The 576716-nt window shown below is 40.9% G+C and overlaps 3 protein-coding genes and 1 long non-coding RNA gene across 14 annotated transcripts; 2 read left to right on the top strand and 2 right to left on the bottom strand.

The window, feature by feature from the left end:
• The first annotated feature begins 186518 nt into the window (after window positions 1-186518).
• CWC22 (CWC22 spliceosome associated protein homolog) lies at window positions 186519-237715 on the top strand. 4 transcript variants are annotated; one of them, XM_005300492.4, is made up of 20 exons: window positions 186519-186999; window positions 192187-192309; window positions 195232-195299; window positions 199351-199464; window positions 199655-199906; window positions 201043-201171; window positions 208778-208946; window positions 209500-209553; window positions 210396-210531; window positions 210632-210838; window positions 210961-211023; window positions 211986-212078; window positions 214351-214432; window positions 216831-216891; window positions 226928-227005; window positions 228318-228470; window positions 228789-228916; window positions 229860-229961; window positions 230059-230243; window positions 235171-237715. In XM_005300492.4, exons 2-20 carry the CDS (start codon window positions 192283-192285, stop codon window positions 235761-235763), a joined length of 2694 nt encoding a protein of 897 aa, XP_005300549.2. In that variant the 5' UTR covers window positions 186519-186999; window positions 192187-192282; the 3' UTR covers window positions 235764-237715. The 4 variants fall into 4 exon arrangements, with proteins under 4 accessions (XP_005300549.2, XP_042716596.2, XP_042716597.2 ...); XM_042860662.2 differs by having other exon boundaries at window positions 186766-186999; window positions 199348-199464; XM_042860663.2 differs by lacking the exon at window positions 226928-227005 and having other exon boundaries at window positions 186877-186999; window positions 199348-199464.
• Window positions 237716-266867: 29152 nt separating this feature from the next.
• Window positions 266868-563170, top strand: ZNF385B (zinc finger protein 385B). Of its 8 annotated transcripts, XM_005300485.5 has the most exons (9): window positions 266871-267001; window positions 319676-319978; window positions 474367-474509; window positions 499775-499885; window positions 533317-533479; window positions 556425-556670; window positions 558537-558715; window positions 559014-559115; window positions 561690-563170. In XM_005300485.5, exons 2-9 carry the CDS (start codon window positions 319678-319680, stop codon window positions 561906-561908), a joined length of 1464 nt encoding a protein of 487 aa, XP_005300542.2. In that variant the 5' UTR covers window positions 266871-267001; window positions 319676-319677; the 3' UTR covers window positions 561909-563170. The 8 variants fall into 8 exon arrangements, with proteins under 8 accessions (XP_005300546.1, XP_005300542.2, XP_065416908.1 ...); XM_005300489.5 differs by lacking the exon at window positions 319676-319978 and having other exon boundaries at window positions 266868-267001; XM_065560836.1 differs by lacking the exon at window positions 499775-499885.
• Window positions 344127-346010, bottom strand: LOC135974355 (uncharacterized). The gene is made up of 2 exons (XM_065561919.1): window positions 345347-346010; window positions 344127-344751 (listed from the first exon to the last, which is right to left on the bottom strand). The coding sequence occupies exons 1-2, from the start codon at window positions 345888-345890 to the stop codon at window positions 344249-344251; spliced, it is 1047 nt and encodes a 348-aa protein (XP_065417991.1). The 5' UTR covers window positions 345891-346010; the 3' UTR covers window positions 344127-344248.
• On the bottom strand, window positions 387329-415583 carry LOC135974140 (uncharacterized). The gene is made up of 2 exons (XR_010591333.1): window positions 415522-415583; window positions 387329-387928 (listed from the first exon to the last, which is right to left on the bottom strand). It is a non-coding gene; the product is annotated as an uncharacterized LOC135974140 (long non-coding RNA).
• Window positions 563171-576716: the final 13546 nt, after the last annotated feature.

Genomic DNA, 576716 nt, shown 5'->3' with positions numbered 1-576716 from the left:
ATTTAGTCCCTGTATCTATAATGAGATGAACCAAAAAGCAGACTCCAAACAAGTCTGAGCTTTGAGGTGTTTAAAATCTGGATCTGAAGTTTAGATCTCCAGTCCATGTCTAGGGGTAATATTTCCAGCCAGTTCACCTATCCATATGGCTTTCCAAGAGCGCAAACCAAGATATAGTAAGCAGCCTATCTCATGTTACTTGGAACCAAGAGAAATAGATGGGCTGCCAAGATAGTATAGGTGAAAATAAAAGACGTTGAATTTTCCATTAGTCAAGTTACTGGAATAGTTAAAAACTTCTCCCCAGGTTATAAGGGGGATTGACCTCTACCAAGCAGTGGCGGAGAGTGTGACAGTGTTGGGAGCTTTTTGATACAGCTCTGTTGGATTTGCTGGAACTGCTCAGTAAATATTGCTTTAATTGCATGACTTTCCAGAGGGCGATATGATTATTCAAATACAGGATAATTACTCTTCTCTGTGTATATTTTTTGTATGTGTCTGGCATAATGAATGAGCATTTTCAAGGTGCTAAAAAGGATTTTCTGGTTTGGTCAAGGGGGGATAAAAACTGAGCCATAACAGCTAGCATACTAACAGGCAGGCTGTGCATTGTGGCCTGTCCTGATGATGTATTTCAGTTGCATGAAAAGGGCTAGACGTCATAATCCCAATGTCACTTTGACTTACCCTTTGGCCACTGGGCTTGGGCTTTTATTAGTGTTTTCTCTTATGTATCTAGGATTCTCAGCTGTTTTCTTCTCCAAGAAACAGTCCTGCTTTGTATGTCTTCTTTCTCAGTACCTCACCTGCAATAGAAAATGTACTGTAGAGCCATAGCGACATCACCTCTGGGAGATGATTTCTATGAAGCTGAAGAAGAGGGTATGTGCCTGGGAAGAAGGAGGGTTTAGGAAAAGGTGTTTTTTCAATTGTTCCTGTTTTCCATTTTCATGCTGGCTATGCTTTCTACCACCAGGCTTTATTTGCCCATCCCTTTCCCAGTTTCTGCTACCATGGCATCGTGCTCTCCCATTCCATCACTGAGACTTCCACACATTCTGATGACACTCTTCTTATTTTTTCCATACCCTGGTACCAGTCCCCTGTGGGTGGGGCCCTCCCTTACTGCTGCAGTTCTTGAATTATATATAACAAGCTGTGTGTATATATGTGCATAAACAAACACACGCAGAGCTATTTTTTCCTCCCATCAGCAACTGCTTCCATGGTAATAAAAGAAACGAGTTACACAAAACTGAAGGAATCAAGGTGATGCTGTTCTGCAGGAACCACCTTCATACAGGCCGCTCAGCCACTAGAGCTTCACCCCTCCTTCTCACAAGCTGTTTCCTGGGTAGGTTTGGGAAATAAAGTGAGTCCTGCCCTAAACCAGAAAACGGTCCTGAGCTTTACTAACGCTGAGAAAAAGACACTCACGATGGCCCGATTCAGGATGCATCCCTGTTCAGGACAGGGCCACTTGATTGTCTAAATAGTTTGTCTAACATGGTCACTAGAGAGACAACAGGGTGATTTTTTTTAAATAAATGTTGGTTCATTTTAAATACCGTTATCTGGAAGGAGCATCTGTAAATCTCTTCAGAATCTTCCTGGAGCAAAGAACTAACATCCTTACTATTTCCCAACAACATTGTACCCTGAAGCCATCATTTTGACTGTGAAAGTCCTTCCCCTCCCAGTTACACCATTCCCAAGGCAGCTGCCAAATTGACCCCTTCCCTCCCCAGCCTAATGTCATTTAAACTACACGGGCATTCCCAAAAGACGAAAGCTTGAGCTCTTATTGAGATTTGAATTCAAAGCAAACACAGAGGCAATAATCCCTAAAGCTTGAGGTGGTGCTGTTAAGTACAGTACATAATGCAAAGAATTTCATCTCTTTGCTGCTCCTTCCATTGAGAAGCACCAAAACATTTTGCTCAAAGCAATAAATGCCATTTAAAGAATTATTAGGATTTTAGATGTTCTGTTTGGCAAAGAGGATTAATTCTTCTTCCTGCTCAGTTTCCACTCAGCCAATAAAGCAAGTGACATTAAGCAAGTTTTGCTCTTCACTATTCAATTTAAAGGGAAGAAAACCTCTCTATTTTAAAAATATGCTGCCTAGATGATTCATGTAAAAATAATTTAAAACAATTGTAAATTAAATATTTCATTTGTTATTGTACAATTAAAATGATTCCTGTAGTGCCTGGCAATGACCATCTGATAGTTTTTTAGTTTCCCAAAATATGCCTAATTTATTTTTTGACTCAATTTACAAAAAGTCCCCCTTCATAAGCATCTCTGGAGGTATGTATCCTTTATTAAAACCCAGGAGCGCCAATTGAATTTGTGGTTTCATCTGGATTTGCAGATTTTGTCCTCATCATATAAATCAATATCATAGTCCTCACCCCTAGTGGCTGTGAGGTCAAGGACCAAATGAGCATGCAGGCTGAACTAATGTCTTACCTCTATACATGATCCCAGTGGAGGCTTATTGGAAGGGCATGCCTTCAGTCTCCAGAGTTTTGAGGGGCTGATCTAATGCCCACGGCAATCAATGGGAGTCTCCCAGAACTTTATTCTGGCACTTTTCATGACCATTTTCTTAAAAACAAAACAGGATGAAGTTTAAGACTTGCATTGCAACTTTAACTCTATATTTCTTAGCTTTGTGGGTTGGATTTAGCAAAAGATGACATTAAAAAGTTTCCTTTTAATTACCACCCAAAAGTTTGCATACTCTGCTGGGCTTCTACTACTGCCTGAGCCATTGTACTTTGAAACTTCTTCTTCCATTCCCAGGCAGGATAAGGAGAAACATGTAAAAAGGAAAAAGGAAAGGGCCAAAGGAATTGCACAGGGAAGGAAGGTATCTCACCTTTCACAACTCTCAAAAAGTATTCAGTTTGAGGTCAGTTTCAATTCTGAGACTGTGGTATATTAACTATGTAATTGGTTATCCCTTCATTTTTTATGTATTGTGTCTTTAAATCTCTAAGAATTCTGCTGTCTGCAGATATAGGCAGCCATTTTGTGAAACAGAGTTGCTGTACCCTGCACAGAGTAAACCCACACACTGTGCTTTCCCAGGGGGACTTTTGTGGGGTCCCATGCGGAGCAGATAAAGCACACGACCAATGTGGTTGCAAGCTGAATCCGAATCCTGTTTATTACAAGCTTTCTTTTATAGTTTTTCTCAACATTACATAACACAATTAGGCTATAATCACACATCTACGGATTGGACAAGAAGGAGAATCATGTGTTTATCACATGTATAGCCCCACACCGATTGGTTCAACCGTTCCTTACATAAGGCCATGATTTATTACCTTGTTTACCTCATCTTATATAATCCCTAGACCACCAGGGGGCCTTACATAAGGCCATGATTTATTACCTTGTTTACCTCATCTTATATAATCCCTAGACCACCAGGGGGGCCTTACATAAGGCCATGATTTATTACCTTGCAAGTGTCCCATCGTGACCCTTACCTCCTCATGGAACCCTCCACTAGGTTGGTGTAGGGATGATACATCCCCACACCTCCCCCCTTTTTCTTAAATCAGGCCTGTAGGAGGGTCCAACTAACATTAGGACAATTACTAGCCACCTGACTACTTTCTTCGAACCTATAAAACTGATGACAGGTGACATTTAACAACTGGGAAATATATAGAGAACTATTAAAAAACATAATATTACATAAATACCCACGAAAACCATTGGGGTGTAAATAAGGATAACCAATAAGATATGTTCTAAAGGGATCCGATGGGGTGGCCATGGACAAGCAAAAAGGGCTTCTTGGTCAGTCTGGTTTGCCCAGGTGACCCAAACATTCTGTTGTGGGTTAACAAAAGGTACAGATTTTGGACATACAAAGACCCCTGCTCCTATAATAAGGAGTCCGAACAAATAGAAGTACAGCATTATCAGGTGTCTAGGTTGTAGCAAACAACAAGTGCAAGTCCGGTGCCGCGGGGTTCTGTGGATCCGGTGTGACTACTGGATAAGCCTCGGGCGCAAATTCCCCCTCTATATGGGCTTTCCTAATAAGTCCGTGCCAACGCCTTACAGGGTCCGGGGGGCCCGAGCCGCCCAGGATATTGTCCGAAGCATGTCGCAGGGTGGAAACATCGGATGAGTATGCTGGAGGCTTTGGAGCAAACGGGTTGGCGACATCCAGTGGCCGGTGCGTGGACACATTATCCCGTCCAGTGCACCCAATCGCGCAGCCCCACAAACCACAACGAGGACAGGGGGTAGCTACATCATCCGCCGGAGGGATCTTATCCAGTGGTTTTTTCCTATATGTCCTTTTAAAGTTAGATAAGCCTGGCTCCGCCATTCTTTCCAACCTATTTCGCAACTGCTCACCCTGCCCCGGGAACTCCGCCCGGAAATCTGGGGTACAAACATCATTGGTGACAGGAAAGCCGGGCTGGTTCAGGGCTCGCAATGTGTGGGACTGCGGGGGATGGCTCTTACCGGCCAAATGGGACAACTGATTTAGCATGTCCTGTAGCTGAAGGCCCTGTTTGTACATTTCTGCCTGAAATTCTTGTAACTTATCCCCTTCTGGGCTTGAGACCTCCATTTTATCTGCGGGGTCGTTCGGTAACGGGACGATACTAGGATCAGCTTTGGGTGCACTGGGGATGAGTGGTATGATAGTGTCCTCACCCCCAAAGAACTCACGGGCTCCCACCGGCAACACATAAGGCGGCTCCTCTTTTGGCCGAAAGAGATCATTAATGGCCGACTGGACCTTGGCTTTTGCCGCAAGCGTCTCTATCAGTTTTTTAGATTTGCACCATATTTGGCTCAATGACACGGCCTCCTTGTTGCCATGAGCAACCGATTTCCATAGATCAGAGCCGAGGCTTTCCCAGACTGCTTTATCAAAGACAGTATCAGGAGTAACAAAAAACCCGCGTCTCTGCCCCCATTTCAACAAACGGGACAACGCGTCAGAGGGAAGCTTCTCTCCCCGCTTTTCAGCGATGCGTAATAAAAAATCATGCACCGTCTCCTCCTCTGCAGACAAAGCAGAGCCCATTTTATTAAATGCAGCCGCTCACCTGTGAGCTCACGAATGTCTCTCTCGGACGACCAGGAGCCGGTATTCTCCGGTACCTCCTGCCGCGGCTGCCACCTCCGCCTTTTCTCACCGAACGCTTCAGTCGGCTGTGAGCTCACGAACGTCTCTCTCGGACGACCAGGAGCCGGTATCCTCCAGTACCTCCTGCCGCGGCTGCCACCTCCGCCTTTTCTCACCAAACGCTTCAGTCGGCTGCCTCAATGTCCAAGCCGAATCACGTCGGGGTCACCATTTGTGGGGTCCCATGCGGAGCAGATAAAGCACACGACCAATGTGGTTGCAAGCTGAATCAGAATCCTGTTTATTACAAGCTTTCTTTTATAGTTTTTCTCAACATTACATAACACAATTAGGCTATAATCACACATCTACGGATTGGACAAGAAGGAGAATCATGTGTTTATCACATGTATAGCCCCACACCGATTGGTTCAACCGTTCCTTACATAAGGCCATGATTTATTACCTTGTTTACCTCATCTTATATAATCCCTAGACCATCAGGGGGCCTTACATAAGGCCATGATTTATTACCTTGTTTACCTCATCTTATATAATCCCTAGACCATCAGGGGGGCCTTACATAAGGCCATGATTTATTACCTTGCAAGTGTCCCATCGTGACCCTTACCTCCTCATGGAACCCTCCACTAGGTTGGTGTAGGGATGATACATCCCCACAGACTTTTGTCTTTTCTTGTTGTTTTCCTTAACAAATTTCATTCAGACTGAAAGTATGTGGTTGATCTCTGGGAACGGAAAACAGAGGTTATAGGTGCTCATCATGCAGTTCATCCACGCCTAGTTAAATTCTGTCCCTCTAAGAGGTTTTGCTAGTTTAATTTGTTTCTTATCCCAACTGGTCTTCAAAATAGCAAAATCCCAACAATATATCTTACTAGAGCCTTTCAAGTGATCGCTGTGAACTATTTTCATTTGCAATGTAATGGGAACTAGCAGGTATTATTGTTAAGGACTGCTTGAGTCTTTAGCTGAACACCAAATCAATTCACTGAGTTTGAAGAATAGTATATTGTACTCCACAGCGTTTGTTCCTACAGCCCTTGAAATATTTTTTCTCTTCTCCTTTTTTGGTTAGCTAGGAAGATTGGCATTGGAAAGGCTCCTTTCATGAAATAAGTAGTTCCTAAAATGATGGGAGACAGAGCATGTGTTTTAAGATGAATATTGACAAAATTCTCTGGCTATCCAGACTATAATGTAGGTCTATTCAAGCAGTGCTAAAATTGCTGAAGTCCTGTCTGATCTTATTGAAGGTAGGTTATGCTGACTGTAATGTACTATCCAAATAGATGTTACATATTTTGCAAAGAAAATACATGTCATTTAACCTCTCTCTGTCTCATTCTCCGAGTCTTAATTTCCCCAGCTATAAAAAGAAGATAATGATAGTTGTATTTCTTGGCGGTGTGGCGGGAGGTATTAGTAATGGTTTGATTCAGTCACAGGCTACAGTGGGTCTACAGTCAATAACCCGGTGTCCCTAGCATTGGAAATAACAAACAAAGGAGAACTGTGGAAATAGAAGTCACCCATAACTCCTCACTACACCATGTCAACCTTACCTGGCTGGCACTCCCATAAAAGTGGGACGTAACGACCAGAAAGAGGGTATAGTCAGGCACACAGGTGATACAAATTGAAGTTGCCCTTTCCTGGAAAGTTCTCCATTAGAATGTATCAATGCAAACACCAGCTGCCTTTCCCCACAAATCATATCCCTTCAGGTGCAGTGGTCCTGGCTGGTACAGGAGGGTGCAAGTAAGGAAGGGGTGAATTGAGCCCAACATGTGAAAAGTGCTGTCTGTGGGCAAACTACTGTTAAGATCTCTCACTGGAAGAACTAAGGATAGAACTCAGGACCACTATTTATGATTAGATCCCTTGGCCAATGACGATGTGACGTTATCACCAACCTCTCTTTCTCCTTCAGCAGATTTTTCAAAATTCTGAGGTGCTTCCTCCCTCCCCTCCCCTGCAAAGGTGGTGCGTTGATTTTTTAACAACTGTCTTACTACCAAAAAAAATGTAGGCCTGAAATTTCATACAGTAATTTAAAAATGTAAAAATGCTCTAAATTCCACTTCACACACCTGAAGCAAACTGATTTTGCTGAAGAAAACTTTCATTATGGAAACTTTGCCCAGCTCTAACCCCGCCGTGTATAAGTGCCCATTTGTTCATGATGAGTGTATCTGTGAGTGCCCATTAGTATGTGCAAATGCTGGAGTTTTGTAGTGTGGTAGGTTCCTGTGCACCTTTAGCAGGCACACATGTTGAACCTAGCTTAGAAACTATTTAGAACTCCATTTGTAATGCAAATAGTGACTGGGTTTGAGGCCAATGGTAGTAAAATGTAGTGTTAAATTAGTCCTTGAAATTGTGCTCCATTACCCCAAACTAAAAAGATTTAATTAACCCAGACCACTGTGGTGGTTTGTAAATTCTATTCTCTTAGTAAAGCTTTAGCCTTACTCTGAGTGTCTGGCTTTTGAGAAGAAGGGTTGCTTTGATTCTTTGTATAAACAAATTTTCCATTATAAAACATTTTTGCAGTCCTGACGCTTTCAGAATTAAAACAGAAAACTTATAGGCCTCTTTAAATGTCCTTTCTCTCTGCCCCTAGCCTTATGTAGTTGTACAGTGAGTGCTCCTTTAGCAAATTGTTGCCAGGGGCCTCATAAAATAATGAAAATCTACTGCCAGCTGATGAGTCTATTGCACTGGAGTTGGTGTTTACATTCTGCCAGTGATCAAATCATCTAATTCCCTTTAACAGAAAGGTCAAAAACCCTAGCCATTCTTGTCTATTGAGTCCACTATACAACCTGGCTCATTGTTTATATACAGCTCCTGATAGGTTCAAAATACTTACCCTGACCATCAGCTTGTGGTCTCGGATTCATCCTTAAAAGGCTCAGCATCAATATTTGCACTGAGTATAAGCAATTAAATACTGATTGGACCAGCGAGAGAGAGGATTACTCAAGACCCAATGGTTAGGGCACTTTTCTGAGAGGTGGGATCCATGTTCCATTTCCCCTGCTCCAATGAATACCTTAATTATTTATACAAGGGGGAACAGCCATCCCAGAATACCACATAGCCTGGAAGTTAGGGCATTCTCCTGGGAGGTGAGAGACTTGGGCTCAAGTCCCTGCTCCTTATCAAGGAAAGTGGGAACTTGAATCTGCATCTCCCACATCCTGGGTGAGTGCTGTAGCCAATGGGATGTTGGGCATAAGGAAGGCAGCACCACCACCGCCACCATCACCTGGGGCCCGAAGGCAAGATAGGCAGGGGGATTCTAGTTTTTTGTGAATCCTGCTAGGCATGAGTTAGGCACTGAGCTGCTGGGTGGTGTCATGACACAGGCAGCTGTGCACCTTAGGGACTTTAATGGTGGAAACACAGACATTTAGGTGTCTAAAGTCCCTATGGGGTTAGGCTGCAGCTGAGTGGTGATTTTGTGAATGCCAGAGGCACCTAAATGTTGGACCTATGTGTACCTTGTAATCTAGCCCAAGATCTCTATCCTGTAGACACACTAAATATTCTTTGTGTGTTTTATTACTACTATACACTTAGGCATCTCTTTCATAGCTATCACTGTAGCAATTGGATGTTTTCTTGAGCAAATCTTGCCCTCAATTATAATATTCACTCAGGCTCTCTTCTTCCCTCTTTTTTTTCTTCCAGTTATGCATGTGTGTTTATGTTTACATATGTCTTGGTAATATGTTTGGTAAATGGGGATTTTCAGCTCCTTCTCTGATTTCCAAAATTCACAATAAGTGATCCTTCTTGTGTAATGAATACGTGCTTATCTCTCCTACCTTGCATTCTTCTCAACCTAGGAACGAGCTCTGCTCTTTTGCCCATTCTAATAGCTCAGGCTATCATGAAAGCTTCTGTTCCTTCAAGCCTGATATCACTTGAAGTAGCTTGGCTTAATCCCATTCCCCTAAAGATTTAAGGGATTTTCTTCTTGAATATGAAAAAATATTCTTTATTTAGTAATAATTTGGCATTAATATCTTGCTAAAATGTTGCTGTACTATTTCTCCTCTTTAATGCTGGGGGATAAGAAGAAGCACTCACTCACTGAAAGAAAATAAGTATGCCAGTAGCCAAGCATTGCCATTTTGTTAAATGTGATTTAAATTGTTTTGTTAGCATTAAAATCTCAGGAAAACCAGAAGAATTATCTACAACTAAGTAAATTAGTCATTACAATGCATCTGATTAGTAACACTGAGGATGAAAGTGGGTAGAGGTTAAAGATGGAAATAAAAAAACTGTCAAATAAATTAACCCAAAGGTCAAACAGGTTAATTACTAATAGATAATAGTGTCAATTAGCCATCCTCATACAATCCACCATACATCTGAGTTTATAAAACCTTATCTGGCTTCTTTGCCTGAAAATCAATCATGCTTTTTAAACATCTCCAGTGCAACTTTCCCGTTGAAGTCTGCACCTGTTTCTTCTATGGCTATTCTTCATTGCACATGGAAATGGCTTTTAAAATGTAATAGGGATGGAATTATACAGGGTTCTATAAAGATAATTCTAGAAATCAGTGTAACTTAACAAGAATGCTGTCTTTCCATAGATATTTTTAAACAGGCTATAAAATTCAATAGCAGGTATATCATTGTCTATTAAATTCTACAGAACGGCTCAAAATGTTTATATACAATTTTCTGTTAAATTCTGTAGGACTTCTTTAAATTATCCTTTATATTTTACATCTATCTTCCCTTTAATTCCTATTTTATATAGAGAATTAGGTTTATATGCTGCTTCCACTTTGGGATTTGACAATAAAATGTTTCACCTATTTTTTTAAATATAATTTTAACGAAAAAGAAAGCAAAGTGCCTCATTTTTAGAAGTGCTGCTGAACATCCATAACACCAGTTACTGTCAGTGAGAACTGAAGAGCTCAACACCTCTTAATCTGGCCCCAAAAGCTTTGATACTCTTTGCTAAAAAAAAAATGGCATTTATACAGCAACACAAATAGTATATAGCACAAACCAGTAGACACAACCCAGGGTTCGTGAGTAGCGCTACATCAGCAGGCCAGAGGGCAGATGAATCAATAGATGAACGTTTGCATGACCATGATCCTGCAAACACTTAAACATGTTTCATATGAGTAATCCCATTGAAGCCGTAATGGGATTATATATGTTCTTAAAGTTACTCAGGTACGTAAGCTTAAAGTTAAAAACATACGTTTTTGCAGAGACCTGATAAGGAATCAGACTTCACTATCAAGCTTCCAAGGAATTATAGAGCAAAGATTTTTTTACAATTAAAAAAAAAAGCCCTTATTTAAACTAAGCTTACCATTGCTTTTAGATGATGGATGCTAGAGGAAAATACTGGATAAATACAAATATGATATTTAAATAAAAACCCTCTATTAAAGAAGCAATAAAGTAAATATTAAAATCTATTTAAAAAAACCTAGGAAACTAAGTGAGCTAAAAAACCTAAAATTTTAATGAGATAAAAGAAATACATGTTTTATTTTCATAAACTGAGTTTTGCAGAAGAAATTGCCCTTAATCACTGTGACCTCTAGAGAAAAATTCTAGTAGATTGACTTTGGAAATATAGTGGCAGCTGGTTTTATCTGCTCACAGATAACTAGAATTATTATGGGTTTGTTTTTAAAAAAATTGTTGCTGACCCAGTAAGCACCAAAGCCCTTATGAGAAAATATGCTCTTGCATATATTAAAACATCTGCAACTTTCCACTTCCTTCATTCTTATTTGCCTGTTTACTTGCTAAATATGGTACTGCTATTGATTCATCCATCATTTTTATGTCTTTTTGGTATCACAGGTGATCCCTGCATTTAAGGCCTTGGGACCAAATTCTGACCCATTGCATACATGGTTCTATTATTTTGTACCCATATTTTGACTGTCAATGAAGCCTTCACCATAGTCGCACTGTATAAATTATTCCTAGTAACCCAATCTGCGGGGCAGTAGTGTGCCCTTTACTGGATACCATTACCCTGCTGAGGAAAGCTATTCTACAATTCCTGTTGTGGATGGCCTATGTAGCAGTCTCATTGGTTATTAGGGGAGCCATAATTAGGGTAGAAAACATCTGTTCCTCATTCCCGCTCTGCCTGTGAGTTTTCAGGCAAGCATCCGTGTGTGTTGTCATCCAACAGTAGTGTTTATGGTTTATTTGAATTCAGTGCTCATGACAGAAAGTGAAAGGCTGATAGCACTCTACTGGAGCCAAGGAGTCCTCTGGCAAGCATTGTGCAAGTTTCCTCTCACAGCTCTGTCAATACACTTCAGTCATGATCTGCAACACCCTTGCTATTGTGGGATATAATCCTGCAAACTTCTAGTCACACAAGGCCCATTGATTGCAACAGTCTATCACAATGTAATCTTATTTCTCCAGTAAATCAAACACATGTAAACTTTCGTTTTTGGCCTTTGCCCCAAGAGAAAAGAGATCCAATATCCTATTTCTGACCAGTTAGACTTACAGCTGATGACTCAGCACCTGGTATGGTACAACCTCTTCCATAAACTCTGTTAGATTCCATTCTTTGTGGCTCATTTTGTCCCCTGGCAGTGTTCCCTAACATAGGCTGGCTTCACACATAGAAGAAGTGCTTTCCTGTTATATACACTTCCATCCCAAAAATATTCATGGGTTTCCCAGGCACCTGCTGTAATATAATCTGTCTTGGCAGCAGCCAGAAGCGTCCATGAACTCAGTGTTATTTAGCACACAACTGCAAACAGGTGTCAAAGTATAAAGAAGCATGTGTTCCATCAATCAGATCACACTTATATAGTCCCCTTCATGTGAATAACTGAGCACTCTACAAAACATTAAATTAAAATCAAACCATGTTGTGGAAAAGTAATGCTGAGCAAAGGAGTGTTAAGACTTGATTTAGCTCAGTTATTGAAACAGATGTAAGTTTTGTAATTAAGGAGGAGAAATAAATGTCTGTTCCGAAGTCCTGTTATGAGCAGAAGTCAGCACTCCATCATCTAGAGAGAAGGAGAAGCCACAAGGAATATGAACATAGCAAATTTCACACATGTGATAGGGTAAGACTGCACAAAACTTTAAAATTGACCCACTACTGTATTACAAGCCAATGAACTTCTGTCAGCACAGAATATAAACAGAGATCTCGGTTCCAGTTAACATATTGGCAGCAGAGTTCTGCACAAGCTGCAAATGTCTCTAGAGTAATAGCAGAAAGCCCCCCCCCCCAAATGTATGAAATTAGTTACACAACTGGGGCCTAATACAGGCTATATGAGCATCTAGATATCCAGGCAAGAGAACGAGTCATAGCTTGGAGATATTCCTAAAACTGTTGTGTGGCAGCTTTATAGTCTGAGTCCTCCGATCTTCAAAAGCTAGTTCAGGGGCAGCTTTGATTCCAAGACAGTGAATTTTCAAAAGAGAAGGGAAAAAAGAAAAAGATACCTTCGCAGGAAACAACGAGTGAAGACAGAAAGGACATCAGAAGGGAAGTCTGTCCCCATTAATGCTTCTCTTTTGTCAACATCCTCAATATCCTAATAATAGAAAAGCAGGCATACGTTTCAGCAACAGCCAGCACAGGGTCTCCAGGGAGAGGCACATCTCTGTGCTATCTGTGTATGGAGGACAATAAAAATCATAGGAACGTATTATATTGGTCAAAGGAAGCATGTATTTGCAGGATAGAACACTATGGTGATACACAGTAAAATACAGTCATTGGGAGAGCTACTACAGGACTTCATGTACAAAGATTTATAATATCTAATAAATTGTTCTGTGTTTGTACATCACTAGTACAATGGGGTCCTGGGCCATGACTAGAGCTCCTAGGCACTACAATAATACAAATAATAAAATACAGCGTGAAAAAATATTAACATAAGTCATCGAGAGATTTCAAATTAAACCTCACAATTCTTGCAGGGAGCCACCCAATTAGCTTGTGACAATACTGTGGATTCCAGAAGATGTCAGGGTAGATTGGGTGACTGTAGGAACTTGAGGTCCCAAAGCAATAAACTGCATTGTTAAGAAAGATGGACTTTAAACAAAGACAGGCTTCTGCTATAAAATTCAACAGAGGAGTTTAATTACTGACAGAAAATTTAGTAGACATCTGTTTTAATTTTAAGAAAGAAAGTTTAGTTTATCGAATGCATTTTATTACAGATCCCCACAATGACAGCTTCAGTGCTCTAGGTTAAACAAAAATCAGACTGCTGCAAGTATCTGTCACATAAATCATTAGAATATAGGTGTTCTTCAAGAAGAGCTGGAATGACCTGGTTAATAACTTCTGACAGGTAAAGCAAAATTGGAGAGAAATCAATGATTAGCAAGACAGAGTTGTATAAAATAAGGGCCAATTACACCATCTTAAAACAGGCTGCCACCATTAGAGAGAATGAGATACTGATAATGTAACTAATACCAAAGCTTCAAGTGCCCAAATGCACTCCAGAGCTCCCCAACCAATAGTCCCTGATCCTGTGGACACTTCGCATGTGAGTAGTTCTATTGAGTTCAGTGCGACTACTCACAGACACAGAATTACTCACATGTGTAAGTGTCTGTGGTTCTTCCATGAAAGTAATAGGACATGCATATACAACAAAGGCTGGTAATTAAGGCACACGATGGCATGTGGAGACAGTTGATCATCTTATCCACAAGCATATCACTCAATTCTGTGGACAAACCACATTAATTCTCCACTGTTTTTAGGATTTAAATGATAGCCCAGGCAGAATGCTTACTGGCTTCAGCACAGTAAATAGGCATTGAATTCTGTAAAACAAATCTGTGTCCTTGTCTAAATGTGTTTGAAATGTAGTCATGGATAGGGAAATGAAGAATACTTCCAGCCCTGGTCACTTTTCTCTCTCTAAACTGCGCGGTGTATTACAGACCTCGTGCACATCCTTCGGCACTGGCACACAGAAGGAACCGCCTACAGAGGAAATGTCACTTGCAGTGTTTTGCTGTCTGGCCATATAAACACATCATTGCCAGGCACCTGTGCTCTAGGGCAAGAGTCCAAACAACTTGAGAGCAGTCACCATTCCATCCTGACAGATGGGGATGAATATACACAGCTAAGAGACCATGTACTGTACACATATCGAGTATGAGTATTTAAGACAGGATTCCCAGCTGGGATCATCTTAGTGAGGTCCATACTGAGTTTCTGCTTCTGTGATTAAGGGAATGTGTCATCCCTAATCGAGTTCCAAATTGGATTAATTTTAAAAGAAATAAAAGCTTTCAACAAGCATGGGTATGTGGCATGTTTATAGCCTGAGCTAATAGAATGGAATGGTGTTCAGATAAATAAATGTTATAGCTGGTTCTGTACCCAGGAAGAAAAATTCACCAGCTGGTGGAATAAGAACTCAGACCTACAGTTTCTCTCTGGCATTACAGTCCAAAGCAGCTGGGGTTCACTTCTTGGTTGTTGAATGCAGCTCTTCAGGGGCAAGCTAAGAACAAAAACACATTTACCCTAATAAATAAATAGGCAAGACATGTGATCAGTTGGCAAAAATGTAATTTTCATTTTAACCTTAACATACACACAAGATTTCACCCATTCCATAAATGTCTGTTTACAGTCTAAGCCGCCTCCTCCATCCTAGTAAGTGTGGCCTAATGGGAGGTAACTACCCTGCCTTCCAACGGTGGAGGATCCCATCTGCCTATGAGCCTTAGCGGTAATGAGCTGGTTCATTGTAAGGCAAAACTAGAATTGTAAGAGCAAATATTCTAGGTAGTGCACTTAATACACTAGTCATCATATTAAAAGCTATGCTTGGGCATTACATGCACAAATCCCATTAACAGTTAATGATATTGGTACCTTCCAAGACACTGTGACAACTGGGCAGTATGGCAAAGCAGATCATTTACTTAAAGTCTTATGTAAAGTGTAAACAACATAGCTAAAACACTGTACAACTTAGATTTTAACTGTTGTTCACTTACTATGATTGCTTGAGGAGCTTTATACATAAACCAGACTTGCAGAGATAACATTTCTAAATACCATTAATGACTGCTTCTTGGAGCAGCTAGTCCTGGAACCCACACAGAGAGAAGCTATTCTTGACTTAGTCCTCAGTGGAGCACAGGATTTTGTCCAAGAGGTGATTATAGCTGAATTGCTTGGTAATAGCAACCATAATGTAATTAAATTTAAAATCCCTATTGGGCATTGGCCTGCTAAACCCAGGGTTGTGAGTTCAATCCTTGAGGGGGCCACTTAGGGATCTGGGGCAAAATCAGTACTTGGTCCTGCTAGTGAAGGCAGGGGTCTGGACTTGATGACCTTTCAGGGTCCTTTCCAGTTCTATGAGATAGGTATATCTCCATATATAAGATTGGGACTGTTCATCTTAGGAAAGAGATGACTACAGGAAGAAATGATAGAGGTCTATAAAATCATGAATGGTGTGTAGAAAGTGAATCGAGAAGTGTGATTTACCCCTTCACATAACACAGGAACTACTGTATTAATAGGCAGCAGGTTTACAGCCAACAGAAGGAAGTACTTCTTCACACAATGCACTGTCAACTTGTGGAACTCATTATCATGGGATGTTGTGAAGGCCAAAATTATAACTGGGTTCAAAAAAGTATTAGAATAATTCATGGAGGATAAGTCCATCAATGGCTATTATCCTAGAGGGTCAAGGATGCAACCCCATGCTCCAGGTTTCCCTAAAACTCCAGAAGCCAGGACTGGAAGACAGGGGATGGATCACTCAAAATTGCCCTGTTCCGCTCACTCCCTCAGAAGCATCTGGCTCTGGCCACTCTCAGAAGACCCAATACTGGGCTAGATGTATGGTTGGTTTGGCCTACTATAGCTATTTTTATGTTCTTACGCAGTTTTGTAGAAAGAGAAAACGAGAGAGAGAGTTAATATATTTCTCTGCCTCAGTCATCATGCTGTACACATGCCATTTGCAAGATGATGTACTTGCCATAGAGTTATGATTTAAAACCTTATCTTGGTCCCATGGACGATGATGAGAGATGGCATCAATAGCGGCAGGATCAGGTCTTTAAATACCTTAAATACTAGCAATGGTTCACTGTTAAGATTTTGCAGATGAGGTAGCTTTTTAAAGAGACCTTTTTGTATGGTATGCAGATCTTTTATTTACAGTACAGTAACACATTTTAAAGGTCTGATTGTCATATCTGGCACATGTGTATAAAAACAGGACCACTTGTGTAATTCTGGAATAAATTTTGGAAGGTTCTGGCATTAGTTTGGATTTATATCGGCATAACTGAGAACAGAATTTACCCTACTATCAGTGAAACACCTTCAGTGTTGCTGTAACTGTCAAATTTAGCATGTTCCACTTTTTAGGGGAGGTATAGCTGAGCTTACATCCTGTCTTCTTCATGCACTAGATTTGTTGTCAAGAATTTAGACTCAAGTGTTGATTGTAGAAAAAGAAAAATCCTCAGGCTTTCATAGTTTTAGAGTTCTCTCACATTGTCTAGAACATGTTCTGACATTTTTGATTAAACTGGTTAAGGAGTAGTGATTGCTCCTTTTAATTTTTTTACACAGTCTTACAGTATTCTTTAGTCTGCCCAGTGCGCAGCAGTATTTGATACATAGGTAGTTTTGGGTACTGTGTAAACTTTTCCAGAAGCACCCTGTCATAGTGTAGCCTCTTCCAAGGTACCTCCTTGTGACCTGAGGTCACTTTGCAGGTGCCCTGCCTCAGTTTCCCTCTTCTACTTTTTTAGTCCATGGGCCTCAACAATCCAGGTTATAACTGTTAATATCACTCTCTGGGAACTGGGAGTCTACAGCCCTCCTTCCAGGGCTATGTCACAATTCAAATAATTCCCTTTCCTAGGGGCAGTAGGCCACCACCCACCTATTGGAGGTGGGTTACATGTCTGTCAGGCTCTTTCCTCTTGCAGCCAGAGTCCACAGCACTCTCTGAGAGCAGGATTAGAATAAAAGCAGTTTTTCTCCTTGGATCAGTAGTTACAGCCCTCTCCTCAGGGGTGAATTAAAGAACATGCAGTGTCTGTCTCCCCCCTTGGACCAGGAATTTACAGTCCTCGTTTTGGGGCTGGCTTAGAGTATAAGCACTCATTCCCTTTCTTTGGATCAGGATTCCACAGCCTGCCTCCTTGGGCTTGGTTGCAATAACTGCCAGCTGTAGACTTCAGCCAGCTTCTCTCCAGCTGTCCCCTATTTTATACTCAGCACCTTCACCGTGAAGAGGTCAACAGGCAGGCTTCCGCCTCCTGCTAGCAGTTCTCTGTTATGAGGGAGAAGGCAGCATATATACCTCCCTCCATCCCAGGGTTCATCCCAGTTGCAGAGGGAAGCCCTGCCCCACCCTACAATATAGGGCTCCTGGTCCCAGACTCTTAAAGAGACAGTTGTTTCATCTAACCCAGTGGTTTGCAGCCCCCAGCCCATTCAGCACACAGCTGTGGCCCTTGTGACATCCTCAGGGTCATACAGGTAGTATATGTATTGTGTGGATGCGGCCCACATAACACACAGAAATCTGCAAATGCGCCCCACAATGGTAAATAGGCTGAGAACCACTGGTCTAACCACTAATTTCCCAGGACCACTTCTTCTCTTCCTGCTCCAGCGTTGGCCATTACCTAGGCCTTCATTCATTCCAGTGTTCCTGGAACGGGGTCTTCTAGCCCTCACTGGGCTTAAAGGGCCCAGTATACCCTGTTACATGCCACATATCTTAAGTGCCTAAGATATGTCTACACAGTAGCTAGACACCCACGGCTGGTCCCTACCAATCAGCTTGGGCTCACGGGGCTTGGGCTGTGGGCTCAGGCTAGAGATTGGCCTCTAGGTCTCTGTGGGGTGGGAGCGTCCCAGAGATCAGACTACAGCCTGAGCTTGGAAGTCTACACAGCAATGAAACAGCCCCACAGCCCAGCCCTGTGAGCCTGACTCAGCTGGCACGGGCCAGCCCCAGGTTTTTCTTTGCTGTGTAGACATAACCTAAGTCTCATTAACTTTGATTGGCTTTTGCAATTTTCAAAGGAAAAAATATAAAATGTTTAATCACCATTATTTGAAAACAATCATTGAGAAAAGACAAAACTGACTGAGAAAAGAGAAGGCATAAAAATATAGGTCATGATTTTTGGTGATTTGATTTTAGAATGCCCGAATTGGGTTACCTTAAAGGGGCCTGATTTTAGGAGAGTGGATGCTCAGCATTTTCTGCATATTAGGAATCTAGAAGGTGTCCCAGTAATAGTGGCAGCTAAAAATTCAGGTCACTTTTTAAAATCTTGGCCATATCCTTCAATGACCCCTATCACAAGCAAAGCACAATGCTGGTGTCGTGTATAGCTTTTCCAGGGCACTCGTATTGACAAGTGCTTTCCACAGCCCTTACAAACACACTGAGTAGAGCTGGTCAGAAATTTTTGAGGGAACATTTCACTGTTGGAAAAGGCTGATTAGTCAAAGGTGAAATATTCCATGGGAATGTGTTGATTTCGAATAATTTTTCGATGAAAACCAGACAAGTGTTGGATGGAAACCTACCAGCTTTCTTGCCAGCTTGTCCACCTCCCCAGTTCCCAGGCTCCTTGCCATTCCCCATGATGGGCCACCAGAGAGCCAGGGCTCCCAAGCTCCCTGGCAGCCCACCAAGTGGGTTGTCACAGAGCTGGGGCTCTCGGGGCTTCCAGATTACTGGCTCCTCTGCAGATTGCCAGGTGGGCTGCCAGGGAAACAGGGATCCTTTGAGCCCTGGGAGCCCCAGCTTCCTAGCTCCCTAACTTCCCTGCAGCTCACCTGCTGGGCTGCTATTGAGCTGGGAGTCCCCCGACTTCCAGATTTTCTGGCTCCTTGGGAGCCCAGGGAGCACATTTTGTGTCAGAAATATCAAGACTTTCCCACAGTACACGACTCCAGACATTGCTTTGTGAAACTGAAATACAGTTTCCCAACCAACTCTAATACTGGATGATGTATTGCTTGTAGACAAAGCATTTTCCCTCACAGATTAATTCAACAATAATTACAAAGTTGCTAAGAAAATATGGAGATTTTTAGCTTTGCCTGCACTGTGCACTTCTGTACTATTCCATTTATTTAAAAGTTTAAAATTTTCAAACCTGGAAAAAACCCAAAGCAAAATTGTGTTTAAAAAAACCTGTTAAGTTTGCTAAGTGACACCAAATATTTACCTAATTCACCATGTACAGAACCCAGTCACATAAAGGAAGAAAAAAAGTTAAGGACATCATAAATCTTGCACTCCCTTACACATATTATTTTTATCAAGCATAAATAAATATCTATTTCATAACAATACAATAGCCTTAATTCTGACTCTAACTCTCACGCAAAATAAATACTATTCTTTCACCAGTAATCTCAAAATAAAAACACAATACAAAACCTTTTGGAAAAAGAAATCATAGAAATATAGGACTGGAAGGGACCTTGAGATGTCATCTAGTCCAGCCTCCTGCAGTGAGGCAGGACCAAGGAGACCACCCTAACAAATATTTGTCTAACATGTTCTTAAAAACCTCCTATGATGGGGATGCCACAACCTCCCTTTGGAAGCCTATTCCAATTCTTTACTATCCTTATAGTTAGAAAGCTTTTCTTAACATCTAATCTCAATCTCTGTGGCTGCAGATTAAGCCCATTACTTCTTCTCCAACTTCAGTAGACATGAAGAATAATTGATCACCCTCCTCTTTATAACAGCCCTTAACGTATTTGAAGACGTTTATCAGGGCCCTCCTCGGTCTTCTTTTCTCTATGCTAAACATTACCCATTTTTTTATCCTTTCCTCATAGGTCAGGTTTTCTAAACCTTTTATCTTTTTTGTTGCTGTCCTCTCCAATTTGTCTGCATCTTTCTTAAAGTTTGGCACCCAGAACTGTACACAGTACGCCAGCAGAGACTGCACCAGTGCTAATTGGAATGGGAAAATTAACTACTATGTCTTACATACGACACTCCTGTTAATACACCCTAAATTTTTTAAGCCTTTTTGCAACTGCATCACATTGTTGACTCACTGTCAATTTACAATCAACAATAATCCTCAAATATTTTTCAGCTGTCCTACTGCCTAGCCAGTTATTTCCATTTATGCATTTGCTTTTTCCTTCCTCAGTGTAGTACTTTGCTCTTTTCTTCGCTGAATTTCATCCTGTTGAATTCAGACCAACTCTCCAATGTGTCAAAGTCATTTTGAATTCTAATCCTGTCCTTCAAGGAGCTTGCAACCCTTCCCAGGCCGGTGTCATCCACAAATTTTATAAGCATACTCTCCACGCCATTATCCAAGTAATTAATGAAAATATTGAAAAGTTCTGGACCCAGGACTGGGTTCAGCAAGACCCCACTAGATACATCCTCCCAGTTTGACAGCAAACCATTGATAACTACTCTTTGAGTAAAGTCTTTCAAACAGTTTTGCACCCACTTTATGGGTGCAAATTTACTCTAGACCACATTTCCCTGATTTGTCTATAAGAATGTCATGTGGAACTGCATCAAAAACTTTACTAAAATCAAATCAATTCTACTGCTTCTCCCCCTATATACTAGGCCAGTAATCCTGTCAAAGAAGGAAATGAGGGTGATTTGGCATGATTTGTTCTTGACAAATCCATGTTGGCTATTACTTATAAACCTATTATCCTTTACATGCTTACGAATTGATTGTTTAATGATTTGTAAGCACCTAGAGTTATTGTATACACAGATCGATCATGCTGACCTGCAAGTCTATGTATGTATCTAATTTTGACATAAATTGATATTATGTATTTTCTTAATCAACTAGTCATACGACATCATTCCTAAGAAATAAGAATATGGGCCCTATTAATTAGCAGAGTCATTTGGATGTACAACATAAAGTGGTGGCAACTAGGAAATCAACTACATTTTTATGTTCTTCTAAATACAGGAAAAGTATCTGTCTCTCAGATACTTACAACCTAGTAACTCTTACTAAATATTTCCTTTTCAGTGGTAACCACTGTCTGTCAAAAGAAATAGGAGTTTGTGCATCACGCTAAAATAATGCCTAAAACAGGAGACAACTAAATAGGGTACTTCTCTAGATAATTAAATTAGCTATTTTGTAGTATATCTTTTCCATTGGAAGAACTGACCATATTCAGAATATGATGTCATCACCTCACAAAGTTAAGAGTCTAGTTCAAGCCCTCTTCCCTATTGTAAATGCACAGTTTTAAAGCCATTATGTGTGCAATGCCTTTGAATGGTAGCAAAGGTGAACCATTGTTGCATTTTATAAAGTGGACTTAATGCTGGTTTGAAGACATCCTTACAAACTTAAGTTTTCTCCCCACAGAGTAGTTAGATACTGCTTGAGCCAGGGCAATGCTAGGTTCCTGACACTGCCCTGCCAATGTTTCTTAAACCTCACCTCAAGAACTGCTCTTAGGGATGCCTGTGTATTTCTATTATCATGCTCTTTTCAGCCTTACTAGTAGGATGCCAATTAGCACCAAGTGTGATTGATTTTTTTAATATAGACACATGTCCACTGGGACCACATAATTTGAATATCACTGTCTCTTTTCAGATAGGTTATTGATCAGCCATTAGCAGGCAATGACTTTTGGTCATTGCCAACTTGGCCTGAATCTTATCCAGTAAGCTACAGCCGTCCCACCCCCTCCCCATCCCACCCCACCTCACTTCTCCCCCGAGCTATCCAGTCCTCTGAGCCATTCTGTGAAAACAGTTAGTGTCATCCAGTGGTTTGTAACAGCCCCCTTTCAGCAGGTATTCTAATTTTGGTGGTTAACAGGTGTGCATTATTTATAATTTCTGTGGTGCACAGCTTCATTAGAGAGACATGCTAACAAACATCAGTGTACAGTATGTTTAGAATTCATTGGAGTTCTTTAGAGATGGAAAACTTTTTATCATTTTATTTTATTAAAGCTTATTCAGTAGGACAAATACAAATGTTGCCATTCTCAAGTTTAAATACAAATGAAAATATTTCTGATATCAATACAAAGACGATTTATTTAACAGAATCTACATACGTAGCAGTGGACTTAGCCTGGAAAGTCTAGAAAATCAATCTGAATAAGAATCCAGAATGTTCAGATACATACCCAAAGGTTTTTACATGTAGAAACCAGGCTAAAAATCCTTCAAGACCATGTATTTGTGAGAGCTGTCTTGTTTCAATTGGATAGAAATACAGCAGGAACAGCTTTTCTGACAATACTTCTGTACAGCTATTCTGAGCCAAAATCAGAATGTGAAAAGATGCATAGAAATGGAAACAAAAAGTACAAACTCAAAACTGTTAATTGAACTTTTTTGAGTTCCAGGCTGTCACCTCTCAGAGCTAAACATTCAGTAACTACTTATGTGGTTGGGTAAAGATGATAGATGCAAATATTTATTGCACTGTCTAGGGCAGCAGAACCAGTATTGCTCTCCCTGGAACTGGGCTTTGTGGAAGATTCAGATTTGCTTTGATTTTATCAAAATCAGTTCACCCCTTTATAATAGAATTAAGGGACTTGTTTTACATAGAGTATTTGGGGTGTTAGCTTTGTTCTCAGAGGACGGTTTTGAAAAACACGAACAAGAGCCTTGGCAGTGTTGGGTCACTGTGAGGAATTCCATATTTTATGTTTTGTTTGTATAGGCCCCAGACCTGCAAGTGACTCCTCATGGGAAAGACCCTGCACCCAATGGAGCCATGACCTCAGCAGAGCTCTGTGCAGGTGCAAGGAGGGTTATGCCTAGACAGACTCACTCACAGAATCGGGGCCTTAGTTTGCAATACAGTAATGCATATTTTGCATCCTATTGGTGCAAGTGATCTGAAACTTATTTTGTAAGGAAATCAGTGGAACATCATGGAATTCAGAGAACATGCTGGTGGGTGTGGTATAATTACCTAAATAGACAGATGACAAAGCAACACCTGGTAGTGCTCATATCTGTTTCCAGGCATGAAATCTGATGTGAGATCTTGAGATCATTCCAGAGATGTCTTGAGGAATCTATGAGAACCTCTTAAACCATATAAGTTTATTTCACACTATTCTCAGTGATGGGTGCATTTCAATTCCAAATTGAGAAACATTAAATGCTAACATTATCAGTCTCCAATTAATTTGTTTTTTTCTTTCCCTCTTAAGAAAAAAGAAGGGAAATTAAGTGCCATAAACTGTTAATGAAACATTGAAGTTGCAGAATTGAAATTAAAAAGTTAGGAAGGGCACACAGTAAAGTTCCAAAGCAATTATTCCATAGCCACATATTAAACATTCTGCATATTATGTATACATTTAACATAAATAGAATACTGTGACCAAATGCACCCCTATATTCATACCCTATGCACCAGTGTAATAATCTTTGTACAAAATATGCCTTGTGAGGTATCATTTGAAAACTAATAAGTTGCTGGTCAATAATATCATAGTTAAATGTGTGTAGCAACACTATATATAAAATTATGAATTCTCCCCAATGATGTTCAAACCCAATACCCCTGATTAAGCAGGACTGGTCAAGCAGGACCTAAACAAAGGAATGTGTGTTTACCTCAATTTACATATGAGTTGTAAAAAGGATCCTCAGACAGCGAGTTGGGGGAGACAGGAGTCCAGGAAAATCTTCATTTCGGTGAACAGAGGTAAGAAGAAACAGCATGCATCCTCTTTCACCACCAGACACCATGTTGCCGCCTTTACTGTTTGAATGAGCTTTAACTAGGGTAACCCTAAGGAAAATGCATTTCAAAAGGTAACTGAACTATACAAGTGAGGGGCAAAAACACTCCAGGTTATTTCTTCCTATCCACTTCTTTCTTGTCACCTAAGAAGACAACAAAACTAGCCATTAGACTTGGAAGCAGATCCTGATCTGAGAATTTGGTCAGCAATATTACTGGAAACCTATGGTAAGAACTTCACCTTAAACCAAGTCTAGTTTGTTAAGCTTAAAAAGAATTTTATCTTCTAACCATTTCTGACTTTAATGGCTCATTAGTTGTATTCACTTAAACTATCTCTTTGTAGTTAAATAAACTTATATATTTTAATTAAAACTACTCCAGCATTGTGAATTGTTTGGATAACTTCAATTAAGGTAGCAGACTGTTGTATGTTGATTCCCCTAGAAGGGCAATGAACCTAATATATCTGGACTGGGAGTGTGTTGGGTTCACCCTTCATGTAGTAACCAAGGCTGCAGGAAACCAGAGTGTGGCTGGTGTTTGCTAACAGGTTGCTGGGCTCAGAGTTGTTGGACCAGGGCTGTGGCTATACACAGACACTTATGGTGTGACCTGCATGCTGTTTGTGAGGAGCCCGGCTTGGAAGCTACAACAGCAAAGCATTTCGAGTAACCCAGGTTGTAGGGCAAGGGTGACACAGCCCCATACTGATCTGGATTGCACCCCGGAATGTCATAAATAGTAAGATAGATATTTAACAAAACATAAATAGAAAATTCTACTTTATGTGCAACCTGCCCAAGTTAAAGTTGCTAAAGGAAGCTTAACATTACAATGTATTGAGGTTTAAAAAACATCACTTTAAACTAAACGTTGAGTTAATAGAGTCTTGCATTTCATTTGAAGGACTCAATATTTCTGTGAAAAAAAATCTATGTATGTATAAAAGCATCTCTGTCCTATTTAGAATACAAAGTGTCCTTGAAATGCTCCTGACACAAATTTTGCTGATTCAGTAAGTTCTGTGCTGTATCTCCCTAATTGGAATGAGGTCTCATTATCAGTACTTTCCACTCAATTACACAGATTCCTACTCTGGACACAGTGTTGTGTTGCTGCTGCTAAATGAAATCACTAATGGGAGGCAGCAGCCAGTAAGAGAAATAACAAACTGCCCAAGATACTAGCTAGTGGCTCCTTCTTTGAAATACGCCTGTTAGAGTTGTTTTGTCTAAGGAAAGTCTATAAACTGGTGGATTTTAAACCTCATTTCACTAGCCCCGAAAGAACAATTTTGCTAAAACAAAAATGTTCTTTGCATGAAAAATATTCAGCTTCGATTTCTGAGCAGCACATACAGGGACCCCACTTGGTATCCTTGGAAGAAAAAATATCTCAAAAACAGGTATGGCTTCAACTCACTTATTTCCAAGTCAGATCAGTGGTTTCTGTACCTTGGCAAATGGTGACAAATAGCTGCAGGAACCAACCTACACTGAACCCACTGAGATGTATATTGAAGGACTCCTGCCAACAACAGGTCAAACCTGAAATAAAAACAAAAACCTCTGTTTCATAATAAAGAGGGCTCTTACTTAATATTTCCCAGGGAAAACTTTTATATTTGAAAATACATATCAAGTGCCTTGTGTTTTATTGATACCTCCAATGTTATTGCCAGGTCTTTTTTTCAGGTCATGGAAAATTCAGAACTTAACAGGAAATGAAACATGTATTAAACAAAATGAAACAAATATTAGGTGGCATCTAAATCAGTTTTCATGAGCCAGATCTTCAGCTGATACAAATAAGAACCTCCCCATTTTCACCAGCTGAGGATCTGGTCCCACACCTCTCTTGCTGTCAACAGCTCTTTTATATTTTAAATCTAACTCAAATCATCACAACATGACTAACTTTTCAGAGGGCATGAACCAAATCCTACTGATATCAATGGGAGTCTTTCCAATGTCTTCAGTTGGGCTCTGGATGAGACCCATAGACTAGATATTTTTGACTAATTGGATTCTGTTGGCGCCACATTCTGCCCTCATTTTCACCTCTCAGAATGTAACTCAGGACACAATTTAGTCAATGCTTTAGGGAAGCATTAGAATATAATTAAAAACACTTCATATTGAACACATGCTGTAAGCACACTGGTCAAAATGCATGCAAGCATCATGTTCCTCAGAAGGAGGCCTAATTTATATGTCACTCCGTATTTGTGTAAACTGGAATATGATCTGTTTCACTGTGAACTTTATACATTGCCTGAAGTGTGGAGCATTTCTGGCATTTATGAACATCTGACCTGAAACAAGGTCAGTGCCAAAGGAATTTTAAAATTCTACCTGCAAAATAACAGCCAGATTCTGATGCTCTTACTGAGTAGCACCTTACTCTTCAAACAGCTCCAGTGAAAGCAGCGAGACTTGTCTACACTGGCAGTGCTGCCGTGGTAGCGCTTAACATGGCTTGTGCAGTCACAGCAGAGCGCTGGGAGAGAGCGCTCTAAAAAACCCACCTCCACGAGAGGCGTAGCACGGCTCCCAGCACTGGTGAACTGTTTACACTGGTGCTTTACAGCGCTGAAACTTGCTGCGCTCCGGGGGGAGTTTTTTCACACCTCTGAGTGAGAAAGTTGCAGCGCTGTAAATTGCCAGTGTAGACAAGCCCTGAGATACTACACAGTGTAGGGACATCAGAATCTGGTCCTAAACTGGCAAGAAGTTCCCCAAAATTGCTGCAGTACTTCCTCCATTACATCATATTGGAATTTCATTAATAGTACTATAATTAGATACATTTTAAAAATAAATTCAGTTACGAATCAAGATAGTTTTAGTTCATACTTGGACTATGCACCTAGACTGATCTATTTTACTTCTAGTTGCAGCCATTTTTCCTTTTTGCTCCTTTCACACTAGCACAGTGTTACAGAATTTGGATTTCCAAAACTTCTGGAGAGTGTTTAAAACCCAGACCAAATAGGTGTTCAATGATCTTTTTTTATTGAGGAAAGCATTTCTATTCACATTAGGTTTACTTAACCCCCTCTTTGTGTTCCTTTATAAAACATACATTTGTGGCAAATTGATTGACAAACATCTCTTCAAAATTGTCAGGCATGAGCATTGTATCTGATGAATCAAATGTTTTCCTTCAGATTTTCTGTGTCTTGCTTTAACAGTATATTGTAAATTGCCTCCACTCCTCTTAGATAACCTCAACTTTATGAAAACTGTCATGTGACAGGGTTCACTCAAAGAAATGTCAGACAGATTGACTGAAGTGCAGGGGGAATCACAAAAGAGAAGCTACTGACACTCTTACAAGTCCCAGTCTTTCTGGTTCTGCAGCTACTTGTGGTTTATCAGCTAAAGGGACATGATATTACTTTTCCAACTGGGGGCTGTACAGAAATTAGGTGACATATTCTGTGGTGATTCTTAAGACTGTCGGAGAAAAACCCATAACCTCCCCATAACACTTTGTAACACTGAAACAAACATGCAAAATTAAGGACCCCCTTTAACCCACCAAACTCATTAGATACTTTCTGGACAGCCCCCTGGCACTGCTTCTACTTTTCTATCCAGTGTCCATCAAAATTACACTTTAGAAATAATAGCCATCAATACTGGCTGTGGCTACCAAAGTGCAAAACAATCATTTCATTCAGCAGCACCAGCGGGGTGAGCAGATGTCTTCATCTTCATCCTTTGCTACTGAACAAGATGTTTACAAAGGAAGTCAGGATATGCCAAAAGTCATTTTAGTGAGGAACTAGCGTCAACATACAGTGTGTTATGCTATAGCGTGAACAGCAGGAGCTCAGCTGAAAATCCAGGATCAAGCTATAAATCTCCAAAATATATTCCCAGTTCTGTCTCAACAAAGTTAATATAATATTATAACAAGAATATGTTGCTGGTGCTACAAGAAAATGGGGAAGATAATGTTTTTAAAGTATGTACAGCTGGTGATAAACCAGAAGCAAAATATGCTTCTAGTTCATTTTTAAAAGTACTTGAACCTTGTTTGTTTTACCTAACCAGTGAGACCAAGTCTCTGTTTTTGGAAAAAACAAGAACAAATGTAGAATTTTGCTCAGCCATAATGTAGATACTTTGTCCACTCCAATATGCTCCTGCACTGAGTTTTTGAAAGTGAACATAGATTGCTGGCAGCCATAGTAGCTACTGGGAGGTATCGGTCATTGGAGTTGCATTTTGGGCACAGCAGGATGCCCTGGACAGGCTGCTTGCCTTTTCCAGGAATGAAGGGGTAAGAGACAGTAGGATCAGAGGTGCTGAATACTGAAGAATTATTATTTTCTGTATCAGGTTGCCTTAGCGATCTGATCGGCTTGGGATCTATACCACTGCAGGTCCTATAGAATTCCTCCACAAAGAAGAGAGTAGTATTGTGATTTCTTTATTTAATCTCTTTGACCATAAAAAGGCAAAATATTACAATAATAAGGCTTTTTTGACCAAGGAAATTGTCAGAAATTCAGTGGAGGAATATGAGACATTTCTTCTGATTTCACTCTCTTTTTTTTCTCCACAGCTCAGTTAAATTTGTTTTCTCACTGACCTTTCCTCTCCTTTCTATTTCTTGTTCTCCTTTGTGCTGTTGGTAATGATTTTGAATGTTCCAGGCAGTCACTCTTAAGGAAGTGTCTTCAATTTCCAAACACGTAATCTGAAAACGTAGGTCACTGGCTGTTTGATTTTTCACCCACTAGCCTTCAGGTATTTGAGTGGCATTTGTTTGCTCCAAAGGAGATGGTATAATTCAGTACTTGACCAAATGTACGAACAGTTCAGAACTGACAGTTCTGACGTGTGGGATAGGACACTTCAGGCAGCATGTACTCCAGGGAGAGGACAGAAAAATTCTTGGTAGCCAATTCAAAATTGATTGGCTGCACTTATCAGATGAGGGAGCCTTTACACCAACCCTACTGATTTTCAAATGAGCATGTTGACTTATACAGTCCCTCAATAACATTGCGGGAGAGAGTTCACACAAACAGAGACAGTGTTTTGCTTGAAGGCAGAGCTGGAAAAAAGGCTTTCAAGGAAATAAATCTTAATTAGATAATGTGGGATAAACATTTTGTTAAGACTGTGTTCTCCTACATTTGAAGACAAAATGTTAAGACTTCCTTCTCCTACATTTTGTTCAATAAAAATAATCAAAAATGCATGAAAAGTAAATTATAGAAGCCTACTTTTAGAGCGGCTATTTTCTACTGTGATCGACCACAAGCATTCACCATTTCCATCTAAAATGTCTAGATCCTTGTTTCCAAGAGTTATAAATAGGCTCTAAAAATGTCTTTCATTGCAAACCTGAAATATTGTCATGATAGACTCAGCAGAGGGGAGTTTTAGTTTTAATTGTTATTTTAATGATCAAAAATTACAAGTTGGATTAGATTCTAAAATAGATGAGTAGTTTTGATGCTATTATTATACTTCCATAAATTGAGAATACATTTATTTTTACATGAAGGTTTTCTGGCAAACCATCTCATGTGCACTAACTGCTGTTTTTAATTTCTTCAAGAGAACATATGATACTCGACATTCAGAGTTTTCTCATCTGAAATTTCCCATAAACTTTTAGTATTAAAAGTTGGGGGCGGGGGTGAGGGATAGCTCAGTGGTTTGAGCATCGGCCTGCTAAACCCAGGGTTGTGAGTTCAATCCTTGAGGGGGCCACTTGGGGATCTGGGGCAAAATCAGTACTCAGTCCTGCTAGTGAAGGCAGGGGGCTGGACTCAATGACCTTTCAACATCCCTTCCAGTTCTAGGAGATGGGATATCTCCATTAATTATTATTATTATTCAGTCTTATTACTCTGTCTGGCATTAGCATTGACCTAACAGATTTTAACAGTCTTGGTGAAGCCTCTTCCAATGTATTAGGTCAATGATCCATAAACTTGAAAGATTGCAAGTATGTCATAAAATGACAATGCATTGCCATCAATCACACACAGAATCTGCATCAAAACCCCTCCATAATTGGGCATGTATTTAATTTGAGTCAGTCATATCACTCATTTGTAATTGTGTGTTTACCTAACCATCTGAAATTCCAGCAGCCTTTTCAACACCAGAATCCTAAGCCACTATGGGTAATGAAACTACATAATGAAAAAATTCTTAACATACATTTGAAAATACTCCCATAAAAACATGAACACCCCCCCTCCCAGAAAATAAAGGTACTACATTTAAATGCCACATTGATTTAAACCCACAGCAGTTCTAATCACTTGGCTTAATTTGCCCTGTTGTGCCAAGACACTAGCAAATAAGATTAGATAACAGTATACACAAATGAGCTGGGATTTTCAAAATTGCCTACAGGAGTGAGATGCCCAAATCCCTTGTGGCTCCTTTGACAATCCCACCCAGGATCTCAGAGAATGGCGATACCTGTAAATGTCAACAGATGATACCATTTATCATGAGATAAAGTGAAGCAGTAATATATTACTGCAAATTATTTCCAATCTCCCTTTTTTCCTCTTTACCTTCTCTTCAAAATCTCGTGGGCCGAAATGCTACTGATTTCACTGGGGGCAGAATTAAGTACAATATTTGGTTGTCTTGAGTTGTTGGGAAAAATATTGCACCTTCATACCCATACATGTTCAGTAAAGTGCTCCAGCCACTACTGTGGACCAAGTTCATTAAAAAAAGTCAGTCACATGATCAGGTTTTACTTTGTTTCTTTGAGTATGTATGTGTATGGTTGAGTGTTTTGAAAAAGGACTTTGGCAATGTTCATAGAATTATTAAATACATATAAAATATTGATAACACTAATTGTTGCTTAAGGGATTTATTACCCAAATTAGTTACTCTGCTTGGGCATTCTGAATCTAAAAGTTCAGACTGGTTAAGAGCTGACAAATCTTGCCTGCACATAAACCTCAAGGGTTATGAAATCTTATTAATCAGGAAAGTGTTAAACACAGTTAAGCCATGAACTTAACTAAGCTGTTTCTATTAAGACTCTTGGGAGACAGGTCTGTGCATATCAACAAGCCCGGAAACTTTAAATACTGAGTCATATTCTGAGTGATTAACATTTTATTTGTATTGCTGGGCCTCTTCAATTAACAAACACAAGTGCAATGAGATCCTGGAACAAATGCTTTTATCAAGATCATGAGCAAACCTATAATTTTCCAAATCACATTCAGTTCAAGACACATATACTGGAAAAGCTATACCATATGTCGAGACTCAAGACATCTACCAGGCTTCTCAGCACCCTGACAGCTTGGCTTTAGAGGCTTTCATAAATTCAAGTGAACACCCGTCAGCTTGCAGGTGTGATAGTCTGCTATTTTGTAACATGAACTAGGATTCCCAGGTATAGCAGTGCTGGTAGCACTATCATCATTTAAGTATAATCATGTGCATTTCTCTGTTTCATGACTAATGAAATCTATGTGATCACACTGAAAATCTGCACATCTTGGCAGGTCTGCTACTGGCATTCATCACATTGGGATTATTTTAGATTGGCTAGAATAAGTATGTTATTTTCCATTTATTAACTCATGGGGAGACATATCACAACTGAGAAAAATACATTCATTTATATGTTGATTATTATTGTTTTCTCAGTCATAATTTCAAAGTATCATTTCCTCTCTTTCCCTTACCTTTCCACATACCTAAAATCAGAAACAATTTCAGCACTAATTGTACTGTGTTTTCCTTAGCAGCAGGAAGGACAATTCAATAGACTTTTCGACTATAGTACATTCCAGATGTGATAGTCTATTTCCCTTCAACAAAACAGAAAGACAGCACCATGACAGCAAAGCACACTTTTTAAAAAAAAATTCTACTTTGGTCACTGTAGCAGGGCGGTCACCCCGCTCCAGTTAGGAAGGGGTTAAAAGCAGCCAAGGGAGGCTGGTTGGGTAAACAGCCAGAGGTGTGGCAACACCCAATTAGGGTCCTGCTGGCCCTGATAAAAGAGCAGGCTGAGGGAATGAAAGAAGACCCTTACTCCAGCTGAGGAGCAGAGAGGACCAGGCTGCCTGGGAGAGCAAGTAGGGTATCTGAGGCAGAGGAGGGCTGGATAAAGGCAGGCAGAGCGGAAGAGCTCTTGCCTGGTGAGCCCCCAGGCTGAGGCCTTGCTAAAAGCCAGGGGAGGTACTAGGGCTGCAGGGAGGCAGCTGGGGCTGGAAAGACAGCAGGTCCAAACCCCCTTGCCGATGATGCAGACTTCAGACTGTATTTTGCCCGTGAGGGAAGGGGCTAGATGAGGACTGGCAGTGGGTAACTGAGGTGAGGTGGGCTTAGGGGACTGGGGTTCCCTGGGGAAGGGAGACCCAGAGTGTGGGGGCACTGCTCTCGGGCAGCACCCCAAGGTAAGGGGCAATGGGGTCCAGAAGGGAGGCGGGGCCTGCTATAAGAGGTGGAGATCAGGAGAAAGCAGGCACTGGTAGGAAGACACTGGCCAGCAGGAGGCGCTCCGAGTCTGGAACTGAGCTAATTTCCGGGTGACCAGCAGGAGGTGCCGTGGCAGTGAGTGTCCATCGTGCTACAGTCGGACACTGAAGTATTTCAGTACTAGTTTAGGCTCAGATCATTTTGTCAAAGGATTGTAACTCGGGCCATGTCTACGCTACCACTTTTGTCAGTATCACTTGTGTCACTCAGGGATGTAAAAAAATACCACCCTGAGCAACATAAGTTACGCTGACAGAAGCTCCAGTGTGGACAATGTTATGTCAGTGGGAGAGCTTCTCCTGCAGACATATCTACCACTGCTCATGAAGGTGGTTTTATTATGTCAACGGGAGAGCTCTCTCCCATGGGCATAGACTGGCTATACGAGCGAGCTTACATCGGCGCAGCTGCATCGGTAGAGCTGTGCTGCTTTAAGCTCTCTAGTGTAGATATGGCCTAACTAACTGTTGGGGCTGACCGCAAGTTACCTTGGCCTGTTATTACAGAATGGTTCGCGGGGAGCTAGTAGTGAACTGGCTTTGACCAGCCGGGCTGGCTTGCAGCCACTCAACTAAATAAACAAGTAAAAAAAAAAATAAAAAGAGCCTAAAAGTATTAAATGTAAAAATAAAAAGCAGTAGTGTTTCCTGCTAGAGCCTGCTTGTGAATATATACGCCCTCCCTTAAAAAAAGGATAATAATAAAAAAGGCTATAAAAATTGCTTTAGACCAACAGTCTCACCTGCAGACCTAGGCCTTGTGGGTGCCCAGGAATTCCCCACACTGAAGCAGCGCCTGCTACAAGCCCTCAAGGACAAGGCTGGAGGGTCTGGGACTGTCTGTAGCAGAAGAGGCGTAAGCATTAAATCTTGCTTGCTCATTTGGTTGCTGGAGAGCACGTATTTAGTAATGCATAAAGGCTGGAAAGCTCATTTTACTTTGGCAATAAAACCGGTTATACTTATGCACCTGGTGTGGTTTCATTGAGTCTATCCGAGCCCCCCTTTGGCTTGACACTAACCCACAATTGGGTCAGCAAGAGTGTTGTGCTACATCAAGCTATTCTGGATACCTGTTACTATGCCAAGTGGACTACACACTTGAAAACAAACTCTATAGCAGTTTCAGAAGGTAGATCGTGTGGGTTCCCATAAAAGTGACACATGTCTAACAATAAATAATGTACTAGATCTAGCAGAATGACATTAAAATTAGATGGTTTCAGAGTAGCAGCCGTGTTAGTCTGTATCCGCAAAAAGAACAGGAGTACTTGTGGCACCTTAGAGTCTCTAAGGTGCCACAAGTACTCCTATTAAAATTAGATGACAACCCTATACATAGTAGACCACATCCTCGGGTAATGTAAATCAAAATAGCTCCATTGACTGCATTTCCCAGTCATTCCTAACTTGATGTCCCAAAAGGTAGCCCAATAGTAGGGTCTGGAATAAACTTTCTCTAAAGAGCTTCTAAGGTTTAACATTTGAGATGTTATTTCAGTTTATTCATTCAGATGTGAACCTTGCAGCCACTAACCAGACCTTTGTCACCTTGTGATTAGAGTACTGGACTGTGCTCTTCATGGAGCTACACTTTACATTTAAATCTGAATTTCCGCCATTGCAAAAATCTTGCTTGCACAAAGCTATGGTGCCAGTTAGTATATGGGTGGAGTTTAAAGGCCTATTTTGAGTGACTAAGCCCTAAACAGTTGGGGCTCTGGTTCCATAAAAAAATGCCTCTCTTTTCTAGTGGTATCATGGCACTCATAATCAACAGAAGCACTTGAACTAGTGCTCCTTTCATATCAGAAGATGGGCTGATGCCCAGGCATTCCCCAATAGGGGGTCCCAAACCCTGGAATTTTCTTTCCTCTTTGATCCAAAAGAGCTTGAATTTATTGGCCTTCATGCCATGCTGCGTGGTTCATTTTCTTTCATTGGCTCCAAGGGCAGGGATGGATGAGGGTTCTGTGACAGCTGACTGGAGGCATCATTTCTTAGATGTTTCTGTGGCTGAAATTGAATTTTTCTTTCAGTACCTAAGGTACTTGGAAGGCAAGAATGTCTTGTGTCATATAGGTCTTGTTCTGACTCTGCTTCCAAAGCAAAATTCTGTTGTCCCTCTAGAATCCCTCGTTGCTGTTTCCTAGCTGTCTTAGTCTTACTGTTCTCTGGGCTCATTCAGAACTTTAACAATCATTTCAGCAGCTCTGATTGGCTCCTGTTCTGGGAGCTGTGTGAATTTCCTTTTGGCTTAGTGGTGTGATTTTTTTTGTCAGCGTTGTGGTAGCTTTATTTGCCATCCCCAGCTAATGTGCACTTCTTAGCTCATAGTGGGGGACCAAGACTTCCAGACAAATAACTGTCAGTGCTTGAGATGGGAGCTCACAAGCTTTGGGTAGGCTTGTTCTTCCATTGACTTACACTCTCGAGCAGTTGATTGCAACTCTAATTTTTAGTTCCTCCTGTCATTATACCACTATGTGAAAGGAATATCCACTTCTTCCCTAGCCTAGTGATGTGTGAGTATACCGATAAAAACAAGAGAAATGCGACATTCTGTTCAAAGGTTGTGCTTATTAGTTGCTGAAGGGAAAACCACTAGTGCATACAGTGTATGAGGATCTATGTGGCCCATGTGGTTAAACACCTGCCCAATACAAATGTGTGTACAGTTGGCAACTTGTGTAACCTTGAAGTAGAAAGATATTTTATTTTAACCAACATAGCAAGATCTGTGCCAGGCAAAGATTGAAAGCAGGCACTGAACCTATAAATAGGACATTGCAGCAGTTTTCAATGGTTGGGTAGCTTAAGCAGAAAATAAATAGCCCAGCCAATAGAATTCAGCTGCTTCACATATCTGGTATTCTGTTTCTGTGAGACTGTCCTGACTGCTCCTGGTCACGTTGCTCATGCTTGCTGCTTCCCCTTGAAGTCCTGAATTTTGATGTGTGCATATTGAATTTCACATTATATCTTGATATTTTACAGCTTGCAAGTTAAAATGATCCCATCTTCATTTAATTCTGCTGTGTTTGTAGCTTGCACAAACAAATTTAGCCATCTGCTGGTTGCAGATCAAATAAAATCAAATCCTTCACTTAAGATGTTATCATCAATATTAATGTACATAATCTTTAATACTGGTTCGTGCACAATTCTAAATAAATAAGTAAAAGTTGTTGTAGCTTGTATTTGATCTACAGAAAATTCATTGGTGGTTTATTTAAATATAAGAGCTCATAAGTTCTTGTGGGGCTGTAATGTGGAAAGAGAAGCACTAGAAACCCTTCATTACCCTAATGCATTTTATAAATATACATTTTAACCTGTTACAAAATTAACTCATAGAGGTAGTTGACAATGGCTTTCATTTCCATGAGAGAACAAGAGATGCAGCTTTAATAAACTGATTGTTAAATGATCGTCTAAACCTTTGGTTATGTTAATACATAGTGATCGTGGGAAGCCACACCATTCACTTACGTTAGAAAAAATATATCAGCTCTGTTAAAATAGAATACAAAATTGCTTGTATTGAATTATGTCTGTCACTCAGGTGCTACTTTACATTTTGATATACACAAAAGAAAATATGAGCAACTGTAATTGTGGCTACAAACACAAGACAGAGCATAGATCTTAATGAACGCCACCAATTATTACAGTTTAAATAAAGATCTAATGAAATCTAGAAAGTGATACGTTATTTGAATCACAATCTGCTTAAAAATAACATTGTGATGGGGTGTATAAATCCCACCCAAGTTAACCAAGGGTTAGTAGGAGACTGAGCCTAATTAGGCCACTGGATTGCACCTGGAGAAAGTGTAAAGCATAACTGAGGCTCAACCCCCAATGGGGAAGAGCTGGGTCTTCATCAGTGCAGAAGCATAGGGCAGTGAGACGTTAAGGCCAAGAAGAGAAGTAGCTGGGTGTTTCCTCTCTTGGGCTAAAGGCAGAGAGAAGCCTAGGAGGTCTAGCATCAGAAGCGGAGAGTCCTGAGCCAGCAGGAAGCCCGGGCTGCAGGTGGATGGAGGTGAAGAGTGAAGTCTGGGACCAAAGGCAGGTTGTCCTGAGCCAGGAGGAAGATGGAGGCAGTAGCAGAGCTAATAGGGAGGCAGAGGGAGGTGACTCACCCCCAGCAGGCTTTAGGTATATGTGTGCCACCTCAACAATTTTCACACAGGGCTGGAGAGTGTGTCCCCCCCACACTCACCTAGATGGGCCCGGCTACCCTCTCTGGGTGTTGCCACATGGCACATGAGGTCATGTGGTGCTGCACACTTGCACTCCACTCACTCAGATTTGGCCCAGCTGATGGAGAGGAGGCCAGGCCAAACCTGAATGGTGCTGCAATCCCGCACACCAGGTTGCAACTCATGGTATGGAGAGCCCAGGCTCAGTCCGATGGGATGGGAGCTGCTACTGCTGGGTGAGGAGAAAGAACTCTGCAGTCTCATTCTGAGTACTAGAAAGTGAAGATAGGGTGACCAGATGTCCTGATTTTATAGGGACAGTCCCGATATTTGAGGCTTTTTCTTATATAGGCACCTATTACCCCCCACCCCCGTCCCGATTTTTCACACTTTCTATCTGGTCACTCTAAGTGAAGATGATCACAATGCTCCCTTCTGGTCTGGAAATCTATCACAAGAGGCAGGCCACAACAGGACCAGAGCAACTGTCAACAGATGGGGCTAGACAGGAAATAAGTGCTATGCCACACCCAGCCAAAAGGGGGCACACCAACTGTGCATCCTCCCTGCTACAAACCTACAATCAAAGTTTATACTGAAATATTTGTGAAGTCAAATAATTAGCATAGTACCACAAGAATATTACTCATCACAACACTCACTAATCCCATGACAAAAATGGAGATATTACCTGTCTTCCTTGGCAAGTGCTACAAAGATCATGTTTGCAATACCCTTTAAAGATTTATATTAACCCACTACGTACGTGATAAATATTATTATTAATCATAGGACTTACATTAACCTTTATTTTAAAATATGCACTTTCTGCCCTTTAGACTTTAATCACCAAGAATTTCATAAATTCCCCTTCTCCAAATGCCTTTACATTTTCAGATTGTATCAGTAATCTGGTTTATCACATCGAATTTGAGACTGTTCCCAGGAACATAAAGACTTAAGAGATGAGACTCCTATGTGTCATGTGCTTCAATCTAATATCACCTAGGAGGAGGTGTGACAAATTATAACAAATGTGTCCAATTTTAATCTTACCTGGTGTGCCGGTTTTTATGATTCATGTGTTATCAAATAGACTCTTACCCAGAAACTTTGCTATACAAAGAAGCTGAAAGTGTGAGTTTTTCATTTAAATTGTAATGGATTTTTAACAATACAAAAAGTCAATTAACTAAAATTTATGCAAGATATGTACTTTGTTAGCCCTGGTGGTCAGGGTGTGCTGATTGAAAGGCATCAGCTATTGATATAAACTAGAGAATGAATTATTAGAAAGGGTGTATGATAAGCATATGTTACTGTGGCTCTATCAGGAAAGAGGGAAGTTGTACTCGGGTATTGTCCCTGGCTTCAAAGGACAGGAAGACTTAACCACTGGTATGGATTATAAATTTGTGACCAATTTACATCAGAAGCCAGGATATCTATGCACTCAAATAGTTTGCTAGGCACACTTCACATTCTCGCTGTATGTCACACTCACAGCTCCAACAGGGAAAGACAGAGAGACAGCTTTGGGCTGTGGGAGAGCTAAGGCTTTTCTGTCATGTCACAGATCGGATAAAAATCTACACGTACTCTGTAACTTGAAGGCAGGGATATTTTAGAAGAGTGTTCCCTTGTCTGCCTTTCAGGCATTTGCTATATAACATTTTGTTTCCTGTCTTCCTGCCCTTCTGCAAACTACCAGTAAAGACGTTTGTTTAATCTGAACTGAATTGGGTTTTGAGTTTTGTATCTGAGGACATTACTAACTAGAGAGAATCTGATCTCTAGTCTGTCCAGGAAGACACAGCAAAGCAAATGAGAGAGTCTGTCTGAATCAAAGGCAAGGAGAACATTGTGGATGTCTCTACAGAGCAGTGCAGGACTAGTGTGTATCCAAAAGTGTCAAATGGCCTAGGGGTGCCAGGCTCTATCCAAAGTAGCTACTTAAAAAGTCACCTTAAAATCACGCCATTATTTAACTGATAACCGGTGGAATAATTTCAGGTCTGCTGTAATACATGCAAACTTTGTTTTTCCTCCAGTATCCCTACACAAGGACTTTACACTTACCTATTATATGGAAAACTTCATTAAACAAACAGGCATTATTATGTTACAATAGACAAAATTAGCAACAATAAAGCTATATATAACCATTTATCAGATCATAATGCAATAAAAGGAACAAAACACAGCTATGTGCCTTAAAATACACTGGAGGATGTTTTCCAGAAGGATTATATGCTTTTCCAAGGACAAAGCATGACCTCCAGACTCCCTACCCAAGAGACACAGCAATTTGATTTCCATCAAAGGGAATCGCAGACGTATCTAATGGCTTTAAACAATATTTGGATGCAAGAGGCAATATCTCAGTCTTTTCTGAATTAAGTTTGTGTGTATTGACTGACATTCAAGATTTGATGTCCGACAAGTTGACAGCACTGAAACTGCACTCTGCATGCCAGCTGAAATGGAAACACAGATTTGAGTATCATACTAATAACAGTGATGCCTTAAAAAAGAGATGCTTAATAATGTTACCCACTGCCAACATACTGATGCGAAATAGAATAGGATCAAAGACCAAGCCCTGGATCATAGCCCATTGTACAGATGCTTGGTTAGAGGTGATAATGCCTGCAGTTATAAAATGAGCTCCTTGAGAAACATAAGATGTAAATCAGTGAACTATTTCTCTCTTTGGTTGTCATGTGTTCCAAAGAGTCTAGTGGTGGCTCTTGCAAGCAATAGAATGAAAAGCTAAGAGCTGATCCAGTATTAAGAAGGTGGCAGGGCCCTTAGAATCATTAGGATCTAAGTCACTACCATAATCCACACCTTTGTCACCCCTATATTGGACTACTACAGTGTATTCTGCATGGGGCTACATCTTAAATCCATTCAGAAGCTGAAGTTAGTGTAGAACAAAGTGGCCCATTTGTTAAGTAGAGTACCTAGCTATGAACTCATGAAGCAAATGTTTCATGAATTGGATTGGCTGCCTTTTGGCTTCAGGATGGACTTGAAGGTGTCAGTTTTGACTTATAAAGTCTAAATGGATTTGGACCTGCTATTGGAGAGAGGGCCTCTCTCTTTGAGTGATGCGGCTACACATGTGATCAACAAGGGCACTTGAGCTGGAGCTTCCTCTGTGTATGAAAAGGATCTACTAGCAGAGGATTGCCATCAGGATCCCTTGACTTTGGAATTCACTCACTGCCCCCCTTCAGCAGCTCTGGTCCAAAATAGTCAGAATCTGTTGCCATTCCAGGTATATTGCAAAGCTCATCTTTTTGGGCAGGTGTTTAGGGACTGCAGAGATGTGTGGGATGGAGAGGGTTCTTAAGGAACTGGGAGAGCTAGGATGTGATGCTATTTAGCTATTGTTTCAAAGAATTAAAGTCTGCATTTGTAGTGATTTTTGTCAGGGTGCCTATACCTTAGGATAGCTGTGTGACAGGTTTGGTCACAGAGACCCTCTTGACCTCTTGAGGCTGTCACCTGACATGCTGGAATTACCTCTGAGCCCGTTTTCCACTGGCAGCTTGGGACTCCAGAACCCTGCCTTATTGAGCCAGACATGCTAGTCTGCTGCAACACAATAACAGACAGAACAAAGTTACCAAGCAAAATGAAACAAACCATGCAAGTCTAAACCTAATACATTTAAGAAACTGAGTGCAGGTAAATCTCACCCTCAGAGATGTTCCAATAAGCTTCTTTCACAGACTAGACTCCTCCTTAGTCTGGGCCCAATCCTTTCCCCTGGTACAGTTCTTGTTAATTCCAGCTCAGGTGGTAAGTAGGGGATTTCTTATGACTGGCAGCCCCCTTTGTTCTGTTCCACCCTCTTTTATATCTTTGGCACAAGGCCGGAATCCTTTGTCTTTCTCTAGGTTCCCACCCTTCCTGAAAACCTAGAGCTCCTATTGACTTCAGTTGGTGTTGCAGGTATTCAGGACCTCTATATAAAAGGAGCCTGATTTTCAGGAGCTTAACTTGAGACTACCAGGTTTGAAAATGTTGATCTAAATGTCATGAGCACATCTAAATAACAAAGGAGATTTGTCAAAAAGAAGGTTATCAGTCCTTTCATTGAGGAGGAGCAATACGTTTTCCAAAGTACACTTGACAAATTTTCGATATGTAGTAAAACATTTTATATACTTACAACTACTGAATAAGTTGCATATTCTATTTCCCTCTGTAGTAGAAGCCAATGAAAATCAATATTTGCCAACCATTCCCACATAGTTACCCCAGATATTTCTTATTTTAACAATGAGGTGACTGTTGACAAATGTTGACTTTCTAATAGTGACTACTAGAGTAACTCATCAAGTGCCAGTCCGAGTAGAAATTAAACACTAGGGGTATGGCTCCATGCACTATATTTCTCAGTCTCCCAGTTCTACAGTAGGGAACACAGTCTTGTATGCGTTGTGTACCACACACAGGCTCTGAACGGGTTAATGTGGGCCTGAGAGGCCACTAAGGATACTGGGCTGCACCTGGAAAGTGGGCCAGACCTAACTAGAGATGAAGCCCAGCTGGGGAGGAGCTGGGTGGTGACTATAAAGGCAGGAAGTCTGAAGCAGAAGCGGGCGGCAGGGAGGAGAGAAAGGAACTCTGCAATCACTCTCTGGGATTAGACAAATGAGAAACTAAGAGGATCAAAGAGGAAGCCAAGGGGGAGAGTAAGCCCTGGCATCCTTGCCTGAGTAGGGAAGGCTGGTAAGTGATGAGGGGAGAAACAAAGCAACCACTGAGGTGGAGCAAGGTCTGGTGGTGCACTCTGAAAGAAAGGGAGAAGCTGACTTCCAGGTAGAGTGCCTTGGGAGATATTCAGCTGAGGAACAGAGCAGGGGAAACAGAGCAAAAAGGAGGAATAAAATGTCATGCCTAAGGAGGGCAGATGTTGGTACTCTTAGCTTGTTGAGGTATTTCTGGGGAGAGCCCTGTTAGTCCAGGCCCTAAAAGAAGGGTGAACATAGAGAGATTGTGCAAAGACGACCCAAGAAAGAAGCTATGGTTGGTGGAAGGCCAGGGAGGTTGCAGAGATGGGTTTGAACAGACAGACCTTGCCCGCTCACTACAGGATCTCTGGGCTGGAATCCAGGGTAGAGGGCAGGCCTGGGTTCCCCTAGCAGCCACCAGAAGGGCTTTACACCACCTTCTGATATAACGTAATAAGGACAATGGAGAGCCCCAAGAGAAGTGTCTGAGGACCACTGGAGTTGGGGCTGAAGACCTTTTTCTAAGGACACTTGGACATTTATTTGTTGTCCTTTGTTAACCAGGAAAAGTTGGAACTAAACTGTGGCCTGGCAAGAGTCACATGGAAAGGTGGACTATCACAGAACCAGAGCAACCATCAGCAGGGGGCGCTAGACAAGAGAGAGCAACTACACCATGCCCAGCCACAAGGAGGCACTTCAGTGATGCACAGGGAACCTTTAAACATGGAAAAACTTTCCTTTACTTTTTTGCCTTATCCCCTTTCTTCCCTTTGTAGCAAATAGAAATCTGTGATTGGCCCCTGATCTTTGCTTTTTTGCACCCGCAAAAGAATATAAATGGCTATTTTAAATGCTTTTGTGTATTGAAATCTCCAACCATATTTATTTAGGGCATTCAGCATCTAATATTAAATCTGTTCTTTTAATAAATGAAACTCTGAAGATTATCTGTAAAACATATGGGAAGCCTTAAGTCTTTGTGGCATTGCATCAAAGGTGTCAGTGAAATCATAAGGAATGTAAGTGGTCACAAAGAAAAATAATAAATTCAAAGGAAAGATAGCTATTGAAAAGAGTTGTCTCCAAAAGAAATGCAGATCACAGAGAGAAACTGGAGTAGAGCAAAGTCATGAAAAATCTTCCAGATTATGTTATAGAATTGAAAACAAGATAGTGGAGGCAGAGAATGCAGCTAGTTTTGTAGTTACAAGAATGAAACTAATAGAAAAAACGCAGAATATCTCACACAGAATGGGAAAGAGTGAAACCTAGTGTTCTATGTGTTGTAGGAAAAGCAAAACAGATTGTCTTTCTAAGTGGATCATAAACTCTTTTAACCAGTACAGCCATCTGGGAAGAGTTGAGTGGAGATTATTGCTACCTGAACCTGTTAGGCAAAAATGGCATGTAAAGTGTGCTCAGTCTGTTCACAATCTCAGTTAAAGAAGGAGTATGCCATACCTGACCCGAAATGGGATACACAAGCCCTGCCCCAACTATGTGAGGGAGCCTATGCTGTTATAGAAGTTTAATGTTGCCATGATGGTTAGACCTACTGAATCTATCATCCGTGAAACTATTCAGCATCCCCTGAATCTGTTTTCTTTTATATTTCTGCTTGGTTTTGTTTTGTTTTGTTTGTTTGCTTTTTGTTTGTTTGTTTTTAAACAAAAATAAACAAAACTTGAATAGATCCTTACTGGCCCAAGCAACATCTATCCAAGATAGTCACACTGGCTTTAACGTGCAACAGATTGAGGCTGATTTATCATTATCACCTGCTCTGCTCAGCCTACAGCAGGACAAAGGCTTCTCTCTCCATCCTGCTCTCACCACTCCAGACTTTACATAGGAGTAACTACCCAGCCTCCTGGTGCAGTAACACATTCATTAAGTTCCCTCCACACACAAAAATCTCACCAGAGTTAATGTTTTTGTAAACTTTGTATCAGTTCAGCATATATTCTTTACTATAGCATGAGGATTCCATTGTCTGTATGCCTCAGATGGTGCAAAGGAGAGACAATTTATCCATGTTATGTTTATTTTTGTTGCTTTGGAAATCTTCAAAGCACCTAAAATCCCACAGTTTCTGACCCTTTTAGTCACACACAAAGACCCTGTGTTACATTGATCTTCCCTCTGGGCTAAATGTGTTTTCCTCCAGAGCAGTGGTTCTCAACCAGGGATATGTGTACCTCCTGGGATTACGCAGAGGTCTTCCAAGGGGTACATCAACACATCTAGATATTTGCCTAGTTTTACAACAAGTTACGTAAAAGCACTAGCAAAGTCAGTACAAACTAAAATTTCCATCAAACAATGAGTTGTTTATACTGCTCTATATACTATACACTATATACTAAGTAAAATATTTATATTTCAATTGATTTATTTTATAATTTTATAGTAAAAATGAGGAAGTAAGCAATTTTTCAGTAATAGTGTACTGTGATACTTTTGTATTTTTTATATCTGATTTTGTAGGCAAGTCGTTTTTAAGTGAGGTAAAACATGGGGGTATGCAAGACAAATCAGACTCCTGAAAGGGGTACAGTAGTCTGGAAAGGTTGAGAACCACTGCTCCAGAGTAATGGAAGGTCACCCTTCAGTTAGCCATCAAGGCACTAAGCTTGGGATTCAGATTTAGACATCTCACTCCCATGCATCACCTAGCGCTCTTAATAAAGTACAGAGCCACAGTTATTAATTACATTAGAAGAATATGTATACCCCCTTTCCTTCTGACATTATGTTCACTCAAACACTTCCAGGGTGGACTTATTTTCTGCTTCACCCTGACCAACCTGTTCTGCAAAAATGGTCTTTCTTTGTAAAATGCATAAAAGAGTTTGATTTTCAAATCTCCACTGCACAAAGGAAATTTACTGTTTGCTGCTTTACATAATACTTCAGGGTATGTCCCAATGGCATGAGTGATTAATTACATGTACGGAAGTTTCATAATAGCCAATAATATCCAAGGTTGGTAATAAACCATTGAGCTCTCCTAAAGCAAATATTGCTAGTGAAATGAGAAATCTTTGGGAAATAACAATGTACCCTAGCAGACATCTGGTTCATGAAAGACGTTCAGGAAACCTGAGGTAGGGCTGAAAGCAAGATGCACTGTAGCCTATAATGTAAAGGTATTGGACTCAATGGGGTATGAGGTAGGAAGCAGGCACCTACTCATATGCTACTTGCCAAGCATTTTATGTAGAAATCCTAGTTTATTTTAAAAGTATTTCACTAAGATTAGTAACCGTGTTGGGGAGAAATGCCCTTTAATATGTTGTCATTTTTGTGATATCTTTCTGCAAAGCATATCTGCTCAACCTGGTGGCGAGGGGCGGGGGGAAGGAGAAAGTGGTCATGCATTATTTTGTTTGCGGTCATATTCAGGGGAGAGGTAAGGGTTTGCTCTGACTCCCCACTCTCCACTGAAGAATGTAAATTGAAGGAACAGGAGTCATAATGCTTTATTTTTTAACAAAATGTAATCTCAGCCTGGAACAGAATGAGAACTTCTGCTCTTGAACACTCTGAATATTCCATCTGGCAGAACAAAAATTTGTGGCAAGTCATGCAGGAGACTCAATAGCAGAAGAGACCCCAAGAGACCGTAAGCAAGCAACCTTGCAGTCAAAACTGATTGTTTAGCAAGTCTAGTCCAAGCTTAGTATACTCTCTGTACAGAACAATTCTTTCAAATGTCTTAAGCTCTCATAAATTAACCTTTGAGCAACAGAGAATCTCAACTGAGAAGCCTTTTGTTTACAAAGAGCTCACAAAAAAACCATTTGTGGTGCATCCTTCAGGAAAGTGTAAAGGAACCACATATTCCAACAAAAATAAAACACAGGAAATCAACTCATTTCTGATGAGTTGGAGCAGGGGGAAGGATAAACTGTGTATTGTGGGTATAAATGTAATGTTCCTGAGAATACTGAAGAGTGGAATCCTCTGGATATCCATGGAGAAGATGCTGCCTGTACTGCATCTTTTGTGAGGGTGAAAGCTTTCCTCAAGGTGCCACTGTCTTGTTCTGGAGGGACCACTCCTATCCAGAGGGTCATCCAAGGCCATCAGTTTAAACATTGAAGCTTCACTTGTGAACTAAAAATGTGCTTGCATCTTATATTAGCACATGTAGTTAGTGCTGTTACACACATCTGGTATTTGCACACGCAAATGTTTTTTTCTGATGAAATATATTAGTTGCAATAACTGCATGTGCAAATATAGACTGGCAGTGGCACACACTTTTTTGTGTTTTAAAATAAAATCTTGCCTCCAGTCTCCCTGCCCATTCGGACCTTGGACTTTCTTCGGAAGCTAGCTGGTTATCTTCTGTGGTGGTGTTTGCAATTTTGGTTATGTGGACACGTCTCATCTGAGACCATTAAGAACCACCAGCTGGTAACAACTTTTGAATGCTACAAACCTGGGTTAGAACTTCTGAACTGGCCAGCTGTAGGCAAAATTTTCTATATTCCATTAACAGTCTCTTCAAATATCTAGACCTTGAAATGATACTCTTATATGTATGTACATTTTATAATTGTTTTCTGTAAAACAATGTGTAAAGAAACAGCACTTTACTTTAGAATCTTGATTTTTCTTATTCCCACACACCTGTTTTCAGTATATTGCATTTCAGAAGGAAGCATATAAAGGCATCTCCGGAATTTGTGACTGTATGTCTACAGCTTCTTACAATGACAAAGAATTCTGCTGTCATTTGGTAGAGACCTTGCTGATCGACCCATTGACATCATATTTTATTCAGTGACAATGGGAAACAATACGGCCAGACTTGAACACAATGTCAGTGATTTTCACAAGACCCAGTTTATTCTGTTTTTAAAGACTATTATGGTGTCAGTATTTAGAAGGTGAATTTGTGTATAAAAATGAAAGCCAGACATGACATGAATGACTAGCTAAATATTGCCAACTTCTGCTTAGGGACTGAAGTGTAGAATTGCAACACACCCACGTACACAAATAGAAATGTCTGTCGGGAATCCTTTACTGTGCTTACTAGAGAGCTGTTCTAAGTATTGATTTTTATCACTGCCTTATCTTATATTTGTATGCCTCAGCTTAGAGAATATGGGGACACAGCTCTACTGGACATCTTCAATGAGACCTCAGTGTCCATTCAGGTACCCATCTGCAATCCTTTGGACAATGGTAATTTGTAAATATTGAGCACACTCTCCCAGGATAGAACATTAAGATCATGTGGAGTTTGGGTCTCTTGAATGCCCAGAACTATAGTTGTTACATAAAAACATTACTTTTAATGAGGAGTTGTGAGGTATTGGCTAGCCCAGTATTTTTTTTCATATTGTGGCTCACTTATGACAGAGATCATCTCATAGATTCCTTATGACCCAGCCCTGCTCACAAAACTTTTCTGTACTATCTACAGTGCTTGGATACGTGGAGAAGTAATCTTCAGGTGGTTCTAGGAGGACAAGCTGCAAATAAGCCTGTTTTAAAATTCTGGGTGCAGTTGCTCAGTAATGTATCATTCTGCATCTCTTTGTTTCTTCTCCCTGGGTGTAGGGCTGCCTACAGCACACACTGTTCTAATCTCTTCAAGTCACTTTACAGTTTGGTTTTGTCCACTTGTGTTTACCACCTTTCCTGCTGTGGTGTATGCTGTACTTTCCAGAATGGCAGTGAAAGTCCATGATGCTGTAATAGCAAGCAGAATAAAACTGCAGATAAACTGTGGATTTTCCCTCATCCACCACCCTTCAAACTTGGCCAAAAAAATGTTTTGAGCTGTTTCCAGTTCTGATGTCTGTCCCGTGTCCTCCAAGTCTAAACTCCTTTAATGTTTGCCTACTTGTCCTCAGATTGTTCATTTACAAAGTTTGCCTTTAACCTGCAATGCTATTATATGAAGTGTTATAGATGCCACCAGTAAACAAAATTTTATTCAGAGAATAGAAAGATAGTTTAGGGGAGAATTAAAGAGGAGGACATTTTATTTAAATGTACTGTAAAATATACCATGCTGAATACCACTTTGTTTGGTATGTTTTATTGAACAGCACTTTGGAGCAACTCAACACTTGTGATTGCCTGATAGTTTAATATCTCTGTCTGTCAAGTAAACACCTGTACTGTATGCTGTACACTTTGAGATTTTATAAAGTAGAAATATTGGGAAATGAAACTGAACGAATGAAATCTCAGAACTGCTCAAAAGAGTGATCATATCTCTCTGTAAACCCCTGTCTATATGGTAAAGTCATGTGGTTTTGGAGCAGAAGATTCCAAGTACTAACCCTTTATAGCTGCAAAGTTCATGCAGTCCCAGTGTACCGAGTACTGGAGCTGGTGACCAAGTCACTGAAAAGTTACATAGTGATAAGAAACAAGATTTCTTCAGAGGCTCCCATGAGTATCTAGCATAAGGAATTGATTTACCATGAAGTAAATTTTTGTATTTCTTGTTTGTATGACCAAGGACAGATTCATTCCTAATCCTTCCCTTGAATGTTATTAACTTCTTGAGAACCACTGAATGTACAGTGTGGATGAGGAAATTAGATATCCCACTGCAATATAGTGCATTATCCAAATACACGTAATGGGGTGTGCTAGCCCTTCAAAGCAGGCTACAAGCCTGAACAGTCCTATTACCTAATTCAGCTCAAAAAGGAGACATTCTTGGAGCATGGGAATTGTAGGCTTGGTTCCAAGCCGTGCTGGGAAAGGGAACAGGACTAAAAGTAACCTTCCTTTTCCCAGTGTGAGAGAGACCAGGGAGGAAGCAAGAGCTGCTGTGGTTCTCACTGCTGAGATATCCTGGAAAGGTTCAGGCTACGCTAGAGGATGAGGGAGCTCCTGGGAAGAAGTAGGCTGTTGGCCCCTCTCTGGAGAGGAAGCACTGGGAAAGGTAAAGAACTCTGGGTCTCTCCATCGTTGCCTGAGAGAAAACCTAAGAGGAGCAAAAGGAACATAGGGGAGAGCCTGTAAGAAAAAAAGAAGGCGGCTTGAGCGGAAGTCTCTGTGGTGTTAAAAGGTCAAAGGAAGAGGTGTAGGAGGCTGGCAACAGGAAGACATCCTGGAGTGTCTGAGGAGAGGTTGATCTTAGTAAGTGACTGGGGAGAAGTGAAGTGGGAAAGTTTAAGGATGGATCAGAGGGCTGCTTCACCATTAGGGTCCCAGAGCTGGACCTCCACCAAAGAGGAAGGGTATTAGTTCTCCTAAACCTCAAAGGGACTGTCAAGTGAGGTATTGCTGTCATGCTCTGGAAGAAGAAAGAATACTGAGAGAGCCTCAAGGGAGGGCAGAGCCCCTAACAGTAGCTGGGCAAAGGTGAACAAAACCTTTCATTCCTCTGCACCTAGGAGGGAAGACCTCACAAACTGAACATGAGGGAGTGGGGAAGGGTTGATACAGACCTTCAGAGAGGTCCAGTGGCCCAGACATGGAGAGGAGCAGGATGAAGAATAGTTATTGCAACTACTTGTTTGTTTTAGATTTTCTTTACCCCAAAACGGGTTGAAACTACTGTACCAGAGTGAAAACCTCAGGTAGCAGCTGCATCTGAAGGCAACAGGTAAGCAAACTTCCTCACGCTCTGTAATATCCCCATATTCTGAAATAGACACTAAGAATGTGCAGTAGAATCATTTCCTAGTGGAATCTTTTTCTTTTATTTTTTCCAAAGAATTTCAGTATCAGCAGAGATTTCCTTATAGGCTGACTTTGAATTTACAGACTTCAATTCACTGAAACAATTTGGGATTTTTAGGCTACTTAAACAGCTGTCTATTTATTACATATCCTCAATCGCTGTAAAATCTGAAAGCCTTCTGAAAGCTTCCAAGCACTTAAAATTTGACATAACAATTTATGCCCTCCTTCCCAGACAGGACAAATAGATTGTATCACTTGTAGGTTTTGTTAACCTCTTCTTGTTTGCTCGGGTCTTATGTATATGTTTTGTGATGAGTGTGTTTGAAGAAATTATCAAGGGAAAGCGAAGCCGAAAGAATAGGTTTTGTATTTAGCTCTGAAAGTGAGGAGGTCAGTGGTTGTTTACATCTCTTGTGGGCTCGATAGTTTAAGCCCACCTGCGGTCTCCAGCAGAGCTAGGCAGAGAACAGTAATTCTGTTTCCTGGAGGATTTCAAGATTTGTTTTTGTTCTAATTTGGAATAAAAAGTTGGGGATCCCTGGGGATCTCTGACTTGGGGAAGCCTGCCAGACTAACTGCCTCAGAGTCAGGAATCTCCGAAGCTGGGGTCCCCTGCAGCCCACCAGGCCGGCTGCTTAGTAGCCAGGAAGGTGAACTGGCACATTCCCAATCAAAGCCTGGGTTCAACTGGAAGTTTGCTGAAATCTCATCTGCTTTGTGAAACACTTTGATTCTGATAAATCAGCGAATTTTGATGAAAAACATTTTGTCCAAATTTTTCTGACCAGCAGTAGTGTCCAGAACTCACGGACCTCTCATTGCTGGCCAACAGTTTAATATTTTCCTGTGGAACATGGCTGTCATGAGAAATCATGGTCATGGAAGGACATAGGATCCCAATCCTGTGGACAGCTTTGAGTGTTGGGACAGTGTTAGATCTTGAACTGGACTCTGCGTTCAGTGGGGGGCTATTTGAGAGAGCAGAACACCAGAGTAAAGAGATCACTGCAACCTGTGTTGCTTAGCAGATAATCTTCTGCATGGAAAACCATCTAGGGCTTTTTTCAGTGTCTGTGGCTTCATACTTAAATACCAGGCACCATGGCAGTGTCCAGAGATAGAAGTGGGTGGGTTGGTTTTGCTGCAGTGGCTACCAACAGAGTATCACTGTAGCTGAACTCAGTAATAAAAATGTTCCACTATACGTCCTAATTCTGCAAAAAGCATAGGTCGCTGGGATGCTTCATAGGAACTTTCTCCTGTTCGTATTTGAAAAGGCTCAGAGTACTGGTTTTTGATGTGATGCCTTTCCTGCCCCTTCCAGAACTTAAAGGTGTGTGGATGGGGTTGGGTTGGGTTGGGTGGGGTGGGGGAAGAGCCTTACCTTTCATAGTGTTTGGATCTGTAGGTCCAGATCATGGAATCTGTTACATAGAAGAAAAATGGTTTAATATACTTTCTGTACGTTCAAGGAAAAAAATACATGAAAGTTATTTTCGGCATGTAACGTGCTATACAGTACAGTGTGTTGTGATAATACACTGACTGGCAAATCAAAATGCTTAACATGATTAGGGGCAGCAAGTGTCATTTAGTGCAGTTCTGGGGCTCCCAGTGGAGTCCTGCTGATTGACAGCAGCTGAGGATCTGGCCTAAGGTTACCTGTTGTTGAAAAGTAGTATTCATGAAGTTAAAAGGTGATTGAGATTTAGCAGAGTTAGGTTACCTGGCTCCTTTAAATCCTGAATTGCCAATCTGTGGCCTTAAACTCAGTCAGCTGGCTTCTTAGAAAGAAGATTGAGAATGAGTCTGAGCAAAGGGTAAAATTCTCTCTCTGACCTTTTGGAATACCCAAGAGAGATGGAAAGAATTGACTGCCAGGGGAAGGTTTTAACTTGACATGACAATTTTAAGGTTAACCAGCTGCCTGCTGACATTTTTGGTGAGTGTTATACTGCATCATCTCCAATTCATTTTTCTGTATTGAGTCCCTCAGTTCTGTTGCTTGATAACACAACATTCAAATTACCTACATGCAATACTTAATATGTATGAAAAAAGAGAGAGGGAGAGTTGTTGTTTTTGACATTCCTGTTTGTTGTTCTTCGGGATTAGTTAATTTTCTGTCACATACAAGTAGGACTGTGAAAGCAAGTGGGATAAAGAAGTCTGAGGTGATTTTTGAATTTGCTCTGGTGTGTAATACCCCAATAATAAATACAGAAAGGAATGAAAGTTATAGTATTGATGCAATGCTACATACTATGTTACTTTTTAAAAGGATGTGAGATAAAGCTAACCTGACCCAGTCACTTGCACCTCCCATTACACTTTATATGCAATATTTAATAACCTGCTATGATTTTCTCCAGGCTGTTCTTATAATGTTTTTCTTGTAAACAATTAAAGCTTAAATCGTTCACTTGTCCCCATCCTAGACGCATGGAAGGGGGACATGTAGCACTGTGGCACCTTTCCATCACACTTTCCCATGGAGTTGGAGATCCACACATGGAAAAGATCAGGGGAGGGAAATACCTGGAGGACAATGCATGTCCCCCGCAATCAATTGTAAAAGGATTTCACAACAAAGTGAAAACTGGCACAGACTCTTAAGATCAGTGGGACTACTTGTGCTTAAATTTAGGCAGTTGCTCAAATATCTTGCTGGATCAGAGCCCCCGGTCCATATTCACTTGCTTCCCGCCCTTCTAACTGTGGATCCCATGTTCCCAATAAGTGTTTAGCAATGCAAGTCAGTGCAATTTAATTGTGAGTGTGCGGAGTATTACTCTGGTCAGGTCCTGCTTTGGACAAGCAAACCATTTGCATCCCAGCATTCAAAGGCATTTCTCCTCACTGAGGGTTGATTTCCAGTCCAGATTTCAGCTTTCCATTCCCAGCTGCTTCAGTACTAGAGCTGTTTGTTTGGTGTGGGTTTGGCTTTTTCCTTTGGGAGTGGAAGCAGGGTGAGTCAGAAGAATTTGTTTTTAATGGTGAAAGAGTTTATTTCTACTCTGTTGTATTTCAAAATGGCTAAAATTCTGTTTGGTCAAATAATTTAGAACAAATTGTCACTGTACTACAGCAATGTGATAGATTAAGTCAATATAGAATAATTAGAAAGAAAACCCAAATTATTCATGTAGACTATAAAACAACTATAGAAAAGAGGCACTTGCAAACAGGGTGAAGTGGTAAATTATTTATACTTAGTATTAATATAAAGCTTTACAGATAAAGTGGAGTGCAATTCAGAATTTCCATCCACTGGACAATTTCAACAGTTCAATATTTGTTTTTATCCCAAATTGGAACAAAAAAAGTGAGATTTTTTTTCATAGTACAGAATGTCTGCAGAGTTTCAATTTCAGAAATGTCTAAATGTTTTTCTTCACCATTTTTGACTGAAATGTTTTGACATTCCTGAAATCAATACATTTCCTTTTGGTTTATTGAAGTGACCTGAAACATTTTGGTTTGAGTATGTTCAGCATTAAACTGTATTTTTCTATTGCCTCATAGAAGTTGTAGTTTTGGAGTTTGATGCCCTTCATTCTCCACTATGGTCCAGGCTTCCTGGCTGGACTAAACATCCCATGATGCACGCAGAATCACATGACTTCCACAATGCACCACACAGAGGTTGGTCAGAGGAAATCTGCGTAGCATTATGTAAGATGTAGTCCTGCAGAGAGTTCGTCTCATAGGAGAGAATGGGAGCCTATACTCTAACTCCCATAAGTTAATGCATTGATTGGGAAATATAGTGAAGTGTTTTATTGAAGTGATTCAAATGAAATGTTTCATGTCCGTTCAACAAGATGCAATATTCTGACATACGTTCGCATTAAACATCTCAATTCAATATTCCCCAATGAAAAAAGTCAAATATATCACAAACATTGAGGTTTTCTCCATGGAAAATTTCAATGTTGCAAAAATTGCATTTTCAGTCAGAAAATCATTTCCAGTGAAAGATTCCCAATCAGCTCTATTTACAGACAATTAAAGAGTGACAGGTCCTGCCCTGACAAGCTTACAGTCTAAATTGGCTTTACACAGCAAGGAGGGAGAAGTCCAAGAGATGTGAAAAGGTGACGTGAAAAGATGGGGCCTCAAAGGGAAAGTGGATGAGACAAGCACTGTAGGTTGAGAAAGTCTTGAAGTTGGTGTGGGTCAGTTCTTAGCTTATAACAAATTTCTACACTAACTTGTACTGTTTTTACATGATGGGCCATGCTGAATAGCCAAGTAAAAACTAAGGAAGCCCTGTTATAAGCAATGGCACCACCATGTTCACTCACATAGGCCAGAGCTGCCCTACTTAGAGCTGGGAGGAAAACAGTTTTCCCATCCCACAAGTATTTGAGAGTTGAAAATTCTCTTTCTCCCCTTCCCCCACCGTCCCCCCAATTGGGATGAAAATATATACAAACCAAAAAACTGTTGTTTTTTTAGGTCAATTAAAACATTTTGTTTCAATTTTGACCTTTTTTCCTTACTTTTTTCAGTCTAATTAGCTTACTTTTTGAAATGAAAAGTCATTTAGAATCACAAAAGTGTTAACATGTTTGGGTTTTTTGGTCAATTGTAAACATTTTTTCTCAACATTTTTAAGAGTCATGAAATTCGCTGAACCCAACCCTGTTTCACAGACAGTTTCAGTTTTGAGGAATTGGCATTTTTAAATGAAGAAAAAAAAAAAAAACCATTCCCAACTAGCTCTAGTCCTTTTTTCCTGGCTGAAGACTTTCACCCATTGGCTCCTCCCCCGTGTTTTCTCTCAGATGTGTGCAGCTCAGTGAGCACATTTCAGAGAGACACATGAAAGTCAAAGAAACTTCACCCATTTACACCAGCAGATTTACTGGCCCTCAATGTCCAGTGAGCAAACTCTCTGAGACTCTGGAGAAGTCTGAACTAAGGCCCACCCCTCTCTTTTCATGGGACCTCCTGAGTTCTAGAATTAAATACATTTTGTAGGTGGTTATTTGCTTGGATTCTTTGAGCTAATAAGCACAAGATGTATTAAATTCATAAATTCCAAGGCCAGAAGGGACCATTGTGCTCATGTAATCTGAACTTCTGTATAACACAGGCTATAGAACTTCCCCAAAATAATTCCTAGAACACAGCTTTTAGAAAAACATCCAATCTTGATTTAAAAATGGTCAGTGATGGAGAATCCACCATGATCGTTGGTAAATTGTTCCAATGGTTAATTACTCTCACTGTTAAAAATGTGCATCTTATTTCCAGTCTGAATTTGTCTAGCTTCTACTTCCAGCCATTGGATCGTGTTATAGCTTTCTCTGTTAGACTAAAGAGCCTATTATCAAATATTTGTTCCCTGTGTGGATCCTTACAGACTGTAATCAGGTCACCCTTTAACCTTCTCTTTGTTAAGCTAAATAGATTGAGCTCCTTGAGTTTGTCACTATAAGGCATGGTTTTTAATCCTTTAATCATTCTCGTGCTTCTTCTCTGAACCCTCTCAAGTTTCTCAGCACTCTTCTTGAATTGTGGACACCAGAACTGGACACAGAATTCCAGCAGTGGTTGCACCAGTGCCAAACACAAAGTAAAATAACCTCTCTAATTAAAATAATTTCTTTGGTTGCACAGCTATGAAGATAAAACCCCACAGTCGCAGTGTAATAGTGGCTTGTTAGTATCTTTTAGAGGTAATGGGGAAAATTTCAGGAGTGAGGAGCCTGAGTTCCATTTTCTAAAGTGACATAGGCATTGAACCATTGACTCTCAATGAGATTATTTTCATCAGTTCCTAATTCACTTTAGAAAACAGATCTTAGGCAACTAAGTCACTTAGGTGCTTTTGAAAACTTTCCCAATGCCTCTAGTAACAGGAGCATCAAAATGAAAGCCAGGAAATGAAAGCCAAGTTTTAATCCCTGACACCCACTTACTGTGTATAATTATATGTTACATTAGATCTGTAAAGTAAAAAAGCCAGAAATGGATGGCTGTAATAGACAGGATATAATTGTCTGCCCGCATCTCAGCACACATTTCAGATATGCAAACCTGGTGTTTTAGGTTTTGTTACATTGTCAATCACTTTGTCCCTTGCTGTCATGCCTACCTCGTTCTCACTTTGACTCAGTGTGCCTATGAGTTGTGGTTTCTCCCTTATGTAATATACTCTATACCATGTTTGAAACTTGGTACGCTGTAAATAGTTTTCCTATGCAACAGTTGTCAAATACCTTGCCTTTTTGGCAATCACTTGTGTTTACCAACTACATACCTTTCTCCCTAACTCTGATCAAAATATCATATTCAGATACTTTACACTTTAATTGTTTTTTAACTAATAGATTTTTATTTTTAAACAAACCTTTAATACATTTCTAAACATACTAAATTCATGCAGCCTTATATCCTTCGAGTGACCGAACTTAAAAACAAGGGGCCTTTGGAGTCCATGCAATTACACCAAGGATGAATTTGACCCATAAAGACCCAGAGAAACGCAGAGTCTAGGAAATAAAACTACTTTTTTAGATATATACATGCTGGTAGCTGTCATAGTTTGGGAGCCACAGCTGTTTAAAATTGCAGGTTTTCAATGGCAAGCCTCAGCCATCACTATAATTATTATTATTTTATCAAACACAATCCCAGGGAGTATTTTAGGCTGATAAAAGACTTCTAACTCTTTGTTTATTCATTGCTCCCTGTATAGTGCCCTCCACACCTGCTGAGTTAAAGTACTGTTCCTCCCCTCTTTAATACCTACTACACCAGGAAGCAAAGGTCTTTCATAGAGACACACTAGTGTCTGGATGAAGAAAAGAGCAGATCTTTTGATCTAAATATAAATGAAGCAACATGAGGAACTTTAAACAATAGGCTTCTGGCAAAAATACCCAGACCTCAAAATATGGAGCACTTAAATATCAGCTATGCAGAAATAACACCATGATAATCCAGGAAAATATAGTCCTATCTCTATCTATAGAATAGCTATAGCAAGGGCAGCTTCAGTGCAAGTCAATGTATCTTATCCTTGTGCTGGCAGAACCTGCTCAAAGTGAAGGCAGCTATTTGAGTCTCCCTGAGTATTCATTCACTGGCTTCTTTGCTCGTAGTCTCAGCTGCCAGTGCTGCCAATTGCAGTGATGTTTTCTGTGATAGGGACACTTCACCAGGCATTTGAAATAGGGTACCAAATTCTCATCAGATGGTCAATTTTTGGCCACTAACAACCTAGGCAAGAGTCAAGACAGTGAGTGACTTCATATTTCATTACCAGCTTGCACCTTTATCCACTGCACTGCACATTTGAAAGGGATTTCAAATAAACAACTTCAAAACTGCACATCTCTGGGGGAAGATCCAAACCTGAGGTAATGGAATAGGTCTACTTTGTAGCTCCTGTATTACTGATAGAATGTACACATGTAACTACTCTGCCTAGTCAGCTAGTGCAATTAGGTACTATATTTTGTTATATAAATATCATCATGTGCCACCCTCAACTTCAATTACAATTGTACGTGGATGCAAAATTATGCCCAACGTTGGAGGCTGAGTTGATGAGGCCCTTTACAAAAATCATTCGCTTTGGTGTAGAAGTTTGTTTAAACTTAGTGGTTCCATTATTAAATAATGACCAAAAAAAGAGTTAGACTGAATTCTGTTGTCTATGGCTTTTCTATTCTGTTGTTTTAGATGTCTAAAATTAAGCAATAATTTTATATATGTGATGAGCCATTGTTTAACTGGTACTATAAAACTATAATAGGGACAGGCAGTTAAAAATGAAGATGAAATCTAGTACTCAGAGTAAAATATAGTAATTGTTTCTTTAGCTGTTATGCTGAAGTTGGAATTATGTAACATACATCTGGCTCACAAATCAGCAAATTGGCCTGTTTACAATATAGTTGGGATGAAAAAAAATCAGTGACTGGTTAACAATCCATAATAATGGAATTGTTGAAATGGTTAAATATGTCATTAGCAGTCTCTTTTAAAACAAATGAGGCTCATTAATTTATTAGCTTATTGAGCCCAACAGTTTTAGCACCTTCCAAATATACTCTGCAGAGATATGTTAGCTTGGGCTAGATAAATATATCCTACTCAATTGCTACATCACAAAATACCAGGCCAGCTTTGAAAAGACACACAGTGGTCCTGAATATGCACAAAGAAGAGGGTCTACATTGCTTTAAATTATATTAATTTAATATATATATATAAACATATAATTTATATGTTTAAATTATAACAGCTGAGAAATGTGAAAGTCCTGTTAGGTCATCTTGTCATTTCTTCTGCCAGTACAGGACTGTGGATTTCTCTAAAAAGTGTTACTGGTATCTATCACTTGCTTAGCTATGTTGTAGTTGAAGGAATTTTGTATAAATATAATAGAATGATGTTATCTGTGTGTGTAGATATTGATTTTTGAAATAAAAATATTGACAACTACAAAGGATAATATCAGCACTTGTAATATGTGATAAAATGACATATGGTACTCTAGGCTGATTGTGTAGATTATGATCTGACACATTTTCAATATATTGTAATGAACTGGCTTGTGTTTATGTATACTACTGCCACCTACTGTACATAATCTGAAGAAAAACTGTATGCCATAGGCCCTAACAGTTGATGCAGTTTTGACTTAACATCTCCTTTAGGTCAAGAGATAAGAGCCTAGAATATTTTAGAGAGTGAAATTCTGACTAGTTCCCCAGTACCACCCAGAATTTCTGAACGGCCGTTGTGCAGCATGGCAACAATCATGAAATCCTAGGTGGTTACTGATGTGTAGCAAAACATTCAGGTGCTCCAAAAAATATGGAAGGTTGCAGTTATGGAAAAATTAACACACCAATTATGTACCAAGCAAAATAGACAGGACAGATACTTAGATATTTGGTTACCTATTATTCAGTACTCAAAGTACATTTACCCACCAAAAAACGCAGAATACCTGTCCAATTTTTTAAAAAATATTTACATTTGATAGACATACCTGGTCTGTGTATATAGAGATTTCACTCAATTGAATAAAATCACTAGAAACAACATAGGTGGTGCAATGAGGCTCACTCTGAAATACGGTAACACCCTGCTAAATAGAAAGATCTAATGACTGTATTAGTGTCTAATGTCTCTTTAAACAAAAAACCTAACTGTTGGAATGATTGTTTTGTTTGATATTTACATGGCAAGGATTTGTCAATTTATTAAAACTTCCTAAATAACTAGTTTTTAAAAATGAAAGGCAATGTTTGTTCTTAATTCCTGCAAGGATCTTCTCTTTCAGCCTCTCCTTTAATAACCCTAACAGCTATTTTTAAGTTATAATTTGTACTTCTATTTTTGCCAGGTAATTTTCTAAATGTGAGTATCAGTCTGACTCACTTGGTATTCTCATAAAAGCATTTTTTCACTAAATGAAAAGCTGTTTCTCCTGGTTCCAGAGTTCTAATAGAATTAATTAATCTGTACATGGATTTATTAAACTTGTAATTAGTTTCTTACAGGTACTGTGGTTCACTTACATTTCTGATTATGACACTTTCTTGTGTGTCTTTTGAACTTCTGTGACTCCTTAATTGCTTGGCTAAACAGGTAGGGCCAAGAGCCCAGTCATGCCTTCATTATGCATCCAAAACTCTCATTGACTTCATTAAGAGGTCTGAGTGCACAAGGAATGCAGGATTAGGCTTCAAATAAAGAAGCTTTCTTCCAAATACTTGAAGGGTGAATACTCCAGAAGGAAAGGAATTGTCTCTGGTGCTCCAGTTATAATACTCATTTTTGTCCAATATTTTGTAAAAGAAAAGAGGCTGAATATCAGGAAAAAAAATCCAAGCAGTGAAGTCTTCCAAGGGAAGTCGAACAGGGCCAGAGCTGGGAATAGAACCCAGAAGCCCTGGCTATGAATCACCTGGTCTAACTATTAGAACACACTCCTAAGCTTGAGGCAGAAAACATTAAAGGTTTATCAAAAACAAATTTATCAGGTTGATAAAGTGTTTAGTTGGAGTTGTTAATGTGTGGCACATAGCTGTTATATGCCAAATTCTTCATGTAAATGCTACAAGAGAGATTAATGTTGTACTACAGTAAGTGATATTAAGGATCCCATTTATTTGAAAATTATGTTTATGCTAGATTTCCATAAGCTTTCACGTGAAATCCTTGTTGTTATACGTACATGCTTCTGTGGCTTCAAACAGAAGAAAAAAATACGCAAATTCAAAACAAACAAACATTCTTTTCCTGTGGATCCATTCACCTCTCGAGAGATGTTCTCAGTGATTGCAGTGAGGATCTTGATTATACCACTTAGATCTGCGTGACATCTATTTGGTCTAGGCTGCTCTGTTTTGTGAAAATTCAATTATGTCTCTCTTACATGTCTATTTTTTGTATTTCTTTTCCATTAAACTGGATTCCTTTAGTATTTCTGCAGATATTGGTTTCAGATGAATGTCTAAATAAATTCAGCTGGTGGGTGTTCCTTTTTGGACTTGGACAGTCAATATGTTTTCTTACTGGTTTGTTTACAGTATCTCATATAGGATTCATGACCTTGCATGTTTCCACAGTGCCTTTCCATTTTAGAGCAAATTCCTTCCCCACGCTTCTGAACAGTTTAGGATTTTTTTTTTTTACGTGCAACCATATCTCTTCCAGTTATGGCTATTCAGAGGCAACAGCCATCTTAGTAATTATGTGGCTGCTGTAATTAGTAAAATGATAGTATCACAAATAACTCTTGCCTTAGAGCCGTTAGGAGTATAGAAAATAATCAGAAAAGTATTTAATGCGTTTGTGCACTCAGTGTAATTTGCTATTTCACAATATATTATACATGGAAATTTCACTTCGGAGATGGCTATTATGGAACAATAACTGGGCTGCAACAACTAGAGCACTTGCAGCTCTGCATGCTCCTAACATCTGTCTAGCCTTTGTTCCAGCTGGTCCTAAGGCATGACTCTAGCTCAGGACTGTGACTTGTTCCAGCGGCTGGGACTGTTAATGCAACACCCATTTCTGCAACCAGAGGAAGAGGGCATGAGATGTAGTGGAGGGCATTTTAGCAGTGGTTAGTCACTTTGAGAAGGCAGCAATGTGCCTGGGTGAAGAGATCATGGAGGCATGGTGAAGTAGAGACAGTTGATGGAAGTTTTGATAGCTGTGGATTCTCCCTATATGCTGACCAGTATTTCTGGAGCAGGACCACAGGCACAGAGTGGGGGCACTACATCATCATGCAGACCTGGATGACCAGCAGTGGGTCTTCCACCTTAGGAAGCAAACCTACATGGAGGTGTGTAAGGAGCTTGCCCTGACTCTCCAGCACCAGGACATGCAGAGGGAGGCCAGACCAGTCCAGAAGTGGATTGCTATTGCCATCTGGAACATGGCTATCCAAGGCTGCTACAGGTCCATAGCTAACCAGTTTAGTGATGGCAAGTCAAGTGTTGCTGTGGTGGTAGAGATCTGTGAGGTAAGTACTGCTGTGACTTACCCATAGGTGGTGAACATTGCTAATGTCCCCAAAATAATAGCTGGTTTTGACAGAGTGGGATTGCCAAACTGCGCTGTTGATGGCACTCACGTGCCATTGTCTGTCCTCACACATGGTGCACGTGAATATGTCAACCAGAGAGGATACTACTCATTATGATTAACCACAGAGGCAGAGTCATTAATCCTGGGATGCACCAGCAGCATGCATGATAGCAGGGCATTCTGGAGATCTGGTTTGTTTATTTGGACAAGAAGGGACTTCGTTCCTTCCCAATAATATGGATATCAACAGGTGTCTGTGCCCACTGTTAATTTAGAGGACCTGCCTATCCTCAACTGCTCTGGACCTTATAGATGTACCCTGATTTAAGAGCACCTGGCAGAAGAAGGTTTAATTAAACACTGAGCAGTTGTAGAATGGTGGTGGAATGCGCATTTATCAGACTGAAGGCAAGATTACACTGCCTAAAAATGCATTTGGATGCCAGTGTGCTCAACGCCATTGGTGTTATTAGGGCGTGCTGCACAGTGCACAACATATGTAAGGATAAGGGGGGAGAGCTTTTTTCAGAAGAGGGTTGAAGACAGTGCTGCTTTACAGGCTCAATACAGGCAACCAGAAAGTGTGCCTCTAACGAGAGCTTATTTGTTACTTAGATTGTGAGTTCCTTGAGGTTGGGATCATCTTTTTGTTCTGATTGTACAGCGCCTAACACAATGGGGTCCTGGTCCGTGACTAGGGCTTTTAGGTGCTATGGTACTACTATTACTAATATTATGAAAGTCTAATAAAAGCTTTAGTTTAAACTTCCTGCCTCACTCTTGTTGCACTGGGGTAGAGTGAACAAGGTACATCTGCCCATGCACACGTCCGTTCCAGAAATGCAGTAGTTGGCTCATTCCCCACCCTATTCTGGAACTGTCCATTGGCTGCACAACATGGTAGCATGGAGGGGAGCCAGTTATTGATAGCTGGACCAAGGCAATCCATGCTGGAGGCTGGCCATCAGGCTAAACAGCTACTTGAACAGTTCTCTTTGTTACTGTTGGTCCTGCTCTCTCATCACCCTGTTGTGCTCAAAGTACTGAGACACCATTCTGTCCCTGTCCTGCTACAGCATTTCCATTTGCTCTTCTAGGTGCTGGTCTGACCTGTGGCCAAAGACCTTCTGCATGTCCCTGACCTTTTTAATTCAAGATCATCTCCTCAAGAGGCCTGGGTGGTTATCTTGGTCCAGCAGAGGTCATAGCCCTGCAAAGGCAATGAAAGAGCATATCTTTTTGTCCAAACTTTTTGTCACAACAAGGCCACAAGTTGCACCTTCTGTCTTCTTGGTTTGCCTTTAATCCATCTCTCTGCATTTGCCTGCTCAGAAGCAGCTGCATCCCAGGTCACCAGTTCACCAAGACAACGGTAAATACTACATATTTTATTTTTAAAAATTCAAAAAAATTGGATGGGGGAGGAGTAGTGGGCACAGACTAGGGACCCCGTCCAGTGATGGTATTAACATTATTTCAGGCAGTGGTGACATTAAAAGATGTTTATTTGTTGGATATTCTAAACAGGAAGAGGGAACCATTTTTCCAGACCATCCATCTATGGCAGAGACAGTTCATCATCTGGTGACTGTTCAGCAAATTGATGAATGGAAACAGCTAATAAGCTGGTAGGTAGGGGGGAAATTGTGTAGACCATCATCAGTTTCTCCTGTATGAACAGTCCTTGAGCATAATCTGCAAAGAATGGATGAAAATTTGGGCAAGCTCACAAACAGGATGCGGAAGTAGGATGCAGAAAGTTGCTTGCAACAGATGTGAGTTTCAACCCGCCTGATAGAATACCAAGTACTAGCAGTACTGAGAGGTATTTTAAAGTATTCTGCACTTAATACATCCACAAGTCATACAATGAGATTTATAATGTAGTGGGGCTTCCTCTGGCAATATTTTAATGCTAGTACCAGTGTAAGAAAGTTCAGTGTGTGTGTCGTTCTAGATATGCTTATGCATATCTGCAGTCATTGCTGAGCTTGTAATCCCAGCTTTGAATGCATGCAACAGTGCATGCTAGAATAAATCAGTAGTTGAATGTTTGATGTTTTTTCTCTTTGGAATCCATCTTGGATCACACATGTCCAGGTGGGGGGAGGGGAAAAAGGGGGACTAAGGAAATGACATGGCTTTTGCCCTCCAGTGAAGCAAAGGCTTCCCCACAGCATGTAATATCCTCCATAACGATAGTTGCATTGGTCATAATAACCTGGCAAACTCCTCCCACTTGCACTTTCATTTCCTCCTATCAATCAGTTGTGGCTCTGATATCACTTCCTTTCGATTTCATTCTCCAGCCCCTTCCCCTAACAGGCCAGTCAACTCCAAGCAGAGGATGTCCTCCAGTCCCCCTGCCTGTGTGGTCTTCTCCAGTGCTGGGTTCTGTTCCAGCTGCTCTGGTCTCTCTGTTGGCAGGGTCTGTTCCAGCTCTGCAGTTCCTCTGCCCCATTTCAAGAATAACTCAATTTGGTCTTCAAGAGCCCATCCAGAACAATACCAAGCTCTGAGCAGGGCCGAGCACCCACTTAATATCTTTGTAGTAGGGGCAGGTTGATGATGGGTTTTTCTAGACTTGCCATTGGCGTCTCTTGTCTTGAGGTCGCAATCTTCACGTTTTTTCCCTCTCCCTGAACTCAATTGCTATCTTAATCCCCTCCTTTGATAGTCCCTTGGAGATGTTATTGTACAGGTGATTTTAGGTACATCTCTCCAGAACCTTGTTGTGAACCTTTGGCCAGCTAGCAATGTGCTGGGATGAGGATCTCCTAGATGGTATTTCTGTTCAAGTGCTTTGTAGAAATGAAGGGGGTCACATAGTGTGTGGGGTTTAAACGTCAACTATATATATATAACTGATATATGACTTCTGGTGCAGAGTAAGTGAGTAGGTAGAAGGACAGGAAAAAAGAGCTCATAGGGAATTGTGGAATGGTACTCGAGGACTATCAGAACCAGAGTTCTGTAACCCAGGTTTCAGCCTGCTTTTACATTGCAAAATGCACAAGTTAGAGACCATGTTAAAGTGGGATCTGGACTCTAACCTATTCCCCCTGCAGGATGAACAAACCCAGGTTGAAAGTATATATAAACTTGGGTCTAAGGGTTTTGTGTGTGGACAGCAGGGGAGGGAAGGGGAGGTTTGGGATAAAACTCAGATAAGAGCCCGAGTTAACTCTGCAGTGAAAGCATACCCCTGCATGTGCAATTTCATGTCACTTCTAAAAGCCATACATATACTTTACATTTGTTTTCCAAGGATAATTGGTCTAGTGCTTGATGGTAATTGAACAGTTTGTGTCTTGTATTTTAGAGGTACAGGAACACTAATTAGATCAGATAAGCTATTTCCTTTCTGCAGTATTGGCTACAATAGCTCAGGTCAATCATTTATTATCCAACCTCTTTAATGCTTAGTTTTTGAAGTGATACTCTTAATGTTTAAATAGAGAGATGCCATACCCTTGACTTGATTATATTTCCTAGTTATATTTGTTCTTCAGTCATTGAATATTTTTCTTTGTAGAATAGTATTGATCTGGTCTAGGTTAGTCTCTCTATTACCTCCAATTATTATTTAAACAATGGTTAAGGGTCTGACTTTTATGCCAGTTTTCTGGTTCAATATTGATATACATTGTGTTCTAAATAATCTCTTTTTAAATGGATGGATATCGAACTGCCTCCACCAAACTTCCTCGGTCAAATTTGTTTTTGACATAATGCACCTAAACATCATAATACATATTTAAAAAAAAAATTGGTAACCATCTTTAAGTGTCTTAAAAATTTGATTAAATAAAACCTGATAAACTGAGCAAGACAGACACCGCACAGCATGCCAGTAACTCAGTAAGACCATTAGGTTATTTGTAGACATCAAGACTTCAATTTATATGAGTGGAGGTGTTAAGAAAAACCTGAATGCCCTTAAATACTAATAATGCTGACCAATAATAAGTATATTAAAATAAAATCAAAGTATACATTTACAAAGTAAGCAGCCATAACCAGTGTTGTGTACAGTACAATTTATTGGTGGTCATGCTGAGATTTTCATTGTTATGGATTCCTTATATTATAATAGTGTCTAAGGGCTTGTCTACACTGCCACGCTAAATCAGTACTGCTGCGATTGATGCAGCAGTGTCAATTTAGTGGGTCTGGTGAAGACACGATAAGTTGATGTCAGAGCGCTCATCTGTCAACTTCAGTACACCACCTCCCCAAGAGGTGGAAGCTAAGTTGGCAGAAGAATGTCTCCCACTGACATAGCACAGTGTAGACACCATGTTAGGTCAATGGAAGCCATGTTTTATTTATGGTAGCACCTAGCAATCCCAGCTGAGATTGGACCAGCATTGTAGTAGGGACTGTACAAACTCATACTAACAGTTGAAATTCCAAATAATTCTGCGGATTACATTATTTCTGATGTCCTTTTATTGCTAAGACAGGTAAATTAGTACACATTGGATTTCTTTAACTCTAGTTTGTTTTAAGATTCTGTATAGTCATGCTGTGAATACAGGAGTCCATGAACTAAAAATGAGGTAATCATTTTTTCTCTGCAAACAGATATGGTATTACATCGCTGTCACTTTTTCTGCCTTTCTGTATATTTGTCATATCTAGCAGCACTGCAAATAGTAAGTGTCTTTCCTTATCAGATATGTATTGCTCCTAAGGATGTGCTGATATCTGATTAGAACTCAAATTCTGCAGTTGGCATGAGCTTTAGTATATATTCATTATTAACCCACAGAATCCAGTAATATTGTGGGGTCACTGAGCTAAAGGCATTTTATCTGTCAAGACCTTAGTTCAGAGTTTCATGTTTATCCTGAAACAGGTGATGGTACGTCACTGACACCTAAAACATAGTAGGTAGATACGTGCATTACATTTAACTGTATATCTAACAATTTTAAACTTGTACACACGTTGCTTCCTCAACCCTTGTTTGCAGTGTATAAAACCATAATCTCCCAAGATGGGCCTGTTATTGCACACTATATGCTGTTGATTATGTTGTGTGTAGTTTCATTGGACATATGTAGCAGTGCAGTGATAAAGGCCTGATGCTACCCCAAGCAAACTAAGGGTCCAATCTTGCAAGCCTTAGTGATGAGAGAGAGAGAAGCATTTGATTGCAGATTCTGGCCTTAAAACTATATATCAAATGTGTCTGCCAGCACTTGTATTTGCATTGCTTAGTTTATTTTGGTTTAAGTCCCCCAGAGCCTATGCCAGGCTATAGGCACTTCACATTACTTAAAAGAGTTCACTAAAGAGTCTAAAAACTACAAATGCTTAATGGGCTGTCCAGGGATAACAGCAGAAACTGGTCCCCCATTCCCAAGCCAGAAATCCATACCAAAATTGCACCATACCCTCAACCACCTTCACCTCAAATGTCTACGAAAAATTATATAGGCTTTACTCAAAGGCTAACAAATAAGAATTCTGGAAGACCAATGACATTAGCAGATTCAAGGTCTTGGAAAAGGCCTGCCAGGAGCCCTATCTCTATGCCCTTGCCTGTAGCTGCTACCTTCTGGATATCCAGAAGCATCCCAGGATGCAACATACTCCACGATGGCAAACCTGTGCTGCCAGATACCTATTGTCCACTCCAAAACGTCATATAGACATCGAATAACTCATGCCACTGCACCAGCCAAGTCAGATTTGATAGAGATGTAGAGTTTTCAACTATTTTGCTTTGAAATACGTGCATTTGTTATATTTAAGTCTCCTTACACATGGGGAGATGACAACTGAACTGAAATCAAGCCCTATTTGCAATTCAAATAACTCAATTAATTTTTCCCCCTTCATATTTTTCTTTCTTTTTATTTTGCCTCACTGCTAGCTTCAGCCAGGACCTGAAGACAAACTGATGAAGTCTCTTGAGAACCTTTCAGTTCATCTTCTGCTGCAGTATCTCCATCAGAGCAAGTGAGATATTTTCTCTCCACCCACTGTTTTGAGTAGAAGGAATGGTTAATGCAAAACAATACTAATACCCTCCCTGGCCCCTGTGCAAGCACAGGAATTACACTTGAGTCTCCAACATGACAACACAAACAATTACCATTAGGCTCGGAGGCTGACTCCATTTGTCTCTTTTCTGTAAGATTTCTGTATGACAGCAACTTGTTTTTTACTTGGCATCTGTTTTCTACTATTGATAGAAATGTGCTATGTTATCAGCAAAATCACCAAGCAAGTGGCATTTTCTGTACCTCTACATTTGTTGTTCAACTGCACTTGTCAGATCACACTTGTGCTGCTAGGCTAATCCTTTGCTAAAAACAAGGAGGGAGAAAATACTGCCTGTCTCCCTCTTCTCTCATCTCAACAGCCTAATTCTTTGTCTTCTGGAAGGAAATCTATTGCCTGCAATAGCTCCACTGTAAGCCAGGAAAGCTTTTCTGAGATGTCTAACGCGCACCTGATGTCAGAGAAACTCCTTGTGAATGCAATCAAAAGAAGGGTTGATCATTTATTGAGTTCAGAGTAACTTGTATGTGTCCCTGCATTGCTTGGTGCAAGAGAAAATTAAGGAAGATATGTATTTTAAAATACTGTATTTCTCTTGGTAAACACAAAACATCGTTTGAGCAATCAAAGTGGATATTTTTGAAAAATAACTATATTTGCAGCTTTGTGTCTCCTCAGATATCATGTGATGGGGTGTTTAAAGTGCATGGCACTGTTGCAATCATTAAGAAATCATGTTCTAAATCTAATTTTTAAATCAGGATTTTTATTCTGCTTTGCATAGCAATGTATGCAGATCGCTATGTAACATCTTGAACCTAGTAATGTAGGGGTCTTTTACACCAGTCATTGTCTTAGTAAATCCCAGACAGTTGGGTTCAAATAACCTTACAATCTCACTTAAAACCTTCAGTTCTGAGTTAACCTGTTTATGACTCGCAAATATTCCAGAGTGAAGGCACCTGTTATGCTGCTGGACATAACAACTTCACTGCTTTAAATGGAGTAATAATGGCCAACACCAGCACAGTAGGTATAGTGGAGGACTGGCAGTGAGGGAGCCCTTAACTCTTGAAATACTGACATTGTCTAGACTTCCAGACTAATTAATAACTTAGGAGAATTAAACCTTTGGAGATTGTGCTCTGCTGTGCCCAGATATTGAACAAAAGTTTCATAAAATCAGCTGCTATGTAAAGACTGATATCTAAATACAACCAGATAAAATAAGAATGGATTTCCTGCTTGGAATCTGAATTTATTTGCTTTTGTAGTTTGGTCAGACTCATAAGATACACTTTTAAATGCTGTATGTGAGGATTTCACTGATTGATGCCCACTGAAGCCTATGCGAGCTACACAGCTATCGCCTGGGCTGTGGAACAGATTCAGGCAAATTATATAATTGCCTTCATTTTTCAAAGATAGTGTTAGAAGTAAAACAATAGCAAAATGTTTTTCTTTTGCTAATTTAAACCCTAAACTACCAATGTAGTCTCAGATTGGCGACCAGATGTACTCTTTCTTTCAGCCATCCATTTAAACAGTTCATGTCCCTGGCTGCCAAAGCAGGTGTTTGTGTTTCAGTTTGAAATTCTGCTAATTCTGAGTGTCACACTTATGGTCATTTTTAGGCAGTGCCAATCTATTTTCTTCTCTGCAAGGGATGTCCCCTTTTAATAAGGTTTCAAGGAAGGAGCAATCACAATAAAAAGTTCATAAGGTTCTCACCTCAGGGCCCTGGTTCAGAGGTCTCAACTTGAAGTCCACAAGGCAAAGCCTGTGGTTAGGCTGGTCTCCTAGAGCTTGAGCAGAAAAACTGCCAACACCTACTGTAGCCTTCATGGCTTTTACTTCCCTTTCTCTTGCTCAGCTTCCTGTCCAAATAGCCCAGCCCTTCAGTGGAGCTGGGGCCTCTTGATTATGCTCCCAGGCTGTCCTGGCCCTGAAAGAGTTAGTATACCTTTTCACAAGGATGTTATTTAGGACACTGATGCCCTGGAAGATGTGGGACTCTAGGGGAACCTGGCTAGAAGACCGAGTATCTCACTAAGAGATGGATGACACCACCACAAAAGAGTGCTGCAGGATAGTGAGTGATGACACCACCATGAGGGCTGCCCTTGGACTATAAAACCATTCCAGTAGTGCTAAAGAAAAAAGGCCATATTCTGTCGTTCTTAATCTAGCAAGACTGCTATTGAAATCAGAAGGACGTTTGCCAGACGAAGGACTGAAGAAACTGGCCTAAAATCTTTAATAGCTTTTTAGCATTGTATGTACATTTTCTATGCCTCTTTTCTCTCCTTTATGTATGTTAGTGAACTTAAAACAACCAAGTACAATTACTAGTAGAATGGTCAGGAATTTTCAGTTAAAACATTTTTGTCAAGTGCTGGTTTGTCAAACCTGAAACTTATCCCACAAAAGGGGCAGTTCTGGTTAAACTTTTTCTGGAAGGCTTCTCGTGTCCGGGGTGGAATTTCTGCAGTGAGAGAGAGAAGAGAGTGCATGCTTCTGTTGGAGCTGTTCCTCTTCATATCAATAATTTAATATTCATTGTGCCAGAAGGAGCAGCGCTGACTCTATAGCCCAATGGTTATGGCACCCATCTGGGACATGGGAGACTCGGGTTTGATTACCTGCTTTGAATCAGGCAGATAAGGGACTTGAACCTGGTGCTGCAATGTCTCCTACATCCCAGGTAAGTGCCTGGGCTACTGGTTATTCGGTAGTGGGTGGCACTCTCTGTTTGTCATGAAAAATATTGACAACTTTCAGGTTCATCCCAAAGCAAAACAGGGCACTCTTTGAAATATTAAAATTGTGTTTCTCACCCAGCTCTAAGTACTAGCTTCTCCTTTTCAATCTGGGTGTAGTTTATTTCTGCCTTTTTCTTTAGGAAGCTTAAAGCAAATGCAGTTAGCAGCTTTTCCTGAATAACAGTAAGGAAGTGCACATTCCTTTGGAAAATATATCTGTGTGTAATACAACTGACTGGCTAAATCCTAAAATTTTAAAACTAGTTGGTTGGTGACCCCTGTGTTTTACCTGCTTAAAAACTGCTCTTCCCAATGCCAGGGAATGTTCTTTTCTGTCAATTACCCTAAGGGCTTATTGGCTGTTGATAAGCTTTTTGGCAAAATTCATCCCAAATCTATCTCCATAAATCGCTGTCGATTTGCTACACATTGTAGAGGTGCATTTAATCTATTTCCTGTCTTATCTGACTCTGTACTCAACCTATTTTGTTCTGCTTATATCTAATATAGACACTCTGTTAGTCTCACGCTAGACATCTTAAAGTTCAGCTCTCTGCAAAACCTGGAAGGTCCTTCACTGTGTACGGGGTCCCTAACCCAAATGTAAACATCAAGCATTATAACTGCATCAGTTTTGAACCCTTCAAAGAGCAGTGCCATGTAACAAGAAATATTGACATTAGGATAGCGCTTAGTTTGCAACTAGGTCATGGCCCTGTCGTACTAGGAACTGTACAGAAAGATAGTCCCCACCCCAAAAAGTTGACAATCTTAGTTTAACACCAGATGCAATGGAGGGTGAAGCAAACAAACAGGGATGGGGAAGAGAAGATGGCACACTTAGCTTTATATAGTGCTTTTGAAGTAAGGCAAGGATCATTATCCCTAGCTTTCAGATGGAGAATCTAGGACACAGGGTGGTGTCGTGAGTTGCTCAAGGTCACACAGCAGACTAGCAGATCAGCGTGGTCAGATAAGTGGCAAAGGAGTGTATAGAACCCTTTTTTCCTGATGCCCTATTGTGAACACTATCCATTGCACCAGGCTGCCTATCTCGCCACATATAAGGTCTTTGAAATACCTCAAGAGCAGAAGAGCAAATGGCATTCAAATTGTATATCCAATTGCATTCACTTCAATTTATAACCTTATAAAACCTCTAAATGGTATATTAAAAGTCACTAGCTTGGAGCTTGACTCATCTAATTATACATGCTAAAATGCATGTCCTACATCTAGTGCTGAGAATATTTTTGCTTCTGAGAGCTTTGCTGCCACTTCTTCAACAATTTTTATTGGATAATGTTCACATTTTATGGCTTTAGTTAAATCATGTGGATAAATACATATACCTACTTCATCCGTTTTTTCAATTACAACCATAGAATTTAAACAGTCTGTAGATTGTTCTACCCATACAATCAATCCCATTTTTTCTTTGATAAACTTTTGGGGGCATGGACTGTGGCTACATTTGTGTTTTGTATAGTGACTAGCAAAATGGAGACCCAGTCTTGATGGGGACCTCTGGAAACTACTGAAATATAAATATTAAATGATAATGCCAATTTTCTATATGTTAATAATCCAGATTTGAAAGTGTTTTTAGGATAAAGGGAATTTTTCTTGATGGATAGATGAGTGGAATTACTGATAGGTCTATCCAATGTGGTACTTTCCTTCCAGACAGCCTAGCCCAGAGAGGTTATCTGAGAGTTCTCATGTAAGGCCTGAGGCCTTAGAGAGTAAAGAGCTCTGTCATCATCTGTTGGTGAAATGAGACAAGAGCAGCCAAGAGCTGCTTAAGAATTGCAGATGTACAGGGGCTCCATTGCGGAGGGAGCGCGCTCTTGGCATCTGTTGGAGAGCAAAGGAAATTGACTAAATAGGCCCCACTCATATGTTAGTTATATGACAATTTGAGTATTTTGGTTACAACACAGTTCAGTTCTGAAGTTGGGTGCAATAAAATGCTATTAACCTTGTTGGGAAAAACAAGGACATCAACTATGTATAAGGTCACCTGGACTGTGACTGCTGTCAGGCACAGTTGGGTGAGGGAGCTTTAGACAGCGCTGAGGGCAAGTGGGTAAAGAATCCTTTCTTCTGGAGACTGGAGTTGTTTTGTAGCATCAGTGATGATATGAAGGGCAGAGTTGATCACTGAGACCAAATTGCCATAGTGATGACTGGAGCCCATTGCTGCCATACTGTGTTTGGCAGATGCAATAATTAGGACATTGGTAGATGTCCATAAGGTTGCAGTGCTAGTGCCCCATGAGTTGCTGGCAAGCCTGCAGAGGAGGACAACTCTTTACTGGATTTTAACATGACTTCTCAATGTGGTGTTGAAAGGACAGAGAGTGGTCAAGCTTTATCCCCAAAGAAGTACAGTATGGTTCAAGAACAACTGGCTCATTGTTCAGAAGGATCTACAACTGTTGATGAGCTAACTGGTTGGCAATATGGAAACAAGATGACTGTCATCAGTGCATTTAGTTTAAGTCACTACTCTGTAAAGTATTTGGTCAAGGTGTCAAGGTCAGATGACAAGCAAGACCACAGTTCCTTCTGGTTACTGCTAAGCAGATGTCATGAGGGTACATGAGCTTACTGGCTGAGGCGGGCAGCTGTGTGTGTGTGTGTGTGTGTGTGTGTGTGTGTGTTAAATAGCACAGGTGATACATCTGTGTTCTCTATTGGGAAAGTTAGTATATGATACTAATTTTCAAGACAAGTTTCTTGCTCTTGGATTGTGTTATGTCCTTATTATAAAACTGTTTTTGCCATAGGTTTCCATGCAGTTTCCTTAATTACAACCTCGCATGTGTTCTGGTATCCAGGTCAAGCAATACATCTTTGCCATGAATGTTCAGTCATATTTACCAATTTGAAGCAGTTTGCGCTGTAGTCACTGCACCTTCAAAAAGCTCTGATTCATTGTTTGCTGTTCTCCAAAAATGTGGACATGTTTGGCTTTTAACTATGAAACATGTCTATGAAAATGACTCTTTTACATTGCATTTATTGACAAGTGGTGAAGGATACATAGCGTGTTACAAGTGTGCAAATAAGAATGCAAATACAACCCACTGGTCCAGGGGTCGGCAACGTTCGGCACACGGCTCGCCAGGGTAAGCATCCTGGCGGGCCAGGCCAGTTTTATTTACCTGCTCACGTGGCAGGTTCGGCCGATCGCGGCCCCCCTGGCCGCAGCTTCTCACCGCCCCCATTGGCCCGGGACGGCGAACTGCGGCCAGTGGGGGCCGCGATCGGCCGAACCTGCCGCGTGAGCAGGTAAATAAAACTGGCCCGGCCCGCCAGGGTGCTTACCCAGGGTGCTTACCCTTATGTTGCCGACCCCTGCACTGGTCAGTGCATATGTGTCCCCCTCTGCATCTGATCCACTGGGGATGTGGTTCTGCTGTGCTCAGCTCCAGAACCCAATGATTTCTCTGAGGCTGTAGAATTTCATGAATTCAGCTTCAGAGGTCCTCAGTTCAATCCACAAGATGGTGGCTAATATCTGTATTAAGTTTCTAGGCATGCTCAGTGTGAACTAGGGTCTAAATTTGCAGAAGCAACGTAGGCCCAGATCCTCAGAGATATTTAGGAATCTAACACCCATTGAAAGGAAATACCTAAATACCTTTGAGGATCTGGGCCCTAGTGATTTGGGGTGCCCATTTTTTGGGTGAAGCACCTTAAAGAGTCCTGAGTTTTGGAAAGTGCTGAGTATCCACCTTCTCTGAATCAGATCTGCGGAAGTTGGGCACTCAAAAATGGAGGTATCCAAAAATACTAGTGACTTTAGGCCTAGAAAATTCCAGAACCCTGTACAGTCTTCTCTCCAAACAACCTGCCTCTTATCGGCTGCCTAGCCATCACAGCTATTGCCTTAAAACCTGGTGCAAGGTACAAACCTGAAGCCAGTTTTTATGTTTTAGATACAAACTCCTGAAAATAAGTGTTTAAAGTGAAATGTTAAAGTAGCCCTTAATTATAGCTACACACGTTCTAGTGAGAGCTTCAGTGAACTCTCCTAACTAGCAGGAATAGAATCATAAATCTTAAGAACACTGTGCTTCATGTCAGCGATTTCTCTACAGTGAGGTAGTGTAAGATTCCTATGTGGATTTGGAGTGTGGTTCGACACATATTTCAAAACTCCTAACTAGTTCTTGTATCACACCCACTTGACATGGATGATAAAATTGATGGTACAATCAAACTTTAAAAAGCTTATCATTTTACACCTTTTAATAATCGGAAGAAATGAAACTGGTCTTTTCTTTTCACTATCACCTGTATCTTTGCTCTAAAATGTGTTGTTTTTTCTTGCTACAAAACTATTCAGATAAAAAGGTAACACTTCCTATGTCAAGATTTTTCATAGCAGTGAAACTAATTGACAAAGTCATAATAAAGATTGATGTAGACTGGCAGTGCAGGGTTGAAGAAGTGTGAACTAGTTTGAAACTAGAATCAATCTACCATAAGCTTTAAAATCCTGTTACTGAAAATAACTTGATGTGTAAATTAGCCATACAGGTATAACATTTTCTCATTACCATGTGTTACTCTTTCACAAATTATATGAAAAGACCTATTACTGTAGCACTTTTATTACTGAAGTGTTTGACAGATATTAACTAAAACCAACAATGATATATGTATTATTATCCCCATTTTACAGACTGGAACCTCTGTATGTGAGTTTCAAATGACTTGTACAAGTTGCACCAAGTAAGTAGCAATGTTGGAACTAGAACTCTAGCCCCTATTCCCATTCTCTGTCTAATACAGGGATTGGCAACCTTTGGCACACAGCCCATCAGGGAAAGCCCCTGGCAGGCCGAGACGGTTTGTTTACTTGCACCATCTGTGGGTTTGACCGATCGCAGGTCCCACTGGCCGCGGTTCACCGCTCCATGCCAGTGGGGGCTGCAGGAAGCAGCGGCTAGCACATCCCTCGGCCCATGCTGCTTCCTGCAGCCCCCTTTGGCCTGGAACGGCGAACCGCGGCCAGTGGGAGCTGCAAGCGGCCGAACCTGCGGATGCTGCAGGTAAACAACCCAGCCCAGCACACCAGCAGATTTCCCTGACAGACCGCGTGCCAAAGGTTGCCGATCCCTGGTCTAAAAGATCAAGTGCAAAAAAAAGGAAGGATGATCCAGGGGGTAGGATGTTATCTTGGAACTCAGAAGATCTGGATTAGATTCCCTGCTCTCCCATAGACTTCCTGTCTGACCTTGGGCAAGTCACTTGGTCTGTCTGTGCCTCAGTTCCCCATCTGTAAAATGGGGATAGTAGTACGTCCCCATCTCACAGGAATGTTGTGAAGATAAATACACAAAATTATGAGGCATGCAGATACTGCTATACTGGGGCCATGCAAATACCTTGTGATGGTTCGTGGGATACCTCCTGCCTCCAGTGTGCTTGTGATAACTGGGTGTTAGCTCCCTAACACTACCAGCCACTGAAGCACTCTCCTCCAGGAACCCATCCCATATCATCCAGTCCCAGCTTCTGGCAGTTGGAGGTTTATGGACACCCCAGTGCATGGGGTAACATCCCTGACCATCTTGGATAATAGTCCAAAAATTATTTAATTAGTTTTGGAACCCAGTTATACTTTTGGCCTTCATAACACCCCACGGCAGTGAGTTGCACAGATTGAATGTGTGTTGTGTGAAGAAGTACTTACTTTTGTTTTAAACCTGCTGCCCTATTGATTTCACTGGGTAGCCCCTAATTCCTGTATTATGTGAAGAGGCAAATAACACTTCCTTATTCAATTTTTTCCATACCATTCATGATTTTATAGACCAGGGGTCGGCAACGTTCGGCACGCGGCTCGCCAGGGTAAGCACCCTGGCGGGCCGGGCCAGTTTTATTTACCTGCTGACGCAGCAGGTTCAGCCGATCATGGCCCCCACTGGCCACAGTTCGCCGTTCCGGGCCAATGGGGGCGGCGAGAAGCAGCGCGGGCGAGCGGTGTGCTGGCCGTGGCTTCTCGCCGTCCCCATTGGCCCGGGACGGTGAACCACGGCCAGTGGGGGCCATGATCGGCCAAACCTGCTGCGTCAGCAGGTAAATAAAACTGGCCCGGACCGCCAGAGTGCTTACCCTGGCGAGCCGCGTGCCGAACGTTGCCGACCCCTGTTATAGACCTCTATCAGATCCCCCACAGTGATCGCCTCTTTTCCAAACTGAACAGTCTTTCTAAGCTCTCCTCATATGGAAACTATTCCATACGTCTAATGATTTTGGTTGCCTTTCTGTGTACTTTTTTCCAGGTCTAATATATGTATTTGAGATGGGGTGACCAGAAACTTTCAAAACCCTCTAAAAGAAAACCTCTATTCCACTCTTTTAGCAGACAGTGCATTATCTGTGTGCATTGTTTTGTTCAGATTATGACTCAATCCTACAAATCTGGCAAAGTTAGGCTAGTTCTCGTGCTGTAGTGGCTACTTAATGCATTATATGCCTCCCTAATGTTTTGTCCTGAGCCAAATCTGGCAAATTTATAGGGTTGGATGGCTGTGTGGAATAGGAGTCTATTGATGCCATCCAGCTATTGTGTTTTAGGTCTCCCAGGGAGATAGAAGTCTTTTCCATCCTGCTTGCATTGGGTCAAAGTCAAAGATAATTCTCAGAGGGCAGCTGGTAGGCATTCAGAGCAGATGACCATACCAACTTAGAGGTGTTGGGCAACCATTTGAGGGAGCAGGGCCTGTTTAGTTAGAAAACAGATCTCTTCATTTGACGTGAATTCATAACATTTGATGATTTCCATCATTTGGAGATGTTCCATCTGAAAGGTGTCCAACTTCTTTTCAGTCTTGACAAGTACAGGCAATGTTTCAGTCCCATAGAATACTGACCACCAAATCATTATATCTCCTCAGCTTCACCTCTCTGCTTTATTAGGATGTTCAGTTTGCAAAAGATGTTCTTCATGAGGTGTCCCTTAACTAATGACGCTTTTGCAGGGTGGGCTTTAAGTTCTTTTCTAGATACCACCCTTGTTATTGACAACAGAGCAGAGGTAAGTTAAATCAGCAACAAAGCTGACAATGTTTAAATCAAGAGTGGATGTTTTTTCTGGTTAGAACTTCCCTGAAATAATTCCTGTTTTATGGCCTGTATTATGCTGGAGGTGAGACAATGATCCCTTCTGGCCTTAGAATCTTGGAAACCTTCATGACAGTTCCATTAATTTCAGTTTGCAGGATCAAGCCCCTATAGATTTAAAGCTGCTTGCGGGTATGGCTAGTATCACTATTTTGTTCTGTATAGGTCTCAACGAACTGTCTGTGCTCAGCAACTGAAATGATCATAATAGCAACACTGCATTTCCCCCATTCAATTCTAATGAGAAAACTAGCAAATTATACTTTTGCCTCAAGGCAGATAGAAAACGATGTTTAGCACATCCAGTACAAAGATTAAGTAAAACCATAATAATTAGATGGTCATTCACATATTAACAAGTTTAGGGGGTATATTCTCCACTCGTTCCATGTGTGATTACTGTTGTTGACATTAATAGGAATTCTGTGCATGGAATGAAGAAAGAATATGACCATTAGTAGTAATGCAGACTGAAACAAATGTCCAAAATACAGCTTTTAAAGAAAGGGCCATTCATGCAGCTCTTTGCTCTAGTGTCTGAGTATCATATGCAATTAGTGACAAAAGGATGCTTCTTCATTATAATTATATCATATCTAAATGAAGAAGCTGGATAAATATTAACTAAAAATTGCCATTAGAAATGTAGCAAACACTTGAAAGCAGATATTAAATACACTGAACTTGGCTACAAAGTAGTAGCCCATGAGCGCAAGCTGGGAAGAAAAAACTTCGGTGTAATTTGGAAAACACTCACAAACATGAAGAATGATTGAAAAATTGATAAAAATGTTGTTGGTTAGTGACTGACAGATACATGATGGTATGTTGAGTTGGAGACAAATTTTGAGTACAATGAGGTATGAATGATCCCTTAAACAACAGCAGAAATAAATCCCTCACTGCTATGTCATCACAGTACAGCTGGATGTACAGTAGCAAATGAAATGCGTAAAACACTGTGTGTGGATTCTTAAATATGGCTCAACTCTTCTTCATTGAGCTGACCTCTCAATGCATTTCATTTCCCCCCTGCCCACACACACACACACACACACACCTCACACTCCCTTACTACACCCAATCAGGTGTAAGCATCCCCTTTCATTTCCTCCTACCACATACACCCTGCTCCTGGAACCCCCTTCTCTCTCTCCATTGATACATTCCTTCATATCACTGCTTTAATACTCACTTCTTTCATATGGCCTATAAACTCCAAACTTCCCCCTTCATAAAGTGATGAGACAGTGGAGAAGAAGGCACAACCCACTGACAGCCCCCATGAAACAAGACAGACAGTGAACATGGCTTTCATTGCTATCCTTCAACCCCCTTGTTATCTCTTTAGACAATAAGATTTATTCTGTACATAATCTCACAAATTGCAGTCCACATACACCTATACATTGGAAAATAAATTCTACTAAACTTTCTTGCACACCCAATGAGAGATTAGGCCTTGTATAGATTAGAATTTCTGGTCTTGTTGTAACTGGAATTAACTGACGGGGGAAATTCAAATCAATGACGTCAACACAAGAACATAATGATGCATGAGGCATGACCAGTCAACTAGGATTATGAACTGGTATCCAAACTCCTCACAAACCATAATCACAAAGGAAAGATACTCATTTCACACCAGCATTTAAATGGCAAGGTGACATCGAGTCAGGATGACCCTGGAGCAGTAGAGGATACACAGGTAAACACACAGGTAGCCAGCAAAGCAGTGTGGGATACAGAGTGAGGACTTGGCAAATGTTGGGCATCTGCCATGGAACAGGGGTTCATCCACACCTGTTATTTAGTGAAAACTGCAATGATTGAATATAATTTAGGATGATAGTTTGTCGTGGTAAAATGTCAAAATACTTGTTGCTTTATCATAACAAAAATGCAAAAGTCATATTTTTTTTAAAAGAAAATTAAAATGCAGACACCCACAGGGTGAAATTTTGGCCCAGTAGAAGTAATTAAACCGCATGATTACATTTAGTAGTATGCCAAGCCACACTCTAGGACTTTCACTGCACTGTAGCAGTATCCACATGGGATGTTACTGCGCAACAAGCTGAAGCGCTGAAGATTTACACCCTGGCTTGCCACACAGTAATTTGCTGTGTAGACAAGACCTGAGTCCCACTGAAATGATTTAAATAAATGTTTGCATGATAAAGACCTGGTGTTTAAATATGTATTTACTAAGGGTGAAATTTTGCAACTCTGACTCATGTTGACTATTTGTAAAGTATTGTTCAATATAAGTGAGGGGTGGCAGAATTGGGCCCTAATAAAATAATATAGTTCTCTATATATGTGAATTTTTAAAATCATTTTAGGAAATACCTGTTTTTGTTTCAGTATCTTCAGTGAATGAAGTTAATGTCTCTTTCAACAAGGGCTCCCATCTTAGGTTTTGATTCTGCAAATCTTTACTGCCTCATCAAAATCTGAATGATAAACATACACATCTTATCAGTGGAAACTGACACTGATGCGGTGTTAATAGGTACTATTATGAACCTGGCCAACTCATCACTCATTCCTTCAGTTTAATATTCTGGAGTCGATTCTGTTTATTAACATTTAAAACTGAATCTTAATTTACCTACACAAAAGAATAAATGAAAAATGTAAGAAACAGGAAACCGAAATCTGGCAAATTCCCAAATGAGAAAACTTTCCTCTTTTAGTGCTTAGATTTTGAGAATGATGTGATAGATAAATAAGTGGTTTGCAGCCTTAACTGTTTTTTGAGCAAAGTTTTTTGTTTTTACGTATTATAAATGCTGCCAGACAACACTAGACGTCATGCTTGCCCATAACACATTCAAAATGTCACTTTCTTGGCAGTAAAAAACCTGTGCCTAGAGAAGCTAGTTTGAATATGATCATTCATAAGGTTATGTATAGTGTTCTCTATAGTTGTAATCATACTAAAACAAAATCTTAAACCCACCAGGAATATATAGAATTTTGACTATCAAATGTCATCTTAGCCTCCAGAAATGACAAGTACTTCAAACTGACAAAATACTTTTTAAAAGTAAACGGTTCTCTGGAATTCAAAATCCTGATTTATTTCCTCCAGCAATAGTCTGTCTTGATCACTGCAATCACTGTTTACTTTAACAGCTTCCCCTGTGCTTTAAGTTTAATGGCACTGATGCAATATTGTGTATTGTTACCCTTTTACCTGGCAATAAAGGAACAGGAAAGTTCATATAAGTAAGGCTTTCGAGTGGAATTCAGCTGTGTCTGAATTCCAAATTCCCCAAGCTTAAATCAAATTCTTGCTGTGTGCTTCTGCAAGAAGACTCTGGTGTGTGTTCTGAGTGTGTGTATTTGTCTTCCTTCATTGCTATTTGTATAGCTTCTTCTGAACTTTTTTTTAAGGATGACAGTGTTTACATTTGGCCTTCTTTGGCTATTAGATTCTTATTATGCCCCATGATTGACTCTTTCCCATGATGCCATGTAAGAGGCCTTAAGTCTGTTAGATGTGTTATTTAAATATTTGATTTCTTCCATTAGTTTGTCTTCATCCCATTTCTTCTCTTTGGGAGCTTACAGTGGTAACCTGAAATATCGTAAAGACCTACAACCTGCTGGGTATCTGACTTGGCTACAACTACACTGCCTGGAACCAACAAGTGATATGTCAGGAGAAGCTAACTGAGATATGTTACAGGTCTCAGTCAGCCATAATGGGGTTAAGGTAAAAGCAGCAGCCTGGAAAGGGTGAGAAGATTGCATGATTGGATAAGGTACACAAGGGGAGAAGAAACTGGGGATTGGTCCTTTCCCCAGGAGTGGTTGAGGCAGGGAGGCCTTTGGGGATTGTGACCAGTGTTTTTGGTTGAGGAGTTTTGTTTTTGTTCTATTATTGCTGTGAACTATAAACAACACCCTTTTCTCATTTAAATCCCTTCTGAAAGCTCGTTCCTCCATACTCACAGGAGGTGAATCACTAAGATCAGAACAGAATGTGAATCCCAGGTGCCCCATGAACTCACTTCCAGAATGCTAATTCCTTCAGTTGCCTCATGGCATTCCCCACCCACTGACCTGCCCCAAATTACCCCCTCAATAGTCCCACCTCTGGCTCGCAGTGCAATCGCACACCCAATTTACAGGTGTACATCTTGGTGGTTCAGTGAAAAGATTTGGGTTTTTTTGAAGTAATAAAGGTAAAATGGTGACTAGGATTGAAAATGGAAATCTTCAACAGACTTTCTCATGGCATTTAATGTTTGGGGAAGTTCTATGGCCTGTGTAATACAGGAGGTCAGACTAGATGATCACAATGGTCCCTTCTGGCCTTGGAGTCTACAGATCTATAAATATAATAGCTGTAATAGAGTTTGAGCTATGTTAGTTACACTAGGGTGCCATTTGTTCAAAAAATTCTGATGTGTCCAACTGCTCTCTCTAAGGGGAGAAGGCTGACTGGAGCTAGGAACTGAGTAAGACTGTGGCTGGTCAGAGCCTTCCAGGAGAGAAGGCAGGCCTGACACCAGAGTGTTTGGGTTTCTCAGACATCTGCCACTGGTGGTTGAGTCAGCCATGGCCGGGAGTGCTACAGGGGAAGGGGTGGGTCTGACAGCTGAGCCTAGAGGCAGAGGGGCAATAACCTCAGAGGGCCTGAGACTTTGGATCCGGCTACCTCAAAGGAGGGGATTGAACATTCATAATGACCTGGCCAGATGTCTAATCCAGAAGTCACCAGAGCTGATTGGAAACTCTCTTGGGGAAAGTAAGGTAGTGCAGCTGTAGCACAGTGCCCTGCCATGAGGAAGCGCACAGGAGGCAGTGTCCTGATGACACCAAGTTACAAAATTTGGACAGACCCCAGTCATCGGTGGGCAGGATCAAACCTGGGCCCTGTGGAGCTAAATGCATAAGCCTCTACTGCATGAGCTAAAAAGCCACATGGCCCTTAGCTAAGACTGTAGCAGACTCTCTAAGTGGTCTCGGTGCCACTAGAAGGGACAGAGCACCATACCCAGAAGGTGTGTGGGTTACACAAATACAAAATCTCCAGAGTTTAGTGTTTGGATCCCTTATTTACATATTTCTGAATTGCAAGCAGGCCACTCCATATATTAGGTGTGGGTTTTTTGTTTTGTTTTCGTTTTTAATTTAAATAGTTGTGGAGATCCTCTTATGTAATGCTGAATGATAGACACTGAGTCAAACCATGTTGTCTAGCAAAACTTAAAAGAAGTATATGGCTGGATGGTGACATTTTATTTTCATGTGACTAGGCAATTGAACATGAGTAGTGTAGCTAGAAATCAAAATAGGATATTTTCCCCAAGTGATTAAGCATAAATTCTTCACACTGCTAAAACGTTTCTGAGTTCATTCAGGCATCTGATAATCTGATTGGATTGCAGCCAGAAGCTAGCTCAACAGGCTTGGGTGTGTTAGCAATGAACAAATTATTGTTGGAATGTGAAATTAAAAAAAAAAGTCTTTGATTTTTTTTAAAACACAAATGATTGAAATCACATTAAAAAGCAAACTCACAGGGAATCATTCAACAACAAAAGAGAGGTGCAACCATGAATACCCAGAATTTCTGCATGTACTAGTGTCTGCAGTATAAATGTTTGTGTAATGTGCTCACGTATGCTTTTATAGACAAGAAAATAACCAAAATATTCCATCTAATACAAACCAGGGAAAATCTACCTTTCCTCTCATCTAAGGTGGACTTCATGTTCACAGCTGAGTTTGACAAATCTAGACTGAAACATACTGTACTATCCAGGGTTCTATGTTTTCTATCGTCTGCAGGTGATACATACAGAATCATGCTTCAAAATCCAAGCTTTTATTTTTTTAAAAAAAATTATGACTGAAGAAAGCCTTAGAAAACATGAACAGAATGGAAACTGATACAATGTTGTCTTACTGAGACTACAGATAGGTCTGAGGTGTGTGTCCCATTCATTTCAAAGTCTGAAACATAAAGATGACAATTTAAAAGTCAACAACTTTATTCACTACTGATTATTTTAGAAGAAACATCCAGCTAACAAGCCTGTCCCCCAATGCCAGACTGCCTCTCACAATCATAATTTCATCTGTAGAGCTCCAGGAGCCAAAACCCTATCTGCCCAATGTCCAACAGTCAAAACCTTCAATTTCCCTCCAACCAAAATTTGATATATTTATGTTAACATGAACATTTGGATCTAATATTGGAATATTGCTATTGCTGATTCTCTTCCTTATTTCTTCTCTCTGCCTAATTGAATTAAAGTAAATTAAAAGTACACTAATATCTTCCTAAAATTACTTTTCAAAGTAAGGAATAGCTGTGGTTGCCATAGAGATGTTATACAATCACAATGGGGGACAGGTGTTCCACTTTGTCTCATGGCTCAAATGCCATCCCAGTAAAGATCATCTCTAACAACATTTGGGCAGTGCCATTAAAAACATTTTGAACCCCTGGGCTTGACAGTTTCACTTCTACTGATGAGCTGAGTTTTCTGAGTTGCTAGGTTATCCCATGATTCAGCTGCTGAGTTGTCAGGCCATGGTACCTATTTAAAGTTACACTGTCTTCTGCGTATGGTATTTTCCTCAACATTTTCAGAGTCCATTCACTGTCCTGATTAACGTGATTTTTTTCATCCAGGTTTCAGCAGGGTTATTTTTTAGTACAGGCCAAGTTTCACAATGATCAGACTCTGGTGGTTGGGGATTTTTCCCCACTCTTCGTGTACTGGATTTTTCATCTCACAAGCAGCAGTTTTTATTTTTTTAACACATACATTCTGCAGAGAATAAGGAAGCTAGTTTCAAGGTGTTATCACGCTTGCAGGGCTTGTGCAAGGAGCCTCTTTGCCTTTTAGCCATTTAGTCAATGGAGGTGAGCACTGGGAATTTAGAAGAACTCCTAAAAGATGTTTGTTATACATCATTTGATCTACTTCCCCAAGCTTCAGTATTAATTTTTCTCCCTTTGCTCTGCTAGTTTCCTTTGCTTTCATTTCCTAATGGTAATGCTGAGTTTTGATTTACATTTTCAGTTTAGATCAAAAAACTTGTGTTAGAGTAGCATTTATAGACTTTAAAAAAAATCTGAGCAGCTAGGCAAACAAATTCACAACAAATTCCTGATTCTTTTTAAAGACTGGATTTGTGTGTCCCACCATAGTTCATAGTTCTATTGGGCTTTTTTAGAAGTATTTCTTTTGAATTCTTACTACTTAAACAAAACTGATTCATTATGTGTACGCATCTAGCATGCATAAGACACTGACCATCACCACAGAGCTGTTAGCCAAGATCAAACACCTTAAATTACATAGACTGAACTTTGCCTCAGTCCCCCAAGGACAGCATTGTATTATAAGTAATAGCTGTAGTTGCCATAGAGATGTTATATAATCACAGTGGGGGACAGGTTTATATTATATTTTATATTATAAAAGCTATGCAATATAATCTGCTATAATCTGTTACTGTAAGTATAAAGGAAGAAGAGAAACAGCTTTAGTTTAACACTATATTAATAGATTTAATTCTCTAGGATGGTCCTTTTGTTCACTGGAATTGCAATAAGATTTTTACACATCAGCTGGCTGGAATATATCCACTACTGGATATAAAGTAGTGGAGGACTTTGTTATTGACTCAAGGTACTGTGCACTCAGGACCTAATAGAGCAAAGCATATGAGCAGACCTGGATTGTTGCCAAAGTGCACAATGCCTTGCAAGGTTGAGTCCTAAATTCCCAAGCAAAATAATTACTCAAGACAATGAATCAAATGTTCGTGTAGTATAGATCAGAACAAGAAAAGGCTTAAAAAACAGAACAAGAAAAGGCTGCTTGGTCCAACAAGCCTGTTCCCTTTAAGTTTACCACCTCTTTGCTTTGCAATTGCATCCTTCTTTCTCTATAACAGCCAGTTGACTCGAAGATAGAATACAGTAATACTAATTGCTTCAACAGGTCGTCTACTCCAACTTAGTCCATAAGTGTCACTGCTTGAATGAAATAGCTGTGCTTGAATTCCAAACTGGTGCTCAATTTCAATTATGTGGGCCCAGTCCTCAGTCAATGACTTGGGTGGGAGCAGAAGTGGGCCATCACATTACATCCTGCATTCTGATCCCCTTTCTAGCATGAATGGTGGTTTCATTCCTCTTTATCATAATTTTGAATACTTCCCCTTAGGAAACTCTGTTACTTTCTCTAAATACTGGCTCAACCTCATTAGGGTTTCTTCATAAGATATACATACTTTTATCCTGGAAGTATATTGGTTATCCTACATTGTGCTGACTCCAGGGCAATTTTTCCTATAGAAAAGTGATCAAAGCAAAAACTGAACAAAATATGCACAGAGTCTTAGATAAGTAACAATTATTCCTAATTATTAGAATTCTTAGGGCTGGATGACTGGTATAACACCTCAGAACTGCTGTATGCTAGGATATTATGCCATATAGTCTGTCCTAAAACCTCTTCTGTTCATTAAACCATGAAATCCACCACATGCAGAAGGCCAGTACAAGAATTATGCACCACTTAAGTCTCACTTAATAGGGTGGTCTAATGCATAGTCTCCGTACTGACCCTCTGCACAAGGGTGAATTTCACTCTATTGTACATAGAGTAAAATATAATTTATATATCAAAGGCTTTTCATCTAGGTTACAGCTGCACTTTGGTCAATGATATTCAGCGGTTACCATTAATGTCTCAAAATTGTCCAAGTATCTGCATTGATTGCAGTCTCAACCCAGTGCTGCATATTTTGCATAGCTTTTATTTTGATACTTTGAAGGAAATGGGTTTATGAGCTCTGCAGATTTGGAGGGTACCTAGACTTCTGAATTTGAAGCCAGGAAATTAATGTTCTCATATAAGCTTAAATATTCAAGATGTTTGCTAAGCAGAGGCTCAAACTGTGGGCCAGATTCTCGGCTCTTCTAAAGGTTACTTAGTGCTATCACAGTGGTGCAAAATGACCTGAAAGTTGCCCTAATGGAGCCACTGAACTATCCCTTTCTGGACTAGCATTTTAATGGCAGTTTTCATGGTACACAGATGTTAAAGCCCAAGTGTAAAATGCATTTGCTGTCACTGTTATAGTGAGTTTTAATCTTCTCTGTAAGACCCTCTGGGACTGGGAGGGCTCTTTCTGAGAAGTAAACTCTTCTATCAAAATAATACACTAGGGGCTAGATTGTGAATGTGCCCATGCAAGGAAATAAGAATTCCTTTGCACCTCTGCTCTGTAAATATGTGTAAATAGAGAGAGAACATCTAAACAATGGAATCTTATAATTCACTTGCTTATGTACATGTTAATAGAAACCTGATGATAACACCAGTTTATACACCTAGTTGATTCTAATCTCGGTTATACCAGTGTAAAAAATGAAGTAACTCCACTTAAATCAATGCAGTTACTTGAGATTTACAATGACTGTAACTGAGCTCAGAATAATCTAACCCCTAGTTTACTAAAGGAAATAATGATGAACCCGCTTTGTGCCAGTTTGATATGTTCTGGTGTTGACAAAAAAACCCAAAAGCAATATTTTAACTTGTAATATATCCTTTGGAGAGAGGATATGGCTCCACTAGGGTCTGGAGCTGTCATCGCAGGTATTTCTAATACACGAGTGTCATATTTGAATGATAACAGCAACCTACTACTTAGGTCAGTATTACGCTGGCTCCCATTGATTTTAAATGGAAAAGGCCTTTCATGCTTTTGATTTTGCTAGTGCACAGGAATCTTTGTTATTATTAGGAATGGGGACAAAGTCTGCAGCTGATCTGGCTTCCTCCACTTATTTTTCTATTTTCTTATTTACAACAGAAGGCCAGAAATCATAATCATTTAAAAAATGGCTACTATAAAGCCTTCTCTTACAATACACAGGGAGACATTACATGGAATAAAGACTACTAAATAAATAATATTAGTTGCCTTACTGTTTTTCCACATAAAAATGATTTCACTGTTACAATAGAAATCTGCATACCACGATGTTATTGTGAAGTTATATACACGTATCAGATTTAACTGCCTGGAATCTGTAAGATGTTCTGTGAAGAAGAAGCCAATAAGGATACATTTTTAAAAATGCTTTTGTAAACAAGAAAAATATTGTGTGGGGGGGTCTTTTTCTTTTTTCTTTTTGGGTTGTTGTATTTTTATGGGGGGGGGTTAAGTTGCTCATCAGCGAACTTGGTAATTATTCCTTGCTGTATATTATTGATGCTTTCACAAATGATAAAAGGAAAACCTCCAAAACAAAATGATTTTTGCCACAAAATACAGCAATGAAAAGTAATTATTTGGAAACCAAAACCATTTTTAGCATCATTGGGATTTCAAATGTGAAATATCAGGGAATTTGTATGCTATTTAATTAGGTCTCTGGAGTCAGACCCTTCTCAACTTTTGAGTAAATTGTTGTAGCTCAATCGAAGTCCATGGAGCTATGACAATTTATATCAATTGAGGCTCTGACTCTTGGTGAATAGACTCCACTTGCTGATTTGAATAACTGACAAGCTACAGAACTGAACCTAAAATCACTTCAGTAATAAATGGAACTGTTTACATAAACCACTTTGAACTAAAAAGCTGTATTCTTCAGGTTTTGCTGAGACAGTAGAAATTGGATTTTTATAGCCAGAAAGAATGACAAGCTTAAAAAATGTTGTAATGTTGATATTTACTGAAGGAAAAAACAACAAACAACTGAGGCATCCATATTGCATTAACAACAATTCCTGTGGCTGAATATATAGCCAGCTAGTATCAGACCAAGAGAGCAAACTATGAGTGGCTATAGAGTCATGTCGTTGGTTCTGTGCAGTGTAAAAGAGCCAAGATAGCTTTACAATTTGTGAAATACTTTTAGAGACACTTCAGTTGAACACTCTGTTCTGCTAACAATCCTGTTGGGTTTTATTCTGCTTTTATCAAACAAAACCAAACTGCAATATTCTACAGTGGCAGCTGCAGATTATACCATTTTCTGTAGTGAAGTGCTATGGTTGGATCTATTGCAGCATAACAGTCATATTGTTAAAAGGTCTAGGACGATTCAGGTGGATGCTACCCAAAAAGGTGAATTATATTAGAAGTATGGCTTTGATTGAATAAATTTAAATGCTTACTTAGAACTGGTTGGAAAATGGGTTTTCCCCTCAGAAAATTTTGGGGGTTTGGGGACCAAAAAACCCACCCTCAAACTGAAAACTTAAGTGTCCTGATGGAAAAATTTAACATTTCTGAGGAAAACTGACATTTCCAAGAAAAATGTGCCTAATCGGAAACCTATTGATTGGGATTGTTTATTATTTTTTTTAAAGAAGTTTTGAATGAAAGTTTTGACTAGTCTTAGGCCCATTTCCTTAATCTGTGTGCCAGAAAGCATTTCACTGATATACAGCCTACATCATAATGTTCTGAAGTCAGCAACCTTTTTTTGTGCTTTATACTAACGCTATCGTTTCAGTGTGTTCTGAAAAGTAGCTTTAATCTAAGAAATGTCCTTTATGGGTGAAGAATTGAACTTCTAGGGCTCAGGGGTTGGCAGTAGATAATGGCATCTATATATTACAGGTTCAGCAGACTGTAAGCTTTCCCAAAAGAGTCTGTACAGTAGCATTGTCATTAGACCTGCCCTTACTGAGGGAATGTAAGATCTTTGTGTCTTTGGTACACTAGTATTTTGGATATGAGCCCTTCTTAAACAAACATTAGAATTTTTTTTTTTATCATCTGTACGCTGGGCCTTAAGCACCAATGGTGAAATCCTGATTTCATCTAAGTCAGTAGGAGTTTTGCCATTGACTTCAATGAGACCAAGATTTAACTCCAATTTTTTTCACCTATAGTAAGATTATATGCTGGATACAACCAAGTTCTCTGAAATTAAGGTTGTACTAGTACATCTTCTTGACGGTCAGTCTGTGATTTGCTACACACTACTGAATAATACAAAGAACTGTGAAACTTTAATTAATATGAAAAGATTTTATTTTGCCTTTTAGCAACAAGAAGGCCAGTGTATCATCGGAAACACAATAAACATCTTCCCCAAGGTGTAATGTGCGTGTACTTTCCTGAATTTGAGATTATATTTTAGCTCTTATATGATTTAGTCCAGAGCTCCTGGACAGTTACATATGTCTTATGAAACTCCACTTCAAAGCTCCTGTATGTTCCTACACAAACATTTTAAAATACACAGTTCCAGTGCTGACTTCCCGTTCAGAAATAATCTTCCAGTGCCCAGGCAGGGTGTGTTAGGACTGGCAGTGCAACTGCTTTGGGACAGATCCAATATGTTTAGGAGTCTTCCATTGACTTAATAGGCATTGGATCGGATCCTATGGCCCCAGTCCAGCAAAGCACTTAAACATGTGGTTAACTTTAAGCATGTGAGTAGCCCTTTGACTTTGAAAAAGTAAGCATAAGTGCTGTGCTGGATCAGGGTCTCTATAACCACTCTTGAGTGGGTGGGGAGTTGCCTCCTCATAATATGCCTATGCCTCCATGGATTCACAGCCTGGACAGGTCATGTAGCTGTGTAAGACTCCAACATTTTAGAGGCACAAGGACCCAGTATTGGACACAGAGTATCAATTTCAATGAAAGAATAGAAATTTTACGGTGGCTATGACTCTGTAGCCAGCCATGCTGCACATGCAGCTCCCTCTGAAATCAATGGAATTGTCACAAGCAATTTCAGACGATAAATTAAGAAAATATTTTTATTTCAGATTAGATCCCTCATTTTTTTGTTTGTTTGTTTTTCTTTTCTGTGAGTTATATTGTTTGGCTAGGGTGCAACAAGGGAAGAGTCGATCAAAAAAGTAATTAAATGTGTAATGGCTGAAAAGAAGTTACGCTTCACAGTGGAAGTCCGTTTTAGGAGACAATTGGCAGTGGACTGCCACTGGCAAAAAAAGTTTAAATGCCATTTGACTTGTGACTAGTTGGCCAGAGAGGGGCGAAAGATGAGGTGGAGCCTGGCTGGCCCTTGGGGATAGAATGTAAAGCAAGTTTGTCCAGGATGGGCAGAAAATCAATGGTAAAAGTATGTATGGGAGTTGCTGTTCACCTGCAGAGAGAGGAAGGGAAAGCCCACCGTGGGACAGCTGGGAGGATGTCTGAGACCCTGAAACATTAAGTGAGGGAACTTTGATGGATCCATGTCCTGATTCCCACTCAGGAATAGATGGATTTGATTCCTACTCAGAGTATCTCTTTTCCGAAAACTTCCAGAGTCACTTCTATTTTCCTCTACTTCAAAAGGTGTCTAATTTCAGACAATGGACTAGCTCCTCAGCCAAGTTCCAGCAGCCTTGTAATATTGCAGCTGAACAGGGGGAGTCTTCAACAATTATTCACTGTTAGCAGCACACTATCTTGAACAGTTAAGAGCATTTTTACTTTATTGACTGAGTCTGTGTGTACCTGAATTATTTTCTGAAAAAAGTACAGTACAATGTTCCTAATGGCACATGATGTGCACATTTTTATCAGTGTGAAAACAAATATTCTATAGATTTTATGTAAGACTTTTGTGATCTCATATGTTATATGTTCACCTATGATCTTCATAAAGAGGGATGGGCTAGTTTCCTTGCTTACCTACTGGCAGAAACTCCCCCAGGAAAAAATAAAGACCTAATACAATAGGAGCTGACTGTGGAAAAAATCAATATGTTGAAGATTGGTGGTAAGCATAGTCATATATGTAATATGATTCTTGCCCTGTGCTCACGCAGTTTGGGAGTAAAGACAGTACATTAACAAGTACTGCTGTAACCCTGACATCTGGTATACAGCAGTGCACAGACAATCCAGGAAGTTTTTGGAGAGTGTTGGGGACAACTTTCTGGTGCAAGTGCTGGACTAATGAGGGGCCATTCTCCTCTTGACCTGCTGCTCTCAAACAGGGAAGAATTGGTAGGGGAAGTGGGTGGCAACCTGGGCAGCAGTGATCATGAGATAGTCGACAGCAGCGGCTCCAGGCACGGGCGCTCCAAGCCTGGAGCAGCAAGCCGCGGGGGACGCCCTGCTGGTCCCTTCGAGGGTGGCAGTCAGGCAGCCTTCGGGGGCAGCCTGCGGGACGTCCGCCGGTCCCGCAGATTCGGCGGCAATTTGGCGGCGGGTAACTCCCGCAGGCAAGCCGCCAAATCCACGGGACTGGAGACCTCCCGCAGGCATGCCTGCCTGCCATGCTTGGGGTGGCAAAAAAGCTACAGCCACCCCTGATAGTTGAGTTCAGGATACTGACAAAAGAAAGAAAGGAGAGCAGCAGAATACGGACCCTGGACTTCAGAAAAGCAAACTTTGACTCCCTCAGGTAACTGATGGGCAGGGTCCCCTGGGAGGCTAATATGAGGGGGAAAGGAATCCAGGAGAGCTGGCTGTATTTTAAAGAAGCCTTATTGAGGGCACAGGAACAAACCATCTCGATGTGCAGAAAGAATAGTAAATATGGCAGGCAATCAGCTTGGCTTAACAGAGAAATCTTTAGTGAGTTTAAACACAAAAAGGAAGCTTACAAAAAGTGGAAACTTGGACAGATGACTAGGGAGGAGTATAAAAATATTGCTTGAGCATGCAGGGCTGTAATCAGGAAAGCCAAAGCACAATTGGAGTTGCAGCTAGTAAGGGATGTGAAGGGTAACAAGAATGGTTTCTACAGGTATGTTAGCAACAAGAATAAGGTCAAGGAAAATGTGGGACCCTTAGTGAATGGGGGAGGCAACCTAGTGACAGATGATGTGGAAAAAGCGGTCTTCACAGACAAGGTCAGCTCCCAGACTGCTGCACTGGGCAACACAGTATGGGGAGGAGATGAGCAGCCCTCAGTGGTGAAAGAACAGGTTAAGAACTATTTAGAAAAGCTGGACATGCACAAGTCCGTGGGTCCAGATCTAATGCACCAGAGGGTGCTGAGGGAGCTGGCTGATGTGATTTCAGAGCCATTGGACATTATCTTTGAAAACTTGTGGTGAGCGGGGGAGGTCCCGGACAATTGGAAAAAGGCAAATATAGTGCCCATCTTTTAAAAAAGGAAGAAGGAGAATCCGGGGAACTACAGACCTGTCAGTCTCACATCAGTCCCTGGAAAAATCATGGAGTAGGTCCTCAAGGAATGCATTTGGAAGCACTTGGCAGACAGGAAGGTGATAAGGAACAGTCAACATGGATTCACCAAGGGCAAGTCATGCCTGACCAACCTGATTGCCTTCTATGATGAGATAACTGGCTCTGTGGATATGGGGAAAGTGGTGGATGTGATATATCTTGACTTTATCAAAACTTTTGATATGGTTTCCCACAGTATTCTTGCCAGCAAGTTAAAAACATATGGATTGGATGAATGGACTATAAGGTGGATAGAAAGCTGGCTAGATTGTCAGGCTCAACAGGTAGTGATCAACAGCTTGATGTCTAGTTGGCAGCTGGTATCAAGCGGAGTGCCCCAGGGGTTGGTCCTGGGGCTGGTTTTGTTCAACATCTTCATTAATGATCTGGATGATGGGATGGATTGCAGCCTCAGCAAGTTTGCAGATGACACTAAGCTGGGGGGAGAGATAGATACCCTGGAGGGTAGGGATAGGGTCCAAAGTGACCTGTACAAATTGGAGGATTGGGCCAAAAGAAATCTGATGAAGTTCAACAAGGACAAGTGTAGAGTCCTGCACTTAGGACGGAAGAATCCCATGCACTGCTACAGTCTGGGGACCGATTGGCTAAGCAGCAGTTCTGTAGAAAAGGACCTGGGGATTACAGTGGATGAGAAGCTGGATATGAGTCAACAGTGTGCCCTTGGTGCCAAGAAGGTTAACGGCATACTGGGCTGCATTAGTAAGAGCATTGCCAGCAAATCGAGGGAAGTGATTATTCCCCTCTATTGGGCACTGGTGAGGCCACATCTGGAGTATTGTGTCCAGTTTTGGGCCCCCCAACTACAAAAAGGATGTGGACAAATAGGATAGAGTCCAGCAGAAGGCAATGAAAATGATGAGGGGGCTAGGGCACATGACTTACGAAGGGAGGCTGAGGGAACTGGGTTTATTTAGTCTGCAGAAGAGAAGAATGAGGGGGGATTTGATAGCAACTTTCAACTACCTAAATGGGGGTTCCAAAGAGGATGGAGCTTGGCTGTTCTCATTCGTGGCAGATGACAGAACAAGAAGCAATGGTCTCAAGTTGCAGTGTGGGAGGTCTAGGTTTGATATTAGGACAAACTATTTCACTAGGAGGGTGGTGAAGCACTGGAATGGGCTACCGAGGGAGGTGGTGGAATCTCTATCCTTAGAGGTTTTTAAGACCTGGTTTGACAAAGCCCTGGCTGGGATGATTTAGTTGGGGTTGGTCCTGCTTTGAGCAGAGGGTTGGACTAGATGACCTCCGGAAGTCTCTTCCAATCCTAATCTTCTATGATTCTAAGTGACATTTCATATACTTTTGCTAGTGATTTATAAAGTTTGCTGGATGATTTAGTAGAGTGCTAGAAAGCATTGGTGTTAGACCAAGTAAAGGAATCATAAAATGATAATGTATGTTATGAAACTTCATGAATATTTCATCTGGGGTCTTTCTCTGCTTCCTCTTAGTTTTTTGTGAGGTCTGGAAGCATACAGCATATAAATCCGACTGAGGGTGGAACTACTTGAACTTCAAAGAGACAGAAGGCCAGAGATGTTTGGTAAAAGTAGGATGCATTTGGACAACAACCTCTAGTTAAGTACTAGACCCCAGTTAAGCACTATCAGTGCTTAATTTGTTCCAGGGCTTGCCAGGGCTGAGCCCCGGCAGCTCTAGACTTGGCAGTTCATAGCCCTGGCACCTCTGGGCTTGCTGCATCCATTATGAAAGTAAAAAATTTGCTTCAGCCCTGGCACCTCTTTCATTACAAATTAAGCACTCAGTACTATGCCTGGGGAGTAAGGAAATATCAAGTAGCAGTGGGTAATTGTAGAGTCCATAGCAGTAAAACATCTCATTTTTTCCACTGTTTAGCAGTACCTGACATAAAAAAATTCCTCTATGTTTATTTTTTAAAACCTTGCTTGCTTTACCTAGAATTTCTTAATGTTCTGGGTTTTTTGTAAGGCCAGAGGGAGTAGAGAGTGCAAGTGGGGAGGGGGGAAGTGCCCTGTGGCTGAGTTCTGGCAGGGAGGGGTTCTGGGGGTCTGAGATCCGAGGAACAGAGTTTTCCTCCAAGATGTGACCAGCTGGCAAGTGTGACACATCCAGGCTGAGGCACCCAACAAAAGCATAATTCAAAACCAGGAACTGGGTTGTTATAGGGGTTTTTTAACTTTCTACTTTTGAGGGAATCTTTTTTGTTGTCTGTATTGTTACAGACATATTTGCTGACAGGTATTTTGAAATAAATTGCCAAAATAATTGAAACTGGTGTGATTATATTGTTATTTTTAAATATTTTAATTAAATTAAAACTTTTAAAATATTGTGTGCAGAATTTTTAATTTTTTGGCGCAGAATTCCCCCAGGTGTAAAGTGACAACAGATTGATACAGACAGACCTGTGAGGGGGGTAAAAGGAAACAATGAGATAATCATCAGCATTATAGGCTGTGATCTCAACCCCCTGGCAATCTAGACATTGTCAAGTTTTTTGTAGGCTTGGTGGTGCTGAAGCAGTGAAACATCAAATGTGTGATAGCAACTACCACTGTCAGTAATATCATAGTGTCAAAAACTGAAATTCTGCACAGTTTGCTACACAGAGTAGATGTCGCTTACAATTTGGAACAGCTGCAAACAAACACTTAAGACGGAAGATGAGGGGACTGTAAAGCAAGCGGCCAAGAAATCCTCCACAAACACTTAGTTGCTGTGCAAGGGATAAACCTGAGCTCCATTGCCACAGTTTGATGCCTGTGTGAGACTCCCTGAAGAGTTCTCTTTTATTCAGCTTATATGGCTTTTTTAGTGTAAACCTGTGGGATCTCAAATTCAGGTTTGTTTTTTATGCTAGCCAGGATGGGCCTGTATAATAAGATCAAAAGTCACTATTTCCACTATGTTGGCATGAATCCACCAAAGGCAGATTCTCTGCTGGTGTAAATTGGTACAAACTTGCACCAATTTACTTACAACACCAGAGAGTCTGACTCAGAAATGTTTGATGTTAAAATGGCTTTTTATGAAACTGTAGAGCTTTGCATAGTTGTCACATTGATTGAGTTGGAAGCTATCGTTTGTGAAAGGAGGCAATTCAGTATTAAAATCTCTATATCATACATAATTTAGGACAAAATTCTCCTTTCTGATCCATGTGGAGAATCGCTGATGTCCTATGGGAGTTCCAAACACATAGCAAAAAAAGAACGTACTCATTAGAGCTAGAAAAGTAATGCCAAACAAACAAATAAACAAAACAGAAAATCCTACAACTATTTGTTAGAATTTAAATCTGAATGTGCTTTAGCCATATTTGCACCCACTTTTGTTCATTTTCCTGTTTACATCAATGTTTACTACCATGAATGCAGAGTTTGCATGCTCTGCTATGCATGGAAAGCAAATATTATATTTGTTTTCCATGATCATTTACACTAGAAACCTGAATAAGGCCCTGTGGTGGACATCAGATTGCGCAGGGCTGTGAATCACATTGCTACCCACTGCCTCCAGAGGGAGGAAAGGAATCTTGCTTGTGTTAACTGGTTGCTAGCTACCTAACACAACCAGCCTTTCAGCTACTCAAGCACCCTCTTCCAGGCTATTTAAGCCATGTCTTTGTCTTCAAGTTAACAAGAGGTGCAGCTCAGCGTCCTAATCTCCTTAAATCATCCCCCTGTGATATCCAGCCCCTGATGCTAGTTACTCTCAGCAATCCTCTGACTCCGAAGGACCAGTTTACCAACTTTGCCTTAAACCACCACTCCTGTGTAACACACTGTATGTGTAAAGAAACAAGAGTTTATTTAAGAGAGAATAGAGATTCTACTAGAAACAAGTGAGAGAGATGGAAACAAATGGTTACAATACAAAACAAAATCATAAAAGGCGAACTAGGGCCTACACTTATTAATAGTTACCTTTCTTATCTAATAAAGTAGATAGGAAAGTTCACTCTGTTGCAGAGCTGGCTGACTTCACAGAAACCAGGATCCGCTGAAGGAACAAACAATAGCATGTGACTTATGTCACCAATCACAATTAAGGGTATGTCTATACTGCAATCAGTGGCGTGACTGCATCACACACAGATATACCTAAGCTAGCTTTGATCTAGCTAGCTCAAATAGCAATAGCAATGAATCCACATCAGCAGAGGCTGTATAAGACCTCCCAGGTGACTGGATATGTATGTAAGAGGCTAGCCTATGCTGTTGTGTCTTCAGTGCAATTGTGATTTGAACTGGCTTTATCAAAGGTAGGTTGGGTATCTATGTATGTTGCAGCCACAGCTCTGAATGCAGTGCAGACATATCCAGAGGCCTGTTCTACACATGTAGTTTTATATCGATTTTTAACTAGTTTGGTCAGGGCACATAACTTATGGGAATAAACTATGCCTGTATAAGCATTTTTATACCAGTATTACTGCGCCTACACTAGAGGGGGCTGTGCCATTTTAATTATAATCAATATAGTTGAAGTGGTACAATTTTTGTGTAGTCAAACCCTAATCACACAGTTCATTTTTGAATATCGAGTATTAAATAGCAGTGCACAGAGTAAATTAAAGTTGTGCTAATTTTCAGTGAATAGTTTTGAAGAAATAGATTTGAGGCAATTGTGATCTCACTTCAAAAATGGATATAGATGCAAATAGAGTATTTATTATGAATTGTTTGCTCAGTTCTAGTTTGGCATCAAGATCTGCTGTGTAAATTGGAGAGAGAGAGAGCGATGCTGTCTTGGTGGGTTTGACTTATGTTTACAGTAATTTTATTTGGCCCTTGATTATTAAATAATTAATACTTATTACATTAATTCAGATTGTGGTATGTACAGCACAGTGACCATGTGACATCAATTTATGTGCTGAATAATTTAAGCTATTTCCCTCATATAACTTAAGTGAAACATCTACTTTTAGGCTGTCCTAATATTCTAGCTATACTGATGTTATTTCACTTGTTAATTTCTTGACATGAACGTGTTTTTCAAATATGAAAATCTTGTTCAAATACATCTAGATGATAAAATCCTATAATGTGTCATAAATATAAGAGTATATAATAAAGCAAGTAATTTGTTTTCTAACCTGTGCTAGCCTGTGTGGCTAAGGACCCTGGCAGGGAAAAAAAATTAGTGTGGATGTACTATATATATTTCTATCATTTCGCTTGACTACAAAGAATAATCTTGCTGATAATACAGATGCAGCAAAAGCAGAACCATTAAATTGACAGTGTGATTTATCCCACTTCACACTGCTTTATAAGCAAAATGTATCACTCGTGTGAGCTTTCTTCTGCTTAAAGAATTGTAAGAAATATATCTCTTACCATTACTTTTATTGATAAAACACACATACCATCTTAATTCATTCTTCACCCAGAGTATTTTGTCATAGCATGCTTGTGATTGAGATTCTGATCACCCAATATAAAGCTGTGAGATTGAGAGGCTTTAGCTACTCATCTGTTATTCCTCATGAAGCAATGCCCTAGCGTATCATCTGTTTTGTTACTGAATCTTGCATGTAATAGCAAAGAGCTGGTCACCAGAGATTCAAATGCTGGCAAACAAACCCCACATGGCTCACCTGGAGATACCCAAGCACTTATTCCCATTTGCCTGTTAGGTTTGAAATGAAATTGCAAGCTGCTATTCTCTCCTATATTTTAATGTATATATCCGATTCAGTAGTGGTGGTTGTTCTGCTGATTTTTGTTAAACAATATTAATCAAAGCAAAGACTTCAGGAGCCATATGTAAGCAGCACATCTAAGAGCTTTGGTATTTTTTCTCCTGCATTGATTTTTAAATGTTACTCAAACTAAGGCCCTGTCTACTATGCTTGCTACCTTCTACCTTTGTAAGCAGTTAGGGATGTAGTTGGCTCCCACCACAAGTTTGTTGTCATATACAATATGGTTAATGCCTGGTTAGTGGCAGCTAATTGAGTCTGACGTTTGCCAACAGCTTAGACTGGTACATGGTTGTTTTTTAACTGGGTCATAACACCTGAGTTTTCTTGCTGTGCAGATGGAACTCCTTAACTATGTCAGCCAATCATATGTCCCAGAGCTTTTGGTGCTGGTCTATGTGACTGTACTCTGGAACAGTACGGATAGCTGTGTGGTGGAAAAGCTGCTGTAGGGACATGGTCATGGCTGTCGTAACTAAGGTGTAAAGTGAACATATCGCCATCTGGTTACAAAATGAGCTTGTACAGTACAGGGCTTCCAAGCTTTTATGCATTTCCCCACTAGGCAGCTTTTTAGCAAGATCTCATCAGTATAATCACAAATGCAGAGGTAAAGTCTGTGCCTGATTCTGCCCCCAGATAAATAGTAATAATAATTCAGACAATCAGGCTCCCTTGAAGTGAATTGGAGTTATGTGTTTGCATCCAAGGGAATCAATTGGTTCTTAACCATGATAGCTGAAAGATTCACACTCACTTGTATGGGAATATTCATTGGCAGATGAAATCTAATATATTTTATTTTCTTTCTTGGTCTATTAAATGGCTAATGTACTAAGGCTGATAGGTTACAAATGGAAATTTAAGTTGGCCTTATTGTATTGTTGTTGTTTTATTTACATGCTTCTACAAGGGCTAAATACTGATCTCATTGAAGTCAATGACAAAATTCCCATTAATGTCAATGAGACCAGGACTCAGCCTGAAAGTAGGAGCTAGCATTCTAAAATAATCAGCTATGTTAAAAACTCTGATCTTGGTTATGTCAGTTCCTAAAAGAGGCTTCATTCTCCAGATCAGCTCAGCCCTGGCCTATGCTGGAGAAGCTGGATGGTTGTGACAGGACAGATCTATTGGTTTTTCTGTAATATTGACTGGTTTCAGAGTAGCAGCCGTGTTAGTCTGTATCCGCAAAAAGAAGAACAGGAGTACTTGTGGCACCTTAGAGACTAACAAATTTATTAGAGCATAAGCTTTCGTGGACTACAGCCCACTTGACTGTTATCCACCTAAATCCAGAATAGTTTTAAAGCAACTCATCAAGTCAATCCACACTTCTGATGGGATGTATAGCCTCCATCCACAGGTTGGCTGGATAGGGCTAGCTAGAGGAATGACTGCAGTTTCCTGCCATAGGTGCAAGGATTTGGAGGTCAAGGCCATCTTTGGGAGATTACTTGATTCCCCAGCACATGCTCTGAGAGATGTTCTGGGGGAAGTTGGCCGCTGAGTCTAACAGTGAGAGTCAGGAGAGAAGAGCCTATAGGAAGGCTGTTGGAGCCAACAAAAGAACTGGGGCTGATGCTGTGGAGTAATGAGGAGCACTTTGTAGCTGGAGAGAGAGGATGGGAGCACCTGTATTAATTGGAGGGTAAGGAAGAAAGGCACCAGCAAACCCTCACCAAAGTCCTCTCCTGAACTGCTCAGCAGGAAAGAAGGCAGCAGGCTTTCTAAAGGTAAAGGCCAGGGGGCAAAGGAATCTTTCTGAGGGTCTGACTGAGAAGAAATAACCCTTCCCACAAATAGAGCACCAGGCTCTGCCGTTTCCTGTCCACACCCTCCTGGTTCTGCTGGAGTGATGGTTTATCAGAAAACATTAGTAGGATCAATAGTATTAAATAGAAATCTTTACCTGCAAATGTGTTGTCAGTCAAGAGCTTAACAAATGTATTTCACATCTTTAAAATATGTTTTCCACCATATGAGAGTAGGAGTAGGAAGTGAGAAGAAATTCATGTTGCTATATTTTAGATTTCTGTGAGTACAGTAAATCAAAAATGTATATCTTGACTCTGCCACATGAATAATTATCTATTACACAAGGGTTGACTTAGCTTGGTGGTAGTGGTGTTTTGTTTGCTTTCTTTCGGGTAATGCTCCAGGGGTTCAGAACCCCAGGCTGTGGGATCATAGGTGACTAATGACACCACTGGAAAACCAGATGAAGCAGCACCCAATAATTACTGGAGGGTTAGGCACGACAGGAAGTTCCACCTAGAAGAGGCCAGAGCAACAGAACTCTGCAGCCAACTGATTGGTCCACATCAACTATTTAAACAAAGAAGTAAGCCTAGGGAGCTGTCTGAGCAGCAATGTTGACTCTGGCTTGCCACTGCTACAGAATTTATCTTTTGCCTTGTCTTATGCCTGACTCCCTGCCTTCAACCCTGGCTTGTCTTGACCTTGATACCTGTCTCCTGAGTTGGCCTGGTAACTAGTCCTGTCTCTTGCCTTTGATTCATCTATGCCCTGACCATTATGTGGGGCAGGGGAGGAGGGGGTATTAGTTTGTTCTTAATTTGCAGAAGTGCATAAGTCACAAAGCTCAGTTCCAGACCAGGCTTCTGAATACTGAAAGGATGAGGAGAGGGGAAATGAAAAGGGTTTAATTTAAATGAAGAGAAGAAGCATTCTGAACATCTGATAGTTCTGGGAGATGTTCAGATGTGGGGGTTTGGTTCCGGTGTACACCAGCGTTCCTTACAATATCCAACTGCTGTCTTCCATTGTGCCATCAATTTACAAAATAAGCCTACTCCCTCTGTCTGCCCACAGAAGTTCCTTAGCCTTCCTATTTGATGCCATTGGAGCTTCATAACCTACAATGTTTTGTAATAGTCTATGGTAACCCCCAAATAGCACTAAAAAGTAGCTTTTCTAGGCTTCTTTCTCTGTTCTCTAGATTCTGATTTGTGCTATTCTGTAACCCCACAGCAGTGCTAGTGATCCTGGAGTTCTGCAAACTCCCTTCAGAGGTAGGCCAGTTTCCTAAGTCTTATTTCAGTAGATGGGCTGCTTGATTTCTGAGGACACTTAGATACTGTCAAAGTGGAATCAGCCTGACACTTCTACAGTGGATCTCATTTTCCTATTAGAAGTGGTATATCTAAAGAAACAACTCCCTATTTCTCACTTATCAGTTTCCAGATTAAATTTTTACTTGGCAACACAATGATGATGTTAGACTGTAACAAGTTTTGGGCTCAGTTTGAGCAAACATTTGTGTTTTGTATGAAAACTGGCTATTTTTTCCATATGCTAATAGTGAATCAGGGAATGAAGCCGGAGAGGGTCAGCAAGACCTGAATACAATGCTGGTTAATAGGCTACGTTAGGAGTAGCAAGGAAGTTTTGTCCCCTCTTTGTTTCTGTAAGTGACAGCTTCATAATATATGCACAGTAAAGCAATTAATCTTTTTTTAATATTCAGCAGTAGGATAAAATTCTTTTAACACTTGTAGGCCTTTCAAACTTCAATTTCGGTTGTTTTGCACTCTAAAATGGTTTTTGTGATGTGGCATACCAATGATGCCACATGGCTATCAGATGCCACATTATTATTAATTCATAGAGCCATAACTATACATGGTACTTGATAAAACGAGCCAAATACAAGGAGTTTGCAGTCTAACTCTGACATATACACTACATCACTCAAATCCAGGAGGCATGGGAATGTTGTTGGTAATATCAGTGCAATAAGGCTTTGCAAACTTCATACCCAGATCTGACCTTTCCTGTATTTTGGCCCAACTCCAGTCTTAAGAGAAGCAGAGAGTGGCATTAGAAGTATGAAGGTGGCCCTGCTAAATGTAAGATGGTGGTGGGTAAAACTTTCAAAAATGCTTAAGTGACTTTATGAACCTAGAGTTGGTAGCCTTTTATCTCAGTAGAAGAACTCTTGAGACAAAATTTTCAAGAGACCACTGATTGTTTTGTAACATGCCACAATATTTAGGTGCTCAATTTAAGAGACTTGATTTACAGAGGTGCTGAGCCATCTACAGCTTCAGCTGAAGTCAGTTGGAATTTGAGGTGCTCAGCGACTCTAAAAATTGGGCCCAATATGTCTCAGATTGGCCACCCAAAATCAGTAGCCTCTTTTGGAAATATAAGTTTTAGGGAACAGGTGTTTAGAATCCAGTTATAAGCACTCTATAAATATTTAGATAGAATAGAGCCCAGTGATTTTAGAAACAAATTTTTAAAAAATATCTTCTGAACCTTAAGTTCTGAGTTCAGATTCACTGCTACTGTGAACATAAATGGAATTACAACTGCTTATGCCATAAATGACTTTGCCCCCTAATCTCCATGCAGCCATAGTTTCCTTTCTTGGCATGCTCAATTGAACTTCATCTTGCTAAGGCAGATAAATCTGGTACTTTGTAGATGGTAAACCAATGTCCTGTTTGTTCTTGGGACAGTGAAGGTCCCATGGCACTTCTCAGAAGAGTGAGGGTTTGCTCTGGTGTGCTTCCTTTATGGAAAAGTCCTATAGAATTTAATAGGGATGGGAGCCAATAAGGTTCTATAACATTTAATAAGATTCTATATCTAAAAGCCAATATAATTGAACACAGTTGTATCTCTGCTGCAGAATTATATAAGAATTTAAGAAAAAATTATGGAAAGGATATCATTCTCTGTTCAAATTCTATGCATTTTTTTAACCAGATTATAGAATTCTATGGCAGGGATAAAATTCCCTGTTAATTATATAGAATAGCTCTTTTAAAACCCGATCATAAGGATACCATTTTCTATTAAACTTTATAGGACCATTTCACAAGATTTGGACAATACTTTCACATCACCCACTGATAGGCAGCATGCTGCTTGATTGTTACCCTTCACCCCAGATCTGGACAGATTCAGTAAATTTCTCTGTGTATAGTGGTGGAGTATTCTGAGAGCCTTCAGGCTGAAATAGGCTATATAAATGTAAGATTATCATCTGGGTCTTTGCTATATTATTCATTGATTTTAAATTGTCATTTTTCAGTTATCAAAGCTGTTGGTTTGTGATAGGCAGCAACATATAGTACCTAACCTGATATAACATGCCTCAAATAGTAAGGGGGAAATCAATTAAAGGGAATACTTGCTGCTTTCAATTTTGATAGCAAAACTCATATGTGACCTAAAAATGCTGGTCAGACTCAGCTGCCTGAGCTGCCAATGGGCAGGAGATCTGTGAAACGCAGCTAGTGACTTTCTACCGGTTTCTTAGGGTAGAGGTAAAGCTCCATAGTAAGGGCTGATATTTCATAGTGCGTCCCAGTAAGACTAATCTAATAATTGATTACTCAAAAGTATGGTCACTGAAAAAGAGAGATGGAGTAGAGCCTCAAAAGTAGAAAGGGAAGGATTGTCCAGTGGTCAGGGTACTAGCCTGGGACTTCGGAGACCCACATTCAATTCCCTACTTCACCACAAACTCCCTGTGTGATGCTGGGTGGCTCACTTGGTCTCTCATTTCCCCATCTGTAAAATTGAGGTAATAGCAGTTCCCTACCTTACAGGGAGGTAGTGTGGCTAAATATATTAGAGATTGTGAGGTACTCAAACAATGGTAACGAGATCGATGGTAATATGGCTGGGGGAAAGCCGACAGGTGTGGAGGAGCACGTGGTTCAGACAGAGACATCCCTTAGGGGAGGATCTACTAATGGAGATTTTCTATGTCCTAATAAGTAGGAAAGTATGGAAGATGCTAAAATACAGGTAGGATCTGATGAGAAACAGTCAAATGAAAAAAAGTCTCATTCAATTACATCATGTAATGGGAGGTAGCTAAAAAGTGACAAGTTTTTAAAGTGCTTATATACCAATGCTAGAAGTCTAAATAATAAGATGGGTGAACTAGAGTGCCTCATATTAAATGAGGACATTGATATAATAGGCATCACGCAAACTTGGTGAAATGAGGATAATCAATGGGACACAGTAATGCCAGGGTACAAAATATATCAGAAGGACAGAACAGATTGTGCTGCTGGGGAGTGGCACTATATTTGAAAGAAAGCGTAGAATCAAATGAAGTAAAAATCTTAAATGAACTAAACTGTACCAGAGAATCTCTATGGATAGTAATTCCATGCTTGAATAATAAGAATATATCAATAGGGATATATTACCAACCACCTAACCAGGATGGTGATAGTGATTGTGAAATACTCAAGAAGATTAGATAGGCTATTAAAATAAAAAACTCTATAATAATGGGGGTTAAATAATAATGGGGATTTCAGCTATCCCCATACTGACTAGGTACATATCACCTCAGGACGGGATGCAGAGATAACGTTTCTTGACACCTTAAATGACTGCTTCTTGGAGCAGCTAGTCCTGGAACCCACAAGAGGAGAGGCAATTCTTGATTTAGTCCTAAGTGGAGCACAGGATCAGGTCCAAGAGGTGAATATAGCTGAACCGCTTGGTAATAGTGACCATAATATAATTAAATTTAACATCCCTGTGGTGGGGAAAACACCACAGCAGCCCAACACAGTAGCATTTAATTCCAGAAAGGGGAACTGCACAAAAATGAAGAGGTTAGTTAAACAGAAATTAACAGATACAGTACCAAAAGTAAAATCCCTGCAAGCTGCATGGAAACTTTTTAAAGACACCATAATAGAGGCTCAACTTAAATGTATACTCCAAATTAAAAAACATAGTAAGAGAACAAAAAAAGTGCCACCGTGGCTACACAGCAAATTAAAAGAAGCAGTAAGAGGCAAAAAGACATCCTTTAAAAAGTGGAAGTTAAATCCTAGAGAGGAAAATATAAAGGAGCATAAACTCTGGCAAATGAAATGTAAAAATAAAATTAGGAAGGCCAAAAAGGAATTTGAAGAACAGCTGGCCAAGGACTCAAAAAGTAATAGCAAAAAAAAATGTAAGTACATCAGAAGTAGGAAGCCTGCTAAACAACCAGTGGGGCCTCTGGACGATCGAGATGCTAAAGGAGCACTCGAGGACGATAAGGGCATTGCAGAGAAACTAAATGAATTCTTTGCATCAGTTTTCATGGTTGAGAATGTGAGGGAGATTCCCAAACCTGAGCCATTCTTTTTAGGTGACAAATCTGAGGAACTGTCCCAGATTGAGGTGTCATTAGAGAAGGTTTTGGAATAAATTAATAAACTAAACAGTAATAAGTCACCAGGACCAGATGGTATTCACCCAAGAGTTCTGAAGGAACTCAAATGTGAAATTGCAGGACTACTAACTGTACCACTTAAATCAGCTTCTGTATCAAATGACCGGAGGATAGCTAAGGTGATGCCAAATTTTTAAAAAGGGCACCAGAGTTGACCCCAACAATTACAGGTGGTAAGCCTGACTTCAGTACTGCGCAAACTGGTTAAAACTATAGTAAAACAGAATTATCACACAAACAGATGAACATCATTTGTTGGGGAAGAATCCACAATGTTTTTTGTAAAGGGAAATCATGTCTCACCAATCTACTAGAATTTTTTGGAGGGGATCAACAAGCATATGGACAAGGGGGATCCAATGGATATAGTGTACTTGGACTTTCAGAAAGCCTTTGACAAGGTCCCTCACCAAAGGCTCTTAAGCAAAGTAAGCAGTCATGGAATAAGAGGGAAGGTCCTCGCATGGATCGTTAAAAGATAGGAAACAAAGGGTAGGAATACATGGCCAGCTCTCAGACTGGAGAGAGGTAAATAGTGGTGGCCCCCCAGGATCTGTATCAGGACCAATCCTAGTCAACATATTCAGAAATGATCTGGGAAATTGTAAAAAGTGAGGTGGCAAAGTGTTAAGATGATATAAAATTACAAGGTAGTTAAGTTTAAAGCAGACTGTGAAGAATTGCAAAGGGATCTCACAAAACTGGGTGACTGGGCAGGAAAATGGCAGATGAAATTCAATGTTGATAAATGCAAAGTAATGCACAATGGAAAACATCATCCCAACTCTACATATAAAATGATGGGGTCCAAATTAGCTGTTACCACTCGAGAGAGATCTTGGAGTCATTGTGGAAGTTTTCTGAAAACATCCACTCAATGTGCAGCGGGAGTCAAGAAAGCGAACAGAACGTCTGGAATCATTAAGGGATAGATAATAAGACAATAAATATCATATTGCCTCTATATAAATCCATGGTACGCCCACATCTTGAATATTGTGTGCAGATGTGGTCACCCCATCTCAAAAAAATATATATTGGAATTGGAAAAGGTTCAGAAAATGGCAACAAAAATGATTAGGGGTATGGAACAGCTTCCATATGAGGAGAGATTAATAAGACTGGGACTTTTCAGTTTGGGAAAGAGATGACTAAGGGGGGATATGATAGAGGTCTATAAAATCATGACCGGTGTGGCGAAAGTAAACAAGTAAGTGTTATTTACTCCCTCTCATAACGCAGGAGCTGTGGTGGGTCACCAAATGAAATTAATAGACAGCAGGTTTAAAACAAACAAAAGGAAGTATTTTTTCACACAATGCACAGTCAACCTGTGAAAAGCAACAGAGAGTCCTGTGGCACCTTTAAGACTAACAGATGTATTGGAGCATAAGCTTTCGTGGGTGAATGCCCACTTTGTTGGATGCATCCGACGAAGTGGGCATTCACCCACGAAAGCTTATGCTCCAATACATCTGTTAGTCTTAAAGGTGCCACAGGACTCTCTGTTGCTTTTTACAGATCCAGACTAACACAGCTACCCCCTGATACCAGTAAACCTGGGGAACTCCTTGCCAGAGGATGTTGTGAAGGCCAAGACTATAATAGTGTCCAAAAAATAACTAAATAAATTCATAGAGGATAGGTCCATCAATGGCTATTGGCCAGGATGGGCAGGGATAGTATCCCTCGCCTCTGCTTACCAGAAGCTGGGAACGGGCAACAAGGGATGCATCACTTGATGATTAGCTGTTCTGTTCATTCCCTCTGGGGCAACTGGCAGTGGCCACTGGATATTGGGCTAGATGGACCTTTGCTCTGACCCAGTATGGCCATTCTTATGTTTTTATGTTCTAATACAGAAGAAGATAGCTGGGACTGAAAGAAAACTTTTGGCTCTGAACAGCCCCAACTTTGAGGAGATATTTGAAATCCAAAGTTTGCGGTGTTCAGTATCTGGGTCTCAGTTTTGCATCTTGGGCCATCTGTGTTAAACGTAAAACAAGAACAGAGCAAAACAATAGAAATATATGCAGATAATAGAAAATGTAATAACACAAGGACTGAAAAAAACAAATTCAGATTATATAAAAAATGTACTGAAATCTATTGCATGTTAAGAAATGTGGACTTTGTTGGAACTATTCAAAAATGTACTAGCGCTATAAATATATTTGCTTTTATATGCACAGCTGTCTTGGCTATCCTGTGCAATTAGGGCATAGTGCATTTAAGCTGTCTTGGCTAATATTAGAATACATTGTAGAGAAACAGTAAGGTGCAAAGACAAAAATTTTCCTGGTTGCAATTTAATTTTCTCTGGTGATGACAAATCAGTACCTCTTAACATCTGGCTTCCCTCATGAAATGTGTGTGGGAGGGATGGGGGAGTTAAAGAGAATAAGGCAGTAGGTATATTCTCAACTTTACTGCTTTTTATTTAATATCTTGAATTATTAAAAAGACAGGTGCTGTTTGGTATATAGCTTCTATTGTTCTACGAACCATCAACTAGCAAAAAGAGCAATGTGTTGACAGATACCTTAGCCATGAATTACAATTACCAGGGTAGGACTGTGAAGATAGAATGAGTGAATTGCATGATATTTATAGCCAGAGTGAGGAGAAAACTACAGATACATGACAGCAATATAAACTGCCATTAATTATTTTAGAATGAATTCCTTTTAAAAGAATAGGTGTCCCAGATCACAATTTAAGGGGAAACTCTTCATTCTAATACAGTGCATATATATAGTGTTTCAAGGGCGGGTTAGTGGGTTATGAAGCCTTTAGCCAGGTCACTGGTCACTGGTTTAAATATGTCCCAGAACACGGAAATAACTACAGCTGGGCCTGAGCCAAAAAACTCTGATCCAGAGGTTTATGTTTCAAAAACTAGCAAGACTAGCTAATCCCCTAAAACTCTAACCTTAAAATCATCTTGCTCTTCTGTATTTTTTATAGGACCAAAAAGAGTTGTCCACCAGGGTACTACTACACAGTGTTAGCTGCCCATATGTAGTCTGTTTCTGCTACAAAATGGAAGTTCTAATCCACACAGAAGGTTACAATCATAAACAGTAATCATAAAACAAAAAGGAATCCATAAATTGTCATTTTCCCCAACCTGTCAGGTATTATAGTCAATAAATGTTTTGCCAGTAATTGGCTAACCTGCATGGCATTTTTACCTCACAGTAGTTTTTATATTTTGAATAACATTTTATAACATTTTGAGTATAAGCAGATAATAGAATTAACTACACCATGTAACACTGAAGCATCACACAGTAATTGATAAGACTCAGTTAAAATAGTGAAACGATGAGGAGAGGGGAAATGAAAAGGGTTTAATTGAAATGAAGAGAAAGAATGTGGAAAGAGTGACAGCAAGACTACAATTGTCAGGCTAATGTATCAATCTGTTTGCATTTCTAATGTACCTATCGCCCTGGTATGTAGGTGCTATGTACACTACACACAAAAATCACATCTGATTCTGTCTGCCAAAAGACCTAAACTAACTTTCTGCCTCTTCCTTGTTATAATCACCACTTAGATTCTTCTCCTCCTCCGGAGGACATGTCTGGGCCATTTTGCTTTACAGCTGATCAGCAATATCTGACACTGAGTCTATCATGCAAATAGATGTAGAGGGCTTTCCTCATCTTCATATAGTGATTTCACCTTATTGGAATCCAAGCTAGCCTAATCACAAGTTCCCTGGGAAGGATGTTTGCAAATCCAAGTTGTTAGATAGAAATGGTACATGTTCTATAACTAGTGCCATGCAAAGCACAAAATCAAATGTTATAAAGAAACATCTGAATTCAAATGTAAAGGTCTTAAGCTACATCTTGTGATTTACATAGAAATAAGGTGAGCAAGGTGTGTCTGTATATACCATCTTAAATGAGTTACTGGTGCCTTAATTCAAATTTATCCTGTTCCATACCTGCCACTGTTTTGTGAACTGAAATAAGTACACTCTCCTATTGCAGAGCCTATAAAACTCTGTTTTCAAAGGTGGTGTGATGGGTGGGACAGAGGGTTGGGTTGGCAAGCCATACAGTAGATTGCCATTGTTTGCATTGCACAGTGCTCCACACATCTGTATATTTTACTTGACTAAACGGTAACTGCAGGGTTCCAATTTATGTGGCCCCATATATTTCCAGTGTAGAGTATCCAATATTACTTTGTGTCACTTTCAAGATAATTAAAGCCTAACTAAGGTGTGAAATCTTTTTGTCTAATTTTTCATATGTCATTACTCTGTTTAATAGCTATATTGGGTCAAATCCTGTTCCTTGTATGGAAGGAATGGGATTTAAATGACCTATTCAGCATACATATCGCTGATGTATGATCCCAGCCAGGTAATGTGCAATTTTAAAGTAAAGGGACACATCTGTGCAAATACAGCCAAAAGAAGACGTACACACTGTTATCTGAAGTATTGACTCTTATGATTGTAGCAGGTTAAATCCTGTTCCTCCTGAACCAAGTCTGAGGAAGAGCTTTGCAAAGGGAACTGTGTGACTGGTCGGAGGTGGAGAAAAGAATTCTCTCCCTTCCCCACTCTTCCACCAGACCCCCAGATATAAGAAGTAGAGCACATGCATAGACTGGCCACAGGTACCACTATAGTGCATGGGCTGTAAGACTGTTCCCTATCCCTTGTGGGGTCATGGTCTATTGGTTCTAGGCAGTTTGCCACTGCCATTCCCTCAACTCATTCTCAAATATTGCACTGCTGCAGAGACAGCATGGGGGTTGCTGTAACCTGCCATGTATCTTTTCTGCTTCCTCTTCCCCTCCCCCAGGGAAGATATGGCATTTCTGCTTCATTTTCAGCTTTCCACAGTCATGCAGAGATGTTATAAGGATTAGCTCAGAGGGAAAGTAAAGGCAGTTATGGTAATCTACAGTGGCATGTATATTTGTGCATGATATTCACGTACCACAAGCCTAGTGACTTACTAGGATTAAATTCTAATCAGTAGGAAGAAGTAGGAAAATTGATCACAGTAATGAGAAGATGTGTAGAGTAGGGAAGGAAGTGATACACTCAGTACATATTATAAAGGAATCCTATTGTTTATATGCTATACTAAATAAGTAATACTGCAAGAAAATTGGATACTGTAGATTCACCTTTACAGGTAAGCCTCTAATGCACCATTCTATTTTTCCTAGTATTGGACATGAAGTACAGTATTCCAAAATAATTTGGTCACAAATCAGAATTACAAATGGAGCGATGACTCTGTAGCCCAGAAGCAAGTCCAGTACCATGTAATGCAGCATTGGTAAAGATTATGATAAAGCCATTTTCATGGCTGGGTTCAAAACTGTGCACTGTCATAGTTCTGTTTTCAGTAGTAGGCAACCTGACAATGAAATAAGATGGGAAAGAATAGACTCCCATTTCTCTCAAACTGGAAGGCATCTCCCTAGAAGGGATAGCTTGCAACATAGGCATGAAATAAGAGAGTCACAGGGCGCTAAACTCCTAAAATGTAGGTGCTCATTACTTAAGAGTTAAGCAAGTATAGAAAGTAAGTTCAAGCAGAGGGCCTAGAGGAATTACCAGGGAGAATAATTGGAATAACACTAACGTGCTGAATTAAGAGGGTGAAAACTATGAAGACTAGAATAAAAATAAGTCAATAAGGGAGTAGAAATGGCAATGTAACCTTGAGATTACAAGTGTGTTTTCCTGTCTTTGTGACAGCCTCACACTACATAAAAAGAGATTTTAGTCACTAGAATGCAGGCAGTATAAAGGACACAGAATAAATGGAAAAAATGGAAATTATGGACACTTTCTGAATGGAAAAGTATTCATCAGACAATGGCCTTTTTTCAAAATCAAAATTTTTGTGAAACTACTTTGTTTTTCTACTTTTTTGTCTACTAGCATATTGGTTTGTTTTTTTCATTGTTTGATTGGCCAATTTAGTTATGTGGTGGGATTATTTTTAACAAAATTGAAGATTTATTTTAAAAATATGATTTTAAAATTAGGAAGGAAAAAAATATTAAAGAAATCCATGGAAGGTTTCAGAAAGTGAAAAATTGGTCAGCTTAAAAAAAAAGACAATGAAAATGCTCTCAAAATTCCCACATGTAAAAAAAAAATTTTGGACCAGCTCTAGTTATTAGACCCTGGACAGGGGGACTGACTCATTTCTTATCAGCTGGGTTTTGAAACAGGTCCAGTCAATAACTGCTTGATTAAAGAAATCAAGGAACGTAAGAGTACAGAGAGAAACTGAGTGTCAAAGGATGAGTGTAGGTAATTTAAAAAAATTGCAAGCATGCATATGATTGCAGGATTGGGACCTACGGGCCAGATCCTGTGAGGTATTGGGTTCTTCCTGTAAAGTGAGGGCACTTCGCTTCTCACTGACTTTAATGGCAGCTGAGTGCGCTAAGCCCCTTGTAGGATCAGGCCCTGCACCTGGATAGTAAGAAGTCAGCAACAGAAGAATATTCACACGGATGAAGATGTGTTGCACAATGGGATTTCGTGATAGACAACAGGAGAAATTTCTTGTCATAATCCAAAATGGATGACCAGCTGAAATCATGCTGTCCATACATTACACATCTAATTTCTGGTGATTTTCAAGACTCTCCCACCTCCTTGTAATACTGAAATAAATATGCAAAGTGAAGGATCCCCCCTCCCCCCCCACCAATCTGTTACATAATGTATGGAGACTCCTTCAGGAGCACGATTTTGTTGAAGCTCAATTGTCTTTAATAAGCCCCCCAGAATCATACTGATCAGCTCCTCTCATATCACCATCAGACAGCAATATAGCCAGAATAACTACAACAGGGTGTGCCTTAATAGGCTATTGGCATAGATCTCTGCTGTATAGAGTGCCTTCGGCCATCACATGACACTTCATACCCTGGGGTGTCCCATTACTGTTAGAGTAAGGCTTCAGAATTTCACATTTTGCTGTAGGAACACCCCCCCCCCTTTTTAAATAACAATTTGGTATTGTTTTTGCTCCCTAATTAAAAGAAAGCCTGAGATTGGCTCCCTCTCAGAGGAATGGGGGGGGGGCACAAGGCATCATGGATAGCAGCATGAGTAGGGTGGTGGAAGCGAGCGCCACAGAGTTACTGCTCCCCTTCTCGTGCATGCAGATGAGCAGGGAGGAGTGAGGGCAGGGAGGGGATGGAGCCTTGGCTCTGCTCACCCCCCTACATACTGGGCAGTTCAGATGCACTGGCACACTAGGGCACATATACTGCATCAGGTGTAGGCTGGTGCATTTACTTCCTGGGCTGCTCCTGGAGCAACATAACAGTGAGCTGTCCCATTCACTGGGCTTGTGGCAAGGCACAACTTAGCTCTGTATGAGCAAAACGGTTTAAACAAAAGAAGGATGAACAGTGAAGAAATTACTCTCTGTACAAATGTTAGGTCTGGTGATCATTTGTGCAGAAATTAGTGAAGCTTTTGGGCTTCATGAATGTTTTCAGATACCTGGGAGCTGTTAAAATACTGAAAAAAGGCTAAGAATGTTACCCCTCAAATGAGAGTTATCTGAACTCACTCTTAATGTGTGAAAATATTCATGAATCACTTTTATTCTCCCAATTCCTACTAAACATAAACCACATTTTGTCTCAAGCAAATCTAGCACCTGTTTGATATCTGGTATGTCCTATCTTGATGCCTTGTTTTACACTGAAAGAGAGATAGAATCAGTGATGTAATAGGTCTTTATATCTAACTTCTCTTATTTGCCTGCTCAGTATAAAAGGACCCCTTGCCTGTACCCAACAAATAGGTAAAAGGATCAAAGGTAATTCAGCCATATATCTCTGTTAATCCTAACTACCCCCCACCTCCATTAGTTAAAGGATTTCTTTCACTATTTTAGGTTTGCTGGTTACTTAGAAGGGGGGGAGGTTTTACTGTAGCCGAGACTTTTTTAAGGTTCATGATATGCAAAATGGAGGGGGGATAGTGTGGCATCATAAATCACACAGGGGCCTTCTGTATCATTTCCAGGGAAAGAAATAGTAGTTGATACTGCTTTAGAAATTAGGATTAACCTGACAGTCTTTTAGCTGCCAAGCAGTCAAGTGGGCAGTAAAATGATGAAATGTGAGAAGACAGCCTTATCTTAGCAGAGTATATCTCAGTGTCATATAGGCTTCTCAACTGGAATCTATTCAAATGACTGATTAATTTCTTAATTCAATAAGAGATGGGGTTTTTGCTATAAAATCTACCATCCTGAATATTACATAATCTTGGCCTGCTGATGTCATTACATTGACTAGCTTTGTTTGGAGTAAAGTAACCTTTAAATAGTAGCAGGGGTGATTTGACCTTGCTAAATGTTATGCTGAATGGTTTCAGTCAGTGAAATTATAGAAACCTGATCAATGTACACTCTCTTTAGAGAGGATTAAAAATTAACATAGGTAGATTTGATGGATGTTAATCATGAACAATCCAAACAAAATAACATTTGTTTAGTCATCAGAAATCTCTGTTGCTTGTGTCTCTAGCCCTAGTGTATTTATTCCAGACTAGAAGTTAAATTTGCTGTATTGCTTTAATGGAGCTAATCTTCTACTTAGTTTGAGTTTGCCACATACTGGGCTCCCAGTCATTACTTTTAATAATTATTCCATTTTCTGTTGCTTTCCATGTGTGGTTTTAAATCAGTATTACCATGCTTGATCCTCTATGAACAAGTTGGTATGTTTATAACAAATTTACCACTTCTGGTTAAATTACAGTTAAGATTTTTAACTTCTGAATCATTAATTCTTTTTATAATGCTTCAGTTATTCCCACTACAATTTTGTTGCTTAAATGTAGCTCATGCTAATGTCTTAATTCTTAGGCTTTGATCCTGCAAAGAGAGCCATGCAGGTGGACCAAGTGGAGTCCCATTGAAAGTCTCCCTATGCAGTTCTCTTTGCTGGGGCCTTAGATGGGAAGGATCAGGTTTTTGCATTTCACCATGAATCTAATTTGGGTTTTGTTTTCCTTTTCAATGGATACTTTGGTAATATACTTTTGTGAAGGTATTTTTAACAGAGTAAGATTTCTTACCTCTGCTTGTATGTTGGCCCATGCCTTTAATATTTGACTACCCCGGAGCAAAGTTGTGGAGCATGAGTATAGACGCTGCATCAGTGTCTGCAGGCATTTGAACCACTGTGGTGTTTGGCATACTTCAGGATGGACAAGATAATGGTTCAAACATCTGTATCCAGTCTCCATTAATGCCCCAAAAGTTGGCTGCACCAGTAATGGCAATGGTGGGAAACTTTAGGGAAAAAAGGGTAATGTGGACATGTGACAGGGATCATGGATACGCAGTAGAGGGGCTGGCTCCTCAATGAAAATACCTTGATCCATTTAAACTCCAGAGCACTAATGGCTCAAATTCCTCAGCGGACCACTGAAGAGGTATCTACACTGGAAATTTTGGGAAAATCTCCAACCTTTGCATTAGTACTCATGCAGCTCCAACCATGAGAGCTGTCATGTAGAATGGCCTCAGAGGGTTTTGCCACCATATCATCTAAGTCTGTCTGCTGTGACACAAGGTATATCTACACTGCAATTGGAGGTGTGATTGTAGCAAATGTAGGCCTATCCATGCTAGCTTTAATCAAGCTAGTTTGCTAAAACAGCAGTGAAGCCATGATAGCACAGGCAGTGGCATGGGCTAGATGGCTGAGGACAAGCCTCCCTGCTCTCCCCAGGTCCCTGGGTACATACTTGGGCAACTAGTCCATGCCACCATCTTTAAAAAAAATGCCTGAGTTTGTCTACACCAATGTGCCACCACTGCTAGAGCAACAGTGGGAAACTTCTTGAAAATTGCTAATATAGACAAAGCCGGGAGGAGAGGCTGTTGCTAAGATGGAAGGACCCAACCCATTAAGGGCTTTGTAGCTTGAAACCAACTTCTTGAATTTACTTCAGAAATCAGCTGAAAGGTCTTGTTGACTACAGTGCACAGGTGTCATGTACTCCAGGTGTAAACCACTGAATAAGCAGTCGCAATCTGCTGTAGCTGTAAGGTATCCATGTGGATAGGAGCAACCATGGATGGGATATTGAGGAGGAGGTGTTAGGTGCTCAGATCTCATTCACTTCCAATGGAAGCTGGGTCCTTAACTGCCCTTAGGTTCTTTCATAATCCCATCTTATGCTACATGAAGATCTATCTCCTTAGGGGGAGAACAACCAGACCTGTTGGGAGATTCACCCCTTCCTTCAAGGAGGTATCCTTGCCCAGAGACACCATCTTCAACTGAGTACAAGAAGGGGAATACAAGACCCCATGAGTCACTTTTCTGGAATCCCCCTCCACTTCCCATAGAGACTTGCTGGTGGCCCTCCGTCTTCCATGCAAAAACAAAGAAATGGTCCCAACCTAGGACCCATTTTCCCAAGAGGACTTGGGGTATGGAAGAGGATAGGGTCCATGGTTAGGAGGGGTCTCTTTCCTTCTATCCCACCCCTTCACTTATGTCTGACAATGGGGTATATGGGCAATGAACTTTCCTCTCCTCTCATGAATGACAAGGGGCTCCTCAGCAGGCCTCTTCTTCTCTTCCCTGCTCTTTCCCACCTATACCTTTCCTCGGAACACAATTTGAAATGGGCCTGCTTAGTCTTTGTCTGTAGCGCAATCACACCACACTGTCATAAACAGAACCACACTTCTTAAGCATTTCCTAAAACCACTGTTGCTAGCTTAGATGTTGGCTTTGGTGTAGAAAGGGCCTTAGTGCAGCCTTCTCTCCTTTTGTGATGGGGTGTTCACCCTACACAGGACCGAAAGGGGTTAAGGTGGCCAGTTGGGCCTATTAGCTCCACACACTACACCTGGAGGAAGAGCCAACAAGCAGGGATTGATTGCAAGTAGGCTCAGCTGGGAAGAAAGAGGTGGGGCCCAGGAAGCTAGCAACAGACTGGGGAAGCAGTCATTCCTTAGGAAGAGGGAGGAGGGTTTAGAGCTGGCACCCCCAGAGAAGGGCGGTGGGTGGTGGTGGTGGCGGCTAGCAAGCAAGCAAGCAGTGAGGACAGAGAGAGGCAAGCCAGGAACTGCTGGGTTGAGGGTCCCTGGAGTGGAACCTGGAATAGAGGGCAGGCCTGGGTTCTCCTATCAGCCACTGAAGGAGTGGCACCTGAGGCAGTGACTGGGCCTGCCTAGGATTGCCAAAGGAAAGACTTTGATATACCCCAGAAGGGGAGAATGCTGAGTGGCCTGGCTGGAGGGCCAAGACATGAAGAGGACACTGTGGTTCCTGGAGCGAAGGAGGGGCTGCAGATCACAGAGAGAGGTAGAGTGACAGCGTGCAATTGCGGGAAGGGGTGTTGACTTGATGAGCTAATCTCCAGAGAAGCCAGGAGGAGGCGCCAGACCAGTGGTAAGTAGAGCACACCATCACACCTTCATTCAACATACCAACATTCTCTTCCTCTTTCCTTTCCTGGTTCCAAAGTACAAACTCTCAACTTTCTCAGCAATTTTTAGCTTGAAGGGCTGTTGGTTCCTTTTCTATCACACACACATCATGCTTCTGAAAACAGGGAAGAATAGTTTTCAGACCCTATGCAGGGGGTTGGTGTCATACAGAGATTGATACAAAGTAATAGATATATATTCTTCTAGCTCAAACAAATTGTTCCTTATCATTCACCCTTGGACTGGACCCTGGAAAGTGCTGCCTGGTTGGGAGACCTTGCAAAGAGGTTAAGAGCACTCTCTCAGAGTTGTCTCCTGTGTACTGACTGCCAAATATTGTCCTTCTTGCTCAGCTGCCTGTGTAAAATCCCAAGGTAAATAAGCCCCCAAACCTGCAAGGCTCTGCACAGGTTCAGCATGAGTAGCTGGCTCAGCTTCTATCAGAGAAGATTGCTAACCAGTGGCTCTTGGTCGCAAGAGAGTAGAAGAGATTCTTCCCTCCCTAACCCCTTGATTGATCCTATAGAACCTCCAATGACCATTTCTCTTAAAGGCTCATTCTTCTCAAACCTTGTTTAATTCAACATCAAAGTTCACATCCAGCTGTGCTAACTCTAGGTTTTTTCCTCTTCAGATCCAAGTCTGTTGCTAACTGCATTTTTCAACTTTTTCAAGTTCTTGGTTCTTTTGAAGTGTCGTTGCTTCTATATGGCCACAGATGGTTCCCTAACCTGCTCTGTGCTGTTATCTAGGACTGAGAGATCCTTTATTCTAAATCCTCAAGGGAGTATTGCATTTCTTTCTTTATCCTTTTTGGAGACTACTCTGTCCTTTGACTTTTGATCACTCCTTAATTTACTCTTAACAGTCCACATGATTCCATGGGCATTTCTTAATTCACTTTTGTATTGGTGCATCTATGGTGGCTTGAATTGTTTTTGGTTTTTGTTATCCTTTCAGCATTTCAACTTCCTGTTTTTACGGTGCTTTTTACGTTTCTATATTCACCTATAGAAGACAGATAACCTCTTTATGTCCCAGTTTGTCTATCTATAAAATGGATATAAAAGACTTAAGTGACTTATTGTAAATCTACTAAGAGACCTGAAAAAAGAGCTCAGGATTTTCCCACCTGGAATCCTGATTTTTCCACTCTAATCTTGAGCCACACACAGTAAAATTCTGAAAGTCTGAGATCTGTTCCACGTAAATGTGTGTCTCTGGAGACTGTTTTTATATGTCTGCATGTAGACACACAAAGACAAGATGAACGAGTTTTCCAGAGTCCTACAGGCTGCCTAAATATCTCTCTTTAATCAGTATCCCCAATCTGAGGAGCAGGGTAGGTTGAGCTCTCTCTCACTGTCAGTCCTGGTTTACCAAAATATGCAAGCGACATAAATATATATTCTTTATTTCTAGTTCTTGTAATGTTCATTTATGATCCCACAACTAATCATATTCAGTATCCAAAGATAGTCAAGTATTTGAATAATGCATCCAAGTTTCAAAGAATATTTGAAACACTGATATACTTCTGCACATGGTTCTGAGAGCACCATTCCTACTGCATGCTTCATGAAGTACCACAGCACCTCTTTCAAGCTACTTGGGCCACATGCAGCTGTTGTGAACATTAATCACTCCAGGGTGACTGGAAAGGCTGGACTATCTGCTTTGAGGAGTGGGAGAGGCAGAGAAGCCAGGAGACTCTAGGAGGTTCATGTCAAAGTTTCCGAACAATATTCTTCACAGCTGAAGAGGTTTGGTGGCTTATAGGGTACTGTGTCCTCCCTACAAATACCCATGCATAATACCATGCTAACAGGCCACCTCCCCTGCTGATGTTTTCTTATCTTACTAGAAATAGCTCATTCAGGCCTGACTTTTAAAAGAACATTGATAACTAACTGGACAGAGCCAACCCCACCACAATGACAACTAGTGCTGCCATTTGCCACGGACTGGATCGGTACAGATACTGAACTAGTCTCTGCTCCAAATTGCTTGTCCCAGATTAAAGCTGAGACCTATATTGAGAGGCATTGAGGGGAAACTTGCACTGCTGCTGTCCGTACTGTACCTGGTATGTGGGCTTCAGTCTCCAGGTCCGACAGCTGAGCATGGAGCACCTTTTGCACGCACTAAATGCAGAGAGAGGGAGAGTTAAATTAAGCTACATCCACAAAGACTCCAGGAATATATTTGATTGGAAAGATTTTCCACACAAGCTACTGCCATCTTGTGGAGAATAGTCATCATGGCCCGTAATTCCTTCATTTGTGAGACATGACAGTATATATTTGATTCCTGAAAAGTACCTTGTGTTTGGCTTGCAGGTTTTGCCATTACCAAGAATGGTTTCTAGCATGCTGTAGCATATCTTCAGTGAGAAGGAGAATTGGGGAAGGTGGGACATTCAAGATAATTCTGCAGGCAGATAGGGCAGAGTGTTTTGTTTGCTGTTGTCCTTTCTATTAATGTGAGTAGTACTGAGATGCCACAGTGATGAGGGCCATAGAAGCACCTAGGTTAAAAAATGGAAGCAGATAGAAATCTAAGGTTCTTTCAAATAACAGGCAGTCATTTTAGACTTGTGACTCCCACCCAACTACTCACACCCTGCACGCTATGCAGCCTTCTGCTGGACCAACCACCACGTTTACAATTAAGTTTTGGAAGTGTTCTCCTGGAATGAGAGCTAGGCACAAAAATTGCACTTTGCTGGTTTGGGGGGAAATGCCGTCCAATATGCATGTTTGCCTCTTGTTGTTTGCTCTCCTGTGCAGCCCAAGGCCATTGTTTTCAGCCAAACATAGATGTGCCACACTGATGCAGATCACTAATTAAGTCTTTATCTTGCCTCAGAAAACTGGCATCTAGTATGTCAGAGGAAGATTAGTCTCCATAGGTCCCAATCCTGCAAACATTTACACACAATAAGTAATTTTAGTCTTGCAAGAAAAGTCCACAAAAACTACTCATGTGACTAGAGTTGCTCGTCTGCAGGATTGGACTCTTAATACATTAAGCCAATTGTGCAATGCTGCACATCGGGAGGGCGGGGTGTGTAAGGGGTGGGGGAGAAATGAGGAGGGAAATGTTCTTTCCTGATCACTTTGCAATACAAAACCATTTTTGCACACTGACAATAACTTGAGGAAAATTTGTCAAAAATCTCTCACTTTATCTCCAGGCATAATTCCACTATGGAAACTCTTTACTGAAAGTAAAGACAAAATTTCACGTTTGACCAAATTCATGAATTTTCCAAAACCTCACAGGCACCTTAGTTTTTATATGCAGAAATTGATAGGCCACCACCCAATTTTGTTCACACTCTTGATAAAGTTGTTGCTTTCCAAATGCTGGCAATAAAGGAAATAATGTGTTTTGAATGCACATTACAGCTCATCAATGTAAATTCTCCTCTGGTCAAATTACTTTTGTCTAAAATATGGAAGTCTTCTAGGGAACAAAAGAATATCTCTAAATTCCCATGACTTTTCATCCTCGCGTAGAAGTAAGTTTTCTGTTCCAAGGGCCCAAATCTGCAAGGAATTGTAGACCACTCTGTATTATCAATACGTGCATGGCACAGACTTAAGAAAATATTTTCTGTTCAGGACTAATTTCAAACAGTACTTTCTCAAGAGTACCTCTGAGTGCAATAAAAATTAACATCTTCTACTAACAACTCAGAACAAATTTCCACTGATCCTGCAAAGACCAGTATGGGACAGCTCCCAGAGCATAAAGTTAAACATGTGTACACATCTTCGCAGGACTGGGGTCAGGTATGTCCCATGCATAATGAATAATTTATAAGTGAATATTTCATTAAATTCATATTTTCTGTGGGAAATGATATGCTAGCAGCATACCTATTGCTCAGAGTTGATGCTGATGCATTGTTGCTTATTATAATAATTATATCTTAATTGTTCATACTGTTGTGTATGGTTGCCTCATTTTCTCTTATCCTAGGATTCCCTTACAACTGAGATGCCACATCCCAATATGATTTTCCTAGTAAACTAGTATAAAACCAAAATACAATAATGGATTTTCTGAAATAAAATATGCTACTGATATGTACATTACAACATTTTCTCAAGGTTATAACGATTTTTAGTTTGTCACCTCTGCTCATTCAGCAGCAATGAGATGCTTTGCAGTCCCTTCCTTTTCATACAATCCATTATCCACCTGAGTAGCCATTCTTTTAATAGGCCTGGATCTGAAGTCTATGGGACTTTGAGGGTTATGTCTCTTCTTGTCTTTAGTGGGAGTTAAGGATGTTCTTTACCTTGTAGGATTAGGCTTTTTATCAGCTATTTAACCTTCAAATTAGTAGAATCTAACTAATACATATGGCTTAAACAGGGTGAGAATTTCCATTTATTCCAGACAGCATTTCCAGACTCTGCTTTTGTTCTGACAGTGGAAAAGCAAGTAATAATCACACTGTGCAAACTTGCAATTCCAGATTGCTACTGGTCAGTGGAAAAAATTTTGGAGTTGGCAAATCCAGTGTAGGGACTGTTGTCATGCAACCATGCAGGGCCATTAATCGTCTCCTACTACACAGGACTGTGGCTCATGGCAACATGTAGGACATAATGGATGGATTTGCTGCAGTGGGGTTCCCAAACTGCAGTGGAGTGATAGACTGCACGCATATTCCTATTTTGGAACCTGCCGTCTGTGTCCCAGAGTATCTCAACAAAAAGGCTACTTTCTCGATTGTGATGCAAGTGTTGGTGGATCATTGAGGACACTTCACCAACATCAGTGTTGACATGTTTGGGAAGGTGCATGAGGCAGGTATCTTTAAGAACACAGGATTGTTCAGAAAGCTGCAAGCAGGGAGTTTCCTGACTGCAGATTACCACTGGTGATGTTGAAATACCAGTAGTTACCCAGGGGGATCCAGGCTACCCCTTGCTATTCTGGCTTGAATAGGGACTGAGAGTGGTTGGCTCACCACAAAAGCAATTTTCCTGCTCTTGGTATTGACTCCTCCTCATCTATTATTGGGAGTGGACCACATCCACCCTGACTGAATTGGCCCTGTCAACACTAGTTCTCCACTTGTAAGGTAACTCCCTTCTCTTCATGTGCCAGTATATTTATGCCTGTATCTGTAATTTTCACTCCATACATCTGAAGAAGTTTGTTTTTTTACCTACAAAATCTTATGCCCAAATAAATCTGCTAGTCTTTAAGGTGCCAGCGGACTCCTCGTTAGTCTGTATCCACAAAAACAACACTACTACCCCTCTGATATCTAAGTAAAGAACTTCCTGCTACACCAAAGGCAACAAAAGAATGTCAGGCATCATTCCTTAAATGTATTGTTGTTGTTTTTAACATATGACAGATCTGGTATGTACATTACACAGAGAAGATAATGCTGAAAATAACTTGTGGTGGGGGAAATGACATCTCAGCACAGAAAAGGAACATCATTGTAAATACACAGTATGCCTCTCTAATGACAGAACTGGTAAAAGTCATTTCAGTATGTAAGATGAGGTCAATCAAAATGGAAAGCATAAAAGGTAAAAAAGAGATTGAGGTTATGCATCAATATAAGTAAATAGACTTTCATTTATTAATGAGGATAAGAAACCAGTTAGTTTACTAAATAGATTTCCTGTATCTGTAATGGCCTATATAGAAAATCAATATGTGAATGATTGATTAAAAGAACATTATTCAGTGCTCTGACAGAGCAGGGTGATCAAGTCTGCTCCCATCAAACATGTCACACCATCATTACCAGATCAAATTCCTTTATTAGAATGAGACAAGTGCAAGGTGAACTACATTAACAGTCTGGGACAATGAAAATAAAAGCAGCTATTAAAATGTTACAAGCATCAGTCTTTTAATTTACTACATTTTACAAACCTTACCGTTTATAGACATGAAAGAACTTGTTGCTGTCAAGTTCCCCAATTCTGTAAACAGAAGATGCCCTCAAATTAGAAAGTTAACACTATTGATTTTTTTCTTTGCCTGTTTTTCTCTTTTCTAAACGTTAACAATTAAATATTTCAATTATGTTGATAAACATATTATTTTACTGAGGCTACATTTAAGGCTATATGAGCCTTTTTTTTTTAACCCTGTTTTCATTTGCTTGTAATGATCACCTTTGCAACTGAATTCTTAGTGATTGGGCTTAAATTGCAGCAAGGGAGGTTTAGGTTGGACATTAGGAAAAACTTCCTAACTGTCAGGGTGGTTAAGCACTGGAATAAATTGCCTAGGGAGGTTATGGAATCTCCATCATTGGAGATTTTTAAGAGCAGGTTAGACAAACACCTGTCAGGGATCGTCTAGATAATACTTAATCCTGCCATGAGTGCAGGGGACTGGATTAGATGACCTCTCGAGGTACCCTCCAGTCCTATGATTTTATTTTAAATTTGAGCAGAAACAATTCAGCCTTCTTTCTATGAGAAGAGTTTAAAAAACATTCTCCTCATTATTTAAAATGAATAACATGAAAATTCTAGTGCTGTGAGTAGAAAGTAGAAATTTGGCAGGGAAATTATTCTCAATGAAGAGAACTGCTCTTGGGTATTTGTTCTGATAGGGCCAAATTATGAAAACCTGACAATTGCACATCATCCACAGGAAATACTCCGGGCACAATTTTGTAGCATACAATTTTGTCTTAGATCTTTTGTAAAGCAACAGTGTGCACTTAAAGATCTTTATAAATGTACTGTGATAATAACTTCTATAGAGTATTCCACAGTGTGTGTGTAACTATAACTAGATGTGGGAGGACAGGGTGAGAGTGATTTTATTTTCATATATAAAAATAGTGTGCATGGATGGATGGAAATTACTAATCCCACTGTAGTGCAACACTGCAGCTATTGGCACTTAGCAGCAACACTGTTGTGCAGCAGTTTGGGGCAAGTAGTGGATATTGTATTAACTGAAACTGCAGAGGATATAATTTTGCCCAGTTAGAATTTGGCCAGAGTGCTGTGGCTAAGATCTTTAAGTACAAAAAGTGCCATGTATCTTTAATTACAAGGGGTCAGGATATCAGTTTTACAGTTCTTCCAAACCAGGGGTGGGCAAACTATGGCCCGTGGGCCACTTCTGGCCCGTCAGACGTTTTTATCTGGCCCTCAAGCTCCCGCCGGGGAGTGAGGTCAGTTGCTTGCCATGCTCTGCCCACCTGGCACTCCTCAGCCCCTGACTCTCAATTCCCTTGATGAGCACCATCTTCCGACATGCAGAGCCATGCTGCGCAGGCACGACTGCACCGCACTGTTTCTGGGATCGGAACCCCACCCCTACGTGGCAGACTCACTACGCGGCAACGCGCCCAATCCCCTCCCAGTCTCCTACAGCTCCACCCCCAAGAGCCTCAAAATCACCAAGGGGCCGCACCCGAACCAGCTAGGGTGCCTCTGCCCAGGGCAGTGCCTGGTATGGCCACCTTGGTGTCACTGTGGACAGGGCCCCTAGGTGTCCCCGGTAGCACTGCTGTAGAGTGCCCCTGTACCACACCCCATGAGTCCCCCCTCCTGCACCTCGGTAACATCCCTTATAGAGCCCCCCCTATTCTACACCCCATAGAGTCCCCCTCCTGCACTGGGCATTCATGGTCCGCCATACAATTGCCATATCCAGATGTGGCCCTCAGGCCAAAGAGTTCACCCACTCCTGTTCCAAAAGCAACTTCCTATCACACCACCCAAACTGAATGATCACTGCTTAGCTTGTGAGAACAGACATAATCTGATCAGATGTAGCTGCTGGCACACTGTAAGAATTATCAAACCTTTCCTATACACTTGAACTGGTAATAATTTTTGCAAATTTTAAAGAATAACAGCAAAAAAGGGTTTGATATGAGAAATGTTTCTATACTTAGAGCACCATCTAGTGAAAATTCTGAACAATGAGTGTACACTTCTTATTTCCAGAAACAACAAAATAATGTAGAAAATAGTATTTGGGGGTTGGCGGGCGGAATGGGAGTAGTTTACCAGTGATTCACCCATCTAGAAGGTTTGGGATATGATTATTCTATGCATACATCAAATATGAGAAATGAAACAATATCCTATGTGTTCAAGAGACGATTGTGAAATTTGCATACACTTATTTACTAAATAAAATAAGGATTTGCATAATTTGGTATTTATACATAAAAATAAGGTTGTTGCATATATCCTATAAATAAGAATTCCATATAATACGCTTTTAAATATTGGAATGTTTACATGGTATTAAGGTAGAGACACTACCAGTGCTGTAACATTCCAAGTTAAGGATAATACTGTGTGTGACTGATTCTTGTATTAAATATATAATAAATCCAAAATAACAATCCCAAAAGTATGAATTAAGAAAACATTTAAGGAAACCTAAACCTTAAAGATTTAGAGCTAGAATGTGATTTGAAAAATACCTGAAATTCTCAAAAGAACAGGAGTACTTGTGGCACCTTAGAGACTAACAAATTTATTTGAGCATAAGCTTTCATGGGCTACAGCCCACTTCATCGGATGCATAGAATGGAACACACAGAAAGAAGTTATTTATATATACAGAGAACATGAAAAGGTGGAAGTAGCCATACCAACTGTAAGAGGCCAATCAATTGAGATGAGCTATCATCAGCAGGAGGAAAAGAACTTTTGAAGTGATAATCGAGATGACCCATAGAAGGTGTGAGGCTACTTAACATGGGGAAATAGATTCAATTAGTGTAATGACCCAACCATTCCCAGTCTCTGTTTAAACCTAAGTTAATTGTATCTCATTTGCATTAATTCAAGTTCAGCAGTCTCTCTTTGGAGTCTGTTTTTGAAGTTTTTTTGTTGCAAAATTGCCACCTTCAAGCCTGTCACTGAGTGGTTAGAGAGGTTGAAGTATTCTCCCACTGGTTTTTGAATGTTATGATTCCTGATGTCAGATTTGTGTCCATTTATTCTTTCAAGTAGAGATTGTCCGGTTTGGCCAATGTACATGGCAGAGGGGCATGGCTGGCACATGATGGCATATATCACATTGGTAGATGTGTAGGTGAACGAGCCCCTGATGGCATGGCTGATGTGATTAGGTCCTATGATGGTGTCACTTGAATAGATATGTGGACAGAGTTGGCATCGGGCTTTGTTGCAAGGATAGGTTCCTGGGTTAGTGTTTATGTTGTATGGTGTGCGGTTGCTGGTGAGTATTTGCTTGAGGTTGGGAAGCTGTCTGTAAGTGAGGATTGCCCAAGATCTTGGGAGTTATGTTTAAGCATAGTTATGGAATGTTGTAATTTATATTGCGTTTAGATTTGAATGTCAAATAAGTAATCTAATAGTATAAGATTGAATAAATATAGGCAATTTGGAAGCATGACAGACTAACCGAAGGCACCTAATTTTATATCCAAGATGGCAAATCAAAGTAGCCTACTTTTGGGGGTGGGGGTTGGTTTTTTGTTTTTTTTCCCCTCAGAAGTGCTGACAACTTACCGTATATTCCCCCTTTGAAATGCAGACCAGTTTTAAGTGCCTACATGTGAATTTAAGTACCAGGCTTGAAAATTATGGTCTTTGGTAATTTTTATTTATATAATTTGGAAAAGAAGATCTGAGTTAAACTCTTCTTAAACTTCAGACATTAAAAGTAATATTTGGAAAAATGCTGCTTCCAAGGCCAGAAGAGACCATTGTGATAATCTAGTCTGCCCTCCTGTATAACGCAGCCAATAGAACTTCCCCAATCTTGAGTTAACAGTTGTCAGTGATGGAAAATCCACCACGGCCCTTGGTAAATTGTTCCAATGGTTAATTCCTTTCACCTTTAAAAATGTTTGCCTTATTTCCAGTCTGAATTTGACTAGCTTCAGCTTCCAACCATTGGATCATGCTATACCTTTCTCTGCTAGACTGAAGAGCCTATTATAGTTAGTACACTACAGGCTGCCACTGTGTGAAGCAGCAACATAGAAATGATGTTGGCTGTTAGCTATCTGAGCCCTGCCCACACTGGCAGATCCTGCTATGTTTGAAATTCATCGTCAGACTCTGGTACCGTCATTCTCTTCTCATCTGACGTTTGTAAATGGTTATCCTCTGTTGTGGACAGGCGCAACAGCATCTAGCAGAGAGTGAGTCTCTACACCTTGAGCTAAAGAGCCCAGCTCTGAGGTTGGAGTCTGTAAGACTCGTATGCTCAATAGACCAGGCAAAGAGGTCACAGCATAACACACTGACTAGTGGTTTGCACTAGAGCACGGAAACAGAGCACCAGTGAGGATGATTATAATAAGGGGGAGAAGACGACCCAGTTAGATGACTTGATCCAAAGCCCTTTGAAATCAATGGAAACATTCCCTTTGTCTTCAATGGATTTTAGATCAGGCCCAGAATGAGGAAGTGTTGCAAAGTATTATGTAGTGGTCCTGCCTTCATTTAGGGCTTGAGCCCATGCCTAGTGAAGTCAGTGAAAATACTCTCCTTGATTTCAATGGGCTTTGGAGCAGACTCTTGGAGTCCTGCTGATTCTAAGTCTGAAATGGAGTACTGGAGCAGACAGACTGCTTTCCTTAGGCTTTTACAAAAAGATTGATATACTTCACTAGTAAATTCTATCAGTTTTGTAACCATCCTATTAAAATCTGTAGTAAACACTTCTATTAAATTAGCTAAAACTTTTCCATGAAGGAATGACATTGGGGTCCCTGGCAAACAGCCCCCAGCCATCCCAGAATCGATTACAACCATCATTCTCCACCTCCTGTGTAAACTCTGTGGCCCACTAGGTTTTCTTTTCCATCTCAAATATGTTGTTAGAGAAGAAGCAAATGTCTGATGGAATTCTTGGTGCCCTGGAAAACCAGACAGAAATGCTTTGCAGGGTAAGAGTTCAAGGCAAATGAGGAGCACAGCTCACATTATGCAGGATATTGAATACCACCCTCCCTTCTATGCACCTTTGAGTTTTGGCTAGAGGTCATTGAAACACAATATCCAGTGATACTTTATCTCATTTTCCATTCAAGTCAAAGTTTAAATTATTCCAAAAGCAGCTTTTAAATCGTCCTGCTGAGGATCATTGGGGACAGCATCAAGCTTTTGTGACCTGACGTTTCCCTTTCATCTGACTGTTATGTAACATATCCAGTAACCATTTACCAGGTCGCCTAACAGGGTTAATAGCACTTATGAGAAGAAATGACGACATTCAGCTTCCATATTAGGCACAGGAAAGTAGGGAAGTACAATGATATGCCAGCGTCCCACATTATACAAAAGGTTATTAGATATGGAGAAATTAATCTTTTTGGCTCTGGATAATGTTCATCAGGAACAAATTCTCAAAGTAAGCCATATTCCTGTCATGAATGATCTTGTGTGATAGCTTTGGAACTGCACTGTAATAACTTAATACTATATTTTCTGTCTGACTGTGGAGTTTATTGTATGAATATGAGGAGTTAAATCAAAAAGAAGTTGGCTGCGTATACACAGGAAAGAGGAAAATGGCTTCAGAGAGCCACCCACCTCCCCACATTTCCGGGACAATACCAAAATAATTTTCTTTGAAGTGCCATCTCCAACATCCTGCTGTGTTCACTTGACCAGTCTGGCAAAGGTCTGGCATGGGTAGGGTCCCAGACTTGTAACCAGTGTGGCAGGAGTCAGGGATCCAAGGCCAGGAAAATTGAAACAAAGAACTTTGCCCAGATTCAAGATGGGCTCTCAAGGACAGAGAGAAACTGTTGGGGACACAGACATCTGTTTGATGTTCTGAAGAAGTTAGGCCTTCCTAAGCTTCCAGGGCAATGGTAAACTTTAGGTAAGATAGACATACTTGTAGCTCTTTCATTGTTTTGAAGTCCTATTTATCATGCTTTGCTTTGTTCCTACATTTTGGATTAAACAATACTTTGTTTTAAAAAGCCTGTTTGGGATAACTGTTTTCGCTACTAGTCACAAAGTCCTGAGGGGAAGAGCTGCTGGTACCTGAACCCAATTGGACTTGCTGGGTAAGAACAGTTGGTTCACAGGGTACTGTAGTGTGAGAGGCAGTCTAACAGTGGGAGACTCATGTGATTCCACCCTAGGGAGATAAAGCCATGAAGCCTCATACCTGAGGGGGGGCACTAAGAGAGGCCAGAGAAGGCGTCAGAGGTGCAGCTAGCCCTTCTGTGACACCTTCTCTAAATAAACCCAGTTTGATTTGTACAATGTCTCTTTGATCCTGTCATGGTGTTTGAGGGAGGTCATGTTAGGCCACTTCTCTTCCTCCTTAACTTATCTTTGTTTTTCTTTTATAATTACAATAAATGACATACACAAAGTAAGGGAATACTAATGAACTTTCACCAGTGTGTGGCTTCAGAGATGTCAGGCAAACATCTTCCATGTTCTGCATTCCTAAATAATAGGGGCTGGTTCTGCCTTCAGTTACACCTGTGCAGCCCCAATTATATACATACATCATACTGTTGTTTTAGACTTAAGAATAAACTTGCCTAGTATTTTCCCAGCCCTTGTCTGCTACATGTAATTGTAAGAAGACTGAATAGCTAGAAACATGGTCCCATAATATCAATGGATCAGGGAGACAATGCTTAGCCGTGAGCACTGCTTCAAAATAAGAGTCTATTTGGTGAGATTCATTCATTACATTTTCTCTGAGAGAGTCAAATGCCAAGATCCTTGCCATGATCACCGTATAAATAAAACTGAGCGAGCTGATTTTAATACCATATGAACCCACCTGAATATTTACCGAAACCCACAAAGAATTATATCTGTTGTGAAGTTTGGAACAGTTCAGCTAGGTTATTGTATTACTATTTTTCTATTTTTGTGCACGCTTCAGATCTGTCCGAGACCAGCCATAATTACCCAAAAACAACAGAAAAGTATATCCTTGAAGTATTTCTGATCTGACTGTAAAAAGGAGGCATCAGACATCCCACAAGGAAGCCCTTGCTTGCAAGTTTATTAGCTTGTTCATTGCAGAACCAAGAGTTTGGATTATTTCCTACGTTTTTGGCCTAACCTATGCCAAAGCTCCAGACTTCTAAGGTTTGTCCATCACTAGTTTGTTTGTTCACGTGTGTTCCAGTTAAATCAGAGACTGAATTGCAACTTCCAGTTCTTGGGACCTCATGTGGATTTCTGATACTGCCAGTACAACTTTGGATCTAGAAACCAAAGATTTCTGTATGTAGAGGGCCATAAAAAGGGACAACTTTCTCATTGGTGGCTAATAATAAAAAGTGTGGGAAGACATCAGCAAAGGAAAAGTTAGCAGGAGATACAAGGAGACAAAGGAAAAGCCTGATAAATAGAAAATGTCAAAAAAATGAAAAGACATAGTAGGAAAGAAAAAAGGGATTTAACACCATGGGAGAAAACAAGGGTCTGAGAAGTTCAAAGAAAATACTAGCTTAACCTCAGTGACCCATTTCACAGAAGAAGGGCAAAGAATCTCATTTAACATTTCTTAGGCTTCAGAATGTATTGTACTTTGAAGGAACAGTTGATAAATTATTTAGACAGTTTCAACTGAGACTGGAGAAATCCCAGCCTGTCATAAGCTAGGTTAAAAAAGCTTAGTACTATATAAATAATTTACCTCTTGAGGAAGAAAAAATATTCAAATGCTAGTGTCTAAAGCAAAGAGGTACCAAACCTGCTGCAACTAGCTAAACACACACTGAATAATTCTACAAACGCAGTGCTGCCATCTAAAATTGGGGAGCTATGTTAAAGCTATTCTTCTCAAATGGAGGTCAATATTAAAGATCACACTAGAACTCTTTATTGTTAGCCCCTGCATAGAGTCATCTTTTTAACATTGCAAACACATCTCCATTTAAAACAAAAAAATGCCAAAATTCTCTTCTCAGTTATTCCTCATGGCAACTGAGCTAAAGCAAACATCAAGGGTTTGTTTTTTTTTAATGGCACTGGTTTTAATTCTATAAAACAGGCATCTTCCAACTTTGTCATAGCATGTACCACATCCTAATAGACACTTCTCCTCCGATTCACGATCACTTAATATCCCTATGGCAACTACAGAAGTTTCTTGCATGGAAACATTATGATTATTAATCATTGTTTATTATGACCCACAAAGAATGTGGCCCCATTATGCTAGGCACACTGGTCTAGATTTTTAGAGAGACTTAGGTGTTGCAATGGCTAACTATTTTAGGAGCCTAAATCCCCTTTTCAAAAGGGATTTGGGCACTTACATGCCAAAATTACATTGACAGTGGATGCATTTTGGCACCTAAGTGCTTAAATCCCTTTTGAAAATGATATTTAGACACCTAAATTAGTTAGGCAGTGCAACACTGAGCAGAGCAACATCTACATCTCTTTCAAAACCTGAGCTAACATGTACAAAGCACAGGAGACACCCCCTTCCCCAAAGAGCTTACCATCTAAATAGTAAGAATAGGAAAAATAACAATAGGAAAGTATTTTATATATTTTTGTCATATCTTGTATTTAAGGAAGTGCATCCAAAGGTGAAACTTGGGACACAATAATAGGTGAAATTCTATTCTGACATACCAGTGTAAATATGAAATAATTTGATTAACTTCACTGAAGTTATTTCAGGTTTATAATGGTTATTGACTCAACAATTGATGCAACAGTTTTAGAACTTATGTTCACTGGCTGGCATAGGATAATGTAACTCTTTAAGGGTTCCATTCTGTGAAGGGTTTTGCTCCATTATTTCTTGTTGAGTTCAGTAGAATACCTTGTGGAAGGTCAGGCCCTAAATAAGTTATTTATGTGGTGGCTTCTGGCCAGTAAGTGATAACTTCTGATAAATAACTAATCTGCCAGTCATTGAGTGATAACGTGTAGGATGAAGCTGGCAAGATCCAGTCTAGAAGTGACAGTTCCTATGTGGAGAATCCAGAGCATGAGTATTGTTTTTTCTTTGACTTATGCTTAATGTCCTTACCTGAAAGGGATGATGGATGATGTTTATAGGAGTTTGATTCATGGATATGTTTTTCAGATTCATCTAGTATCCCTGGCTAGCAAGGAAAAATTAATGCTGCACATCTAGCAGTTCCTTAAGTGGACTACAGTTCAATGGCGTGGGTGTTTACCTTGGGTCCTGGTATAAGAAAAAGATCCAATATACCCACTTACAAAAGTGCCCCTATATCTCTGATCTGTCTCCTAGACAGCCCTATGTGCTAAATAGGCCTGCATGAGTATCATTTTTGGAGATCGTGTTCAGTGTTTTCAGATAAATAATTGCCTGTTGTTTATATCCACTTGTATCTAGTGTCAACATATGAAATAATATTCTTATCTATTTGTTTTGTGTGCCCTCACTGTGATGTTTGCTAACTCATTTTATTTCATTCGGTAAGGCTGCAGTATGCATGTGAACTGAGGTGGAAAAGGACAAAAGGGAAAAGATGGGAAGGAAGGAGTGTTGAAGATAGGGAGAGAAGGGAAGGTTGGGAGCATGAAGGAGCTTCCCTTTGACCTCACCGTTCCACCAATCTGTGAATTTTTAAAGGACAGTGTTAATGATCCTCCATAACAGGTTCATGGTTTGTAGCTCAGCCTAAAGTACTAATCTCCTACCCTTCCCCAACTAACCTTCGTGAAGGAAAACTGTTTTCCTGACTGACTGATTTCAAATACAAATAAAGCAGATCCATGGAACAGTGATGGAACCTACTGAATTAACACCGTGTTCCATACTATTGTATCATGGTTAGTAATTGCATCAGGAAGCTGCAAACCCCTGTTTGTTACTTAAAACAGCTTAAAATTGGAAGTATGGCCCAAACTTGAGCTACTTCTCCTTAACGGTGTCTCAGTGTCTCCTTATTGAGTCTCAAATAATTTGGGCTGGAATAAGACCAACATATGTTAGCACCTGTTAGCATTTCTGTGATTCTTGTTGGCTCTCTGGCCTGCATTCAGCAAGGTACTGAAGCATGTGCATAACTTTAAGCAAAGCACTTAAGTATGTGATTGAGCAGGGCCTAAAACATCAGCTGAGACATAGTCTTTAGTCTGGCACCTTTCTACCTCAACTCTGGAAGGGCTTGCTGATTAATAGAAAGTGGGAGGTACGGGAGTAACTATGGCTGGATTTCTCCTTAGAACTTTAACTTTTTTTTTTATTTAAGTACTAACAAACATGCATAAGCAATAATGTTAATATTATTGATTAAGCCTGTGCTAAGGATTGGAGATGTGATTATGCCCAGCTATTAGCAACCTGCTGAAAGATCTGTAAGATGTGCAGTCCAAGTAACTCTTTGTGATAAGTTTTTGTGTGTTTTGTAGCAGGGCTAGACAATTCTCAAAAGGGTTTTTAATGTTCCGAGGAGAACAAAAAGAATTGGGAATTTTCTCTGATTTGTTGGATTTTTCAAAACTCATATAGTACAAAAAAGGTGGTTGACCTCAAAAATGGGCTAAATTCTTCTTTGGTGTAATTCCATTGGCTTCAAGGGACGAATTTGGCTCAATTTTTTTAAATAATTGAGTTAATAATTTTGTTTGTTTCATTTTAAATGAACAAACACACCAAATGTTCTTTGGTATTTATTTTTGATGCCCCAAATCAGGTTTTACCCTAAATGTGTTATAGAGTAAGACTTTTTTCAGGTAATTAATTGATTTTTTTTTTAAGATTGCTAATCTACATATTGGTTAACAAACATGGCAAAATGAGCAAGCATAAAAATAAATAAAAAGTACTAAAAAATAGAAATAAAAACTGAGTCAGAATAATGGAAGGAATAGTCTGCTGATTAAATTTGATGTCCTCTATAGATCTTCCTTTGAAAAATAATCAATATTGCTGTGATTCACTCTTATTTACATCACCTTTTGGAGAGGAAAAAAATCAGAGAGAAAGGATAAAAATCCATTTTCTATTTCAATTTTATTTCCTCTTATATAAAGTAATAGCCACTTTACGACTATATGGCAAAACTCTGAAACTCGTGGATTCATTATGAGAGATGGGGAGGATGCTCCCTGCAGAAAGGGTTAAAAGCCACTTCAAATCCCCCAGAGTATCTAGTTTAGTTAATGGAATACTTGAGTGAGGACAATAGAGACGGTCAAACTAGATGGGCCATTAACAGCAGACATATGAGACCTGGATCTCAATTCACTGTGTAAAAGTTGATGTAATTTATATGTGGGCAAAATATTCACCTGGGGGAGGGGCATATAATTTTTACACTGGTGCAATATATTACTCTATGATCTTAATAGCCTATTTGTTGAGGTTGGGAGGTGGAGAGGGAAGGTAGGTAGGAAAAGGGGTGCAGTTTTGTTGATGGAGGGTGTTTTCCCATTCTGACAAGTAAGCTCATGCAGTGATCGTGTGAGCAAGCATAAGCTTGTCTAACCTCACTAACCCTGGTTTCTAAAAACTGCCATAGCCCTCTACTTGTCTGGCATAGCACTGCCTTCAGGCAGAACTGTAAAGAGTAGGACTGGAAGAGACCTGAAGAGGTCATCTAGTCCGGTCCCTTGCATTCAAGGCAGGACTACATAATAACTAGATCAGGTGTTTGGCTAACCTGTTCTTTAAAATGTCCAATGATGGAGATTCCAAAACCTCCCTACACAATTTGTTCCGGTGCTTAACTACCCTGATAGTTAGGAAGTTTTTCTTAATGTCCAACCTAAACCTCCCTTGGTTCAATTTAAGACTACTGTTTCTTGTCCTATCCTCAGAGATTATAAAGAACAATTTTTGTCATTTTCCTTGAAATAGCCTTTTACATACATGTAAATTATTATGTCCCCTCTGGGTCTTCTCTTCTCCAGACTTAGGTGATGTCTACACTACCACTTATGTTAGCAAAATTTATGTCACTCAGGAGTGTGAAAAAACACCCCCTTCCGCGACATACATTTCACTGGCATAAGTGGTAGTGTACACAGCGCTATGTCAGCGGGAGAAGTTCTCCCGCTGACATAGCTACCCCTGCTTATTGGGGGTGGATTAATTATGTTGATGAGAGAGCTCTCTCCCGTTGGCACAGAGCAGCTACACAAGAGATCAAACAGCATCGCAGTTGCATTGGTACAGCAGCTGCATTGGGGGGAGCGCAGGTGGTCTGGGGGGCAGTCTGGGGGTGTGTGGGTGCTCTGGGCGCGTGGCCCGGGACCTCCGCTGGTGCTGTGGGGGGCGGACAGGCAGCAGCACATGGCCCAGGACCCCCGTTGATGCTGTGGGGAGCGGGCAGCCAACGGCTCTCCACACACTGCTCCCGCCACAAGCGCCATCTCCGCAGCCAATGGGAGTTGTGGGGGTGGGGCCTGCTGGCAGTGCACGGAGCCCCCATGCCTAGAAGCTACAGGGATATGCCAGAGGGAGCAGTGGAGCCCCCCACCCTGAGGTAAGCACCACCCCACACCCCAACCACCTGCCCTGAGCCCCCCCCCCCACACACACACACACCCAAACTGCTGCTGCTGCTGCAAAAGTCATGGAGGTCACAGAAAGTCATGGAATCCATGACCTCTGTGACAAACACGCAGCCTTACTGATAACTACTCTCTGGGAACGGTTTTCCAACCAGCTATGCACCCACCTTATAGTAGTTCCATCTAGTCTGTATTTCCCTAGTTTGTTTTATGGGAAGGTCATGAGAGGCAGCATCAAAAGCCTTAGTAAAGTCAAGATATACCACATCTACCACTTCCCCCCATCCAGAAGACTTGTTACCCTGTCAAAGAAAGCTATTAGGTTGGTTTGACATGATTTGTTCTTGACAAATCCATGCTGACTGTTACTTATCACCTTATAATCTAGGGTTTTGCAAATTGCTTGATTATTTGCTCCATTATCTTTCCGCGTACTAAAGTTAAGCTGACTGGTCTATAATTCCCTGAGTGGTTGTTATTCCCTTTTTTCCGTGAGTTTTCAAAGATAATTAGTAATGGCTCAGATATCTCCTCAGTTAGGTCCTTGAGTATGTAGGATGTATTTCATCAGGCCATGGTGACTTGAAGATATCCAACTTGTCAAAGTAATTTTTAACTTGTTCTTTCCTTATTTTAGCCTCAGAGCTTACCTCGTTTTCACTGGCTGTCACTATGTTAGATGTACAACTGTTACTAACCTTTTTGGTGAAAACTGAAACAAAGTCATTTAGCACTTCTGCCATGTTGTCTTGTTATTGTTCTCCTCCTCCCCCCCATTGAGTACAGGCCTACCTTTCCTTGGTCTTCCTGATTTCTAATGTATTTGTAGAATGTTTTCTTGTTACCCTTCATGTCTCTAGATAGTGTAATATCATTTTGTGCCCTGGCCTTCCTAATTTTGTCCCTACATGCTTGCTTGTTTATATTCATCTTTTGTAATTTGACCTAATTTCCACATTTTTGTAGGACTCTTTTTTTAGTTTCAGATCATTGAAGATCTCCTGGTTAAGCCAATGTCGTTTCTTGCCATACTTCCTGTGCAGTGGGATAGTTTGCTCTTGTGCCCTTAATAATGTCTCCTTGAAATGCTGCCTATTCTCTTGATCCCTTCCCAGGGGATCTTACCTAAAAACTGCCTGAGTTTGCTAAAGTTGCAGCATACAGTCTGCCCCAGCTCAATGCCCAAGTTTGCAGGATGCTAAAATAGAACATGGAGCGCTCAATCAGTCATTACAGAAACATTCAACAATGTAAAAATTATTATAATTCTTAAAGCAACGTGGCAACAGTCCCAGTGAGCCCACAATAGCAGCATCTATCCAGGGATGCCAACTGCTGAGGCTACCAGGACAATAATCATGCATCTTTTGATTTTTCTAAAAGTGTTTTGTTCCTAATCTTGCTCGGCTGCATAACAACTGACTTCCCTTGAAAACCTCTCTGGATGTGCCTTACCTGTATGGCTATATCATACAGATCCGGCCACTCTCCACCCAAGCATACACCAATGACTACCACTCACACTATGTGCCCTCACAGACGTCTAATTTATGCTCAAAGATTCACTTCAATTGCAGTTTGCATGTTGTCAATAACTGAATTGGGCCCGTGGGCCGAATTCCATCTCTGTTACACCAGAATAACTTGATTTCAGAGGAGCTTCTCCAGATTTACACCAATGTAAGGTAGAGTCATTTAATTTAAGTGCTCTTCATTTGTGTTCCAGGACACAGAGAGCTACTTGTCCAGCCCAGATCAGCACAGGTTCAAAAGACATTCAGCAGGTAAAGCAGTAGAAGGTCATGTGATAAGGAAAGACCATTGTAGGACTGAAAGCAGTTCTAGCATAAAAGTCCTTTGGACAGCATCTGAGACAGAGATGGGTCTCACTGAGATACACTTTATCTCTGACTTCCATGAGTTAGACCAGTTCATTCTATTTTCATCCAGTTCTGAGAAAATAAGATTTGCCCAAACATTCACCTTTCCCTCTAACTGAACTTCAATATTTAGAGCTAATTACTGCACTCTTCTTTTAGTCTAATTCACATGGATTTCAAGATTAAACCTTTTATATATTTCAAGAAAGGCTTGGTAAGTCTGTCTGACCTCCAGTTTAACCGCTGGCATCGTCAAGCGGGAAAGGTCAGGTAGCCTGCTCTAGAGCAACTAAGGTGCAGTATCCAGATTCCTTGTTCTGGGCCATACTGCAATCACTCTTCTCCCACTACATAATGCTCAAGGGCTTCCTGAGAGCTTGTGCATTGCAGGTTCTTGAAATGCCAGACCATTTTGAGATCAGTAAAATAACTTTTTTTGCTTATGAAAGAATGGAGGGAAAATCCAGGGAAATCAAAGTATGCTTTTCATTTTGAAAAACGTGACTACAGTGGGGTCAAGCAGAAGGGTTACTGAAACTCAGCACCTACTTATTTCCACCAGAGGAAGGAGGCAAAGTAGTACTTGGTGTACTCCAAACTCCATCTCAGAGAATACCTGCAATGAGAAAAGGATGACATGGCCTCACCCAGAGATTTTTCAGATGCTTATCTAAATGCAGCCTGCCAACCTTTTTGAGATTCACACATTGCTGATTTACACAATTTCATTCCTTTTGCCACCATTTTTCAGTTGTGTGACAACCTCCTTCACAAAGTAGGGTGGCCAACTAGCTAGTAATTACAATCTGAGATGCCAGTATACCAAGATATGCACACCTCTATTGCTCACTTATCTATGAAACGTGCACCTTCCTAACCTGATGGTGGAGTTAGAGTAAGACCACCCTAGAGAGCACAGTTATGAAGCCTTTCCTCCTCTATGCTGTTTTTTTTCTTCTCCTTTGTATATTTGTTTATATTTTCTTCCTTCGTGCTACAGCAGTAATACTGACACAATAGGCCCAACTCTGCTCCTTCTGAATTCAACTGAAGTTCACTACAATGAGAATGGAAGCTGGCTCAATATTTGCTGCAATGCAGCCATTTTTCAAGTTATTTCTTCAGGTACCAATAACAAATAGCTCATCCACACTTTTCAGTCAATGGACAAATTAGCTATCACATTTTCCACCCTCTAAATTGTCCACATTTCTGAGTAATTTATATTGAAAGTTGTAGTTTAGAAGAATCTAATTGTAAAAATTCATCCCAACAGAGTTACTTTGTTCTGATTTTGACAGGGATTTTTTAGATGTTTCTCATTTGGCATATCTCCCTTTGCAAATCTAAGGAAAAAAGATATCCTGCAAATAAAATGTACTACAAGCCAATGCTGTTTGAAGGGAATGTATTGTAATATTAGCTCTGCATCCTCTTTTTATAATATGAAAGTGCTGACAGGGCTTTGATGTAAAAAAAATGAGATTCAGTAATCTGAAGAACTGATATGAAAGGAATGACTTGCTTTAAGCTGGAACTATACAGAGAAAAACACAGTGTAATGACAGCTTCACACAACATCTAATTTGATTCCTTCTCCCCAGCACAGTGGAATCCTTAAACTACAACCATCTGTTAATGAGCAGGGAGTCTTGTGAACAGAGGTCACCTTTTCCCCCCAGAGCTTAGAAAATTCACTCCACCCCAGTTATAAAACCATCTATTATCTCTCTTGCACCAGCAACTTTTTCTTCTTTGGCAGCTTTACTGATATCCAAAAGCCAAATCAAGAGGGGAAAAAACTGATGCCAGAACAGAGCACCTGACAGTAGAAAACTAACCACCTCATAAGAATATAAGAACAGCCATACTGGGTCAGACCAAAGGTCTATCTAGCCCAGTATCCTGTCTTCCGACCGTGGCCAATGCCCCAGAGGGAAAGAATAGAACAGGTAATCATCAAGTGATCTATTCCCTGCCGCTCATTCCTAGCTTCTGGCCTCCCATCAAATTTCCCCAACTCGTATATTCATCCAACACCCCATCACCACCAATAGATCAACAATATGTATGTTCACTTCAATGATGAAATATATTAAGTCGTTAGATCAGGGGACTAAGGGTCAGGGCTCATGGATTTAGTTCTGAGCCCTGCCAACTGATTTGTTGTGTTTCACCACTTCCAGATATTGCCAGTATCCAATGGACAAATGCAGATTATAGTATATAAGTGAAAGAAATCTCAAGAACAGCCAGAATCAATCGTTTGCTCCACAAACACAGCAAATACTAACTTTGTTAACACACCAATTGAAGTTTCTCGTGTTTAAAAGTAATGTTGATTTGTGTTAATACTAAAAAGAACAAACCTCCAGGCATTGATATAATGGAGTGTGACATACTTTACTTTCCTAATGGAAGGTGACATTGTCTCCTTTACACCACTACTTATATATTTGTTTTCATAGATGTTAATGATTCCTCTGTTTTGCACATGATTAAAAATTGTGTAACAACTGTAATAAGCTGCTTTAAAAAATAGATTAAATGTTTTATGGCTCAAGAATATATACTAATCCAGTCATAAAACTACAGTGACTAAATTAATTGCAAATAAAAGCCTCCCCCCATGTATATACTTGATGTAATATCCAGCTCTATGCACCTCAGTTGCCCTACTTTTAAATTACTCCAAGTGCAATACTCAAGCTACTCACAGCAAAGCTACTGTGTGTGAGAGAGAGAGAGCTCTTGTATAACTATAAGGGGTTCATTAAAGGACAGTGCAAAGTTTCTGGCAGGTTCTTATTTTGACAGAACTCGTTCTTCCATCCCTAATGCATGTAAAGGGGCTGAACCATATAGATCTGTAACTATTATGGATACTAAGTTCCATAAAGCAGAAGGCAATGCTCAACAGAGTAATTCAGGTACAGTTTGTTTACCTTTATGTGAGGATCCAACAATAACTTTAAGAGATTGTCACCCGTACGCCTGTTCAACAGCAGAATTATAAAATAAACTATTTTATTACAAATCCTGTTAGCCCTGCTTCTGATACATCAGGAAGAATTATTTTTCCACATAAAGGTCTAGGTGAATAACCAACTAAGAACCATCAAAAAGACTCAGAGAATCCCTTAAATCAACAGTAACATTGTTGTCTACCTAAATAAGATAAGATAATGAAGCTTTTAAGGTCAATGAGACTAGTAACTGACATGCTCTGTAGACCAAATCTATGGAATTTGTAATGTCCACAAAAACACGTTGCTCTGGTTTTACAAATGTGTAGCTGCTACTGATGACCTGAGGTAACTTAAAGATTCTGGAAGCATATCATAAACAGAGAAAGTAGAGATCTATTGTAGGCAGAGAAAGATTGAAGCTAAATTCTTATGGTGCTCCTAAGTTGACCTCTGGTACTTATGAACTCCTATTGGACTGGAGCTTTGGTCAGTGCAAGCCCAGAGGAACATCAGCAATCTTTGGCTAACCCAGAGTTCTGGATAGTTCCAGTTTAGAAAACTGGAGTTGCACTGTAGTAATCTTACTTGTATACTAGGAAGTAATATTCATATTCATAATTAAAACTAAATTGCAATTGTCAAAATGAAGAAAGTACATTCCTTATTGTGACTTCTTCTTTACTTGTGATTTTCTTTTTTATTGTTTACTCTTGGAGACCATTTCTTAACTTTATGTACAGTTGTATTCTGCCCTTCATAGTGGAAATGACTACAATTATAGTATATTAGGAGTATTTGTGCTGTATATAGATTTGTTTGTGATTAAAATATATGGGAGACGAGTTATGTATGTTTTTATTCTTATAGAGCAATAGCCCTCTGAGATAAGCCAAGGACTGACAATTAAGGGCACCTCATAGCTCAGCTAAAGCTATCTCTACATTATGAGATAGGGGTGTGATTCCCCTGCTCGTGTATATGTACTCACGCAAGCTCTCTTCAAACTAGTGTGAGTATACATAGCAGTGTAGCCACGGGTTTCAGGCAGGTTTGTACTCAGTATGGCTCAGCTGTGACTACACTGCTGCTACCCAGGCTACCACAGCTTACACTGCTAGATATATCCATGCTAACTCAGTGAGAGCTAGCAGGAGTATATGTATGTGAGCAGGGGAATCACATACCCAATTCGTAATATAGACATAGTATAAGATGTACCTAATATGCTCAGTCTTCAGTTCCTCTTGTGTTATACTGTTCATACTCTGAAGGACATCTCTGCCACAAAGGTGTGAATGAAGGTGTGCAACTCAAGATGTACACCATAACTTAACTACTTTATAGTAAATGTGTCAATTGGGTTAGGATTTGGAATTTTAAATGACTTTTTCACACTTCTTAATAAAATATTAGGGGTGAGAGGCTTGGGTGGAAAAGAGGTTTGGTCTTTTGTTTTATCAGTGTTCTCTTGCCTCTTGTTTTAAAAAAATGTAAATCTCTGTCATTTAAGTGTCTCGTGGCTCTTACTCTTTTCATGTCCTTTTCTACCTAATCCGAGGGAATTGTCTGACAATTATGTCTGTGTGTTACTTCAGCTCTGGACCATCTTTAATTTAATGTGAACCTTTTCTCAAAGAACAGGAAGAAATTTTTTGCCTTTGTATTAATATTTATTCATTTGGATGACACATTTCATGAGTACATCAGCCTCCTGCACTGAATCCTAATTTTCAGGACTAAGGACTTGCTCTTGTTCCTGTTGAATTCTAAGACAAAATTCCCACTGACTTCCATGACAGCTCAATGACAAGTCATGCAGCAAAGAACAGAGAAACATCCAACAGGTAAATATTGGAGGCGCTAACATAATTACTTTACTTCTTAAATTAATTTAGAAACTGAAGCTGGCACAGAGTTCAGCATCATATCACATCTTGAGGCTACCGCACAGGAGCTTCTCAATCTGCATTGCTAGTGGTAGTGTCCAGGTGGAACTTTAAGTCTTGGTTTGGACCCTGTCATGGATCCACAGGGTCTGGTCTATGCCCCAGCTTGTAATCAGTCCCTGGGGAGTGACCCCTTTAGTGTGCCAGGCCTCAAGGACCCACACAATTCCACAGTCAGGCCTGTAGCCTTCAAGTGTCTGAAACAGATCTTAGGGCACCCACAAGCCCTGTCTCTCGCCATAGCTCCCTCCTGTGAATCCAGCCAAACTAGACTTCTGTAGGAGACCTGTCTTTACTCCTTCATAGAATCATAAAAATGTAGGGTTGGAAGGGACCTTGAGAGGTCATCAAGTCCAGCCCTGTGTGCTGAGGCAGGACCAAGTAAACTTAGACCATCCCTGACTGGTGTTTGTCCAACCTGTTCTTAAAAACCTCCAATGATGAGGATTCCACAACATCCCTTGGAAGCCTATTCCAGAGCTTAACTAGCCTTGGGGACCAAGTCAGGCCTGGCAGTTCTAAAAGAGTGGGGGTTGAAGTCGGACATATCAGTCTTAGAATGGTTAAAGCCCTTTTTCCTATGAACTGAAAGAGGTTACCTCAGGTTAATTATGGATACCTGAGTCCAATTAAGGGCAGCCTGTGACTTTTAAAACCTCTTCCAGTGAAGGTCAGGAGGGTTGACAAGGAAGTTGTGGAAGGGTTGTGTACAGTGGAGTGGGGAAGTCTTCTGAGGTAAAGATCTGTTTTTTTTTTTCTCTACAAGGGAAATCTTGTGTTTATTTTTGTAGTTGGGAGTGTAGCTGGGCCCAGAGTGGGTTGGAAAGGGTGGCTAGTGATTGGTAGCCAGCATAAGAAGAGACAGTACTCCAGTGGGAGTTAGGAGTTATTATTTTTGTTTGTTTAAAGAAACTTCTCAGGGCAATCCTAGGGCCTGCCCTGTAAATACTATAAATAAACCAATATTAAGAATTTAAACTTCTGGAATAGGACTGATTTACTCCAAGAGCCCCACTGCCAAAGGGCGAAATGCTGAGTTTATGGTTAGAGGTTATTTTCCCTAATATCTAACCGAAATCTCCCTTGCTGCAGATTAAGCCCATTACTGCTTACCCTACCTTCAGGGGCAATGGGGAGGGTGGGGAGCCCGAGGAGGCAGCAGGGGATTGGTAGAGGGATGGGTGGGAAATCCAGGCAGGCAGTGGGGGTCAGTAATGCCAAAATCCAAGTTTGCCCAGGGTGCCTTTTTCCCTAAGGCCGACCCTATCCAGGTGTATGTGTGCTGTACCTCTGCGAGCCCAGCCACTTGACACCTTCCCCCCTTTGTTCTCTGCTTAAGACCTTTGCTCTGCTTCTCTGAAGAGAAATGGGGGGGAAATCTCCTTCATTCTTAGCTGTTGGTCACTAGGTGTGAATACCCCAGATAGTGGGGTTCACATTGTCTGTTTGGATCCTCTATTCACAGTTATAGTCTTTAGTCAATTGGTTAATTACCCTGCTTTCCAACGAGGCTGCTTAGCCAACATCTCATTGCTTCCCTTTACGTTCAGTGCACAGTAATGCAAAGCAGAGGGAAACTGGGGCATGCATGGAATCATAAAAATTTGTCACAGAGCCAAAGCCGAAAATAGTGTAGGAATCGCTTCTCCCTCTAGCTATACTGCTGCAGCTGAGATGACTGGAGACGCCTAAGCTGGAACTCTTGCAGTATAGAAAGAAGGATCTGCTAGTAGGGTATTCTTTGTGAGGGCCCCTTGGCCTTGGAAGTCACCCCCAAAGGTCTGTGCTGCTCCTATGTGACATTCTATGCAAATTATTTAATAAACTTATTTGCATAGCTACAACTAACTTTTAGTCAACACACCCTTCCCCAGAAGATGGCAGGACATGGAGCTACACAAAATTCAGCTAGGTTCGTGCTGGGGTGTCTCAGGGAAGTGTGCTGGATGCTGGAAGGTGCCTGGGACACTGGGTTGGGTGAATTTTGAGTGGTAGCTGTGTGGGTGGGGAATCCTGAGAGGAGTGAAGAGGCAACCTGCTGAGCAGGCAGCCTCTATCACAGAACCCTACTGTGGCCAGAAGTTCCAACAGCAGGCAAATGCTTATATACTGCCAGGAAGTACCTCAGCTGGATGTGAGACTTGGCAGTCCTACCCCCATCTCCTCATTCTTGGTCTGAAAGAAGCTGTATTTGCTGACCCTCAAAGTGTGTGTCAAAGGTTATCTTTTTATGTGAGGTGAAGGGGCGATTGAGGGGCAGTCTCTAAGGAGAGTGGTTATTTTTTTCTGTGCTGTAAGGTGTAACTAGCTATAGCTGTATATGGGGGAGTGGTGTCTTTGTTAGACAATTATTTAAAAATAATATGAAGGCATGTAGCGCATGGGATAGGCACCTTGTTTGTGTGTGTGTGTGTGTGTGTGTGTGTGTTGCCCTTTTGGCCTGAGTGGTTAGCCAATGATCAAGGCCATGTCAAGTTGTTTCTGTTAGGGGGAGAAACTGATGATACGAGTCAATTATTTCAATCCTATTTATTTACCAAGAATGTAGACACTGTCCTCTTCCCTGAACCCAAAAAACAGCAAGCAGTTCCCCAAGTCTGCTTTTCCAGAGAGTCCTGTGTCCAAAAGAAGTTCTATCTTTTGGCTTCCTCCCAGGATCATGTTCATGACTGCTTCTCCTGCTTTCTGCTGGTCTCTCATACAAAAACACACACAGCTACAACCAATCGATCCCTAGCTCCTTGTGGCGGGGTAGTCTAGCCCTTAAAGGCAGTAGTCTCTAGTAGTCAGCCCACCCCACTATGTGCCATGCCCCCTTGAGGGTTTACAAGGTCCAATATAAGGACCCCAGGGAGATGTGGAGAGAGAGTTAGCAGTCCCAGGAATGAACAGTGCTTGGGAAATATTTCTGTCACTCTAGTTTTAAGGGCCTGGAGCCTTGCAGAGAAGACAGGGCAAGCTCCCTTCTTCCCCCCTTAATCAATTAGGAATGAGCTGGGAGAATGCTGCTTCCTCCCTCGTAGCAAGGTAGATGTCTGCAGATGCTGTAGGGAGTAAGAAGGCCCCTGAAGAACCCTGGGTTAACAGCAGACACCTATAGGAGAAGGCTGCCTGCTGGGTCTTCAGGCTAGCCTAAGGATTAATTGAGGGGGGAAAGGGGCTGGTTAAGGAAAAAGCTGGCTAAAATCCAACAGAGAGATAAATTATAACCTAGCCCCCAGGAGAAGGGCTGAAGCTCTTACTACAATGGGAGAGAGTGGCAGTCCCAGCTCCAGGAAGTGGGGGGTGGTCTCCTGAACCAGGACAATGAGCTGACCAGCACTTTTTCAGGGACCCAGAGCAGGGTGAGCTGGGGGCAAGTAACAGTCATCCGTTGTAGAAAAAATAATAAATCAGACCCCACAAAGGATGTGCATGTTCTTAAGCCAACCTAAGTCTGGTAATTGATTGAAGGAACCCAAGAGGGATTGAAAGTACACCGGGAGGGCCATAAGGGACTGTGCAGAAGAGGCTTGCACTTCGACTCCCCTGTGTTTCACAGTCAGTCCCAGGGAAACCCCTTGGGCCATGCAGTTTAACTCTGCTCTAAACTTGACCTGCAGGTCAGCCCCTTGGGAAGTAATTTTTTATTGTTTCAGGGATATCTAGGTAAAGGGACACTTAATTGTTCTTCCATTTAGCCTTCATCAGCTGTAATGGGGTCTCCAGCCACTGATACCTTCCATATAGATATACTATACTAGAGCTGAGGTGGGAAAATAACAGGTTATTTTCTGACAAATGCAGTGTAGGGTCAACTGAAACTTAACAATTTGGGTCAAATTTGGCAAGTAGTATTGCCCAAGGGGGGCGGGGGACTTTTTCAAACATTTTTTTTTTCTTCAAAAGTTTTAACATTTCATTTCAAGAGTTTTTTAAAATAAATATTTCAGCTTTTCATTTTTGAAACATTTCATTTTGAAATTTACCTCCTTTTATATTTTAAAAGGCAAAATACTCCAAAAATGAGGAGGGGTAGAGGAACCACCAAATTTTACACCAGGTCAAACAAATGCTTTGTGATACCCAACATGATTTTTTGTGAGAAAATAACCAAAAAAATTCCATTTTGGAGCAACCAAAAATCTTTGGATTTTTCAGTTGAGATGCCAAACTTAAAAAAAAAATCAATTTGGTCAGTTCTAAACAATATACACAGTATTTATAAACTTCTTGTGTCACTGTATTGAATAATTCAGTGTTCTGAACCATAAAAAATGCTAACTGTGTACCCATCTCATCAAATAACTACAAAGCGATTGTCCTCTCAGAAGGTCAGATTAGATTGCAGCTCAACATTTCCAGGAAGATCTGCAGTTCAAACTGTCCTGCATGTTTACTGTAGGTAATCTGCAAACAGCTTCTTCTTATTACTAAATACACGCACCACTCTCATCTGCAACTAGACCCAGTAACTACTTCTCCACATAAACCGTGCAGCTAATGTCAGATACAAAGCAGGTTTGGGTTTTTTTGGTGAAAACTAACAGTAAAATTCTCTTCAGATGCATGCATTCAATTTCTACTGAATTTTGGGTATCCTCTGATGGGCTAGTGAAGAAATCCTTTTTGAAAATATGGTACAAGCTTTGATTAGGCAAACCTTTGGCATTATCATGCATACTTACTTTCTCTACAGCACAAGGCCAGCTCTCATTTTGTACATTTCATTACTTCCACTTTTTGAAGGATACGAGTCACTTCATAGTCTCATGTATCTTGCCATTTAACCATACTGTTTTGGGGTTGTTTTCTTGTCTTCCTGCTTTTTCTTTTTAATTTGTTTTTTTGTTTAGGCCTAGGCATATCTTCTCTAAGATGTCATTAAGAAATGTTTAAGTAGTCTCCATGATATGTGAGGATTTTAATTTAGGGATTTCTTTTACTAGTTTCCTTAATTATTTAACTCCCTATCCCTTCTAAAATGCAATGTCTCATTGCTAGTTTTTTGCTATGAATTCTCCCCCTGAGGATGATCAACTTATATAGTGGTCACTATTCCTCAATGGGTCAGCTATAGATATGTCATGAACCAACACCTGTGTGTTGTTTAGGCAAAGTTGTGAATCCCCTCTCCCCTAGTCAGCTGTTGAATTAGTTGTTCCAAGAAGCGATTCTTTAAGGTGTTTAGAAATAGCTTCTCTATGCCTTGTCCTTCTATTCCATTTCCTCAGTTTATCTGATGGTGGTTGGAAACCTCCCATTATTACTGTTTTATTAGACTCACTTACCACCCTGATCTCCCTTAATGTTATGCACTCATTATCCCTTTCCTGATGAGAAAGCTGATAATAGAAACTTACTGGTTTAAGATGTATCCATGCAAAATTTAATGCAGGGTCCTTTCCACTCAGAAATTTTATCTTGTATTCTAGGGAACCTCTTTAGGTGAGGTTCTACTCCTTCAGCTCCATCTCCTTATCTGTTTGGTTTATAACCAGGTATCGTTAGGATTGCATTGATTTCTGTCATACTGCTGTATTTCAGAAATGCCTATTGTGTCAAGATCCTATTCTATTGCCAGGCATTTCAGTTAACAAATTTTTGCTCTTAAGCTTCTCATATTGGTATTTAGACACTCAGATCCCCATCATGCAAACTATTTATGCATATTCTTTACTGCCATCAGAAGTTTTATTGATTTCAATGGGGCTACTGTAAAGTTAAGTATATGTGTTTGCATATAGTTTTCATTTTGACCATTTTCCTACATCTTTGTATTTAACTCCTGTTTCCTTTCTAGAATTTACCTGTGTGATCTTGTCCTGTTTCCTCCAGTTCACCTGTAATTTCTGTCCAGTTTTTTAGCAGCCACATAGCTACTGTATTGGTCTCTCTAATATTCTTACTGTGAATAGTTGTCCTCTCAGAATGCTCCTCAGCATCATTTTGGCTTTCTGCTAGTTCCTAGCCTGTGGGTTTGTCCAGTAGCAGGGACAGGAATCCAGGGAATATATAAAGCACAACTTCGTTGTTCATTTCTATTTTACAATACTTCTCCTGTAGTTGTGGTGTGTTAGTAGAGAGCTCCACTTCAATGGGGTTTCTACATTTGTCTTGTTAGCTATGTTTAACCAACATTCCTTGTTTGCTCTTTCCCTTTCCTCATTTAATGCACACTTTCTGATAAACATTTCTTCCTGATCTCTACTGGATTGCTACCAACACTCACAATGGCAATTGGCAAACAACAAAACCTGTGCAGTAATAAAAGCAATAATAACCTGCTGATATTTCCAACTGCAAAAAAAGTATATTGCAGACTTGGCAGGTAGTCATCTATCGCCCTCTTTTTCAAACTACCAGCAAAGTCATCTGCTAAAAGCTTAGAAACACTAGTAAAATTCATCCATTAATTATATTATATTTATGTAAATCCCCATTATAAGACTCCCAAAGGCAACAAAACAGTGGAAACTGACTGCCTATTTCCATCTGTTCTGTTTAAACCAATCCCTCTAGCAAGAATGTTTATCAGAATCATATCTTCATAGACTTGATTTTTGGAGGGTGGAAGGCTTAAATTAACTTTCTTAAACTTCCCCTTTTTATACTGAAGCACAGGGGGGCAGTGTTTCACTTTTAAAAAATCAAGTCCTTATGTTATCAGAAGTAATGACCTCTGTTACCAACACTAGAGATACAGCAGTGTTGCAGAGAATTACATTTAAATCATGATAGGGAACAGTTTCAGTAAGTTCTGCAGCAATGAAAATTATTCCATGTTCAAAACTACGACATCAGCAAAGTATCTAGGTTTAAGATTATTCATAACTGTGACCTGGGCAACTGTGATACAGAACTATAAGAAGCCCATGAGAATACTTCCAAAAACAAGCAGCTAATTATAGCTACAGCTAGGGATATGGATAATGAAAATCTATATCATTGCTAACAATTGGAATAGTAACTATATAATAGATATTTGGCAGGAAATAATAATACATGTGAATGTATAGGACATCCATGCCTGGAGGTGTTTGAATACCTAAAAATAACTTTGAATAAAAAGGCACCATGTCCTAGCCAAATCTTATACCAGCAAACAAGACAACTTCTTCTGACCCCAAAACTTCAAAAACAAAAGGTCCAACACACACACTAAATAAAGAAACCTATGAACAATTCAGGCTCAAAAAAGGAAATAAGAGTCCCATGTTAGAAAACAGGTGAGTTTTTATTGACTTTTATCAAATGACACTGGCTTTTAACATTAAGTCTGTGGATGCTTATAATGTCAATTCAGCTTTAAGATGGGTTAATTTGTTTAAGAGGTAACCTCCTTTAAGGTTTAACTCACAGAAGTCCTGCAGAGAGCTCCTTATACAAGTAAGAGTTGTAGGCATTAGGTTCTTATGGATTAATAATTTTATTTTCCTAGGCCTGCACTCATTCTTAGAATGATTGGATTTTTTGTTTGTGTTTTTTGCTCTCAAGCCTGTCTATCAATTGAGGAAACGGGCTGTCCTTCCCTTAACCTAGTTTCTCTGTTGAAGTCATTGTTAAGCTCCATAGAGATTTGAGACATGAAGCCAGTTTATTTCTACCCTGGTCCCACTTCATTCAGATATGTTGCCAAAGGCTTACTTGGAAATTATCCTCATCATGTATATGAACAGCTTTTTTTTTTTTTTTTTTCCCCTCTGCAAAAACACTGAGGGCTCAACTCAAAATAGAAAAGAATTGTGAGATGTGCATACCTCAATTCAAATCACTTAATGGGAGAGTACTTTAAAAAGCAAGAAATGTTTTCTTTACTGATCAGATAAGAAAATCTGGCACAACTACTAGATAACTGATATCTTTCAGGTGTTCTGATTTTTTTTTTTATATAGAAAAATTCTTAGCTACTTATTTAACTATTCAAAATAAAATGAGCCAGTATATTGAACTTGACACATTTTGAGGTAATATATTTAAGCAAATTACTATTTGTGTATGTGCAGTTTCTCACTCTTGTGTGTGAAAAATGTTTTTTGTGCCACAAATGATGCTGCATGTGTCCCCTTATGAACAAAAATGACATTTATAGTTCATTTTTAAACGTATATAATCCATTGTATTGAATATTGTATAAGAAATTCAAATATGCTTCTGCATCATGGAATACCTTGATGTGGACACAGTGGCAAATGAGGACAGATACATGCATGGAATTAAGTGCCAGGCTGCAACTTTTATTAAACTTTAACACACAAGAGGCACTACCTGCCTATCACCAATACTCTCCTATATCAGGCATTTAATTGGTTACAGTGCAGGGGTTACCATAATACCTGTAACTAGCACAAGGGTTGCAGAGATCCTTACCATATAACTCATAATGCAGGGTAGGGTCTCCTCAGTCTGCCCCCCAGACTCTGCTGTCTCTGAGTCCTAGCAACCTCCCCACCATGAGGGGGACAGAGGGTGCAGCAGGGTGGGGACCTCTGCTTCCAAGGGCCACATGGCATGGCATGGCATGACCTCACCCTGTGAAGGCCACAGGATCTCACCCTATCACATGAGCCCAAAGTCCATCACCAGAATCCCAGATTTTCTACTCCTGGGAACTGTTCATTTTATTCTCTCAACTGTGCTGGAAAATGGATGAAAAATCCATCCCCAGTATCTCTGTTAGGTAGTAAGCGTGTTCCTGTTTAACCTACTGTGGCTTGAAGATGCTGCAAGGAAGGCAAAAAAACCCAAAACTCCCTGGTCCTCTGCCAATTGGCCCATGGGAGGAAAAAAATTCCTTCCTGACCCCCTAAACAGGTGACCCACAGCATCTGTCAGGCCAGGTTTCCATTCCTAATTCAGCTGGGCAGAGTGGGATGCTAGAATGAAACTGCAAGAGGCTCCACATGGCCCCTGCACTGAGTTAAATCCTAGGAGGGTGGTCAGCATTCCCCATCAGCACTCCTCTCCCCTAGCTGGCCAATAGGTGCCAGAGACTCCCAGGGGGAGGAGCTACCTATTGGCCCTTAGCAAGTGTTTTGTCACCCTTGTTGCTGGGACCATCCCCCTTTCATCGTCGGCCCTAGGGTGACCAGATGTCCCGATTTTATAGGGACAGTCCCGATATTTGGGGCTTTTTTTATATGGGCTCCTATTACCCCCCACCCCGTCCCGATTTTTCACACTTGCTATCTGGTCACCCTAGCCAGCCCCATCAAGTTTCCCAACCTATTGATGCAGGTGGGTGGCATTTCTGCAATGGGGAGGTCCATTCATATAAACTTTAGTAGACAGTTGTTACCCTGAGTATCCTTCATAGTTAACATTGCCTTTAATAAATCCAAGCTGTCATTCCCCAAATGATGTCTACAGTGAGGGTGAAATTTTCCCTTTTAGAAAGGCCCAGCAAAAGGCCTATATAACCACTTTGGGCCTATTTTGAAGACTTAGGAGGGTGTTAAGTGATGCATAGGCTTTTTTTGTAGTGCTCTGTACAGTCCTAAATTTCACCCAGGATATATTGGTCCTAATTCAGGAAAACACGTGCTTAAATTGCTTTCCTGAATAGGGGCCATTATGAGGGATTAAAGAGCAAGCTAATTATAAGCATACATAGAAGCATGAGTCAGTAAAGAAATACAATCCTGTTATGTGCTCAGGCTCTGAACTTCATCTAAAATTTAGTTTGGGAGAGAGTGTAGGTAGCTTATGTGGGTTTTTTTCTCATTTACCTTCATATGTTTTTATTCAATATATCTTGGAAAAATCAGTTCAATATGGTTTGTAGAGTACATCTATCCTTTTATTCCTACTAAAGGTATTAAATAGCTTTATACTGGTCATCTTGAACAATACTAACATACAGGTAAGCTGGTCTGGTTTCCATCTATGAATTTGTCAGTGCTCAGCTGATGCCTACAGCCTTGGCAAGAGCTGGCACCTGGTCTACCAGCCATTACCGTTACTATAGCATGCCCCTTTGGAAAATAGAACTATGATTTCCTCTTAGTGAGACTGATGGCTATTTTCTTTTTAAAATAGCACTGCAGAGATATACATCACATCATATAGAGTCAGAATTAATTCAATAAGGCATCAACTGTTTGCCTGCAGTACTCAATAGCTATGAATTTTAAGATCTGTTATAATGTGAAGAAAAGATAATTAACAAATGTATCACGTCGTTACATCACAAACGTTTTTCCAAAGGGGTTCACTATAGTGACTCCTTCTGGATAAAACTGATCCAAATAAAATTTTATATCTAGGCTTGGAAGGATTAGATTTTTAATCAGTAAATGTTGGTAAAAGTCTATTTCACCCTACATAAATAGACGAACCCACAAACAATATTTTGATGGACAATCAAAATTTACAGATTGGCAAAGTAAGAAAACAGTGCTACCTGAGAACTTATTAGTTTGATTTAAAAAATATTAACTTTGTGTTTTCTGAAAGTCTGCCCTGATGTAGCCACTCAGTCGTGAGCCGCTCCAGACAGCATGCACAAGTCACCAGGTCTTGTATAACACCTGCATACCAGTCCAAAGAATGGCACTCATAGCAGCCTTGTGCAATGCTAGACATCTTGGCCAAAATTTAGAAATGACTAGTGATTTGGATACCTTGATTTTTGGGTGCCCAACTTGAAACAGCTTGAAGGGGGCTGATTTTCAGAGGGTGGGTATCTGACACATTCTGAAAATCAGGCTCCTTTGAGGTGTATCAAGTTGGGCACCATAACTAGTCACTTTTTAAATGTTGGCCTTTGCTATTCTGTCGGCAGTAAACTCTGCCATATGGTCACGGGAACTGACATTCATTTTTCTGGGTGGGGGCTCCACCCCTTCCCTTAAGGCCCTACCCTCACTCTGCCTCTTCCCACCCCTGCTCTGCCCCCTCTCCCCAGCGCCTCCTGCCTGCCGCCAAACAGCTGATTAGCAGGTGGTTGGTGGGTGCTGAGAACCCACTATTTTTTTCCTGTGGGTGCTCTAGCTCTGGACCACCCATGGAGTCAGTGCTTATGCATATGGTAATTGATCCTTGAAACCTGTCAGGTGTTTCTGCTTTACATACCTACTTACAATAAATCGTATCTTGTATGCACATTCATTTTCTTCAAATCCTGTGTAACAGATCACACACACAGTGGTCAAACCCAGGCAAGGAACAAGATATTCTACTTTTTTTTTTTTTTAATCTTCTCCAGGAAAAGAATCTGCACTACCCAGACCCCTATTTCCCATAGCTACTCCTACCTCTGGTGCCAGCAGCATGATGCAGAGATTGTGTTCCTTATCCATCTTCCTCTGCTTCCCAACTTTGAAAGTTCTGGTTTGGTTCTACTTCCTGTACCTGGATGTTGGAGGGCACCAGCGACTTCAGAGCCTCTCAGACCCTGGGATGTGGTGAAAGTTTCACACAGTCAGAGGAATTTCATAGGAAATTCACAGAGCTGCATACACACAGGTTGGTCCCTGCAAAACCTAAAGCCTGAGATGATATTACTAAGGCTAGGTCTACACTACCCACCTGAATCGGCGGGTAGAAATCGACCTCTCGGGGATCGATTTATCGCATCCTGTCGGGACGCGACAATCGATCCCCGAATCGACGCTCTTACTCCACCAGCGGAGGTGGGAGTAAGCGCCGTCGACAGAAAGCCGCAGAAGTCGATTTTGCCGCCGTCCTCACAGCGGGGTAAGTCGGCTGCGATACGTCGAATTCAGCTACGCTATTCACGTAGCTGAATTTGCGTATCTTAAATCGACTCCCCCCTGTAGTGTAGATGTACCCTAAGACAGATTAGCACTGATATATAATGATGTTATGAATATTAAGAAGTAACAATTTTATGAACCCTGTATGTGAGCAGAAGTTCTGGTACACTGGGTTATTGGAATGTCCTGTATGACTGCATTGTTTTCACTTCCATTGGGGGTAATGGAATGTTCATTATATGCCTATAATGCTTGAAATCAATAGATCTATGCATGAAGGCATCACAGAGAAAAATACCTAAGCACACACTTGAAAGACAATGGGACAAGCTATTAGCTTTTAAGGATCCTGTCTCCAACAAGCTGCAAACCTTGTTTTGCCAAAGCTGGGAGTTACCAGACCAAAGGTCTATAAACAGTTAAAAATAACTTGATTCCTGCAAAGAGGGCAAGGGTGATGAAAAAAACGGGCTGTGAGTTGACGTGAGCTCTAACAGGGAGACAATCTGACATGCAGAGAGGCTTTCTGGAGGACTCTATAGGGAGTTAGTTCCACTGTGGTCCCCATATGGAAGTTTGTTAGGTACCTGCTAAGCAGGCATGCATATATATATAGTCTGCTTTATGATTTTTAATATGTTTTCTTTTAAATGCTTTTGTTCTAAAGAAATGATATTTTGTATTAAGGAAGCTGATTGGTCACCATTTACCACTGTCATTCCCCTGGAGGGAACACAACTGTGGGGTCTGAGCCTAATTCAGACCTGCTGAGGCAATCATGATTGAGAGAACTGCAGGCCAGGGCCCAGTCTGAACATAGGAGAATTGTGTGATTCCACCCCAAGCCAGGTGATGGCTAGAGCTCTGAGACCTGAAAGAGGATGCACTCAAGAGGACCAGGAGGGGGTCAGTGATGCAATTATCCCAGTAACTGTGACAATTACTACTTTACAGAAATACTGTATGTACATGTGAATTAGAAATACAATCTTCATAACTCTAATAACCAGTATTAGTTTGTTATCCTACATTAATAATTTGTTTGACAAAAGGCTGTGTGGACCCCGTGAACTGAAAATCCAGAGATTTGGGTACATCTCTAAATATCATACATTTTGGTACCAGGATGAAATCATTGAGGCCTTGTGCAACTAATGTTCTTTGACTGACACCTATAATGGTTAGTCTGATTCAGAAACTATGCCTATCTCACAAGAAAACTTACCTTTATATATCTATTAATGATCCTGGGTTGATTAAACTTATCTAGCAAAATTATGTTTAAAGAGTGATATGTCTAGAGCACAATCTTTAAGCATCTTTTTAATCCCTAAGTGTATGGCATTAGTTATTGTAGGGTTTAATGGGTCAAGTAAAATAATAAAAGATGTCTAATATCCTCTCTAGCACAGTGTTCTAAAACTAAGTTATTTAAACATGAATGGTTTCACAAAGACTTGTAAGAAGCCTCACAGACTAAGCAAAATAAAATGTTTTAGATGAAATCCAAGTGATATATGCTTGATCAAATTGCATCTTTTTTAGGGCCTTTTACAAATTGCATGGACCATCAATAATAATTAATCTTCGCTTGAAAGTCTTGTCACTCATGTTAGAACTAATAAGCTTAAATTTTTTTTTGTGATAATCAAAAGGGAGAATGCTCACTGCTAATACCCAACGCTATCTAAAACAGCATTAGTAGTAATCTAAAATGGAACACACGTGGAATGCATAATCCTTGAAATTCAAACACAGGGCTAGATTTAGTGGTGATGTGTAAAGTGGAGTTAAACTGCACCTCTGTAAATGGATCTAGAAAAGTTTAATCTGGCATAAAACACACTCTGGAGCTGGAATGTGTAAATTAACGTAATGAGGGCAATGTTTTAATTCACATACTCTTGCATGCTTCTGAAATTTGATTCTCCTCTACATCCTCTCTTTTTGTCTTCTCGCTTTAAGTATTTGTAACAGTCTAAATTGGCGTAGCTTGAAATGTGCAATTCACTCCACTTTACGAATCACCTCCAAATTTGACAATCGTATTCTAAGGATCTGATTGTAGAAAAACAGATGAAATATTTAAGTCATATTTTTTTTCAGTAGACTGTTCCAATTGATTATTTCTGAGCCTCCAAAAATAGCTAGAGAAAACCTTTAGGGGATTTATCCACTTCATCGCTGACCCAAGATGAAAGTCTCCTATGAAAAGGACTACACGATGCAGAGACTTTAAGATACTTCAATAACAATTTTTTTTAATTTTCTGATAAACTATAAAACAAAGTTTTAGCAATAAATTATTCCCAGTCCCCTGAATTAATTATAGGAAGCCAATCTTGTTGCCCACAAAAATAATTACTAACTCTTTCACCTGTGTTCTTTCATTCATAATTCTTTGTCAAATTAAAAATAAACACATATTGCAAAGGCCAAAGGGTCCTGTCCTGAGAATACACATGAGGGCATTATCTGTAGGCATGTCTCCCTTTCCAAAGGGGTATCTTTCTCTCTTTACTTGTAGATCACTATACACGTCTCTTGTTCCAAGGCCTTGCTGTGTCTGCCTTGATCCCAGATTTGCCTTTCCCCTTCATTGTGAGCTCTGTTGCTTCCCCTGACCCACCACCTTCTTTTCCCTTCCCTTCATGTTTTACAGGAGGTCAGACTAGATGATCACAATTATCTCTTCTGATTTAGGAATCCATGAATCTATTAATATTTTCTACAACTGCCACACTGAACATGTAACCTGATCCTGTAATGGGATGAGTTCCTCCATAAAATAAACACATTCTACCAACAAGAAAATAATACTGACCTCACTGTTGGATTAATGTAGTCCAGTTATTTGAAACTCTCCTGGAATTCAACAAGTAAGCTTTAAAAAGTGTAAAAATTAAGATGCATAAGGAAAAGATGGCACTAACCAACAAACGTCTTGGAATACTGACTGGCTGTTGTAGAGGAATCTAACATTTTAGTGAAGCTAGGTTAAATTTTAGACCTTAGTACTGGTTTTCTTGATTTAATTTCCTGACTTTCTCTTAATTGCACAGCTGCTTTATGAATGGTAATATGCAATGTGAAGTACTATAGGCACAGGCGTCGATATTCCAATGTGCCGGGCTGGGGTGCTCAATCTCCAGCTCTGCCCCAGACAACGCCCCCACTTCACTCCTCCCCCCCCAAGACCCCGCCTCCGCCTCTTCCCACTCTTGCCCTGCCCCATTCCGCCGCCTCCCCCAAGTGTGCCGCATCCTCGCTCCTCCCCAGAGCCTCCTGCACACCGCAAAACAGCTGATCGTGGCGCGCGGGAGGCACAGGGGAGGCACTGATCGGTGGGGCCGCTGGCGGGAGGAGATGCTGGAGGAAGGGGAGAACTGATAGGGGGGTTGCGTGTGGGTGTTCAGCACCCACCATTTTTTTCCCCCCGGGGTGCGCCAGCCCCAGAGCACCCACGGAGTCAGTGCCTATGACTGTAGGGGCTTTTAAAGAAACCTTGCCTTTTATTGCTGAACTTCCAGTTTTGCTGTGTTTTAAACCCTGAGGGATTAGTGCTTACAAAAAAAAATAACCTACCCAGAAATTGAAAGTTGTATAACCTCTGATCAAAAACATAATCAAGGCCTTGAATCTCAAATAGAGCATTAAGGGAAAGGTGCTTGAATTTTAGCTATAATCAAACTACAGAATTAAATTATACAGACTGAGAAGAGAGGAGACTGACCAATTCCTATATATTCCCTTCCAATAACTGCAGTGTTTCTGAGCTCCACAGTAGGCCAGGTAGTCTGCTCCCTATGTCTTATCTGGCAAGATTGTAGCCCCACAAGATATAACTTGCTTAGGTTTCTTGATGTTAGAGATAATTACCAAAGAGTTTGCCAGCATTCTTAGTATCATTGAACATAGTGTAAATCATGTAATGATAAGTCCCTCCCACCAAAGTTGGTGACATACACTACATTAAAGCATCTAGGTCCGAACCTGGCAACTGATTTTGTATGAGCAGTCCCCTGCACCTGTACAAAGCCCCTCTGAAGTCAATGGGTCTCCCTGGAGGTTCAGGGATATACTCACACAAGTCTCGGTACAGGATCTAGGCCTTCCTTTTTTTTTTTTTTTTTAAATGGACCATGTTAGCTCTTGTCCGTATGGATGGAAGCTAAGTTATGTGATTGTTACAGAGCTAGTCTTTACAAATATTTAAACTGCCATCCACGTAATCATTTGGCCTAGCAATGTATTTCTATTCTTTTATCATAAATTAATCCTTCTAGTCCTTAAGAATTTCAGTTGCTCTTCTCTGAATTCCCTCCAGTTTAATACCATTGATCTGTTATTGACGGGAGCATTATTAAACAATAGTCAAAATTCCAATGACACTGGTTTATAAATCTTTGTGCTGTCTCATTCAGTAAAAGATTTGAGTGACTGCACCATATTGAGAGAATGGTCATTAATATATCGTAAAAGATTAGGGGTAGCTAATTTTGGCTACTAGTGTGAGTAACAACTGTGATAGAGGTATATATTTCCAATTTTTAGAACAGCAAAGATTGCCAGGTCTAGCCCTGTTTACAGAAGCATGTACCAATCCCACTGGACTCTATGGAACAGTTGTTACTTAATTTAGAACAAAATTTCAGGGGCATTTTCTAGGCCTTGGAGAATATTTTTTGCAACTGAGAGACCAGATGGAACTTCATTTTGTGTGTGTGTACATACATATATATGAATAAAGTAAAGTGTTGCAACTTTAATGGCCATTGTTAAAAGTTAATTTTTACCTTAAAAATTAAGAGATGACAAAATAAGATTTTACAAAGGGGCTTTTTAGAGGTGCATTAAAAAGTTCAACAAGAAAAAACTTAATTACGTGGAAATAAAAAAACCAAATAAGCTAAAACTCCCAAACAACTGTATACTTAAGTTCACCTCCAGAGTTCATACAGATTAATTCTGGTATGTAGCATTTTCCTCCAGTCTTCATTTTCCTTGGCTTTGGGGTGAAAATCTTGGATTGTATCATAAGTATGTAGTCTGGTGCTTTTGTGAAAAAGAATTACTGTTACTCTGAAATTACATAGAGCAAGTAAAATTAGGAAAATAATACTGTCACTCTATATATCACTGATAGGGCTTCACCTGGAATACTCTGTGTGGCTCCAGTCCCTGAAGCTTAGAGATACAATGGAGAACCAAAATGGAACCAGGATTGGAGGATGAGAAACATAAAAAGAGAATGAAGACACTAGATTTATGTTGCCTGGAAAAAGAAGGCACAGGGAGTACATGTTCAGTCTAGAGATAACTTCAAGTGAACAATGTAAATGAAGGAAGGGAATTATTCACAGTCCAAGAAGATGGCGGGACAAGATCAATGCCCTGAAATTTAAAAAAAGAAATGGGGGGTGGGGGAGAAAATCTCAGGCTATGTAATAAGAAACTGTTCTCAACAGCAACTGTGCAGACTTAGACTACTCTGAGAAGCAGCTGACATAGTGTCACTGCAGATATCAGAAAACAGATCAAATTGGTATTTTACACTAAGTAATTTCTGGCACCCAAAGATCTGCTAATACTTCACAGAAGTCAAAGATAGACATGGCCCTATCACAAAGAGTTTACAATTTATCTATGAGATGTGACGCAAGTGGGGTAGATGAATAGCAAGGGGATAGGCAAGGAAGAATAAGAGTTACAACATGAGGCATCCACATGAAAAAGGTAGTGATTAGTTTTGCAACATGAAGGACATTTCCCCCACTAGATGTTGGGACACTGGAAACCCAGTGCCAGCTCTTGCCAAGGCTTTAGGCCTCAGATGAGAACTGACAAATTCATTGCAGGAAATCACTTTGTTTCACCAGTTTGTTAGTATAGTTAAGATGGGTGTTGGAGTTACGACATGTTTAGACTTTACTAAATGTTTATAAGTTGCTACATGTATTAATCCTACTTATAATGTCTGTATCCCATGCTACAAGGTAATAATTGTTTGCTATATAGCTGGAAAATATTTGTTCTGAACTGTGTAACTAGCCAAACAAGAAAAATCTTTACCTAGTGCAAAATCCCTATGAAAGGTATTACCTCTTGCTCATCAGGAAGGACTATCAAAACTAAATGGGCCAATGTGGGACATCACATTACAAAGACTTTGCTAATTGTCCCTGCACACCCAGGAAGACGTTACATGTAAAAGGGCTCGTTCCATTAGCTCGAATTCTGGAAGAAGGAAACAAAGATAGCTGACCAAAAATAAAATCCAGCTCCAGGGCTGGAGCTATGAAATTGAACAAGAGCTCCCCATAGTCAACCTGGGTTAGCCCTAAAAGACATTCACTGCTGACAGATTACTGCAACTCTGTCACCTTTTGGAACCATAAACTGTAACTCATTTGTGTATATATGTTTGTCTGCTTTAACCTATGAATAACTCTCTCATTTCTTTTTCCTAGTTAATAAATCTTTAGTTACATTACTAAAGGACTGGCTACAAGCACTGTGTTTGGCGTGAGATCTGAGGCACAAATTGACCTGGGGTAAGTGACTGCTCTCTTGGAAATGAAAGCAACCCGAATCTTTTGTGCTCTTTGGTGTATGGCAACCAATATCAGTAAATCCAGCTTGCCTGGATGGCAAGGTAGACTGGAACGCCCAAGGGAACTGTCTGTGACTCCATGGTAAGACTTACCATGCTTCAGGAGTTCATATTTGTTATTGGATGGTGAAATCGAATTATAGAACATACAACCAGCTTGGGGTCTTGGCCCCACTTCTTGAACAGTTTGCCCTGAAGTTGGCACTCATGGTCATAAACCACTTCAGACAGTGTGACAGATGTGTGACGGGTTCGGTCACAGAGACCCCCTTGGAACTGTCACCTGACGTGCTGGAATTACCTCTGAGCCCGCTTTCCCTGGCAGCTTGGGACTCCAGAACCCTGTCTTATTGAGCCAGACATGCTAGTCTGCTGCAACACAGACCCAGGTCTGGTCCACACCCTCAAAGCTGAAGGTTTTACCCAAAAACTGCTGAGCAGGTCACCTATCTCCAGCACCCAGACATCCAGCTCCCAATGGGATCCAAACCCCAAATAAATCTGTTTTACTCTGTATAAAGCTTATATATGGTAAACTCATAAATTGTCCGCCCTCTATAACACTGATAGAGAGAGATGCACAGCTGTTTGCTCCCCCCAGATATTAATCACTTACTCTGGGTTTACTAATAAACAAAAGTGATTTTATTAAGTATAAAAAGTAGGATTTAAGTGGTTTCAAGTAATAACAGGCAGAACAAAGTAAATCACCATGCAAAATAAAACAAAACACACAAGTCTAAGCCTAATATATTAAGAACCTGAATACAGGTAAATCTCACCCTCAGATGTTCCAATAAGATTCTTTCACAGACTAGACGCCTTTCTAGTCTAGGCCCAATCCTTTCCCCTGCTACAGTCCTTGTTAGTTCCAGCTCAGGTGGTAACTAGGGGATTTCTCATTACTGGCAGCCACTTTTGTTCTGTTCCATCCCCTTTTATATCTTTGGCACAAGGCGGGAATATTTTGTTTCTCTCTGGGTCCCCACCCGTCCTTCTAAATGGAAAAACACCAGGTTTAAGATGGATTCCAGTATCATATGACCTGGTCACATGTCCTGTGAGACCCCAGCCTTCATTCTTCCGGGGCTGGCCTGCATGTCCCCAGGAAGGTTTGCAAGTAAATAGAGCCATTCACAACCAATTGCCCTAATAAATGGGAGCCATCAAGATTCCAAGCCACCATTAATGGCCTACACTTTGCATAATTACAATAGGACTTCAGGGTAATACTTCATATTTCTAGCTTCAAATACAAGAATGATATATTCATACAAATAGGTTTAACACACTCAGTAGATTATAAGCTTTGCAATGATACCTTACAAAAGACCTTTTGCATAAAGCATATTCCAGTTGCATTATATTCACACTCATAAGCATGTTTCTATAAACATATGGAGTGCAACATCACAAGATGTATTGTCCTTTTAAACCTGAGATGGATGTTTTGCCACTGACACTGCTAACTGAAACATACAAATAGGGATCCGACTGGAGGAAAAAAGTTAGTGGCATTCTTCACAATTCCACCCCCAAGTCACTAAAATGAGCTGCTGCGCCCATAGATTGTGCAAATTTTCAAAATATGATCATATGGGCTCATTGAGCTCCTTGCACCCCCTTTGTGGAGCTTCAGTGTGCCATGGGGCTCTGATAGGCTCCTTTGGCTTCGTTCCTTGCGCAAAAAGTAAGTGGTGGTATCTTCCAAATGCCACCTATTTATAGTACCAAACTGAGGTACCAATCATAGTAAATTCTGCAGATCTGAGATCCTCCTGCTCCTTTCTTACATAGGGAATGAAATAGTAAACAATGTGGACATTTAACTAAGCATCCCTGGGCATCTGAGTTAACACCTTACTTAGAGACTCTGAACAATAGGTTATTCATTTATCATAGCGATATCTCTGCATCAGTTACACTGTGTTCATACTTTTGAGATTTTCATCACTACAAAAACTAGAGACTTTTTTACAAAATGAAAGCTGAAATTCTACACAATAAAATAGCTTCAGGGATGTGCCATGGATTATAGCATATGGTCACATACCAGCTGTTTGAGTCCTGCCTACAACTCTTATTTCTACTATGTCTATCAATGAACATTAATGGGAGTTAGTATGTGTATACTTTCTCCTTCCTAACTATGCACAATCAGGAAATAGAGTCCTAAGTCTGTCATTATGTAATTGATTAATGAAGCAATACAGGTCTGTCACATCTTAGGCGCATTTAACATGCGCGATTTCAGCTTTACACGGTCGGCAAAAACAAAAAAAGAGAAAAATAACAATTTAAATACTGTTTCTGTAGTGCGGACGATTCCGTCCGCCATTACCCTCAATGTAATTTTGACTATACACGATTTTCGCTTTAGGCGCTGACAGCTGAATGTAACACCAGGGTAAAATGAGACAGACCTGTATTAACTGTATGTGTCATGTGTATTAAGCTTTTTGCTACCAGGGTAGTACACTGATTTAGTGTTGCCATAGTTGCTTTTTTAGTAGTATTGTTTATTTCTAATCTGTTTCTGAGAGGGAAGCCCCTATTATTCAGTTGTAGTAGCAGTTAATGGAGCTATGCCAATTTACAGCTGAGGAGCCAGTCAAGTTAGTTCGATACAGATGATTCTTTACTTTATATCATTTCAAGCATAAAGACAAAAACTGTCATGGGAAAACAATATGGCCTGTAAGACTGTTTTTCTTATGGCTCACTAATGGGAGTACATGTAATTGTGTGTTGCATTGAATTGTTAAATTTGAATTTGTGCTAGCCACATTATCCTTTCTCTCCTTCTGAAAGTCTCCAAGATTATAATGGGAGATTCTCTAGATTTGGTTTAATTACTATTAGTCTCGGTTGAATTGTTGTTGATCTCAATGTTTTCAGTGCATAGAACATTGTTCTAAATTGCCTGATCTGAAAATATGATCTCTAATTTTGATTACCCTTGAATTGGATCTTCTTGTATTTTAGGTCTGAGTCTGTTATTGTGGTGAAAACAGACCGTGTGTGTGTAACATATGCTGACGTTGAAGCACCACATTTGCAGTTCATGATATTTAGTGTCCTTAATCCTTGTGCATGTCTCAAGCTGTCAGTTGTCAATTGAGAGTACAGCATACCGGCTTGTGATTACTTTAAAATTTTGTTCCTATGGATGAGTCAATCTCTCAGATAACTCACAAATACACACAATCCCATAAGAATATGAAATCATCCTAAAACACCATCTAGCCACAACAAACATGCAATTTCTTAAAATGCACATTTGTATTTATTTTTTAAAACATGCAAGTAACTGTTGCTTTATTCATTTTAGTGGAGTTGTGGGTCAGGTTTTAGTATTCCAGAGGCCACCTTTCACAATAATTGATGGACCTGTCAAAAAAGCCATATGTTGTAATTAAATTCTGTTTCAAGCAGACACCTTTCTGATTGCATGTGGGCAATCACCAGTAATAACGTAGAGACTTGGAGAAGCTGTAGCATAAGTTTTTTAACAGAATAAAATTAGGACACTAGCTAATGTTGTATGGCAATATTCATCCTATGACCTAGATTTGAATTACAGCTAGATACGTGTTCTTGTCTCACTATATTCAGTCAGTGTGTGTTTTGATGATGCTTCTATCTTGTTTCATTGGTTGAAAGTGCTGTCACTCCATTGTCTGCTCTGTGCTCAACTTTGCACATGTGAGTAGATCCATGGAAGTCAAAGGTGAGTAAAGTGAAATGAGTGTGAATCTATGTACAATGAGAGATCAAACCACTAACAAATTTCAGATATTCATCCTCAAGATCAACTATAAGAACTTGCATTAGATTGAATTGGTGTCATGGCTTTTTTTTTTATATAAAGTGCATCAGTACCGCTAAAGAAATAGTTTCTAGTAATGTGCAGGAGGTTTTTTTGTTTTGTTTTTTCTCTAGATCTACTTGAGTTCAGGGGAAATAAACTGATGAGCAAATTTCCTTTTATATTTAGTGCACCGGCTTTGTGAGCTCAGGGAGCATTTCACTTACCTTCCCTGCCTCTCCTTCCCCAACCAACCCCCTAGCCTCCAGCAATCAGACAGAAAGTGACTGTTGGAGATGTATTGTAACTTGTCAGAGAATGTTACGTGTCCATGTTATTCAGTTGCTTTCAAAGCAGACATTCATTTTTCAGAGGTATATTCCATGTGAAATATAAATATCAATTTTAGAAGCAATGAAGAATGATTGTTTCCTTTTCTTTTTCTCAAGATTGTTTCCGCCAAAAAATGTCCCATCTCTGCTCACTATCTTACAGTATATTGAAATAGACAGACTGTATAACACTTCATGGGCAATTCAGCTGCAGGAAGCCCTTTTTCTGAGATGGCATTGCAGCGTTGATGCCATATGCCTCTTTATTTGACACCTGTTCACACAGTGAGTGTCAGGAAAAAGATTACTTGCACAGCAGAGAGTGAAAGCTTAGAGGAGTTCACAGGCATTTGTGGCTGCCAGCAGCCAATGTTGTATTGCAGTGGGTTCATGGAGCATCTAGTAAAACACATAACTACTTGTATTGTCAAAATGTTATAACTAAAAATGGACTGCATGTTGGCAGGATAATCACCCACTTAAGCACTGGCAGTTACAAATCTGACTAAAACTAAGGAAAAGGAATTCTGCAGGTCATATTTGGTTATGGGCAGAAAAGCATCCATATAAAATGGCATCTTATCCACTAGATCTGCTGCCTGTGTGTTTTTGGAATAACAGCTCTTTGCTTCAGTGACAAAAATAAAGAATATTATTTACTACTGTTAGAACTGCAAAGCCATAATAGAATGAGCAAAATTCTATTCTGATGTATGCATCAACAGCAGAATTAACTGTATTTTGAATATTTATTACTGGTCATGATGGGCAAGCTAGAGATAATACTGTGGTGCTGGTGGCAGACCGGGTACCAGTTCATGCCAGGGCCCGTAGCGCTCAACTGAACACTGACAGAGGCAGAGCTGGAAAACAGTCTGGCTCACCTGTCTGTTACTACTGGTAAAATAGGTATTAGAATTTTTAAAATTTGTTCAGTGTTTAAACTTTATGAAATGCTTGTAAGTTGCTATATGCATTAATCTCACATCATATCTACATTATAAGGTAATATTAAGTGTTTGCTCTGTAACAGTGTATGCTCTGAAACTGTAACCCCCACAGTCAGGAGAGAACCATTATCAAATGTGAAATATTAGTTTGCCATAGGAGGTGGCATCTCCTGCCCAACAAAAGAAAGCCCATAGATACCAGACAAACCATTGTGGAACATCAAAGGACAAAAGACTTTAATTGCCCCCCCACACCCATGAAAAGGAGATGTGCATTGATGCTTATCCCATCAGCTTGAACTCTGGGGGAAGGAAATTAAAATCCCTGTCAGGAAGAAACTATATCTCTATGCTGCATGGACTTTGGGAGGTCAAGATTTCTCAGCATAAGCAAGGGATCCCCAGCTGTTTAGCCTGAGTTAGCCCTAGAGGACATATAGAGCTTGCATATTACAGCAGCCTCTATTACCTTTTGGAACCTAAAACTGTAACTCATGTGTGTGTGTTTACCTGCTTTAACCTTGGAAATAGCTTATTTCTTTTCCCTAGTTAATTTATTATAGAATTGGTGACAAGCATTTTCTTTGGTGTGAGATCTGAGGTGCAACTGAGTTAGGGTAAGTGACCAGTCCTTTGCGACTGGGAGTAACCTGAATATTATGATTTTTGGTGTAAGTGACCATGTGTCACAAAGGCAACCTTGCCTAGGTGGAAAGATGGATTGGAGTACCTAAGGGGACTGTCTGTGACTCCATGTTGAGTCATTGAGTTGTTGTAGTGCCTCAGGAGTTCACAGTTGATACTTGAATGGTGAAATCTAAGGATAGAACTCTCAACCAATGTTGGGGTGTGTGCCCTGCTTCTTCTTAACAGTCTTTCCTGAGGTTGGTACTCACGTTCCTGAGCTACTTCAGACAGCTTGACAAATACTGTTGGGCTTTCAGGCTTGAGTTTGTAGGGCTGGCCCATAAAATAATGATGTTATAGCCTGTAAACTAAGAAAACTTGAGTTCGAGTCATTGAAACACAATAAACATGTTTCCCTCTGTAGCCATTTTTACAGTCACTGTTTAAAGTCAATCAGCACCTTTCCTTTTATGGCCACTTCATCAAAGTGTATCTTTTTTCTCAGCCTTAGTTATCTACTTAAGATTGCCATCCCTCTGGGATTGTCCTGGAGTCTCTAGGAATTAAAGATTAATTAAAGATTGTTATGTGATGAAATCTCCAGGAATATGTCCAACCAAAACTGGCAACCCTATATCTATCTATAAACCTGATCTTTCTCGCACCATTTCCTCCTTTGGAGATCTAAAGCAAGGATTCCTGGACAACTTACCAAACTTGGTTCATTCAAACATACATCTTTCTTTCATCATATACCAGTTTATATGACCATCAGCAGGTAATATCAATACATATTTTGATATTACAACACCTGCACACCATTCCCTGCTGACATGGAGTCCAATGTGCTCTAGCTCATGAGCTTTAAGTGAGTTTTTGCCCTGTAGTGTGCAATTATCACAACCAGTGCTCCACAAGAGATTCAGCTGTAAGTAATTCAAAGCTTTTTCATACCACCCAGGCTGAACAACCCATATGAGTCATACAGAAGCTTCCAGGTGCAGATAAACGATAATTGGCATAAACCTATTTAAAAGACAAAATGTAAACAAAGAAGAAACACAAGGAAATTGCCCATAATGTCACCCTCCCATTTTTTTAACTCTTCATAGTCTATTGATCCTCTTCTTTCTAACCAAACTAAAGGCAACCAGAAACAAGGAAGAGGAGCTAACCTTGTTGACTCGCCTAGTAGCTGCTGTTACGTAAAAGGAGAGGAAACTGGAGCCACCTGCAGAGGCTGCAACTGATCAGGAGTCTAGGGGAGAAGAGACAAAGGCAACCAGGCAGTTAAGTCCAAGGGAACAGTAGAATTAAATGGGCATGATGAGAAGCAAAGAAAGGGATGAGGTAGCAGAGAAGCATATCCAGAGCAGAGAGAGAAGAACAAAAGGATTGGGGGGGAAGATGGAATAAAGATCCAAGGTAAACTGTTGGGATTACTTTTTTTTTTTAAGAAGGGGGAAAAAAATGTATCACCTGAAAGACATTTAACAATGTACACTTTCACTTTTCCATACAAGTAAATATTGTAGTTTCTGCGAGGAGGCTGTATGATCACAAAAAGGAGGCACATGATCCAGGCATTCACAAAGGAGATTATCTCTGTGAAAATGTGATCAACCCTTTGGAAAAGTTTAAGAAACTCTGATCTAGACCACACTACTTCCCCAGTCTAGTGAAAACCTGAGGATCCTGATGCCACACAATAACTTAAAAAAAAAAGAGAGAGGGAATATGGAATATCAGGTATTCTAAAACAATGATGCAGGTGTAAGATGAGACCATAACAGAGGGGGAGCCAACCCTGGAGCACAGAGCATATTAATTATGGAGGGTGAAGTGTATGTAACTACTCACTGCTTTAAATCTCTTAGTAAGAACACCATTTAAGTCACCCTAGCAATTTCCTCCAATTCCTACACTGCGAACAATTGTGTTATTAGCTAGTTTGAATTCAAAGAAAAGCAAACATGGCCAAAGGGAACATGTGCAAAAGGTGGAACAAATATTTGTGTATTTTTTATTATTCTCCCAGCTCTAATAAATAATGTAAAGCAGGCCAAGAGTATCTGTTTAAAGCTTCTTTTTACATAGCGTAATCTGTAACATGAAACTAATTTTAATTATATATTTTCAGTCTAGTTTATAGTTTTGTATATGTGCAAGAGCTCTGTGTGCTCACAATGTAACAGGAATGCTTATATTTTCTTTAGCATATAAGAAAAACAAACAAACTAGTATTCCTCCACTTTGGTGATTATATTTTCAGCTTGAGGCAAGCTTCAGCTTGCTTACTGGACAATCCTGGGTAATGTTAAAAAAATAAAGATGGAAAACTAGGGTTACCATACGTCCGGATTTTCCCGGACATGTCCGGCTTTTGGGGGCTCAAATCCCCGTCCGGGGGGAAATCCCCCAAAGCCGGGCATGTCCGGGAAAATCGGGAGGCTCGGCCGGGGCCTCTTTGTCCGGGGTCAGGGGCATGGTGCCGGGCCGGGAGCGCGGTGCCGGGCCGGGCCCGCGGGGCCGGGAGCCGGTCCGGGGAGCCGGTCCGGGCCCGTGGGGCCGGGTCGGGGAGCCGGGCCGGGGGTGCGCCGGGCCCGCGGGGCCGGCAGCCGGGGCCGGGGTCGGTGCGCCGGGCCCGGGGTCGGGGCCGGCGCGCCGGGCCCGGGGTCGGTGCGCCGGGCCCGGGGTCGGGGCCGGCAGCCGGGGCCGGGGTCGGTGCGTCGGGGCCGGCAGCCGGGGCCGGGGTCAGTGCGCCGGGCCCGGGGTCGGGGCCGGCAGCCGGGCCCGGGGTCGGTGCGCCGGGCCCGGGGTCGGGGCCGGGGTCGGGGCCGGCAGCCGGGGCCGGGGTCGGCGCGCCGGGGCCGGGGCCGGGGTCGACTGTAAGCAGCCCCAAGTGTTAACCTCTGTGGTTTTGGTTTGTCAGTTACTCTTACTGCTGCAGCTGGCTACCAGTTCTTATGAATGAAAGAAATATGCCTGGTAGAAGTGTTATAGATTCAGAGGGAGCATTATGCAAATGTTTATTTTTCTTTTGCTGTTTGCCTGTGAATCAAAATATGGACCTTTTTATGAGCTATGGACAGGGCCGGCTCTGGCTTTTTTGCCACCCCAGGCAAAAAAACCTCCGGCCGCCGCCTCCCACCCCCAGCGTGGCAGGGGAAAGGTGGGGAGAGCGGCCGGAGCCCCGGGGGGAGGGCGGACGGAGCCCTGGGCGGAGGGCAGAGTGCACCAGCCGGGGCTCCGCTCTCCCCGGCGGCCAGAGCTGGAGCGCCGTACCGGGCCGCCCCCCTCCAGGTGCTTGTGCAGTTTGAAAGTTTGGCCAAAAATGTGCATCAGTAATGTAAATGGGCTTCTTACACTGCAATATGATGTCTGAAGCATGATAATGAGTTATCTCTCATCAGTCAACTTTCTGATAAGATCTTTGTTTCTTGAATTATTTAATCAAGAACTCAAAGTTGGAAGAACCTTTTAAATGTCTGATTTAATATACCATTGGCTGCAATTGCATGGTTGCTAATCTGCAGGAAAACTTTATGGAACTGGCTTGTAATAGAGGCCAGAGTTTAGGCAAAATCCCCTCGCAACTGATGCAACTTAACTACTTCCAGTTATAATTATATAGTTGTCAGCTAATATGTCAATAGAAGTTTGTTTTTTTTTAAATTGGACTTGAGCAGGGACCCAAGTCAGTTCTGTGAGCTGCTCTCAGTAGGACAGACTTCCCTCAGCAGCACTGCAATGTGAGGCATGCTGCTATGATGGCTGAAGAATAATTAAATGGTATTTCATTACATCTAAAATCAAAGGTCATTCACTGAAGGTCAAAAGTGAGGGGGGAAATAACTAAAGGTCACCTTCACTGCTGCTATTTACTTCACCCTACACATCTCTTCTTTGAAGGGTGAATATAACAAGGCAAGCAGTTACTGAAGAAATTAGTTCATATACCTTAGTGTGTCCTATCAAACCTACTTTTTCCCAGTTGAATGAACACAGAAAATAGACTTGTTAAAATATATAACATTACTAGACCACAGAGACAGCGCTGTGCATGTAATGCACTAGCATATTACAGCTGCTGCATCTAGTCTTATTGAGGACAACTAACACGTTTAGCTAGGTTTTTTAATCAATACATTTTTAGTGTGCCTTTTATTAAGAGACAACCTGATTCTGTCCTCAGTTACACCAGTGTAAATCAAGAGTAATTCCATTAAAGTCAATGGATTCACTGTGGGGGTAAAACAAGTGTAAGCAAGGTCAGAAACAGGCCCAGATGTATAAGGAGAGGATTAGCTGGCTCAGAGAATTGATAATGAGGCAGAATCTTTCAGTTGTAGGCCACTATTTCAAATCTAGGCCATGTTAGCTGTCACTAATAGTTGTTACCATCTGATCACTGTTCGGTTCCCTATAGAAATAAGTTAGAAGTCCATTAACGACAGGCAAAGTCATTTTGTCTAATTTCAGGCATGCTTGAAACATTGTGGCTTAAATATTAGTCAAGAAAATAAGAGCCCAATTCTGTCTTACGTTATGCTTTGGCAGCATAAAGGTTGTAGAGATAGCTGAACTGGTCCCTGGAGAATACCTGTGGGGCAAAGAGGTTCCCATGGTGATATACTATCAGAAAGGATCTATGCCAGCCCCTCTGTCAGCCCCTGGTGTAGTGGGCATACTGACCATGCCCTTTCCCCCGCGTACTGCTGCACTCCCGATATTTTCAGCTGGCAGTGCCAAACAGAGGCATAGTCTCCACCACTGGCCCCTAGAGTAGTGCAAGCCTGCAGGTAACTTAACACCACTGTTGTTCCCCCAGCACACACTGCACCTCTATTCATAAGCCACACAGAGAATCAGGCCCTATGTGTTTTGCTTAGAAGAGACTGTGTGGAAAAAAAGGAGTGGGGAAAAAGTAAAAAACACACACTGAAAAAAGAACAGCAGTTGTGAGAGAAATACTAATGGGAAAAGGTGACCATATATAGGTCACCCACTTGTGCTGGCCTGCCATATTTTATTATGTGAATAGCTGTTCAGCTGTTTCCCAGATAAATGGGATTTGTGCTTTCATACTCCCAAGTGCTTTGCAAATGGGAAAGCAACACCTGTAAAAGTGAGCAGGGTATTTAGATTGTAAATTCCTGAACCCTAGGAGTGGATTAGGTTTTAGATGTGCGGTTGAGCTAAATATTTTTTTTATTTTAAAAGGGAACCCACAGACACATTGAATGTGTTTCTTGTTACTGCTAGAGACCCCAGTAGAGGGTTTATGTATATGGCAGAGGCTACATTATAATATAAATGCTAAAAATAAGTGAAGACAGAAAAATGACGACAAAAATTGTGGCACGAACAAGATATGTGTGGACCATACCCTTCAAACCACCTTGTTTTATGCTGCATCTCTTCCCCACATTCTTGTTATGTATTTTGTCTTTTAAGGCCCCAATCCTGAAAGTCATACTGTACATGCAGATTCTTGCTCCTGCACAGAGCACAACTAAAGACAATGGGGCTCCACACAGGAGCATGAATCCACCTGTACAGAATGAATTGCCAGATTCTGGGCCTTAGTCTGTAGAATCTTTGAGGCAGGAGGGAACCATGTCTCTCTCATTCTATGTCTCTAGTACCACGCTTTGGGACATTGTATTAAAACAGTATGATTAATCTATCTGTAATGGTCAAACCAAAAACCTGAATCCAAACACTCCTCAAACTTTGGGTGGGAGGGAGGTTCAAAATTCAGATATGAATTTTGTAGCTTGGCACTATTTGTGGATGAGTGTGATTAAAATTCTGCCCCAAATTTGAACCAGCAAACACCAATATTATAAAGACACAGATTTTGAACCTCCTAATAGATTTTGTGAGTGTGCATAAAAAAATGCGGGAGGGGGAGTTACTTACAGTTCATTGTGTTTCAAAACATCTGGTTAATGATATATCATTGTCATGTCACTGCAGTTGATGTGACATGACACAGCACCAGGTGGTAGAATCAAACCCAGCTTAATGTGACATGATATAATTATGTTAACATTTGTAAACCATATAATCAAGCATCTCCATTACCCTTGAAAAATGTGATAATCCAATAACAGAGCAAAATTTTCATGGAAAAAGTAAGCAGTAAGACCCCAACCAATCCCATAATTACTAAAGCCCCAACCTGGCAAACACATATGCACATGCTTAACTTCAATCAGGTAAATAGTCCCATTGGACATAAGTTCCATTATAGCACTGATCTTGCAAAGCAATCAATATAGACAAAATGTGGCTCACTTTATCTGGGGATCAACTGTTTGTAGGATCTGGGTTTAAGTGCATTCTGTTTTCTAAGAGACATATCTAAGTAGTCTAGTCATAGAAGAACTCTGACAATCTACAACTCTACATTTCCAAATGTACAAGAAGGGGGCAGCCCAGGGCATGGTGGCTGCTCTGGGGCAGTTCCCAGGACCGCTGCTGTTCCGGCATCCCCCAAGTCAAGCTGTCTGGGGCCACCTGAGCAGCAGCAGGTGCGACAGGCCCTAGGGCTGCCCCAGTTGGGCAGCTCTAGGATCAGCTGCACCACTGTTGCAGAAGTCACGGAATCTGTGACCTCCCTGACAGACTAGCAGCCTTAGTTATGCTTCAAGACTCAAAGACTGTAGCCCAAGACTCAAAACTGTAGCTCTACTGAATCAATGAAGGAAGTAAATTAATGTACTGAAATTATCATGAGAGATTGTTAAATATTCCAGTAACCAAGAATGATCAGTTTATCACAAAATATTCAAACATTTCAAAAGCTTTTAAGAATAATTTATTTATAGAAAGTAACAAGACCCATTAGAAACAGTCTGTTGATTATGAGAAATAAACATAAATGGTAACATAAAACCATAAATATTAGAGAATTACTTTCATACTGCACCATTCTTCATGTTCAAAGGGACTTCAGTAGGAATTTTCTCTTCCTAAAGAGCACTCACTAGGGCCCTTAATTTTTTATAATCCCTATTTTAAAAAGCATTTTCATTTCAACATCCTCAGTTGTTTTTCACTTCAAAAATATGTTGAGCTACTTATGAAATTCCCTCCTTTTACTTTCCTCCCTTGACCACTTTGATTGCACTGTGGGTTTAGTACCTCTATCTTGTATTTTCTAACTTGCTTTTCTGCACCATTTCAATAATCTTTTACTATGTCATTTCAGAAACTTGCATCATTACATTTGATTTTTATAGTCCACAACTCTGCACCTCTACTTTCTCACCAAGTTGAACATTCGTTGTCCTGGTTCTATAACTACTTTTATCATTTTGCTTTTTTTAGCATCAGCATTTTTATTTCTGTCCATTTCAAAAGAAATTGCATATTTCCTGTCATAGTTCAGGAGGTAGTTACCACACTTTGTTTCATGTAGCATTTTTTTCCTACCATAATTTTTTTTCACTGGTTGTGTTGCAAAAATCTGTAATACATTTCACTGTCAAGTTGTTTTTCTCAATGTACTTGTTTTGTTGCACCACTGTCCTTCAGCTTTGAAATGCCCTTCCTTTACAAAATCAATAGTTTTATTATTTTCATTGTTCTACTTTAAAATGAGATGTAAACATTTTAAGACCTTTCAAAGCATGTTTAAAATTTGTTTACAAATATACATGAGACCACCTAGATTTTTGGCATGGATAGAAGATAAGTGTACTCAAGATTTCTTTATTCTCCATATAAAAAGAGCAAAGCATATAGCGTCAGTTTAAATTATCCTTATTTAGTTCAAGTTAAAAGGCAAATACGTAATATCTATGGAAGAGTGTCTCACTATGACCAGCTGTGATAGAGTAAAAGAGCCAGGAAAGGGCAAAGAACTACTGCCTGTCATATGACCCAGCAAGGGGTGTGCAGGCTGAGAGCCTCTGGGGACTACAGCCCATGTTGGGCAAAGAAATTGGTTTGTTCATGAATTTTTACGTTTGATCAATAAATTATGCCTTAAGGCAAAGCCTGAAATGGACTTAGGTGTGGAACTGGTTCTTTCCTGAGCTGGTGAGGCAGACAGCTGCTCTAATATATATCCGACTGCAGTGCCCCAGGGGGCCAAAAACACAAATTATCATTGATTTGAGTCTCGCTGCATCTGCAGAGCTGCCACGGAGTGGACTAATTGGAAGAGAATACAGCTTTAGCTGTATTACTTCCTGCCAGAATTTTCATGTGGAAATCCATGGATTCTGGGAGATGGTTCACCCTCTCTGATGCCCTGTTCCATTCCTTGAACTCCAATAGAAAGGAAGGGCAGATGTTACCACAAAAGAGTCACAGGGGGATCTGAACACAGCAGACCCCTCTGCATACAGCTCCTGGGGTGGTGATCTAGTATATTGCGCTGTAAATACAGTACATTCAAGTACATTTAAATTATTGTGAGAAATGATGCAAATGAGCTAGTTAGATGAATATCGTCATTACGGCGTGTTTTGCTGTGGAAAAGTATAATGCAAAAGTATTCTAAGATCATCAAAATTATTCTGGTTTAGATCTGTTTCTTCCCTCTGTTAAAAAGGACAAATTGTTACAATTCTTCTAACATTCCTCCTACCATTTTGCCCCCTAAACCTCCCCCAACACAAATCCTATGCCACTGAACATGCACGTACACACACTGATGCTAGCAGACTGCAGAATCAGCTGAGCTGTCACAAAGGTCTTACCTCTCTGGTTCCTATGAAGCAGCTCAGAACTGCAGATGTCCCAGCAAAAAAACATCTGGCTCTTTGCTGAATTAATGCTTTTCTGACCCTGATATACTGTGCCCTCCAATAGTTTATTATTTTCATTATTCTACAAACTTTAAAATGAGATGTAAGCATTTTAAGACCTTACAAAGCATGTTTCTTTATTTTTTGACCTAAGTGGTTAGTAACATGCTTTATATTATCTTTCACGGTCCCATTAAACTTTTATATGCTGTGAGCCAGCTTCTCTGCTAGTGTAAATTGAGGAAGCTCCATTTACTTCAATAGCATTGTGCCGGGCTGGGCAAACTTTCTGGCCAAAGGGCCACATCTGAGTATGGAAATTGTATGGCGGGCCATGAAAGCTCGTGAAATTGGAGGTTGGGGTGTAGGAGGGGCTGAGGGCTCTGGGGTGGGGCCAGAAATTAGGAGTTCAGGGTGTGATAAGGGGCTCCAAACTGGGGCAGCGGGTTGGAGTGCAGGGGTGGGTGAGGGCTCCAGCTGGGGGTGCGGGCTCAGGGGAGGGGCTGAGGATGAGAGGTTAGGGGTGCAGGAGGGTGCTCTGGGCTGGGACCGAGGGGCTCAAAGGGCAGGAGGGGGGATCAGGGCAGGGGGTTGGGGCGCAGGAGGCGGGGCAGGAGTGCAGGCTCCAGGCAGTGCTTACCTGAAGCAGCTCACAGAAGCAGCAGCATGTCCCTCCTCTGGCTCCTATGTAGGGGAAGCCAGGAGCCTCCACACACTACCCTGTCTGCAGGTGCCACCCCTGCAGCTCCCATTGGCCGCGGTTCCTGACCAATGGGCGCTGCAGGGGCAGCACTTGGGGTAGGAGCAGCGTGCGAAGCCCCCTGACTGCCACTACCCATAGGAGCCAGAGGGGGGACATGCTGCTGCTTCTGGAGCCACGCAGAGTCACGGCATGGAGACGGGCAAGCCCAGACCCCACTCCCCAGAAGGAGCTTGAGGACCAGATTAAAACATCTGAAGGGCCAGATGTGGTCCCCAGGCTGCAGTTTGCCCACCCCTGCATTATACCAATTTACACCACTAGTAAGGTTTGAAAAAAACCCTGTTAAATAGTCATCAGGTCTCCTAACAAGGCTCCTAATGTTCAATAGGAATTTATAGTATGATGTGTTGTGTGTTAAATTTAGCATTATGATAATCACTGTAAATCCTGAAAATTTGCTTAGCTGTATTCATGCTTAACTAGTGACCTAATTTAAGCAACAGAAATGTATGCTACCTCCTCCCCCCCCACACCCACATTCTAACTGCAGATTTAATTTTAGGGAAAAATAGATCAAATTCTCAGCATTTTTGCAGATCCTTATGGGGCCTCTCCCAGGTAATGTATTTTTTCATCTGACCTCTTTCAATAGATTGTTTTAAAGCCAATGGAATTCTAGGCTTTGGGACAGATTCCACCCAATTACGCAGGTGACATTCCCATAGAAAACTTGGGACCAAATTCAGGAGTGATGTAAATACTGAAGAGGCAGCATGGCTAGGGCAGTGGTTCCCAAACTTTTCAAAGACACAACCTCCTTTTAGGCCACCAATATTTTAATAACAACTTCCCACAATCCTCCATCCCAGATCATGACTCTACCACACAAATATTACTAAACAAGAGGACATAATCCGCAGTTTCTGTTAAGTTAGAGAAGGGCCTTTACTGAATTAGTGGGCAGTGCACACCTCTTAGGGCAGGGTAAGAAGGCCTTTAAAAGCAACATCCTGTTCCAGGCTTAGCCTAACTTCCCAGGTGAAGAGAATAAGTCCTGAGGTCACATGATAGAAGACTGTGACTCAAAGTCAAGCCTGCTGGGATATAAAGGCAATTTGAAGGCAGAGAGAGAATGGGGCAGGCAGGAGCGGCGCCAGGGTTTTTGCCGCCCTAGGCGGCAGCGCTCCTCCTCTGAGCATTCAGCGGCGGGGGTCCTTCTGCTCTGCGTCTTCAGGGCACTTTGGTGGCGGGTCCCAGAGTGAGTGAAGGACCCGCCACCGAATTGCTGCCGAAGACCTGGAGCGGAAGGATGACCCGCCGCCGAATTTCCACCGAGGATGGCAAAATGCCGCCGCCCCAAATCCTGCCGCCCTAGGCGACCGCCTAGGGTCACCTAGTGGAAGGGCCGGCCCTGGGTGCAGGAGGTGCTGGGTTAAGGGATGGATATGGAAGAATGTGTCAGATCTAGGGCCCTACCAAATTCACAGTCAATTTTGGTCAATTTCATGATCACAGGATTTTAAAATGTGTAAATTTCACAGTTTCAGATACTTAAATCTGAAATGTCAGGGTGTTATAACCAGGGGAGTCCCAAGCTAAAAGGGGGCTATGCAGGGGGATTGTGGTATTGCCACCCTTACTTCTGCACTGTTGCTGGTGGCTGAGTTGCCTTCAGGGCTGGATGCCCGCACCCACCCCAGCCAGCCCAAGGCCCCTTTAACCCCCAAGTGCCAGGATGCTGGGCCTGTAGCTGGGGAGAATCAGGGCTGGGGGTGCCCTGGCCAAAGGCTCCTACCATACGCTGGGCTCCAGCTGCTGGTCCTGGCTGGGCTGGTGAGGGACAGGACTTCCTCTTCCCCATAGGGGCCACTCCTGGGTCAGTCCCACTTCCAGGAACCTTCCCTGGCTGCAGGAATTGTCACCTTTACTTCTGCGCTGCTGCTGGATGCAGCACTGCCTTCAGAGCTGGGCGGCCAGCCAGGGTCCAACGCTCTCCAGCCGCCCAGCTCTTACGGCAGCATAGAAGTAAAGGTGGCAATGCAACCCCACTACAATAGCCTTGTGAGCTCCCCACAGCCACCTTTTGGGTTGGGACCCCCAGTTTGAGAAACGCTGGCCTCCCTCTGTGAATTCTGAATAGTCCAGGGTAAAAGTACACAAAAGACCAGATTTCATCGGGGGAGGGGCAGATTTCATGGTCCGTGACGCGTTTTGCATGGCTGTGAATTTGGTAGGGCCCTAGTCATAGGAGACAGCTAAAGATCCTGGTTAAGAATACTACTGTGTAGATAGCAGTGGTAATTACACCCCCTTAGGTGAGGCCAGCTGGCAGGAAATGTTTATCTGTTTTGATTAATGATGAGCAGTGTTTGTGCAATAAATCTATCCCTAGGAAAAAAGGAATGAAATACTGATGCTGGTGGAAACTTAACTGATGCAACTAGCTAGGGAGTAGGCCTTATGACTTACATCAGTGGGGAAACTGAGGCAGGGGGCAAGACAGATGGGTTTTGGGAGACCCTGTTAGAGAGGCCCTATTTTCAGCTGCTATCATAGCCACTCTAGGGTAGTTACTCTGTGGTGCAATTTTTAAAAGCCCATCCAAATACCCTCTAGCCTAGGGAAAGATGCATTGGTCTAGGTGTAGAGATCATGTCTGTTAGTCCCATCTCTCTCACTCATTAATAATTCTGGGCACTTCATAACCTTTATTACTGAACAAAGCCTCATGGCCCTATCTTAGCAGACAGGCAAATATTACTCCCCACATCTTACAGATGTGATAACTGAAGATCAGTGAGTCTGCACAAAGCCATTTCTGGCATAACTGGAAATAGAAGCCAAATCTCTTAATAAAGGGGTAGATCCAAGTTTTATCCACTTACTATTTTGTATTACCATAGTGCCTAGGAGACCAAGTCTCGGAGCAGGACTCCATTGTATTAGGTGTTGTACAAATACAGAACAAGAAGATAGTCCTTTGCTTAGCCAAACTACCACTCAGCATCAGCTTCTGGCCATTGGTTCTTGTTTTGCTATCCTTCACTAGATTAAAGAGCTCTTTAGCACCAAGTATTTTCACCCTATGAAGGGACTTATACACTGTAATCAAGTAACTTCTCAATCTTCTCTTTGATCAGCTGAACAGAGTCAGCTCTTTAAGCCTCTCAGTGTAAGGCATTTTCTCCAGCCTTCAAATTTTTGTGGTTCTTTTCTGTAGTCTCTCCAATTTTTCAACATCCTTTTTAAAATGTAGACACCAGAACTGTATGCAGTACAGGTCTGTCACATCTTATGCGCATTTAACTTGCACGATTTCAGCTTTGCACGGTTGGGGAAAAAAAAAAAGTGCGGGTGATTCCACCAGCGTGAGACATGAATCTGCTGTTCCCACTAAAATATATTTTGGGGGGAACTTGACGGCAACAGCATGTCTTTAGGCCTGTGATAAGGTTCTCCCCTATAATAACCCTGGAGGGTTGGCAAAAAAAACCAAAAAAACAGTTTAAATAGTATGTCTGCCCCGGAGTGAGTGTGAGATGGGAAGAAGCGAATCTGCTGTTCCCACTACAGTACTGCTGATCCCACTACAGTACTCAGTCCCCCTGTGCCTCTCATACTGTGCGCATCTCGCTGCGCTGAGTGAGATTCTACTGTGCCTGTACTGTTTAAAGAGACAGTACGTATTTTTCGTACTGTATAATATGGCCCCTAAACCCAAGGCACCTACTTCATCTGGTGCTCAACCGAAGAAACAGCAATGTGTTCCAATGCTGGAGGAAAAACTGGCTGTGTTGGACTTATTGAGAGACGGTATGTCCATCGCCAACGTGGTGCGTAAATATGGCTGCAACAAATCTAGCATCCATGCCATCAAGATTCGAGAGACAGAAATTCATCAAGCCGTGGCATCAAGTGCTCCAGTAACTGCTAAGGTGATGAGCCAAGTGCGTGATAAGACTTTAGTGAAGACTGAAAAGGCATTAAACTTATGGCTGGAAGACATGAACCGTAAATGTGTGCCTATCAATGGCAATATGTTGCAAGAAAAGGCTCTTAGCATCTATGCGCTGTTCAAACCTCCCGCCGAAGAGGGACAGCCTTCTGATAAGAAGGAATTCAAAGCCAGCCAAGGTTGGCTTAACAGTTTTAGGAACCGCTTCAACCTCAAAAACATGCAGATTGCTGATTACATCACTTATATTACACAGGCAATGGATGCAATCAAGCCTGAAACAATCAATGCATGTTGGCGAAACCTATTGGAAGACTGTGTGAATGATTTTAAGGGTTTCCCGACCATTGACAAAGAAGTGCAACTCATTGTTCAGGTGGCTAGGCAAGTGGGTGGTGATGGCTTCGTCGACATCCTTGAGGAAGAAATTGAGGAATTAATTGAGGGCCATAGAGAAACATTGACTAACGAAGAGTTAGAGGAACTGATAAAATCGTCTACAGAAGACGAAGATGATGACGAACAGGAAGAGCCAGCAACTTGGAATCTTCATAAATTTTCTGAAGTGTTCCAAGCAGCGAAACACTTGAATGATTTAATTTCTGAATATGATCCTTCTATGGAACGAAGCCGCAAAATCACACATAGTATTATGGATGATTTGAGACCGTACCAAGAAATGTTTGAGGAGCTCAAGAGACAACAGCGACAGTTGCCAATCACCAGGTTTTTAAAGAAAAAACAACCAGCAGCAGCAGAGCCTACACAATCAACCTCTTGAGCTGAACCAGAGCCAACCACTTCGTCTACGACTCGCTCTCCGTCACCCGAGCCTGGCCCATTGTCTCCTGGATCGACACCAAGCCCTGACGACTCAATGATAGTGTTGTCAGGGGAAGAGGAAGACTAATCACTGGAGTGTGTACAGTACAAGACTAGCAAGAATATCCAGGATGACTGGTGACTGTTCAGGTTTACAGTACTGCACTGTACTGTTTTCATTTTTTATTCTTTCATTCTTCTGTCTCTCTGTTATGTTGTTAAAAATACTGTAAAATTATATTTTGCATATGTAGTCTTTATTATATACTGTACATTGCTATATACAATACATAGTACTGTACAGGGTTGTACACACAAAATTGTACTTTATGGGTGATTTAAGGGATTTTCAAGGGTCATTTTGACTACATGCGGTTTTCGCTTTACGCGCTGATCGCGGAACGTAACCCCAGCGTAAGATGAGACAGACCTGTATTGATTTCTCCAATGCCATAAACAGAGCTTAAGTCACCTCTCTACTCCTATGTTTATACATCCAAGGATTGCATTGGCCCTTTTTACCCCAGCATTGCACCGGGAGCTCATGCTGAGCTGTCACTAAGAATCCTAATTTTTTTCCATGTCACTTCTCTCCAGGATACTGTCCCCCATTCTGGAGGTATGGCCTGCACTCCTTGTGCCTAGATATATCATGTTGCATTTGGTTGTCTTAAAATGCATGTTGTTTGAATAGAGTTAATTTACCAACAGATCCTGATTGCTGGCCATAACTTCCTTGTCCTCGTCATTATTTACCCTTATAACACCACTTGTTACAATGGGATTCTGGACTCAGCAAGACCACAGGCTGTGTAGCATGTCCAAGGTGATCCATAAGCTTTCACTGTAACATAGATGTGCTGCATTTGCTACAACACCCCCCCTGCAGTGAAACAGTGCATGGTAATGCATCCTTGCTGCAGGGATAGCACATAGCACTGGATATATGTGTCCTACTCTGCATACCCACAGAAGACAACAGCAGCTAAGGAAGATGCAGGGCAGCCTAAATCCCTCTTTTCCATGTTATTCTTCTGCCTACGTCTCCAGTTCTTCCAAGAATGGATGCTTCTTGGAGCTGAGATTCTGGTCTGACAGAGCCATCAGTCTCACTGAGAGGCAGTCTTTCTAGTTCAACATGCTAAACCTAACCTGGCCCTCTCCCCTGGAACTTCAACCTATGCTGCTAAGCCTGTTTCATAGGGCTGTTGGCTTTTCCCCAGGCCTCTTTCCCTACAGACCTTCTGGGAACCATGGATTGTGAATCCATGTCCAGCAATGGATCCTGAATCCTGGCCTGCCTCCATCAGAGCCAGCTGCTGCACAGACATTTTCAGACTGCTGCTGCTGCTGTCTCCCATCCTCCCTCACAGAGGCTGGGTTGGGACACTCACCACCCAAGTGCCCCCTCAGGCATAAACAAGTTAGCCTGGCACCATGATCCTGGGGCACAGGGGAGCTACCTAAAATGACCACTCAGAGCAAGCAGCTCACACAGACACACCTACACCTAAGAGGTGTACATGAGGTGATATGAAGTAAAAAAACGGGATTGACAGAGCCAGACGAGTACCCAGAAGTCACCTCCTACAAGACAGGCCCAACAAAGAAAATAACAGAACACCACTAGCTGTCACCTTCAGCCCCCAGCTAAAACCTCTCCAGCGCATCATCAAAGATCTACAACCTATCCTGAAAGATGATCCCTCACTCTCACAGATCTTGGGAGACAGACCTATCCTCGCTTACAGACAACCCCCCAACCTAAAGCAAATACTCACCAGCAACCACACATCACTGAACAAAAACACTGACCCAGGAACCTATCCTTGTAACAAAGCCCGATGCCAACTCTGTCCACATATCTATTCAAGTGACATCATCATAGGACCTAATCACATCAGCCATACCATCAGGGGATCATTCACCTGCACATCTACCAATGTGATATATGCCATCATGTGCCAGCAATGCCCTTCTGCCATGTACATTGGCCAAACCGGACAGTCTCTAGGCAAAAGAATTAATGGACACAAATCTGACATCAGGAATCATAATACTCAAAAACCAGTGGGAGAACACTTTAACCTGTCTGGTCATTCAATGACAGACCTGCGGGTGGCTATCTTACAACAGAAAAACTTCAAAAACAGACTCCAACGAGAGACTGCTGAGCTGGAATTGATATGCAAACTAGATATAATCAATTTAGGATTGAATAAGGACTGGGGATGGCTGAGCCATTACAAACGTTGAATCTATCTCCCCTTGCAAGTATTCTCACACTTCTTATCAAACTGTCTGTACTGGGCTATCTTGATTATCACTTCAAAAGTTTTTTTTCACTTACTTAATTGGCCTCTCAGAGTTGGTAAGACAACTTCCACCTGTTCGTGCTCTCTGTATGTGTGTATATATATATATATCCTCAATATATGTTCCCTTCTATAAGCATCCGAAGAAGTGGGCTGTAGCCCACGAAAGCTTATGCTCTAATAAATTTGTTAGTCTCTAAGGTGCCACAAGTACTCCTGTTCTTTTTACATGAGGTGAGAGGCTCATGTACTGAAAATATTTGACCATACTTAGTTATTTTGTATGTAATTATGTTAAAATACTGTATTTCTAAGGTGACTACATCAGATGACATACATCACAGGAAACAAAGTGCAATACATTCTTGCTGTAAACGTGCACATTAGTTTATCTGCAAAATGCATCATCTTTTCCCCTGGGATAGGTGTTGTGATTCCCATTTATTTAGTGTTTCTGCAGGCACTCTGAATTACAGCAATTGAAGTACTCTGACATTCCCCAGGGTGCAACCTGACCTGCTGCGTCCCTGTAGCGCTACAGCCTGGGAGGCCTCTTACACTGTGTGCTTTGCTAGTGAACGGCAATGCCTCCAGGCTCTGCTCACTTACAGCCACTAGCATGTAAAGTCACTACCAACTGAATACATTAATGCTATGCCCAGACATCCATGCATCACCTATAGGGCAACACCCGCATATCCCTCAGTCCCAGCCTTGTCCCTAGAAATTTGCACCTTGTACTGTTCAGTAGCCCACTGGACAGTACAAGCTCATTAATAGTCTGTCATTCCACCAATGGGAACAATTATGCACCAGCTTTGTTGTCTCAAGTGGAGGTTTCCCAAATACTTCAATCGAGCACACTGGTTTAGATAAAACAATGTAACAAGTTTATTAACTAAAAACAATGTAACAAGTTTATTAACTAAAGAGAGGTTTTAAGTGGTAAGGCATAAAAGTCAGGATTTGTTACAAAAGAAATAAGATAAAACCGCAAGCCAATTACTAAACTTTACTAAGATAAAAAAGATTTGAAGCAAACATTCTCACCACACCAGCTGCAGCAGGCAACATTCTTAGTTTACAGGTCTCAGGCTAGATTTCCTTTCAGCCTGGACCACTTCCCTTAGTTTACTGTTTTTCAGGTATTCATTGATGTTCTGAGCAGAGATATAAGAGGGAAAGTTGAGGTGGTTTAGAGGCATTTCTCCCTCCCCTGCTCCCCTTTTTATATCCCAAACTCTTGTGTGCTGGAAAAATCCTTGCTGGGTCCGTCATGTGGTAGGCAGTTCCATTGCCTCTGTGAGCTCTAAAGTGTCTTTCAGAAATTTCTTGTTTACAACTCCCCTGTAATAGATTGTTAGCACTTTGCTGGCATGCCAGTGTGCCTTTGTCTCTGAGGAATTGGCTCATGGGTGTTAACCAGAACTACAACATATTTCAGAAACAATCATACAGCAAAATATCATAATTTCACATGCCATGTTTTTACACATTTGAACAGTATAATAATCAGCAGATTGAGTTTTCAAATGATACCTCACAAGGCATGCTTTGTACAAAATATATCATAACCGTATAAAAGTGGTGAACATGGGGTACAGGGTGTCACAAGTACATCTGACTGAGTTCAATTGAAAGTACAAATTACCAACACAGAATATCAATAAGATTGAGCTTTCAGGGAAGAGATTACTGTGAAACAGGTAAAGTTAGTATTTTGCCATTATATGTTTTGGCTCCTCTGGGTGTGTTATCCAGGCCAGACTTTGGATGCTAGAGTTTTGCAGATCAGCTTTGTGGTTGTTGAGTGCTAAGAGAACTTTTTAGATATTGTATTCAACAAAAGTTTCTAAATTTTACAAACAGAGGCAGGATAAGGCAATATGATCCAGTGGATAGGGTATGAGACTAAAACCCAGTTTCAGTTCCCTGCGCCACTTCATACTTTGTATGATCTCTGTGCCTCAATTCCCCCATCTACTTTACAGAGTTGTTGTGAGGATGAATACATTAAATGATTAAGAGGCACAGATATTATGCTAATGGGAGCCATATAGGTATGTAAGATAGCTTTAATTTTATCTTATTCGGAGTCTAGGTAGACATATTTGTCTACATTAATTTTGGTGAAGCTAATGACTCTTTCATTTAAACACCATTCAACTACAGAGCTGTGTGCCACAAAAGGATTCCCCTTCAGTTAATTTAAGTCAGTTGTGACTGCTTTGCACCACTGAAATGGGACAGAGTAATGAGCTTCAGAAAAATTCGGCCCATGGTGTTTAAATTCCTTAAAGTGAATAAAATCTCCACCTTTCCTTCTCTCCTTTTGTGCCTGTCCAGACCTTCACTTCCATGCTCTCACTGTCACCTACATCCTTCCAAGCCACCTTTGGTTCCTGGTAGCTCTTACTTTGCCTCTTCCTGGTTCCCGGCACACGTCTGTCCATGCCTCCCCTTGTGTACCTGAAAACTGTGCAAAGCCTCATCCATGAACCTCTTCTAGTCTTTCTCATGCTCTCCTCTTTTTTCTTCTTATGCCTGCTTCAGTCTCCTGCACCCCCTTCTACACCCTCCTCTGTGCCCCACCCAGTTCCCTGCCCTTTTTCTCCTCTATGTACCATGTCCATGCATGATTTACTTACTTCACCTTTATCCCACCACCACCACCTCCTCAGTCTGCTTTTTGCTTCCCTTCCTGTGCTCCTTCCTCCCACAGAGCCACCCTCCAAGGAGATCCAAGAGCACATCACTACATACTACCCGTCCCTGTCCCTTCTTATCCCTTTCCCCTCCTCATCTCCTACTAATCCCACATCCCGGTCTCCCTCCCCACTTCACAATACACACATACATTTTCTGGCTCAGTCTAGCTGTAGTGCCTGGAGGCAGCAACAAGTCCATTTATAATATGTTTTTATGTTAAATCTTTTATTTTCAAGTTGCACTATGTACAAAGAAAATCAGCTGTTTGTAATTCTATTGTGATCAGAAGAGCTATTGTGAACAAGCTATTCTGCAATAGCTTGCTATTACAAAATAAAAATGATTTTATTCCAGAATAATTCCTCCACTTTGGAAGTGCAATAATTATTCCTGAATAATCAGTTACTTTGAGTCTGGAATAAAGTATCCATATGGCAAGCTATTAGGGCTATTCTGGAATAGATATGTGCATAATGTATGAGCAATAGCTATTCTGATGATTCCAGGGGTAGACAAGCCCTAAACATCAATTCTCCCCCGGAAGGTCAGCCACCTCAAAAGACTTATATGTGATTTATAATGAACCAATAAAATAAAACTAAACTTTAAAAAAACATGGCAGGGAAATTTTTAAAATACCTTCAAATATCTTTTCTGATTCCCCTCCACTCTGCTCCTGGGCCTGGGAAGCAGCATAGGAATTGTCAGCAGAATTGGTTTCTTTTGGGGGATGTTAGAGAGGCAGCTGCTTTTCTTACCATACCATGTATGACTATATCAGTGATTCCTAAACTGGGATTTGTGAAACGTTACAGGGGGAGTTCTCAGGAAAAAATTCCCTAATGGCGGACAGAGCTGTCCCTAGGGACCCTGGGCAGCACGGGGCCTGGAGCCCCTGGACTTCCAAGAGCTAAGCAGATCAAAGCAAGTATATCTATCACACTGAGATTTAAACTTCAAGACTCCTTATAAGAAATGGAAAGGGAGGTGGATATTTTTTGCTGTTTTTAAAATTAAATAGCCAGCTAGTATTGTTTTTAAAATTATGAAGAACAAGTTTAAGCTTTGTTGTAATGTGTGTTGTTTGCCTGGACTGCTCAAGACCTGAATGCTTGTGTAGGAGGAACTCTTTGAGTTGGCTTCTTAAATACCTTCATGCTGTTTTACATCAGATACTCCTTGATGAAACATAGGAGCCATGTCTTGTATCACTTTGAATAAGTCTGTTATAAGCTATGAAAGTGAGATCTTGGAAGAGTGTTGCTGTTTTCATAATGTAATAAAAATACTGTAATGATAATTAATAAAGTGTGTAATAAGATTGTCATAAAAACAAATTTGATATTGCCAAGATCACTGCTTTTATAATTTATACTCAGGTAAAGGAGAAAATCCCTGGAAATATTCATTTTTAGGAGGGGGTTCGCAAGACTTGACATTTTAGTGAAAGGGGTTCACAGGTTGTTAAAGTTTGGGAACCACTGGACTATATAGTCACCACTTTTGCATTTTGTGACCTGACTAACGCTAGCACAGACTGAATCACCAGCATGCTTTGCTGTGGCTTAGCAGTAGCTGTTCCATAGTTAAGGTTGAAGTTAGTGTTTCATGAAAAGCCTGACTTTCAATAACCCTTCATCCAAAGTTCAAAGTAAATCCCGGGCCACGGCTACCCAGGGGCAGATTTACCTAGGACGTGTCTTCCTTTGATTCTTAAAATACTCCTACTTACTACTTTTAAGGAGGCGGATCATTATAATGACCCCAAAAATGGGTCAGCTTTTAAACTCCCCCGCCCTGATGCTGAGCCAGTGACGCCCAGGTGGCGTCAAACCTAATCAGCCTTGGAGAGCAGCGGGCTCCTGAGCCCCAGGCCGGGAACAGCGCACATCTCGGCGTGGGCTGCTGCCCGGGGCGGCGATAGACCTCGCGTGGTGGGAGCACTGCAGGGCGCCTAGAGCCACAAGTGCGCCCCCGGACCTCCTCGCTTGGGCCTGCCCAACAGCACCTCGGGAAACCGCTCGCGCGCAACACCTCCTCCGCCCAGGTCGCACTGGACGCTGGGAGCTGTCGTTTCGGCCGTTTGAGGCATCGTGGCCGCCATGTTGCTGACGTAGCACCCGCCTGCTTTGGGGGTCGGTGAGGGTTGGGTTATTTTCTGCATTTCTTTTTCGCTATTATTAACTCGGTTAAACACCAAATAAATACCGTTAAAATTATTAACATCAACGAGGTGTTACTCCACTTCCGGCAGGAAACCCCCCGCACCCGCGTCTCACCGGAAGTAAAGGTACTTCCGGTAAGATGGCGGCGTCTGGGAGACTGAGGTAAGTTCCGACCGCGGGGGGACCTCACTGTCTTCCCTTCTACTTCTACTTCCCGCGGAGGCTGCTATTCCCTGCCGGGGCCTCTCTGTCCCTTTGCGTGTGGAGCACGGTGGGGGCGGGGGATGGCGCGGGCTCTGACGAGGGGCTGCCTTGGTACGAGCGGTCGGGGCGGACGCTAGCCGCCCATCTCCCCAGTATCCGCACAGACTCGGCGCCCGTTGAGCCCCCCTCCCCCGTTTCCTGAAAGGGCGCTGCTATGGCAGTGGCCCGCCCACGTTAGTGCACCGGCTGCTAGGTCGGTCCTTAGCGAGTCTGTCTTTAGGTCCACGCTGCAGCACCCGCCTCTGCGGAATTGGCTCCTCGCCGTTTCACCGCTGCTCACGGCCCGGGAGTGTCAGAGGTGGGAACTGGAGCCTCTCGGTTACTAAAAAGCCTGCTGTACACTTCGAAATCGCAGCGACCGAGCTACCGCGCCCAGGGCTGTGAACGGTGTCGTGCCCTAAGCACCGTAGTTACCGCGACCTCACCCACGGTATAGGCACGGCTACGTGGAGGGAAGGATTTTTTTTCCATCAAACTGACTCCCACCTATCAGAGAGGTGCATTAATGACCTCGAAGGAAAAACCCTTCAGTCCCTATGTAGCTATGCTGCTGTGGTGCTAGTAGTGTAGACATAGCCTAAAAAAGCTAGTAAAACTGCAGGAACAATAGAGGCTCTGGAGCTTGCTGGTTGTTTTCAGGCTTCACAAATCACTGTGTCAATCTTCACTTCCCTAGTTTAAGCTGCTTCAGCAACATAAGCAGTGATGGGATAAGAGTTCTCTCATGGATTGGTAGCTGGTTAAAAGATAGGAAACAAAAGGTAGAAATAAATTGTCAGTTTTAAGAATGGAGAGAGGTAAATAGTAGTGTCCCCTAGGGCTCTGTTCTAGGCCCAGTCATATTTAATCATAAATGATCTGGAAAAAGGGGTAGACAGTGAGGTGGCAAAATTTGGAGATGAATCAAAATTACTCAAGATAGTTAAGTCCCAGGCAGACGGCGGAGAGCTGCAAAAGGATCTCTCAACACTGGGTGACTGGGCAACAAAATGGCCGATGAAATTCAGTGTTGATAAATGCAAAGTAATGCACATTGGAAAACATCCCAACTATACATATAAAATGATGAGGTCTAAATTAGCTATTATCACTCATGAAAGAGATCTTGGAGTCATTGTGGATAGTTCTCTGAAAACATCCACTCAATGCGCAGCGGCAGTCAAAAAAGCGAGCAGAATGTTGGGAATCATTAAGAGAGAGAACAGGAGTACTTGTGGCACCTTAGAGACTAACAAATTTATTTGAGCATAAGCTTTCGTGGGCTACAGCCCACTTCTTCGGATGCATATAGAGTGGAACGTATATTGAGGAGATATATATACACACATACAGAGAGCATGAACAGGTGGGAGTTGTCTTACCAACTCTGAGAGGCCAATTAAGTAAGAGAAAAAAAATTTTTTTTGAAGTGATAATCAAGCTAGTCCAGTACAGACAGTCATTCTCAGTCCTTATGGCTGAGCCATTACAAACATTGAATCTATCTCCCCTTGTAAGTATTCTCACGCTTCTTATCAAACTGTCTGTACTGGGCTAGCTTGATTATCACTTCAAAAAAAATTTTTTCTCTTACTTAATTGGCCTCTCAGAGTTGGTAAGACAACTCCCACCTGTTCATGCTCTCTGTATGTGTGTATATATATCTCCTCAATATACGTTCCACTCTATGCATCCGAAGAAGTGGGCAGTAGCCCACGAAAGCTTATGCTCAAATAAATTTGTTAGTCCCTAAGGTGCCACAAGTACTCCTGTTCTTTTTGCAGATACAGACTAACACAGCTGCTACTCTGAAACCTGTCATTAAGAGAGAGAGAGATAATAAGACAGAAAATATAATATTGCTGCTATATGAATCCATGGTACACCCACATCTTGAATACTGTGTGAATACTGTGAATACATGGTCACCCCATCTAAAAAAAGATATATTGGAATCAGTAACAAAAATTATTAGGGGGCATGGAACAGCTTCTGTATGAGGAGAGATTAAGACTGTGACTAATGGGGTCTATGATAGAGGTCTATAAAATCATGACTGTGTGGAGAAAGTAAATAAGGAAGTTTTATTTACTCATAACACTAGAGCTAATTAATAGGCTGCAGGTTTAAAACAAACAAAAGGAAGTATTTTTTCACACAACGCACAGTCAACCTCCCAGCTAGCTAACAAGTCCCTATGCTGTGAAAAGGGATAGTAACACTTTTTACAGTAGATTTACTGAGCCCTGGCAAGCCTGGGGATAGATTAAGCCCTGGATGGGGAGGTGGATGGACAGGCAGCAGGGGCCATCGGCGATGAGGGATGGAGGAGGTAGCGGGGAGCCTGAAGCCTAAGGGATGGAACCCAGAAAGGAGCTTGAAGCCTGAAGCCCGAGATGGGGCCTTGTGGCCAGGAGACAGGGCCAGAGCCTGAAGCCCTGTGGCTGGAGCCTGCCATCTCACCAGCCCAGGGCTGAAGCCTGAGCCCCACAACCCCCAGGAAGGTGGGGAACTCACTGGCTGCCTGCTCCTCCATGGTTGTGCCCCAGGTGTCTCCAGAGGGGGACGGGGCCCAACCCCTGCCTGCAGACCCAGCCACCAACACCAAGGTGGCACATCCAGAAGGAACAGGGAGGGGCATCTGCTTGGCCCCCAATCACTGCCCAGCAGGCTGAGGCCGTAAGAGAAGCCCCTGGTGGCTGCATTTGGCCACGGTGGCCACATCTGAGAAATGTTGATCTAGATCATTCCTAACAGGTGTTTGTCTAACCTGCTCTTAAAAATCTCCAATAATGGAGATTCCACAACCACTGTAGGCAATTTATTCCAGTGCTTAACCATCCTGACAGTTAAGTTTTTTCTAATGTCCAACCTAAACCTCCCTTGCTGCAATTTAAGCCCATTGCTTCTTGTCCTATACTCAGCGGTTAAGAACAACAATTTTTCTCCCTCCTCCATGTAACAACTTTTTATGTACTTGAAAACTGTTATGTCCCTTCTCAGCCTTCTCTTTTCCAGACTAAACAAACCCAGTTTTTTCAGTCTTCCCCCATAAATCATGTTTTCTAGACCTTTAATCATTTTTGTTGCTCTTCTCTGGACTTTCTCCAATTTGTCCACATCTTTCCTGAAATGTGGTGCCCAGAACTGGACACAATACTCCAGTTGAGCCCTAATCAGCACGGAGTAGAGCGGAAGAATTGTGTCTCATGTCTTGCTTACAACACTCTTGCTAATGATTCCAGAATGATGATCGCATTTTTTGCAACAGTGTTACACTGTTAACTCATAGTTAGCTTGTTGTCCACTATGACCCCCTAGATCCCTTTCCGCAGTATTTTTTCCTAGGCAGTCATTCCCCATTTTGTATGTGCGCAACTGATTGTTCCTTTCTATGTGGAGTACTTTGCATTTGTCCCTATTGAATGCAACCACCAGGGACTTTTATTGAGGCCACAGCCTCCTGGGCTGGGGGGGAAAGAGGAAGAGTAGCAGCCCCTCACCCTCCCTGTTGCTCCTGGATTCCCTGCCTTGCTATTGGTTGCTGGGGCCGCCAGCAGGGGTTGGGTCCTGCTCCCCTCTGGAGTCACCTGGGGCACAATGCTGGAGGAGCAGGCATCCTGTGAGTTCCCCACCTTCCTGGGGGTTGTGGGGCTCAGGCTTCAGCCCTGGGTTGGTGGGCTGACAGGCTCTGGCCGCAGGTCTTCGGGCGCCAGATACTTGTATGTTTAATACCACTTTTCACAACGGACTTACTAGCTAGCAATAAATAAATTACAATTTGGATGTGTATATATGCATATTTCTTTGTTTTTCCTAAAGCTAATTAAGTATTTTAGGAAAAAGTGGGAGAGTGGCCACCAGCAAGAGACCTTTATTTTGTTTAGGATGCACTTCCTTTTCCAGAGTACTCAAAAAAACAAAACAAAAAACCACCTAATTTCAAAGACAAGTGTATTTGGTAAACTCCTTTTTTCCCCACAATCGTTGCTCTCTCCCATAACTGCCAAGTTTCAGAACTTGACTATCTGCATTTGCAATACAGCTATTTGTGCTTACATTTCTAAAATCAGGGAATCTAGAATAATGTCTGACAAAATTCTTTTAAATAAGATAAAAATTACTCCGAACATAAAAATATACTTAACCTGACTGAATTCAGTATATTCCGTGTTTGGTAAGTTATGGATGGTACTCCTTTTCCTTTCTTTCTTTCTTTTTTTTGTTTGTTTGTTTTTGTTCATGGATTTTTTTTCCCCAGTTACTAGTCCTATAAACTTTATATAGAAGGGAAAGATCTTTAAATCAGGAAATTAGAAAAGACTAAAGGCAATAAGAGAGAGTGATTTTCTTCTGGCTCTAACATCCAGTTTTCACCCCAGATTTGCCAAATGTTATCTTGCAATTGAAATGCTGTTAAAATACTGAGATGAAAAGCAACTGGAACAGTCTTCGGCCTTCTGCTGCTTTTCAGCATTGCCAATGTGGCTTTTATGTTAAGAGGTTAAACCTTCCTTCCCCTGATGAGAGTTTGAGGGATTGTCTTACTGAAAAGTATAATCAATAGGATGACAAGATTGCAGCCGGAAGCAGGCTTTGGCAAACAAAGCTCTCTTAACTTTGTCTTTGCGATGAACGATATCCAGTTCACAGAATGGAAATTAATACTGCCTTTGTTTGGAAGTGGATTTGATATCTTTATGATCATCTTGATTATTCTAAAATTTTATTTTATATTAGAATCTTGTCTTACACGGATACACACCCGATTTCAGTCTCAGACCGTCAGAAAATACTGAATTTCAGACAGACTTGCTTTTATGTTCTGATAGAATAACATTTTTTATTTAAGAAAATGTTGGTAGGTATTATCCTTGTTTTTTCTGTTTTTAGCAGATTAAAACATAAATATAATATAATGTAACTTTAGTTATGTGAAGCAATAAGAAATATTCAAGTTAATGTCTTGGTGAGATGATTCCTAAAATGGATTCTTTTAAAGTTTTGTAAAGATCACAACTCATTTCTCCAGTGATTGTTTTACCTTTAAAAATAAATCTAAATATTGTTTCATCAGTTATAGAATGTGTTGCTTATCTTTTATAGGTGAAACATTTTTTTCATAAGAGACCCCACATTTGAGTTGAGTTACATTATCATAATTTCTGCAAGTTCAGAACTTTAAGTGAGCTACAGGAAAAAATGAAGAGTAGAGTGGCACAGATAAATGTAAGTATTGTGAAGTTTAATTTTTTGAGAGAAGTACAACATTGTTTGGGGATTTTTGAGTGAGTTTAGTATGTAGGGGCCTATTTCCACTTCATATATGAATACAGATTCCCTTAACTTCAACAGGAGTTATAGCATATATTGGGGAGAGAATACATGTATCATAATTAAGAACAAGAAGTATTATTACTTAAACCAGCAAACTGCAGCTGGTTGATGGGACATCTGTTGCTAAGAATATCTGCACAAGTGCTCCTGGCAGCAATGTGAAAAGGGAATGAAGTGTGAAGAGAAGTTGGTAAAAGATGGAAACAGTTCAGTAGAAAGCATGAGTGAGTTGAGGAATAATGGAGGGTTATGAGAATGGTGGGGAGGAGAAATTGATTGCATCTTTCTCTGGATTATGATATTAGTTATTCATTTTACTATCATGCAATCAAGATTGCAAGTATGGTATTTGGATTCCTACAATTCTGAGAGACTTATTTCTTACGGTGAAGGGTCCTGCGCTTTCAGATTCTGAATGTTGTATGTTTCGGAAGGGACAGTTGCAGTACTGTTAGGAATGTAGCAGCAAGCAAAACTTCTGTTTGAAAACAGACTTTCTTCTGGCTATTGGCTTCATGGTGCTATCTCTATGAAGTTAAATATTTTTTATGTAATTTCATTCACACACAAGGTATATAAAAACTTCCCTTCAGATAACAAAGTAGAGAAATGTTACCAATACAGTTGAGATCCAGCTAATATACTCTAAAAGCTAAATATTTGCAGAAATAATAGATTTTTTTATTACTTTCCAGATCTTGGAGTGTTTCTTGCATGAGATGTTAATAATTAAGTAATTAGTGGATGGAATTTTTAGAAATTAATTTATAGTATAGAAGTGCTCACTTTAGAGTTTTGTCTTCTGGTCACTACATAGTCATGACTACAATGAAATGCATGTTATGCTTAGAGATTATATCAAGGAGTATTTTTTCTCATTTATTAATGAAAGGTGCTTGATCATTAGCTTGAAGTCTGCAGGAGACAAAAATCCTGCATTTATCTTCAGAACAAGCACAGCACAAGCATCAATAATGCAAACATCTTTATGCAGCTCTGTTAATGTGTTTGAACATTGGTCTGGAAGGACAGGGTTTTAGGGCTAGGAGCAGGTATTATATATGGGGCGTTGGGGAAAGCTGAATAGTCTCTTCCATGCTCTTTCCGCTTGAGATGCAAAAGTCAGACACACTCACAGTAGATCATGCAGCTGTTCAAAATATGATCATGGATATTTTGCTGAGCTTGGCTCCCCAAAGGGCTCAGCTCCATCGATTAGATTAGAAAGGGAAAAAGCACTCACAGTAAACTAGATGTTCATGATATGATCGTCCCTCTGTTTTCTTACCTGATTTGATTAGCAGTAAAATAGTTACCATTTTTAATGTTTAAACATTTTTGGAGTTAACACCTATTGAGATGCTTGTGGCAGTTCATGTATCTCAGAGCTGTTGTTTCAGATTCCCTGCAAACTCATGCACTGATCATATTAAGGACTTGTCTATACTGGGATTTTTTTTCAGTGCAAACCCCATTGTAGATGTGCTGCACAAGTGCAACTGGCCCATTTTGCACCATTGCAGATTTTTCCATAGAATGAAGTGGGGGGCATCTCTCAACCCTAAGGGCTAGAAATGTGCCTTTTTAAAATAAGTTGAGATTCTGGAACACATGATGGCAGCTTAAAAAACCAAAGTATTGGCTCACTGAGCCAGCATGAGTCAGCCCAGTTGGACCCTGGATGGGAGGATATTTCAGTCTTAATTTGTGCAGATATTACTATTTCTCCTAGAAGCCTCAATCAGAATCAGGATCTAGTTGTATTCTGTACAGCATCTAGCACAAATAGACCCTGCTCCAAGTAATAAAAAATATAATTTCCTTTGTTTGAATATTCAAACATCATTTGGTATTGCTGTCCATCAGGAGGACCCGTTATTAAACTGCCTAGCTTTCTAAACTTATATTTGACTGGCTCCAAGGTGATATAGAAACTAGTATGTCAGCTTGTTAGTGGGCACACTGCCATCCTTATAGATGGAGTTAGGGTCAATATATATTCTATATGAGTATTGGTGACAGAATTTCAGTCCAGGAATGTTGTAAACTGCTCTTGGTATGGTGTTTCTGCATCAAGGTGATGGGTTACTCTACTTCATAGGTTGTTGTTTTTTGTTTTTTTTTTGCCAGATGGGATCAGTTTGTGGTTCTGGTGAATCAGGAATAATATTTTTCAGAGGGAGGAGTTAAATGTTACAATGAAAGGGCAGAACTCAACAGAGATGGTTGCTAAGCATAGTCAAATTAATTGTGAAAGGGCTTGGTGAGCTGTAGGAACCTATTTATAACTTCTTTTGTAGATTTATTGTAAGTGTACTTCTGATAATTCTGAATCACTGTGCACGGCTCTGGTTCATTTTGTGAACAGAAGTATTAACTTTACAGTTAAATCTTTGTTACATGACAGATTTGTAAAATGATTGCAATTTTAACCTTTGAAAAGTACATTTATAGAATAGTTTAAATGATAAATGTATAATTTAGAAAATGTAGAACAAAGGGTACAATGTAACTTGGACAGATATGATAAATGAGGCAACTGCATAGAAATTTAGGAGAGATAGGAGGACATTATGGAAAAAGTGTATTATAAAGAGGAATTTGGAGGAGAAAGAAAGGGAGAGCTTTGTTAAACAATGGGTATAGTAGGAGACTGTTCAAAGTATAGGGGGTGGCATGACAGCAGGTGTAAAATTTTAGAGTGGGAGAAGGACATAAAATAATCCTTCATATAAGAAGATAGATATGCTTAGTAAATATACTATTATATAAAATGTACTGTGGTCTAAAATAATTTAATACTTTGTTTTAAAGCATGGCTCCAGTTATGAAAGAAAAGAGAGCCACAGCTCTCGCCGGAGGAGTTCCTCTCCAGAAGACAGGTAAACAAGTATTTGTTTTAATTGCCTTTAATAGTAGTTAAAATTGTGTATAATCTTCATCCGGAGTGAATCAGATAAGTACAGTCAAACCTCGGAATAACGCGCCCCGCGATAACGCAAATTCGGATATAATGCAATCATAAGTTGGTTCCCCTTTAAGGCTGTAATACTGTTTGCGTTTTGCCAGAATACTTTTTTTATGACATTTATAAATAAACCACATTCTTCCGGTCTTATAGGATAAAGTGACTCCTGGCCATTGCAGGCCTATTGCACTTAGTTCTCGGATTGTACATGTGTCTGGTGTTTGCCTATGAACTTGTTATTGATTTCCTATATTTTTAATAATATTTTACCATTATGGATATGCCAGTTCGCAAACGCAAGTCATTTTCTGCCCAAGAGAAATTGTACGCCCTGGATCAACTAAAGAAGGGCAAACAACAAACTCAGCTTGCTAGAGATCTAGGAATTAGCAAGTCCACTCTGCGAGGGTGGAAAAAAGAAGAAAAGCTCCGTAGCCTACCCTGCATTCTTGAAGCGGAAACTGGTTTACAGTGTAAAAAGGTCAAGTTTGCCATTGACGAAAGCCTAGATTCAGCCTTGTACCAATGGTTTGGCCAGGCTCGCTCAGAAGGAGTTCCCATGTCTGGCCCTATTCTGAAAGCTCAAGCAGAAAAATTTGATCGCCTTATCAATGGAAATGAATCCAAATTTAAGGTGAGTAATGGCTGGCTGGACAGATTCAAGAAAAGGCACACTATAAGCCAAGTTCTTCTGTCTGGGGAAATCCGCGCAGCTGATAAAGAGGCTGCCGATTCCTACCCAATTGAGCTTAAAAAGTTGCTGGAGGAAGGTTGCTACACAGCCGGTCAAGTTTACAACTGCGACGAGACTGGTTTATGCTTTAAAATGTTACCCGATCGCACCCTCCAACCAGGACTGATAATCACAAACAAGAAGGCTTTAAGCTGAGGAAGGACCGAGTCACTCTCTTGTTTTGCGTCAACAAGTCTGGCAGCCACAAAGTCAGACCTCTGATGATCGGAAAAGCGAGGTCTCCCAGATGTTTTCATCACGTTAATATGAAGACCCTTCCCTTTGAATACACCAACAGCAAGAATGCATGGATGAATAGCTCCATATTTAAAGACTGGTTCCATAAAACTTTCGTGCCAGCCGTTCGGGCTCATTTGCGAAAACTCAAGCAGGAGGAAAAAGCTCTCCTCCTGCTGGATAATTGCCCTGCCCACCCCCCAGCGGAAAGTCTTGCCAGTCGTGACAGCAAGAGTAAAGTCTCTTATCTCCTGAAAAACACTACATCAGAAATCCAGCCACCGGACCAAGGCATCATGTCGGTATTTAAGCAAAACTATAGTCGCAAAATGATCAAGCGGATGGTAGCAGATAACTCCTCCGTCGACACATCACTGTCGTCACTCAACTTGAAAGAAGTCTGTCACCTCGGCTGGAAAGCCTGGGATGCTATCTCTGCACGTTGCATTGAACGATGCTGGATAAAGGATCTTGGTCCAGCTTTTCCGTCATCTTCACACGATGATGGTAACAACAACGAGCCTGAATTTACAAGATTCATTGAAGATGACGTACGTTTAGCCGAAGAAGCACTCAGAGAATATGAGCACAGTCATCATGATATCATCAACTGGTTTTCAGCAGCTGACATCTGCCCCATATATGAACACATCTCAGATGAAAGCAACAGAGGGTCCTGTGGCACCTTTGAGACTAACAGAAGTATTGGGAGCATAAGCTTTCGTGGGTAAAAACCTCACTTCTTCAGATGCAAGAAGTGAGGTTCTTACCCACGAAAGCTTATGCTCCCAATACTTCTGTTAGTCTCAAAGGTGCCACAGGACCCTCTGTTGCTTTTTACAGATTCAGACTAACACGGCTACCCCTCTGATCTGAAATTGTCGCAAATGTCAGCGGAAAGAATGAAGCTGTACCATCAGAGCCTGAAACTAGTGGCACTAATGATGACGACAATGATGGCACCTCAACTCCCCCACGAAAAGTGTCCGAGGCAGTAAAGCACCTAGAAGCCAGTTGGAGGTGGCTGGAAACTCAAGACGTGGACAGCGTCAAAATCCTCCAACTCAGAACATTCTTGACTTTGCTAGAAGCCAACAGTCCGCCGCAAATAAGCAGACCACACTAGATAGCTCTTTTTTTTTTTTTTTTAAGAAGTGATGAAATTTAAAATTATGGAGTCATGCAACCAGATTGACTTTGCACTCTGCGCAATGATTACTATAGTCAATCTCACGTGTTTCTTTTATGTACATGTAATTAAATTACTACTTTTGTGTTTAAAACACGCTGGGATAACCGTTGTTTTTTTTATTTTTTTTTTTTTTTTACAAGACTTAAACTGACCGGCTTGAAATGGTAACTTTTCGTAATCCCGCTATAAAGCGACTCCGCATTTATTGTGATCGAATTTTTTGGACCCCAATTATCACGGTATAACGGGGTTTCACTGTACAACAAAACACATTTTTGTTCCATATTTTTCACTTATGCTAATAAGTGAACATGAAAAATATAGTTATAGACGTAATACAAAGTCACTAATTGTGGATGAAAATGGGAGAGCAGTAATTGAATGTGTTCTTAATTAAAGATTTTAAAACTCTTCAATGTTCATTTTGAATACTGAACAGCTTTAAAATGGAAATTGGATTCTAGTTTCTTGCCTGGCTCCAGTGCTGTTAACCACAATTATCACTTTATAGCAAGGTTACGGATGTCGGCTGGAGACGCAAAAATGCCATTTCTTATGCTGTCTACCATACATAAGGCATGAACTGAATTCTTTCAGGGTAACTTTCTTTTAATTTCCATTTCACTTACAGAGGGGGGATATGATTGCTCTCTTTAAATATATCAGAGGGATAAATACCAGGGAAGGAGAGGAATTATTTCAGCTCAGTACTAATGTGAACACAAGAACAAATGGATATAAACTGGCCGTGGGGAAGTTTAGGCTTGAAATTAGACGAAGGTTTCTAACCATCAGAGGGGTGAAATTTTGGAACAGCCCTCCGAGGGAAACAGTGGGGGCAAAAGACCTCTCTGGCTTTAAGATTAAGCTTGATAGGTTTATGGAGGGGATGGTTTGATGGGATACAGTAATTTTAGTCAATAGGTCAATAACGTGCCTTCGCTGGTAATTAGCAACAATGGTCAATGATGGGATATTAAAAGTTACTATAGAGAACTTTTTCCAGAGGGTCTGGCTAGAGAATCTTGCCCGCATGCTCGGGGTTCAGCTGATCGCCATATTTGGGGTCGGGAAGGAATTTTCCTCCACGGTAGGTTGGCAGAGGCCCTGGAGGTTTTTCGCCTTCCTCCGCAGCATGGGGCCGGGGTTGCTTGCTGGAGGATTCTCAGCGATTTGAAGTCTTTAAATCATGATTTGGGGACTTCAACAGCTGAGTCAAGGGAGAGAATTCTTCCAGGAGTGGGTGGGTCAGCTTCTGTGGCCCGCATCATGCGGGAGGTCAGACTAGATGATCATAATGGTCCCTTCTGACCTTAGAGTCTATGAGTCTATGAAACATTCTGTGGTACTAAAACATAAAGTATGTTTTCTTTTATGCCAGTACATATGGTATACTTAGCTCTGCACAAGTAAACAAAGGTGACAAATATAGTGACTGGATACATTCAGTGGGCTGTCTTGTGACTTACATAGTGCTGAGTACACTCAATATTTAACTTCAAACTCTGAGTGCTGAGTTTTCTTTTATAATGCTTCTTTTAAAGGTCACACCCCTATCAGATTAATTTGTGTTTATCACTAGGACTATATGATTTATTAAAGTGTGCATCTTTCCGTCCTGAATTATATATTAATAGTGAGGCTCAGTTCATTGGTACAAAAGTGGGGCCTACTGGTTTTTAAAACATTGGTATGTGTGCATCAACCCATGACTGAAAAACAAACCCAAGAGAGTACAATTCCTATAAACCAGAAGTTTAATAAAGTGATACTAAAAAGGTTTTTGTTTGGGGATGGGAGTAGGTATGCAGAGCGTGAGAGGTCTTGGTCCCCTAGAGACAGAAGCTACTCTGATCACAGCAAGTATGATCAAGAATATTCAGGAAAGGGGCGTGATGACAAAACTGTGGAAGCCAGGTGAGTATTAAGTATTTAGAAATTGAAAAATAGTGTTCATTCTGCTTAATATAGTTTTCAACAATTAGTATTTTGGTTAAAAGTAAAACCATTACACTTGCCTTGGTCTGAATTCTTGACAATATGTTCAGCCTTCATCTCCATAAGATGGGAATTCTTTAACGTTTACTTTCCAACTTTCGTCTGATAGGGGGTGGGGGAGAGAGACTCCCCAAGAGAAGGGGCGAGAGAAGGAATCTGATAGAAGGAAACAAAAAAAATTCCCTTCACCTGATAGAAAAAGTCCAGAAAGATCAGTACCCCAGAGCTCACTGGCTCATGATGAACCCCCTTCAAAGAAGAGAAAAGAAGAGCTGGATCCAATTCTCACCCGCACAGGTGGCGCATACATTCCTCCAGCAAAGCTCAGGATGATGCAGGAACAAATTACTGATAAAAATAGGTAAGTCAAATTTAACAAATTTCACAATTAACAAGATTTACTGGCATAGTAGAGCACTGTAAAACAAAAGTGTAAAATATTTTTGATTGGCTGATCAAACATGAAAGTTGTTCAGAACCCATGAAATGCAGAAACAGCGATGCCATGTGCTGTAATTTTTGGGGTTGTGACCTACCTTTGAAATGTAAATAGTAAAAAGTAATATATAAATATGCATCATAAATGTGTATGTTGATATTTTATCCTGTAAAATAGCTTTGGAATATCTTCTTTAATTAAAATATATCAAAATATTTTGAGAAAGGTGACAGTTATGAGTACAGTGGACATACACAGCAAAAAGGGGTAGGAATACATTTATTTTCCAATTTCGTTTTTAAAAAAGGGGGAGGGGGTTCCTTTCATTTTATAAGTGCTTACACTACTACTGAAATTTCTTTTTTTTAGTCACTAAGAATGAGGAATTAATTCATATCTACACTCACTAAATGTTATAATCATATGTATTCATAAATAAGAAACACGATTACATAGAAAGGGGTATGAGTCTGTATAATTTGTGACATTTTTCTGTGTTACAAATTAGTTATGGCAGGAACTGTAAATATGCCAAAATCAAATGCCTTTTTTGCAAACAATTGTTTTTCACAATTCCCTAGGAAGTCGTTCAAAAATCTATTATTGAATATTGCAGATAAGTCTTAACTATATTGTGGTAATTTTTTTTGAAGTATAATATTTTAGTATAATACTGTTTAACATTCCTGTATGTTGTTCTTTTATTCTGGTTCATTTCCTGTACTTGCTATTAGCAGAGAGATTTGTGGGATAAAGTTTTCTTTTCTTTTCTTCTCCATAGAAAACCATACTTCAGCATTAACTTTACAGTTTTTATTGGGTTTGGAGAGAGAGAGAGAGAGAGTTTTTGTAAATCAGATTGGTTTAGTAGTAGTGAGTTACAGTCAGTATACCATAATCATAAAACCAAAACTGAAAAAGGCAGCAAAATATATTGTAAGCATTGCACCTTGGGGCTCCTATTGACTACAAATTAATTTCACATTTTTGGTATATTAAAGTGTATTTATGGTGTCCCTAGATATACCTGTATTACATTATTAATATTTTCATAATAGCTTAGCATATCAAAGGATGAGTTGGGAAGCCCTGAAGAAGTCAATCAACGGTCTTGTCAATAAGGTGAATGTTTCTAATATAGAAAATATCATCCATGAACTTCTTCAAGAAAATATTGTCAGAGGAAGGTAAGTGTCAAATGATTGTTTCATAATAAATAATTGTTTAGTTTTTCTATTTATAATATGTAAAGAATACTGACACTAAGACAAACTAAGACTAGTCAGTTTTTTAAATAGCTCTGAAACTCTTCTATGCTATAAAAAGAACCTGCATGGAAAATAAGAATGGTTTTGTTTGCAGAGAAAAAACATTTGCTGCTGGTAGGTTGGAGAGACCAGAGTAAGAGGTTACCCACTTTTTGCCTAAGTGGTTTTCATTTTAGGAATACTTTTTTTTTTTAATCCCTAATTACAGGCTGTAAATCCATGTGTATCAGTGGAGAAAAGCACTTTTTAAAAAAAAATCCGTATCTAGTAGTGTGCTTGTGATCACTACTGTCTAGTGTGTATGTGCTGTGCCATAATTATCCTTGCCTTTGTAACCTGTGGAATGGACTACTGCAGTGTGTTCCCAGGCCATATGGAAACTATAGCTGATATATAATGCATAGCTTGTGGTGCTGTTGTTAGCATAGTATACCAGTTTTTCAAAGACCAGATTTGTTCCTAGTTTTCAGGTATAGTTCAATATGTTGATCTATGAAGCTATTTATAGTTTGGATTTTAGTTATGAGAATATTCCTGCCCCTAAGGTCATCTGGGTTGTTTTTGCTAACACTCTCCAAATTTAAATGAAGGAGGGCCCTTGATCTGCCAACATCAGATTCTGCTGACTTTCCAGGGACCTTGCAACAGCCATCTCTTCTTTCTGTCTTTTGCCTGCTAATGGTTATATATTTATATTTGTACAGAGGTTTTAAATAAGTTTTAACACTTATTTTATTCAACAGGCTATTTGTATTTTGTACAGCATCAAAAGTTCTTTCATGGTTAAATGGTTTTAAAAACTGAAATTGAGTTAAAATCTTTAAAGCAATTCTGAAAGGTCAGTTTATAGGTAATATCTTAGCTGACCCTTTATACCTCACTTAATATAGTATCTGCTTTTTTTGGTTTAAATACACCTCTACCCCGATATAACGTGACCCGATATAACACAAATTCGAATATAATGTAGTAAAACAGATCAAAGCAAGTTCGATATAACTCGGTTTCACCTATAACGCGGTAAGATTTTTTTGGCTTCCGAGGACAGCGTTATATCGGGGTAGAGGTGTAGTTGAACATAATATAAAAAGGGAAAACCACACTGAATAGTTGGGAGCAGGTATAGTTACAGCATCAAAAGAAGTAAGTACATACATTGTAGGAGGATACTCTAACATAAGGATGATGGAATTCTTGCTCAGTGAGTTTTTAGAGGCGTCTAATAAAAATTGGTGAGGATTAAAAGGGGATTTTGTCCAAGACTAAAAATGTTGCTGCAGACACAAACCTGGTGGTAGTGCAGTTGAGAAGAAATATTCAGCATTGTTACTTTCCCAACTTCAATTAATTCTACTAAGCAGAACAAGAAAATCTAAATTAATACTATGATACTTGTGATTACACACACTGTAGCAGTAACATCATCTGAGGCAGGAAGGGCGGGCTTCTCGGGATCTGAGTTTTACACTGTTAAATAATAGTTGTCCTACTGTTATTAGAGAAGTTTAGGGAACAGGATGGGAGAACCTATTGAGTAGAAATGATTTCATCGCAAGCATTAGAATAGATCTTCAAATTCATTTCTCATCCCTGATCACTAGGCATTTCCCATGCATCTGGAAGACCACAGCCTAAAAGTAGCAGACCTAATGGAAAAGAATTCCTTGAGTTTCCCAAGCAGCATAGGCTCCACATACTCTATCTTCACTGCTTCCACTCAGAAGTTGAAGGTTGTTTCATATTGTCAGGACAGCAGGCATGACCTTCCCAGTAAAACAAGATTGAGTAAAAGTAGTGCATGTCATATGAAAACAAAAGATCTAGCATGTATGATATCTGCACCATACAAAAGTTAATTCAGATAAGGTGCTGATTTTGGGTTGTTTACAGTGCAGGAAGCAAAAATCACATCCTATCAATAGTATTTCTATGACCCCAATCATCTGAGTGTCTCATAATCTTTAATGCATTTATCTTTACGATACCCCTGTAAGGTAGGGAAGTACTGTTATTCCCACGGGCACAGAAAGGCTAAGTGACTTGGACACGGTTAAATAGGAAGTCTGTGGCAGAGCAGGGATTTGAACCCACGTCTTCCAAATTCTAGGGTAGTGCTGTAATTGCTGAACCATCTTTCCTCTCTGTTCTACTTGTCCATTTCTCTCTGACATATAGACAAGGCAGAATATCTCTGAGCTAACAGCTGCTGTAAAATGGCTCAAGTCCTCTTTTTTCTCTCCTCCCACCCCACTTCAGCTCCCTCCGTTTATTCCTCTGTGTTTTGTCTAGAAAGATAAGTCCTCAAAAACTTTTTGAGAAAGGAGAAAAAGTATGTTAATCTCAGTTTTCTAGTATTAATCTCGTGCATTAGTTATTACAGATTGGTATAAACATTAGATATTAAACTAGTCAGCAGTCTTAAAATTAATAAAGATATATTGATATCAGAACAGCTAATCCAGAAAAATAGATGCCCTCTTTGTTTTTAATGAGAGAAGTAAAAAAGCCTTTTGGTCTTCTACTAAGGTTGGTGAGAAAGAGAAGCAGAAAAACCAAGAGCAACACATTCTGCCTTGAACAAAGGCAATTATTTTATGTCTAGAACGAATAATTTTAAAAATACCTGGAAATACATATTTTGTTGTTGCTCTAGGCAGACTATAACACCTGCTATAATGTAAATGTTACAATTATGGTACTGTTAGGCCAGGGGTGGGAAACCTACGGCCCATGGGCAGGATTTGGCCTGCTATCTAATTTCATCCAGGCCGCAGCAAGCCTCCACGCTGCAGGCCAGAAGCCCTGAGCCTCAGTTTCCCCCCCCCCCACCGCGCCCACCCCTGTGCGGGGCTAGAGCCGTGAGCGCCAGCTCGCTCCACTGCGGGGGGAAGCTAGGGTTCCCAGGCCATTAAAAGTCTGGTCGGCTCCGGACAGCTCCTGGAAACATCTGGCATGTCCCTGCTGCCCGTACGCGCAGGTGCGATCAGGGAAGCTCAGCACACTACCCCTGCTCTGAGCGCCACCTCTTCTGGGGACCGTGGACAATGGGAGCTGCTGGGGTGGTGCTTGTGGGCGCAGGCAGCGCACACTGTGCAGCACCGCCTGGCCACACCTCCACCTAGGGGCCAGATATGCTGGCCACTTCCAGGAGCAGTATGAAGCTAGGGCAGGCAGGGAGCCTGCCTTAGCCCCGTTGCGCCGCGCACCAAGAGTCGCCTGAGGTAAGCACTGCCCAGCCGGAGTCCACACCCTGAGCCACCTGCCCCTCAGGTTGGAACCCCCTCCCACACTCTAATTCCCTCCCAGACCCCGAGCCCCCTCCCACATCCTAACCCCCGTCCTAGCCCTGAGCCTGCTCCTGCACTTCTAACCCTTTGGCCCCAGCCCAGGCCTACCTCCTGCACCCTAAACTACTCATCCCAGCCCCACCCCAGAGCCCGCACCCCCAGCCGGAGTCCTCACCTCCTCCTACACCCCAAACTCCTGTCCCAGCCACAAGTACTCCCGTTCTTTCTCCCAAACCCTGAACCCCTCATTTCTGGCCCCACCCTGAAGCCTAGTGGAAGCCCTGAGCCTCCACACACACACACGCCTGTGGGGCTGGAGCCACAAGCGCCAGCCTACCGCGCTGCAGGGGGAAGCTCCAAGCCTCTGCGCCACCTACCCCATGGGGCTGTGTGCAGTCTGTGACTGATTTTTTTAATGTGGGTCAGTGGCCGCTTTAGAAAAAAGGTTCTCCATCCCTGTGTTAGGGTATATCTACACAGGGATAAAATACTCGCAGCTGGGCTGGGTCAGCTAACTTGGGTTCACAGGGCTGAAAATTTGCTGTATAGATGTTCGGGCTCTGGGACCCTGCGCGGTTGGAGGGTCCCAGAGCTCAGGCTCCAACCTCAGTCTGAATGTCTACAAAGTGATTTTTTTTTTTTTTAGCCCTAAAGCCCAAATCAGCTGATCCGGGCCAGCCGTGCCATGCTGTGGGGATTTTATCCCTGTGTAGATGTACATTTAGAGAAGAGGGATGTATTGGGTATGCTATTTTTTTTTTTAATCTGAAGTGGAGGAGGGATCCAACTGTTGCAAAGAATCTAAAAAGAAGAAATAACTATCTAGGTCCCAGACATCACTTCTAGCAGGAGGTGACAGTAAAGTCTTTGACAGCCTATTGTAGAACAGTTTTTATTGTAGCACTTTCCTCTCTATGAATTTTATATCTGAAAAACTGTATTTCTTTCTTACAGGCAGTGATTATTTTTAAAATATGGGTTACATAACTTATTAAAATAGTTGTCTAGTCTCTGGGAGTTCTTTGTGTGCTTGTGATAAAGGTTTTTTATCTAGTTTTATTAAGTTGCATGCACAAATTTTAGATATAAAAACAGCACCATTTGGCTTTATCTCATTTAATTAAATTGTAACTCCTAAACTGGCACAAACCCCCCCCCACAAGTTTTTAAAGGCGAATGCAAAATTGGAAAGACAATTTTTTTTATTCAGCTGTTAACATACAGTCGTGATAGTTATCTTTGTGTCTATTTAAGATGGTTCCAGAAGAAGCATAAGACTAATCTTTATGCCAAGTGAACTCTTGCACTCATGGAGAGTTCTGTTGAAATGCAAGCAGTCAGAGCTCAATTGAGTGGAGAGCTCCATGTGGGTGCATAGATCAGGTTTCAAGATCTAGGTCTTAGAGGGCAAATCAGTTTTGTGTGTTACGTTTGTAATAATATAGGTAAAGGAATTTTTTACATTATTTTTAGGTTCCACGTCCCACATACTACAGAGAATGAGTAAATATTAATAAGAATTCTTTTGTTTCTGTGTTACTTAGGTTAGCCAGGAGACTAGAATGCACAATCTTCTGCCACTCCATTAATTTTCTGGAACTAGAACTGGGTGGGAACCAGAATTTCAGTTTCATGCAAAATTCTTCAATTTTGAAATTTGTTTTTATTCTGAATAGGAACAAAAACATAATTTTTGAAATTTATGAAAAAAAATCTTGTTTGGGCTCTGCCAAAATGGTTTTTTTTTTTAATTTTAATTTTAAATTTTATATTCTAAAATAAATTTCTAAACAGTCATTTAAAAACTAAATATGTACATGTTCCATTCCAATAGGATCATTTCCGATTTTTTTTTTTGCGACAATATTGTTAAAATCAGCATATTTCCTCACCCATCACATTTTAATTTTGGTGAATTGACATTTTCCAGCAGAAAAAAATTGGATAATTTTCAGCCAGTTCTACCTGGAAGGAGATGTTAAAATGAAAATGTGGTGCATTGAGCCCAGTTTTATATAATAATTTAAATTAGGTAATATCTCCACTATACACAAATTATAATCTGCCATTTATACTTCAATTTAGGTTGAATCAGCTACTCCTGATCTTTGGGGGTTTATGATTAGACCAATTCACAGGATAAAAGTCTCTCCCTAATATCCTGAGACCAGCACGGCTCCAAGAAAACTGCAAATTTAGGATAAAAATTGGCATGCAAAATTCTAGCCTGGAAATAAATGTTTAAGGCCTGATGTTGCATTCTTTGGACACACACAGATTCTATTGTACTCACCATATGTCGTGTGAGACAAATTAACTCTCTTATTACAGTCCAGCATATATGAATCGTGATAGTTTTTTTTATGTAATGTGTTCAGATGAGTAGCATGTACTAATAATATTGTGCTGCATTTGATAAATGCATTTGTTTGATACCATAATTTAGTGAAGTGGCAAGGGATGGAGTGCCTTAATCTTTTAGATTCATGTCAAAACCTTAATTTAGTCATTTAATGATTTGGGTGAAGTTGGAGTTCCTGAAAATGAGGAACTAATAGAATTAGGTAGTGGCAGGCATTTTGCTAGCTTCCTCAAAGCTTTGCCAGTGCACTTAAATCCGGACATGCAACAGTGCCCCAATTAATGTGTTGGGTTTCTTTTGATCTGAGTCTGCCAATTACGCTGAACTGGGCCAAGTTGTTAACAGTAGTAGTCTTTAGTGGGTAGGAAAGTAGTTAATATAACCACTTGATCATCTCCTCCCTGTCTCACTGTTTATGTTCTCAGAAGCAATGTTTCTGTCCTCAGCTGTCAGTTCAAAGAATAATTACGGTGTTTAAAAGTTTGCTGGTCCATGTGGGGAAAATTCATAGCATTACAATTTGAAGACTGTTCTGGTCTTGCTGAACATCCTATTTTCTTTATTAGTCTTAAACTGGGTTGTGGGTTTTGTTTTGTTTTTTGGGTTGATGACATTGCAAGATTTCTATTCCTGAGAAGTTCATTTGCTTTTGATTATACTCATTATTTAAAAAGTCACAATTCTGTGTTTATTGTAATTAACTGCTGTGGAGATGGCTATTCAGTCACAAATAAATATTATTAATTCAGTTGAGGAGTAACAAGATCAGATGAACTCTTAAGCCACAAAGATGCTGATTTCATACACATTTCTTATTTACTGTAATTAAAAAAACCAGTAGCAGCAGAATTATTTTTATAAGGTGTTAATGGTCTTTTGAATATCAACCATTACAAAAAAAAATATTTATGGTAAGATAAAAAGTAATGATTAGATAATTCTCATCTAATTTTTGTGACATTTTCTGCTCTCATATTTTTTCAATTACATTATATACCTACCACAAGCTTTCAGATCATGTTGTTAGCTAGAATTTGTATTTGTTTGGGGTAATTTTTTTGTACTTTCTTTAACTATAGATTCCCTCTCCTCCTCTTCTCCCCCCCCCCCCCGTTTTCCCAAACCAGCTTTAATCTTTCACTTTTTATTAAAAAGGATAAAGTGAGTTTCTTGCCTCTTATTTTAGTTTTTCTAAATTAAGTTGAAAAATTAAAAGCAGAGTTTTTTCTTCTTGTAATGGCTTTTTTCCCAGAATGTTATCAAGAGGGGCTTCCGAAAGGATTTCGCGTTTAATCTTCATTTTCTTTTTTTTCTTTTTTTTTTAAAGACTAATTGGAAGTGTAAATCATTCCTAATCTTTAGTAAAAAGTTAGTTTTTTAGTAGATAGTAGAAATAGCATTGAAATGTCTAGGAAATTTAACTAGGTTTAATCTTCAATTGAGAGGTCTCAATATACAGTAACCATTGTGTTTTGTATATTTACACTTGTCCCTTTCTAAAGTGACCTACCTGCAAGTGAATGGCTTTTGTAACTTAGGGCTAAGTTAAGAGGAAGATAGAGGTGCAGAAAGAGAGAACTAGAAAGATTAATTTTTTTGAAAGACAAACTATACTAGTTCTCAGATCATACAATTAATCACTGATTTAAAAATCTTCTGTAAGTAAATTGTAATCCTGTTGTTAACATTAATATGATTTAGAATCGATACTCCAAACATAATCCATAGTTTTAGTATGAAAATAACCACTGTTTGGAGTTACCTTTTAATTATCTGGAACACAGAATATGCTTCTGTTACAATGTAGATGGTGAATGAAATCATTTCATATTTTCATGATTGGCACTTATACTTTTGTGTGTACTCTTATTTACAGGGGACTGCTGTCTAGATCAATTTTGCAAGCACAAAGTGCCTCTCCAATCTTTACACACGTTTATGCAGCAGTTGTAGCAATTATCAATTCAAAGTTTCCAAATATTGGAGAACTGATTCTCAAGAGGCTAATTCTAAATTTTCGCAAAGGATATCGCAGAAATGATAAGGTAAGTAAGAAAAGCTTATGTAAGAACTTAAACAGTGCCACACTGTAACCAGTGATCCCACTAGTGTCTTATCCTATTACCGAGTGGTCAATAATGTATGTTTCAAAGGAATGTGTCTGACTTCCCAGAACCTGGCATAATGCACTATATTAATTGTAGTAGTAGTGGTAGTATAGCATGGTGGTCTTTTTATTAAACTGACCACATCTTATGCCCTGCAGTTTGAAGATTGAAAATCTTTTTAACTTCAGTTAATGCAACAACAGTGGCTTTTATTTTAAAGTGTATAATCCTTTTAATAATCTTAAAATAAATGCTTCGGTATCCTGCAGCAGTGCTTTAATAGATTCATAGACTGCCAGGCTATAAGGGGGGAGCATTGTGATCATCTAGTGTGACCTCCTGTATCGCACAAGCCATAGGACTTCCCGGTGAATTTTAAATTGGGATTTACATAAATACACAGTTTGTGGGGTCTGTTTTTTAGTTGAGAGCTCTTTCAATATGTGAAGAAACTGAAGAATATTTAACCGTTTTTTTATTCATTTTTCAGCAACTTTGTCTGACAGCTTCAAAGTTTGTTGCACATCTAATCAATCAGAATGTGGTACGTTATTTTGTGTTTGTTATGGTTTCACACGTTATGGTTGTACTACAGGTTACACTTATAGCAATCTTTGAACAGTAAGATGCTTAATTTATTACTTTTTTAATAAAGAAAGGTTTATTTAAAAAAGGAACTAAGACCACAAACAAATACTATTTGCTTAGGGAAAGCAGGGATCTCTTAAGGTCTAGCTCTGCACTTCAGACTACGAGAGCAGATCCTAGTGCTCACAAAGAGCCCCAGTGCCTACAGTGGAGCTTCTATACAGGCATAAGACTCTGTTCATGCAGAGACAGTTGCAGGATCATTGCCTAAAATAGTCAGCACCTAAACAACGTAGGGCTTTATAGATCAATATCAACCTCTTTAATTGCACCTAAAAACAAATTGGTGTCCAGCAGTTGTTTCCTTTTCTCCCCTCTAAATAAGCTTTAGCATTAAATGTAAAGGAGAGGAGCATGAAAGGAAGATGCCGAATTTTATTTCTCTAAATGATGTTTGATATTCGTGTTCCTTCAAAATGTGTTCCATTACCTTCATGATGGCAAAGATTTTCTTGCATTGCTTGACTGAATGAGGACAGCCATATTTGAGTAGTAGAGTGGTGTCCAATACAAATAATGTGCAAATATAAGAATTGAACCCTTATTTGAAATGCTGACTTTAGTTTATGTGGAAGTGGCAATATAACTTCCCACACTGAAACTAGGTGTACCAGTCACAAAAAGCATAGTTCTTGGTCAACTAGTATTTTATAACAATAGTGCAATAAAATGGATTGTAATTTTGGAAGTCAGAGGTTCTTGCTTTTATAAAACCCCTTACTATTTTTCTCCCTGAAGGCTCATGAGGTTTTATGTTTGGAGATGCTCACGTTGCTTCTTGAAAGACCAACAGATGACAGTATTGAAGTAGCAATTGGATTTCTGAAGGAATGTGGACTCAAATTAACTGAAGTTTCTCCTAGAGGTATTAATGGTGAGTATAATTAGTTGGTATAATTACCTTTAAATTTGTAGTCTTTTTATTAGTATCTGATCACTTCAGATTAGAATTAGTTTTTCTCTTTAATCTAAAGCAATCTTTGACCGCCTTCGCCACGTTCTTCACGAATCTAAAATTGACATGCGCGTTCAGTACATGATAGAAGTTATGTTTGCTGTACGTAAGGATGGATTCAAGGATCACCCAATCATTCCAGAGGGACTAGACCTAGTAGAAGAAGAGGATCAGTTTACTCATATGCTACCTTTAGAAGATGATTATAACCCAGAAGATGTTCTTAGTAAGTGAGAAGTAAAAATTTAACTTTACAATTTCATTCTGTATAAAAACAAATTTAAGATGAAACATGCAATAATTTTGTTCTTTTTCTTAGTTTAAATAAGATTTTCTTTTATTTTAAAGATGTTTTCAAGATGGATCCTGACTTCATGGAAAATGAAGAGAAGTACAAAACCCTTAAGAAGGGTATGTATATCAGGTTCATTTAAGTGGGGTATAAAACTAGGAAGCATATGATAGCATTCTAGCAAGTTTATAGATAGTGTTTTGTAGGGGGTAGTGGTAGAAAAAAATTGCCAACAATATTTAGTGAGGTAAAAGCTGATTTTAATTTTAGCTGATTTTTTCTTATTGAAATAATGATGTAGGACTGCACATATGCACAATGAGAGAGACAACACTTTTCTTATTACAGTGCTCCATAAATATTGTCAGTTACTTACATCTTTGTTGTAGTTGCACAATTTTAAATCTGCCATTTGTGTCCCAAAGATTTGTATAGTAATAGTTTAATACACATGTAATAAAGATTTTTCTACTGTGTGTTCTTTGGCAACACTTCTGTGTTTCCAAATGACAATCCCGCTTTCAAATATGAAATCTATTATTTTAAAAGTAAGGCAGCTTTTTCTCCCCAAGAACAGGAATCTCTACATCTCCTGAGAGCACTGAGTACATTGCTTTTCCTCCTGAGCCTTTGTCACAATTATTTTTCCTCTGAGTTGAGTTTCAACACAGAGCCCTCCGTTGCTTGCCCATGCCTAATCAGTCTGTGAAAGGAATTTTGAAAATAGGTTTTTGGAAAAGTAACAACAAGTTTCCCTCTCCACCAGTTTTTCATCCTTGTATGCCTGAATTGAGTTTGGCATCCCTATTTTGGGGGGGATCCTTCTATTTGTCTATCTGCCATATATTTTAATATACTTGTTACTATGGTATCTAGGCCCTCTGGAGTCCCATTTTTCTAAGCCCTGTGTCAGAATGACTTTCCTTCTGTTGAAGCTCGGTTGCAGCATATCTTCATGCTCCAGCTTTGTCAGGCTTTCCCTCCCTTAGGACTAGACATACCCCAAGGTATTTGGGCCACATCTCTGCGTCACTAGGCATATAGTCCTAGGCATATATTTACTCTGAAATTTTGCTTCTAGAAATTCTTGATGAAGGCGATAGTGACTCAGAAACAGATCAAGATGCTGGAAGCAGTGAAGAGGATGAAGAAGAGGATGAAGAGGATGAAGAAGGTAGGAGTATGATTATAGACATTTACTATTGATCTTTTTTGTGCTAGATCAAGAAAAGAAAATCTCAAAATGTAACTTGCTATATGCTATCTGAAGCAATTGAGATTTAAAGTGTGCAGTCAACAAAAATCACATTTCTATTTAAAATTTGTTTTTACTTTTACAAGATTAAATATGCTTATTTTTCTTTTTTCAATTTGTTTATTTTGTCTTTGACTGCACTTTGTGCATATTAAGTTTCATTTTTGTTGATGGTGCATATCCTCCCACAGGCTCTGCAAGAGGGTGTTTACCAATTATAGCAGCAGCAAGGCTAAAACTGAAGAGGTGGGAGGAAGTGGGTAGAGTCCATAGAAAGCAAAACAGGAGTAGGGAGGAATTTGTGGCTTTGTATGTTTGATTGTGTCAGTTGCATTCCCGAAAGATCCCTATAAATATAAACCAGGGAGTAGAAAAATTGTGATTTTTCTGAAAGAATTTTTAAGAACAGTTCAGGACATACAGGGAAACCCTGCTATAATGTGCCCCGCGATAATGCAAATTCGGATATAGCGCGATCATAAGGTGGCTCCCGTGGCTCCAAGCGCGCAAAAAAAAAAAAAAAAACCACCACCACCAGCCCGAGCGCCGCTGAAGCACCAAAAAAAAAAAAAGGAATGTGCCTTCCCCACTGCCTGTTCCCTCTTAGGCTCTTCCCGCCAAAAGGAGAAGCGGGGGTTTCTCCTCCCCAGCTGCTCCTCACTCTTCCTCTGCCCTTTGCACATCTCCCCTGCTCTCTGCAAACAAACAAACAAAAAAGTGTCCGGAGTGCCACCGAAGCACCAAACAAAAAAACAAAAAAAAATGTCCGGAGCACTGCTGAAGCACAAAACAAACAAACAAAAAAGCAGCTGGAGCGCTGCCGAAGCACAAAAAAAAAAAACCCGGCCGGAGCGCTGCCAAAGAAAAACAAAAAAAGGAACGTGCCTTCCCCACTGCCTCTTCCCCCTACTCCTGCTTCTCCTTTTGGCGGGAAGCGCCATTCTCCTCCCCAGCTGCTCCTCATTCTTCCTCTGCCCCTTGCACATCTCCCCTGCTCTCTGCCCAAGAGAAATTGACCGGCTTGAAACGGTAAAATTTTTGTAACCCCGCTATACGACGACCCCGCATTTATCACGATCGAATTTTTTGGACCCCAATCATCGCGTTATAGCGGGGTTTCCCTGTACTATTTGTGCTCTGTCTGAATGTTTTAAGGTCAATTTCAAAATTCAAGTTTGCAATTACTTTTCAACTAATGTTTTTTAAAAAGGGAGTTTCAAGACAGGATAATTTATTGTACAGACCATTGTTACAAGTTATTTACTCCAAATAAACAATCGTATTGGTGTCTGTGCATTTTGTAGAATGTCTTATGTAATTACTGAAAAGGATAGGATGGATGAGAATAAGTTTAGATGTTTACTTTGTAGGTCTGCAAAATCTAGAAGGAAAGCTCTATTCTGTTTGTAGAGCAGTGGGAATCGTTTCTTCACCAGCTTGTTGTTGTAGTATACAAAAAAAATAAACACAGAAATGTACCTAAGTAGCAGGCTGAAGAAAAAGATGGTAATTCACAGAAGCCTGTTATCACTTTTGCTGCATATTTGAAAACTTCCATATGAAATAGATGTTAATTGCCTTCAGAGCAGCTGTTTAGATATTTTAGTCCTTTTTAATTCTGTTCCAGTGCATGACATCAAATATCCACTATGGGCCTGATCCAACTACCATTGATGTAAATGGAAAGGTTCCTGTTTATGTCAATGGGAGCTGGGTCTGGTTCTACATACACATAATTCTGTAAGTAATTGTCTTTATTAAACTTTGGTTTAAACATTTTGTTTTAATAAATTTTGTAGTCCCTGTTCAAGTTCTGGATGGCTAAACGTCAGCCAGCCAGCATACGAAAAGAAAATGTTCACTCAGTTAGCCCCAGATCATAAACAGGTGTCTATTTCTGCGCAGGCATATGGTTTCTGCCCTTTGCAAAATCAGGACGTTAATACATGTATCATTGAAAATTGTGAATGACTTGTGAATTTGATTGATTTTTTTTTTTAAGTTGTAGTCTCATATCATGCAAGTACCAGTGTTTTGTAAAAGTTTACAGCACCTACTAAATGCTCCTAAATGTATTTATACACAATATTACATAATTGACTGAAGGCTTACTGAAGATGCATACACCTCTACTTTCTTAGAATGTATGTCTCTGCTTCAATTTCTAAATATCCAATTTTTTTTCTTCAAGGACAAAAGGTGACGATCCATGACCAAACCGAAATTAACCTGGTCTCCTTTCGTCGTACAATTTATCTTGCTATTCAGTCAAGGTAAAATGCAGTATAATTCATACTGAAAAAAGTGTGTGGTCCTCTAGAAATTAATGCATTTATATTGAATCTGTTGAATACAGGGTTGTTAATAGCTTTATCATTATATTACAGACTTATAAACAAATTGAAGAGATGTTTTAGAGTGGGGTGGGCAAACTTTTTGGCCCAAGGGCCACATCTGGGTATGTAAATTGTATGGCGGGCCATGAATGTTCATGAAATTGGGGGTTGGAGTGCGGTAGGGGGTGAGGGTTCTGGGGTGGGGCCAGAAATTAGGAGTTCAGGGTGTGGGAAGGGGCTCCGGACTGGGACAGACGGTTGGGGTGCGGGGACAGGGTGAGGGCTCTGGGGTGGGGCTGAGGATGCGGAGTTAGGGGTGTAGGAGGTGCTCTGGGCTGGGACCGAGGGGCTCATAGGGTGGGGGATGGGGATTAGGGCAGGGGGTTGGGGCTCAGGAAAGGGTCAAGGGTGCAGGCTCTGGGTGGGGGTTAGTGGGAGCTGTGGGGGCGATGCTTGTAGGAGCCGGAGGGGGGACATGCTGCTGCTTCCGTGAGCCACGCAGAGCCACAGCATGGAACCGGGCAAGCCCCAGCCTCCACTTCCTGGTGGGAACTTGAGGGCTGGATTAAAACATCTGAAGGGCCGGATGTGGCCCCCGGGCCATAGTTTGCCCACCCCTGGGCTAGATGAACCATTGGTCTGACCCAGAATGGCCATTCTTAAATTCTTAATTTAGAGATGATTTAGTACATTACATTTCTAAACTTCCTTTTTGGGTGAAGACTTTTAAAAGGTTACAGTAGATCATGTTTCTGTTTTATGGAGCACTAGTACAGTCAGGGCAGATTGGGGGTACGGGGAAGCAGTACTTTTTCAGACTCTGCCCACAAAATAAGCTTCACCCATGTGAATCTCCAGTCTTAGAGCAAATTGTGTAAATATGCAAAATATAATAGCATGTGTTGCTTGGCTCCCTTTCGTTGTTTCTTGAACGTGCCATGAACTCTGATAGGCTCCTTGGGCTTGGCTTTTTCATGAGAGTTAAAAAAGAACTGGTAGTTTCTGCCAAATACTAGCCTCTTGTGGTACCAAAATGAGTCATTGCTCAAAGTAAATTGTACAGATGGGTGATCCTCTTTCTCCTTTCCTACATGAGGAATGAAATAGTGAACAATAATTTATTACTGGGCAGCTGAGTTAACACCTTACAGAGATGAATGGAGGCAGTTCATATATCTCAGAACTATTGTTCCAAGCTCTCTTCAGACTCTCCTCAGGACTTGTCTGCGATACACAGTTTAATTGACAAAAGTCAGCAGAGACATGAAATTGATAGCTGGCTCCATACTCCGGGTGCGAATCTCCCCAACGGAGGCGAGAAGGCCCAGGCGACTTCCCCCCGCTCCGAGCTGGGTGCGGAAAGGCAAGAAGGCCTGGGGGGCAGCAGGGCTCCCGGTGGGGAACTGCGTGGAGTTGAGAGCCCTGGGTCTCAGTCCCCACACTGCCACTCTTCAGTTGGTGGAAGTGCTGCTGGTGAGGACGTACATCATCGACAGAAAGAGGGTGGTGTGGACATCAGCCACTACTATAATTAAGCGGTGGCTGTAAGTCGACTTAATGTAGGCAGCTTATCTTTGTAGCATAGATTTAGCCTCATTGTCAGTTACTTAGCCAACAGTTTTAGAATTTCTTCACAACATAACAGCTGTAACCATAACAGCATAACAGTAACAGCATTTTTTAAATGAAAACTGAGATGCTAAAGATCAGATAGCAACTTCAGAAAAGTATATGGGTATGGGTACAGAGGTTACATTTTGGTATTGTACAGGAGTTAGTCAGAATGAACTAACATACTAGTTTGTTACTAGACTTTGTGTATTTCCATTTTGTATGATGTAATAGCAATGTCTCATAAGAGAGTCATCTTGTTTTTAGTCTGTCTGCAGATTTATTGGTTTTGGATTCACTTTCAGATACAAAATTGTTAAATAGCAGAATGCTGTTTGGAAATATTTTAGTTTAAGCTTGAGAACTTTTTAAGGAAAGCTGTTGAACACAGTGCTTTTGATGAGTAATTAAAGTGTGGTGAAAGGAGAATTTATTCAGTCTTCTTTAAAATGCAGATCATAGTTTTGATTTAGACAGCTTTCCCCCTATTGTTTCATTTGTCATCATACTTCAAATACTGATTTTCTCTACCACCCTTATGTTTGGAAGGAGCTAAAACTAGCATTGCCAGGGCATTTTAACAGCAATAAGTTCAATTACATCATATTTTTATCATGCTAAAACACTGTGGTTTGTATGCTTAACATCATTGATATCAGCATAATTCTGTATGTGTTTTTAACATAATGTGTACTCAAGGGAATACAAACTATTTTCTTTGCAGCTTAGACTTTGAAGAATGTGCTCACAAATTGCTGAAGATGGACTTTCCTGACAGTCAAACTGTAAGTAAGCCTTGCTTTTTATTCCCTTTCTGTTTCTTGGGGGGATGAGGGGGAGAGGGAGTATAATTTGATCATTAACATTTTAACAAAATTAATATTCACGTGATATACACCTACAATGCAATCATGTTACTTATAAAATGGAATTAACTGATATTACAACTATTATTTCTCAAAATGATCATTATGTAATCTTTATGACAAATACCATGACATTTGATTTTTGTTTGTTTGGTTTTTGTTTTTGTTTTTGTTTTTTCTTTCTCATTTAGCAGTTACCAGCTAAGTTCCCTCTAAGCTGCATGGCTGGGTGGCCGCCCAGCCAGCTATCAAGTGCAGTGCACTTCAGGTGTCCCTCCCCCCACTGAGTGCTGCTCTTGCCCTCTGCCTTGGAGCCCCTGGCCAGCTGCTTCCGGGAGCCTCCCGCTAGCTGTGCGGAGTAGGGGAGGGAGGGAAGAGGGGAGATGCTGATGTCAGGGTGTCCCCCACCCTGTACCCCCTCTCCACATAGTGTGTGGAGGTAACAGGGCTCAGGCTGGAAGGAGCTTGCTGGCAGCTGTCGCTGTGTCTCAATAAGCGGGCTTCAGACTGCTGAGTGCCGATCTACCTCAAGGGGCAGCGTGTGTCTCTCTCTGTCACACACACGCACGGTCTCTCTCTCTCTCTCTGTCACACTCCCCTTCTAACACATACTTGTGGTGGTGGTGGTACTTCTTTCAAAGTGTGTTTTAGTTTTTGACTGCATTTCATAATTTTTATTTCTCTATTATACTTAAATGTAATTCTTTTGAGTAGTGAGTTCTAAAATCCCTAACCTGTCCTGTCTGGAAGTAATTATCCCTATGGTAGCTTTTTAAAAATATATATTGTATCTAGGTTTTTTGTTTCTACTGGTGATGCACATCCGCACATTACCTTGATATGGTGCACATAACAAAATTCATTCCACTCATTAACAGAAAAAATTAGAGGGAACACTGGTTAGCAGTTTAGATAGTTGGGTGAAATTCCTTCTTTTCAATATACATTTTTAACTATAAAGTTACGTCATTCTATTTATAAAAATGTTTGTTATACAAACTGTTGAAATGTTGTCATTTGCCACAAATGACAAAACTACTACTATAGAACAGCTACAACTTAGAGGCCAGAGAATGTCTCTGAAGGAAGATTTTTTTAGTAGGTTTCTGGATAGCTGTTGATTTTATCTGTTCAGCTAGAAATTCAACACAATTGCTTCAAAAGATGGAATTGTATCCTGTTTTTATGGGGATGCTTTACAAAAAGGTTTTGTTGCTTTCACAGTCTTGTTTGAACAATATGTACTGTATTAAGCAATCATCTCCAAGTATGGCTGTTTCGATGGAAACTTGAAGAGCGTCTAACTGTTTGTGTGCAGATAGTACATCTAACATCCATTTGACTGCTCTGTTTTCTGAAAAGGAAATTGCTGTTTGACTATGAAACCAGATCCTGAAGCGGTGGGCAGGATCTAAATAGCCATGTAATTTCCAAGACAGATATTTAGTCAGAGGTGAGATTGTACCTCTTTCATGCATTGAACTTCAAAGTCACAATTCCGATACCTAAGCTAGAGCTCACTTATCTGTTGATTATTGACAATCTTTTATTTGAAACAAAATATGATCCAGAGATGCATGAAGCTCATTTTTATCAATGCAATAATTAGTGCAGGTGAAGTTGATATGATATAAATATCTTTTCTCTGGACAAAAAGGAACTGTTGATGCCCTTTTGGAAAACTTCGATAAATATTATAATTAGAAATTATTTTTGCTGTTTACTATGTTTTCTTATTAAGGTTATTTGCAGATAAATAGGAGACTAAGAGGTTATCTGATCCTGCTGTGTATTTCCCTATCTGAAGCTCTAAGTAATTTTGTAGGAGATGATTCAGCAGGGAATAAATGTGATGTTAAGCAGTAGAGGATTATGATTTCCAGGGATTTCCAGAGGCATAACCAGAAAATTCTGAACAGAAAAAAATCTTGTCAGGCAAATCCGTTTAGTTATTAAGAACAAATCCAGAAAATACAGTTTACAGTACAGTGTGTACTTTTATACCACTCTCATTAGGTGACTGCTCCAAGGTTCACAACCATTTATCCAACTTTAATGCATCACCAAACAACTCCATACAACCATCAACCACCTGCAAATGGTCCAGGCACCAGCAGCACTCTCTCATAAGAGTCTATTTTCAAAAAAACCCTACCACACTCATAAGGCCTTGCAGCATGGCTACTGAGGATGTTGTTCAGGCATAGTAGCTGCTTGTTTAAATCACATTTGTGTATTGGGTATCCAAAGCACCCATACCATCTCCTCCACATAAGGACACTGAGGATACTGTGTATCAGGGCATCCTGACTTCCCTAACTCTACTCCTAAATTGCCAAAGATGCAATATGTGTATGATGGCCAGGTGAGTAGAAAACTTCACTGAGCAAATGCAGAATCTAAGATTTCATCTTTTTAAAAAGCACCTGTCCTAGCCTGCATTGATGTGAAGGTTATCTTTTGAGTTGAAATCATCACAGTGCTGAATTCCCAAATCAGGCAGGGTCAGAGCCTTTGCTCCTGCCCTGAGCTTCCACAGCCTGAAACAAAGCAAAAGCTGACAAATTTTGTCAGTTTTTGCTGTTTTTCAGACTCCTGCAGCAACAGTAAAGCTGAAGAGAGTCAGGTCAGGTTCATTCTGCTGAAGTTTGGGGAAGCTTTGAGTAATAGCAGAAGGTGGCTCGGAGACTGTTTACTGGGGAAGACAACTCAAAATATGAATGATGGGAGAAGGGTACAATAGTGGAAAATGCTCCCCATTCAGCATCCAGAAAAATGGGAAAGAGGTGGAGTAGAGAGAAGTCCATATCCTCACAGTGGCCAGGAAGTTCTGAGATGTGGGGAGGAAGACTAAAGGAGAATACCCCTTCTCCATCCCAGAAGCCAGACTTGTTGTTTGACCGGACTCCATTTTTCATAACAGGCTCTGGCTAGTACAGTGGTTCCCAAACTTTTTATTAAAGTGACCCCGAAGAAAATCCCCATGACTCTGGGACCCTTCCATCCCACAGGGTCCAAGAGGCCAGGCTCCAGCCTGAGCCCAGAAGTCTACACAGCAGTGAAACAGCCTTACAGCCTGAGCCCCATGAGCCCGAGTTGGCTAACACAGGCCAGCCATGGGTGTCTAGTAGCTGTGTAGACATACCCTTAGAGATTGGTTTTAAGAGAACAAAAGTGAGACAGAAAATACATGGTGAGGTGGAGAGCACAATGCACGGAAAGTGAAAGAAAGATGAAGGTGAGAGATTAAATAAGAAAAAACACACTGAAGACAAATTGGAAAAAGATCTGCCATGATTTACTATAGAAATAATATAGAAAGAGTTAAGACAGCAAAGGAAAAAAGATCTGTAATTGGAGTTGATTGAATAGTACTTGGCAAAATATATTATTCAATCAATTTTACTGGTATGAGTTAAATAACTTATTCAGTTACTCCTTTTTTGTGGTTTTCAACCAGCTTTATAGTTGGTCAGATACTACTCAGAAAAATGTATTTAGATTAGTACTGGTAGAATTGATTCATTTTACAGTTCAGTATGGGATACAGTATAACAGTACACAACTTGTTCATGCTTTTCACTGTGGGGGGAGTGGCTTTGGAACAGTGACCTTTTCGGGGAGCCTCATGTACAAGTGGTGTTTGCATGTTTGAATTTTAAACCAAGGCTAGTAGGCTGAAAAATCCCACAGGACAAAAACAGTCTTTGTTCTTGTTGGCTCCTTCCCAACCGACCGGATCTGATTTCGCAAGATCACGGGAGCCTCCTACACCCCAGTCTCTCCTCCCTCCACATCATGGTGTGGATGCTGCGTGGTTGAACCCGGAGGAGCGGACCTGCTCTTAACGAGGTCCAGCAAATCGTCCTGGAAAGCAGAAAGCCTTCCACTAGAGCAACCTACCTGGCCAAGTGGACGAGGTTCTCCCACTGGGCGTCTGAGGGTAGCATCTCTCTGTTGTGCTCCTCCTTACAATCTATCTTAGATTACCTGCTTCATCTTAAGAACCATGGTATGACCCTCTCTTCCATCAGGATGCACCTTGCAGCCATCTCCGCTTTCAGCCACCAATCCCAGGTCAGACAGTGTTCTCACACAACATGTTGGTCAGATTCCTGAGAGGCCTCAAGAGACTCTTCCCGCTGGTCCAGGCTCCGATCCCACAGTGGGATCTTAACTTGGTTCTTTCTAGGCTCACGGGCCTGCCCTTTGAGCCTATGGCCTCCTGCTCCCTTTCCCACCTGTCACGGAAGGTCGCTTTCCTTGTGGCGGTAACATTGGTGAGACCAGTGTCGGAGATTAAAGCCCTGACATCGGAGCCACCATATACAGTGTTCTTCAAGGACAAAGTTCAACTGCGTCCCCATCCAGCCTTTCTGCCGAAAGTGGTGTCTTCCTTCCATATCAACCAGGACATCTTCCTCATGGTGTTTTGTCCCAAGCCGCACAGTGAGGAAAGGAGGCTACATACCTTGGACGTTAGATGTGCCCTGGCATTTTACCTGCAGCGTACCAAGCCCTTCCGCAGGTCAACTCAATAGCAGACAGGATGAAGGGCCTTCCGGTGTCCTCACAGAGTATTTCCAACTGGATCACCTCCTGCATCTGGACCTGTTACAAGCTGGCACAGGTCCTACTGCCGCCAATCGTGAGGGCCCATTTGACCAGAGCTCAGGTGTCCTCGGCAGCCTTCCTGGCGCACGTTCCCATCCAGGACATTTGCAGAGCCACGAAGTGGTCTTTGGTTCACACGTTCACGGCTCATTACGCCCTCACGCAGCAGGCCAGAGATGACGCTGGGTTTAGCAGAGTCGTGTTGCAATCTACACGTCCTTGAACTCGTGCTTGCTACGACCTGGCCGGTGCCCTGACGACGCGCCTCACCGCCCACTCCACGAGGGCCCAAGTATCCTCGACTGCCTTCCTGGCTCATGTCCCGATCCAGGACATTTGTAGAGCAGCGGTTTGGTCATCGGTCCACACCTTCGCTGCTCACTATGCGCTTGTACAGCAGTCCAGAGACGATGCTGCGTTCGGATCAGCGGTTTTGCACACAGCAATGTCTCACTCCGACCCCACCGCCTAGGTAAGGCTTGGTAGTCACCTAATTGGAATCGATATGAGCAAGCACTCGAAGAAGAAAAAACGGTTACTCACCTTTGTAACTGTTTCAGAGTAGCAGCCGTGTTAGTCTGTATCCGCAAAAAGAAGAACAGGAGTACTTGTGGCACCTTAGAGACTAACAAATTTATTAGTAACTGTTGTTCTTCGAGATGTGTTGCTCATATCCATTCCAAACCCGCCCCCCTTCCCCACTGTCGGAGTAGCTGGCAAGAAGGAACTGAGGGGGCGCTGTGTTGGCTGGGGTATATATCCAGCGGCATGAAGGCGCCACTCCAGGGGGCTCCACAGCCGACCCACCGGGTGTTGCTAGGGTAGAAAATTCTCCAATGATCATGCACGCGGCGCACGCACTCGAAGAAGAAAAGAGTTACCTGTTCCATAACTGGTGTTCTTCGAGATGTGTTGCTTATGTCCATTCCATGACTCGCCCTCCTTCCCCACTGTCAGTTTCCGGCAAGAAGGAACTGAGGGTGCGGGAAGTTGGCAGCACCCCTTATACCACAGCATGTGGCCGCCACTCCGGAGCTGGTCCTCTACGGATACCACTGAGGGAAAAACTTCTGGCATCGGTGCATGTGGCTAGTGCACATACCTAATATGGAATGGACATGAGCAACACATCTTGAAAAACACCAGTTATGGAACAGGGTAACTGTCTTTTTCTCCTTAGCCCCAGTTTCCTTTTCTGGTTGGTTTTTCTATAGCAAGGGTTCTCAGCAGCCTTTTTCTTTGAGTCCCCTCCACCCCCCATATGGTATAAAAACTTCAGAGCCCACAGCAGCTGTTTTTCTGCATATCCAGTAAACTAAAAGCCAGGGCCGGTGTTAGGGAGTAGCAAGCAGGGCAATTGCTCAGGACCCTGCAAAGCTAAGTTGCTCAGGCTTCAGCTTCAGCCCCGGCGGGGCTTGAGCTATGGCTTTCTGCCCTGGGCCCTAGCCTGTCTAACGCCAGCCCTACTCTCTGACTTATTTTGGTGGCCCCCCTGAAACCTGCTCGTGGACCCCTGGCTAAGAACCGCTGTTCTGTAGGAACCAAAGTGGAGCAGGCATTTTGGAGAGTGCACTTTTTTTTGAGTCTTCTAACTTATCTTTCAACCACCTAGACACAGGGACACTTCCAAGTAGAGTGACTTTTCCATGATACAAAACCACATCTGGAGCTAAAGGTCTTCACAAAAATAAGTGATTCACTTCACGTGTGGGACTTGAGAACTCTATGATACTTTTGAAATACTTGGTTACATCATGATTGGAAAGGTGTGTGTATTCTGTCGTTTAAATGTTGATGACAGTCACTTTGGCATGCAATTTGTGCATTAGTATGTAAAAACCTTTGAGCTATATGGTATATAAATTGTCTATAAAAATTAAAATTTACTGGCTTTTTAAAGCAAATGATGGACTTAAAGTGCAGACTGTTGGTGTCATAGGCATTATCAGAAGTGTGATTAGCAAAGAAACTAGTGCAGTAACCTTTAAAGCTATAATTGAAGTTAAAATTGCTATGTGAACTTGTCACATCTCTCTAAAAATTAATTAAATCATTTCAGAGTTTGTTAATTTTTAATCTAGAAGACAGTTACTCTAGACCTAACCTCAACTTGTTTTGATAACACTAGCAAGAATGTCTTTGTGGGTAAATCTATTTTCATGCATGTGGTTATTCAAGATATTCTCCTAGAAATCATTGTAATATTTAATTAAAATGTTAAAATATTTAATTACTGTAAACCACAAGGGATATCAGTGTTGTAATTGCATTTAATATGAGGAAAAAGTAATTGGTTTTGCAAGTCGTGCTGACTTTATTAGCAATAGCATCAGCACTTTGCTCTGTTTTATTGTTTGAAAACTGATTACAGCATTACTGTAAAACAGGGTAATATAAAAAAGTTAATATGCATTGTGTTAGCTTGATATATTAAAATGTGACTACGTTGAAAAGCATGGTCTTAAACAGATTTGTAAGTTAGCTTTTTTGGTACAGTATTTGCTGAATGTTATTTGTTTAACACTGAATAAATGCCTTTATTATTTTTGTTCGTTTGTTTTGTGTATTTGAACTGTGTAATGGGCAAAAATGTTTCTTTTAGGATTTCATGATAGAAGGAATGGTACAAATGGGAGTACATTACAACAGATTTAATATAAGACTTGCCAAATTTAAAGTATAAATGTGTTTAGACTTTTTTTTTTAATTGCAGTGGTATTAAATATATTTATTCTCTATTGATTGGGGGAAATTTTTGTTCTGACTTCTCAGTTTTGAGAAAATAACTATAAACGTGTGTGTTCCGTTTTTCCTAAGATTTCTAATTAGTCTAAAGAGGCAAATATATTTAAACTAATTGCTAAAGAGGTATGACTGACAGTCTAATTGTTACTTTTAGCGTGCAGTCTCTTTTTTGTGTGTGTTAACAAGTCTGACAAGTCATCCTATTAAAATGCTATGATCTAAACAGCTAGACAGATCCTTCATAAGATTTAGATCAGACATCTGAAAAAATCTACAAAGTTGGCATTTTAAAACATAATGTATTTGGGAACAACTATCATTATTTTGTTGTTGTTGTTTTGTTTTGTTAATGAACTAAATCTTATGGGAAAATAAAATGTTAACTAAATTGAACGAAGTGCAGTGTTGTTAAATGCACTGTCCATTTATATGAAAATGTTTGCTTCTGTTATCTTAATATTAATTATTCTTTATAAATGGTTTTTAAGTTGCTGCTACAGGGGCAGATTGTGGACCCGTTTACACAATTGTGCAAGGGAGTAAGGAGGTATAAGGTGCCCCCATACGCCTGTATGACAGCTACCCAGATAGCAATGCAGAGAGGAAAGAAGCAATATCCCATTCCCCCCATCTCACTTCTGCACAAGTCTACCTTCCCCAGTGGAGCAGAGGGAAACTGGAAAGCAGATTGTGACTCTAGGCTGTCTACACTACCACTTCTGTCGGTATAATTTATGTCGCTCAGGAGCACCTATGTCAGCTCAACATAAATGACGCTGACATAAGCGCCGGTGTGGACAGCACTATGTCTACGGGAGAGCTTCTCCTACCAACATAGCTACTGCTGCTCATTGGGGTGGACTAATTATGTTGGCAGGAGAGCTCTCTCCCGTCGGCCTAAAGCAGCTACACTAGAGATCTTAGAGCTGCACAGCTGAAAGCTCTCTAGCATAGACATAGTCTCAGAGTCATGATCTCCTGGTCTGCTCCAAGGGGCAATGCAACAAGGTGCTTCCCTTGTTAGGGCTTGTGGCAAATTCATGATTGAGCCTTATCATTTGATATAGCTTTTCTTGGTGTACAGTAATTAAAATGTAAGAAATTTCTGATTTGAGGTGAGGGAAGTCCAGATAAAAAAAATTGTATGTTTCAAAGTGATTTTATCTGTAAGGTAACTTAACTTACACTTGTTAATCAATTATTCTTCTAAATTATTTTACTTGTAAAATTCTTCAAGAACTTCATCTTTCAGTGATGCCAGAAAGTTCTCTACATAGCAGAATAGAATGTGCATAAAAATATCTAAACTGGAACTGTCAAGTAAAGTGTCATTTAAAAAAAAGCCTTATACTGTATTTTGACAGAGAAACAAATGTACTTTTCAACATTTATGTGGTGTCTTTTTAGTTTTAATGAACCAGCCCAGGTCTTATATTTGGTTTTCTGGCATTGAAAAGAGACTTAACAAAAGCAACAACAACAAAAATCCCACACCTATTTTAATTGTTGGGGTTTTTTTAGTTCTTTTTGATTTATGTTCCTATTGGGCCTTACTAAACCCTAAATTTTGTATCTGAATTACTGAACAGTCCCTTAATTGTAATACAAAAAGGGAATAATTTTAGCCATTATTTGGATTAGATTTTTGTGGTTTAGAGTAGACATGAATGTGAATGAGAGAGTAATTTAGACCCCAATCCTGCAGAGATTTTTGGCATGGTCTACATTTGAAAGTTATAGCAGCAGCATCGGGGTGTGAAAAAAACACACCCCTGACTAACATAGCTGTGCTGATATGAATGTTTCTCCCCCTTCCCCCCCCATAGATGTAGCTATATCAACAGAAGAGTGCTTCTGTCAATGTAGCTAATGTAGTTTGTGGAGGTGGTCTTCCTACACTGGCAGAAATAAACCCTTTTGTCAGTTAGGCTGCAACTATGTTATGGGGTTATGCCAGCATAACTCTGCTAGTGTAGTCTCTGTGGTGTAAATGTACCCATTCACTTATGCTTAACTTTGCACAGGACTAGTCCTAAAGAAGTCACTACTCATAAATGTAAAGTTAAGCAAATGCATAAGTCTCTCTGTAGAATCAACACCTTAAGTTCTGATCTTGAGACCACAGAGCATTCTCAACTGCCATTTACTCAAGGAATTTCACATTTACGCTTGGCTTTATCATTCACTTTCTATGAACCTTTTCTTATTGCATAAAGGTATCAGTGCTTTAAAAGTGGTTTCCCTTTTTACAGCGCATTGTCTTTTTAATCTTGCAGTTAAATCATAATGTTGAATTTGTGATGACTTTCTTTAGTAAAACTGTAGGATTATAACTTCCCTACAGATCTGGGCAGGTGGAGAAGTTTGGATAGAGAAAGTTAATAGCCAAGCCCCAAATACCTTCCAAAATAGTGGAAATACAGAAAACTACTGAAATTGACCCCTCCGACCTTTCTTTAGAAAAAATTTAAGTTCTTGTTTCAAAGATGGCATCCATGTGAAAATCATTCTTTAATATTTTTGCATTTATGGAGCTGATTTCTACTACTGCAACAGAGAATTTATGTCGAGGAATTTTTGTGTTATCTTATAACAGAAAGAACTCTGCAACATGATCCTTGACTGCTGTGCTCAACAAAGAACATATGAGAAATTCTTTGGTTTACTGGCAGGGGTGAGTTCCACTTTCAGACTTCAAATTTTACAGCAAGAAACATACGCTTCGTTTAATATGGCAGTAAAAGTTTTCATATAAGCATCTGATATTTTACAATAAATACGTCAATTATGTGTGGCTCTTTTGTTCTGAAGTTGGTTATATGAGCTGAGGGGGTTGGATTATCAGATGGTAATAAGCATTCATAGTAAATACAGAATGGGAGCACACTTTTTCCCTGTTTTTTCTTTAATGTTCCTATCTTATAGAAGGATGGTCCAGTGGCCAATGCATAGCAGTAACAGTAATGGCACTACATAAGTGCAAAGTACTATGCTTTGTTATAAATAATTTTCTTGCAGGAGCAGGAAAGATGGTATTTTGGAGTTCTCCGTTGTTTCTCCACTTCATTATGGTTGCTTAGTTAATTTAGCAAATTAGGATGACTTGACTCATTCCTGCACCACTCTCTCACTAAAAGAAACAAATCTGGTTTTCTTCTTCTTCTTCTTGTCTGTGTGTATGTAAAATGGGTTATAACTTTTGTTACAATTATTTATTAAGTAGCAGTTTTTCTTTTACTCCACCTGTAATCTCAGTATAGCTGACTCTAATAAAGATTACATAAGTAAAACTTTTCATGTTCTTTCAAGGTTACTTACAGTACAGAAGTTTCATTAATTTCTAGACTATCAGATTTCAGAAAATGTTACAGCTGATGTAGCTGTGCACAAAGGACCATATTTCCTTTTTCTATTATTCACCTAGTGCTAACAATTACCTTATAATTTGCTAGTAACCGGTTATAAGAAAGCACTTGGTTCCATAATAATCCTGGATGTTGAAATTTACAGAGTAAATTTACAGCACTTTATTACAGATTGTCACTGAAAAATATTTCAACGTTCAGGATTATTATGGAACCAAGTGTGTTGTTTATATTTCTTGGAATTGCTGTTTCTGCCTGAAATGTCGTGACACTAACTATGCTCCTTTCTACTTCTCTAGTTTCAAATAAACTTGCAATGATGCAATTAAAAATATTATGTCCTGTGGTATTGTATTAAGGGTTCCCACCAGGTGAGAATATTAGAAACAAGATGTTGCAAGGTAGAAGAAATTACCTTATCTAATAACATGTCAAAATTGGTAATTATTGTTTTATAATGCAAGATTAGTTTCCTCTGGGAAACTGCTGGAGGTAATAAATTGATCTTTATATTCCATTTAAAGGTATTTTTTCCTTTCCTTTTAAAAGGAAAGACTTGTATAAAATGTTTAGTTCTAAATGTATTTTTGTTTAATGTTCTATTTAATCTGGTTATTTCAGCGTTTCTGCATGTTAAAAAAAGAATACATGGAATCCTTTGAAGCTATTTTCAAAGAACAGTATGATACTATCCACCGTTTGGAAACAAACAAATTGAGAAATGTAGCCAAGATGTTTGCTCATCTTCTGTACACAGATTCACTTCCCTGGAGTGTAAGTAGAAAAGGGCTGTGTCCTAGCTTCTTTCTTCAATAGTTAGTCTGTGGTGCTCAGAAATAAATTACAATATATCATGTTTTGTGTCAGGGATACCTTTTTAAGTCTAGGTTTTTAAAGCCTACTAAGACTGTCTGATTTAAAAAAAAAGCGAAATGTGTTATTTTAATTGATATTCTTATGAATTATATTGCTATAGTGTTGGGATGAAAGATGCTATTTTATATATGGGCCGAAGGATGAGCTTGATTTTCTAAAAATAAAAATAGAACCGGGTGTGTGTATTTAACCTGTGTTTTTTCTTAACATTTTCAGGTCCTTGAATGTATAGTACTGAGTGAAGAAACTACTACATCGTCCAGTAGAATTTTTGTCAAAATATTCTTCCAGGAACTTAGTGAATATATGGGACTTCCTAATCTTAATGCAAGATTAAAGGATGAGTAAGTTGAATTTTTACTCTGAGCGTTGTCCTTTGAATGCTTTCACCCTGTAAGAGTACATACAGACTCTCCATTTTCAAGTGAAAGTTTTTACTAAATGAAAATACATAACAAATTATGGCCCCAATTCTGTAAAGACGAGTGTGTGCACATTGATGTCGGTGTACGTGCTGTGACTAGTCAAAGTTAAACATGCATAAATATTTGCAGGATCAGGCCTGTATCTTCTTGTTTTTTGTTCCACTGCTGTTTCAACTTGAATAGTAACTTCCCAAGCTGAAGCACATTTATTTGTATACATCAGCATCATTCCTGAAGGGTGTGGGGCAGAATAGTTTTTTTTTTTTTTTTTTTTTTTTGGCAGAGCGTGAAAGAGACCTCAAAAATATTAACTTTGTATTTTTATAAGATTAATTTTAAGCACAACAAAAGTAAAACATTCTCTTGTGTAAGTACTGGAACACACACATAACAGTGAGGATCCTTCCAATTGTTCAGGTTATTTCTTGAGGATCTAAGTCTTACTCCTTTTCAGGAGCTATTATCCTGTATGATGGTAAATTAAACAGGCACTCAAAACTCATTGAAGCCCAAACTTTGACCTACTTTAGGACCTAATTCAATGGAATTTCTACATGGAGAGCTGCTACAGAATCAGGCTCTTAAAGTTGTCATAATCTGACAGGGAAAGGCTGTCTTTTTTTTATAAAACCACCATAGGCTTATGAAGACATTTTAAAATTCTGCTAAAGGAACACTTACTTTGCTGGACCCACAAAAGCATTGTTTTTTTCATCCATTGCAGTGTCCACAAAAAGCAATGCATGAACAAAGACTGTTTTTGTCCTGTGGGATTCCTATGATGTATTTTTCAACAAATGTATGTAGAAATTAAGATTAGTCTGCTGCGTGAGGTTTAACTTCAATGTTTTGTTTTTATCAGAACACTGCAACCTTTTTTTGAAGGATTATTGCCTCGGGACAACCCAAGAAACACTCGATTTGCCATCAATTTTTTCACTTCCATTGGTCTTGGAGGACTAACGTAAGAAATCTTCTTTTGGGGGGGGTCTTAATCCTGATTTGACATTGCTTGACTTTCTGTTTAAGGATTGAGATTGTTTATTTTTGTTGCTAATTAGGGATGAATTACGGGAACATCTGAAAAATGCACCAAAGATGATCATGACACAGAAACAAGATGTTGAGTCATCAGATAGCTCATCATCTTCCTCCGAGTCTGACTCCTCAGATTCCAATTCTGACAGCAGTAACAGTAGCTCGGGATCATCTAGTGGCAGTGACTCCTCTTCTAGCAGTGACTCAGGTATTAAACAACATCTCTCATTTATCTCATTCTCTCTTTACTGTGTGCACTGATACACTTATCACGAAGAAATAGCAATAGTTGATATTTAATTATTTATTGCTAAATCTGTACTTCAAAAATTCCTATCCGTAATTTTGATAAAATTCTGGAAATCTTAGAAGAAAAGAAATTGCTTTCAGTCCATACATGGTGACAGGTTTCAGAGTGGTAGCCATATTAGTCTGTATCAGCCAAAACAACAAGGAGTCCTTGTGGCACCTTAGAGACTAACAAATTTATTTGGGCATAAGATTTTGTAGGCTAAAACCTGAGAAATGGGTTTTAGCCCACGAAAGCGTATGCCCAAATACTTTTGTTAGTCTCTAAGGTGCCATAAGGACTCCTCGTTGTTTTTTAGATCCATAGTAATTTTAATTATAGAAGTTATAACTGTTGAGAGTCCTGTTTCCAGAGAGTGAAAGATGTGTTTTTGAGGAACGTATTATATTGGGTGCTGTTTCCTTAAACTGATGCGTCCATTGCATATATTTAATATTCAGATTTAATCTAAGACTTCCTGATAGTTGTTTATAAATAATGGCCAAGCACCAGTGTCCTTTTTGGTAGGATTATCAGTGAACTGTAAAGATTAACACACCTGATTTTTATTATTATTATTATTATTATTATTAATATTTTAGTACAGGCCTGTCTCATGGCTCTTCTTGATCTGTCCATTGGATTCCAATCCTCTTTTTTTTTTCTTCTTCTTACTTCCCTGTAGCCACAGTTGTGCTATTTCATGTGTCAAACAAGGGATTGCTCAGTTTTCTGCAATTCATTTAGCTTCTTATGCAGGTCTGGGTTCCTGAATCCACTTCCCATTCCTATTGCTCAGAAGCAGTATGGTGCGCTGTTATAATAACCAAGGCTCCTTTCACTTGAGAATTCTCCAAGAAAGATGAAACTTTGGCTGACAATTTGTTATGCAAGAATTTCATGTATTATAATTAGTATTTTTAATAAGATTATCTTGCTGATGTAAAATCTGCTTTTTGACATGAAGTATAATAAACATTGTTAACCTAAAATATATCTGCTATTCTAATTTGGAGCATTTAGTCTTATATAGTGTGGAGGGAGAGCAGATGATAGCACAGCATGAACTGCTGTAGTTAGGAAGCTTGCTGATTCCAAGTTAATTTGATTTATTATGATTTTAGTAGCAAAAAATACTAATAAAATAAATACACAAGCAGTATGAATTACACTTGCATTAGAAATGCATTTGTTTTCTGTTGCAAGCTTACTTTACAAAGTCTGAATTGATTATCACTATAAAGCTATTGCATTAATGACGACAAAGCACTAGTGGAGGGCACAGTTTAACCGGGTCAGAGAGGTGAAGTTCAGCAAAGAGCCAGATGGCTTCTGCATAGACAGCTGCAGCTTGGCTGAGCTGCTTGATAGGAACCAGAGAGGTAAGTCCTTAGTGGAAAAACCAACTGGTTGTGCAGTCTGTCGATGTGAGCATGCTTTTTGGTAAAAGGACACTCTCTTCTACTATTTTGTCCTTTTTCCATTCAGAAACAGATAAATATATGCATTTTGATAATCTCTGCAGTATGCTTTGATTATGTACACTAGAAGCAGGAATGTGGCAAAAATAATTAAATACAGTGTTAACTATAATAATTCTGTGAGATAATCAGGTTTCTTTTTTGTAACTTTTTATTCCCTAGTAGTTTAAACATCACAGTTTTGCTAGAAAGCAAAGGCTAATTGTTGGTTGTAACTCAGGTTCTTCACATTTTTGCATCTTTCCATAGATTATAATGAGGACTTCCTAGTAGTATTCTGAAAAGCATTTCCCAGAGGAATGCATTGTTAACTCTCTTACCAGTGTAGTACTGGTCTAGCAATTAAACCTGGCACATAAATGTTGCTAGGTGAAAATCTCTTGCTAAGGAACAATTTAAGAATTTGTGATTCCTGTGCTGATGGAAGCTCTGTGCATATATAATGGGATATGGGCCAGGAATTAAAGAAATTCCATGTTTCTTAGAACAGAAAGGAAGTGAACCAGATTTAAAAACATTTATTCTGGAAAGGGTGTTCTTGGTCTTCAGGTAAATTTCCAGGGTGAACTTTAAAAGAAAATTGAAAATTGCTTCAGCAATATGTTCTGAACATAGAAAGGGAACAGAGAAAGAGGGCACTGAGCACATAACAAATACTGAACATGTCTTTTACTGTGTCCCCCAATGTTTCCTTTGCCAGCTCAACTGTGACTCTGTGTTGTCTGTTGGAGCACTAAGCTTGCTCATAGTCAAATAAGTTAGTTATTTTTTTATCCATTAAACTACTTTACAAAGTATCTTATTTTTACATTCCAGTAGAGCTATAATAATGAAAAAGAAACTGTATTAAAAAAAAAAACATATTGTAAAATCTGACTTAAGTGACTCCCTATGGGCTGGTTTTAAACATGTCATCAGAGAAGCACCAGCAACCTCTCTCTCCACATCAGAGGTTAGGCAACTGCTGTAAAATTCAGTTATAGGATCTAAAATAAAATGTATTAGTGTCTCCTTGGTAGTTGTGATGCTTTCAAAAGGCAATTAAGCAGAGATAGAGCTGGCCAATGTGACATCGCAATGCTTAGAGTAAAAAGAAATGAAGGTTGTTTTTTAGTTGTGTTCTTTATGGTGATTTTTACTCTAGGGGATGTTCAGCACATATTGCTGATGTAATGTTTGTATTTTATTTGGCGCTCATCCTTTAAGCCCTTCTTTTAGTGACCAATCAACATAATGACACTATCCATGATTTTGGAAATATCTACCATGTCTGTTCATTCCATGGAATATAGGGTGACCAGATGTCCCGATTTTATAGGGACAGTCCCGATATTTGGGGCTTTTTTTATATGGGCTCCTATTACCCCCACCCCACCCCCGTCCCGATTTTTCACACTTGCTGTCTGGTTACCCCAATTGAATACTAAATAGATTCTGTATTGACAGATATTAGTAGGTTGGGAAAATAAAACTTGTTCCACAATGGAGAAAGACACTAGTCTGTTCGGAAATCTAGATGTTATTTAAAGCTTAGCTTCTCTGTGAGGTAAATGTAGAACCTGGATACCTATTTTTTGGGTAGGATGCAGAGAAAAAAAACTACCCCTTTCAAGTTAGCAACATAATTTACTTTTTTAGCTGTATTGTCTTTGCTGCCCTTAAGTAATTATAGCACAAATAAAAACTTTGCTTAGTGACTGTTAAGATTGCACAGGACATACCTCACCCAAAATCTTAAAAGCATGAAAATAAGGGGAAAGTCTCCAGCGTTTCTTGCCACCCTCACGTTGTCTCCAGTGCTGTCAATAACACACTTCAAGCACTCTAAGGTTTTTACTTTCATCTGCAACAGATACTAAAAGTGCTATATCCTCACTTCTTAAAACTCTCACTCTGATGCATCATGTTGCTGCAATACTATTCCATAGCTCTGTCATGACTTTCTCCAGTATCCCTTCTCTTTCCCTCAGGATAACTTGAGCAGACTACTGCAGGGACCTCAGCCCCTTTTGGACTGAGAGACTTTTGTGGGAGGAGTATGCTTATGGAAGATGGACCATCTAAGGATAGGGAGTTGGGACTCCTCCTGAGAGAGGAGTCCTCTCTGTGGGTGGCAGCCACGTCTGCACAGTTTTGGCTATAACTCCGTACTCTTACTTCTCCTATGTTCTTTAGCCATTTAACGCACACAATTTTGTTTAATGATTGGTAAGGTTTCATCAGAACATTCCCATCACACATAAACTTAAAATAAGGGAAATATGATGCTAAGGAAAACTATTTGTGACACTTATATTTCTTGAATCAATAGATTGGCAGATCTGACTGTTGAATTCCCTGTATTTGGGAAGTTACTTTGCTTTAACAATGCTGAGGTTTCTCGTAAGGTTGTGTTAGAGTGAGCATTTCATGAAGTTGCAATATGTATTTCTTTTTGTTATCTGTTGGAGATGCAAATGGAAGCCTTATGTTGGATGGAGTGTGGTATTGACAGCACTTAGGCAATATAAAATGGGAAGGAATGCAGAAGACTCCCTTTATTTCAAAGCTTTTAAAATTGTGTGTGGATGCCGTGTGTCAAGATGCAACCTTACTGTCACTAAATGAAGTTGTTGTTGTTGTTGTTTTTGTATTAATAAAACAAGTGGACGTATAGGCCAGCAACAAAACCTAGAAAATGAGGAATAAGGCCTTGGCTACACTTACCCCGTAGTTCGGCGGCGAGCGATCGAACTTCTGGGTTCGACTTATCGCGTCTAGTCTGGACGCGATAAGTCGAACCCGGAAGTGCTCGCCGTCGACTGCGGTACTCCAGCTCGGCGAGAGGAGTACCGCGGAGTCGACGGGGGAGCCTGCCTGCCGAGTGTGGACCAAGGTAAGTTCGAACTAAGGTACTTCGAACTTCAGCTACGTTATTCACGTAGCTGAAGTTCCGTACCTTAGTTCGAATTAGGGAGTTAGTGTAGACCTGGCCTAAAATATGGGGAAATCTTGGGAGTGATAGTCAGTTTACCAAATTTCTTTTTCCTTAGATTTCCTTTAGAGAATTTATTTATTTATTTATGTATTTATTAAACAAAAAACCTGTTTTAGACTGCTGTTTAAAAATAAGTCATTTCTCTTCAATTAATAGAGCATGGGCAGATTTTCCCAGCATGTTTTGGAGAGACTCACATGAGGGAAAGAAATACAAAACTCTAAGCTCATTATTTTGAACCCTGTGGCAAGATAAGCATTTAAGAATATAAAATTTTGGCAAAACATTTCTCTCAAAACTTTCTATATAATATAACATTCTAATTATGCATAATTAATGACACTGAATAAATTTAAAAATAGTTAACTCATGTATGCTGTACTTTCAGATGCTGCTAAAGTAAAAAGGAAGAAGATGCAAAAGAAAAACAAAGCACTGGATAAAGTTGCCAGGAAAAAACAAGGGAGTAAAAAGAAACTACTTGAAAAGAAAATAGAAAGGAGACAGCAGGAAGATAGATATGATATTGATAGAAATTCAGAGAGAAATGCTGACAGAAATTTGAGAGACCCAAATAGGAGAGATGATCTATCTAAATATCCCTATGACAGAGATGATGCCGCTGACAGGAACAGTTACCGGAGTGAAAAGGACAGGTATCATGAAAGAAATATGGATTTAGAAAATAAACACGGTAATTCCAAAAAGAAGAAAGCAGAGAGAACTTGTTCTTTTTCTGATAATGAAAAGGACAAACACTGCACTAAAGACAGTGTACATCACAATAGGAGAAAAGAGAGGTCAAAATCTAGAGAAAGAAACCGTAATAATTCAAGTCCCAGGGAGGAAGAGGAGCAGAATCGATATCGGAATGGTGCAGAGAAATGCCCAGAGAAGTATAGCAGATATTCTGACCAATGTAGAGAATCCAGGAAAAATGAGGACAGACGAAGGGAGAATTCTCCACGTAGGCGAAAATAACACTATGCCACTGAGTTTGAAATAAATGCTTTTCTGTGCAGCTAAAACTGTGTATTTTTAACTCTATTACTGAACTTTCTTTTTAAAAAGGAGCTTTTGTACAAAGTGCAAGTTTGTATTTGTAAGGTTCATTGGCTTTCTTAAGGTTTTCAGTATTGAATCTTTTATAATCACTGTATGTGAAGAACCCTTCTGTTAAATTTCTTCCTTGGAAGAGCATTTACATTTGAGAGAGAGAAAAACAGAAGCTTGCTTATATTTTGTGAATAAAATAGTTAAGATCTCACTGAAATGAATGTTTTTATCAACTTAACTTCAGATGTTTCGTAAATATTGTGTTTGAGTTATGGTATCTGAAAATGCTCCTTTTTAGTTTTGTTTAGTAGTTGACAAGCAGAGCAGTCAGATTATTGTACAGAGATGTGAAATTTCATATTCCTTTATATATAGAACATATGGACATCCTGCATAGTTTATCCTCTTAAGGTGAAAACAGACTAAACAAATTAAGGAGTCTCAAGTATTTGCAGATTACCATTCGGTATAAAAACATGACACTTTCAAAAAGCTGAGCTGAAATATTGTAAAATGTTATGCTATGAGTACAGTTTAAAATGTCAACTGGAACTATGAGTGACGTCTTCCTATTTCGGTGATGCGTCTTCTCAGTGAACTTCAAACCTAAGAGGCAAGGCTCAGATAAGTGTTATGTGAGAATCTTTTTTTCTTCAGTCTTTATAAACATATCAGCGCAGGCAGTGCAGACTGTATAAGTACATAACCAACAATAAAGACCTGTAGTGCATGTTCTTCAATTTAGATTCTCAGTTAAACTTGGGAGCAGATGTGAGGACAGGCCTCTTAGTAATCTGATATAATATAAATTATTGGGATTTTTTCTTAAGACATTAAAAAGTTGCACCTGTAAACATCACAGTTTGAAGTTTTAGAAACTTGTTTTTATATTACTTTTTAATGTTTTTACTTCTGGAAGATTTTAGTTTCTTGGACCAGCCTGTCTTAGCTTGCTTATAAAGATATCCCCCACCCCCTCTCAATTATTTTTTTTCAACCAGTGAGTTTGATTGAAGGTCATACAGCTCTGATCTCTGTCACTATAACTACCAAGCCTTAGCAGGACCTTACTCAGTAGGCATGGGACTATGTGAAGAAGTAGGTTATGGTACAGAAGATGCTCCAAAATTCCATCCAGAAGTGCCAACAGGAGAATAATTAAGTTCACAAAATGTTATACCAGACCAGAAAAAGTAGTTGTAGAAACAGTTAGTATAAATCTGACAGACCCAAAATAGCTGAGGCAGTTAGATAAATATATTAGTCACCTGAGAAATCAAAATAACCTGGTAAATATGGCTGGGTAATGAGTAATACCTAAAGAAATAGAGGGTTCTTTGATATAAGGTGTATAAAGAAATAGTGTAGGTATATACAATGGGAGATTTTTACAAAAGTAACAGTTAAGTCAGTTCTATAGCTTGCCCTCACTGCTATATAAGACTGACTTTTCTCCCTGAACTTTTTTACAGAATGAACTAAAATGCAAATTGCTGAGAAACTGAAAACTTTCATTTTTCAGTATTCAGTCTCAACTCTTTCTATTTTATTCCCTGTAATGCCTTGAACTAAGAATCCCACTGAAAAGGTTAATTCTGAAAGAATGCTTGTGACAGAAGAATTCCAATTGGTGGTTGTCCATTGATTTTCTTTACATCAACTCTCCACAGTATGCTGTTGAGTCATAATGACCTTTGATTATAGTTGTGTTGTACAAGCTTATTTACTACCACACCATATTTTTCCAAATTTTGCAATAACGCTTACTCCATGTTACGGGTCTGCTAACATTCACATTATAAACTCTTTTACATACTGTGTATCAGTTAATAGAGCCTTAAAAAGGCACTTGAATAAAGGTTAATACATAAAACAAATTTACTCTTTCTTTTTTTTTTTTTCTTAATAACTCTATTTCTGGCATATTTCAAGAAGTGCCAGCCTAAATTCTGGTATTTCTATAATTTTTTTTTTTTACTGTTTTTGCTATCGGCAAAATAATTTGCTAGAGTAACATTAGCGATGGTTGTGGTTACATACAGTCTGTATCTGAAATAAAGATGGCTTTTACAAAGAGAAATTCATTGCTATTTAACATAAATGTGAACATTTTACAGTCTCTCTCGCAAAAGATGTATTTTTTTAAGAAGATCCTTTGGCTTCAGTTTTGTTCCAGTTTCTTTTTATGGGAGTAGTTTTCATAAATCATTTCTCTCTACTTTTAAAATAAACAAGCAGCTTTTATTAAACAAAAAAGTGTTCCCATTTTGTGGAGGAGTGCAGCTGGTTCACAGGCGAGCTGGAGCATAACTCATGTGTCAGCTCTTTGGTGTCACCATTTTGTTGCTGGCCGTGAATCAAAGATGGCTATTTCCATTTCACTAGATAAGGAATTGCGTTAACTGCAGCTTTAAGCAGGATACCAATCTTACTGTTAAAATTCAGCCCTTATTTCACTATTAGGAGGTTAATACTGTTAAAAACAATAAAACATAACCAATACATGTCTGTTCCAATATAATATTTTACCAAGCGATTCCTGCACCAAGCCCATAACTTCTGGTTGAGTTTGAGCATATTTTTTAGAAAAACATCCAGTCTTGCTTTAAGACTTCAGGCAACAGAGAGAATGTACCACTCATGTCCCTAAGTAAGTTGTTCCACTGGTTAATTATGATCACTTAAAATGTGCCCCTTACTTGTAATCTGAATTAGTTTAGCTTCAGCTTCCTGCCCTTGGATCTGATTATAACTTTCTCTTCTAAATTGAAGAGCCCTCTGCTATCAGGGAGGTACATATAGGCCATGATCAAATCACCCATTAACCTTCTCTTGAATAAACTGAATAGATTGAGCATTTTTACTTTCTCACAGTATGGCTGGTTTTCCAGACCTTGAAGTGGAGTGGGGTGAAAACTTATTAATACTTTACAATGCATGGAGAGAGAGGAAACAATATGTACATTATGCTTTTTTTGCCATTAAAGGTAGTGTAAGATATGTATTTAGTGATTCACTTATTAGGCACAAGGGCTCAGATCCATAAAGTTCCTTGGGTACCTAAGTTTTCTGCCTGTAGGCATGTGAACTGCTGCTCTGCTTTAGGTATCTGGGCACATATCTCCTGCTGAAGCCCCAGAGCGATCCAGGAACCTGGGGAAGATAGGGGTTTGTCCACCTAACTCGCATATGGGGCCTCATCAGAGACTGCTTACCGTTTGGGGTCTCATTCAAAATCTGGCTGGTGGTGGGGCCTACCTTATAAATTTTAGCCCCGTGGTTAGAGCAGTCACCTGTGATGTGAGATGCAGGTTCAATTCCCCTTTTGAACAGAAGGGGAGAGAGGATTTGAATAGGTGTCTCCCACCTCTCAGGAGCATGCTCTAATCTCTTAGCTATAAAATAGTCTGATGTGGGACTGCCTCAGTCTCCCCTATTGAAGTTGTTCCACTGTGTACAAAAAATGAGAATAATTGCACCAGAGAAAAAGAGAAACTAGTCCAGTAGTTAGGGCACCCACAGAGAGGTGGGAGTCTCTGAACTCCAAGGACTCTATCCAAAGAGGAATACCTTCAACAGGAAAGATTGAGAGCCCAACATCAGAGTATCCCATAGCTTAGTGGTTAGAGCACCCTTGTAAGAGGTGGAGACCCCTGTTCAAATCCTTCCTCCCCCTGCTCCCCAAGCAGAGGGGGGAATTGAATTGGGTTTTCCCACATCCCAAGTGAGTGCTCTAACTGGGGCAAAAAATAAGGTGGCCATCCTCCCACTCACCCCTGCTTTGTATGGAGTGAATCAGGCATCCAACTGATAGTCACAGGAAACAATTTGCGCCTAAGTTGCCTGACTCCAGGAGACAGGTTTCCAGCTGTGGATCGCTAGCAGAGATAGGCTATTAGGTGCTTCTCTACAACCCAGACTTTGTTACCCATCTTCTTCAGGGGTGAAGCAGGGCTGAGGATTCATTCCTTTTATCAAGATCTCGCATTGGCTAGCTTTGGCGGCTCCCCACCTAGTATGCTGGCTTTTGTGGATCACATTCTGAGGCATCTGTCTCTCCCCATTCATTGTTTAGGGAGCCAAGGTGCCTAACTCAGGCTTTGTGGACAGGGCCGGATTCACTCTCCTGTGGGCCTGGGGCTATTAGATTTTGTGGGGCCTCTGAGGGTTTGGAGTGCGGGAGTAGGCTCGGCTGGGCAGGGGATTGGGGTGCAGGTGGTGGTGCAGCTCCAGCTGTGGGGGTGGGGCCAGGGTTGGGGTGCAGCAGGAGGTTTGGGGTGTGGGCTCTGGGTGGGAGATTGGGTGTGGGAGGGGGCTCAGGGCTGGGGTGCAGGTGGAGGTGCGGGCTCTGGGAGGGAGTTTGGGTGCAGGAGGGGGCTCTGGGCTGGGGTAGGGGGTTGGGGTGCTGGCTCTGGCCCGGAGGCTCCTGGTCTGTGGGTCTAAGGCAGGATCCCTGCCTTCCCTGGCTCTGCGCTGCTCTGCTCACCAAGATGGTCGGCATGTCCAGCCGCTAGGTGGAGGAGCCAGGCACCTCTTCACAGTGCGCGCTGCCCCTGTAGCTCCCATTGGCCAAGGTTCCCAGCCAATAGGAGCTGCAGAGCTGGCACTTGGGGTGGGAAGCAGTGCGCAGAGATTCCCTCAATGCCTCTTGCCTAGGGGCTACAGGGGCATGCCGGTGAGCTGGCGCTCGCAGCTCCAGCCCGTGGGGGCTGGAGGGGCGCTGAGGCTCGGGAACCAGTGTCCAGCCTGTGGCGCGGAGACTTGCTGTGGGCCGGATAAAAAGAAGCAGCGGGCTGCATCCAGCCTGCAGGGCCCCCCTTAGCCTGAGGCCCTGGGCTGTAGCCCCTAAAGCTCCTGCGTTAATCCAGCACTGTTAGTGGATCACAGAGTTATTCTTGTGATTTTCTGTGGGCTTAGAAGTTCCAGGCCTGAATTCAAAATAATGATGATCATTTACAGAAGTGTTGTAGTTTTAAGTGTTTATGCGTTTAACTGTAACTATTACACCCTATGTAATAGTACAATAGTTCTGGTTCTTTGTCAGGGAAACTGAAATGCCAATATTAATAAAACTTGTATTCAGTGTATAATTTCAGATCACCTTACACAGGTTATGATGATTTCTGGCTATGCATCAAGATTTATTCAAATGATATAATAATGGTGGTAATTGGGTGATGTGCAAGATATAAAAAGGAAGGCAAAGGTTAATCAAACATTTAAATATTCAACGGTATACACTGATTTACTTCTATTGTATTATCATTAAAGCCAGTGGTCTGTGTTTGTGGGCCAGTTTTCTAGCTCAGATGCATCCAGTATTGGTTTTTTGCTTAACTGTAAACAAAGGAGCTGTTCATTTTCAGAACAATGACATTTGTTTAGCAAGGCCTTTCTCAGGTGAGCATCCATCTGCCAATTTGATTCACATGCTGATTGGGTCAGCCCACTTTCAGCTTGAGCTAATGCGTGCAAATTTCTTTCTTTAGGCTCTGTCACGGTTGGTGCCTGTTTTCCTCCATGTTCTGTCTCCAGCAGAGCTTCTGCTTTCTCATTTTTTATTCTATTTTTATTTCCTTATTAATCCTAAATATTTCAGTTCAGAAAAGGGACCCTCTCAAAATGCATAAATCCAAATGAGAATCTGCCCCTCCACAAGTCGAATTGGATCACTCCATAGTGTAAACATTCCAATAGCAGGATGGGCCACAAATTATAAAAAAATCCAGAAGGACAAACACATCAAGAAACAGGTTGTTCTTCTGGCATATGTCACAACACTTACACAGTCCCTACAAAAATATTAGGACATACCTGTTTCAACTCTCAGTGGTCTGTGTAATAACATCTAGGCTATCGTGCTGCTCTGATCACATCTAACAAACGGGATATCAGAACCTGATGGCTTTCTTGGGTGGTTGTTTTTTTTATTATTATTTGTAAATGATGGTTCTTTAAATTATTTTCTCTTGATTCTCCTATGTGCTATGGTGGGGAGGCAGAGCATCCGGTCTAACAATAACTTTGGCAGCCTTTGGCTGCTCAGTGGAACTCAGTACAAAAATCAATAAGCCACCAACTGGAGGAAAGTACAGAAACCCAAATGGCAGAAGAAAGAGAAGTTATTCTGGAGTTTCATCAACCACTGCTAACTTGATCTGGAGATACAAACAACAGTTTCAATTCTTCCAAATATATTTGTTGTTGCAGTAGCAACTTATCCATTCAGAAAACCATGGGTAAATCAGTGGTATTTGCCTAGCTTTCCAAATACCCATGAAATCTCAGCCCAATCTTGGCCTTAGTGTGGGACTTGGGTATTTTGTTTCCCCCATCCCCATCAATGAGCCTTAAAGGATCTAGGGCCAATACAATTTGTCTTCTCCCCTCAGATCTCTCCATTTACCCTCCTTTCCATCCAGCCAAAGAAAACATGTTTTTGTGGAAACAGTGCACAACTTATCCAGGCTCATTCCCCAATTCCTGTTGTGGAATGGAACGTAGACATCATGAAGTATTTGGAGTGATATTAAGATGCAGTGGAGTCTTAACTACAATGGATTTCTCCACTTTCAATGGACACATCAGGATGATGTATGTCTTTTCTCATTCAGGAGCTCTACTCCCAAGATTACCTGTATACAGCCTTGTATGCCTACTTGTATATGCCTATTCAACCATCCCCTCAGCCTTTGCATGAAGGTCTTCTGCATAGTTTGTCAAAATTATGAGGCATGCTGGATGTTGGCTCTGATTGATCCTTCATGCTATTTAATACATGGTCATTAATTATTTTTACACATGCCTGGATCAGGGCTGATAATCTTTACACGTCAGAGCACAGAATACTTGGATAAGGCTGCAGGAGTGAGTCTGACCCAGATGGTTTTGAATGGGCATGAACCAAGAGGATCGGGTAGAAGGAGTTGACCATCTCTTTTGTATCTAAACTTACAAATGCAATAAGTTACCTTCCAAAAATGGTTGTAATTGAATGTTTTGTCCCAGGATAGTACATGGGTTCAACACTGGGGTATAGACTGCACATCTTTACCCCAAAAGCCCTTGCTGAGTTTCTCCTGTTGCTCACTGTGGTGACAGTAGAGGTGCCTCAGTTTAAAGTACCCAATCAATTCAATGTTCATACAGATGATAGTTCTTCCTGGATTGTCTCTGGAATTCATGACTACCATGACGATCACTGTTCTACCCTCTAAACATAATTTGTGTCACTGTTTTGGGTAGATCTGCCTTGTTGGCACTGTTATTGATCCCCATCTTCAAGTCTGAAAACCATTGTTGAAATACTGGGACACTTCCATTCTATTTAGGCTATCACACTATGCAAATCACTATCATATCAAGATATCCGAGTACTTAACTGACTGGTAATTTAGGCCCATACCTTAGACTTTGTTAAAAATAATTCAGAAACCTAATATAGATAATATGTATCAATAATTTTTTTAAATTTTACTCAGAACTGTTCAGGTTAATATTGAAGTAATTCCTGTATTGTTTGAACAACAAACATTGCATCATTGTGCTATTGCATGGAAAAGTGAAATTGACTAGAGGACTTTTCTAGTTCCATTCCAAGCTCAATAAATTGTGCAAATAGAGACAAGGTGGGTGAGGTAGTATCTTTTATTGGGCCAACTTCTGTTGGTGAGAGAGGGAAGCTTTTGAGCCATGCAGCTCTTCAAGTCAGTTCTGTATGGCTCGAGAGCTTGTCTCACTAACAGAAGTTGGTCCAATAAAATATATTACTTCATCAAAATATATTACTTGTCTTTCTAATATCTTGGGACTTGCACAGCTATAACTACACTGCATTGCATAAAATAAACATACTGCATATGTATTTCAAAGTAAATTGGATTTTGAAAAGTCTTTCTTGCAACAAAGAATTGTTAATATTACAGGTAAGGAGATCGGTATGCCAAAGCATGATTTTTAACCTGAAAGTGTCCTATTTAATTCATTTTGGATTTTGAGAATGAGCCCTTTCTCAACATTTGAATGCAAGGAACCTTCTAAAATAGTTAATTATACATCTGACCCCACCACCAAAACAAAACAAAAAAATGTTGGTTAGGGTGGAGTATTTTTTCATAACTCCAAAAAAGATTTAAGTGCATCCCTATCATTAAGTTTCCTTGTGCACCTTTATAAATATAAAGGAAGGCAACAGTCAGAACTTTATTTACAACTCTCAAACTGATATATTTTCTTAGAACAGAAAAAGATTTGAAACAAACCATAATGCATCAAAGAATTTTAAAGCATAAATCTGATATAAGCCATTTAGTGGTGTTATTTTATCAGTAAAGGTAACTGACTCCTGTTATTATCTAGTAACTTACAGAAAACAGGGAAACTTTTCCTTCCATGTATTTTCAATCACTATAGTTTTCCTTTTGGAGGATTAAGTTAATTAGGATTTTTTTAAATACATTCTTAATAGTTAAAAATTACTTTTGATTTCCAATGCAAAAGCATCATGGTAATATAAACTAACTCTAGATTAAATAAATGCTTTGGACTGTTCACTAGGTTGAAAGTGATCTGACCAATGTATTACTTTGTGAACTAGAAAAGTTAAAGTAACTTCCTAGGTATTCTGCCTTATATTTAGTTTTCTTTTATATATTTTCCCTAAGCAAGTCTATAATTTGGCTATGAGTAGAGTCAGGGAATTTATTTTCCTGTTTGCTCCTTATGACTATCATCATGCATTTTCTACAAACTGCTAAAAAAAGCAAATTGAACCCTTGGTATGCATTGGTAAAACCTTTTTCTCAAAGACTAAAATAACTGAAGCCATTAAAAAAATTGCCACATCTTGAGTCTAACTCTAAAAACCTTTAATGTCTATTTCATCTGTTTTCCTTTTGAATATCTTTGTAAAAAATTTAAATGATGATCAACCACCTCTCTGAAGGGAGAAAATAAACCACCACATTTAAAAAAAACCAAACAAACAAACCCCAAAACTACAAGAATACAGAGAGAGAACTCACCTTTTAATTAAGAAGTGCACGTGGCAGGTAAGCAAAGTGAACGCTCACAAGTTTTTCCCACTTGAGATACCATTGACAGAGGCATGTAGGTGAAATGCTAATAGATTTTTAGCTCACTTGACTGCTATAATTGCTGCTTACTTGCTTAACTGAAATGTGCATTTTTCCTTTATAATTTTTGTGCCTTTGGCTTTTTTTCAGTAGTTTACTGCCTTTGGAGGTGCTTTATGCCTCAACCACCACTTTGATTTTTGGTAGTTGATTTCAACACTTTGAATTATTATGTAGAATTATTACTAGTAATTATTTTTGTTTTAGAATAGACTTCCCCATTCTAAAGGATAGGTTTTTTGAAACATAGCCTTATAAACTACACCTCTACCTCGATATAACGCTACCCGATATAACACGAATTCGGATATAATGCAGTAAAGCAGTTCTCCCGGGGGGCGGGGCTGCGCATTCCGGTGGATCAAAGCAAGTTCAATATGACACGGTTTCACCTATAATGCGGTAAGATTTTTTGGCTCCTGAGGACAGCGTTATATCGAGGTAGAGGTGTGCTTCTATTTGCATTAATACTTAAACAGCTGCCAATTGACATTTTGATATACCCAGTTGAAGACACACATTTGGGCCTATCTGGTAAAAAAACCATTTTAAATTAAATATTTTATAGAGCTGAAAAAAACTAAAAGTCTAAATAGGTGCCCATCCTGTACATTGGGCACCCTTACACAAATTAATAATCCCAGTGTTATATTTTAAAGGAACCATTCTGGTTTGGTAATTTTAATATTAAAAGATCTTTTCTGCTCTTGATGTGTATGTGCATCAGCAAAATAACTGCAATATTTTAAAAAAATAAAACATCTAAGGACAAATTCTGCCATCCTTATACTGAGTAGTATTTTACTTCCTGAATAATCTGACTGTAAATCATTGCAATGAAATCAGAGAAAGGTACTTTTCAATCCTAGTTAAAGACCAGATTCTGGTTCTCTTAACTTTTTGGGTAATAGAACCTTTACTGTTTTTCCTAAAACATGATTTAATTTGAAAAATAGCCGCCTACTTTTAAGACCCATGGTAAGCTTTTTTCCCTGCCCCACATAGCTGGAAATGTGCATGCTTCCCTCTCTGCCTTAGAGCCTGATTCAAATTTCACTAAAGTTAATTGAAAAGTCTCCCATTGAGTTAAATGGGAGCTGGATCAGGCCTTTGATCTGTGTGGTTATGGCCACTTTGCTATTCCTGCCTCCCTTATATTTGGGTTGTTCAGCATTCCCACTCTCATTAGACTGTTGCTCCTGCTCCAATTATAGTTTATTCTGTCATTTTAGTGACCTATTTTTAGAGCTACTATTTTGTTCTTTCTCTGCCACATGCAGTGTGCTAACCATTCAAAAGATGGGGAAGAAAAACATATACCAAAAATACACTTGCAAAATACATCCTGAAAAGTATATTCTTCAAGTAGATGTAGCCATGTATTCCACCTAGGTGTGTGCACACCCAGCAAAATGCATCCTGAAAAGTATATATTAAGAATAGTTTGGATAAGGGAGAATTGGCCTATAGTGCCATATAGTTGCCATACTTCCCCACCACCACACACACACTTTAGTTAGGTTACAAGACACTAAGAAGCTTTAATGGAGCTCATAGGCTTTGTCTACACATTGCCGTGCCTTTTAGATGCCCTGCTGCCTAGTGGAATTCACAACCCCAGGTAGGTGCACAGCTAGGCTTGCTGTGCAGTGCATGTGGAGAGTTTAGGCGACTGAAAAAGGGATTCATAGACAGTGGATAGAGCAGCCTGTTAGGATGGGTTCAGGTCCCCATTCTGCCTGATGTGGAGCAGAGATTTTCACCCAGGTCTTCCACCTCCCAAGCAAACAACCAATGTGGCAGGCACAATGGCCCCAATCCTGCAATTTGTTCAATATGAGCATGCTCCATAGAGCATTGTTCACATCACTGGCGTTCCACTGGACTCAGGGTCTGGCCTGGAACAAGCTGCAGGATTGAGGCCTTAGTCTACAAAAAGGAAGAGCCAAGTTAGTAATGGTATAATAGGCTTCTGATTTTCTGCTTCGTTTCCATCTGTGTTCATTTGAATATTTGGCTGAGTTTTGTTAAACAGTCTGGTTTTATGCTTTTCCCACTTCTTTCAGTGAGGCCTCGTTTATACCCCTAAGTTACACCTGTTTAACTAACCTGATTTAAAATCAAGTGAATTATGTAAATACACCTAAACTAAATTAAATCTTTTAGACTGATGTAGTTTAACTTGCACTGGTTTAACTAGACCAATTTAGTTAAACTACTGCCACTTTTCTTGTTCAGACAAAGACCTAAAAACATTGGGCCAAGTTTACACCAAAGATTAATTTATCCTTTTGTTTTGCAATGTGGATCTTCCATCTCTGTTTTTTTCATATTTTAGTTCCTTATACATACATATTATATTCAGTTGTCATTCTCTTTGTATCTGATAATTTAGGGTTAGGTGTGCTTTAAGGTAGTTTATTGGAACAGATTTTTTTTTACAATATTAAAATATTTATTTCATTTATATACCAGCTTTTCTGTGGTGCTCATCATCACCGTGGTATCTCAACACCTCAAACATAAATGCCTGTTTTACCTTCTTTATACCATTCATCATTGCTTACATCCCTGTCATGTTCCTCCTTATTCATCTCTTCTCTAAACAATTCCAATCTTTTCAATTTCTCGTCAGAGAAAAAACTTTTCATATCTATAATCATTTTTATTGGCCCGCATCCCAAGCTCTCTCTGGTCTTTCTATTTCTACTGTATCTTTTTAGACATAGGGTGACCAGAACTAAACTTGTTTTTTTCAGTTGATGGCATACCATTGATTTATAGGCTGGCATTATAATATTTTCAGTATTATTTTCTCTCTCCTTCTTTATAATTGGTTTGCTTTTTTGTCTTCCAGGGCATAATGAGCAGAGGTTTTTGCTGAGCTGTCCACAATGGTGTGTGTGTCTTTTTTCTGCAGTGGTTACCATTAATATAGAACCCTGCAATGTGTATGAGTGGTTCATATTATTTTTTCAAATGTGCATTATCTTCCACTTGACAACAGTGAATTTCATTTGCCATCGTGTTGCCTGTTCAACTAACTTGGTTAGGTTTGTCAAAAGTTCCTCATAGTCTTCTCTGGTTTTCAGTTTTCAGTAACCTAAATGATTTAATTATCTACAAATGTTTTCACCTCATAGTTCACCCCTTTCCGGATCATTAATAATCCTATTAATCAGTACTGGACTAATACAGATCCTGGGAGACATCCCCCTGTTAACCTTTTGCCATGCTGAAAATTGACCCTTTATTCCTACTCTGTTTTTCTGCCTCTGTCAGTTTCTGATCCACAACAGTACTTTATCTCTCACACCATGACTACTTAGTTTCCTAATAGCCTTTTGTGAGGGACTTTGTCAAAGGCGTTTTGCAAGTTCAAATAAATTATATTATCCAGAACAGTTTGCACTGGTATATCTTTGGGAGGATCTTACATTTTAATTACAATTAAATTAGTATTTGATACATGTATATATTGTATAATCAAGAATATGCACTATAATCCCCCAAAAACCATTGAATGCAATCTAAACTACTGAGAACTTGAAAGATATTGGAAACAAAATGCCAGTGTTTCCAAGGGGTTAATTCAAGGACTTTAAATTCAAATAGATTTTTTTTTAAATCCCAAATGCCAAGGCAGTAAAAATGAATTAAAAATAAATTGGCTCCAGAAAAATTTCCTCACTTTCTTTGGCTCCTTCGTGTTTTAAAAACTTCCTTTAAAACTGTTTGGGAAACAGAGTTTGATTTTTGTTTCATACCAAGAGGCAGAATAAAAATCTGAGTAAAATATTGTACTTACTGGGGACCAAATTATGGCATATGGCAAAGGGCTGTAAGGGAGCCCAAAGTGCCCTCTTACTTCCTTGAGTCAGCTACTCAAATCTTGAGTAGAAGGGTGGGAAGAGAAACAGGCTCCACAAAGCCAGTGTGCAGGTGGGTCGGGAAAAACGCTCCATTACATAACCATGCCAGCATGTTGGGCAGTTTATTGTACACCAAGTAGAACCCTCCCCTTCTTCCCCCCCCTCCCATTTACACCCTCCTGGAAGCAGCAGGGGAATAGGTTAGATGTCTCCTTCCTGGCCTGCTACAGGAGAGCACACTGTGTTGGGTCTGCACCTAGCACAGAATGCACTGTTCCACGAGCTGCCTCCCACTCAGAGCGGTCATGGTCTAGCCCTGGGATATTTTTCACCCCTCTCCATGCAATATACAACAGATATTCCTCCTTGGCTATATTTAGGTTTTTTCATAAAATATGCCCTGACCTAATCTCCTCCTATATGGTCTTAAATTGGGTTGCACTTTACTACACCATATAGGAAAATACCATATAATTTAAGCAGCCTGGGATCTGAGGGATATTGTTTGTGTTTAACTCAGGGACACATATCCATAACCCCAAAAGAGAAGTACTGGGCCAAAGGAATAAATCCTACTTTCAGTGGGCAAATTTCCCAAGTGTTGGTGATTCTCTGTAGGCAAGCAGGATAGTGGACATTAATCTGAATCTTCCTTTGCCTGCATCTTGCTCTGTGGGGCTGGCTATAGAGTATTTTTCCAGATATGCACTATTCGTGCAGATGGGGCTAGATGATTTTAGTCTCACTTATACAAGTGAAACTCCACTGACTTCAATGAGTCTACGGCCTGATTCTCTAAGTGTAAGTGAGAAGAAAATCTGACACAGATCACAGGCAGGAATTGCTGTACTATCATCCAGTATGGCAATTTCTACGTATGGTCAGTGTCAGATCAACAGCTACAAACCTACTTCTGGAGATAAGTAAAATATTTTTTTTTTTCTGGTGATTTAAGATGCCTTGATCCACTTGCCAAACATAGACTGGATTCAGGCTCCTATGCTTAGCCCGTCATCAAGTAAAGTTTGCTGGCATCAAGTGGTTAAGTTCCAAAAGAAATCAGTAGGATTTTTAGCATGTTGTGGCATGTTGCATGATGCGTGTCAGTAAAGTGATGGACGTGTCACTTACTGTCTCATCAGCTGTGACATGACAAGCAGTCTGTGCCATGCCACTGCTAAACTGTCAAATATTTTCAGGAGAAAAATATGCCTAAAGGGAAAAGATAAATCTGAAAAGCTGTTGCTGAAGGATCTAAAAATGGTATTGGACAGAGACTTTGCATGAATGTAAATCAGAGCAGAATTTGTCAGCTGGGCTTTTTCCTCAAGCTGATAAAGCTTCATCCTCTCATTCTCTAAGAAGTCTACACTGCAGCCATAGATTTCCTATTGTGAAAGACAAATTTACAGGTAAGCACAAAATTTTCTGATATGGTACTTGGTTCCTCCCCAGTTATTTTTGCTGTGCAGAGGCACAAGGCTCTTGCTTCCATGTGTTCTGGGATTGTTCTGTGCTGAGGATAGCTGCAGTGAACACTACAGCAGCAAAGGAGATTGGCTTCCTCACCAGTAATATGTCTGTCCTTTTGCCTTTATGGGAAGGGAGAGAGAGCATGGGAGAAGTTCATAAGAAATCCCGCATTGCTAGTTGGAAGCCCACTCACTTATGGTCATCCCCCAAGTGGGGAAACAAATTCTTAAATTGTATTTCCTCATGTAATGGACAGAAAGACCAACTTTCATGCAATTCACCTACCCCACACAAGACTAAAAATAGTTTGAAGAGGGTGTGATGAACTGGGAAGTAGCTATTTTTATGAATTTGATGCCTTTTGTGTTTATGATGCTTTACTTTGGAGTTAGAGCAAATGGAGTTTGTTAAATGAACCAAGCAGGGAAAGTAAAACAGTGAGACAGATATGTCCTCGAGGAAACAATGGGGAAGCTCTTTATTGGGGAACACCCCCGACCTGGCTCCAACCAGGCTAAGAACTATGTACTCATCCCAAGGCTAAATCTCAGATCAAAAGGCGGATGCTAAATATTAGAGGATATCAAGGCCTAGAAAAAGGTGGGAATTGAGTAAATGGACAGAGATTGCACAGGGAGCAACAGCAAGAACTGACAGGCTGGCAAGGGAGCTCAGAGACAGCATGCTGTGAGCAACATAGCTTGCTTCCTCAGCTAGAAAAGAAGGTTAGCCGGGCTGAGTGGACCTTACACCATACTCATTCCTTGGCAGCTTTTGTAAGACAGACCCATGCCTGTTAAAACTTTTGGTGTTTTTACCCTTTAAGCTTCATATCTTTCGGGGAATGAGTAAATGGTGCTTTGTTCTGAAGACACTGTTTTAGAGTTGCTTTAATCATCTGCTGTCACAGGTCCCTGCAGTATAAAAGCCAAACATAGTTAAGCCTGTTGTGTTAACACAGCTGGGAAGTTCCCAGAGACCCAGTCCCAAAGTGGTTGGACAGTGTGGTTCCTCCCAGAGCGAGATGCAGGGAGCCAGGCCTGTCACTAAATGAAGGGATTAAAGGGATCCAATGTGCAGTGTGCCCCATAAACATGACTGATAGATTCCAAGGGCGGAAAGGAACATTATGATCATCTTGTATAGTACAGGCTATATAACTTCCCAAAATAATTCCTAGGGCCAGGGCTGGCTCCAGGCACCAGCTTAGCAAGCAGGTGCTTGGGGCGCCAATTCAAAGGGGCGGCACTCCGTCCGGTATCGGGGCGGCATGTCCGGGTCTTTGACGGAAATTCGGCGGCGGGTCCCTCATTCCCTCTCTTCCTCTTTGAGCTGACGCCGAAGTGCCGCCGAAGAGGAAGAGAGGAAGGACTCGCCGTTGAGCTACCGCCGAAGTGCCGCTGCTTGTCTTTTTCTTTTTTTTCCTGCTTGGGGCGGCAGAAAATCTGGAGCCGACCCTGCCTAGGGCATTGTGATAGGGTGGATCTGGAGAGTTAAGGGTGCAGGAACAACTCTGGGCCTGGGAAGCCTCACCCCCATACGTCTGCTAGGCAGGCTCCAGTTGGAGGAGGGACTTAAAAGGGAGGCTCTTCAGCCCAGCAGGGTGGTGGGTGGAGAGAGGCAGACCTGTATTTTGTGCTGCAGAGGGACTATGCCAGGAAGGCATTCCCAGAGGGGTCAGAGCTTTGGACTTTGGGCTGGGGGTGCAGGCTCTGGGGTGGGGTGGGGGATGAGGGGTTTGGGGTGCAGGAAGGGGCTCCAGGTTTGGGGGGCCGCAGGGTATTGGGGCACAGGATTGGGGTGCAGCTCCTAGGGGGTACTGCCCCACTTCAGCTCCCATTGGCTAATGGGAGCGCAGAGCTGGTGCTCAGTGTGGGGGCAGTGCGCAGAGCCGCCCTCCTCCCCCGCTTAGGAGCCTGACCTGCTGCTGGTTAGAACAGGTAGGGACTAGCCTGCCTTAGCCGGGCAGCACTGCTGATGGGACTTTTAATGGCCCGGTCGGCAGTGCTGACCAGAGCCAACGCGACACAGTGCCTTACATTCCGCGACCCAGTACCGGGTCGCAACCTGCAGTTGAAAACCACGGCTATAAGATATGCTTTCTAATTCTTTAATCATTCTTGTGGTTCTTCTCTGAACCCTCTTCAGTTTATCAGCATCCTTCTTGAATTGTGGCCAACAGAACTAGACACTGTATTCCAGCAGCAGTTGCACCAGTGCCAAATACAGAGGTAAATCTCTACTCCTACCTGAGATTCCCCTGTTCACGTTTCCCAGGATCACATGGCCACAGTGTCATACTGGGAGCTCATGTTCAGCAGATTACCTATCATGACCCCCAAATCTTAATCAGACTCACTGCTTCCCAGGACAGAGCCCCCTGGCTTGTAAGTATGGCCTACATTCTTTGTTCCTGCATGTGTACATTTACATTTAGCCATATTCAAATGCATATTGTTTGCTCACACCCAGTTTACCATGCAATCTGTATTGTGCTGAATCAGTGACCTGCCCTCTTCATTATTTACCACTCCTTCAATTTTTGTGTCATCTGTAAACTTCACCAATGATGACCTTCTGTTCTTCCAGGCCATTGATAAAAATGTTAAATAGCATAGGGCCAAGAACTGGTCCCTGCATAACCCCACTGGAAACACACGTGCTTGATGATAATTCGCTGTTTACAATTACATTGTGAGACTTATCAGTCAGCCAGTTTTTAATCCATTTAATGTGTCATATTAATTTATATATCATTCTAGTTTTTTAATCAAAATATTGTCAAGTCAAATGCCTTACAGAAGTCTAAGTATATTATGTCAACACTATTACCGTTAACAACCAAACTTATAACTTCATAAAAAATACCAAGTTAGTGAGACAGGATCTATTTCCCATAAACTCAGTTTGATTTGCATTAATTACAATACCCACCTTTAATTCTTTTCAAATGCATGCCTTATTTCCAGTCTGAATTTGTCTACATTCAACTTCAACCACATTATATCTTCCTCTGCTAGACTGAAGAGCCCTTTATCAATATTTGTTCCTGCTGTAGGTCATTATAAACTGTAATCAAGTCACTCCCTCATCTTCTCTTTGTTAAGCTAAATAGGTCAATTGCCTTGAATCTATTACTATAAAGCATGTTTTCTAATCCTGACAGAGGGTATAACAAATTATAATTTCATAACCATGGGCCAGAGCTTTCCCTTATGCAGAGAAATACAAGTAGGGGACAGAATATTCAGCAATGTTCCTTCAGAGTTTTCATCAAACCATTGTTTTGGGAGCCCAGAAGGAATTTGTTTCCTCTCCATGTCATGGGCAGTAGGTTTGGTGGCAGAACCCTCAGACCCTCTGAAACCCAAACAGATCTTGAGGATCCACCAGAGGCTCTGTATGCCATTGTTGTTCCCTGGTCACCCGCTGTACTTCCCTGTACACTGTCAGCAGCTCCCTGAACACCATGAAAGGGATTTGTTCCACAGCCCAGAGAGGCTTCACTCAAAAATTAATTTAGCTTCAGGTGGTATTAACTTCATAGTAGATTCCCCACTAGTTACCAGAGAGAACTATGCATGTAGCACACAAGGGCTTCTGGCCTTTCCACTTCCCATGCAGAGGACCCTGACCCCAAGGAGGGCTCAGCAGTAGGTCCAGGGCAGCAGAAGGGATGGGGTCACAAAGACAGCATTCCTTCCTGGTCCCTCAACTTCTTTGCTAGCTTGGGGATACCCATGTGTGGACAATCCCCCTACACACACATACTCCACTCCACTGGGAGACCCTGGGGGAAGTGGAAAATTGGCCCTATATTGGCACTAGCCAGTTCAGTTCTGGCTTCCTTCCTGCTATTTCAGATCCTCAATTTCTCCTGCTTTAGTTATTTTGGGTAAAACTCATCTGGGTGCAGAGTGCCTACACTTTCTGTCCATGTTATGCCTCTTGTATGTGATACTTGCTTTGTTTTTTTGTGGTTACACCAGATGCTGTTTGGTTCATCTCATACCATTTTGGTGGCTGTTTTTGTTTCGATAAAGTAGTCATCACATGTAGGCATTTTTTGATTTATATAATGCTGAAGTGTATGCTTCAGTTGTCTCTGTCACTGACCTGAGTTACAAAAATAAATTACATTAATTAATTACACTAAAACTGAATGAAAGAATAAAACTTGCTCTGCAAGATTTAGTGTGCATACTTTCTTTTGGAAATGTACTTTTTTGGCCAAGTTACAAACACTGAAAAAAAAAGCTCTAAAATCAAAGTGTTGACACATTTTTTATTTTTATCTGTACAAATATTACCTCTACTAAACTAACACCCTTCAAAGGAATTAATCTTTTATAAAAATGTTGATGGGGTTTATTGGCAAGGTGATAATGTAGTTATAAGGGTATAATGTTTTTTTGGTGGGGGGAAGAAGTTATATTTCTGTCGTAGATTGTTGTATAGATTTTTAAATTTACAAGGTGATTACATGCATATGTATTAAAATGAACATTTAAAACAAGGAATGCTTTTTCAGTGCATTAAGGTTACATGTTTTCCATGATTTTACTACATATGTCTGAAATTCAGTAGTTAAAATATGACTTTTAGTTAATATTAAAATCTGATTAGAGCAATACCCAGTAAAGTTTCACAAATTTTAAAATTTATATATATATATAAGTTATTTCTGATTTATACCAATGTGAGAGAGGTATCAGACATTATATATATATATAAATATATTATATATATATATAATGTCTGATACCTCTCTCACATTGGTATAAATCAGAAATAACTTCACTAAACTTAGTGAATTTATGCAGGTGTAAAATTAGTGAAATTGAAGAGAATCAGGTCCATATAAAACTTGCTCTTGATTTACTTTCACGCTGCATACAGTGTAGTGTTCTTAGTGTATGTTACAAACCTCTTTCACATGTGTCCAGTTACCATGCCCCAGAGACTCTGATTCATATGACTCAGCCTGACTCTCTCAAGGACACCACCCTTGTGATGCGGTCACCCCAGCTTGTCTTGAAATGAGACAAGCACAGCTGCAGGCTGTATTCGAAATATTCTTAGGCTGGCTCTACAAACCAGTTTTTGTACTGGGATAACTTTTTTCAGTTAGGAGTGAGATTTTTTTTTTTTTAACCAATAGTTATACCTATACAGCTTACAGTGTGGACACAGTTATGTTCATATGAAGGTAACTTATGCAATTATAGCTTATTCCCCTATGTATGGAAGTAGCTATATCAATATAAAGCACCTTTAAACTGATATAACTGCATCCACATTAGAGAGCTTCAACCATTTTGATTATAGTCAGCAGTACAAATGTTGTGTGTAGACAAACCCTTACTAGTAGTTCCGCCACATCTGCACTTAGGGACAGAGCCTATTTTCACTGAGTGGGAACAGATGTGGGCTGTTATTGAGCAGTACCCCTATTTCCTCCATGTTTACGAAATATGCAATGAGAACATCCGCCTTTAAATTAGACAACCAAAGATCTTTAACAACAGCATTCATTGAACACTCACTGCGTGACAAATTCACTTCAGAAAACACACTTTGGAACTATACTGAAATGTTGAAGTAAATTGTCATTAGGCTGATTTACTTGATCAGATGGATATCACTGCAATACAGGAAGGCTAAGAAACATAATTAATTCAAGTTCAGTTTTGAAAGCATTATGCCATTCTTTTCTGCCTGTCTGAATTTTTGTTTTGTTCAGGGCTAGTGAGCATTTAGGGTCTTAATGTGTTAAAATGCATGTGGTAGTCTTTGTTCTCCCTTTTCACATGCCTTATGCATCATTCTGGGAAGCAAAAGAGGGTGAGGATAAGATCCTCTGACAAGCCAATTGTAGGGCTTCTCTACACACAAGTTACTGAAATAAGTGATACCAGTATCTTTATGTATATATAACTGTGTCCACATCAGGGGTTGCACAAACATGGTGTGTAGACAAGCCCTTAGATTAATTGAGAATTCATCATTCCTGGACACATATAAATACAAGTAAGACCAAGTAATTGATTACAGGTGTGCTTGGCGGGATTGCCTTGTAATCTCAAGATCTGTATCTTCCCTTCTCACATACTTACGACCCATTAGGTATAAAGCTAATATAGCTCACAGCAGATCAAGCCCTGGATATTTAAGGGCTATACATAACCCACCTCCTTGGAATAAGCCATGGTACAATTAAAGCTAATTAAAATAGCAACTCCTATGAGCCATACAGAAACCTACAGTTCTATTTATTTCTGGCTTGAGCTCCGGGACCTTATTCATTTTGCTCTTCTTGAATGTGCTAGGTACTGTACATCTAGCAAAACGCATTGCCAGATATATCAGGGTTTTCCACTAGTAATAATGGAATGAAATAGTACAGGTACTGGAGTGAAGGTCCTTAAGTGAAGTAGTTCATTGCAATAAATCTCTTAAAAGCAGCAAAGTAGGGTATTTGCATTATGTGATGGCAAATCATTACATTTTTAAGTTAGGTGGATATCTACAAAACTGACTTCACTTACAGTGTCTATAGTCCCTGGTGCACAGTCTGATTCAGATCCTATATACCTTGTGCACCCAAAAATCTCACTGAAGGCCTAATAATAATTATCAATACTTTCCACTTTCATCCAAGGATTTCAAAGAACTTTAACAAAGTGCTAAGTATTTTTATCTCCATTTTATAGAGAAGTTAAGTGATTTGCCCAAGGTCACATAACTAATCTGTAGAGCCAGCAATAGAATCTAGATCTCCTGACACCAAGTCTTCTGTTTTAACAGTCAGACCATACTTCCAATGGCAATTTGGGGTGTGCAAGGAATGCAAATTTAGTCCCATTATCTGTAACCTATTTTCAATTCACACCCTAAAACTGAAGGTAACCGATTTCTATGCTGAGCTAAACCCATCACATTTTTACACTGGTTTTGCTACATCACAGCTTTTTTCTCATTATGTTACAGACTGATGAAACCTACACTATGATCATGTGACTCATTGTTTCCCTCGAGTGGCTGGTCCAACCAAGAGCTCTGTGTGTCTGCTTTCAGCTAATGGCTTTAGTCCTTTAACTCAAGCAATGAGCTAGTTCTGTAGGTCTGGGATTAAACCCAGTTGTGGGGTCATTATAATGACACAGAAGCTTTCATTACACTGGAATATGTGGAATAACATCATTGTTTTGACTCTATGGCACCAAAGAAAAATGTATTACACTGAATCCCTAATACTGTTCCCATTCCCAATTCCTAATCTCTAATATGAATTCCATACAGGCAGTATTGGTAGAAAAAAATGGTGGAAACTCAGTGGTGGCTGTGGTCCATCACCTTTATTGTAAATAGGAAACTACTTTGTTCTTATCATCTGTTCAAAAATCCCTGATGCTTTTAAATAGACACTATTGTAAGGCAATTGAAGAGCAAGAAATATCCTAATTGTTCTTGTTCTTCAGTGTTTGCAGTGTTGTTGTTGCCGTGTTGGTCCCAGAATATTAGAGACATGATGTGGGTGAGGTAATATCTTTTATTAGACCAACTTCTGTTAGTGAAAGCAACTACGCAGAGCTCTTCTTCAATAGCAGAAGAGTTGGTTTCCATATTCAAAGAATTAGCTAATACAAATATTATGCCATTTTGCTAGCCTACCTACATATGGTAGCAGAAGATTTTCAGAAGGTTGTTCAACCAGTTTTCAAGCTCTCAGATTTTTTGCGATGTTAGTAAACTGCTGTCTCTGTTTAGTGGTTCTCTAGTATGCCTGTCTAGGAATCACACTGTTCCTCAATCTCTGCCTATATACACCTCTACCCCGATATAACGCGACCCGATATAACACGAATTCGAATATAACGTGGTAAAGCAGTGCTCTGGGGGGGCGGGGCTGTGCACTCCGGCGGATCAAAGCAAGTTCGATATAATGCAGTTTCACCTATAACGCGGTAAGATTTTTTGGCTCCCGAGGACAGCGTTATATCGGGGTAGAGGTGTATAAGGCTAGGCTTCTTTTTGGGGAGAGTTTTTCCATTTATTACTGGAACTGTTTTTCCTTCTATGGAATTCAAGTGCTTGCAGTGTTTGCCCTAAAACAACCGGCATGCATGTATATAGGGAAGAAGGCTGGGAAGCTGATTTCTCAGGGGAAGGGATAGAATGGACGAGTCTCAATGAATATCTGTACATTCTCATTCTTTAGCAAAGATTGAGACTGACTTCTATTCAACTGAAAAGGAATGGTGTATTGTGCCTTCCCTTTTGGTTAGTACTACGGCATAAATTTCTGCTCTGACCATTTTTTTCTGCTTCTTCATATTATTCAGTCTTTTAAAGGAACAAGATTCAGGCTTAAAGGTAAATGAATTTAGCAACTCATAGTAGGCAGAATAATAGAGTTAAGATGAGGATTGGCAGCAGAAATTGGCATATGTGGCAAACAAAGATGTGTGAATATTTTGTTTGTATAAAAGCAGTGAATTTGTTTAGAACATATTTGCAACTTATTTAAATTTGTTTTTCATGAACATTCATGCTAATAAACAAATACTTGTTCACATGAAAGTTCACAAAGTGTCCAAGTGAATATATATATACTTGTGTTGGAAGTGGTCACATCATCATCTTGACAACTCTTTGGGGTGTTATTATTTATTTATTATTTATATTGCAGATGCACCTAGATGGGTTGCTCAGGACCCTGTTGTAAAAATGTAATAAATACCTCTCCTGGCCCAAGAGAGTTTACAATCTAAACCCAGTTATCTAAACCTATATATCCAATCAGGAAATGGAAACAATATCATGGGAATTAAGTGGCCCATCACACAGTACAAACAGTATATTGATAGTATGTTGAATAGTTTGCAAGTAATCCAAAGACTAAGTATATTAATATAAACTATTTGTCAATTTTTTTGAAGAATGAACACACTAGTAAAAATTTAAATCTATAGATAATTTACACACAAAAGGCAATTAAATTAATCAAATTAATTCTTTACTGTGAATAGTTAATCCAGCTCTAGTTAGGCATTAGAAAGGGATATTTTTGAGCCCTTAAAGAGCCAAATGGGACGTTTAAACCTATTTTTAAAGCACTAAGAGGTTGGAGGGTTGAGGAAAGAATAAAACAGAGCAGTAAAAAGAAATAGCAAATTGCAGAAAATATCTCAAGTAACAAGGTGCCCATCAAATATAAATGCAATAGGAAAAATAGCCAAAATAAATAATAGCCTGCTTAACAAAATAAGGATAAATTTCTTAGGAAATAGCATAACAGATAAATAGTTACTTTGCCTATTTTTACATAGGATGCACACTGTTTTTACACTAAATCAGGGATTGTTTCACCAGAGGCTACAAAAAGAAAACTAGAAACTATAAGATAACATAAGATAACTAATTACAAAAAGTTAGCTCCACTTAAAGGATCCAAAACTCTAGGTTCAGCTGACACACAGCTGTGAGTGTTAAATGACGTAAGTAACACTGATGAACTTTCAACAGACTTAAAACAAAATTACTAGATGCAGAAGAAATGTTAGCTGACTGAAATGTAGCAATAATAATTTAATTATTCAAAAAAGAATCAAGAGAGAAACTAGAAAATTAGCCACCAGTATATTTAGGGTTGCCCGTGGGGAAAACTTGGAAGCTATTTTGAAGAAATGTGGTAAGAAAACACCTGGAGAAGCTCAGTTTAGTTAAGGACAGCCAGCATGGATTCAGGTATGGAAGATCATATGTAATTAATCAGGTGAAGTTCTTTCACCATAGTACTTCCATAAGGCAAAGTCTGCAGATACTTAGATTTTTTTATAGCACTCTGTATCAGACATCACTAAGATAGAATCATAGATTAGGTTAATGCTGGTCAGAAAATTTCAATCGAACTATTTCTTTTACAATGAAAAATGGGTAAAAATTTTGAGAAAAAGATTGTAGAATTTTTTTCCAGCTCTAACAGAGGAGTCAAAGTAAGGTGCTAGATTAAAAACAAAACAAAAACACCCAACAACTGGTAAATGATTACTATATATACATAGAATACATATGGTAACCATACATGGAAGGAAGCTTTTCAAATTGCAAAGTATAAAGAACGTGAAGAGTCAATGATGTGGATGAAAGTACTGAAACAACATCTCAAACTAGGCAAATTATATTAATATTGTAGAATTATAGCAAATAAGGAAGCACAATGCAACTAGATGTAGAACTGGCTTTGTATTGCTTAAGTAATTATACCAGTATGTGGCAAATACTGTTTAATGCAAACAAATATACTATCAATTAGTCTTGGAGCAAAAAAACAAGCTAGGGAGTATGTGTTAAATGGAACAATCATCCAGTGCACTGATCAGGAAAAGGATGTGGAGACTAATATGGAAAAATTATCATCTCAGTACACAACAGTACTAAAAAAGGCAAACAACATGCTAGCTAACAGTAGCAAAGGGATAAAATAGCAAGCCAAAAACTGTCTAAAGCATTTCTTCATACCCATGTGGAATGTTACATGCAAAACAGATCACTATACTATAGAAAGGACATTATCTTTGAAAGGCTGCAATGTACAGCAGCCAAGAAGATCTCCAATATCAATTAAAAAATCAAGAATATGAAGTTATGGAATCTAGGTAAATTCCCAGTGAGAAAGAGGAAACTTCAAGGTGAGCTCTTAGAAGCTTTTACAATTGAGGAGGATTGATAGTTAGTAAACAGCAACACTGCTTCTGCCTGCACTCTCCATTTAGTTCTCATTTCCTTAATTTTAGATTATCCTTGAGCTTTTTTAACTCCCTCTTAGCTGTAGTATTTCTCAGGAGTAATAAACATATTAAATAAGTTACTGGAGAAGGCAGTTAAAGAAAAGGGTAAATGAGCACCAGACACACCATTTATTTCTGCAGATGAAGTACCGTGAAAACAAAGCAGTACTGTTGTATTACAATAGCTAGAAAATCAATGCATGTTAGCCAAGAAGGTGTTCTCTTGGTCCCACAATGTCTTATCTTATGTGATGACCATAGGGCCAGAATCCAGCCTACAGAGTTAGGAAGCTTGCTAGGTACTCCTTTCCACAGAGAGCTAGAGGTCTTCAGAATAGCTAATGTGCTACATAAAAATACCGGAAACCTTTGCTACGAGTTCAAAAGTAAAAAGCTTCTGCCTGCATTCTCAGAAGAACAGACAGATCAGCAGAAGCCCAACATTTAATCACTCCAAGAAAATGAAGTCTATGCTCATGACCAGGCAGTTCTGGGAAGAGAACCTGGAGCAGATGTTTTGCTTTGGATCAGCATATTCCAGGTTGATAAAAGAGGATGGTAATCTGAAATTTTTGAGGGCCACTTTACACTGCTGTCATTTATAAATATAGTTTACTCCCAATGTAAGGCCTCTGCATACTGCCAGAGTGGAGTAAAGAGGCTTTATTGTAAGTGGGAACCAGGCCCTTAAAATTTTAAGTGGTTCAGTCACTTATTTATTTAAGTCCCTTGTTTAAGGGAGATAAAATAAACACTTGAACCCACTTGGATAAATCTACCTGCCATTGTGTCTGTCACGGGGTGAGTTAGACCCATCAGGGGTAAGGCCTAAAGCTCTGGTCTGTGCCTGAGTCAAATGACCAAGAATCATGTGAGAGCAACCTAAAGCTGGTACCTCCTGTAAGTGGGATTGAATGCACCCATTCTTTGATTGGGACTGGCAGAGCACCTTGGCCAGATTGTGTGGGGATAGGTGCCCAGGAAGGTCTTTGTGAACTAGGATTAGTGGGAGACCCGTGAGAAACACAGGAATAATACTACCTAGCTCTTAGCATCAGTAGAGCAGCACGTTTCATCAGTGGCAAGTGGCATAGTCAGGAATAGAACCCAGGTCTCTTGAGTCTCTCTCTAGTGCTCTGTTCACTAGGCTACACTGCTCTGAAGATAACCCAACGGCAGGGTATGCTAGTGTGTCCACACAAAGGTCAAGGGAGTCCACTGACAAGGGGAACCAGTGGGTGAGACTGCAGGTGGGAGCTGAGACAACTGGTATCTGAAGCCCTGAAAATAAAGGATAGCTGTAAAACCCTGGGGAAAAAACTAAATGGATGGTGAAGCCCTGGCATGGGGAACCGGGAAGCACTAAAAGGACCCAGGGAACCCTGGTGTAAGGATGAAATCCATTTATGTTATATTCCAATAAACAGCCCCAACGAAGGGAACCTCAACTGCAACACATGGACAGCGTTGGCGCTTCCATTTAGGTGACCTAGGCGGTCACCTAGGGCACCAGGATTTGGGGGGGGACAGCATTTTGCCGCCGTTGGCGGCAATTCGGCAGCGGGGGGTCCTTCCGCGCTCCGGGTCTCCAGCGGCAATTCTGCGGCAGGTCCTTCACTCGCTCTGGGACCCGCCGCCGAAGTGCCCCGAAGACCAGGAGCGTGGAAGGACCCCCGCCTAGAGCGCCAAAAACCCTGGTGCCGCTCCTGCACATGGAGAATGTGTACTTTGTGGTGCCAACAGAGAGAAAATTGAGGTGTGAACACCCAGCCACAAGGTCAAGGATAGCCTGTGGTAGCACAGTGCCTTAGTCAGAATTTACATTGATTTTTTTTCCAGCTGAAGATCTGACCCAAAAATAAAGAGCTTGGCTACATGCTTCCAGGCTTGGAAAGACAGGATAGACTATGTGTGAGCTCCTAAAAATGGCTTTGAATCAGGCAATCATCAGAGGTGACTGTAGCCACAGCACAACTAGTTCAAATGTGATGTGAGCTGCTGCTCTTGGACAGTTTAATTCAGGTTTCCTACCTTCTAGAGTTTTTTCTAAATCCTTGGGTTAGTCAGTGATATTTTTGTTTCTTGAGTTGATCTGTGAGATGTTTTGGAGAACGGAATCTCAGTAAGAAGTTGGACCCAAGGGTTTATATCAAGGTGAGTTATAGGGTGAGAGGATTTAAAAGGAACACTTTATAACGAAGCTCTAAATTATGGATTAAGTGACTAAATTAGCATCTAAATTGGGAGCAGCTCATTTTAAGACAGATCCAGGAAATAGTTTTGAGTTTTTATTTCACCTATATAATGCATGTGAGCTATTCAGAACCATACACATTTATCTACTTGCCATGACATCTCTCTCTAGTAGGTTAATTGTTACCATTCATTGAAGTGTCATTTTATGAAAGGCGATTGGAGATTCTACAAAACAGAGATATATTTATTCTGAAGAATGTCACAACATTCCAGACCAGATGTTCTCAAATAGAGAGAATATCTCATGAACTACTTCCCCTCCCATTCCTGGTTATTGTGGGACATCTATCATCAGTTTGGAGATTGAATAACATCCCTATGGCACATACAACAATTGCTTACATGGAAAAGTAATGTTAAGAAAGTATATAATGCATTTTAGCTCCTTTTAATGTGATTTAGCATATGGAAATTAAGAGAAAGCCAGCTCTCCACAGACCACCAAAGACCATGGAAGATCTGTGAATCACAGTTTGGAAGCTGCTGTTCTAGACGTCAGCAAATCTTTGCCACTAAAAGAGCTATTGGTGAAATTAGTGACTTTAATTAATTTGGTTTAAGGTGAAAGACCCTCAAAAATCCAAGCCTTAAACATTTCCAACATAAAATTAGTCTGGTACCGTGTGGAATGCTTCTTTTTCAAGAGAATCAATTCTAATTCTGATTTGTCCAGCATTCTGCCATCAGATCAGCGCTTCTCTTTTGTACAGGGAAGGCTGATATTCTCTGCACTAGCATTTTCCTCATCATTGGTCTAGCATTGTTGAAGTTTCAACAGTGGAAGCAGTAGTGTAGAGCAGGTTCTGAGATTTTTACTACTGTGACATCTAATCCCCCAGGGTGGATTAAGAGTGATCTGAGACCAGACATTCTGAGGAAATTGTGTCTTCATTTATACTACTTCTCCCTTCCTGTCTGTAGAATACAGATTTTCTTTCAAAGAACAGTGATTCTTTAGTTGTCCAAACTATTTAGATGGGACTTTGTGGTTTGTTAAGACCTTGAAGAGGAAGTGACTTTAGACTCCAATACTTAAAAGGGAAGATTAGTCTAAACTTTGAAAATGACCTGCCATAAACCATAAGTGAGCCTGTCAAACATCTTCTAACCAAGTGAGCTGTAAACAAGGTATGATGCAATCCTTGATTTTATTAAGTAGAACTAGAATTACAATTTTCCAAGAGCTCAGATTGAAGTATGGTGAGGTGTTATCCAATCAGTGTTAAATTGTTTTTCTTTTCTGCTAAGTAGCAAACAAGTAGATTAAGCATTGTAGTGCTTCCTCCATCATTTAAAATCACATCTTCCAGAAGGTAGGTAGCCTAAATATTTGTTCTTTAATTTGTATTCAGACTCTAACACTTCAGTGTCATTTATAACACCCTGATTTTTGTATGCAGTACATGTAAAATTGCTGTTTTCTGAGATTTGTCATCCACTTTTGCTCTAACACCATTTGAACAGAGAACCTTGTTATTTTGCACAATTCATGGGTAGTTTTCTAAAGCCAGAAACTAGTGAGCTCCTGAACACCTAATGAAATAAAAAAAACCTCCAACAACGTGAAAGTGGAAGGTGGGGGAAAAAATAAATATGGTATTTCTGCATGTCTTCTTCAAAGTTCTTTTATTTCTGAGACACAGTTCTGGTGCTTTTGGCATGGGAATTCCCAGCTACACCAGAAAACATTGATGCTAGGCACTGTGGTCTGTAACCTCTAAATTTGCCAAAGGAAAAAAATATACTGCAACAGATTATTTCCTATACAGATTTTCCTCTCCTTCTGTTTGAGTAATCTTTGAAGCATCTGCTCCATCATTTGTCTTGGATGTGGGCCACTTTGCTGTACCTTTTGAAACTCTTTGCCATTACCACGGATGTTTTGGGACACTTTGGCAGACCAGCCACTCACACATTCTTTTTGGATTAGTTTTACAGCAGTAGTTTGGTTTTGCAATGGAGGACTCAGACACTGCAACACTGATCTGTTTGAGTGCCTCTTGCTTTGTGGGTATGTAACTGAAGATGATCTGTATAAATCCCGCAACTACTCTCACCAGAGCTAGGGAGGGAAAGAATTTAAACCCATATATGTGCACACCACACACTCTCTTTTTCTCTCTGCACTTGTACAGTTTAGGAGATAAACTACTACATCTATCATAGCTGGAATCTGGTAGGAAAGACTAAGGAGGCCCACCTGCAAAGCACTGGGGTAATGCCTGGTTGAGAAGCCCACCCTCCTCTACCTCTGAATTGCTGGGATTCCTACAAGGCTATGCTCCCTGTTCCTTCATGAAGGGCTCCATTTTTCATATCAACCTCCCAGCTGACAGGTGTCTTCCTATTCCTGCTGAAATAGCCAAATATATGGGATAAAGAGCCTTTTTCCCCCACCCCAAAGCTCTCTGGTCTAGGCAAAGATAGGGGTGGAGAGGAGACATGTCTCCTATTCTGTCCTGCTACTGAGCAAAACAGAGGATCTCAACAACTCTACCCTGGGCCAACCTAAAGACTAGGCACTATAGGGCTGCACCTAAGACTACAGCTGTTGGAGTCACCTGAAGAGAACAGAATCTCAGGGGTTGTTTGGGTTTTTTTTTTTTACAAACATTTTTCTAGCCTTCATGCATGCACAGCAAAGCTTGAAAATGTAATCTACCTGTGCCTGACCTACCTGAATTTGCAGACAGTCTGAAACAAATGTTCCTAGAGGTGTGAATTGCCCTAGTTTTAAGTCTGAAACTTGTTGTCAGGAAATGTGGACAAACCCAGAGAGACTCTACCTGCAGTTTTTCTGTGCACCCGATTGTCTTAATTTCACCCTGACTATACTAGTCTCCTACCAACTATCTTTCTGGTCATCCTCCTCTGTTTCTGTGAACAGCTGCAGTTGCCTCCGCTGAGCAAAACTGTCATGTTCTTACGCGTTTCAGTCCTACAGGGCTCCAAATACAGCAATGAAACTGATCACTCCTGCCAATTTCATCCTGGCCTTGGGGAAAGTTATGTAGAACCCCAGAACCCTTAAAGCTGTGAGTCTGGAGACAGGGAAGAACCGCAGCTCCTTCACCTTAAGAAGGTTGTCTTTGAAGGACACAAACAAAAATACCTGGACTGTGGCAAAACTTGATGGATGAAGCCTTCCCCACTAACTATTGCAGGAAGTGTTCTGACGGGACGTGAGACAGTGGCCACACATGCACAAGCCTAAACCCACTGCAAACACCTACATATACACTCAGTCGCGCGTCCACATGAGCGGGAAGCCACACGTGTGTGCACACGACGGAATGGTGCAGCCACACCCCTCTATATGTAGGTCACACAGAGTTGGGGCGCGCCCACCCGCGTGCATGCCCAAGTGCGCTGTGTGCCTGCGCTCCCGCGCGGGGTTTCCCTGCACCCTGCCGGCACGCGCCCATTCACCTGCGGGTCGCGCTCGCGCGCCCACGTCCCGCTCACCTGGGCGGCGGGGTGGCTCAGGGCCAGTTTTGACGCATGCGCCCGGGGCCAGCCTGTAGCTGCTCCAGCGCGGAGTAAGTGGGACGCGCTGCCTGATGTGGCGGCGGCTGAGCCGCGCTCGCCTGCCATCCCCGCGCGCCGGAGGAGCTGGAGCCCGGCGCCCGGGCAGGGTAAGAGGGGAGCGGTGTCCCGGCTCGGCCGGCGGGCGGGCCGGCTCCCAGCCGGGGGAGGTGCTGTTGTAACTTGCGGCTGGGGAGGGTCTGCCCCAGGGGCGAGCTGGGGCCAGAGTTGGCTGTGCCAGGCGACGGTCCGCGCGGAAAGCGCCGCTTCTGCACGGTGCCTCCCGCTCCCGCCCCCGCCAGGGTAGCGGCTCGCTCGCCCCCAAGTGCCCGTGGAGCAGGGGCGGACAGGGCTTGCCGGGGTTAGGGTGAGCGCTCCTGGGGGCGCACGGGCAGGTTCCCGGCAGCTCGGGGGAACAGAGCCGCTGTGCCTCGCTCGCTGCGCTGCGCCAGCCCGGCGCTCTGGCCGCGGGGACGGGGGCTTGGGTGTCCCAGCGAGCCAGCGCCGAGCGAACGGGCTGCCCGGGTCCTTTGCAGCGGCCACTGCTGCAGGTGCGCGCGGTCCCCACCGTAACTTAAAAGCGTCTCCTGTAAACTCAAGGTGTGTGGCCGTATTGTGTATCCGTACCGGCTCCTTTTCTCTTTTTAACGGTTTTATACTGGGCTTCCCATGTGCTGTATCAATTTTCCTTCCCCGTGTGTTGGGGGTTTTCATTTTATGCTGCAGCCACTAATTTATTGCTAGAAAGTATAACCCATTTTTCTAACTAGGTCAGTCTCTTTAGTCATGAATAAGGTTTGCATCGCAATGTTTCTTTTCTCTAAAAGGTATGCGGTTTTTTGCTTTGCTTTAAGATTAGTTCTATTTTTCCTGCTTCTTGAGTAGGAGTTCGTTATAGTTACACTAGCACAGCTTGGCTCTCTTTATAGATCAGGGAAGCTTTTGGAAAGGTGAATTTCCCTAACAAAAGAGGCATTAACCTACTTTAAGGAATCATCCTTGATGATCTAATTACATAGCATAGTTGTAAGTGCTTGGCATTGTAGGTTATTTGGGGACAAGGCTCCGAATACTGTAGGTATGAGTGACAGTCAATTTTCCATGCAAAATGCTAGATTTGGGGTCCTGGAGAGCCTTCTGTTCTTAGTTTTCAAAACTTGCCTTTGTCATGCTTAGCTATTTCTACACCACACCCCAGCTCAAAATCATGAGCATAAACGTTGACAAAGGTCTAGCATATACATTGAAAATGTATTACTAAGTGTGTACCTATGTGCTTTGGCAGCACATATATTATTAGCTTTAATAACATTTTTATACCTGAAAATTGTTCCTTTGAGGCATTCCAAACTATATGTATCTGTGCATGTGTATATGTGTGACAGTAGTTACTCTGTGCATCAGTGTCTGAGGAACTTGAAAAGTGTCTTTTTCTGTTGACTTCTCCCATTTTTGGGAAAAGAGACCTTGCTTACTATCATACCAGCTAAATGCTTCTTGAACCTGCAAGCTATTAGCACTTGAATATCAAGCTTCAATAGAATGGCTAGTCTGTGTTAAAGAATATTGTACTTTAAAAATGTGGGATCAGTCAAAATGTATAAAAGGACTTCAAAACTAAGTTACAGCTACTTACTGTAATACAAGTGGGAAGGTGGAAACTGCCTAATGTGATTAGTCTTATTCTGGTAATATACTAGTAGTATTTAGTGAGGAAGTTCTTTAAAAATAACTACTAGATAAATTTAGAAATGTATATACCTACCAATAAAGCTAATAGATGTTTTATTATTAATTTTTTTTGATGCTGCATCAATGGTTTATTTCTACAAATAGCAAAAGATGGATCAAAATAAGTGATCTAACATTAAAAAGAACATACATGCATCCGAAGAAGTGGGCTGTAGTCCACGAAAGCTTATGCTCTAATAAATTTGTTAGTCTCTAAGGTGCCACAAGCACTCCTGTTCTTTTTGCGGATACAGACTAACACGGCTGCTACTCTGATACATGTTTTAGTACCTGATTGAATAACCGTATGAAAAGGTCATCTAGCTCTTATTTAAAACTAATGGTTGACAAAGAAACTTTAGCCATAAGAGAGGTGTGTGGACCCCCCCCTCCCGTGGCAATTATAGTCAGAAGTAAGGGCAACACCCTGGTGAGAAATCCACATTGCTTGGAAGATAAAGGGTGCTGTCCCTAGATCCCTGCTTGGAGTTTCTGCCTTTTGAGGCAGTCTCTATCTAGTGAGTATGTGGTGATAGCTCTTCCATATCTCAACTCTTTGGCTGCTGAAAGGTAGAAAAAGTGTTTTCTTTCTTGCATACCGCAGGGCTGTTGGAGGAGGGGGGTGTCTGTTATACTAGTCCTCCTTCCTTCAGTCTCCTGATGGTCTGTTACACTCCCTTTCCCTTTCTAGAGAGCTGTGTCTTTGCTGTTTTTTCCCCTCACCAAGTCTGTTGGCTACTAAGGGAAGGGAAGGAGGTTATGTTGTGGTGGGGGGTGAGGAGGATTTCTGACTATCTGCCCCATGTCCAGTTGTCTTTGTGTTTTGCGTGATTCCTTCCCCACAAATAGCTCCAGTACATAATGCTCATTACTTTGCCAAACAGCTGTGGAGTGAGATTATATGATAGTTGTTAGTTTGATTTATGTCTGCAGGATTCTGGAGTTGTGATGTATATTCTCAACTTCCCTCTACTGTTGCTTGTTTTAACTTCTTACATATCATGGACCACATAACATAGATGTCCCTTTGTGGACTACCTCCAAATTATATTTCCTAATCCTTTCCCCACACCTTTTCTTTGTCAAATGATACCTGGTTAAATGGAAAAGTAATATTAGAAATAGGATAGTATTAAAGAGACAAGATGACGACAAACTGTAATGTGATGGTAGTAGCTGCTTGATTCTATCCTCTTGTTGCATCTGTGCTATGCTTACTCTCCCAGATGGAGGAACATGCACTAGTAGAGTATCAGGGGGTAGCCGTGTTAGTCTGTATCTACAAAAATAACAAGGAGTCTGGTGGCACCTTAAAGACTAACAGATATATTTGGGCATAAGCTTTCGTGAGTTAAAACCTCACTGAGGTTTTAACTCACGAAAGCTTATGCCCAAATATATCTGTTAGTCTTTAAGATGCACTAGTAGAGACTCTCCCCTTACTCACTGCAGGCCCCAATGTTTTGTTCTTTTCAAGGGGCTTTCTCCCTTTAATTTTGTTCTATTCCATTTGTTATCTCTCTCATGTTGGTGGTGTCTTCAAATTTGATCTCAGCTGAATTTCTACCAAAGATAAGGACTGCAGTCATGAAGCAGACACAGAGGAGCTTGTTTAAGTGAGTTTAATCTGTTCTGGGTTTTTTAATGCCTTTTGAAATCCTCAGTCCAAGACTGGGCTACAGTTAGCAGCAAGTGTAACTGCATGAAGTCTGACATCTGTCAGGCAATTGTAAGAGAAGCAGTGCCGTGGACTACCAGTGGTTTGAGGACTGGGTTACAGCCTGGTTGTCCTTAGAATTGGAGAACTTATGAAATAAAGACATATATAGTCCAGTTGGAATGGAGCACTGAATCCTGAAGAACTTGTCAGTCTGTGCCAGGATGTAATTGGGTATAGAAGTTCACTGGAAGGTTGTCCCTCCTGATATACTAAAGTCAAGTTGCAAAGATCAGGTCATCTTTACTTGTTCAGAAGAAAAAGATGGCTTCACAGTCTGAGTAGCTTGAGTGTTAAACGTCTGCTCTTTATTAATTACCTTTATAATACTTTTTTGATACAACAGTGGGTTTTTCTTTAAATATATAGATTTTTTTTTTTTGAACTAGCAGTGGAGAAAGCTACAAAATGGAAACAAATACTTTGCACTTCATCCAAGAGTATCAAAGCATTTAAACAATACTTTACCCGTAACAATACTATGAGTATTATACCTATTTTGTAAGCTGAGGCACATATATATTTTACTTGACACAAGTCACGCAGAAAGCTAGTGGCAGTAGATATTTTAATAGCAAAATATTACATTTATAATAACCTATGATTTATTATACCTATGATTCTTCAGTTGAACCCATGACTATTGAGTTAATGTTCTCAGCATGCTGTCGGAATGCACAGAGGGTTGAAAGAATTATAATAAATTTGTTCTTGTGTGCAGTCATAAAGCAAGTATTCCACCAGCTGTACACGTAAATAGGTTTTGATCACCGACTTTGCTTACTTAAACTTGTGAATGTAAATCAAATATTTGCCAAATGATACAGTTTTCTGTTCTTACTTCGTGTGCAAATATAAAATGTACAGAGATTGCCATGAACTGTGGAATATTTTGTTGCATTTTTTTGCTGTCCAAACAAGCCTGGTTAAACTAACTGTAATAGGTTTTCAATATGAATTTTTCTATTTTTTAAAACATCATGGTAAATATTTAGCAGTATCAAAACAAAGAAATTCCTTTCAAAATAAAGTCCTCGGTGTGTTTGGATTCTTGAGAGAGATCTATTTCCTGTTAATTAATTTGTTTTAAAAGTCTTAATATAAAAGATATTGTCATTACAGTATATGTAGCAAATTATTGGGTAAAGTATGCTTTCTAATGTAAATTATTAAGACACAATCGGGTCATATAGCTACACTGTATCTTTTCTGACTGCCGAAAGTGCTTAAGAAATAATGGTTAGTACATTTAAGAAATAATGGTTAACATTACAATGCAGGGATGTGTTGTAGTAAAGTATACCTGATGCTTATTTAGCAACAATGCTGACGTTATTTAAGCAATTTACGTGATCACCAAATATTCAGTCAATTTTGTAGGCTGCTTAATGTTAGGAAGTTTTAATAGTCTTGCTCTGTTCACAGAAAACACCTTCTTTCTGGGCCCTGCAATGTATCGTATTTCATTGCCTAACATACTATGCCAAGGATTGATGAAACATGCCCATTAATTTTGTAATTTTATTGCATATTGCCCTTTTAGATGAGCTTTCTCATCAGATTTTCTGCTATAATTCTTTTAAATCTCTAAAATGTAATAGCATACAGTCTTAACACAGATGTTACACATTCTGCACAGAACTGTGATATTTCTAGTGTATTAGCTGAAACTGACATCACCTTCTATAAACAACGTATTAATTGACATGTTAAAAATGCATTAGAGAACCTGAGCTGCTGAGGTTTGTAGAAACAGAAGCCTGGTGAGCTAATCTAAGTATATCAGTGCAGTTCAAATCTTCACTTACCATTATTGTTAATTTACCACATTATTGTTTAATTGCCAGGCAGGTTTTATAAATGGCAAGTTTTATTAATAATTTCCTAGGTACGCTACAACTGTCCAATATTCTTTTGATCCTTTGCTCATTGGACTAGTATTATGTTGACTGAAATAAACTGATATTTTAGCTAATGTTTTAAAGTGAAATAACTCTACTTTTATTTGTTGAAACAGCATAAATTTATGGTACATTTTCTTTGGTCTGATTACTGTATTAACACTTAAAATGTTGGCTTTTTTTGGACTTGCAGTCAAACAGATTGGAGGACAATCTTTGTGTACGTGCACATGTTTGTAAAACAAACAAACAAACAAAAAAAACTTTGCCCTTAGTATCTTTCAACTAAGTATCCCCTAGCATTTTACGGGCAGTAACTGAGCCTCATCATCCTCTCTGGAGAGTCAATTTTCCCTGCTGGAGTTTCACTACATCTGTCGTGGAACGCAGTACTTGTAGAACAATAACTAGACTGCAAGTTTTGGAGGCCCACAACCTCCCATACGCTTCCAGATTTTGGAAAACGAAGTGCAAAGAATGATCTCCGCTTTCTTTTTTATTACAGTAATGTCAAAAACGTTCAAATTTTAGTTAGGGTCCTACTTCTAAATTTAGGTATTTAGATAACGGTGAAATGTTGTTGATTATCTTTCAGTCAGTGGGAGCTGTAGGCGCTCAGAACCTTTGACAATCAAATCACTTACTTTGATACCATATTTAAATAACTACATTTTGACACAAGTTTCTAGCCCTTCTGCTGGTGAAGATAGCCTTGATAATGTAAACTGATGGTAATGGTTGAAAGTTTAATGATCTATTTTCTCAAATACCTTGAGTTGTTCATAGTCCACACCCTCCAAGGGGTGGCTTCAGGGACCCACAAAGCCTGTGGCAGTTTGGGCTCTTGAGTTTGGCTGGGGAGCAGAGACCAATTTCCAGTTGTAGAGAATATTGCTTCCTAGTCTTTTCCTGCTCGTACTAAGACAAGTTCTCAGCTGGCTGCATTGAGTCAGTGGGAGCTGCAGGTACTCAGCAACTCAGGAAATCCAGGTGGCTGTTTAAATGCTGAAATATGTATTTGGTGGTGACTTTTCTACCTTTTGGATTGTCTACATGGGAATATTTTTTTCAGATCAACTGTAGTTATTTCATGTTAAATTGCCTTGCATCCACACACTCTTTTTTTCCTGAATTATTTGGCATCTCATTCTGCATTAGTCAGCTTTGTTTTACCTGTAAAATAGGGTAAAGTAATACCTATCTACCTAATGGGAGGTTGGTGGGTTGAGAAGATTAAATAGCCAGTGTTGAGGACAGCTTCGATGACAGAGCAAGACTAGAAAATGGTTCAGAACAGACAGGGAAGAATACTGTATATAATTGCAATCGTAGGGGAAGCTCAGATAGAATGTAGTTACTTGAGTTGAAATTTGATTTAGACATTGGTATTAAGATTTCTTTTCTTTTGAAAAAATGCCATGGTATTTTTAATGATTATGTGTTCTGGGTCTTGGTTTTATCACCACCAAAGGTGGCACCTCCAGAATTGGTGTCTCTTAATGCCCTGCTGGCTGCTTATTGATTGGTTTATTGGTTGTAGCATTGGTTCAGAACTGAATCCTTAACACCACTCAACCCTACTAAGCTTGTGAGATCTAATGGGCTTTCAGAACAAGCTGTTATGGCTGCAGGCCATATTTCTTTATCTGTTTGTGCAGATTTCCAAAGGTTAAAGATATGTTAAGGGGACTTTACTTAGTAGTTCATGGTGTCAAGTTCTAATTGGATGCTTTTTAGTACATACGTTCTGAACACAATAGACTTCCAGGTCTCCTTGGAACCATTACAATTTATGATGTAATTCCAGAAATTAATTAGTTTAAGGCTCATTCATGTGATAGACAGTGTTAGTGCCTCTATTGAGCGTATACACGCAATCTGCATGCTAAAAAAAGAGAAACCATTGTCATTTTTTCTGAGTTTTTTTTATTGCACATGCAAAATAGCAGGCCTCATTACTCATCTAATGTAGCTTACTCAAAAAATCTTAGTTCATAATAGGAAATTAGGTTCTAGTGTTTTTCTACTTTTAAATTAGAGCAAATAAATTGTTTTTTCAATAGTATATATTGTCAGGTTTCAGAGGTACAAAACTTTGGGGGAGGGGAGAGTGAGAAATTGAGTGTGTCTGCTACAAGTAAAGAGATTTATTCAAGAGAAAATATGTTTTGTTGAGAAACTTTGTAAACACTTCCTCCTCTGTAGTCTTTACTCAGTCCTCTTGAAGAATACTTCCAAGGGCAGAGTAGGGACCTCCAAATAGGGTTTTGCAGCTAGCAGAAGTAGTTCCCAGTGATTTTGTACCCTCTTTTTCTTTCCAGCACCTACTAATATGACTATGAATCCTTGAATCAGGTTTGATTTATACAAAAAACGCATGTGTAAGTGCCATGATTCAGTAAATTTTCAAGTTAAGCTAAAATGATTGAATACTACTAACTTAAAACAAACCTTAATATGGAGTTCATAAACATTTTAAAAAATCCTGCACATAATAACTCCACACCACTTTTGTTTGTTTCTAAAAATACAGCCTATTATCTCAGGCCCCGATCCTGTAACTAGCTGCACCCGGGTGGACCTTGAGAGCTGTACGGAGTCCATATCTGGTTTAAGGTTTTAGTTTGTTCCTTTTATTAATAAGGAAAAAAACTTAAACTGAAACCCATATCACACACACACAAATTAAAGAACACTATTAAGGTTGCAAAGTCAAGCATTCAAAAGTTTAAGAAATTCCAGAGTTCAGGTTTCCTGTGTACAACCTTATTACAACCCCCTTGAGCATATGCATTATGATAGTCTTAAATTACATGTTCAAATACTATTTTTCCTTCAGGACCCCTGCCTCATTCCGTGCACAGGATAGATGGTGTCCCTTAAATAAGCAGCTATTCAATTTTCTGTCTTATTCTCATTTTCCATCATGTAGCTTTAATTACTGCATGCTATTTAAACCCTGCTCTGAAGACAGAAATTTTAATTTTCCTCATAGGCTCATCACTATAGTATCTGAGTTCTTCATAAACAATTAATTTTTTCCACAATACCCCTGTGAGGTGAGGGGTGGCAATACCCCCATTTTACAGATAGGGAACTGAGGCTTAGATACAGGTCAAAAGTTTCCACTGATTGAGTGCCCAATTTGGAACACTTATAACCTAATTTATTCAATGTACTTGATACGTTGTAAAGCTCAACTCCCATTGCCTACAGTTGTAGCTGTGAGTGCTCAGCATTTCTACAAATAAGACCTCAGAGTTTCAAGTTGGGTGCACAGAAAATGAGGAACACAGAATTATGGGCCACCTGTGGAAAGTTTTGGTTTAAGTGATTTCCCCAGGATCGCGCAGAAACTTTGTGGAAGAGGCAGGGATGGAATACAATACTCCTCAGGGCAGCATTCATCTGCTTTAACGGTGAGACCATCCTCTCTTCCTGGAATCTCCTGCTTTGTTTACTACAGGCTGATGCTTTTAAATCTAGAAGTCATGGTCCAATCCCCACATGTGTACATTTTCCAACTTGTGTAGAAAAGAAGTCAGGGATCCTACAGACAACAGCTTTCTTCACGACACAGCCCCGATTCATCTCTAGAGCAGGTCCATCTTGTGCACTGAATTATTCTGAGGGTCTGTGGAAAAGAATACGTGATCATATAATTAAAGACTATCATAATGCATATGCACATGATGGCTGAATTAAAGTTGCATAGGCAACCTTAATTCTGACATTTCCTAACTTCTGAGTACTTGAATTTACAACCTTAATAATCTTTTAATGTGTATTATTTTTGTATGTAATTTCCTTGCTTTTTGAAAAAACGAATCGGGGGAAAAAATATTTCCATCATGAGACATCATATTGACATCCACATGGTTCATCCGCAGAGTTGGAATCTTTAGATCCACTGCACAGTCCTTTGCCACTTGAGCTCACTGAGTAGTTGATAGATGAAGACAACCTATTACTGCTATGTGGACCAGCTAGGGGACCATTGCATTGTGCCAGTGGGTTTCCCAGATATTTGCTGACAGCAGAGGAATGGTGAGAATCGGGAATCTTGGGTTGCATTCTAGGCTGTGGAGGGGAATGTGTTCTCTACTGGGCACACACTTCTACCCATTTTGGCCATTGATCCTTTCTGCCTCGTCACCTCCAACCTGTCCCAGTCCTATCTCTTCTCTATCCCTGGATCATTGTCCCAGTCCTGTTCTCCTTGCCTACCCAGTCCAAGTCTCCACACCTTAGGTTTCTCAGCCCAGTCTCCTCGCCCATCCAGTCTGTTTCTCTGCTCCTGGCTCCTCATCTGATTTTAATTTCTCCCTAACACTGGCTCTCAGGCCTAGTCTCCCTTCCCAGGCTCTTTATTCAATCTCATTTCTCTCCCCCTCCCCGCACCTTTTTGACTCCTTATCCCAGTTTTTCTCCTCCCTGGCTCCTAGTCCCCATCTCTTTGCCAAGCCATCACCAGCTCCCCTTTGTACCCTAGCTCTTTGTCAGATCTGCCTTTCTGCCCTGCCATTTCCCCTCAACTAGTTCCTAGTCTGTGTCTCCTTGTACAGCTACTCCCAATCCCTCCCTCCTGTCCCCTCCCCTGCCAAGTTCCTTGTCTGATCCCAATGTTGTCCTCACTGGCTTCCAGTCCTAATTTCCCCTCCCAGTTTCAATATTCCTTCCCCTCCTTGCCCAGCCGGTCCAGGTCTCCCCAGACTCCTTGTCCCAATCAACTCCTTTCTGTCCCTCCATGGGGCTTTTGTCCCCTCTGCATTCAGATCAGGTGGTTTCCTCCTCTCCATGCTGCATTGAGATCATAGGAGAAAACCTGCTCTCTGTTCTTGTGCTTGGCCCCAAGCAACTGGGAGCAGGCATTTCAGGGAAAGTCCGGCTTCACCCCTGTATCCCTACTCTGGAGCATGTTCACTCACACCATGGGGATGGCGCAGGTACAACGTGGTCAGCATTAGGAGCTGAGAGAGCCTGGAGCATGTTCAGTAGGGATGGAATCTTCAGAGGTTCTAGCTCAGGGGTAGGCAACCTATGGCACGTGTGCCAAAGGCGGCACATGAGCTGATTTTCAGTGGTACTCACACTGCCTGGGTCCTGGCCACCGGTTCGGGGGGCTCTGCATTTTAATTTAATTTTAAATGAAGATTCTTAAACCTTATTTACTTTACATAAAACAATAGTTTAGTTATATATTATAGACTTATAGAAAGAGGCCTTCTAAAAATGTTAAAATGTATTACTGGCACGTGAAACCTTAAATTAGAGTGAATAAATGAAACCTCGGCACACCACTTCGGAAAGATTGCCGACCTCTGTTCTAGCTGTTAAAATCAGAAGTCTCTACTGAGCATGTGTGAACAGTGATTTTTCCCCCTCCCTCCCATCTTATAGTTTGGCCAACTTTGGGCAGGCTTTTATGGGGATGGCAAAGGGCACATCCCTGACACCAGGGTGACTCCCTTGCCAAATTTTACATTCCTGTTCCAAAGCTTGTAGGCACTAGAGCTGTTTGGAGAAATGGCTGCCAGAATTTAACACGTGGAAAACAATGTATTTCTCCCAAGGCTAGTTTTTGGGAAGAGTAAAGCTGTTTTAGCTGAGATTTTTTTCAAAAAAAATTCTGACTTAGGCAGACATCTGAGGAGAAAACTCCAGTCCAGATGGTTAAAATTAGGTAAAATTACAAGCAACTAGGTCTTACAATGGAAAGTGTAGGAAAACCTAGCAATGCTACCAGTCTTGCCTATAATAAGTATATTACTATTACAAAGTATGCTGTACAACTACATACACTAATTATACATGTTATAAATAAATTTGTTTATTGTAAAGTGTATATATGAATTAATATTAAAGGATGAAATGCATGCTTTTTATAGGCCAGTATGGTCAGGTTTTTGTGGCTGTGTTGATCTAGTTTTGAGTGGGAAGAAAAGCTAGAAGACCCAGTCAGGGCAGGCTGTGGACCTTTGTTTCATACTGGAGGCAGGTGCCCAAGCTATTCCTGAGGGAGGCAAACAGTCACCCCTAAAGGCGAGGCAGGCCTGGATTCCCCTAAGGTGGTGTCTCTCCTTTCTTCCTCTCCTGTTTGGAGGAGAGGGAAAACACGTCTGACTTCTGCTGACTCTCCCAAGAGCACATATGGTAGGCTCTCCCAGGGAGGAGTCCTGAAGAAATACCATGTGAAGAAACTCAAACATACACCACAGAAAGCTACACTGACTTTTTCAGTGAAATCCAGATATTGACAAAAACATGTCCAAGGTTGATTACACAGTCAATGATGTAGGCAATGCTGCATGGAGTAACTGCATTTGTTGGCTAAGGGCAAGTATCATTTTCACATAAGAAATACTTGACAATTGCTCACATAGTTCAAATAGGGGGAAGAAAGAGAGGAGTAAACAAGAAAGCCGTAGTAACTTGTCTTAAATCTTGTTTGCTTTAGCCAATGTTTTGAATCTGTAACATAATGATTGTTTGGTGTTGGCAGTTTAAAAGATGGTCTGAAATTTTCTGACAGTGAAATATATTCCCCCAAGATCTCCTTTGCAGCCTACCACCTTGTTTACCTTTGCTTGATCAAATCCCTGAGAAATCACTTGAGATGCTGCAGGGAACTAGTGAAGCAAGGCATTCTTGGCTGAGTGGATCTGACTGTACAACAAATTTCCAGATATTAGAGGAATCCAGTCTCTCCTTATCTTTAGGAAACCCTGCAAAACATTCCTAATGGATAACATTTTTCTACCATAACCAGAGTTGCACTTGTTAGTTGGGCAAAATATACCAAATTTTTTGTGAAAAATTAAAACAAAATTAATACTTTTCCATTTTATTTAAAAACTTACTGAATTTTTCATTCTTTCAACAAAACATTTTTTTGGTTTATTTAAAATTGTTTTCCTCCTGTATCACAGTGTGTGTGTATTTTTGTATGTTTTTATTTGAAAAACAGACAAACCTATATAATACACTTCCTCTGCCCTTCCCACGTGAGGAATTTCAAAGATAGCCACTGTCTCATTCTGTGGGAAACGTGATCATTTGGACTTTAGATACTACCAAATATTAATCATCATCATGCTTTGCGTGGAATGTCTTTTCTTGATCTTTCATAGTTTAGGACAAGGGGTATGTTCTGTATGTGAAATTTCATAAAAGTGCAATTGCTGTAGAATGAGGGGAGAAGCAAAATTATCTAAAACAATGGAAAAACTTTTGCATCAAATTTACTTTGGGCAGGGTGAGGGAGAGCTGGCTTATAGTTGAACAGCTATACGTTGGCCCTGCGTTGATGTCTCTTGCTGTGTGTTTTCTCTGAGATTAATTCATCCTTTTAGATTTTGATTTTTTTTCTCAACAACACTCTCTCTCTGCTCTTCTTGAATGTTTTTTTGGTCAGTTTAGTCTCTCCCCTTGCATGTGTTATAATTTTTCAGTGTTTACTCCCCGTTTTCTCAGTCGCAATCTTTCTCTCCACTTGCAGTGTTGCCAACACTTGCATATTTGGTGTTTTTTTTTTCTTAAAGCCCTTGCTCCTGGATTCATGTTACTTCATGAGCAGCTAAGCTTTATTTTGTTTACTTCCCTCCTCTTCCAACCCCCTTAAGGTTGTAGAGAAAAGCTTGAGAACAAAACACAAGTGCACCTTAAAGACTCGGAAAACAGAAGGCTAATAAAAAGAACCCCAAATTGAGATTTAAAAAACTCATTATTTTGAGGGTCTAACTGATAAGTTTTTGGATTCTTGAAGCTGCACCCATTGTTCACTGCAGCATTGCAATATAGTTATGGCTGTATACATTTTTGTACTATCTGTCCCAACTTGTAAGATGAGCACCCTGAAATCTCCTTCTCTCCAATTACTCTCTCTTTAGGTCCTCAGAACTTAAACTAAAAGGTTTAAAGCAGTGGCTTTCAAATTTTTTTACTGGTGACCCCTTTCACATAGTAAGCCTTTGAGTACGACCCTTCTTATAAATTAAAAACACTTTTTTATATATTTAACACCATTATAAATGCTGGAGGCAAAGCGGGGTTTGGGATGGAGGTTGACAGCTTGCGACCCCCCATGTAATAACCTCGCGATCCCTTGAGGGGTCCCAACCCCCAGTTTGAGAACCCCTGGTTTAAAGTACTCTTGAGGTTAAATTGCTTATGCTTGGGATCATATCAAAAGGGTGTGTTTCTGTGTTGTTTAACTTAAAGGAACTCTATCAACTTAAATTTTTGAATGGACTAATTATAAGAAAAGGGAATTTTAAAGTAAACCCTTATGAGCAATATCCAATTTTTTTTTAATTCATTAAAAATAATCTGTACCCTAGTTCTATATTTTCTTTTTTTTTTCTTGCTGAGTATATACAGAAATGGTGAAACTATGTGAAAAGTAGTGTCAAATGCAGCGGAGGATGATAGAACAAATTTGAAGGCTGCAGATCCCTTGGGATCCTCCAGATTTAAAGGTGAGATCTGCAACCTAATTCCAGGGGGAAGGGAGAGGGACAAGTCTGGTCTCCTTGGCCTCCCCCCCTTCCTCCCATGGCAGGACATAAGGGGATGCTCTGAGGCCCCATCTCACTTGGTTTTCTCTTTGTATGTTCCAAAGTGTTTTAGTGGAAATGTGACTCTTCAGCTTGTCAGTATTTAAATAAAATAGATTTTGAGTCATCCAAACATGAAATAAAACTGTTTTTCATTTGCTGAGATGTTTTAAATGCTTTTTTCCAGTAGAATCACTTTAAAATAAGGTATATTAAAACTTGGCTTGTGAATCCTATGTGATCCGGGATGAGGAATATATGTTTTGCCTTGTCTGAAGGTATTTGGCTGGGAAATCTGAGGCATGAACACTGAGAATAATGTACACTTGCTGTAACAAACCATTACCTGCAGGTATCAAATCAGACTACTAGTATGCTGAAATAATTACCTTTTTGAGCTGAAACTGTTCATGCTTTGTAGGTCAGAGGTGAATTTCTTTAGTAAGTTCAGCTGTATGGAAACTGGGCATTTAAATAAAAATGAAATTAAAAGAAAAATGGACTTAAAATTAATTAGATTGTAATCTCTTTGGGGTAGGGGATTCTCTTTTTGTTCTGTTTGTGTAAAGCAGCTAGCATAATGGGGTCCTGGACCATGATTAGGGCTCCTAGGCACTACTGCTACATAAATAATAATACTTAAATGTAATACTAAGATTGAGATTTTAGTTATACAAAGCCACTAAATTAAAAATTCATACAGCACTTTCATCTCCAACCACTGGAATGTAATAGGATCATTCACCACCCGATCACAGAGCACTGGACAAATAAAATAATATAATGCAGTGATTTTCAAACTTTTTAGGCTGTGTACCCCTTTCAAAATAATGTTGTCTACTACATACCCCCATCTTACAGTCAGATATGATATGTATGGGGAGGAGGCACGCAGGATCATCCCCATCCCCCCACCTCCCAATTTCTGCTTTTCATTTAGCAACAGCTTCTAGAGGTTTTCAAACTGTGTGCACCCCTAAGCGGATGTGCCCCACAGTTTGAAAACCTCTGGTAAAATGTAATATAAAATTCTTTTTAAAAACCTATTATTTCTCAAGGAAACCTATAAATAGAGTTATGGGCTGTTATGTTTAAACTTAATCTATTTCCAATCTTAGATGGATGTGATCAGAGCTTTGTATCACCATGTGTATAGGACAAACCAGGTATTCCTTTCCACTGCAAACTACTCCCATTGACCTGATATCCATGTGAGTTTAGGGTACACAAGGAAAGTAGAACTGGGCCCCAAATGCTGTATGCATGTGAGTTGGTTGGTTAGGAGAAAACAAACTCTAAAATGTATGGGGTCTTGTGCAATTAAAATCTGAATGTTGATATATTTCACATACCTTTCTGCTTTTTAATATACAGTTCTGTCTGAGGAGAAAATAAGCGTCTGCTTGAAAATTCTTTAATATTTGGCAATATTTTCTATAAAATTGTCAATTTTAGTGTCTGATGCATAACAATTCAATATTATATGCTTAGTTGACTCTTTAATTAGATCTCATTCTGTCTCCTATGATTTATAGCTCTGTGGCTCCTATGTAGAAATGATATATGACTTAATGAAGTGAAAAGCCAGAATGTGTTCACATCTCCAATTTTTTAATGGTTTTCTCTAGCTAGTTACTACTGTACTGGTGGAGAAGAAAGAAGCAGCAACTATAGGCTCATCATTTACTATAGCAAGGATAGGAAGATCCAGCTTGCTGTGATTTGTAATTGTTTGTTACCTGGTCACTAACCTGCTTCTTGTTTTGGAAAATATAAAATACAGTTCTTCAATAAAGCAAAAATTTAAGGTGAAAAGTCGTGCATTTTTATTTATATTTTGCTCAAATTTAATCAATTTTGATGCAGCCAGATCATAAGTTGTAAATCTAGTTGTAACTTAATTTGTTTAAATTCTCATTAGAGAAACAGTATTTTAATGAGTTTAGATTTCTTGATGTTGACCACAAGTGTGTGGGTTTTTTTGTTTGTTTTTTGTTTTTGTTTTTAACTTCTGTCAATTGTGGATTTTCTTGGTATGTTTTCAAACAGCCACTTTGATAACTTCAGTTGCTTTTGTGTAGAAAAAAATTCTTTACCCTTCCTTTTAATCTGTTTTTACACCTGAAATATATCCTAGTATTTACTTGTTGAGTTCATTTCAGGACTTACAAAAGATTCCGGGTAATGTATTTAGTATTGCCAAGTCCATCACTTCATTAATAAATATTTCAGGGCTCACAGAATTTACAGGCCACTCTATTAAACTGTCACTCAAAATATCAATAAATACATCAGGGCTCACAGAATTTGCAAAATTCACAGCAGAGTTTGTAATCTCTGTAATTCATGTGTGCACTGTGCCAAAGGACATTGTGAACCATAGTTGTTTCTGGATCTGACTCCTTTGTCCATCATGTTTCTATCAGAAAAACAGCCAACATTCATGGAAATCCTACAAATGTGCGTGGTTCTGAGATTGTATTTTTTGGGAACCATTGTTAACAAGCTCTATGTGAAGCCAGCACAGCTTGAAAGGATGGATACTCTTATTTCAGTTCAGGTTAAGTCAGCTAGGGAGAGATTTAAATTAATGATTGCTCTTCAAATGAAATGTGAGCATCCATGCAGGGGTTTGTAATCATTTAAATAAGTCAGTGCAAATTTGAGGACCTCAGTCACCAACACAACTTCCTGGAGCACCGTGCGTTTTCTTTGGAGATCTTTATCCAAGTACTTATGATGTGATCTGATTGTATTTCGTAAGGTGATCTGTTTTGCAGGCAATTGTTAGACATTTGTCTCAATTTCTCTATGGTAAACAGGGTAGAGGTGTGTGTGTGTGTGTGTGTGTGTGTGTGTGTGTGTGTGTGTACTCACAAAAGCTAACAGAACAAAATTGGCAGCCTCTATCATTCAAATAGTTGCCAAGCATCCTAAACATTGTCACCATCAGGCAGCTATTAAATTAGCAAATTATTATAGTTCTCTTTGTCTCTGGTGTTTCTAGAGCACGGACTCTTGGGAATATAAGGCTCCAATCCTGTGAATTCAATTGCACACACATTCCCAATGATTTAGTGGGGTTCCATGTAGATGCATTTGCAGGGTTAGAACTTGAGTGCATGTTTACATTTTAAAGTTTTCTGATTTAAGGTAGGTATGAATTTTAAAGCAAAATAGCTATTCCTGATTAACCTCTGTGTGGATGTTCTTATTCTGGAATAAGAGGGTCTTGTTCCTGTTCAGATTAACACAAGGCACTCTTATTCTGGAATAAGTGTGTTCATATCAGGGAGTTACTCCTGAATAGCTCCATGGGTAGGCAAGCCCTAAATGTATTAGTGTTCAGTGTAATTAAATGTAGTGATTAGACTTTCATATTGCAGTGCAGTTTCTCTGTAAGTATGGTCTTTCATTTGTGCTCTACAGTTAAGCTTCAATGAAGAATTAACTGTCTACCCAATGTTTCACATTCATTCTAAGGCAGATTTGTTATTGGAAACCAGGGACTATTATCAGATACCACATGCATTTGTTCAATAAATAATACAAAAATGTCCTTCACATCTCACCCCACTTTATTTTTAAATAATGGTTTTTGCTGTGAAATGTACAGTGCCATTTCATGCTTAATAAGTAATGCTTGTCTTAGAAATGGTGTAAACCTATCTTAAACCTTACCCCACTTACTGCTTTGTTTGCATGTTTGTGATGGGCTTCTTCAGTATTGCAGAACACAATGTTTTACCCTTTTCCTTTCCTTTCCTTTCCTTCTTTTTTCCCCTGTATGGAGGAAACTCAGACTGTCTTTAAAACTAAAAGTAGTCTTGGTACAATCAACATAAAGTATTTGCTATCTTAGTATGTTTTATGCACCTGTCATAAACATAGAAAAACTGAAAACCCACACTAGCAGTGTTTAGGTTTACTATGCTTTAGGAACATAGGGATTAGGATTTCTCTCTCCCATAAAGGACACAAATCATTTAGATTAGAAGTAATCTGATTGTATTGAGGTACAAATTTATAGCACAAAGGCCATTCAAGTGGGTTAAGTGATCAGGGTTGGTAAACACCATATGACCACTGATTGGTCCATGAAAGAGTATTAACTGTAAGATAATGATGGATTTCAATCCAAATCCCTAAAGCACAACAGCTGTAGCTCCCAAATGAGTTCACTGTCATGCTATGAGTTCACTGTCATGCTGAGTTTTAGAGCACTGATTTATTCATTCCGAACTCTTTCTTACACAAGAATTAATTTGAAATATAATTCTGAACTCCTATAGTGAGCATAGCTACTGTATTTAATTTTATTTGATTAGGACTCTATCTTGCTCCCATGGAAGTCAGTGGGAGTTTGCTATGACTTATTTCAATGGGAGCAGGAGCAGTCCCTTGTAAGCAGTTTGTCACCCTGTTTTTTCAAATGTACCATAATGTTCTCAGGGGTGTGACTCTTGTCTGGTGTGAATTTCTTTTTAAAAATCAGCTGACTTCCCCCCCACCCCGTTAACTACCCTTCAAATCGTTCTCTTGACACACTGGGAATGACCTTGAGGGCTATATTGGCAGCAGTTGTAACTCCTGGTAGGACCTCCCAACGCCAGATAAATCATAGGTCAGGGATCAGATGAAAGGCAGTCTGTTCATCCTCAGATTGGGGCTTGAGCAATAGCGCCAATGAGCTATCATCATAACTTTTTCTTTTTATGTTATAGAAATGTAACAAGGTAGCTATTCCACCAAACAGTGTAATCAAACAGGGATGGTGTAGCCTTGTTTGTGCCTTAAGGGAGGTCTGGTGTTGCAGGAAGGATTCAGATACTGTTCAAATTATAGTGCTAAAGGTTTTTAAAAAAATCATTCACCGCCTTTATAGCCATGGCTTCAGAATTTTAAACACAGCAAACCACTGATGCCTTGTAAACGATAAGACAGGTACTTAGCACTGTTGCTAGATAAATGAATATATAACTTACATTTATCTAGTACCTTTCACCACAAATGATCCAAATGTGCTTTATAAACAGAAATCTTGATGCTTATCACTAGAATGCAGCCATCTTCAGAGTGACAGGTGACAGCTGTTTAACACTGTACCGCAACATTACAGTTTAGGTAGGCTTGTCAGGATGAGGTTTTTATTGGTAATGTCAATAAATGTCAATTTCACCATATATGCACAAACCAATGAAAAAACTATTTCCATCAATGATGATCAACATTTACAGATAGGTAAAGTAAGAAAAATTCTGCTTGAGAATTTTAGTTTGATTTAAGGATATTTACTTTGTTTTGACATGATGTCAACAATTTGAGTTTTAACTTTATAAAGCTTAAACTTTTTAAATCTCAATGTCTCCTGTTATTAAATAATTAGTCTGACCTCCTGCCATTGCCTGACCCGCCCATAGTTTCCTGAATATTTAAATTAGTATAATAAAAATGTTTAAATATAAACATCGATATCTGTCAGAATTATAAAAAAAATATATACATATTCTCCCAAGCCTAAATGTACGGTATGAAGTGAAGAAAAATACTATATCCTCTTGAAACTACTGACTGCACTTAGGCAGAATGCACTTAAAAGTGATCAGGACACTGGGTTTAATGCTTGCTGTTGCTGCACTCAAATCAGGTAGCTCAATGTTTAGGAGCTACCGCTTTTTTTTTTTTTTTTAAAGCAAGTTGTAGGATCTTTAATGATCATAAGTAGCTTGCCTTCTCTCTTAAATCTTCCCAAGAAAATGGGTGCTGACCCAAGAATGTGGCCATTCCCCAAAGAGATCAGATAAGTTGAATGCAAAAGGAAAAGCATTTTAACTTGGTGGCACTCATCCACCTATTTACTTGCTTTAAGAACACCAAGAATACTAACTGTGCAGGCTGGAAAACCCTTGTCTAAGCAGTCAGTCAGACTGATACAGGAAAAGGCAGTAGGTCTTTGGGGCTGAGGGATTCTTTAAAAAGGTTTGGATTAGTTTCAGCTAATCCATCATTTATAATATCGGAAGGTGATTTTGTATACAATTAATCCATTCCTCAGGTGAATTCATATTCAGCCAAGCAGCCAAAATAAGATGCTTCAAGTGGGTGTTACTAGGGATTAAGGAAAATATTTTGAGGGAAAAAAATGCCCATTTGGTTATGCTGTTCTATGTGCATGTTATACTCTTTTAAGGGCTTCATCCTGTTGAAGTCAATGGCAAAATTCCTATGATTTCAGGTGTACCCAGGTTTTGCTCTTAGTCCTCTTGCTCATTATTTATGATTTATTGAGCATCAGGAATCTGGTTGATGCTGTACAATTGTATATAAGATGACATGGATACTGTCCCTAAAAGGCTTACCATCTAATTCAGATACAGAAAACAGTTTAGATTCTTCTAATGCACTGGTGAGAGTCAAACTCTGATGTCACACAGAAATCTTTTAGCGGTCATTATTGAATCCTTCTGCAGAAGGAGAAAGATTGTTCAGCACATGAGGTAGTGGACTATTGATCACATCTCGTGTGGCTTCAGATTAGCAAGAAGACAAACCTGTGAGCAAAGCATTCCTGCTATCCACCTCTATTTCTTGAGTCTTTTATGTTTGAGCACCATGAGCTCAAAGGTTTAGTGAGGTTGCTTAATCTGGGTTCCTTTGATATACACATGTAATGGAAACTACTCAGTTTTTCTACTTATTAAGAACTGTCTTCACTGAAAAGCATGATAAAGCAGACTGTATCCCAGTGAAAGGTCATACAAACTGCAGGCACAAAATTGGACACACTTAACAGAATGTATACGTCTTAGTATTGGCTTGTACACTCAAATCAGGTAGCTCGATGTTTAGGAGCTACCGCTTGTGCCTATAATTCACTGGGGTGCAAAGTGAGAGGCTCAGTCAAGGCCCCTTTACATCCATTGCAAGCATCTGGCCAGAAATGTAACTGGAGTGTATGTTATAGGGTAACTTACTCAAGTAGTTGTGTTAGAAGCCTTGTCATCTACTTTGAGATAGGGTGGAATAGTTTGGCAGAGATTATTGTTTTTTGTGTTGGCAAACTCATTTCACAACTTTTTGACATGTTAAACATGGTTCATCTGACTATGACCATTTATATAAACTCTTGGGCCCTTGGCATGCACTACTCTCTGAATAGGCGTTTCTAAAGGCAGAATTGAACCTGATAAGTGTGTCTGTGTGGGCTTTGTCTGTCAGTTGGCTGGCCTGCCTGCCCCACACCCAAAAGCCCCATTGTCTTTGGTGGGAATTTTGTTTGTTCAAGGACTGCAGGTTTGGGCTACAAGTATGTAATTTAAAAAAAAATAAATTTAATAAAATGTGAATGATGGAAAAAAGCATGGGTATTCCATAATTTTCTCCAGAAAATTTACCATGGCCCAACAACCAGTTGAAATGCAGCCCAAGCTGCTGAGGGCCAGATTCTGCCCTCTTTATTCATACTGATGAACTTTTTGCTCTGCAAATAGTCTCTTAGCGACCAGTGGAACTAAGATGAAATTCAACATGAGCGAGGTGGCCTAATCTGACCCTAAATGAATAACAAACACACACAATAATAGTGAAGCTCTTGATTCTAAAAGCCTCTTAATAACCTTAAGTACCATATAAGGGTTCCTCTGAGTTAATGACATGGTGCTTCATTCTGTGAGGCACTGAGAAAACGCTGGCCCTGATCGAGCATTTAACCATATGCTTAGCTTGAAGCATGTGTGTGTTTTTTGCTGGATAATGGCCAGAGTATGAAGGATTTACCGTATCGTGCTGGAGCACACACGTTTTCAGGGGAAACCTCTGCTTCGAATGAGGCTGTGGATGACTCTCCCCCATGCTTTTGTAGAAGAGGGCTGTTGCTTCCATGTCACTGCCTCTTCTCTCTGGGGCCCTTCAGGAGATCCCTAAGCTGGGACGGGGGACTGTGATGTCTGGGCTCTGCATAGTTTTGGGGCAGGGACTAGGCAGAACCAGCTGTGTGCTGTAGTGCCATCTTCTGCAGGCCAACTGCATTTTCCTGTGGAAAGCTGACCAGGAGTACATGGTGAGTTGCAGAGGTTAAAGGAAATGAGGCTTCAGCTTTGCTGCTTTATGATATGTAAAGAGGGCCTGAAAAAAAATCTGTTCATTTTACAGTAGTAGTTCAGGTCCTGTCTAGACTAGAAGACTCTTGGATGTCTGGCGAACTAGTGTAAATTATGACATCACAAAGGGGTGAAAGATGAGCTATTGAAAGAAGGGACTTTTCCTCAGATTGTTTAATGCTTTTTGGCTTTCGTCTATGCTTTAACATCTGTTTAACTTCAGTGGCTAGCGCTATGAGCAAAGAGAGCCTCTGTTAGAGTCAACACCATTACCTCTTCAGTTTGTGTAGGTTGACGAGAAAACAGCTTTATACCTCCAGCTGTTCCCTGACAAAACCAGGACAGAACAGACTTTACATTCCTGATAGTCCCCTCTTACCTTGCACCTTTTTAAGTAAAATAACTTTTGGGCCCTCTTCATATGTCAAAGAGAAGCAAAACAAGGTACAATCTCCATTTCCTGAAAATCCACCTTTAATGTAGCAAATCTATCACTGGTAGGTCCCTTTGAGCAGGTGCTACTGCTCGAGCTTGAGCAGCACAGGGGGACTCCAGTAAAGGGGCCGAGTTCTGGCGGGAGGGGCGGGGAACTCTGCCTTTTCAGAACGAATGTACTGAGTGTTCTGTATCTGTATTGAGTTATTTCGGCATATTACTGGGTCCTAAACTTTAGCTGTTAATCATCTTAATTTGAGATGTGTCCATATGATTGGAAAATTCAGGCTTTAAAGGAACTTAAACAAACCAAAACCAACCCTCACTCTAAAAGGATTTAGGGAAGAGCAATTGATTCCTATTTTTGAAATGATGTAGGGCATAAGATCTCTGATAGCAGGTAGCAAAGTCTCTACGTTAAGAGAGTGTCCTCCTATTTTTACTTAACCACCAATGGTATTGCGATCCCCAAGCATCCAAAAATCCAGTGTCAAGCCCCAGAAAAATCATATTTTTATTTAAATTGGGTGCTTAATTGCCTTATAGTTTTGAATTTTTAGGGTTTGTTTTCAAGCTCTTCTCCACAAAGACAAGAAATTATTTTTTTACAGTACTTTTAAAAATATAGGTTGAGATTGTCAGATAATGATATGACTCCAGGAGAAAAGAAAAACGTTAAATATTGAGGGACTCATGATAAACTTGTGAAAGTGGATGTGACAGGGCACTATTACTAGCACCCTGGTTACTGCTATTGCTGGAGCTTGAAGAAAGCTGTGAGCTCAGCTATGAGTAATTAAACACTTTCTGTTGGGAGATTATTAGCCACCTGGCTGGTAATCACTGGGCTAGTGATGTAATTGGGAGGATATAAGAGGATATACAGGAAGCAAGGGAAGGAAGGCACAGATAGTGAGCGTGGGCTGAGGAGTGAAGGCTGCAGGGAAGCCTCCTCTTGGCTGTAAGCCAGTGATACTTTGTAAGGATAGAATAAATATACAGTTGTGAAAGGGGTAACAACTTGGTGTGTGTTTGACCATGGGACAACACAAACTGGCCAGGCAAAGTAGTACACTGGGTACTGCAGAGGCGACCTGTGGCAGTTGGCAACATGTAAACAAGATTTACACTTAATAAAATCATAGTATAGAATATTAGGTTTGGAAGAGACCTCAGGAGGTCATCTAGTCCAAACCCCTGCTCAAAGCAGGACCAACACCATCTAAATCATCCAAGCTAGGGCTTTGTCAAGCTGGGCCTTAAAAACATCTAAGGATGGAGATTCCACCACCTCCCTAGGTAACCCATTCCAGTGTTTCACCACCCTCCTAGTGAAATAGTTTTCCTAATATCCAACCTAAACCTTCCTCACTGCAACTTGAGACCATTGCTTCTTGTTCTCAGTGGTGGCAGATGACAACAGCCTAGCTCCATCCTCTTTGGAACCCCCCTTCAGGTAGTTGAAGGCTGCTATCAAATCCCGCCTCACTCTTCTCTTCTGCAGACGAAATAACCCCAGTTCCCTCAGCCTCTCCTTGTAAGTCATGTGCCCCAGCCCCTAATCATTTTCGTTGCCCTCCGCTGGACTCTCTCCAATTTGTCCACATCCCTTCTGTAGTGGGGGGACTAAAACTGGACACAATACTCCAGGTCTGGCCTCACCAGTTTCAGATAGAGGAGAATAATCACTTCCCTCGATCTGCTGGCAGTGCTCCTACTAATGCAGCCCAATATGCTGATAACCTTTTTGTCAACAAGGGCACATTGTTGACTCGTATCCAGCTTCTCGTCCACTGTAATCCCCAGGTCCTTTTCTGCAGAACTGCTGCTTAGCTAATCGGTCCCCAGCTTGTAGCGGTGCATGGGATTCTTCCTTCCTAAGTGCAGGACTCTGCACTTGTCCTTGTTGAACGTCATCAGGTTTCTTTTGGCCCAATCCTTCCATTTATCTAGGTCACTCTGGACCCTATCCCAACCCTCCAGCATATCTACCTCCTCCCCCCAGCTTAGTGTCATCTGCGAACTTGCTGTGGTGCAATTCATCCCATCATCCAGATCATTAATAAAGACGTTGAACAAAACCAGCCCCAGGACAGACCCCTGGGGCACTCCGCTTGATACCAGATGCCAACTAGACATTGAGCCATTGATCACTGCCCTGACAATCTAACCTGCTTTCTATCCACCTTATAGTCCATTCATCCAATCCATACTTCTTTAACTTGCTGGCAAGAATACTGTGGGAGACCATATCAAAAGCTTTGCTAAAGTCAAGATATATCACAGCCACCACTTTCCCCATATCAACAGAGCCATCTATCTTATCATAGGAGGCAGTCAGGCTGGTCAGGCATGACTTGCCCTTGGTGAATCCATGTTGACTGTTCCTGATCACCTTCCTCTCCTCCAAGTGCTTCAAAATGGATTCCTTGAGGACCTGCTCCATGATTTTGCTGGGGACTGAAGTGAGGCTGACCGGTCTGTAGTTCCCCAGGTTCTCTTTCTTCCCTTTTTTTAAATATGGGCACTATATTTGCCTTTTTCCAGTCATCCAGGACTTCCCCTGATCATCGCGAATTTCCAAAGACCATGGCTGTGCAATCACATCAGCCAACTCCCTCAGCACCCTTGGATGCATTAGATCTGGACCCATGGACTTGTGCATGTCCAGCTCTTCTAAATAGTCCTTAACCTGTTCTTTCACCACTGAGGGCTGCTCACCTCCTCCCCATACTGTGTTGCCCAGTGCAACAGTCTGGGAGCTGACTTTGTCTGTGAAGACCGAGGCAAAAAAAAATAGAGTTGAACCTTTCAGTGTATGTGATATTTCAATAGGTGATATCCATGACGTCAACACAATGAGCCAAATATTGTCCATATGATCTCTTAAGTCTGTGGGTTTTTAGGCATTTAGTCCTGAAACTTCCTGTTAGTGTGCAAGTGGCAACTCGATAAAGATGACTGCTATCTATCAAGTTGTAATATGATTCATAGATTCATAGATTCTAGGACTGGAAGGGACCTCGAGAGGTTATCGAGTCCAGTCCCCTGCCCGCATGGCAGGACCAAATACTGTCTAGACCATCCCTGATAGACATTTATCTAACCTACTCTTAAATATCTCCAGAGATGGAGATTCCACAACCTCCCTAGGCAATTTATTCCAGTGTTTAACCACCCTGACAGTTAGGAACTTTTTCCTAATGTCCAACCTAGACCTCCCTTGCTGCAGTTTAAACCCATTGCTTCTTGTTCTATCCTTAGAGGCTAAGGTGAACAAGTTTTCTCTCTCCTCCTTATGACACCCTTTTAAATACCTCAAAACTGCTATCATGTCCCCTCTGTCTTCTCTTTTCCAAACTAAACAAACCCAATTCTTTCAGCCTTCCTTCATAGGTCATGTTCTCTAGATCTTTAATCATTTTTGTTGCTCTTCTCTGGACCCTCTCCAATTTCTCCACATCTTTTTTAAAATGCGGTGCCCAGAACTGGACACAATACTCCAGCTGAGGCCTAACCAGAGCAGAGTAGAGCGGAAGAATGACTTCTCGTGTCTTGCTCACAACACACCTGTTAATACATCACAGAATCATGTTTGCTTTTTTTGCAACAGCATCATACTGTTGACTCATATTTAGCTTGTGGTCCACTATAACCCCTAGATCCCTTTCTGCCGTACTCCTTCCTAGACAGTCTCTTCCCATTCTGTATGTGTGAAACTGATTTTTTTCTTCCTAAGTGGAGCACTTTGCATTTGTCTTTGTTAAACTTCATCCTGTTTAACTCAGACCATTTCTCCAATTTGTCCAGATCATTTTGAATTATGACCTTGTCCTCCAAAGCAGTTGCAATCCCTCCCAGTTTGGTATCATCTGCAAACTTAATAAGCGTACTTTCTATGCCAATATCTAAGTCGTTGATGAAGATATTGAACAGAGCCGGTCCCAAAACAGACCCCTGTTACACCTTTCCAGCAGGATTGGGAACCATTAATAACAACTCTCTGAGTACGGTTATCCAGCCAGTTATGCACCCACCTTATAGTAGCCCCATCTAAATTGTATTTGCCTAGTTTATCGATAAGAATATCATGCGAGACCGTATCAAATGCCTTACTAAAGTCTAGGTATATCACATCCACAGCTTCACCCTTATCCACAAGGCTCGTTATCCTATCAAAGAAAGCTATCAGATTGGTTTGACATGATTTGTTCTTCACAAATCCATGCTGGCTGTTCCCTATCACCTTACTACTTTCCAAGTGTTTGCAGATATTTCCTTAATTACTTGCTCCATTATCTTCCCTGGCACAGAAGTTAAACTAACTGGTCTGTAGTTTCCTGGGTTGTTTTTATTTCCCTTTTTATAGATGGGCACTATATTTGCCCTCTTCCAGTCTTCTGGAATCTCTCCCGTAGTGCAAGCTCATGAGCCAGTATCGGGGGGTGTGTGTGTCTGTGGGGGCGGGGGGAAGGTTTCATTAACCAACTGAACTATTGAGATGGAATAGATGAGCAGTTTGTCAGAAGGTTGTTTTGACTTACTTGGCATGGTATTTATACAGCTGATGGAGCTGTATGTTGCAAAATATAGTGATGGCATCCTTTTTCCCCCCCCTCCCTTATGATAAAGTGCTTAGAGATTTGAGAAAACACCCTGAATCACTAATAGATTGGGCAACTCAGACAAAGAGGACAAAAATCTATTGAAATGAGGTATGAAAATCAGCTTCATACTTAACTGCCCAGTATAGAAAAGAGCTGAAAACTGAGCAGGCCAAGATAATTGTCTCATGAGAATTACATCTGCCTTTGAAGGAAAACTTTAGCTATAAACATGAAAGAAAAAGCTTCTCATTATACACCTCAGTATTTTAAAGTGGGGGAAAAAAGACTGTTCACATTTTTGCCTTTGGCTATATTCACAGGAGGTTAACAGCCAATTTGTCAGTGTGGCCATCATCGAGTTTATTCTGTACTAAGATGACATTTTTATTTTTATTGGATTAGTGTGCTTGAATTCCTGTTTAGATTTCAGATTCTTAGTCATAAAATAACGTGAAGAAATATTTGTGCCTGTAAGGAGATAATGAAGGAGCTACAGTAATTATACAATAATCTTGGAAAGAATGTAAGAATAACTATAACTAGTACATACTTGTGAGATCTTTCATGATCACGTCTCTTTGCACTAAATTAACTTTATTGGAGTATTGAATTTGAACTGCATCATGGCAGCTTGAACACATCATGTTTGTTTTATGCTTCTCACCCACAGCTGTACACACAGATTAATTGTGATTTTATTGTAGCAGCCAGAATAAATACAGCAATGATGTAAGAAGAATCAGACGTCCATCAGTTGCACTAGTATCCATTTAAAGGGGCTAAGGACGCTGACTGTATATAGAACCTGATAAACCCTCCCTATATTTCTCACTATATTTGGATGTTTGTGTAAAAGGGGGGGGGGGGGAGAGGGAGGAGGAGTGGGAACTAAACCTCTTTCCAAAGACCCCTCCACAGACTTATCTTTATTACAATTTTGTGCCTTTGGTGGCTGTAATTTTTTAAAAAACAGTGACCAAAAAACCCAGTGTCCGGCATACTACTCTTTAGATACTGGAGCTCGTCAATTGCCTGCTTGTGCTTGGAAACAACATCTAATAGTGATCCTGACTAAAAGATGTTGAGGGGTATACAATGAATCTTATTGCTGACTGAAATAGCATCCTGTTCACCACCCCCAACTACTTCTAACAGCTTGACCAGCTAATGCAATGTATCCTGGTATGCTCAGCTCTTCTGAAGCCAGGTCCACATTCTGAAATCTGTGTTTTTTAGGGAGTTTAAATAGTAATGGGCATTTCATCAGCCCAAAAAATGATGCAATATATTGGGCTGATGAAATGCCCATTAATATTTAAATTTACTTCTTTTCTTCAGTGCTCCCAGGAAGCGTTGCCCAATTGTGGAGTTTGTATTCTTCCTTGGAATTACATGGATAACATATCTGGTGTGTCTGTATGCTTCATTTTTTTTCTGCAAAATTTTCTTTAGATCTTGATTTGATTGATTCTTCTAGTGTATGGCTTCTGACAGCACAAATAATTAAACATTGGGAAAGTGATAGTCATTTAACAGAGAAGAAGAAACAGACCCTTGTAGGATTATCATCTGTATTCTGGAAATGCCTAATTGCCCAAGATCAGGATTGGGTCTTCACTATGCTCTGTACGAACATGTAATAAGACTGATCCTTATCATAAGAACATAAGAATGGCCATAGTGGGTCAGACCAAAGGTCCATCTAGCCCAGTATCCTATCTTCCGACAGTGGCCAATGCCAGGTGCCCCAGAGGGAATGAACAGAACAGGTTATCATCAAGTGAGCCATCCCCTGTTGCTCATTCCCAGCTTCTGGCTGGCAGACAGAGGCTAGGGACACCATTCCTGCCCATCCTGGCTAATAGCCATTGATGAACCTATCCTCCATGAATTTATCTAGTTCTTTTTTGAACCCTGTCATAGTCTTGGCCTTCACAACATCCTCTTGCAAGGAGTTCCCCAGGTTGACTGTGCGTTGTGTGGAAAAAAATACTTCCTTTTGTTTGTTTTAAACCTGTTGCCTATTCATTTCATTTGGTGGCCCCTAGCTCTTGTGTTATGAGAGAGAGTAAATAACATCCAAACAGATATGACACGAGATGGAGTTGAGAAGGATATAACCTAAGCAGAGTGATGAGGATGGCAAATGCCATGTTGGTTCTTTTAAAGTTGTTTTCCACATTTAACTTTATGTACAGTGGGAGCTGGTGGGAGCAGAGAGAAGGGATGAGTCAGTAGGAACATGAGAGTGGGGAAAGGAAGGGCAATATGATATAGGGAGGTTAGGAGGAAAGGACAGGGTGAAGGGCAGATAGCGAAGTTGGAGTAAAGAGAGTCTGAGGGAGGAGTGGAAGGGAACTGGAGAAAATAACCAGTTGGCAAGAATCCAAAATGAAAATATAAGGGGAGAGATGGGATGGAAGAAGTCTGTCAGTGTTTTGAAGGAGCTACTGCTGCTAATGCTACTGCTTCCAGCTACTGTTAGGGCATGGGAGTCTCTTTGCTTCAAGGAGCTAATTTCACCCCACCGTTTTCCCCAAGCCCATGTGGTTGAGGTTGTGTGGGTGGGGTGCATAAGCCCTGGTGTCATGTGCAGGGGGTCCCCTTGCTGGTCTCGGACCACTGAGTGGGGGGAATAGCCCCTGTGACTTACACTTAGGATTCACCTTGATACGAATAGGTTAAAATATTTGCCCTTGACAGCAGATGGCACATACCTTTGTTTGGCCCTACATGTAATAATATCTTGGTCTGTGTTAACTGCCTCAGGACAAAATCAGCATCCCACCAGTCACCATCTGGCAAGGCACAGATGATGTCCGGGATTGTCATGTGTAAGCACTCTACCATTTGTGGATGTCCGAAGACAGAAATCTGTAAACACTCCAGTCTGTACTGCTGAGGAGTCAGTGTACACAGTCTTGAGCAAGCTACTACATCTCTGTGCCGCAGTTCCCCATTGGTAATAGGAAGATATTTCCTTTCTCCCATCCTTGTCTTTTGAGTTTAGACCGTAAACTGGGGGTCTAACTTTGGGGCAGGGATTGTCTCTGTACATTGCCTAGCACAATGGGGCCATGATTTTGGATGGTGCTTCTATGATAAAAATAACAGTGTTGATGGGTATCCTGCAGTTATCTCTAGATGCCCTGACTGAGATCGGGATCCCATTGTGCGTGGCACTGTACATACACGTTGTAAGAGGCAGTCCCTGCCCTTAAGTCTTTCCAGTCTAAATAGACAAGATAGAAAAGGTGGGTGAAGGGAAATGGGCCCAGGGTGATAAAATGAGTTATCTAATGTCACACAGTTAGTCAGAATCCAGGTCTACTGATGCTCAGTGTAGTGCCCTATGTATTAGACTACATTGCCTCTCAGTGTATATGGTTTGTCAAATAAATCATTTGCTCTAAAATGCTATTTTTGTTTAAGGGGTCTTCTCAGGTTTGTGGCTCATATGGGCAGTTCACCAAATACACAGTGCTGTTTTAGATAGTGATGCTAATCAGGTGTGAAGCTCTGGGGTAAAATGTGCTGAGTGTAATCATCTTTGAAAGGAGGCAGTCTTTGATTCCATCTTGTACTCTGTTTTATGCTATAGCAAAGTTTTTTTTATTTTGGTGTGTGTTATAACAGACGCTTTATTTGGACTTCAGCTGCTCTGTATATGTGATCTGTATAGCTGATCACTTCATTCATGCAGTCAGTAGTTTTGGTTTTACAATCAGCCTAAAGAAAACTAAAGTACTGTAAAACCTGTGCTGGGGAAGTGCTTGCCTGCCCAAATATTAAGATCGACACTACTCAACACTGGGGGAGTTTTGCTATGTAGGAGTACACTGGCACAGAGTGTCACAATTGATGAGGTTGCCCATCGCATAGCCAAGGTCAGCTCTGCATCTGGAATACTGTCACCGGGGAGGCTCCAGGCATCAATGCACCAAGCGAGTGCCTGGGGTGGCAAGCCGCGGGGGGCGGCCTGCCGGTCGCCATGAGGGCGGCAGTCAGGCTGCCTTCGGTGGCACGCCTGCGGCTTCAGCGGCAATTTGGCGGTGGGTACGCCGCAGACGCGGGACTGGCGGACCTCCTGCAGGCATGCCGCCAAAGGCTGCCTGACTGCTGTGCTTGGGGCGGCAAAATACATAGAGCCACCCCTGACTGTCACGCTGCCTACGGAATGGTAGGGGAGTCAAAATAAGTGCTAAGCTAAACATCTGTTGGGCAGTTGTGCTTACAACACTTCTATATGGTTGTGAGACATGGACAACATATCACCATCACACTAGGAAACTTAATCAGTTCCATATGAACGGTCTTCAATCTGTTTGAAGGGTCAAGTGGTGGGATGGGGGTCCCAATATTGGAATTGTTGTTGGATGTCTGAGATTCAAAGCAAACTCATAAAAGCTCAACTGTATTGGTTTGGGCATCTTGTTCCTGTGGCTGACTTGAGAATACCCAAGGCTATATTTTATGGTCAGTGCAAGCAAGATACCTGTTCCTATGGTGGCCAATATAAGTGTTATAAAGACACACACTGAAGTCAAATTTGAAAGTGTCAGGTGACCCCAGCAACTGGGAAGCAATAGCCCATGACAGTGCAAGATTTGTCATGTCACTGTCATTGGTCTGACCTTGAGTGTATGCTTTCACTTAGTGTTTACTGAAGACTTGTTTGTCAGTGTTGATATGAGACTCCATCATAGTTGTTCAGTTTATGAAGTAGCCATTTAACAAAACAGCAGTTTAATATAGTGATTTGAATAGCTAAATGTGCTCAGACACTGGATTCTTTATGTTGATACTTTCAGGAAAGTACATAAAGCTTCCAGTTTCAGAATATCTAAACATTGGGGTTAAAAAAAAATCTGTACAGTTGTATGCTGTTTGAACGATCAATTGTTCTTTTCCGTAGAAGACTTAAAAGGCTGGAATACACCATCTGGGGCTCTTCATATGTATGTTTCTTCAGTAGGCTCTCCAAATCATATGCTTCTGGGATTTTGTTACTAAGGAAGAGCAAAAGATCTGAAAACAAAATTGAATGGAATTTTTCACAGTATTTTCTATCAAACTTCAGATTGAAGAAACTACAGTTATGAAATGCCATGAGTATGGAAAGATGCCACCAAATAATGCTTCTAAAATGTTAGTGTCAGTGAATTTATATTTCTCTTTTTAGAAAGACTTCATCCTTATTAAACCCAAAAACTGCATTAGTGTAACCTTGTGGTAATTGAAAAAAATCAGAAGAAATTAAGGCCTCCATCCTTCTAAATTTTGTGGACATGTTTAATACACCGAGTACTGCTTAATCTTGTTGAGCTCAATGGGACTACTTTCAGCACATAAAGATAAACACATGCCTAAGTGTTTGCAGGGTCAAGGTCTAAGATTTTCCAGCAAAACATTAATATGGTCACATACATCTTTACATATTGAGATATATATTCTACTATGAACAATGATGTACTAAGATATGGTTCACATTTAACAAGAAAAATTGGAGAAGAAAATAGATGAGTGCAAGGCAGTTATGTTGAAATGACCCTGTTAACTTGAAATCTAGTCAGTTTCAGCAAGAAACTTGATTAGATTCAGATGCTGCAGCTGGTCTGGAGTCCACCTGCCAATTCTTATGGCTTTGCAATCATATCTGTGTGTGATTTTTCTTTAAGATGAATTGTGAGTCAAAAATTAAGACTTAATGAGCTGTATCACCAGACATGGGAGGTATCTCTTTTTGCCTTTGTATTCACTCCAGTACTATGGGGAAGCACTGTCTGAAAATCTTTTTTTTTTTTTTTTTAAGGAGTCATGAATATTGTGTCAATTTATTCTGAGTTTCTCAAATGCTGTGTTAGGTACATTTACACATGTTCTCCTACATATTGACTGCTTTTCAGTCAGCACTATGTTTTTTCTGTCTACCAATATACTTTTTGCTGCTTTCAGTGGAATAAATCCACCACAGCTTTGTAAATGTATTTGTCGAGTCTTTTATATGGAGTGCCTTCAGATATTACTTCATATGGAATTGAATTCAACACTGGGGGGAGGCAATTTAGTTGCAGATATTGGAAAACGTGGCAGTGCCTCCCCTGGATCTGTTGTGGTGACACACACACGGTAATAAATAGTGGTGACATAGTAACCATGCCAATGTCTTTAACCTTTTGATCAGATCAATAACACAGCCCAACGTTCAGAGCTCTGTGCACGAGAAAAGATAATTCCAGACCTCTTGGTTTATCAGATTTCAAAATCCATCAAGCTAGTAGTAAGGTCTTTTGTATGTCAGTGCTTTGCCAAACAGTGTCCACAGGTAGATAATTAAAAATTTAATTTCAATAAGCTGGAAAACTTTCTAGGCCAAATTTTGCCATTACACAGGTATAAATGCACTGCATCTCTATGGGCTTCAGTGGATTGGTAACAATGCAGTTGATGAAGAATGTGTCCCCTTTTTTATCCAGTGAGCTTCAAGTTGAAAGGTGCACCAATAAATAGCTGCTCAAGTGACACTAGCCCAATAATAATCTTTCAGAGTTTACTAGGGTTCACATGTCCCACTGAACTGTAAGTTTCTTTTTATTTTGGCTGAAATTTTTTTCCAGTCATGTCCTCTAGTTTGATTTTCAGACACTGTACCTAGAAGTGACAACCTGTGGCTAAACTGAGAGGATAATGGAGTAACCCCATCTTCAGAATTTGTCATGTGACTATTGTATATTTAGCACCCATTTGTCTGGAAATGCAAACAACCTATTTATCCTAATTCTTTTGGGGCCTCTGGGGTAGCCTCTTCTTTGAGTTCCCCAGGTGGGTTCTGGAGCTTCTGGCATCTGTTCCAAGAGCCCTTTAGTGCTTGTACCAAGATGCCGTTATTGACTTCCTCAGAAACTCCTGTAGTTTGGAGATTTGAGCAAAAGTGTCTCTTTTCCACATCTCCAGTAATGTCACAAGGACTGATATTTTTCAGCTCTGCAATCTCATGCTGCTTCGATTTCCCTAGTGTGGCTATCTCTAAACAAAGGATAGCCTAATCCTTTGTTTAGCCAGCCCGGATCTTATTATGTGGTTCTCAAAGTTCTTGTTTGGTTCCCTGAGCCCGTCTGTGGCACCCCTCTGTTGTTTGATTACTTTCATTGCAGCTGCGATTCTTCTTTCCACCCTGTTGTCTGACGCTTTAGTTGCATAAAAGTGAAGGCTGCCTTTGTTGTCTGGCTTCCCATCATATTTTTCTTCTGCTCAGGTGAATTCTACATATTAAGAAAACTTGGGGAACTCTTGTTTCTGTAAATTGGCTGTGTCCTCCCAAAATGTTTGAGTGAAGGGAGAGCAACAACCAGGTGAAAATACTTTTCTGGAAGCCTTCGTCATCTATTTCCCTTTTTATTTCTCTCTGCTACAGCCCCATAGCTGGGACATTGACATGGTGGGGGGAGGGGGGAACTGCATGACAAGAGGGGCAGTTGTATTTGCCCTCAGAAGTTCATGTAGTTACAGAAAAATACAATCTGCCGGAAGCTTTTTTCCTTTATTTTTATGAAATAAGAAAAGATGCATATTAATATGATCTATATAACAAATATTCAAGCATTCAAAAATATAAAAGCGTAGATCCTAACACGAAAGTGTTGTGTAATGTAAAGACTGTTCATGAAGTTTTCTTGCATAATGTCATCTGAATTCTTCCACAAATCCATCCAGGTTCAGTTTTGAAGTCAAATGGCTTTCATATGGCAGGAGAGTTAGGTTTTTCTTTATTTCCTGAGTCATGCTCCTCCTCCGATGTGATAAAATTCTCTCCCAAACAAGAAAAAGAAGAAAGACAAGCTGCAGCTGATGTTCCAAACAATAAAACAGATATTTCAAAAATATATGGGAAAGCCTTCTTTAATTCCTTGATGGCACCTAGAATTTCTTCAAATTCTTTGCAATTTCTCTTCTTTTCTCTAAATACAGCCATTTCAACTTTCACCTTCTCCATATCTAATCTAAGCAAGTTGATCAAAGCACACAGGTATTCCAATTTCAAGAAGTCTGGAGAGCTGGTGGAATAGGTTGCTGACAAGCTTTTGTGTAACTTAGCTTTCTTCAGAAAATCTCCTTTGCAATTCCCCACTGGTTTTATCAATCAATTCATGATAATTCTGGGACCACAGATGCTTGTTTACACTTTGGAATCCTGGCAAGTACTCGGTGACTATGGAGTCTTGAAGTTTTTGGAGCAATAACTTGGCTGTTTTGGAGTGGTAGCTGTGTTAGTCTGTATCAGCAAAAACAACGAGTCCTTGTGGCACCTTAGAGACTAACACATTTATTTGGGCATAAGCTTTCGTGTACTAAAACCCACTTCATCAGATGCATGGAGTGAAAAATACAGTAAGCTCTGTGTGTGTGTGTGTGTGTGTGTGTGTGTGTGTGTGTATATATATATATATATATATATACAGCACATGAAAAGATGGGAGTTGCCTTACCGGGTCAGGGGTCAGTGCTAACGAGGCCAATTCAATCAAGGTGGAAGTGGCCTATTCTCAACAGTGGGCAAGAAGGGGTGAATATCGACAGAGGGAAAATTACTTTTTGTAGTGCTAACAGTTGAGAGTAGGCCACTTCCACTTCCACTTACTGTATTTGTTAGTCTCTAAGTTTTTTCACCAGCCAGTCCCCAGTCAATCAGACCCAGCAAGGAAGATCTATATCGACAAAGAAGAACTGGAAATGTAGAATACTTTGTCTCTCTTGGCAGCCACCTCTCACAGAGGGCAGACATAGACATCAAGATTCAGCACAGAATTCGCTGTGCCAGCCTTGCACTTTGGCACACTGTCTCACCGGGTGTTCAACAATCACAACATCAGAACACACACTAGATTTTGAGTTTATAAAGCGGTGGTAATCCCAACTCTCCTCTACAGCGGAGAGACTTGGGTGATCTACAGAAACACCTGAAAAACCTGGAATGCCAGTACCAGCACTTTCTTTGGAAGATCTTCAACATGAAGTGGGAGGATCATTGCACTAATGTCAGTGTTCTCACAGAGGCCAACATCTTCAGTGTTGAGGCCCTGATTATCCAGCACCAGCTGAAGTGGAGCGGGCACTGTGTACACATGCCTGATGTACAATTACCAAAACAACTGCTGTACACCCAACTCACCAAAGGAGAAAGGAAACGGGGAGGCCAAAAGAAATGCTTTAAAGACACCTTCAAGATAAACATCAAGGCATTGACACCACACACTTGGAGACAGCAGCCCAGGATAGGGATAACTGGCAAAGACTTGTCAGAGATGGAACGTCCACTTTTGAGGAAAATTGCCTTGCCCTGGTCACAGAAAAATGCCAGAAAAGAAAGGAAAGAAAACAGTCATGCAGCAATCGCAGCCCAACCCTGTCTTCCGACACAACCTGCAACATCTTGCAGGGGCAAGATTAGAAAGGCAAAGGCACAAAATGAGCTCAAACTAGCTATGGGAATAAAGGGAAACAAGAAGACTTTTTATCAGTACATTAGAAGCAAGAGGAAGACCAAAGACAGGGTAGGCCCACTGCTCTGAGAAGAGGGAGAAACAGTAACAGGAAACTTGGAAATGGCAGAGATGCTTAATGACTACTTTGTTTCGGTCTTCACGGAGAAGTCTGAAGGAATGCCTAACATAGTGAATGCTAATGGGAAGGGGGTAGGTTGAGCAGATAAAATAAAAGAACAAGTTAAAAATCACTTAGAAAAGTTAGATGTCTGCAAGTCACCAGGGCCTGATGAAATGCATCCTAGAATACTCAAGGAGCTAATAGAGGAGGTATCTGAGCCTCTAGCTATTATCTTTGGAAAACCATGGGAGATGGGAGAGATTCCAGAAGACTGGAAAAGGGCAAATATAGGGCCCATCTATAAAAAGGGAAATAAAAACAACCCAGGAAACTACAGACCAGTTAGTTTAACTTCTGTGCCAGAGAAGATAATGGAGCAAGTAATTAAGGAAATCATCTGCAAACACTTGGAAGGTGGTAAGGTGATAGGGAACAGCCAGCACGGATTTGTAAAGAACAAATCATGTCAAACCAATCTGATAGCTTTCTTTGATAGGATAACGAGTCTTGTGGATAAGGGAGAAACTGTGGATGTGGTATACCTAGACTTTAGTATAGTAAGGCATTTGATACGGTCTCGCATAATATTCTTATCGATAAACTAGGCAAATACAATTTAGATGAAGCTACTATAAGGTGGGTGCATAACTGGCTGGATAACCGTACTCAGAGAGTTGTTATTAATGGTTCCCAATCCTGCTGGAAAGGCATAACAAGTGGAGTTCCGCAAGGATCTGTTTTGGGACCGGCTCTGTTCAATATCTTCATCAACGACTTAGATATTGGCATAGAAAGTACGCTTATTAAGTTTGCAGATGATACCAAACTGGGAGGGATTGCAACTGCTTTGGAGGACAGGGTCATAATTCAAAATGATCTGGACAAATTGGAGAAATGGTCTGAGGTAAACAGGGTGGAGTTTAATAAAGACAAATGCAAAGTGCTCCACTTAGGAAGGAAAAATCAGTTTCACACATACAGAATGGGAAGAGATTGTCTAGGAAGGAGTACGGCAGAAAGGGATCTAGGGGTTTTAGTGGACCACAAGCTAAATATGAGTCAACAGTGTGATGCTGTTGCAAAAAAAGCAAACATGATTCTGGGATGTATTAACAGGTGTGTCGTGAGCAAGACACGAGAAGTCATTCTTCCGCTCTACGCTGCTCTGGTTAGGCCTCAACTGGAGTATTGTGTCCAGTTCTGGGCACCGCATTTCAAGAAAGATGTGGAGAAATTGGAGAGGGTCCAGAGAAGAGCAACAAGAATGATTAAAGGTCTAGAGAACATGACCTATGAAGGAAGGCTGAAAGAATTGGGTTTGTTTAGTTTGGAAAAGAGAAGACCGAGAGGGGACATGATAGCGGTTTTCAGGTATCTAAAAGGGTGTCATAAGGAGGAGGGAGAAAACTTGTTCACCTTAGCCTCTAAGGATAGAACAAAAAGCAATGGGCTTAAACTGCAGCAAGGGAGGTTTAGGTTGGACATTAGGAAAAAGTTCCTAACTGTCAGGGTGGTTAAACACTGGAATAAATTGCCTAGGGAGGTTGTGGAATCTCCATCTCTGGAGATATTTAAGAGTAGGTTAGATAAATGTCTATCAGGGATGGTCTAGACAGTATTTGGTCCTGCCATGAGGGCAGGGGACTGGACTCGATGACCTCTCGAGGTCCCTTCCAGTCCTAGAATCTATGAATCTGCCAACAAGCTTGTGGCTTAAGAATTGGACTTGTCAGTCACCTAAGAATCCATGAAAAATAAGACCCATGAAAGAGATCATCCTCGATCTCGATGGATTGCCAATGACACATCTTGTGTTATAGCAGGAATGTAATGCAGTCACTTTACTTAGCTGAAATAGGATCTATAACATACACCCCCGCCACCACAGGCTACTGGAATTGAGACTATTGTTCCGTGGTTTTAGGACTATAGTCACTTGTGTGAGGAAACTCAGACTAAGGATCTGGGGGAGGGAGGAAAGCTGGAACTTACCTTATTTCTACAGAGGGAGAAAAGATTTCCATGGGAGCAGTGCCTCCTCATGTCCGCATTAGCTATGGGGCTGTTCTGGTACATGTGAAAGATTTAAAAAAGAAAAGGAAAAAAAGAAAACCAACAACAACAAAAAAGCTCCACACGTTTTTCCCTCTGTTGGAATTTCCTAGTTATTTTAAATGCAAGCATTTATCTGTAAATCTTAGAGAAACTGCTCGCAATTCTCCCCTTAAAGAGTAAAGCTGGCATTCGCTTTACAGTGGAACTTGTAAAAGAGACTGTTAATAAGCAATTTCCTGTTTTAAGAGACCATCTCCAGATATAATGGTACAGTTCTGATCTACGTCTGCTTGAAAATACCTCAGTTAATAAACTAGGGTTCTGGGGTTTCTTTTGTGGTTCCCTTAAGTAGTTGAGACAGATTTCACTGTATGTATGTGATAGTTTTTTTTCCCCCTTGTATACAGTTCCTGTTCCTTGTTAAGTTTGTAAATACTGGTGAAAACAAATCTAATTGACCTCTTATACTATTCAATGGATGTGTTGTTTGTAAGGAAGGATATAAAAGAGCTTCTGTGGCCTAAAAGAGCTTTGAGATGCACACTATTTTAAAGAAAGAGGCAAAGAGGAAGTTAAGGGGAATAACAAAAGTGAATGTTGGTGAGAGGATTAAAAACAAACACAGAAAACAATCCTTCAAAACTCACTTGTTAGAGAAAATCCAGTATTTATGGGAGAGGGCTGTGATAGGTAAGGTACAGTTTTCCTCCCAAAATTTCATGAGAGGTTGAGCCATACAAGTTCCTGGTTTCAAATAAGCAATTTTGGAAAGTGGAGCAGGGGAAGTGAATAATATCTCCACAAAAACAAGTTTTAACACTATTTGGGACTTTGTTAAAAATCAATTTGGAAAACATGAAAGTAATTAGTATTTATATTTTGTTTCAATGTATTTTAATCAATTTTATAGAGGGTGTTTTTTCTTTTTTCAGCGTTTGTTCTTAAAAGGGTTGACTTTGACTTATTCTAAAAGCCACCCTCTTGTTTGTTCCAGTTTTAGCTATCTGTTCAGCATTTGTATGAAACCTTACTTGGAATAACTTACTTCTGGCTTGGCTGTGAGTACAGTCACTTGTATTAGAGAGAGGGAAGGATGGAGGACCGTTAATGATAAATAGCAGCGTGTAGAATGAGAGAGGTGTCTAAGAAGCAGCCACTAGCTCAGCGGGTCTCAAACTCAAATGATCACGAGGGTCACATGAGGACTAGTACATTGGCCGAGGGCCGCATTACTGACATCTCCCCCCGCCACCCTTGGCCCTGCCCCCACTCCACCCCTTCCATGAGGCCCTGCCCCCATTCCAACCCCTTCCCTGAAATCCCCACCCCAACTCTGCCCCCTTCCTGCCCCCAGGGGGGGCTCAGGGCAGGGAGTTGGGGTGTGGGGTGCAGAAGGGGTGTGGGGTACAGCAGGGAGTTGGGCTGCAGGAGGGGCTCGGAGGGCAGGCTTCAGCCTGACACGCACCGGGGGCAGGGCAGGCCGCCTGCCTGTCCCCGCACCGGGAAGTGGTCGGAACCTGGGGGAAGAGGGGCACAGGGGTCTGTGTGTTGCTGTTGCTTCAGGCACCACCCCCAGCAGCTCCCATTGGCTGGGAACAGGGAACTGAGGCCAATGGGAGCTGCTGGGGGTGCTGCCTGAAGCAAGAGCAACACACAGAGCCCTGTACCCTCCTTTTCCCCACGTTCTGGCGGCTTCCTGGATCAGCAGTGGGCAGGGAGCCTGCCCTTCCCCCGGTGTGCGTTGGGCTGGAGCCGCTCTAGGTAAACGCTTTGGGGGGGGGGAGGGGGGCTGTGAGGAGCTCGCGGGGCGCAGAAAACAACCCGGCGGGCCGCATGTTTGAGACCCCTGCACTAGCTTGTCAATGATGCATCGTGCAGGAGCATATGCTGAAAAAGGTGCAGATAATTTTCCAATAGAGTCCAAGACTCCAAGGTGGCCCACCAGAGCCAGACTTTATTAATCTTCTGGGGACTCTGTAAGACCATCTTTTCTTGCAAGTATTTAAGGAAGTTTGAGGGTAGGTAGAGGGACTGGAGATGGAAGGATAACTACAAAAGTGGAGCTGACGCAAAATACCATGCATGTGCACATGCAACTATAAACTAAAACAAAGCCAGCTGAATTCTGGTCTCATTTATGCCATTTAAATCCAGAATAACTCCACTTCCTTTAATGGAATTACTATACAATTTACTCCAGGCCAGCTAAAATAACAATCTGTTCCAAAACGTCTAATTTTAGGTTAACTAGCATTCAAGTTGTCCCTTTTTAAGGAAAACAAAGCAAAACACTTGATGCACAAATGATTTCAATTTTCTGAATTACCTTTTTCTGAACAGCTGTTTGTGTTGAGAAACAGCCATCTGTTTTTGCAGTATAAAGAGAATCTTGTTCAAATGTTAAATATCTTCAAATGTGTTAGTGAAGATGCTGTCAGCAGGTTGTCACCCTATACCATTCAAAATAGTTTTCTGTGTACAAGAATAGCAAGCTGACTTTCTGCTCATGTGGATTATCCCTTCTATTTTTAGATATGTAAAATCAAAATACGAAGGTGCCAAAAACAATATTTGCTAGTGAGTTGTATTCTGACCCGACATGGCCATTATGTCATGAAAGTATACATCATTAACCATTTATTCCTTGTCAGTCACACATACAACTCGTAACCGTTGAACTTCTAATGTAATTTTAAACTATAGTATTTTAGGAGCTGTGCTACCTACTCAAGGAACAGTGGGGGAGAAATAAGCCAGTCTTGACTGGATGTATCGGTGGGCAGTAGACTACTGGAGAACTGGAAGCCTGACAAAAGACACTGCCTCTTTGAGGATTTTAGGAACAAAATTGAGATTTTAATGTAGGAATTCTGTATGCCTTTAATTTGGGCTAAAGAAAAGAGCAACAGATCTTTAGAAAGGCAAATGGTCCCTAAGACATATGGGAGATCTTTCAGGGTTGGCTTCAAAATTCTCTTGTGCTTCTTTTAACACTGTCGGATACTAAGCACAAGGCACTATGCATATGCTGTTCACCACAGTATCCTAGAGGAACTTGTTGCCCAGATGGTGCAAACCATATGTTTTCATATATTTTTAGGTATATTTAGGAAATACTGTATAGGAGAATGGAAAAGGTCATAAGAGTTTTCCAAAGGCTGCTATAGCAAAGGTTTTCAGAATAATGCTCTAGAGTCCTGTCCTTAGTGTGAAATTGCCAAGCCCCTATGAACTATTTAAACTATAGAATGAAAATCACTGCAGTGCAGGTACCCAGCACAAGACCTCCCTTATGTTTTTTTTTTTTTTTTTTGCATAGACTTCTGTGGGCTATCCGCACAGAAAGAGGTTTCACCCATAATAAATGCATGAGATGTACAATACAAACTTCAATCCTAAATTTGTTGCTGTTGGCTGAACAAACCATTTTGAAAACACAAGTATGCAGAAAATCGATTTCATTTGATACTTTTCATGCCTGTGTCTCCCATAATTCACTTGACTATAACCTAAGGCTATGAGAGTGAATTCTGTTTGCTTATAAGTTGTTACAATATATCTTTTTCTGTATTGCTTTGCTGGCATGACTCCAGAGGGATGCTATTCTAATTACATTTCTAGAGTAGTATTCTTTTGAAGTATCAGCTAATTAGGAATGGGCATTACAAAAGTTTGGCCAATACCCAGAAAAAGAATGCTTTATATAACCACCACTAATTCATTAGGGGAACCAAAAGCTTATTTCCTTTGAATGAAAATTTGCATATTCTCACCTACAAGAGTGCACTGTACATAATCGTTTATTTGTAGCTCCTCTGAAAGCATAACTCTGTTTAAAAAGTAAATTAGCTAAATTTGAAAGGCCAATTGCCTTGAGCATGAAGTACAAAGGCAGTCCATGCTTGGATATCTTGGTCAACTGTGAGAGGCTGAGATGTGGTTTCAGAAATCCAAACAGGGTATCTCAGAACATCTAAGAATTTTAAAGTAGTGGCATACATTTCTAATTTATTTTTGCTCCCATATTATCTGCAGAATCGAGTCAGACAGATCACGATTTTGGTTTTTCTCAGTCTAGTAATTGTGTACATTAAGGAATCTATTCCAAAAAAAATTCTATGGCTGTTTATTTCTCTTGATCACAAATGGCCAGTAGAATGAAAGGATTTTAGCCTGTTTGAGGCAAAACTTAGTTATGCAAGAGACAAGGGAGGCGAAGCATTGGAGCTTCCAGATGGAAGAGGTATGCTCTGCATAATACGTTTAAAAATTTAGTAAGCTGAAATGAGCAAGAAAATGTTGGATTTTGATTTTTCATCCCAAAACTCAGTAATTTGAGTAATGGGGGGGGGGGGGGGGGAATTCAAAAATTTACCCAGAAAATATTTATCGTTTTCTGGTCACCTTTAGTCAAATCCTAGCTCGTTGGGTAAATATCTGCAGTATAGGTGCTCAGATTCACATATGCTGCAAAAGCAGCAGCATTAATATGTATCCTTCTATTATGATTGACAATGACCACATAGTGGTTGCATAGTCCCTCTGTGCAGATTATTTTTGCCTGTGGGGATTATACTTGGTTTGGTTGCTGTTACTGAGGTGGTACACTGTGCCACTGCCAACTCCTACAGAATCAAAAGCTGACAAAAAGTGTTACTTTTTGAGAGAGGAATTTTAATTAATCATATACTAGATAATAAAGACCAAAATATTCAGAGACTTTTTCACTCTTAGCTTCTGATCCACAATCTGTTGCTGCTTTGACCAGGGTGCCCTGCTCCCCACTTGGGGCAGGGAATGGAAGAGACCCGTTTGCAGCAAAAAGGAGAATTCAGCAAATGGGGTGGAGAAGCAGATCTGAGTGAGACACTGAAGCAGTCGTGGGTTTTTCAGGAGCCTAGGTGAACAGTGCCTGCACCATTACATTAAGCTTTAAAGGCTTATTGACAGTCAGCTTCTTTCTGGCTTTGTGTTTGGCTGGGGAAGCTGTAGAAAATGTTATTTCTGACTTTAAGTAGACCAGCTTAGGATCCTCAAGTTCAGCCAGTAGTATATCGTTGGCCTGTGCTACAGGTCTGAAAGAGTCCCATTTTGTCCATCCAGTAGCTGAAACATGACATGTAGATCTGGAGTTGTTTTGAATAGATAGCCAGCTCCCATGGATCCTAGGTTAGGTCTTATTTCTTCTTTTTGAACTCTGTGGAAGATTTTAACTTCTATAGTTAGTTCTCCCCATGCATGCATAGGTGGGTATTTTTCACAAGTAAAGGGAGCAAAGTGTTTGCATTGCAGAAAAGAAATTTGGCTGAAGACAAATCTCGCTTACTTACTTTCCCAAGCTGACACTTGAGTGGAGCTGAGTGTAGGGTAGGATCCTTATTTATTACTAGGTGCTCCATTTAAATGTTAACTTTATAGACAAAAATATAACCCTTTAAATATAACTTGTAACTGGTTTCAAAACCACTCTCAGCACAAGAAAATATAGTCTTAAAGATACTTTGGGAAATGTAATAAAGGTAATTTCCAGAGTTGTTAGTCTGTACACCTCTACCCCGATATAACCCTGTCCTTGGCAGCCAAAAAATCTTACCGTGTTATAGGTGAAACTGCTTTATATCAAACTTGCTTTGATCCACCTGAGTGCGCAGCCCTGCCCCCCACGGAGCGCTGCTTTACCAGATTATATCAGAATTTGTGTTATATTGGGTTGCGTTAGGTCGGGGTAGAGGTGTATATGGAAACCATAATGTGTTAAATGTCCTCAGATTTAAGAATCTTAAGCAATAAACTTGAGTGAAGGAAAAAACTAAATTGGCTTCAAGGATATAACATAATTTGATGAGACATTGTGCCCAAAACAGAATGTCTTCATGGGGGTTGGTGAAGTGCATGCAGCAACAGCCACTGTTATCCCCTTTAGTAGTTGTACCCTGCATTCTACTTTCACCTCCTTGCTTGCCATGATTCAGATGGTACAGGAGGAGAATGGAGCTGTGAACTTCCCTTCATCCCATGCCTGATTGATAGTATCTAGCACTGCTCAACTTGCTTTTCTAGAGCACAAGAAGCAAAAGGGCAGGATTGTCACTGCTTTCTGCACAGGAGTGGGAGATTTCTCAAGGTCAACACAGTCTGGCCCATAATTACTTGAATATATGGCAGTCTTTGCAGGGTTAGCATGGTTAGCTAATGTTATATCCCTGCAGGAGTCAGTGCACCTTGAGGGTATGTTATCTAGGAGCAGTATGTGGATTGATAACTTGGACAACATTGATGGCTGTTTCATGATCTCTGTAAAAGCTGACAATAGGTTTGGCACTAAAGCCAAAATTTTCAAACCTAGGTGACTGTTAGACCTTGTCTACGCTGGCAAATTTCTGCACAGTAAAGCAGCTTTCTGTGTTGTAACTCCCGAGGTGTACACACTACCAAGCCACTTAATGCACAGAAACTGCGCAGTTGCAGCGCTGTAAAAAAAACCACCACAATGAGAGGCGTATAGCTTTCTGTGCTAGGGGTACAGCACTGCGGTGCCAGTGTAGACACCCTGGTCAATTACAGCACTGCGATTGGCCTCCGAGAGGTGTTCCACAATGCCTGTTCTCACCTCTCTGGTCATTGGTTTGAACTCTACTGCCCTGCCCTCAGGTGACCAACCATCATCCCTACCCCTTAAATTCCTTGGGAATTTTGAAAGTCCCCTTCCTGTTTGCTCAGTGATGTATGCAGTGTCTCAGCGCATCTTTCCAGGTGACCATGCCTGCTTCACACATCCAGCAATCCCCCACTTGGAGCAATGCCAACCTGCTGGACCACATCAGCATTTGGGGAGAGGACGCTGTCCAGTCCCAGCTGCGCTCCAGCAGTAAGATTTGATACCTACGGACAGATTTCACTATGCATGACAGAAAGGGACCATGACTGGGACACACTGCAATTCAGGGTCAAAGTGAAGGAGCTGTGGAATGCCTGCTACAAGGCATGGGAGGCAAACTGCTGTGCCCTTGAGCTGCTGGTTCTACAAAGAGCTGGACGCGATACTTCGTGGCAACCCCACCTCCACTGTGAAGACCACTGTGGATACTTTGGTGGCCAGTCAAGAGTGGACCAAGTCAGGAGGAGGAAATCTTGGATGAGGATGTGGAGGGAGAGGATGGCTCAGAGGCCGAGGACGACTCAGAGGTCAGAGATGCGTGCAGCCCAGAGCTATTCTCTACCACAGAGGAGGTTAGCAAGTCACTGCTGTCGGAGATTGGTGAAGCGCAAACAGGAAAGGAGACCCCTGGTAAGTAGCTTTGATTTTGGGAATCGCTGAAGCGAGTTGTTGGGGGCAGGAGAGTTGCAGAAAGCAGGCTTGTATCTGTATAATGCATGTACCACTATGTGCCTAGTCTGAGCGGCGGAACAGGGTGTTGATTGGCTCCCTCACTTCCCGAGGATTTGCCTCACATCTCCAGGAAACTCTCATGGAGATACTGGGCAATCCATGCAGCAGGTTCTTGGACAGAGCTGCTTTGTTTCTTGCCCCATTAAGGGTAACTTTTCCTCGCCACTCTGTCACTTGGAGGGAAACCATTGCTGCACACAGGTGAGCTACGTAAGGGCCAAGGTGGAAGCCGCTGTCTTGGAACAGCGAGATCTTCCATAATGAACACAGCCTGTGGAAAATGTGGGGACAAGAATGATTATAAGCCCCTCCCTCCCCTTACAGTGCTGGCTCTCCCCAAGAGCCACGTGCCCAGTGTACAGCACGGTCCTGGAACAATGATTTTCCCCTGCTGTTTTGGGGGTCTTGTGGCTCATGTGTGCTTGCCTGGAGTCAGCCAGTTAGTGACAGGTATGTGAACAGTGGCTGTGTTTTAAATCAGTGATGTGTGTTGCAAACAATATTGCTCTGTAAAATGTTGCATTTTGGCTTCACAGATATGACCTTAGGAGACCAGCGCCTCTCTTTATTGCCAGCTGAACGGCTGCTCAGAATTAGAAAGTGGCCAAGAAGAACTAAGGAGGATTTTCTGCATGATGTCATGATGCACTCCATGGCCAAAAAACAAGAATTGAAGGAGTGGCGGGACAGCAAGAAGAGGGACCGAAAGGAGAATGCGGCACACTAGAACGAAACCATGGAGCGGCCGTTAAAGGTTACGGAGCGCCAAGCGGACATGCTCCAGGCGCTACTAGCACTGCAAACCGAGCAGCTCTATGCCTGCCTTCCCCTAGACCTGCTGTCTCAAAACTCTTTCCCATGCGCCCCCCAGACACTACCAACACACTCTTATCAATCTCCTGGCTCCTGTCTGTACGTGCTGCATTCCACTCCTGCCCAGTCACAGTCCAGCCCTGAAGACTCTAAGTTCCCACTGCACTCAACACACGTCCTTCTGCAGTTTAGCCCTGTTGACGTACAGTACCCACTGCACTGGAGAAGGTGGGATATAATACCTGGACATACACAAATCTTTAACCATCCCTGGATCCCACCTCCTCCAGGGACGCTCTCTTCCATCCCCCTCAGTGCTGATGGTTTTTTTTTTTTTTTTTTTGCCTGTCTCTCTCCTCCGGTTGTTATTTTTTAAGAAAATAATTGTTTTGGTTTGAAAGAAATCTTTATTCCACTAATTGAAAGTAAACAGAGCCTTGCAAAGCAACAGGCAATTTTCTTACACCTTCATAGTACATTGCCTGCACCAATCACAATCACCTCCTAGCATTACAAGCACTGCACACCTGAGCATAGCAATAAATATTAGTGGTTTTCAGCTTCAAATTGCTCCCTCAAGGCATCCTGGATCCTTATGGCCCCAAGCTGCGCCCCTCTAATAGCCCTGGTCTCTGGCTGTTCAAATTCAGCCTCCAGGCACTGAGCCTCAGAAGTCCAGCCCTGAGTGAAGCTTTCACCGTTCCCTTCACAAATATTATGGCGTGTACAGCACGCGGCTGTAAGCATAGGAATATTGTCATCGGCCAGGTCCAGCATCCCATATAGGCCGTGCCAGTGGGCCTTTAAACAGGCAAAAATACAGTCAACAGTCATTCTGCACTTGCTCAGCCTGTTGTTGAACCGCTCCTTACTGCTGTCAAGGTGCCCCGTGTATGGCTTCATAAGCCATGGCATTAAGGGGTAGGCAGGGTCTCCCAGGATCACAATGTGCATTTCGACTTCCCCTACGGTGATCTTCTTGTCTCTGTTTGCAGCTTCCTGAACAGACCAGTGTTCCGAAAGATGTATGTGTCATGCACCTTTCCGGACCAGCCTGTGTTAATGTCCGCGAAACGCCCACAGTGATCCACAAGCACCTGGAGAACCATTTAGAAATACCCCCTCTGATTAATGTGCTCGGTGGTCTGGTTCCCCAATTGGAATATGTGTGCCATCTATCACCCCTCCTCAATTAGGGAAGCCTAGGCAAAGCCATCCACAATGTCACGCATGTTGCTCAGAGTCATGGTCTTTTGGAGCAGGATGTGATTAATGGCCCTGCACGCTTCCGTCGACTTTCCCACTACGAACTGGTTAGTGACCAATCGGTAGCAGTCTGTAGTAGCCAGCTTCTACAGTGCAATCGCCTCGCGCTTCTCCAACGACAGAGCAGCTCTCATTCTCGTGTCCTTGCACCGCAGGGCTGGGGCGAGCTCATCACACAGTCCCATGAATGTGGCTTTCCTCATCCGGAAGTTCTGCAGCCACTGCTTGTGATCCCAGATGTGCACGAGTATGTGATCCCACCACTCAGTACTTGTTTCCAGCATTCCACTGGGGTCAGCACCTCTGTGAATGCCACAAGCAATCTCGTGTCGTAGCTACTACGCGTGGTGAGATCAATGTCTCACGCTTCTTGCCTTTGTAGTTTAAGGAATAACTCTACTGTCACTTGTGACGTGTTTGAGCGAGCTGCATATTGGTCAACAGTACGGGATCCATTCCTGCAGACTGTAGAGGCAGTACACAAACTGTTGAAAGATGGTGCCAAATGTGAATGGAAGCACAGGGATTGCTGGGATGCGAAGCAATGCATCACGGGACATTGGGACAGGACCCAGGATGCCCCGCGACCTCCTTCGCCTTCCCACAACTCTTAGCAGCAGAAGAGGAAAAGATGCTTTGTGGGATAGCTGCCCAGAGTGCACTGCTGCGAATACCGCTGCAAGTGTGAACATGCTATTGTGCAGGCAGCTGACAGTGTGACACAACAGCACAGCAGTTTCCCTTCAGCGTACTCTGAGCGGTGCTGTAACTCTGCCAGTGTAGAAAGGCTCCTAAAGCCATTTTTAGGCATCTTTTGAGAGATGTTTAGCACCTGTAGTTCCTAGGGGCTCTGCTGGGTTTGTTGGGTGCTCAGCACTTTTATTTAGAAACCCAACTTAAACACACAGATTTGAAGAAATTGGCTTAACAATTTTTAGACTTCAGCCTTGTAACATGTGGAAAATTGCTCTAGTATGTAATTATTTGATCTGTACTAATGCCAAACAAGACAATACTTTTTATTAGGACTGGCTGGGAAATAACAATTGTTTTACAAATAAATAAATGAGGTTTCAAATGTTTTTGCTCTGATGGAGAGGGCAAGATCGATTGACTCCTTCTATAGCTCTCTGGTTAGGACACTGGCCTCGGACATAGGAGCCTAAGGTTTAAGTCCTTGCTATGCCTAATTAGTGTGTGTCTTGAAAATGTAATCAAAACTGAGCTAGTTCCCTGATGTATGTAGTGTAGTTGTTGTCATGTTGATCCCAGAATATTAGAGAGACAAGGTGGGAGAGGTAATGTCTTTTACTGGATCAACTTCTTTTCCCGAGAGAGACAAGCTTTCCAGCCACACACAGCTGCTCTTTAGGTCTGGGAAGGTAGTTAGCACATATTATAAGGGAACCATTCAAGGTAGAGTGGCCGTTAACACCTTTCTGGGAAGCATTTTGGTTTCAAGTAAGCAATGTCTTCCAGCAGAAAACAGTTTTGTTGAAAATTATCCAACCACCTCTACTTTATACTTTATCTGTGTTCTCTAGTATATCATGAGATTAATACAGTTGTGCATTTTGCATACTTCCGAACAAATGGAATATGATATGTCAATAAAAGTGATAATTCAGGAAACCAAAAGTTCAACATTCTTGTACATTAGCAATCTTTTTACATAGGAGAGAGAGTAAAAGAAAGTAATTGTATGAAAAATTGAAAAGTTACAAATACTGAAGCTGCAAACAGATTAAATTTTCAGATGAAAACGTCATGTAAACTCAGCTGAGTCAGGGATCTTGGTTGCTTGCATTGAAATATGATAGTATGCTTGAATGATTTAGTGTGACAGTATCTAGCCTAGGTTGCAAGATCACAAGCGATAGGTGTTTCTTAGTCTGAAAAGTAGTTAGATGCCCAGAAACTAAAATGATTTTTAATAAGGCTCTTTGTGCGTTGATTATTCAATATGCATAGATTTTACTGACCGCTATGATACAGTTTTTTTGGGGGGGGGAGGGGAATGTGATTATATATAATCTTTAATATAATATTCTGCATAAGAAATAGATGCATTTAAGAGTTTTTATCAATAAAATCACGCCTTAGAGAAATTCAACAAGTGATAAAATGGATGTAAGAGAGGATACCATTCTCTAGTGGTTAAAGCAAGGTTTGGGGGAGAGTTGAAATATTTCCATCCCAGCAAGTGACTTGCTGTTTAACTTAGAGAAAGTAAACCTCTTTTTGCCTCACTTTCCTTCCTCCTAAGATGGTTGCTTGAAATATTTACCAGGCATAGTAACCGAAGAACCAAACCTAATCCCAGCTAAGTATGGAAGACTGGGTGGGGAGAGGAAAAGCGCTCATTCACGAGGTTCAGGGTAGCACAGTAGTACTTGGAAGGAATAGTATGATGCTGTTGGGACAGGCTGGATTCTCCATCTTATATCAGTCTCAGTAATTATCAGTATAATACTCTAGCTCTGGACTGGAGAAGGAACTTTTTCTTCTCCTAGCATCCAGATCCTTTTGGCTGATGTAAGTTCCTCCTCTAGTCATTTTTTTTGTCTTCTCATGAATGAATCCAATGCCTAACTCTGCTGCTCTCGTAGGGTATTTCTACACTGCAATGTAAGCTCCATGTTAATAGACTCGAGTTAGCAGACCCTGGGTTTAACCTAGAGGTTGAGTGTTTACATTCATTGTAATCCCAGGTTAGGAATTGTTGAACCCTGGGTCCCAGTCTCTGGCTCCAGCATCTACACTGCATTATGAGTCCAACCACCTATATACCAGACTTCCTAGCACCCACCCAAAATGTGGCTGCTATAGCCCTTTGTTCATGGTGCAGTGTGAGAGAACATGATTGTCCACTAAACTTGACTGTCCAGAGGACGAAGAAAGTTGGCTTGTGGGACTATGGGATACTTTTGGAGGATTCCCAGAGCACAAGTCCAGCTGGGTTGCATCTACACTGCAAAGCAAAAGACTTGAACTCTGGGTCCTGGCTTGACTCAGGCTGAAAGACCCTCCACCCCTTTGGAGTCCTGGGAACAAGTCCTAGGTTAGTGTGATTTGTGTGTAGATGGAAGTGGGGTTAGGCTTAAGCCTGAGTTCAAACCCTGGGTTTACATTGCAGCGTAGGGCACGTTTACACAGGGGTAAAAGACTCATAGAATGGCCGCAGCTGGGTCAGCTGACTTGGCCTCACAGGGCTTGGGCTCTGGGGCTGAAAAATTGCTGTATAGAGGTTCTGGCTCATGCTGGAGCCTGAGTTCTGGGACATTCCACCTTTTTTAGCCCCAGAGCCGGAGTGGAGCCCCACAAGCCTGAGTCAGCTGACTTGGGCCAGCCTGTGTAAACAAATGGTGGACATAGCCATATGTTTCCCAAACAGCATGAAACTAACATGATTCTTAGTAATTTAACTGCTTACCACAAAGTGGTGAATAACAGCAATGGAACTAACCAACGTTGTTGATTTTACTTTGGCAAAGCTGTGAGTAGCAGAGGCGTAGAACTTGGATGTTTACAGGCTCAGGAAGGAAATAAGTGGGTCTGTTTTATGCTTGGGCTGCATTTGGGAGGTTATCTTCACAACCACAAGGACTAGAAACTCTCCCACCACCCAATTTTTTTTTCTTTCTAAAATTACACTTTCATAAAACTGTCTGTCTAGTGTAATTTGCCAGGGCAACATTCCTACTCACTAGGGGCAAGTGCATTTTTAAACCTTATGGAAATAATAAGAATTGTAAGATTTTGGGGACAGGATCTGTCATGTACATTTTGTATAGTGCCTCCCCCCACCTAGTTGGCCTCTGGCTGATACTGCAATATAATTGAGACTAACAGAAGTATTGGGAGCATAAGCTTTCGTGGGTAAGAACCTCACTTCTTCACCTCTTGCATCTGAAGAAGTGAGGTTCTTACCCACGAAAGCTTATGCTCCCAATACTTCTGTTAGTCTCAAAGGTGCCACAGGACCCTCTGTTGCTTTTTACAGATTCAGACTAACATGGCTACCCCTCTAATATTTGGAATATAATTGTTTAATAATACAACAGACCTGTGAGGTAGATATTTTAAGGCATAACTGATGATGTTGCAAAGCTTTGAGATCGTTGGGTACTATAAATGCAAAGTATTCATTATCCTTATCTATTTAAATATTCTATTGTCCCCAAAATTTCATTATAATTTTTTGTTCTTCATCCTTTTGGTCTAATTTACTACTTTAGGAATTTGTGCACTATGAGCAAAAAGCTTCAGAACCTATTTGTAGTGAAGAGGGGGAAAAACTTAAGTAATCTTCACCTCTGCAGGGAGGAAAAACTCAACTTTTTTTAAAAAGAGAATTGGTGGAACAAGATAATGAGTACTATTGTTCATTGAGAGTTACTTATTACCAGCTTCTTCTTGCTGCACTCATCGAAGTGACACAAATACACAAAATGCACCATCCTGCAGAGTTTGGAAACTTTTTTTTTTTTTTTTTTGATGAACCTGGTCCTCAATGCTCGATACTTTTTAAACTTATTAAGTATGTAAGATCCTTATTTAGGAGTATTATTATTATTTGGTTTCTGGCATCAACACTGTGTTCATTTTATAGGTATGAAGCACCCAATAAGTCCTGACCAAATCTTTGAAGATGGAATTATGAATCCATCAACTTTTCTACGGGGCTTTGAAGAGAAAGAACTGTGGAATGATAGACCAGACTATCAATTAAGTAAAGAAAAAAAGAAGATACTATTTTCCTTCTGTGAAGTGTGCAATATACAGCTGAACTCTGCAGCACAGGCTCAGGTTCATTACAATGGGAAATCTCACCTGAAAAGAGTGAAGCAGTTGAATAATGGGAAACTACCTACAAACACAACTACAGGCACTTTGTTTGCAAGCACAAGCACAGGTACTTGATTAATATATGAGAGAGATGCTGATTTCTGGTTAGAAAAAAACTAAACTTGCAGAGATAGCAAAGCTTTTTTAATACTCCATATACAATATTCATGATTGGTAATTAATTATTATTATTATTACCCTTTATACTGCCATAGCCACTGTTACATTTATTTCCTTAAAAAAAAAAAAAGGACATAGGTCTTTATTTTTGTGAAAGGAAATTATTCAAAGTCTTTCATCTTACAAAGCACTAATAGAAATGTATTGATACAATTCTAGTTGCAGCATTGAACATGTTGATTCCTTCATGTTTGTCCAGCTTTTATTAGGCAGTGTTGTGTAGCTTAAGGACTACAGGATTGGACTGTATGTATTTAAGGTATGGAATATTCAAAAATGTCTGTATCTAAAGATGTAGCATTCTATTCTCCGATGTGTAGGTTTTAAACAGTCCTTAATAGTAACCACTCCTGCATTCTTTTAATTTTAGTTTGTTTGTTTTGTTCCAAGAATTCTAAATTCTGGAAAGAGGTTGCAAGTGTAATTGTGAAAATATCTGGAATTTTTGCCAGATTGTAGTTTGGGTGCATCAGTTTTTTTATTTAAAGCATACCACCTCCACCTCACTCTTTATTTTATTAAAAGGGAAAAAATCAGGCTGCCTTTCTACCTCCTAAGAAGCAAAAAGGCCTCAAGTCCAATATTTTAAAAACATCCTTTGCAAGTCACTTTTGAAAGAGGGGTAACCATAATTCATTCATTATGCTGAGAGATGCAAAAAGATAGGCATATCTCCATATATTATTATCTCATATAACTCAAAAGGACTTTGAAAGGTCATTGAGTCCAGCCCCCTGCCTTCACTAGGAGGACCAAGTACTGTTCCTGACAGTTCTCCTCTTCCCCCCCCTCCCCCCATCTCCCTAAATGGCCCCCTCAAAAATTGAATTCACAACCCTGGGTTTAGCAGGCCAATGCTCAAACCACTGAGCTATCCCTCCCCAACAAGATACCATTGTTAAGAAGAATTGCTATCTAGAGAAGGCACAGATAGCTGCTTTTATTATTTAGTATATAAAAGTATTGATCAAGTGACAGATTCCAGATCTTCATAGAAAGGATTTATTAATTTTATTATAGAAACACCAGAGCTACATTAAAGGTTAAATTGAAAACTCTGGAATACTGGATTGAAGAGATAAGACATTGCTATTTTCAATTGTCTTTGTTTCTCTTCCTTTTGAGTTCTTTTTTCTAGATGCTTGATTTTTTTCTGTTTCCTTGGTTTGGTGTTGGTTCTTATGTTTTGATTTATTTTGAATCTAAGGATGGAATGTGTGTCACTTGGATATGTTGCTGGCAACCAGGCCTGTTTTAGAAAATGATGAAATTCAAATTGATGTGTAAATACCCTGCTGGTTTCATTGTGAAATTTTTCAAAAGTATTCTGAATGGAGTGAGACACCATCATTTAATGAAATAAAATTATCGCTGTGTTGCTGGAAAATGCAACCCCTGTAGTATTTGTTTGCACTGTATGTTTTGATTTCTTTGAGCTGTGTACTTATGCTGCTTTGTTAGCAATTTAAGTAACCTAAAACTGTAACTCTTGGTCCCCTGTCTCCAACACTCTTTTGTCCTTAGGCCCTCTCCATCCCAGCTGCTTGCAGCTCCTTTGGGTGTGTGCCTTGGATGCGTACCTTTACCCACATCTGCCTGTAAAAATCAGGATTGGTTGCTTCATTAAACTGCACATTACTTGAAATTAATATTTCTTTTGTTAATCAACTTGTATACTCCAGAAATATATTTACTGATCTGTATAGTGCTTGCTGCTATAAGAGTTAGGCATTTTATTTGTATAGTTGAATTACATTAACTTCATTATTGGTAAAAGAAAAAAAATCCCTCAACATAATGCCTTTCATAGACTGTTATAAAATATACCTTTGGTCTAAGAGCCAGTACATTTACTGGAATGCAATTCTCAGTGTTTCTGAAAAACAAGTGAAACAATAATGTAGCAATGTGAAGTTCCCACAAGATGGTGCTGCAAGCTTGCAACAGATATGGTACTTCATCTACAATTCTGCTAATTTTTTGCTAAGTTGTGTTGCTATATGTAGTGGATTTTTAAACAAAACAAAACTTTTTTTTAATGAATCCCTTTGCAGGACAGCAGTGATACATGTTATACGTTCTGTTGCTGGTTTTATGAATGGCTTCCTCCTACTCCACTTCATTCCCTTTTGGACAGGTAGTTTACCCAGCAGTGCTGTTGCTCCCGAAAATGCTTATCAGCCTCTTGGGATATTGGGCTTGGGAGTCTGCTTGTGGTTTCTGCCTTGGTTGTATTAAAACTGGAAAAAATGCCTGGAAAAAGGCAAAATACCTTTTACAATGAATTAAGAACATAAGAACGGCCATACTGGGTCAATTCAGTGGTCCATCCAGCCCAGTATCCTGTCTTCTGACAGTGCCCAGTGCCCGATGCTTCAGAGGGAATGAACAGAACAGGGCAATTCCCTGTCATGCAGTCCCAGCTTCTGGCAGTTGAAGGTTTAGGGACACCTGGAGCACAGGGTTGCATCCCTGACCATCTTGGCGAATAGCCAATGATTGACCTATCTTACATGAACTTATCTAGTTCTTTTTTGAACCCAGTTATATTTTTTGACCTTCACAACATTCCCTGGCAACAAGTTGCACAGGCTGACTGTGGGTAGTTTTTGAGGTAGCCTGAGACCTCATCCACTCAGTAGCCTCTGAGAAGTTATCTACTTGGCCTGTACAATTGCTCATATCAAGCCAGGCTTACAGTTGTGTGAAGAAGTACGTACTTTTGTTTGTTTTAAACCTGCTGCCTGTTAAATGAATTGGGTGACCCCTGGATTTTGTGTTATGAGAAGTGATAAATAACACTCTCCTATTCACTTTCTCCACACAATTCATGATTTTATAGACCTCCATCATATCCCCCTTTAGTTGTCTCTTTTATAAGAGGAACAATCCTGGTCTTTTTAATCTCTCCTCATATGGAAGTTGTTCCATACCCCTAATAATTTTTGTTGCCCTTCTCTGTACCCATGTACATCACAGATTCTGGAAGTGCTCTTTGTGCTTTATGCCCCACCTGTTTCTGATAAATGGAATAATTTTCTTTGGGTTCTGGGCTGCTTTAGGGAGCAAATGTGAATTAACTTGCAGATTATGCTCAGAGATGCTCCTTGCGTAACTGAAGGCCTGTGGAGTGGCCTCTCTGTGAGTTTGCTGAGGAACAGAGATTGCGTGTCTGTCTGCCACAGTATACTCCGTCAGCAGCATGGGTACGTAAGCTGTTATGCTGGCATGCACATCTATTTGCTCACAGGTTTCTATCCTGGCAGAACACTGTCATGCTGTAGGGCTAGATCCTGTAGCTGTTTGCCCAGGGGCATTCTGCACCTATGCAGCAATCCCTTTCACGTTAGTGGGCCCCCATGAAGGCCCGGGGGAGCATATAGGCAGATCAAGTAGCAGGATCTAACCCTATAACATCATCTATATTTGTGACAGTTGCAGGATCTAACACATAGTAATAAAATGTAAGAACTCTATAAAATGAAAAGTATCCTCTTAATGAATCCTGCCCATAGTTAAGATGAACCTTGGAAAATTGCTCTAAAAATGTACTAGCCCAGCCACAATATCTACTCATCCATGATGATGCTGGAGGGCAATCTGGGAGGAGGTAGGTATTTAGTCTTGGCTGTAAAGAAATTACTTGTCTCTGGTGAATAGGTGAGCAGAATTTTGCCAGGTCAATACAGAAGGAGTGAATAAGGGATAGACTCTGCTCTGTTACAACAGCATAAATCTGGAGTGAGTAACACTATTGATTGCAGTGGAGTTACTCTCCATGTTTTAATTGTGAGCAGAATCTGACCCTAAATTGGAATCTGGATATAGAGCCCCAAATCCATAGCTGTGCCAGAGCTTTGTCTCTGTCCCACTTAGGGCTATTTGCGCTGCCTTGTTGGAGATCAGAATCTGGCTCTCAGTAATCTTATTGAACTAGGCCTTGAACTCCTTTCTAGTTTTCTCTTTGAAGAAAAATGTCTGTCAGTTTATTTTAGTGAGCATTGAAAAGCATGCTAGGCACCAGACAAACAGCCCTGGCCCTGAAGAGCTTAAATGCTAATAAAGTCTGCTCTCGAGGGCGAAGTTACTCATGTGCATAAGCGTTTGCAGGACTGGAATATCCCTAAATAGAGAGATAGGAGGGAGAAGGGCAGGAGAATGGAGAACAAGGATTACAAGAACAGGAGCATGAGTTAGCACAGTTTCACTGCACACATCTTGTGTTTTTTGGGGGAAGGCGTTTTTGCTATTAAGTGCTGTGGTAGCCCTAGTATAGTACATTTTCTCAGTGTCAATTTTGCCTGTTTCCGTTTAGTTAGTTTTAACCCTTGCTATTTTATTTTCAAAGCTTGCTCTGAGAGAGAGGGAGGAATGTACCAGGGGGTAGGATACAGAGCCTAGTCAATGCTACTTCTAACTCTTCTTCCTCTGCTTTGTAAAGCCCAAACCCCATGCACAATAGCTCAAAAAAAGGAGCTCCATAGGCTTTGAGTAGGGGGCATGATGCTGTATGGTTGGCACTCTGTCCCAATTTCAGTGTGTGCAAGAGAGTGTTACTGGAATAGCATAGCAGAAGGGGATAGTCTGGCCTTTACATACATGATTAGTTCATATCTTTCACTAAAAGCCAAAATTAATAATTCCATTAATGTAATTTAGATGAGTATTAAATGAGGTCTAGAGGCTGTGTTCATTTCTTACTTGTAACTATTGTAGACTTTTGTCCAACCAGATCTTGTTGAGTGGAGGGCACCACTTTATCTCTGCTCCTTAAGTATCTTCAAAATTTATTTTTTTCTGGGAAAATGAAATCTAGCCTAAATCAACGTATTTTCTAGCCATTCATTCATTCATTCATTCGTGTGTGTATGTATATATGATATATATTAAATATATACATTGCTGTTTTCTGTCATATCAAAACAATCAACCATTTTGAAACTAAGAAGGGACTTCACTGTATTGTTTTGGTGTACTTTCATTTATCAGCAAAACGTGTTTTGTGGTGATAAAGGATTGAGGTATTATTATTTACATAACAGGTGTTAACTGAGACACTAATAGCTATGAATGCTTGTAATTCCTCATTCAAAGATGGAAAAGGTGTAGTGTAAATCTACTGGTGACTATATTAGAAAATATGTGGTAGTTGAGAAACATTGCTTTTTTTCCTGCTGCTTGCTGCAGCCTGCAGGTCTGTGCAAGGTAGATCCAGTGCCCAGAAAGTATACAAATACCTGGGGGAGGTCCGCTGTGGGGGAGCTATGAATCCTTCTGTATATAGTGCACATTGCCCCAGTTCCAGATATGGGCTGGTGCATAAATTGCACCTACAGGTTACCTCTTGGGATTTTTTACTTCTCCATTATTGGTTAGTTAAGGTTCATTTTTAGCAATTGGTGAAGTATTGAAACAGAGCATACAAAAATCCCCCAGAAGGAGCAGGGAGAACATCCCTTAGACTAACTAGGAATTTTAGTAGTAATTATCTACCAGCATACTCTAATTTTGTGCTTTATAGGACTGGACATGCAGTTGTTTTGGGTGCACAGATTGGTACATGTCTGGCATATTTGTACATGCAAAATCATTTTGGTATGTATTTGTACATGTAAAATTGGGGGCTGTAGCTGAAAGAGTTGCACAAAACATTCTTGGGGCTCTTTTTACCTTATTCACAGGCTATGTGTAGATTGAATATATTATCCATGTTGCAAATGTGGGTGTTCCTAAATTGTTCAGTAAATTCTCCCAAGTTGGAGTTATGTCTTGGTGAAGAATTTATAATTGGGCCCTCCTTTCATTAAGGAGATGTTCACTTCCTGTCCTAAATTGTGTGACATTGCAGTTTGCTGTTTAACCTAGCCACATTTCTGCATGGGGGTGCGTGACATAATCTCTGGTCAGGCTGTGGGCCCCAAACCTGCAGGGGCAGACACTTACACCTCCATAGAGACCCACTGCAGTCAGAGAAGGCTCTTCATAGGTATGAGGGTGTTCCCACACAGGTCTTATTGCAAGACAGGGTCCTCTGTTTATATATGATTGCTATGTCTGTAGAGCAGCGGTTCTCAAACTTTAGCAATTCGAAGACCCCCATTTTGATTTAAAAGTTTCTGTTGACCCCCCAAGACTGCTTCTCAGCCCCAAGCCCCGCCCCCACTCCACCCCTTCCCCCAAGGACCCACCCCTGCTTCATCTCTTCCCGCCCCTGTCCCACTCCTGCCCCTCCTCTTCCCTGCCTCTTTCCGCCCCTTCTCCTGAGTGCGCCCCATCCCTGCTCTTCCCCCTCCCTCCCAGTGCTTCCTGCATGCCACTGAACAGCTGTTCTCTGGTGTGCAGGAGGTGCTGGGAGGGAGTGGAAGGAGTTGATTAGCAGGGCCTGTGGACCCCCTGGAGTGGACCCCAGTTTGAGAAACGTTGAGGTAAAGTGTTATAGTCCTGTGGGATGAAAGGTGCTATATAAATGCAAGATAATGATGATTTTAGACAGTCATTTAGCTGTTTAAAAACACCCACTCCCCGACACTTCTGACTTAACTAAAAAAGTAAATCAATATTAACATACAGTACGTATCTTGATCTGAGATACTTTCCCTTACACCAACTGCTAATACCCTAGTATATTTAGATAATCTTGTAACTGTTTAACAGAAACTCATGTGCCTTTTTGCTTTGCAAACGTAATCTCTCCCTGATCTTGAGTTTATTCTTGTTGCAACAGTGTTGTGTATCTATATTTTGTATCTTGTACATATGCCCCTCTTACTTCTTTGTGGGAAAAGATAACCTGTATGAAGCAGATGAAAAAACAGCAAGATTTACATATTGGGAAGTCGGGGGCGAATGGGAAAATGTCCTTTAGTAAGTAATCAAAGTGAAAAAGAAAAGTGCTTTGTCATATGCTGGCATGCACTTAGCTGTTGAATTATCTCTGAAAATATTTACTATGTTCTACTGTACAGAAGATCTTAGTCTAGGCCAATACTCCATTCCCCTTCCCGCCCGCAAATATTTACATTACTCTTTATATTAGAGACGGACATATCTGTGGATATTCTTGCTCTCTTAAGCTGATTTTTGTATCCTTTACATAATTGTATAAGCGAGTGCTTCTATTCATATGCAAGAGAGTCCAGGAATGACTTTTATTTTTTTTAATTTATTTGTATTATTTTTATTTATTTATTTCAGGCTTTTCCAATAATAAATCTCCTCTGAATACAGGCTGCTGATTCTCCTCTGTCTCCTATTCACTGTGGAAAAGGCAGAGCTATTTTTAACATTTACAAAATTTAGATAGATGATTCTTCATTCTGTGTGGTTTTGAGAGAAATCTGTAGAGCCTTTCATAATCATATCCTTTTTATGGTTTGCTTGAATTTGATCACAGTTGCTGATTTCATGCATTGATAATGAAGGCTTAGGTTGCCTGTTTCTAAGCATAAATCCATCTCAGACTTCTACTTTGATAGTGCTCTGTGTTCAGTACGCATGAAGATATAGAACTGAAATTGCTTTGCTTTCTTTACAAATGACTCAGTGTGCTTGTCCTCCTTCCCTAAAATGTTGCCAGCGTGTAAAGGATTTTCAATGAGCAATGCAATAAGCCAGCATCTGGGAAGGTTTGAAGCTGCATTGGTATAACAGTGTACTGTCACACAGATGATCAGGGCTGGAGCCAAGTCTCTGTAGCACCGTAGATCATATTGGTCACAAACTGGAAGTTTTGTTTATCTAACTTGGTTGCTATTTAAGCTGGTTAAATAGCATTGTCATAATGTGGAGTGGACTTCCTAGTAGAGGTGAGCATAATTTTATTATTAAACTTTTCTGGTTAGCTTTGAGATATCACTATTAGATGCTTACATGTTTGGCACTATTTCTGTGGGTATGTCATTTGTATTCTGGTTATTACAGTGGAAATAGCAGATGGGATAACAAAAAGAAAAGGTATATCTGATGGGTTTTTTTTAATGTAAAAGTAACTCAGTAAATATGTGTTAAGCCTCCTCCTTTCTTTGCTTGCTGTTTGCAGAGGGTATCTTACCAGTAGGTGACTTCCTATGCATTTTAAATATTTCAGAACATGTCAGTGATACTATATGATTTGCTGATCATTATAGAAGTAAGCTAATTAATAGTATGATTTGTACACCACTGGTCACAAAGAAAGCTATTACTATATACATTAAATTCAATTTTGAGACATGATATGAAGAATACATAAGAGACCAATGGTATTCATAAGATAAACTAAGAAAGTAAATGAAATAAACTGCATGCTGGAGTTGACTTCTTATATAAACCTGATATTATTAATGTTAAAAGTTATGACCTCTTATCTACAGAACAACCTCCAATAATTCATTTGCTCTGACAACTTGTTTCATGAGAGAGGTATAAAATTACTGTCACTTGTCTCTAACCATGCTTTAATTAAATTTGATATTAAGTCCAGCAAGTTATTATTTAAAAATAGGGTGCTGAAGCTACTATATGAAGTTTATATTAGTAAATCTTAAAGTTGGAAAAGATCTCACAGAGCAATAAATAGTGTGTAGCTATATAAAAAGCTTGGACCAGAAATTTTACCTATTGCAAAAGACACTAAATTTATTTAATCTGCAAATTACTTATTAAGCATCACAGTGCTGTGGATGTGCTTCGTCTATGTTGAAACCGGCTTTAATTATGTTCCGATCTGGTGGTATTAACTTGTTTAATACAGAAAAAGAGTTTAAAATTATTATGATGTATTCAAAATGGTATTTTGCTTGCTCAAATAATGTCTGTTTATGTAGACTACAGATTTTTTTTATGAGGAACTAACACAGCTCATGCGTCTTCCTGCTAAATTTATTTATGAGGCAGCTGTTTTATAGCTTTCAGCTCTAAAGTTATAGATAAGTGTGTATTTGTTTGACAGAAGATTCGAGAATTTCCATTTACTGCCAGTACATGTAAAGCTTGGCTAAGCAGACTGCATCAGGAGCACGCCATTTGTATTAGCCAATCTGTCTTTGCAAGTCCCAGGGCCACTATCTTGCTAGAAGCCACTGTGTGCTTTTGAAAGCATGAAATTAGTTTTATACTGAGCACATGGTTTCTCATTTAGCAGTTCTTTTTATGGTAATGGTCAATTTATAGTTTGCTGCCAGGATTTCGGTGTTCTCTCAGAGCTGATAGCTTCTGCTAAGGTGTCCTTTGGAGATAAAAAAGAAAACCCAATTAGACCCTAACTAGGGGAGAATTCTCCCTATCGACCCATTTATTATTTGTATTCTTATTTCAAAGTTATTTTATAATAATACCCATCAAAATACATTTTCCTGCCATAGCCAGTTCATGTCTTGTTACTTTGTGCATAGTTTTGTAATCAATTTGTAATAGGCTGCCTTCATGAGGGTGGCAATATTATATCCTTTTGTCTGTTTCTTAGTGTATCAGGAGCACAATATGTTGAATGTAAAATAGATGGTGCAAGGTGTGTATGTCTTTGTTGAATGTTGTTGAATGTTGCTATGTAGTTCTTTAGACTCCAGACTGGAATTTTTAAATCTGATATGATTGGTGTTGGTTAAATGACAGGAATACAGGAAAATGGCTGTAAAATAGTTATTCTGCCCTCGACTCACCCCAAAATGCATTTTATCCGTAACCTGGTGAAACTACTTTTTATAAATGTTTAGCTCTGGTGAGCACTTTTCCTTTGAAAGTGAAATTTTCACTATGCTAAATTATGCACTGTTTCCATAATTGCAGATACTGTCAGCTAGAGGTTAAGAAGCTAAAGATGTTGACAAATGTTGAATTTACTTGGTACTAGGCTGCTTTTCCTTAGGTTAGTTTATGCTGTTGATTCCTTTTGAAAGCTAGGCTCTCCGTTCTATGCCTATTTAATATAGGTCTCCCTCAGTGCTTTGGAATAAATCTTGCAATAAGATCAGCGTTTACAATACAGTATATACTTCTGTGCTGGAGTTTTCTTTCCAACTGGCAAATCCTGCCCTGCCTCTTGCACCTTGGAAGACCTGTTAGGCAGTGGAACTGCTATATTTCCTCTGTGCAGGTCGCGAAGGTAAAACATGAGGAGCTCCTTCTACACCTGTGTGGGCTGAGGAACTGGTGGAGGTACAAGCTGGTGGATGTACAAGTAAGCTGGTACACCAACTGTACGCCCCTTCTGCCCCATGGAAAAGGGAAGGGTGCAGAAGTTGTGAAGACAACTGGACACTGGGAGGAGCCACAAAACACCATTTTAATCTAGGGAAAGGATTCTGTTCATAACTGGCAGCCACAGAGCTCCCTGCACCAAACCTGGGTGTTTGGGTTGGCCCTAAGAATTGAGGCATAGATACAAACTGACACAGTTGGGTTTTATGTAGTTTTAAAAATGTGGTTGCTGTCATTTTCAGACCTTTAAATTCATTGCTCCATCATTTTCCTGTAAATGCTCAAAGCATACTAAGCAAAAAAAGGTTGGTGCTTGCATTTAGAAAAATCTGTGCTGCATATACCAGTAGCACAAGCTATTAAAAAAGAAAAAAAAAAGTCTCTTGTAAGTACAGTGCATTTTTCTTGCTCTGTTCTTTTTTGGACTTTTATCAAGTATTTTTATTGCTATAAAATACATGCTTGCCAAATTACAGGCAGGCTAGTTCTTTGTTCCACAACTTTACGTTGTGAATAAGCTGCTTTCAACTTCAAAGATCTTACATCCTCTTAAATGTTTAGATCACTGCATAGCTCTCCTTCTGCCAGTTCATACTGATGGGTAGTGAGAGAATCGCCTTCCAGAACACTGGTAGTGTTGGACAAGAAGCAGTTAGTTTCCTTGGGAAATTTACTGCATTGAGAGAGTACTGAAGGGTGCTATTTTTGTATGGTGGCTTGCATGACATTTCTCTATGAAAATATTAATTTTTAATCATTATCCTTTAGGAAAACCATGTATTGATATATAGAACCTCTGAGGATTGAGAGAAAACTTTTGGATAAGCAACACCCCATTCTGGGCTTATCTATAAGAATCCCTGTAGGATACAAGGACACTGTAAGTGAGAAAGGAAAAGTGATTTGGGGGAAATGGTGTGCGGTTTATAAAGAATCCCATTCTGCACCCTCTCTGCAGGCTGGAGAAACCCCTGGGAGGAGTTAGGTGGTTAGAAGTCTCTCCTGGAAGGTTAGGCCAAGTCTTGAGCTAGCCCTTCAAAAAGGTTCTTGGTGCTCAAGAAGTGCAGTTTTAAAGAGTGGTTGAGGTCCTGGAATATGAAGCAGTTGAAGTAGCCTAGGTCCAGATGGCTTAGCACCTCAAAAATAAGGAGTGAGAGCTTAAACTTGACATTGTATTCACTGGGAGACAGCTGAGAAAGTGGAGTGTGAGGCTGATGTCCTCAGCAGTTGGTAACTCAGCACAGCAGCTGGATTGTGTACCAGTTTCAGTTTTCTCAGGGCTGATGGTTTCAAGTCCAGTTAGATTGCATTCCTATAATTAAGAGAAACACATATCTTTGTGACTTATCAGTGATGTCATCATTAGCAAGGATGGGATTCAGTCTTCCAGTCAGTGATGATGGAAGAATGTTTCTTGTGAATTCTGCTATGTGAGAACTTTGCATCAGGAGGGTCCAGAAGAATTCATAGAATCAGAGAAGAGTAGGATTGGAAGAGACCTCAGGAGATTATCTAGGCAGGGGTAGGCAACCTATGGCACGTGTGCTGAAGGCGGCACGCAAGTTGATTTTCAGTGGCACTCACACTGCCCAGGTCCTGGCCACCGGTCCAGAGGGCTCTGCATTTTAATTTAATTTTAAATGAAGCTTCTTAAACATTTTAAAAACCTTATTTACTTTACATACAACAGTAGTTCAGTTATATATTATAGACTTATAGAAAGAGACCTTCTAAAAAGGTTAAAATGTATTACTGGCTCGCGAAACCTTAAATTAGAGTGAATAAATGAAGACTTGGCACACCACTTCTGAAAGGTTGCCGACCCCTGATCTAGGCCAACCCCCTGCTCAAATAAAGACCAACCCCAACTAAATCATCCTAGCCAGGGCTTTGTCAAGCTGTGCCTTAAAAACCTCCAAGGATGGAGATTCCACCACCTCCCTAGGTAACCGTTCCAGTGCCTCACCACCCTCCTAGTGAAATAGTTTTCCTAATATCTAACCTAGACCTCCCCCACTGCAACTTGAGACCATTGCTTCTTCTGTCCGCTGCCACCACTAAGAACAGCCTAGCTCCATCCTCTTTGGAACGCTCCTTCAGGTAGTTGAAGGCTGCTATCAAATCCCCCCTCACTCTTCTCTTCTGGAGACTAAACAAGCCCAGTTCCCTCAGCCTCTCCTCGTAAGTCATGTGCCCCAGCCCCCAATCGTTTTTGTTGCCCTCCTCTGGACTCTTTCCAATTTGTCCACATCCTTTCTGTAGTGGGGGGCCCAAAACGGGACACAATACTTCAGATGTGGCCTCACCAGTGCAGAATAGAGGGGAATAATCACTTCCCTCAGTCTGCTGGCAACGCTCCTACTAATGCAGCCCAATATGCTGTTGACCTTCTTGGCAACAAGGGTATACTGTTGACTCATATCCAGCTTCTCGTCCACTGTAATCCCCAGGTCCTTTTCTGGAGAACTGCCGCTTAGCCTATTGGTCCACAGCCTGTAGCAGTGCATGGGATTCTTCCGTCCTAAGTGCAGGACTCTGCACTTGTCCTTGTTGAACGTTATCAGATTTCTTTTGGCCCAGTCCTCCAATTTGTCCAGGTCACTCTGGACCCTATCCCTACGCTCCACTGTATCTACCTCTCCCTGCAGCTTAGTGTCATCCGAGAACTTGCTGAGTGTGCAATCCATCCCATCATCCAGATCATTAATGAAGATGTTGAACAAAACTGGCCCCAGGACCAACCTCTGGGGCCCTCCGCTTGATGCCAGCTGCCAACTAGACATCGAGCCATTGATCGCTACCCATTGAGCCGGATGATCTAACCAGCTTTCTATCCACCTTATAGTCCATTCATCCAATTCCTAAACTGTTGACTGGCTTTTTCAGATGAAAGCAAACTGTAGCTGAAAGCTCTGTACGGTGCCTCCCTCTGCCTACAGGCATAACATCTGTCTTGCTAGTATTTATCTTCCACCAGCTCTTTCTTATCTATGTACAGATTTTAGCCAGATGTTAGAAAAGCTGGGTGACAGACAGTACTGTTCTTTGCATTTGTAAATCCAAGTTCTTAGAGTGCTTGCTCATGTCCATTCCTTGCAAGGTGTGTGCGTGCCGTGTGCACAGTTGCTGGAGATTTTTCCCTCATTGATATCCGTAGGGCCGGTTCTAGTGCCCTTTGAAGTTGTGTGCACATGCACTAGTATAAAGCGCACCACTGGCCCTGCACCTTCTCAGTTCCTTCTTATCGCCTGTGATGGTTGCTGGAACGATCCTTCTTGCTGTGGCAAGGTTTCTTTCCCAGTGGTTGGACTTTCTCTGTTCAGATTCTGTATAATTATCACAGTTAGTGCATGCAGTTCTTAGAGTTAGTGTATACAGCAGTGTTAACAGTTGTCCTTGTTGTTGGGACTTTTTTGCTCTAGGGGCTGCGCATGCCATGGTCCCCAGGCTTCAAGCCGTGCACGTCTTGCGGCAAGCCGATGCCAGTTAGTAACCTGCACACTAGCTGTTTAAAGTGTCTGGGGGAGACTCACATCAAAGAGAAGTGCCAGATCCGCAGGGACTTCAAACCTGGCACCAGAAAGGACAGAGACATTAATCTGAAGGCCATTCTCATGCAGGCAGCCCTCAGACCCATCTCGGAGCCAAGCCACTCTGAATCGGTGCCAAGTACTTCAGCATCTGTGCGGAGCACTCCTACAGAACCATGTTCTTCCTGGCACCGGTCTCCATCCCTGGTGCCAAGGAAGAAACATAAGAAACAGTGCACCGAGAGAGGGCGTTCTCCAGTACCGAAGAGACACAAGCAGGGACAAGCCACTTATCCTCCCCCGAGCCACTGATGGCACCGCAGACTCTGTCTAGAGTGCTGAGTCTAGTACAGGACCACCACCAACTCCCAGGAGCAGCCGTGGGGTCAGGCTTTTGCTGACCCTTCGACACGGGAGGTCTTTCTGGTGGTGAAGGACCTGCTGTCCCTCCTGATCCCATTGACTCTTCAAGGACCTCCACCAGCCAAGGTTACTGGGGATAGAAGGGAAGAGGGTCTGGCAAGCTCCTTCCCAGTATAGATCGCTGCAACACCGTCCTAAGGCAAGCCCTCCATACTACTGATGCATTGGTCACTATTCTGACACTGTCTCCTGGCACTACCTGGTGGTGAAAGTAGCTACTGCACTGCCATGGTCTCCAAGGGAAGAGTCCTCTTTGGGGTCCGAAGGGGAATCCTTCACTCCGTCCAAGACCTACATGCCTCTGGACTTTGGTACTGACCCCCCCGCCAGTGCCTGGCCACTGGTTGATGCAGTGGCAATATTGAAACCCTTGGTTCCCCTGGTACTGGGGCTCCCTTCCCATTGCTCATACTCGGTGTCATAAAGGCAGGCTACCACCTCTTCCTATCCAGCACCAGACTCTGACTCCGGCACTGACCCTGGTGCTAACATCCAGGAAGTGGTCATAATTGACATGATGGAAGAGCCTCTCCTCCTCATCCCCAGATGAGGCGGGTGCAGGCCCTAGTACTCTGCTCCCTTAAGATGACTTCAGGGTTCACCAGGACCTCCTGAAAAAGGTCATGGTAAACTTGGGCCTGGAGGTGGAGGAGCTTATGAAATCGGCGCACAGCCTGAGCAATATCCTGGCTGCAGCTACTTCCTCCAAAGTGGTCTTGCCCATAAACAAAGCAGTATTGGGTCCCATTAAGACACTCTGACAGACCATTTCTTCTCTGTTCCCCACATCAAAGAGGCTAGAGAAGAAATACTATGTCCTAGCAAGCAGGTTCAAATACCTTTACTCGCAACCCTCTTCCCCTGGGATCCCTGGTATTGTCAGAGGCAAATGAACAGGACAGACAGGGGTAGTCGAGTGCTATCCGTCTAAAATAAAGAAGCAAAGAGACTGGACCTGTTTGGATGCAAGGTTTATTCTACGGGCAGTTTCCAACTACGTATCTCCAACCAGCAGGCTTTGCTGGGAAGGTCAGATTTTAATCTGTGGGACTAATCCAAATTTAAAGACTCCCTTCCTCAGGAATCGAGGTAGGAATTCACGGCCATCCTAGAGGAAGGCAAGATTGTGGCCAGGAACTTCCTTCAGGCAGCTTTGGGTGTGGCTGACTCGGCAGCCAGGATTATAGCATCGGCTGTCAACATGAGGCACTATTCATGGCTCAAATCTTCTGACCTCCTTCACCAGGTTTAGCAGCCTGTCCAGGAAATTCCCTTTGAAGGCATCCTGGACCTGCGTTGCCTCAACAAATATCTCAAGAAACTGAGGTTCCGCATGGTCTCCATGGCTTCCATCATTCCCTCCCTGGATCCAGGAGACTGGTATGCCACCCTCAACATAAAGGACATTTTATTTCCCAATCTCTATTTTTCGGAGTTGCAGAAGATTTCTCAAGTTGTAGTTGATAAATGCCACTACCAATTCACCACTCTTCCCTTTGGCCGATTGGCAGTCCCACAAGTGTTCATGAATTGTATGGTAGTAGTAGCCTTCCTCCGGTGTTGAGGTGTGCAAGTCTACCTGTACTCAATGACTGGCTGACCAAAGGTCGGTCGCAGACTCAGATGCAGCGTAGCATCAGTATAATACGAGCTGCCTTCCAGACGCTGGGTCGGTTGATAAACGAGCAGAAGTCAACCCTGGTCCCAGTTCAGAGACTAGAGTTCATTGGGGCAGTGCTCTATTTGACCCAGGCTAAAGCCTCCCTACCAGAAGCCTGATTCTGATCTATGTCAGACATGATATCCAAGGTCATGGTCCACCCAATAACGATTGCTTGGGTCTCCCTCGAACTATTGAGTCACATGGCGGAATGTACCTGCATGGTGTGGTACACAAGGCTATGCTTCAGACCCCTACAGATGTGGCTGGTGTCAGTCTAATCCCCGAGAAGACACCACCTGGACTCATTACCCTTTACTCTCAATCCCTCCTCCAGTTCTAGCTTCACTGACCTGGTAGGAGAGACCCAGGATCCATAATGGAGGGGATACCATTTGCTGCCTCTCAACCATCAATAATCCTAGTCTTGGATGTGTCAAACCTGGGATGGGAAGCCTACCTCAGCAGTTTAAGGCCCTCTGGTCCCAGGAAGAACTCTCCCTGAATTTAAATGTCAGGGAACTCAAGGCGGTATACTTGGCTTGCTATGTGTTCCTTCCATAGATCTTGGGCAAAGTGGTGCAGGTCCTGACAGACAACACTGCATCAATATTTTACATCAACGAGCAGGGAGGGGCTCGATCTTCAGCCCTGTGCCAGGAGGCCCTCTGGCTTTGGGTCTTCTCTGTGAATCATGCCATTCATCTCAAGGCGTCACATCTCTCAGGAGGCCAAAATGCACTGGCAGATTTCCTCCGCAGATCCTTTTCTTCTCACCCTGAGGTTATCAATGTAATCTTTCAGAGGTGGGGGCCTCCCCATGTGGACCTGTTTGCCATTAGACAGAACAGGAAAGGCATCAGTTCTGTTCACTGCTTTGGCACAGCATTGGCTCCCTCTCCGATGCCCTTCTGCTCTCTTGGGTAGACCACTTATTGTACGCCTTCCCACCAATCCCCTTGGTTCACAAAGACCTCCTAAAAATCAAATGGGGCAAGGCAAAAGTTATCCTGATAGCACTGGTGTGGCCAGGCCAGAATTGGTTCGGTACGCTTCTGGATCTCTCAGTGGCAGCTCCACTCAAAGCTCCCAATCCGCCTAGACTTGATTTCACAAGGCCATGGCCGGTTGCTTCACCTGAACCTTGTCTTCCTGCACCTGACTGCAAGGTTGCTGCATGGCTGAACCCTGAAGAGCAGGCCTGCTTGGATTAGGTTTGACAGGTCTTGCTATGTGGTAGAAAGCCTTCCACCAGGGCTACCTACCTGACCAAGTGGAAATGTTTCACTTGTTGGGCCTCCTAACAGAATCTCTCTCCATCCCAATCTTTGCTGAAGTCTATCTTGGATCATTTGTTTTACTGAAAGCATCGAGATCTGGCTCTCTCGTCTATTAAGGTTCACTTGGTAGTCATTTCAGCCTTCCATCCACCAGCGAATGGCAGATCAGTGTTCTCCCACGAGATGACAATCCGATTTCTCAAGGAGCTGGAAAGACGCTCTACTCTCAGGTTCAGAAACCAGTCCACCCATGGGACCTGAATCTGGTCCTGTCGAGGCTCCCAGGGCCTCCCTTCGAGCTATTGGCATCCTATTCCCTACAGCTTCCCTCCTGGAAGGTCGCCTTCCTAGTGCCGATTACCTCAGCCAGAAGGGTCTCTGAGATCAAAGCCCTGATGTCAAACCCCCTTATACGGTGTTCTTCATCAAGGATGATGTCCAGTTGCACCCCCATCCAGCCTTCCTAGCAAAGGTGGTGTAGCAGTTCCACAACAACCAGGATATTTTTCTGCCTGTCTCCTTTCCAAAAGCTCACGAGACCACTGAGGAACATTGGCTTCAGACATTGGATGTTAGGTGGAACCTCGTCTCTTATATTGAGAGAACTAAGCCCTTCTGCAAGACCACATAACTTTTTGTAGCAGTAGCAAAAAGGATGAGAGGGTTACCTGTCATATCCCAATGAATCTCATCCTGGATAATTGCCTGTATATGAGCTTGCTATGAGCAGGCGAAGGTTCTGCCTCTGACCATCATGACCTCTCATTCCACAAGAACCCAGGCTTCATCAGCAACGTTCCTCACACAGGTATCAATCCAGGACATCTGCAGAGCTGCAACCTGGTCGTCAATTCATACCTTTGCTTCCCACTACACCATCACCCAACAGGCCCGTGAGGATGCCAGTTTTTGGAGAGCAGTGTTGCAGTCAGTACGTCCATGAACTCCAAGCCTTCCTCCGGGGGTACTGCTTGTGAGTCACCTAGCATGGAATGGATATAAGCAAGCACTCAAAGAGGGGGAAAAATGGTTACTAACCTTTTGTAACTGTTCTTCGAGATGTTTTGCTCATGTCCATTCCCTGATCAGCCCTCCTACCTTTCTGCCAGAATTACCGGCAAGAAGGAACTGGTAGGGCATGGAGCCGGTGGTGCCCTTTATACAGGCTCATGTGTGTGTGACTCCAGAGGGCGCTAGAGCTGGCCCAACGGACACCAGTGAGGGAAAAATCTATGGCAATTATGCACCTGGCACGCACACACCTAGCATGGAATGGACATGAGCAACACATCTCTTAGAACAACAGTTATGAAAGGTTAGTAACAGGGTTTTTTTTACATGAACAAAAATGAGGAGGTTGAAAAATGTTTATATTTTTACAAGTTGAGTAGAGGCACCTTTTACGATGTATGTTAGGTAAAACTTTAAGTGAAATCCCTATCTGAACTTCATTTATGACCTAGATGGTAAGCTCTTCAGGGCAGAGGTAGTCTTATTTGTTACTTGTTTGGACAATCCTACCACAGCAGAACTCTGATCCTTGACTGGAGCCTGTATTTGCTATTGTAATACAAAAATTATTTACATCTCTCAGTTCCCTTTCAGGAATACTATAGGTTGTGCAGTTGTGACACACTCATCAAGCTAATAAGTAAAACAGTGTCCCTGATTCTGGACTCAATTACACTGAAAATCCAGAGTAAGTTCTTTGAGTTATGTTGGTGGAACTGAGACGTGGCCCTGTGTTTTCAGTCTTGTGCAGGAAAGTTTTTGTTGAAAGAATTCCACCACCCCAATGTTTTTACTTTTGGAACTCAGTAAGTGGTCTGTAAATTGTCCTGTAATACAGGCCCAGTGGTGCCTGCCTCTAGTAGTCTCTATTAATCCCTAAAATAAGTAATGTATCATTTAGAACTAAGGCCATGCCTTCCAGCTCCCCCCACCTCCCCGCAAAAAACTCCTCCTCTTTTTGTTTGGAGACCTTCATGTTAGGAAACCGTTTTATCAGGATATTTTTAAATTATTTTCAAGACACGCTAGCTCAAAACTGGGTTATGGATTTTCACCAATGAGAATGTGTACACACACACACACACACACACACACACACACACACACACACACACACAATTCATGCACAAGTCAGAGTTAACCTGATATGATTGCAGTGACAAGATGATAAAATATGTTTTGATTCACTGTGTAAAGGTATAAATCCATAGTTTAGGGATGACCATTTAAATCTAAGCAAAAGTAAAGACTTTATCAGTGGAGCACAATTAAATACAGTAGTAGAGCATGGAGAAAATAGAGGTGAGGTAGGCTTCCAGGCGTTAATGTGGCAAATGTGGGTAAAGTCAAAGAAATCACTTCAATGAAAAGCAGGCTTGGTGGAAAGAGTTAATATTTATTGTTCGAAATAGCAGTCAGTGTACAGTGGCCAGCTTTGCTAGTGGTGTTTCATAGCCTGATAATGAGGCTCTATTAATGAGCAAGGGTGTTTTGAGGTAATTACTTTGGTTACAATTTTCAGTCACCTAGGAGCCTGAGTCCCATTGACTTTAATGAGATTTGGTTCCTAAATGCCTAAGTTGCTTTTGAACCACTAAGGCCCTTTTTAAAACTTCATTCTGCAGGGTAAAATTTTACCTTGGAACGAAGGTCAGCCGAAGGCACAGTTAGTACAGAAGCATCCATAAGCTGTTCTTATTAGAGAGAGAGAGAACTTAAAACTAACATTTCTGTCTGAAAATTAACTACTGTGGTTATGGAACTTTAAGCATTATTGACTGGACAAGTTAGTAGGGAATATTTTCTCAAATTTTTTCAGTTTATTTACTTAGTTCATGTGACAACACTTGGTCTACTCATTTTCACTTTTGTTACTCTATAATGTAGTTGGTTTCTTCCCTACAGAAAAGTCCCTTATCAGTTAGGGATGAGGAAAACATTTATCTTTAAGGAATTAAAAAATCAGAACATATTATTAAGAGGCTGTCATTAAAAGGTATTTTGTTTTATTAGCTTTTTAAAAACAATCCGGTTAACATTGCCCTTAATTGTATAAAAAGTCCATATTTTGGCATCATTAAGGTAATTGCATGGTTACTATGTAGCTAGTGCTGGATACTATTATAACTTCTAGAGCTAGTAAGTAGTAAAACTAAAAACCCTTAGTCACAAACATCTTCATGAATGGAAGTACCTAGTTCGGTTTGTTATCCTTTGAGGGTGCATATTATTGCTTCATGAATTTTTGGATGACTACCATCTATTTGTAAAAATGTTCATGCATTGAAAAAGTCCCATCGATTTTTGCACAAATGATCATCCCAGTGATTTATAGTAGAAGCGTGTGTATGTATTTAAAACATTAAAATAATGAATAGTATGTGTTCTTAGGTGATGGGCCACACACCACAAATTAATGATAGATAGATGAAGTGAGCAAAGTACAATCTGAAAAGAAGTAGTATGAAAATAGATAATCACCTTGGAACAGGGTAAGACAAAACCTTGCATGGTCGTCCAGTGTTAGGCCTTTGGGCAATTTCCCTAAGGGTACGTCTACACTACGAAATTAGTTCGAATTTATAGAAGCCGGTTTTATTGAAATCGGTTGTATACAGCCGATTGTGTGTGTCCACACAATAAAATGCTCTAGGTGCTCTAGTCGGCGGACCGCGTCCACAGTACAAGGCTAGCGTCGACTTCCAGAGCATTGCACTATGGGTAGCTATCCCACAGCTATCCCACAGTTCCCGCAGTCTCCGCCGCCCCTTTGAATTCTGGGTTGAGATCCCAATGCCCGGATGATGCAAAACAGTGTCGCGGGCGGTTCTGGGTACATGTCGTCAGGCCCCTCCCTCCCCCGTCACAGCAACGGCAGACAATAGATTCGCGCCTCTTTACCTGGGTTACCTGAGTTACCTGTGCAGACAACATGGAGCCCGCTCAGCTGAGCTCACCGTCACCATATGTCCTCTGGGTGTCGGCAGACGTGGGACTGCATTGCTGCACAGCAGCAGCTGCTAACTGCCTTTTGGCGGTAGACGGTGCAGTAGACTGGTAGCCTTCATCGGCGATCTGGGTGCTGGCAGCCGTGGGGCTTGCCTTTTGGCAGTAAATGGTGTATTACGACTATTAGCCGTCCTATTACAAGTCGGGTCATCGCACATTAGCAGAGTCTTCCCCGAGCAGCCGATTGTGCAATAGGCCTGAAGACCATCGTCATACGCCGCCCCGTATTTGCTGCCAAGCACCCAGAAAGATGCCGAGGGCTATCAGTCACGCTGCACCGTCGTCTTAAGATGTAAAAAATAGATTTGCTCTGTATTCATTTGCTTCCCCCTCCCTCCGTCAAATCAACGGCCTGCTAAGCCCAGGGTTTTCAGTTTAATCTTTGGGGGGAACATTCTGTGTGACAGTTGTTTGTGTTTCTCCCTGATGCACAGCCACCGTTCTTGATTTTAATTCCCTGTGCCTGTACGCCATGTCGTCACTCGGCCCCCCTCCCTCCTTCCCCTAGTCCGTCAGATACTACGTTTGCGCCACAGCTCAGAGAGCCGAGAAGCGGTTCGCGCCTTTTCTTTGAATTCTGGGTTGAGATCCCAATGCCCGGATGATGCAAAACAGTGTCGCGGGCGGTTCTGGGTACATGTCGTCAGGCCCCTCCCCCCTCGTCACAGCAACGCAGACAATAGATTCGCGCCTTTTTACCTGGGTTACCTGTGCAGACAACATATCACGGCAAGCATGGAGCCCGCTCAGCTCAGCTGAGCTCACCGTCACCATATGTCCTCTGGGTGCTGGCAGACGTGGGACTGCATTGCTACACAGCAGCAGCTGCTAACTGCCTTTTGGCGGTAGACGGTGTAGCATGAGTGATAGCCATGGGGCTGGCAGCCGTAGGGCTGCATTGCACCAGCCCCTTGCCAGGCGATGGTATATTATGACTGGTATCCGTCGTCATCGTATTGGTGTGGCTGTCAATCATGGCCACCTGGGCAGACATGCTACTGTTTCGATGATGATGGCTACCAGTCGTAATATACTATTTTCTGCCAATTGCCCAGTATTGTCTGCTAAGCACCCAGAAGAGGCCGAGGGCGATGCTGGGTGCTGGCGGACGTGGGGCTGGCAGACGTGGGGCTGCATTGCTACACAGCAGCAGCCCCTTGCCTTTTGGCAGATGATGGTATTTTATGATTGGTATCCGTCATCGTCGTACTGGTATGGCTGTCACTCATGCTGCACCGTCGGCTGCCACCTTAAGATGTAAAAAATAGATTTGTTCTGTATTCATATGCTTCCCCTTCCTCCGTGAAATCAATGGCCTGCTAAGCCCAGGGTTTTCATTTTAATCTTTGGGGGGACCATTCTGTGTGACAGTTGTTTGTGTTTCTCCCTGTTCCTGTACCTGTACGCCATGTCGTCACTCGGCCCTCCCTCCCTCCCGCCCTCCCTCCTTCTCCTGGTCCATCAGATACTACTTTCGCGCCTTTTTTCTGACCAGGCGCCATAGCTAGCACTGGGATCATGGAGCCCGCTCAGATCACCGCGGCAATTATGAGCACTATGAACACCACGCGCATTGTCCTGGAGTATATGCAGAGCCAGGACATGCCAAGGCGAAACCCGGACCAGGCGAGGAGGCGATTGCAGCGCGGCGACGAGAGTGATGAGGAAATTGACATGGACATAGACCTCTCACAAGGCACAGGCACCAGCAATGTGGAAATCATGGTGTCACTGGGGCAGGTTGATGCCGTGGAACGCCGATTCTGGGCCCGGGAAACAAGCACAGACTGGTGGGACCGCATCGTGCTGCAGGTATGGGACGATTCCCAGTGGCTGCGAAACTTTCGCATGCGTAAGGGCACTTTCATGGAACTTTGTGACTTGCTGTCCCCTGCCCTGAAACGCCAGGATACCAAGATGAGAGCAGCCCTCACAGTTGAGAAGCGAGTGGCGATAGCCCTGTGGAAGCTTGCAACGCCAGACAGCTACCGGTCAGTCGGGAATCAATTTGGAGTGGGCAAATCTACAGTGGGGGCTGCTGTGATCCAATTTGCCAGGGCAATGAAAGACCTGGTGATAGCAAGGGTAGTGACTCTGGGCAACGTGCAGTCAATAGTGGATGGTTTTGCTGAAATGGGATTCCCAAACTGTGGCGGGGCCATAGACGGAACCCATATCCCTATCTTGTCACCGGAGCACCAAGCCACCGACTACATAAACCGCAAGGGGTACTTTTCAATGCTGCTGCAAGCCCTGGTGGATCACAAGGGACGTTTCACCAACATCAACGTGGGATGGCCGGGAAAGGTACATGATGCTCGCGTCTTCAGGAACTCTGCTCTGTTTCGAAAGCTGGAGGAAGGGACTTTCTTCCCGGACCAGAAAGTGACCATTGGGGATGTTGAAATGCCTATCGTGATCCTTGGGGACCCAGCCTACCCCTTAATGCCATGGCTCATGAAGCCGTACACAGGCAGCCTGGACAGGAGTCAGGACCTGTTCAACTACAGGCTGAGCAAGTGCCGAATGGTGGTGGAATGTGCATTTGGACGTTTAAAAGCGCGCTGGCGCAGCTTACTGACTCGCTCAGACCTCAGCGAAAAGAATATCCCCATTGTTATTGCTACTTGCTGTGCGCTCCACAATATCTGTGAGAGTAAGGGGGAGACCTTTATGGCGGGGTGGGAGGTTGAGGCAACTCGCCTGGCCGCTGATTACGCGCAGCCAGACACCAGGGCGGTTAGAGGAGCACAGCAGGGCGCGGTGCGCATCAGAGAAGCTTTGAAAACGAGTTTTGTGACTGGCCAGGCTACTGTGTGAAACTTCTGTTTGTTTCTCCTTGATGAACCCTCCAAACCCCCCCCACCGACCCGGTTCACTCTACTTCCCTGTAAACCAACCACCCCACCCCACCCTCCCCTCCCGCTTGCAGAGGCAATAAAGTCATTTTTTTTTAACATTCATGCATTCTTTATTAGTTCCTTACAGAGGTAGGGGGATAATTGCCAAGGTAGCCTGGGATGGGTGGGGGAGGAGGGATGGAAAAGGACACACTGCATTTTAAAACTTTAACTCTTATTGAAGGCCAGCCTTCTGATGCTTGGGCGATCATCTGGGGTGGAGTGACTGGGTGGACGGAGGCCCCCCCACCGTGTTCTTGGGCGTCTGGGTGAGGAGGCTATGGAACTTGGGGAGGAGGGCTGTTGGTTACACAGGGGCTGTAGCGGCGGTCTCTGCTCCTGCTGCCTTTCCTGCAACTCAACCATACGCTCGAGCATATCAGTTTGATGCTCCAGCAGACGGAGCATTGCCTCTTGCCGTCTGTCTGCAAGCTGACGCCACCTATCGTCTTCAGCCCGCCACTTGCTCTGTTCTTCCCGCGATTCAGCCCGCCACCTCTCCTCTCGTTCATATTGGGCTTTTCTCATCTCCGTCATTGACTGCCTCCACGCATTCTGCTGTGCTCTATCAGCCTGGGCGGACATCTGCAGCTCCGTGAACATCTCGTCCCTCGTCCTACGTTTTCTCTTTCTAATGTTCACGAGCCTCTGCGAAGGAGAAACATTTGCAGCTGGCGGAGGAGAAGGGAGAGGTGGTTAAAAAAGACACATTTTAGAGAACAATGGGTACACTCTTTCATTACAAGGTCGCATATTTCGGCTTGCAGGCAGCCATCGTAGGCCACAGTGTTTTGGCTTTTTTAACCTTCTTAACATGCGGGAAAGGTTGCAAACAGCAGCGCATTTCCCATATCAAGGATGAATTGGGTTGTCCATTTAAAATGGGGTTTCAATGTAAAAGGAGTGGCTGCGGTTTCCCGGTTAACATGCGGCACAAACACAAGTAAACCCCCCCGCCCCACACACACACACGATTCTCTGGGATGATCACTTCACCCCTCCCCCCACCGCGTGGTTAACAGCGGGGAACATTTCTGGTCAGAAGAGCAGGAACGGGCGCCTCTGAATGTCCCCTTAATAAAATCACCCCATTTCAACCAGGAGAGCTTTCTGGAGATGTCCCTGGAGGATTTCCGCTCCATCCCCATACACGTTAACAGACTTTTCCAGTAGATGTACTGGCCGCGATTGCCAGGGCAAAGTAATCATTAAACACGCTTGCTTTTTTTTTGTAATGTTTACAAATAGTTACAAAGTTACACTCACCAGAGGTCTCCTGTGTGCCCTGAGGGTCTTGGGTGAGTTCGGGGGTTACTGGTTCCAGGTCCAGGGTCACAAACATATCCTGGCTGTTGGGGAAACCGGTTTCTCCGCTTCCTTGCTGCTGTGAGCTACCTACAGTACCTCCATCGTCATCATCCTCCTCGTTCCCCGAACCGTCTTCCCTGTGTGTTTCTCCAGTGAGAGAGTCATAGCACACGGTTGGGGTAGTGGTGGCTGCACCCCCTAGGATCGCATGCAGCTCCGCGTAGTAGCGGCAAGTTTGCGGCTCTGCCCCGGACCTTCCGTTTGCTTCTCTGGCTTTGTGGTAAGCTTGCCGTAGCTCCTTAATTTTCACGCGGCACTGCTGTGTGTCCCTGTTATGGCCTCGGTCCTTCATGGCCTTGGAGATCTTTTCTAATACTTTTCCATTTCTTTTACTGCTACGGAGTTCAGCTATCACTGCTTCATCTCCCCATATGGCGAGCAGATCTCGTACCTCCCGTTCGGTCCATGCTGGAGCTCTTTTGCGATCCTGGGAGGACTCCATCACGGTTACCTGTGCTGATGAGCTCTGCGGGGTCACCTGTGCTCTCCACGCTGGGCAAACAGGAAATGAAATTCAAACCTTCGCGGGTCTTTTCCTGTCTACCTGGTCAGTGCATCTGAGTTGAGAGTGCTGTCCAGAGCGGTCACAATGAAGCACTGTGGGATAGCTCCCGGAGGCCAATAACGTCGAATTCCGTCCACACTACCCCAATTCCGACCCGCAAAGACCGGTTTTATCGCTAATCCCCTCGTCAGAGGTGGTGTAAAGAAACCGGTTTAAAGGACCCTTTAAGTCGAAAGAAAGGGCTTCGTTGTGTGGACGTGTCCAGGCTTAATTCGGTTTAACGCCGCTAAAGTCGACCTAAACCCGTAGTGTAGACCAGGCCTAAAATACTCAGTGTAGTTGTAGCCAAAGTCAACCAGTGACTTCACAGAACCAGTGTCAGGTAAAACGCATCTTCTTCTGGGAAAATGGTTGATCCGCTTTGAACTTTAGTGCTCAGGCACAGGGATCACGCACAGGAGATTCTGAACTTTTACCTAGTACCCTAAGTGCTGGAACTAAGGGTGCTGGAGGTGCTGCAGCAGCCCCTGGCTTGAAGTGGTTTCCATTATATACAGGGTTTATGGTTTGGTTCAATGGCTCTCAGCATCCCCACTATAAAAATTGTTCCAGCACCCCTGCCTACTTCTGTTGGTTGCTTTGTTTTTATAGTGAAATACTAGATGGTGACTCAGTATAATAAACCTCAGATTTTTATTTCTCGTATGTCTGATGTATCTGGCACACAGATCAATGTTTTAGCTGCATGGGACCTTTTATACTTTAAATGTCTGCTTTATACTGAGCATTTGTATTATAAATATTTTATTATAATTCAAAATATTTAGTTTAAGTGCTTTATAAGCAGTACAATTTTTGGTGTCAAGTGTGACTTAGCTTTATTATGATTCCCTACTCTTTCAAGAAAAACTTTCAGCCACCTTTATTGAAAGGCCATGTTCCTTAAAAGAGAAGCTTTTGTCAGTCCCTTGAGTTGCTTAATTCTAGTTTCTCTGTCTAGTGATCTTGTATAAACAAGAAATACATTTGTGAGATTGTAAATTGATTGAAGGCCAGCTTCACCATAAAAGTCCATGGACTTAACTTGAAGTTGAGTTTATGGATTTTACCACACTTAATATGTCCAACATCATAATGGCGACAGCTCTATCTTTCTGCTCTCACACTGCTTTATTGGATAATGATTCAGTCTGTTGCACTTTATTCCCCTGAGTGTCTTCTCCAGCAAAAAAGGCCATGTTTATAGCAAGATGCTCTTGTTTGTGGTTAAAACCTGAGCACGTGCTGGAATGACCCATTTATTTTCTGCTTTAGACAGAACACACTTCATTTTCCATCTTTTGGGGTCCATTCCTGCTGCCTGTATTGAGAAATGCTCCCATTAAAGTTAGCCAGACTTAAAGTCCATGCACAATTTGAGGAAATCAGACTATATTTTCATTTGCCTTATGCTTTGTTGCCATTATAATCTCATATAAGAACCCTGGAAGATGGTGACTTTCAGATGGAAAAGTAAGATGACAGTGAAAGTACTGTCAGAATTACTTGAAGGCCTAACTTACATCAGTATAAGCAAGAACTTTCAGAATTAGTGGGACTGTCAGGTCAATTTAAGCACCACATTTAGGAATAAAATGTGTAGGATGGTTTTAAAAAAATCCCATATAACATTTATCACTTATTAAATTTTACAAGATTTTTTTTCATAGGGGTGAGGGAAGTGAACAGAGGCAGTAAGGTGTCAGTATCAGAGCCAGGACTGGAATTCGGGAGTTCCTGCCTGCTAGTTCTGTGCACAGACTGATAGAGTACACCCTTTGCCAGTGGGTGAACTTATATTTGGGTCTGCAATTCCAATCCATAATGAGATGAGAATGAAAATGCAGCTTTAACTCTGTCTTGGTTCTGTAGCATTAGTACAGAGCCAGAATGTTAATTGAACATATTCTTTTCACTTATTAAGATCAAAATCTCATTTCACTTTGTATTCCAACATACAGATTGAATAAGGGGTACCTGAATTCATTATGGCTTGCTGGTTGCTGATTAACTGTGAGTTTGTCCAGGAGTTTAATCTAATCCATCTCTCTAAGGGTTGGCCTGGTGTGGTAGTGCTCTTCCTTCCCAGAACCAGCAGGGACTGAGTGCAGTGAAGGCAACAAATTCAGCCCCTGTGGGGAAATGCATGCCTCACTTACTCAACAGCAATCCCTCCAGCTGTTAATGAACAGCACTGACTGTTTCCAAAAGATTTCAGAAGAATGAAAGTTTGAAGAACATGGTGCCTGAAAACACATGTGAAGGGGAATATACCTAAAATGTAGGTGACAAAACAGTACATTTTTTTTGAATGCTGAAATGCTCTGCATTTTTTTGAATGCTCAAAAAGCTATAGTCCAGAATCTGTACATGATTTTACTACAGGGTATTAGAAACCAACTGATGCTTCAATTAGTAATTGAACAGCAATAAACGGTGATTGTCCACAGGAAAGTGATTCCTTACTGTACATTTCATATTAAGTACCCTGGAATTCTTCTTCAAGAGATGTCCCTGTGGGTGCTCCACTCCATGTGATGATGTGTCCCTGTGCATTTGCTTGGAGAGTTTTGCAGCAGTGCCCATACGGGTTGCGCACGCGCGGTGCCTGCCTCACATGTGGTTGGCTCTTGAAATGTTGCGTGCACAACCTGGAGCCCTCTGTTCCATCTCAACCGTCCCCGGCCTGAGACAGAGCTCAGCAGTCCCGCTGAAAAACTTTTCATTTTTTCAGGTAAGTCTTAGGTAGTTAGACACTTTAGTGTTCTTAGATGGTTTTGGTTTCCGTTTTGCTTTTGCCCCTATTTAAAAAAAAAAAAAATTCTCCTGGTTCACTGGGTTTTAAAAGATGCTTGACCTGCAGAGAGGCGATGTCAGTCTCTGACAGGCACATTTAATGTGTCTGGCAGAATCTCATGTTCCCCAGAACTGTGCCCATTGCTCTAAATTGAAGGCTAGGGCATGAAGAGATAGGGACTGATGCTGAAACTTATCTTAATGGAGAAGTCATTGAGACCAGCCTCTGACCTGGGACAAGAAGGACCTTCGCGACAAAGGTCTCCAGTCTTTTCACCACCGAGGTCCCCAAAATCTAAAACATCGGTAAAAGAATGACCAGCTTCCCTATCTGAAAGAGAGCAGACCAGAAAAAATGGTCACCTGCTAGATCGCTCTCAGCAGTGCTGACTGCACTGAGACTGGGCACCTCCGATGCTCCGGACACCTCCGGCACTGTCTGTGCGGTAGCTGCCACCGGCACCCACCACTCCGGTGCCAACGCTAATGCATCTAAGCTGCCCATCTCCACCATGGCACCGTTAGCACCTCCAGTGGTGTTGGCACAACAACCGCTCCAACCCCTGTGCCACAGCCCGGCGCCGTTAGTGCAATGGCACTGACATATTCCACGTCTGCTCTGATCCACACCACACCCACTGCACAATCACCACCGTCGCTGCCGAGACAGAGACTCTCGGCACCACAACACTTTAGTCATCACAAAGACCTCTACTGGTCTCTTCTACCCCAAAGTCTCCCCTTCTGGGCACCGATTTCTCGCCCACTACAGTGGTGCCACACCAGCAGCTATCTCCAATTGCCTCACACTTCTAGAGTGCTGATGAGGTCGAAGGAATATTTTCTCCTCACCACTCTTCCTCAATCAGGTCATATATACCTGAAAGATGATCACGGTCGAGATACATCTATGACCACATGCCACCAAGGTATGGACACCCATGGATGGGACCACCCGCTCCTTTTTCTGGCCCTTGGCCATACTGGAGCCCCTGGGGGTCTTACAGAAGACACCACAGCATATGCCATAGTCCACAGAGGGACAGCATCAAATCACCACTTCCACCCTCCGAAACAGCAGTAACTGAGGCACAGGAGGTATAAATGGTAGAGCTGGAAGAGGACACTGCTCCTGACACCTCACCACTCATCCGTAATTAATCCTCCTTACCTGATGAGGCCATTGTTCTCCTACCACTGTGGACGACGGTACTCATTTCCAGGACTTGTTCAAAAGGGTGGCTACAGAACTCAGAATTGCCCTGAAAGAGGTGCCAGAAACTCAACATGAGTTAACTGACATCTTGCAAACATCCTCTTCATCTAAGATAGCACTGCCAATCAATGGGGCTATCATAGAATCTGCAAGAACAGTGTGGCAAACTCCAGCTACAATCCCACCAATTTGCAAAAGGACAGATCATAAATATTATGTCCCTTCGAAGGGTTCAGAATTTCTGTTTACACACCCAGCACCCAACTTGCTGGTGGTTGAGGCTGCCAACAAAAGAGGTAAACAGCAATATTTCCAATCCACCCCAGATGATAAGGACAGCAAAAGGTTGGATCTCTTTGGCCACAAAGTGTACTTGTCATCCACACTCTAATTTAGTGTGTCAAATTATGCGGCATTACTCTTGTGGAGTTAAAATGGGCCAACTTGTTTACAGACAAAAAAAAGTTTTTTGTTTATTTCTTTAATGGCACTCGCTTTGTAGAGATTACCCAGTTTGTGGTGTGTATTCTTTTATTTTATTATGGCTTTTTTGTGTTTTTAGGAAAAGCAATCTCGCATTTTAGATGTAAAATTAGTTTTTAAAAATGTTTATACACACACACACACACACACACACACACTATTTATAAAAATAATGTGTGTGTGTGTGTGTGTGTGTGTGTGTGTGTGTGTGTGTGTGTGTGTAAAAATGAGTATCTATGTAATTATAGTGCCCTCCTGGCCAAGGTGGAGTCTGCTCTGCGGGGCAGCTCCGGCTAAGAAAAGGGGTACACAGAAAAACGGCAGGGAAACTCCCTTTCTCCTCAGTGGCTCTTGTTCCAAACCCCCTCCCTCCCCCCCGCACATGTAAAAACACACACACTGGAATAGTACAGTGAATATGGGAGGGGGAAATATTTATTTACAGAGAAAAATGAAGGGAGTAAAACAAAAGGGGGAGAATATTGGGGAGTGGTAAAACAGGGTTACATCTAACATAAGGACACGTGGGCCTAGTGGAACCATAATGTAAAAGGATAGATGCCAAGCCATGCATCTAGACTCCGAGTTCAGGAATCGTGGGCAGAGTTCCAGTCTGGCAGTGAGTCTCCTGTGCTCCTGGTTGTCTTTGGTGTCCGTAAACTTTCCCGAACAAACCCTCTGGTGCCCTCTTCTGCTGCTCTCTGCAAACCCACACCACGACATCCTCCCTCCTTATTCCCAGTACTAAGGTACACACTCCAGAACTCATGGTTCCATACAGTTGTGGGCGACAGTGATACTGGGTCCGGCTTTGGTTTGTCCTTCTCAGGTGATTCGATCCTGACATGCTGCTTGTCCTGGGACATTCCCAATGGTCCGCTCTATCCCTTCCAAGCTTCGGGCTATTTTTTTTTGCTTTGCTATGGGAGCTACAGACACGCATATGCCCTTGTTGCTCTCCCTGGAACAACCAGCACTTCCTCTGCCTCAGGATAAGATTTTAAAGGGGCTGTGCTCTCTTAACCCTAGGGGGATTATATCTCAAAGCCCTAATGTCTGAGAACTCCCAGGGTACATCTACTCTAGAAATTCAGTACCAATGGTACAGCGATAGACAACAATAGTGTGGTTACATTGGTGAAAGGCCACTAGTGTAAGCTGGGCTTTTTATCACTGTTTCATGAAAATCTACCTGAACCGTGCCTTGACTAGAACATACCCTATTGCTACTGTCTGTGGTCAGTGATGAGCTGCCAAAATATTAACAGGTTCCCTCCTCCTCACCCCACAAGGGGGTCGTGCCCCCCCTGGACTCCTGCCTCATCCAACCCCCCATGTTCCTTGATGCCCTCCCCCGGGACCCCTACCCCATCCACCCCCCTTCCTTGTCCCCCGACTGCCCCCTGCTGCCCCATCCAATCCCTCCTCTCATTCCTGATGGCCCCCCGGGATCCCTGCCCCATCCAACCACCCCTTCTCTCTGTCCCCTGACTGCCCCTGGAATCCCTGCCCCTGACTGCGCCCCCCATGGCCCCATCCAATCCCTGCTCCTTCCTGACTGCCCCCCGAGACCCTTGCCCCTATTCAATCCCCCTGTTCCCTGCCCTCTGACCGCCCCGACCCCTATCCACACCCCCACTAGCCCCCGAACTCCTCTGCCCTCTTCCAACATCCCCTCCCTGCCCCATTACCGCGCTGGCTGGAGCCACTCGGACTGGCACCGGCGCCACGGGGCTCGAGCCGGACCGGGCTGTGGCGCTCGGCGGGGGCCAGGCCAGGGCCAGGGGGCCGGGCCGGAGGGGGCTGCTCGGCCAGAGCCGAACTGCGCCGCGCCTCCCTGGAGCCCCCACCCCACCCCAGCTTACCTGCCTGCTGCTTGTTTCAGGCTTCCTGTGAACATCTGATTCGCAGGAAGCAGGAAAGGGGGAGGAGAAAGGGGGAGGAGCGTTCAGGCGAGGAGGGGGAAGTGAGCTGGGGCCGGGGATGGGGTGGACAGCTGCCTGAGCTTTTGTTAAATTTAGAAGCCCTCTTAGACCCGGTTGTCCTGGAACAACTGGTTCTAAAAGTGCTTCTAAATTTAACAACCGGTTCCTGCGAACCTGTGGGAACTGGCTCCAGCTCACCACTGTCTGTAGTTTAGACAAGGATCCAATGACTCTAGAAGAACCCTAAGGTTTCCTTCATTTCTAAAACAAATAATGCAGAAAATTTAAGTTTGGTGTATTTTCAGTATATTTTATGAAAATATGTTCTTAGATTTCTGCTTTGGTAGGGTTTTACTGGAAACTGTATTTAGCATGCCTGAATCCATAATCTTTACTTGGACAAAGCTCCCACTGACTTAATTCAAAATTTAATGAAGGACTTTGATTTAACCTCAACTGTGTATGAAGATCCACTATTCAGAGGCACCTTAATAAAGGGCTAAAAATGATACTTGAGCTTCGTACAATGTGGGGAGTTAAGAATATCACAACATCTGTAACTCCCTCTATCTGCCTTTGGCAGCCCAGGTATTTTATTGTAATATTTCTGCACCTTCACATCAAATCAACTTGGAATTTAGGAATTGTATTCTGATCTCCTTGACTGGCACACATGAAATAGCAAACAACACTAACCTCTGCTGGATCCCAGTTCTCACATTCTTGTCTTTTGAGGCTGCAGCCAAAAATTCTGTAGAAAACAGAACAATATTGGCAGCTGTCAATAAATATAATGGACACAGAACGTAAACTTTAGCGCCTGTGCACAGCTGGTGTCTGTTTTGTGCTTGTCCACGCATATGCACCTTTGAATCTGAAAAAGATAATCAAGAGACTGAGGAACATTGGTTTAGACAAAGAAAAACAATTGGTGGCTGGCAGGGAAGCAACACTGTACTGTTAAATAAATAAATTAATTGTATGAATTGCAAAGATATCTGAAAAAAATGTAGGCTTTTGCATAAGTACGTCTCTCATCAGTCTGTTCAAAAGCTGTTCTATAGAGTCCTAACCATGTACTGTATTATTTGCTGCCTCTGTTATTAAATTCAGTTCTAACAGATCATTTTTCACACTGTTTTCTGTTCCCATGGAATCTGTCTGATTAGGTCCACCTAACCTAAACTGGACTTAATCTCTAAAAAAAACAAAACTTCTGTTTATATTTGTATGATTATTCTGTTATAGCTGTGAACTGTGTTGCCTTTTCTCCTGTCTTCCCTGACTATGCTTCTAAATTAACTTTTCCATCTCAAGATGTCCTCAAGATTTAAAGATGTGTTGGCTTGGCTTCTCTTTGCTTTGTAAAGTATTCATCTTATTCCTCTTTTTGTTGTTTAAAAATATTTTTTTTGATATTTAAAAATATCGTATCAATTTATAACTGGGGCAGCCAGAGCCAAAATAAGGGGGATGTATTGTAGGTACAGGAAGCTCTCTTCTCCCCCATACAAGGTGATCACATTTATAAATTAAAAAGAGGGTCACTGCCTTTGAGAGGATTGGGGTAAGGGTTTTAGTGTGAGATGAGGGAGAAGTTGATTGCTGGATATGAGAATCAGGAACAGAGGCAACAGAGATGGACTGATGAATTTGAATTTCCTCCTCGCCTAACTGCCACTTTATTAGCCTAATTCCAAAATTTTGACCCTCTAAACTCCAGTTCAGCTGCTGTCTAATGCCACCTCAACTCCTGCCTACCCTTGCCCAGAGCAGCCTAAGTCCTGATGCCACCAAGCAGCTTGGAGTTTAAGTGCCAGCAGGATTCCCAAATTAGGCATTTGCAGCGAATAAACCTGAATGCCCCATGTGAGTGCGCTGACCACTAGCCTGTAGTGTCATTTTCACTCCTTCTGTGCCACAGAATATTTAAATAGCTTATACAAAGTGGGACAACTTCAACAGGAGTGACTGAGATAGACCCCACTGAATTCAAAACCATCCCTCTCCCGCCCCCCTGATTTCTTGGTTCAGCCACCAAACTGGAAAAAATCAATTATTCACTCAGTTGTAGTAGTGAATGTCCATCTCAAAGTGGGAGTGATGGTAGTGTCCTCCACCCTTCCCATCCTTGCTAGGTGGTTCCTGATTTCTGCCTCAGCTGCCTTGGAGGCTTCAGAAGAGGGAAAGGAAAAGAGTGTTGAGTGAGCTATTCCTGTGGCTCCAAGGGACTACAAGCAGCCCTTCAAATGTCTCCAACACCAATCTACAGCCATAGGCTGCAGCCTTTGATCAACTCACTACATCAGAGCTGCCATGCAAGCCTTCATCCCCACAACAATTGCAGGTTCCTCACAGGTCTCAACCACCAGAGCTGTTGACAGCAAGTAATCTGTAGGAGCTGCCCTGACATTGGACCAGGCAGTAAATAAGCCCTTTGATTGTAGCTTCCTTATCTTCTTCCAGAATAGGAGTAGAAGCTTTTCAGTGGCTACATGTTAGTCTGACGGTTTAAGGAATTCTGGAACTGAAATCTCTGAACAGGTTGGTTAAGAAATTGAAATTCAAAATACAAACAGTGAGATCCATTCTAGTATCTGCTTGCAAAGATAAATTCCTAATGTCCCGGGGACCTAAGAGGGTGCCTATCTATCAATACCAATCAAGCCCTCTCACTGAAGATGCTTAGGGTTCACTTATGATCAAAATCACTTTCAGTATTAAGCACTTCTTTTTGGTCTAGTCTCATTACCATGAGCATTCACTCAAGATACCTGTGTTCATAGCAGAAAGAGACACAACTTTATCCTTTTCATAATTCATTACTCAGGTCTGCCACCAGAATAAAGGTGTTCCTGGACACAGCCACCAAAGACTACTAGCTCTGTTGCAGACCATTTTACACCTTTGAGCAATTATCAATTATAAACATTTTTTCCACTCTCTCAGGAGGGAGTGATCTCTTTGATCCCTGGTGAGTTGTCCTGCTTATGTTTTGTTCTGAACAGGAATTGAAAGAGAATCAGAAAAAAATTGACAAAAACAAGACTTGGTAGCACTATTCTTTCATTGGTTCATCGATTCTTAAGGCCAGAAGGGGACATTACAATAATATAGTCTGACCTTCTCTATAACACAGACCATAACTTCTCATTGAACTAAAATATATCTTTAGAAAGACATCTAATCTTGGTTTAAAGACTTTATGTATTGAAGAATCTGCAATCCTATTCTGGATCATAATACCATAATACTCTAATTTTCTGTGTCAATACAGGGTCACTTCCTTCTTCCAATATGGGACAAACTTCTGACTCAGTGAGCAGGCCTCCACCCAGGAAAAGTCTGACAATCCATAAATTAAGCTGAATCAACAAAAGAAAATAGGACAGAAGGCTCACTATAGCAATCAAAATCTTCTTGACCTTAAAGTAGTCAGATTTGTAATAGATGAAAATTTGGTGCAAATTCTTCTGTTGCAAGCAAAAGAAATCAAACATCCATCAACTATGATGAATATATTTTAAGGCCAAAAGGTACCACTATGATCACCCAGACTGACCTCCTGTATAGCACAGGTAACAGAATTTCACCCAATAATTCCTGCAGTGAAAGGTATTCTTTCCTACTATGTAGGTGCACAGTGTTGAGTCCAGTAATTTGTGGTTGAACTAAAGCATATCTTTGATATCCAATCTCAATTTAAAGATTTCAAGTGATGGTGAATTTTCCACTTTCCTTTTGAAAGTTGTTCCAATGATGAATTACCCTCTGAGATAAGAATGACATGTTTCCAATTTTTGAATTTTTCTAGCTTCCAGCCAATGGCTCTTGTTGTGTTTTTGTCTGCTAGATTAAATACACATTTTCCCTGGTTACCTCATAGAGTCATTACAAGATGACCTGATTTTTGGAGCTTAGTGCTAACATCTTTGGACTAATCGCTTGGTAAATGATTAGGTAGGTGAAGATTATGAAGAGACTGGTCAGGCCAGGTGTAGGTGCATGCTCTTTTTTTGTTTTTGTTTTTATTTTGTTTAACAAGGCTTTCAGTTTTACATGACGTGCAAGGGGTGCAGCCAGACCTTTCCCCAGATTATCAGGCCTGGTCCTGCCTGCAAGGTAACATTCTGTCAGGAATGGTGAGACTGTTTGAAGAAAAGAAATCTTTAGATAACAAATATCTATCTTATAATCTTCACAATAACAGCAAACAAATATGATTAGTCATCCAAGGAACAACCTGCTGCTTGTTGAGTGTTTGTTTCTAGGCTTATGCTTGTAGAGAAGGCTTTTGTGCTATTATAAATAAACCTCCCTAGCAACATTTTTTGTGGTTGTTGCATACTTTCTGTAGCTTAAATACATGGCTTTTGTATGCTTTCTCATATTGGTTACTCAGTGTACTTTGTAGGAGGACATTATGCACTTTGTATTGTCTTTTATCTCTTATGCTTCCTTTGATGATCTAAGAATCTCACCAATTTCCCTGAGGTAAACTTCCCACAATTCTTAACAGACTAAAATAAAAAATTTGAGAGCATGAGTTTGCAATCACACCAGCTAGACATCTAACAAGTGCAATTCCTACAGGAAAATGCTGGAGCAGTGTAGTCTTTAAAACTTGGCTCTAATTAGTGAAAAGAAGGTGGAAGCTATTGTTACTCCTTTTTGACTCAAGCTTAGCCAGTATTCAGGGTTTTGCAGGTTATTTCTATTAGAAGGAACAAATGATGTAGTCCAGGTTTTTTTGGATGCAATTTCATTTTTTTACAAAGAATGTACATGCAGTCCTGTTTCCGTGGTCACAGTAGGCATCAAACAGGAGGCAGTTTCCTTGTTCCATATTCCATGCCTCCTCTCTTTCCAGCCAGCACCTCTAACAAGACCGCTCTCTGAGCTTTTTCTAATGGTCAACTTACAAATGGTTCTCTGGTTTTCTGCTAACTTAGTTTGCTGCTTTGGTGTTTCTGGCTGCTTTTACAGTGTTGTACACCTCCCACAAAACAATACCTGTCCCTCTGCCTTTGCCGTTGTCACCTGTGGAATTCTTCTCTCACATAGCTCAGCTCATGAGCAGCACTCTGTGTGGTTAGTGTTTCGCAGGGTGTATGCTATGGTTTTTGCTATCTCATTCCAGAAGGAGTTTAACTGATATTTAAAATTATCCTGAATGAAGCGTGTAGTGGGTCGGCTGCCCCACTCCTGGATAACAGGGGTTAAAAGCAGCCAAGCTAGGCTGATTGGGGAAGCAGCCACAGCTGGGGCTATTCCAATCAGGGCCCAGCTGGCCCTGATAAAAGGGCTGTGGGGACAGGAGACAGAAGAGTCCCTCCTCAGCCCTGGAGGGAGAAGGGCTAGCTGCCTGAGAGGAAGGTGCCTGAACTGGAGCAGTGCTGGGGAATAGGGCAAGAGAGCTGGGGAGCTCCAGCCTGGTAAAACCCCAGGCTGCAGGCCTTGTTAAAGGCCTGTGAAGGTACTGGGGCTACAGAGGTGCAGCCTGGAAATAGGCAAAGGCAGCTGCTCCTAACCCCTTGCAGTCTGCCCCCGTGAGTGGGGGCTAGATGAGGTAAGGTGGGTTTAGAGGGTTGACACAAAGTGCGGGCGGTACTGCTGGGGCAGAACCATGAGGTAAAGTGGCACCGGGGTCCGGGAGGGACACAGGGCCCGAGGCAGGTGAGGCCACCAACCTGCAGAGGGCACTCCAGGCTGGAATCGAGCTAATTCCCAAGACTATCAGCAGGAGGCACTGCACCGGTGAGTCTTCGACTTTGCTACAAAGAGCAATTAATTATGCCCACCAGCTTGAACAAGGTTTCACTCAACCCCAGCATAAGACTATTTCAATTTCCTATAAAGTGAATTGAATAGCGAATAGTTTTATGTGTAAGTAATGGAGTTTGTGTTTTTCTTTCCCCTGCTGCTTTTTGTGAGGATCAAATACTGTGCTGACTTATAGCCAAAGAAGTCAGAATTTCATTGAATGTTGTTTATATTCCTTTAACAGCAGAATTAACCTGAGTTCTAGAACTAACATTTGTGGGTGGTTTTCTTTCTTTATCACGACCGTGGTGCTGCCTTTACTCCTTCAGCCTTAAACTTGGATAGCACATGCCTATTGTGCCACATACAGCATGTGTAAGGGGCTAGTAACTGATGCATGCAATACATCTTTCTTTCTAAGGCATGTGCTTAGATTGTGCTAAATAGTTTGTGATATAATTTTAAAAGGTGGGAAAGTTTTTTCCTAGGAAACTGAACTTGCTCTTCCTCCTTCCCAAATCGTTACTAATATGGGATTTCATTCTTTTTGCCATCGGCCAGCCCCATGTATACATCTGATAGTTCTGGTTTTACATTTAAATTTCTGTTAATTTCCTACAGAAGTTCCACCCACTACAGAAAATGGCTCACCAGCAAATATTTACTAATGTTATCTCCCCCCCACACATTTACATAGTAATTTCTTATTAGATGTCTCCGCTTCTGGTTGTCAAATTTGTACCGCCGCTTGTCAATTTCACCAAGGGGTATGAAAATGGTAATCTCCGTTTGAGAGAGACATGAGTGCTTAATGAAACACCTTAAATTTAAATTTCTTTTATGGCATCCATTAAAAGCACTGAAAATTGTCTGCCTTTTGAGTGTCCAATCAAGGGAATCTCTATCATATCTTGACTGCAAGATGAACAAATCCTATAATTATTTAGCTTAATTTGTCAAAAAGAAACATATATAATTCATTACATATTTTCATTATTTTCATCAACAAATCTACAGCCTTGTCTTGGCTTAGAGCGATTCATGGTGATATCTTCAAATGAGTAGGTATTTTAAAATAAGTGGATTTTGCTCAGATTTTGGTGTTCTCTATCAAAAGACAATTATTATTTATCGGCATTGCAATACCGCCCAGTGGCTCAGGATCAGTGTCCCATTATGCCAGGCCTTTACAAACACTTAGGAAGACCTAGTACTTACCTCAAAAAAATTACTTGCAAGCTAATGTGAAACGAAATGGACAAATGAATGGAACAAACAGGAAGAAGAGAAGGAATATGAAGGCAACAAGATCAAGATGTTACATAGTCTAGCTGTGTGGACAAGTTGATAACATATTTTGTCCCAGTAAGAGGACGTGAAGGCAGTCACACCATAGGAATAGGCACTGCTGAACTCAGAACTTGAAAAGTAAGAAACTAGAACATTGTTAAATACAGTTGTGACCGATATGGCAATTCCCTGCAATATCCTGGACAAACTCATTGAAATAAACCTAATTCAATAAGGTTTATCTAAGTATCTTAGTTCATTTTATTAGAAATGCAAACTTTATATTATTGTGGGATTGTATGTAATTTCTCTGAGGTGGGGTACGGGGGACATGGCCAGTGTAAACCTTGGGAAGTATTACGAGCTTCAAAGCACTATTTTAAACAATGCACCAGACAAAGAAAGTTAAGTGGGGTTTCTAGGAAATATCTGGTGGCAGGTGAATGCAAATCACTACCTCTGGTTATGCTAGGAGGGGTCATTTTCTGGCTGATTACCTGTTCTTGGTCTCTGCAAATCAAAGACCCCAACCTCTGTAAAGGAATGACTCTCTGATCTCTGGGGGTGCTTGTTCTGAGCTAACAGCTGTTATGAACTTGTGACCACTGAAAAACCCATTGGTGGGGTTTGAAGGACTGATCACCTGCCAGAGACTATTGGAACTGGGATGATCACTGGTGATCTGTTAGCATGCGTGTAGGTTCTTTTATTGTTTTACTGGTTTCTCAGTAGTGCTTTCAATTTAAGAATCAAGATGCTTGCTTAGAAAGGGGCTCTGTGGTAACTTATACCTTTGGGTAATTACGCTGCTTATAGCTTCTCAGGAGAAGGTAAAACAGGCCTGCTTAGGCAGTCTGACTTGCTTGGGAGCTCACAGTGTAGACAGAGAACTGCTCAGCTAGGGAAAAACCAAGCCAGGAGCAGGAGAGAGGAGTCTCTCTGAACAGGTAATGACCAGGGAGCTGGAAGCCTGAAAGTGGGTGCCCCGGTGGACCAGAGAGGGGAATACAGATGCAGTTACTCTGAACTGTGACAACAGTATTGTAGTTGTACAACCATAGTATTAAACTCCCTCCCCAAACATTACTCCAAAATAGGTAGGAAGAGGACTGAAATGGCAGATATTACAGGTGAATAAATATATTTACTCTTAAGGGAAATGTTAACAAGGCAAATAAAGTCAAATCTGGAGATTCTAAACTCAGTACAAATAATGTAGGGCTATATTGTGACAGGCAAAACTCCCTTCCTGAGCTTTCTGCTTTGTAGGTTGTGGTTGGTGGTGGAGGGGGGAATGGTAGCACAATAAACCTGCCTTCTCGCCTTCTGCTTTAGGAGATGGTCTCTCTTGAGGCTCATAGGAGGCAAAGGTCCCTTGCACTCCCTTGAGTGCAGAGTCTATTATTGTGACTGCCCCCTGCCTTGAGCATGCAAAGATGGAAGCTTCTTCCACTCCATCTCTCCTGCTAAAAGCCTATTCACAACCTGGGTCATATAGTTTGCAGAAGTAGGGAACTTTTAAAGTCAAGGACTATAACTGTTAGAATCAGATTTTGGTTGAATAAATTATGTTCTAATGCATTGAAACTGCTTACCTTCTGTATAACTGAGCACTTGTTCAAATGGATCTAATGTTGAATTATTAATAATTAATTTACACGTTCTGTAAAATATTCACATTGTGATGAGTCAGACTATATGTTTAACAGAACTTCTTAATTCAAGGTTTTGGTGTCAAGCAGTGTGTTTGTCCACTTTTCAGTTTCTAGCAGAAAACTAAAGCAATTTTTTTAATTGACTTGTTTTATAGAAATATTTTAATAAGCTTGTGAACATAGCTGAAGTAATAAATACAGCACATCATAAGGTGTTTTGGTTTTGACAAAAAACAGTATAAATGAAAAATTCCTGAGCAGTTCTACATAGTGCTGTAGAGTTTCTGGGTAATGCTGCAGTTTATAGGGTAACCCCAACAGACTGCTATAACATAGAAAGAACAGGAGTACTTGTGGCACCTTAGAGACTAACAAATTTATTAGAGCATAAGCTTTCGTGGGCTACAGCCCACTTCTTCGGATGCATATAGAATGGAACATATATTGAGGAGAGATATATACACACATACAGAGAGCATAAACAGGTGGGAGTTGTCTTACCAACTCTGAGAGGCCAATTAATGAAGAGAAAAAAAACTTTTGAAGTGATAATCAAGGTAGCCCAGTACAGACAGTTTGATAAGAAGTGTGAGAATATTTACAAGGGGAGATAGATTCAATGTTTGTAATGGCTCAGCCATTCCCAGTCCTTATTCAAACCGGAGTTGATTGTGTCTAGTTTGCATATCAATTCCAGCTCAGCAGTCTCTCATTGGAGTCTGTTTTTGAAGTTTTTCTGTTGTAATATAGCCACCCGCAGGTCTGTCACTGAAAGACCAGACAGGTTAAAGTGTTCTCCCACTGGTTTTTGAGTATTTTGATTCCTGATGTCAGATTTGTGTCCATTAATTCTTTTGCGTAGAGACTGTCCGGTTTGGCCAATGTACATGGCAGAGGGGCATTGCTGGCACATGATGGCATATATCACATTGGTAGATGTGCAGGTGAACGAGCCCCTGATGGTATGGCTGATGTGATTAGGTCCTATGATGATGTCACTTGAATAGATATGTGGACAGAGTTGGCATCGGGGTTTGTTACAAGGATAGGTTCCTGGGTTAGTGGTTAGAAAATAACAGAACACCACTAGCTGTCACCTTCAGCCCCCAACTAAAACCTCTCCAGCGCATCATCAGAGATCTACAACCTATCCTGAAAGATGATCCTTTACTCTCACAGATCTTGGGAGACGGACCTGTCCTCGCTTACAGACAACCCCCCAACCTAAAGCAAATACTTACCAGCAACCACACATCACTGAACAAAACCACTAACCCAGGAACCTATCTGATCATAGGCAGGTAGATAATAGTTTTAATTTACCCCCATGCCAGAAGGCTGCCATAAAGCCTATACACCCCTTAAGCCCTATTTTGAGTGTGTATTTCACCTTATAGAGATCTTACTTTTAGAAGACTGACTTGCGTTTCTAGTTCTCATATGTGAAAAATGCATTGCTAGCATAATTAAAACTATTAGTGGGGCTAAAGTTGCTCTCCTTGTTCCTTGCCAACTTCAGAGCGAGGCATGCTTCATTTTCTATAAGCTTCCATATTGTCTGAGAAATGTTTTTACCCAAGTGTGGGCTTCTGCTTTTTTTAAGAAATAATTGAAATACTGTACATGGATCAAAAGGCAACTGCACTGTTAGGTGTTTTCTTGATGTGGGTGCCATGAAAATGAGCATATGGGTTGTGTGACTACATTTATTATATCTGCCATTGTAAAAAAAAAAAAACAGGACACTGGCTTATTAAAGAATAATCTAGTTGCATTTTATTCTCTAGTGAGTCAGTTCCCATGGATAAATGTTTTAAGACAGAAATTTTGTTATGGGTTGAGTTAAAACCTTACTGAGATTGATGGATGTGAACACACACTTCAGTTAACATAATTATAAAGGTAAATCACAAGCCCTGCTCCCCCACCTCAGACAAGAAGAGTTTTGCACTTTGTAGGCAGAGGGTGTTTTGCTTTTGGTTAGGATGTGTATGTAAAGGAAGACAGAACACAGAACTAGAGAGACCGACTGAAGAAATCCAAGCATAAGCCTTGTAGTATGGCCCTGAAAGAAGCTAGAGAGAGTGTTTTTGAGTCTGGTGCTAGTTAAAGAGGCTTGGTGATACAAGCAAAGAAGCTATCACCTGCTTTTGGTTCCTCCAGCATTTGAAATAACAGGACTTTGTCTATTCTTAGTAAATAAAAAAGATTGTATGAAAGAAAATATCAGACTCCTTTGCCAATTTCTGCTCCCAGTGGGAACATCCACAGGGCCCCAAACTTTGACTAACTGCTCAGGTAAAAAAAGGGGTAACACTATTTTCTCTTATACAGACTGCAGGCCATTTTTCTTTGTCTGTTTTATGTGAAACTTGAATGTTTTAGCATTTGCTCTTGAAAGGGAAGAAACAATAAAATACTCTCTTCCCCCTCCCTCCCACCCAGAAAAAGAGGAAGCCTAGTCTGTTGGGTAAAAAACACAGGATTAGAAACCAAGAGACATGGGGTCTATCCCCACAGACTTGCAGTGACATCATGGGCATGCTGCGTAGGCCCAGATTTTGGACACCCTAACTTCTACGTGCTCTATTTTATACAGCTTGGTTCTGATTTTTGACAGGTGGTGAGTTTCAGTATCTCAGCCATTACGTTCAAATGGATTTGTGGATCTCAGCTCTAGGTGGGCAGCTGTTAAGGCTATAGTTCCAGAAAACTAGAGCTTTCATGCTCTGGTTTCGGGCCTAGGTTTGGGTAGAAACTGCTCAGGTTGCATTGGTCAGTTATCTTCATTGCTAGGAGCAGATCCATTGTCTGTGTTCATTCTTTTAGATATGTCAGCTATCTTTTGATACCTCTTGATTATGAGTTTGCCATTATACTTCTGGTCTGTATTTGCCATTGGCTTCTGATTAGTTTGTAGAGTGTAAGGAGTTGGTTTTGGTTTGATGCCATAAAATATTCTGGTCTTGGGTACCTGACTACCTAGAGGAAGCTGGTAGCAGGATGCTTTTGAACAGGGGTTCTTCCAGTTTTAGGGGTTGCTTTCTCATTGCACTGGCAGAGACTAAATTTGAAGCATGCTGCATTAATTATATATTTCGTGGTCGATAGGTAAATGATTGGGTTGAGGGATACTGTGCAGGTTAATGAGGGGGCTGTGGTTTTGTTGGATGATTTATGGTTTGGAGTTGGTTCATCTGAACAAGTTACAAGATATTTTTTTAAATCTAATTTCATATCTCTGTATACTTGAAATTTGTGTATAAGGGCTTCCAGATTGGGGCTCTTCGAAGCAATGTGAATAAATAAGGCGTATTGCAAGGCTAAATGAATTGATGTCTTTAAAGCATTCTGAAAAGCTATATAAAAACACAAAGTACTCTTATTTTTTTATTGTTCCACTCATTGAATTGTGGGTGGATTGGGCCACTTCTTTCGTAAGGAGCTGCTGAGTTCTGTTTATTTTCCCCTCTTCATCTCACACCTGGCTGTCTTATGCAGCCAAGTGAATGGAGAGTATAAATGTCTTTGCTCTTGCTTTGTTAGCCAGCTGAATTTGGTTTTGTGAAGCAATTCAGTGAATATGTTTTGGAACTACTACAGGTAATGAAAGCTTTATTTTGAGTAGGGTTACCATTCGTCCGGATTTACCCGGACATGTCCTCCTTTTGTGCGCTAAAAATAGCGTCCGGGGGGAATTTGTAAAGCACTCACAATGTCCGGGATTTCCCCCTCCCCCGGCAGAGCGAGCGGCTGGGAGGGCTGCAGGAAAGTCCCGGGCTGGACTCCGGAGCAGCTTCCTCCTCCCACCCCCCCTCCCTGCATTCTGAGCCGGCCGGCAGCTCCTCCTCCTGCAGCCCGCTCCGGCAGCCCTGTGCAGGGCCAGGGACCGGGTTTTGTGTTGTGCAGGGGAGCTCAGCCATGTGTCCGGCTGGCACAGAGCCCAACACCCTGTTCTGAGCAGCAGGGTAAGGGGGGGCAGGAGAAGGGACAGGGAGGTTCTGGAGGGGGCAGTCAAGAAACGGGGGGGGGCTTTTGGAGGGGAGTGGAGAAAGTTTTGGGCAGTCAGGGTACAGGTAGGGGGTAGGGTCCTGGGGGGCAGTTGGGGGGGGTCTTAGGAGGGGGCAGTTAGGGGACAAGGAACAGGGAGTCTTAGGTAGGGGGTGGGGTTCTGGAGGGCAGTTAGGAGCAGGGGTCCCAGGAGGGGGCAGTCAGGGGACAAGGAGCGGGGGGTAGGGGGCTGGGAGTTCTGGGGGGGAGCTGTCAGGGGGCAGGAGTGGGGAGAGGGATCGGAGCAGTCAGGGGACAGGGAGCAGAGGGGTTTAGATGGGTTGGGAGTTCTGGGGGGGCTGTCAGGGGGCAGGAGTGTGGAGAGGGATCGGAGCAGTCAGGGGACAGGGAGCAGAGGGGTTTAGATGGGTTGGGAGTTCTGGGGGGGGCTGTCAGGGGGTGGGGAGTGGTTGGATGGGGCGTGGGAGTCCCAGGGGTCTGTCTGGGGTTGGGGGTGTGGATAAGGGTTGGGGCAGTCAGGGGACAAGAGGCAAGGAGGCTTAGATAGGGAGTGGAGTCCCGGGGGGCAGTTAGGGGCAGGGGTCCCAGGAGGGGGCAGTCAGGGGACAAGGAACGGGGGGAGGGTTGGGGGTTCTGGGGGGGCGGGAAGTGGGAGGGGCAGGGGCGGGGCTAGGGCGGGGCTCCTCCCGTCCTCTTTTTTGCTTGTTGAAATATGGTAACCCTAATTTTGAGAGCGATCTAGGGCAATGCTTCAGGAGACATACCCCTACCAGAAACAAAACTCATGTTTCCGTTGGCTTGAAAAGCAGGAACATCAGCTGGAGTCACTAGCATCTTTGTCTATATGGGTAACTGTTATCTTACCTGCATTCTGTACCAGAGCATGCCAGTGAAGCCAGTAAATAACATAATAGGATATTTCACAGATAACTACCAAAAGAACATACTTCTCTCACATGCTGGTAACTGATAGAAGACCAGGATAATGTAACAAGAAACCAAAGTGTAACAATTACTCTTGAGGGAATTCTGTGCCAAAAATAAAAATTCTGTGCACAATATATTACAATTTTGCAAATTTTGTCAAATAAATGTGGAGTATCCAGCATAGCAGTGGGGAGCACAGGCCACTGACTGCATGGAGGCAAGAGATCACAGAGAAGGGAAATCAAGTTCTAGGCAGTGTCTGAAAGGGAAGAAACTTAAAGTACATGAACATAATTCAAGGAAATACCTGAATGTATGAACACATCCCAAGGAAATGTTGGAAATGAGCAGAGTACAGTGTGATAGAATTTAAACATAAAAATAAGAAATGAAATGCTGCCCATAATTTTATGGGCATGTGAAATTGATTGAAGGCATATTTCTTCATAACTGGGCTTTCAAGGCTAAGGCATGATCTACTCTATTATTAAAACCATTGTTCAAATAATGATTCAATTTTCAGAATGAATGACTTATTTCTCTAATCTTTTACTATGAGTTAAATTAGCTATGTAATGATTCATACTGTTACTTTATACATATACATGCATCTACATGATACACATATGCAAAAATTGGCCAAAAAATTAAGAGATTTTTCCAATTTGTGCATTATTAAGGGTGTGTGTGTGGGCGGGGGGTGAGGTATAGCAAAGTAATCTCTATCTCTAAGTGGTAATACAAGCTTTAAACAAGTAAACCACTATGAGACTAATGCAGGTGTTCCTAATGATTGATGATACACAGAGGTGGTCTTGTGTAGTATGCAAATATCCTTTATTAGAATCAGCAGAAACTGCAATTTAGACCTGAAAATTTTGGGGGAATGTCCAAAATGTGACACGCATTTTGTCACACTTATAATTCAGAAATCTTCAATCAGTTCTAATCTTGATGACAATTATTTTCCAATGTAAAGTTTTAGAAAATATTCCTAAATATTCATATATTCGTCTCAATTTTGTGCTTTATCTGTGTAAGCAAAACAGATTTATTAATCTTCTACCAATCTAGAAGCACTGCTAGCTAGGTAACCACAATCCCTTCAAACGTACCTAGCTAACAGTTTTCCTTTCCATTATAAAAGGCACACTTGCTGCCAAATTCTAATCTGTTCTATTCATAGTCATATATAATCCTCATCACTGTAGTTTCTGAACACCTTCCAGAAGTGCATTAAGAGACGTGACTAGCATCTATTGGATGTGGTTCTTTTTCTGCTCCTGTCCCCTAGAGGAAACTATGTAGGGATTTAAAAAATAAATATGTACATTGTGCTGTGTGTTTTTTTAATTAAAAAAGGCAATGTTGAAGAAGTGTACCTTGCCCATGGAGCACAAGGTAATGAGGTTTCTGTCTATCTAGATACTTTGACCCTCATCACAATCATTAATGGATTTTACTCTCACAACACCCCTGAGAGGTAGAGAAATATTATTCTGGTCCTGGTCCAGTACCTTATCCATAACACCATCCTTCCTATTTTCAGGTTTAGGGTGGTTCTTAGATTCTGCAGGAGTTCATTCCAGTCTTGGACCAGCCCATGAGAAAGTTTTAGTCTTGTGATGGACAGCTCCATTGTTCCTGAGGGGTAGAGTTGTTGGCAGAGGTCCTCATCCCAGAGCTGTAGGTGATCGTTGAATTATCTGGGGTCCAAACCATTGTGTAATTTGAAGTTGAAGATTAAGACCTTGAATTTAACATACATTGGAAATTGATAGTGTCCCAACTTGTATTTAGCTCAGACACTCTGCTTCTTTACCCAGACATGAAGAGCTCTGTGGGATCTCAAAAGCTTGTACTTTCCACCAACACAAGTTGGTTCAGTAAAAGATATTACCTCACCTTCTTTGTCTCTCTCAAAAATGTATGCCTTATTTCAGTCTGAATTTGTCTAACTGCAACTTCCAGTTATTGAATCGTATTATACCTTTATTTGCTAGATTGAAGAGCCCATTATTAAATATTTGTTCCCCATGTAGATACTTATACACTGTAATCAAGCCACTCCTTACCTTTGCTTCATTAAGCTGAGTAGATAGGCTTAAAGAGTTCAATCTCTGTAAGGCATGTTTTCTAACCCTTTAATCATTCTCTTGGCTCTTCTCTGAATCCTCTCCAATTTATCAGCATCCTTCTTGAATGTAGGGCACTAGAATTGGATAGAGTATTCCAACAGCAGTTACGCCAGTGCCAAATATAGAGGTAAAATAACTACTCTACTCCTACTTGAGATTCCCGTTTATGGATTGCATTAGCTCATTTGGCTACAGCATCATTGGGAGCTCACATTCAGCTGATTATCCACCGTGTCCCCCAATTTTTTTCCCAGAGTCACTGCTTCCTAGAATGGAGTCCCAATCCTGTAAGTATGGCCGGCATTCTTTGTTCCTAGATGTATACATTTACACTTAGCTGTATTAAAACATATATTGTTTGCTTGCACCCAGTTATCCAAGCTATTCAGATCTCTCTGAACCAATTTTTGTGTCATCAGCAAACTTTAGCAATGACGATTCTTCCAGGTGACTGATTAAAAATGTTAAATAGCGTAGGGCCAAAAACAGATATCTGCTAGCCTCTCTAGAAACAGACCAACTCAATGACAAGTCTCTATTTACAGTTACATTTTGAGGCCTATTAGTAAGCCTGTTTTAATCCATTTAATGTGTGCCATGTTACTTTTATGTCATTCTAGTTTTTAAAATCAAAATGTCATACAGTACCAAGTCAAAAGCCTTACAAAAGTGTAAGTATGTTGAATCAAGATTATTACTTGCAATCTTATTAAACAAAATATCAAGTTAGTTTGACAAGATTTATTTTCCATAAACCCATGCTCATTTGCATTAATTACATTATCCTCCTTTAGCTTTTTATTAATGAAGTTCTATATCAGTTGCTCCATTATCTTGCCTGGGATCTATGTCAGACTGACAGGTCTTTAGTTATATTTTGGGGTGCAACTCAAATCAGTGAGAGGTTGTCAATACTTGATCTGTAATCCTGAGTGCCTTAATGCTTTGCTGCCATAGTTCCCGGTCTAGACACTCCCAGCCAGCATACAAGCCTGCATTATCTGTGTTCAGCAGCCGTGGTTGAGTAACTCTGACTCAAACAGCCTCCTTGTTACATCACAGCCACACTCTGGTCTCTACCAGCCTTGTTTACTACTAGCCAAGTAACCCCACCATTCCCCCAGTCCCGAATTTCCTCAAAACTGCCCTGAAATGTCCAGCCTTCTCTAGTGAGCTCCTCAGCTAGCTCTTTTAAAATTCTTGAATGCAAGTTATCAGGACCTGATGATTTTAAAAATGTCTAGCTTTAGTAGCTACTGTTTAACATTCTTCTGAGATGCTAGTGGAATGGAAAGAGTGTCATCATAGGATATGACTACATCTGTTTTTCCCAATTACAGAAAGAAATATTTAACATTTCTTTCTTTTTTGTATTATTATTCATAATTCTATCATTTCTATTTTGTAATGGACTAATACCATTGTTAGGATTATTTTTAGTTCTTAATATATATATATTTTATGTATTACTTTTTAAAGCCACTTTATTGTCCTTAACTCTGCTGGCCATAGATGTTTACTTGTCTCCTTTTGCTTCCCTTATCAATTTTCTATAATTCCTGCCTTCTGATTTATATGAATTACTGTTGATTTCCCCTTTATTCCATTTGTTCGATTTTAAATTTTATAGCTGCTTTCACTTCCCCTTAAACCAGATCATTTAAAAAAAAATGCAGCCTTCTTCCTCAATTGTGGGGTTGTTGCTTTTTGGGCATCTAGTAAAGTGTTCTTAAAAATTCCAAATGATTATTAATTTGTTTAATTAAATTATTCATCCCAGCTGATTTGGCTCTCAATTGTTTTCAGCTTTGTGAAACTGGCCCTGGTTTGGACCTTATTCGGTTTAAAGAGCTGGTCATCCTGTTCTTTAGTATGATTTGGTGGTCTGTAGTGACACCAACTAGTGCCCCATCTTGTGCTTTATCTTTTAGGACATTGATCCGTAAACATTCAAGATGATCTTCTTTTGAGTATTCAGTGACTCAAAAACAAGTAATGTCGCTTTTGACAGACTACTGCTCTTTCTCCCCTTTTGCCCATTCGATCCTTCCTAAGTAGATTATAACCATTGATTTGAACATTTCAGACATGCTGGGCCGGCTCCTGGCACCAGCTGAGCAAGCTGGTGCTTGGGGCGGCAGACTGTTCGAGGCGGCATTCTGCCCAATCCTAGGGCGGCACGGCCACTTTTTTGGTTCTTGTTCCGCTTTGGCTGCCCTGTAGAACCAGGGCAGTCCTCTTCCTTCCCTCCCAGTCGACCGGACCGGAGCCCTCGTGGCAGGCGGCAGGAGGCGGCGCAGTGGGAGGGGCCGCGTGGCAGCGTCCCTGCTGTAGCCCTGGCCGCCCCCTTCTCTCTCTCTCCCGCCCACTCCCTCTCTTTTCCTATAGGCAAAAGCAATCCAAGTCTCATTTACCTTGGGAGCTAGTCCCTTTTTATCTTTAACTGCACTGGACACCTGCCACAAGTTGAGATAAGTTAAATCAGTTTCTTTTCCTAATTTAATCCTTTAAAAATGTTTAGGCTGTAAACTAACTGCCTTCATGATACTGGGAGGAAGGTGAAAAAAATCTGCCAGATGTTTTGTCAGCTTGAAGCAGGCAATTGGTCAGACCTGCAGTATAGTAAATAACACAGTTCCAATGCTATACTAAGGTGTCGGGAGGGGAGGTAGGTAGCCGGCCAGAACCAGAAGCTTTTGAAAAGTCCGGGCCAGTTTAAATAGGTTGTTTCTCATGTATGGTTTCATGAGCTACAGGAGTGAGGGTAGGCTGGGTCTCACAGGATCATATTTCCATATCCCCCGTTGGAATCTTCAGGTCTGGAAAGAAAGTCCCTGCATTTAGCTTTCTGTATAGGCCTGTGTCATGCACCTTCCCTGACCACTCTGCATAGATATCAGTGAAACAACTGTTATCTTCCAGCACCTGCAATACCATAGAGAAGTATATACTCCGTTGCAAGATGGTCTGGGGCCAAAATTGGGATATCACCCCACTGCAGCTAGGGAATTCCTTTGCCGCAAAGCTATCCATTATTTCCCGCACATTACCCAGAGTCACAGTCCTTAGTAGCAGGAGGCAATTAATGGCCCTGCACACTTGCATCACCGCATCCCCCACGGTGGACTTCCCAACCTCAAACTGATTCATGACGGACTTGCCAGCTGCACACAGCAATAACCACTTGCTTTTCCACCATTAGGGCATCTCTCATTTTGGCTATAGGGCACGGGCAAGCGGTCATACACAGTTCAAGGAATGTGGCTTTGCATATACAGAGATTGTGCAGCCACTACTCGTCATCCCATACCTGCATCACAATCTGATCCCACCACTCGGTGCTTGTTTCCTGAGCCCAATAGCAACAGTTCACCATGTGCAGCTGCTCTGTGAATGTCAATTTCAATCTTGAATTTTCTTTCCATGGCACTGAGCAAGGCAAGTAGCATGGATTCCTGTTCAAATTCACAGCTCATGAAATACTGCAGAATCATCCATGTTGTGTTCATAACGCTTATCTCAAGACTGGTGAGCAGTGCAGGATCTATGCTTTCAGGCAGAGATGGTGGGCACAAAGTTTACAGGGGCAGTTGGAAATCGGTGCAAAGTGCAGTCAGAAGCCCTTGGAATTATGGGACAGAGAGAACTGCATCATGTGGGTGGTGATCCTGCCCATATGATGCACTGCGATCCATTCCCAGAACTCCTAGCTGGAGAAGGTGGCGATTTGCACAGTGGGATAGCTACCCAGGGTGTACTGCTATCTGTGTCGGTGCCAGAGCGCCAACTATGGATGAGCTCTGCTGACACAAGGAGTGTTGTGTGAACATGCACAAGCAATGTAATTACAGCACTTTGATTGTCAACATAACCTAAATCGATTTAACTATAGTGGCCGCAGTGGTGGCTTTAACTTCCTGATACTAATGTGGGGCTTGTGTTGTGATTATTTGGTGTTTTGGTAATGCCTAGAGGCCCCGGATCAGCTGAGATCTGGGTCCAATGGTACTTAGCACTGTAAAAACACAGAGTAAGACAGTCTCTGCCTTAAAGAGTTTAAAATATGATTTGAAACCTTATTCAGTCAGTCTGTGCTTACAAATAGTTTGAAGGAACAGGGGAGGATAGGACAAGTAAATAGTAATAAGAAAATAACAAGCATTGGCCATAGGCCAGCTATTTGCCCAGCTATATGGCTTCCAGTTTGCTCTAATTTCTTTATAAAGTAAATTGATTGGAGAAATATCAGATGCTACCATTGGGCTGTCTAGCCATTCTGAGTTGTCACTTCTTTGTAGACATCACAGTAGAGGTGGGACTTGAAGATTTTGAAGGGGATGGGTGGGTAGCAGCTATGCAGACTTGTTCTAGGAGGGTGTACCATGCATAAGATTCAGCATAAATAAGCACACTTACAGGAGAAGCACACTAGCTGGTGATGGAGCCTGGTATTAGTAGCATAACAGAAGGGAGAAGATACTTTTGTGAAGGACTTTAAAGGTATCACTGGACACCAAAGCAGCCGCAGTATCAATGTTTACCATCATCAGGTCAGAGCTCTTCAACCATGCCACTCTCATAATCAAAATCTAGGTAATAGATAGGTCTGAATTACTTGCCCCAAAGCTGCAGACTTAATTGAACGCAGTTTACAGAAGTGTGCTTGTCTTTTAACACTCAGATGCTCAACTCCCAATGGGGTCTAAACCAAAATAAATCCATTTTACCCTGTATAAAACGTATACAGGATAAACTTATGAATTGTTCGCCCTCTATAACACTGATAGAGAGAGATGCACAGCTGTTTGCCAGCCACACACTCCCTCCCCCCCCCCAGGTATTAATACATACTCTGGGTTAATTAATAAGTAAAAAGTGATTTTATTAAATACAGAAAATAGGATTTCAGTGGTTCCAAGTAGTAACAGATAGAACAAAGTGAATTACCAAGCAAAATAAAATAAAACATGCAAGCCTATGTATAATACAGTAAGAAACTGAATACAGATAAAATTTCACCCTCAGAGATGTTTCAATAGGTTTCTTTCGCAGACTGGACGCCTTCCTAGTCTGGGCACAAAGACTGGATGCCTCCCTAGTCTGGGCACAATCCTTTCCCCAGCCCTTGTTCCAGCTCAGGTGGTAGCTAGGGGATTCTTCATGATGGCTCCTCCTTTTCTCTCTTCCACCCACTTATATATCTTTTGCTTAAGGCGGGAATCCTTTGTCCCTCCGGGTTCCCACCCCCCCTGTTCTCAATGGAAAAGCACCAGGTTAAAGATGGATTCCAGTTCAGATGACATGATCGCATGTCACTGTAAGACTTCATTACCCACTTGCCAGCACACACGTATACAGGAAGACTTACAGGTAAAACAGAGCCATCTGCAGTCAATTGTCCTGGTTAATGGGAGTCATCAAGATTCCAAGCCACCATTAATGGCCCACACTTTGCATAATTACAATAGGCCCTCAGAGTTATTTCATATTTCTAGTTTCAGATACAAGAGTGTTACATTTATACAAATAGGATGATCACACTCCGTAGATTATAAGCTTTGTAATGATACAGTACAATAGACCTTTTGCATGAAGCATATTCCAGTTACATTAGCATATTTTCATAAAATCATATAAAGTGCAACGTCTGTGTCCATCAATATATCTGTAGTATCATTATAGTATCTATGTACTAGTTTCCATTAGTTTGACCATAATTTTTTTCCAGTTTATTCCCTTCTGCTTTAAATTAACTGGACAGATTCTGATGTCACTTACACCGGTATAAATAATTAGTAATGCCTTTGAAACCAATGGGATTATAAAACGATGACCCAAAATGTTGTTTTGGGTCAGAATCTGACCCAAAATACTTAAAGAAGCAAAGAAACACACATTGATAAGTAACAAGGCAAAGCATAAGTTAACTGTGGAGCCAGTGTAAATATTTGAATAAACTGGATTCAGTGTTGAAAAGAATGTGCCTGAGAGATACACTAGCAATATCAGAAAAGAACCTGAAGGGCAATCTATTGATTTTATTCTTATCTTGATGACCTTGTAGTTTGAGTTAATGGTTTCTAAGCTAGACTGAAAAGTTACAGGACAAGTCTCCAGTCAAGGAGAGAGGGTTATTTAGAGCAGAAATATAAACCCAGTATTTTTCCATTATATAAAGCATTAATGTAAAATTGAATTTCCCCATGTTTAGAGGGGATTGTGATGTTTTCAGAGTTTGTAGCTATGAGCCTGACACAATTCAGCTGTATTAAATATTTTTTCCTTTTTAATGACATAGCTGGGAGGTCCTCTGATATAGTAAATAAGCATCATTTATTTGTAGCTAATATAAATTGTTGATAAAATTGGTTACTGTTCTCTGAAAAAGATAGGAGCTTATTGATTAAAAAAAAACAGGCTGTTACTTATTATGCCATTCTTGATATCCTGTTAAGCAAGAATATATGTCTGTGTATGTGTGTATTCTGCAAATGTGTGTACAAACATGTACAAGACTGGAGCCGTCCCTGGAAACCAGAGAGTGCAGGGACAGTTGAATCTCACCCCAGCTTGGAGAGTACAAGATGATGATGGTTCTTTGCGGAGATCCTCAGCTGATGAAATTTCAAGGTTAATCTTAATACCCACTCACCCCTTGCACAGAGAAGTGAATTTCTTCTTTACTGTCTTTATGCATAATACTGATATCAAGAAATTTGGTACCATGACTTCTGTTAGCTGGAGATGACAATGTTCTCAATTCCTTAACCTATTTATTGTTAACTGTGGAAGGAGTCAGAAGTGGAAGATCAAGAAGCACCAAGGGATAAAATAATTGCAATTCTTCAAACAATTGTATCTGTCTTGAAAATAGAAAAAAAACCCTAGATCTCATTGGCATAATTATGGGCTTTGCTAGTGGCTATTAAGGGATATTCTCGTAGGAAATACTTTACCCTTGCCCCTTCCAAAGATTTGATGTTAGTTGAACAAGATTTAATTCAGCCACTTTTTATTAACCAAGACCAGAAGCCCTAATTCCAAAATGTGCAGCCCAGAGCACAGTAATTATCCTTTTTTTTTTTTTTTAAATTCCTGATGGAAAGCTCTTCAGCTAAGTATAGATAAGGGGGAAATCATGTTAAAGGGGTGGGTGTTTTTTCCTTACTAAAGAGCTAAAGGAAAATTGAAACTACATCAGAAGAAGATATAATTCTACTGACTCAGACACTTGGCTTTATCTTTCAGGACTTTAAATTACTTTGGGTATTTTTCTTAGAAGGGTTAAGCACTAAGGCCCTAATTTGTGCTTTAGAATGTCTGTAACTTTGCCAGTGAATAGTCCCTTTGGCTTTAAAGAAAAGTAAAACAGAAAAACAAAACAACCACCCCCCCTAAAATAAAGTATAAAATCTTGTTTCTACCATGCTAAGGGCATGGCTGTATTATAACAAAAGCAGAACCAATGTACCTAATAATAACAGTAAGTGGTTATTTTATTAAAATTCTTTCAAATGCAAATTGATTCTCATTTTAACAGTGTGCACAAATTAACTGTTACTCTCATACAACATGCACATAGTGAGGTTTAAAAATCTCCTTTCACCCCTGTCGCTTAATTCTCTGATGAGCTGCACAGTGAACTGAGACAGTAAATCTAGTAAATTTTTCAGATAAATTTGCTGTATCAATGATTGATCTCTAGATTCATGAGCTAGTATAATTGGATGAAAACTACCTTTCTGCTTTTCATTTGGATATTAGAGATAATGCAGTGTGTTTAAGGAGTGGAGGGGTAGGTATGGCTGTTTAACGCACTTCTCAACTTTACAGGCCATTTTCATCAATATTGCTTACCAAGGGATGGCTGGATTGATCTGATCATATTCATCTAAATTTCTTGATAGGTGCAGTAGCTGCATCATCTTTATTAACTCTTTCACAACTGAATACTTTCAGATAATACCAACTAACGTGTTGGCATGTATATCAAGTACACATTGATATTTTGTGCAGCTTAATTGAGAATCAATAGGAGACTGCCACCGAGATAAAAATATTTTTATTTTTTGAACTGAATGCTCTCTCTGTATGATAAAATATATCACTACCATGTCCTACCTCAAATACTCCACAAGACTCGCTTCTACCATTTATTTATTTAGCGTTTACATATTTGCCAACCAAGCAATAGCGTCTTTAGCGGCCAAGTGGAGCTCTTCTATCATAATGTCTATGATAAATTCCCAATTGTGTGGGGGGTGGGGTGGAAGGGGGATTAATAATCCCACCTGTTGTGTTGTGAATGGAGTTTATTTGGGGGTTTTGTTTTTGTTGTATTTAAATTATTTCAAAGGCACCCAGAGTAGCAAATGGGTTCCTGTTTGTGTTGTGCTATAAACCGCAGTAAATAAGTAAATAACTGAGATCTATAATTACTGATATCAAAATATCTCATGTTTATCTATGTGCACACAGCTGGTCCTTATTTCACTAGGAGGGTGGTGAAACACTGGAATGCGTTACCTAGGGAGGTGGTGGAGTCTCCTTCCTTGGAGGTTTTTAAGGCCCGGCTTGACAAAGCCCTGGCTGGGATGATTTAGCTGGGAATTGGTCCTGCTTTGAGCAGGGGGTTGGACTAGATGACCTCTTGAGGTCCCTTCCAACTCTGATATTCTATGATTCTATGATTTATGTAAGCACATATTCCTGGCACTGTTCACTTTGTACGTCTGTTTGTTACACTCACTTGTAGTGGCTTGTCTTAATTTTTATTGTAAACACTTCGGGGCAGGAACTGTACTTCTGTGTGTTTGCTTGAGTTAGCTTGTTTAGTTGCCACTTTGCAAATAACAATTGCACACTACACTAGATCCAAGGTACACCAGAATTCATCTTTAAAGTTGATTTTTTTCCCCCTTGTAAGTGTGAATTATATGTGCTAGTTCCCTCCCAGTTCACATAGTTATTGGTGTGCCTGTGGTGATATTAGGTTTTTTTCTGGTCTATTCGAGTGTCAATGGTTCTTAAATTGTAAAGATCGTATTTTCAGTCAGCTGCAAAAATAAGGTCCTATCTACATAGGAAAGTGTTACCAGTTATACAAGTATAGCCCACCGATGTGGACACTCTTATTCAAATATAAGATAATCTTCTTTGTTTTGTTTAGCTTAAATCCCTTCCCAAGCAACAGAACCTAAACTGCCAAAAGTAACTCTTATACTGGAATATGTGGGGATGGGTGGGAGTTATACTGGTAAAACTCATATCAGTTTCAATATAGTTTCATACAAAAAAAAATCTTTCCTACATTGCAAACAATGGGCTAAATCCTGAAAATATAGGATATAGGACATTTAAGGACTTTGGGAATTGTACTCCTTCAATTCATAAATTTCAGGGTCAATTCCTAGAGAGATAGGAGTCTGGAATGTTGATGAGTACATTTACAAATCTGAATTGATTGATTGTTATCTGCTGGAGAAAATGCCTGATTTCTGAGTGTGGGGGAGTAGTAGTATGGGGTATGCAATGTTACATGCTGATTGTAATTCACAAGGCAACGTTGGGGGTGATATTTTTTGTCAGGGTAGTTATAAAAAGGAGAGAGAAAATAAAAGCATAATGGTGGTTTCTGTTTGGTTGTCTCCTTACTTTAGCAACAGACTCAAGACTGTAAGTTACCATCTTTCTCTCCTTGCTGAACTACACCAGCCTGTTACGTTTGACTATAGTCATATTTTTAAAATTCAAAGACACACATTGATTTGCTTTAACTTATTGTCACACTGGATCTTCAGAAAAAATATTTTATTTTAAAGAATAAATGTTTTAAAATGTCTCTCAACTATAAGTTAAATTTTAATATTGTGAGTATGCCAAGTCATATTTCAACTTATGATAGTTTAGTCATAGGGATGATGGGTTTAACTCCATTTTCTTTTTCTCAGGGATCTTTACACAGGGCATATTCTTAATAGGTTATAATCACTTCACACAGCCTGCAGAGATCTTTGCAAGTAGCTAATAACAAAATAGATGGCAATTTCCCCTTACAGGTTGATAGCTATAGACTTCATGAGATTTCTTGGTGCTATTTTAATGCACTAGTACTGTATGCTAAATTTAGATCTTCTATTACTGGAGATAACTGCTCCACTTCTACAGATTGTGGTAGATTTAGATACTATATTTCTGTCAAGCTGTGCAACTTGCAGTGTGCACTTGTTTAAACAAGTAACTCCACACATATAAGGCTACAAATCCCCAGACAATTCAGTGGGTGTTTTTCAAGAGTAAAGACTACAGGATAAGGCCTTTACTGTATTTGATAACAAGTGTTAATTTAACATTCCTGTGACATTTTTTTATCTCAGTTGTTTATGACATAAGGCGTTCTTTTTCAGTTTAGCTTGGGAGGTAGGGCCAAATGCATCCCTGGTGTAACTCTATTGAAATCAATTGAGTTGTACTAGGGATGAGTATGGCCCAGGATGCCTATTTAAATAGACAATTGAATGTGTTATTACTGTCATTCATCGGAAGGCTGAGCTCTCAACTGGAATAAAATATGTTTACAACAACTGGAAAGAGAATATATTAATATCATGTCATTTACAGCTGCCAGTATTAGCTGCCATAAAGAGGTCTGATAGCTTTCAGTAGCAGATGTACATACAGTAGCACAAAATATACAGCATTTTCCATGACAGTAGTTGTTGCGAAAATGGCTGATATTAAGCACATTTTCTCATGCTAAGTTTTGTTTGGGAGTTCTTGGGAACCATCAGTTTGGGTATATGGCCAGCTAATGCTCAAAGAGGAATATGGGGTTTCTTACCATGGGAAATTGTCCATGTCTCCCTAACAGAAGGCAAGGTGTTAGGCTCTGCCAAAAAAACAGTTGAGGTCATGCTTCAGAAGTAATATTTTGATGCTAATAACCTTGCCAACCTTTTTATAATTCTGGCTTTGTATAACGTGCTATTTTTGTGGGCAAGGTTGATGAGAGGTTGTGGCAAAGCAGTTCCGGCATTACCTAGAGTCCTCCGATTTCAATCTGGTTTTTAAACCTGGCTGTGGTACAAAGGCAGCACTTATCTCACTGGTCAATCATCTTCTCTTGGCAAAGGTCAAACACTAAGTGCTTGTGTTGATTCTTTGATGCAAATGAATGCGAGTTGTTGACTTGGTTGCACACTTTGGCAGGGATAGACAAAGTAGTAAGTGTGTGTTTCTCTGTTATTACCTCTAAGATGGCTAAGAAGAAATTGTTGGGCTATTGCTTATCTGCCCTGAAAATTATCTCACATGGGATCTTGCAAGGTTCTCTTCTGTCATCCCTCCTATGCAATGTCTATTTGAAGCCTCCAGTAGTGTGATTTGGGCTGCAGTGGCATCAATGTATTGAAGATAGAGATAATGCAGTCTTTTGGCTTTAAAGTGTCTGACTCATTCTGGAGCTTAGATGAGGGGTAGCTGACTGAAGCTCAAACCAGAGAAGATAAAATTGTTACTGATTGGTTGGGAGAAGCACTAGGAGGAGATGGCAGAGCTAATATCTGCCCCCTTGATTGAGAGGGTTCTCCTGCCATTTGTCTGTACAAAGTGTACAAGCTAGAAATCCTCTTGGTTTTCTGGTTTATTTTTAAAGAAGTAATCAAGAGGGTTTAGTAAGGAGGTTGCAGCCTTTCATTTCAGATGTAGTCTTTTATGATTTACCAGCTACATATTGGATTACTGTAATGCACTGTATGTGAGGCTTCCCCTGAAGACCACCTGGAAGCCTTCTGTTAGTGCAGAATGAAGCTGCCCACTTAATTAGCCATGTTTCTCACTAGTAGCCGATAGCCACTAATCTCTGTATCTTACATTGACATCCAATTTGTTTCCATGCACAACTCAAGGTGTTAATTTTGAGAAATAAAGTTCCATATAGCCTCAGTCCTGTTTTAGAGAGTTTTTATGTTGCATCTTCACAATTTATTTTAACTGAATCATTCAAGCTAACAGGTTCCAGAATTACCCATCTGGGGGGAGGATATATTGTGTAACAAGCTTCTGTGCAGGCCCTTGTTCCTCCAGTTGGTCTGAGAGTGCCCAAGTTCTTTGACTTTCAGGGTACACTGCAAGACCTAGTTATTTACACAGGCTTTTCCCCACCTGGATGATATTCTAAATTGTTGTTACTTCTATGTATATTTTCCTTTTTGATAGAAATGTTATCAGCGTCCTATAGCTACTCGGAGTTCTTCTATCCTTTATTCTCTTTACTTCATTTGGTCAATCAGTAATCTTAAAACTACAATTGAAACATACCTTTGATTTGGCTGTATGTATATAAATTGTTTAGATTTTTATTAAGTGAACCTATAACTTTAAAATGGGCAACTCTGCAGTTTTCACATCTGGTTTCTGATTGACTTGGAAAAGAATGTTTAGGAAAAAAATTGTAATTAATATATCCATTTATTTTTATACTTTAGACTATCAAACTGGGAAGGGGAATTACCTGTAACTCTAACTCTTAAGTTTAACCCTTTTGTTGCCAGTCCTCCACTGCACCTACTGTGGTGCCATCTTTCCATTAAAATCAATGAAATAATAGAATACCTAATGTGTTCAATAGAACAGCAGGTGCACTTGACCTAGAAATACCTGGAACATGTGGAAGCAGTAAAAATAGTGCCCTACTTTTAAATAATTGCAGCTAGTTTCAAGAAGAAATAGGGTCTTTTTTAAAAAGTAAATGAAGGAATTTATTTTAACTGGTGGTACTATAGTACAATAAAGAAGTGTAAAATATTATGTCAATCTGTTGAAGATACAAATACCTGTGTATTTAAAAAAAAAAAATGGACCACTACTGTTTTGCTACATTAAACTGCATTTGATGTTAGTGAGTATGGCATGGTGCTGCTAACTGCATCGGGCAGAGAGGTGCACAGATGATATCATTGGAATGTCTTGTGGTATAGGGGGCCAACAATACAAAAAAGCTTCCAGGACTTGGGTCTTAATCCATATAACCAAAAATAATCCATACAATCACGCGTAAGGGTAGCATAGCAGAGACAAAAACTCTACTGGAGCAGCCAGGAGGCTATAGGATGGGGGTAAGTAGCACTGCTATTAAACTCACGCTCTTCTGAGTTATGCTCCTACCTAAAGACATTTTTGCAAAAATCTTATTGGACATTAATAGCACTCGTATTCCTAACTCACTTAACTGCTTTTGAAAATTTCTCCGATACATAAACTTAATATTTAATTACTATTATTGTATCCCAATAATGTGTACAAGGCCCATCCAAAAACCAGGCCTCTTGTGCTAGACCAGGGGTGGGCAAACTTTTTGGCCGGAGGGCCACAGCTGGGTGAGGAAATTGCATGCAGGGCCATGAATGTAGGGCTGGGGTAGCGGGTTGGGTGTGGGGAGGGGGTGCGGTGTTCAGGAAGGGGCTCAGAGCAAGGGGTTGGGGTGCAGGAGAGATGCAGGATGTACCAGGGGGCTCAGAGCAGGGGGTTGGGGTGCAGCAGGGGGTGGGGTGCAGGAGGTTGAGGTGCAGGAGGAGTTTGGGGTGTGGGCTCTGGTCTGGTGCCGCTTACCTAGAGTGGCTCTGGGGTGGCAGTGGCTTGCAGCAAGGCTAAGACAGGCTCCCTGCCTGGCCCCGCGCCGCTCCCGATAGCGGCCAGCACCATGTCCCTGTGGCCCCTGGGGAAGGGGGGAGGCAGAGGGCTCCGTGCGCTGCCCTCGCCTGTGGGTATCTCCCCCGAAGCTCCCATTCCCGGCTAAAGTGTTTGCAGGCGAGGGCAGCACGCAGAGCCCTCTGCTCCCTCTCCGCCAGGGGCCGGAGGGACGTGGTGCCGGCACTTCCGGGAACGGCACGGGACCCATGGCGCCACAGGGGTGGCAATCCTGCAGGGACGTATTCGGCCCGCGGGCTGTAGTTTGCCCACCCTGTGCTAGACTGTGTACAAACACACAGTGATAGACAGTCCTTGCCCTGAAAAGCTTCCTGTCCAAATTCTAGACTTTCCCCAGGGCATGTTCACCTGCTGAAAAGTTTTGGGGTGTGTGTGTGTGTGTGTGTGTGTGTGTGTGTGTGTTGAGTTTTGAAAGAAAACTATATAGCCCCAAACTGGGAGTTGTCTATTTTTCTTCCACTTCATGCAGCAATACATATAGAGATTTTATAAACACGGAGACTAGTATAAATTAGGGGATGCACTTTGTTTAAATTCTCTTGGTATTAGGCAGTGACCCCTTTTTTGTCTGTTTTTAATGTGGTGCTATCATTTATAAGTCTGCATGAGCTCCATCTGGTGGCCAATCTGAAGTCCCGGACTGTGTATTTTCTCCTCTTGATTAAAATCTTGGTCTGTCCTTTCAGCCAGAGTGTTTTTTGTGAATTTGTGATGCAGTTTTTCACCCAGTCATCCCCCCCATAACCAATTCCTCTTCACTATCCTCTGTGCCACTATTCACAGGGTTTCCTGAAGGATATTTGGTAATAGTTACATGCAAGATGAGTTTGGGCACCCCTAATTTATCTGCCATTTAATAAAAAATACAAGAGGAATTCTTCATATCAACACCAGGCTTCTGCTGCAGGAGATGGGGAGTCTAGCTGCTCCATGTGTAACTAATTGCCAAAATTTACAACAGTTGTCCAGTCTTGAAAAATCCACTCACCCAGGGTGAACAGAGATCTTTCCAAGGCAAGGGCCATCCTCTTTTGCACAACTTAAGTTTCTGTGTGCATGCGTGTGTGTGTGTGTGTGTGTGTGTGTAATAAAAATCCACCCCCATGATGTCTGTAAAGAAAACCTTACAAATATGGACTCAGTATAAACTGATGCGGTTCTGTTTTAAGTGTCCAGCCATTCAGCTCCCGTGCTGCTGCTCCCAAGTTGCAGCGGAATGAAATACTGACTAGCGTCTCCTCCGTGACTACTGCCACAATTCAGAACCCTGCAGGAAAGAGTCAATATGACAAGCATCATCAGATCAGTTGAAATTATGCTGCTTGGGGAAGCTGCCAGAAGGTTGGGGATTCAAGTAGTAAAGAAGCACCGCTACTCCAAACACTCTCCGCAGCTAAGATGCTTTGGGGTGGAAGTGGTGGAACAGACAGTGCTCTGTTAGTTAATTACCCCGTACAACCAGCACAATTGCTTTACTCCTGTAAATAGTATCAGTGAGGTGTGCAGGTTTGTTTGGCTGTGTTTAGTAGGCTTCATTTTCTGCCTAGTAGGCGGTTAGTACATTTTTTTTTTTTTAAATCCCTGGAAATAAGACAAGGGAATGGGAACTGCTAGGTCTTTGTGCATTGAAAGATTTTATGTATGTTTTAGCATGTTACAAACCTTAATCACGATACTTCTGTGAGGTTGGTAAATATCTCCATCTTATAAATGGTGAAACCAAGAAAGTATGTGACTTGGCTGAAGCCATAGAGACTGTCAATGTGTAATCATAATTACCGCGTGGAGTTTCTTGCTCTGAACTTAAACTTTGTGCACACTGGCTTCTTGATTAATGTAGATGTACCGGTGCAAATCCCTAGTGTAGAGATGGCATGCTCCCCAGTGTAAACCAAGACTTGGAAACGGGGGGAAGCTGCACCACCACAACTCACGGTTTACACTGGTGCAGCATGGCTACAGGAAGATAAAGCCCCCAGTGGAGAAAAGGCCTGAGTCTAATAGACCAAGCTCCCTCTCAGGCTATTAAGCTGCCAGTTAGGGCCAGAGGAGGACACACTGCTCAGCAGAGAAAACTGGGTCAGCTGTGTATAGTCAGCTGGGTGGAAGTCGGCAGTAGTTTTACAGCTGTAGCACTAACCCCCACAACTGGAAATTAGTCTAGGGTTCTTCAAATTGATCTGTGTGAAAATGGAGATTGTCAGGAGATTTCCGGGATCACAAATCACTGGAGATCCCTAGCTGCAGCCCCTGAATGCCAGCACACTCTGTGGCTGAATCCAGAATGCCAAAATCAAACCTCAGAGAAGTGTTTTAATTAACAAAACTGTTTTAGAATAGAGTAAAATAAATCCTCACTATTTTTCTAAGCAAATAGAAAACATGTTTCATAATGTATATTTTACAAGTGCAAAAATTTAGGGCCTTGTCTTCACTAAGAGGGCTTTGCCAGTGTAGCTATACTGGTATAACCATAGTTACAGTGGTGTAATTACATCCACAATAGGGCTCATAGCTATGTCAGTAAAAAATCAGAGCCCTAAGCAACATAGTGATACTAGTTTAACTTAAGTGTATACCAGGTCTAAGCTCCTAATGAAAGGACCTGACTTGCATGGTGCTGATGCAGTGACCTGACCAGGCTAGGCTATGCTAACTGTAAGTAGAGGTGGAGGCAAACAAAGACAAAGGGGTTAGCTTAACATTTTTAGAACTCTATAAGGGGAAACCCAAACATTGTATCAGAAGGATAAGTAATAGAGAACATTTCCCAAGACTATTTACAATAATACCAACATACTAACCTTTGTGAACTTGAACTTGCTACTCCTTACTCTGTGCAATTTAATATCAAACACATGATAAACAAGAACAAAAGACATTACCCAACAATATACCTTGTCACTTCAGAGAAGAATCAACTTTTCTTCTCCTTGGCTATAAGTCCAGCTCCACTCTTGCAGTGCTATTCATTGCTTTCCTTCATCTTGAAGTTCTCCTTAGGCTATGTCTACACTAGAGAGCTTACAGTGGCATCGCTGTACCGATGCAGCTGCGCTGCTGTAAGGTCTCTCGTGTAGTCGCTCAATGCCAATGGGAGCGCTCTCTCCCGTTGGCATAATTAAACCACCCCCAATTAGCAGTGGTAGCTATGTCAGTGGGAGAAGTTATCCCGCCGACTTAGCACTGTGCACACTATCACTTATGCCAGAGTATCTTGTGTCGCTCAGGGGGGTGGAATATTCACCCCCGCTGAGCGACACAACTTTTTGCCGACATAACTGTTAGCATAGTCCTGGCTTCAGATTCGATGTTCCTGTGGCTGTACCTCTTTGTACAGATTTTATACACAAATGGGGTTTTTTCACCTAGTGGGCCCTCACTTGTCCATTAGACACTTTTGAAATGTATTTCTCCAATAGATGTTCACAGAGTCATACTCTCTGTTCATATACTTTAGATTCTTTGTAGGTGGGCTTCCTGTTTACTGTTTTTAGGCTCTTTTTTTCATCTAACACAACTTTTTGATCATGTCCCTTTTTTGCCCGTTATATTTCCTTCCAGTTTTTCCCCCTTGATTCATTCTCTCCTTTTCTCTCTACTTCCCTTCTCTTAATAGCCTCTGCTCACATACCCAGATCTATTTTTTTCTGCTTTTCTTGACCTGAAATCTTTCCTGTTTCCCTTTTTTCTTCCTCTTCACTTCTCAGTCCCTTGTTTTTATGTCCTATTCTTTTGTTTTATCATCTCGCCTCCCACCCCAGCTGGGTTCATCCTCTAGTTCAGCATCATGATTCTTCTCTTTCCTTCCGTCCTCTCTAACAGCCTTTTCCAACTGTCCCCTTTTGGGTGGACTCCAAGCCCCCTCCCCAGCTCAAGATGCCCTCTCACTGGTGTCTACACTGAAAGCGCTACAGTGGCACAGCTGTGCTGCTGTATCTTTTTAAGTGTAGACCAGTCCCAAGTGCCTGCAAGCTCCAATAAAGACCGAGCGCCTGATTTTCAAAGGGGCTGAGTACTCACTGCACTCATTAACTTCAGGTGGAGTTGTGGGTATTTAGCACTTCTGAAAATCAGGCCCAATGGCAGTTGAGAACACTTAACACCTTACAGGATTGGTCCCTAAATTAGGGAAAAGAAAGATCAGCCACATAAAGGGTGTGGTACTCAAGTTGGAATAGGGCTAAATAATTGAAATAGCCAAGTTAAATGAGATTTTTTTTTTGGCTCAGATATTCAAAATGCATGTCTGTTGTATGGCAAAAAACTGGCACATAAGTTGCATATTTATTTTCCAACTCCTGTATGTAATGGTTTAAAATTACAGAAAGGGTGCAAATCCCACCTCCCTCCTGTCTCCTCCTCTCCCCCCTTCCCCCACCTTCACATACCTATGTTGGCCCTTTGCAGAAGGGGGCAGAGGACTGCAGCGCTATGATTCTATTCAGGCAAATAAAATCTTCCAAGAAAATCTGTGTGAACAGATGCCATTCTAATTGGGCAATTCTAGATGACTGAAATTTATGATTAATAAAATAAATAAAATTTGATTGTTTAAAATTCATAAAATACATCTGGAATGACCTTATTCACTGCTACTAGTGATTAATCACCTCTAGGGGGTTTGGATTCATTGAGTGAATAGCCTTACAAAGAATTAAAGATCCCTTGAGCATAAACTGTCCTGTAGGAATATAGCTGTTAGTTCTTTTTACATCTTCTAGACCATCATGCATAAATGTGTATGACACAAAGGCCACTTGGGGTCTCAGTCAGAAACTTAGAGGTCAAACTCACAGGACTGAAATTTTTACCCAGACTGGAAAAAGATTACATCATACATATTGCAAATAATCTTTCAGGCAGGGGGCTTATTGAACATAACATGAACTTAGACATAGTATTTCAAGGTGAAATAATCATCATATGAGGTGTCGCTTTGATTTAGAGCTGCAGTAGTATACCCTGCATGAAATTCATTTGACATGATCGTATTCTATCAGTTTTAGAAGCTATAGAGCCAACTAATATATAGTTTTTCCTGCAAGTTTAGAGAGAGTGGGCTGAAAATAAATTGCTTGTGTATTATTGTGTCTGTGCTATTCTATCAAGGGCCAAATTATCAGCCAGAGTTCTATCCACTCTACAGTTATTCATGCACACTTTTGGGGGTATATTCGTGTGTTCATTGCAGGTGTATACAAACACGCACCGCCACTAAAATTTCTAACAACTGTGTGCACATCTGTACCTACTACTCCATTAGGTTACATTTTATAGGTGCAAATTCAGACACTAATTCTGATTATTGCAGCTATTTGCATTTGTAAAGTCTACCTGTACAATTTTGTGGTAGCTGCCAAAAAATTAATTGTATCTCATGTTAAAGGAGACCAATGTCAGTTAATTAATGATTTAATTAGAATTGTAAATAAATTATTTATTTTGGCTTCATTACACAAGGTTAAAACAAAAATGAACTGCTAGCTGTTGCCATAGAAATCATATAATAGAAATCATTGAAATGTAGGACTGATACATCATTTAGTCCAGTCCCCTGCACTGGGGCAGGACTAAGTATTATCTAAACCACTGGCTCTCAACCCAGAGGGCCGTGAGCAGGTTTCAGGGAGCCTGCCAGTGATGGGTCTTCAGCCCTTGGCATGGGGCTCCATCCAGCCAAGCTGCTGTAGAATCCATCTTGGATCTCTCTTTTTCTGTCAGTCCCAGGTGAGAGCTGTTCTCTCTCTGTGGGCCCAGTTCTTAGCTTTGCCTTCTGTTACCTCTGTCCATTGTCTACCTCCTCCAAAGCCAGGATGAGTTCATGGTTCTTCCTGTTGGAGTTCCCTGTTAGGTGTCAGTTGTTAAGTCACTGGGGTTCACATTGTCTTTCCAGATCCTTGGTTGATATAAAGGCAGGTTCTAGGCAGGCTTTTATGACCCATTCATGTTACCTCAGTTATGTTGCACAAACTCCTCATGTCTCCTGCTGTGCCCCAAGAGCAGCATTTTAACCTTTCTGCACCTATCAGGTAGCAATAACAAGTTAAGTAAGTCACTGTCTTGCATATCATTCATAAAAATATTACAGAAAATTCCCACTTCTGTCACAGCCCACCATTGTGTCCTGTTCTGGAGGGAATACCTAGAATAGAATCATTTTTAATGTCTTTGCCCATTAAAACCTTAACCTTTCAGCTAAGACTGCCCACAACATTACCTACTGTGGTGTGAATACTTGTGCACTGGGAATTGAAACGAGGCTATCGATTCTTTCACATAGCCCCTAACCAAGTGCCAGAAGATAACTTTTGGTTGCTACCAGCATGAGCTGCATTTGAAAACGCCAAAGGTTCTATTATATTATCCGTTGTTTGAGTCTCCCAGAAAGACCTATTCCTGCTTATTTAGATGCATCACCCTGACATTAATCTACTTACATTGATTTGCTTCACATACATTTTTTTTATCTGATTCTCTGCTGTATCCAGATGCTTCTTTCTATTTTTAATGTAAAACTTCATTTTGAAACTCCCAAGGGAAAGGCGAAAGAATACTAGGAATGTTTTTAATGAGTTTGTCCGTAAACCAGGGGATTAGCGTGATATAAGCTTCTGTTAGCTGCTCTTATAGAGTACCTGGATATGTCATTTGTTTCTTATGGATTCATTTTCTCAGTATAACTGACATTATGTGCTGATATTTCCTTCATGCATAGAACTTTTTGGCATGCTAGTCCCTTTTTCTCGCTCATGCATAAGCCTCTTATGGTTTTTGGGAGGATTTGAATGAAGTTTCATGGTACATTACCATTCAGGAGCCACATCATAAACTTGCTTTTCTTCATGTTAGTGTGGATGCCTTTCAAATTTTTGTGTCATCAATCTGACACTTTTTGGTGACTGCAACCTACTCTGCTTCTATTTGTCATGTGAATTCATGATCAGTTTGCTAATTCGTATTTCCTCTTAACAGCGAGAGGAACATGCTGATACAATAACAATTTATCCGCATGTAATTTATTGTTTCTATTCTGCCAAAGCAGTCACTGTATTATTTCCATATTTCTGATGTCAAGGGGGTAAACTTCAAAAGTAGTCAGAGTTCCTTTCAAAATATTCACAATTGTGAAGCCAAAATCTTCCCTGAGAAATGTGCGTGCAGCTCTCACTGAAATAAGTGGGAGTCCCACACATGCATACCAGGTTACGTTTTGTCTCCCAAGGGTTCAAGGACCTTCTCTTGGCATGCCAAGAATTCCCCCTTTTTCTTCCCCTTATCTACACTCCTCCTCGTCTTCCTCAGCCCACAGTGCCCTATGACAAAAGAGCTGGACAGGCCCTTCTCCTTAGTCTGACCTTGCAACTCTTTACACCTACCTTTGGGAATTACTAGAGAATGACAGTTGGGTTTCATACCTTACAGTGATTAAGTACCCTGCAGTTCCAGTATCCAAACCGCATTGGACTGTTACTAGATACCAGGTGTTCCTGTATTCTAGTTCCCTATTATATAGTCTTAAACTAGTGTATAAGACTCATGTGTAGTCTTGCATTAGTGCAATTTGTGAGTAATTCCATTGCAGTTAAGCACTAGTATAACTCCATTAACTAGTGATAATCAAGTCCCTAATATACAAAATTGATGTTTTGTAATCGCCCCTTGCTTATCTGTATACAGATTACTTAGATTTTGATTCATTTATTGTGGGTTAGAGTGACAATAGCGATCAGCATATACCAATTTGAGTTGGAGGCGGCCAGGGGCATAAAAGCCTTTTCTTAATCTTTCATTCTCTGAATTTGCAAACCATTCTCCACGCTTCTCAGTGATACCTGGTATGGCTACAGCACTTTCCATCATAAATGCCTTCTACAGTCATTGAGGTACTATATCTTCATATAATTTATAGCACAAGTTCCAAAGTAGAAAAGAAATGTGTTGCTTCTTTTACACAACTGCAAAGCAATGACTAATTGCAATGGTTTCCAACATCTGTTATCTAGAGCTGCTGAAGATAAGTTCATAGCCAAACAGAACTTGGGTCAAAACAGCAAGTGATTTGAAGTGACTGAGTTGCACTGTAGTCATTGGTACTCCATGCACATGTAAGAGTTTAAGCAAGAGAGAGTCCTGTGGCACCTTTAAGAGTAACAGATGTATTGGAGCATAAGCTTTCGTGGAGCATAAGCTTTCACCCATGAAAGCTTATGCTCCAATACATCTGTTAGTCTTAAAGATGCCACAGGACTCTCTCTTGCTTTTTACAGATCCAGACTAACACGGCTACCCCTCTGATATGTAAGAGTTTGTGTGTGAAGATTCCTTTGCAGGATTGGGACGAAGTCCGCTAAAGTGAGATGAATTGCATAGGGCCACACTGTGCCAGGCCATTATACTGGTGTGTATAGGAAAGGGGAGCATGTTGCACCTCCTAAAGGGTGTAGCAATAGGTGTGTTCCCCCCCTATGTGCTGCGGGGAGGCATTATGAGGCAAAATTCCTCCTGATACCCTCTTTGTTGCAGGGCTGTTCTGCACTTCCCCTAATGCAGAACTGTGCTTTAAAGGCAAAATTAAGCCCACAGGAGTCAATTTAATAATGATACAAGTCTATTTTCCTTGGATAAAAGCCATAAACTGAAACAGGAATGTTTTATTTATATTTGTTAGCATGCAGCAAGCTACAAACAAGTCTGAAGATTAATAAGATGTATATAAAATGTTTCTGGCAAACCCACATAAAATAAATGCACAAAGGAACAGCAACAAACAAAACACAGGAGTTTGGTAGAAGAATGACAGTGGCTAGAGGTGGTTGTCACTTTTGCATACTCCCACCTTTGCTTGAGTCACTCACTTTCTATGTAGAGAAATATAGTTCCCTTGGGGTTCTTTGTAGATATCATCTGGGGTTTGCCGAGGGAGAAATGGATATACCAGTGATTACCATGAAAGCCATTTGACTTTAATGTTGTCCTGCCCTAGTTCTATGTCTGACAGTGGAGACACATGGTCTGAATGCTCATATGCACAGAACCAATATTTGGTACATCTGAGGGCTGGGTTGCTTTCTGCCTTCCCATCTTCCTCCAATCCTGGGCCATAATTTAGAGTAATCTCAACACTGCTCTAAATTGCACTAAAATTAAACCTTGAGGTTGCTAACATGGTGGTGATCCACAGAGTGCAGCATGTTCCAGACAGGTTTCATTTCCAAAGAGATGCTGAAAGCACTGCAAGTTGAACAAATGGAACTTTATTAAACCCTTTAGACTGCTCTGTCCAGGTGGCTGAGTTGTTTCCAGCCCGCTTCCATGGAGCACTGTCAATAATTTTTCCAGGGAACATGGGCTCTCTGACTCCAGTTCCATGATCATGATACATCTTCCGTATTTTACAAACATTTAAATATAAATATTAAAAACAAATAATTGACATCCAGACTCCCACCCTATATTACTTAGATCAGAGGTTGCTAGCGCACAGCTGAGTTGGTGTCACTTCTTTACCACAAACTCGGCTGGTTGTGTAGCCTTTGAGAGCAGGCAACCAGACCAGGAGTGATGTATCTCTGTTTCCAAGTCTAGCAAACCATCTCTCTGTGGAGTCTCCTCCCCCACTGTTGAGTTGGCCTCTGGATGTTTCTCTCTCTTTCTCTCCCCATTCTGATCCTCTCAGTAGTTTCTCTGGGTGTTTGTCTGTGGGCTCATAAATGACTACTGTTCCTTTGGATCCTTTATTTCCTCTTGCACAGTCACCTTGTGTGACCTAGGTGCCAATGCATCCATCACAACTCCTTTATTCCACTCCTTCTGGTGACTCTCTAAAAGCTGGATCCTCACAGGATTCTTGGCTGAACTGTCATACTCTAGTGCCTGTTTTCTCTGATTGGCAACCATCTCCTCTTAGTGTCTCCATCCTTAGCCTGCAACAGGTAGTCTTTCATTGATAGCAGTGTTTTGGTCCATTGTCCCATCAGTGCCTGTGGCAGACTGTTTTGGCACCCTTGTGCCAGGGAGGATGTGTGGTGGTCAAACTCGCATTTGTGCAAATTCCCTGAATTCTTCTGAGAGAAATTGGGGTTCATTATAAGTGAATACAGCATGTGGCATCCGCTGTCTTGGAAAGTGGGCCTTCAATTTCCTTATCTCTGACTCAGTTCTGGTATAAGGCAGGCATAGACATTCCAAAAATTTGAATAGTAGTCCACTGTAATCAAGTACAGTATTGTTTTTTTCCTTGTAGGTCAATAAGTCCACTTCCACCTTTCCCCATGGTTGTATGGGCTTCATAGCCATCTCTGGTGGTCAAGGGCTTTGAGGTTACGCAGATGTGTAATTTACCTGATTGCTTCTTTACCACCACCATGCTGCTTATCCAGGCTATACTGGCCTCTATAGATACTATGATACCCCTGTTCTGCTGACTTTCAAGCTCCTTGCATACTGGGTTAGGTAGTGGCACTGGAATTTACCTTCATGGTAAGAACACAGGTTCCACTGTTGGGTCTATTTCCAGTCACAGCTTTCCTTTGAGGCACCTGTCTCCTTTGAAAACATTCCCGTATGATGTTTCATTGTCCATGAGACTTCCCCTTTTGTTTCTTGTACTGCAGCTGTACAGTTCTGATATTCCATCCTGATCAGATTTATGGCTTGTATGACTATATTCTCAAGAGGGGTCTTACCATCCACCACCACAAACCTGAGTTGTATAGTCTGTAATTTTTTGGGTTAGTTACTAAAAGGTCACATTCTCCTATGGGCTGTATTGTGCACTCATGTATTAGATTGCGCCTGCTCTTTAATATGTCTTACTTATCTAATTCATCCCAAGGAGTCGCATTGCAGAAGGCCCCACTATCCAGCTGAAATTGCACAGGGCATTTCCCTATGAACATGGTTGCGTGGACAGTACAGTATACTTGCGTTTATCCAAAACCCTATTATCTGAACCTCCACATATCTGAATCCTTTTCCTGTCCCCCATGTATCTCATGCTGGGGGACAAGGAAGGGCTTGGATAATATGGAGGTTCAGATGATAGAGTAGAAACCCTTAGACATGACTGCAAGGAGGATGACCCCCAGCTGTGGAGGAGGCCACCCTGCTTCTGAATGGCTCCTGTGGCAGTGCAGGGAGTCCTCTATAACCCTGCTGTCATGGGAGTGAGCAGGGCCATGACACTAGAGCTACAGAAGGCTCCCAGCAGCAGAACCATTGACACTTGATCCTTGCAGATGCAAGGTGCAGAGAAGGCTCCAGTCCTTTCTGGAGTAGAGTCCTGGCCAAGGGGTCTCTGCTCTGCCCTATGCCATGTGTCGGCAGGGATAGGGTGTCACTGGCCCTATGGCAGTGCAGGGAGCCCTCTGCAGCCCTGCTGTCTCAGGAGTGAGTGAGAAGGGCAGAACAGAAACCCTGCTGGCCAGGGCTGTGAGGAGAAGGATGACGAGCTCCTGGCCTTGGGGGAGGCTGCTCCACTGCTGAACTTTTCTTCCCTTTTGATTATCCAAATAAAATGCGTGTCCTCCATGCTATTTGGTTAATCGTGAATATACTGTATAGAGGAGGACTGGGGCTCAAGTTTCCTCCTGAAATATTACACAAGGCACTATTTAAAAAGGAATAGCAAGTATTTTACTGTATGTTCTCATATTAGAAACAAAATTGGACACAACTACTGTATATAACATGCATTACATTGTCCGGTATTGTTCAATTTCCTTCTTTCTGCACACCATTTTCCCTTTTACCTGGAGCGACCCAGACCCAGCCTGCTTCACTTGCCTGGCTCCCAGCCGTGCCGTTGGCGAGTGCCGGGGGACAGTTCCCCGCTGCCCCCCAAGGCTGGGAGCCAGGGGAGCAGAGTGGAGCTGGTTGGGACCAGAGGCCTGGGGCCCCACACAGCCCCCCCACGCGGTGGCTGCATAGGGCACCAAAATGGCTAGGGACAGCCCTGCCTCTATCTAGTGATAAAACTTGAGCTGGAGAGAATCAAAGTTAACTGTCTGAGGCTTGACTGTAATGCTATAATATATATTCAACCTTTCTGCCTCAATCTTCATCATCCTTTCACCACAAGAATTCCACCTTTATGATCTGTAGCTGAAGTATAGGGCTTTGATCCATATTTGGGGCTCAAACACTACAGTGATGAGTCATAAATGCTAGGTAGATAAATGAGTGTATGCTTTACTGTACAATATGTTTATGCATAATGCAATCAACAACTACTATTTTGGAAGATAGGATCATTGCTCATCTTCAGAGACATCCTCTTAAGCCAGTGGTCACATCTTCTAGTGCAAAGTTATAATATATCAATGAGCAGTAAATCTTTTTGATGACAGACAATTTTAAACCTGGGAAATCCCTCTATTCCACTTGTGGTGATAAAGAATTTCCTTTTAAATGACTCAGGAAATGAGATTCTCCTAGGTGATCAATTTGGCAGATGTTGCATGTCTAGTGCCAAGTAATACTCTGTTTTGTGCTAGCAGTTCAAGGCAAAGAAATAACATCAAGCCTTTTCACTCCAAATATGTCTAAATGGAAGATGCAGCATTTTCAGAGAATGAACAGAGGACTGCATTCACTGTTAGTATAAGCATCCCCTTTGCTTGCAACAGAGTTGCAACCACTTACTGCAACAGACTCATAGAATAAAAATAAAGCTCACACACAGTTTGTGATCATCTTTACAGTCAAACATTTTTCAGGAATAAATATTTAAACAAACAATCTTTCCTAACTGAACATAATTTGTAACAAGTTATTTTGTTTACACTTTTTAATTGATGTTTTTCCCTTAGGTAAAAGGGAGAGCTGAGACAATCTCAGAGTGGAAGCAGATGGATTTATTTATTTATTTAGAGGAAAGTGTGGGGTGGGAGGGTAGATGGACTTTTGAGGGGAGAGGAGACGGAATTTCATAGCAGTGTGTGAAGGAAGATGAATGTTTGCTGGGGAAGAGAGGTGCGTACCGGAGAGAGGAAAGCAGCAGAATTTGATAGAAATCATGTATGTGTAGATATCTTTTATTTTAAACAGCTTGATGATGTGAACTTTTGAGGGTTGCTTTAAAATATTTGATCCCGGCTGGTGCTAAGCCTGCTAATCCAGCACTGATCACCTACTTAGAAAGCTGCGTATGGCTATTTTGTCATCTTCCATTTTTTCTCCCCTCCCATCTTTGATTCATGTACTTCCATCTTACTGTTTTCTTCTGCTCCCCTTCCTTTCTCACTTTCTTCACTGCTCTGTGACTGTAGGGTCACACTTCCTCCTATTTTTTCTCTATCCCATTGGTCTTATTCTTATGCTGTCTACCCTACTTCCTCTCTCATATTACATTGTATATTCCCACTTAGAGCCCTTCTTCTGTTCTCTTTGTCCTCTTATCCCTTCTGTATTCCATTGTTTATCCTTCGTTCTTTCTCCTCTTGGCATAGCCACCTTTTTCTTATTACTCTCTCGCTTATCAAGTCCTCCACATCCCCACTCCATGGTCCTTTCTTTCCCTGACTCATTGGATTTCCCCCCTCTCTCTAATTCCCTGCTCCCCTTGGGAAGATGTTGCTGCCAAGGATGAGACAAGTGGTGAGCTCCCTCTCTTCCTCTGACCTCTATATACTTTCCTACTCTGTTTTCTGAGGACTGCTGCTGCCTCTGCCATTGTTGAAGAGAAGAGTGGGTACCTCTTACTCTGCCCACTGCTCAGTCATAGGCGGCTGCTGGCTGGCAATCTCTTCACCCTGGCTCCTGGAGGCCACACTAACAATTTGGAGGAGGACAGCTGGTGGCCGGGAGGACATTTGCTGTGAGTTTAGTGCCGATGGTATACCCCACAAGATTCTATTCAGGTAAGAAATGCTCATGGGTGCTGAAAAACCATGGGCCTGTGAGCCTCTGGGCAGGTCCTAAAAAGGGGAGTTTGGAACTTTTCCTAATTAACATTGTGTATTCCCACCACAAAACTCTTAAACTGAAATCAGTTTTACATTTTGAAGGGAGGCTCCAGTACACAAAAGGTAGGGTGACCAGATGTCCTGATTTTATAGGGACAGTCCTGATTTCTGGGTCTTTTTCTTATATAGGCTCCTATTACCCCCCACCTCTGTCCTGATTTTTCACACTTTCTGTCTGGTCACCCTAACAAAAGGTTAAAAATGAAAGGTGAGATTCACAGTGAACTTTGCAAGCCCCAAAGGCTTGCTCTGCCCCCACCACACAGAGATTTGGAAGCTGGACTATCCTCTCGAACACTGATCGCTCCTACGTGGGTTTGATGTATACTGCTGGTGGGCGGAGGGACGGGGCAGTGTGAGGAATGGTGCCCAGCTGTCCTCTGCACTTACCTGTTGTGTAGTTAAAACAGAAGATGCTGAGTTCCAGTGCCATCAGTCTAGTAGCCAGGGCCGCCGAGAGCGGGTTCGGCCCCCATGAAAATTTTTTTTCGAGCCCCCCAGCAAGGGCGGACTGGCTAAAGAGGGCCGACGAGGTGGGGGGGAGAGCTGGGCCCCGGGCTCCCTTCCGGACCGCCGGGCCCCGGTAATTTGTACCAACTTCCCCCCCATCTCGTCGGCCCTGCTAGTAGCTTTCACAGGTAAGGAAATATCGAAGCTTGGCAAACAGAGAGAGCATAAGGACATTCACTAAACAAATGTAACAAATGGCTGTTATGCCAATTTTGAGTGCTGTCATCCTTTCCACTGTGTTTTGCTGTAATGCAAACTATTTAAAAAGGTGTAAAATATATGAAATGGTGTTATAAATAAACTGCAGGTGTATTGCACCATTAAACAAACAACTCAAATCTTCACAGTAAGTACAAGAGAAAATCATTAACAGGGTGGCAGATTGTAAAATCTTTAATAGGAATGCAGGTCCCCTATGCTGAGTCACCTGAGGCTACATAAAGATTTGCTGTATCAGTGTTGCCAACTACAACTATTCAAAAATCAGGAGGCAGGTCCCCCAAAATCATGAGACTAGCTTAAAAAACATGAGAATTTTAAAAATAGGTATTTTTATTTACCTTCTGGGGTTGGAGCACTGTAGGTTCATATTTTCTAGCTCTTCTCTGCAACCATATGGGCTCAAAACTTAAATGTAAGTGTTCTGTTGAGGATGGGGTTTGGATTTAGCCTGTTCAAAACCATTTGTGGGTTTGTGCTAGTATCAGTGTTAGCTGTGGGTTACAGCTGGATAGTTTGATTTTTAAAAATAAAATTACCAGAAAAGGCCAGGACAATAGAGCAAGTAATTAAAATAAATAAATACATTCACTCCCTCCCCCCCACCCCCCCGTTGCCCATATTGAGAGCTGATGTGAAATAGTTCCACATACAGAGGTTTGTACATTTCCCCATAGCTGTCCTATAAGGGACAAGTTGATTTTAATGGAGGCATGCTGATTTACACCAGCTGAGGATCTGGCCCTAAGACTATTGATTTTCTTGATGGATTTTTTTAAAATAAAACAATTTTATTTTTTTGAAAACCTTCCTTACTTGGTTGCTTTAAAAAGGATGTTTCTGAAGCAGAAAAAATTGGGAGTGGTGTCTGCTCAGGCAAAAGTTCCATCCACAAACCCCAAACTGACCAGGAAATATATAAACACTGTACATGTGTGTGACTGCCACATCATTTCCAAAGGGACTTGGAGAAGCAGGACTAGTCATTGGACTGCCACGTCCTCTTTTCTCCCCCCCTGCTTCTCCATACGTTATGCGAGTCTAGTCCAAGAACAAATGTAAACACCCAAACAACAATATGTGGCTTGTACTCCATTAAAACCAGGCGAGAGAGTCATGTTTTTTAAAATATATGAAATCTTCCCTGTTCAGATGGAACTGAGGAGGTATATCTATCAACAGGGCTCAGACTGATGGATGGCTGAGGGAACAATTCCCACAGTAAACTTTTAATAAAGCTGCTTAAATGTAGGGCCATGTTCAGACCTCACTTGCTTTGGTGTACCTTGGTGTCACAGCTCTGGTCAAGCGTCCCCTTTTTGGACATACACCAGGCTGCTGTGTCTGGACCCACACACTGGGCCTGTGTGCTTTTTAAGCTCCCCTTCTTAACTGGATAGGCTCCAGCCACTGACTGTAGTCTCACTGGCACATTTCTTTGGACAATCTCTGATACCCACAGACAAGTGGAGGTGGGAGCCTGCAGCCCAGCTGCTTTAGACCGTTCTGGGACACTCCATTAGCTTAAGCACACCCTTTACCAGTTCTGCACCTTGCGGGCTTGCTGGGTCTACAGCTTGACCTTTCAGGGGACATGGAATAGTTGACACACATAAACATAGACTTTGCAAAAGGATTTCTGAAACAATTGCTTTTTATTTTAGACAGCACAGAAGATGTGCAGATCTAGGCAAATTAAGAAACACCTGTACGTGAATCCCTGTCTGTTTCCCCACCACTCTTGGTAGTCTTTGGGATTTGAGTCAGTGTCCTTTCAGAGTTGTAGATCCCCTCCCCGGACTTCATTCTCCCAGGTAAGGCTTCTCTTTTAAAGCCTGGAGTCTCGTTCTGTGACCCATGCTGTCATTGTTCGCTAGCTCTGGCTCATCTGGCAGTCAAAAAGGTCCCTCTTCCCTCCAAAATCCTGTCTCTCTTTGTTCCTCTGATTCCTTCTGTGTTTTTTAAAGGGCTGTCTCAACACCTCACTCTTTGTTGCCCTTCTGGGGAGATTTCACTGCTCCTTTTGCCCCCTATCTGTTGCAAGTGGGGTGGAATTGGTTCTCCTAACCTTCAGCTGTCCCATTTTTCTAAGGTGCTTCCATTTGAATGGAGGGTATTCAGGTTAATGACTCCCCTGTCCCTGGTCTGGGAGAGATGTGACACTAGCCCTGACAGCCAATGGCCAATTCCAGGCACATAAGCTTTCAATTATATACCCATTTCATAAAAACAACCAGAATTCATAACTTGTACATCTTGTACATAGACAGGCTCCCCAAATTGTCGGACTTTGATTGACCTCACTTGGCTTCAATGGGCTAATCTGAATTTATACTGGTGCAATGGAGCACAGGGAGAGGATTAAAGGGATTGGGAGCCTTCCTGGAGTCTTAAGTCTATTCTTTATATAATCTATACTTGCTATACAGATTTTTGGCTTTTTATTTCTCTAAGATTTTTCTCTCCATCAGAGGTAATTATTATTGTACAGTCTCTATGCACAAATATTCCATCATGGATTTCAATATTCAATAAGGATGCCAGCAGAAAACAGTCAATATTTTTTTTTGCATGTTTGTTGAAGCTAATCTTATTCCTTTGCAGAAGTTGCCAAACATTCAAAAATAAGTAAACATTTAACTCCAGGTTAAAAAAAAAATCTCCTCACATATATTACTTGAAGGGAAGTATGTTGCATATAATGAAACCAATACAATACTCATGTAAGCAGGCACGACTTCACTGAAGTCGGTGAAATTGAACCCACTTACACAAGGCTGATTTTGGCTCATCACTGATCTTTTTCTTAATATTTTTGCTTTAAATATCTGTGTAGTAAAATATTCTGAGCTTTGCGCATATGTAGGTATACGGGGTGGAGGGTGGGGGAGTTTTATTCCTTAATGAGAGGCAGAGGATTATTTTCAAACAAAATGCTGGACAGACACATTTAATATATACCACTTTAAAAGCTTCAGAGAAGTGACCTAGTTTTTCATGATTTTGTTGCCTCACCGTCTGAGGTGGCAACAGCTACTGACAGTCTCTCTATTGTTTCTGAGAGGTACTGTTCACCAATGGGAGTGAAGTATCCTACCTCAGCTGCCCTAGGGTACAAGGCATGTTTCTCAACAGCCCATACTCAAATCTTGCTCACATCTTTAGTCAAGTCAAAAAAAGGAGTTTTTAAGGAATGTTTCCTTTGCTAAATCTGTTGTGTAGAATTTGCCATTCTGCTGAACTAACTGTAGATGAGAAACATGCTTCTGGGTAAGTAAAACCATGTGGGAAGTTGTAACTTCTCTGTTTCCACTAACTAGCATAATAGACTGGTACTCTGTATGCTTTTTCCAGCTCTATAGGAAGAGAAATGTATGCTATATTTTGGTAATTTATTTTGAAGAGCAGTCCATTAACATAAGTTGTACTCATTTGCTGTGGTTCAGGTACTGAAGTATCAGTTTAGAAAATCTTAGTCTCTGATTATTTAGTTGTCTGTGATGTATTTCTTTCAGATGCTTTTTATCTTTGGCTAATGTATGCCATAGAGAGATGAAAATGCCAGAATCAGAATTTGAACTTTACTCCTGTTCAGATGGTAATTGTGACATTTTCTAAAGGATGGCTATAAGTAAAAGTTCTTGTTGGTGAGCCAGCTGTAAGTATTTAGATCTCAGATATTAACACACATGTGTTTCTGTATGTGAAGTGTGCTAATGGGTAATTTAAAAAAAAATCTATTGATTGTTTAATAATGAACACCACTAATAACTCTTTAGAATTCTGCTGCAAAATCATATTGAATGATGATAGTATGGTGCATAATTCTATTAATGGTAATAGCATTTAAAATAAAGAATACCTACACTCTCTGTATTTTAGGAAACGTTTTTAAGTTGTTCAGCTTGTAAAATGTTAGTGTGTTGCAGTTTTCACTGTTCTGCTTGGCAGAAATGTTAAAAAATGTGCAGGATGCCTTTCAGAAATTTCTGTAGGATGTCTTACTGAGTAGAAAACAGATGAATGCTTTCCTTCCAACCTGTAAATCTTTGTTTGTTTACAGTTAGGAGGATTAATTTGTAGGAGACAGATTTACTTCATACAAGACAACCTTGTCTGCAGGAATGTTACTGGCAGTTTTTCCAGACATCTAAATAAATGTTGATAAAATGTTTCATTCATTGAGAATGTTATAAAACAGCCTCTGGTCTCCAGAAGCATTTTCTTATGTGTGTTTGTGGCAAATTTAGATTCTCATGATTTAATTTGTTTAAAATACCCCACAAGATTTCCTGACTTAAACTGTTTTCTTTCAGATCTGTCCTATTTGTGGATCATTTATTGCATCATCATTTTTGGTTTACCATGAACATGTTTTAACTCTCTAAAGGCAAAAAATTGTCTGGGTGATGTTTTTTTTTTATGTTGACAGGGTAGCTAAACTGTTTAGATTTTAACAAAATAAGTTTGATCTTTTGTGTCTATGTGCTACAATACTAAAAGCACATGCCATTTCAAAATCATTTGTTCCCACCTTTTTATCACTGCAGTTTGTCTTTAACAGTGCTTATGTTTTCCTTGACATTCATAATGTGCAGACTTCTGCGCTAAACTGTCCAAGATTGTGTACAGTGACTGAATAATCATTGCAGATCTTTGCTTCTGTGTTACTGTGTATTCAAACACTGCCATGACAATATTTACATTATTGCAAGGAAATATATTTTATGGAAATTTTAATACAGCTGTCAAAAGTCTGAGAGAACAGAGGGAGCACTGGAAAGTCTGCTTCTACCTTTTCTCTGTTCTTTCATTTCTAGATAGGTTTAACAGAAATGCATTAGATTCTTTCAGAATTTAAAATATGCCATCCTTTCGTGTGGGTGCCACCTTCAGGATGTTCAGTTCAATATCACTGATCAGAATTCTCTTGCACTGCAGTTGTAGTAATAGTAAACAATATGCATGTATATGTATACATACATGTTGAAAATTACTGAGCTTGATTTAAGTCATAAGTAGTTTAAGGAATTTCACCCTTGTCTTCTGTTATAGTTTCAATTATGCTGAGAGAAGAGGTGTTCTGTCATGTGAGGAAGTCAACAAAACATAGACTAAAGATCATAGCATTTCATATCATCATGATCATAAGATTTCTCAGTGTATATATAGTACAAGAAAATTACTGAAACAGATGACTTATCTATTTTCCTAGATAATAAAGATTTTCAGGGCCAGATTTTTAAAGACTCATATGCACCCATTATGCAAACTGCGTAATTGTACTCCTAAATATGTTGGTAAATAGACAGTTACCCAACTGCAAGTGTAACCCCCACACCACCTGAGTGTGATGTTCTGTCCCCTCTAATGGCATGCATTTAGCTCCAGAGGTCCCAGGTTCAATCCCGCCCACTGATGACCAGGGTCTGTCTGTCTGTTATGCATGCACAAATTTCCCGTTCTTTTGGTGACAGGTGTTCACGTTTGTATGATCATCTGCAAATTTAGCCCTTGGTGGCAAAAAATGTGTTTTCACTTTTATTTGCTGTAAAACTAAAACTCTCCAAGTAAAGTTTAAGGTCATCAGATGCTGTAGTTTTAGTGAAAGTCAAAGCATTTGGAAAATGACATTCAAATACCCTAATATTTCAAAGTGTAATCTCTTCTGAATAAATTCAGGAAAGATTCATCTTGAGCTCTTTCTATCCAATGCTATAATGAAGAAACAACAAAACATAATCATTTTGGAGGTTAAAACGGCTTAAACCTTCTGCAGGGGAGAAAGGTTACTACTTAAATTTCAGATGAAAGGAGTGTTTGTGAGTTCATCTGAGTCTGGTATTCATACCTGGTTTAAAATGAGCCATGATGTACTGCAGTTTCTCTGGAACATTACATAAACGCCCTTGTTCTAAATCATGCAGTAGCTTGAAATATGCAAACAGAACTGAAAGGAACCTTGCAGCAACTTCTCCACAAGCAGGAAGCCTAATATTTACACAATAATCAATAAGGCCAGGGACACAGACAAGTAGTAACCTCTTCTAGAAAATTTGGTTTAACTGGTAAAAGAAGCTAGGATCTCTTTTAAACAACAACTTTCTTATATTAGCTAGAGATGGGTAAAACCAGGGGATGGTTTCTGCAAACTTTGTTGGCTGAGATTTTGAGTTGTGGAATCAAAACCAGCTGTTGTTCATAAGTATGTTATGTTCTGTGTGGACTCGTAAAGTTTGTGGGACAGGGAGGTTCTGTTTTTTGATCAGTGCTCTCATTAACATGATCATAAACATGTAAAGATTATAACAGACCCAAGTCTACTACTGACAGCTTCCCTTCTTTTGGGTAAAGTAGAATTGGAAGTTTGTTTCTACACCTTAACTCTTCTGCTTCTCACCAATGATTTGCCTTTACCTGATCTGTCTTGTTTGTGGCTTCTATCTTTAAGGCCAAATTCTGCTCAGCTGCTGAGGAATGTGGAAGGGAGGATGCAACAGTGTCCATGTACAATTGCAGTCCCTTTGTTCATCTGAATGCAGGGGCTGGTGCTCTCCCTTTTAGCATTCCCCAGGGTTCAAGTTGCCTAAAAGAGATGCTGAGGGGTAGGGAGAACACTAGGCTGTGGTACTGACCACTGCTGAATAGTTATAACAGGGAGAGTCCTCTTCACAGTGCTCTCCCAGTCCAGTAAGGCTGCACATGATTCCCAGCATGGGCTAGTATCTATAAAGCACAGTTGAACCCTGAGCTTACAAAGTCTCTGTGATGGAAAAGACTCTACAGGCCTGATCCTAAGACTAACTTTGCAACTACCATGGTAGTTGTGAAGAGTTGCAGATGCTCAACACCATTCAGTATTGGGCTATATGTATTTTTAAAAGGGAAAAAAAATATGTGCAATTGTAACAACACCCTCCTCCTCCATCCTGCATCACCATCAGAGTTTGAACCTTGGGTTCAAAGCATACTGTTACTAAAGACAGAAGGCTTGTCTACACTTACTGTACTGCAGCAGTGCAGCTCCACTTGTGCAGCGCTGCTGTAGCACTTAGTGAAGACACTACCTACATTATGCTTCTCCTGTCGACGTAGATACTCCACTTCCCCAAGAGGTGGTAGTTGTGTCAATGGGAGAAGCCCTCCTTTTCCATATAATTCCCTGAGTTATGCAGTTATACTGATGTAAGTTGGTAGCGTAGACCAAGCCTAACAACTTTAGCTGATAGCTGGAGAAGGCTGTTTTCTTAGGGGGAGGAAATGGGATATTAGATCCAATAAGTGGTTGGATTGGGAAGTTCAGCGTGGCCTGGTGCCCCCTCTCTCCCTTCCATCCCCGAGTTGGGGCCTCCTGTACTATATGGTGTCCACCCCTGGGGAGTGGGGGGGGGGGGGAGGGAACTGATGCAATGTGGTGAGTCCAACAGGTGGTTGTGGGGAGCCAAGGTCAGTCTGTCTGTCTGTTTCCCAAATCCTGGGAAAAGAGAGAGTTCTTGCCCCTTTGGTGCCCCTACTAGAAAGGACCAAGTGCTGCTACCAGGAGTTTACATGGAGAGGTGTGGAGGGCCCAATCTGGCCTGGTCCTGTTCAGCCTGCCTCTCTTTATTACAGCTGCTCTGGCAGCTCATTGGGTTAGCATGTGCGGTGGCCGTGGCATGAGCCTGACCTAGGAATGTTCAGTGATTTTGGCATAACATTTTCCCAAGGAAAACAAGAGAAGGGAAATGGCAGTTTTTTAACACTTTTTACAACTTCGCCAACTTTAGCTGTATACAATTTCATGAATCAAAGTAAAAGCACCCTTGTAGCCTGAACAGATTTTTCCCTGCCTGATGTGAACAATGGAGGTTTGAGGGCTTCCCAAGGAAAAAGTCACCAGAATCTTTTCTAATGGAAATTGCCATATTAGGCAACCTAAATATGGGGTTGCTACCATAATTTTCTCTTCATTGTACTGCATATGCTCTTAAATTGATTTGTAACTATTCCTCTGTGTGTGTGTGTGTGTGTGTGTGTGTGTGTGTGTGTAAATGGAGGCACTAGTGTTGATCGGTTAAATGACTAAGAATTTTTTGAACACGGACAAAACTCGTTTTTGCCAAACCTCATTCTCAGAAATGATCTAAACCATTTAAACTGAAAACTTCAATAAATAAAATAAAATTCAGCCTTAGGATTAGACATGGAAAGTTTCAGCCCAAATGTTTGTTTTGCAAAGTTATAAGCAACTGAAGACCGGGTCTTCTAATGGAAAGTATTGCACAACCTTAACCATATAGGCATTGTTACATACACCACCTGTAATAAAGATACAAGCAAATGAGAAAAATTGAGATTATTGTGTGAAACCTAACTGAATTCCCTAATTTTTTGTGACTGAAATCTCAACTGTATCATGGTGTTTGTCAATAGTTATTACCATATAAGAAGTATGTCCTTGACACCCTGTTTCAAAGGTGATACTACGAGACCTTTCAAGCACACTCCATAAACACAGCCCCAAACATACACCCACCTTGCTCCAGATACTTTTTTTAATATAACATGACTTTCCGTGATTGAGAAACATGGAGTCCTGCATTGCAGTGATAAATGTGGTTATGTGACACCCACAAATGATTTGGCATCTCACCAAAAGTTACTAGATACTCTGGTGATCTTGAAGGCCAGGCACAATCAGCCAGTGAGGATTTTTCTGATACAGTCCTTATATTTTATATTGTTTCCACTTGACATCCTTCTTGTAAAGTCATATGGGTGGAGTTTTGGAATAAATGAGTGTTCTTCCAAAGCTTTATTGTGCAAGTGAAGTAAATATCTTAAATGTGTGTTTGTTTATGGACTTGTAAGTATTTAGATGGTAATTAAAAAGTGCTCTTTTTGAGGAAATAGACATTTCAGCCATCACCCTTGATAAACATATTTGGTTAAATACTCATCAATCTGGCATGTTATGTTCTTCTTTCTATCTCAATAGGGATGTAAATGTGTAAGACTGGAGAGACAGAGCTTTTCATTGAACTTTACTATTTTGTAATTCTGTTCGGAGCGTAGAAACCACCCTGATATGTTATTAAAAAGCCAAGATATATAGATAAGCATTCAACACAAAATATTAGTGCTAGAGTCCAACCCATCATAGCTGCATTGCTCCATCCCTCTTTGCTACAGCTTCATGTTCACAGCAACATTGCAGCAGGCAAGTAACTATATGTTGATCTTTATTAAACTGTGATGTATTGTTCAGCTGTTCTCCTTTCCCTCCACTTTACACAGAAACTTCCAGGACTGTGAAAAAGCTAGAATACATCAAATACGTAATAGAAACCTCAGGTTGTATTTTAATTTAATATAATTGTGTTTTAATGATTATTTGTTTCTGAGACATAAATAAAATTACAACAGCAATTCCAGGCTCTGGGCCATCAAATTATTCCCAGAGAGCTATCCAAAAATGAATAATGGGACTGATTCTGCAAAGTGTGCTGCAAAGTAAGTAGTCCTTACTCACAGGCATCAGTAAGGGTTGAAGGACTGGATTTATATTGGTCCAACCCTTGCTCTGTTTTATGAATAATACACCAAGCCACTTGATCCTTTGTTTTGGGAAGATATTGTACCCTTCACTAATTATTTAAAATGCTGACTATGTAAAACCCATATTGTAGCCTAATTTTGTCATCTTTCTTTATGCTTGAGATGTCTTTGGAGTGTTTTGAAGTCGTTCAAAAAATAGCATAGTCATTACTGATGTCTGGGAGAAGTCCAGTGTTTCAACTACCTGTTATTTATTTATACTGCTTATTTCCATAAATTTGTCACTGATATCTGTAACAGCCTCTAAGGGCTGGGGGCCTGTAGCTGGCCAGCCCCATACAGTTAGTCCTACCTGCCTGCCACACCTGGGATGAGTTTAATGAGGATCAACTTGTATGGAAGAGCTAATTCCCCTATAAGAACAGCAGGAAGCTGCAGAAAGGTGAGGAGAGATTTAGGAAACTTTAGAGAGTGAAAAGCCCAAGAAGGGAAGATCCTGAGACCAGAGGAATTGCCTCAGCTAGGAAGGCAGGTAAGACCCTGAGACACCAGGGGAGTTTGGGGCTGTGGCCAGATTAAGGCTAAAGGGAAGAATTTTGTTTATTTTCCAACTTTGCTAATAAACCAGACCCTAAGGAGAGCTGAAGTTATTGGACTTGTAAAAGTCTTTCTGAGTTTGAGTAACAAAGAGTGGAAACTGAGGTGAGAGATCATTGGGACCCCTGCCCTGAGGCCGCAAGGGGGCTCCTGGAAGAAGGCTATGCATTGACCAGCTTCTAATTAGACTGCTTGTGGTAACAAGCACTACAGTGTGCCTAGTAATATTTTGCAGGCTTGAGCCATGTATCATACTCAACTTTATGGAGTTGTCCTAATACTAAAACTGAGATGTCATTGTCTGTAGATTACTCACTCTGAGTTAACATTAACATTTTAATAAGTTTCCTAGAAAAGTTGTATAGAGAAAATAAACTTTTTTGCAGCTCATATTTCTGTTGATTCAAATCACAGTAAATACTTTGAGTTTTTCATGAAATTCTACAGGCATGTATAACAGAAGTTAGAGGAAAGTAGGATCTATACTTTGAACATCACACAATTTTTTTGGTCATTCTCAAAATGTTTCTATTGCATTTTAGTAGAAAAATATGGAAGACCTAAGGTGGCTAAAAATTCCTCTTAATTTCTTGTGTACATTTAAACAAGATTTTGTCACTTAGTAAATACAGTGAGTATTTCAGACAAATAGAATTCTATTCAGACAAATAGAATTCACACCCTGATAAAATTGTTCAGTAAAATTTATTTCTACATAATTTACCTCACTTAAACTCTAGCTTCTTTCTTAGTACCTTTCTAAAGCCCCAAACACCCCCATGTCCATCATTTTGCACATAAAATAGACAAGTTAAAGAAACCAGTTCAGCCTTCTAAAGATAGGGATTTTAGTCTTTGATTCTCCTGCAGCTGCTTTATGCTGTATCGCTGATGCAAAGTGGCTCTAAAGCTGGTGTAGCTAACCATGGAAGGATCCCCCATGTAGGGTAATCCTCTGGTGGCACAAAGTCAGCATTTTGGCTCCTTCACCATTCTTCCTGTGACAAGTAGGGGTTGTGGCTCAGACTGTCTTGTATCCTGGCATTCCCTGCTGCCATGATTGGGTATTGTAATTTAGAGCAACCTTTAGGCTACTTTAACATATGCCAGCAGTCAGGCCCAGTGCACAGCTAGCACTGGAACAAAGTGGTTTAAGCCCCCATTTGCAGCCCCTCTCCTGACTTATTCTCTGTACTACTCAGCCTATTAGAATCCGTTTATTAATTAAAAGCAGCCATGACTGAAAAAGATCTGATGTACAAACAATATAAGACAAAGGTGGGTCTTATTTTGTCAACATTTTCCAATTTGGAGTTGCTGTATGTGGGACCTCAAAATGGGAAAGTAAGTGAACCTCTATTATTTAACCCTTTTCTAATACAGCTGCTTGTATAGGTACCACATCTGTACATGGCTGAATTATTCTCATTCTAAGTTGACTTTTCTTTCATGTAAAAGATTTGGATCAAATAGATTTTTTTTTAATAATCTGTTGTCATCTGTTGTCAGCAGTTTACTTTTGGATATGTGACTTCAGTAGAACACTGGCAGAAAGTAGACAAAGGATCAGAGAAATGATTACTTTGACAGATGGTATCTGAACATTTCACTACACACACCCTTCATCATTACCTCACTGATCTGAAGGTTTCAGATTGCTTACCTCCATAATTTTTTGTCCTCATGTAGATCCAGCCCATATTTTGGTTTCTGAAAAGATTAGAATGATTCCTGATATGTACGTAGATAATGAAACTTGCCCAGGGGTGGAACTGTTCTTGATTGTCCCCTGGAAGTAGACTCCACTCGCTTACCAGCTGGTGTGTGAGGAAACAATCCCACAGCCAGTGCCTGAAGTTATTCCAGTTGCCATGATGGGACACCATTGCAAGTCTAAAGGAAGTCTGCCACACTAGCTCTTAGACCCTTTGATAGTCAAATAACATGGCAGACTTTTCAGGCTGAGGCTGTAGCATGCTAATGTCTTTCATGCAGCAGCAGAGTCCTGTGGCTAAGCTATAGCTGTGTTGTTATGTAGAATGGACTTCCATCTTCAGTGGTCTCTTGCAAGCTGCCTCTTTATGCAAGAGTCAGTATTGGGAGGATTTAGCATCATACACTGCACATTAAAATTCTGATGCCTCAGTCTCATGACAAGGATTATAATGAGAAGAAACTAGCACAACATGAATCCCTTTTTATGACAATAACTGTAATGAATAGGATATGGTAAAATATGATCCATTCTTGTTACGGCTCTTTTAAAAGAAATCTCGTGGTTCTCCGTGTGTGTGTGTGTGTGTGAAAAAAACATTTTCAAAAGAGAATATGATATTGGAAAAATGCTAATTATCCATTGATGATGTCAATGAGTTTTTCATAAGACTTGTGGCTGCCTTTATATCAATGAAGTGCCCTTGCAAAGTAATTATGAACTGACGTCAGAATGGAAAAAGTTATGAAAGGGAATATTAACTGTAGTTTTAAAAAGGAAACTGGAAACATAAAGGATGGGATTTGCAGAAGTTCCTAAAGGAGTTAGGCATCTGGATTGCACTGAAAAATCAATGGAATTTGGGTGCTTAATTCCCTCAACTTCATTAAAAACCTTACCTGAAGTGTTATACCATGGTTAGGAATTTTGTATTGATTTATGTATTGCCATTTGTATGTTTCTTTAACAAAGTCAACAAGAAGAAGCTAAAAGGCAAGCTATATACTTTTGAGCAGGAATTTAAAATACCAATTGACTCTGCAGCTACATTTCTTTGGGGTGGAAATTGGGCCAATGTAAAGGCTTAATACCTTAACTGTGCTAGTAGTAAGGGTGATGAACCAATGAGTCATATTTTGAGCATAAAGAATGTAGTGTAGGCAATCATTTAGTATACACGTAATTACTTTTTGACATGGGAGGAGATATACTGTAGCTGTAATGGAACACTAGGGACCACCAATGCCTATGTGGCATACACTTCCAGATTTCAAGGTTCTATCCTGTATCTACACCTCTACCCTGATATAACGCTGTCCTCGGGAGCCAAAAAATCTTATCGCGTTATAGGTGAAACCGCGTTATATCGAACTTGCTTTGATCTGCCCCCCTGCAGTGCTGCTTTACCACGTTATATCCAAATATCGGGTCACGTTATATCGGGGTAGAGGTGTACTACTCCTTTGACTGAGGACTAAGTAGGGGACCACTTTTCAATCTAACACTGCTCGTTTATCAACCAGAAGACTTCCCATTGAACTACACAGGTGGAAGAGACCACACTCAAAAGTTAGCACAGGAACACCTGCATAACAATAGGCTAAAGGGTCATCCATAAGACTTTACATTTCTTGTGAAAACTGTATTAAAATTTTTAAAAAAGTATTTTAATGGTATTGTTTTGCTGTAAGGTAGAAAAACCAAACATTAAGTTGTAATTCATGGTACTGTACCATATGTGTAAATGCCTGCCAAATTTGAATGCAAAACTCAAGCTTCCTTCTTTACTTCACAACTCAGCCAGGACATTTAGATAGTTTTACACTTTATTCAAAACTTCGTTCAACCTAGATTTTCTTCTATATTGGCCTTAACAAGTAAACATTTGAAAGCAGCTTGAAAATCCAGCGTTACTTAACAATACAATTTTTGTGTGTGTGTGTTCACATGGTTTGCCGGGGCTAGAGATTTAATCAGATGCCATGGATTTGGGAATGACTTTACAATGGATAGCTTTTTGTTTTCTGTTTTTGTTTTAAATGGGAGAAAACCCAGTCAGCTTGCTGCTGCTACCATTAGCAGCCCTACTGTGGCTTCAGATACCACACAGTAAGGCTCCTGCCTAAATGTAGTCATGTCTTAGTTGAAAAGTAGATAGAAATATCTAGATTGTTTCTAAAAATAGTTATCCTATTCCCTGAAAAAGTCCACTGCCAACTCCAAAACTAGACAGGTTGGCCACATAATAGAAGAAATAAGGCATGTCCCAAACTGGGTTTGATGGGCAAAAGTTATGATCTCTTAACAAGCGTCTTATTACAGTGTCATGTTCATAGCAAAATTACTCACAAATTGGTATTTAATGGAAAAGAAACTTATTTTTTCTTTTCGGAGGCTGGCTATTAGTGTGTGTGTGTGGGGGGGGTTGTTTTGTTTGTTTGTTTTAAGTATATAAGGAGGAAAGCCTCAACAGAATGTCTAATAATAATAAAAAAATTAAACTCAATATCTCCATGTATGTATTTATTTAAAATCTAACCAGACAGTTCTGGGTAGATGTACAAAATCTAAGAAAAAGATCTATACATTTTATGTTCGGACTAATGTCCATAACTAAGGCCTTGTCTACATTACACAGTTTTGTGTGCTTAAAAAAAAGGTCAGCTTTTGTTGACAAACCGGTGGAGGTGTACGTACAAATGCTCCTCCTGCCGATGTAACTCCCCTGCTATGCTGACATAATAAAACTACCTCAACAAGAGGCGTAGGACTTATGTTGGTGTAGTTAGGGTGATGCAGCGTCAGTGTAGACACTGCGGTCCGTACATTGGCTGTTGACTGCCATTCTTCTCAATTTCACAGCTCCACTGGATCCCACACTGGGCTTCTGCCCAGTCTCCGTTCTAAGCCGGGCTGCCACCCATGCTGACTCCCTGGAGTGGCCCACTGGGAGCACGGGCCGGCAGCTGACTAGTCTAGGCATGGATCTCATCACTGGATGAGAGAAGCCCCAGCCGGCTTCCCCCTCACTCCTAGCTAGGAGCGGGAAGCTGAAGAAGCCATGGGGGAGAGGCAGCGGGGCTCCTGGTGTGGAGCTGCATGGAGTTGAGAGCCTGGCTCTGTCTCTCCTCCCTCCCCCCGCCTCCCTCCCCACACCCTATCTTCAGTCGGTGGATGCACTCCTGGGGCGGGTGCACATCACCAACAGAAGGGGGGCAGTGCGGACATCAGCCACCACAACAAGTAATGCAATGGCTGTAAGTCAACATAACATAGGTCAACTTATCTTTGTAGTGTAGCATAGTCTAAAAGTGTTCCTAAATTCCTGCAAACCCCTACTCCAGGAAATGGCTAGATAGAACAAAAGTTTTTCAGTCTAACCTGAAAGTCAATGGTTTTGGAGTCTGGTAGGCCAATTAGGAAAGCAAGATCCAGAAATGAAGACTCGTCAGTGAGAATGCCTGAAACTTCATGAGGCCTGGGTTACAGTACAGAGTTAGGTTGACGTAAGGCAGCTTACACTGACCTAATTATGTCAGTGTACACACTGAAGCCTTGCTCCCATTGAATTATGTGCCCTACTAGACGGACATGAGAACTCCACCTCCATGAGAGGCATAGGGCTTATGTTGGTGTAGTTAGGGTGATGCAGTGTCAGTGTAGACACTGCGGGTTTCTTACATCGGCTGTTGCCTGCCATTCTTGTCAATTTCACGGCTCCAGCTAGAACCTGGCAGCCCCCGACTCCCCGCTGGGCTGCTGCCTGGCCTCTCCGCTTGGAGCCAGGCTGCCCGCCTGACTCCCTGCTCCGAGCCAGGCTGCACGCGCTCTCCCCCAAGCTCACTGAACCCAGCTGCACTGAGGTTCCCTGCTGGGATCCAGGAGGTCTGCCCAGGTCCTGGTGGAAAGCTGCATTGAGCTGAGAGCTCAGGCTCTCAGCCCCCCAAATGGCCCTACTTAAGTTGGTGGAAGCGCTCCTAGGGAGAACACGCACCATCGACAGAAGGAGGGCTGTGTGGACGTGAACCACTGCAGTAATTTCTGCAGTGGCTGGAAGTTGGCATAGCTTAAGTTTATAGTGTAGACTGCCTGAGTCAGAGTAGGCTTCAGCACTGACTCTTTCCTTGGCCTCTCTGGCACTTCCTGGGCACAGGGTCTCTGTCTCTTACCCCTTCATGGAATTGGGACTCTCAGTCCCGCTGATCTAGGCCCCTGGGATCAGTGCTGATCCCACATAGACAGCCCAGTTGCTTGAGCACACTCTTTTTTCCAGAGTTCCACCTTGTGGATGCTCTGGTTTACAGTTTGCTTCTTCAGGGACATGTTCCAAAACCAGTCACTTTTCTTTAGCTAGCGCAAGAAATATACAGAACTAGAAAAAAACAATAACAGCCATATGCATTTTCCTACTTCAGCTTCACTATTCTGGAGAGTTCTTTGGGTTTAGATAAGAGTCCTTTAGGGTGTCCAGGATCCCCCCTCCTGTCTATGGCTTCTCCTCTGGATCATAGTCTCTCTCTGATCCGTACAGTCAGTGCCCTTCTGACTCTTTCTTAAGCTTCCTTTTAAAAGTGTCCTGCGAGAGCCCCTTTCTCTTATAACATCCAGGCCCTTTTGGCAGATGACAAAGGGGATCAGCTTCATCAAGTGATCCGCTTCCCCCACCATGTGATCCTTTACTTAGTTACCACCTCCCTTGAGTTCAAACTGGAAAAAGTGGTTTCCTCTAGGTGGCAACCAACTCTTTGTCCAAGGGGGCTTCCATTTGAATGGATGATCATTAAACTTTAACAACCTACTTTGTTAGCCATGCAAGGAATTTCTCCTGTCACCACGTTTTGGGTTGTAGCTCAATATGGAGGCAAAAGATAGCTGAAAAGACAAACAAGATCCTCATTCAAAATGAAGTTTGCAGTCTGACGGTGACAGTGATACACATGGAGAGTCCCCAGTATCCAACAGAATTTATAAACTGTACATAGGTTCCCCATGCCAACAAATAATGGGAGAAAAGAGAATGAGACACTAGTAAAGATAGGAGGAGAAACCTGGTCATGAGACCATCAAACCATGAAAACTAGAAGTATTGAGCAAGCGAAAGACAGGAGAATGATCACCAGTGTTTGACAGTAGAGAGATCATGATGGGCAAGAAGAGAGAATTACTCCTTGGATTGAGCTAGGAAATGAGCCTTTGTATCCTGGGTTAGGGTGGTTTTCATGGAGTAGACAGGGCAAACATCAGCTTGGTGGGGGACCAAGGAGTTAGAGAAAAGGTAGCCTAGCCAACAACTTTTTACTAGTATTACTATAATTTATGCAAGATCTATTTAAAACACTTAAGAGTCATTTGCAATACTTTATACTGAACATTTAATTTCCTTTAATATTTAAATATTTTCATTAACTCTAATTATTAGGAACAAGTCCACTTAAAAATTTTATATTGATTTCCATGAGACAAGAAGCTAGCCTTAAATGTATTTCAGCAGGAGTACAGTAATTGCTGATTCTTCAGTTAAGGGCCAGTTAGCATTCCCACTATAAATCAGTACTTCTGTATCAGTAGCCTAATGCACTGCTATGCAAGGAATCAATTAGACCTGTGAGAGTGTATCTCAGCTGAAAAAGTGTTGTGACTAGCTTGGTCATTTGCTCTATTCTCTTCTCACCCTGCTGTGGTTAGTAGAGTTAATCCTGATTTACACTAATGAATGTGAGAAGAGAATTAGGCCCATGGTATTTTCAAACAATAACATGAGGAAACTTACCAACAGTGTAATTTGTCACAAATGAAAAAAGATCTAGATTTTATGGGTCATGGAAAGCTGTGCATTAATTTTGAATCCCAAATTCTCCAGAATGTTTCAGAAATCCATATGAGATCCTGGAGTACTGGTTTTAGGATTTAGATCTCTGATTTACCTGAAAAATGTTTAAAATCTCATGAAGACACAGTTCATCTGATTCTACATGTGAGGAGATTCAAGAGCATACATTAATTCTTCCAGGGTCATTTGCAATTTTTGTTCAGTAAACTGGTTCAAGATCTATCTGTTTCAGACAGTAGCATATAGTTAATATAAAACTTTTATTAAGAACTCCTATTGTGGAACAATAAATCAACTTTTCAGAGCCACCCACACAAAAGTGGAGGGCATATAAACCTCCAAGATGAGCACTTCTTAGAGGATGAGAGATTACTGTTCAAGGTGGCTCTGAACTCCTTAAACACCTAGAGATAAACATTTAAAGTTCTTTAATATTACAGTGATTGGCATATTATGATTCCATGCATTTATAATTAATATTAATAGTGTGTGATCCGCCATGGAAGTGAAATGGATGTCAGTAGAAGTTGTGTGTTGATCTAAGGTAGTACTGTATATAGCCTTCTGTTTAATACACCTCTGAAAAATACTTAGAGTAGATTGGATGTCCCTGGATGAACTGCAGTTGGTTCATTTACCAGCTTTAAATTAAGACCATTTAAAAATACACAATAATTTTGCACATCCCTATTTTCCCATACATTTAAATAGGAGTTTCATCTTGAGTCCTGTGTTGCACAGTGGGACTGCTGAGGAGAAGTATCCATTCACATTATTTATAATTATGGAGAAAATGAAACAATAATGGATATTTCTATAAATGTTTTTGAAGTTCTAGGAAAATATAAGCTATATCACAATCATAGAGATTAAAGGTCTTTTTCCACCTCTGTCATCTGGGCCATCCCCTTGCAGAATACAGGAAAATGTACTGCAGGCAACTGTCTAGTGTTTTATCCAATATTGTTTTAAAAGTCCCAAGGCATGGCGCTTCCATCAACTTTACTAGTGAGACTATCCTATTGCCTAAAAGCTCTTACTGTTGGGATTTTTTCTGAATATTCATCCTAATTTATCCTTTTCTTTGTTTCATCCCATTACACTGGGGTATAGCAAAGAGTATCTTAGCACTGCTCACAGTAGTATGCACTGTGTAAGTGTTTTCAGTATTGGGTTTAAGAGTTTAACCAAATACTAAGACAACATTGAAATAAAACATTTTTTTAAAAAACACTAGAACTTACCTTACAACAACTTTTGAGTTCCTGCTTCTCTCTACAGTTGAGCTACACTCCCTGAATTCTACTCTTTATTACTAGGTTGTGCAGATGGCATTTTGCCATTTGGTTGTTGTTTATTTGTTTAAAAATAAATCTAAGCTTATTAAACATAGTGATTTACTTTTCTTTGTAAATAGATGTGGTGATTTAGAATACCTTTTATATGGTGCTAAAGTTTTTCTTGAAGCAGAAGGGTTATTTTTAGTATCTGAGAAGGGTGTCTGTTTACTGTTTTAGCTGACTGCTCCAGCAGGGTCATTAATAACAGTATCATTTTACTTTTTGAGTCCACATTTAAGTACAGTCCTTAATAGCGGTATCAGTTAGTGAAAGAGATATGATCTTTTTATTTCTTAGTAGTAGGGTTTTCTCCTAGCCAGGAATCTGGTTAAATTCCAACTAAAGGTGTATTATGCTAGTGACTCAGTTTCACTTTAGATTTAAAGAGATGACAATAGACTTAAAAATTAGTTACATTACAGAGTTTAAATAGCCCTTTGACTTAAAAGTAAATGAGCAGCTTTTGGAGAAGAGGTGAGGAAAGACTCGGCTGCTAGAAGAATAAACAAAATACAAATATTAGAGACTTCTAATATTTGATTTACATAGCTAGGATTCATGTAAGCATGTGTCCCCGGCTGTGTCAACAAACTTAGGGATCTATTTTCCTTCTTTGGAGGGACAGTTATAAGAATCAGAAATCATATTATGTATTTGTAGTGGATACTTAGAGAGCCGCAGCAATGCATACAGTCCAACTAAAACGAAGATCTGGGCCACTGTCTTTGCCTTTAAAAATAAAACAAAACCAAAGAACTTTCTAGGAGAAAATCCTTTAGGTTTTGCTGGAAGTCCATATGGTAGTGATGAAATCTAGTAATTTAGAGCAAGGTAGAGTTTACAACAGAACCTTTGTTCAGTGTTTAACAGCTGAATATTTTGAGGCCTCTGACATATAATATCTTGTAAATATTGCATAATACAAAGACAAATCAGACAGAACTGGAACCTTTTGATCAAATTAGCTCACCAAGAAAATAAGGATACTGTATAAAGAAAATAATAAAGGACCTAACATTGATTACTGAGGAAATAGATGAGTTCTTGTTACCTAACACTTGAAGTGATTATTCAAACAGGCAACAAACCTGTGAGGAATGGTGGGAGCCATTAAGGAAGAGTCAGTTGTGGAGTTAGAGCTGTTGCTGCTACAGCGTATAGTTAGAGCTGAACTGCAGACTAGCTGCTTGCTAACAGATCTCTAAAGGGAAAAGCTTCCAGTACTCTGCACTTACAGAATAGGATCGTTTGTAACTCACTAAGGTGCAACTGGCTAAGCTAGCGTAGCCAAGATAATAAGGAAGTCCACTTGTGCCTGCATATTGCTGTGAATTGCTAGATTCTCTCTCTGTGCATGGTTCTTCACCTCTGTAACCTGATCTGGACCATTCTAACAAATTATATGTTAGTTCTTTATTTGCACTATACCTTATATACTCATCTTTTTTATTTGGGCCTGTTTTATTTGAATTTCGTTCAGCTCTAGGTCTCACTTAGACTGACAGTTGAAAGACCTTCAATTATAATCTCCAACCTAAAATTAAACCGTTGGCTATTTTATTTTTGGTACCATCTGGATTTTTTTCAGTGTCAACTGCTTCTCCTCTGTCATCCCTTTGTGAAATAACCCCACCTCCTTGTTGGTCCAGTACTCCTTTTGTGGATATCGATTTAATCTCAACCCTCCCTCAGTGCTGGACCATTTTACTTCCTCTCCACCTGTGCGTGCTTTCAAAAATGTGGTTAGAAAGTGATTCTTCTCTGCTGGGATAGGAGGCATTCTAAACCCAACTGTCCAAGGAACTGAGCAGAATTCAGCTGACGCCTTGAGCCAGATGAACTCGTTTCTTTCAACCCCACGTAGTTTAGGTGGGCTGTCCTGCCTCCTATCCCCTTTGTATTTCTTCAGGCTGGATAGTGGGGAGAGAGAAGATAAGACGCTACATCTTTGTTCTTGAGAATGGGAAAAAGAACCTTGAGGGCTAATCCATAAATTTGCTTCATACAGACCTCAGGGATGATGTGGAAGATGTACTGTGTCTGTGCAGCACTCCCCGTCTCTTTACAGAGTTGGCTTTCTCTTCTGCTGATTATCTTCTGGGGAGAATGAATAGGCTGCAAACCTCCAAAAAGGCTTTCCTTAGTTGGATAGGTCCAAAATAGGACCTGCTTAGGAGGAATGGTGATTGGAGTAATAGAAGTACTTAGGGAGCTCATTTGGAATAGGATCTTTGTTCTTTTGGTCAAGTTACTCTTTTTTTCCTCTTCCCTATCTTGATTTTGCTGTTTCTGTCGTCTGCATCCTGTACCTCATGCCTCAGCAGCAGAACTACAGGTGTATGTTTCGGAAATGCTGTAATTAAAGTATTTTAATAGCACAATTCAAAATGAGATTCAATTCTCCACTGCCCCTTAAGGAAGTCACCTTTTTTCCCCTGCCATTCCCACCGACTCAAAGAAGTAAAGAAAGAAATGGGAAAGGACTTGTTCATAATAACAAAAAGACATTCTTTTAAAAAGTTGTTTCTACACAGAAATACCTCTGCATGGAACAGCAAATGTATGAAACCATAGGCATTGTGTGTTTTTAAAATAAAATATAGGTATATAATCTCCAGCTATGGCGACAGAAGACTTCAAACATGAGAAGCAGACTATGAAAAGCTCTGAACCAGACAGACTTTTTCTGTTAATATTCTGAGGGTTCTGTTCATTAATATTTAACTTCTACATGTGTGTATGGTATCATCAGTTCAAACACTTCATATTATTCAGTTAAAAACCATGAACTAAGTGAAGCAGGCCAAAGGAATCTCTGTATTTTCCAACCATTGATTTATTGGGGCCAGTTGGTGGTACTGTAGAGATAAGTGTTTGAGGGTTTGTTTCAGGGCTGTCACTTGAAATAATAAAGGAGCAAAGTCTATTAGACTTACATCAAGACGATCCGTTCCATTAAACACACACATTACACAGAAGCAGGTACTGTGTCAATATGAAGACACCTGAGTAAATCCATGAGAATTAGTTTTGACAGCCTTTTGCTGCTGGCCTTTATCCTGCACCTGGTGTGCTGATCTCATCATTAGCATTTCACTACCAAAGAGTATGTCAAGATGCACCAAGACCATTCAGCTGTACAGCAGGTGCATTCTTCAGAGATGTACCTGTACCAGTCTGCAGCAGAGCAGATGCATGGTAATGCTGCAGTATTCAGGGGAACAACAGGTGTGTTCCTCCTGAGAATACCTGCAACATCCAGTGAATGCATTCTGCTGAGAAGTATCTGCAGTGCTTTAGAAGCATAGTGGGTGCATCCTATCTGGATGTACTGTGTAACAGGGTGGCTTGCCCTAGGGCCTGGAGCTAAAACAGCCTGGATTACAGGATGAATCCCACCTAAGTGGAACCAGAAAATTCCCTATAAAGGTCAGCAGGTAAGGAGGGGGATACTCAGCAAACAGAAGCCTGAGGAGCAGTAGCTGGCTTGAAAAAGCAGCAGAAGGAGTAGGATTTGGTTCTTGATGAGATGTTAAACTGTTCCTAGCTCTGCGAAAGAGGGCTGGGACCCCCCCAACTAAGAGGAGATGAAAATGAACTGGGGTTGGGGCCTGGTGGGTCAGCGTTTACTCGAAGTCTGAATAAATTGGACTCCAGGTGGGGAAATGTTTTATTATCTTTTGGATTGTCTTGAGTTTAAGGAACTCGATGAATTAGACAATAGTGTTGGAGCACTGTAGAGGCACCCCTGCCCATGAAAGGGTGCTTGGGTGCTGGCCAACCCTGTTACACTGAGGTAGTCGGCAGGACAACTGAACCCTCTTCCCGTCAAGGAGGGAAGTGATAATAGTGCAGCAGCAGAAAGCAAGATGGAGGAGATATTGCGGTACCTGGTGTGATGACAGCAGACCCAGGCTGTTTTCTTGCAACTTGTACAGGCTGAAGTGCTGAGGGGGCCCAGCTGGGGAAAGGCTGGAGGGAAAGAGACTGCAGGGAGCAAGAAGGTTCTTACAGGACCCTAAATGAGCAAGGATGAAAGTTGTCCACGAAGGGAGGCCTGAGAGAGACTCTAAATAACTAGGGAAGACATTGGGAGACCCAGAAAGGAAGAGAAGAGGTGAGGTAGGAAGTGGCCCAGGAAAAACTGCAATACAGGTAGAGGATTTGACCTAGTTGTGCAGTACAGGGCCTGGGCTGGAACACAGAGTCGTGGGTGTGGCTGCTACCCCTACAGTCCCTAAGAAGGGACATACGTGCCTTTCATGAGGGTAGTTAAGCCGAGCAAGTGGGCTGCAGACTGAATGTGACCTGGCTGAAGAAGAGCCCCAGAGAGGATGGAAGCTTTTTGTTTCTGTTGGACAGTTTTGAACTATAGTTTGGACAAGTGTAACCCTAGAAGGATGGACTAAAGACTGACCTGGCCAGGGGACCGAGTTACCTAACAGAAATCATCATGGTGATGGAGCGACTGTCAACAGGGGGCACTAGCCCAGTGAGGAGCTGCTGTGCCATGTCTGGCCACAAAGGGGGGTGTATAGTGGTGAGTGGACTCTGTTACACACCTGTACTGTTTGGCAGCAAAGTGGCTAAACCACCAATAATATTAAGATTACTTATACTGAAATGATACTGAAGGCCTGACCTTCTCATAAACTAGGGAAATACAACTTAAATGGAGCTACTATAAGATGGTGCATAACTGGTTGGAAAACGGTTATCAGTAGCTCACAGTCAAACTGGAAGGGCATATCAAGTGGGGTCCCACAGGCATCAGTTCTGGATCCGGTTCTGTTCATTGTCTTCATCAATTATTTAGACAATGGCACAGAGAGCACACTTATAAAGTTTGTGGATGATACCAAGCTGGGAGGGGTGGCAAGTGCTTTGGAGAATAGGTTTAAAATTTAAAATGATCTGGACAATCTGGAGAAATGATCTGAAGCAAAGAAGATGAAATTCAATAAGGACAAATGCAAAGTACTCCACTTGGGAAGGAACAATCAGTTGCACACATACAAAATAGGAAATGACTGCCTAGGAAGGAGTACCGTGGAAAGCGATCTACAGGTCATAGTGGATCACAAGCTAAATGAGAGTCAACAGTGGAACAATATTGCGCAAAAAAAAAAAAAAGAAAAAGGCAAACATTCTGGGATATATTAGCAGGAGTGTTTTAAGCAAAACACGAGAAGTAATTCTTCTGCTCTCCTCCGCGTTGATTAGGCCTCAACTGGAGTATTGTGTCCAGTTCTGGGTGCCACATTTCAGGAAAGATGTGGACAAATTGGAGAAAGTCCAGAGGAGAGCAACAAAAATGATTAAAGGTCTAAAAAACATAACCTGTGAGGGAAGATTGGAAAAAATTGGGTTTGTTTAGTCTGGAGAAGAGAAGACTGAGAGGGGACCTAACAGTTTTCAAGTACATAAAAGGTGATTACAAGGAGGAGGGAGAACAATTTGTTCTCTTTAAACTCTGAGGATAGGACAAGAAGCAATGGGCTTAAATTGCAGCAAGGGTGGTTTAGGTTGCACGTTAGGAAAAACTTTAACTGTCAGCGTGGTTAAGCACTGGAATAAATTGCCTAGGGAGGTTGTGGAATTTTCATCATTGGAGTTTTTTAAGAGCAAGTTAGACAAACATCTAGACCATCCCTGGCAGGTAATATTTAGTCCTGCCTTGAGTGCAGGGGACTGGACTAAAGACCTCTCAAGTTCCCTTCTAGTCTTATGAATTCTGTGATTTACTACTGAAGTTTTCCTCTCTCAAAGATATGCCTAGCTTTTATTATTATCACCATAGCAGTCTGACATTACAGAATGGGGTGTTGTATGACATCAGCTATGTGCTAATAATCCCAGCATATAACATAAGAATGACACAAAAATTGGACCAGTCTTTGAGGACCATATTGTACTAAGTTTATGAATGGTTTATGTATCACTGGGAACTGTATGCAGCTCCAGTGGGGAGGGTATCACAGCTCCTCCAGGAACCAAAAAAGTGTGGGGTGATTAAGGTAAATCACATAGGTTGTAAATCCCTCCAGAGAGGTACCACCCCAGAGAGATTTGCATATACTGGTTGAGACTGAGTATTCCAGAGACCAACAGAAAACGAGAGAACTTTTAATATAAAAAGGTTGATTTTAAACTATTCAGGTCCAGCAAATGGACAGTACCTTCTGTCCTAAAGGTGGGGGGGGGGGTGGGGGGGGGCTACTTTTGCATCAGGTTTGGAAAGACTTTAGCCTACCAGAGCCCCATAAGACTGATTGTTTAGTGTATGTTTAAATCTGTTTATTGATTTTTTTTATTATATTTTTTCTGCAATGCTTTTACCTTAAGAATTAGTGTGCTTGCTTAGAAGGACCTGTGTGGTAACTTGTAACTGCTGGTAATACACTGTTCATAGCCCATTTCATTGTGTGCATGCACAGCATTTAGCACAATAGGGTCCTGATCCCTAATCAGGGCCTCTAAGTGCTAGCACAATACAAATATTAATAATCCTGTTCCATTAGACTTCTAACATTAACCAGCAATATAGGCTAAAGCTGGAAAAAGGCCCTATGTTCTATTAAAGTGTGCCCCATTTATCAGCCTGTTCATACAACTATTTGAGGTGGCCTCAGCGGTTTCACGTTTGTGTTCATTCAGGACTTATTTGGGGTGAGGGGGGCAGCTCTACGCATTTTGGACTTGAAGCTACAAGGTGCTGAACTTCCTGAAAACTGTGAATGCCTTCATTCCCATTGGCTGCAAGGGACATGCATGTGCATAACTTTGAGCATAGGAGTGAACGGATTGTAATGGGAGCTGAGGACTGAGCCCTTAGTGAGTAGATCATGTACTTTGTAGAAAGGCTTGTGTTGAAGACAGTGTGGAGCTGCACTGCCCTAATGGGAGCTTAGAGAGGGACAGTGTCTCCACTGGCTCTTACCTGAAGAGGGGAAAAGTGCAATTTGTATCATTCCTTTGGCTGATTCAGCATGCTCCCTTCTTTCTGATTGGTCAGCACTCTGTATTTGTTGGAAGGATGGAGCCATGGACCTGCCGCCTCTGTTCCTCGTTTGAGGACATTTGTACCCTGCAGGCAGTAGGAGGGAAGATAACCTGTGCTCCCCTGAGTGCAGGGACTGTTATTGCACAAGGAAGGGAAAGGCTGTCCTCCCACATCCTTTAAATTTGCAAAGGGACAGGGCACAATTTAGCCCTCACTATTTTACGGTCAGTGTCAGAATGGCCAATATGAGGAATCACAAGCCAATATTAAAGAAGTGAAGTGAAGCTTTGTTTCAAGAATTCAATATATTATAATTTCAGATCAATCCGGACTGTGTGTTAACACAGTGACTAGCATCTCCTACTACGGAAGAAGCATTTCTCATGAAGGAAAATCACTATTCAGCTGTTCTTTTGTCTCCATGACAACAGCAAGTGTCTAACAACAAAAGAATAACCGCTGATGCTGTCAGCTAAAAAATCTTAAATGTTCAAGTGATTGTTGATAGCAACGAAATGGATGCCAGGACAGGGTCACTTACAGACAATAATAGTCATTGCACCTATCACTGAGGTATCATATGTGACATTTCTTAAGTAGAATACATGCCACAGGAGAAGGTTGATGCAATTGGCAGTTTTTATAAATTATCTATGATGCACTGTTTTTTCTATTCAACAGGAAGCTGCCGTTCAGCTTCTGTAATAGAACAGATTACACACAAAAATGAAATGTGCACAGCTTATATGAGACCACTAGAATAGATCTTCAGCTACCCTCTCAGTTTTCTAATGTGATAGAAAGCAGGGCCACACTCAGGAAAGTAGGGTCAGCTCCTAAAGAAGGAGAATAGAAACTGTAAAAGCTTTATGTGGAGGTGGAATGTTGTTTTGAAAAAAGCATTTAAAAAGAAAGAAAAACTTTTCCTTTTAAAATGTGACTTTACAATGAGCTTTTGACCGTAACCCATTGGTTCCAGAAGTTAGGATGCTTTCTTGACAACTAGAGCTACAAACCATTCAAATGCTCTGGGACACAGCGTTGAGAAGATCGGACAGTGAATGCCATTGGGCTAGCAGTGGAAACCTACGATGAGACAAGAGCCCTTTCATGGTGAAAGTTTCTTGCTAAACCAGAAAGTTTTGGAATTAGGAGCAGGTTTTATGTAATTGAGGTGCAGGCAAATTGGAACAAAAATTCCTAACCAAAAACAGTGATAGAAGGACTAGTGAAAGAAAATTTGTATAATTGAGTTTGATCATTTGTGTCCAACATTTGCAAAATCCAGTTGCCAGTTTTGCAAATTAGAATTCAGAGATGGCATGTGCTGCGGCAGAAATGCTACCTTTTAATATAGGATTAGGCTGCTGCAATGTACTCTGTGTGGGACAACACTTTGACACCCTTTGGGAACTTAACTTGAACTAGGGTGACCACCTTTTCAAAAGGCAAAAGCAGGACACATGCAGGAGCCCTGCCCACCTCAACTCCCCACCCCCCCCAAGGCCAGAAGCCTAAGGTGGGCAGTGGTAAGAGCTGCCAAGGGAGCCTGAACTGCTGTAGGGAGTTCCAGACCCACCACCTGCCCAGGGCTGGGGGGCTCGAGAGCAGCCCCCAGCCCATGTCCCCACCCTCTGGGGCATGCTGCCCATGGCAGGTGGAGGGTCTGGGCCTTCCCACAATGGCCCGAGCTCCCTGGGCAGCTCTTACTACTGCCTGACGCCGGCTCCTGGCCCTGGGGCAGGGCCTTGGGGACGGGGGAAGAGGAAGAGCAGAGGGCAGGGCCTCTTGACAAGGGGGGCGGGGAGACTAAGGCCCACCTCAGCCCCTGCCTCCGGAAGAGGCCGGTGCTGCCCCTGAGCCTTGGGCATGTGCAAAGCGGTGCAGCAGGGAATCCGAGACAAATGCTTGTGCCAGAGTTTCTCAGTCTAGGACTGGGACTTGAACTCTGCATTTCGAGATTGTTCTGCCCAATTCCGGGAGAGGTGTCACCCTAATTTGGACTCCAAAAGTTGCTGCCTGTTTATTAAACAGTGCTTTTCCTAAATAGTATATTACACCAGTGCTCTGTATTTGGAAGTTGTTGATCATTTTCTTGAATTTTAAGTGTTGATTTTGACCTATAAAATTCTAAATAGTTTGGGACCAGTGTGCTTTAGAGACTGCTTACAGTCTCTGCTGCAATTAGCATATCTGCTTCGGGTTTCAGAGACAGGCTGTTAGGATATGCATCACTAGAAGTCCTCTACTCTGAAACTTTCTCCCCTCTCTTGCAACTAACTACTTAGGTGGCAGCTCCTCAGTCACCACAAGGGCAATGTGTTTACCAGGGGACATATGTCAGGTCAGGATTCTAACCTGCTTTATGTCAAGGTAAAGGAGAGGTGTTAATGACCAGTGACTTCACTTACAGTAGCAATAGGTTCCTAGAAAATTGTGTATGAGAGAGAGGGAGTGCGCTTTCATTCTTTGCTCATTTTTGTAAACTCCTCCCATACCAAACCATGCTGGTGTATGGTTCCAGTCCAGCTGGCATGACAGAGCCAATATAATCTTCCACGTTCCTGACACCTCATCACATGTCCAGTAGGGCATTACTAGGAAACGACTAGGATTAGATATAAACTCCTTTCGGGCTGGTACCAAAGGGGCAGTGACAAGAAAATCCAGAATTCATGAGGCTTCTGTTATTTTTAGTTTAAACCTTTGGGGGCTGAATGGTACAGTACATCCACACAGGGTTTTTACCTACTCATCCATTTGGCTGACAGTCTGGAAAATTCTAGCGGTTCACATGGTAATGAAGTAGAAGGAAAGGGACAGACATCCGTGGGAGTAACCTACATGGGAACCAGATAAACTTAGGCAAACTGGTTCTGATATTGATAAGTCACCAGTGTAACTTGAAGGGGAGAGGGGGCTTCACTAAACTTCTATAAATAATTTTGTTCTGATAAGTGTGAGACCAAAAGCCTTGGAGTCTGGAGGCCTCTTTTTATTTAGAGAATGGCTACAACACTAGCAGTAGGAGCTTCTCTCAACTGACTTGTCATTGTCCCTTAACTTTGAACTACAGGCATTGCTCATGGAGAAGAGAAAAGATGGTTCATTCTGCATATCCATTCAATCCCTGGCTTCTCTGCTGAGACTGCCAACCTAGGTATTTGTTAGTGCCAAATGTGACAGTGATTTTGTGATGTGGACACCTGTGTACTATGAACTAGGCTGAGACCACCAGATCATTTTACAAAGGCCACCAATGTGTAAAAGAGCTTTAAATCATTACCAATTATACTGGATTCCAACCAGTGCCCTAGAGGTGAAAGGTTTTATATCCCATTTCCAATTTCATCCTGTTCTGTCTTTGTAGAATCTTTCTGAAAGTCGTTCTACTCTGGAAAGTGTCTCTCTAAAATGTGTGAACTGTTACTGGTATTAGACATGGACAACCTGAATATTACATTAACAGGCACCCTAAAATGCCTAAATAGTTGTTGTAACAACTTACATACTATTTGATTTTTTTCTGTGTAAACATTTTCTATTAAATCAATGCAATTTAACCCAGAGGAGGTCTTATTAAAATCATAATTATTAACTTTACATCATTAAACAATTAGGTCCATATATTTGGCAATTAAAGTTTCAATTTAGCTGTCTGTCATGCACTCTGCAAGTATCACAAACAACTGCTGACCCCTACATTAAACATGAAGTATATTATTCATCTTAGTGGACCATAATGAATGGCTGATTATAACTCAATAAATCCTGCCTTAGAAGATTGACCTTCCACTACAGCTTGACACACAGAAAGGGCACTAAATTCTATAGTGCCCGTGACTGTGAGCTTATTTTTGCCTGCCTCCAACTTTTCATTTACCGTTTTCCCCCCCCCCCCCCCAAGTTCTTGGTGGGTTTATTGTAGAAATAATCTGACTGTAATTAATATGGATTTTGATTGACTCAGTAGACTAAGCTAAAAGCATTGCCAGGAAAAGTGTACAATTTTATGGTATAATCTACTTTAATCAGTATGTCTTAGAACATCTTAAATAAAAGTGTTTGAAAGTTCTGTATTCACACTGGAAGAGGTGAGTATAAATTCTTCTTTGTGGATATTTTTTTAATTGCTCCATGTAAATGTCCTGTTGTGACCAAATGAAAGCTGCCTTTCTGTTTTCATTGATTCAGCTCACAGCATGTTGCATTCTATTAGTAAACCTATTACAGTAGGCATATGTAATAGAACTGTGACTAACAGCTGTGTTGCCAGCATTTCACCCTAACCTTTATTTAAAAGTAAAAAACTAGCAGTTAAAGCCAAATACCAGCTATATTTGAAAATATTGCCACTGTCAGATTTAGAATTTAGCACACAGTTTAGTATAGTATAGAATAGGGAATAATGCAAATACCATGATCAAATAAAGTGTGAATTTCAAAGCCAAAAATAACTGGTCTTGAGCACTGTATTGCTTTGAAGATTTTATTTGTTTCTAAAAAAAAATATTTTCTAGCTTGTCTTATTTTAGAATGATCAGGTTTTGATATCCTGGTTTCTGTGGGATGAACCTCTGGAGTACCGAAGAACTAGGGCGGTACTGATGTCCCAATACACTGAAACTTTAATTGCAGCTCTCAATGTTCTTAGTTGACAGTTGCACTGCTTAAAACTTTGGTTTTTTTTCTCAAACACAGTTTTTCTGAAACTCCTGACCAAAAGTTGGAATAAAAGCACTCTCTATGAAAGTCATACCAGTCAAACACACATAGGGTGAGTCCATCTTTATACATCATAGCAGCAGCAGCAGCAAAAAAAAAAAAAAAACCCCAAAAAACAAAACTTTTGCAGTTTTCCTTTAACTACTGTTATCAGAGTACCCACTTCTGGTCATCTAGTCCCTCTTGCTACCAGTGCAGGATTGCTCCCTATATGCTCCCAGTATATTTACTGCTTCTATTGTTCGGTCTAGATACAAATGTGCCAGTCAATGGGGCTCCCACCACCTCTCTTTTGTGAGGATTCAAAGAGCCTAAGGATTAATCTCCAGCGGATGCTACCATAAATATATAATAAAAATAATCTCAGTCAAATTGTTTTGCTTGATATTCACTCTAAATATTTCCTTTTTAAAACACATCTTGTTACTCCTAGTTCTTCACACACTCCCACTTCCATTATACTACATAATTCTCTCCATTGGTGTTCATACCCGTCAGATATTTGTAGACTGTTATCATGTCCCCACTTAGTCATCACATAGCCAGGGTATACATATTTAACTCTTAATCTTTCCTCATAAATCAGACCTTTCAACACTAAGCATTTGTTGCTTTTCTTTGATCACTCTCCAATTTGTCAGTGTTTTTCTGGTAATGAAGTGCCTATTGTTCAGCACAATAATCTAGGTGACAGAGCTGCAAAGAGAGGGTCTAATATTTCCCTGCCCCATGACAGTTGTCTTTATTCTTAGGGCTAAATCTTGTCCCCTTTGCTAAGCATCAGTAATCAAATTTACCTTCTCCCCTAGGGCTACTCCACAGCTACTGCATCAGCTCTGTCCCAGGACCCTTCTGCTTCCTCACCCTCACGCTAAGGGAACAATGGCCATTGATTCTGTCTAGTAATCAAGTCACCAGCCCTCCCGTCTCTTCTTTCACATCCCTAAATCGCTAGCTACACATGCATACTGAAGAAGGGGTATGTGTGTTTGTATGTGTGAAGCCACAGTACAATCAAAGCCAGGTTAAGGAAATGCAGCAACCTCCTGTGATGCATAGGCACCATTGCTGCCAACTCTGGAAAAGGTTCAGCATTCTTTACAAGGAATTTCTCTCTCAGGCCTGACAAACTCACTACATTGTTTTCATGGTACTTATCCATGAAGAGTAGCATGTAAGGTCTCTACTGAAAGCTCATAGCTTAGCTTATCAATACTCATAATCGTGAGGTGTGTATGGGTAATATTTAAGGAATATGGTAACTATTAAAAATTATGCCCTTACGGTCTTGGAGTGAAAGTGAATCACCAGTGAATCATTATTGGGTGAAAGTCCATTCCAGTGGGAGGGAGTTGTCAGTCCTCTTCGCCCAGCCGATTATGTAATATATTGCTCAGTTGTCACCAGCTGCAACAACATGGAAAAGTCTGTGGGGAAAACACCAAAGATAAACTATAAACATCAAAACCACTTGGAGGTAAAAAGGAACATTAGAACAGTGTATTGCCCCATCTGTGAATAGAGATGAAAAGACTAATTCAGTATGTCATAGGGTGGAGAAAGACACTGGATCAATTCACTGAGGAGACATCTTGTTGAGCAGGTGTGCTTTGTGAAAGACTGGATCCTGGGAAGCCAGTCAGCACTACAATAGATTGAACTTTGTGGGAAAACCTATTTTATTAGATAGAAAAGTAATGTTAATTGTAGGTCCTAGTTCACCTTTTGTGATTTTGTTTTGTACTGTAACCACTTTTGTTTGTGGTGGAACCTTTATTCTTTGTTAAATAAATCTTTTTGTTTTATTGTAAGTGCTCGGAAGAGTGATGATTTAAGGCTAATCTGATAAACTGGGGTACACTGCTTCTTCGGGAGCAGAGGATCTGGGATTTCTGTGAGTACAATGTGTCGGGCTGGATATCACAGGGGAGCAGTTCAAGGGGACTTGGGGACTGGTGTACACTTCTTGTTGACTTGCAAGGCAAAGACAGTGCTGAAGAGGGCTTAAGTGGCTGAAGGGCTGATGGTATTAGGGAGCTAATACCTAGCCACCACAGGCAAGATTCCCTCTTGCTAGAGGCAGGGGGTAAGATGATGACTCTGTCCTGCATATCCTGAGAACTGTCACATCGATCTACACCAAAATAGAGCAACCCCCTGGGGTTCTGCTTCTGCAACCTAGGACATTCCCTCTCTCCTCTTGGTGTCACAGTAGCAAGCTACCCCCTTCTCTCTGTAGGTATGGCAGCAGGGCCTGCCTTCCCTCTATTCCTAGGAGGCAGGGATTACAGCAGGGGGTCCCAGTACTGACCTGTCTGCAGATCCAGGCAGATGTCATTGCGTGCATTACACTCAGCTCACATTTTCAAGCTTTTCTTGGCACCCATGCGGGCTACAATCTTAAAAACAAAAACAAAATGTGAGATTTTGTTGGACTCCATATGACCCCAGGAACTAGGGCACTAGGCATAGGCCAATAATACCTTCACCCATCTCTGAGGATAATGCATATGTTACTCAGAGAGCTGGTTTGGAAAATGGGGACATTTTTCATCGTACAATTTCAGAATTCAACTGGCTGTAATTACTCAGTCTGAATTCAGGAACCAGAGAAACACATTAAACATTTTATCATATACTTTGTTACATTCTTGTGATCTCTAGCTCTCTCCCCTCCCCTTCCCTGCTCCCCTGTCACGTTTCTCTCTGTTCAATCCAGTGGTTCTTTTCAAATTTATTCAGATTTTCTCTCTAGATTCAGCCAATATGTTCAGGCCTTATTCCCTCACTACAGTAATGTTGCCTTTTGATCTTATTTTAGCTATAAACCCTTGTGTGACTGATTTAGGGTATTACCCATTCCAGCATCTGAAAATGAACAGCTATTCCATGCAGTCAGATGCTGTGCTTTCTGGGTTTCCAGTCTATCTCACACACTAAAATCCTGGCTCTGAAGACATTCCAGTGTAGTTGCAACTTCTGCAGAGTTTAGGCCCTCCAAAAAAGGGGAGTGGGGGTGGGGGTGAATCCACTCCGAATTTAGAAGAAAAGTAATGACATTGGCCCTGGGATGCATTCTCATCATAATTCATAAGGATTCTTGCACAGTTATTCATTTACCATTTATGCTGGATAGAAAAGTAAATCTATTTCTTTTATTGGTCTTGTAGAATGAGGGCTTGAATAAGGTTCATTGCTGCTGTCAATGTAATGCTCTACAATCAGGGAAAAGATGCTTGTTCATTATTGGGTATTTCATTACTGAATATTTCCTGTTCTGACTCTAATTATCTTGTGCGGATATTGTTGACTAATATATGCATGGGTGTGTGCGTATCACAATATCAATTTGTATTATCTACACTATACATATATCATAGGACTGGAAGGGACCTTGAGAGGTCAGCAAGTTCAGTCCCCTGCACTCATGGGATGACTAAAGTATTATCTAGATCAGGGGTCGGCAACGTTCAGCACGCGGCTCGCTAGGGTAAGCACCCTAGCCGGCCGGGCCAGTTTATTTACCTGCTGACGCGGCAGGTTCGGCTGATTGCAGCCCCCACTCGCCGCAGTTCACCGTCCTGGGCCAATGGGGGCGGTGGGAGGCGGTGCGGGCCGAGGGGTATGCTGACCGTGGCTTCCCGCCTCCCCCATTGGCCCGGGACGGCGAACCGCGGCGAGTGGGGGCCGCGATCGGCTGAACCTGCTGCGTCAGCAGGTAAATAAACTGGCCCGGCCCGCTCGGGTGCTTACCCTGACGAGCCGCGTGCCAAACGTTGTCGACCCCGATCTAGATTCTTGACCATTCCTGACAAGTGTTTGTCTAACCTGCTCTTAAAAATCTCCAATGATGGAGATTCCACAACCTCCCTGGGCAATTTATTTCAGTGCTTAACCACTCTGACAGTTCAGAAGTTTTTCCGAATGTCCAACTTTAACCTCTCTTGCTGCAATTTAAGCCCATTGCTTCTTGTCCTGTCCTCAGAGGTTAAGGAAAACAATTTTTCTCCCTCCTCCTTGTAACAACCTTTTACATACTGGAAAACTATTATCATGTCCCCTCTGTCTTCTTTTTTCCAGACTAAACAAACCCAATTTTTTCAATCTTCCCTCATAGGTCATGTTTTCTAGACCTTTAATCATTTTCGATGCTTTGGACTCTCTCCAATTTGTCCACATCTTCCCTGAAATGTGGTGCCCAGAACTGGACACAGTACTCCAGTTGAAGCCTAATCAGTGAAGTGTAGAGCAGAAGAATTAAGTCTCGTGTCTTGCTTACAACACTCCTGCTAATACATCCCAGAATGATGTTCGCTTTTTTTGCCACAGTTTTACACTGTTGACTCATATTTAGCTCGTGGTCCACTATGACCCCCAGATCCCTTTCCATAGTACTCCTTCCTAGGCAGTCATTTCCCATTTTGTATGTGTGCAACTGATTGATCCTTCCTAAATGGAGTACTTTGCATTTGTCCTTATTGAATTTCATCCTATTTACTTCAGACCATTTCTCCAGTTTGTCCAGATCATTTTGAATTTTAATCCTATACTCCAAAGCACTTACAACCCTTCCCAGCTCGATATTGTCCACAAACTTTATAAGTGTACTCTCTATGCCATTATCTAAATCATTGATGAAGATATTGAACAGAAGCGGATCCAGACCTGATCCCTGTGGGACCCCACTCATTATGTCCTTCTAGCATGACACTGAGCCACTGATAACTACTCTCTGGGAATGGTTTTCCAACCAGTTTTGCACCCACCTTATAGTAGCTCCATCTAGGTTGCATTTCCCTAGTTTGTTTATGGGAAGGTCATGCGAGACAGTATCAAAAACTTTACTAAAGTCAAGGTATACCATGTCTACCGCTTCCCCACCATCCACAAGGCTTGTTACCCTGTCAGAGAAAGCTGTCAGGTTGGTTTGACACAATTTGTTCTTGACAAATTCATGCTGATTGTTACTTATCACCTTATCTTCAGATGTTTGCAAATTGATTGCTTAATTATTTGCTCCATTATCTTTCGGGTACAGAAGTTAAGCTGATTGGTCTGTAATTCCCTGGGTTGTCCTTATTTCCCTTTTTATAGGATGGGCACTATATTTACCCTTTTCCAGTCTTCTGGAATCTCTCCTGTCGTTCATGACTTCTCAAAGATAATTGCCAATGGCTCGGATATCTCCTCAGTCTGCTCCTTGAGTATTCTAGGATGTATTTAATCAGGCCTGGTGATTTGAAGACATCTAATTTGTCTAAGTAATTTTTAACTTCTTCTTTCCCTATTTTAGCCTCTTCTGATCCTACCTCATTTTCACTGGCATTCACTGTGTTAGACGTCCAATCACCACCAACCTTCTTGGTAAAAACCGAAAGAAAAAAGTCATTAAGCACCTCTGCCATTTCCACATTTTCTGTTATTGTTTTCCCCCCTTCATTGAGTAACAGTCCTAACCAGTCCAGTATGTATTAAGCACATAATAGTGATATAGTAGCAGTTACATATCCTAAATTGGCCTGTACTTTTTATATAACCCTGCTTACTTATGCTAAGTATTCCGTAACCAATTGCATTCACTAAAGTAAGTTTTGGCTAGAGCAAATAGGGAAGCTGTCAAGATCAGGACAGATGAGTGCTTTACCATACCAACAGAAAGGGATTTATTCTCACAGGCCAGTACTGGAATGTCCCAAAAGAAAAGGACAAGATATATAATAGTTCTGCGCTATTAGACCTAGGAGTTGCCTTCATGATTCTTGATACCTGGAATGCATGTGTTCAGAACTAAAAAATAAGGGATACACCAAAATACCAGAAAAACGAGATAGAAAGCTGATTAGTTTAAATCTAGTTTCAGAGGATGGACACAGTACTTGTAAACAGAGAGGATATAAAAAGATGGCATAGGTGTGTGACTTTGGGAGCATACCTTCTGCATAAGGTGAAAGTAAGAATGCTGCATTCGACTGCTTCCCAGAGTCTGGTATTGTATAGATTTTTTTCCCCCTGTACTTTTTGTTTGATTTCTTTTTAGAACTGTTTACTAAGATGTTTAGGAAATTAAGCTCTGGGTGAAATTTGTCTATAGCAGTCGAAAGTTCCTTTAACCTCTGTCTACACAAAATTTGATAGAGAAATGGATGTTGAGTAGATCTACTGCAGTGGGTAGTTTTGTATGTATTTATTTTAAAAATTGGATTTAGGATTATTTTTATATGTTACTCATCTTAAAGGAAAGTTTGTGGCAACAGTTGCTAATAGACAAGCTTTTGTGTTCCTTCTCTCCCATCACTTACCTTACCCTCCAAATGCTTGTTTAAGTATTTAAAAGCACATAAGAAACTAATCCACAACAAATTTCACTGTGAAGCAGCTAGAGTTGCCACATGCATAACCTATGCACAAAACCAAGGAAACAACAAGTAAAGCTAACTAACATGCCCTCCTCTCCATCCACAGATATATCCTTTACCGTTACCACATCCATTATACACTACAGACCATCCACCACAACCTTTACTATAACCTAATGGGGATGTCAGCCTTCCATTGCTCCCTTTACCACAATACTGCCTCGCAACACAGCACGCTGCTACATCAAACTTCCACAACTATTAGTGTTAAGCAGTGATTGTGTGAGGAAGAGGTGCATGTGCAGAAGGGGAAGGAAAGTCATGGGTGTAGGTTATATAGGTGAGGGGTGGGTAGGTTGTGGCCTTCATTCACAGTGTAAAATCTCTCTCTATCTTTATGCTGTGGTCCCCCTGCTACAATTATTGTCAAATGTGTAGTAGTGTTGGTGCTCTGCATCTTCCCAAATAAAGTATCTACAAGAAGTTCTTCTGAGTGCTGGTCCTATTTGTATTCCATATGTGGATACACATGTGCACCCATGTACCTGAGATTCTGACTCAGGACATACAGTGGTAAGATGGACGAACGGACATCGCTTGCTCCGGACCAAGGTATAAGGGGTGGTGTGGGTGAATGTCTCTTCAGTTTCATCTTACCACTGTATGGCCTGGGTCAGAATCCTCTGTCCTCAGATTTCTCAGTGCATCTTTCTCGTCAATATATTTTACAGGTTCGTTAAAATAGTTTTAGTATTTTAGTGTCTTTAAGGTTTTAGTCTTAGCATAGTTAGTATAACTTAGGTTTCTCCCTGCCTCAGGAAGTCTTTCCTCCTGGACAAAGACTATGCCCAGAATCCTAGGGTTTAAGAACGGTCTCTCCTGTCACCCCTCCTTTTCCATGAGTGACAAGTACCAATGTTGTCTCAGCAGGTTTAAAATGAATAAAAGGAAGTTCTTCTTCACATAGCGCACAGTCAACCTGTGGAACTCCTTGCCTGAGGAGGTTGTGAAGGCTAGGACTATAACAGGTTTTAAAAGAGAACTAGATAAATTCAAGGAGGTTAAATCCATTAATGGCTATTAGCCAGGATGGGTAAGGAATCATGTCTCTAGCCTCTGTTGTCAGAGGGTGGAGATGGATGGCAGAAGAGAGATCACTTGATCATTGCCTGTTAGGTTCACTCCCTCTGGGGCACCTGGCATTGGCCACTGTTTGCAGACAGGAGGCTGAGCTGGATGGACCCTTGGTCTGACCCAGTATGGTCATTCTTACGTTCTTATGTTGCTATCTGGGAGAGGTGCACATCTCAGCAAAGTGCAGCATCTGTTGCTCATTTCCCCCATGAATCGACAAAGCTTGTGAGCTCTGGCTGAAAAAACACCTCACGGAAAGGACTATAACACCATGGGGTCCCTACAGTGGACATCCCATCCTTGAGTCCCACCATACCTCTCCCATGAGACACTACCAGCTCCATCAGAGCATGAGGGAGAGGCGGCTGAGCCTAATCCAGAGATACTGATGGTGTTTCATCTTCCTCACCAGACAAGGCAGTTGCCCCATCTTGGCCATCCTTGCCGGACGATCACAGGCAATATGGAAGCTTCTGTAGGGACTGGGGAATGACCTCCAGATTCCACTACAGGCAGTCTAGGATACCAACATCGGCTTTTTGATTATTTACAAACTCCTCGTCCCAATAACGTGGCTCTCCATCATGGAGCCAGCTAACATGGTCTGGCATAGTCCAGCCTCTTGCGCCCCTAACCTGAAAAGGGCTGAGATGCTATTTTCTATCAGCCAAAAGAGCTGAGTCCCTCTTTACACACGCAGCATATAAATCACTGGTGGTGCAAGTGGCCACTGAAAGGTTCAGATTACATCCCAAGGCTGCACCAACAGATAAGGGCTTGAAACAACTTGATATTGTGGGGAAGCTTTTTCCTTGACAAGTCTTCAGTTCATTTTGCTAACTACCAATCTTCGTTACTCAAATTATTGAAATAATATTTTCCTATTAGCCGAACCAATCTTGGAACTGTTAGCAATTATCTTGGAGAACTCATGGAGGGAAGGATTCCTAGAGGTCTGGAGAAGGGCAAACATAGTACCCCTCTTTAAAAAGGGGAACAGAGGATCCAAGAAATTATATAACAGTCAGCCAAACTTCAATACCTGGAATGATATTGGGAAAAATTATTAAACGTTCAATTTTTAAACACCTAGAAGATAAGAAGATTATAAGGAATAGGCAGCCTGGATATGTCAAGAGAAAATCATGCCAAACCAACCTAATTTCCTCCTTTGACAGGGTTACTGGCCAAGGAAATATGGAAAAGCAGTAGATGTGATATATTTTGATTTTAGTAAGACTTCTGATACAGTCCCATGTGACATTCTCATAAGAAAACTAGGTAAATGTGGCCTACATGAAATTAGTAGGGCTGTCAAGCAAGTCAGAAAAATGAATCGCGATTAATCGCACAATTAATCGCACTGTTAATAATAGAATACCATTTATTTAAATATTTTTGGATGTTTTCTACATTTTCAAGTGTGTTTTCAATTACAACACAGATTACAAAGTGTACAGTGCTCAATTTATATTTATTTTTATTACAAATATATGCATTGTAAAAACAAAAGAAATATTTTTCAGTTCACCTAATACAAGAGTAGTGCAATCTCTTTATCATGAAAGTTGAATTTACAAATATAGAATTATGTACAAAACATAACTATTTTATTTTTGAATGCAATGTAAAACTTTAGAGCCTAGAAGTCCACTCAGTCCTATTTCTTGTTCAGCAAATCACTTGGACAAACAAGTTTGTTTACATTTGCAGGAGATCATGCTGCCTGCTTCTTGTTCACAATGTCACCTGAAAGTGAGAACTGATGTTTGCATGGCACTATTGCAGCCAGTGTAGCAAGAGATTTACGTGCCAGATGTGCTAAAGATTCATACGTCCCTTCATGCTTCATCCACCATTCCAGAGGACGTGTGTCCACGCTGATGAGAGGTTCTGCTCAATTAGAATCCAAAGCAGTGTAGACCGACGCATGTTCATTTTCATTATTTGAGTCAGATGCTACCAGCAGAAGGTTGATTTTCTTTTTTGGTGGTTCAGGTTCTGTAGTTTCTGCATCGGAGTGTTGCTCTTTTAAGACTTCCGAAAGCATGCTCCACACCTCATCCCTCTCAGATTTTGGAAGGCACTTCAGATTCTTAAACCTTGGATTGCGTGCTGTAGCTATCTTTAGAAATCTCACATTGGTGCCTTCTTTGCGTTTTGTCAAATCTGCAGTGAAAGTCTTCTAAAAATAAACGTGTTGAGTCATCCGAGACTACTAGAACATGAAATATATGGCAGAATGCAGGTAAAACAGAGCTGGAATTCAGTCACAAATTTAATTAACACTTTTTTTTTTTAAACAAATGTCATCAGCATGGAAGCATGTCCTCTGGAATGGTGGCCGAAGCATGAAGGGGCATACGAATGTTTAGTATATCTGGTACATAAATACCTTGCAATGCCAGCTACAAAAGTCCTATGTGAATGCCTGTTCTCACTTTCAGGTGACATTGTACATAAGAAGTGGGCAGCATTATCTCCCATAAATGTAAACAAACTTGTTTGTCTTAGTGATTGGCTGAACAAGAAGTAGGACTGAGTGGACTTGTGGGCTCTAAAGTTTTGCATTGTTTTGTTTTTGAGTGCAGTTATGTAACAAAATATATCTACATTTGTAAGTTGTGCTTTCACAACAAAGATTGTACTACAGTACTTGTATGAGGTGAACTGAAAAATGCTATCTTTTGTTTATCATTTTTACAGTGCAAATATTTGTAATCAATAATAATATAAAGTGAGCAGTGTACACTTTGTATTCCATGTTGTAATTGAAATGAATATACACCTCTACTCGATATAACGCGACCCTATATAATACAAATTCGGATATAACACAGTAAAGCAGTGCTCCGGGGGGTGGGGGCCGGGGCTGCGCACTCCGGTGGATCAAAGCAAGTTCAATATAACACGGTTTCACCTATAACGCGGTAAGATTTTTTTGGCTCCTGAGGACAGCTTTATATCGAGGTAGAGGTGTATTTGAAAATGTAGAAAAACATTCAAAAACATTTAATAAATTTCAATTGGTATTCTATTGTTTAACAGTGCAATTAAAACTGCGATTAATTTTTTTGAGTTAACTGCGATTAATCGACAGCCTTAGAAATTAGTATAAGGTGGCTGCTCATCTGGTTATAAGGCCATACTCCAATAGTATTTTTCAATGATTTTTCAATGATTTGCTGTCAAACTGACACTGCATCTAGAGGGATAGCCACAGATATAGTCATGAAGTGAGAGTCTTGGCTGCAGTCCTCAGGGTTCCCCAGGAAGGTTCAAAATACCATACCTTTTGATGAGAAGATTGGGTATCTATACTTGTTGAAAGACTCTAGAACATCCCTCTGCTCCCTAGGCCTTTATGCTGTGTCCCCAAAGAGAAACACTGTAAACAGATGATGTATAAGCCAAGACTACCACCTCAACTTTTCTACCACCAGCACTCATGCAAACCACTGTACAAATGCCAGAGGATACAAAGACCCAGATATACAGTTATCTTTACCACAACTGCTACTACCCGGCCCCATCACCATCCAAGGGCCATTTTTGATTGGATGACTGAGCACCACCTACTCCTATTGATACCATCCACTACTGAACACCCAACTTTTGGTTGCCTCCTCACCCTCTTCTTCCACAACTCTGGGGGGGGGAAGGGGGGAATTACAACAATTGGGTTTCACATCAAAGTATTCACTAACCAGTATTATTCCAAAAACTTCATGTTTCCAATGAGGAGAGGAGACTTCACTCTTTAGACATCAGACGAGCTCTACCTGCAAAGGACAAAAACCATTAAAAATCACCAAGACTATTTGTCTCTGTAGCGGAACGGTCGCCAGGACAAACATCTGCTCAGAGACTCTCTAAGTGGATCTCTGGCTGGATCATTCTGTGTTACAGATTGATATGTATTCCTCCTCTGGATGGGCTAAGAGCCCATTCCCCTAAAGCATAAGCAACCTCAAGGTCATCTCTAGGAGAGGTACTTATAGTGGACATCTGTAGAATGCCTACCTACAGCTACATCCATCCATTCATGAAGGATTATGCATTAGTACAAGCCTCCTCTGCAGATGCAGCTGTTAGGACTGCGGTACTACAAGCATCTATACCAACTGCATCTTTGCACACCCTGATTAAATACTGATTATCAGTCACCCATGTGTGGGATACACTTAGGGACCAGCACTCGAAGAAGAAATGGAGTTACTTACCTGTAACTAAAGGTTCTTTGAGATGTGTGGTCCCTACCTATATTGCACTGTTCTCCTTACTTCCCCTCCTCTTTGTATTTTATATGATTCACAGTAAGAAGAGGAACTGGAGAGGCATTGGTCTGCTCCACCCCTTCTTCCCACAGTTCTGAGCTTGAGGAGAACAACTGTGCAAGTGTGGACCAACAGACACTACTTGCTGGTAATCTGCTATCTTAGGCACATTGTGGGCACGTGTAGCCATGTGTCAAGTACATATAGGGACTACACATCTTGAAGAACCTCCAGTTACAGGTAAGTAACCACCATTTTTTGTTCATCTCCCAGTGGGTATCTCTATTCTTACTTGCTGTCAGTTATTAGAAATGTTTTTTTCTTCTGGATGGATAGCATTATTTACATTAATGTATGTAGCTCAGTTTGGGAATAACAATGTGGATCTTTCAGAGTAGCAGCCGTGTTAGTCTGTATCCGCAAAAAGAAGAACAGGAGTACTTGTGGCACCTTAGAGACTAACAAATTTATTAGAGCATAAGCTTTCGTGGACTACAGCCCACTTCTTCGGATATGCATATGCATATATGCATATGCATCCGAAGAAGTGGGCTGTGGTCCACGAAAGCTTATGCTCTAATAAATTTGTTAGTCTCTAAGGTGCCACAAGTACTCCTGTTCTTCTTAATGTGGATCTTTTTCTTTTTCATTCTTTTCTACTATAACATAAGAACTAAGGCCCATTTTTAAGAGTATTTAGGCATTGCGGTACTCAATATTAAGTACCTAAATCCCTTTTGAAAATGAGACATAGGCTCCTAAATCAGTTAAGCATTGCTATACTGACCGCAGCATTGCCTAAATACCTTTAAAAATCTGAACCTTAGTAGTAGTAGTATGAAAAGGATCCTGTGCTCTTATGCATGAAATTCCCATTAATCTTGATCAAAATACTTGCGCACGTAGATGAAAATGTGCCAGCCAAGTCCTTGGTCTTCCTTTTCAGTTTTCTCTGCATAGAACTACACCCATCATTATGGCTCTAATGCAATGGGCCAAATTTTGCGCACACAGTGGTGGAAAGCTAAGTAACTCCATTGACATCAGTGGAATTGTTGCAGATTCACACCAGGGTAACAGATCAGAATTTGGTCCAGGTGGACTAGTGTGCTGTAGCTCTGAGTATTTGGTTTATGGCAAGTCTAAAATGGAGCATAATTTAACTTAAAGAAAATTTCTTACTGTGGAAAAATATTTACAAGAGAAGGTTAAAGATGAAACACAGAGGATCTGTGAAAGTTAAACTTGTTTGTGAGATCCCAGAATGTTGAAAAAGTATACCACATTTGTTTTAAAAGTTATCCACATTGTAATTTAACAAACTTGAGAAAAGATTTACCTGCTAGGCATACAGAGAATCTGAACTGCAGGTTTTCTTTTTTCTCTGTTGGTGTGAGTAGCATTAGAACTACAAGAACTATGTGTTGAAAAAAAACATTGCTTTGTAAAACCCTAATTTCACTTTTCCATAAATTTCTTCAAAAAAATTTAGAGAGAACCCTATTTCATCTGAACCTTCTCGTACTTCATTTCATCCCAAAGGATAAAGTTTTGAAAGGTTTCAACAAAATTAATTGACATATTTGAAATAGGGGAGCAAAAAGTGTCCCTATTTTTTTAAATATTGTATAATATTTCACTTGGGTAAGTGACAACAGTCTAATTTTTAAACTTCAGTTTTGCCATGAGCTGAGTACCTCATGAGGATAAGTGGTATGTATTTGTGTGTTTTTTTTTTTGACATGTTTGACACATAACAGGCTTCAATGAGGGAAAACACTTAAGCGTAAACACATATTTAAATGCTTTAATGAATAAGGATGCTTACCTGAATTAGGACCTAAGTAACTAAATCTAACATACTGCTCATGCATAGTATGATAATTTCATAACATAATTTCAGTTGGTGAAATCTTCTTTTTTTAATTTGTGAACCAAACTTCAGTTTTGGAAATGAAAAGTAATATAAATGAAAATTAAATATTTTTAAAACTTATTTTAGTTTTAAATATTAAGTTTAGTTTTAAAACTAAGAATATACATTTACCTAATGCATTTATTTTGTTTTCAATAACATCTAAATGCAAGAGAGGCACTATACCTGTTTAAGATAAAATGGGTTCAAAACTATATAAAATGGTGTGACCAGACATTAAATGTACATTCTCTTGGAAATACAAATAGTTTTGAACAAATGATTAGGTAACCTTGTCTTCAAGACACTTATCAGGACATCTTTTTCACCTGAGTACTCTGTGATGATCAATAGAAGAAATTCCTTGTGTCCTGTGGCAGTTCTCCTGCACTTCCATTCTGCCCAGCTTTATCTCTGTTAAATATATAGTCATTGTCCAAGGAAGGCTTTTGGTGCACTGTGTGCCAATACATTTTTTTGCTATAATTTAGATAAGATATAAAGTTGAAGCCTTGATCTCGTCATTAAATACTCTTTTTTTTGCAAGAACATGGTAATCCCAGGCTCTTGGTTAAATTTCAACTCAAGTTATGTTCTGCTTTTCCAAATTCCTCCTATAGCTAAATAAATAACATTTGATTTCTCATCCTAAACTGTTGTGTAGTGTTGTGGGTATCAATATCTTTTATGGGACCTTCTGTTTGTGAAAAAGACAAGCTTTCAAGCTCATAATAATATACTATATATAACATATAGGGCTCTACTCACCCACAGTGACTCAGAGGGTTTTGTATGTGCAAATTCCACCCCTCTGTGCCACCAGGGCCTGCTGCACTCCAATGAGGAATCACTCCTAGGGGTGGACAGATATTTACACTCAGGATGGGCAGTTTTAAAATACCTGGAGCTCATTAGGATCCTTGCTGATGGAGACTGCTTGAAGTATGTACTGAATTAATACAGCCCATTGGAATCCTGGCTATGTCTTCTCTATGGCCAACACTGCCCACAGGGAATTGTGCAACTGTGATCTCCCCTGTGTGGGGTGACCACTACCAGGGCCTCTGGCTTTTTGTGCAAGAAGCTGGGGTAACTCAGGACTAAATCATGATCCTAATCTCTAAAGCATGTAGGAGTCTAGATGTTCTATACAAATGTGAAGTGGTATTTTGCAGGCACTAAATGGGGAAGTGTGACCCTTAGAGCCCCTCAGTGCCAAGATTTCATTGTCACGTAAGAGCAGTACTTATCAAGCCTGACAAACTCACTACACCTAACACATTGGTGTCATGCTAAAGAATGTTGTGTGAGATATCAAGTGAAAGCCAGTGATACACTGGGCATTTAATATAATTGTGAAATGTGTGTATTATCAATATATAAGGAATTATGGGTACTTACTGATATTATGCTTTAAAGTTTGCAACCAAACAAAGGGAGAAACAAGTTTTCTTCCAGACAAGAGAGCACAGTTATCTCCCTGTCTCTAATGTAAATTCAGCATGCTGATGCCAGAGACATCAGGCAGTTCATTTGCATCTGAGGTAAATGGGAGGAACAAATTAACATGAGGATGTGAAATCGGTATAGGAAGAGCTGGTGTCTGAACTTCAGGGGTTGGTGACAAAGACAACAAACTTTGGGAAATGTAAGGAGAAGCAAAACAAAATTTCGGTTAAGGTCAGTGCTCTTTGCATCCATGCATGGTGAGTCCCCAGCTATGTGGGTTGTTGATGCTAAGAAGTAGCTGTAGGTGAGAAAACTGCTTTAGATAAGGATTGTAGCCTGTTAAGTTTTTTAGTCATTAGATAGCATGTTATGCTTTTGTTTCATTTGAAGCCGGTTTCGGTTTCTATTATCCTTGCTTATTATCACTTAAATTTCTGTCCTTTATTAATAAACTTACTCTTGGTTTTACTATAAGTTCATCCCAGTGCAGTGTGTTAAAGTAAAATGTGAATCCTTAGCTGAGCCAATAGGCTGGTGTGTATCCTGTCTCTTTGGAGATAGCAAACTTGGTAATTTCTGTGAGTGTCGAGAGAGAGGCTGGATACTGCAGTGAAATGCTCTTCCGGGGACAAGAGTGTATCAAATGTTACCTGCAAGGCAACGAGGGCAGGCAGTGACCTAGAGAACTTGTTGGGCTGGCTAACAAACTGGGGTGACAGGGAGCTGTCACTCAGTTTAACACAACCAAATCTTTTGTGCTAAGGCAAGGGGGTGACAAGGTCACCCATAGCTCCAGATGCCCTGAGGAAGCATACAGGAAGACCAAGTAGAATGCTACTGCTCATTAGCAAATTCCACTGGCACATTGCTGGTCCACCTGATGGACAAAACATAAGGAAATTCCTATTCTGAGGTATTTCTGGAACTCTTCCATGCACAGCCTTCCTTGTTTGTTGGTGGAGGCAGCCAGCTCCTCATCTATATGGACATTTTCATTCCTAAAGCAAGGTCTGATGAGATAGGATATTTGAATTGATATACAATATTGGGAAAGTAACAAGAGTTACTGTTTTATGTTCAACCAATTACCAAAAAGCTGGATTACTCACACCACTAATGAAATGTCTCTAACTCACCCGATGAATTGCAGATCATGATGAATAAGTTCTCCGATACATGTATCAAGTTCGGCATGGTAATCAGAATCAAGAAAACAGTTGTCATGTCACAGGGCACCAACATCCCACCTAAAATCTAAATCAATAATGAAGCTCTAGACTGCCTTGTCTTAACATTAACCAGCTGACTTAGCCTTGAGAGAGAACTTGGCACGAGAATCAGCAAAGCCTCTTTCACCTTTGGCAAACTTACCTCACAGGTCTGGAACAACAAGCTGCTAACCCTGAACACAAAGGTATCTGTTTATCAGGCTTGTGTCCTCAGTACCTTCCTTTACAGCTGTGAAAACTGGGTCACATACTCAGAACTGGTGTGGAGATTGAATAGCTTCCACCTTTGCTGTGTCAGAAAAATCCTGAGAGTCACTTGGGACCAATGGATCACTAACAACAAGCTTCTTGAGAGAACCAGCCTACAGTCTCTGCAGACTGCGCTGAACACTCGCAAGCTTCGCTGACTGGGACAAGTGGAGCGTATGCCTCAAGATCGTCTGCCAAAGACCGCTCTATGGCCAACTCAAGAACTACCTGTGATGCAGAGGAAGGCCAAAGCTGTGATACAGTGGCAAGGTCTCAGGAAATTCAGCATTCCCACTGACAACTGGGAGAACCCTGCCCACAACCGCTCAGTCTGGAGAAGTCCAGTCAAGGCTAGTGCAGTCATCACAGAGAGCCATCAGAGAGCCCAAGCTGAGGCCCACAGGAGTTCCAGGAAACAATGTGTGCTCCAGCCTCCATCTGGCAAGTGAACCTGTAGCTACTGTGGGAATGTCTGCTGCTTGTGCATTGGGCTCTTCTGCCACACTACTTTCAAGCACCATTGACTGACGGACTTTGTTGTGTTTCCTTTCATCTGTCAAGATGTTGGATGGTCATACAAGGGAATGTGTACAGTAATCTTGTATGCACATTGAATGTGTGATCTCCTTTCTTGTGGAAAAAGTAGATATAAGCATACTCAGTGCACTTACTCAAATCTCACATTGCAGAATTTCATGAAGGCACATAGTAATTGTCACATTACTGTTTTCATTAATGAAGTCTGATTAGTTTTCATTATAAGTGGAAAGCTGTCTTCATCTGTCAAATGGAGTTGCACTTAAGAAAAATGAAACATTTTTGCCACTGTAGAAGGAAAAAAGCTAAATCCCACTTATTGACATTCATTTTAGTGAGTAGAATTTTACCCACATAATCATTAGTATTCAATTCACTCTTAGACTGCCAGCTATTTGGGGCAAAGATTGTCATTTACTATGTCTGTACAGTGTCTAGCTTAGTGTGGCCCTGACCATTTGGCCTCTAGATTCACTTTTCTTGGACAATAACAGCAATGAGGAAAGCTTGGAGTTGGATCTCTCAGCAGAACAGCTTTGAGAAACAAAATTTAAAAGAAAAAAGTTAAATATAGAGTAAACAGTGTTTGTAGTATAGTTGGCTTATTTGCTTGGGTTTTGGACTTCACAAGAAACGAGCAGTTTTCTTGCTAAGTTACACAGAAGACAACTTTGAAGTATAAAAGCAAAGTGCCCAACCTGTGGGAAGCCTTTATAGAAGTGGCTGTGAATGTCAAAGTATTATCAGTCTTCTTCAAGTGCTGTCCCTGTGGGTGCTCCACTGCAGGTGATGGTGCGTCACGGCGCCATTGATCAGAGATTTTTGATAGCAGTGCCTGGTTAGGATACATGCGCTCAGCTGCTGTCTCGCAGCATCGTTAGGGTCAGCCTGAGCGTGCACGTCCCACACCTCCCTCAGTTCCTTCTTAACCGTCCTCTGCTGAAGACGGGATTCAGGGCAGTGCTGAACCTCTTCCCTGGTCACTGAAGGAAATAAGTAAAAATAAATAGTCTTAGTTAGACAGAAATATCCTAGTTCTCTCCCTTCCTTTAGAATAGTTAGTTAGTTTCCAAAAAAAATAAAAATAAAAATCCCTCACGTTCATCTCCCATTGAGACGCTCTCCTCAGGCAATCATAATTCAATGATGTCGGGGTCCCCAGGCTTTAAGAAATGTGACTCCTGTAAGGAGCCTATTCCACGGTCTGACAGACACTCACACTGTGTGAAGTGCCTCGGTGAGACACGCGTCCCTGCCGAGTGTATTCATTGTACCAGCCTGAAAACCAGGACTCGTCTTGACAGGAACTTGTGGCTAAAAATGCTCCTGATGGAGACATCTCTGCAGTCACCTATGGAGATGGGCACAAGTAAACCCTCTCCCTCAAGCTCCCCTGCCAGGTTGGAACCAATTAGGAGCGCGGCTTCACCCTCTTGAGCAAAGAGGCAGGAAGCCACAATGTCTCCACACAGAGACTTTCAAAAGGGTAAAGGGTCTCCTGCGAGATCTTTACCTCGGGTGCTGCCACTCCTCCTTGCAGCCCTTCCACCAGACCGCAAGCCTGCTCTGCGCCTCTATCTCCAGCTCCATCTACATCTAGAGCTCTTGAACTCCCTCCTGAAGAGGTGGGCTATGAACCCTTCCCTGACCAGCTCCTATCTCTCCATCAGCTGCAGAGGGAGCCCTCCTGCTTCCACAAAATGTGGATGACTTTAAGCAATTCCAGGAACTTTTCAAGAGGGTGGCACTCAGCCAGGACATTCCTTTGGAAGAAGTCCAGGAGACACAACACAGACTCCTCAAAATCCTCCCACCCTCTGCACCCTCAAAGATCGCGCTACCCATAAATGAAGCCCTCCTAGAACCAGCTGATACACTCTGGTAGACTCCTGCCTCCATACCACCAACATGCAAAAAGGCTGAATGAAAATATTATGTTCCCGCTAAAGATGTAGATTTCCTATTTTCCCACCCACAACCAAATTCTCTTTTAGTGGATGCAGCGACACACAGGACAAAACAGCCACAATACCGCCCCACCCCGCAAGACAAGAATCTCAAATGGCTTGACCTCCTGGGCCACAAGGTTTGTACCTCCTCCACTTTGTAATTCAGAATTGCAAATTATTCCGCCCTCCTCGCAAGCTATGACGTTAACAACTACAACAAGCTCTTTGATTTTACCTTTCATATCCCAGAGGACAGGAGAGCGGACTTTAAGTCAGTTCTTGTTGAGGGTCAATTGGTGTCCAGGACAATGCCAAAAGCATCCCTGGACATGGCGGACACAGCAGCCCGCACTAATGTGACTGAGGTGGTCATGCTCAGGTCTTCCCGGCTCTCTGCATCTGGTGTCCCCAAAGATCTGAAGACCAAAGTGGAGGACCTTCACTTTGACAAAGATAAACTTTTCTCTAAAAAAAAACCAACAAAGTCCTTCACACTATGAAAGACTCTAGAGCCATCCTGCGCACACTGGGCGTATACCCACCCCTCTCCCAGAGACAACAGTATCAACCTTATCAGAGGCACTGTGCACAACATCATTGGCTCCAGCCCAGACCATTTGATATTGGGAGGAACTGCAACAGACCTCCTAGGTGCAGACAAAACCATGCACAAGTAGCTACCTCCCACCCATCGGGAAACAAACAGCAATTTTGAAGTGTTGGTCGGGGGTCTGCGCAACCACCCCTTGACTCTGCCACCTATTTGCCCATTTCGCCACCGCCTCCAGGCTTTCCACCATGTCTGGAAACAGATCAAACAGGGCCGCTGGGTCCTGGAAATAGTTCAGTTAGGTTACTCCATCCCTTTTATTTCCTTCCCTGTCCCCCTTCAGGCACCCCTCTCATGAGCACCTACTTTGCATAGAAGTGGCTCATTTTCTACAACTAGGTATAGTGGAACCTATACCAACCAACATCGGGGTAAAGGGGTCTACTTCCACTACTTTCTGACCCAAAAGAAAGGCGGGGGAAGGAGACCTATATTAGACCTACACCGACTGAACAAATTTGTGCATGTACAGAAATTCAAGATGGTCACATTGGGCACAATAATACCCACGCTGGAACAAGGGGACTGGTTCACAGCCCTCGACCTACAAGATGCCTATTTTCACATAGCCATTCATCTAGCACACTCAGACACAACTACTTTCAATACAGAGTACTTCCATTCGGACTCTCCACAGCACCGTGAGTATTCTCCAAGACCCTAGCCGTAGTTGTGGCCCACCTCCGCAAGCACAGGATTATACTTCCCCCCTACCTAGATGACTGCCTTATCAAGGACAGCTCATATGACGAGACATTAAAAATGACACATTTTACCATCTCCCTCTTCCACAGTCTAGGCCCGCAAATAAACTTCCAAAAATCCGCCTCGTTACCCACAGAGCAGATCAAGTTTATCGGAGCTCACCTGAATTCAGTTCGAACCAAAGCCTCACTTCAACACAACAGATTCCTCACTATTGCACATCTCATACGCACGCTCTCTGTTCGCCCCAGAATACAGGCACGAACCTGCTTACAGCTGCTTGGTCACATGGCAGCCACCACCTTCATGGTCAAATATGCCAGACTACACATGAGTTGTCTCCAGGATTGGCTCAACTCCAATTACAAACCCAGCAGACACAGCTTCTACATGATGCTAACTCCTCCAGCGAACGTATTGGCCTCCCTACAATGGTGGACAAAACCAGAGAACTTCTGCACAGGCATCCCGTTTCATCAACACTCCCCAGTGCTCATGCTCACTATGGACGCTTCCCTGATAGGATGGGTAGTGCACCTAGGGGAACAAATGACACAGGGCCGCTGGTTAAACCTGGTCTGCTGGAGACCTGCTCAAAGATCTGTGTCTCAGGAGAAAAAAATCTGCATGGGAAATGTGAACTTCCTCGGCCTGACTTTCTTATGTGACCCATCTTTCTCACTGCTGGTTAATTCAGGAGGGCAGGCTAGGGGAGCAGTTTCAAGTCATTGCTACCTCCTCCCAAGTATCCTGACCTGCCCAGGCTCCCAATAGCTGGCAGGTCTCCAGCAGACCAGGTGTAACCCCAAGCGAATGGTCATTCCCCAAGATTTTAAATACCTTGAACTTAGACAGCATTTCCAGCAAGGCTGAAGCAGGTGGTATATCAGGTTGATAATATACATATGAAAGTTTAAAATACCCATTTAAAACAGTTTTAATGATGACTGAAATTATTCCCAAGGAACCATTAATACTATTGTCAGTAATCTAGGTACCGAGAAGTTAAATATCTGATTGTTAGATTCCCCACTTGTATCATAAATGTGCCATTGAAGTATATTTTTACACCATCATGTTAATAGCTCATATAATAAACAATCCTCAATTGGGCAGTGAAATAACAGACTATAATAGCTTTGAAGGAGCTTTAATAGTCTGGTGTATTAGTAAAACACAAATGAAAGAGTCCTTAACATAGGTTTTTAAATGTTTCTAAAAGTATGTTGTTAATTTATTTTGTCAGTTATCTGCGTAGTGGTATGAAGGACTATTGATCCATTAGGATTGTGGGGCCCATCAGTCCTGCAATAGGAGAATGTGTCAATATTTCAAACAAAAATTTTGTGTGTACATTTTGAAGCAGTTTCTTATGTTAGATGAACACAGTACTGTAATGTGTTAATTACAGAGAATTTTTTTGCAAAAACTGAACTTATGAATGAAATCAATATTTTTGCAACTATAGTTTCTAAAAATACAAAATTAAAGTGGCCACCTATCGACTCTATTTGACCACAACAATTGCTTGTTAACAATCAATAGGTAGCAACATGGTTTGCAGATTAATTATTTGGTCATCTAACAACTGTGACTCTCAATAAGTTAAGCACTAGCAACTCTTTCACTAAAGGAAGTACAACGTACTGTATGTCTCAGAAGTATACTTCTACCCTATTACTACTGTCCCAATTCAGGGCAACTGCACTTAATCCTGCTCTATGGTACAGCAAAAGCACCCACTCGCAGGGTTCCCCTGGCTGTCACCTCTCTTGCATATCATTCCTTTTGGACAAGGGTATTTCAAGGTAGAACAGCTCCTTTTCTTCACTGTGGTGTTCCCAGCAGAAAATAGGGTGCCTAAACATATGCTTTCTCTTTTCTTGCTTTCTATTCAGAGACTAATAACAGGGTGATGGGCACCAGTTGTAAGTTACCATGCAGTGGTTGTCAGGACCCCAACTTCCATCTCCAGGATACATGTCTCTGTGCACCCCAGGGCAGGACCTGTCCCCTGATGACCTGCAACTTCTTGGCAGTCAGCAGCTGGGAAGCCCTCCCTGTTACAAGTTGAAACATCCCCCTCTCCCAGGGAGAGGATCACAGGACAGGAGCTGGCTCTATCCAGCCCTTCCCACAGGGACCTGCCTTGAGCCCCGGGGCTACAGGAGCTAGTTACAACTATCCCTGCTGCTACCGAGGAATTAAAGAGACATATTTACCCAGCAGCACTTGTGACTTTACCCTCCTCTCTGGGGCTTTCAGCACAAGATTCCTTCTTGCTGCTAACAAACCCTGGGACAGATTCTGCCACGTCAAAAAATCATTCCCCAGTAGAAATGGTGTAAAATTGTGTGCCAGCACTGCAACAGTTATTTCAGCCTGCAAATCCCCAGTTTCCATGTGTACCTTGGCTAAAGGTGCAAGGACTTTGTAACCTCCCACTAATTCTAATTCTGCCATTTTTCATGGTAAATCCTTCTGGATCAGGTCCCTCCTGACCACAGAGATCTCTGCACCAGTGTCCCTTAAACCTTGGAGCACTCTGCCATTAAGCTTAACAGCATGCATGTGCTCACTGCTTGGTTGTGTAGAAGCAACCTTTACAAATCGTGTGTGGTAAGAGGCAGTAGCCTGAGATATCCTGCAGCTTCATGTGTTATCTGGTGCCTTTTCCCACTCAGCCAAGGATTCCTCAGGTGCTCAGTGGACTTACAATGATAGCACCTTTTGGGCTCCTCTGCTTGTACAGGAGACTTGGGATGAGTAATAGGGGAATGGAGAGGTGAACTCCCAGGCTCCTTTTTCCCACGGTGATTCTGCTTTCCACCAACCCTGTACCCCTCTGCCAGTGGTTTATGTTTAATTGCAGTTTGATTTCTCAAGAGTCTGCAAACCCAGCTAATTCACCCACTGCACCCACCTTTTTGTCCCACAAATACTATTTTACATCATCACTGTTCCTGAGTAACTAAATCACACATTTCTTCCAAGCTTATAATGCTTTTTCCCCTCACCCACTTGTCTAATAAATCACTCATTTCATTTACATAAGCCACATTACTCAATCCAGATCCCCTCTTAGGACTCCTGGATTTTACCCTGTAGGTTTCAGGTGTAATCTGGAACTGTTTCAAAACCAGTTCCTTAAATTTACCATAGTTTGAAGCATCAGCAATAGGCAGCTTATAGAATATGTCCAGAGCTCTCCCAGTCAATTTTGCAACCAAAGTAGTCATCTTTTGATCTTCAGGAATCACGTTGGAGAGTGCACAATCTCTCAAAGGTGATGAAATATTCGGCAATATCACTGGATTCATCATACTGTGGGCATAATTGCTCCCATTGATGGATGTTTGGGGAAGTGGAGCCAGCTGCTGAAGGGTTCTGTCTTTTCCATTCCATTACATCCAGTTTATGCTTCTGGGTCTCAATTTGGGCCATATATTTCTCTGACTTTTAACTCCAGGGCTTTTAACTCTCTGTTTCCTTCTCCTCCTGGGCAGCTTTCTGTGCCTCAATTTCTTTGTCTTTTAAGTCCATCGCTCTTTTGTGAGCAGCTTCCTCCCTGGTTGCCTCTGCTTCTTTGAGCCTAATTTGAAACTCGCAGTCCTTTGCCTTCTCTTGTGCTTCCTGCCTGGCCAGCTCTAGTTTTGTGGCTGCCTTACTGGTAGTTATTTTCCTGCTTTCTTGTGCTTATTTCCCTCACCTGAAATAAACAAACAGAAAATAACAAACCAGTAACCACTTTATCTGTTCTCCAGCCACCACACTCAGAACTACCAGTGTCTCAAAGCAATCAGCTGTGCACAGATCCTGTTTGACTACGCCTCTGTGATGGGTTCGGTCACAGAGTCCCCCTTGGGACTGTTACCTGACGTGCTGAAACTACCTCTGAGCCCATTTTCCCTGTCAGCTTAGGACTCCATAACCCTGCATTGTTGAGCCAGACACAGTAGTCTGCTGCAACACAGACCCAGGTCTGATCCATGCCCCCAAAGCTGCAGACTTTAACCAAAAACTGCTTAGCAAGTCCCCTATCTCCAGCACCCAGACACCCAGTTCCCAATGGGATCCAAATCCCAAATAAATCCATTTTACTCTGTATAAAGCTTATACAGGGTAAACTCATAAATTGTCTGCCTTCTATAACACTGATAGAGAGAGATGCACAGCTGTTTGCTCCCTCAGGTATTAATCACTTACTCCGGGTTTACTAATAAACAAAAGTGATTTTATTAAGTATAAAAAGTAGGATTTAAGTGGTTTCAAGTATTAACAGACAGAACAAAGTAAGTTACCAAGCAAAATAAAACAAAACACGCATGTCTCCGCCTACTACATTTAAGAAACTGAATACAGGTAAATCTCACCCTCAGAGATGTTCCAATAAGCTTCTTTCAGAGACTAGACTCCTTCTTAGTCTGGGCCCAATCCTTTTTCCTGGTACAGTTCTTGTTAGTTCCAGCGCAGGTGGTAATTAGGGGATTTCTCATGACTGGCAGCCCCCTTTGTTCTGTTCCACACCCTTTTATATTTTTGGCACAAGGTGGGAATCCTTTCTCTCTCTCTGGATTCCCATCCTTCCTTCTAAATGGAAAAGCACTAGATTTAAGATGGATTCCAGTATCATGTGACATGTTCACATGTCCTGTGAGACTTCATTACTCACTGGCTGGCACCCACGAGTACAGGAAGGCTTACAAGTAAACAGAGCCATTTACAACCAATTGTTTTAATTAATGGGAGTCATCAAGATTCCAAGCCACCATCAATGACCCCATAGTTACAATAGGACTTCAGAGTAATACTTCATATTTCTAGCTTCAGATACAAGAATGATACATTCATACAAATAGGATGAACACACTCAGTAGATTATAAGCTTTGTAATGATACCTTACAAGAGACCTTTTGCATAAAGCATATTCCAGTTACATTATATTTACTCATAAGTGTATTTCCATAAACATATGGAGTGCAACATCACACATAAAATAAAAAAAATATAAATTAATGGAGATATCCTATCTCCTAGAACTGGAAGGGACCTTGAAAAGTCGTTGAGTCCGGTCCCCTGCCTTCACTAGCAGAACCAAGTACTGATTTTTGCCCCAGATCCTTAAGTGGCCCCCTCAAGGATTGAACTCACAACCCTGGGTTTAGCAGGCTAATGCCCAAACCACTGAGCCATCCCCTCCCCCCAACAACATACAATTTTATTTGTAATACACCGGACCCCAAAGGTATTAAATCCAATTCAATAAGGCTATATTTATTCAATAAAGTTTGTCATAATTCCATAAGGTTTGTCCAGGATATGGCAGGCTGTTGTCAATCAATCACAAGTATGTATTGGCATACATTAAAATTATTCTCGAAGACTGTCATGACTGGGGCTTGGGCAGTCATGACTAGTGGTTGGAACAGTGGAAGTCAGGCCTAGTAGTCTTGCAGTGGCGATCAGAGGCCAGAAACTGTGCCAAATCAGAAACTGGGAGTCCGAGCTGGAGGCAGGAGTCAAACCAGGGTCAAAGCTGGAGCCAGGGTCAGGAGTCAAACTAGGGGTCAGGGTCGGAGTCGGAGACCAGGGGCAGGGATCAGAAACAAGGCAGGTCAGGAAAGCAGTGCTCAGGAGTCAGGCAAGAAGTCTGGGTTCAATGTTTCAGCCAGCCAGATATTCACCCAGTTGCACAGACAACTTCCAGTGCTGCCTTCTGGCTTAAATAGTGCAGCCAGACCAATTGGTGGGGCTGGGCACTTCTCCAATCAGCAAACCTATGGGTGCCTTCTCTGGTGGGGCTCACTAGAACTCAGCACACTAGTTACTAGCAAGTTGCTGGATGGTGACTGGGATGTGAAGGTTTCCTGGAAGCCTGTGGTTCGAGATCTGTGGATCCTCACAAAGACTATGTGTCAAAACACATGTAGGTGTTAGGAGCAACAAAGAGCTTAATGGATATACGTATACTTCTGCAGCCGCAGTCCTGTCACTCCACAGTGCTATTCATAGGGCAACAAGTGAGGGAGGTTGTGGGGAGAAAAGTGAGGAGGTTGAACTCTACCAACCTATGAATTTTGTACACGTATATGCTATTCTATAACACTCGTGCCTGCCTATATATTCACCTACATGCTGGCGTTTATGTTCAGTAAACTGCTATGACTTCTGATTTGGAAGCATAAATTGTCATTGGAGTCTTGCTTATCAAAAAAAATGTGCATCAATGATGTAGTTTTTAATTTAAGAAAAGAATACTCAGATATTTTAATAATAATACATTGTATTTACATGGAATCTTTCATCCAAAAATCTCAAAAAGCACTTTTCAATTTAACCTCCAACACCTGTGTGTGTTTCGGTGCGCAGGATGGTGGGAAATTATATTTCAACTCATAAGATTACAGCATAAAGAGACCTAGAGTGTTTGGCTGATTTACCCTGATGTTGTAGTCCAATGGGAGGGATATCACTATTGAGGCTGTCTTGATGTAATATTCATAAACTTGAAAGTCAGAAGGGACTGTCATGATAATCTAGTCTGACCTCCTGCCTATTACAGGCCACAGAATCTCTCCCATCCACTCCTGTAATAGACCTCTGGTATATGAGAAATAAATTCTAAAGTACATGCCAAAGGAATCTGAGTTCAGGTTGGCCTTTTAAGATTTGGAATTTCCTGTTTGAGTTATTAAACTGAATGTTGCAATAGTACTAGTTATTTAAATGGAATTTTATGAGTTCCTTGGAATTTTCATTAGAAAGCTTTGTCTCCATTATTCATTGATTAAGTAAGTAATCCATAAAGTGGATGAATGTAAATCAGAACAGGGCACCCTTATTTAGGAATAAGAGTATCCACATGTGGGGTTATTCTGGAATAGCTCTTGCAGTTTAAATTCACACCTACCTTAATTCAAACTAACTTGCAAGTGTAGAAAGACCATAAGTGCCTGATCTTGAGAGGTGCAGAGTATCTGCAATGCATCTTGAATTCAGGGAGTTGCAGGTGCTCAGCATTTCTCAGGATCAGATCCTTAGCTCTTAATAGATCATTCACTCCCATTCTGTTTGTCACCTTAATCCTCCATCTTTCAGTAGACTGTTATCTACATGCTAGCATAGTACAAATAAATAAATACTATCTCTTGGTTGTCCGTTTATGCCAGCCATTAATCTCTGGCCTTTTTGGTGGAGCTTCCGTGTGGTATATTTATAGACAATCTCTATTTGGCTCACATTTAAGAGCTACAATTAATGCACTTTAAACATGTACTCCAGTATTAATTGTTCTGGCAGTAAAGGAGTAGAATTAGCCATGCTTTGCTATAGGATCTATCAAAACAAATGAATTCTCTCTTCTATCTCCATGGGATAAGGCATGCTATATTCAGAACTGGAATGAAAGTGATTTATCACTAAGAATAGTGTGCAATTTGAGAATATGAACAAGAGAAGTTATTTTGGGACATGGCTCTGAACAAATACAATGAACTAAATTCATCTCTCTCTCTCTCTCTCTCTCTCTCTCTCTCTGTGTAACTCCATCCATGTTAGTCCAAGCTGAACACTTTCAAAGGAAAACTGGTGTAAACAAGACCTATGCATAGAGGAAGGCATTAGATATTGCCACTAATAAATTGGAGCCTTTTGTTAGACTTGAACAAAGTCTGCTGCATCCTGAGGCTAAAGGATTATAGATAACTTGGGCCCTGATCCTGCAATGAATTGTATGTAGACAGAGTCCTGGAGCTCATTGCAGGATTTGTACCTCAATCAGGAACTCTGTGACTGCAATTGGTTACTCATTCTGAACTGTTTTACAGCTGTAAAAGTGCTTCATTGTTTGGGTGAACATTTACTTTAACAAAGTATATATGTGTGTATATTGAACTAAAGGAAGTTCAATCCATAGCATACTGTATCAGAAGAAAGGTTACACTTCATTCTGCTTGATATAGAAGTCTTTTAAAGCTGCTTTATGGAGCCCCTCATCTACCTTCTATTTACATCTGTTTATTTTGATGTAATATTTATTTTTGTTTGCTTTTAAATCATTTATCAAAACAGAGCTTAAACCTTTTGATCGTTTCCCAAGTGATCAGAGGAGGGATTTTCAAAAGTATCCAAGCCCCTTTGGAGTACAATTCCCACTGAAAGTCAATTTTAGGGTTTTATCAAAAATCCCACCCCAATCTGTTCTCTATTTAATTGAAAAGAAGTACTTTAAAAAAATTGCTGCTTCAAATTTGTCAGTAATCTAGATACCGAGAAGTTAAATATCTGTTTGATTCCCCACTTGTATCATAAATGTGCCATTGAAGTATATTTTTACACCATCATGTTAATAGCTCATATAATAATCCTCAATTGGGCAGTGAAATAACGGACTATAATAGCTTTGAAGGAGCTTTAATAGTCCAGTGTATTACTAAAACACAAATGAAAGAGTCCTTAACGTAGGTTTTAAAATGTTTCTAAAAGTATGTTAATTTATTTTGTCAGTTATCTGCGTAGTGGTATGAAGAATTATTGATCCATTGGAACTGTGGGGCCCATCAGTCCTGCAATAGGAGAGTGTCAATATTTCAAACAGAAATTTTGTTTGTATACTTGAAGCAGTTTCTTATGTGAGATGAACACAGTACTGTAATGTGTTACAGAGAATTTCCCCTCCCACGTCACCTAAAATGCCCATGATTAAGGGCTGATGCCATTTGTTTTTTCAAAAGCTTTAAAAACGAGCCATAAAAACACACAGCTGAAGTTTTAATCTATATAAGAACAGAATCAACTTTTCAACCGTTTAAAAACGGTCTGTAGAAACACTATTAAAATATATATTGTCAGTCTTTTAGGTTATATTTGGTCTGATGATGTCATGAGGTAGGCTATCCTCCCTCTGGAATCAAGTTGCAAACACGGTCCTGAACAGTAATTAGAGCTAAGCAGCAATTAGAGCACATATGATTTGTTCAGACTTATCACTTGCCTGCTGTCTCCTTGCACCAAACATCACAAAAGCAACCCGGTGACATGAAGGAATTATTTATCTCTAAATCTAATTCCACATATAATGCTGAAGTGGTCACGGGCTATGATCTTGCACACTAAGGTAAGCATTACTCTGTGTTTAGCACATACAGGGGTTTTCCCCCAACTGTGACTATAAATATAATACATCAGAAATTAATTTTCGATAAAGTAAAGAAGTATTTAGTTAAAACAGCTGTCTTTTGTTGTTTTTGGAAGGTGGGGGGTTTGTTTATTGGTTAATCCAATCTTTTCCTAAATTTTTTTCCTGCAAATACAGTAAACATACAAGGGAAAAATTTAATCCCTGATATAACTCCATTGAAGTCAATGGAATCACAAAAGGGATAAATATGGACCAGAATTTATGAAATATCAAAGCAAGTTTTGCCCTTTTCCCCCTTCTGTGTTAAAGAAAGTTGCTAACTTAGTTGTTGTGTAGCCTAACAGTTCTGTTTATGGTTTGCTGTCATTCTTGTTCCAGTGATTTTATCACATTACAACCAGCACTTGTTAAAAGTTGGAACAATTATTAGAAGCTTTCTGTGTCTCCACACACTCCTTCCAATCCCTCCCAAAGCATTGGGATAGGAGAAGGAGCTGTGATAGCTCGCAGTTAATGTGGGGGGATTTGGCTAGTCATACAGTGTGGTGAGCGAATGTTCCGGAAAACTGAGAGAAGGAAGAGTAATAACGTAGGGAGGAGAGGGGATGCAGAAGATGGGGAAAGGAGGAAGATTAGTGCAATAATAATTTTTTTCTATAGTGACTTATCTGAGGACCTCAGAGCACTTTACAGACATTAATAAGTTAAGTTTCTGAACACTACTGTGAGGTGAGTATTTTGAGTCCCATTTAACAGATTGGAAAACCGAGATTAAGGGCCTTGTCAATGGCCACACAGTATGTGTCAGAGCCAGGAACAGAATCTAGTCATCCTGACTCCCAAGTCTTGCACTTTACCCACAAAGTTATTTGGACTGCAGTATCATCAGTACACAGCTGATACTTGGCTCAACATCTTTACATTTCAGATTCGACTCATTCTCCTTCCACCTGAATGAGGTAGGGATCTGGAAAAAAGTAACTGACTGGCTGAGGGGTGAAAACATTATCTACCATCTCAAACAAGGTGTAGCAATGGCTTTGACGTTGCTTGTAAATACTGATCTCACAATAGTCCTCCATGTATTTTTTTTACCTCCAGGCTAAAATACTCTACTGTACTCAGATCTATACTTGATGTTTCCCTGGAAACTCTAGTAAGTGCAGAATGTGGGTGCTGCTCTCCTGAGTTGGGCAAGGTGCTGTGAACACATAACACTTGGGTAAAACTCAGCTTGGAGGCGCTTCCTGTCCACAGCCAGTTTAAGGCTCCCAGCTGCAAAATATTTTCCCTTTGAAAGTTTGTCAGAACCTGAATCTAACAATTTTTTCAGCACAATAAAGGAACTCTAGAGTTTGCTAAAAGAATCTAAGTTGGATTTGTTCTGCACTTATAACTCAAGCAGGAAGCCCATATAACTTAGTTTGTAGTAAAGCGTGTGATTGGATGAGTCTAAGCATGCAAGTAGTCTGTTCCTTGTTTTAAAATCATTTTCTTGTATGTTTTGTTCCATTTACTAAATAAACCTACTTCTTTGAAGAAGGCTGTTCATCACTGTATAGCTCTGGTCACAGACTGCCAAAGGGAAGAGATGCAGGTATCCATTCAGACCTGCGTAACAATAAATGGTTGGCAAAAATGGGGTGTTAAATGCAGATTCTGGTCTAAGTGAGTGAGAATTGTAAAATTCCAGCCCAGACACACAGGTGCTGGAACTAGGGTGCTGGGGGTGCGGCAGCACCTCCTGGTTTGAAGTAGTTTCTATAATATGCAGGGCTTACAGTTGGGTTTAATGGCTTTCAGCACCTCCTCTATACAAATTGTTCCAGCACACCTGCCCAGACAAGTAAAGGCACAAGCCTGACACCTAATGGAGTACACTCAGAGAGACCAGAAGGGGGACAGAGGTTCCCGCAGCCCTGTAACTATGAAACATTGGTGGGATTGTGACAGTGATGATATAGATAGATAGATAGATATTAGAAGGAAAAAGTAAGAACATTTATTTTCCTGTCTTCTTTTGGGGAAAACAATAGGAAAAGACAGAAATAAAGAGCTATCGACAGCTCAAGAAAAGTCAGCTAGTAGAATTGTGCAAAGAAAGGAACCTGAACTCTAGAGAGCTGAAAAAGACACAGCTGGTTAGCCTGCTATGTTCTGATGACCAGAAAAGAAATGGCATCCCAGAACCAGATGAGGACTGGGGAGGATGATCCAGTTCGTTCGGGGCATCTGTAGATGTTAAGGAAGACAGGCTTGAACAAACCAGGACATTCTGAGGAGGACAATGGGGTCAGACATTGCATGTAGCAACTGGACCCTGTTGAGATGGAGTTCCCTGAACCAGAGCAGTCTAGAGTGGGAGAACCTGCAGCATGGGAGTGAAAAGCAGGAGGGCCAGAGATGCTGGTCCCGAGCTCATGTTAGTGCAGCCTCAGGGAAGGTTTAATTCAAACCAAGCTACCTATGGTCCCAAAAGGCTGTTTCAGCAGTGGGGAATTGCAATGCATAGGGACACCCTGGCTACACTTCCTTTCTTTGGCTCATCCCCTTTTCTGGGATTGAGGTGGTGCTGCACCACCTGTGAATTCCTCTATTGTGAGTGAATCCTCCACTGACTGGTTTGACTGGCTTTATGCCCTGTAACAATTCAAAGCAGCCATACTGAGATCAAGGATCTAGCCAGTTCTGTATGTGATAATCTTTGTTTAGGAATAAACTGAAGAATCACAAATATATAGAGTGAAATCCTGACCTATTGTGGTCCATGGCAAAACTCCAATTGTCTTCAGTAGGGTCAAGATTTTGCTCATAGTGCCTAAGAGTACTGTATGTATTAATAGCCAACTGTGTTTATTTAGAATGGTGCAATCCAGTGCAGCAGAGTAGAATATGCTAGGTTATGACATGCCACGCAGCTTTCTAATTGAACAAATGGCTTTGTTGGTTTTAGAAGTCTGCAAAATTAGCTTTGTAGAGAAACAAATGACAAATATTTCCATGCCACCTACAGATAAAAGCAAATCACAGTTGTACTTCAGCCAGCGCATTGCTTCTAAATGTAGTGAAGGATGCGTCTTAATTTATTTAATTGCTTAAGCTTGACAAACAGCCAATACTAATAAATATGCACTAATATTAGTATGGTGTTTTTTGGGTTCATTTGACTTGGAAATATAAATATTGAAGAAGAAACAAGTGGAACAGTACAGCACAGTGGCTGCCAAAATGAAATTGTATATGGCATGAGTATTTCCTCTTCTGATATTTGTATTGTTCAGGAGCACATGCAGGACAAAAGTTAGAGAGAGAAATACTGTACAGGTTGCACAATCTGCAGGTTAAAATTTGAACAGATTATGATAAAGATATAGGCGCTATGAAGGTTAATTCAAACAGCTGTGACCTAACAATTTTAACATGATTTTTCAGGTGAAGAGGTAAAAATATCTCTCTCAATTCTAATTGTTTGGATTCTTTTTGCCCTTTTTGGTATTTACAATACAAAGTCCAGGATGATTTGTTGTTGATTTTTAAGCTGTTTAACGTATAGAAGAGTTACAGGTGTAAAAATTAAGCTTTTCTTGATTAATGTTGATTCATTTTCCTGTAAAATATTGAAATTGTTTTTCTTTAACAACAAAAAGCTTTAAGATACACATCTGTTTTTTTCTGTTTCTAATTTTTGATACGTGTACTGAATTTTAGAGACTGGAGAACAAATTCCTAGAGTGCCTTTCATATATTATTAATTATAAATATTATAACTGATTGAAAACATCAACTTTTTTGTGATAAGCTCCACACGTGAACTTCATGCATAGTATTCACAATCTGTTTTAAACATGAGGGAATTGAGGGAGAAAATTCTACTGAGGAAAAAACATTTTAATTCATAGAAATGAAAATAGTGCACAATCCTGAGTATTCCAGAGTTCACAAGTTAGGCAGGATAATATCTTTTACTATACTAGAAATTGGTCCAGTAAAAGATATTACCTGACTTACCTTATCTCTGTCATATCCTGGGATTAACATGACTGCTACAACACTACAAACAGCTCACTATTCTAGTGAGGAAGGCCCCAATCTCTCTCAGCCTTGCGCATACACTTAATTTCAAGGATGGTGAATATTTCCATTGATGTCAGTGGGACTACTCACATGTTTAAAGTTAAGCATGTATATAATGCTTGTAAGGTCAGGGCCTAAGAATGGAGCCTATTTCACAGCATGCAGTGCATTTATAATTAGACTAGTGAGGTAATTAGAGTCTAGTTATAGTATTATCCTTTATATTATATTTAAACTATTTAAGATATTGGGCTTCATCCTGCCCCTGCTGAAGTCAGTAGCCCAGAACATTTTTATTGGTAGCATGTTTTACTTTGATAACTTGTACTGTTGACATTGTGAGGTTGATATTGGGAAAGGGATTACGGGTAAATCATTATACTGTGTATTTTGTAGCTACAACATTCCAGGACAAAAACCTCATAAAAATTTCCATAGATGTGAAGTGAATGAAAATGTGTTGTCCTGTCATGTAAATTATTTACCCAGTTATTTACTAGCAATCATTTTTATCTAAACTAGTTATTCTGGGAACTCTTCAGATATTTTTGCTGTATATCTCTCAACTGCATAATCAATATGTAAATACAGCCTATATATCTACTGTAAACTTTTTTATTGTACACTTACATTTTTTGCAAGCTGTTTATAAATCCTAATATTGTGTGGGGGAAAATAGGTAAGCAGGGGTGTGAAATCCTGGCATGTTAAGTCAAAACTCCAATTAATGCAAAAGGGTCATGATTTCATTCCAGGTTTGTATACTGCATGGCATGTTTAGGAGAAATCCTAAATACATTTGACATGTAGAAACACTTTATTTCAAAGTATCTGCTTTTCTACAACTCAGAGTGTGAGAGAGCATACATGTAGAATCCTGTTAATACATATAATCATAAGACATTTCTTTCTGGATGATTGATAATGGAAATATTAGTGTTTCCTTCAAAATGAAAATGTGGAATGTCAGAATGATTTTCATAGTCTGGCTTGTTTATTATGTGAAGTTGAGTTAGTTATCTATAATAGTGCTATAACTTATCTATATAGTTCTTACAGTTTTATACAATATGGTCATGCCATATGAAATGAATGCAGAGTTTGTTGCAGCAGTTATGTCAAAAAGGCAAAACCCTTCAGAACCTAATGAGATCCATAATGTTTGGTGGGTCAGTTTCTCTAGTTTTGTTGCTATGCAAGGTCAGACATGGACTAAAATAAAGTGTTTCTGTGGATTGCCTTGCCTCCTGATTTTGGGGCAAGTGGACTTTCTACTAATCATATCTTACCCAATAGCCATTAGTAACCAGTCTGAATGAATAGTCATTCCTACTGCCTTTTGAAATACCACCTTTGACAGTTCTACAGGTTTTAAATAGGTAGCCATGTATGTCGATGCAAGTGCTTCATATTCTTTAGATCACTTCATAGGTCAATGGAAGAATTGACTGTTCCATTGATGTTTGAATAAGGTTTGAGAGGAATGAAGTCAATACAACTTCTAGATTTCAAATTATGTATGCATCACAAAGGTTTTAGTGATAATCATATTGACTCTTGAAGGAACTCATTCATTAATTAGTACAGTGCTTTGGGGATATAAACTGCTTAGTATTTTTCCTATTGTCAGTGGAAAGCAATGGAAGTGTCTCATACACGCCGCTGTTTTGATTCACAAGTTATTTTTAAAAATAAGTTACGTTGCCTGGGCAGTGCTGCTCTCTCAGGATCATGTTAATTTGCCATTTGGGAAATTCAGATAAAGAATTGGTCTTGAAAGTCACTCTCTCTCCTTTAGCTCTGACAAGCCATGGGAGCCTAGAGGTAGCAAATGGCAAGCACTAGCTTTTATTCTGCTGACTGTGTCTTAGGGAAAAAAATAGAAGAAAACCTGATAGATTTATTCACATAGCATTTTGTTTTCGTGGGGGGGAGAGAGAGAATCTCAAAGTTCACCTTCCTGAAAATGCTTAATGCACTACTTCTAAAATACAGCTTTGCTTCAATATTATGATACCTGCACCTCACCATTTTCAGAACTAAATACAAAATTCATTTATTTGACTTTGCTTTCTCTTAGTAATCTCTCTCTCTGATATACTCAGAGACGTACAACACTTTCACTCACACAACTAAGCAAAAAAAATAAACAGAAAATCCCCGAAGCCTATAAACTAATCAGGGGAGCGAGAGAGAGATTATTTCTGTTTTTAAATACATATAATTCAGATTCTATGGGGATGAGTCATATAAATACTTAGATTTAGTGACCTGCAGGGGTCCACTATATTTGTATACCATTTCTGGAAATATCAGCTCCTAATGAAAGTAGATAGTAATGGGTCATATTGCAGCAGGGATCCAGATAATGGAGCATCATTTTAATAGTGATTCTCCTCTGAAGGGAGAACCCTAATTGATTATTTTTAATACATATTTCATTAGATCATTAAAATATGATTTACTTGAACACTTCACTCTTTCCATATAGTTGTCTATAAATAAGTGTACTAAGGACTCAAAGGACTTCTTCGAGGGATGTCAGAGTCCTTAGAGGAGTAGATGTTGGCTTGGATCATTATTTTTTAGTGGCCACCTTACAAGTTAAACTCAAAACGATCACAAAGATGGACCAAAAACAGTGTTACAGCAATAGAGAAGTTCAAGGACAAAGAAACAGGTCAGATTCCAGATTGCACTTCACAACCATACCAGTGTTTAGCAAGACCAAGCTGTTGAAAGGCAGGAAGACATATGGTCAAACTGGAGGAAGATGGTAGTCAAGACAACCGAGGAAGAAGTGGGCTGCCAAAGATGGCAGAAGAAATATGCATGAATTGCATCTGGAACATGGGCAGTTACTGACTAGCAGAAAGTTATGAATGCAAAAAAGGAACAGTGCAAGACACATGCGCAACTCTTAAAGGTGGATGCAAAATACAGAGAAAAGGATAAAGAAGAGTTTCAGGGAAGATAGAAATGCGTGGGATCAGGAGAAAACTGCAGAGGCAGAAGAAGCAGCACAGAGGGGAGACTTGAAGAAGCTTCATAAAACAGTGAAAGATTTCTCGGGAAGAACCAGACTGTCACTGGAGATAAGAACATAAGAATGGCCCTACTGGGTCAGACCAAAGGTCCATCTAGCCCAGTATCCAGGTGCTGCCCCAAAGGCAGAGGTGAAAGTAAGCTGGTACCATACGAAAGTAAGAGTCTGGACTGGCTTTCCCAGGCAGCAGAGCTCAGGCAGCGATTTGAAGAGCCCGGGCCCTTTAAATCTCCGCCGGCTCCAGCAGCAGGGCTCTGGCAGCAATTTAAAGGGCCTGGGGTGGTATCAGTGGCCAGAGCCCCGAGCCCCACTGTCGGAGCTTTGGGGTAGCAGTGGCAGGGCTCTGGCAGTGATTTAAAGGGCCAGGGGATCCCGGCCGCCACTACCGCAGTGGAGCCCTGGGCCCTTTAAATCGCTAACGGCTCTGGCAGCGGGGCTCCCAGCAGCCTCTGCTGCTACTACAGCCAGAGCCCTGGGCCCTTTAAATCTCGATTTAAAAGGCCCAGGGCTCTAAAGGCCCCGCCTCTTCCAGTTGAGGCTACACCCGTTCTGGTTGAACACCCCCCACCCACCCCCCGCTCAGGACTCCGGCGTACCAGTAAGTCCTTTAAATTAGTTTCACCCCTGCCCTGAGGGAATGAACAGAACAGGCAACCATCAAATAGTCCCCTGTCGCTCATTTCCAGCTTCTGGCAAACACAGACTAGGGACACCATTGTTGCCCATCTTGGCTAATAGTCATTGATGGACCTATCCTCCATGAATGTATCTAATTCTTTTTTGAACCCTGTTATGGTCTTGGCCTTCACAACATCCTCTGGCAAGGAGTTCTACAAGTTGACTGTGCATGGTGTGAAGAAATACTTCCTTTTGTTGGTTTTAAACCTGCAGCTTATTCATTTCATTTGGTGACCCCTAGTTCTTGTGTTATGAGAAGTAGTAAACAACACTTCCTTATCTACTTTCTCTACACCAGTCATGATTTTATAGACCTCAATCATATTTCCCCTTAGCCATCTCTTTTCCAAGCTTAAAAGTCCCAGTCTTATTAATCTTTCCTCATGTGGAAGTCGTTCCATACCCCTAATCATTTTTGTTGCCCTTTTCTGAACCTTTTCCAATTCCAATATATCTTTTTTGAGATGAGGTGACCACATGAGAGTACCATGGATTTATATAGAAGCAACATTATCTATACCCTTAATTATTTCCAGCATTCTGTTTGCTTTTTTGACTGCCACTGCACATTGAGTGGATGTTTTCAGAGAACTATCCACAATGACTCCAAGATCTCTTTCTTGAATGATAACGGACCCCATCATTTTATATGTATAGTTGGGATTATGCTTTCTAATGTGCATTACTTTGCATTTATCAACATTAAATTTCATCTGCCATTTTGTTGCCCAGTCACTCAGTTTTGAGAGATCCTTTTGCTCTTCGCAGTCTGCCTGGGTCTTAACTATATTTAGTAATTTTGTATCCTCTGCAAATTTTGCCATCTCACTGTTTACCCCTTTTTCCAGATCATTTATGAATATGTTGAATAGGACTAGTCCCAGAACAGACCCCTGGGGACACCACTATTTACCTCTCTCCATTCTGAAAACTGAACATTTATACCTACCCTTTGTTTCCTATCATTTAACCAGTTACCAATCCATGAGAGCACCTTCCCTCTTATCCCGTGGCAGCTTACTTTGCGTAAGAGCCTTTGGTGAGGGACCTTGTCAAAGGCTTTCTGAAAATCTTATCTCCGCTGGATCCCCTTGGTCCACATGCTTGTTGACTCCCCTCAAAGAATTCTAGTAGATTGGTGAGGTATGATTTCCCTTTACTTAAAACCATGTTGATTCTTCCTCAACAAATTATGTTCATCTATATGTCTGACAATATTGTTTCAACTAGTTTGCCCGGTACTGGAGTCAGGTTCAGAGGGCTGTAATTGCCAGGATCACCTCTGGAGCCCTTTTTAAAAATTGGCATCACATTAGCTATCCTCCAGGCATCTGGTACAGAAGCTGATTTAAATGATCGGTTACAGACTACAGTTAGTAGTTCTGCAATTTCACATTTGAGTTCCTTCAGAACTCTTGGGTGAATACATCTGGTCCTGGTGACCTATTGTTGTTTAATTTATCAATTTGTTCCAAAAACTCCTCTAATGATACCTCAATCTGTGACAGTTCCTGAGATCTGTCACGTAAAAAGAATGGCTCAGGTTTGGGATGCCCATCAGGAACTCTCATGGACAGAAAATACATGAACAAGTCAGACAATGGAAAGAACGTTTCCATGCCGAATTAACTGTCCAGAATCCTGCACGTGTTCAAGAGAAATGCCAATGCTAAGTTAGAAATAGAAAAGGGGCAATAACACCCAATGAAATTAAAGCAGACATCAAAGGTCTCAAACAGGAGAAAGTTCTTTGAGTTGACAGAATTTAAGCAGAGGTACTTAAGGCAGGAGATGAAATTCTTACTGAGCAGTTACCAAGACAGTGTAATGAAATATGGATGAAAGAACAAGTGCCACAAGACTAGAAAGATGGAATTATTCTGATGTTGCCAAAAAAGGGTGATCTTACTCAGTGCACGAATTGGAGAGGTATTGTACTATTATCAGTCCTTGGCAAAGTATTGACTACTAGTATGCTGAATAGAATGAAGAAAGGAGTGGATGAAATATTGTATGAAAAATAGGCTGAGTTCCATCTATGTAGAGCATGTTTTGAACAGATATTCACTCTTTGACGGATCACTGAAAAAGCTACTGCTTAACAAAGCCTCATTTTCATCAATTCTATTGACGTTAAAGCATTCCATAGTCTCTACAGAGACACCCTGTGGAATATTGCTAGAAGCTATGAGATATCAGACAAGCCGTTCAACATAATACTTTTATATAATGCAAGTAGATGTACAGTAAGATTGGATACAGGCCTGGGTGAGTGGTTTGATATTATGACCGGAGTTAGACAAGGATGTTTATCACCAATCCTCCTTGCATTAGCAATAGATTGGGTGATAAAGTGGTTAACAAGAAGCATAGTAAATGGTGTAAAATGGGTTAGCAGGGATGAATTAAAAGACCATGACTTTGCTGACAATATTGCTTTACTAAGCATGGAACAGAATGATTGATCTTACATCAGAGGTACAACAAGAAGCAGCAAAAATTGGACTGAAAGTAAATGCGGAGAAAACAAAGATTAGGAAGGTAGGAAATGGAACAACAGATGCAAAGGTGCATGTGGATGGAAAAGAAATGGAACAGGATGGAAAAGTTCTGCTATCTGGGGAGTGTGATGACATTTGAAGATGGCTGCAATAAAGCGATTCATACAAGATTAGGAAAAGCAAACAGCATTTTTGGAAGAGTGAACACCATGTGATCAAAGAGAGGTCTCCCCACTAAACTGAAGACTATACCCTGTGATTGTACTGAGCGTGCTACTGTACAGAGCAGAGACTTGGCTGATGGTGGTGACTAACAGGATGAGACTAGAATCTGCCCATCACAGACGGCTGAGGAATATACTTTGCTTTTCATGGAAAGACAAAATAACCAATGTGAGAATAAGGGCACTGACAGAACTGGACATGCTAAAAAATTTTATTGAAGAAAGAGGGCTCAAATGGTTGGGACATGTACATTGTATGGAAGATGGGAGCCTTGCTAAGCAAGCATTACATTGCATACCTAAGGGAGGGGAGAGAAAGTGAGGAAGGCCAAGGAAGAGCTGGCAGAAGAGAATGAGAGGATATTGAACAAGCTGGCATCATCTAGGAAGAAGTACTACAACTAGTGGGTAACTGTGATCATTGGAGGAACGAGACTGATGTGTCAGCAACACAAGACAAACTCCAATTTAAGGTAAGGACTCATACAAGACTTTCTTTTTTTAGTCGAGTGATCCTTTTCAGGCTATAGGCAGTGGAGCTGAAGCAAACTTTATTCAGTCTGAAAGCCTCAGTGTTGTCTCTGGCTCAGAGTTGTTTATATTTAAAAAACACTTCAGCGTGTTGTTGAAAAATATTTTTGACAATGTTCAAAAGTGCCTAATGCAAATTAGTAAATGGTACTGAAAGCTTTACAGCCCTGAAAAGGGTCACAGATTAGTGCACATAGAATTTTCATAGAGTGTGAGATTTAAACCATTTTAAACATCTCCTGTCTGCTCCTCGGGGTTCCAAACCTTTAAAGGAAAAATCAGGTACTTTGGATGACAATCTAAAATCTAAGGTGAGGGTGACTGAGTGCACTGTGTTTGCAGCCTATGAATGAATTCAGCCAGTGTCTGCACAACCAAGGGGATGATTGTTGTCCATCTTGAAGGTGTGTTATAAGTTCCAGCAATTGATTTGATGATCTGGCCTGATGTTCTGAAAATGCAGCACTAAAGAGAGAAAAGAAAACACACAACCCCACCCACTTCTTCAGAGGTTCCTATTCTGCTACCATCCCATTCATTTGCACCTTCTTGCCTTGAGTGGTTGTTGTTACTATGCAAAGCAACCCTAAAGGCTTGTCTACACTGGCACTTTACAGCGCTGAAGAGGTGTGAAAAAGCACACACCACCACCACCACCCCGAGCGCTGCAAGTTTCAGTGCTGTAAAGTGGCAGTGTAGACAGTGCATGGCTCCCAGCGCTGGGAGCTATTCCCCTCATGGAGGTGGGTTTTTTATAGCCCCCGGGCTCGTGCCACAACTACACAGCCACGTTAAAGCACTGCCACGGCAGCGCTTTAAAGTTGCTAATGAAGACATGCCTTTAGTGATTCAGCATGGCTGGAACTAGTGGAAGGATTTGAAGATGGGGAGAGGAGGATGGGCAGCCACTAAACTGAGCAGATGGTAAATTTAGATTTAAAAAAATAGAGAGCCCTTTCTAAATAGGGATTAGCAGTGTGCATGACAATATGTAAACTATCATCTCTCTGCCAATACTCTTTAGAATAACTGGTCTTTCCTGTCCTGCATGGTAGCTTTGTGAAGCACCGATCTGGTACTGGATGAGATGTACTTGGGATTTCAGTGTAGATTTTTAGAGGTGAAAGACTGTTGCCCAAGTCTGTGTTATCTAACCTCCTCCCCATTCACATAGCAAATTTTGTTGGGACAGGTATCCTTGGATTGGAACCATGAGAGAAGTCTTCTGTTATACAGGAGAGTGACTGAAGTAATGCTTCGCACCACCGCCAACAGTACAATAGCAGTACTTTCACCATCTAATCTATTAACTATACATAACTGTTTGTTGTCAAACAAATGAGTAGTTAACGCTGACAGCTTCTGATAATCAGTGGGAAAAAAATCTCTCTCCGATTTTCAGGTAGTTTGAAGCCATACCTGGATGATAGCAGATGCTATCTAAGAGACATAGTATTTGTTACATTGTTCTGAGACACATTTGTGCAGGAAGTGAAAGGAGAATTTATTAGAATAAAGTGGGAAGCACTCTGGATCTTCAGCTAGGATCTAAGAAACTGATTTCGTCCCTTAACTTGTCAGAGTGGTTCTGCCGAGGACAAATATTTTTTTGGCAAAGTCTCTGCCTGTTTCTTGAACCTGATGATGTAACTGTAGATAATTCATGCAGCTGGAGTCAGAGCAGCAGCAGCAGCAGATGAACTAGAAAAAATAAGTCACATGATAAAACACCAGGAAACAAGCTTGTAGGAAATCTTTTGGGGTTTTTTATTATTATTTTAATCCAAACACCAGATATTTCTTTTGTAGAATATATCCTAATAGTACATGTGGAAAGAGTTTTCTTATTTCTTGAAGCCGTTAAATAAAAAAAATATGGTAAAACAGTGTTTAAACTAAAAACTAGCAGGTTGAGGTGCATGAATGAATTTACAAGAAAGATCACTTATATTTATGCCCAAGATTTACTAATATTTTAAAACAATCTGACACAGTAAAATGTCTGCATCATTAAAATGCTAATGAAATGGTAAACATCTGCTAAATTTGTAATGATAATGAACATTGTCAGCTACATCTTTGTTGTGCCAGTATTCCTGCTTGGTTCATATTTGCATACAAATTTGATTGGGTGACAGTGGGATTGTTTGACCTTTAGGGAGAATTTTGGTGCAACTCGGTGTTCCATTCTGCTTGATCTGATGACTCTCAAGTGTAGAGGTTCTAGCTTTGTCACTTTTGGTCATCTCTTCCTGCTTACGTTGCCAGGGATTTTTACAAGGAGATTGGGGGGTGGGAGGAGAGTCAATGGGCCTCTGTGACTTGATTGGCAGGGGTAGTAGAGGAGAGGGATTTTAAAGTAAACTGGTGTGGGGGGAGTGAAAATAGTTGAACACAGGTTTATGTGTGAACTGTCTTCGCTAATCAAACTGCGGGGCGCATGTTTTATGTAAGTTCTGTAGAATCTCTGAATCTATCCTGGTATCCTGAAGATATTCCAGATTTAATTACTCTGACATCCCATATCATGGCCTGCACAAATTGCAGTGAGGCTTCTGGTGTATGTTGTGTTAAATTTGAGATATCAGTAGTCAGCCAGGATGTACCAAGAAGAGTGCACGGAGATATGGAAAAAATAGTGAAAACTTATTTCTCTGATGAATACTCACCACAGCCTGGTTAGAAGGGATGGGAGGTCAGTCATTACAAAAACTCAGCCTTAATTTTAATTTTAAACTGAAATTATAGCTCAGTTGTAATTGAAGCAATATTTATAAGTTTGGCTAAATCAAAATATGTAAATATTTGTTATTGAAGAATTAAATTGACAATGGCTGGAACATTACCTAATTAGAAGCACAGTGGGTAATTAAATACATTGTAGCAGTGTGAATACAATACTGAATTCTGTGTATCTAATATATCAGAATCAGCTAGTAAAAATACAATACAATCATCTTTTTGCAGCTGAGGACAATTCCTTTGGTAAATCTCTTGATGCACTATTATCCTGTTGATCTATTTTTTCATTGCAGATCTAAGGAAGAGGCTGTATGTGCATTAGACTGTCATTAGTTTTTTAGTGTTTATGAATTCACACAAATAAACTGTGACCTACAGTTAATTAAGCACAATTCTTGATGAGTTTCACAAGTCTATGCAAAATATAAAATCTAATTTACTTAAAGATTTCAAACGGTATTTTACATTTTGCAAATGATGGGGTTGGGAAAGGAGAAAATGTAGGATAATTTTATCAGGATTAATCTTCCTCTCAAGAAGGAATGTAACCAGCCTGGTGGGGCACTGCTGCGATCTTCTGTCCATCTCTTCTGTGACCACAGGATTTACCAATGCACGAAGAGGGAAGGATTGTGGTCTGTAATTAATCTAATAATCTATAACATTACATTCTTATGCAGTGGCTGAAACTAATGTATTTACCCTCTCCTATTCAGTAGTATCTACAAAGGACCTGTCTTGCATCTGAAGAAGTGAGGTTCTTAGCCACGAAAGCTTATGCTCCCAGTACTTCTGTTAGTCTCAAAGGTGCCACAGGACCCTCTGTTGCTTTTTACAGATTCAGACTAACACGGCTACCCCTCTGATACTTGTGTCTTGGATGGTAGACTATCTAATCAACCCAGGTAGCCACAGCATCACAACACTCAATCTGATTCTCAAATATAGTAGAATAGATTTTAAATAGTGTGTATGAACCTATGCTGGTGAGATCAAAAGAAGAGGGAACAAATTAATTGCCTTTTCCGAGTGAAGTTTCACTCAGTGTCCCACTCAGAGATTCTAAATGCACTGGGACAGATCTACTTAGCCAGCAACTACAGACTGCCTGGCATCTCTCAGACGGGTGTGGTTGAGTGGTGAGGTTTGATGAGGAAGAGAAAGTTGCACTTGCTGCTCCACAGCCTACTTCCTGCCTGGTTCTAAAAGGCCCAGGGACCCTGTATGGGGAGCAGCATACACTAATCGCAATCCTTGGGAGCAGAGAAACATCTAACACAGGACTGCTCTCCTCCCTACCACTGATTAGCCATTGGGGAAAGGAGGAAGAAGATAACTGGAGGGCTAGTGATAGGAACAGTATTAATGGAGAGGCAAAGAATCTATTAGATGGGAGCAAGGGAAGCTAGCAGGCAGTGAAGGCAGATGATCAACTGGTTTCGGTGATTGCAGGGCAATGGACGAATTGACTGGGGTTGGCTGTGTGGTAAAAGGATCAGTTGAGTGGTTGTGGGGAAGAGGATGGATTCCTGATGTTAGAGGATCAGTTGCTTGGTTAGAGATGTATGTGGAGCTTAGGGTGACCAGACAGCAAGTGTGAAAAATCGGGATGGGGGTGGGGGGTAATAGAAACCTATATAAGAAAAAGACCCCAAAATCGGGACTGTCCCTATAAAATCAGGACATCTGGTCACCCTAGTGGAGCTGAGGATGTGATCAGTAGTATTGCATGGAGGGGTGTGATACTTTTGATTGATTGACCTGATGAGCTGAGAGGCTGCAGGGGGTGTGCAGCACAGATGATGAGTTGGGCAGTTTCAGGGGGAAAGGGGTGAGTTTGGGCAGAGACTGGATTGGCAGCCCTGAGGAAGAGAAATGATGGATAGGTGATCAATTGACTGGAAAGCACTGGAAGGGTTGAAGGGCAGTGCATTGTTTGCATTAAATGTTTAATTTACAGTATCTAGAAGTCACTTGACACATTAATTGAAGAATATTTTGCAACGCCAAATAGCAGAATGTAAATCCAATTATTACAGATTTGCATTTGGAGCTCCAGAAATAACATTTTTAAAGTAAGGTATATAACGGGATAGGCAACCTCTGGCACGCGTGCCGAAGGCGGCATGCGAGCTGATTTTCAGTGGCACTCACACTGCCCAGGTCCTGGCCACCGGTCCGGGGAGCTCTGCATTTTAATTTAATTTTAAATGAAGTTTCTTAAACATTTTAAAAACCTTATTTACTTTACATACAACAATAGTTTAGTTATATATTATAGACTTATAGAAAGAGACCTTCTAAAAACGTTAAAATGTATTACTGGCACGCAAAACCTTAAATTAGAGTGAATAAATGAAGACTCGGCACATCACTTCTGAAAGGTTGCCGACCCCTGGTATATAATGAAAAAAAAGTCTAATCTGGGCTGTGAATGCCCTCTGTTTCAGAAGAAGAGCAAGGGAAGGGAGCAGGGGGAGAAAGAGAGATCTTTGGTGAATGAAGCCCCCTGACAAATATACAGAATTCCCACTTGAAAATCCAGCCAGAGATTAGGCTGAGAGTTGCCTTCTCCTGCCCTCAGGAGAGGGTGAGGGGAAGGGAAGTGTATAGCTAGGGAGCCAGCAAAATGTGGCTTTGCTGTGAACCATTCTGCGAAGAGGGAGAGCATGACTCTCTGCAGATAACTGACAAGAAATTTCTTTGTGGATATTGGGACACCTGTGCCATTAGATGGACAAACCTCCTACACTTGGTGCAAACCTATTTGCTCCTCTCCCCCTGTGAGATGAGGGAGTCGGGAGCTATGCAGAAAGAAAGGATATAGGCCTGCTTTTGTATTAAATATTAATCTGTTCAGTTTTAGACAGTCATCAATTAGGAAAGATTCCACCTGTTTGAGGCCACATTTTGTCTGTGCATATTTATAAAAAGGGTTACCATTCATTTAAAATTTGGAAAGCCTTCGTTTGGAAAGAAAGATATAGGGTTAAACTAAGAAAATAATGTTGAAGGGTGATGTTGAGGGAAAGTAGGAAATTTGGTTTATTTTTATGCTGTATGGTTATTTAGTATAAACATATGTTGTGGGCTTACTACTTATTTCTTGATTTCTTGCATTTTTAATCAGTAGGCCTTTTTTAGATTTAAAAAAAAAATCTTTGAGTCATGCTTGTGCAGCATTAAACACATTACAGATGCCATTATAAGGGAGAAAAATGAATGCACAACTCATATTAAAAATACCTCTGTAGCCCAGCTTGCATAAATGTCCACTCTCACTAATCTCATAGGCAACCCTGAATTGCAAAAGCATCTGTTTGTAATAGGTGCCCAGCCCTGCCTTTCTGGCTCATCAGAATTTTTGAGCCTTAGAAGTGTTTTTATTCTGCCTATCCAATGTGATTTATGCACCATATGTCTCCTCTTCAGAATCTGAGCAGCTATGGGCATGGGGAAGTGTTCTGCCTCATCTAGACGGTGAAGAAGTAGGCATGTTTTAATTGTATTAACTCCTACTGACCCACTTTATCAAATGTGTGTCATGTTTATTTCTTACAGGTTGTTAGCCAGAGGTGATATTTCTCTACCTTTACAGAGTGTATGTGCATAAAGAAAGGGCATTTTAGTCTAAGAGGGAGTGATGGATTCCTGTTTTTGGTTTGTTCTTGGCAGGCAGTACATGCCATACTACTACACTTCCTGCCCTTGTGCGCACACCGACTCTGATGATGCAGCCTTCACTGGATATCAAGCCCTTTATGTCCTTTCCTGTGGACAGTAGTTCTGCTGTTGGACTCTTCCCAAATTTTAACACAGTAAGTAAATTTGTGTTCATGTTATTAGCCCCCTCCTCAGTCTATGCTTTCTCTGCAGACTCTAATAATCCGTACATGAAGCCTGTCTTACAACACTGTGTATTGGTTACATCAAACATTAGATAACCCTTTTCAACGCTTGTGATAGCTAATTTCTGACATATGGAACAGTGACAGAATGAAATTCAGTATTCATTTGTATATACCTTCCCTTTTAGCACATCCTGTTGCATGGTTCCTGATGCATGGTTACTGTCGAGGTTCCAACAAATACAAACTATTTACTTTTGGGGGATGTGGTTGGTATGTAAAAACAACACAATGTACAGTTAGCAAACAGTAGTGGTCTTGTATGAGTGTGTGCACGTGGACATGCATGCATATACTATGAAATAGAAAGACAGAAGATGATTTTGGAAAAAAAATCATTTTCCTATTAAAGATAATAGGCAAGCCTTCAACTGATACAAATCAGCCTAAAACCATTGTAACCAATGGAGTTACTCAGACTTTCACTAATTGAATATCTGGCCTATCACTAAATGAAGAGAAGTGAAACTGAAATTGATGTTTAATCAGCCAAGGTGAAAAACAATTTCTCATTAACTCATATTTACTTTTGATTCATTTTCTGTTTACTGTGTTTTTCTTCTGAAGAATTGCACCTCTATTTTCGCAATGCATTTGCAGTAAAATTACTGCAACATACAGTTAAATCGTTGACAAAGCTGCTGTCCAAATTTTTTTGAGTAAAAAAATTTTTTTACAGTCTAATCTTTATTTTTAATTGCTCTTACTTCCTTAATTGCCCCATAATAGATTCTAAATATTATTAAAATCCCTATTGTTAATATCCTTTACAGTTCATTAAATTATTCTCATATGCTTATTGCATACAACTTAAAATTAATATTTTGTATGTTTGCTGAGCTTGTTTTTTTTCCATGTTCAGATAATTCCTCAGGGAATCAGTCTGTAAATAACAAGTTAATAGCGACAGAAAGGAGAATGGTTCAGGTCATTGTGTGAATAAATTCTGTCCAGTCAGTAAATATAGTTTGTTCATACATAAGGATTACATGAATTGTATAGCATCATAGTTGTCACTGTAGTCAGAAAAAAACTGCATTATCAGCACCACCAGACAGTGCTTATTTGAACCACTGCCAAATGTTTCCTTCTGCAAACTTATCTTCCGTATGACGTGAAAACAGCAAGAGGATTTTTCCTCATGACTTGTAAATATATTCTGCAGAGAGGTCTTGTGTTGTGGTACATAGTGCTGGAGGGTGATTATGGAGTAGCATACCAGCAACTTCTTTCAAAGACCATTATAAGACATTTTGAATATTAATGTATTCATTGGAAAATACACACAAGATGTATGTGTGCATATGCAAAAAAGCATTCCAGATGTGCTTAAGGTGTGAGGGAGCCAAAACCAAAAATGGTAGTGCAAATGAGGGCATACCATTCTCCAATATACAATCATTGTGATATGTTCTGCTCTAAGATACTTAAGCATCTTATTTGTTTTTCTTTGTTTAATGCTGCTGCACGTTAGCCAGACTCTTTAACTGAACTTTTTCTCTGAGGATCCTGCAAATATCAAGCCTATCAGTATGCATTATTTATTACCATTATTATTGACCATTTAAATTGCAGTAGTATCTGGAGGCCAGTCTGACTGGACATGTTGACTGTTTTTGCCTACACGTATTTCTTTACACTTACCCAAGCTAACTTCCATCTGCCTCGTCCCCCATCCAGTGTTTAAACTCACCTGGAGACACTCACAATTCTGTGGTATTTAGTAACCAAATAGCAGCAAACTTCAACTACTTGCTGTCTTTCTCCCTTGAAATCACTGATAACTATATTAAATAGCACTGGTACATGTCACGGACACACCACATTTTAACCTCCATTCTCTGAGAAGCAGTAGTTTACTTTTACTCCCTTTTTAATTCACAAGAATTTGCCCCTCCTCCCCCATTATTTATTTTTCTTAATAGCCTTTTATGATGGGCTTTGTCATCTGCTAATGGGCACAATGATCCCTGACTGTCTCGTATTCATTCTTATTAACTAAACATATGCACTGCAAATATATATTTTACATCATGATAATATGAGTGATGGCTTTAGGACCAAACCCTGTTGTTTTTCTCTATCATCGTAAGCCTGAGCAAATGGTGCATAGGGCGGGGTGGGAGAGGGGGTATATGTGAAATCTGACCACTCTCAAACATTGCAAAATTTAGGTAGACAAAAGGGAACCCAAATGAATACATAATGTATGCAAGATCTAAGTCACCTATGTCTGGGCCTGAAGGAAGCCATACAATTAAAAGGGCTTTGCATCACCTTCCCAAGTGCCAATAGCACATCATGGATTAACAGTATGCATTAGATATTGTAGGACCTTGTGAGTTTCCAGGCCTAGAAACCTACGGATTTCACCCATGAGAGTAATTAAAAGAAATTTAGGCCCTGATCTCACAATGAATTAGCATTAACCACTGTGAAGTCCAATTAACTTTGATGGGATAGATACAAAGGCTGGATCAGGGTCTTCATTTATGTCTTCATACCTTTTTGAGGGTTGGAAAAGAACTCCTGAAAATGAAACATCATGGGATATACTTGTCTGTTTGTATTGAACTGCCAGTTCACTAAATGTTTTCTAAAACTTGACATAGGTGGAGACGATTTCTGGCTTGTTAATTGTAATGACTCAACAAGAAAAGAACTTCTGCTTTACATTTGATGATGCAGCAAGTATCAGGGCAAGAAAATAGAATGATGATAAATGGTAGTAAATGGAAAATGTCTTAAAAGGAACATCCCTGAGAGAGCACGTTATTTCCTGAAGAGCATGGTATTTCCAGAAGAATTCTCTCCTTTATTTATGGAAGTATATATAAAACTAGGTTAGACTCTTTTGTAAATAGTTAATCTTGACAGTTTTTAATACTGAAAACATCTGTGATACTACAGATGTAACATAAGTATTCTCACTTCATTTGCTAAAATATGCTGTTTTCTGATTAGTTGTTTCTCTGCATGGGTTATTTTTAAGTGTAATATACATTTTCTGCACTGATTTGATTTTTTTTTAAAGTGTGTTTATTTTCCTGACTGAATTGTTTGTGTGGCTCAATAAGAAGTTTTAGAATATGTGGTGGCTCTGGATTTTAATTACTCATATATTCTATCTACGAGGGGGTAAATTCAGCCCACCATTGGCCTTATATTTAAAATGTAATTTAAATCAAATTGCTGCCTCCCTATGTGGGTGCAGTAGATGGGGGACAAAAATGGACGGATCCCCCTCCTATGATTATTTATGTAAGGAGGAGCCTTCGTTTGGTTGTTGCTGTTCAGGGTGCTAAGGGGGAAGCTAGCCAATGCAAACAGCACTAACAAGGCCAGCAAATGCGTGTCCGGGAAAAGTGCATGGAAAGTGTCAGAGTAGGCATGGCCCTGCCAGGAACTGGACCTTGATTGCAGAGTACCCCTTTAACAGAAGTGTAGCAACTGTCACCTCAAGTGTGCTTCCCCAGTCAGCCTTCAGATATTGTTTGCCCTCCTACTGAATAGAAATAATGACTTAAAAGACCTTTGCTCAGCTACTGATCTTCCCTGTACTGCACAGCTCTAACTCATCCATAGCAGAACCCCATATGTACAACTTGGGCTGGATCCTCAGCTGGTGTAAATTGACACATGGATCTGAGGATCTAGGCCTTTGTATGTAAGATATGGCATTTTATGAGTTGTATACCCAATTTACAGGTAACATACTGTACAAAAATGTGCTTATTACTCTGAGTTTATTTTTAGCCTGCAAAAATTGTATATTTAGAAATCATTAAAACCTTCCAAAATTGGTTAAGTAATTGATTCTAGACAAGTATATTTTTAGACATCTACTGTTAAAACAATAGGGTAGATCACCCATCACCTACAAGCATGTCAGATGAAGTTATCTCTGAAGGAAATGTATTATTACATTTAAAAAAACACTAAGATAAAAACATTAAGGTTGCAAAGACAAGCACTCAAAAGTTAGGAAATGTCATAATTAAGGATGCCTGTGCAACCTTAATTTGGCCCCTTATCATATGCATTATGATACAGTCTTATATAATCACTGCATCATTCACCACACAACTTCTAACTCCTGCAACAAATAAGGCAAAGATCCTACAGACAACAGCCTCTTTCAGCACCCAGCTATGATTAATTGCCTGATCACCATTCATTCTGTGTACCGAATGAGGCTGTGGTCTTGCAGAAAAAATAGTTTGTGATCGGGTAGCAAAAAGTGTAGCACAATGCATATGCACAAGGTTATAACTAGCTGGGAAATAGAATTTCAGTTATACAATAAAATTCCGTTCTTGGAAATTGCAGTTTTACCACAAAAAATTTTGATTTTGCAGGAAGTGAATTTTCAGTCAGTTCTCAAACAGCTCTAGTGACAAGCAATTGAAAATAGGATCTTTTATTAGAAAGTGTTGAGTAGCCTACCTTGTTGCTCGCAGTGCCATCTACAATGAGAGATGTATGTTTTCCAAAAGACTAGAAGGTTTCTACTATCTCCTCAGAAGAGTGGATTTTGGAAGAGAGCAGCACTCCATGATGTAAATTTCTTCAAAATAATACAAGCGAATTGTCATTCTGTTACTGTGTAAAAGCAATATCAAACAGTTTCTGAGTATCATAATAGAAAATAATCAGCAATTCATATGCTTTCCTTCTGAGTTTGCCTTGGCTTCGGGGATAATCAAGCATTATAATCTCAGTGACAGCTTTCATATTAGTGAAATATTCCACATCTAACTAGATCCTGATTGATTTCTAAATGCCAACTCGCACCTTTACGTTTTGGAGAACTCGGAGGGTACTGTGGTCTAGTTATTGCTGCAATGCCTATTCCTCTTCAAGCAGGGCACATAGGCTGATTCTGTACTCATATATGGGTCCCCTCTCACAAACTGGACAGAGGCATCCAGAGCTGTCAGTCCAGGTGAGCCAGGTTGGTGGGAATAGCTGCCTGATAACTTACTGTCAGAAGCCGCTGCCTCTGCTCTAGTCCTGGGCAGGCAGCTCAGGGCCACTCACTCCAGACATGTCATGGAGTCACCAGGCCGATGTTCTAGAACTGCTCTGTATGAAGCCAGTCAGGACTCTGGTGTTGCATGCCTCTCTCTCTGAGCACGCTGTCTCCAGGGCAAGAAGCTTACACAGCTTCGGCCTTCCTGCATCTGACCTCGGAGCATTCAGCATCCCTTTTCACACCGTGCGTTTCCTGCAATGAGTTTGCCTGGGCAAACTCCTGGGGAAGCCAAACAGCCCTGCAACTCAACTCCGCAGTCAGGCATGACTTTCAGCCAGTGTGTGAAACAGAAGGTTTATTAGTCGACAGGAACACAGAACAGAACTTGTTAGCACAGAAATCAGTGACTTTCAGCCAAGTCCATCTTGGGGGAACCCCGACCCACATGCCCTGGACTCCCCACCTCCTTGAGTCCCTCAAAGCAGACTAAACTTGACCCTGCTGCCTCGCCTCCGACACGCCCATTGCTCCTCCTCGAGTCTTTGTGTCGCTTTCCTGGGCAACGTGTCACCTGGTTGCATCCTCCTCCTGGTACTCAGGTTACGAAGGCCACCATCCATAGCTTACATGCAGGCAGCTGGAGCAGCCTCACAGACCGCCGAGAGCCTCAGCAAAAGTCACACACCCTTATCCCCACCACCTAGGCACTGGTGCAAGACACAGGGAAACTGAGGCACACAGTATTCATGCAAAACAGTAAGACTCACATACGCCCACATACAACATAACAAGAGGAAAACCTCACTTTGTCACACACGACTATATCCAGGAGAGTTCATTGCTCTTCCTGTTTCTCCTTTTCAGTTTTTTGTTTGTTTTCTGCTCCTCCTTTGCCTTCTCTTCTCCCCGTAGATCAGATTTGTTCTCCTGTAGGGAGTCCTGTGATGAGCAGATTCAAGATGGGAGCCTAGCAGGACAGCTCCCAGTGAGCTCCCTCTCCCACGCAGACTTGCAAGTGTCTGCTTACAGGTGCACTCGGATGACAGGGCTCTGCTGCAGCAGGAGAAACCTGTCCTTTCCCCAACAGAGGCTGAATTGCAGCTACTTAAGAAATGGGGTGGGGAAGATGAGGGTGTCTGCTACAGTTCCAGAACATGCTCTGGAGCAGGAGTTCAGCAGTAGCAGCACCGTAGGAAGCAGGAACAGCACTGGAGCAACAGCAGCTGCCTCCAGTTCCCATAAGAAAAGAGTAGGCCAGTGCATCCTCCCTTCTTTCTATCTGCACTATGTAACCTGCCCAGCTGCTTCGAGCCTCCCTTATCTGAAGTGCTGGGCTGACTGCTCTCCCCCTCCCCGGCATACTACCCCAGAGATCAGTGTGTGCCTGGGAAGAGCTGCCCCCAAAGCCCTATCTACCAGCAGCTAATTGAACAAGCTCCCCACAATGTGCCCGCAAGGAAAACCATAATAAAGAGTTTATAAGCTGCCTGGGCACCAGTGGTGAGCCGCATCAGGAAGCTTCCCCAGGCATGTTGCTGCCATGCTTCCACACTTACCTGGGGAAGGGACTGTAACATACCAGTGCAACCCAAAAAGAGGGAGTGATGCTGGGTAATAATGAGCATGTAGCTCCTGTGGCTCTCAGCAGCAAGTCCAGAGTGTATTAGTGTGTGTTCCTGCATTGCCAGCTGTCAGGATTTTATTGCAAGTCTCCCATTATTTGGTATTTTTCTTCATGTCTCCAAGGCCTGGGGCTTTAACATCTCAGCTTTCATGTATCCTCTCCTCACGCACTCAGCCACACTATTGCACTAAGTACAGCCAATGCAGAGGGCAGCAGCAGTCCCTGATTGCCACATAGTAATTTACCACAAAACAAATCAATAGGCAAGAAGACAGAATAGCAACATTGTCAACCACAGGGTTAAAAAAATCACTAGTTGGGTCCCAAAAATCAAGAGACAACAAAATAGTACAGTTTTGGACTTTCTATTTGCCTCCTGGTTTTTGTGCCATTAGGATTTACCTTTCCCCAATTTTATCCAAAATTAAGAGGGGTAGAAATGGGGGGAGGGGGGAAATGAAAGCTGAGATTCTATCCGACTCCAAGAGGTGGGGCTTTACGAAAAACACCAAATATTGGAAGACTTGCAATAAAATCATGAGAGTTGGCGATGCTGGAACACAGTTAAAATTAGTGAATGGAGATCAGGCTGTTATGTTTTATGTGAACCAGACACTTTGCCAATGGGTTTCACAGCTTTTTGCTGACAGCAAAGAGAAGTATAGACTCAAGACTCCTAGATTCAATTCCAGGTTACGTAAGGAAATGTGCTTTTCTGCCACTGTCCTGCAATAAGTTTGTCTCTGTCCACCTCCCCTCCCATTTGCCCCCAACCTCCCTTGCTCCTATCCTCCCTGTCCCTATGTGTTTCTTCCTGTCCTCGGGCTTCTGCAACCTCTGTCCCTATGTCCTCGCTTTTCTGTATGCTAAGTCAAGCTACTTCCTCCTTCTGGTCACAGCTTAGATGCCAGCAGGTTAGACACATGAAAGACAGTCTCCCTGTTTTCAGTTGAGCACAACAGGAGCTTAGAGTAACAATTGCAGGGAAAGTCCTACTCGGCATGTAGGAGCTGGAGTTTGCTTACTACAAATACTCTTCAAAGAATTTAGCAGCAAAACTAACAAGTCTCTACTGAGCATGTAAGAACTGAGATTTTTTTCAAGAGCCAAATTTGGGCAGTTTTTCTTGGGCACAGCAAAAGGCATATCCCTGACACCAGGGTGATCTCCCTGCCAAATTTCAAGTCCATGCATTGCAGCAAAATACTTACAACCAATTTGCTAACATGGGCAAAACAAAGTGTTTTCCCCTAATCTTGTTCTTGGAAATAGTTGAATAATTTTTGCTGAAGCTTTCTAAAAGAATTCAGCCTGAGGCACACACCTGACAAAGAAAATTTCAGGACAAACAATTAAAGTCTTACAAAATTATTATCAACTGAAAACAGGGTCTTATAACAGGAACTGCTGGACAATCATAACTATAGCTGTTGAAACTTGCACCTCTTGTAAATATACATACACACACACACATGGGTTGGCAACTCCTATTAGGACTCTCTTTAGAGAGCTACTCTTTGTTAGGTCATAGACTCTAGAAGTGTGTGTGGGGGGGGGAGACTCTCTAAAGTCTTCTAATCCATTTTGTTGCCAACGCAAGAAAGATCCTAGCTAACCTAATTTGAACTATATTTAGAGGGAAATCTCCCTATATGTGTGTAATTGTTTAAATGTTTCAATAGTTCTGGAAGTTAATGGGTAGGCCCCTCTAGTAATCTTTGACCAATTATCAAGAGGGGACCATACCTACAAGTAGGGAATCAGCTGAATGTCTTTCTCTTAGAAAAGACAGGTTAGACAACCTTTTTCTAGTCTAATGCCTAGACTTGAGGTTTGAGATACAAATTTTCAAAAACTACTTCTAATTTTGTGCACAAATCAAGCAATTAGCTGTCTACCTAATTTCATATAAAATGCTATGTGTATGCAAGAATTTTGTCACTTGCTCTAAGTGCAAATAAAAGGCCACATTAAGTCCTCAGAAAATCTTTCTTAACCTTTTCTATGTATTATTGCAAAATGTTTGAAACCAATTTCTTCGACACTTTAGCAGTTCATTTCTTTTATAGGTCAGCACAGGGAAAAGCTAAGAAATCTTTATCGTATTGGAAGTGCTTTCCTTTTATTAGAGGTACGAGCTTGTTTAGAGAAACAAGAAAGCTATTTAAAAAGAGAAGTTTGTTAGCTATAAATATTTTAGGTATTAGAACATTGAAGGATGTTTTGCAAATACAGTATGAGAAAAACAACTCTTCTCGCAGCTCATATTAGCAAAATATAAGCCTAGAACAAGATGGCCGCATATGCAGCACCACGTTAGTTTCTGTGATAACTCTTGTACAGTAGGCTCTTAGAAAAATCTAAATTCTCAATGTGTGTCCATCTAATAGAAAAAGAAGTCTTAAAGAATTCTCTTCACATCCATGCTGGTTTTATACTAGTGGCTTTACCCAACCCTTACTCAGAGCTATGGTGTATTCTTCCATGCAAATAGCCAGGAACGAATTTTTATTCTGCCAGAATATTGCACCCGGTAATCCAGGCTCCTGACACTTTTTCAAACTGGGTGAGTACAATGTATAATCTACGGGGGGTTGACTGTGACTGTGTGGACTAGGTCTGGAGGTCCCCTGCTGAAGGCCTCATGGCTCTGCCTGACCCTGTCCCAGAAAAGAGTGGAGGAGAAGTCCTCCAGGTGGGCCAGAGTGGCTGCATGGGAAACAGCCAATCAGAGGAGCTGCTGGAGTGGCCAATCCGGGGCCAGAAGGGATCCGCAGCAGAAGAAGCAGCAGAGGCAGAGCAGTCAGTTGCTGTCTGGAGCTAGAAGAGGAAATATCGGGGGCCTGGATGGCTGGAAGAGCAGCACGACCATGGACAGCTCAGTGCAGGCAGGACTGTGTCCATTGAGGGCTGCTGAAGACTAGGGGGGCTAAGAAGGAGCTCTGGGCTAGCTGTGGGGCTGAGCAAAGACTGAGCCAAGAGCCTAGCCAGACCAAGTGAGGGTACTATGATGGGCCCTGCTGGTCTGGTTAAAGACTGAGCCCATTTAGAGCTGCTGAAAAGGGGACACACAACTGAGGGTACCACGATGGATCCCTGTTGGACTGTTACAAGAGAGCAGTGTCTCTAGGGAGCAAGCCTTGGCGGGAATGTAAAGACTGTATACCCTGGAAGAGGTTTGTTTTTGTTCCACCTGCAGACAGCTCCGGTCACTGAAGATCTGCTGAAGAAACCATCAGCCAGAGGGGCACTTGCAAGAGGCAAGTGCCACCCTGTTCCAGCCAAGAACTAAGAAATAACAGGCTTACACCTGACCAGAACGCGGGGTGCTCTTGTGAGGCAGGAGAGCCCCTAGTAGATCCCAGATTTCCATATTCTTGTGAGGCAGGCTCACATCAACCAGGAGGTGGCACTTGTGAGGCGGGTGCTGACCCTGTTATAGTCGCACACAAATTGCAGCTGGTAAGGAGAAGCTTCTACTTTTCTATTGAGACTTTTGTCCTTATCTTCTCAATTCATGTGCAAGACCTATTCTTTCTTTAAGTTTCAGGTTAGATCTGATTAATCATGAAGAAATCCTTCATTGATTCCCTTCCACACTTTACTTTTACCAGAAGTTCTTCAAAGGATATTGGTTAATGTGTTTTTTCTGATCAAAAAGCTATTGATTTTTAAGTCAAGAAAACACATTGCTCCCTTAGTTGATTACAAGGAGCGGATGACAGTTATCAACTGGTATACCAAAGGCAGACTCAGCTCTGGTCTGCCTTTCATCTCTATATTTGGGATTTGCAACATGGCTATAATAAAAATGTGCTCTAGTGAGTATATTGTTTCTAGGGCTGTCAATTAATCACAGTTAACTCATGCGATTAATCACGATTACTTTTTTTGAGTTAATCGCATTTATAACAATAGAATACCAATTAAAATGTATTAAATATTTTTGGATGTTTTCCTACATTTTCAATATTGATTTCAATTACAACACAGAATACAAAGTGCACAGTGCTCACTTTATATTATTATTTTTTATTACAAATATATGCACTGTAAAAATGATATTGAAAAGAAATAGTATTTTTCAATTAACCTCATACAAGTACTGAAGTGCAGTCTCTTTATCGTGAAAGTGTAACTTACAAATGCAGATTTTTTTTTTTTGGTTACATAACTGCACTCAAAAACAGTGTAAAACTTTAGAGCCTACAAGTCCGCTCAGTCCTACTTCTTATTCTGCCAGTCGCTAAGAAAAACAAGTTTGTTTACATTGACAGGAGCTACTGCTGCCTGTTTCTTATTTACAATGTCACGTGAAAGTGAGAACAGGCGTTCACATGGCACTTTTGTAGCTGGCATTGCAAGGTATTTACATGCCAGATATGCTAAACACTCGTGTGCCCCTTCATGCTTTGGCCACCATTCCAGAGGACATGCTTCCATGCTGATGATGCTCGTTAAAAAATAATGCATCAATTAAATTTGTGACTGTACTCCTTGTGGGGAGAATTGTATGTAGCCTGCTCTGTTTTACCCACATTTTGCATATATTTCATGTTATAGCAGTCTCAGATGATGACCCAGCACATATTCGTTTTAAGAACACTTTCACTGCAGATTTGACAAAACGCAAAGAAGGTAGCAATATGAGATTTCTAAAAATAGCTACAGCACTCGACCCAAGGTTTAAGTATCTGAAGTGCCGTCCAAAATCTGAGAGGGACGTGATGTGGAGCATGCTTTTAGAAGTCTCAAAAGAGCAACACTCCGATGCGGAAACTACAGAACTCAAACCACCAAAAAAGAAAATCAACCTTCTGTTGGTGGCATCTGACTCAGATGATGAAAATGAACATGCGTCAGTCTGCACTGCTTTGGATCATTATCAAGCAAAACCTGTCATCAGCATGGAAGCATGTCCTCTGGAATGGTGGTGGAAGCATGAAGGGACATATGAATCTTTAGCGCATCTAGCCCGTAAATATCTTGCAACGCCAGTTACAACAGTGCCATATGAACGCCTGTTCTCACTTTCAGGTGACATTGTAAACAAGAAGCAAGCAGCATTATCTCCTGCAAATTGTAACCAACCTTGTTTGTTTGAGTGATTGGCTGACCAAGAAGTAAGACTGAGTGGACTTGTAGGCAATAAAGTTTTACATTGTTTGTTTTATTTTTGAATGCAGTTATTTTGTACATAGTTCTACATCTGTAGGTTCAACTTTCTTGATAGAGATTGCACTACAGTACTTGTATGAGGAGAATTGAAAAATACAATTTTTTAGTTTTTTACAGTGCCAATATTTGTACTCAAAAATAAATATAAAGTGAGCACTGTACACTTTGTATTCTGTATTGTAATTAAAATTAACATATTTGAAAATGCAGTAATCATCCAAAAATATTTAAAATAAATGGTATTCTATTGTTTAACAGTGCAATTAATCACGATTAATTTTTTTTAATCACTTGACAGCCCTACTTGTTTCCTCTCTCTAGCTATTGTATTTTATATGTATATGGAAAGTAGCAGTGTTAGAGTTGGCCAGTAAAGATTAGGCTTCTCGTGTCTCTTTCCTTCCCCACATACTTGGCCCAGCCTAAGTTCTTTTGTACGGCTCAGCATCACAAAGGGGACTTAAAGTTGCTTTGGTGGGGATGCTGGGAATTTCCATATGATCCAGAGATGGCATAAAGTCTGTACTTCCCACACCCTCTATCCTTCATACCATGAGCATTCTGGGGGTGAGAGGGGATTCCTCCAGCTAGCACAATTTAGAGCAGCCCTCGTCTAGGGAAAGGGATTGTTCAATCCCCAGCCAGATCCAAGTTCAGGGGAGATGAAAAGGGGGCTTAGAGCCACATTTGCTTCCCCTCACATCACATTTTTTCATGTAGATTTTCTTGTCTCATTCTAACAGACTCACTGTAACCAGAATAACTCTGCTTTCAGTGTATGTTAAACATTTAATATAAAGAGACACATTTTGAGTAAGGATTTGACTTCTTGCACGTCTTAGAAACAGTAACATGATTTCATTCCCCCTCCCACGCCCACCCCCCCACCCCAGATCTGGAGGCAAAAATAGGTGTGTTTTTTCCAAAGCTGAATCAGATTTTGAATAACAGCGTCATTAATAATAAATAACAATTACATAACATCTTCATCAGAGGATCATAAAGTGCTTTAAACACTTTAAATAGCCTTCTCAACATCACTGTGAGGTTGTAAATACTATAACCATCACTTTACAGATGAGTAATACAAAGCATAGAGTTTAAGTGACTTGCCTAAGGTTAAATGGTGAGTCAGTAGAGCCCCTAGTAGATCCCCTAGTAGATCCCAGATTTCCATATTCCCAAACTTATGCTCACCATTAGAGCTTCCTCCCTTGAATTTCTGACTTGTCTTTACTAGTTTGCATTTCACAGTCCTGTATGTTTTCCATACAGATACTAATGTAATAGCAGTGATGTACGCTGGCTGAGCTAAAAGAGAAGCTGTTAACTTAATACTCTCAAGCTGGATTCCATTTCCAATTTGGTCTCAAATTCACCAATTTCTTTCTCTCTCTCTCTGGGTGAAATCTCTTTTGTCAGTGCACTTATCCTAAAGTGTCTTCAGCATCTTTTAGGTTGTTTACATCCGCTTCAAACCAGCAATCTTATCTGAAATGTAACATTTCCTGCCATAAGGGGAACCTGTCATGTAAACAGTTCAGGATGGTATCCTGAATACCATCTTCCAGTTAAGGATCAGTTGTCACTGACATTATAAACCCAGTTTTTTTAGAGATCAGTGCTCCCCTCCTGAGAATATCCTGCATAGGGGCCTGGGCCCTCTGTCAGTACTTTTCCTGTGGAGTGTCCTTCTGATTCTTAATAGTTTGAGCCAGGATCTTTGTAAAGAACAGACAAGCGGTTTAGTTTATTATAGTTTTTAAAATTATCCTCTTCATTACTTTCTATTTTTTACAGCACCAGTAGTATGTGTGCAGAGCATATTCTTTCCAGGGGCTCAGTTTTGCACACTGAACAGCACCAAACAAGAAATTATTTTTAGCCTTTATTAAACACATACAAAAATAATGAATGGGGGGGCAAAGAGAACAGTCAACCCCCCAAAATAGTAATTAAAAAAAATTCCCATAAATGTGCATTTTTCTGAGTTTCTGAGTCTCACTGTAGAGTTTTTTTTAAAGGCCTAATCCCTTGGTTGAATGTTTAACTCTCATTGCTGGAGGGAGCGGGAAGGAGATCTAGTTTTAGATGACAGTTTATTTTTTTTTATTAAAGTCTGAACTTGTTTATTTTTCAAACAAAAGACAGACACACGCATTAAGGGAGAAAAGAAAGAATAGCAAAAGGTCAGAAAATATAACTTTTGTGTCTGATTGTAGTTCAATTCTTGACAGACCATGGGTAGAGTTGCCAATGGTGCACTACTCAACTAGCCACTCCTTGGGTAGGGAATTTGACATGCCTTGCTCTGAAAACCTTTTTCTTGGCTGATTTCTGAGATGCAAAGTTTTACTGAAGTCAGGCTGTTGAGCCTTATGCTTAGGCTGCCAAACTGGGCATAGCAAAGCAGTGCAAGATTATATTTGTCTGAGTCAGACTATTATTAGAAGGAAAAAAAGAGAGAGGTAGGAGTGAGGTGGAAATTAACGCATGAGATGGAGAATAGTAGGCATCTTAGAATAACATCTCAAGAGTTTTTCAAGGCACCACCGTAGAGATGGCGATCTCATCTGGTTACTTTCTCCTTGTATGATCTGTTCATAACATCTTTCAGGGTCAGGTAAAGGAAGGTCTAACAGTGTGAATGATCGTAAATCCCTAGGTCTCAGCACAGGGTGGCAGAGAAGGATTAGTGACCATGATGGTGATGGAGAACATTAGCTCCTAGTGCATGGCTGTGGCCAAAAGGGTTAATACAATCCTCGGATGAAGATACAGGGGCATATTGATTAGGGCCAGGAAAATATTACAATATTGGTTAAACTGCCTCTGGGATATTGTCTATTTCTGGTGTCCACACTTCACAAAAGATGATGGAAAAACTGGAGAGGTATTAGAGAAAAGCTACAAAATGATCTGAGGTCTGGAAAAGATGCCTTATCGTGAGACACTTAAGCAGCTTAATCTATTTAGCCTAACAAAGAGAGGGTTAAGAAGTGATGCGATTACAATCTATAAGTACCTACGCATGGAGAAGGTGTTGTACTCAGGCTGCCCTTCAATCTAAGAGAGACAGGCACCCGTTTCACTGGCTAGAAGTTGAAGTAAGAAAAATTCATACTAACAATAAGACTCAACTTTTAAATTGTGAGGGTAATTAGTCATTGGAATGGTTTCCTGAGGGAGGTGGTAAATTCATCATCACTTGGAACTTTTAAATGGAGATTGGATGTCTTTCTAAAAAACAATGCTCTGACTAACCACAAGTTATGGGATTTCATAGTAGGGAAGGGTAACTCTCCATTGGGTGAGGGTCAAAGGCTTGTGCTACTCAGGTAGGGTGACCAGACAGCAAGTGTGAAAAATCAGGACAGGGGTGGGGGGTAATAAGAGCCTATATAAGAAAAAGACCCAAATATCGGGACTGTCCCTATAAAATCGGGACATCTGGTCACCCTATCAGGAAGTCAGACAAGATGATCATAATGGTCCCTTCTGACCTTAAAATCCACAAACCCATACATTACTGAAGAGTTTGCTTGCAGTAACCTCAATTGCTGTACCCTGTGGATTTAAGCAGGTAGAAGGAAAATCTGGTGGAGTAGAAACAGTTTTTGTCTTGCTCCATCCAAGCCTGCCAGTTTCCCATCAATCCACCAAAAAGGGGTTTTCGTGGGAAAACATGCTACAGAGGCAGTACTCCCCATTTCTGTGGGCACAGCCTCCCCTCTCCATATAGGCAAAGGGAAGGGAGGGGAGCCTAAATGGTATGGTCGGGAGACAGAAAATCAATGCCAAATACTCAACCTAGTACTCATGGCTGCTAATAAAAATAATGCAGAATTCAAAACAAATTATAAAGGCCTAATTTACACTGCCAGAAGGGAGAAAGTAAAGAAATGAAATTTCTAATCTAGCCTCGGTTACCTTTACTGTGTAACATTTGGGGCACAGACACTCCCAGCTCTGGGAACACTGCAGGACAGTAACAAATCAGGGACTTTTAGGATGGAGCAGGAACCTGAACTCTGAATTTTCTCTGTCTGGGCACTGCACATAATTTTAACATAGTTTTTGGTGTATTTCTGTACTGTCTGGCACATCTGGGGATTGGTCCGGCTTTGAGCAGGGGGTTGGACTAGATGACCTTCTGAGGTCCCTTCCAACCCTGATATTCTATGATTATCAGCAAATGGGGAATAATGAATTACTATGTTTTTTAAATTTGTCATTTTATTAGACTATTTTGGGCTCAGTTTCACTGATCGAACCCAGGTTACAATCCCCAGGCCAGTGAGATGTTCCAGAGTGGGGGTCACAGCCACCAGGGCCGGCTCCAGGCACCAGCTGAGCAAGCTGGTGCTTAGGGCGGCAGATTGTTCGAGGCGGCATTCTGCCCAATCCTAGGGTTTCAACAATCCCTTTCCCTAGAAGAGGGCTGCTCTAAATTCCCTCCCCGCCGACCAGAGCGGAGCCCTTGTGGCAGGCGGCAGCGCAGCCCTGCAGTAGCCCTGACAGCCCCCTTCTCTCTCTCTCCCACCCGCTCCCCCCTCCCCAGCCAGTCCCCCTGCACCTGTGCTCCGGCCGCGCCGCAGGTGTTTTTTTTTTTTTTTTTTTTGCTTTGCCGTTCTGGCTGCCCCGTTTTTTTTGTTTTGTTTTGTTTTTTGCTTGGGGCGGCCAAAAAAACAGAGCCAGCCCTGACAGCCGCACATGTTATTCCACACCTGGAACTTGCTGGCACAGTTCACAAAGTGATCAGTGCTGATTTGGGGCAAATGCTATAGGGTTCACAGACAGAGTTCAGAGTTTCTCCCATCATGGGAACCACTGGGGGGGTGAGGAAGACATACAATGATATTGATAAAACCATCCCTCAACTCTAATTTCTACCTCAGGCACTTCTGCCCCTCTCAGGGCAAGGGTTGCAAACTGCACCCTACCTATGCTCACACAGGAAAAGCAAGGCCAGTACTGAAAAACAATAATGATGGCAGAGAGAAATCTCCCAGTGAAATCCTGGCCCCACTGAAATCAATGGGAGTTTTGCCATTGACTTCAGTGAAACTAGGGTTTTACCCTCTGTGCTGATACTATGTGTAATTGAGGAATCAAAGCACATAATAGCTATATAAAGAAGATGATGGTAGGAGCACCCCTCAATGCAGTGACAAGATTATCACAGATGACCATAATTAGGAGATACTATTCTTTCTTCTAGAATTGGCTATTCTCATGTTCTTGGAGTCAACTGCTAGGGATTTTGAGAAAGCTGTCTCTTGCCACAAATCCCCACCAGTTGTGTGTGTGTGTGTGTGACTTTTCCAGCTCCAAAACATTTTACAATACACCAGCAGGGCATACTACAGGAGAGAACATTGATGGTTTTCAAAATAAAAAAACAATGAGTGTCATCAGGGTTGACTCCAGGGTGTCTGGTAATGTAAAATGAGCAAGAAAAAAATATTATAATACACTGTTCAGTTGAATCTTAAATTACACTTGGCTTTGACCCAGTGACAAGGGTTATAGCAACATTTCTCTAAGCATGTGTGTATGTTATATACTGTGTATTGTGACAAATGTAGTAGTAGTAGTAGAGAATTGTAAATGATTCTTGCCGAAGTGCATAATTTATCATTGAGTAGAGGACTGGGGTGGAATAGTATTTATTTGCCTAATATTTTAATTGTTTTCACATTCAACTTTTCCTACTGTCAATCTGTGCTTTTTACAGTGGACATTTTAAATGTGTGCTCTGTTTTGAATAAATGTGTCTATCTCCATAACTCTTGTCAGTTATCAAAATATGTAGAGTACTGGGGAGAGATGGTGTGAGAGGGTGTTAATATGACAGAATTTGAATTAAGCTCCACTATATAGTGGTTCTTCATCATGGCAGCATTCCCACCTCTCCTGAGGAGGTTTAAAGTTGAAATGCAGAATGAAATCATGTTGGCATCAAGCCTAGTGCTCTAGAGAGAAGTTGAAAAATGGACTAGATCTGACCTTATGGGTTTGCTTGTTACTGGTTGCCTAACTATTTATTTTAAATAATAAAAGAAAAAAATGGAAGAGTTGTCTAATGGGTTTGTATAAATACCAGCATTTAAAACGTTAACCCATGCCTTACCGATGGGTAGGTAATTATATGTGACACACTGTCTCAGTTCACAAATGGAAAACATTGCAAGATTGCATTTATAAAGCAGTAGAGCTGATTGTGCCAGCAAATCATTAGTTGCTCGAGCTGTAGATTTTTAAAAGGGTTTTATGAGAGCAGGATGGGAGAAAAGGCACCTCGATTGGTGACTCCCAGATTTTGAACACCTACTGAGTCAGAAGTTATACCAATGTAAACTTTTATATCCGCTTATCAACATATAGTTTACAACCAGTTTCCTTGCACACAATTTCAAAATGTCGCTCAGGGTCTCTCATAATTTGTAGCAACTCCAAGGAGTGTTTAAAAACCAGATGGCAATTTTGAATTGAATGTAGAGCTTATGGCATTGTTAGAGTATGAATTGCAGTATTTCTGATGTGAGAGAAGACAGGCATCGGAGGCAGAAGAGTCAGGACTTGGAGAGGCATCAATGTGGAAATTGTAATCATTGAGGTGAGAGAAGAAAAGGGTTGGGTGAAAATTTCATCAGTTTGGAGTAGTGGCAGCACAATACATGGATGCCTTACAGAGGTATGGATATAAATGATGGGAGGAAAAGGAGAGTTCTTGGGCCAGGCTGGTGCCAGAGTTAGTCAGTGGAGAAAAATGGCAGCCATGTCTCTAGGTTAATATACACCCAAAGCTGTATGACTGCCAAATTTGTTTTATTACCAGTACCTCTCTAGTAATAGGCAAAAATCAAAAGTTTCCTTTCAGATAGACATCCAGATACTTATCCAAGCTTCAGAACTACAAATTGCCAGAGAGTTTAAATCCATAAGAACAGATAGATTTGTAATGTGGCAAGAATAGCTAATCTTGTAGTATTTGGTAGCTTAGCTGAAGCAAAAGGTTTGGAAACACCTAGCTTTCTTGGAACAAAAGTGGGTCACATCTCGGCAGGCTCAACTCAGCTCTTCACCTTTGAGGTACATAAACAGGGTTCTGTGCAGCTGTGTGTGAATATTGCGCAAAAAGTTCTCTTTGCTATATATGAATATCAAAGATCCTGATATATTTATAACAGTAGGGTTTGTTTTGTTGTTGGCCAAACATTTCTTTTCCTCCTCCTTACTGGTCTGTAATTTACCATGACTTTTTTTGTTGCTTCCCTCCACCCCAGAAATGACTGCATTTCTGACAGCTATCCATGTACTTTGTGAAGCACCTTGGGAGCCTTTGAAATGAAAGGAGTTATATAAATGTAAGGTAAATATCAGGAGGATATTCCTGATTTTGTTCCTGGCTGAAATCAAGAAGTGTAGAGGGGAAAAAAATGAGTGACCAGTGCTGCAATCCCCTCAAATCTAATAATCTGTGCTCTCAAGAGGTAGTCACGGTGATTTCATTGCGACTAATAGCGTGAGTAAGGATTGCTCAGGTTATTATGGGTTTGCAGTAAAGGCTTGAGTGTGGTTTAAGCTTTTGGCATTATTTCTGCTTAGTTTTATTTAACCCAACTAGTTTTCCCTTTTTCATATATGCATTTGCAATAAAAGAATGAAATAGAAAAGGTTTTTAATCTTCAATATCATTACCACCCACCTTCAGTGCAAAATCTATTAACTCTTTACTATGCCTGTAGCTCATATTATAGTCCAAATAATAAGGATCCAGATACTAGATTGTTTCTTGTTTTTATAGCAGATATAATATATATCGGATGTTCATCTTTCTTACAGAAAAAATACTTAACTACTGGAACTTGATAGACCGCAGAGCTTTCATGAGTTACAAACACCACCTAAATCAGCAAATTACCCCCTTATTCAAAATGACATGTATCTAATTTTATTTAGTGATCCCAGATCAGTTTACCCCACAGCATTAACCTTCTGGCAGACAGATACTATGTTACTATTCAAACATGCTGTAATCCAGCCTAGTTTCTGACATATTTAAAACCTATTAATTGTTAATGTTGCACCTTCTTGAATTCTAATCGTGACCAGACTGCTTTCAGTTCTTCTCTTTGGGAAAGATCATCAACTACTCCCCTGGGAATCTCGAGCTGTAGCTTCTGGAGGCTGGGTGCTCTGTATTGTTCATGAGAGTTTGTCCTTGTGCTGCTATATCTGTTTGAATTTGAGATTTTATGCATAATCTGTGTTGTAGTTTCTAAACTGCTAATTGCCTAATGTTAATTTGTGGATTATTATATGGAGTACATAGGAGAATCGCTGCTGGTTTTACTTTTTTAGTAGTTTTGCAGATAAGTGTTTTCTTCACTGTTCCTTTTTACTGATCTCAGACACTTCAGATGGGTTGAGGTACTTTTCATCACTAAACTATTCTGTTCTAGATTAGCAAGTCTAGCTGTTTAATTGAAAAAGCAAAACATACGTTGTGCTAAAATACTAATGCATTAAGTACAAACATTTAAATATCAGTTACATCCCAACAAATTTGATACAGGAGCAAATGCTAAATATGATCTCATATATGTTTCTGCTAGATTAATATTATACAATGAATGATCAAAAAGTTTGGGATGCAGAAGTTCCGTAACCTGTACTTTAGATCAGCATCCTGCTACAGTGTGCTTATTTTGTAGAGTGATGCAATAAGGGGTAGAGTTCAGAAATAGAAATTGTTTTACTAATTTTTATTTAATTTGCTTAATGTATTTAATTTTACTTAATTTCTAGCTTCGGAGTTATTCTTAAGCATTGTCACTGTATTCTGGAAACACTGGGAGGTTATTCCATTCTAATCATTTTGATATAGTCCCACATGACATTGTCATAACCAAACTAGGGAAATGTTATCTAGATGAAATTTCTATAAGGTGGGTATGCAACTAGTTGAAAGAACATACTCAGAGTAGCTAGCAATTGTTTGCTGTCAAAGTGGGAAGGGAGTATATAGTGGGGCCTCCAGGGGTCAGTCCAGAGACTACCACCATTCAAGGGCAGGATAAGCATTTTGGAGGACAGGATTAGAATTCAAAATGATGTTGACCAATTAGAGAATTGGTTTGAAATCAACAACATGAAGTTTAATAAAGAAGCACTACACTGAGTAAGGAAAAATATCAGATGCACATACTCAAGAAGGGTATTAAATGGCTAGGCAGGCAGAAAAGAATCTAGGGGCTATAGTGGATCATAACTTGAATATGACCTAACAATGTGGTGCAGTTGTAAAAGGCTAATATTCTGGGGTGTAACAGAAGTGTTGTATGTAAGTGACCTCATAGGAGGTAATTGTCCCACTCTACTCAGCACTGGTGAGGCCTCAGCTGAAGTATTGTGTCCAGTTTGGATGACACATTTTAGGAAAGTTGTGAATAAATTGGAGGGTCCAGAAGAGCGCAATAAAAATAAGTTTTAGAAAACCTGACCTATGAGGAAATGTTGAAAAAAACTGGGCATGTTTCGTCTTGAGAAAAAAAGACTGGGGGGGGGGGGGAGAGACTTGATAAGTCTTCAAATATGTTAAGGGCTGTTAGAGGGAGGAAATGGTAGGCAAGAAGTATTAGGCTTAATCTGTAGCAAGGTAGATTTAGGCTAGATTTTATGAAAAACCTCCTGTCAGGATAACGAAGTACTGGAACAATTTACCAAGGGAGGTGGTAGAATATCTAATGGTTTTTAAGAACAGGTTAGACAAACACCTGCCAGAGATGATCTAGGTTAGCTTGGTCCTGCCTCAGTGCAGGGGGGTGTACTAAATGATCTCTCACAGTCATCTCCAGCCCTATGTTTCAATGATGATTTATTCAAGCTTTATAGTTTATTATTTTTCTTGTTGCTCTTCTTTGACAATGTTGTAGGATCATTTTATAACAAAAGAATCCGCTGTAGTTGAGCTGCATTTGTTTTTTAATTATTTTTGTTTCTATGACTCTGAAAGCAGTGAAATACAGTATTTACTATCAAAAGCAGGTAAACATTACATCACAGTTCCAAAAAGGATAAATGCTAGCTATGACCTTTACAAAACCCTCTTTTTTGGATTGGAGGTAATGGGGACATCATCTCACCATATTCCAAAAAGTTATTCATCAGTTAAGTGTTATGTAATAGAAAACCTCTTAGCTATGTTACAAAAGATATTTCTTGAATGTAGGTATGTGTGCACATGTATATATGTGTTTATATTAAGAAAATCCTCACTAATGCAGTTTTCTTTCTCCGGAAGCATCAAAAATGTTTTACGGGAGATAACTAGAATATTTAGCCACCAGCTTCAGAAAATCTGGAAGTAGCTAATTCACTGCAAAAACCTGATCTAAAGAATAACTAACTTCAGCTTTCTTCCCCCATCTCTTTATCAAATTAAGTTTAGTGTCAAATGCAAGCTTTGCATCATCCTAGTCACGTGGCTCTTTTGTATATTATTGTATCAAGAAAATCACTGCTGAGACTGAAAAATAATCTGCAAGAAAAATATAAACTTTTAGCAGGGCTGGCTCTGGCTTTTTTGCCGTCCCAGGGGGCGGCCGGGGGGCCGGGGGGAGGGCGCCGGGGGGGAGGGTGGCCAGAGCGCCGGGGGGGAGGGCGGCGAGCCCGGCCGTGGCCCCGCTCTCCCCGGGGGCCGGAGCGCCACGCCGCCCCCCTCCAGGTGCCGCCCCAAGCACAAGCTTGGTGGGCTGGAGCCGGCCTGCCTTTTAGCAAAAATCAAACTACTCCCTCCTGCGATGAGAAATTACTCCTCAGGGAATTCTGCATCAAAAAATTAAAAATTCTGCACACAATACTTTAAAATGCTGCAAAATTCTGCAGATTTTATGTAACTGCATAATCACACCAGTTTCAATTATTTTGGTAATTTGTTTCAAAACACTTGTCAGCAACGATGTCTGTAACAATACAGACAACAAAAAAGATTCAGGAAATGTTTTTTGACAAATAGATTCCTTACTAGGCATATCAATACAGCACTCTGAGTAATAATTAATTTAAACTTCAATACAGAAACTTATTTCCTGCACCCCTGAGAAGTAGTGCAAAGGCTTGGGGGAGTCAGGGGTAGCAGTGGAGATGAGAGAGAAGGAAGTAATTGCTGGCAAAGAGCCAGGGTGTGAACTTGGAGGGTTGTTGGATGTGGGTGGGAGAAGTATGGAACAAGTTTTTTGGGGGCAGGAAGGGATTGTTAGGGAGCTTTCACCATGCAGACCCTGGCTGACCCTTAACTTCTCTCATTCAGTCAGGCATATCTGCCCCTGTCCCCATGTGTCTCTGCACCCCTCCATCCCAATGTGTCTTTTCACCCCCACTCAGTCACCCTTCCCTTCCCCATCCCTCTGTATCCCTGCATCCCTCTCCCTCCATCTCCATGTGGTCCTGCAACCCCACTCAGACACCCCTCCCCTATGTGTCCCTGTGCCTCCACTCAGCCACCCCATTCTCCATGAGTCCCTGCACTCCCAATCCCTACCCCAGTCTGTCCCCCCACACTTCTGAACTCCAGTCTTTGACTCCACTGCAGCTCCATGTCCCCCATGATGTCCATCCCCCTCATATCCTGTGCCTCCTGACCTGGCCCCACCATAGGGCGCTGTGAGGAAGGCAGCCTCTGTCTCTTCCCTATCCATAGCTGGGGCTGTTCTGGTGCCACAGCGGCCCCTGGTGGGCAAAAGGAGTAACTGCAGCACATTTCCAGAAGAATGTATTTTCTGCAGGAAAAAAAATTCTGTGCGTCACATGAATTGTGCACATGTGCAGTGACACAGAATTCCCCCAAGAGTAGGAACCCTAAACAAAGTTAGGAAATGTAAACTCTTTGTTCATTGTAGACCACTATTTTTCCTGCCAGACCTAGGCTTATCTTTAAATAAATTAATCACATATAAACACATATAGATATAGAAGTAAAATACATTATTCTAAACTGGGGTGGGGACTATATTTTACTTTGTATTTGTACAGTGGCTCACACAATGGGGCCTTATTTTTAACTGGTGCTTATGGCTGCTACCATGATACAAATGTGAGATAACAATTATAATTTTTTCCCCTCAATACCCTAAGCAAGTCCCTCAGAGTTAGCAGAGGTACCAATAGAGCTGTCTGGAATCCTTCAGGCATCTCAGTTGCCAATGGAGGCAAGCTTGATATCCAGCAAGAGTTCTGATACTTAGGAAAGGCTTCTTTAGTTCCGGTTCCTGAGAATTCTCTGTCAAGCTCAGGATTCAGACACTTTGTGTTTTCAGTTTGTCTCAAGTGTGTCTTATTTTCTCAGTGTCAAAGCATTTTCTCTGGTATGGTAACTGCTACATCTTTAATTGGAGCAAAGTCATTTTCAAACACTTCCTGGGTAGTACTCATTACTTGAATATTCTCTTGGATTGTATCGCTCATCAATTCTATTTTGGAAATCCTTGAGGAATATGAATCAATTTTTCCAGACAAGTAAGTGTTGTAAAAAAGTGTGTAAAGAAACTCCTCTCACAAAGATGTCTCCATGAGAGAAGATTTTCCCAATTAATTTGTGTGTGTGAGGTGAGTGGGAAGCTGCTACAGGTCTGCTGCTACTTGCAGCCCCTTCCATATGACCTTGGAATTGGACTTGAGAAAAAAGGCCCTCAGGAGCATTGTCACTGATGTGGATTTCTCTGGTAACTGTCGCTTACTGGGTAGCCTGTTTTGAATAGCTTCCAACCCACCAAAAGGAAAGAAATAGGAATTTATTACCAAGGAAGAAAGTGTGTGTGGGGGGAAATATAGATTTAAAATTGTCCCCTGCTCCCTCTAATGCCCCCAAACTCCTATCTCTAGTTTTACATCCCAAAGCAAGCTTAGCTACTTATACCACATAGGATGATTCTGGAGCTTACTTGTGCCACAAAAACCAAAGGCTCTTATCTCCCTCTCTTTCCACAGTGCTGATACTTTTCCTTGCAAAGAAAGAGACAAACAAATGTTAGTGCTTCTCGGGGAGGTGGAGTGCTTAGTGGTGTGGCTATCGAAGCAGCATATGGTGCAGGAGAGACTTATGGACTCCTTGCCTCTTGATGTGATAGTTGTGCTCTGGGTGGTAAGGGAGGTGGACTATCCAGTGGTCTGTGATGGGGGTAGCTGAGTTGCTTTTTTGTAAACTCTGGCATGATACAAATTCCCTATCTTGAGATAAATCTAATCATTTTTATTATGAGGTTTGAAATACTATTTCCTCCTGTTTATTAAAAAAATGGAACTTGCAGGGAGAAAATGTTATTTTGAGCCTTTTCAGCACTGTTTATTGTCCTGTGAAGTTGTAAATTGAATATTTTATTATTTGCTCTCCAGATGGATCCTGTGCAAAAAGCAGTCATAAACCACACATTTGGAGTATCCATTCCCCCAAAGAAGAAACAAGTTATTTCCTGTAATGTCTGTCAGCTTCGCTTTAACTCTGATGTGAGTATCATTATATTTTTTCTAGCAGTGCATCTAATTATTCCAAACATCTTTTCCCAATTAAATCCTCTACAGTTCTGCCCACGCTCATGCCAGCCATTTAGGATGACATTTTGCCCACTCGCAAGTGAGTTTGTAATGGCATCCCACACTGTGATTTTTAACTTTTTTTGGTACTTGCAGGGCCGTCTCTAGGCACCAGCCCTCCAAGCATGTGCTCGGCGGCAGCACTTTCTAAGGAGCGGCACTCCGCCCCCCCTCCCTTTTTTTTTTTTTTGCTTGGGGCAGCAAGCAAAGCCACTGGCCCTGTCAGCCCGCGAGCCGGGATCCGTGCCCCCTGCACAGCCCAGCGGCGCCCTGCACAGCCCATTTGGGCGGGGAAACGCTGCGCCGCCCTGGGGAGACTCGCAGCGGCAGCAGGATCCCTTCTCCCTTCCTGCATCCCGGGCCCTGCTTCCTTTCCTCCCTCCCCGGCTCCTCACACACTCCAGGAGCCCCTCTCACCGCCGCAGCCTGGGCTCAGCTCCCCCTCCCTCCCCAGCTCCTCACACACTCCGGGAGCCCCTCTCACTGCCGCTGCAGCCCGGGCTCTGCTCCAAGGCCCAGGCTGCGGCGGCGAGAGGGGCTCCCGGAGTGTGTGAGGAGCCAGGGAGGGAGGGAAGCGGGGTCCCCTGGAGTCGAGCCTGGGCTGCAGCGGCGAGGGGGCTCCCGGAGAGTGTGAGGAGGTGAGCGGCTGGCTGGGCTCGTCCGTGCTGAGCAGGTAGCCCCGCAGCCGGAGATCCTCACCTTCCCGCCCGCTGGGGCTGGGCCAGGGCGTGGTGAGGCTGAAGAGCAGCAGGTCCAGGGGGCTCTCCAGGTCCTGGGTTGCCAGCATGTCAGGGGTGAGGGCGGTGAGCATGAACTGATCCACCTCGGCCACCAGCAGCACCGCAAAGCCCCGGGAGGGGGCCGTGTTCTCCACGCCGCCCCGCAGTCGCACCGCCACCTGGAAGTACTCCCGCTCCACACCACCCAGCAGCTCCACCAGCATGGGGACAGAGTCGCGGCTGGCCCAGGGCTTGGCCGCCATGTGCTGGTAGCGGATCTCAAGTTTGTGTAGGGGGAGCCCAGTGCTGGGGCGGCAAGGAGTGTGGGGGGGGGGAGGGGAGAGAGAGAGCGCCTAGTGCTGGGGTGGCAGGGGACGTGGGGGGGGGGCAGTGGTGGGCGGGGGGAGGGGGGGGCAGCCAAATTTTTTTTTGCATGGGGCGACAAAAAACCTAGAGCCGGCCCTGGGTACTCGGCAGTTTATATGCTTAGACTTAGTTGCCTGACCATGACTGCCACCACCAGGGGAAATCTACCAAAAGAGCAGAAAGACCTGACTAGTAACTTGCTCCTTCTTTCTGTAGTTTGAGGCTAGATAGTGTTGTTTTTCGAAAGTCCCAGTTTTGGAAAGCATCCCTCTTCAGTACAACACTTAAGCACATGTGTAAGTGCTTTTCCTGAATCAGGGCCTAAGTACTTTGGGTTCAAGTGCACTGGTGAACTACAGAAAAGACCAGATCACAATCCAGTGTCCTACAGATTAATGATACTTTATTTGCCAACAAACTAATATCTAAGATTTCCAGAAAGCCTTTGACAAGGTCCCTCACCAAAGGCTTTTACGTAAATTAAGTTGTCATGGGATAGGAGGGAAGATCCTTTCATGGATTGAGAATTGGTTAAAAGACAGGGAACAAAGGGTAGGAATAAATGGTAAATTTTCAGAATGGAGAGGGGTAACTAGTGGTGTTCCCCCAGGATCAGTCCTAGGACCAATCCTATTCAACTTATTCATAAATGATCTGGAGAAAGGGGTAAAAAGTGAGGTGGAAAAGTTTGCAGATGATACTAAACTATTTAAGATAGTTAAGACCAAAAAGATCTCACAAAACTAAGTGATTGGGCAACAAAATGGCAAATGAAATTTAATATGGATAAATGTAAAGTAATGCACATTGGGAAAAATAAGCCCAACTATACATACAATGTGATGGGGGCTAATTTAGCTACAACTAATCAGGAAAAAGATATTGGAGTCATCGTGGATAGTTCTCTAAAGACGTCCACACAGTGTGCAGCAGCAGTCAAAAAAACAAACAATGTTAGGAATCATTAAAAAGGGAATAGAAAATAAGACAGAAAATATCTTATTGCCCTTATATAAATCTATGGTACGCCCACATCTTGAATACTGCGTACAGATGTGGTCGTCTCATCTCAAAAAAGATATACTGCATTAGAAAAGGTTCAGAGAAGGGCAACTAAAATGATTAGGGGGTTGGAACGGGTTCCATATGAGGAGAGATTAAAAAGGCTAGGACTTTTCAGCTTGGAAAAGAGGAGACTAAGGGGGGATATGATAGAGGTATACAAAATCATGAGAGATGTGGAAAAAGTGAATAAGGAAAAGTTATGTACTTGTTCCCACAATACAAGAACTAGGGGCCACCAAATGAAATTAATGGGCAGCAGGTTTAAAACAAAAGGAAATTCTTCACACAGTACACAGTCAACTTGTGGCACTCCTTGCCTGAGGACGTTGTGAAGGCTAGGACTAAAACAGGGTTTAAAAGAGAACTGGATAAATTCATGGAGGTTCAGTCCATTAATGGCTATTAGCCAGGATGGGTAAGGAATGGTGTCCCTAGCCTCTGTTTGTCAGAGGGTGGAGATGGACGGCAGGAGAGAGATCACTTGATCCTGTTAGGTTCACTCCCTCTGGGGCACCTGGCATTGGCCACTGTCAGTAGACAGGATACTAGGCTGGATGGACCTTTGGTCTGACCCAGTATGGCCATTCTTATGTTATAAGTGAACAGCACAAAGAATTCAAGAGAAATGGAGGCAGACAGACTTCCTCCAAGTGTATGTGTCCTTTATATTTTATATCTGTTTCCTTTTTAGAAGAAATCTCTTCCTCCTCCTGTGTTCCTGCATGCTTTACTGATAACCTCGCCTCAGATCCCTCCAATTATACCCTTCCAATAGTAAATATTTTCAGTTCAGATAAGTGGGGATTTTGACTTCCTGTTGTCCCTTTAGTCTGGTCAAGTTCTGTGAAGCTCTATCTGCTGCAATGCAATTCAGGTCAAAATGTGCTCTAAAAAAGCTCACTGAATGAATGCCTATGAGCAGATTAAGGTTTTCCCTGAGTAGTTAATGTCAAGAGAACTAATTTCCATGTGCAAGACTCTTAAGATATACCATATCCAATCATGAAGAATGGCTTTTAATGCTATTAAGTAATCATTAACACAAATGAAAACATCTCCGAGCAAGCATAACATTTATAAGAAGCAAGTGTGTGCTGACTCTAATGATACTGAAGTATTAAAATATTTGCTATTTTTATCTCCTTATAAGAAATACTTTTCAAAAGTTTTTGAAAGCTGCTCCCTAGAGCCCTATTTTTTTTCCATTCTACCCCTTTCTGGTACTGCTTTGGCCATGCTCTTCCCTGAATTACTGCTTCTCAGCTTTCTTACGGAGACCACAAGACTGCCCCCACAATTACATCTAGGAAAGTCTCCTGAGTCTGTTCAGTTTGGCCTTCTTTTCTTTGCTGGCAGAGGTTTGTAGCACTGCCATCCTGTGTCAATAGCTGGCCTCAGAATGGATTCATCAGATTATACTCTCCTCCTTTTTAAATGTAGTTCCCTTTTTTTCCCCCTCTGAAAGAGAATAGTTGTTCCATTACAGATCAATAGATTTTACTTTATTACCTTACACATGAAATAATACATTTCTCATACATGGCTATTTGCTGGACTAGATGTCACTTCTGGGTTAGACCTACTCATGCCACCTCAATGGGGGCACCGCAGCCTTTTTCTTCCTTTCACCTTTTGAATTCAGGCTCCCTCTGGTGGGCTGCTGTATCACTGCACTTTGAATAGTTTATTCAGACTGAGAGCAGTTTTGTTCTCCACAGCATATAGCAGTACAGTAGTAGCAACATTTCCTTTAATCAGTCTGCGGGGAACTTCTTATTTATTGGATTGTCAGTCATCAGAACCACACTTTTCACTGTTTTCCCTCAGCAGTGCACCAGAGTGGTCTATCCCATATTTCCAGTCTGCCTATACCAGCAGACCATTCCAAGAGTTGAAATCTGCAGGATAATAGCCTGCTTTTTTTTTCTCCTCTTAGGTTCCTCACTATGCATGCCAGAGCAGCCTACTCTAAGCTGCCACTTTACAGGGCCTGCCATTCATTCTGCGCACAGCAGTATAGCGGAAGCTAGCAGCAGAGAGTCTAGTAGGATTGGACCTAGTGCAATGCACAATCCATGTGACTGTAATCTGGCAGTAAGAGAAAGTGCCCATATGTGACAAAGCTACTGCAGCTGGGTCTATCTCTACACCGTTTTAGAGAAAGGGAAGGTTCTCAAACATCAGTACACCTGTCAGCTCTTTACTCCAACGATTTAAATCTCCACTTTGTCAGAAGACTTTCCACTGTCACTTCAAGGCAATCACAGAAGGGCTCAAAAGTGAATAGTTGTAAAAATGTCAGTTTTGCAACCCCTGTAAAGCCTTATGACTCCTGATGTATAGAATACCCGTGAACATTAGAGTCAAATCGGGACCTGGAGTATTACCACCACCTTCATTCCCTTGCAGTCTCTCCCATTTTGGGGAGAGGACAAATAAGGAGTTTCAGTAGTGTTGACTAAGCTGAGATTCCCTAAAGCATTTACCCCTACATTAGCTGACTGACTTACTGCTAAAAATGTTCATAAAAGGAGAACTTTCCACATAGCCCAGTGCCAGCCGCAATTCCTAATTAGCCAAACCCACTAAAAAGTAAACCTTCCTTGCTATTATATCAGGGTCTTGTTTTTCTTGAAGCTCAAATGGTAATTATCCCAGTTTTCTAGTTTTAATTCTTCTCTTTATTGTTCTCAAGTAGTTTGCCTCCCAGTGTTTGTGGTTCATGCTCATGTTGCTGTTCTGCTCATACAAGCCACGACCCCCAAACCCTTCAGTTCTTCGGCCTGTACAATTAGCTCTAAAGTTGGACACTCATAGTACCTCCAAAGCAGTTGACAATGATTAGAAGCCCTGCTTCACAAAATTCTCAAGGAATACCTTGACATTCCACACCAAGAGAGACAATTAGACCATGGTGGTATATGTGAATGGCCGAGGAGGAACAGAATACAAATCTGAACCACAGATCACTAAACTCCTTTCATTCCATGAGAAGCACACCTGTCTGTTACAGTGGCATCTTGCAGAACAAGACAAAACTTCAAAGCCAATATGCTCAATTGTCATTTGTTAGTAGAAAACAAGCAGAAGCTGAACAAGGACATCCTTCGCTCTGTGAAACAAGTGATTTCTCTCCCCCTCCCCTCCCGTATCTAGACTTATACTTTTCCAGTTGTTCTAAATTGTGGGTGAGTATTTTGGTCTCATCGATGGCATCTCTTGGCATGGAAGAGGGACACCTTTTCCTTCTAGTGGGCAGATGTATTCATGTATGTCCTTCCAATCTCCTTCTAATCACCAAATTTATTTGGAAAAATAAGACTAGATAAAGCATCAGTGACCCTGACTGTATTGGCCTCAGTCTAATCTTTGCAGATTTGATTTTACAGCACAGAACCTGAGAGTCTGAGCTTTCAACAACATGGATACTCCTGGGAACTGGCTAACTTTAATAGAAAGTCTCTGAAACATTCCATAATCACAGCATACAAGACTATTTGGAAGATTTGTTCACCAGGTATAGGGGTTTCAGTTTAAATCCACTCCGAACACATGGCATTGGGTCCTCCCATTTCTTGTGGGAGTGCTCCATAAGAGATTCCCAGTTACCTACAGATTCAGTCTTCTGCCCATGGATTTCTGGTGTCAGGCTTCTCTTGAGAGCTCCTATTTCTTCATAAATTGCATTGGCATAAGAAAGCTCCTTATCAATCCTCTAGTGGAGACCTCCCCATATTTTTTTTTCTTATAACAATTATGGAAAGTGGAAGAATAGGTGAAATATGAACATTGTCAATTAAAGAACCCTGTCTTTAGTTCTTCCATGAAAAGATGGTGCTTAGTCCTCATCTGGACTTTGTTCCAAGTGAAAAAGAACACAGTTCAAATTAATGTTTCATATTTTTGTCGTCAGTCCAAATATCAGAAAAATACCTTAATACTTACCATGTGAAATGGTCTTTAAAGTTCATCTTCATTGGACTAGAGTAGAGAAAGTTCTTCCTTCAGGGGGGAATCCTAAAAAAATGTATGAAGCACTTCAATTATGGCTCAGATCTAACATGGTAGCCATTAGATGCATCTAGTCAGACCCTTCCTAGGGTCATCAGATTACATTCAGTAAAAGTTCGCATTCAGACTGTTGGGCTGAGAAGCACAGAGCTTTGTACAATGAGGTTTATAATGCAGCCATGTCGGATTTACAATTCCTTCTCCAAAATCTACACAACTGGCATTCTTTCCTTGGCTGGCAAAGGTTTTGGTCATTCCAGCTTCCCTCGACTTAAACTATGCAAGCAAATAAAATGAAAATGACAAAAAATGATTACATTTTCTATTTCTGTTTCTCCTAAAAGAATTTCAGTAGTGTTCCAGTCGAAGTTTCTTCCCTGGATCTTAGTGCTATTTACCTTTCCATGAGTAATATTTAGACCAGTGGATACTCATGTATGAGAAAAATAAAAATTACACATAAGGTGTAACTAATTTTCTCTCTCCTATGAAGGGCACCCACTGCTCTGGACCAGTAGATCAGAATATTGCTGATTAAAATTCAATTGGTAGATGTCAAACCTTCCATTCAATTAATCATATATTCTGCAGTGGTTTCAGTAATGTTTTCTACCCGTTTACACAATTTCAGCTTTAAATGTAGTCTCCTGACATCAGCGTATGGCGTTGCAGCTGTCCAGCAAAGAGAGTCTGAAGTCAAAGGAGGAAGGATTTTAAAAAGTCTGAGCCATCTCCATTGTGGTGGAATGAGCATATTTAGTGCATGAATCATGTCCAAACCTGTGGATGCCCTTTATTATGAGAAATAAAAATTGCAGGTTAAAGACATTCATTTTCTCTTTCACTATATTTATCATGATTTTGAGAGATGCAGTTTCCTGACTGAAATATTCTACTGCGGCCAAGCTTCGGATTCTTTTATGTAGTTTAAAAAAGAAATGTTTAGGATAATGTCAAGAAAAGACGTATTTATGGACTTGAGACCCAGCTGGTTTTGTCTTGATTTTTTTTCTTTCTAACTTCTTGAAAAGAGACTGTTGGATCCTAACAAACATTTAGAGCAAACCTCTTCTTGTCAGTTACAGATTAGTCTGTCAGCGTGTGTGGAAAAATATACATCTTCAAGATAGCCTGTCCTCTTATCCTGAATCTGACTTACAAGAAGTCAGGCAAATTGAGCCTTAACATGATGCACACTCTTATGTTTGGCTTTTATTTGTTTTCTCTTTCAAAAACTCACTATCAAATGAAAATTTTAATAGAAAAAACTAAATATGTATTTTAATTAAAAACTATTACTTCAAGTATACCGGTTTTACCATGCCAATGGTGACAACTGGTGGTATAAGTAATAGAATCCATACTGCACAAAGTGGCAATTTTTCTGTAGAAGTCCCTGCTTCGCTATAGTAAATCCAAATTAATGCCACATGCCTTGTTCTGCTCAATCAAACCTGTTCACATTTGTTCCAAAAAAGTAATACTTGAATAGCAGATAGTAGATTTAGAGTTACATGCTACTTACAAGTCAGGTTATGGTGGAAAACTAATGAATATCACAGTTCTAATACCATCAGTTGTGCGTATAGACTCTGCAGGAACAATCGGGTAGTTAGACCTCTCTTGTGTATACAATATTAGGATTTCTGATATCAAACCATATGGTAAGTGGAAGCATCAGGTGAAAAGATAACTTATAAAGTAGTCAAATTGACAGAACCTTAATAATATTATGCATTCGCTCAGAGAAGTGGACAGCCAATCAAAGGTACCCAGTCCTAACTAGTTAGTAATAGAATGTCAGATACCCTTAAACATAGAGCAAAGTCAAAAGACAGATATTGCACTTACAGATTGATTTTATTAAATGCTGAACTGAAAGCATAAAAGACCACTTCACTTCTTTCAACACAGAGATGGTTTAAAAATTGATCTTTATGGTTAATTTTGACCATCATATGCCAAAGCCCATGAATTTCTATTAGAAGAGCATGAATTTCATGCACGTTCATTTAGATTTTAATAAGTCATCATTGTTGGCCATCTTTCAAATCTGAGAATAGGCAGATGTGTGAGTATATGCCTAAGGGCTCACAGGAAAAGTTCAAAGACTCCATGACACAGTGGAGAGAAAAATTACATTTCTGAATGAATCCTATTTAGATTCACAGAAGCCCACACAAGTGTCTGTGGGAAATCCAGAAGTGCGCCAGATACTGCGTATAGTCAGTGTATATGTAATAATAGTGAAATAATTGTATATAACATTCCCTTTGGTATTACTAAATGCTAATGTCTTATAATTGCACTAATTTACATTTTAATATAAGAACTTAAATGATGGAGATTGACATATTCTTCAATAACATTTCTAAATCGGAAAGAGATTGAGTTGATATAAAAATAACGAGGAGTCCTTGTGGCACCTTAGAGACTAACAAATTTATTTGGGCATAAACTTTCGTGGGCTATAACCCACTTCATCAGATGCATGGAGTGGAAAAGACAGTAAGCAGGAATAAATACACAGCACATGAAAAGATGGGAGTTGCCTTACTGGGGGGGGGGGGGTCAGTGCTAACGAGGCCAATTCAATTAGGGTGGATGTGGCTCATTCTCAACAGTTGACAAGAAAGGTTTCAGAGTAGCAGCCGTGTTAGTCTGTATCCGCAAAAAGAACAGGAGTACTTGTGGCACCTTAGAGACTAACAAATTTATTAGGGGTGAATATCAACAAAGGGAAAATTACTTTTTGTAGTGTTAATGAGGCCAATTCAATCAAAGTGGATGTGGCCCATTCGCAGCAGTTGATAAGAAGGTGTGAGTATCAACAGAGGGTGGTGTAGAAAATATAGAAGGCAGAGTTGAAATGTAAACAGCTGAACGCCATAGCTGATGTATCTCAACAAGGAAAATATATTGGAGAAGACACTGTGCATCACAATTCAATGTGATTGTGCTCAATTTTAAGTGCCAGCATAGCTTCCTTTGTCTTTCTCTCCATACTCTCAGCAGTTGGAAGGCAAAAAGCTACAATTTTATTTACACAACACAAAGATATGCAAATATACAAGCACCGATAATAAACAATTCCCAAATGAACTGTTACAAATTAACACTGGTCAGCAGAGCCGTCCCTTGGGTAGGGTGAATTGAGGCAACCGCTCCAGGCCCCGCACTTTCGGGGGGCCCGCGGGCCGGTACAATTGGTGGGTGCAGTCGGTTCCAGAAGAGACGAATCAGTCACTTCCACCCCAGGCCCCGCACTCTCTCTAGGGACAGCCCTGCTAGTCAGCTTGCCAGTGGGCAAAGCAATTCACTCTAGGAACAACATGTCTTTTCCATCTGAATAGTACCAAATTCATTCATAGTTTTGTCATTTCATATTTTATATGCAGTGATGAGTGCATATTACAAAGATATGCTCACACATTAGTAAAGTTGCACTGTTTAATTTTTTTTAAAGAAATCTCAAGGTGCAAAAATTAATGTTTCCACAAAAATGTTAACTCAGTCACATTGCCCAATGGGTCTGTTTCACCATGTGTTAGTCCAGGTTACACTCAGGGCCAGCTCTAGGATTTTTGCCGCCCCAAGTAAAAACAATTTTGGCCATCCCCCCCCCCCCCCCCCCCTGTTTTTTTCTTACCCCACCCCCGGCCCCTTCCTCAAATCCCCAGCCCTGCCTCCTCCCCCCAGGCCCTCAAGCCTAGGAGGGAGGGAGGGAGAGGGAGAAGCAGCGCATGCGCCACGGCCACTCGGGGTCTCCCCCTCACTCCCAGGCTCTCAAACCTGGGAGGGAGGGGGAGATCCCAAGTGGCCGCGGCGCGCGAATCAGCTGTTTCGCGTGCCGCGGCTCTTCGGGATCTCCCCCTCCCTCCCAGGTTTGAGAGCCTGGGAGGAAGGGTGAGCAGCCGCGCGTGAGCGGCAGCAGCGGAGGTGAGTTAGGGTGGCCGGGGCACATTTTTAGGGGCGGCATGGCCTGTGCCAGAATGCCGCCCCTAAAAATATGCCGCCCTAAGCACTAGCTTGTTTTGCTGGTGCCTAGAGCTGGCCCTGGTTACACTGACAGCTCTCCACAGAGCTACACTAACATAAAACATGAGAGAATCAGGTCCTTTCTGTGTATTTTTGGTAGATATTTTAAAACATACAAAGTAATCTATTAAGTTACGCATTGAGAGATTGATTTTCAGAAGTGCTGCACACTCAGCTGCGCACTATAGTTGCTCAGCATCTGTAAAATAAAACCAGACCTCTAGCAAATAAAATAGAAGGATAAAATGTTATGTATGTTCAGTATGACCAAGTTAATGTTGCTAAAAGAATCTTATCTTTCAAATTTCTTGACTTGAAGTTTAACTGTGCAGTGCTAATGTCAAAATAACATTAGTTTCCTTAGCTCTGATAACTGACAGCAGAGCTCAAATAACCTAATGAAAGCGCTTTAAGTGAGACCTGGTTCAAAGCACCTTCTGTCTACACACAAGTCACACTAACCCAGGGCTTAAACCCCAGGTCCCCTGGGGATAGAGGGTCTGAGTCTGCATCAAGCCTGCACCCAGAGTTCAAGCCCTATCACTTTGCGGTGTAGACACAAGCCCACAGGACTAGTGCTCTGGGAATCCACCAAAAATTTTCCACAATCCCATGGCTCGACTTTGTGTATTCTGGACAGTCAAGTTTTCCCACACTGCACCGTTAACAAAGGGCTAGAGTGGCCATATTTGGGGAGGGTGCTAGGAAGTCTGGGGCACAGGTGGTTGGACTCAAGCCCACATAATGCAGTGTAGATGCTGGAGCCCCAGATTGGGACCTATGATTCCACAATTCCTAATCTGGGATTGCAAATGAGTGTGGATGCTCCTAAATTAACAAACCCAGGGTCTGCTAACTCAAGTTCTACTAACCCACAGCTTACATTGCAGTGTAGATAAACCCTCCCCCCGCATGAGGTCCCGGAGCCCAGGATCCAGCCTGTGCCCGAACATCTACCCCACCGTTTTATAGCCCCACAGCCTGGGCCCTGCAAGCCCGAGTCAGCTGACACAGGCCAGCCATGGGTGTTTAATTGTGATGTATACATACCCTTAGAGTCCTGGGTGAGATTGTACTCAGGGTGGCTAGCCTGTTCTGCCCACCCACACCACCACAGCTACACTTCTATTTTTAGCATGCTAGTTTGATCAAAGTAACTGTGTGGATATACAAACAAGGTAGAAATTACACTTCCAGCTCAAAGTGTAGATTTATTCTTAGTTTGAGCTACCTTCACAGGTGGACACAGAAAGTAAACTAGCTGACTAGGGGATAGGAAGGCACAGGTTAGAACAGCCAGAAAAAGACCATTTTCTGCTTCTTAAGCTGTTTTGGACCTCATTCCTGCACACGCTCACAGATGTGATTATTTTCACTACTTTCCTGTCACTGGTAGCAAAGTTTAGCATGGGCACAAGTGTTTGCAGGACTCGGGGCTCATCTAGCTGTGCATACATGCACAGTATGATCCCTGACTCACTAAATTATAAATCCCAGAACTTTCTGTGGAATGCTCAAGAGAAAATATGCTGAGGTGGAGTGCAATCAAATGACCCTTTTAACTTCTTGTAGTTAACCACTGGTGTTCTCAGGCTTTTAGTCACCATGTATCTTGTAGCTAAATGGAAATCTTAGCACATGATTCTGTATGTGTGGTTAGCCCTTATCTGGATGTTTCTGCAGGCAAGAAATCTGCTCTGAATGCTGTTAGTGCTCTTTGCAGGCCCCTCAAATTCATCCTGCTTTATACTTTTGCCACATTTTGATTTGACCTCTTGTTGAAGTGCATTGCAATGAGCTGTAAACCGGCTCAGTTAGAGTACCAATGCCAAAATGTCTAGTGCCTTGGCACCTGCTTTAGTCTGACAGTGTGGGGCTTTATACTGATGGTGGTGGTTGTGATCATTCATCAAACAGGGAAAGAGTGATGGTCTAACAGTATAATTGCATCAGTTAATGTTTAGCTGAATGTCAACTTTATTGCAGTGCCTATCACTGTGTCATGAATCTCAGCCATTCCATAGACATACAGGGTAGTATATAATATGTCCAGATATCTGGAAAATGAACAAATTCAGCCTATTTTCCCCTGTGACAGTAGCTAGCATGGAAGAGGCTAAAGTCCAATGGGCAACTAATTATCTTTGCTTTTTTTAAAGGGTGGATTTTGATGCTATTAAAGAGGAAGAATTGACAGGATTTAGTGAGAAGACTGCATATGGGGGTAAAAGGAGAGAGAAGAATGGAAGATGACACCAAGATTATGAGCCTGGGAGACAGGAAGGTCAGTAGAGTTGTCAATGGTGACAGAAAAGGGAGGTGGTGGAGAGGGACTAGAGGGAAAATAAGAAATTCAGTTTAGGAGAGTCTGCATCTGAGATGGTGGTGAGGCAACCTAGAGATACATTAGAGATACAGTTGATGCTACACTGGACATAGATGGAGGTTTCAGAGAAGGGGAGCGAGATCTGAGAATCATGTGGATGGAGGTGGCAGCTGATGAGATGGTTGAGCACATGGAGTAGGTAAGATTTCCAAGGGAAAATACAGAGAGAGAAAGTAGGGGGTGAGGTATGGGGACAGATATGGGAAGAGAAAGATGAGGAGCCACTGAAAGAGATGTTGGATGATTGAGCTGCAAGGTAGGAAAAGAACCAACAGTCATGGGAAATAAGAGAGGAGAGGAATCGGAGAATGAAAGATGATGAATAGTGGAAACTTGTAGAGACATCAAGAACAATAAGAATAGAGAAGCATCCCTTTATAGCTAGGAAGAGATTATTACTGACAGTGGTCAGTTTTGGTGGATGGCCATCCACACACTGCTAGATTTATCAGAAGCATTTAACACAGGTGATCACAAGGCATTACTAAATCAACCTAACAGAGGTGGATTGACTTGCATTGTGCTGACTCCAATCCTTTCTCTTGGATTAATCTCAGGTATGTAACGGATAGCTACTCCTCTGCCTTAAATGCCTTACCTGTGGGGTCACACAATGCTCAATCCTATTCCCCACTTTTAGGCTATATTTTGAATAGGATAGAACTCGACAAGTAAATGGTCTGTGGCAGTTAATAGGAACTGGGCATTCAAATCTCCTTGGTGGCTTTGAAAATCCAACCCTAAATCTCTTGAGATTGTAGGATGCCATGGATTTAATACCAGAAATATGTAGCTTATGCCCACTTCTGCATTTCTTTCACTGAGCACCAAGTCTCCCAACTCTTCAGGTATCTGAACAATATTAGTATGGGTGAAAGGACATGGCTGAAAGTTATTTTAGCCAATATAAAGTTTATGCAATCTGTAAAATGAAATGTTCTGAGAACATTTCTCGGTGCTTTGAGGGCATCAACCCTCTGATCATCAAGGTGATATATGCGGTCTGTGATTGGTGCTCAGCCTCAGTGAGGGGCTGAGAATGAAAGTCTCATGGGTCAAAAATACCTTCCTGTCTGATCTTGACCTCAATATCCTGATGCATGATTTTATCATTTCCAGGCTCAGCTTCTGCAACATGCAGTGGCTGGGACTGAAAGTGAATAACTCAAAGAAACTCCAGGTGGAACAAAATGCAGCAGCCCTTTTTATAATGACCCTGGGGCATCATAACCCATCACTTAGTGTTCCCCACACTACAGTATCCTTGTTGTGAAATTCTGGATCCCATATAAAGCCCTGCTCTTAGTTATTCAAACCCTAAATGGATTGAGTGCCAAATATCTTTGAGAGCACCATTTTCTCTGTGACCAAAGCCAATCTGGAGAGCTGCATTCCTCAGGAACTCTTGTTGGCAGTGCCTAGTGTGGAACATGTACATGAAGGGGATCAAGCCATCTCTGCAGCTATGGGATTTGCTTCTACAGAATATTAGAATAACCACAGACCTCTTCATCATCAAATCAAAATGTAAACTTATCTGTTAATCGAGCTTATTCTTCCCACATTAACTTCGGCAAGATAGCAAACAATACATTACTAAGTTAAGCCTTCCAAATGGACATTATCTCAGCAATGAAAGGCCAATGGGAAAATGGTGTGGAGACTCCACACTGGGGCACATAGCACAATGGCCTCCTCAGAAAAATGAAATTGTAAATTTAAAGTAAAATGCATTTACTGTTCTCTGAGTTTAATGCACAATTCTCAGCTTCTCACAGAAAAACAGTTTTTACAAATAAGGAATGCACGTGGAACAGCTGCTATAGTGCCCCAGCCTGTATTGTGCATGCTCCAGTAGAGGTGGCCAAAGCAAGCAGTGGGATTGCATTGGGAGACCTGAAAGCCAGAAATGAGAACCCACCTAAAATTGAGATAGAGCCAGCATGTGAGTGTTTTGAAAGTGCTTTTTTTCCTCTCTCAAAATTCTAATAGTGCTCTCATATTATGGCATGCCCGGATGGATGGATAGGCTTTCATAAAAAATGCTTTGATATTTAGTATATATTGTCTGGTTTGTTGTTATTAATCAGTTGCATTACAGTAGCTCTCAGTCAAGCCCTCAGCCTGCTCAAATTGGCTGGATCCTCTGTGTCATCCAGCAGAGGGCCAAGTAGCAATGGGGAAAGGGAGAAAAAAATCACAACTTCCTATCCCACCCGGGCTCGCTTTCTGTCTGCTCTTGGCTGATTCTTCTTCTTTATTCTGGCCACCAGACCAGTCTACGGCTTCTCCCACCAGCTGCCAGGTGGCACTAGTCCCCATACCAGCTGTAGAACCTTAGCCAGATTGTCCCTGAGACAGCTATGCTATTAGAAGTGTCTGAAAATTCAACATGCAGCCACAACAGAAGAGAAAGTCACAGCTGCAAAGGCATCTGTTTGGCTTCTGCAAAGCATCATGCTTCTTTTTCTTCTTACATAAGGGTCTTCGGTTTATGGTCAAATAATTTTTCTGCTCTCTTGTCCTCTTCACTTTGTGTTGATTCTTCACTGGAAGTGTTGGAGCCGGGGCACTGTGAAAGCACTGAGTGCAAGATCTATTCCCTTACATTGCCTCGGTCAATTCTCCTTCCTCCCCGTGCCCCACTAGCCCCCCCCCCCCCCAACAAACAGGCTCACGAGTCCATTCTTTATGTACATGTGTCCAATCATCTTCCTTTTAAAATCTGAACATTACCAGTTATTGATCACCTATAAAGCAAAGATGTGTGTGTTTGCTTCCTCCCCACACACATACACCATCTCTTGGGGCAAGGTCTTTGGCTGCTCAACAAGCGCTAGCTCCAGTTTAAGTCTTTAGAGAGAGTGATAATTTCACAATTAAAAGCTAACTTGATTTCTGTGAAATATGGCAGTATAATGAGTATCAAGGTAGCTCAGTAGCATTTTGTGGTGTCAACTAAGAGGGACTCGATTCAGGAAAGAAAACAAATTTTACAAGCAACTCAGAGAAGGCAGATTTTATTGCAGGGCGACAAATCCAGGCCCTCAGAGATGCTGAAGGCCACATTAGAATTGAATTCAGTAATAGCGGATTAATTAAAAAGATACCATGATGATAATTGTTTTGTTTTTTAAGTATAAGTAGCCAAAAGGCAAGTTTTTGAAGTTTAAATAAAGGTTACTGGATAAATTGTAACTTGGTAAGTTTGAATGATGAGCTGGTGCTGTCAAAAAAAATAACACAAGAGAATCAATAACATCAAATAGAAATCTACAAAACTATAGCCTGCTTTTGTCAAACATTTTACATTTTCCATATAAATAAGACTATTTATATTGATTCTTTGGGTTTCGAGGCAGTGAAGCAGATAGGAGGTAATTAAAAGCATAAATCTCAGGAGCTTTGTGAAGGTAATTCTCAGCTTTGTAGACAGAGCTGACAAAATGATGAACATTTTTAGCTTCAACATGACAGAAATATTGCGTGATTACAGGGTGCAGGGACATAATGTGCTGAAAGTTCTGTTCAATAGCAGCTATTGAATAAAGCTTCTAACGAAGTTCAGTCGGATTTTTAAAACGTAGCACTTACTTATTAAGGGTCTGATTTGCACTGTTTCTCTCTGTTCTTTCCATGTTCTTTTCAATAATACCCTATTTTAAGTTAATATTTGGGGGAACCAGGCTTTAAATAGAATTACTTTATTTTCCAACAATTAACATTGTGAAATCAGAATTTAAACAATATTTAATGTATAGCTGCATTGTAACTTAAGTTACACTTTAACTTTGAATTTTTCCTCAACTCAGCCTTTAAGTAATTTCAGGGAAATTACTTAATCTGGAAGATTCTTTTTAAATTCTGTTTTACTGTTTGACAAACAAATTTAGTGGAGATTATATAGAAAATAGTTTTATTCTGAAATCTCCAATAATATATGAACACTCAAATGTACATGCTGTTATAAAGTGATAGTTTTTATATTTTACCAAACATTCTATGTAATCAAATATTTGGTGGGCAATTTACTATTTTATGGAAGCAAGTTTGATAGCTCATGATGTGGAGTGAATTAAAATGTGAATTCATGTGGGATGTTAACGCTTCACTACAACTCTCAGCCTGTAAAATTAAGCATGTGTGTAAGTGTGTGACTAGTCTCAATGACTTCAATGGGACTACTTGCATGTTTGAAGTTAAGCACATGAGTAAGCAGTTGCAGGATCAGAACCTAGAAAAACTTAATCCAATCTTGATACATAAATGTGATTACATGGGCTTTAAAGGCATTGCACTCACACCAGGGCAGTGTTTGGCCTGAAATATCTGCACATTTTGCTGTCATGATGCAAAAAAAAAAATAGGATTTAACAATCTATGTTTCTGTAATACTGGGTTTCCTGCTTTATGTAAAAAAGCAAGATGGGTGTCCATGTGTGAAGGGGTTCTACTCACGGCAGGTTCGCCTCCTTGTAGCTGGGTCTGGAAATTGGCTTTTGCTCTATCCGGTACACCCTTCCATCGGTTGCTCGCATTATGTCCCCCTCTCCCCCCCCCCCCCCATGACTTGGCACACTCCCATTTTGTGACTCAACTCTCTGGCCAGGTTATTATATAGTCATCCTCCTTTTGGGGTAATAACATCCTGTCTCTCACATGTCCAGACTCTCTCATACCGTCTTCCATTCCAAGTCTCCAGGTCCTGTGCCACTTTCTAGTGATGGGTAGAGGAACCCAGGCCTGCCCACTGTTCTGGGTTCCAGCCCAGGGACCCTATGATTAGCAACCTACGTCTGCTCCGATCTAAAATCCTGTTGTTGTTTCCCTGGGCTCCTTCCTACCTCACATCTTTATCTCCTTGCCTATCTCTGGGTTTACTGCTGGAGAGTCCTCTGCTTTCCATGGTTACTTCATCCCTCTCAGCCTCTTGCCAGACCCTCTCTAGTACAGGGCAGGACCCCAGTGCTTTCTCTTCCCCTGGATTTCCTCTTTGTCCTTGGCCAAATCCCTTTCACTCCAGGAAATGGCAGCAGACCTCCTTCGCACAGCCCCTTCCTGCTTTCATTTCCTGGCCTTACACTCCAATCCCAGTTCCTCACCGAGCTGGGCTTTGTCTGCAATTAGGCCTTATCAATCCCTGACTTCCTTCCAGGTGCAGCATATAAGGTAAATTGGCCCCTTTGGGCCCACATTAATTTGCTTAGTGCTCATGTGGGTTGGATACCCCATGACACTGTGTGAGAACATTTGCAATCTTTACGTGCTTCTATGTGTGTATCCAGTATAAATGACTTCAACAATTATAAGTCAGAACAATTAAAAGCTCACAAAGAAGGTGCCAATTTCTTTGGTGGGCCACAATCCATCTCTCTTGTGGTTAAAGCACAAACCCTGGAGTCAGAAGATCTGAATTCTCTCCCCAGTCACTCCAGGTTGAGTTTGGGAGGTGCTGAGAACCCACTGCTCCCATTGATTTAAACTGACATTGTGAGTGCTCAGCACTTCTGAAAATCATGCCCTTAATTTGCTTAGTTTCACACTTAAAATGAGAATTATAACTACATAATTGTTAGGGGTTTTCTGAGGCTTTATTTATTAATTCTCAGACAAAAACTACATCAAGGTGGAATAAGGCGTGAGAGTATGTCTCAATAATTAGGGGTAAAAAAATTACAGGGATACTGTAATTATTCCAAAACCAAGTACTGTGAACCCAGGAAATTTCAGCATTAAGGTTATACTTATAGGAAATCCAAACAAGTTAAAGTATTGAAATATTCACTGAAGGTATCAGAGCAACCTTAACTGTACTCTGCAGTGATACCATGCAATTACTATAAAACTATGATTAAGGCATTTCAGCGTTTACATTATATGTTGACATGGCTTTTTAAGACATACAAGGTTTTGTTCACCCTTATGGTGACACTATAGGGCAGAGTTAAGGTTGTTTGGGTTTTTAATTGTGCCTTCAAGTTTCTAATCAGGAACTGACCCAGAACATCCAAAATCAGCTTAGAGTGTTGAATTGCTAGGGGACTTCCACTTAAATTGAACCTGATGAAGCAGAGCAATACATGCTCCTGCAGAAACAAGAACCTTCAGTTTAGGGAAATTTTGCTGCAGGTTGTCATTGAAAAGAACGGGAAGGCTAGCATGTCATTTATTTAGACTACATGTGACTGGCTGACAATACTGAGATAAATTCATTTAATTACTCTTTCATATATCAATGAGAGAGTCTCAAACTCATTTACCTGTAAACTGTGAAATGAATAGCTGACTATTTAAAATTTATTGTCAGACTTCAGTCATGACATAGTTTCCCATAAGTTATCCTTTGTTCTACAGTCTTACTTGGATTTAAAATGTTTCTTTAAGGTTATGCCATTACAAAGGAATATCTGTGATGTATCCTTATTATTTTAACAAATAAATTAAAATGAAAAAGTTGTAGGTAAAGCAAAATATTTTACAATTAATAGGGTTACAATATAATATAAGATAGCATTCATGCTGTCATGGAAAGAATGTGTACATGTATTCCTTGTATAAAACAGGAAGATTTGTAGTACAGATGATATATTGGATGCAAGCCGGCATGCAAACCAGTAGATTACATTCCACAATTTTAACATCCTGGTGTTTACATTTCAAACTGGATGTCTTCATAACTGGGAAATGAATATGTTAATTCTCAATTAACAATCAACTTCAGGTTTTAAATAAAAACTTAACATCTGGGAGTGTGTGTTTCTCCATGGGAAATGTTTTCAAAAGAAATAGCCTATCATAAACTGTTCATTAAAATCCAGTATACTTATAGATTCGAAGGCTGATTGATTTTTATTGTTGTTGTATTATAAAGCTTTCATTGCTTGCTTTGTCTTTTACTTACTATTCAGAGATGTTGAATGGCACTAAAAGGCCAGATTCATCAAAAGGATAATGAGCAGATACTTTATGGGGCACAGATTTGAAGAACAGTGGGGTATGTCTGGCATGCTTATTGGCATTTCAGTACCCGGAACATTCTTGGCTATTTCATAGCAATGTTGGTGTCTGAAGAGACAAACAAATTTTTCACAAGTCCAAATCCTATAAAGACTTACACGCGCACTTAACTTTATGCACTGAATCCCATGGAATTCAATGTGGCTTGCAGTGTGTAAAGTTAAGCACATATGTAAGTCTCTGAAGGATCTGGCCCAAGTCTGTAAGTGTTTCCAGTTCTTTTTGGCAATCTATGAAAGGTTTTCCCCATTGTTAGCCTCCAAATCTATTTTGTTTTAAAGTTGTTCATGTTCATTAAACTTTTAAATCACTAATTATTGTTTTTCTATCTTTTATAGAGAAACATTGAACTTCTAAATTAAACAAATGTGAATTAGATGTTGGCAATAGAACAAGTCAGGAACTGGATTTCCTATTTCACAGGGAATTTTGCTGTTTAGATTCCCCCCCCCCCCCCCCATTCAGAAACAGATTGAAAACCAAACAAATCAAAATCCCACAAAACAAAATTTAAAACAATCATTTCAGGTCAATCAAAACTTTTCATTTTGATAAAATGAAAATATTTTGTTCCAATTTCCACATTTTAAAACTTTAAAAATGTTTTTATATAAAACAATTAATTTCATTTGAAAAGTCATTTTGAAATGAGAAATCAAAATGTTTCATTCAAAATTTATTAAAATGGGACATTTTGCTATTATTCAAACACTGTTTTGTTTTTTCACAAGATTTCATTGAAATTGGCACATATTGAAACCTTTTCATTTTGATGAAAATATTTGTCCAAAAAAGTTTCAGTGGAAAATGTTCTCATCAGCTCTGTTTATAGTATGTTTTATATCGAGTGCATTTTTATAGAAATATAGAATATAGGGCTGGCCTTCTGAAGACAGTTGGCCAAAATTTTCAAACTTGGGTGCATAAAGTTAGGCATCTAACTTGTTTGGGAACCTAATTATTTACCATGATTTTCATAGGTGCTGAGCAACCACAGCTGCCTTTGATTTCAATGGAAAAGGTCGAGTATTAAGTCATTGTCTTTGAACTATTTAGTTCCACTCTCTGGAATTGTAACAAATAAGAACAACACTAATTCAGATTCTTCAGAATAAAAAAAAAAGATGAGCAGCAAGTCAAGCATTTTCTTGAAGTCAGTTAGCCTGCTGAACAGGCAGCTTGAACTTCAAGATATGATATTCATATACTTGTAAGCCCCGTTCCTATATTTTAAAGTGGCTGGTTCTAGATGACTGGAAACAGTAATTTTCTCATTCAAACTGGTACCATTTCAGCCCCCCAGCACACTGCTTTTAAGTAGCATTATCCAATCAGACTGTATTTCCTCTTTCTAGGAATACGAAAGGTCCTATCCATTAGCTAACTACTAAAATCTGAGTTAGGCTTTTGAAATATTTTCTCTTATCCTACTATACTAGGTACAACATTCTGCTTTTTAAATGAACATTAAAAAGTGCTTATGTAAACCAATGTAAACTTGCCACTTTTAACCACATTTTACAATTGCATTTAAAACTATATTTTTATCTTCCTAAAATCAGATAATTTCTCCTCCTAAGATGTTTACTGTTGCATTCATGGGACCAAAATCTGCCCTCAATCATACGCATAGCTGTCATTGACTTTAACGAGAGCTGCCTGAATACATTCGAGCAGAATCTGGAACATAGGAATTAAGTATATAAAATACTCTACTTATAGATGAGGGAGTAGAACCTTCTCTATACTTTTCCTTTTTGAGAAGGGATTTTAAAGTATGAGGTATATTTATAGCTTGATGTATAGCATTGGATAATGACTTTTGGCACGTTGTTTTCTGGGTTTCATTCGGAGAGTGAAGTAACCTATCTATTAAGCATCTTTTCAACATTGCTGTATATTTTGAGTTTATCATTTACTTACCAAGCTCTCCCTACCAGTATATAGCCCAGTATTGCAGTCCTTACACAATTTCCACTGGAGTCAATGGATATTTTGCATGAGTAAGAAAAGCAATATCAGGTCTCAAATTTAAAGTGCAGGACAAGATGTTTTATTAACAATAACTGTGACAAATATTGATCTCACTTTATAGTACACAATGCGGTGTCTAGTGTATTTGTAGTTTTCAGGTGAAACTTTCATGCTAAAATATGAATATAAATTGCTCATTAAATACATAGAGTCCTGGAGCCCAAGTCATTGTTACAAAAAGCTCTTCAATGCAATCAAAGCACCATGTTCCATTTTATTCTGGAGGGTTGTGGGACGTGTTACAGACAGCTCATGAAGGAGTCCGCACTCCTTGTGTGCCATGGAACTTCCCCTGTGCCCCAGTATGTGGCCAGAAGAGAAAAGTGATGGGGTGATTGCTCTGAGATTAAGTGGCTCTGCTATCCCAGGGATTCTCAACCTTTTTTCTTTCTGAGCCTGCCCTCTTCCCTTCTCCCCCCCCCCCCCCCCCCCCCCCCCCCCAGCTATAAAAACTCCACAGCCCACCTGTGCCACAACAACTGTTTTTCTGCATATAAAAGCCAGGGCCAGCATTAGGGGCTAGCATGCAGTGCAATTACCTGGGGCCACACACCACAGGGGGCCCTGCGAAGCTAAGTTGCTCAGGCTTCTGCTTCAGCCCTGGGTGGTGGGGCTTGGAGCCTCAGGAGGTGGAGCTTCAGCTTTCTGCCCTGGGCCCAAGCAAGTCTAATGTCGGCCCTGCTTGGCGGACCCCCTGAAACCTGCTCGCAGCCCCCCAGGGTGTCCCAGACCCTTGGTTGAAAACCACTGCACTTTCCATATGCTCCTTCCCCCAGAGGTCGGAATGCAGCAGTCATGAGGAACATGAAGTAGCAACTACCAAGTAGCAAGGAAAGGAGGAGCCAGTCCTCCACTCCAACTCCCATAGACCTCCCCAACTTACAAGTTTTCCCATGTTAATTGCCTTCCAAAGATTCACTTGGGCCCAGGATTTGTCCATATGACTTTTATGAAAAATTTGCTGGTAGCACTGCCTATGATTAAGGTTGCCTGACATGTCCCATTATAAGACCCTGTTTTCAGTTGCTTAAACTTTGCCTAATTTTAACCATTTCAAGCGGAAATATCCATGCCAGTCTGCATGCATGCATGTATAATTGTTTTTAAATTTCAGCTGTTTCTGAGAACAACAATAGAGGAAAATATATTGTTTTACCCAAGTTAAAAATGCTGGTGATCTTTTCTTTAAACCGGTCTTGCACCTTGATGCATGGTGTTGAGACTTGAAATTTGCTAGATATGTGAACTTTGTGTTAGGGATGTGCCTTTTGCTGTCCCCATGAAAATCTCCCCAAATTTGGGCAAGTTATAAACATTTGAAAAATCCTGGGTCAGGCAAGCTTCACTTTTAGCAGGTAACAGATTTGAATTTGCATTCTCCCTGAGCATGCACAAGCCTCTCACAGCTCCTAGTGCTGATCAGACTGCACATGGCCATCACCAATGAGTGAATGAATGTGTGCCAGCCCAAGACTACAAGGGGCAAAGCTGGATTTTCCGTGTAATTTTTTCTCCCAGCTGCTCAGGCCAAGGGATGCCAGGCACTAAAACTGGGAGCAGGGAGCCTGCCTCTCCTGTGCTTTGAAAGATATCCCTTCCCCTCCCCACAAGCAGGTACCAAAACAGTTTGAAGGAAGAAGCTCTTTGATTTGAATGTATGGGGTAACAAGGAGTCTGAGGGGACTGTGATGGGATGGCGAGAACGACTGGGAAAAATACTTGGGGGTGATAGAGCTGGGGTAGCTGGGAATGGGGAGCCATGGGGGGTAATGGGAGGCCAGAACTGGTTGAGCAAGCAGATTTGGCCTGGGAATATGGGGTCAGGGAAGAAGGATGGAACTGGTTGGACGAGAAAACTGGGAGTTGAGGGAAATGGTGGGGACTGGGCTCAAGTTGGATGGGAGGATAACCCTGAGATCAGACAAGGAGTTCAGGGGTGGGGGTGAGAATGGGATTGGGAACCAGTGGGTGGAGAAATGGGAATGGCATGGGGGAGGGGAGACCAGACAGACAAGGCGCTGGGATACAGGGGAAGAAATGGAACTGGCTGGGCTAAAGAGACTGGGAAAAGGAACTGGGGCAGGAAACAGATTCAGTGAGCAGCCTGGAGGGGGGGGAGAGGGAGAGGGGATGGGACTAGGTCTGGGAACCAGTGCGGGGGAGGGTGGAGAGAGCTTGGAAGTGGGAGTGGGAAACTGGGACTGGCTGGACAGGAAGACTGGGAGACAAGAAGTTAGGGTTGGAGGGGGGCTAGGGCATGGAGAAGGGGATTTGGGAATAGGCTGGGACCTGGACAGGCAACCTGCAAAAGGGGGTCAACTTTGGGGGGAATATGCAGAAGTGTTTGTGCCCACTAGAGTATACTCCCCTCGAGCCTGGAATGGAATCTAGGAGAAGTCTGGTTTAAGTGGCATGCCCATCATTCCATAGAACTCTGTCAGAGGCAGGGATAGGATCCAATTCTCCAGAGCAGCATTCAGCTACCTTAACCATAAGACAGACCTTTCTCTTCCTGCATCCCCTGTCTCATTCACCTACACCTCTTCCAACTTCTGCAGCACATGAGGCAGGGGCCCATAGAAAACAGCCTCTTTCTCTTCACAGTCCTAAAATTAATCCACAGAACAGGTCTATTGTCTGCACTGAGTGAACAGGGGTTCTGTGGAAAAAAACAGTATGTGATCACATAAAGACTGTATCATATTCCATATGCACATAGGGGCCAAATTAAGGTTGCACAGCCAACCTTAATTATGGCATTTCCTAACTCTTGATGCTGCTTGACTTTGTAACCTTAACAATGGTAATGTGCAGTGTTTTCCCCAGAAATTAAAATGGGGGGGGGGAGCGTTCAAAAAATACGGGGCAGGGGTGAGGACCGATGAGGGGTGAGACTACTAAGGCAAAGGTGGGCTATATGGCACCATAGTAACAACTGAAAAATGTTTCACGACCATTTTATTAGGTTTAACTCATGGTTTTTAAATCATCACACCAATTAAAGTTGGCTACACAAGCCTACTATGAAGCACTATATCTACATCCTTCTTGGTTTCTTGTTGTAATTTTGCACAACTCTGTTAATCAACTTCTCGAATGCAGTGCATTTGGTTTGGGTGGCTTCTCATGTGTCCAGTACTTCCAGTCCTTCATGATATGCTCATGATCAGGCAGAAGGCGACTTCCTTCAGAACACAAAATTCTATTCAATGAGGAAAAAGAACGCTCAACTGTAGCTGTTGTGACTGGGAGTAGAAAGAGATGAATTCCTACTTCTTTCATCCCAGGAAACAGCACAAAAATAGGGTCAAACCACTAGTGATGATAAAGAAGAAGTTGAAGTCAAATCTTCATTCATTCATCGTATGATATTCCATCCTGTGTTCAAATTCTCTATTCTGTCCTGATCACATAGCAGCCCCATTGCAGGTAGTGCCTCACTCCACTCAACTGTTCATGTTTTAGAAGACAGGCATCTGTAAAAGCTACGTAGAGGGTGTTAGAGTCCAAAAGCTGTTGTTGTAGAGATGTAAGAATCAAATCTGTACTTTACTTTTTCAGCTGGCTTAACTTCTTGTCCTCTTCATTTAAGGAGTTAATATAAGTGCCCTAATTAGTCAACTTCTGAACTGAAGTTTTTGCTTCTTCCAGTTCATTTTCAATGGATCTCTCTCTGATTGATCCAAGTGTAGCTTACATTGCTGGACAGAGATCTACTACTGTTGTAGCAGATGCCTGGATGGCATTGTTTAATGACCCAAGTGGTTTCAACAGTAGACTTACAAGAAAGAATGGCGATTGTCTTCTCCCAAACTTAGTAGCAAAAGTAGTCCACCAGCCTCACTACTTAGATCCGTCCCATCTCGGTAGCTACTTTCCAAAGCCAATAATAATGGTTGCAGTAATTTCAAGACAACAGCCAAAGATCGCTCATGAGAAAACCGGTGTGTTTGCCCAGGTTGGACTAATTTGAACTCAGTCTGTGTATCTTCTATATTTTCCAAGATGTTCAGTCCTTTTGGACTCTTGCTGAAAAAAGAGTATAATGAAGAAATTAAATTTATAGCTTTTAAAATGTCCTTTGAAGATTCTGCAGCTCGTACTGGTGCTAGGTGGAGTAGATGGCCTCTGCAATGTGTATTGGAGAGATTAGGGTTACAATTTTCTCTGAGCAAAGTGTGTACTCAACTATGTCCTCTAGAGAAGTTTTGCAGCTCCATCAAATGCACAAGCAGCCATCTCTTTGGGGTTCAATTTACAAGCATTTAACTTTTCTAAGTTGTGGGTTGTCAGAGATGCAGCCGATGTGTCTTCTAGAAACTGAACATCTAGAAATTCATCTACTGGCCTACCACTGACATCAAGATAATGTATGCAGTGACTTAATACTAGACACCCATTTGCATCGGTGCATTCTTCAGCCATGTATGCACACTTTCTGAATGTGGTGAGAGAGTTCTTCACTTTTTCAACTGCTGAGTCTTTCACTGTTGCACTGCATGCTTCTAACCAGTGAGTTGAGTTCCTTGCAGAAAGATAGTAAGCATTTGCTGGTCTTGGTCGGAACCAGTGTCCAACTTCAGGATTAACAAATGACAATGCACTTAACAATGGCCTCCAGTTTATAGTGTGTGGTATCTGTTGCTTAAAGAGAGAGTATGTTCACAGTCATGTTTGTTCGCATAAACTGTGTTGTGACTCCAGCATTTTTAACAGTCTCATTAAGTATTTCTAAAATTGGCTTTAACAATGACTGGCTTATAAGGCTTTCTGCATGTTGATAAAGTCCACAGGATTGGTGTTTTGCAGCCTTTTCGCATAGTTTGTCAGCATTGGCTTTGCTGCTCAGTCTGGCAAACCAAGATCCCCCACTTTTACTATATAAACCCTTGCTATGCTCACATCTTGAATACTGAATTCAGTTCTGGTCACCTCATCTCAAAAAAGGAGATATTGGAGTTGGAAAAGGTACAGAGAAGGGCAACTAAAATGATTAGGGGTATGGAACAGCTTCCATATGAGGAGAGATTAAAAAGACTGGGACTTTCCAGCTTGGAAAAGAGACTACTAAGGAGGGATATGATAGAGGTCTATAAAATCTTGACTCGTGTGGAGAAAGTGAATCATTTCCTTCACATAACACAAGAACTAGGGATCACTCAATGAAATTAATAGATAGCAGGTTTAAAACAAACAAAAGGAAGTACTTCTTGACACAACACACAGTCAATCTGTGGAACTTTTTGCCAGGGGATGTTGTGAAGGCCAAAACTAGAACAGGGCACAAAAAAGAACTAGATAAATTCATGGAAGATATGTCCATCAATGGCTATTAGCGAGCATAGGCAGGGATGCCACACCATGCTCTAAGAGCCAGAAGCTGGGAGTGGACGACGGGGGATGGATCTCTCAATAATTGCCCTATTCTGTTAATTCCCTTTGAAGCACCTGGCATTGGCCACTGTTGGAAGACAGAGTACTGGACTAGATGGACCATTGGTCTGATCCAATATGGCCATTCTTATGTTTTTATAATTAATTTTTACATAAGAATGTTTAATACAGAAACTCCCAACACCAACCAAAATTGATCACTTGGGCAACACAGCTCTGTCTGCTGGATGCATAGGCAGAGTAAGTGAGTTCATGTAAATATAGTCTGGTCCTGAAGCCTTCCCCCCACCCCGGTTTATCACTAGCTTTCAGGGGAGAGCTCATTCAGACCTTGCTTACAAATCATGATTTGATAATGATAAGGTTGGCCAGCATTGCCTAAACAAATGTGCCAACGTTGTCAGAAAAATCACCTGTGTAAAGAAGCTGGTCTTTGTTCATATTTTTCAAGCCTATTATACTTTTTCAGGTACAAGTATTTTATCATACACTTTATATGCTTTTAAAATGTGTATTAACATTTCAGTTTTAATTCAAATTTCCAACCAATGACTAAACTGGCAACACTGCATGTAACTAGTTGACTGGGGGAGGGGGGGGATGTTGGAGGAATTCAGGGGGGGTGTAGGGAAATCCCTAGTAGTGTGTTTGTTTAACCTTGCTTTTTTGTGTGTAATATTGATATTTCTGGTATAGAATTCGCATGAATTAAATTAATTTAATTTGGCCCAAATTAACTATTGCCAAAAATGTCCCTTCAGTTTGCCCTTGAAATATTGTAGTGCTAATATATTAACTTTCTGTATTGTTTTATTTTCTATTGGGTTTTAATCTCTAAGTAGCAAATTATGTATCTAATAAAACATAGGCTAATTTCACATTTGGCTTTTTTAACCTTATATGCAAATTTCTTTGATATTTTCTGCAAAAATGGAAGTAAATGTAATATCTCCTAACTTAATTAAAAATTAATACTTGGAAGTCTAGTGGGCTAACTTAAAAGACACTCAGAATGTTAGAATGATGTATGTAGTCCCTGCTAGCAAGCCTGTATTACATTTTAGTGTTTGTTAATTAGAATTGAGATTATGAAAACATACAATACAAAGAAGTTTGCCTGTGTGACTTCTGTACTAAAGATCTTCTCAAAGTAGGAGGCAACTGGGTAATAAACAGAGACAAATCAATTACCCCTTGTTGGACCTGAAGTTGCAAAACAGCCATCATTTCCTCCTGCTTGCAGGGCACAAGGAAAGTCCACAGAGTACTGCTTCTTGTAATATAACAATATTACTGCCCAGCTACCAAAGAAAAGTAAAAGTACGTACCATGCAGGCATAGAAGCAGAAATGTTTTAAAGACTTATTTAAAGGATAATGGATCAAATTCTGCCTCCCACTGCACCTGTGCATTTCCTTTGGAATTGCTGTCCCTAGTGACAGTGAATCTGTCTTATTGAGAATAAAATAAAAAAAATTGTGTTAAAAAATTAATGCCTGTTTTTAATTCTGTAGCATAATCCTTGGGTAAAATGCTAACAGTTAATAATTTACTATCTGTATCATAGTAATTATAAACACTGCATGGATTTTTCTTTTTCATCTGGTACTGCTACTGGTATATGCCAATAACGTAAAAGGATATGTAGTTTTGAAAATTTAAGGTCATCTAAAACTGTAACTAAAGTTTGCAATGTTTTATGTGTTATGCATCTCCAGTGACTTTACATGAGTTTCAAACAAAAATGAAATATAAAACAAAGATATTATAAATGGTATCTTGTATTATAAATCCTTGCTAATAATTACTCCCAGTAGAAAACAGTGGTTCAAAATAAATATTAATCAAAAATACCAGTTTTGATTACCTTGATTCCATAAATTAACCCCCAAATTAACACTCAGGCTGGGATTTTCAAAGGAGTATAATAGAGTTAGGTTTCTTTAGGCTTCTTAGAAAAGCCCAGCCTCAAATTACAGTTGGCAAATAATTTGCAAAACTATTAAATTCTATATGTTTAAACAATCCTATAATTTCTAGTACTTTTTCTAAATATAATGATCTGTGACGGCTTTTGCATGCCACAAGCAATTGTCTCCTTTTGCCAAGTTTTTGACTCTGTAGAGTAATTTCAGCATTGAAATATATGCTATGGAAATGAAAAACGATTGCTACTTAGCTGAAAAGTTGTATTACAGCTAAACGTATATACTTAAAACTACAAATGACCTTTATCTTTAAAAATTGTACTATGTTGCCTACTTTTGATTATCATTAATTTAAGTGTGTTTTTATTCCAGGATGGCACAATTGTGAAAATGCTGAAATATAAGAATGTTCGTTATGATTTTTCCCTTAAAATTCTGATGCAGTCTAATTTAATCCTATGAAAGTTAATCTGTTTCACATAAGGCTAGTTCTTGTATTCTGTATACAGCCTGTTGGGAGTTTTTCTGGCATAAAGGTTGTGTGATTGAGTCTATATTTTGTATATTTTCTCTGTAAGATAAATAATGCCAAATATTAGTAATATGCTTGCAAGGGACAAAATAATGTCTTATAATCTATTGCTGAACTAGTACAATCTTTATCGATATGAAGACGTCAGGATTTAGAAGTGTTATTGTTACTTGGCCTTACACTAGCTAACATTTTTTTATCGATGACCTGGAAGAACACTTAAAATCATTATTGATGAAGTTTACAAATGACACAGAGATTAGAGGAGTGGTAAATAGTGAAGAGGACAAGTCACTGATACAAATCAATCTGGATCACTTGGTAAATTGGGCACAAGCATTTCAACCAAATGCATTTCAGTACAGCCAAATGTAGAGCCAGGCATCCAGGAACAAAAAGTGCCGGCCATACTGACAGGATAGAGAAACAGTGATTCTGAAGAAAAACTTGGTGGGATGGTGGATAATCAGCTATACATGGGATCTGTGTGATGCTGTGGTCAAAAGGATTAATTAATATGGCCCTGGATACATAAACAGGAGAATCTTGAGTAGGAATACGAATATATTTCTATTTGGCACTAGTGTGACCGTTACTGGAATGCTGTGTCCATTTGTGGTGTCGACGCTTCAAGAAGAATGTTGAAAAATTGGAGAGAGTTCAGAGATAAGTCATGAAAATGAGAGAGAGGTTCCAGCTCAGCTAATTTAGCTTAACAAAGTGAAGGTTAAGGGGTATCTTGATCAGTCTTTAAGTACCTACGTCAGGAATAGAAATTTGATAGTAGAGGACTCTTCAATCTGGCGGACAAAGGTATAATAAAATCCAATAGCCGGTAACTGAAGCTAGACAAATTCTCACTGGATATAAGGTGTAAATTAATCATTGGTACAATTTACCCAGCATTGTGTGGGATTCTCCATCACTGGAAACTTTTAAATCCAGAGCGATGCTTTTCTAAAAGGTATGTTCTAATTCAAGCAGAATTAATTTTTGGAAGTCCTATGGCCTGAGTTATGTAAGAGATCAGAGTAGATGATCACAATGGTTCCATCTGGTCTTATAAACTATGAATTTGTGATTGTGATATAATACATAGATATAATTACCATCTAGTGGAAATCAAAAATGAAATACTATGGCTGAGCTACCCAGCAGAATTCAGTGAAGGCTTTGCATATATTTATAAAAAGCTTACATTAGTTTTAATTCTATCTGGACTTGTTTGTTTTCAACAGGTCTCTTGTACAATAGATGACGATTGAATGAAGTGAATCAAAAACAGTAGTATGATGTTGCAGGTACTTTCATTGCAAATATCAGCAGAAAGGCTTATTAGCAATGTACTGATGTAGTAAGCCTTTCTCTTTGGTGCCCCTATGTTTTTTATGTTGTAGATTTTGGCCTCAGGCAGCACATGATCTTGTCACCAGAACATGTATGCTTGAGCATAATTGTAGTTAAAATTTTTAAGGGGACACCATCAACTTGAAAATCATATTTGAATCTGAAAATTTGGTGGTGGTTTTCCCCCAGCTAAAGACCCTTTCTAAACCTAAGTAGGGGAGTAGAAAAACCCTTTAAAAATTAAGATTTCTTTTTTTAAAATCAGGACATACTATTTAAAGGGTGCTTTATCAGAAAGCTGAATTTTTTGAAATTAGTTTCAAAAAATTCAAGTTAAGTGTCCCTTTAAATACTGTATGTAAAGTAGTGATTATGCTGTACAGTTAGCTGCTGCTCTATAATCTTTGCATTGTGTCTTCTTATATGTTAATACTGCAGAGGTTTTGAAGTCTAGAGTAGTTTCATCACAACTAATTATTAGAATCTGTACTGTAAATATTGTACCCAGTATTTTAATATTAGGTTGTTAGTTTCTTGGAAAGATTTGCAGAGTACAGTTAACCTCGTATTTCTTATTGCTGAACACTTGCTTAGCAAAACTTTTTCAGAAGTATACAGTCTGGTAGAACATGCAGTCTATTCTGTTCCTTTAGAGCAGAAAGCATTTACTTTTATTTTACAGTACATGTGCTCACCTATGAAGCTGCAATATACACCAGTATAAGTACTTCATCTCACCTAAGTGGCTACTTTAGCTGCATGCCTTGGTGATTTTAATGGTGTCAATAATTTTCATGAAGACTTTAGTGAACACAGATTTGTGTGTGTTCTCTTGTCTCTTTCACTTGTGCCTGCTGTTTGCTTACATACCACATTCATGATAAGGCTCTGTGATTACATGCTGTGCCAATGGTGACTGTACTGTGGTGCCTAGTTACATTGAGCCCTCATACAATTGCCCTCTTTATAGCAACGCTGCTTTAGAACACCTAAAGTGTTTGGATCCCAAAGTCAGTGTTCATAAAGCATGTGTAGTTTGTTTCATGGTTTGTTTCATTTAACATAGCGAGCAAAATGCAATAGTCCTAATCCAATGATAGAAAGATGTTAACAATGTACATTTGCATGAACACAGTAAATGTTTCTTGTGCTGATATTTACATGTGGAGCACTGAGACGTGATCATCTGTGTCAGTATGAAAAACATGATTGCTCTCAACGTTTTAGTTTGAATTAAATCACAATATTAACTTACATAGTTAATATGTGTCCTTCAATAGTGGCACCTATTTAACAGAAGTTTCAAATCTTTAAAAGGATGATTTTTACAAATAGATACTCTCATTAGTAATGCAAAGCTATTGCTAAAAATACTGTTTAAATGTATGTTAAAACATCCTATGGATTGTGTATAAATATAAGATATTTCAGCAATTTTCTATTCTATAAAGACTGTTAATGAAATTATTTTTTTTGGAAGTCAGCTTTGTGTTAAAAAAAACATAGCTTAAAATTTTCAAACTTGGGGGTCTAAATAAGTGGCCTGATTTCTATAGGTGGTTGGTATGTACAATCAATGGGAGCAATGGGTGCTCAGAACCTCTGAAAATCAGTACACTTATGTAGGTGCCTAACTTTAGGCATGCAAATTTGAAAACTTTGCCCTTAGTTTTTATGAATAACTATGACAAAACATACACCAAACGTTATTTTACACTACTAATTTTGTGCAGAACTGTGTAGTATAAATTTTATAACGTTTTAGAAAAGAAGCTAATAAGAAGTACAACCTTTTCCAGGGTGTCCTGTCCTTCGTATTCCAACATTTTAAGGCTTTGGAAAGAGCTCTACAGGACTATTGATAAAATATAACATAAATTGGTAACCATTTTATGCATTTCGTATGTTTCATTTGGGGCTATTAAAGTTAATAGCAATTATGTTTCTTTTTTTCATCCCTTCCCCCTTGATCTAATAGTGAAGTCATAATCTTATTAATGCCCATTTCAATTGCTATTAGTGTAATGATGCAAATACTTTATAACTCTTGTACTAGGTCAAGGAGAAAAATTGATTATTTAATCATGTTACAGCATAGAGTATATCTTTCTAACTATAAGCAATAAAGATTAGGGAAGAGCACATGAAAATTAAATAGACGTTTTCTATATTGATGTGTTTATATTTACATAGAGGTTTAAATCTTTCATGGGTATGACAGTAAGGAATTAGATAAGCAGCTGTCAATTCTAATATACACTTGAAACCTCATGTCCCAAGGTGCTGAAAGTACATACTCTTCATTAAAATCTCTGTCAAAATGCAAGTCTTCCCCTCTGAATATATAAAACACATTAACCTTTGGAAAATAATTAACAAGGTGCTACTAAAGTTTGTCAGGTGGAATAATATGGTGCCTATTATTGAAAGTATCATTTTTTCTACATTATCATCCATTGTGTTATATGGAAGTACAAAAAATGAGCCTGATTTGTTCTCCTTTGTAGAGCCAGGCCGAGGCCCACTACAAAGGAAGTAAACATGCCAAGAAGGTCAAAGCACTAGAGGCAACGAAAAATAAACCAAAAGCTGGTTCTTCCAAGGACAGCGCAAAGGCTAACACAAGCTGCTCTACCACGCCAGTCACAGCCAACATCTCTGACAAATCAGGTCAATGACAATTTTTGTTCTCTACATGCTTTGCTTGTCCTTTTTTGTGTTTGTGTGAGAGTCTGACTGAGTGTTAGTGGTCTGTGACTTGTTTTTGTAAACTGCTAATATGCTTTGCTATACAGGAATGATTGTATTTGATATTCAGTACCAAAACATCTTTAACACACATGAAACATTCCCTATAGCACAGTGCTAAGGCTTAATTTCAAATAATGTTTATAAGACTCTCCTGTGAAATTTATATTTACAAAATATGCAACATGTTGTCCCAATGCCATCTAAACTTGTGATTGTGAATAGATTAGAATTGCTCTATTCAGCTTCCATTAAAGTCATTGTGTCTTGAGGGCAAAAGTTGTCTCCAAGAAACTCCCTTTCTGAAAAGTGGAGGCCTGCTCAAACCAAATGAGGATAGTTATGGCTACAAAAATCTCCTTCAACAAATACATGGGAGCCTTTTAGCATAGATTTTTTTTTTTTATGGCTTCCACAACCTCACGTAAGCTTCCATGTTATTTGTTCTGCTGTTTCTTCTGGTAATCTCAGAAATATTGTTGACCCTACTGTGTGTGAGTTACTGTTTCAGTTTTGCTCTGTTCCCTCTGTGATATGTTGCTGAACAAAGCAGAAATGTTTCCTGAACTTTCTGGCACAGTGTGAAATACTATATAATCCTTATCCAGTAAAAAGCAGCCACTATGGGTTTTCCAGGCTATGAAATGCAATAGACTTTGTCTGCTTCCTCATGACCACTGTTTATCACCCTTTTCCCAGGAACTGAGCTTTGACACAAATGCCGTAAGGAGAATGACATTAGAAAATTTTGATGTGGAAGTGACTTATTCCCATGCTAATTGCCGTTTAGGACTCAATCCTGCACTCTTTACACAGGCAAAACTCTCATGGATTGGGCCTTTAGCCTGAAAAGGTTGAGGTTCAGTTTGGTTTACCTAATTCACCTACATTTTACTTTTGTGTGAAACAATATAAATCCAGGTAGCACCTTCCAATAAATAAAACCAAGACTTTATAAAACAATAAAACAGATGGCGGGCACACAGTAATTATTTCAATATAACTGAAATAAGAGAAGAGTGAGTGAGTGAGTGACTGGACAGGCAGGTTCAGGTCATGTTCTAAAATTAGACAATGAAAGAGAGAATGTAATTGTGAAAGGTATGTGCAAATGCTAAGATATTTTAAAGCACTCTAACTTTGTGGATCTTGCAATGGAAAATATCTCATGTTATCTCCTTGAATGTAAAACTAAAAAACAAACCCCTAAAACTGAATCTACTGTTTAGCTTGAAAATTTCAAGTTAAAATAGCCTGTCACTCCATTTCTACTGCCACTTGTCCGGGTTTAACTGTCACACCTGTTTCATTGTAGAAGCCTGTGGTTGCAACTTTATTAAATTTGACACAAACCTGGGGTTACCCAGCAAATTTTAATCCCAGCAATGACAATTAAATCAAAGAGTAGACACCCTGTAGGTCAAAACAAGGGTCCAAATAATGGGAGTTGGAATCTCCTTCACTATATCACAAGACCAATTCTTCTGCTGGCAGATGGGCCCACCAGTAGAGAGATGTTTCATATAGTGCTTGAGCCAGACCACAAGCCTGTCCCAAGCATATTTGCCTCATGCCATGTGCCTTTACCCCCCTTGCTCTCTAATCCATGCCTAGTTTTAGAAAGGGGTTAAGACCACCTAATTGCACTACAAGAAACTCCAGCCTACAAAGTTGCTACCATATCATTATTTATTTGTTAACATGAACTAAAAAAAATATCCCAGGTACCTTTCAGCTTCACACTAGTGCAGGTTTTTCTAGCATTCAGAATAAATCACAATGGCAGATCAGTGAACTGCTGCCTTACCAGCTAAGAACAAATGAGACCAAAAGGTGCAGGTCCCTATGGAAGAGACAGAGTCATAACTGCCTGACCTTGCTCTGCTGAACTTGGCAAGTAAGATCCTGGTGTGGAGCTGGGAATCTGTTTGAAGCAGTGGATTCTACAAGTATACTTTCAATGACCATATCACCATCTAATCCCAGAGCTACTGAGTCAGAGATGGAGTGGGAAAATGCAACGGAAGTTTTATTAGGTTACTGTCTAGAAAACCAGATAATGCTATCTATTAGATGTGATTTTGTAAAACTTTAGTAGAAAAAATATATATGTTAGAGTGGGTTTTACCTTGTATATTTGCTGCAACAGAGAGAATCATTTATGTTGCCTTTGGGAATTTGGAGAATGATAGATTTTTTTTTCTCTTTACTCTTAATATTTCAGCATATCTTTCCCTCTCTGAGGGATGGGTTCTTTTTAATATCTGTATTATGGGTAAATTTATTTTAGTTGGTCTTAAAGATTTTTAATGTGGGGGCCCTTAGCTTGCATCTGTATTTTTGTTTCTCTTTAACTCTGTTTCTCTTGTTTTGCGAAGCTTTAAGTTCTCTTTGCTCATCTGTTCTTTTTTGGACCCAATTTTTTTTTGTAATTTTTCTACCATTGCTGTATCAGTGCAATTCTGCTTATGGTAGCATAGCATGGATGGGGAGTGTTTATGTAGACTGACCACTGGCTTTTACCACTGTCATCTACATGTGCTCTGAATGTAGTTAGAAACTTTCGTAGTAGATTGCCAATGACCTGTTTACATCAGTGCTTACGTGATGGTCACCATCTTGGCCAACACATTGGAGATTGAACTGGGGACTTCCAGAGCTGAAAGAGTTAGCTTGAGCGAAAGAGCCAAACAGTCTAGCTAGGAAGACTCTCAACCTCCATGGATCAGGCACTGGGAGGGACCTGAAGCACTCACTCACCAGTAGGTTATGCTTGTGATGGTGTGACCGCAACCATAGGAGAACTTGCAGTGTAAACACTGCTTTTATGCACGCGCTCTTTCTCTCAAAGTCCAAAGCCAAATTCCCCTAAGTCCTTATTGTTCAAACATTTTGAATAGTCTTCGGGAGAACTTGGTTACTGCAGGTAAATATGATTTCAGGCAGATTTAGGGGGCTGAATTTGAACCTAGAGAATGATACTACTTTTTGAATCGTTTGCTGTGAGAAGCAACAATCTCCTCTTGTGATGTTAATTGGATAGTGTGACTCAAAAATAAGCTACTGTATTCACTGTTCATTAATCACCATGATATTAAAAGACAATATTATGCCTCAGGGGAGCTTATTTGGCTTTGTGTAGCCAGAATACAAGAACAGTGGTTATTGGTGGATTATATTCCACAGGTTTGGAGTTCTAGCTGAATCGTACTTTGGTGTGGTACTTACTTTTGAGCCTCCAACTTTCCTCTGTTTAGGAATATCTAACACTTGTGTGTTCTTTTCTCTGTCCTATATTATCTTGTCCTTATTATCCTGCTTCAATTTTTCTTGACCTTTGTGTGTTTAGCTGTTGAAATTTTACTGTTAATTTTGTTCTTCTGGTCAGGGCTTCTCACAACAAAATTTTTGGTGGTCTCAGAGTGTGACCACCAACACTCACCGGTGGCCACATTGACACTTTTCCTAAAATATTTAATTAATTTTAGGAAAAACAATTACATATGCACAGATACACATCCAAATCATTGTAATTTATATTTGTAGGGTTTTTTGGCAGACTCAATAAAAATAATGCTGCCTGCCCCTTCGGGAGTGATATATGTATATTTGTTAATATCACAGCGCACTTAGTAGCTACCTGGGAGGCTATGAAAAGTGATATTAACAAACATACAAGTATCACTTTTCACAGATAGCTAGTAAGTCTGCTGTGAAAAGTGATACTGGCATGTTTGTTGTTATAACTTTTCTCAGCGAGCCCCAGGACCCATTATGCCCTGGATGGGGGGATGACCAAAGGGGGAGATAGCAGGGGACAGAGGCACTGATGGGATGGATGCAGGGCCGGTGGATGCAGCGGGGGCCCAGGGCAATGTGGGGGGATGGATGCGGGGCTATGGGAGGCAGCATGGGCCATGGGGATGGGTGATGAGTCCCACTGTCGCGTGGCCGGAGCCAGGGCCTGGTGTCTGCTGCCATGTGGCCATGGCCGGGGCCGGCAGTGCCTGCCGCCGCATGGCCAGAGCCTGGGGCTGCATGGCTGGAGCCAAGAGTCAGTGCCTACCGCTGCATGACTGGAGCCAGCGCTCGCTGCTGCAAGGCCAGGACTTGGCACCCGGGGCCAGCTCCCGCCACCACGTGGCTGGAGCCCATGAACAGAGCTGTGGGCTGGTGCCTGCTGCCAGGCGCTGTGGCTGTGCCGCCGGAACTGTGGGTCTGCACCTGCTGCTGAGCAGCTGGGGCAGGGGATCGGCACCAGGGGCTAGGGCCACATGGCCGGAACTGGGGGCCAGATGCCGACCTAAGCTCCACAGCTGATGTTGGGGGTCAGCACCTGCTGCCCCGCAGCCAGAGCCAGGGGTCGGCACCTGGGGCCAGTGCCTGCCATTGCGTGGCTGGAGTCCAGGACTGGAGCCGGGAGCCAGCACCTGCTACCATGCAGCTGGAACCAGGGGCCAGAGGCTGAAGCGCCGCAGCTGAAGACCAGGTTCTTGTGGCCAGAGCCGGGGGGCCAGTACCTGCTGCCCCATGCACGGTTGGAATCTGGAGCTGCACAGCCAGGCTCCTGAAGTCCCGCCGCTGGAGCCTACAACCCAAACCCCCTCTCCCCAAGGTTGGTCAAGAACTCACCTTGCTCCTGCAGCGTTGTGCCCCACCTGTTTCCAGAGGTGGTGCAGGGCGGCGCGTCCAAGAGCAAATAGGAGGAAGTAGGAGGGGCTGATGCTTTTCTACCCCCCACCCCCAATCACTGCCCAGGAGGCTGTTGTGGCTGTACAAAAAACCCTTAGTGGCCACATTTGTGAAATGTTCTAGATCATTAGGGTTATGAAATGAGTCATTCACTGTATAACCTCTGGTTAATTCCCTCTTCCCAGCTAGTATTAATTTGTGGAAGAATTGGTCCTTTTAAGGAACATTAGCAGGAGTTTGAGATCTCATGTATGGAGAAAGGGCCACATGGCTGGTAGTTTTTAATGACACTGATAAGATGGAGGGGGCACACACGGGTCCCTTGTTCAAACTTGTGGCCGGGTGAAGATGAATCTGAGTCATTTTTGTTTTTAAGGTAAGTTTCTAGCTCTTTTCCTGAAATAACCAATATAAATCAATGTCAACAAATAGTGAGGGTTGAAAGCCCCAGCAACTGGATTCCACTTCTGTGGAAGGAAGCTGGGGGGTAACGGGGGGGGGGGGAGGGGAGACCTAAACATTGCCCTATTCTGCCATGCCACACATACTTTTTATGAAAAAGCAGACAGGTAAGTGTGAGGTGTAACCCACAGAATCACCTCAAACCCTATCTAAAAATCATCAGCCTGGATCTGTGTTGAGTGGTTGGACATGAAACAGATAAATTTATGGGGAGAGTTGTTTTGCTGGCCTGCCCCAAAATGCTAATGCTCAACTCTCTTTGAGGCTGTTACTCCTGTGGGCTCAAACCCAGCAAGGAACTTAAATGTGCGACTACTCATGTGTTTAATGTTAAGCAGAGGCTTAAAGACCTTGATAAATCAGAGTCTTAGACAGCTACTGAACCATGGGCTAAGCCTAATATGGCTCCAGTGATGGCTGCTGTAGGGTGTCCACTCCTTGTGCATGCTGCACCAGAGCAGCTGAGTGTGCATGGGCGATGCACTGTGTAGTACCCATAATCCCCATCATGTTCACAGCTCCAGCAGCATGCACGAAGGAGAAAAAGAGGAGAAGCTATATTGAGTGGGACTGCTACAGCCACTGCAGCCCCCATCTCTCCCTGATGGTGCTTGTCTGCCCAGACTTGATGTTTGAAAAAATGGGAAGGAATCGGGGGGCCCCGTTTTCTACATTGATGGGAGGATTTCTTGAACCTCATTCTGCCCTACTATGCACATGCGCCAACCACCCAGGCAAGCCAACTCCTCTAATGCAGTAGCAGCTCCAAAGGAATTCCACTTCTACTCTGTAGCCTGTGGTGAGGATTCCTTTCACTTACCTCTCCCTCTGGTAACAATCGGACTCCATATGAGGATAACCATAGATGCAAGAGTAATTCTTTGCAGAATTGGGGCCCATACTGTAGTTTGTAAAATGATGAAAGTTGCTATATAGATGTAAAATATCCGTGCCAATGGAATGAGTCCCCCTGAGACAGGGCAGGGGATAGCAACCAGCATGCAATACAATGATTTTTTTTTTTAATATAGCTTTGAGAATGCAATAGAATACTGTACAGGAGAAACGGTCCTTTCTCCAAGTGCTCTCAAGCCAGCATAGCCTAGATACTACAGTGATGAGAGCTTTATGAATGCACACAATAATAATAATGAACCTGTTTACTTATCAAATAAAAAAGGATTCTTTCATCACACTTCTAAATGAAAACAAATATAGTTCAAAATGGAGGGACATGAAATTGGAATATCACCTTCTTTGCATTCTGCCATCAGACAATAAATGCAAATGCTTTAAACTACATAAAAGAGTTGGAAATGGACTTCAGAATATAAAGGTAGGGTCTTTTTCCCAATTGATCCATTAAGTGTATGATCCAGTCCTGATAGTGTCAGTGGGAGCTGTGTTTGAGAAATGATATATGTAGGCATTTCAAATTTAGTCCTAATTCAGTTCATAAGGATCTGCTGATGTGAATATATTGTATACTATTAGAGTATGTACTTTTTGGGGTTTGATGTCTTTGGACATTTTGACTATGAAACACTCCTTTTTGTTCTAGAAAACCACATTCTGGCCCCTGCTTATATTGATTTATCTGTGTCAGTGTCTGAAAGCAACCTTAAAGCCAGTTTCAGTGGCTACCTGGTGGTTCTGGTGGACTAAGGGAAATCCTGGGCAGTATAGAGCCATCAGGCTGGGTATATATGCTGTGGATCGCAGGAAGGGGGACCTGTCTCTGGAGAGCTATTACGATTTGGTGATTCCTGACTGCCAGACTGGCCCTTTAAAGGTTGTTGCAGCCAGTACTACTTTAGAACAGCCTTCAGGTTGCTCTGGCTTGCTCCTTCAGACACGACTGGCAGCCCAAGGATCAGAGAACCCCTTCCCTCCTCCCCCCCCCCATGCTTTACCAGATGTAGAAAGGCTCTTGCCTTCAGTGTTTGCTTTAGTGCAGACTCTCCACTATAGGTAATTGTGACAACAATGTTGAATATTCTTTCTTTACCACCTTTTCTAAGTAGTAGAACTCAACATGCTGAGGCACATTTCCTCCAGAAATCATGATGTGACGGGATCTTTCCAGTTTCTTTGTTACTGATCCTATTTCTTCATCAACTAGGAATGATGTGTGATGTCCTGAGACAGGCCTCAATTCACATTTCACAAGTCCGTCATCGAGTCACTACCTAGTAGTGTCACTTCTATTGCTTCTTAAAAAATAATCTTTCTGCCAAAGGTAAACATTTAACTCTTCCCATATGCCTCTTTGTGCTTTTAAAATCGATTATCCAAACAAAATATTTTCATTTCTCCTGAATGTTTACCTCCATTCACAATTTCCCACTCATTTTAAAGATGGTATCTGCATAATTGCCAATATTTAGGGGGCTTTTTTTTTGCCAGTGATAATTCTCCAGCCAACCCAGTGAATTTGGGGAAAATAAGGCCTCTTCATTGGACATAATTCTATATGCTCTGGTAAATTCAAGGTTATTTCTTGTATGGCTAGCATTAGTTACCAGGGCCTTGAAGTGCAGGCAGTTCTCAGGGTATTTATTCTTTAAGAATTTTCTCTCCTATTAAACATCATCCAAACCTTAAATTCTAAGCTACTGATATTGTGAATCAGTATATGTCTTTTAGTTCTGTGTGTGTACAGTGCCTAGCGCAATGGAGTCCTGGTCTTTGACTGGGAATCCTAGGCACCACAGTAATACAAATAATAAAAAATAATGTTGATGATGGAACATTGTGTGAAAAGTGCAGAAATCCCAGCACTAGCCATGCAGAAGTGCCTATAAACCAATGTGAGAAACAAAATGGGTGAGGTAATATCTTTTATTGGACCAACTTCTGTTGGTGAGAGGGACAAGCTTTCAAGCCACCCAGAGCTCTTCTTCAGGTCTGAGAAAGATACTCCGTGTCACAGCTAAATGCAAGATGGAACAGTAGTTAGCACATATTCTAAGGGACCATTCAAGGTAGTATCATGAAAGTGATGAATCCAATAGAAGAGTGATAGCCCTAGCCACGTAGATCCTCTAGGCAAGCGACAGTGACTTTTCTTGAGCCCTGCTGCTGTGCTCAAGTACTGTTCTGCTGCGTGCAGAATAAATCTCTGCAGTCCTGAAGTCTTAAACTCTACCTGTCCTGCAGGAAGTGGGGTTGTGTGATTCTGTAAAATAGAAACTCATTATTACTTGGTGGGATTCACCCCATGGAGCAAGAAATTCCCTGAAGCACAGGTTGAATGTTAAGGCTCTTAAGCCCTTATACAGCAAAGCACTTAACCTTGTGTTTAACTGGATGTATGAATAGTCCCACTGATGTCCTACTTCCTTGACCATTAGCCTTTGCTGACAACATTGGCAGCATCCACAACATGAAAGGGGGAATGTAATTTGAGCGGAAAAAGACAAAGGTAGGGGCACCAGATGGGGAGACTGAGATGACTTCCGGGGAGAGCAACACACATAGCCTTCTTAACAGTGGGAAGATGAAAAGCCTGAAATTTTCACGCCTCACACTCCTGCCTCCGGTCTCATGTCTGCTATTTGAAAAATACCGTATTTTGTCTTAAAATCAGGAAATAATATATCCCTTACCGTAAGAGAAACCATCTGGGTACAGTGCTGGGCCACAATCTAGAGCAACCCTTAAGCACTTGCTTAACTTTAAGTACATGATTAGTCTCACTGAAGAGATGCTTTCTTCAGCTGGGACTGCCCTAACCAAAATGGGAAGTGTGTGCGCCAATCTTTCCCCAGCTACTGCATAACAGACTTGCAGTTGGCAAGTCTCTGTGATGAACAGTGTTATTTTATGGAATACAGTAGATTTATAGTTGCATCAATGCCATGCCTGGGTGTGCATGGTCATAATAGCAATGTCAGTGTTCATAGTGTATAGTAAAAGATATTAGCTATGGCATGTACAGCACAGACTTTGCTCCCATAGGGAGAGACTTCATAAATTTGGTAGGTGTTTTCAAATGAACTATTTATATATTGAATCTGTCAACAGCTTTGTTGGGTTGCCTGCCCACAAAGCTTTTCTTATCCATAGAGGTGTGGGTGTGTTTGTTAAATATCCTCTCTCTGCGGGTTTGCCAGAAATTCCCATTTTCTCAACTTTATTGTAGGCAAATATACTGAGTAAGAATAACAAAAACTGATTGAAAACAATCCAAAAAATGTACTTGCAATGTATTGAAATGGTAAACTATATCATAGTCATGAGAAATCATTGTAATTAATACAATAGTCATGGTGTCTGTATACCACACTAGTGTCTGTTTACTATTGCTGCAGGGGGGGAGGGTGTTTGTTTATGACAGTGCTTGAAGCAGTAAGGAAAATAGAAATGGGGAAAAGAGGAAAAGAAGAAAGAAGGTAGAAGAGAGGATAGTGGATAAGTAAAAGGATATATAATATAATATATGGAGATATATCTATCTCCTAGAACTGGAAGGGACCTTGAAAGGTCATCAAGTCCAGCCCCCTGCCTTCACTAGCAGAACCAAGTACTGATTTTTGCCCCAGATCCCTAAGTGGCCCCCTCAAGGATTGAACTCACAACCCTGGGTTTAGCAGACCAACGCTCAAACAACTGAGCTATCCTTCCCCCCCTAAATGTCTGGGAAGAATGGTGATCTAGACACAACATGAAAGGTGAAATTTATGGATTAAGATCTTGTGGAAGATCCCAAAAGGAAAAGAATTCATGCAGGTTGTTGTTTCTTAAAAAGGTGATCATCTCTGTGATGAACAAGGGTACCATTTGCTCCTGTTTAGGGAGTATAAATTTAATCCCCGATATAAGCAATACAAGTTTTAAAATTTAAGAAATCCAAGTCAATGGGACTTGTCTCTGCTCCTACCAGGGCTGTAATTGGCCATTTGAAATGAAGGGTTTGGGTCTTTCCCTTAGAATAGGACTAGCGCTTCTAATACTGGTCTTCTAAAATAATCATGGAAGAAGAGTAACTTCATCTATACCTAATAGGGGTAGTCTGGGCAAAATTGAGGGGGGAAATTTAGTAGAAGTTGGAGAAGTAAGGTTACACTCTTGGTGCCAAGGCAGTTAGTTTCATCACATCACCAGTGTGTAAGTAATAGAGATGCCAGAGTGCTAATACCTCCAATAGTTTGGAGTCTAAGCTGAGTAGAATTTTGCCCATGGCTAATATTATTCTGCCACAGTGAAGGCTGTGCTGAGATGTGCGCTTGAAACAACAGGTTTAAAATTCCTCTCTTTCACACTTCAGTAATTGAATTTAGTGTCCAAATTTCAAACAGCCCAGGTGCTGTGTGGGTGCTTTGTGCTACACTGCTGGCACATTTTTGGCTGTAAAAGTGACTTAGCTGCCAACACAAGTAGTATCCTAGCAAAGGGGGATCCTACAGTTGCATGAAGTCAGTATAGCAACTATTCTCCAAATACACACACACACACATACACACCATGACTTTGTTTGTTTTAGCCAATGTTCATTTTTCATACCATATTTAATTACTAAAAAAAAATTGAAACAAACCTATTTATATCTATGGGTTAGTAGTTGCTGGGGGTGGAAAGCTGGTTTAGGAAGTGATGCCATTCACAGCTGTATATGTAATCTGTGGAGACCATAAAAAAAAAAGTAAAGTTTAGATTGCTGGCATACAAACACATCACATGAAAAGCTTTTTATTATCACTCTGGTTTTAATTCTGCAACTGCTTGTAAAACTAAGTTATAGTGTGTGAAATGTATTCTGTTTCTTATAGCCTTAAAGCTGTAAATACAAGCAATAAAGTTGCTCATTATTTCCAGATAAAGAAAATATATTTGCTGCCCATCAGCTTATTTGAAATGCAGTTTGTGGGTCAAATCCTGATGTCCTTACTCAGTACTTACCATACTCAGGCAAAACTGCCTCTGAAGTCAATGAGAATGCACAATTACATGTGTCATTTAACTGAAATGAAGATGAGTGTTTCACAGTTGACTTCAGTGGCGGTTTTGCCTCAGCAAGTACTGAGTAAGGAGCTCAGATACAGCCCCGTGTGAATATACTTGCATGCAAAATGCCAGTTCATCATCTTTCATACATTTATTTAGACACCCATGGGTTTTTTAATTGTTTCCAGTCATTTTAGTAGCTGTGGGTTAGAATTTAGGATTAGTTTTGCCCAAAATGCAAGTAAAACATGTTTTCCAGTAAAATGTTTCAGATTCAAAGATGCAGATAACATTATTTTTATTGTTTAGCAGATGAACCAAAGCATTTTTAAACAGAAGTGAAAGGTACCTGGATGTAATACAAAAAGTTTGCTGTATTCTATTAATGTTTTTTCTAAACATTCCTACATCACTGTATGCTTGAACAGACACATGCAGTATTGCAAAACATTTCCCCTTCAGTATCTATAAAATGCATATGACCAAGTTTGCAACAGGAATATAAAATATTTGCAAAATAATAAATATCTGGTGTCAGAAGAAGACAGATTAAACAAACTAATACATTTACTTTTGCCCAGATGTGAGCCATATATTGCAATGAAAAATTCTACAATACTGTGTACAGTATTTCCAGCTTGTTCAATCTATATTATAATTTCCCAAGCCTGGCCTAGATTTTCTGCTGTAGCCAGTATACATCAATACAGTTGAGGAAGGTGAGAGGCCAAGGTGGTTTTAAGTTCTGCCCAGCTCCTCACACCAGCAAAGGATCCCTAGAACACAGACACCCCCAACCTTCACACTTTACCCCAGGAATGTGCCTTATACCAATGGCTGGCCATGGTATTCCCTCATTTGGGCAGATCCACCATATTTTCTGCAGCTTTGAAGTGTTGGCAGAGTAGGGACATGAATCTGGCTTAATGTGTGTTAATTTCTATTGAAAGTCTTCCCAACCTATTTTGCTATGGATGAGGTATGTCACTGGAAAGCCAGAGACCTATGAGTGTGCATTAAGCTCTTGGGTTGGTTTGTTGTTTTTGTGTTTGTTTTAGTAAGTGAACTGGTTCCTTTTCTGGTGTGAATTGACATAGCTCCATAGAAGTCAATGGAGCAATGTAAGTTTACACCAACTGAGAATCTGGCCCTCTGTATGCAAATTTGCATGTGGATAGATGAAATCTGAGATTAGATTCCATTGAAAATAAATTCTTATAACTACAACAGTAGCTTTTTGTCAGAGATTCAGTCTTCGGCAAATAATGCTTATTATACTAGTAATTAGGAAAAGTCTCACAGATGTTTGCAGATTGTGCTAAGTAAGTCTGAAACCCAGGCATTGTATCTATTTGGTGATGATGGGGGAAAGGTGTGATGGGACAGTGAGGCCTGTAGCCTGCCTTCAACAAACAGAATAAGAGAATTGTATTGTTACATAGCTGCATCCTAGTTCTACTCACACTCCTCACAAAACCACCACAACACTTAGCACAATAGGCACACTGCTCAGGAGAAGCCCAGGACTGAAATATAAGGGAATGTTGTGGGTCAAGATTGTACAGTTGCAGAGTTGCACGTGGCTATTTGTACATTTCCTGACTTTAGCCAGTCCATTTTCATTAGTACAAAACTCACCCAAACTTTCAAACATAAATATTTGAGGGCATACATATATTTTGATTAGTTAAAATCATTTGAAATCCTGAAAACAAGCCAAATTCTTTATAAGAAAGTAGCCTAAGGACCTTGGAATGCAGAATCAGAAATAAAATGTCATAGAAATTAACGAGTGTCAACATCACCACTGTACCAGATCCAAACAGATAACACTTCTGGAAATGACAGTTCATCTCAGCAACTTTAGGAGTAGTGGTGTGCTTAATCCAATAATCAGTCTAGTTACAGAGCATTCCCAATTTTTCAGAGATGTCGAAATATTCTCTGATGTAGTCACAACATCTCTAAAATAAGTATTTGGCTTATAATTGAGAGCTTTGAGATTTAATACTGTACATTTTCTAGCTTTTATTTGCTACTCTTTTTTTTTTAAGCAAAATTGTTGTCCTTAGACTATGCAGACAATTTGCATAAAGGTTTGCGATGTTATTTTTCCAATACAGAGCCCTACAGGCCTCTCACTCGCTTCTCACTACACTGCATAACTGGTTAGGTTGTAGGTATGCTGACTACACCCATTAGTTTCTCTATTCAGAAAATAGAGCAGAAAATAATTATTTCAGAATCGCTTATCAAAACTGGCTAACTCATGTTTTACTGTGTGCCAAGGAGAGTAATGTAGTTCTGCTTTTTTTGTTCCTTTTTTGGTTTGTTTTTGAATGTAAGAAGGGTGCTTATGAATGCAGTAAAGAATGTAACTATTAATGACTTAATTGCTTTCTTACTCCTGCCCAATTCATTATGGAGACAAGGTAGGTGAGGTAATATATTTTATTGGACTAACTTCTGTTGGTGAAAGAGACAAGCTTTCAAGTTTCCACAGTTCTTAGACAGGGCTCTGTCCTTGGTCCCCTTAATTTCTCCCTCTACAACTTATCTCTGGGTCAACTCATCCACAAAAACAATTCTACTACCGTCTTTTTGCTGAAAACTCACAGATCTACATATCTGCTCCAGACCTGTCTCCTTCTGTTTGAACTAAAATCTTGGACTGTCTCGCTGCCTTTTCCTTGCGAATGTCTGGCCATTATTTCAATCACAACATGGCTAAAACAGAACTCCTCATCTACCCCCCACCCCCAAGCCTTCCAACCCCCACCACTCCTTTCTCAATTATTGTGACAGCACCACCATCCTGCATATCAGTCAATGCCCTCTGGGCATCTCCTTCAACTCAGCCCTTTCTCTAGGCTGTGTTTAAATTTTGCAGATTCTTTCTGCATATCATCTCTAAGATGCGCCCTTTCCTATCCAACCTCACCACTAAACTCTCATCCAGGCTCTCACCTTACATCTCAATTACTGCAACATCCTTTCCTCTGGCCTTGACAGATGCAGTCTTGCCCCCATAGTCATTAAGAATGCTACTGGGAAAGATAATTTTCCTAGCCTGTCACTTTGACCGTGTCACCCCTCTTTTTGCATCCCTGCACTGGCTCCTCCTTCTTTATAGCACCAAACATAAGCTACTTGTCTTCAATTTCAAAGTCCTTTATGATCTGTCTCCACTCTCTACCTATCATCTATTATTTACTATCAAGATGGTGATTCCTCCCTCCAATTGACCTATGATGCCAGCCTCCATCATCTGCTTGCTAAATTTTCAGTCACCTTTGTGCCTTCTCCCATGCTGCCCCTCATGCATGGGAGGAATTCCACATAAACAATCCGCAAAGCCACTCCCTTGGTCTTCACATCTCTCCTTTTCTGTGATGCCTACAAAACAACTTGACAATGGTTAGGCTACTGGTGTGCTGAGACCACTGCCTGTCATGCTGGCCAATACTGTCTCACTATTTCCTTGTACTCCCCCATCCAGCTGTGTCCATCTATTGTCTCTTGTCTTATACTTCGCTTGTAAGATGGTTGGGGCAGAGAACCATCTTTTAGTTGTGTTTGTACAGTGTCTAGCACAATGGGGCCTGATCCATGACTAAGGCTCCTAGATGCTATAGCAACAGAAGGTCCTGTGGCACCTTTAAGACTAACAGAAGTATTGGAGCATAAGCTTTCATGGGTGAATGCCCACTTCGTCAGACGCAAGTGGGTGAATGTAATTCCCTGAGCGATGTAATTACACCGACTGCCGGTGTAGACAGTACTATCTCAGCAGGAGGGCTTCTCTACAGGAGAAGCTCTCCTGTAGACATAGTAGCGCCTTTACAAAGCACTACAGCAGTGCAGCCACACTGGTACAGCTGCACTGCCGGAGCATTTTAAGTGTAGAACTGCCCTGTCTGTCTGGAATGATGCCAATTTAATTACATGCATATGCATTCCTGGGAACTTCCTTGGATCGCATACAGTTGTAATTAATTTAATTATCACTGTTGCTCCACACTACAGTGGAAGAGTATTTTTACAATAAGAATAAAAAAAGTGATAACCACTGTGGGCCTCTCTCACCACTGCACACTCCAAAGGCCATTTACTGCAGCCCAGTTATTTCCATGGACAGGTATGGTACTGTTGCAATTACAGGGCCAAATTCAGACTTGGTATAACTAGTCATGACTCTGGCTTCAAAGGAGTCCTGCCTACTTTACATCACGTCTGACTTTGACCCACAATCAACACTTGAATATCATGTCAGTGCCTTGTAACTCAATTTGTATGAGAATTCAGGGATATTATGGGAAATGGCTTAGCAATAAATTCATTAAGGCTCTTCAGAGTAATCAAAAATTATACATATTTATAAAAGTAATTTCTTCACCAGTACCATTGTGGCAGAGGGAAGCACTTATCACAACTTATCACAACTGAAGTCTGTAAACTTTGTGTTTACATCTATACATCTGTATCCGTTCCAATATTCGCAAACCTATTAATCTGTTCAAAGGAAATTCACTCCATTCGTGGAGTAGCGAAGCTGAGATATCTATGCAGTGGCTTAATTCGCAGGCCCACTGAAGTGAACTAATGGGAGTTATACTCATTTATACCAGGCCTAAATTTCATATACAAATTCATTATAGAATTATCTGTAACTATCAAAGACTAAAAAGAGTTAACTAACGAACCCTACCAAGATAACGAGGTAGAAGACATGCATATAGATCTAAGACCCAACCTGCCAAATATCAGGGTAAGACCTGTCCTGTATATGCATTATTTATTAATTCTGTATACTTTGACACTGAAATATGAAGTTGAGCTTTTTCACTTTCCTAACTTTGCTAAAGTATTTCAACAGCAAGGTACATTTCATACTGGATTTCTATTTTACTTTTATCAAAATTTTCATCGCTTTGTTTTAGAGATTTTTATTGTAGGTTGTGCAAATTGCCTCTTATGAACTACTCTTGTTGACTACCTTTGGGCCAGGTCATGACTTCCGATGACAAATCAAGCTTTGGATCAATGTATCCAATAGTTACTAGAGAGAGATTCTGAACTGTGAGAAGTGCCACCTTTCCATTAATGTGCTAAATCAAAGTCTTCTATCCTTCTCTATGTGACTGTCTAGGATGATGTTAAAGATCTTTTAATGGCTTTTTCTTTTTTTTAGAGTAAAAAATAACTGATCAGAATTCCTTTAATCAAATCAATTTTAACATCCAACACTGTAACTGTTGCTGAGTATACAATAGCTATTACTTTAGTCTACCCTGGCACTCCCTTTTAGCCTGTAACTTGCAAGATGTACATTTAATTGTAAAGTGCTTTGGGGCACCTTGAATATGTAAAACATCATAAAATTAAATACAGTTCTACTTAAATATGTCATTAAATGCAGGAGAGCGTCAGCCTCTATTATGGTCACATTTTTATTTGTGATGATTTGAGATATGTTTGTTTACTCAGTTGAGAGATTAATCACAAAATTTCCAAGACACGGTAGAAATGTCTCTCTCAATATGAACTGAGATTCTTCCCCTCACCCTCGGCTTATAACTTGGTATTCAAGATCCCCAAAAAGAACAAATAAAATGAATTGTCCTGCATCCAGCTATTAAATGCACAAAACTAATTATGGAGCTGGCTTTCCAGAATGAAGTATTATCCATCAGTGTTTTGTTTTTATCAGTAGGGCCTTAGACATCTGAACATGGCTTCTCTCTTTCTCTCCAAGAAAGCCGTCACCTAGCTAAGGTAATTACTCTGCTTAGCTGAGTCTCCAAATGAGGTGGTCTTAAGATTTCACTTTCCTGTTCTTCTCAGCTGTCTTTTCTTCCTTTTGCTAATTTTGTACCTCTCGCCATGCGTTCTTGGTGTCTCTCTGTTCTTTGCCTTTAATGAGCTGGTTTTCTAGAAAGTGACATTTAAATTTTTTACAAAAATGTCCCACTTTCTAACCAAAAAACAGAATCCAAAGAGGGCTCCAGGATAGTCACATTTCACAAGAGGGGGCTTTAAGGACTAAGTGTGATCCTGGGTTCTAATAGCATCTGGGCTGATGCCCCAGTGACCTTTGGAAAGACAACTGACTCCCTGGTGCCCTAATCAAAACAGCTCTCTACAAAGCATAGGTGGAGGATGCCAGAAAGGTAGCACTTCTCCCTTCTGCACCATAGGTAGAAGAGTTCTGCATGGACGGCTCCCTCTGAGTGCACATCCTCAGTGTGTGAATGGGGCCAAATTGTGCAAACTCAATTGTATAGGGTGAACCAAGGAAATGTAAGTCTGAGTATAGTGAATATAGGCTGAATGTCAGGGGGAAAAAGTTCTAGGGTGAAATCCATGGCACTACCGAAGTCAATGACAAAACTCACCTTGAACAGTCAAATCTATTGGACTGTGCAATAGCACTTCCCAGGAGTGAAGCAGAAGCTGCAAATTGTAAATCATTTCAAATAAACCTGCATTGGCAGGGAAATGGACATTTTGACCTGCCTAGATTGTTTTCATCTCTATTTGCTATGAGTGTATGATATGCAAATCCAAACAGAAATAGTTCTAATTAGCTAAATATGCCTCCGATTCTAGAATCCAATTCTGACACAAAATATAAGCCAAACATTCATACATAGATGAAAGCAACTTCAAAGCCAAGACTGAAACAATGGAGGTAAGAGACAACAGCATTTGTATTGCTGAGCCCAAAGCGATACTTAATTAGTTTTTTCTCATGTCTTATTTCAAAATAAAAGCAGAATTCGGTAAGAGCTGGGACTCCACCAGCAATTTTACTGCTCCTGGTCCTTAATTGCAGACAAGAATATAACAGACAAAAATATTGTCTGTACTTAGGAAAAGAGCACAGTCCTATACTGTCCAGTAGTATGGGGTAGATTGTGACTAGTCCCGCATAGGGGTAAGTACAAAAAAGGATACACAAGACTTACCCAATTATTTTCGGCACCACACAGAGACTAGGCCGAATTACAGCTATTGTATTCTCAGTATGTCTTGTGCTGCCTATAGCCACTAGGATGAGCAGCAGCTCTAGCCTTTCCAACAGGGTCTGGGAAAAGGAAGGGCCTGGGCAGAGTCGCAGCCTTCTGCTCCAGCTAGTGGAATTGGGCTGTCGTGGGGGTGGAGGGAGCGTATGCTGCATTCTTCTAAACCTTATGGGTGTAACAGAGGCCACACTGGCCTGAGGTACTGGTTGCTCCTGGAGGTGTTGAACTAAATTCTGTACTGATTTATCCCCTGTCCAAGTCCATTGACTTCAGTGGGCTTGGAACAGATATAAGAATTATGCCTCCAGGAATGCCAGCAGGGCAGCCTTACAACGGCTTTACAGCCACATCTTACCTTATATTTAGATTTTATATAATGATTCCAATAGTATCTAGGATGAAACACTTCTAAATATACCGACATTTTATATATTATGAAGTCATCTAGGCTCTTAAGCAGTATGCAAGTGACCAGTTTCTTCTTTAATATTAAATATATGCTATAAATACAAATAAAATACTCTTCTGTATATATTGTGCATGTGAATATGATTTGTGTTTATCTGCTTTGCACAGATGAATACTCAGAAGGCATTTCTAAAAGTGGTAGTTAATGGTGATGTGGCTCCGAGGGATTGAAAACAATAAGTAGTTAACTAAAACCCATTTGAAGAAATGTAATTTAATGATTCTAGAAGCCAAAAGAGCCAAATCCTACTCTACAGGGTAGCCAAACACTTGTCTAGCTTATTCTACTGGATATGGGAACTAAAACATTACATTAACTGTTCAATCAGGATTTTAAACACGTTCTCTAAGTATTTAGAAAGATGGAAGGAAACATTAATCTAAATGGGGATGGGGGTAGGGTGTGTGCGGTGTATACAACACTCTCTCTCGCTGGGTGGAGTGATTATTTGAATTGGGAACCTTTCCAGAATTTAAATAGCTGACAGAACCTTGCCTGACAACATGCTAATAGCGTCTTGCTAGTTTCCTAGATGTTTGCAGTCAGTTTGTTATATAGTTTTGTTCCTTATTAAGAATAATGAAAATGACAAATCTAGGGAGTATTTTAAATCCTGACTAAAGCAGTACATCAGTTAGCATTTGAGGCACAGGATTCTTGTTGGCTGAGGTGATTGGCAATGGGATACGGAATTTTTCATTTCAGTCATCTGTTAAATCCAGCGATGGAAAACTGTCATCATCTGATGGTGATTGGTGGCCTATGTGAAATGGGTTTTGTGTTCTCAGCCTAGTGTTCACAGGGATGCAGCACAAAAAATATCCTCCCAGGTGGCCCCTGTTATAGACAGTCTGAGCAGAGAAGCCAGGGATTGAATGGGCACGGAGACTGAACAGTCCACTCGCTCCTAGAAGACAGTCAGTCTCTTCAGGGCAGTGTGGAGAAGCTTGCATTACTGATGCTTGTCCTATACCTTCTCTTTAGAGAAACAGACGACTTGAGTTTCCAGGATTGGCATGTTTTGCCAGCACTAAATTTACACAAACACATTTAGAAAATAAAATATTAAGATGCACACTACAGGCATTCGAGGGTTTATAAACACTAGGCATCAGCTATTTTCTATGGATAAAACACAATGGAAATATAGTCAATGTTTTGGGTGAAGATTATAGCATGTAGTTCTATAAATATTATTGTTTTTAAACATTTCATGCTTTTTTTAATCACTTATCACATGCTTTTAAAGGCCTGAGCCTACAGCATACTGAAGACTTCTCTTTAATGGGAGTCAAGAGCACAGCACCTTTCAGAACGCGCACTACACCTCATAGCATCTGGACTCTTCATACAAACAACACAAGTGATAGACTATTCTTATGTAGCCTGAGTCCATGAATGGGTAGCCAATAGATGTTTAATTTGTACATTGTTAGCACTTCTACTAGCTTTCCCTATTAGTGTTTGTCTATTTGCGGGGGAAGAGAGTATACTTTATAAATATTCATTTGTGATGTTATTTCCATGGATTGGCTTTCTGCAGATGTGAATGATTACTACAGCCATATTAAAATTCTGAAGTAGATGGCGAATGATCTAATACCACTTCCTTTGGTAATATTTTATCAATTCAAAAATGTTTAGAGTACCCCTTTCATAAACCTGGCCCTCTGAATGGGATTCACTTTTGGTCAATTTAAATGTTAAATATAGTTTACTTGTGTTATGTAATTTTAAAATAGTTTTTATGGCTATATTGAAGTATATAACCAAACATTTATTAACATTTCTTTTCCCTTTATCTCAGTGATCTAAAATTCAAAGATTTACTGCTCTGCATTTCTGGGAAATATGCCAATTACTGCTGATGCTCTCTAGTATCAAGTGCCTGTTCATATTTTGTGTACACTTTTAGGTTTGTGAGTTATGCTAATACATACAATGTTTCAATGAAGAGTTCAATCCTGTGTTCAGCACCCCTTTAGCGTCAATGGTAGCTCCACACACAGAATGATGGTAGAACAAAACCCCAGTTGTTGTATACATACATTTCAAGAGCCAAATTTTGAAGATAATTCTGCACCCACAATTGGGCCCAGATTTTCAAAAGATCTCAGCATCTATTTAGGGATCTAAATAAATGGCCAGATTTTCAAATTAGCTCAGCACATTGGGTGCTGATTTTTCTTGAAAATCTGGCCAATGGAAGCTGAGCACTTATGAACCTCTTCTCCTTACGTAGGTGCCTAATTGAAAACTGGACTCTTTAAAAATTTGGTTCCAATTGTGGGTGCTGAGCACTTGAAAATCTGGCCCCAGATGCACGTCTGTTAGAAACTGAAATTCGGGAGATGGCAACCAACACTACTTACCTAGGAAGAAAATATCCACTGAATACACTGCATTTCTCAGAGGTTGAGGCATATGCTTCTTTTTTCATTTACGTTAAGCAAACATCTATCAGCCCGTTGTATTTTACTGGTTTGGGAGTATTGGGCGATATCCTGCAGTCCTTTCTTAGCCAAAAAGCCATGGACTTCGGTGCAGGCCTTATGTAAGGCCTGAGGATGTGATTTAGTAGTCCATCCGTGTACAGCAAAGCATTTTAAACATAGGATTAACTTTAGGCAGTACTTAAATCCCATTTTATTCAATGGGACTTACACACATTAAGAGTGTGCTTAACTGCTTTTGTGACTAGAAATGCACTTAAGTGATTTGCTGAATAGGTTCTGAAAGACTGTGCCCAGTGTCACTGCAGACAGCTGTGGGCCTTGTGATATAAACTACATTTTTAAAGCTACTTTTAAGAGCTTCCCTGTAGTTTAGCTGATTCCTGCTTGACTGTGATGGGAAGGTACCAAAGCAGCACTGAGTATAAAGATAAACTATATATATATATATATATATATATATATATATATATATATATATATATATATATATATATATATATATATATATATATGTTTAAGAAATGTATTTTGAGCTTAAGTTGAACAGTTTTAATTTTAAATTTTTCTGGGAAAGTAATATACGAAACTGTGCTTTTATATGATCCTATAATCTGCGTCTTTTCATGCAAGTCTTCCTCTGGGCTTTTGTCTTTGTGTCTTGTATCATGTCCTCTCTATGTGCTTGTCTAGTAAGCCATGATATGACTAATCCTAAATGCAGAGCTGGCCTTTGAGACTCTGCTAATATTTGGGACCTAGAAATGTCAAGGCTAATCTCCTCTTGTATTTTAAAAAATTAAGTATCTAACTCTTTTCCATGCAAAAGTATTCTTGTAAATACAAACTGGCAATCACACTGATTTCAACTGATCAACAGAGTTGAAAGTTTCTCAATGTGGTTCCCCTCCCCCATCCCCACTCCCAACCCAATGATAGCAGTTTATTCATGTAGCTCTGATACCCTGTAGGTAGCTTATGACACCTATGCTGCCTAGGCTACTGCTGATGATATTAGGGCACCTCAGTCCCCCCTCCCAGGGGGCTGGATGGCTGCTTATAGGTGTGCTTTCTTCTCTGCTCAGCAGTCATCTCTGGTCACAATGAGGAGCAGCTCAATAGCACAAGAGGCAGTAAGGTCTAATAAACTAACAATATGATGGAGAGCAGCAGACTCCTACATTCTAATTGGCTCTCACAAACACCCTCTGCAGCTTCAGTCAAGTCACTTGATCTCTCCACTTTGGGATCCCTACCTGTAAAATGAAACAACAATATCTACTGACCAGTCTCAGAGGAGGCCTGGATGCTTGACTAATGGGTGTAAAATGATACATAAGAGAATTGAATTAAAACCTTTAGCCCCCCCAGTTTATATCGGGAATTATGCCTTGAATAATCTTATCTAAATATCGCCAGCTATGCATTGACCCCCTGTAGTGAGTAAAGCACTATATTCAATTTGTATAACTGAAATGAGGGAAATGGGTCTCAAGATTATGGCGGAACTTCAGGGGTATCCTCTCAGTGAAATTATTTTGAAAATCCCTCCTATTTGATGCAATTTGGGCCATTGCAAAGTCAAACAAAGTGCTCTTCAGAAATATTTTTATGATCTCAGGGTTAAGTCTCTGGTAATGATAATTTAGCAGTTTCCCGAGAGCCCAGGAAATCACCCCCAAAATCAATTAAGTTTGATGGCAGAAATTTTGCAAGTGTTCTTGAGATTTCCCCCTCTAGGACATCACTGCCCTGTGTATATTCCCTATGTGATTTGATGTGTATAAAACCTTACAATACACATGTGTTTGTTTCTTTAGAAGATAAAGGGAAAGCGAAAACCAGTGGTTCTAGTCAGCCTTCAAATACTGAAGTGGGCCTGTTCCTTCCCAAACCTGGAGCTATAACATTAGCACCTATAACATGGACATCATCCTCTAAGAGCACAAATGGAGCAACTAGCACAGTTTCTGAATCCGAAGAGGAGAAAGCCAAAAAATTACTTTACTGTTCACTATGCAAAGTGGCTGTGAACTCCCTATCACAGCTAGAAGCACACAACACAGGTGAGTTCCCACAACACATAAGTATGTGACTGTGGGTCATTTTTTTAAAAATAAAACACTATAGAGTTAAAATCCTTTATATTCTCAGGCACAAGAGCTTTTAAATACCTATTTTTTAAGATATCCTTTACACAATCCCCTGTTGTCTAGACCGATGGTTTCACCAAACTTCCTACAGCCCATGATATCTAACTGTATTTTGTCCTGACTCCAGAGGTGCTTCCAACTAACATGAAGTTTTCAACTTCATTATAAATTCTGTACTACTTCAAGTTCCAATATATAATATATTTATTCGTATGATGCCTAGTTAAATGCTGCAGTTGGTAAAGTATAGTTTTTATGCAATAACTTGAGGATTCACTTTTTAGATTTGATGTCATAGAGGCTTTGAACAACTGAGACTAGATGCTTATAAAGTATATGTTGCCTTTAAATCCCTTTCCTTACCTCAAGAGAAATATTAAGTCCAAGAATCCCTTCCTTTGTAGCTCTTTGAGAGAAGGAAGGAACATCTATCCTCCCTCTTCCCACATAAAATTGGATGGATGGGAACAAACTCCAAAAGACTTTTGTGGTGCAACCTTTGCTTGGCATCCTCTCTCCTGGACTGCAGGTCTCGGGAGGGTCAGGACCCCAACAATCACATTGATTCATTCCGGAGACACATCATTAAGACTAGGATTTCTTGTGGATCCTCATTCTTCATGGATTCCTACACTTAAAGCCAGGGGGGTGAAATCCTGGCCCCATTGAAGTCAATGGCAAAAGTTTCATTGAGTTAGAGGAACCAAGTTTTCACCCAGGATCTCTTCCTCCATACGCCTCACTCTGCACTAAAGGCAACACAATTAGCTTCCATCCATATTTTCTTTTGGTTTACAGGCCGCAGGTCTCTAACCCCTTCACCGAGGAGCCACTGAATAGGAAGAGGTAGCTAGTCTGCTTTAAACAGGATTACCCAATTCCTGTTTATATGAAGATTTTAGTATCCACCTTGGCCACACCTAAGGTGACCAGATGTCCCAATTTTATAGGGACAGTCCCGATTTTTTGGTCTCTTTCTTATATAGGCTCCTATTATCCCCCACGATTTTTCTCATTTGCTGTCTGGTCACCCTAGCCCAGAGGTGAAAGTAAGCCGGTACGGTATGGTACAGCTTCTCCGGCGGTGATTTAAAGGTCCCAGGGCTCCAGCCACTGCGGGGAACCCCGGGCCCTTTAAATCACTGCCGGAGCAGCAGCGGCAGGGCTCCCGTGATGATTTAAAGGGCCCGGAGCTCCATGACGGCCAGAGCCCCAGGCCCTTTAATTCGCCCCAGGACTCCCAGCCGCCTCTGCAGCTGGTAGCTCTGGGGTGATTTAAAGGCCCTTGGGGCTCCCAGCCACAGGGCCTTTAAATCTTGAAAGGTCCCATCTCTTCCGGTTGAGGCCACGCCCCCGATCAGGACTCCCACGTACCGGTAAGTCCTTTAAATTACTTTCACCCCTGCCCTAGCCACACCCCCTTATTCCCACATGAGCTACTTGCAGAATGGAAAATGGCAATAACCTGGATCATGAGATGGAGAGGGAAATATTCCAATGTGTCCCTCTTTCCTTTCTGCACAAACCCTCAGACTTCTTTATGGTTTGTTCTCCTCTGTACCATGCAATGGTGAAGTGTGTAGTCAAGATAATGCATAATCTAAACACGTGTGTGGAGTATTTGCCCATTCTAGTTCCTAAACTATCATTTCATGTTATGGAAAATCTAAAAAGGGATGGAAACTGCAGCAATGCTCTAAAATAAGTTTATTGTGATTTGTAGCTTAAGAAAAAAACATTCCATCTTTGTTAATCCTTGTGCATCTAATTGTCCATTAGGTTCCAAACACAAGACAATGGTGGAAGCTCGGAATGGTGCAGGTCCAATTAAATCTTATCCTAGACTTGGATCCAGGCTGAAGATTCAGAATGGCAGTAAGGGCTCAGGACTGCAGAACAAGACATTTCATTGTGAAATCTGTGATGTCCATGTCAATTCAGAAATTCAGCTTAAACAGGTACCTCAAATACCTTGGAAGCTTTTGTCTGAGTGATAGTGGCTTTGTGCCCTTGCAGTTTGGATCACGGGATCCTGTGTATTTGATTAATTGCTAGTTCATGTGATTTACTCCAAACTATTGGGCTTTATTTAGCAAGACACAACTACTTAGATCATTGCTGCATCCCTTAAGCCTTAATCGTCTCACAGTGTCTTTGACAGGGGACTTGGTACATGCAGCCGAAAAATCAATTCCAAAAAGAATAAAACCGTGAGATCTCTAAACTGCTTCTTAATGTATTCTTTTTTTATTTCAGCACATTTCCAGCAGAAGGCACAAGGACAGAGTGGCAGGGAAGCCTATGAAACCTAAATATAGCCCTTACAACAAACTTCAGCGCAGCCCAAGTATTTTAGCAGTAAGTACTGTTACTATGCAGCATCACTGCTGTATATGTGAGCTTGTGACCTTGGAACTACCACTGCAAAGAGACTAGGAGTATGACAGGGGTAGAAAGCTTGTGAGTATCTCCCCCTGCAGGCTGAATCTGTATTAGCATCAGATTTGAAGATGGTTATGTATTCTGTCTGCCTGCTCAAAGGCAAACTAGCACTTCAGAGTTATTTACTGCTACAAGGGAGGGAATAAACAGTGGGCTGTGGAATCGATTGTGTATCTAGTGGAAAGGTGTGAACTCTTCTGTTTTTAGTACACTCCCTCTCTTTAAAGGGCACACACTGCCTAGCTGAGCATTTAAGAAAACATGATGTTATGAGGCTTAAGGGGTAAAGCTAAAAAAATACTGACTTATCTCGCACAAACAGCAAAATAAAGTGTGCGCTGTATTAGGCTGGTGTGGGAGAGTTGTGAGGAGTTTAGGAGCATTAATTGCTTATCATAGAGGCATTTATTACTGGGCTACTAGATCACCATTTCCAGCCTTGGTCCCCAAAAGCCCTCAGCCCTTTCTTCCCCTTTCTTCACTCTGGGGTTTCTCCCCACCAGGATCCCCCATAACACCGTCTTGCTGGTTTCTCTAGCCTAGGGGCAGGCTACTCACCACTCAGCCTGATTCTAGCTCAGGAAGAGTTGCATGCTCTCTGCTCACTAGTTAAGTCATCCTGCAGTGTGCACAACCCACACAACAAAAGTGCTTTTATGTGTTGGAACTAAAGAGATGCAAATACTCATGTCCAAAAGTGAGACACTGTCCAAAAAGCATATGAAACCCCTGCAGAAGTTGAAATATTAATGTTTCTTTGTAATCATATAGTCTAATGAAAATGCTTCAGGCTTTCTCTAACACTCCCCATTCACTAGCTTCGGGCAGGGCTGGCTCTAGGCACCAGCAAAACAAGCTGGTGCTTGGGGCGGCACATTTCTAGGGGCGGCATTCTGGCGCCGGCCATGCCGCCCCTAAAAATGTGCCCCGGCCGCCCTAGCTCACCTCCTCTGCTGCCGCTCGTGCACCACGGCGCGCAAAACGGCTGATTCGCGCACCGCTGCTCGCCCTCCCTCCCAGGCTCTCAAACCTGGGATGGAGGGGGAGATCCCGAGCAGCTGCAGTGCGCGAAACAGCTGATTCGCGCGCCACTGCTCCCCCTCCCTCCCAGGTTTGAAAGCCTGGGAGGGAGGGGGAGACCCCGAGCGGCTGCGGCGCGCACGCTGATTCTCCCTCTCCCTCCCTCCCTCCTAGGCTTGAGAGCCTGGGGGGGAGGAGGCAGGGCTGGGGATTTGGGGAAGGGGCGGAGTTGAGGCGGGGCCGGGGGTGGGGTAAGAAAAAAAACGGGGGTCGGCCAAAATTGTTTTTGCTTGGGGCGGCAAAAATCCTAGAGCCGGCTCTGCTTCGGGTCACACTAATTTTGCTCACTTCTGTAAAGGATTATATTTTTATCTTTTGGGTTTAAAACCGACGGTAATAGAGTCAGGATATAAGTCTCTCTCCTCCCACCCACAAATATTTAACCTTGAAACACACCAACCCACAAGTGGAGTTACACTGTATATATTTCATGGGTAATTTTACAGTACCCACACCAGATTTGTTAGGGATCTTAAATTGAGCCGACTTTTTTCAAAATGATTGAGTTGTTTTTTTTAAATTAGTCTTGGAGACTAGAAAATATGCTGAAAGGAACAAGTGTACATTAGCAGAGAAAGAACTAGATGAACTGATGGCTGTTTCCCATCTCTGACTTCTGCCTTTTTCTACAGCTCATTTTTATAAGTGAAAAGAAATGAGGAAAATGCACCTTTCTATTTTGTAGAGTCCTGTTGAAGTCATGATCTTGACCCTTTTTTCCCAATCTTGAGTTTCCTGTTGATAGTTATAATTTACAGATATTCACTCTTGTAAATTACCTCTAACCCCCACACACTGGAGCACCCACATCTACTCCTTGTGGATGTGTGTGTACTTAAATGCGCAGTTCGTTTGTTTAAATTGTCCTCTGTGTCAGAAGATGGTGTGGATACAATTTTCAAAATTGCTGAGACAAGATTTCCCATTCAGTAGATGCAATTTGCACCTGTATTTTTATACCAGCAAAATTAATTGCAGGTGCATATTGGAGTACTTGTTCTTGTACTTTCCTGATTTGCACCTGTAGTCAAGCAGTTAACATTACAAGCACTGACATTTTCACCCACAGTTCAGGTGCAGGTGTGAAAATGCCAGTGCAAATTTTGAAGTTGAACATGTGATCTAATATCTCTTCTGTAAAGCAGCGTGTGTTCATTTGCCCTTTTGGCTACAAGCAAACATCTCAAACAGCTGCTACTAGAAATGGTTAAAATTGGAGCAAAGGAAATACAGTAATTATAAATCAGGTGTGAAGTAATAAGAAGCAATTGAAAACAGCTTTTATTCATGCTGTCCAGAAAGATAAAAAGCTTAAAAGCTTAATGAACATTTTGCCAGGGTTAATGTTTTTACTCATTGTAAAAATGGTGGCGAGAATAGTATTTACATTTCTTTTTTTCTTTTTTTCAGGCAAAACTTGCATTCCAAAAAGATATGATTAAGCCCTTAGCACCTGCTTTCCTTTCATCTTCTCTTGCTGCGGCTGCAGCTGTGTCATCTGCTCTGTCCCTCCCTCCCCGTCCTTCCGCCTCTTTGTTCCAGGCACCTGCAATCCCACCAGCTCTCCTAAGGCCGGGCCACGGTCCCATACGTGCGACTCCTGCATCGATCCTTTTTGCACCATACTAATTTCGTAGTGTTAATAAGATAACTATGGCCAGTAGAAGGGGGAAAAAGGAAGCAAAGCAAGCAAGGATTTTATTTTAAAATATCTTTCTCTTTTATAATGCCATGCAGTGTGGCACCCCAACAGTCCAAGTCACAGAATTTTTCATGGACAGGTACTGTATTCTAGAAGCCTAGATAACGTCTCCGTCTCTCTCTCTCTCTCCTTAAATTCAAATAATTTGTCTGAGAATGGTTTACCAAAAGCTTAATGGCTCACAAAAAGCTAGCATCAAGATTCATTCATCTGTTTGTTGGTTGGGGTTTTTTAAATATGTATATGATGCACCTTGGAAACAAGGAACACAGAATATTTCCTGACTGACTTGAAAACTAGGGTCTTCCTCGCTCACACATTTGTAAATAGGTCTCTGGAATCCAACTGGGTATATTCTAGTGTGAAAAAAGGTAGATTAACCAAGTGCTTAATTGTGGATAACATCTTAATAACTGATTGCATCCTTTTCTTTTCAGTGTGCTCTTGTTGACAGGAATTGTGTACTGTTTTAGACCGCAGTACTGGTGTATCTTGTGTAGTACTAGAGATGTATTGCCTGTCTCAGTTAGACATTTTTAGTTGCTGTGCAAATGTTTGGAAGCAATGCAGCTTTGAAGCTTTTTTTTATTAATGTATTTCTCTTGTTTCACGTTTTAGTTAGATTAAAAATAGAAAGCCATATAACATATAGTTAAGATTACTACTTGTTTACTATTTTCATTTTAACTTATTTTGTAGTTTCCTCACTGGTGTTGCTAAGCAATGTTTAACATTAAAAGAAAGCAAGCTTTTCAATTGCACATTACCACAGCTCACATGCATTGTTCAAGAAGACAATGGGCCGTGTATTTATACGTAAATATCCTTTTTCTTCATTTCTAAACTTGTTTCCTTTGTAACAATGCTGCATAATGTTGTGGCTCCCTAATGCAATAATGTACAGAACACACAATATTTATAATTGACTGACTGTCTTTTCTGTTTACTGACTATATTGAAGTTCTGCCCTCCCTCGTCTCTTGTCCCTACCCCTTTTATAAAGGTAATATCAATATGCAGTACTCAGACTGAAGTCTTTGTGCGATATTGAGGGCAACAAGTATAATAAAGGAATAAAATAGAGCTAACTCTTTTAGAACATCTTTATCTGCAATCCATAAATAGTAAAATGTCTGTGTATTTTTTTAAATGTATCTTTTCAATAAAACAATATGAAAAAATATAAGCACTTCCTGTGTTTGGGGTATTTTTTAATGGGCAAAAAAAATTGCATGGAACAAACCTTTCCAGACTACTGATCACCTTTCAGGAGTCTGATTTGTCTTGTGTACCCTCAGTTTGACCTCACTTAAAAACTACTTGCTTACAAAATCAAACATAAAAATATCACAGCACACTATTACTGAAAAATTGCTTACTTTGTCATTGTTACCATATCATTATAAAATAAATCAATTGAAATATAAATATTGTACTTACATTTCAGTGTATAGTGTATAGAGAGCAGTATAAAGTCACTGTCTGTATGAAATTTTAACTTGTACTGACTTCGCTAGTGCTTTTTATGTAGCCTGTTGTAAAAGTAGGCAAATATCTAAATGAGTTGATGTACCCTCTGAAAGACCTCTGTGTACCCCCAAGGGTATGTGTACCCCTGGTTGAGAACCACTGAGCTAAGGGAATCTCTAGTCCAGTAGACAGCAATATCCCAGAGTATAATTATAGTACCTGTACTAATTTCCTAAAAACTGTCAACATTTCTCCCCTACATTTTTTAGGCTTTTTATTGGTGGTTTTTGTAGCTCATCTTAAAATATTCAATCTGTTGGCAACCTCAAGGAAAAACTGCTGAACCGGATGAATGTATAAAATCAGAAATGAAACACCACTCTAATATGCTACCAAATGGCTATGTATGGGATTATCATTAAAAACAAAGTTGATTGTGGTTTAGACTGGAAGCAGGATATTTTGAAAACATTTATTCTATATTAATACAAAAAAGTCATTGTGAAGCAGTTAGGGTTACTACACACACAAAACATGTCTAAGGCAAAGCCATAAAAGCAAGGAAATGAAAACTTAAGCCACTTAACTGTACATACTCTGTACTTCTCTATCCCCAAGCATACACCTTACTGCTACAATTAGCATACACCACAGGCCATGTACCATTACCTTAACTCTGCCCCCATTTCACCCTTCTGCTCACACCCTTTACTTTATTATTTCTACCACCCCCACCCCACCCAACACTAGTTTGGGATATTTGGTGTTGTGGGAAGATAGTTTGGTAAAGCATTGTGTGCAGATGAGCAGTTAAAGGGAATGATAGAAGGCTGATGGCCCTCAGGGGGTGGAGTTAAGGTTGTGGAACATGGTCTGTGGTATACATGCACGAGCTCTCTTTCGCTATTTATATGTGTGCGCGCTCTCTCTCTCTCTCTCTCTCTCTCTATATATATATATATATATATATAGGTAGATAGATAGATATATGTATGAATTTCTACATACTATGTAATACTATTGAGGCTAAGGGTTACAGAGTACAGACAAACATGCTTTCGTGCACACTGATTTGGGCCTGATGCTGTAACTCTTACTCATATTGAATAAGGTCCACTCACCCAAGTAATCTCAGTGAGTACTTGCAAGAAGAAGTGTTATAATATATGGAGATATACCTATCTATCTCATAGAACTGGAAGGGACCCTGAAAGGTCATCAAGTCCCGCCCCCTGTCTTCCCTAGCAGGACCAAGTACTGATTTTGCCCCAGATCCCGAAGTGACTCTCTCAAGGACTGAACTCATAACCCTGGGTTTAGCAGACCAATGCTCAAACCACTGAGCTATCCCTCCCCCCATGTTGTGTTACTCAACATGAGTTAGTTCTGCTGAATCAGAGCTTTAGCTGGTTGTATGGGAAATGGTAGTGTTCTATGGAGTAAAACACTCACCTTTTTGCTGTCGCCTGAAAGCACTACTTTGGGTAGGGGGTGGGGGGTGTTATTTACTGTTCAGGTACAATTGTGTGAATAGGGCTCAAATTAAATAGCTTCAAGTTAATGCAGTTTCCCATAACCACAAAGAAACACCTATATGAGGTGCATATAACCCTTAACCATAGGAGGTGCTATCAAATAATAGATTTCATAGACAATTGACTGTTTTAAGATGAGTTTTTTTTCCAAAGGCATCCTAGGTAGAAGAAATACTCTGTAAGATGTCATCCACAGTGAAAGAATATGTAATTGCATCCATGAATGAGTGAAATCACTTAACCCATAGAGCCCAAAGGGCTCAAACAAACAGGCTGTGAGCCAAGAAACTAACGCTCCCATTCAAATTCATGTCAGAACTCGTGCGCTTTGCTTTGTTTATGTACACTGTGTGCTCCACTTTCAACTAAAGTCAAATCCATGGCGCACATGGGACTAAATGTTTGAGGTAATATTTGCATGATAAATAGTAAGCACTCCCATTAAGGCTGCTAGTATTTTGCATTTTATAGCCAAGCTCTGAATAACAGGGATCTGATGTATCCACCCAGAACAACATTGTATTTTATCAGCTGACTTGGATTTTCCAGGATCATCTCTCCTGGGATGTAAAGTCATTACAGACAGCTGGCTATAAAGTTCATGGATTCACAAAACAAAATACTAGCATTGAAACACCTTTTAAAATTGGCAATGCCATTAGTGTTTTAAATGCGAATGTTGAATGTTTGAACAACCAGATTATTTTTAAAGTAATAAAGCCAGATTCTTTCCTATGCCAGGGCTCTGTTCAGTGCAGGAGATGGGATACGGTGTCTAGGCACCAATTCTAAGGTCCCAGCCCAGTGCTGCTTAGAGTTGTGCAAGACAGCTTTCAATTGTGCCACTAATGCAAGGTGTTTAATGGATCCTATACCAAGAGAGAATTGTAGCAGAGCTCCATCACACCTTCTACATCTGAAGGGATACAGGGCCTAGATCTGGCACAGATATACCAGCAGGAATTCTCAGTGGACATTTGTGTCCAGATTAGTCTCTTAATGTCATCTGAGCGGCATAATGGGGCCATGGCCTAGCGGGATGATCTGATCCATACAGTTTTTCAGCAGACAAATGAAAAAATGTGATCCTTTCTGACCACTAGAGGGAGATGGTTTGTCTTCCCTTACTACAGGTGGGAATTTTTATTAGAATTTTTATTTCTGATTTTGGTAGGGTGGAGGATATATTCTCATATTAATTTCATCCACTGCAGTTCCAATCAGATAATATTATGCTGGGAATCAGTCTATCGGCTGATAAACTAAAGATCGTTAGACATTTGCTATGAGCGAGAGATTAATTCTCTAATAAAAATAAATAAGGAAAAGGGACACACAAAAGCTACCAGATGGCATGTGGTTTATTTTATTCCCTTTCTTTGTGACCTGCCATCCTCTCGAGTAATATGTTACAAGCCTGGACCAGCAAAGGGAAGTCCCATCGCACTTATGTGCCAAAAGAGAGACCACAACTGTTTTAGGCTGTGGGGTGGAGTATGCTCTCTAGAGATCATTTCAGCATATTTATCTACCCAGTAATAAGCAGCATAATATGAAAAATGTACACAGTAGCCTATGGTAACTTTAAACCATTCAATCCATGATGTTGGCAATGCATATTTTTTATAAATTTGAAAATACAGTATCAGCACTCATACTATCATTCAGTCAATAGAGCTATACAAGACCCTAAAAATGAATTAAATCCATACCAAAACTTATAGCTAGCAAGGGAAATACGGTTCAAGAGTAAACCTATCACTGAAGAGCATAACATTAAAGGACAGACAAGCAAAGAATTTCCAAGTACAAATAATCTCACCATGTAAAGTATAAGAATTTGATAATAAAGTAGAACCTATCAGAGTTACAAACACCAGAGTTTTGAACTGACCAGTTTCACACACCCCATTTGGAACTGGAAGTATGCAATCAGGCAGCAGTGGAGATACACCTCCCCCCTTCCCCCCCAAAAAGAAGCAAATACAGTACAGTACTGTACTGTACTGTGTTAAACATAAACTTTAAAAAAGGGAAAGTTTAAAAAAAAGATTTGACAAGGTAGGAAACTGTTCCTGTGCTTGTTTCATTTAAATTAAGCTGGTTAAAAGCAGCATTTTTCTTCTTCATATTAAAGTTTCAAAGATGTATTAAGTCAATGTTCAGTTGTAAACTTTTGAAAGAACCACCATAATGTTTTGTTCAGTTACAAACATTTTAGAGTTACAATCACCATTCCAGAGGTGTTCGTAACTCTGAGGTTCTACTGTACCCCTTTAAATAGTTTGTAGGCCCCACTAGTGGGGTTTCTTACTAATTCTCTTCTCATACCATACCCATCACGGTAATACCTGAACGCCTTCCAGTAGTGCATTAAGCAGTGTGACCAACATCTGTCACGTGTTTGTTTTCTCCTCCTCTCTCCTGGGAGAGAAGTATGTGCAGCAGAACATTTAGTTTGGGAATTTGTGTACATATTTCTTCCACACACTATGCACCATCAGACTGAAAAGGGTAATGAAATGCTCAGGCCAGTGCTGACTGACTATTCCGGGGATATCTCAAATGTCTTGGCTGTAAAAGGAAACAGAGGGAGAGTGCAACCTAGCATGTGCAGAGGCACTAACTGCAGCCTAACGGGGAGCAAGAAAGCATATTGAGTAACATGGTTGTGTGACTGACTGCTCTGTGGAAAGTAAAATGAAACAATTTACAGAAGTGTGTGCCTGCTAATTCAGTAGCAGGTTTGCATGTGATACACTAGGCACTGAGATGTGTCTCTCCAGAGAACTGGAACCAGGAACAGTATGGAAAAATCTACTTAATACAGATCTGCTGTCACGCTTATATCTGCTTGACAGAACATCTCCCACTGAGAACAAACCCAGATCTATGCATCTCTACAAACAGGAATAGCTCCTGGCTTCTCTTTTAAATAAATTCAGACAAATCATTCAACGGTTACTGCCTGGTTGTCATTACCAGTTCAAACAAACAAACAAAGCTGGCTCACATAATAGTAACTAGTTATTTTTCAATTATTGCTTTAAAATGTGCACACACCTGTAGTGTCTATGGCTAAGCTCTGAGTGGGAAAGGCTGGGGGATGTGGGAATTGTAGCTCCCAAGGGGTGGTAGTAAGCATAATGCTTTTTCAAGGGATGGTCCCTCTAGGGGTGCTGGGAGAGGGGAGACACAGCACATTCAGCAGTGGTACTTCCTGCACCTGTATAAACGGTTTGATGTGGAGACAGGGTCCTGGTTATCTTCCCCACCCCCACCCTGCCAGTCGGGGCTAGGTCTATACAGTTTTTCCACTTTGTGCTTAGGGAGTGCTTACAGCCACCTTATGGGTTCATCTTTTATGGCTGCAGCAAGAGTGTGGGGTGGCCTTTCCCACTACAGCGCACTAAGGAAGGGACAGGCAGAATTGGTCTTGTAACAGCTGTCAAATTAAGGCAAACTGTGTGTTCCGGCAAACCTCACCTGTTAATGTGCAAACAATGGCCAGATCTGGCTTAGGAAAGTAGGTTGTATTTAAAAACATGTTTGCTGGTTGTGGTGAACCCTAGACTCCTCAAGTAAAAGGTGTTAAACTCTGTTTATGTGAGTGTTTAAAATGTGTTAATTAAAACGTTTTTAAACATGTCCTCTTTCCCAAGGCTAGACAGGACCAAGGTTACAATCATCAGAAAGGCTTCTCGTTCACAGGCTGCTTCTTGTAACCTCACATATAGCATGTAATCCTGATAGGTATAAATGTCAGACATACACAGCAGCCTGTCACTCATCACCAAAGTTCAGACTATAATAATTTTGTGCTAAACCCCTCCCTTGATTGTCAGCAGATGTAAGGTAATGGGCACCTCGCATCTGACCTGGGATCTGAGTTTAGTCCTTAACTAGCATGAGAAATTCCTATTTCTTTTCATTCTTTCACTGTCACTTAGGCCCAGAACCTGGGTGTCTTCTTTGACTCAGCCTTCTCCCTAAAACCATATATCCAGGCGGTGTCTAAATCTTGGCACTTTCCTGCACTAAGATCCAGCCTTTCTCCTTCACCCACAAACTACACCTCCCATCCAGTCTTTCATCATCTCATGACTTGACTATGGCAACCTCCTCCTCTCTGCTCTTGCCCCCGTGCCATCTTGCCCTGCTGATATCCATTCACAATGCTGCTGCAATGATCATTTTCCTGGCTTGTGCTTCAAGCATGTCATCTCTCTCTGAGTCCCTTCACTGGCTCCCCGTTACCATCACATCAAGCATAAACTATTTGTCTTCATTTTTAAGGCCCTTTATGGTATACCCCCACTTCACTTACCTCTCATATGCTATGAGATGTCAGCCCCTGCCTCTGCTCCACCACTGATGTCAGTCTTCATTGCCCGGTTGTCAGATTTTCCAACAAGCACCTGTGCACTTGCCCCCTTACATGTGGAAGGAGCTCACCATAAATAGCTACAATGTCATCACCTCCTCTTCAAAACCCATGTCTGCCATGATACCCACAAAACCTCGACAGTCGTCAGGCAGCTGGTGTGCTGGGATCACTGCTTCTCAGGCTGATTATAATCAACGTCATTAATGTTTATTTCCTTTGTATCCATCTGTTCACTCTCATCTTAAACTTCAATTGTAAGCTCCTTGGGACAGGGACCATCTGACTTAGGTTTGTACAGTGTCTAGCATTGTGAGGCCCTGACCCCTGCTTGGAGCCCCAGCCATTGCCACAATACAAATAAATAATAATTGGCTTTTCCCTCTGCTACCCAGGCCGCCTTCCATTGTCTCAGCCTCACTCTCTTTTCCTACCTCTTTACTTTCATGTCAGTTTAAAGCTGATTTAAAATCTAGTGACTGTTAGAGTTGCTGCTACCTCTAGTCACACTGCCAGTCCCACAGTATGCTGAGCTTGGCCCTAGCTTCACTGACAGACAGGCCACCTCCAAAAGGTCATTTCAGCACGATATGGCACCTGCAGTGTGACTGAGTAATGGCAAGAGGAGTTTCTGTGGTGACAGATTTTAAAACGGTGCAAGGCTTTAAGAATGGGAGACAACATTCCCTCAGGCTGCCGTTGATCTGAGCTCTGCCACCCTTCACTATGCTAAGCAAAACTTCTGACAGGTCCATTTCTCACTCAGGCATGTACAGATGTCTGAAGCACTTTCCCTGCACCAGGAGAAGGTGGGCTGCAGCCTTGTTATAGATATTGTAAAATTAGACCTGAATACCAGTCAGCTGATATGGGGCTGGTAGACTGAACAGCCCATTCATCCAAGGTCACTATCTGTTGGAAGTGTAGTGCTGATCTGGCCTCCTAATTATAGTAACAATATACTGTATATCATGGTGTCCGAGGCGGAGCTCTTTCTATTTCTGCATGGGAGGAACTTAAGTCACTATTGGAACAATAACAAAGCAGGAACCAGATGGCGTTTATCCAAGAGCACAAAGCAAGCCCTAGTGTCCTGAATTTCCTGTTACACTACTTTTGCACTGGTGTATCTTGGATTGTAAATTAATTAAGAGATCCAACACGACAGATTGTTTCTCTTTCAGCTGCATGTTCATGAATGTATTTTGGTTTCATATTTCTTGGCAATTTGTGCTGAAAATCACTCTTGCAAAATGGTTTATTGAATGCATGATACTTCATCCCTGTGATGGGCAGTTTTGTGTTGTGACTGCCTCCGTGTTTATTTCTGATCTGGTCTGTGGAGTTTGTTTACTCTTGTATTCTGTCTTTTTGCCTCTGTTAAAGTAGATGCACTTCAATTCTTTCTCTTCTTATAAATACTTTGGGGAGCACGATTTTCACTAGCCCTGCAAGCAGCTACTGCTCTTTGCAAAGCCACGTCAATTTCTCACACTAGCCTTGCTTGGACCAGGTTAGCAGTTGTACCACAAATAATTCAGTCTTTAAATAGTCTAGTTCAAATTCATGTGACACTGGTTTATTCTACAGGTCTGGAACATAATGGGCTGTGGTCACACCTAGCACCTTGTTCCTTGTAAAGAAAATGTGCCTTTCTCAAGAGATTCTTGTCGGATTCAAAGTACTGTTGAAATTTTTGAATGACTTTGTCTAGCAGTTTACGTCCCTCTGTGCCCTGCACTGGAATGTACTGTAGACATAATGTCTCTATACCTGCCACAGGTAGCAGTGAGAAGGATTTCCCTCTCTCCCATTTCTCTTCAATACCTCTTGCTTCTAGGAAAATTTGGGAGTACTGAGGCTAACTTGTGTTTTCTGCCAAGTTCCCTGCCAGAGTGAGGTGGCTTCATTTTTGCCAGAGGTTTAGTTTACTTCTGACCCTGTGTAATGAATGTGTGACACGCAAGAGTAATAGGAAGGGATTGGTTTTTTTATTTCCTTTCCTGTTAGTTACCTAAAGTGCATTAGGGTTGCCACAGATTAATTTCCTGTCACCGGGTGGGGGGTCAGTGTCCACTGTTAGCCAATACATACACAATGAACATAGAATACACCACATTAATGGGCTGTGTGTGTATATATATATGTATTTGTGTGTGTGTATATATATATATATATATATATATATATATATATATATATATATATATATATATATATATATATATTTTTTTTTAAGTTGGTTATGTTAACTGAATATATTATGCTCTCCCCACAATTGTGTTCACCCATGTTAAGGATCCCACAACGCTTTGCAAAGCTGATCTGAGCTTTGGCATTAAAAATAGGAAGCCCGTCAAAGCCAAGATACATGAATGCTGTATCCTCCTATCACAGGTTGGGATGGACCTCCACGCCCAACTGATTCGGAATGTATATCCGGGGGAAAAAAGATATGAAAAATACAGCAAAAAAACAAGAAGTTAAGAAGCTGTTATGAACTGTTGTGTTGGATTTTAGTGACATGTAAAGTTTTGTAACTTGTAAAATTTTACTATAAATACTATTAGCTGAAATGGGTATATTTGCTACAAAATAAGAGTTGCTTCCCGGAAGGAGGGTATGTACTGCTTTGTCTTTAGATGCTAAGTTTGACTAAGTTCAGTTATTTGGTCTCTTGAACATTTTAAAGAATGAACCACAAATGTAGTCAGACTAGCTACACCTTTTTGTCAATACCACTGACTCCAAAGCTGTAGTACTAGTAACCCCCTTTTCTCTTTTTTTTAAAAGATCCCCTGAGCAACTTGGAATCCACTTCCCGCCTCCCCCCCGCCCCCCACCTGTTCTCCCAGAACAGGGACACATTCCATATGTCTGCGTCATTCTTCTTTTCTCGCATCTGCAGGGAAGTAATTAGCATCAATTTAGAGTATGCAAAAATCTCCAGTGTGAGATTTACCTGTGACTTTCACAGGTGAAAAGTGTTTGCTGATGAGTTATTCTGAAAGAGAGAGAGAGGAGAAAAGGAACATGTCTAGCTGACGGAATTAAGACAGGATGTGGAGCTCTGACCCCACTGGCCAAGGAGGTGGGGAGCTGTGAGAAAGCACCACTTTCCCAAGCCAAGGAGAGGAGGAGAACTCTTCCTCTGCTTTTAGCACAGGTTGGGGAGCTGTACTCCTCCCCCATATTGCCTTACTTCTTAATTCCTGATTGACAGCATATTGTACACATTTGGCTATCTTGGTAGATCCCTGGATCTTCAGGAAGATCCCCACAATAGCTTTATTCCAAACACCCGTTTAAGGCATGCACAGTTTGTTTGTATCAAGTTCCTTCTGGTTTATAGTACGTACCTTTTGAATATTTATGTAGCAAAGTCCTGTGCTGCCCACACGCACACAGAAATAATGGTTACCAACTAGCCTGCAAAACAACTTTAGAGACCGAAACCAGGGATTTCTGCTCCTGAAACACTGGGATTTATATGATGGGGCTGTTTGTGATAGTCAGAGGCTGCATTTGCCGACCCGCATGATCCCGTCTAGTTCTATATCCTATGTTCCTATTGAGCTAACGGGGAAACTTCCTTATCCATTAAAAATACTCAGGCTCTTACGCTGTGCCAGTCTGTTAGTCACTGAAGGGCGTAATGATCACACTCGCTTAGCCAGTACGTTGCATGTATGAAGGTACGTTTTTAAACTGTTAATTTTGGAATTGTCGCTAAATACATTTAAAGGAATTTGTGATAAGAAACAAATAGCTGATTGAAAAATTAGCACCTGGTAACCTGAAGAACAAAAGACACAAACACTGACAATGAGGATGGGATACTAACCTAGTTCGTATATGCTGCATCTGGTCACTAATAAACTCTATGGACACCTCTCTCTTTCCATGTGTTGTTGTCTGAACAGCCATAAACACATTTGCGTACTAAAAACCTTGAGTTCTTTTCAGACTTCCAATTTTCTGAAGACAGGTTGATACTTCTCTTTGCCAAGTCTGCTTCAGTGCTTTGGAAAAGCTCGGGCATGTATAGTAGAAATCAGTTCAGAACAGTCACCTATTCATTTTTAATAACCCCAAATCATTCAGAGCCTCACTGCCAATGTACTAAAATCTGGAAATATCTTCAAAACAAGGAGTTCCCAGACAGAACTGAGGTAACTTGACCAGTCTTAACTATTGCCTCTTGTTGCTCAGTGCACTGCATGTAGCATTCAAATCCACGTTTTGGTGGGTGACAACATGCAAGAAGGAACTTACTAAATAACAGCTGGTCAAAACTTTCCAAATTTTGAAGTTTCAATTAAAAAAATCTGCTGAAAAATCAATTTAAAAAGTTAACAGGGAGGGGTGTTTTTACAAACCTTTAAAACAATGATATTCTGAGAGGGTATGAACTGCATCAGGATTTCTGGCCATTGTTTCTCATCACCATTCCTTAGTGTCCTCTGACACAAGAATAGGGCAGGGGCCCGCACATCCCATTCCAGTTGCCATAGAGGAGGCAACAATGGAGAGCAGCAGGACCCTGATATCATTGTTGCTTCTTAACACATTCCCATACTATCTAATGGGGATCCCAGCCCTTGGCCTCATGGTTTTCATTTGGTTTGACACCCCCCTTCCTGGAACTGAGACAGGAGCCAACCTCCACTGTCCATGGCCAATGTAAATATGTAGGGGCCAGACTACAGTTTTTGAATGGGAGTAACTGCAAATATTTCCAATGGAAAGAGGAGGAAATCCTTTTAAATCTTGGAATCCTTTATTTTGCATGTGGTTTCACTTGTGGCATCAGAGACATGTAGCATTAAAGTGAAATGACATTTGAGGTTGAAAAGTATAGTTTAAATACTGTATATGCACTTCAGTATCTGAAGTCCTCTCAAGACTTTTATCAACAAGACCAGATGTCCTTTAGAGCATCCCATATGGGAAATTTATCTCTGCCTGGCCACCTCTTAAATTATCTGACTCCTCCAAAATATACATAGACTTTTTTAAAAGGACTTCAGAAGAGGCAAGTAAAATTTCTTTTAAGGAAATATAAAACAGAAAATGAAGAGAATGCCATTTCATGACAGAAATATATTTCACAGCATTGTCAAAGGAGTCGTCTGTATGTTCTTTTCTTATCATGACAAAGTGAACAGATTAAAATGATCAAACCCTTTTTGCTTGGTATTTCCAGTACAGAGAGCATACAATTATTCCCCCTTCCTCCAGAGACTGTCTGCAGATTTTTCAGGAGCAAGTTAACACAGTGATGAATTTCAACAGGTAACCCACTTGTTTTCTATTCCGTATATAAAATAGGGGACATTTTAGACCCCAGGTGTCTCCAATCTGCATGTAATTGAGGCGAGAGGCTTTTGATAGTCAGCCTATGAAAGGGCAGCTCATGTCCTTCCAGGTAAGTAGAAATTCCTTAAAAGGGGAAGAGCGTGAGCAGCATTGTAAGGGCTGAGCTAAGTGCAGACTTGATAGCCTGTAAAGATGGCTGTGAAATTGGCCAGTCCCAAGTATTAACTCCTTTACCCCTTATGGAAAGGAAGAGAAGATCAGGCAAAACTGAGATCACACCATGACACTGTCCTTCACTTAATAATGATGAGACGGAAGGAGAGGAACTCGTTTCTCTTCCATCAGCACAGTGTACTGGAAATGTCATTTGGAAAACTCCTGCGGCCTGGGTAATCTGAGCTGTGGGAGCTAAAATGCAATTTGTGATGCTGTAGCCAATCTAGAAAGTCAGCTCGGCTACCCCTGAGGGTGACTGCACACTATTTAGGAACCACTGCCTCAGACTATTTAAAATGAAGGTATTTCAGAAATCTAATTTACTTTTCATTATTTCTGCTGTATACTGCATGTCTGTGGCCTTGGATGATGATAGGCTTGTCAGTTTCATCTTCAAGTTCTCATGCACTGGCACAACGGTGCAAAATTTGGGTTACAAACCTTCCAGGAGAATTTTTTCTGTTTGTGAGCGAAATACCATTTCCACTGGCATTTTAAAAAACTGAAACATTTCTATTGATCCGTAACTTATTTTTTTTATAAAACTTAAAATGTGGATCAAACTTTGTCAGACCAGACCTGTGGACCTAGGATTTCAGACAGGGTAAAAAACCCGTACACCTGACAAAGTAGAAATGTAGTTCACTTTGGCACCAGTTTAAAATATGGAGGTTAGATATGTGTACCCAAAGAAATAGCTCATTAGTCATTGTACAGGAATTGATATCTGCTGCCAAGAATGTTTAACGTTGCTACAGAATGTTCATACCACAAAGACAACATCAGACTCCAGCCAGGGCTTAGTGGAATTTAACAGGCCTGCAGCAGCTGAATGTAACCTTGCCAGCGTTATAGTTAAATAGCTTAATTCTGAAGAGACGTTTTCAAGCGGATAAAATAAACTATTTGGCATTGGCTGAAAAGTTCATATTGACCAAGCTTGATATTTTCCCTTATTTTGTAAAATTTGTTGGAAGGCATTGAGAGTAATCTTTAATGCTCTCGCTATCCAGCTGAGTTAGAATGGCCCATTAGGTTTTAAAATCCATTAGAATTCACATTTTCATCATTTCCAAAGTGTCCACCCTTTCTTTTTATAACATTTTCAAATGTCTGGGGCTAGAGACAGATCCTCAGCTGATCTAACTCAGTCTAGCAGTGGAGCTAGGCAGATTTGCAGCAACTGAGGATGTTCTCTGATGATGATCTCTACTTACACTGACCCAGGGAAGCAGAGGCAGGTAGGACTCAAGTGCAGAAGACAGGGAGCTGTGTTTCTTTGAGTGAGGGTGTTCGCCCTGAGGAATCCCCTCTTCTACCTCACTGCCCCTCCTAGAGAGCAGAGGAAAAGTGGCACTAGGGCTCATTGTTCTCTTTATCTTCTTTGAAGGTATTAAAGAGGCCAAGTTAACATTTTTCCCTATGTGGCCAGCACAGGGACCCCAGCCAATGGCTGCATATTTCCTGCTGGACCCATGGGCTCAGGAGAGAGGGGATCCAGCAAAACAGTACAGAGGATGGAGACATCTATGCTGATGGGAGAATTCAACCCTCTAAAATCTCAGGCCTCTAAATCCCTTTGAGGGGAAGTCTTGTAGGAACTCCATGAAGTGAACCTCAGTTTTCCTACCTTCTATGCCTCTCCCCTAGGCTGGAGAAATATGGCCCATGCTGCCCAATATATAATTTGATATATAATTAAAGATCATCTCTGCTAGGTGACTGATTCTTTTTGACACAGCCTATATTTTCCAGCTATAAAACTTTAGGGACCACACTGATCCCTGATGTAACTCCAGCTGATGTCAGTG

Source organism: Chrysemys picta, chromosome 11 (genome assembly GCF_011386835.1).
Source record: "Chrysemys picta bellii isolate R12L10 chromosome 11, ASM1138683v2, whole genome shotgun sequence".
NCBI lineage: Eukaryota > Metazoa > Chordata > Testudines > Emydidae > Chrysemys > Chrysemys picta.
The sequence above is the reverse complement of the archived record's forward strand: the minus strand, read 5'-3'. Positions and strand labels throughout refer to the sequence as shown.

What these genes read in the sequence shown, in the direction of transcription:
- CWC22 (XM_042860662.2), top strand. Translation starts at nt 192,283, where the DNA reads ATGAAGAGTAGAGTGGCACAGATAAAT. An exon ending in GTAGAGTGGCACAGATAAAT is followed by an intron (nt 192,310 to 195,231) that starts GTAAGTATTGTG and finishes TTTGTTTTAAAG; the next exon opens with CATGGCTCCAGTTATGAAAG. An exon ending in GTACAAAACCCTTAAGAAGG is followed by an intron (nt 211,024 to 211,985) that starts GTATGTATATCA and finishes TTTTGCTTCTAG; the next exon opens with AAATTCTTGATGAAGGCGAT.
- ZNF385B (XM_005300485.5), top strand. Translation starts at nt 319,678, where the DNA reads ATGAAGCACCCAATAAGTCCTGACCAAATCTTTGAAGATGGAATTATG. An exon ending in TCTTCCCAAATTTTAACACA is followed by an intron (nt 474,510 to 499,774) that starts GTAAGTAAATTT and finishes TTTGCTCTCCAG; the next exon opens with ATGGATCCTGTGCAAAAAGC. An exon ending in GCTAGAAGCACACAACACAG is followed by an intron (nt 556,671 to 558,536) that starts GTGAGTTCCCAC and finishes ATTGTCCATTAG; the next exon opens with GTTCCAAACACAAGACAATG.
- LOC135974355 (XM_065561919.1), bottom strand. Translation starts at nt 345,890, where the DNA reads ATGGAGTCCTCCCAGGATCGCAAAAGAGCTCCAGCATGGACCGAACGG. An exon ending in GGGCACACAGGAGACCTCTG is followed by an intron (nt 344,752 to 345,346) that starts GTGAGTGTAACT and finishes CTCCTCCGCCAG; the next exon opens with CTGCAAATGTTTCTCCTTCG.